Source organism: Balaenoptera ricei, chromosome 8 (genome assembly GCF_028023285.1).
Source record: "Balaenoptera ricei isolate mBalRic1 chromosome 8, mBalRic1.hap2, whole genome shotgun sequence".
Classification (NCBI taxonomy): Eukaryota; Metazoa; Chordata; class Mammalia; order Artiodactyla; family Balaenopteridae; genus Balaenoptera; species Balaenoptera ricei.
In genome coordinates, this window is record NC_082646.1 from 83,246,458 (window position 1) to 83,823,173 (window position 576,716).

A 576,716-nucleotide genomic window follows, 5' to 3' on the forward strand; every position below is an offset into this window, starting at 1 on the left:
AAAGCGTGGGCTCTTACTTACCACTCAGCACAGCCTTCCTGGAACTGATCATCATGACTTGACCTCCCTGGGAAGGCTCAGGGTTAAGCGCCCCAGCTCTGTTCTACAGTGCTCTGTCTGGGGCAAGTTGCTAGTAACTGCTGCATTCGCACAGGGAGACGAGGTTACTGAAAGAGGAAGAAAGGCAGATAAATAATTTACTACCTGAGCATTGAGAAGAGATTTCTTGGATTAAGAGTCAGGAAATTCAAAAGACACAATTGAGACAATAAGGTAATAAATGACACAGTTATTATCCAATTGGCTACAGGCTCATTCCAGCTCTGGAGGTTGCATTTCCCCTGACATGGCTCCTTGTTTCTGCCCCTCCAATATAATCCCTCCACAAACACAGGCAGATTTCCTCCCACCCACCTCTACCAAAATAAATTTGCTTGTAAAGACTAAATTCTATTTTTTTTTTTTAAGGAGTGAATCTCCCAAGTTATTAAGGGTGTGTGTTGAGCTATGGGACTGGGAAAGGAGTCAGAGAGAGAAAAAGAGATAAAAAGAGGGAGAAAGAACAGAAAGGCTTGAGGGGGTCAGCAGAAAGAGAGTGACAGAAAGAATCAGAGACACAGAGAGACATCACCCTGTTGTTTAATATAATCTCACACTGATCAGGGGACCCACCTCAGTGGGGTTCCTTGGAAATGCGGTCAAGCCAGTAATAGATCCATTGAGGAAATCAGTCAACTGACTACCCAAATTCCAAAACAGAACAGAAACTTCATTTTTTTATCTGGGTGTTGTTCTTATTTTCTCTTTGCATGGGCTTTTGGGAGGCTGTATAGAGTAGTGAATGAGAGGGTGGGTTCTGGGGCCAGATTGTCTGCCTTGGAATGCTGGCTGTACCACTCACTAGCTGTGGGAGCTGGGGCAGCTCTCTTCATCTCTTTGTGCTTCAGTTTCCACATCTATAAGATGGGAGTCATAACAGCACCTACATTAGGATGGGAATGATGAATATGCATGTAAAACACTTAGAACAGTACCTGGCACACTGGAAGTACTGATACTTGATAAATATTAACTTAAACAGTCTTAGCAAAATATCTGACACCCAAAGCTCATCCCTTCTCTGGTGAGGGCTGTGGAGCCAAGATTCTGCAGGTTACTTCTCTCTGTGGTCAGAGGGTAAAGGCCAGAGAGAAGGGTCTCACCTGATGGGGTGGAGGTCAGGGGGAAAGCAGTGTTAAGTCTGGAGAGTCTCACTTGGATCATTTCCCACCCACAGTTGTTCATTTATGAAACAAGTAGTTGTTACATTCTTCTTCGGTCCTGTGCTAGAAGTTAAGGGTAGAGAAATGAGTAAGAAGGGCCTGTGCTCTTAAACATCACATTACAGGGAAGAAGATGGACAGGTGGAATTTACATGAATCCGATGGGTTCCTAAGAAGACCTGGGTTCAAATCCAATGATGGATGAGCTAAGTGACCTTAGGTTTCTGTCTTCTCTGAACCTCAGATTCCTTTTCACTAAAATGCAAATAATAGAAACAATAACAACAACAATTATAATATCTAATTCAAAGGTTTTATGAAGCATAAATGAAAAAATTCACAGAAGATGTTTAACACAGAGCTTAGCATATATTGCATACTCAATAATTATGGCTTTTTTAAAAAAGTGATATAATAGATAAAGGAAGAGTAATAGAAACATGATAGCTTTAAAAGAAACAGTGATATGATAAAGATCTCTGAGGAGCCAGAGGAGATTGGTATTAAACATGTTGTGCAGTGAGGGAAAGTGGGCCAAGTGGGAAAGGCTGTGGAGAGGGGGGAATATTGGAACTGGTTTTTTTAATGATTAGGAGTTTACAGGGGAGAAAGGAGTGGGCATTCCTGGCAGAGGAAATGACAGAAGCAAAGCACAGAGGAAAGAAAGGAGATGGCACAGAAAACAGTATGAAGGTTCCTGAAAAAACTAAAAATAGAGCTACCATATAATCCAGCAATTCCACTCTTGGGTATATACCTGGAAAAAACAAAAACTCTAACTCAAAAAGATACAGGCACCGCAGTGTTTATAGCAGCACTATTTACAATAGCCAAGACATGGAAGCAACCCAAGTACCCATCAATAGATGAATGGCTTAAGAAGATGTGGTGTGTGTGTGTATATATATATATATATATAATGGAATGTTACTCAGCCATAAAAAAGAATGAAATAATGCTATTTGCAGCAACATGGTTGAACCTAGAGAATATTATGCTTAGTGAAATAAGTCAGACAGAGAAAGACAAATACTATATGATATCATTTATATGTGGGATCTAAAAAATAATACATACAAAATAGAAACAGACTCACAGACATAGAAAACAAACTTATGGTTACCAAAGGGGAAAGGGAGACAGGGAGTAAGGGATTTAACAGATACAAACTTCTATATATAAAATAGATAAGCAACAAGGATTTACTGTATAGCAGAGGGAATTATACCCAATATCTTATAATAACATATAATGGAATATAATCTGCAAAAAAATCTTGAATCACTATGCTGTACACCTGAAACTAACACAATATTGTAAATCAACTATACTTCAATTATACGTATATATATATATATATATATATATATATATATATATACACACATATATATATAAAAGAAAGGGGATGGCAGTTCAAAGAAGGGAAATTCAGTGATCAGGGAAGGGAGAGAGAGGTCAGAGATGAGGTGAAAATGTAGGCCAGGTCTTAAAGGAGACCTTTCTTAACAAAATATGGAGTTTAAACTTTATCCTGTAGGCCAACATTTCTCAAGGTCTGTTCTGTAAAACACTCACATTGGGAGATGTGAGCAGTCATTGCAACGACATGGTCTGCACTCCGGTGAATTTGGGAAATTCTGGGTGAAACTAAGGTGAGCTCTTTGCTCTGAGGCTCTGCAGCACCGTTTTTAAAATACATTTTTATTTTTTTACAAATTTTAAGGTTACACTCCATTTACAGTTATTAAAAATTATTGGCTATATTCCCTGTGTTGTACAATACGTCCTTGAGTCTGTCTTACACCCAGTAGTGTGTACCTCCCACTCCCCCACCCCTATACGAGGCCTCCCTCCCCAAGAAGAAGACGCGCATACAGCATTTCCCAAAAAACCTTGTCCCACACCCTGTAATGTTAGCTCTGAGAAGTTTAGTTAGGCAAATCCTGCTCTAGGTATGACAGTAGAGGCTGCATCTTCAGATTGGCATTTAAGCAGGTTCATTAGACCATGGGAAGAATGGAAGTTTGTAGGATGGATTGAGGGTGAGGAGACTGAAGACAGGAGATCAGTATGGAGGCAGTGAATGGAGCGTGTGACAGACAGTGAGGGTCCAGAGCAATGCCAGTGTGCAAAATGGGGGCCAGCTTAGAGTCGCAGTAAAGAGCATGGAGTCCCAGCTTTGGCTCTTAGTAGCTAGTGACCTTGGACCAATGATTTTGCCTCTCCATGCCTCAGTCTCCTCCTCTGTAAAACGAGAGTAATAATATGCTCATGGGGGTATTAGGAGGATTGAATGCGATAATATTTACAAAGCGCTTAGAATAGTGCCTGGCATATATTAACACTGCAAGAGCATTTTGTTAATTAAATGGAGAAAACAGGATAGAATTCTCAAAGGAGTTTTGTCAGAGCAAATCAGAAGAGAGAGAGTGTGCTGTCCAAAACACGTCTCTGCTCTCTTGTCCTGTGCTGGTTCCTTTGCTCTTTCTTACAGTTCCCGTGGTTCCCTTTCTCCCTTTCTTGTTTTGTTTTCAGACCAGATCTGCCATATTGCTTGACAAAGAACAAACTGGGAATTTATCTGAGCATTCGATGTACATGAATGCAAATAAAATGAAATAAAATAAAATTTAAAATAACAACATATTAAAATTGTATATTAATATAAAATATGTAATAAAAATGACATCCATACACAAATTTAAGTGGTGCAGGCCATTCATCTTCTCATTCCACCCTCAGGGAGCTGTGACTGCTTTTGGCCCAGGGGGTCTCCATCCCCATGTGCTGCTCAGAGACGAAGTAACGTGCCAAGCTGAGGATGATTCCAGGATTTAAAGGTAGCTATTTTCTTATGACTTGTCTCTGAAATGCAAGCCATGTTGGTCTATTGCTCAACTACAGAAACAGAGGTCTGTTTCTGGAAGAAATACTGGCTGTATTAGCCTTACTCGAGGCACCATTATAAAGACTTTGCAAGGTAATCCTGATGATGTGTTATTTTTGTCTAACACACTTTAGAGCATCCCTGAAACTCTCTTGAAATGTAAAACTGAGATTATGACCTGGGTCTTCCTGACTCCAAAGTCCTTCCTTTTTCCATCACATAGACCCTTGTAGACAAGTGCTAGTGAGTCATCTGCTTGTTAATTCAACACCTCTTTACTAGGTGTCTGCGACATGCCAGGAAGTGTGTCAGATGCTTGGGGGTGGAGTGCAGAACAAGTCAGACACAGTCCCTGTTCTCATGGGGCTTCCAGGCTCTGGAGAAGGTGCTGAGCAAGAAATGAACTGCTGCAAGGCAGAGGAGGAGAGGTGGGGGGAGAGATTCACTCATTCACATGCGAGGACAGCACTGGCTTCACTCACCTGGTAAGCCTAACCTAAGTTAGGATCCTCGGTGTCATGATCAAATCAAATCAAAACCAGGGCTAACTTTTGGAATGTGGGGTCTCAGTTATCTTTCACCTTGGCCACCCTTTAGAATCATCTGGGACGTATATATGCTCAGGCCTTATCCCAGATAAGTGTGATAAAAATATCTGTTTAAGTTAAAGACTAAGACCTGACCCAAAGCTTGAGAAGATGCTCTCTCCACACATCTGCCCATGTGTGGAGAAAATGCCCTCGATCTTAGAAATATTGATAGAAAGCTATATGGAATGGCCTTAAACACATCAGCTCTGGAGACAGACTGTCAAAGCTGGAATTCTAGCTCCACATCTTTCTAGCTATGTGGCTTATGTTATTTGACCTCATAGGGCTCCAGTTTTCAATGAAGAGGATTAAATGAGTTAGTAGATGTAAACCTCTTAAAAGAGAAAATGTATAGCAAATACTTAGTAAATGTTGGCCTTCATTGTTTTTCTCATTATGAGAAAATCTCACAGACAAATATGAAGCTCAGACGAGTAGCCCTTAAGCTCTTTCCTTGGACTCTTGCTGTGTCCCTTCTTCTGTGTTCAGGTCTTCTCACATCATATGGGTCTTCTATTGTCCTGAGTTTCTAAATTACCACATTCTGTACCCCAATGTCCATTTTCATTGATGCTTGACTTGTTCTTTGGTTTTGGGTATTGTGGTAAATTAAAAATGGCTTCAAATTCTTTGCTACTCATCTTATTGAGACAGAGAGTCTAATTTCTATTCCCTTGAATCTGGGCTGAGCTTAGTGTTTTGCTTGATCAATAGAATGCAGTGGCAATGATGTTCTGCAAGTCTGAGACCAAGTGATAAGAAGACATGGAGCTTCAGCCTGGGAGTCTTGGAGCACTCACCCTGCGAAGCCAATTGCCATGGAAGATGTCTAACAACTGTGAGCCTACCAGGCTAGAAAGAGCACAGGCAGAGGCCACACAGAGTGGCCCTGAGACGCAGGAGGAGGGAGATGTACCTGGACAGCACCCCGCAGCCAGTCTCACCAGATGCCCCAGGCTTCACATGGAGTAAGATGAGTTGTCCCTGCTGAGCCTGGCCTCAGTTGTAGATTCACGAGCACGAGAGATTAGTAAGGTTTAGGGTGGTTTGATTCGTAGTGGTAGATAAGGGGAACAGAAATTTGTAAACTCAGTGCAGCAGCTCCTTCTCTGGGAGACTGGAGCTATGCCTATAACATGTTATGGATGTCCTGATTGAAGAAATAAAGCACATTTTGTGAAGCTGGGTGACGCTGGCCTCAGTAATTCCGAGGTCTACTTACATGTTGCTGATTTAACTAGAGTTGAATGTGAAGAGTCCTCCCATTGCTGGAAAGTTTGCTCTTGTGTTCTCTACTGTTGAAAACATATTCCAGAAGAAGGGTGCTGAGGATAACTGAGAGGCAGAGCTGATTCACAAAGCTGAGACTAAAAAAGGAAATGATTCATATGTTAAGAGTGTGAAATTCCATTCAACAAAACTTTATTGTACATCTAGGATGTGCCAGCCTAGGTACTAGAGACATACAGATAAAATCCCCATGGGTGCCTGGCCCACTGAGCTGAGGTGTCAGCACAGCCATTTCTCACTATGCACTCTAATCTGGAGTGCGAGGTGTGAGGCCTTGGCATGAAGCACCCTGTGAATAAGCATGAAGCACAAAGGAAAAGGAAAAAAAAAGCAAGCTGCAAACCCTCTGAAAATAATGCCTCTGCACCTCTAGCTCTTGCGGAGGTTGGGATCTTCAGTGGAGTCTCCTATTGCAGGGGGACCTTCAAGATGGAGGAGGAGTAAGACGTGGAGATCACCTTCCTCCCCACAAATACATCAAAAATACATCTACATGTGGAACAACTCCTACAGAAACACCTACTGAATGCTGGCAGAAGACCTCAGACTTCCCAAAAGACAAGAAAATCCCCACGTACCTGGCCATGTGGCTGACAGGGTCTTGGTACTCCAGTTTGGTGTCAGGCTGGAGCCTCCAAGATGGGAGAGCTGAGTTCAGGACATTGGACCACCAGAGACCTCCCAGCCCCACTTATCAATCAGCGAGAGCTCTCCCAGACATCTCCATCTCAACGCTAAGACCCAGCTCCACCTAACGGCCAGCAGCCTCCAGTGCTGGATGGCCCATGCCAAACAACTAGCAAGACAGGAACACAACCCTACACATTAGCAGAGAGACTGCCTAAAATCATACTAAGTTCACAGACACCCCAAAACACACTGCCTGATGCAGCCCTGCTGACCAGAAAGACAAGATCCAGCCCCACCCACCAGAACACAGGCACCAGTCCCCTCCACCAGGAAGCCTACAAAAGCCACTGAACCAACCTCACCCACTGGGGGCAGACACAAAAAACAAAGGGAACTACAGACCTGGAGCCTGCGAAAAGGAGACCCCAAACACAGTAAGTTAAACAAAATGAGAAGACAGAGAAATATGCAGCAGATGAAGGAGCAAGGTAAAGACCCACCAGACCAAACAAATGAAGAGGAAATAGGCAGTTTACCTGAAAAAGAATTCAGAGTAGTGATAGTAAAGATGATCCAAAATCTTGGAAACAGAATGGAGAAAATACAAGAAACCTTTAACAAGGATCTAGAAGAATTAAAGAGCAAACAAACAATGATGAACAACACAATAAATGAAATTAAAAATTCTCTAGAAGGAATCAATAGCAGAATAACTGAGGCAGAAGAACAAATAAGTGACCTGGAAGATAAAATAGTGGCAATAACAACTGCAGAGCAGAATAAAGAAAAAAGGATGAAAAGAATTGAGGACAGTCTCAGAGACCTCTGGGACAACATTAGAAGCACCAACATTCAAATTATAGGGGTCCCAGAAGAAGAAGAGAAAAAGAAAAGGTCTGAGAAAATATTTGAAGAGATTATAGTCGAAAACTTCCCTAACATGGGAAAGAAAGTAGTCAATCAAGTCCAGGAAGCGCAGAGAGTCCCATACAGGATAAATCCAAGGAGAAACACACCAAGAGACATATTAATCAAACTATCAAAAATTAAATACAAAGAAAAAATATTAAAACCAGCAAGGGAAAAGCAACAAATAACATGCAAGGGAATTCCCATAAGGTTAACAGCTGACCTCTCAGCAGAAACTCTGCAAGCCAGAAGGGAGTGGCAAGACATATTTAAAGTGATGAAAGGGAAAAACCTACAACCAAGATTACTCTACCCAGCAAGGATTGCATTCAGATTTGATGGAGAAATTAAAACCTTTACAGACAAGCAAAAGCTAAGAGAATTCAGCAGCACCAAACCAGCTTTACAACAAATACTAAAGGAACTTCTCTAGGCAGGAAACACAAGAGAAGGAAAAAACCTACAATAACAAACCCAAAACAATTAAGAAAATGGTAATAGGAACATACATATCAATAATTACCTTAAATGTAAATGGATTAAATGCTCCAACCAAAAGACATAGACTGGCTGACTAGATATGAAAACAAGACCCATATATATGCTGTCTACAAGAGACCCACTTCAGATCTAGGGACACATACCGACTGAAAGTGAGGAGATGGAAAAAGATAGTCCATGCAAATGGAAAGCAAAAGAAAGCTGGAGGAGCAATTCTCATATCAGATAAAATAGACTTTAAAATAAAGACTATTACAAGAGACAAAGAAGGACACTACATAATGATCAAGGGATCAATCCAAGAAGAAAATGTAACAATTGTAAATATTTATGCACCCAACACAGGAGCACCTCAATGCATAAGGTAAATGCTAACAGCCATAAAAGGGGAAATCAACAGTAACACAATAATAGTAGGGGACTTTAACACCCCACTTTCACCAATGGACAGATCAACCAAAATGAAAATAAATAAGGAAACAGAAGCTTTAAATGACACATTAAACAAGATGGACTTAATTGATATTTGTAGGACATTCCAGCCAAAAACAACAGAATACACTTTCTTCTCAAGTGCTCATGCAACATTCTCAAGGATAGATCATATCTTGGGTCACAAATCAAGCTTTGGTAAATTTAAGAGAATTGAAATCATATCAAGTATCTTTTCTGACCACAACACTATGAGACTAAACTGTAAAAAATACAAACACATGGAGGCTAAACAATATGCTACTAAATAACCAAGAGATCACTGAAGAAATCAAAGAAGAAATAAAAAAATACCTAAAAACAAATGACAATGAAAACACGACAACCCAAAACCTATGGGATGCAGCAAAAGCGCTTCTAAGAGGGAAGTTCATAGTGATACAATCCTACTTCAAGAAACAAGAAAAATCTCAAATAAACAACCTAAACTTACACCTAAAGAAATTAGAGAAAGAAGAATAAGAAATAAAGAACCCAAGCTTAGCCAAAGGAAAGAAATCATAAAGATGAGATCAGGAATAAATGAAAAAGAAATGAAGGAAACAATAGCAAAGATCAATAAAACTAAAGGCTGGTTCTTTGAGAAGATAAACGAAATTGATAAACCATTAGCCAGACTTATCAAGAAAAAAAGGGAAAAGACTCAAAACAACAGAATTAGACATGAAAAAGGAGAAGTAACAAGTGACACTGCAGAAATAAAAAGGATCGTGAGACATTACTACAAGCAAATATATGCCAATAAAATGGACAACCTGGAAGAAATGGACAAATTCTTAGAAATGCATAACAATATACAATAGCCAGGACATGGAAGCAACCTAAGTGTCCATCAACAGATGAATGGATAAAGAAGATGTGGCACATATATACAATGGAATATTACTCAGCCATAAAAAGAAACGAAATTGAATTATTTGTAGTGAGGTGGATGGACCTAGAGTCTGTCATACAGAGTGAAGTAAGTCAGAAAGAGAAAAACAAATACCGTATGCTAACACATATATATGGAATCTAAGAAGAAAAAAAAAAAAGGTCATGAAGAACCTAGGGGCAAGATGGGAATAATGACACAGACCTACTAGAGAATGGACTTGAGGATATGGGGAGGGGGAAGGGTAAGCTGTGACAAAGTGAGAGAGTGGCATGGACATATATACACTACCAAACGTAAAATAGATAGCTTGTGGGAAGCAGCCGCATAGCACAGGGAGATCAGCTTCATGTTTTGTGTCCACTTAGAGGGGTGGGATAGGGAGGGTTGGAGGGAGGGAGATGCAAGAGGGAAGAGATATGGGAACATATGTATATGTATAACTGACTCACTTTGTTATAAAGCAGAAACTAACACACCATTATAAAGCAATTATACTCCAATAAAGATGTTAAAACAAAACAAACAAACAAAAAAGAAACAGGTATAAAAAAAATCTACAAAGAATAAATGCTGGAGAGGGTGTGGAGAAAAGGGAACCCTCTTGCACTGTTGGTGGGAATGTAAATTGATACAGCCACTATGGAGAACAGTGTGGATGTTCCTTAAAAAACTAAAAATAGAACTACCATATGACCCAGCAATCCCACTACTGGGCATATACCCTGAGAAGACCATATTTCAAAAAGAGACATGTACCACAATGTTCACCGCAGCACTATTTACAATAGCCGGGACATGGAAGCAACCTAAGTGTCCATCTACAGATGAATGGATAAAGAATATGTGGCACATATATACAATGGAATATTACTCAGCCATAAAAAGAAATGAAATTGAACTATTTGTAGTGAGGTGGATGGACCTAAGAGTCTGTCATACAGAGTAAAGTAAGTCAGAAAGAGAAAAACAAATAACGTATGCTAACACATATATATGGAATCTAAAAAAAAAAAAAAAATGATTCTAATGAACCTAGGGGCAGGACAGGAATAAAGACGCAGAGGTAGAGAATGGACTTGAGGACACGGGGAGGGGGAAGTGTAAGCTGGGATGAAGTGAGAGAGTAGCATTGACATATATACACTACCAAATGCAAAATAGATAGCTAGTGGGAAGCAGCCGCATAGCACAGGGAGATCAGCTAGGTGCTTTGTGTCCACCTAGAGGGATGGGATAGGGAGGGTGGGAGGGAGGGAGATGCAAGAGGAAGGGGATATGGGGATATATGTATACATATAGCTGATTCACTTTGTTATACAGCAGAAACTAAGACAATATTGTAAAGCATTTATACTCCAATAAAGATATTTAAAGAAAAAAATCCCCATGGGTGCATGGGTGGGGCGTGGGACCAATCATTATTTTCCATTATGTTGAGAGCTATCGCAGAGGTTATGTGCAGGGTTCAGTGGGGCACGAGAGGGTATGCTCAACTTTTCCCGAAGAGGTCGGGCGAGACCTCAGGGAGGAGGTGGTGCATCAGTGGAGTACTGAAGAATGAGCAGGGGTTCACCAGGAAGCCGTGGGAGAGGCAGCTGTAGCTCAGGTGTTACATACATGCAGTCTGGAAGCAAAGTGCCTGTGGTCCATTCCTAGTTCTGTCACCATTAGCTTTGTAGACTAGGATAAGTTACCTAACCTCTCTGATCCTCAGTTTCATTTTCTATAATAGGAGCAACAATTGTGGTACTTTATAGGATTGTTCTGATGGCTAAAAGAGTTAAAACACGTAAATCTCTTAAAATAGTGTCTAGTACATTGCAAGCATGCAGTAAATGTTGGCTCCGACAGAGAAAATTGCCCCTGCAAAGGTATAAAGGCGAGAAAGAGCACGGTAGAGTGGGTGAGCTGCTGGCAGTTCACAATGACTAGCACGGGGAGTTGATGGGGACGCAAGGGACGCAGTGAGCTGGCAAGCAGTGGGAGATGAAGCCACAGATGACAGCAGGAACCCGATCGAGAAAAAGCTTGTATGCAAGGCATGGATTTTCTCTCCTAGGGTAGTTATTCTTCACCATGATGTGTCTCTGGAAGGAAATATCAGAATCACTGGGTAGGCAGTATATTTTGTTCAAAGCGTATTTGACATTATACATCCCCACTGTTTTGATAATGCACACTAGCAAACTCAAGGGCAGGCAAACTCTTCTTGACACACAAGGCACACTGTCTTCAGAGTGTGTGGGATCTGCCGCTTCAGAGAAAGGCAAGGCAATGGGGCAGATCCAAAGCTCGGCAAGAATGAGACTTTTTTAAACTCTGGGGATGTGAGGGGCTGAGAACGTTGGAGTGGGACATAGGGAGGCACTGAAGGGTTGCAATCAGGCGAGAGTCATGATGAGCCTTGCATTTGGGAAAGAGGACTTTGGTGTCAGTCTGAAGGATGCACTGGACGGTAGAAGAAGCTGGTGAGTGCTGGAAGCAGATGAATAGAAGAACTTTGCAATGGTCCAGGCTAGCGATTATTAGGGCTTTAATTAAGGGAGTGGTCATGGAGATGGAGAGGAGGGGGCACAGCCTTTATGGTGGAGTAGATGGATGAGGGATGTCATAAAAGCACCCACATAGCTGAGTGCTCTTGGATTCCTCTGCCCATGACAGGGCCCTTGGCCCTCATTGTAAGCAGCTCCCTGTCTTGTCTCTCAGATAAGACTGAGCAGATTCATCCTTTGAACTCAAATTTGTGAGTTCCTACACTGTGGCAGGCCCTGTGCTAGGCAATACAAGTGAAGAGCGCGACTGTTCTCTCCTGGGATTATCTCATTGTATATAGTCAAAAGACCACAAATAATCTTGACCCAGTAACTTGTGGGTTTTTCCAGCTGAGAGCCAGAACCACAGGAAGGTCATTTCTTAAAACCCATAATCAGGCAGATTTCCTCCAGGCTGGTTTTACAACCAGGTGCAGACCTCATTTCGGAATCCTGCCTGACTCAAGAACATTGCCTTTGCGGTAAAGTAGAGACGTGAGGGGAGAAGAGGGCAGCCAAAACCATTCTGTTTTCACACTCAAATCCCTGGGGATTAGGCTCATCATCATATGGTGACTGGGAGGCTTCTGACAGGAAAAGCCAAGACATAAATCCTGTCCCTTGTAAAACCATGCGGGAAGTAGCCCAGCCCATGTTTGAGCGCCTCGTTCACAAAACCCCTCTGATCGCCAGGAGCGTCGCTCAGCATCTGAATGCCTGTGGTTCCCCACCTATAAAGCGATGGGGACAGCCTGCTGGCTGTTGCTGTCTTCTTCCCAGGGGAGGAGGGAGATAGATGCCTGTGTGGATGCTTCCACCGTCTCTAGCTCTGAGCTCGTTAGTAGAGGGTGCTTCTTGGAAATGTGATGTCTTCTCGTGCAAAAACAATGTTTCTTTTCAAACTTTATTTTTACAATGATTAGCTGACCGTGTAATTAAACATCCACACAGCCCAAAGGATGTTGGGCAAAGAATGCAAAAGGCAAAACATAGCAAAGATGCTGAATCTCCCTTGGTGAAAAGGGAAGACTCAGGGTCTTGGCTCCTGGCAGGGTCTGGGAATCTGAGCTAGGCAAGGGGGTTGGAGTGAGAGGGGTGGTTTGGGGGCTGGTGGGGGACTTCATTTGCCTATTGCCTCCTTCCAATTCGTGGAACAGAGTGGCTGTCTAAGGATGGGGTCAAACCAAAATCCATACAATGCCAGACTGACTTTCCCAGGTCTTTTGGAAAAGAGTAGACAAAGAGAGAGACTCTATATGCTAAGTCCTGGGACAGAGACTGAGAAACTGGTAAGGAGTTTTTAAAGAATTGACGGAGAGGATAGGAAGCCTGGATAAGCTTTCTGACCTAAATAAAGAACAAGGGGATGAAGGCTTTGAGTACGTCCAGTAAAGCAGCTATAGAAGTACTGACCTGACTCGCCAAGATGCCAGGATCTGATTCTGGATGCCCCACCCACCTGGGGAATCAAGGAACTGGAGAGCAGGATTTAGCTCCCCATTTTACAGATAAGGAAACTGAGGCTGAGGGAGGAGAAACAAATCACCCAAGTTTATACATCTAGTGAATAACAGAGACAGGATTAAATCCAGGACATGTGACTCTAAATATCATATCCTTTGCATTATACAAAATGTTTTACAAATGTCCGAAGAGGGGCGAGAATTCTGGGTTCCCAAATTGCAAGACAGATGTGAATCAACTGAACAAATAAGACTGATAGTGGGTGCCAATAACTGGAAATGAGCCGGGGAGGTACCAAGGATGCAGAGCGGGAGTGCAGAAAGGCAGGCATCTCCAAGGCATGCAGATGACGTTGGGTCTAGAAAGGGGACTGGATTCAGAGGTGGGGTCCACTGCAGAGAGATGTCACAGGACTATCAGGACAGACTCACACTTGTCTGGCAGCCGAGGGATACAGGTTGTTCTCTGAAAGACATTTACTACCTCAGCTTCTTAAGGGGAACACACAGGGATGACTACATAATTAGAGGGTCCCAGTGCAAAAGGAAAATATGGGCCACTTGTCCAAAAAGCAGAAAAAAAGGTGTTAAAGGTATTAGAATATAACACTTTTCCCTGTCTTTGGTTCTCTTTCTCAATCTGTTCTTGTATTTTTATTTGCTATTTAATGTTGCACTCCCTCAGGCATGGGAATTCTCACCAGGTGAGTGCAGCCCTCACAGGCATCTGAGGTTCCGCTCTAGCTCTGCAATTTGTCAGGTGTGCAAGCAGCCCACCAGCTGCAGGGTGCCCCCTCCTGCCATGAAGCACAGTGCCCAGGCTGGGGGGCGAGGAAGTCATCCTCCCCTTCCCACAGGCCCACGGTCCCAACTCACTCACAGCGCACGGCTGATGTCCAAGGGATGGCAACCTCTGTCCCAGGACGTGCACGGTACTGAGATGGGGGCAGTCAAGGTAATGCCAGCCCCATCAGGAATGGCTGCCACCATGCTGCCATGCTCACCTCAGCTTCGATCCCGCTGTGCTTGCACCCGGGCCCCCGCCAGAGGCAGAGGGCAGGGGTGGGGAGGTCAAGCAGGTTGGTACTTGGGGACAGGGGAGTGGGCTACTGAGAACCCATCCCGGGGAGGCAGGAAGGCAGCAGGAGGAAGAACAAATGTGAGCTGAGCCTCCAAGTCCCTGGAACATACTCTATTTTCGTTAAGTCAAAACATGATTTATGAAATACAGTATCAAAGATAACATTATTAAGAATTTCAAGGTGGTGACCACAGAACATTAAACCCCCAAAGCAGGGTTCTTTTAAGGGCAGGGTCCTGGTTGCACGCTCATGAAACCAGCCCTGAGAATATGCAAATCCCAGTAGCAATGGCTTTAAACAGATTACCACCCAGTAATCTGAGGAATGCTAAGGTCCCCATCCATCCCCCCATCCCAACCCAAGCCTTCTAACTTCCTACAGCCAATGTCCAGATGGCTTCCGTGATCTCCCTGGAAGTCAGGAGAATTTCCTCTGTGGTCCCTGGTGCTGTACTCCATTTTGCAGCCTCTAGTGCTGCTGCAACTACTGTTGCTGTCTCCCTGACCCAGACAGGTAAGAAGGGCTCTCTTCCTACAGGTGATTATGTGTCACTTATTATGTTCTAGAAGGTGTGGCCTTTGCATTTCTCCCAGACCCTGAATCGTAGAATTTGGGAAAAGTCTGTTAGCACTACTGTGACTATATAATTACCTTATCATCTGCATTGAACATGAAAGGGGTTTAAATTAATAATTACACTAGGACAACTGGAGTGAATGGAACAGTCTCAGGCAAACAAGGACCCAAGGTCATCCCGCTTGGGACTGAATAAGAAGACATTTGGTTGGTCTTATGCAGTGTCACACACTTAAAACTTCTATTACTGCCACCTCAAACCAGTTCCTTAATATGAATCCCATGCATCTCCATTCTCTCCCTCCTTACGGTAGCTTCCCAGCACTTCCAAGAGAAAGGTCAGCCCTTCCCTGCTCTAGCTCTGTTTCCCAAATAATATTCCTAATCTCAGTGTCTGTGAACCCAAATAACAGTTGTGAAGTTCCTCATACTCTTTCTCTGCTACGAAGCCTAAGTGGTCATTATTCCAATTTGATTTTTAGTGAGCTGTCTTGGGACTCCAAGGTTTGGAGTGGGAATGGGAACAGCGATGAAGGTGTCTCTGGTATCCTTGCTCTGTCTGTAAGTGGATTGATTTTTCTTTACTTTCCAACAGCTATCGGGAAGCACTGAACACCTACCCCCGCACATCCATGTGTGCTAATGCTCTTTCAAAGGTGCCAGAGGATTGTTGTCACTGGCTGAGAAATCTTAATTGGCCTTAAATAACATATTTCAGAGTTCAGAAGGGATTTTATTAATGATTTCATTCTAAAGGTAGAGTTCACTATTGTTTAACCTTTGCTATAAAGGTAATTGCTCAGCCCAAACTATTCTTCTAAGAGGGTGAAATCATTCTTACCTTTTTTGAAGAGACTATCAATAAAAGAGAGATTTCCTTTGTCCTGCTATGAGTTACCCACCCCCCCCACCCCACCGCCTTTTTTTTCCCCTCAGATGCTATCCCTCTTCCCTCCATGGGTATGTGGTCACAGAAAATCAACTCACTGGGTTTCCCATTTGACATCTGAAATGATTTTTATCTTCGTATTATTTTTCTTGAACAAGAACCACCTTTTTGAAGAGTTCTATTTATGCCAGGAAACACAAGTATAACCTTTTTGGTTCCTTCTGAAAAAAAAAACAGCTTCAAGGGGGTGTAACTTCAGTAGTGTCAGCCCTAAGCACTTGGGAAATTTATGGCTCAGCAAGGGTGTCCTCCAAATCTTCCCTTACAATACGACAATAGTGGGAAGCCTAATCTTAAGCTATCAAAATTTTTTTATCACTTAATAATTTTGTTTGAAGGTTACTATTCAAGCAACTATTTTCTCACTCTTCTCTCCCTCTATACCAGTCTTCCTTACTTTATTTTTTTTTCTTTTTTAAATTGGGCTAGGATCCACAAAGTGGACACAAAGTTTTTTGATCAATCATTTTTTGAGAGTCCTGTAGCGTCCCAATTCAGCCTCACCAATATTACAGTCACCATAAATTTATTACATAAAAATGTATGTTTGGCCGAATAAATGTGATAGGCTGAATTGTGTCCCCTCAGAATTCATATGTCTAAGTCCTAACCTCCAGTATCTCAGAATGTGACTACATTTGGAAATAGGGCCTTTGAAGAGGTGACTAAATTAAATGAGATCATTAGGTGGGTTCTAATCCAATATGATTTAGTGTCCTTATGAGGAGAATAGATTAGGACACAGACACACACAGAAGGAACATACTATGAAACATACTGGAAACAATCTTTTGCCTGATATATGTATTGAGATTTTTTATCACTCTATGGCTTACCTTTTCATTTTCTTGATGGTGTCTTTTGACAAGCAGAAGATTTTAACTTTAATGATGTCCATATTTATCCATTTTTCCTTTTAATAATTGTTGATTTTTGTGTTCAAAGATATCTACAAGTTACAAAAAATTTCTCCTATGTTTTCTTCTAAAAGCTTTGTAGTTTAGTTTTTACTTTTAAGTATATGATTAATTTTAAGATTTCCTTTTGTATGTATATGGTATAAGGAAAGGGTCAGTGTTGTTTTTATGTACTCATGTGGCTGTTCAATTGTCCTAGCACTATTAGTTGTAAAGACTCTTCTTTTTCCATTGAATTACCTTGGCATCTTTGTCAACAATTTATTTACCATATTTCTGTGAGTCTATTTCTGGACTCGCTAGTGTCCAATTGCTCTGTATGTCTGTTCTTACGTCAAGACCACATCCTCTTAATTACTGTAGCTTTATAGTAAGACTTCAGGTCCAACTTTGTTCCTCTATTTCAAAATTGTTTTGGCTATTCTAGGTCCTTTACATTTCTGTATAAATTTTAGTATCAGCTTATCAATTTCTCCAGAATCTGCCAGGATTTTAATTGGGCTTGTGTTAAATCTATGGGTCAATTTCAGAAGAATGGGCATGTTAATAATGAATCTTCTTATGCATGAACATATGTTTTCTTTCCAATTTTTTAGGTCTTCAATGTCTCAGCAATGTATTTTGGTTTTCACTGTACAGGTCTTGTATACATTTTGTTAAATTTATCCCTAAGTATTCAATATTTGTTGATGTTGGTAAATGATATTTTTAAAATGTTATTTCTTAATTGTTTGTTCCTAGTACATAGAATTACAATTGTCTTATATATTGACATTGTTTTCTGAGGCCTTGTTAAAACCCCTACTAGTTCCAATAGTTCTATTGTAGATTCTTAGAATTTTCTATGCACACAATTATGTGTCTGTGAATAAAAATAGTTGTACTACTTCCTTTCCAATCTATATGATCTTTATTTCTTTTTATTGCCTATTGCACATGTTAGGTTTCCAGTACAATGTTGAATAGAAATGATGAGAAGAGACATTCTTATTTTTTTCTGTTCTGAGTGTAAAAGCATTCACCATTTTGACATTAACTTTGATGTTAGCCTAAGTTTTTCCACAGATGTCCTTTACCAGGTTGAGGAATTTCCCCATCTACTCCTAGTTTGTTCATGGCTTTTACCATAAATAAGTGTTAAATTTTGTCAAGTGCTTTTTTTAAAAAAAAAAATCTATTGAGATTATCCAATGATTTTTTCCCCTTTAGTTTGCTAATGTGACAAATAAATTTGATTGATTTTCAAATGTTAAACCAAACTTGAATTTCTTAGATAAAGTCAGCTCCTATTGGAAGTCCCGACCAGCTTTGTGCTGCCTCATCAAAGGAACCAGCAACAGCTGAGTGGAGCATCTTCCTCAGAAGTCTGAGCACCAGCTCTGCAGGGACGTTTCCTCTGAGACCCCGAAGTATGCAGGCCCTTCTCAGAGGTCTGAGGGCCAAGTACTCAGGGTCAATTCTCTGGGTAGCTAATTTCTGGTAATCCCACCTCCTCCTTTTCTCCTCCCAGCCCTAGGGCTCATGGAGCTTTCATAAAATCACGGTTTCTCAGAGTTGAAAATACCTTAGAGATCATTTAGTATAACCTTCCAGCCAATGCATGAATCCTTGCTACAATAGTTCTGTCAAGCGGTCATCCATGCTAGGCTTGAAATCACTTGAGACATTGAACCCAGTACGTCCTGCAAATACAAAGAAGTTAAGGAAATCAAGGTTAAGAAGAGATGCTGTTATGGTTGGAGCTTTAGCTTTCCTGAGCAGTGCTAAAAGGCTATTATCCACCGTTTAATCTGTTTCAGTGTTTTTGTTTTTGTTTGCTGGGTTCTGCAAACTCTATGGACCTACTCTCTGGATTCCATGAGTTATTTATGGAAAAACATTTTTAAAAATTTATTTCTATAGAAGTCTTAAAAAATAATATAGGTAGGATGATTTCCATGACCATAAAGAGCTTTAACAGAGTAGCCACACATTTTTCAATCCCCATGTTCACTTTGTGTTTGTATTTACAATCTACTTGAGAGACTATTATTAGTTAAGAACAAAGACACTGGATCAGGGGTCCTGGTTGGAATTCAAGATCAGCAGCTCACTATATGTGTGACTTTGGGCAAATTATGTTGCCTATCTGTGTCTCAGTTTCCTCGTGTGTAAAATGGAGATAAACTATCTCATTGATAGGATTGTTGTGAGGATTAAATGATTTAATATATTAGAACAATGCCTGACACATGGTAAGTGTTATATAAATGTTTGGTGGTATCACTAGACAGTATTAGCTTAATTATTGCCAGCTATTAACAGAAGACAGAATTCATATATACCTTAATCATTATGTTTAAGTGAACACTAAACATCAAAGCACATTGAACAAAGGATTCATAGTACTTGCAGTATATAAAGTAGTAAGAGAATCAAGTAATTATATGGTACAAGGTATTATAAACGTACCCCACAACACAGAGAGTAGCAATTTAGTTTCACTAAAATAATATCACATTAATGTTTGCCATATTAATGTTCATTTAAGTGTTACTGCTTTTATAGTTTGCTTATATTTAATTTTCAATTGGTTTTCTATTTATACGTCATAAAGACTAGAAGCAAGTGGAGCTTATGTTTAGTTTTATGTCGTACATATTTAAATAACATGCTACTGAAGATAATTTGTCAACAGTGAAAGTCCATGAGACAATTTTTCCCTTTAAAGTAGGTCCATGCATTACTCAAATTTGAGAACTATTGATATAGCAAGGCCAGTCCTAATGAAGCACTATCCCTGGTGGTAGCTGTAAGTGGAAAAGACAGGAGACAGGTCATTTCTGTCCAAGGCCAGCCATGAGGGAACCAGTGGTGGCCACTCTGAAGCTCCTAAATCAGGGAGGCTCAGGCACCAGATTTAGGATCCAGGTAGGAAACTGGGAAAAGGAACACCTAGAAAAGATTAAGTACCTATGGTGGAAGAAAAATGAAGAGCCAGAGGTGGGTTGGATGATGCAGAACCAACAAGCGTTTGAGTTCCTTTAAGTGCCAGACACCGCCTTCATAACAGGTCTGTCGTTTGAGAGCCTTATTCTCCACTTTTCAGATGAGGAGAATGAGGCTCAGGGAAGATAATAACTTGCCTACAGCCACAGCGCTAGAAAGTAGCAGAGCCGGGGCTCGCACCCAGGCTGCCTGGCTCTGGGCTGATCATCTTGCACTATCGCTTTGGCCCTGAAAGCCACAGGCCAGCTCAGAGAGGAAGGCCTGTGACTAGAACCCCTGCCCAGGAGTTCCAGAACACAAGCCTTATTGGCATGGCAAGACCAGAAGGGCCTCTCTGAGCACTTCCTGGCTTCTGATCCACAGAGGGACGAGGCCCTTAGGATCGGGTACTTGGATGGTTAATTTTATGTGTCAACTAGACTGGGTTATGGGATGCCCAGATAGCTAGTTACACGTGATTCGAGGGTGTTTCCAGAAGAGATTAGCATTTGAATTGGTGGGCGTTGAGTAAAGCAGATGGCCCTCCCCAATGTGTGTGTGTATCCTCTAACCCACTGAGAGCCTGAATAGAACAGAAAGGCAGAGGAAGGGTAAATTTTCTCTCACTGCTTGAGCTGAGACAGCCATCTTCTGCCTTCAGTGATCCTGGTTCTTGGGCTTTCAGACCCAGACTGGCTCTCGGGCCTTCTAACTACACTACTGGTTTTCCTGGGGCTCCAGCTCACAGCAACAGATCATGGGACTTAGCCTTCACAACTGTGAGAGCCAATACTGTCACCCAAAAACTGGGTTTGCCTCTTGGTGGGTGTTGAGCCAAAAGACATAACCAAACCAAAGATCGGGACAAGGAGGGATTTATTATTACTTGTAAGGAGAACACCGGGGATCCTTCCCAAAGCAGTGTCTCCCCTAACAGCAAAATTGGGGACGTTTTAAGCAAAGGGTACATGCACATCCGTGAAAGGGCTTGGGCGATTGACAGAGTCCAAGCTTTAGTTGATTCAAGTCAGGAGGGTCAGAAAATGTGACCATCACCATCCCTTAGGTTCCTGTTGATCTGGTGGTTCAGGCTAATCTTTACTATTGAAACAGAACTGGGAGTCTTTACAACTGATTATCTTTGCTATTGTTACTTCTCTTGCCTGATAACAGTTGTTTGTTTCTGCATTATTGTTTTCACTTAAGATCATTAATTATTGAGACCTGTTCAAGGGCAAGCATTGTGGCCAGGCTTAGCTCACTAAATGGCTTAGGCCAAAAATGGTTTCTCTTATGTCAAGAAAGCCATGCCTGGTTCTCTTTCTCCAGGGACCCCCTACCCTAGCTGCTTATAATACCTCACTATAATAAATCTCTTACTAGTGCTATATATATATATATATATATATATATATATATACATATATATATGTATATATGTCTTTTGGGTTCTGTTTCTCTAGACAACCCTGATTAATACAGTTAACACTCTCAGAGTCAGCTAGAGGGCTGGCTCTCAGCATTCTGACAGTTCTAGCTGCAGCTCAAGCTGGAGGAGCATTTCTACCAGGAGCTTCTTTCTTTCCTTAACCCAACTATGTTAAGGAAGAACTACTGCCATTTATTTTCATAAGTGGGTTCACGACCTCAAATAGTTGTAGATCCAAATATGCCTGGGAAAAATAGGCTTTTCCTTCCTCAGTTTACATGTCATTTTCTGCTAAGGAAGTGGAGGTGTCCATGTCTTACTGCTGGGAGAATCCTTTTCTCCCAGAATAGAGTGGGTGATGGAAGAAAGCATAAGGACCAATGCCTCCCTCTCCCTCCACCCAAGTTTTTGCATTTTACTGGTTCTTCTCCACTAGAAAGCTATACGCTAAACCTATAATCCTCAAACATTCACATGACAAGTTAGAGTTAAAACATCCCTAGGGGGGACTTCCCTGGCTGTCCAGTGGTTAAGATTTTGCCTTCCAATGCAGGGGGTGCGGGTTCGATCCCTGGTTGGGGAGCTAAGATCCCCCATGCCTCGCAGCCAAAAAACCAAAACATAAAACAGAAGCAATATTGTAACAAATTCAATAAAGACTTTAAAAATGGTCCACATCAAAAAAATCTTTAAATCAACAACAACAAAACACTCCTAGTTGCTCAATTTTCAGAAAGCCCAGTCCCCAAATACAGAGACCACTTTTGTGAAAATGCCCATTCCCTCCTCCTTCGCAGCATTCCCTAGGGACTCCTAGAGACTGAGAGCCTAGTTCCGCCACGACTAGGCTCTTCCAGCTTCTGCTACAATGCAGGGTAAGAGCCACCTAATATTTCTTCCAGGGGTTTCACCATATTGTTAAGGTCAGATGTGGTTTTTGTGGAGTACAGTTAACATAAACATTTTAAAATTATTGATAGTTTAAAAAAGTTTCAGCTTTACAGCTAATTTTAGGTAGAGTCCTGTAAATTCTTATAACTGTCAAATTTAGCAAAAACTTTATCAAGCTGTAAGGTTTGGAAAGAATCTTCACAGACCAGCTTCTGGCTCCATACATCCCAAACCTTGTTTCCACATATTCTCCACTCTCCACAAACTTCTGGTGCCACAGGAAACATTCATATCCCAATATGACCTCTGGCCTCGAACCGTCAGGTCACGATGCCAGGTAAGTCAGCACAGAGGGCCACGGGACTGATTATTCCTGGAAGTTATCTCTGCACCAGGATGGCTAGCCGTATAGGGAAGTGACCTTCATCTGTGGGAATATATACCACCAGTCCCAAGTTCGTTGTGTCCCCGATTCAATTTCCCCTTAAGATCTCCAAAATGCCTATGATCATTCCAATACTACTCGACATGCAGGAGAGTGTGAAAGAGAGGAGGGTGAGGGGGAAGGGGCCGTTTTAACTAAGTGCAGTTGAGTGTAACATACTGCAAATCTTACAAGACAAATGACTGCGTGAACACGTTGCTAGAGTTCTCCCCACAGTCTTGGAAGTCACTGATGCAAATAAGCCATAAAACTTAAACTTCATTAGCTTCCCAACCTGTCTCTGCCTTGCATTTGGGGTGTGTGAATTTCTTTTTCTTCACGGTCTATTTCTCCTTAGTGTTCGTAGTGTCTTTAAAGGTGCTCATATATTTCTTGATTTTACTTTATGAGATGGACTTCCTAGATTGCTGAGATAGATCATTAGTCATTTAATTGTTATTTAAATAATGAATCTCCCTGCTGTGCTTCACCCGAATGCATATTACAGAGAGTTGCCGTGGGAGAAACAGCGATTTGAAGGGCCTTGCACTTGTGACTTTCAATTTGGAACTTCAGTCTAAAACTAAAGTTTGTTATCTCTGACCATGGCGTCTTAATATTTATGGTACATCTTTTCTGGTTGGTCAGTAATTTAGACCTCAGGTACCTCATTTTCAGCTACTCAAGAGGGTGACGGCCCATCTCTTTGCAGTGTCCCTCATGACTCCCAAAAGTGAATTGCATGTACAACACATTGCCTATATGAGTCTAGTGATCCCAAACAGAATCTCCAAATTTGGTGAAAGTCTGGACAGCTGTTGTCATGTGATTTTTATTTATTTATTTATTTATTGCCTCACCCTGTGGCTTCCCCAACCAGGGATCGAACTCAGGCCATGACAGTGAAAGCGCCGAGTCCTAACCACTGGACCACCAGGGAATTCCCCATGTGATATATTTACGAATAAACCAGAAATACTTTTACTTGTATGGTTTCATGCTCTACATCATTCCCTAAAGGATTTGAGGCACTACATGATTATAATTTTTTTAATGCTGTTCTCTTACAATTAGAAAAAAACTAGAACCAAAAGTGAAAAATAAAACTTGGAGGAAAAGGAAATGGTGTAGAATGGTCAGAGGGCAAAGTTTGTACATAGAAAAGCAGAAATGCAAACATGATGACCACATCTGGGTTAGTGAACTCTGAACTTCTTTGTGAAAAATATAAAAAGGGAAACCTGATTAGTTATAAGATACACACAAATGAGCAGATCAAACCATCACTATTTTTCAGAAGCTCAGCTATTCCTGGTTCTGAGACAGGGTTCAGGATATATTTCATTCACTGTTTAAATTCCAGAGTGGTGCCTGGTACTTAGTAAACACTCATTAAATATTTGTTGGGAAAATGAATAAATGGATGCATGAAATCAGTGTTTGCTTTCTCTAATAAGTTGAAAATTATTTAAAGGCCTGTCCTGTGCCTCATTCATCTTTATATTCCCCAAAATGCTTACTATGGTTCATTCTTTCATTCAGCAAGCAGTTCTTGAGGGCTTACTACGCGCCAGGCATTGTTCTAGGCTCTAGGAATGCGCTAGTGAACAAAACATTCTAATGAAGAAACAAACAGGGCTTCCCTGATGGCGCAGTGGTTGAGAATCTGCCTGCTAATGCAGGGGACACGGGTTCGAGCCCTGGTCTGGGAGGATCCCACATGCCGCGGAGCGGCTGGGCCCGTGAGCCACAACTACTGAGCCTGCGTATCTGGAGCCTGTGCTCCGCAAGGAGAAAGGCCGCGATAGTGAGAGGCTCGCGCACCATGATGAGGAGTGGCCCCCGCTCGCCGCAACTAGAGAAAGCCCTAGCACAGAAACGAAGACCCAACACAGCCAAAAATAAATAAATAAAAATAAATTAAAAACAAACGAACAAACACAGTTCGAGTACTTTCTTAAAAAAAAAAGAAACAAACAATAAATGAGATAATTTGTATATAGATGTATATATTTATATTTATATAGTATGTCAGACAGTGAGTGATCCTTTAATATAGTGAGCACATATCTGAATTCCGTATGAATTCCAAGAGAAGCCCTTCCCCCAGAAAACCCTGGAGGGCCTTCTAACCAAGGCCTCACAATTGTGATATGACAACAGGATCTGGGGAATGGCTTCACTGGAGGCCTTAGAATGGTCCCTGGATTTTGTGCCTTCTGATAGTGGCTGGGATGTCTTTTGAAAATCCTAAATCAGAAGACTGTGGGGTGGGAGATGTTGGAGCCCAGAAGCTGTCTTGGGAAACCCTGTCCTTCTCAAATTAAACAGTGGGAGCCTGAACTGAGGCCATCTTTAGAAACAGAATATCCTCAGGGCCCAGTTATAGCTCTGAGCCATTCTGCTTCCTACTAAGGGAACTCCCAGGATGGGGCCACCCCACTCAGCCAAATGCCCCTGGTCAAACACGGTCATTGGCCCCTGAAGAATGTTCCCCTCGCTTCTCCTTTGGCTCTCCTTCTGCATACAGGGACTGTTCCAACATCCCTGTTATCTGTGGCGCCAAGAAGTCTAAGAGTCCTGTGACAGCAAGGGCTGGTAGGGCATGCTCTGGAGGCTGCCTGACGGCCAGGGCCCATTAACCTCCTTTTCCAGCTCATTGTTTTACAAGTGGTCATCGCCACCTCGCGCCCAGTCAGAAGCTAGTAGCAGTGTTAGAGCCTACTTACAGAAAATGGCTCAGCACTTAGGCATTTTCTGGTGCCCCAGGGTTCAAAGCGAAATTAATTTCCATTACCTCCCATAATAAATCACCTCACCCAACACATGTATGAAATTCCATTCAGGAGACTCGAGTCATTCTGGGGCTCCACAGGAAAGCATGCACCCTTCAGCTTCCACTTAATTTCTCTGCTTGGGGTAGAGCTGATGGGACCCTACAAAACAATTAGGTTCCAAGAGAGCCAATGGAATGTGAAGCAGCCCTAAAACACAGATGGGAAGCTGGCCCGATGATCCTGGGTTTATGTAGAGGAGAAGGCAGAATTCTTTCTCTCCTGGAACCCTTTTTGGTCCCTGTCCTCTCTCTCTCTGGCCTTTTTTTTTTTTTTTTTTTTTTTTATCACAGGCACAGATGATGCACGGAAGTTAATAAAGTGATCAGGACAATTGAAGCCCCTTCTGTTTGACATCATAATCTGGATCTGGTTGGAAACACTTTGCGGCCTTTGGGGGGATGTGTGTGGCTAGTCATTCTAATTCTCAATCTTTTGATAAAAGAAACTGCTGAATGATCACAAGACCAGTGTACAGCTGGATAATGAAAGAAAGTAAATAGCAAGGTACGGCATCACTGAGACAAATCCATGGAGGCTGAAGGGATGGTGAGCATGACTCACACGCAGGGAATCATGTCTGAGGAATTTAAGGCAGAAAGGCAAAGGGAGAGGGAAGGAGAGAGGCCCAGAATCTATGCGCTGGAAGGGTTTTACAAAGCCCTGAGTCCAATCAATTGGACAGGACATTATAATAGTAACTAATGCTATTTGTTTGGGCCCCCACTGTGACTAAGGGATTAATCTGCAACGTTTGTACCAATTACACCCCACAGAAACCCTATTATCTTGGTGCTCTTTCCATCAGCATCACAGGTAGAAGAGAAGGAGATGCAGATCCCCAAAGCAAGGAGCTGGGGGCTGGACATGGTGGCTAGAAGAAAGGGGAAGGGCACTGGTCAGACAAAAATAGCCCATCTTCACGCCAGGCTCTCTCCACATAACACTCTGCATTGGTAGAACTGTCTGTAGTTCTACAAATTGAAAAATTTTGTTCTTAAAAATTAAAAGAAAAAAAAAAGAAAACCTACCTCATAGGGTTTCTATTTTTATCCTCGTTTGCAAAGGAGAAAACAAAGACTCAGTGGAATAAGGAAAATTACCCTAAATCATGTCACCAAGAAGTGATGGAGTCAGGTTTGGAACCCAGGTCTTCCTGAACCCAGAAATTAAGTTCTTAATATCATGCTGTTTCTCTGTAACTCAGTGAGTTGGAAGCCCAACTGGGACTTAAATCTGCAGCCCAAACTAATGTTTTTTTCATAGAGATGGATGGATGGATGGATGGATAGATGGATGGATGGATGGTGAATGGATGAATGAAGTGATAGGGAGGTAGGTAAGTTGACAGATGATAGATCGATCGATAGATAGATAGAATCTTTATAAGTGCTTTCTGATGACATAAGTAACACAGTCTCACTATACATACTCACACACTGTAGATATAGGAAATGAGGGTGCCTTGTAAGCAAGCCCTCTGAAATAATTGCTACTGTTGGATAGAGAGGCCTTCAATTTTTTCCATTTATGACATAAATTACGCCAACATAATTTTTTTGAAAACAGAAGCACCTTTCCCTCAGTTTTGCTGTGAACCTAAAACTGCTCTAAAAAATCAAGTCTGTTTTTAAAAATGAAAGAATCTTATACATATTGTCCTGCAACTTTTTTCTTAATATATCACACAATTTCATGAACTATATACATTTTTAGTTTGAAATCAAATTTTTACACAATTAATTGTCTCCTTGCAATGAATATCAGTTTTCTCAATTTATTGCTGGTGCTCTTTCCATTAACATGGTGGGTCTAAAACTTCGGCAGGCACAAGCATCATTTGGGGAGCTTATGAAAACGCATATTCGTAGACACCAAGGCTAGAGATTCTTTTTCAAAAGATCTGGAGTAGAACTTGGGAATTTAGATTTTTTTAATGAACACAATTTCTTCCTCCAGGGATCTATAGATGCAAGTGATTTTGAGAACATACTTTGCAAAAAAAAGTTTAGTCTTCGTCTTTGTATCTTGGCAGTATAATCCTTCCATTCTGACATTCAAACTTAAGAAACACCAATTAATTGGCTAGAGTGATATAAATCTGAATATGTGAATTTGAAATATAAATGCTGTTTGAGATCTAAATGGGCTCGCTTCTGTCTTTCTCATCCCTGCACTTGGCTCCAGTCTTTCATTATTGAAAATATGTAGGCTCTAGGAAAGCACATGGTGCAGAGAAAAGCCACTTTCCTCTAACTTGCTGGCAACCTGGGGCAAATCACCTCAATTTCCAGGCCTCGGGTGCATTCGTAAAGCCCAGTGATCTCTAAGACCCCTTCAGGCAGCACGCTTCCCCGTGCCCCATCCCCACCTGGATGAGGGAGAATTCTGGAACTAGAGAAGAGGAAACTTCCCTTGTGAGAAGCCTTTGTGCGCTTCATTCAGCATCCCATTTTTCAAAAGGCCTCATCTACTCAGAAGTCAGTGCTTCTCAGCCTATTAACCTGACCCCCAGTCAGGAAAATGATCACGGCCAGTGTGGACCTGCACCTGCTGCAGGTGGAAACCAGGCACTCTAACAGACTGTTAGACTGAAGCAGTCAGTGATTACTGGCCTTTCTATTTGCACAGCACTCTGTCTTTTACACACACACGCAGTCTGCCAAACAAGACAACCATTTTATGAGGGAAAAAGTTGGAGAGCGCATCCCAATTTTGCAGATGAGAAAACTGAGGCACAGGGAGGTTATGGGGCTGGCACACGATCCCTAAGTCAGGCGCTGTTGGCATCCAGGTCTGCTGAGCCCTGGTCTGAGGCTCTTTGCACCAGTGCTAACAAGCACATAGGGTGCACCACATTCAGATATAGTTCAGATGTATTATACCACTCAGTCTTCACAATGGCCTTAAGGAAAATGTACAGGTATTCCCACGCCCCACTTTTTGTAAGTTCACTTTACGCCACTTCACTTTTACAAAAGACTTATATTAGTATCTGTTTTCGCTAACTGAAAGAAATCTGTAGAGGATTTTTTGCTTTTAGGAGAAAAGGAGAAAAGCGAAGATTGTGGTCAGCGTTTGTTCGGCAGCGAGCTGTTGTAGAGGCGTCACGCACCCCGAGCAGGGGGAGTGACACCGCCCAGCACCTTCCCCAGGAGCCACACTCAGCATCAAGCCGACATACCTTTGAACCATGTCTGTGAGCACCTGTGCTTATTTATTTTGTGCATCCATTAGCAAGATGTGTACTAAGGTAATTGCTTCTTCGCTTTACTCCATTTCTACTTATAAAAGGTTTCATAGGAAAGCTTTACTTTCGGATAGCAGGGAAACCTGTATTATCACCTATTTTACAAACAAACCCAGAGCCCTACTAGACTTAAAATTTCCCCAGGGCAGGGTATTTACATACATGTGTCAGTGAATTCACCCAAAGTTACCTAGACTGAACGTGGCAGGGTCAGGACCACAGGCAGATCATTTCTTTGTTCAGCACAGACTTACAGGAAGGCTCTACCTGTGGTGCAAAGCCAACAGCTACCTGTGCAGTGAGCTCTGGGAAGGGGAGGGGCTGCAGAGCGAGAAGCAGACAAAGACCTGGATTCACTGATCACCTCCTCTATGCAGGGGCTTTACTTCCATTACTGCATAAACTCCGTCAGAATGCATCCCCCGGAGCTCCTGACATAATGGATTCATCCAGTTTTTATATTTTAATTTATGCATTGAGAGGACTCATACTCTCCTCTTGTCAAGATCTGTGGTTAGGACAGCATATCAAGGATAACTATTGGGAAAAAGCCCCATTAACATCTCATCTGAATTCCAAGATCCAGGCTGGATGGAAACATTTCTTGAGACTGGCTGGAGGTGGGCCTCAGTTCAGACTGAATGCCGTTCAATTCAACAAGTCTCCACACGGTGCCATGCCTGTGGCAGGTGTGCATTCAGCACTGACAACCCGAAAATGAGGAAGACCGTCCCGCACTCAGTCTGAAAGGGGAGATGGATGGGAAGAGATGGAGGCAACATAACCTGTAGGTTCTGGAGTCAGACAGCCTGGGTGGAATCCCTGCTCCAGCCTTTACTGTGTGACCTGGGGCAAACTTCTGAACCTCTCTGTGCCTTAGTTGCTTCACCGGTAAAGGGAGAGATATGATATTAGTCCTACCTTATGTATTATTGTTGCAAGGATCAAGTGACTTAATACATGTGAAGTGCTTAGGAGAAACCCTAGCATGAGGTAAGTATTACCATGAAACCATTAGAAGACAGGGTGAGAAGTACAGTAACAGAGGTAAATCCAAGGCATGGAGGAGGGAATGGTGATTTCTTTCCAGAGCAGAGGGGGTCAGGGATGGCAGCCTAGGATTTTCCCTAAGAGATGGCAGAGGGAGGGCAGGTGGTACTATTACTGCTACTAAGAAAACAACTACCATCTATTGAGTGCTTACTGTTTGCAGGCCCTGTGCTAGTGTGCTTGATATGAGCTATCTCACTTAATCCTCCCAATAGTGATTCCATGAAATTGGCACCATATTACTATCATTGGACAGATGAGAAAATAGAGACCCAGAGAGGTTCAGTAACTCACCCAAGGTCACACAGCTAGTGCATGACAGAAGTAAGACTTGAACTAATGATATGTGATGTTGGAATAAACTGTTTAAACCATCAAGCTACATTTTAGTGGTTGTCTGTCCCACCCAAAATCATTGAAAGCCACTTTCCTCACTTTAGCGTTTGACCCTTTAGAACCATCCATTTGTAGAGCTTGCCCATCAGTCTGTCTCTCCTGGCCCAGCCTGTCACATCGGCTGCCAGCCACTGTGCTGGGGCAGGAGGGGCCACCTACTGAAAGGGGGAGTTTTCAGAGGCCAAGACAGAGAAGAATAGAAAGGGGGCTGCCAGGGGAGCCTCCCAACTTTTCTCTCAGCCCCTGCTACAGGCCTCACCCTCCCTCCACCCTTTCTCTGAATGACCCTGTGACGCCTGATGAAATTAAACCTGCCTCAGCAGGAGCAAGCTATGGGTGCCTGGTTCCCTGGCACTTTTAGTCTAATTGCTGCCCAATGAATACAATAGCTCCCCGACTGTATTTTCAACAACACGGGTCTCTGAAGTCATTCAGAAAGGGCTGAATACCAATACCACTCACCCTCTTGTCTGAGGGCTGAAATCCAATATCAGCCAGGCTGTCCTAGTTTACTACTTGGTTTTCATCTCAACAAGCTCCCTCAGTCTCAGGTTTACTGTCCAGTTGCTAGACAGGAGCAATCTGTGACATCCCCCTAACCTCTCCCCTGCTTCTCACGTCCCAGGGCTGCTAAACTCAGGATAGGATCACAGGATTACTTTTCAGGTGAAGAATAGGAGCGGCAAACTCCAGCTGAAACCCATTTTGTTGAGCCGCTACCTACTGACCTTGAAAAGACAACTGGTTCGAATTGTTCTGGGTTCGAGTTTGGAGGCCAGACGGAGCCATGGCAAATTAGTCAGACCTGCTATTGCAGTTGGCAAGTGTGGATGCAACATTGGAACATGCCTGCCTGTAGCACTTGTCTTCACCCTTGGTCAGGCATGGAGCCTAGAGAAAAACCCAGCTCCTGATAACTAAATCTTAGGTATCTCAGTGTTTTGGTTGTCAATTGCAGGGGAACAAAACAGTCCACCCCCAAACTGTGTGGCTTAAAACAACAGCTATTTCGTTATCTTTTTCATTTCTATGGATCCACTGGGGTCAGCACCATAGTTCATCTGCTGTCTTGCTTGGAGTCTCTACTGCAGCTGTTGGCTGGGGCTGAAGTCATCTGGAATATCTGAGATAACTTATTCCCATGTCTGGCACCTTGGCCGGGGCAGCTGGAAGATTGAGCTCCACTGGGACCATAAGGCAGGCAGGCCTGGCTCTCCAGATAGTCTCAGGGCCTCTTCCTTTCTACACAGAGCCTCCATGTGATCTCTTCAACTGGGAAGCTGGACTTCTTATGTGGTGACCCAGAGCTCCTCAAAGTAGAAGCTGTCAGTGTTTAAAGCTTAGGCTCAGAACTGGCACTGTGTCACTTCTGCATTCACTGGTTAAAGTCACAGGGCTAACCCATATTCAGGGAGGGACTTCACAAGAGTGTGAATACTGCTCAGTGGAAGCCATCTTGGGAGAGTAGCTATTACACTCAGTTATGCATTCACTGCTCTACACAAGCATGAATCACGTTCTCTTATGTAAGCATACTTTTGTCTTACAGAAGTATCACTTGTCTTGTGCTTCCCTTAGGTGAGGCACTATGGTAAACGGGTTATGTCATTGCCTTTTTTAGGCCTACAAAAACTGAGAGAGCTAGGTATTGGTACCACCAAATGAACAAACTAAAGTTCAGAGAGGTTGAGTAAACTTGCTTAAATCATCCAGCTAGTGAGTGATGGAGCTAGGATTAAATCCAATATCTGTGTGCCTGCAGAAATCTGTTCTTTTTTATAGATATGCAGACAGAAGTCACAGCACCATCACTTCTTGTCATTCTGGTACATGAGAAGCTAGCCACAGTTGGCCAAGCTGAGGTTGTCGGTATTTTGCCTGAGAGCCCAAGGATGCTGAGAATCAGTGTGGCTATAAACTCAGAAGCTCTTTGCTCCAGCATAGTCGGGCATCCCACCCTGGGTCCCTGCCCGTCTCTGCTGTATGCTTTAGGTAAGTTCAGACCCTGGTCAGGAAGCCTTTGGTTCTACTCAGCTCATTCTCATTGCTGGGGACCTGGACCTAGGAACTCAGCTCCCTGGCTAGATCCTTACCACCAATTGTCCAGCCTTCTGCCTCAGTCTTTGATCCTTTTGCCTGGATCCCTGCTACTGGCCCTCCAGGAGTCTGGGACTCTCCTGCCCAGGCCTGACCTACCTGCTGACGCTACCCTTCCCTGCTTTACCTGCCCTTGATGAACTTGATCCTTGCCCATCTGACCAGACAGTCCCCTGTTGCTGGTCTATTTGATCTGTTCTTTTGTTCATTCATTCATTCATTCAGTAGGTCAATCAGTAGCTGTTTATTGAGGGCATTTCACACCTGAGGCCCTGTTCCAGGCACTGGGAATGGGACAGGGTCTGAAATTGACATGTTTCCTGCCCTCATGGACTTTCAACTGGAGGACAATTAAAAAATAAGCAAGTCACCAAAGTTACGATTGCTTGTGATAAGGAAATAAACAGGAAGAAAAAGAAGTGCAAGAAGAAAATTTAGTGTGCGTAGAAAGAGGCTGCTCCAGACAGGACTGTCAGGAAGGCATTCTCTGAGGAGAGGATATTGGAGCACAGGCCTGGATAAGAAGGAAAAGTGGTCATTTTAGGTAGAGGGAACAACAAGTATAAAGGAAAAGAGCTTTACATGTCAGGAGCCATGTCAGTGGGTCTGTAGAGGAGTTGTGGGTGGACGGGGGGAGAACGATCACATTTTGCTGGTCCCAACATGCTGACCCTTCATCCTGAATTTCATTAGGATTCAAGTAGTTCACAACAGAGAGCACCCAGGGAAAGGTGAGACCTTCTAGGCGACTTGGGGACCCTTCCTACACGATTTCATTTTCTGTGGTTCCCACTTAATTGCTTTTATACAATTATTTACCTGTTTCCTATTTGTCTGCCTTCCTTATTAAATTGTGACTTATTTCCTCTCTTCATACAAAGTGTCACCATTATGTCTGTTCAGTAAATATTTGTAGATGGAAGGAAGGAAGGGAGGGAGGAAGGAAGGAAGGAAGGAAAGGGAGAGGGAAGGACACATGTTTGGTAACTAACCTGTCCCAGTCCTGCCATTTGTCATCTCTGGATTTATACATCAGTTTTCATGAAATGAACCATCTCATTTGTGTGTGTCCTCAAGGTTTTTAGCAAAGCTGTCTCTCAGACGAGCTGGCAACTAGTTTCTCTCCTTTGTTTTTTGCTCTTTCTACTTCTTGGGAAGGCGCTGAGATTTCGCCAGGTGATATAGCCTGAGAGTCACCATTTGTTCTTCCTGAACTCCCCAGTGAAGAGGGCTTTCATGCAAAGTCCACGCTCTGTCCATCACTCCTGGAACCAGTCTGTGGTAGTTCCCCACTTGCTGAATAGTAGTAGATTTTAACCTTCCCTTCTGGGTCTTTCTGTCTGTATTGGGACTTCCTGGCAAAGGCAGAAGTTTCATGGAGAGGACAGAAGGAGAATCTGATTCTGGTCAATTTGGTTTTGGTTAACTGGATGTGTGAAGATCTAGTTCAAATAAATGATCCAAGTGAGGCTTTGTATTAGCTAAGAATTTCACATCATTGCTGTTTCTTCATAAACCCAAACCCTCAGAGATGTTTACGTGAAACATAAAAGTCAACTCAACAAACACTTATTGAGCACATTTTGTCTCTGTACTGAGGATGTAAATTAGCATGATAAACCTAACCCATACCCCAGTTAGTAAAAAGGTAGTAACTACACAGAATGGGAAAACTCCACAATACTGTGGAGGGATATAGGATGAGCACGTAACCCTGTGAATCAGGGCTGCAAATTTCAATGGCTTAAGACAACAAGTGTTTGTTTCTCACTCATGCTAGGGTTCACTGCAGGTTGGCAGGGGATCCAAGCTAATGGAGCAACCAGCAGTGACAGAGGGATTCTAGTTCAGGAGGGTCTTCAACTACCTATGAAATGCTATAGTCTGGCAGTGACACATGTTACTCCTGGTCACAACTCATTAGCCAAATCCAATCAAAGCTCCTCACAAACAGAAGGGATGCAGGACATTCAGTCCTCCAATTGCATAGGACAGGTTGTTTAAGGGTGAGAAGTAGAGAAGTGGAAAGTGAAGCATGAGTATCTGGGCACAGTAAAGAGCAGGGATAAAAGCTTCGGGGCAAAGGAGAGAATATTATTTAGGAAGACATGAGCTTGGAGAATGAAGGGTGGGGAAGAAAAAAAGAACCCTTGGCCACCACATCCCATAGACGTTTCCCATATGAAAGAAGCAGCCATTCAATTTGTGGCCACAGATGGGTCCAGAAATAAGAAAAGCTGCAATTCTCTCATTGTCTAACTGTAATATTCAAAACATCCAGCTAAAAGGACAAAGTTTAAAAAAAGAAAATGGCATCTTTCATTCCAGAATTGTCTCCTTTGAAGTACAAATGAAGTATTCCAATGCATGGGGGAAATGTCTCTCTTTATGCTATTTAAAGTAAAAGGTAAAGTAACACAGACATACTATTTTACCTCCATTAAATTAGCAAGAAGAAAACATCGGTGATAACATCTAGGGCTATTGAGATTGTGGGAATATGCAACGCTTGTAGGATATAGTAGAAAAGCAGTTTGGTAGAATCTTTGGTAAGCACTGTGACATTACATATTTTGGTAGACTGAATGACTGTTCCCAATTCTTTACGTCTCCCCTTTGCTCCTCTCTCTAGAGGTAGAGTGCATTTCCCTGACCTTGACTTTTAGGCTCAGCCATGTGAATTGTTTTGACTAGTGGGGTGTTAGTAAGCATGATACAAATAGGGGTTAGAAATGTGCTTGTGTGGTTGGGTGTGCCCTCTAATGCTTTTATCATCTACAGAAGAACATGCCTAGGTTAACCTGCTGCTGTTGGGAGGAGGATGAGAGATACACAGAGTCAGCCCAGCTGAGCCCACCTTAGATGTGCTGATCAGCAGATCCATGAGACTGAATACTAAATTACTTGGTTTTGGAGTGTTTTTACACAGTATGTTTGAAGTACTAACCAACCAATACACATATCAAGCATCATTAACAATGTTAATATTCTTCAATCCTCCAAATACACTTTGAGAGCTTATTCAGGTGAATTCACAAGTGTATCAGTCAGCATGGGCTAGGTTATTCTGATGTAACATGTGAGGCTTAACTCAACAACAATGTATTTCTCACTCATGCAAACCAAATATAGGAAAACATTAACAATGTGTATTCAGTGGTAGATGTTTTGAACCTGAGTAATGTCTACCCATAGCATACAAATGGAGTAGTGAGAGAGAAATGAAACAGCTACCTAGACAGCCAGATGAGCAGAACATCGCCAGTAATCAGAGGGCTATGAAGTTTCAAATCAATCTCATTTGACATAGCTATTTCTCTTCTGTATGTTTAGCTTTTGTAACTAATTTAACACAATAATTTTTTTTAAACTTTGAATTAACATGCTCTTTCTACTTTTACCTGTAGTAGCAGAAGAATTAGAAACAACCTAACTGTCCAACACAGGGGGAATGGGTAAGTAAATTAAGGTAAACATAAGATCAGAAAAGGTATTTACAGCATAATATTATGGAAAAAAGAGAAATAAAACTTCTAACAGTATGATTTTTAGTTATATAAAATACTCATGTAAATGAACAAATTTTAGAAGGAAATATAACCTACTAAAAAATATAGAGTGGAGATTATCAGTGGGATATTTTTTCTTTAAAGACCCTTTAACCACACTTTTATGTTGTTGTCAAAATAAAAATAAAATGACTCATTAAATATCCTTCTGATGCTGCTTATCTGGGAAGCAACAAGTTAGAAACTACATTTGCTATGGAATGCTAGCCCCCTGGAGAAATGAGATAGGGCCTATTTAAACATCTTAAGGGTATCAGATGTTAAGGTGTAGTAACTTGCAATCAATACCTGTAATTTGATGAACTGGTAACCAGATCCATCCACCTGAATCCAATCTTTTTTTTTTTTCTCATCATAGACAAGACTAAAAACAAATAGCAAGGCCTTAAGCTGTCAATTCAGGCGAAACACAGAATTTGATCTTTAGTAAACCTTAAAACGTTATCTGCACAAAAGGGAGATAGTTTGAGGGCCCGGAAAGAGGGGTGGCCCAGCTGTTGAGACAGGACACTTCCCTTGGGATGCAGGCAACAAGCACAGCGGCATTCTTACACACTGAACAATGCTCAGCTCTCCTCCCCTGGGGAGCCACGGCCCCAGAGCAAGGCCTAAGTCTCTGCCTCCCAGATGTCACATCAACAAACACATTTCTGATACGGGTCAGGGTCAAAGTTTTGGAGACAATTTCAGAAAGACTCAGGACCTCTGGATGTTATCTGGACATAGCTCTTAAACTCCCAAAAGAGTAAAAAATTCAACACACATTTTTGGGAACTGTAAATAGGTAAATTCTCAACTGTTATAGTTCCAAGAGAAACCTTGATTTCTCAGTACACTTTTTTCAAAATAAAATTTTCATTCATCATAAAGAAATCCACATTGAGTGTCTATTTCGAGCTCGAAGCAGGAGATAGGATAGGAAATAAGAAAGACAAAGATCCTTGCCCTTGTGAAACTTACCTTCTACCAGGGATATTATAGATTAGCTCTGTTCTTCCTTCAGTTCTCGGCCAGCAAAATATTAAGAGGTGAACATCCAAAGTAAAGATTCGTACTGGCTCTAAAGAATGATAATTAAACAATATATTAGCTAACCCAAATGAACTTCCTGACTCTGGCACCCAGAAAGACCTTTATCGCTTAGTCTCAAACACCCTGAGTATAGGTTAATTATACCAACACACTTTGTCTATGGGAGAGACAAAATACTAAATACTAAATCAAGTGCTAAATACTAATTCAAATACCAAAATCTTAGGATTTTTCTGAAAAACTGATTTTGTGTGGACTACAGGAAATTTTGGGTCTAATATTTCCTCTTCCTAACATTTGTGCCAGATGCCTGTGATAAATTCCTCTCCACGCACTATTTGGTTCAGTCCTTACAACTATCCTCTCAGGTAGGTAGCTATTTTTATCCCATTGTACAGAAGAGAAACAGGAGTGCAGATGACTTCTCCAAGGAGGGAAAAATCAAAATTGGTAAACTAAAAAATTCAGATTCTATTTCCTGCCAAAGGCTGTGCTCTCCCCACAGCTTGATGCTCATAGACTTTGTGGTCAAAAGAAGTGAGGGAACTTATGGGATGAATGAAACAGCTGATTGGAGGTGATTATGAAAACCTTCATACCTTATAGGCATCCTTGTATTTATGTGGTTGGGTTGGCTGGGCATTTTCTGATTGTGTGGTGTGATACATGGAAGAGTAAGGCTTTGAAGTCAGGCTGATCCATATCAGAATCCTAGCTCTTCAAGTTCTTAGTATTACCTGAGGCCATAGAGAAGTTACCGTAAGACAGAGTCCATTTCTCTTTATCCAATGGTGATGATCATACTTAACCTCACAGGGTTTTTGTGAGGATTCAGTGAAGGAATGTTTGTAAAGCAACTACTGGAGTCCTTGCCATATAATAAGTTCTCAAAAAATTAATTTATTTAGCAAATATCCTCCTAATTCTCCTTTATAAATCTGTCTTTTTCAGGTATCAATAGATTAGGTCCAAATAAAAAGCCAAAAATTAAAGTTTTTTTTGGTGGGGCCCACACAGCGTTTCCTGATAACAAATAGCTTATCCCATTAACATGAAGTTGACCTTCCGAGGTTTTCTGTTTATTTGATGTTTCTTTTTTTTTAAATTTTTTTTATCAGATTGTGATCTGGATCTCAAGTGATAACATTTCTCTGTTTATCTAAAATACCCCTTAGCAATGTCTTGACACCCCTGCCCCTCCAGTCTCAGAGTATGAAGTGTTTCAAATGTACGAAGGGGACAAAGGCTTTCAAATCAGTACACGGCCAGTTACTGTGCCAGACCAGCTACACTCAGTATCTCATTTCATCCTCTAAGTAACACAAGGAGATAGGTTCGTTTTAAAAATTGCACAGATGAGAAAACTTCCCATGGCTAATAAAGTAATACATGGCAAAACTGAGAAACACAGGCTCACTCCAGACCCAAGCTCTTTACCTCAACATGCTTGGTACCACCAGCTCACGTATCCCACACACCAAGTATTCTACCCTTGCCCCTCCAGAACCACCCTCTAGCCTCCACCACTCAGCTCTATGCTCAGGGAGGCTGGCTTTCACGAACTGCGTCAACAGGGTCCCCCACGCCCTAGTTTCCATTTGGGTGTGGCCAATGGGAGATGCCCACAGGAGACTATGAGAGGTAGGATAGGAGAGAGAAGAGTGAGGTTGGGATGTTCATTCTCCCAGTCCCATTGCATCAGATCACTGGTTGGCAGTGGCCATGGTTCCCTACCAAAGCCATGACTTTTACCCTTTGACCCTCTCATGGAGTTATATCTTTCTCCAGGTTCCAGTAACCACCCCATTTCCTGTCCCTTTGGACCTAGGGGTGGTAATGACTCCTGACCCCAGGCTGTTACTAGAAGCAAAGTGCTTCACCATCTCTTGTTGGCTTTCATTAACCCTGTCCAAACCTTTGTAATAATCCCCTCATTAAATCCTCCTGAATTGCCCCTTTCCAGGGGACATCTGTTTTGTATTGGACTCTGATTGCTACAGCCTGGGAAATAGAACCTAAGAACTAGGTAGGCAAAGTTAATTCCCCTAAAACAAAATTAATGTACGTGGCACAGACCAACCCTAAAAGGAGGCTTTCATATACTCAGTGCAGAAAAATCTCTTTAATTTTTCTCTTTTTATCTCTCCCTGAAGATAGAGTTTATGTCCCATTCTCTTCCTGAATTGCCAAGGAGACAAGGTTATTTTATTCATTCAGGGTACTTCCACTTGAAGTTTGCTATTACTTCATCTGAAAGTTTGGAAAGTTCAATAAAGCCTGAGACCATAACAGATGTTAACACTTTAATATAACCCCTTTTGGTATTTCTAATGATGCTTGATGGCTTTAAGTTTCATAGTAAAATAAAATCAGTTTGACTTTATTTTAGAATGATGAAACATATTGAAGTCACATACTATTATTTCAAAAGAGGCTACCAGAAGGAGACACAGAGGTTAGTAAGATGGGATCTATTACCACTGGTCTCCCTAGTCAACTATCTTAATAATAAAAATTGGTCTATTCAGGAAGCCAATTAAAGCCTCCTATATTCTCCTTCATTGACCAGAATAATAATGGTTTTAAAAGTGGTCCAGTTGGGAAAAGGAAATATTTCCACAGAAATAATATACCAGAATTTCTCTGTATTACAGAGGCACAATTCAAATCCAGCATTAGTCTCTGAGATGTTTATCTGGTCTTCCCTGACTCCACCCCTCCCCACTGCCACTGCCCTAGTTCAAGAGCTTCCTAATGGGTCTCTCTGCCTCTGGTATATTCCTCTTCCATTCAACCCTCCATGCTCCAACCCTCCATGCTCCTCCAACCCTCCATGCTCCAACCAGAAAGTTCTTCCTACAAAGTGAGTCTGATCATGTTTCTTCCCTTTGTCAGACCTTTGGATGGCATCCCATGGTTTACAGAATAAAGCGAACTCCTGAGAAATGCAAACCAGCCACGGGTATCTTTCTGGTTGTCCCTACTCCCTTCCATGACCCCAGGATCTATGCTTTAGATAGCTCTGGTATCCCACCATTTTATTTCCTGGATGTAGCCTGCTCTGTCTCTCTTTCAGGGTCTTGCCCGTGCTGTCCCTCTGCACAGAAGATTCATTGCCATCACCCACCGTAAGCCTCCTGAGTGTCCCCTCACGCTCAAGAGACCAAGTTAAATGTCACCTCTTGGCTAAAGCTTTCCCTGCCTCCCCACAATAGCCTTCTGCCACCTTTCGTTTCCTTCTCAGAGTTTTGTTTTATTTCGTTTTGTTTTAATCTACTAAATCTCTTTTTCTCTCTTTATTCAAAATCATATCCTTTCAGAATAGGGAAAATAACTAAATACTAATTCTCTTTCACAATGCCATGTCCTTCTGAGTCAATGAATCTTAATGAAATATTTGGAAAGGAAATGTTTATCAAGCACCCACTGATGTACTACATGCATTTTTTACATACATAGTTTCATTTACTCCTCACAACAGCATTATATAAACACTATTATCCCATTTTGTTGATGAGGAAACTGAGTCTCAAAACAGAGAAACATTGCTCAAGGCAGTATAGCTGGTGGGGGGAATCCAGGATTTGAGCTCATGCTCTTTCTGACTCAAAATCTATGATTTGTCCATTATATCACCATTTTCTCTTATAAAAGTTGATTCACAGACTTTTAAGACACCATGTTGTTTACATAGCCTGTTACAGATTTCAAAATACTTTCAGAGCATTATCTGATTTGATCACCAGTAAACCTGTTAAGGCAGGGTGAGGGACCTCACTTTACAGATTGGGAGGGTCAGAAAGGAGAAAGATTTGCCCAAGGTCATTAAACCAAAAACTGGAGGCATCAAGACTAGAACTCCTGTCTCCTAAGCCAGTGCTCTTTCTATACAACAATACTGTCTCCAGCACAAATAATACACTTTCCTCCTGGAAGGAAGGAAGGCTTGGATCTTCTAAACAACTTAACTGTCTACAGAAGCTCCAAGTGAACCTCCCACACATCTTGCTCTTTTGTCCTGTCTTAGTGATGGAGGACTTAAACCTCTGCCCTGATGGGTCAGATCAGCTAAGCTCTAAAATGGAGGTTCCAATGTGGCAAACCAGCAGCCAACTTTGACCTCAGATATAAGATTTCATTTTTGTTTTTTGACCTATGCTGTATTTTTTTAAAATGTAATTAGTTCCTAATTTAAAAAAATCTGGTGTCTAGCTTCTCTTGGAAAAAAAAAAAAAACCAATACTGCTAAAATCACAGGATGTGATGATGAGATGAGACAAGCACTCTCCATTTCCTTCTTTTATGGACTTGCTGGCTCTGTAGGCTCCTGAGTTTCCAGCCCAGGTCCCACCATGAACACTCCCTGTTGACCATGACACTATGCAAAAGGACTTGCAGGAGCATTTGCCACAAATTTGCTTTCTTCTCTAATTTTCTTCTCAAAGGTTAGCTCAAGGCTCTGCCTTCCTGGAATGATTCCTATCTCTTAAGCATTGAAGAGCATCCTCAACCCCCTCATGCAGGAATAAGGATATCAAGCATCACCTGCTCCTGCTAGTGTCCCTTTATGAAGGCTCATTCCATCTGTGCTGGTGATTACTCTTCCCTAAATGCTCCAAAGGAAAAGGGCACTGGTGAGTGGGAAAGAATTGCTCATTGCAGGGGATGAGAACTTACTTCTGTCTATTAGGCTTTTGTTCTCTAACCTTTCCTGGTTTCTGAATGACACTGCAGAGACACTACCATAATGTAAATGACAAAAATATTCCTCATTAATCACTCTGGGCCTCAGTTTCCTCATCTGTAATGAGGGTGGTGAATCCTTTGCTCTCTAAAGGCCATTCCAGATCTAACATTCTCTGATGCTATGAGGAACCATCTTTAATATAAATCCAGTTCTTGTCTTAACAGGGTTTAACTTCCTCAACTGAAATTCAAAATGTGTCCTGATTTTCAGGTAGGAGAACAGCCTAATGAATTCTCACAGTGTTTTAGCTTCCCACAAAGCCAGGATACTTCCTGGGTATATATGAGGCCCTATGGAATTGTTGAAAGAGCCTTAGGCTAATAACCACAAAACCTGGCTGTGCCACTTACCTACTATATGGTCCGGGCAAATCATTTTCCTTTTCCGGGCCTTGGTTTCCCCATCATAAAATGTGAGCAATGGATTAAATTCAAACAATCTGTGAAAAATCTGAAAGAGAAATTAAGGAAACACTCCTATTTACCATTGTAACAAAAAGAATAAAATACCTAGGAATAAACCTACCTAAGGATACAAAAGACCTGTATGCAGAAAACTATAAGACACTGATGAAAGAAATTAAAGATGATACAAACAGATGGAGAGATATACCATGTTCTTGGATTGGAAGAATCAACACTGTGAAAATGACTATACTACCCAAAGCAATCTACAGATTCAATGCAATCCCTATCAAACTACCAATGGCATTTTTCACTGAACTAGAACAAAAAAATTCACAATGTGTATGGCAGCACAAAGGACCCCAAATAGCCAAAGCAATCTTAAGAAAGAAAAACGGAGCTGGAGGAATCAGGCTCCCTGACTTCAGACTATACCACAAAGCTACAGTAATCAAGATAGTATGGTACTGGCACAAAAACAGAAATATAGATCAATGGAACAGGATAGAAAGCCCAGAGATAAACCCACACACATGTGGTCAACTTATCTTCGATAAAGGAGGCAAGAATATACAATGGGGAAAAGACAGCCTCTTCAATAAGTGGTGCTGGGAAAACTGGACAGCTACATGTAAAAGAATGAAATTAGAACACTCCCTAACACCATACACAAAAATAAACTCAAAATGGATTAAAGACTTAAATGTAAGGCCAGACACTATAAAATTCTTAGAGGAAAACATAGGCAGAACACTCTATGACATAAATCACAGCAAGATCCTTTTTGACCCACCTCCTAGAGAAATGGAAATAAAAACAAAAATAAACAAATGGGACCTAATGAAACCTAAAAGCTTTTCAACAGCAAAGGAAACCATAAACAAGATGAAAAGACAACCCTCAGAATGGGAGAAAATATTTGCAAATGCAGCGACTGACAAAGGATTAATCTCCAAAATATACAGGCAGCTCATGCAACTCAATATCAAAAAAACAAACTACCCAATCCAAAAATGGGCGGAAGAACTAAATAGACATTTCTCCAAAGAAGATATACAGATTGCCAACAAACACATGAAAGGATGCTCAACATCACTAATCATTAGAGAAATGCAAATCAAAACTACAATGAGGTATCACCTCACACCAGTCAGAATGGCCATCATCAAAATATCTACACACTATAAATGCTGGAGAGGGTGTGGAAAAAAGGGCACCCTCTGGCACTGTAGGTGGGAATGTAAATTGATACAGCCACTATGGAGAACAGTATGGAGGTTCCTTAAAAAACTAAAAATAGAACTACCATACAACCCAGCAATCCCACTACTGGGCATATACCCTGAGAAAACCATAATTCAAAAGGAGTCATGTACCACAATGTTCATTGCAGCTCTATTTACAATAGCCAGGACATGGAAGCAACCTAAGTGTCCATCAACAGATGAATGGATAAGGAAGATGTGGTACATATATGCAATGGAATATTACTCAGCCATAAAAAGAAACAAAATTGAACTATTTGTAGTGAGGTGGATGGACCTAGAGACTGTCATACAGAGTGAAGTAAGCCAGAAAGAGAAAAACAAATACCATATGCTAACACATATATATGGAATCTAAAAGAAAAAAAGAAAAGGTTCTGAAGAACCTAGGGGCAGGACAGGAATAAAGACACAGACGTAGAGAATGGACTTGAGGACACGGGGAGGGGGAAGGGTAAGCAGGGACGAAGTGAGAGAGTGGCATATTCATATATACACTACCAAATGTAAAATAGATAGCTAGTGGGAAGCAGCTGCATAGCACAGGGAGATCAGCTCGGTGCTTTGTGTCCACCTAGAGGGGTGGATAGGGAGGGTGGGAGGGAGACACAACAGGGAGGAGATATGGGGATATATGTTTATGTATGGCTGATTCACTTTGTTATACAGCAGAAACTAACACACCACTGTAAAGCAATTATACTCCAATAAAGAGGTTAAAAAAAAATCTGTGATTGTGGATGCAAGAAATACACATCCGTGAGCTTGAGTAGCAGTGGTCATGGAAAAAACACTGGACAGAAAGTTGGGAGACCTGGGTGCTATTAATAGTTCTGCTACTCACTAGGCTTGTGACTTTGGGAAGTCACACAGGGATTCTCAGGGCCTTCATCCCCATTAGCATTTGCCACTTTTGTGCTATGTGTGTTTGTGTGTTCATTTAAAATCTGGCCAGCATCATTCATCTTCATAATCACTTGGACTCTGTAGGCATCTGAGTTTATTTCTCACCCTTTCCCCAGAAGTTTCATTCATTCAGCTAGTATCTACTGAGCATCTCTTGGAGTGCCAGGACTTTTCTGAGAGTTGGCGATATAGACAGAAGCATGTTGCCCCAGTGAAGCTGACTTTTTAGTGAAGTTTATGGCTCTATCTGGTACATAGAGCACCAGGTCTGGATGCTGATACAACTGGTTTTCTTCATCCCTCACTACCTTCCCCTTCAACATTTTATCCTCATCCTTTCCTCACTAGCACCCTCATGTCTTTTCAGTGGTGTGTGCCTGGCCTCCACTCACCCCTGTTCTTACTTAATCTCCACCAACCCTGCAAGCATCCAGTGAAAGCAAGAGTGTGAGTAACTATTAAAAGTAAATGCACACTAATGGATAATCCTTCACCCCAAGGGAGTGGGTGTGCACAGGGTTCTGGGCTCAAGAGAATGTGGATTCAAGTGGCTGTGAAGCTACTTATTGGCTGTGGGACTTGGGTCAACTTGCTCAACTCTCTGGAGCCTCAGCTTTCTCATCTGTAAAATGGGGATAACAATAGTACCTACCCTTCAGGGGAGTTTTAAGGTTCAGTACGATAATGTATGTCAACATTCAGCACAGTTCCTGGCTTGGCAGATTTTAAATGCTGAACACACGATCACTATTACGACCAGTATGAGGCCCAGACAGGGCATTTGTGGGTAGGCTGATCCCAGAGATGTTCTGAGAGAGGAGAGACCTTCCCACCACCCTCAAAGTCATGCTAATTAGCCTACGTGAAGGATGGCAGATACAACACCTCAGTTCAGAATCACCCTCAGAGAGATATCCCAGGGAGGGAATCAGCCACACGATTGCAATTCGACCCTCTTGCTGCTCAGTGTAGGAAGGAAAATCTTTGCCAGTTCCAGAGGCAACATAGCATTCCCCTGGCACGGGGTTTTGACTTCCAGTGCCAAAACACAAGGCTTTTTACAAAGCCCTTGTTTTTCTGCAAATGTGTTTGTCAGGGTCCTTGTTTTACAGATAATGGATTTACAAAGAGGCCTGTTCTTCCTTTCTGGCACCTTGAAAAGAAAAAATCCCTGAATGGGAAGAAGGATCAAGTGGCTGCTTTGCATGTACGGGTGTCTCTTGCCTACAGATTGTGCCACAGTGTTAGAGGCTAGGTTTCAAAATTACACAGTGCTGACAATTACCCACAATTAAGCTAATTATATAATTACACTATGATTATCTGAAAGATAACGTTAAGTGTTCACAAAGAGGATGGATGGCCCTGAGGTAAACCTGAGGGGGGTGGGGGAGGGGAATCGAAGGGCAATCAAAGGCGGTTCCCTGGGATCCCAGCACTTGTGCTAGAGGCCAGGCACCAGCTTCCAGCCTCCTGCCCAGCCTCCCCTCCTCTCTGCTCTGGAACAAGTCCCCTCCACAGCCTCAGTGGGCTGGTTGCCTCTCAGGTGACCCCAAAATATTCCCTTTACCATCTCTGTCTGTTAAAACAACAAATTATAAAGGACAATTGGGTTGGAAACCATATCTAAATTTCAGGCCAACACCTCAGCCACGCTGCTGACATTTAAAGGCAAGCTGTGGGTGCATTCTATATTTCCACATGTCACTTATGGGCTTGTCATTCTCAGATGGCCAGGCCAGAGCGATTAAGCAAAGGTTTACACTGGCATAAAAATTACCACTCTCTGATGGAGGGCCAATTCCAGAACCTCTGGTCTGCTCTGAATACCGGCTGCCAACTTCACATTTTGATAAATGCATGTTGAGCTCTGGAGGAAAAGAGGCAGCTTCACAAATACACACAAGTAATATGTGGGGTTACTATTCCTGGACTCTCCTGGACCAGGATTCTCAATATTCATTCAACAAAGAGTTACTGAATACTAAATTTTTTTGTTTTCCAATCTCCAAATTTGATGTTGGAAGCAGAGCAAGGAACAAAACAATCACAGTTCTTGCCCACCAGGAGTTTATAGGCTGGCCGAGGGGATGCATTCTTCTTTCAAGTGGGTTTGCCCTTGCTATGACTATGGGGGAGTGCTTTATTGTTCCCAGTTGTTCACTCTTCCCTCTAGCCATGCTGTTTGCCATGTGACTTGGCAGTTCCTCTCCCTAGAAGATGGAGTTATTTCCCTACCCCACTTTTGGTGGACTTGGCCATGTGACTTGCTTTGACCAATGGAATTTGGCTCAGAGTGACAGTGAGTCCACTGCAAGCTTTGTCCTCAAGAGACATCACATGTTTCCACTCATCTCTCAGGGAACCTCCAATCTCTACCATAAAAAGAAAATGCTCCATGTGCCCTGATGGTCCCAGAAGAAAGAGGAACACATGCAGGAGAACTGAACTGAACTTGGAGCCAAATCTTACCGGCGGAGCAGACCTGAACCATGCTTTCTGCCTGGAGCCAAGCCCAGCAACCCACCTAACATCAGCAAAGCCACCCAGCTGACCCTCTGATGGTTGTTTGCCATTGAGACTTGGTGCCTGTTCTGTTACACATCATTTTTATGGCAATAACAGACTGATACAAAGACTTTTTGAAGGTCCTCATAAGGATGTTGGTATAGGATGTGTTTAGTACAGGATGTGTTTCACCTAAAAAATATAGTGAAGAAAAAATTCTGGAAGGATACAAAGCAAACCTTTAGAAAGAAGTTTGGAGAAAGGGAGTCAGGGTGGAGGATGAAAAGGGACCATTTATTTTTCGTTCTATATTGTTTGACTTAAAACAATTTCAGTAACAAGCATTATTACCTTTGCAATTTAAAAAATAAGTGCATTAAAAAAAAACAACAACATGTCATTTGAAAAATCCAAAAAAGGGAAATTGAGAACAGATGACAGACACTTATCAAACTCCTTGTGTTTTAGGCACTGTGTTACGACTTCTTATACATTATCGTATTTAATTTTTACAACAGTCCTGCAAGGTGGGTGATACTATCCCTGTCTTAAAGATGAGGAAACTGGACTGAGAAAGTTCTGATAGCTTGACCAAAACCAAACAGCTAGTACACTTGGAAGAGAATATTTGAATTCAAGGCTGCCAACCTCAATGTTCTCTCAATGTTTTCTCCTTCATATTATATGATTGTTGCATGCTGTCACAGATGAATGAACACTCAGGACCTGTTTCCTCATCTGGAAGAAAGAGAGCTTTGGACTGCATTTTCTGTAATGTTCCTGGTAGTCTAAGCTTCCATGAGTGAAAAGTCACATTACCCAATAAAGATTCTTTTCTTTCAGAGGAATACAGTCAAATTTCCTTTAAGTAGAGAGCTCCCCTAGCTCATGTAAGTGCTCATTATTTCCGGATCATTATTGTTTGACACAGAGATTTGGCTGAGAAACTTGAAGCTCAAGGGTGAGAGGCCTCTGCCAACTGAAGGCCAGTCGAATGTGGATAATGGCGTCTGTTACTATAATGCGAGTCTACAGGAAAATGTGATTCAATTTATAAAAATTCTATCAAATGCAGCTTTCCAGGAATTCATCTGTTGGGTACAACAAGGTACATCTGGGCTATATTATCCAAATAAGTTCCACCTAGCAGGCAGATGATGGTAAAGTTTAAGAAGGAAAAAAAAAAAAAAAGGAAAAAAAGAATGGAGTTTTTAGAAAGTACTTCCATCTCATCCCACTCTATTTTAACTTGTTCTTGTCTATCACACCCTTATTTCCAGGTAATGCAGAGACGTTACATTTGGCCAAGCAATGGATGATGCACTTTCTTTCATTAACAGATAGAAGAGGATTGGTCATGAGAAAATCCTTTCCAATGTCATTCCACAGGATGGAAAATTGGGAAGGGGGAAAAATGGGGGGAAAAAAGCAAGAGCCCATTCTTTGTCCAACTGGCTTTGTTTATGATGAAATTCATAAAATGGTTATGGACGCTGTGTAATGTGAACCCCCAGAGGCTTGCTCTAGCTTCTGCTAAAAGCGAGGGTCCTAAGAATGCCAAAGGAAAACAAACCATTAAGAAAACTTGCAATCATTTGGGGGCATTAAGAAGATCAAGGCGGGTTATTTGGATGTCTGGGAAAGTCGGACTTGATGACTACTTTCCAGGTCCATATGATTTAACACACAGGATTCTTATTATAGTCAGTATTCTGCCTTAGGTGAATGACCCCTCTCCCCATCCCTGCTCATTTTTCCTCTGAGTCTCTGTGGCTTCACCCAAGACAATGTCATCCATTCTTATTGGGGCCTTTGTAAACTGAAATACCTCCAGACTAAGAAGTTAGCCTCGAGAGCCAGACATCTATTTCATTATGAATATCTGTCTAGACATAAAAGGGATCACTCAACACTTCCTGCCATGATCCTGGGAGCACCACAACAAGAGCAGACCAATGCAAGACAGACACCCCACCCACCCGGGCTCTGACTAACCTTAATAGATTAGACTGTCAATAGAAGGAAATAGGGAGGCTTCTCAGTTAGTAGAAGTAATCACGCTGTGTGCAAAGACTGATTTTATCTGCTGAGTTTGTGGTTTTCCCTTCTAAAGGCAGGCGTGGTTTTCTGGTTTTCAGGGAAGTTCAACAGGTTCAGCCTTACTAGCCTTTGGATTCCTTACCAAACCAAAAGGAACAAGAAGAAGATGTTGGTGGATTGGTTATTTTGTCCACAACTGGAAATCTTGTACAGAATGGTTGACCTATAGTCAATAGGTGAAGTGTGGAATGCAACTTGCTTAGGAATCATGTTAACTTACACATTTCTCCCACTCACCATCCTTTCTGCAAAATGGTGATACTGAATGTAGACCACTTAGGGCTGATGAATTCACAATGGGGTTGGGGTAGGGGATCAAGTCTTTTGCCTCAAGACAGAGGTTTTTCCAAGAGAATTCTCCATCTAGATTGTTATTTGAAATCTCTGAGCAACCTCTGTCTTTTAATGTACACATTCTCAGAAACAGCCTCCTTAAAGTATATTCTTCCCGTGTTTTCCATGAGGAGACCGAGGCGCCAATATAAGCATCCAACTAGATTTTGGATGTGATAAAACAAAACAAGACTTGGGAAAAATACAAAAATAACCAAATTAACGTTGGTTCCCTCAAAATTATGTCATTAGGAGGCCACATGTTTATTCTATCAAGGCTTCTTTTGCACCTAACCTTCTCTTACCTCCTTGGGAGAAGCTCTGAGTCACTTCAGCCACATGGAAAATTTAATCCAAATACCTCAGAATTATTTCTTTTTTTAACCAAAAAAAATTGACATTCCCTACGTTGTTCTACTCTTTTTATGCAATTTGGTACCTAAAGATTTTTAGTATTTCCAAATGTCAAATCCCCCATCAAAGGATTATTTGCAGCTATTAAGGGCATTCCAAAGAATGCAACACAGACCTTTAAGGTAATTTTAAAGTTTTAAACAATTATTTTGGATTGAGCCTTTCTAAGGAGGTGGCTACTTTGAGGAATACTCTGCCTTTTGCATACACACATTCAGGTCTCCCTTTTTGCACAAACTACAGAGGGTCCCAGTCTCATTGTATTCTATGTAAATAGAACTTCTTGGGATTTGGAAACAGGAGGACTCTACGTATATCCTACTCTGTTTGGGAAAATATAACACTATAACTCAAGAGTCACTCTCCTAGTCTTCAGAGCAAGCATCCTTTTCACCAGTCTAAGTCCAAATTTCAGACAATTTTTTTAAAGTATATTTTTATCCTGAGAAATCACTGGGTGATGGCCCTATTTTATTGCTAAATTCTTTGTCATACTTATGAGCCTTTCAAAACAATATAGGAACTACCTTCTGGAGATGTTTAGGTTTGTATATTTTCACATCACACTGTAATTTTTATAGGACAAAAGTGGCAAAGTTAGAAACATTTCTATCTTGAAGTTAATGAGCTGTTCAGGGTTAGTCAAAAGGCTCAGAATTTAAGCCTCAGATGTGGTTGAGAACTTTACTGCTGGTATTATCTTCATTTAATCTTTTTATAAACAAACAAACAAACAAAAACCAAACCAAAAAACTCACATAATTAAGAGAGAGATTGGGAAAATGATAGATACTCTTTTAAAAATCCAAGAATAGGAACTGGTCATTGGCCCCCTTTAACTGGTTAGGTTTATAGGTCACATTGATCAATATTTGGTTTCATAGCAGATGTGGAGGAAGTGAAAAGTCTGGATTCCAAAAGAACCCAAGAATACTGAAAAGTATCACATTTCACACACATGGAAAAAAATGGAGAGGGAAAATAGATTTATGTATATCTGAAAGCAATAGGGATGAAAAAAACACAGCTCAAGTCATCAAAATCACTGCTGAGAAACCAGATTTGAATGCTACTTAGAGTTTTCTTAATTAGATTTCAACATCAGAAAGCCATGAATAACGAGTATACATCTTAGTGCACCACAGTGTGATCTGGTGTCCACCTTGTGGGGAGAATTTTAAAATCTGACATATAAATATCCACACACAAAGGCACGCAATCCATCTTTCCCTCTCTCAGTCTCTTACAAACATTCAAAGTTTAGTTTCTTGTATCTCTTGCAGAAGATCTTCTGTGTCTTTTGTTCATTCCACAAACATTTACTAAATTCTCTAAGAGTGCCAGCCTTTCCACTAGATATGGTGAGAAATACAAAGAAAAGTTTGGCAATGAGAGCAAAGAAAAGCCAAATCATGAAAATTACTAAAGTCATAGGAAGAGACTTGAAAAAAAAACTGGAGCAAGATTGAATTTGGAGAAGGGGAACACTCGCTCCCTTACTGGCCTCCACTCAACCCAGGTGCACTTCTTAATTCCTACTGTGTGCTTGGTGTTTATCAGGTACTCCAGAGAACACGACCAGAGCAAGACAGAGCTTTCTGTTCTCACCAATCCTGAACACATCTCTTCAAGTTTTATGACACCCTTCTTTCCAAGCCTTCCTAAGCCTATTCTTCACTTGCATTCACCAAATCACACAGCTGGATGCTAGAAGTCATGCCTGCCCATTTCCAGCTGGGTTGACCGTGTAATACAGCTACAGATCTCCTACAAATAATTTGAATCTGTTGTTCATCAGTACAGTTGTTTTAAGGCCAGTGTGTGACTGCTGCTGGCAGGTTGGTGAGCAGAGGAAAGCAGGAAATTATCTAAATCATTTATTAACATTGAAAATAACAAATTGAAAGGTGTTGGGTCCTGGGGTAAATAGCACTTGGCTGCTGCAAATAAGGGAGTTGGAATTTTCCAAAGAGAAGGCTTACCTGAAAGAATTTTCCAAAATTTGGTTTTGGTGTCATGGAAAAACACTCATTTCCAACCAATGTTATGGATTGCTGAATGTGTCCTCAAGAAGACGCATGCTTGCTAAGAACTATAACATGAACAGTGTCATTCAAAATCACTGCAATGATCGTGCCTTGATTAGATCCTGAGAATAAAAGAGAAAGAATTAAAAAGGAAAGGAAATTTTTATTGTGCACCCACCATATGCCAGGCCCAGTAATAGATGTTTTCACAAGCACCATGTTATCTACACGTCACAACAAGCCTGCGAGTTAGAATAGCCAATTTACAAAAGGAAAATAATAGAGGCTTGGAGAGGCTAAATAACATGACTGAGGTCACACAGTTTATAGACAGTGCGTGACTGAAACCGGGATTCATGTCCTTCCATCACACTGCAAGGCTACCCTCATTCAAAGGACTCTCTCCAATGAAGGGATTTATGTTAGCTTTGGGAAGAAATGTAACTTCAAAAAACAATTTCTAATTAAATAATCTTTTAAGAGATGCTAAACTCTTAAATCACCGTCTGATAAATTACGTATTAATCATATTTTTCATGAAGTATATATAAGTCTAGAGTATTGTTGAGAATAGAAGAACATTTTGTTTGGACATGCTATGCTGTCCTTTCCTTTATCCTGGGACTCTTTACTGCCTTGGGAATGAGCAGGGACCCAGGAAGTCAGCACTTGGGGAGGAAGGTGGGTCTGGAGGCTGTCATTAATAGGGCCAAAGGATTTTGTCATACAGAAATAATCAAGTAAGTGACAACTTATGGGTAAAGATGTTCATTGCAGTATTATTTATAGTGGCAAAATTTGGCAATGCCCAAATGTCCAACACAGGAGACTGGATAAATAAATGAAGCTCATTTAGGCAATAAAAACTTTTTCAGTGGTTAGAAATAGTGGTGTGTTGATGGGTGATGGCTATCTGGGAGTTCATTAGACTATCTTTGTGTGTGTGTGTTTGAAATTTCCCATAATAAAAGATTTAAAAAATACTGATATACATGTATTGACCATCGCAGAAATACTTTTGTGATAATCTTTTTATGTGGAAAAAGCAGATTATTAAATGTAGTAGAAGTTTCCATTGTTCATCTGCATCCAGTTTTCCTCCTCTTTCAAGTACATGTGAGGATTATACTTCCCTGCCCCCTTGCATTTGGACAAGGCCATATGAGTGGTCAATAGATGTAGGCAGGATTGATGTGTGTCACTTTTGGGCTGGAGCAATTAGTTGCCAGTGTGTGACTCTCCAGCCCTCTTTATTCCCTACCTCTGTAACTCATGACATTTCAAGCGGTAGAGCCTTTGACCCTGAGTGAGGACAACATTAAACAGCTTCCTGATGAAGTAGAATGGGCATTTAGTATGAGCAAGAAATAAACCTTTGATGTCTAGAGGCATTGAGATGTTTGCTGCCACAGCATTGCTTAGCGTATCGTGATTGGTAAAAAAACAAAACAAAACAATGTAATTTGACAAAAATACTCAGCCTGCTCCCTCCTCTCTGTCAGGTCTTTGTACAAATCTCATTTTCTGTGCATCTCCTTCACTTAAGCTTATATTTAAAAAAAAAAAAAAAAAAAAAAAAAGCCAGAGCCCATAGGATTTGGCAGATCATCTATTCCAGTTATGAACACCAGGCCCACAGAGGTCCTAGTTATGGCCTAGGACACAAGGATTCAAGGCTAGTGCCTAACGTCATGGGCTTCCTCATCTAGCGCTTTATCCACCAACAATAACCACAAAAAAACCTCCTCCTCACTCAGTAGAACCTCATATTTATACTAGTTTGGGTTCAGCTCTTGGGCTAGCATGGGCCAAGAAAAATTTGACAAGTATTGTTTCTAGTATCTACCATAAAACTCAATTAAAGCTTGTACTTTTCAGGCCTAATGGTATTTAATGCTCATTAACACATTTTCAGTCAATTTACAGTCATAGAGTCTCATAACGATCTTAAAGGTCAACTGGTCCAATTATACAATCTTTAGAATTCTACATGGCTTTGTGTAAGGCACAAGAATTTGAACCAATTGTTGTCTTGGGTCACAGAATAATAAAATGTATTAAGTTATATCATTCATTCACTCAACAAAGGCCGGGAGCGGGGGACAAAACAGACCCAGTCCTCAGGATGCACATAGCCCAGTAAAATAGCTGTGTGTCTCCTTAATTCTACAGCCCTCCGCATCCTTCTTATTGATTTGACCTGTTCAGCCATTTTAGCACTTTGTTCCTGGGTTTATTCAACAGCCTGAATTTGACTTTAGAAAGAAGTAAAATGTACTCTATAAGACATACAGAGACCCCTCTTAGCTTCCTTTCATCCACTTCGGACTGCAACTCGCCCAGTGCAGTCTGCTGGAGCCCGAGTTCTTGCTCTGTTGTCTATGTTCGCCGCAGTGACATCCCCCAGCCAGGACCAGTCATCACTGACAGGCACTGTGGAGACCCTTGAGGGGGCCTGGAAATAAATTGCCTTGGTGAAAAACACACCAAACTTCAGCCATAAATTACCCTGACAGTAGTAACTGGAGAAAACCTGGTTCAAATAAAGATCTGTTTGCTCCGTGTTGCAGTTTCATCTCTTCCTGGGGCTAAACGTCTTGAGCGAGCCCATCACCCTTGTCAAAGAAGCACTTCTGCTTATTGAGTACCGTTTCACTCCTCAAGTACGTCCTGGCGGGAACGATGTGTACGCTCCAAAGATAGAGCCAGCAGTTGTAATAAGAGTAATAAGCTTGAGCAAAACACTTTTTGGTGTACAAAGCTCTTTCTTATTTACATAGTAGAGTAGGAGATAGATTGCAGTTGAGGATGGGATATAATCAAGGTTCTTCTACCTCCCTTGTATCGTATATGACCAAATTCCAATTTCATAGTCCAAGTTTTGTGGATCATTAGTTGCACCAAACAGTTGTGTACGAAGCTAGCTCACCTAGAGAAATACAGGCATCTTGGGCTCTGTCTGTAGTTCTAGAGCTGTGCACAGTAGCCACTAGCCACACGAAGAACTTGAAATGGGCTCGTCTGAACTGAGATTTGCTGGAGGTGTAAAATACACACAGCAGATTTTGAAGACTTAGTAGAAAAAAAGCATTTAAAATATCTCTTTACAATCTCCATATTGACTGCATATTGAAATAATATTTTAGATAGATGGAGTGGAAGAAAATATATTATTGAAATGAATTTCACCTGTTTCTCCTTACATTTTAAAATGAAGCTACTAGCCTATTTAAAGTTACACGTGTGGCTCACATTATATTTCTACCAGACAGTGTTGCTCTAAAGGCCTGTCTGGGGATGAGCTAGCGTGAACCTACTTAACCCCTCTTTGTTAAGAGAGCAGGCTTCTCCCCAGTATGACAGTGTTGGGAATCACTTTAAAAGAATCCAGGAAACAGACTGGATTTGTCCAGAGAACTGTCTTACTGCTCTCTTTCCCTAACCCCAGGGCCAAATGAAGGAGGCCACAGAAGAGATTTTAAAAACTACCATGTCTTGAAACAAAGTGAAAATACGGCAGCCAAATATGACCACAGGACTGAGGCCCAGTGGGCAGGGAAGGCAGCCAGCACCACAGTCATCAGAACAGCGAGGAATTGCTCTCTAGTCTAATTTAGCCATCTAGGAAGCGTGCAACCAGGAAAACTAAGAAAGAGGCTTCCTTTCGTCACCTTCAGGCTGTGACAGCTTCTTTGGCCAGCTCAGATAAGGTCATTCACAAAGCAGTCCTTGGCACTTGACCTTGTTTGATTCCATGACTCCATGGGTCTTCTTTCATAAACTGGGCGTCCTACTTCTATCCTTGCCCCAGCCAGAGAATCCCTTTCGAAACCTAAGTCAGGGCAAGTCATTCCTCTACTCAGAACTTTCCTGTGGCTTCCGAAGCTCCAACAGTAGCCTGTGAGACCCCCAATACCTCCCCTGACCTCATCTCCTCCTCCTTTGCCCCAGCTCACTCAATTCCTGGTGGTGCTGTGGTTCTGGCCTTTCCCTCTGATTGACGAGAGCTTTCTCTCATATATCTCCATGGCTGACTGCCTCACCTCCTTTAAGCTTTGCTCCGATTTCACTTCTGTAGCAAGGCCTCCCTGACCACTCATTTCAAATTACAACCTGCCCTCCTGCATTCCCAATCTTCCTTATGCGCCTCTATTTTTTTCTTTTTTCATAACACTTATTGTCTTCTAATACACTGTAAAACTTACTTATTCATCTGATTGTTTATTGTCTGTCTCTCTCCATTGGAATATAAATATCACAAGGGTAGAGTCTTTGTGTGCATGCACTTCATTTGTTTACTGATGCAAGAAACTAGAACATTGGTAGATAGATACTCATTAAGTATTTTTTTTTAACAAATGAAGTTATAGAATGTCCACCATCCTTTTTACTCCTTTATTTTTAAAAAAATTTTTTATTGGGGTATAGTTGATTTACAATGTTGTGTTAGTTTCAGGTGTACAGCAAAGTGAATCAGTTATACATATACATATACCCACTCTTTTTTAGATTCTTTTCCCATATAGGCCATTACAGAGTATTGAGTAGAGTTCCTTATGTTCCTTATTAGTTATCTATTTTATATATAGTAGTGTGTGTGTGTCAATCCCAATCTTCCAATTTATCCCTTCCTCCCTTAAACTCCAGTAACCATACGTTTATTCATTACATTTCCAGGATAATCCCATATCACCTGGTGCTGAGAAGACCCCAGTAGCGAACCAGCTCATTACTCTGCCATGGTCCAGTCCAGCTGAGCCTCTTTCTACTCCTTCCTTAACAAATCCACTAGATACTTGTCAACAGGCAAAGTCAGTAATATACTAACCTTTGGCAAATGCTGGAGTACGAAGAGTTTATGATAGGATTCTCTAACAAGTCTCTGATGTACAGCTCTTTTACTATAGAATATTTAGTTTTCAAAACCTGTAGGTAATAGAGAATCATTGAAACCTTTTTAGTAAGAGAGAGGTGTGATAAAAGTGGTGCTTAACTATTCTTTTCGATTCCTCACGGCAATTTTCTCAGAATCAATTCAGAGAGTCATAAAACAAGTGAGTTGGTTCACATTATCTCCTGCAGGAATGCCTTCATTGAGTTACAATTTGATTGTAAACATGAAGACCTTTTATAAAGAGCTGTGCAAGGATCATCTATCTGGACAGTCTCTCTGTGCCTTTTAGAAAGTTTCTTGTTTGGTCACCAGTGGGATAATAAAAGGCCTACATGATTGTTACTACCTTAAAGGTAGTAACAGAAAAAATAATTGTTTTTGCTTCTGTAAATGAATGATTTGGTTTTCTTTTGTCAGGGAATGGCAACAATGAAATCTAATATATTTCTCTTCTTGCTTTAATTGTCAGAACAGTTTAATTCAGTGCCCTATTATGATATTCAACTTAACTACCCATATCTTGTAACTTTGGGGGAGTGAGGAATTAAGCTCTACCGCCTGGCAGGAGGAGTATCAAAAAATCTGTGGACATGTGTTAAAACAACACAGTAATTACTAAGTGTTTGTGAGGGAGTTCCTCTGAGGTTACCAAGCATTATTTTAACTCTAAATCAAGTCCTTTCCTGCTCCAGACAGATTTTCTAAATAATAAGTGTTTTCATACTCAGGGTTCCTCACACACAGTGTATATCAGCACATATCAATCTCTGTTCACTATGCTCTACCTGGAAGATGCATTCTCTTTTATGTCATATTCCAATGGCTATACTCAGAATTTTGCCCAGACTTCTAGCTATAACTCTACTGCTTCCCTTGTGTAGTACTTTTAACTCTTGCATTCTATTTAGGCGTAAGAGTTGTCATGGATGGTGGAGTCCACTAGACTTGCAACTGAATCTCAGGCCTGCCAAATATAGCTATGAGATATTGGGTAAGTCACTTTATCTTTGCAAACCTCATATACTTAGCCATCAAATAGGAATGTTTGTAACTACATAACCAGCTTGTTGTGAGGATTAGATTAATTGATAGAGGCAAAACCACAGTAAGAGTGCCCAGCACACAGAGGGGGCCTGTTAACTGTGGTTTCCTCATCACGACCAACCACACTCATAATCACAAACCCATCTATGCTTTCATGCATCTTCTGGACCTCTTGGTTTTCACACTGTAGTTTATGGAATCCTTTGGGGCCACCTGGGAAAAACTTACAGATGGATCTCCAGGCCTTTACCTCTGCGTCCTCCAGAACAATCTGCTTTGATCTATTTTATATATTAATTTTAGTATAAGATTTTAGTTTAAAAAAAGTGAGTTCCAGAACTTATTTCTCTTAAACTTACACTATAAGTTTCTTCAGGGGAGAGGAAATTTATATATATATATATATATATATATATATATATATATATATATATATATATATTTGTCATTCTTCAATGTAGACCACGAGGTTGTACATACAGTTGATGTTCAATAAACGTCCAATCAATGATGGAACTAACAGCTCCTGGAGCTCTTTGTTGTGTAGCAGAGCCTGGGGCATTTGACCACTGATTTTGGTTATCCCAAACTACACATGACCTGCCCACAGATCACCACCTGGTCTCCTTATAAAAGATCAACATTATAAATGGCTTTTCTCAGAGACCCCATAAATATGGGGCTGTTGGCATTCATTAAAATATATTATTGACTTTCTGAGTATATTCTAACTGGAAAGAAGTTGTGCTCCTGAAACTGAGGGTTTATAAAAGTTCATAAAAATTCTTACAATTCTTTGCAAAGTTGATTTGGAAGTTGTATTTCTCTCTCACACACACACAGACACATATGCACTCATGTACGTGCACCAAGATACATCCAAAAGCAAATACAAAACTGCTAATAGTATTTCTTTTTCAGTGGTGAGATTATGTGTGTTTCTTATTTTCTTCTTTATGCTTATCTTCATTTGATAATTTTCCATAAAAATTAAATAAAATACATTTTACCGAGAAAGTGTATGAGAAAGAGGAGAGAGACAGAAACACAGAGAGAGAATTAAAAGAACTGAACATGGAAATCTGCATTCAAATTTCTTTATCTAATAGATTTTGGCTACAGTCCTTCTTGAAATGTCATTACCTGAAAATGTGCCTCGGTTTACTGGTGACAATGCCATTTGCAGCTTCTCTGTACCTCTGGTGAGCAGGCATGGTAGGTCAATGTCCATAGCATGCCTTAAGAACGACAAAAGCCATCATCCAAAGATAGTCATGTCTTTAATGAACAAGGCCTGAAAAGAAGCAAACCTGAAGACTGAGGATTTTGCATATCATTTGGATGTTGCCTTTCTTTCTTTTTTAAAAATCTTTTAAGTTTTTATTGGAGTATAGTTTTTTGTTGTTGTTTTTGTTTGTTTACAGGGGAGCCATAGAACTCAAGAGCAGAGATTCAGAAAAGATAATATCTATTCTAACCCTCACCCTGAGACAACTGAAGCTCAGAGAGGGGATGTGATTTGCCCAAGACAATCCCCGCCTTCCCGTGAGAGCTCCTTCTCCACATTTTCCTCGCTTCCTTGCTTAACCATCACAGCTCTGTCTAATCAGTTTTCGCATTAGTCAGTTTTTAGAAGTTGTACTTTAACTACATTTTCCAGGTAAATAAGAGCAAAAGCAAAAATACCTTGGAAACGAAGCTGCATCTCATTTCTTCTGGCTACTTTGCTTAATGACCTAAATGCACCATCCCTTTGGTCAGGATATTGATTTATCAAGGAAGAGGGTGTTATTGAAAAGGAGTGAGTCAGAACGTCCACGCAGGGAGATGTTGCTCTCAACACACTACCAGCGAGATACTGGGGGCTGGGGAGGGTGGAGTGGCAAACTGCGAGTGAGGGAAAAACGAAGACTTTTTTTATATTTAAGATACAGAAAGGGAAAATTAGAGTCTCCAATCTGCTCACTACACCCAGACTTGAGGGTAGGCCAAAGCTAAGGGGTCCCCACTGGGCCTTGTCCTTTTAAAACAAATCCCAACCACACTCTTGACCAGTCCAGGCCAGAGGTGCCAGACTTGCGCTGATTTTGATGAAGCTGAGTATCCTCCTTTCCTACGGCTGCCTTAACAAATTACCACAAGCTCGGTAGCTTACAATAACAGGAATGTATTCTCTCATCGTTTTGGAGGCTACAAGTTCGAAATCAAGGTGTTGGCAGCGTTGGTTCCTTCTGGAGGCACTGAGGGAGAGACTGTCCCTTGCCTCTCTCCTAGCTTCTGGCTATGGTCAGCAATCCTTGGCATTCCTTGGCTTCTAGATATATCACTCCAATCTCTGCCCCTGTAGTCTCATGGAGTTCTCTCTAGGTGTCTCTGTGTCTCTTCTCCTCTTCTTGTAAGGATAGCAGTCATATTGGATTAAGGGCCCATCCTACTCCATTATGACCTCATATTAATAATTACATTTGCAATGACTCTATTGACAAATCAGATCACATTCGGAAGTACTGGGGCTTAGGACTTCCACGTATCTACTTGGAGTACACAGTTCAACCCGTGACAGGGGGTAATAGGCTTAATGGAGCAAAGGGCTTGCTACCTTAGTGGAGAAAAGGGCAGCGTCCAGTTGGAATGATCAAATGTGGCAGTGATGGCTTTGATGTATGAACCAGTGCTACCTGAGGAATGAGGAGAGGGCAGTAAAGGGAACACTAGGGGCCATTTATGAGAAAGTAAGAGTAAATCAATAGTGTCTGAGCTGCAAGCTTGGGGCAAAGTCAATGGAGTGAGCAGGGGAGCCGCCACTGGCTCAGAGGCACTTCAAGAGGTGTTGGAAGTCCAAGTGGGCCATGGAATGGAAGAACTTAAGCTCACCAGTGGAAATTCTGAAATGGTTGAGATCAACCGCACCCATGGTTGGTAACTCTAGCTTATGCCTGCATGTTTGCCATCCTACGTCTTTTGAGTATCTTGTAGATACATTTGAAAGCCATCATGCTACTCTTTTCCCATAAATCATTAGAGTGAGGGTTGCAAATGAAGAAAACTACAGGGGCCAGGAGATAAGAGAAATGAGTGAAGTGGGCTGGGTACAGAATTCTGAAAGTCCATAGATTTTCAGTTGTTTAATTGGCACTGGGCCTCAGAGCTAGGGAGGATTAAGGGAATGTTAAGGATGGTATCAACCAGAGAGGATGTTCTGCATCTGGAGGAAGAACTGCTCGGCCAGGACTGCCACGTACAACTGTGCACGAGGGTGCAGGCTACGATGATAAGTGAGTGAAATCCAGCCTGTTCTCTCCTCACCAAGCTGTGAGCCCAGCAGCCTCCATCAGCCCAGTGGGACACCTTTTCCAGTTTGTGCAAAGGTTCAGTATAGACAGGGAGCAGCCCTGGCTCCAACTTCTTGTTGCCAGGCTAGAATGTAGGCTCAGTGTTTCCAAGTCCTTGGATTTTTGAAGAGAAGCTGGAAATCTGCACCTTTATGCATAACCTCTTAATTTTTAAATGGTGATTCCAATGTTGAAAAACCCTACATAGGCTAGTGAATCCATGTCAGCAGGTTCTGGACCCACAATGTGTGAGTCTCGTGTGACGGAATAGGGGAGGTGGCACAGCACCAAGGTACAGGCTTGCAGTCGGGGGGCCACAGGTGAGGGTATGTATAACCCCTGCCTCCTAGACAGTTTCAGGACTAGTCACATTAGCCCAGTATCTCAGTGGAGAGGTGCTGGGCTATCCCTGGCCCTACCATCAAGGCAACCCCTTTTGAATGAGTGTGAATTATTGGTGTAAATTGCTGTGAATTACTAGCTATGTTTCCCTGGGAAGTCATTTGATTTTTCTAGACATTTGTTTCAGCATATGAGACAGCCCTCTCAGAGGTTCTTACAACGATTAAATGAGATAAAGTTTGTGAAGTCCGTGGCACATGACTGTCATTCAGCATGTGGCAGCAGCTATTAGTTTCAAGACTTGGCTGTGAGGGCATGCTGGTACCCTCTTCACAAGGAAGTGCTGTGTCTTTATTCCTGTTACAATCAAATTAGCCCTTTGAGAAACAATGCCTAATAACTCTACCCATAATCATTACAGCATACAACGGCGGGGATCAAAACCCTTCATCATCACCTGCTATTTAGAAGCATAATATAAATAATTATATATAATCACATGAAAGGAACTTAGAGATGATTTAAGACACTACTTCAATTTCCTCATTTGTCAGGTGACAAAACAAAGGCAGAGAGAGTGGGAGTGAGAGAGAGAGAGACAGGGAGAGAGAAATATTCATCTATAGTCACATAGTGAAATATTAACAGAGCATGAAATGCAGTTTATATTTGTGCTATTGTTTTGTTTTTGAGCTTGAAAAAATTTTTATGCTTTTAATTGAAACTTTGAACATTGTAGATATTATTTCAAACAACGTTAAGCAATAAATGTGTTCTTGATTGACTTGGCAATGAAATACCAATTTTCCAGTCTGAACTAAAATGTAAAAATAAAAATACATTGCTCAAATCACCCACCACCATTCCCCACCACATCTTTGAAGGGAATAGATTGTATCAGAAACATCTTGCACTGAGAGGCAACAAAAGCTGTATTTAATGTTTTGAAGTGTAGGGTTTGCATTGATGTCTTTGGAGGGGAGCCTGGGGAGCATGTGCTGGTACTTTCCATACAGAGATGTGAGGATGAAATGACAGTGCCTGGTGCCTCACCAGTGCTCAGTAAATGGTAGCTTTTCTTTTTTTTAAATTTAGTTTAATTTTTTATATAGCAGGTTCTTATTAGTTATCCATTTATACATATTAGTGTATACATGTCAATCCCAATCTCCCAATTCATCCCACCCCCACCCCCACCCCCACCACTTTCCCCCCTTGGTGTCCATACGTTTGTTCTCTACATCTGGGTCTCTATTTCTGCCTTGCAAACCAGTTCATTTGTACCATAGTAAATGGTAGCTTTGAGTCTCCTGCTCCTTTTCATTCCCACATACTATACCCTATGCCCCATTCCTGGCCAGAAAAGACACATGGACTCAAACCTTCTACACTGCACTAAGAGCATTTTGGGGCCACATCAGTGTGTTTTACTTTGTAAGGAACTGGAAACTAGTACAGGACTTGTCACCATGAACATACTCCATAAAATGTTGAATTTAACTGACATTGTGCTGCACTCAGTTGTAAGACTTTAGATTGTGCTCAGAGCACACATTCTTTTACACATTTGCTCTTGCATGTTTATGTCTACCATATGCTAAAAAGGACTGAAGACTATTCATGCCAATAATATAAATATTATTCCACAAAGAAACTCAAGTTGTAGTTGTTGCTTAAATAGAAGACCAGAAAAAACTACCCTGCATTTATTGGATAACTGCCTCCTTGAATTCTGAGGACTGGTGTATTTATTTGTCTTCTCTCAGATGGCAGCACACACAGTGCACAATAGTTTAAAAGAGGAAATCATGGCCTGGAATCAGTGGACTCAGGTCAACCATGAGAACATCAAAGCTCTCTGGGTTTCCTTTGGTACAATGAGGGTGTGTGTCCACCAAATCTCTAAGGTCCTTGGAGGGGCAGAGATTTTTGTGGTGGGTTGTTTTAAGTGTTGTCCTGTTTTCTTCTAGATAACAGAAATTTCAGGAGCAGCCTCAGTTTGACCAGGATATATCCCTGGGCAGTCTCCACCACCCAGGGCAATGAGGATGCATTTTTGTCAATGGGGCTTTCCAGTAGAGATTCCAGAAGGCAATCTTCCCAGTGAGGCCAGGTGGAAGCATGATGATGGGCGACACATGTCTTATGGGTGGATGCCAGCAGGGACAGCTGATGACTGGGCATGGACCAGGTGCCACTTCTGATACTGTGACTCCCCATAAGCTCCCTCATAGATGCAACCACTGAACTGGCTGATTTACCCTGAATTGATGAAAACTAAGTTTTCTGCCACAAAGTTGAAATGAAGAATGCTACATGTAGAATAAGTTCGATTACAGGAACGTTGCATTTCTGTGCTCCTGAGCTTGTGGACTGAAATTTATACTAGATACATACATGTAGATAGGTATAACCTTATTTTTTTCTGTTTTTAAAATGATATATGCTCATTGTAAAAATGTTGCTTGCTTTCATTGTGATCATCTGTTTTTTGAAAAAAATTTACCTCACACTTACATAGAACTTTATCAGTTAAAAGGTATTTTTCATGTTGAAGATCTCATTTAGTTCTCATGACAACTTTGTTAGATAGAAATATAGTCCCATATTACGGATGAGAAAACCGAGGCTTATGAAGCAATGTAAATTCCCTGGGATCACCAACTACAAATGGGCAGAACTGGGAATCGAATCCCAATCTTCCAACTCCAGTGCTTCCTTCTTTTCTTTTTAATTTTTCTTTCCTTGGGCTGAGTTGTGTTCTTTACTCTAGCTTTTGTGTGTGTGTGTATGTGAAATAGCCTCTTCTCTGTTTCATAGGGCAGATTATTTCTGTTTTAGTAAAAATAAGACAATAGATAGGAAAGAACGTTGAGACCAGTGAAAAGAATCCCAAACATCATCTTTTTTGCACTGATACTCCCCAAATTTGAAGAATTTTTTTCTCCTCTCTAACAACTTATACTTAACAATTCTTTAAGATTTAGTTCCATAATATTATTCCCCCTTCACTTTTTACTCATTTACTTCTGACACTTTGCCCATTTCTTCTTCTCAAGAGCCCATTTACTAAGGGGTATCAGGTAATAAGAGGATTGATGAGAAGACGAAAGGCCACTTCTGGGTCAGTGAGCAGAGATCAGGAGACATCATTTTTTCTAGACAGGAATTTTAAACTCATTCATGTTCCCAGTCCAAGTGGAAAAACCTCATGTTTATCACTGAGACTCAGATGACATTTCATTCATTCATTTATTCATTCATGTATAATGTAAAATTCATTTATTGAACACTTATTTTTGCTAGGCACTGTTTTGATGTAGGGCATTTAAAGATGGATAGGGCATTAACCCTGTCTTTACAGAATTTATATTTAGTGGCAAAACAAACAAACAAACAAACAAAAGATAATTGCATTACAGGTGCGGTAATGGAAGTTGACCATCTGCACCATGGGTCTGCGTTTGAATCTATGTCAACTATTTCCAATATTTTTGTGGTCATGAGCATCTTCAGTTGCATGAACAGAGAGTTAGTATTGACCTGAACAGATGGAAGGGTCTTCAGCAAGAAGGTACATTTGAACCAGGCCTTGAGTTTTTCAGGCAGGAGAAAGCATATTGCTTGACTTGCCTTTCTTGGTGGCAAACGTCAAGTGGTGACACAGTGCTGCTTTCTTCAGAGTCTTTGTTTATTTGGTTAGTTAAGACCTGGCCTCCTGCTTTTGGAAGCAGTGGATGTGGAATACGGAAGCAACGATCGAGACACCTGCAGTGGAATTTCCACTGATTGCTGAAACATTTATACAGTGAAATGCTAAATATCAAACATGTTTTAACCTCAGGACCCTTAATATCAGGGACATAGACTGACTGGGCAAAGCTTCTCAAAACTCCTGTGCAGTCTTCTCCTTAAGAATAATCAATTCCATCTGGTTGGTATTAAATGGTGGATTATATTTTTCAGGTCAGGGAACAACAATAAGCTGTAATCAGGTAAAATAAGTAGAGTGAACATCTGTGGACATCACCCTCATCATTATTATGTCAGAGGGTACCATCTTCTGAATGCTTACCATGAGTCAAGTGCATACATAGACCCTGGTCTGTCTGTCTTCATCACTTACAGGCTTATCCCTGAGGCACTGCCACTTTCACACATGTGAAGAGCAATGGTATTACCTGTTCACAGTCACTCATAATTGACCAAGACTAATGCCTGACATTTAGCCCGTGTTTACACAGAATCAATGTTACTCCAACTCTATGGCACACCTAGTGTATAGCAGTGGAGTGGCCTGACAACTGAGACCACCGGCCATGTTTTTAAAATTTTTATAATAGACTCTTGGCCTTATCATTCTCATGGATAAGACTATAAATAGATGAGCCTTCAGTCATCCCAAGTTCCAGGTCCTGGGCATGTATCAGAGTTTAACTTTAAATTGTCTGCAACCTAATTTCCATCAAAATCTTAGCTGAGACTCCAAAGAAGATGGCCAACAAACACATGAAAAGATGCTCAACATCACTTAATTATTAGAGAAATGCAAATCAAACTGGTCAGAATGGCCATCATCAAAAAATCTTTAAACAAATGCTGGAGAGGATGTGGAGAAAAGGGAACCCTCCTACACTGTTGGTGGGAATGTAAATTGGTACAGCCACTATGGAGAACAGTATGGAGGTTTCTCAAAAAACTAAAAATAGAACTACCATATGACCCAGCAATCCCACTCCTGGGCATATACCTGGAGAAAACCATGATTCAAAAAGATACATGCACCCCAAATGTTCATTGCAGCACTATTTACAATCACCAGGACATGGAAGCAACCTAAATGTCCATCAACAGAGGAATGGATAAAGAAGATGTGGTACATATGGAATATTACTCAGCCATAAAAAGGAATGAAATAGTGCCATTTGCAGAGATGTGGATAGACCTAGAGACCGTCATAGTGAAGTAAGTCAGAAAGAGAAAAACAAATATAGTATAATATCACTCATATGTGGAATCTAGAAAAATGATACAGATGATCTTATTTGCAAAGCAATAGAGACACAGATGTAGAGAACAAACTTATGGATACCAAGGGGGGGAAGGGGAGGTGGGATGAAGTGGGAGATTGAGATTGACATATATACACTACTATGTATGAAATAGATAACTAATGAGAACCTACAGTTGCTATAAAATGTATAGCACAGGGAACTCTACTCAGTGCTCTGTGGTGACCTAAATGGGAAGGAAAACTAAAAAGAGTATACATATAACTGATTCATTTTGCTGTAAAACAGAAACTAACACAACATTGTAAAACAACTATACTCCAATAAAAATTTTTAAAAATCTTAGCTGAGAAAAATGGTATTCACGAAAGAAGTATAAGAGGCATAGTCTACATCTAACCCTCTAGGATCCACATACACGATGTCAAAAATAGCATTCATAAATGTGCCTTAAATGTCTTTGACAATTCAGCTCCATTTTCCCCTTCTAAGCTCTCCCCTGTAGTGAAGGGGTTGCAAGATTGCAAACTACATTTCTCAGAAATCTTTGCTAGCAGCTGACTAGCATAGACTCCACCAGAGCACTAGTGTGCAAAGTTGGAAGGAGGAAGAAAAGCCAAACCTATGTTGCTGCTTCTCAGGCAGTGGCAGAGATCCATGGGCTTTAAGACACATGAAATATTATAGTGGCTTCCAGGCATTTTGCTGTAAACTGTCCACCTTGGTACTGGAGATACTGCCAGAAATTTCCTATGATGCCTGCATCTTCCTGGATCCCTGAAAGCTAGAAGCAAACACAGGAATTAAAGCATTTGTTGTGCCTTCTTCTAGGAATGCTCTTTTCTCAGATGCCCACATAGTGCACAGGTTCACTTCTTTAGGCTCAAATGTCACTCATCAGCGAGGTCTTCTCTGACCATTCTCTATAAAAGTGTACCCTTCATGTTGCTCTGTATCCCCACACCCCTCTTTATTTTTCACAGTACATATTCAATTTCTATTTGTTTTACTATGTGTTTATTTATCCATTGATATTCTATCAGAAAGTCAGCCCCAGGAGAGCAGGGACTTGGTTTCTTTTACTGCTGTATCCTCAGCACCTAGAATAGTGCCTGGTACATTAAAGACACTCAATAAATATTAGTTGAATGAATGGGTAAATGTTGAATACATGAATATATAACAAAGTAGTTAATAATAATAGTCACAATAACAATGATAGCTGTCTTAGTCTGTTTGGGCATCTATAACAAAATACCACAGGTATCTTATAAAACTGGGTAGCTTATAAAAACAGAAATTTATTGCTCACAGTTGTGGAGGCTGGAAAGGCCACGATCAAGGTGCCAGCATGGTTGCCTTCTGGTGAGGGTCCTCTTCCTGGTTCACAGTTGGTGCTTTCTCGCTGTGTCCTCAGATGGTGGAATGGTCTAGGGATCTCATGAGAGCCTCTTTTATAAGGCAATAATCCCATTCATGAGGGTTCTGCTCTCATGGCTTAAGCATCTCCCAAAGGCCCAACTTACCAACCTCACCGCATAGGGCATTAGGATTTCAACATATGGGGGACACAAACATTCAGATCATAGCATTCTCTTCTGAGCCCTCACAAGGATCACCCTGAATAGTTCATTCATGGAAATGTGTAACAGAGTAGTTAATAACAACAACAACTAACCTTAATGAGCAGTTCTATATGCCAACACTATGCTAAGTATTGACATCCCATCAAGTCCTCCCAATAACTTTGTGGTACAGGAGGCAAAATGTGTAATCTCTCAGCATCCCATTATCCTTGAGGCAGTGTTTGATTCAAGGATAGAAGTGACAGCACCAAAGGGAAACCCAGAATCATTGTTTGATGCTGGAAGACAGACTTCTCTCTACTGGATAAAAGCAGGAGACATGCAGTGCAAGGTATTGCAGCAGTCATTCTACTACTACAAGCAGAGTCAGCTTAAGGGTAAATCCAATAGGATGGAAGGCAAAGGAGAAAGAAAGGACTTGGGCCTATGGTGACATCACTGAGCTGCTGGACCAAACCTTACCTGAAGCTCATCCTACTTCTTTCTGTTATATAAACCAACATATTCCTTTGATTCTTTAATCCAGCTTAAGGGTTTTTGTTGTTGTTCCTTGCAACTGAAAGCATCTTAACTAATCCAAGTAGATATTACCTAGTAGCTGTATGATCTTAAAGCAAGCTGTGGAACGTCACTTTGCTTCTGTTCCCTCATCTATAGAGTGAGAATAATACTAGAACTTCGCTCTGGATTTGTTGTGGGAATAGAGAGACAATGTAGATAAAAGCACTGAGCACACTGCCTGACACTTAGCAAGATATATGTATGTTAATATTACCTCAAGGAGCTTACAATAAAAGGAAGAATAGAGGACTGGAGTTGCTTTAGGTCAGATGTGAGGTACCTGACCATATTTGCTCCCATGGCAACTTCTAGATGCCTTTGTTACCACACATATGTACTTTAATATTTTATTTACATGTCAACCTCTCAAACTATACTGTGAGCTTCTAGAATCTAGAAGGCAAGATAATGGCTTATTATTCTTTGCACCTGTCCCAGTGCCCAGCTTTGTGCTAGGCATATGGCAGGTGTTTCATTGAAGCATATTGAACTAAAGAACCAAGTTAATGAGAAAGGAGCCTAAAGAAGGAGGGAGATAGGGAGCCAAGTGTTAGAAAAGGTATACATGATGGAATAGGTTTCAGGAGGGGGCGGGAGAGGTGGGAGCCAGAGCACAGGTGCAGGGATTAGCCTTGGACAGGGGGAAGGTTAATAATGAGTGGGATCTGATTTCTGCTCCCAAATGACCATCATCACATTTCTTTTACGGCTATGCACACAGCCAGGCACTAAATATTTCCCAGTGATTATTACCAAGGCAAGGCCTGGAAAAACATTTGTAACAAAAAGAAATAGCACAGTGAACTTTCCTCCAAGAGGGCTGGCACCAGTATCTGTGTTTATGTTATAGATTAAACTGAATATGGATTTTTAAAGAAAGAAGTATACTTTTTTCACACCATATTAATCTTCACTACATAATGTTGTGAGAATGCAACAGCTCCAACAGAGGAGAGAAATGAGTTGCTAAAATTCTCAAGTTATAGAAATGATAATTGTAGTAGACATCTTTACACTATCTAGTAGTAGTTTTAGAAGTATTTTATTTTTTCTTGATCAAAAGTTATGTTGGGGGTAAAAAAGCATGTGTTGTTACTTCCCTTTAAACATGGATTAGTCATGGATTAAATCATTTGGAGTAGACCAAATTGAACAATACCATTGTTTATGCATTAAGAAGCAATAACAATATTGCTCAGGGGTTGCCTTGGTGACATAGAAATAAATGAGGCATGACTTCCATCCTCATAGAAATTACATTTTCTATTACCCCAAACCCAACTAATCAGAACTTGTTTGTAGTCAACTTTAAGGAGAAAGGACGCAAATAAGATGTCATCTTGAGGATTCTGCATTTTTACAGCATCGGGGCATCTGCTGGGGCTAGCCCACATTGAAGCCAGTCTTCCACACAGCAACTGATATTTTCCATTCCTGTGATGGCCCAGGGTTCCCATAGAATCCTCTCAGGCTGCACTGGTGGGCACAGCCCCCCTCCCTTTGGAGATTTGAAATGTGTGTATAAATAAAAAGCACAACGGAAACACCTGTGGATCTCCTCTAGGGGTCAGGTGTGTGGAATGGCCCAGGAGTTATCTCAGCACCCTTGTTTCTGTGCATTGGAGGATCTGTTTCTGATTTGGACCCTGCACAGGAAGTGACTTGTATTGTCAGAGGGAATTTATATGTTCTTTTCCAATTTCTTCCATAACTGCTCTCTTCTTCCTCTCTACCCCCTCAATTCCCATTAGAGAGACAGAAAGCTGCAGCGTGATGCATGGCCAGCATTTTGCAGAGCAGGATGGAAGGAAGAAAGACTTACGAGGCTGTACATTAGTGGATAAAGACCTAGAAACCAAAGATGTACCTTAACCACAAACTTTTGGCCAAATGCATCAGCAAAGCTCAAGACTCAGTGGAAAGATCCTGGAAGAAACAGGAGACATCGCAGCACATGTGACTGGAGTGCAGGATTCTGGAAGGAAAACAAAGACTGTCCCAGATAAGGGGTTGGTTACCACCAATATCCTAATTAAAGAGGGCATTTATCTAATATTGACTATGTGCCAGGTGCTACGCTAGTGCTCTACATACTCGATCCATACTTACTTACTCTAATCTGATCCAAGACAGCTCTTTAAGATCACTACTGTTATTATCTTAATTGTATTGATAAAGATAGCAAGACTCAGAGAAATAAAGTAACTGCCAGAACTCAAATGCATGTCTGTGTAACTCACTTTGCTCATGACCACTAAGCTCCACTACTTTCTTAGCAGGGAGGAACAAGAAGCTGATAGCAGAATCCATCACCAATCCTTTATGATCTATTGTTGTAAGTATTTATAGTACACTGTATGTAGTTGCAAGTCATGCAATATGGTTTTTATTCCACACAGTGCATTCACCTACTAACAAAAAATCCCATTGTCCTTTCATAAACTATAACTGCAAAACAATACCTGCAATACTCCTAGAGATAAAAGACAAACAAAAGTTTCATCCAGTAACTGGAAACCATAAAAATCAGGACATTGCTTATTTCCAAGAGTATCAGCTAGAAATGCTAGAACTGAGAAATGCAAAAATGAAAATTAAGGACCCCAAAGGTATGATTTAGCATCAATGAAAGGATGGAAGATATGGGAGAAAGATGCTTAAATATATAGGTTTAATATGCATTTAATTGGAGTCCTAGAAAGAAAGGAGAGAAAGAAAAGGCAGAGGTTATCAATTATTTCATTGATACCAAGATGCATATTTTTTTCACATTTTATCTTTTCTGAAATCAGGATGTGTTTTACTTTCACTGAAGCTGGACAGCAGTTATCAATTATCATTGCCCGTGCACGTGAATATCAAAAGTGAAAACATCAAAACTTTCAGAACAGGGGTCAGTGGCTTGGAGGAAAATCCCGGAGACAATAGTGGAGCACTCTTTTCACCTACTAGGAAACAAAATAGCTACGGAGGAGGGGTGAAGGAGATTGATCAGACATGTTTAACAACATTTTCCAAGGACAAGTCAGTAGTAGGTTAGTTCGACATAATTTCGAAGCCAGATTAAGAGCCCATCACTGATCTGATGGCTTTTAGTTCCTTTATGGAATCTTTGAGGAAATGCTATACAAAGACAGCTACCAAAAAGTGATTCAGAAGACGTGGATTCTTCATGGGAAGAAGTTTTAGGAATATCTGTGTAGGTAATTTATTTTGCTTTTATTTTCCTTGATGGGTATTGTGATGGTTAATTATGTGTTAACTTGGCAAAACAACAATGCCCAGATATTGGCCAAACATTATTCTGGATGTTTCTGTAAGTTGTTTTTGGACAAGATTTATATTTAAATTGGTGGACTTGGAGTAAATTAGATTGACCTCCATAGAGTGGGTGGGCAATCCACTGAAGGTCTGAATAGAACAAAAGGCTGACCTCCACTAAGCAAGAAGGAATTCTCCAACAGACTGCCTTAGGACACTAACTGTAACTCTCCAGAGTCTCCACCTTGCCAGGCTTCCCCAGTAGATTTTGGACTCATGCAGCCTACACAAACACAGGAGCAAATTCATAAAATAAATCTCTATCTATAAATGTACACAGCCTATTGTTTCTGTTTCTCCGGAGAACCCTAACACAGGTATAAACAGTGATATATAACACAATTCTGTCTAATAAAAAGAACTTTTACAACAAGTATAAGATAAAGATTTTAAATGACAAGGGTATATGTCAGAGTTTACTTAATTGGGCATGGGTTTATTTTTCCTATTCTTGGTTATATAAATTAATGGTATAAGTTATAACTGATGGTGTCATGAACATGATGAAATATACTAGTTAAAGAGAACAATTAAAAATTCTCCTTGAAAATTTCCCTAACTGATAAAATGCACAGATTCAAGATGTTCAGTGACTTCTATACAGGATTGAAAAATAAAAAAAAGAAAAGGAAATGAAAAAACTACACTCACATATAGCAAAATTGTAGAAAGCCAAAGATAAACAGAAAATCTTAACAGCATCCAGAGAAGAAAAAAAGATTATTTCTAAAAGAGCAGTAGGATTGACATTGACTTCTGAGCTAAAATTGAAACCAATGGAATGAAGTCATTAATGTACTTAAAGAAAAGGCTTGGCAACCCAGGATTCTATAACTAGATAATTTTCATCAAGAATAAAGTGAAATGGGTGAAGTTGATCACAAGGTAAAAACTTCCAGTTATAAGATAAATAAGTTCTGGAGAGATGTAATGTATAGCATGGTGACTATAGTTAACAATACTGTGTTGTATATTTGAAAGTTCCTAAGAGAGTAGATCTTAAAAGTTCTCATCACAAGAAAAAAAATGTAACTATGGGCGGTGATGGATGTTACCTAAATGTATATATATATATTCCACTATATATATAAATAAAATCATTATGTTGTACACCTAAAATACAACAATGTTATATGTTAATTATGTCTCAATTAAAAAACAAAAGAATAAAAGTGAAATAAGACAGTCCCAGGTAAATAAAAACTCACAGAATTCACAAAAGGAACTGGACTAAAGGGGGGTTTTCAGACCAAAATAAAAGTCCACTGGGAGGAGTCAAGATGGTGGTGTGGGAAGACATGGAGTTACTGTCTCCCCACAACTAGGGCATCTGCTGGCCACTGGCGGGGGGGACTCTGACCTCCAAGGAGACGGGAGGAACCCCAGAGTGAACCACCACCCCACAAGGCTTGCAGGATCTTGATTTGCAAACCTGGGGTCGGGCAGAAGCTCCTGCGGTGGGAGCTCCGAGTCTGAACCACTGGACTAGCAGAGAACCTCAGAGGCCAGAGAATATTCATCAGAGTGAGGTCTCACAGAGCTCTTCATCTCAACATCAAGACCCAGCTCTACCCAATAGCTTACAAACTCCAGTGTTGGAAGCCTCAGGCCAAACAACCAGTAAAACAGGAACACAATTCCACTCATTAAAAAAAAAAAATTAGACGGCAAAAAAAAAATGTCACAGATGAAGGAGCAAGGTAAAAACCTACAAGACCAAATAAATGAAGAGGAAATAGGAAAATAATTCAGAGTAATGATAGTAAAGATGATCCAGAATCTTGCAAATAGAATGGAAGCACGGATTGAGAAAATACAAGAAATGTTTAACAAAGATCTAGAAGATAAAGAACAAACAAACAGAGATGAACAACACAATAACTGAAATGAAAAATACACTAGAAGGAATCAATAACAGAAAAATGGAGTCAGAAGAACGGATAAGTGAGCTGGAAGACAAATGGTGGAAATAACTGCCGAGGAGCAGAATAAAGAAAAAAGAATGAAAAGAATTGAAGACAATCTCAGAGACTGCTGGGACAACACTAAACACACAAACATTCAAATTATAGGGGTCCCAGAAGAAGAAGAGAAAAAGAAAGGGTCTGAGAAAATATTTGAAGAGATTATAGTGGAGAACTTCCCTAACATGGGAAAGGAAGTAGTCAATCAAGTCCGGGAAGCAGAGAGAATCCCATACAGAATACATCCAAGGAGAAACACGCCAAGGCACGTATTAATCAAACTAATAAAAATTAAATTCAAAGAAAAAATATTAAAAGCAGCAAGGGAAAAACAAAAAATAACATACAAAGGAATCCCCATAAGGCTACCAGCTGATTTTTCAGTGGAAACTCTGCAGGTCAGAAGGGAGTGGCAGGATATACTTAAAGTGATGAAAGAGAAAAAACTACAACCAAGATTACTCTACCCAGCAAGGATCTCATTCAGATTCGATGGAGAAGTCAAAAGCTTTTCAGACAAACAAAAGCTAAGAGAATTCAGCACCACCAAAGCAGCTTTACAACAAATGCTAAAGAAACTTCTGTAAGGGGGAAACACAAGAGAAGAAAAAGACCCACAAAAACAAAACAATGAAGAAAATGGTAATAGGAACATACATATCGATAATAACCTTGAATGTAAATAGATTAAATGCCCCAACCAAAAGACACAGAATGGATACAAAAACAAGACCCATATATCTGCTGTCTACAAGAGACTCACTTCAGACCTAGGGACACATACAGATTGAAAGTGAAGGGATGGAAAAAGATATTCCATGCAAATGGAAATAAAAAGAAAGCTGGAGTAGATAAAATGGACTTTAAAATAAAGACTGTTACAAGAGAAAAGGAGGGGCACTACATAATGATCAAAGGATCAATCCAAGAAGAAGATATAACAATTATAAATTTTTATGCACCCAACATAGTAGCACCTAAATACATAAGGTAAATGCTAACAACCATGAAAGGAGAAATCGACAGTAACACAATAATAGTAGGGGACTTTAACACCACACTTTCAACAATGGACGGATCATCCAAACAGAAAATAAATAAAGAAACACAAGTTTTAAATGACACAATAGATCAGATAGATCTAATTGATATTTATAGAACATTCCACCCAAAAGTGGAAGAATATACTTTCTTCTCAAGTGCACATGGAACATTCTCCAGGATAGATCATATCTTGGGTCACAAATAAAGCCTTGGAAAACTTAAGAAACTTGAAATTGTATCAAGCATCTTTCTGACCATAACGTTATGAGATTGGAAATCAATTACAGGAAAAAACTGTAAAAAAACCACAAATACATGGAGGCTAAACAGTGCACTACTAAATAACCAAGAGATCACTGAAAAAATCAAAGAAGAAATTTAAAAAATACATAGAAACAAATGACAATGAAAACATGATGACCCAAAACCTATGGCACATAGTAAAAGCAGTTCTAAGATGGAAGTTTACAGCAATTCAATCTCACCTCAAGAAACAAGAAAAATCTCAAATAAACAATCTAACCCTACACATAAAACAACTAGAGAAAGAAGAACAAAGAAAACCCAAAGTCAGTAGAAGGAAAGAACTCATAAAGATCAGAGCAGAAATAAATGAAATAGAAACGAAGAAAACCATAGCAAAGATCAATAAAACTAAAACCTGGTTCTTTGAGAAGATAAACAAAATTGATAAACCCTTAGCCAGACTCATCAAGAAAAAAAGGGAGAGGATGCAAATCAATAAGATTAGAAATGAAAAAGGAGAAATCACAACTGACACTGCAGAAATACAAAGGATTATAACAGACTACTACAAACAACTAAATGCCAATAAAATGGACAACTACAAAGAAATGGACAAATTCTTGGAAAGGTGCAATTTTCCAAGACTAAACCAGGAAGAATTAGAAAATATAGACAGACCTATCACAAGTAACGAAATTGAAATCGTAATTTAAAATCTTCCAAAAAACAAAAGTCCAGGACCAGACGGCTTCACAGGCGAATTCTATCAAACATTTAGAGAAGAGCTAACACCTATCCTTCTCAAACTCTTCCAAAATATTGCAGAGGGAGAAACACTCCCAAATTCATTCTATGAAGCCACCATTCTATGAAGCCACCTGATGCCAAAACCAGAAAAAGATATCACAAAAAAAGAAAATTACAGACCAATATCACTGATGAACATAAATGCAAAAATCCTGAACAAAATGTTAGCAAACAGAATCCAACAGCACATTAAAAGGATCATACACCATGATGAAGTGGGATTTATCCCAGGGATGCAAGGATTCTTCAATATACGCAAATCAATCAATGTGATACACCACATTAACAAATTAAGGAATAAAAAACATATGATCATCTCAATAGATGCAGAAAAGGCTCTTGACAAAATTCAACACCCATTTATGATAAAAACTCTCCAGAAAGTGGGCTTAGAGGGAACCTACCTCAACATAATAAAGGCCATATATGACAAACCCACAGCAAGCATCATACTCAATGATGAAAAACTGAAAGCATTTCCACTCGGATAAGGAACAAGACAAGGATGTCCACTCTCGTCACTCTTATTCAACATAGTTTTGGAAGTCCTAGCCACAGCAATCAGAGAAGAAAAAGAAATAAAAGGAATACAAATTGGAAAAGAAGAAGTAAAACTGTCACTATTTGCCTATGACTTGATACTATACCTAGAAAATCCTAAAGATGCCACCAAAAAACTACTAGAACTAATCAATGAATTTGGTAAGGTTGCAGGACACAAAATTAATGCACAGAAATCTCTGGCATTCCTACACACCAACAACGAAAAATCAGCAAGAGAAATTAAGGAAACACTCCCATTTACCACTGCAACAAAAATAATAAAATACCTAGGAATAAACCTGCCTAAGGAGGTGAAAGACTTGTACTCAGAAAATTATAAAACACTGATGAAAGAAATCAAAGATGACATAAACATATGGAGAAATATACCGTGTTCTTGGATTGGAAGAATCAATACTGTGAAAATGACTATACTACCCAAAGCAATCTACAGATTCAATGCAATCCCTATCAAACTACCAATGACATTCTTCACAGAATTAGAACAGAAAATCTTACAATTCGTATAGAAACACAAAAGACCCCGAATAGCCAAAGCAATCTTGAGAAAGAAAAACGGAGTTGGAGGAATCAGTCTTCCTGACTTCAAAGCATACCACAAAGCTACGGTCATCAAGACAGTATGGTACTGGCACAAAAAGAGAAATATAGATCAATGGTACAGGAGAGAATGCCCAGAGATAAACCCATCCACATATGGACGTCTAATTTATGACAAAGGAGGCAAGAACTTACAATGGAGAAAAGACAGCCTCTTCAATAAGTGGTGCTGGGAAAACTGGACAGCTACATGTAAAAGAATGAAATTAGAACACTCCCTAACACCGTACACAAAAATAAACTCAAAATGGATTAAAGACCTAAATGTAAGACCAGACACTATAAAACAAAACATAGGAAAAACACTATTTGACATAAACCACAGCAAGATCTTTTATTGATCCACCTCCTAGAGTAACAGAAATAAAAACTAAAGTAAACAAATGGGACTTAATTAAACTTAAAAGCTTTTGCACAGCAAAGGAAACCATAAACAAGACAAAAAGACAACCCTCAGAATTGGAGAAAATATTTGCAAATGAAACAACAGACAAAGGATTAATCTCCAAAATATACAAACAGCTCATGGAGCTCAATATAAAAAAAACAAAGAATCCAGTTTAAAAATGGGCGGAAGACCTAAATAGACATTTCACCAAGGAAGACATACAGATGGCCAAGAGGTACATGAAAAGATGCTCAACATCACTAATATTAGAGAAATGCAAATCAAAACTACATTGAGGTATCACCTCACGCCGGTCAGAATGGCCATTATCAAAAAAGCTAGAAGCAATACATTCTGGCAAGGGTGTGGTGAAAAGGGAACCCTCCTACACTGTCGGTGGGAATGTAAATTGATGCAACCACTATGGAAATCAGTATGGAGGTTCCTTAAAAAACTAAAAATAGAACTACCACATGACCCAGCAATCCCACTACTGGGCATATACCCTGAGAAAACCATAATTCAAAAAGTCATGTACCACAATGTTCATTGCAGCACTATTTACAATAGCCAGGACATGGAAGCAACCTAAGTGTCCATTGACAGATGAATGGAATAAGAAGATGGGGCACATTTATACAATGGAATATTAGTCAGACATAAAAAGAAATGAAATTGAGTTATCTGTAGTGAGGTGGACGGACCTAGAGTCTGTCATACAGAGTGAAGTAAGTCAGAAAGAGAAAAACAAATACCATATGCTAACACATACATATGGAATCTAAAGAAAAAAGAAAAAAAGATTCTGAAGAACCTAGGGGCTGGACAGGAATAAAGATGCAGACGTAGAGAATGGACTTGAGGACATGGGGTGGGAGGGCGAAGCTGGGGTGAAGTGAGAGTAGCATCGACATATATAGACTACCGAATGTAAAATAGTTGGCTGGTGGGAAGCAGCAGCATAGCACAGGGAGATCAGCTCCATGCTTTGTGATGACCTAGAGGGGTGGGATAGGGAGGATGGGAGGGAGGGGATATGGGGACATGTGTATGCATACTGCTGATTCGCTTTGTTGTGCAACAGAAACTAACACGGTATTGTGAAGCAATTATACTCCAATAAAGATCTATTAAAAAAAAAAAAAGAAGAGTCCATCAAGGGAGCAAGAAGATACAGGAGGAATAAAATCAACCAAAATGTAAAATGATGAGGGTAAATCCAAGTAAACATTGTATACAATGACAATTTTGTTTGCAAGTTAACATATAGGACAAATTCATATATAAAGCAAAAGCATGTAAGTCAGGAGGGGCTAAAAAGAGTGTTTTGCCTGGGAGGAGGTAAAAATACCAAGCCATTAGACTTTAGTAAGTCAGTGATGCATGCTGTAATTTCTATTGTAATCACTAAATAGTAAAATAATCCATACTTTCAAACTAACAGAGAAAAATGTAATAAATACAACCCAAAAGAAGGCAACCACGAGGGAAAAAGGAAGTATAGAACAAGCAAGACAAAGAGAAGGCAAATATTAGATTGATCCAGATAAAATTGTTGGTTTGTAGGAAAAAATGGTCAAATATTGGTGATTTCATATAACTCAACCTACGTGAGATAACATATTTACACCCAAATGTATAGGAAATAATGATAACATTGCTACCAGACTTCACATTGTTAACACTGCATGAACCAGTAAAGCAATGTCTTCAAAGTTCTGGTGTAAAGGATACTGAATATAGAATTCTATATTCAGCCAAACTAGTAATCAGTACCAAGAGCCAAGGTGAGATATTTTTAGATAAGTAAGAACTCAGAAAGTTTACTGTCCATACACCTTTTATTTAAAAATTTACTCAAGAGGATACAGTTGCAAAATAAAAGACACATCCAAGTAAATAGACCAACATTAAACACTGTAAATAGAGTATATAATATGTAGTCTATTTACAGTATATAAACAGAGAAGTAAAGGAAGGGCTAGAAAGAAATTAAGAGAAGCTGCTTGGAAGATTCTTTGTCGAAGGGCAGTCTTCATATAGACCATAGTTTCTCAACAGGGGAATATGTTGTTCCCTGGGAAAATTCGGCAATGTCTGGGAACATTTTTGGTTTTCACAACTGGCATCAAATGTGTAGAGGCCAGGAATGCTGCTCAACATCCTATCTCATACAGGACAGCCCTCTGTAACAGAAAATAATCTGGCTCCAAATGCCAATAGTGCCCCAAATGTTAATAGTGTAAACTCTGATGTCGAGTATTACATTTCCTTCAACTTGGATCAAGTCATACTTAGTTCTGTATGGATGCCATCTACATAATTATACTAATAATATTGAGACTCTTTAGGAGGATTATGTAAAAGAACAGAACACTTATTCTATAATAATATAATTAAGAAAAATTGATGGTGGAGGAAGAAAAGATGGAAGGATGTACACATTACAAATCACCTGGGGATCTTGTTAAAGTACAGATTTTGATACAGGAAGTGTGGGGTGAGGTCTGAGATTTTTGCATTTCAAACAAGCTCCCAGGTTTTTTTCTCCCTAGAAACATTTAATATTTTCTTTCTATTCTTTGTGTTTTGAGATTTCCCCAGAAAAACCTCCACAACAATAACTTACTGATCATTTATTTTACGTTTACTATTATTATTTTATTTGAAAACAACTGTTACCAAATGTGTACCATTACAGCCCCCTTTGCCAGTTTTAAATAACTAGAAAGCAGGCAAGCCATAACATTTAAACAAGTCTCACTATAGTACCTTCTTTATGGTGGCTTTCTTTTCTCTTTCAAAGAGGAGTGAGAGCTTTTTGACTGCTTCATATTTTGATTTTATATTTATCCCCTCTCTGGTCTGAATTCCTCTAAGGTCAGAGTTTTATTCACATGGGGATGTTGATGTTAAGACATTGACTCATGTATTAATTTCACATTTCGTGATCACTTGCTGGGCGCCCCATTCTGTTAAGGGCTGCAAACAAAACTGTAAATAAGCCATACAGTCTGGTTGGAGTATTTCTGGGAAAGCTTTTGTCTTCTTGAGAAAAAGAGAGATACATCTGGGGAAAACCTTGTACTTTCCTTTTCTTCCTGCCTTGAATACAGATAGTGACAAGAAAGACCTAGAGGACTGCAGGGAAAACACTCCTGAGCATTGCCAGGCTGCTGAACAAACATCAGCAATTAGTTACCTCCAGATCTGTAGTATGCGAAAAGTCAGTCCTCACTTCTTAAGCTACTGTAGTTGGGCATTCTTTTCCTTGCAGCTGAAGGCATTTCTGACTCACACAACATATGCAATCAATCAGGAACTGAATGTTTCCCAGTGATGTTGTCAAGCACTTGTAATAATGGTTAATGATACTGCACAAGATTTTAGATTAAGTATAAGTGGTAAAATGGGAGCAAAAGATACAGCTTCATTGCTTGCAAGAACAGAACTAGAACCAATGGTCCAAAGTTTCAGTGGGTCAGATTTGGATTCAACATAAATTAGAACTTTCTAATGCAGCATTCTATTAATGGAGTGTGCTATCTTGCAGAGATTAATCTCCTATCCATTAAAATTTTCAGGAGGAGGCAGAAACACCATAGAATGGATTCCAGAACTGCATGGAAGGACAGATGAGAAACTACTGATATTCCCTCTTACTCCAAGGTTCTACTATCAGTTTTCAACAATGAGTGTCAAAATCAAAAAGGCTTTAAATCATAAACTTTAAAAAAATGGTTAAATTTCAAATTCAAATAAACAGAGCACCCCATTTCCTCAATTCTGATTGAAATTACACTGCACAGTTAGAGATAATTGTAATTTCATCTGATTCCTATTCATAAAAATGAAACATTTTATTTACATATAAAAATGTGATTTTTTTTCTTTCTTCTATGAGTTAATAGACATAGGAAAATGAAACTATAGTACAGAACCTAGACTTTTAAGCATATTGAAAGGGTAAACTTACACAGGATTAATAAAACCTGTCTAATAGATGTGTAGTATGCATTTCAATTCAGCAAAAGAATTCTTTACTTTTGCCTAAAAATACCCTGTAAACAATTACAGTTATAACTCTAGGTGATTATTTAATAATCTTGACATTACAGGAAAGTTCAACATGTTAAGATGTGATATTTAAAAATTTCAACCAAAGTTATTATTAAACAATTCAATGTTTAGGGCTAAAATGAGAGCCTTGCCAAGAATGGCATAGCCACATATCCCACTGCCCAAAGGGGAGAAACGGCGTACACCTCTCAAGTTGTATGACTCACTCACCACCTGAGAGATATAGAACATATGACCCAGGCCACTCTGGAGAAGTCAGAATATATTTTAAAATTTAGTTGTAAGAAATAAATCATTTTTTTTTTTTATTGCTGGTGAAAAAGAAATCACTGTGCCATTTGTACAGCATTGGACTTGTGTTCCCCTAAATTAAGCAGCTTGCTTTCCCCTGGGAAATGCCAAACACGAACCATAGTAGGGCCTCCCATTGGATTTCTTGAACACAGGAAAACATAGGATCAGGGACTGTGTTAGGTGTTGAGGTGCAAGGGGGAACAAAAGCGACATGATTTCACAGGGCTTATAGTCTTGTTGCTGTGAACATCGCATGACTAACATGTGATGGAATATTAAATGCTGATTTATTCTTTTTAAGTGAAATAACTTCTTTCTTGTTTTTCACACTCTAAAAAGAAACAGCTCACTCCCAAGAAAGGCAAGCTTATTTACAAATAAGCCAATGGGTTCTGCCCAACATTTATCGCTATACAAACCTATTAGACTATTGGCTCTGATTTTAGTTAAATAAAATAAACATAAATGACATTTCTGAACCTTATGTGTATAGGTTAATCTTATAATACCAAATCTAAGGTTTCAAAGTCTAATTGCTGCATGAATATTTACAGTAGGTATTTTTCTACTCAGCTTTTTGTTTTCATCTAAAGTGTATATAGTTTCATGTTTGCATCAGTGATTTCTTTTCATTTACTTTAACTTTTCAACCAGTTATGAATGCTTCTTACTATACACCTGTGGACATGCTGATTGGCCCTTTCACAAATAGACATGTTTGAATACAAAAGGTCCTTTTTTGCTACACGTCTGCTAATGCTACAACTGACCTCATCAATATAGTAGTCTGAAGAATTGGTTATTCAGGAATAGGTTTTCTTCTTTCCCCCAACCCTAGCATTTTTCTTTCTAATGACACTTCTAATTGAAAAATTTTCTAAATCCAAGCCACTTGCATTGCTGAGTCATGCTAAGTTGTGCAATATTATGTTCAATTCCATCTGGCATTAGATAATATGATAGGATCTAGAATCTTGAATTTTTATTTAAATATGTTTCAGATATAGATATGTTTCAAGGTATCATGAAACTACCTACAATTCAGGATTTATCTTCCAAATGTGTTCTATACATAGCTTTTGTGATGGTCACTAAAAAGTGAACAACTATAACATCTTTCATTGTACCAAATGTGCTTTTCTTATCCAAATGTTAAAAATTATTGCCATTCATTTGAAGAACTTGTTAAGCATCTAAAATTTTGTACCAGTAAGTATCTGGAATATGCCTTGAAGCAACTTCTGTTTACAGACAAGGTCTGTAAGATATCCAAATACCACTGTGATGTGTTTACAGTTTATACAAGAATGAAATATCAAGTCCTTTTGGGTGCATATTTCTAAATGAGCATTAAATGAATTGGGAAAAAAACTAGAAAATTTTCATGTCTGGTGCATGCCAAGTGAATGATTGCATTCGTCTTCCCTTTGCAGCTTGCTTTTGGTTGATGAGGAACTCTCTCTAATGGTCATTAAGGTCATTGCTGTAAATTAGTTTACTTTTGTAAATGGATTTCACCTGGAGATGCCATTTCTCTGCAATCAACTGTATCATCTTGGGACTATAAGCAATGATGCTGAACTACTGAAAGATGGAGAATTTTGAAATGAGTTCCAACTAATTCTGACAGCCATCACTTCCCACCACCCTTAGTTAAAAATTAACTTTCAATGGTGGGAAAGAAAGATGATGAAACTTACCCAATACCTACAAAAGATGCTTAATATCACGAATTGTTATCCATCATTTCTTTTTTTGGGAGGGAGAATGAGTCGATCTAGGGAGTTATGATGACTACTAAATAAAACCAAAAGTTCATTACACTATATCTCCTACAAAATTAAACTTACAGTCAGTCATAAGGAAGCAGTCTCCCAGGGAAAATCATTGTTACAGGAATCAAAAAGTATTGTGTTGGTCAAAAAGAAGCACTAAAATTCATCTGCATAGTTTGTCTAGTTCAATTAATTCTTAAGGCTTGTCTTTAAACTTTCCATGAAATGGAGAATAGCAACAGTACATTTCTTCAAGAGTCAAGATCATCCAAATATTTAAAGTATTATTATTTAAGAGAATACCTTTGGCTGGCTGGGTACCACAAAGAGCTAATAAGCTTGGTCACTGCTTCAAAACAGAAAAGGTAAGCAAGAGGGAGGCCTCTCTCATTATAGACTCTGAAAGCAAGAGCTAGAATCATGGACTTTGGGCCTTCAGTAGTGTAAGCAGCCAACTGCTTGAATGATTTATACTCTAGTGGGAAAGTCTCAGGGTGGCTTTACCCAATTAACAGCAAAAGAAATGAGTTTGGCAGATGCATTAGCTTGGAGTTAAACACTGATTTTGGAAAAATCCACATGAAAGATGACCAAAATATATAGGCCTATGTTACTAGAATTACTGATGGATGTTCTACCTTTTCCCAGCATGCATATCTCTTTTTGATATCTTATATCCCCCTCTGGCTTTGCTGCTTTTGTGCCAGTGATGGCCAGGCAGAGAAATGCAAGCTCTGTTGATGCTAATACTTGGCTTTTTTTCTTTTGGAAAAGATGGAAGGATGTTTATGTGGGAAAGTTAATGGAATTCTATGAGATAAATAGGTGAAGAACAGTAATGTAAAAATTGTACATTTCAGTAATGATAACAATGTAAAAAAAGTGGCAGCACTGATCATTCTAATAAAGGTGAGTAAGTGTATTTGAAATGGGGATGGAAACTTGAGGATAGATGGAATTGAATAATGTAGTTATGGGTCACCTGTGCATGGGGAGTGATTTAATTCAGAAACTCAGAGGACCATGTGTGAAGTTTTGGTGTATATTTATATGTATATGAAAGGAGGAAAGAAGGGACAGAGCGAACATGAACAGATTAGAGTTTAAGTGATCACTCTGATATAATAAAAAAGAAATTTCAGTTTAATAATGGAAAGCACTTAAATGTGGCCATATCTTCGAGAAGTCGTATAGTACAAATAAGCATTTTACATTGGGAGTTTGGGAAAAACTAATCCCTCACATCTCTTCTCCTCTGGGTTCAAAACCAACTGAGAAGTAGACATGAGATCTGGATGGGAGTACTAAGAGTATAGATCTTTTCACTACTTCTCTCCAAGTTCAGATCTTGGAATTCTTATCCAGTCAACCCCATGAAGGAACATGGCTTACCCAATGCTCTTTGAATGCAAATGAGGAAGAAAGAAAATGCTGAGAGGACAGTGAGGCCCTTGGCTTGTGTCCTGACCCCGGCTGTTTACTGCGTGGAACTAAAATATGAGAAAACACAGGCCACGAGAAGGCAAGAGAATGTAGCAAGAGGCCAGGCTCTACATGAAGTAGAGTAGTACCATTCTACACTTTAATCCAGCCCAGTAGAACAATGTGGAACAATGGATGCTGGGATTTTACTATCCCAGATTAGATAGGTCACTTCTCTTAGGGGAGAAAAAATAAGAACGTGGAGAAAGAGTTTCTCTATTTCCTCTCAGAGAGAGTAAATGTTGGATGAAGTTTCTATTTTATGGGCAAATGAAGGAATATGTAAAGACGGAGAAAAATTTTCTTCCTACTCTCTTCTGTCATTTTTCTGGTTGTATTATTCAAAACGCTTTCAGTTGCAAATGACAGAAAATCAATTAAAAGTGGCTCAACACACAAAAACCCTGTATGTGAATGTTTATAGAGGTTTTATTTGTAGCAGCTCCTAAATGGAAACAACCAAAATGTTCTTCAAGAAGTGAACAGTTAAACAAATTATGGTATATCCACATCATGGGACACCAAATAAAAAAGGAATAAAAAGGAATGAATTATTGATACATGTATCAACTTGGATGAATTCAAGGACATTAAGCTGAGTGAGAAAAGCCAATCTCAAATGGTCATATACTGTATTATTCCATTTATATAACATTCTCAAAATAATAGAGATGGAGAACAGATTAGTGATTGCCAAGGGTGAGGGATGGCAGGTGGATGGGTGGGTTTGACTAGAAAGAGGTAACACCAGGGAGGTCTTTGTGGTGATAGAATAGTCCTGTATCTCAATTGCAGCGGCGGTTAGAATAAAAAGCACACATGACGAAATGGCATAGAACTGTGCACACATATTGTACCAATGCCCATTTCTTGGCTTGATATTGTGCTATAGTGATGTAAGAATAACTGGGGAAACACTGGGTGAAAAGTACACAGAACCTCTCTGTACTATTTTTGCAACTACGTGTGAATCTATATCTCAAAATAAAGAGTAAAAAAAAAAAAAAGTGGTTTAAATGAAAAAGAGAATACACTGGTTTATGGAATTGGGTAGTACAGGGGTTGAATCTACCTAGTTTTAGGCAAACCTGGATTAAGGAGCTCAAGAGATGTCATTAGGAGCTTTCTCTCTTTCTCCTTTTCTCAGCTCTGCTCACTTTTCTGTGTTGACTTCATTCTGCAGACAGTTTTCTCCATGAAGCTGGGGAAGATGTCAGAGATCTAAGCTTACCTGATCCTAACTCTTTGTAACTCAGGAAGGAAACAAATTCTCTTCCATTCATAGGGAAGACTCTGAATTTCTTTTTGTAAATTTTTATACAATTTTTAAAGGTTACACTCTATTTAGAGTTATTACAAAATACTGGCTATATTCCCCGTGTTGTACAAAATATCCTTGTAGCCTATCTTAACACCCAATAGTTTGTACCTCCTACTCTCCCATCCCTTCCTCATCCCCACTGGTAACCACTAGTTTGCTAGTTTGCTCTGTTTGTGAGTCTGCTTCTTTTTTGTTATATTCACTAGTTTGTTGTATTTTTTAGATTCCACATACAAGCAATCTACAGTATTTGTCTTTCTCTGTCTGACTTACTTTACTTAGCATAATGCCCTCCAAGACCACCCATGTTGCTGGAAATGGCAAAAATTTCATTCTTTTCTATGGCTGAGTAGTATTCTATTGTATATGTATACCACATCATCTTTATCCATTCATCTGTTGATGGATACTTAGGTTGCTTCCTTATCATGGCAATTGTAAATAATGATGCTGTGAACATTGGAGTGCATGTATCTTTTCAAAGTAATGTTTTTTTTTTTTTCTTTTTTTCAGATATATACCCAGAGATGGAATTGCTGGGTCATATGGTAGTTCTATTTTTAGTTTTTTGAGAAACCTCGATACTATTTTCCACAGTGGCTGCACCAATTTACATTCCCACCAACAGTGTATGAGGGTTCCCTTTTCTCCACATCCTCGCCAACATTTGTTATTTGTGTTCTTTTTTGATGACAGCCATTCTGACAAGTGCGAGGTGATACCTCATTGTGGTTTTGATTTGCATTTCTCTGATGATTAGTGATGTTGAGCATCTTCTCATGTGCCTTTTGGCTTTCTCCATTTCCTCTTTAGAAAACTGTCTATTCAGTTCTTCTGCCCATTTTTTAATCAGGTTGTTTGTTTTTTTTGATGTTGAGTTGTATGAGCTGTTTATATATGTTGGATATTAATCCCTTGTTGGTCATGTCATTTGCAAATATTTTCTCCCATTCAGTAGGTTGTATTTGCCTTTCATCAATGGTTTTCCTTTGCAGTGCAAAAGCTTTCAAGTTAAATTAGGTCCCATTTGTTTATTTTTGCTTTTATTTCCTTTGCTTTAGGAGATGGGTCCAAAAAATACTGCTACGATTTATGTCAAAGAGTATTCTATGTTTTTCTCTAGGAGTTTTACAGTATCTGGTCTTACATTTAGGTCTTTAATCCATTTTGAGTTTATTTTTGTATATGGTGTTAGAGAATGTTCTAATTTCATTATTTTACATATAGCTGTCTGGTTCTCCCAGTACCACTTATCAAGGAAGACTGGGAAAACTCTGAATTTTGGATCAGATGTCCTCTTGGAACCAATTATCGTTATCAGGAAGATGGACTACACTGAGTGGTCATGATGCGCTGGGGGAATGTGTGTATGTGTGTGTGTGTGTGTGTGTGTGTGTGTGTGTTTGTGCAGAGATAGTTCCATTAGGAACTCACTGAGGAAGAGTGATCTCCCAAAGAAAAAGTGAGATCGTCTCATCAAACTCAGATTAGGTGGACCAGGCAAAACAAATGTCTGCTATATTACTGAAATGTCAGAATGACGACTCTGTGGACATGTATAAATACTTGATAATCTAACTTGCAAAACATTTGAATAATTATATAGTATAATGAAGAGAGGTTACAGGTTTAAATTATATGTGTTTTGGGGAAGAAAAGTAAAGGCTAGTAAGAATGAACAAAATTTGGTAATTAACTAAAGACCTACAAGAAATATGGTTCCAAGATGTGTGGCAAAATGAATCTCAACAACACTGCAACGCAAGTGAAGTTGATAACGAAAAGTTAGAAATTCACTTTGGTCTTTAAATCATACAGAGAACCAAATTTTATAGGTAAAATGATGATAGCTGAAATAGCTTAAGTTGAAGTTTTGGAAAAAAAAAATAGAGGCCCTCTAACATTGACGCCAGTATTTAAAAACATACACTCAAACTTGGAAAATATCTTTTTTAACGGCAAAAACCCCACTGTAGTTATCTATTAAGCTCAGTGGTAGCTGGGGGCTTTTTTCTCAGTTGGGGGCATTTTAGGTGGTGCTGTGTAGCACAAGACAGTAAAAAGGTTGTTGGCTGCTGGGGATGTATTTTGAGTGAGTAGATTCTCTTCAAACTGTAGGGGCAGAGCTAACTGGGGAGTCAATGGCTCAGCTGACTTGAAATTGAATGGGGAGGTGCAATGAAGGTAGATTTATTTGGAGAAAGCAAAGGAAGCAGGCAGAGAGGAGAACATATAGTAAGAGCAGTCAGGTGATGATCTTTCAGGCTTAGTTCAAATAGATTAATATTTTTTATCTGATATGAAGAATTCAGGGAAGCAATGCACTTGGAACATTTTCAGGTAGCATTTTGAACTGACTGAGAATTGGGGTGGGAGTTAACTGATATTAATAATTGTTATTAGGAAGAACAGGAGGGAATAATAATTAAAAAAAACCCACGTGATTCTGAAACAGCCACATGAAGGGAGAATGGGAAAGGAATGTGTGCAGAGGGTGGTGGTATTAAAAAGGATTCCCAACATTTTATGTTTGAGAGGTGGCTTGTAGAGAATAAGAATATTCTGCAGGGATGAGAAATGAGGCTGAGGACAGTATTTTTGTCCAAAGTCTTGATCATAGAACTGTTTCCCTCTCATGTCACTAATCTTCTTAATTATACCAAACATACATCTTTCACCTTCCATCTCTTTGAAAGTATGAGAATAAACTACTTTTTCATTCTTAAATTTTTTTTTATTATGGCTCCTGGCTTATTTTGTCTTACGTCTGCTTTAGATACACATACATGACAGAAATATCTCAGAACTAACCCTTCTTGACAGCTCTTTGATGGACTAATCCCTACACTAGCTTGTATGCAGAATCTGCCATTTGCAAAGTTTGAGTGGTTTCTTAAATGATGTTCACTCTGAGAAGTATGGACTATCTGTCAACTACTGCCTTTTGGGGGAAGTTACAGGAGAGGAAGAACTTAGTACTTTACATATACGTTTCACAAACAATTGTCCTGTGCTGATTCCTGAAACACGAGGTTGTATTTTGTCTTAGTGTCCAAGTTGTGTCTTCAGACTTTGATTATAGAGTCTTAACGCAAAAACATTCAGAATATAAACCAGTGATTTTATAATATATCTTGAGTAGTTGCCAACAACTTATGAGCAAGTTGTGAATATGCAACAAGTAATACTATGTGATATTTTGATTGCAAAAGACACACATAAAATTGTCCGTGAAAAATCAATCCATAGGATTTGTGAATGCCTTCAGTGATATTAAAGACTGCTACTAATATTTTACTAATAATACTTTAAATTGTTTTTGTTTTTGATATAAACAATACGAGCTAAACATAATTTAATTATAACTATAAAATGCATTGAATAAATCTTTCTACCAAATCACAGATGACCATGGGAGGGGAATTTGTTTCTGTGGCAGATGCTTTTTGTATAGTTATCTATCTATCTACCTATCTATCTATCTATCTATCTATCTATCTATCTATCTATCTATCTATGCAGAGTATTAACCCCACTGTAGATGGAGGCAGTGTATCAACTAGGGATAACAGCAACTCTTTTGTACCAAGCTGAGTTCCAAGTCCCAACTCTGCTACTGTGATCTTTGGCAAATTAACTTTTCTAAGTGTCATCATCTTCTTTTCTGAGTAGAAGAATAAATACATTTTGTCTATAAACCATCATGTGAAATAACTGTGGCTAGGAGATTGGAAATTCAAAATTTTTTGTTTAAGAAAAGCAATATAATATACATGGTGTACATATATATCAACACCTATGGGGTCTGAGGCAACACCTCATAATCAGACATTAATATTTCTGCCGTATGAACTTTCTTAGTATGAACTTTAAATGTTCATACTAGGTGGGATAAATAAAGACCATCAATAGTCTCACATTAGTGGACGTAAGATTTTATGGCCAAAAATTACGAAAACGAAAAACTTCTGATTTTCAAAATTTGTGAATTTTTAGAATTGTAAATGAGGGACTGTGAGTCTGTAACATCTACTTTAAAGGCTTGTGGTGAGGAATAAATGAAAAATGCACTTAAAGCGATTATCACATGATAAGAGCCCAAAAAAGTAAGACTATTATTAAGAGCTATTGACTGATGTCTCCTTCACAAATGATGGGACACTATATAAGGCCTGTGACTGGAAGTCTCTCTCAAGGCAAGGTTAAAATGTCTGATCTGATTCTAGAACTTGCATCTCCACTAATACCAAAGCTCTAATTGAGCAGTTATCTTAGATATCCAAGTTATTCAAATGTGAAAGAACCAAAGGATCATTTAAAATAAAATACATTTTTTATGAATACTAATCCATTTTTAGATTATTAAGCAAAAATTCAATATTTATAGTTAGTTCTGCTATAACTATTTTGAAAACATGATTTTGCTCCGACACCATTTATTATATCAGGGAACAATTTGAGCATAATGTGCATTTTGCATTTGTTTATGAGAGATTTCATCCAAATGAAACATTAGGTGAACATAGAAAACTGCACGCAGGTGAACCAAGCCACGGAGGAGTGCACAAAACACACACACCTCTCAGGAACAATGCACCACAGCCATCCACATCTGGTGTTACAAATTTCTACCTGATTCAGATCACCGGCTGGCCTGCCATCATTTCATTTTAACCCACATGCTGCAACTCTCCTACACCCACTTCCACGAGCAAACTTCCCTTCTTTTTCAAGGCAAAGTGTCATAATTAGAGTAGTATTTATGCATTTATTAAATGCTTCACATGTAAAACTGGGCTGTTTATATTAGGTTTCGGACTTTCTTTTACTGTGCCAATGACAAAGCTTTTGAGTGCTGTTCCCCTAACCCCATTTGCCCCATAAGCCCTGTGGTTTCATTGCACAATTAGGCATAGCTCAGTGATTTTTAGGAACACATATGCCCTGTTATAGCAGAGCTAACTGTCGTTCATCATACCTGGTGTGTACTGTACCTACCTTTTGGCATGTAAACAAAGTTAATACAATATTCAGGCACATAAGAACAAGTACTCCAACTAATTTACAAAAGTAGGAAAGCATAATATAAACTTACTTTTTAATATGTTATTCTACAAAAACCAAACTTTAAGTAAGTCTTAAATTTAGTAAAAATGAAAGAGAAAGACTGGTGGAGTTAGCATTAGTGTGTGGAAAGTGGTTGCTCCAAACTGGCACATAACTCTCTTGAGTTAAACCCCTACCATCATAACTCTATTCTATTCTCTAATCCTCTGTTGATTTTTTTTTTTTTTTAAACATCTTTATTGGAGTATAATTGCTTTATAATGGTGTGTCAGTTTCTGCCTTATAACAAAGTGAATCAGCTATACATATACATATATTCCCATACCTCTTCCCTCTTGCGTCTCCCTCCCACCCTCCCCATCCCACCCCTCTAGGTGGTCACAAAGCACCGAGTTGATCTCCCTGCGCTATGCGGCTGCTTCCCACTAGCTATCTATTTTACATTTGGTAGTGTATATATGTCCATGCCACTCTCTCACTTCGTCCCAGCTTACCCTTCCCCTCCCCATATCCTCAAGTCCATTCTCTAGTAGGTCTGTGTCTTCATTCCCGTCTTGCCCCCAGGCTCTTCATGACCTTTCTTTTTTTCTTAGATTCCATATATATGTGTTAGCATACGGTATTTGTTTTTCTCTTTCTGACTTACTTCACTCTGTATGACAGACTCTAGGTCCATCCACCTCACTACAAATAACTCAATTTCGTTTCTTTTTATGGCTGAGTAATATTCCATTGTATATATAGCCATTATTAATCCAGGACATTGTTCAAAGGATGTTCTTAGGGATATCACCAGGAGTGCTTTAATAAAAGGATGCATTCTTTTTTTGTATTAAATAAGAATATGGCCATATTTTCAGATTCATAAACAAGTGTACAGTGATGAAATGAAGTGATATCTGGGGTGCTTTAAAACACTCCAGCAAAGGAAGAAAAACAAACGAAAAAAGGGATATTCCAGACAAATGCGGAAAAATTTGGTAATTGGACTCAGTATTATGATTATATGAGGGTTCATTGTACTATCCTCCATTAAACATTTTTTTTAAGAGCTCTATGTTTCAAAGGAATTTGGGAGTCACTGGGTTAAACCAAGTAAGATTCTGACTGCAAGACATCAGGGGCTTATACTGTCAGTGTGCACGGTCCTCGTCCTGGCAGGCTGCCATCCCCTCTCTTCTTTGACATGGAACCCTTTCCTTGGCAGAGAGTAGGTGAGCCATGTTCTGTGGACTATACTTTGGACATCATGATGTACAAGTTCTAGCGGATACTCCAAAATGTTCTCAGAAATGGGGTACAGTGTTAGTCAGAAGAGACAGCATCATCTAGGTTTCTCTCTGATCTTTGATTTGCCTCATGAAAATTATTTGTTGTCACCTGTCACTAAGAACAATCAATCTGTGGTAGCAGTATTTATAAAGTTCACAGTTAAAAATTTTACAAAGATGCCCATACTGCTTTCAAATGAGAATAAAAAAACAAATTGCAAACCAAATAGTATGATACTTTTTTGTATAAAAAAACCAAGTATATAGGTTTGTATATGAATAAAATAAATGACTGGGCAGGGTACCTAAACTATTAGCAGTGGTTACAACTGGGAATGATATTGGTAGCGGGGTGGGGGGGGAGGAGGAAGCACATTTTTATTGTTTACAGTTCTTTCTGGAATAACATATTGTTTTTTTTAACAAAAATAAAGATAAATTATTTTAGTTAAAAATCAGTCTATGGTGCTGGGATAGTGGTCACCCTTAGAGGGAGGTGGGATACAAGAGAGGCTTCTAGAATTCTGATAATTCTCTATTCCTTGATCTGAGGGCTGGTTAGTGGGTTTGTTCACTTTGTAAAAATTCATTTAGCCATATATTTATGATTGGTCTATTTTCTACCTAAGTTCACTTAAAAATTGCTTTCTAGTGACTTATTAAATAGCACCTTGTTTTAGTTTAAATGCATGAATTTTTTTCCTTATTCATATATTCCACAGTTTTCCTTTCCCACATTCATTACTATTTATTCTCTCTAATTTCCCCTTAATGTGGTTGCATTGCAAAGGCATTGTTAGTAACTTTTACAGAAGGTGAAATCCCTAGCTGATAAAAATGGCATATAAGAAAATCACTCACGTCTTATGGTGTGAGGTGGACCACGAGGTAGGGTCACTTAATCCTGCTAGCTAGCCATTCATCAGTATGTGGCAAAAAGATTTCTTTTGAAACATATAATTACCTAAAATGGATGGAAAGGAATAATAAAGACGCTAATGTAACTGATAAATAGGCGACACAACCAAAGGCCTAATGACAAAGGGAAAACAAAAATTGTCTATGGTTGTTCTCCCTACAGCAGATCCTAGGTATACTTTTATGAATATGGAATTATGAGTGTCACAGGTGGAAGGAACTTCAAAGATCATTATTCCATCTCATACTCTCTCAACTAGATTTTGATTTAAAAAACATGACTAATAACGGAAAGGTCTAAAATTTGCAGCTGGTTGTTAAATGGTTGTTTGCGTTGATGGGACAGGTCCTAGGTCATATGAAATTAGAAGTTCATTTAACCAAATACTTGTTATATTCAGAAGATAAACAAGCCAAACAAAGCAGGTGAACAAGGACATAAGATTAAGTTGCAGCTCCACGTACTTCGTATAGCAGAGAAAATGATTAAAACATCTTCTCATTATCATTAAGGAACCTATGGATTATTTTCAGGTTTGGTTCTAGTGCCACATATCTTGAGCTAATCTGAAATGCAAATATACAAAATTAACATTTTATAAAAAAATAATAGTTTAAGGTGTGTAAGGGGTAGTCACGAGACAAAAAGCAAGCACTATAAAATCTACATCTTTAATGTATCTAGTAGTGAGAAACAATATTAGTATTTTATTCATGAAGACTCCTTAAATAATATTTACAACAACTTTATGGGCACATATACGTACATTTGTACATCAAAGTATTTTTGGAAAGAAAAGGCCAAATAAATCCTGGGTCATACATTTATCACTCCTAAATTCTCCTTATTTTAAAAAAACAGTAAAGATAATTTAAGTCTACTATTTTCTAAAATGTCCTAATCAACTTGTTGTAGCATAGTAAAACTGAGCTGCCACCATACTGACCTAGGAATTTTAAAGGGTAGCAAATATTTTAGAAACTTAAAACACACGTTTTCTGTTGAAATTTTACGTTTGCTTAGAATACAAAAGAACAAAACAGAAGGAATTTCATTTTCTGCTTGCTGAAGGTATTTGGGTAAACCTAGCTTTTAAGATGGTCTTCTTTCAAAGATTTTTAAGAAGTTTCTGAAAGGGTACTGGCAACAAACCCTTTTAAAAGCTGACTTGTCAATTTCATTCCCCTTGATTTTGAAGAGACTTATCTTAGATTTCCTTTTGAAATACTTCTTCCAAATTTTCTAACCATGCTTGGCTTTACTTTATGGATGTTTCTTTTATATTCTAGAGAAGAAATAAAAAGATATATAAATATGGTAAAAGTATCATTCAAAAAGAATTTCCACCATTCGTTAAACTTCACAGCTGTTAATTAACATGATTTAAAACAGAACACCAACAAAGAAACATTAATACCCTTGGTTGGAAAGTAGAAATTCATTTCTCCACATTGTAAACTGAAGTTTTAGTGCACATGTACGTACACCCCTTCCCCTGCCCCAAAGCTATCAAGTGAAGTCAGTGAATAAACTACCACATTTACTTCTGTTCTTGAACTAAGGAAAGACTACTTCTGTGAACATTGCTCCCTTTCTTTTGTGCATCATCAATTTTTTTTTTCATTCTTTGGATTATTTCCCTAGGACTTTCAAACTTCCATATTTTTCCAATTTAGAAGTATCGTTTGAGTCCAGTACTTCTTAACGTGCTGACCCTGATCCCATAGCTCTCTTTCCTTTCACGGCTACCTCTAAAATGTGTTCTATCTCTCTATGTCCACTCTTCTGGTTCTTCTTCAGTGTTCACAATGATGCTCTACTCAACGAAGTGTTGTTACAAAAGGGGGCCACTGACTTCTTTATGGGTCTGTCTAATCTCTCATCCATTTTCTTGGTCACATTAGGTTTTAGTTTTAGGGGCACATATTCTCTTGACACTATTTCTTATTTCTCTAAATGCTCAGTAAACAGAGTTTCCTTCTTTCCCACCGATGTTCCTTTTTTTTTTTCTTTTTAATTTGTACACAGTTAGTTGGAGTCAGTTGAATACATTCTAAGGAAGGCAGCCCCAGTTCTCTTTTACTTTTCTAGTAATTCCTGATGTGTATTTGGCCATTTTCACTTGGATATCCTAATGTACATAAACCATTATCTTCCCTTAAACTAATACCTTTTTCTAAGTGCTCCATTATCCTTAACAAGACATAATCTTTCCTCTTTGGCAAGTATTGTGGTTTAGTATTCTCTCCTACTGTTTTCTCTATAGATTATTCATCTCTCTTTACATATAAGATATTTGATGCATTTTATACTATTCTTAGAAAATAAGCATATTAGGAAACATAAGTCTCTATTATTTGAGAATTATCATAAATTTATTATTTGGTTGCAGGATTATGACTTCCTGGAGAACTTTTTCAGAAGACCAATAGGACAGTACATATGCATACACACAATGCATACACACAATGCTAAACATTATTAAATATGGTATGTTGAACCAAATAATCATAGTAAATTCTTCTTTTCAGGACTTCATTGTTTGATTTTTAAATCTGCACGAAAGACATTTCCATTGAGCTTAAGGTAAACAACTGTCACTGGGCACCACAAGAAGTAAGGATTTACCGATGCAGCTTGGCAAAGCTACTGAGAAATTTTATATTACTTTAATGAAAAAGCACTGACAGAAAAAACATTAATAATAGTTTTCATGTTATTCTTAGACATACTTGTTATCTCATGAAACCCCTTTAAATTCCAAGTGCTATAATTATAAGTTCCTTTAGAGAAGAACCAAACTGGGTCTTAATGATCTTTATATTCATCACAGAACCTAGCACATAGTGACTGCATAGTAAATAAATACTTCCTGATTGAAGTCTTAGGAACTACAGTGTCAGAGAAACATAGGTCTGGACACAAAGGCCTAGAAATTGGTGGGTGCTATATACCTCTAGTTTCACTGAAGATGTTTCCTTACCATGGACTCATGTCACCTCCATATGCAATTGAGAGGATGTAATCACCACCATCAGCATTTTTTTTCAACTTGCTAATTGGAATTAAAATATGATTGTAACTAGGTATAGACTGGAACCTCACAATAATTGCACAAATGAATCAGAGGCCAAATTATTAAAAATAATAGGCTAAGAGAAAAATTTCAAGTGGATATAGTTTATCTGTAAAATATACTTAATCACTAACCTATTAAATAACATAGTTAATTATTTCAATTATTAGTTAAATTATTTACCCACTCTTCTGCAATACGAGGCAGTATGGATAACAAAAAGGGTACAGAATATAGAGTTAGGAGATCCAGTTCTGGGTTCTGGCTCCATCATGAAATATCTCTGTGATCTTGGGTGAGCATGCTTTCTATTTTGTGTCTTAAGTTTTCTTATCTGTAACAGGGGTAACCACACTCACCATGTACAATAATAAAGGTGATGAGTACATAAAAGGAGACTCCCATGAAAACACTGTAATAATATGTAAAGTACTATACATATGTTAGTTAATCATGTTATTAAATATCAAAATAAGAGCTGAGACATACCCACTGTTGGTCTGTTTTCTTGGAAGTGCTTATCACTTGAATTATCTTGGTGAACACGCTTGGCAGATCCAGAATTTACCTCAGCAGTTAGTGAGGTATTTGATGTAGAGCTTCAAGGGAAAATTTTTATTTTAGTAAAGTCTTTTTTTATATCTCTAAGTTCAAATACATATTCTACATTCAATAATGATTAAAGAAAAAGTGAAATACTAAAATATTAAGTTGTAAAATCCCATAGAAGTAATTGGAGATACTAAATAAATTTTTGGCCCATAGGGAAGTTTAGCAGTGTGTGATTTTTTCTTTTTTTTTTTTTTAATTTTTTAAAATTTATTTATTTATTTACTTATGGCTGTGTTGGGTCTTCGTTTTCTGTGCGAGGGCTTTCTCCAGTTGTGGCAAGTGGGGGTCACTCTTCATCGCGGTGCGCGGGCCTCTCACCATAGCGGCCTCTCTTGTTGCAGAGCACAGGCTCCAGACGCGCAGGCTCAGTAAATATGGCCCACGGGCCCAGTTGCTCCGCGGCATGTGGGATCTTCCCAGACCAGGGCTCGAACCCGTGTCCCCTGCATTGGCAGGCAGATTCTCAACCACTGCGCCACCAGGGAAGCCCAGCAGTGTGTGATTTTAATGACGTTTATTCAAATTGGAGATTATGAGTAGAGGTGTATGTCACAATTCTTTAACAGAACATTTCAGGGTGCTGTGCTGGACTGCATGCAAGCACTGTTATTCAAAGTGTAGAGATAAGGAGCACATTGCAAGAGGTGAAAAACTAATCTCAGATTACAAAACCCCTAATCTGGGGAATATGAACAGGTGAGATTGTTTGCAAACCTTGTTTTTAAATCAAAGCATGGTAATAGAATGAGAATCTCTCTCTGATTATTGCAATTATAGAAAGTGAAATGAAAAGAATGACCTATTTTCATTTGTTTTGTCTTCAAAAATTTATATCACTCTCATGTTATTAATGGGTCAAATTTCTAACTCAATTTGAGTTGACATATTACTAAACACCTATTGTGGCCTCATGTCACAGGATATACAAGTGAGTAAGGCACAAAGAAACCCTGTCCTGAAAACTTACATAATAGATATATGGTGGGATGGGGGAAAAATAGGACAAATACTCAAAATAATACAAGGCAGAGTAAAAAAACAGCACCACATGTTTTCAAACTACAAGAAGCCGCAGGTTCCTGAGTTTAGAAGAAGAAAGAAAAATGGAAGATTTTGTGGATGAGATGAGATTGATCTGGGTCCTGAAAAATAGCAATCCAACCCTTCCCAGTCCTCAGAGGATCAAGTTTTAGCAGGCAGGGTTGGAGGTCAAAGTGGGAGATGAACAGCCCTTTCCACACTGATTCAAATAAGCTAATTTTAGGAAATTTCTGGCTAGTCAAGATATTATATACCATTTTACAAGTTGATATTAATTTGATTGTCAGTTGGATTAACAACTGGAGGCTTCCGTTTATGGCAACAACTTGTTCTGGCAACTCTAAACGTGTGGTAAAGTGATGTGGGTTTATGTTTGTGGAACAGGAGAATATGGGTTATATGCTCATTGAAAGTAGTCAGAAATGGCAATTTAATACGTTAGCAAAGAAAAATGGGTATAAGCACAGTGAATGCTGGGAAAAATAAGTCAACCTATGTATCTAAATTTTCTAGAGCCTGTAAGAGAAATGATTATGGTGTTCATAATGATGATTTTGCCAGCTCTGTTCAAGAATGCAAATATCTTCCCAAAATGGTTACAGAGAAGTACCTGTGTTATGAAAGTAAACAAATTCAGTTGTAGAAATTTTCTATTCACAAATGGTGCCAAATAAACTAAGTTACTATAAATCAATTTTGGAATCTAAAACACACAGTTTTGATTTTATATATCTATATCTATATATATATCAGCTGTCTTTGGGTCATTTGGTGATTTTATGTCTTCAAGTGTAAAGATCAATGTCACTGGTTACTTTTGATGAGGGTTGTTTTCCCTGCAATATATCTTAAGGTTTTCTTTAGTATTTTATGGTATGATTCTTCACTTTGTTTAGTTCTAAGACCTTTGTTTTCACTCACAGTTTGTTTTTATTTGAAAATCAGGGTTTTGAATAAATCTATTTGAATAAAACTCACATTTCTAGGAATGAAATCAAAGCCTAATCAAATAAGTTATGTATTTATATATAAGTAAAACACACTCAAACATTTTTAGGATTTGGGTAACATAGTCAACTAATAAAATATTTAACATTTGTTATAAATTTATGTTAGACTTATATTAGATCACAAAATAAAAAGACCTAAAATTGGTATGGGTACAAATTCAAATTATTTTAAAGACTGTTTTGAGAAGAAACCTACAGAATCTTCTAGTTGTATGCCAAATGTATTTCCATAACTATTAATAAAAGTTAAGATTTGTCTTTTGTTCCCTTACATAGGTATAATATTTTTGCTTGATAAACATAATGCATCTCATATTCTTTCAGTGGAGATAATTTCTAGTTGGAATCATAGATATTTTTCAAAATAAACCAAAAATGTATGTAGGTGTGAGACCACTTTTGAGTGCCAAGAAAGACTGTGGAACAAACAAAAAACCAACCAACCAAATAGACACAAAGCAAACAAAATCCCAAATTAATAAATATAATTTATAAGTAAAAATTTACATATATATTTGTGTATTTGGTAAATTGATACATTTAGTTAAAATAGTCCGTTACAGTGATTATATAAATTGAAATGATTACACATCTGATATTCTCAATTTCAGTAGTTACTAAAAAATTCAGTCTGGTAGGTTTCTGGAATATCCAGTGCTTCTAGATGCTAATATTTTTTTTTTTTTCTTTTGAGAGAAAAACTGATAAAAAAAAAAAGTAATTATATACATGGAGCCGTTCCTCATTTTTAAAAACCATAACAAAATATACACACACCTAAATATGTACATAAAGTTGTTAAGTGGAAAATACCAGAGTCCATTACTCTCAAGCTCATGTAGATTTAATTGGGGGAAAGGAAGATTCTTTTAAAGAGTAATTATGTACATTTCTAGCATTAATCTCTTTTAACCTTACTTAATGGCAGGATCTAATTATTGGTACCAGAGGGAATGTAACAGAGCAATTAATAGGCTATGAGAAATCTTACTTTATTTAGTTGTCCTTTAATATTATTTCGGAAGCCCTTTAACTCATCTAAACCCACTCCAAATACACAATTTACATACCAGGACGTTTCTTAAAAAATCATTTGGTTTTGATAATGACTATGTTTACATTTAAAAGTTATTCTTAGCTATAAACTTTTGCTACATCTTAGTTACAACAGCAGAGCATGTTACCAGTGAAGAACAAGAAAAGTCCCCAGCATTAATTAAAGAAAAGAATAACATGACTCACACAATGAAAATTAGTGACAAGACAGATAAAACAGATGATGGTGGTTAGCTAGGCTAAGTGACTGATTCCTATATACGACTAATTGCACAATTCAAATTTGTGACACAGCAAAATACAAAATTGTAAATGTCATGGATAGTCAGAGACATTCAGGAAAAATCAATCCATGAATTTTAAACATAAACATTTCAAGACTCTGCTGGTACTTTGGAGGGTACTTTGGACAGATGCTAAATGCAACTATGAGATGATACTCTATGTGGTACAAATAAATAGGCTGTTTGTAAATTTGTTAGCACTAGCCTGGATGATAACATGTCCACGGTGGAATACAGGAAACTTAAAAAAGAGTTATCTTAAGATCGTATGCTCTTCTCTCCATAATCACATGTTAAAGAAAAAGAGGTAAAGCAAGTCAGATCCATTTTACAGTTTAACCATTCACTGTATCTTGTCATTGCATTCTATGTTACAGGATATAAAGACTATATAATGGGCTTCATGTCATATAACTCAATATATTTAAGATTTTTTTTCCTTGTCTTTAATTTTTAGCTGTTTTACTGCTATGTACCTACGTATGTTTCTCTTTGTATTAATGCTGCTTGCAGTTTGCATTGCTTCTCAAACCTGTGATTTGCCATCTTTGGTCAGTTTTGGAAAATTATTAGCCAGCATCTTCTCAAATACTGTTTTTTCCCATTCTTTTTCTCACTTCTTTCTGGGACTCAAAATACACATATGCTAGACCTTTTTAATTGTGTCCCATATGTCTCTTTTTGCTCTTCTCTATATTTTTATCTTTTTATACTTTTGCAATTGGTTTGAATATTTTTCTATTAACCTATCTTAAAGTTCACTAAACTTTCTTCTGCCATGCTTACTCTGTTAAATTGATTTGAGTTTGCAATTTCAGTATATTCTATTTTTCAGTTCAGAATATGCAATTGATTCATTTTAATAGAATCAAGTTCTCTGGGAAATTATCATCTATTTTATTGAACTTAATCACAATTAAATTTTTTTTTTTTTTAAATTTTTATTTATTATTTATTTATTATGTTTATTTTTGGCTGTGTTGGGTCTTCGTTTCTGTGTGAGGGCTTTCTCCAGTTGCGGCGAGTGGGGGCCACTCTTCATCGCGGTGCGCGGGCCTGTCACTATCGCGGCCTCTCTTGTTGCGGAGCAGAGGCTCCAGACGCTCAGGCTCAGTAGTTGTGGCTCACGGGCCCAGTTGCTCCGCGGCATGTGGGATCTTCCCAGACCAGGGCTCGAACCCGTGTCCCCTGCATTGGCAGGCAGATTCTCAACCACTGCGCCACCAGGGAAGCCCCACAATTAAATTTTTAAAGTCCCTATCTGATAATCTCAATATCTGTATCACTGCTTCTCTAATTTGTTTTTTTCTCTTGATTTTCAGTCATTTCATCCTGTCTCCCGGCATTCTTGGTAACTTTTGCTTAAGCGCTAAACACTGCATATGAAAAACTGTAGAGGCTGGAGGTGGTATATTCTTCAGAGATGATTTAATTTTCTTCTGGCAAGTAGGCAGAATAGAGATAGATCACCTTGATACAAAAAGGGATTGAACTGGTCAAAGGTCTGTTTCAGGCTTTCAAGAGCCAGTCTATTTCCAGTTTGCTCTACTCCTACCTAAAGCATAGGTCTTCAAAGATTTCAAATAAAACCCTGGGCATTTAACAGGGCCTTTTCTCCATGATGATCCCTAAACAACAATTTTTGTGTCCTGGTCCCATGAGAAGGTCAAAACTCTGCTTATTACTTTAGCCTCTTGGCAGCCACTTTTAGTTGGTTTTGTGGCCTCTTATTCCACAGAGTTTAGAAATTGGCCAATACCTTGAGGGCAAAAGCTACACAGATTTTGTTTCCCTAGCTCAGTGAGATGCTGATAGCTATAGGCTTCCATTTTCGGCTTGACCTCTATATTTGATGCCATGAACTGGCAAATGCTAAATGGAAAAAAAGAGGCAGAGAAGGTCTTGTTCTCCACAACTTGTTTTCCTTTCCTCTGGATCTCAGACCCTTAAGTCCTGGCTGTGTTGGTTGTTCCCGAGTGCCTTCAAGCAGCTGTTAGTTGAATTTTATCAGCTTTTATAATTGTTCCTGATGGAAAACTTGGTCTGATATAAGCTACAATGTCACAGCCGGAAACAGAAGTCTATTCACTCATCACATTTTAGTCATATATCAAAATCCATTAAAATAATATAATTTTAGGACTGAAGAAATTCAGCAATGTCTGAAGGGAGAAATACCAAATGAGTAAAAATTGTCAGCAGAAGAAAACTTAAAATTAAATGACCTTTTTGAAGGCCAGAAGACTTTTAAATTTATTTTTAATAATCTGAAATATGGAATACTTTATACAAATATCAAGTGAAATATCTGGGCTTTATCAAGATCTCCCTTTGATAATATAAAACTAGTGTTGGGACTTCCCTGGTGGCACAGTGGTTAAGAATCCGCCTGCCAATGCAGGGGACACAGGTTTGAGCCCTGGTCCGGGAAGAGCCCACATGCCACGGAGCAACTAAGCCCGTGCGCCACAACTACTGAGCCTGCGCTCTAGAGCCCGTGAGCCACGACTACTGAGCCCGCGCGCCACAACTGCTAAAGCCCGTGTGCCTAGACTCCATGCTCCGCAGCAAGAGAAGCCACTGCAATGAGAAGCCCGCGCACCACAAAGAAGAGCAGCATAAGCCCGCGCACAGCAACAAAGACCCAGTGCAGCCAAAAATAAATAAATTAAAAATAAATAAATAAATAAATAAAACTAGTGCTGCATTCAGAGCAGTTTACTATATGTATGCTTAAATGTGAATTGACAGTCTAATTACAAGAAATAAAAAGAGCTGTAGGAAACAAAGTATGAAGATGATCTTACATAAGTATAAAGCCTGAACCAGTTTATGTTTAAAGGTACCTTGTTAGTTTCCGTTTCCTTTTGGCAGCAGCAGTCATTGCCATGTAGGATGGTACTATGCTTGGTATAGGCAGAGAATGTTTAGTTGAGAATGAAGAAGGGGCAAGCCTGTATATTAAATAATGAAAAATAAAAAGAGTAATTTTGATTTGTACTATGGAGAAAAAAGGGGTCATACACTTCCATAATTAGAACACCATTTTGTCTTAATACATAAAGGAAAACATTATTCAATACTATAAACTTCCCTTGATTGCCTGGGCTTTTCTTTTCTCTTTTTTAAACCATAGATAGATTTCTGCATTCCCACAGCATAGAAAGGTGAAGGTATCTTTCTTCCCATATTTAGCTTAATTGTGAATATACATATTAAGTGAGAAGGATATGTTTTTGCTTGGATGACATGCAGTCAACCATACCTTAGACTTACGACTATTTCAGAGTGAGCTGAGGTTTGCTAAACATCAATAGAAACGGTGGTATTTCCTTTAGTGAAGATATTAACGAATAATAATAAACAATTGGTAATCATCCATTGATGGCTTATAACATCTTAACTCTGGAGTATGAAGAACAAACTAAATATATCTTAAGGTCTCCTCTAGCCTAACAAGGGTCAATCAACTTAAGTTTTAAAATTAAAGACTTCACAATATTGTGTTAGTGGATTAATATTTAGAGAGAAAGACAATTAAGATTTAATGAAGGTAAAAACATTGACTTTTGTAATCAAGATGGCATACTTCATCTATGAAACAGATCTTAAATACAGCTACAGAGGAAAAAGAGAGCTAACAGTTTAAAGGCTATGTAAATAAAACAAAAGAAGAATTGGCAAATAGTCCTGTGTACCTTTGTAAAATGTTATTGTTTGGTAGTGATTCTTGTTCAGGTAATTTACTTTTCAAGCTATTGGTGTCTTCACGTATAATAAATGTAGACTCCAAATCCTCCTGGCCACATTCTTTTCTCTTGCTGAGAGGGATATCTACTTCACACAACATTTTCAGAGAATTATCACTGTTTGTATTTGAGTTGATGTCCTGAAAACTGGTAGTATGTGATGACGATTTTAGTAAGGTCACTGCAGATGGATATTGAGAAGTTTTTCTACAGTCTTCTGGAGTATACACAATGGGTTGAAGTTCTCTGCTGAGGGAATCATTGAGCGGCATATTTTCAGACAGTGTAGATTTTGGGGGATGTTTTGCTTTCAAGGGAGAAGGCATTAATTTTCTTCGGGTTCTTTTTTGTGGAGGAATTTTAAGCATATTGGATTCACTCGAAGATGTGCCTGTTCAACAAAATTAAAAAGAAGTTCAATAATGTTGCCTAAATAGCTTTCCAATAACCTTATCAGTTAAGAGGAGGGAAAAAAAAAAAAACCAATAATAAGTATATTCTCTGCCAAATTGATAAAAATTTAAAGAAAATAAATAAGTTGGAAAGAAAAAAGTTATTGCTAGTAACGTTAAAGTTAATAAACTCATTATAAAGAAATTCTACAACAGAAAATAGATAAAGTAGCTAATATCAATATTAATTTATAGATACAGCTATCTTGAGATATTGGGCAATTATGAAAATAAACTGCATCCAGTAAATGTATACATTTCTCTGAGGATCTGTACTTGACCCTCTTATTCTATACTCATTTCTTTTCTTTTTCTTTTTTTAATTGAAGTATAGTTGGTTTACAACACTGTTAGTGTCTGGTGTACAGCAAATTGATTCAGTTTTATATATATATTCTTTTTTGGATTCTTTTCCATTATAGTTTATTATAAGACATTGAATATAGTTACCTGTGCTATACAGTAGGACCTTGTTGTTCACCTATTTTACATACAGTAGTTTTTAATCTGCTAATCTCAAACTCCTAATTTATCCCTACCCCTCCTTTCCCCTTTGGTAACCATAAATGTGTTTTTTATGTCTGGGAGTCTTTCTGTTTTTTAAATAAGTTCATTTGTATCTTTTTTCTTATATTCCACATTTAAGTGGTATCATATGATATTTGTCTTTCTCTGACTTACTTCACTTAGTATGATAATCTCTAGGTCCATCCATGTTGCTGCAAATGGCATTATTTCATTCTTTTTTTATGGCTATACACTCTCATTTCTAATTATCCTCTTGCCACTACCTTCTCAGTCACGTGGGTCCCATATAACTAGATTTTTACCTTTTCCTTGCATTTCCAATCTTCACCAATCCTGCCTCTTTTACACTTACAGTTAAAACATAATTCTGATCATGTCATTCTCCTGATTAAAGATGTTTAGTAATCTTGAAACAGAAACATAATGTCCAGAGATTTTTTAGTAGGGGAATTCTTGTTCCTTGCTCCAAAATTAGGAGACAAATTGTTTTGTTTGAACTTAAGTGTGAACTCCCACAATACTAGACATGCTTAAATATTTAAGTACATAAAGACTTCTCACTTTCTTTTAGTGTACAAAATAATGACTTGATTACATACATAACAATAATCTTGATCAGCTCCAGTGTACTTATGTTGCATTTTTTAATTAATATATTTTTTTTTTCTGCTTTGCCTATTTCATTCTGGTAAACTTCATGGTGCCTGACACAAAGTAACTCTGCTTGGAGTGTGCTGTCCAGGGAAGAAACTATAATGTGTATTTCTCACCATGTTTTCAAATCAGGCAGTAAAATTCCCAATTGATGTTATATTGCTTTATAATATAATAATAACTTAAGTAACACTGAAAGCTGAATAAAATAAGTGCTATGTATTTCAATAAAGCAATTCAAACTTTCAACCAACTTAGAAAATACACTTATAACAATCAGCAACAGTACATGCATTATTCTTATTACATTACTTGACAATAGACTCTGCTGTGGCTAGGTTGACAATTACCCTCTAGGAAATACAATTTAAAAACAGGAAGAAAAATATGATCCCTGTTCTACTAAGGAATTTTACTTTTCTGAGAACTAGATAAATGAGATCCAGATCTTAAAATAATTTTCCACTCCCTTTAACATGACATTTGTCAAATTTTCCATTACCAGATATTTTTATACTAATGCTGCAGTGTAAAGACAGTAACTTTTCTCCACCGTGCTGCTACCACCAATTTGGTGGCTATTAATAGCTGGAAGATTAACTTCTTTTCCCAGGAGAGGGAGCAGGGGTATGTAGAGGATAGAAAACTATATCGAGGATAGAAAACTGAATTGGGAGTCAGGAGACTTGGATTCTATTTCTGGCTTCACCAACAACTCACTGAGTGACCTTGGGCAACTCACTTAAGCAGTGTGGGCATTAATACCCCCTAGAAAAAAGGGGATACTATCTTTCTATGTACAGGGATTTTTCTAGGATTAGATAATATCTATAAAATACTTAGGGCTCAAGGAAAGGCTCTAGAAATATAGGCTTCAACTGTTAGCATTATGACGTTCACAGGGTTAGCTGTAATTTACTTTCCAGTATTCCATCAATACCCAGCGCACCATTATCACCAAAAGAATATATTTCAAACAATATATTGTTTGAATATATTTCCCTTTCAGTTTATCAGATATCCAGTTTATCAAGGCTGATGATAAACTGTAATATAAACCAAAGGTATTGTTAAAGCAGGCACATCTAAGTGTTATTTGAACATGCAGGCGTGGTAACAACATTCTAAAATTTAGAACACAATGGACCATGAAATCTCAAGGGATAAGGATTATCCAGAGTAACTATTTTTCTTGTGAATATCTACAGAGGGATAATCTCTGGAGTGGCAGTCGGCAAATTCCCATGATGGTGGACCATGTTTTCTCTATTGCTTATAAACAGCATGAAAAGGGGGGGGGGGGTCTTCCATAACACACCAAAAAAAATCTACCTGTTCTTTGGGATAATCTAAACATACATCCAATATCAAATTTTGATATGATCAGACTAAGTAACAGTTTGCAGTGAAAGCAATAGTAATCTTACAATGACACTATCTTTAGCTACAATTCTGCTCTCCTGATAGGAGAAGGAGAAACATGAAGATGTGGCTGATAATGGACTCACATACCACTGTTTTCTGGACCTGAAAGAAGAGATGCTACAGACACACAGCATGTACAAAATACAAATCCAGGGGGTTCTTTTCTTTCTATCCTCTCAATTATTAAGTACAGATAAAATAAAAAGAGAGTAGAAAATAGATGGTCAATTCAGGACTACTTAGCTGACTAGTTGCTAAGAAAGGTTCGGAAGATAATCAGAGCAAAATAAGATTTAAAGGCTTAAATAAAAATTCAACAGTCAATTCACTGTAACTGTAAGGGGATAATGACTCCATTTATTCCTGAAGACTAAAAGAACACGATAAACAACATGAGATTTCATTTTGAATACGATATCCAGAATATATAAATACAACTATATAATAAATAGTCATTCCCCTTTAGTTAGGCAATGGAATACTTTAAGTGGGTATGGCAAACTGGAGGGTGCTGGATTAGGGGCTACAACAACCACTGGATATGCTAGGTCTATGTCTATAAAAGAGATCTGCTGTACTTTTCCATTAGAGGATGAGCAGTAACTTTCCAGAAAAGCAGGCTTGGGGAGTCTGTAGTTTCCCCTGATTCAGCCTGGGAAAATACTATCTAACAAGATTCTGTAATTCTTTGGCCCACAGAGTGGAAATGACTAAGAAGGAACCTGGAGGAAGATTATAATTCCTTTGAAAAGGGCCCATAAAACGAGAAAAGGAATCATATAGTTAAGGACTTTCAGAACAAGGGACTCTAATAGGTAATGGTAGTCAATGAAACACCTCAGCAATAGAGGTGCCACACAGGAGGTGACAGGATGTTAAAAATGCATTGTTATAAGGTAGGCTCTTATAAATTGGGATGGAAAAGATTGGCAGCTGCTTGGGAGGATAGCAAGTCTTCTCTCCAGGGTCTCTCCATCTAAAGAACCAGCCTACTACATCATATATTAAGGATAGAAGGTAGCAGGTATCCTATGTTCCGAAAAATTGTGTTCTTTCTAGACCATGTCTTGGAACTTTAATTCTCCAACACAGTGTAGGTATACTGCATTCCTCTTGCTCTGAAATGGCTATAATCCATGGTTATGTGAATATGACTTGTTGCAATTCATGTCCAAATAATAACAATAACCATAACGTCGAGACCTTTAAAAGAAGTGACTACTATTATTTTCAATATGGTATCAACGTTTATTTGATTAATGAAAAAAAAGGCTGTAGTCAGCTATGGAACAAGAAAAACAACCTAAGAGGACTGCATGTGCATAAAAAGATTCACTGTTTGTTCATTCATCTAGTATTAAGCACTGCCATGTTCCAGACCTTTTCTAGGTATTGAGAATATAGCAGCAAACAAAACAGTTAAGAATTCACATTTCTGAGGGGAGAAGGCAGAAAAATAAATTATCTTAATACGTTAATAATGATATATGAGTTGTAAAGACAGTAAGACAGAAAAGTGGAGTAGAGGGTGATGGGAGAAAGGAAGGGTGTGATTTATGATGGCCAGGGAAGGTGATTCTAAGAATGGGATATGTGATCTGAGACTTGAATGGCTATGAAGGAGTCAGGCCTACAAAGATCTGGGGAAAGAGGCAGAGGAAACAGGAAGCGCAAGACCCAGTGGCAACAATAAATTTGTTGAGCTCAAGGAAACGAGAGAAGGCTAGTGTGATTGAAGTGCAGTGAGTTAGAGGGAGAGAAGAAATGAGAAGCTAGAGATATTGAAAGGGGCCAGCCTGTGTTAGGATATATGGATAAGATAAGGGCTTGGATTTATTCCAAGTGCAAAGGGATATCTGTGGAGGATTCTAAGCATGGCTATGATGTGATCTGATTTACATTTTAAAAAAGATTGCTTTGCTTACTGGGTGGAGAAGAGAATATGAATGGGTAAGAGAGGAAACAAGGAACAAGAACAGTAACAAGACTATTGCTATAGCTCAGGCAAAAAATAACAAGAGCTTGGACTCGAGTGGTAGTAGTAGTGATAGATGTGGGAAGGGTGTGGTAATCAAATAATCAGATAAAAATTATATAAAGTAAATCCAGAATGTATGTAATAACATACATAGGTGTGATTAGGTGTCTGACACTCAGGAACAAAGATAAGGAGTTCACACAAAGGAGTAGTATATATTAATTTTATACCATTTAACAGAAATTGACAACTTTCCATAAAACCATGAACCATTTGACATGCACAATTATAGAAAAGTTCAAAAGGTCCTAAATATCATCTCTCAAATTTTGCATTCTCTTCTTACTGACATTCCCTGCTCCCAGCCCCGACTCATCAGGCTTGTAGTCCTGTCCCCTTGAGGAGCTCTGATCCAAGTGAATTCAGGTGTCTTAGAAACTGCTTCCTTCCCTCTCTGGTCTGGATACTCATGGACTTGAGGCAGCAGGTGCTCTTTGGGGTTTGAGGATATGATTTCTTAGTTAGAGATGATGGGTGTCATTATCATGCTGGGGTAGGCAAAAGGAAGGAAGGAGAGTGAGGCTAAGTAGGAAATGGTTCTAGAACAAGGGTGGCAGACAGAAGAAAATTTATTGAAAATGGATTTTGGCTCCTAGGAAGTTGTACAAAAAGCAATGTGAGGGGAAGACGTAAGTTAATAGAGTGATGGGAAAGGGCATCTCCTTTTAGGTCAGGTACTCTACTTTCTCATCTCTAAACACCCTCAAACAACTGAAACATTTATCTTCACTTCCAGACATAGACAAACTGCGATTTCAGACACAAGCGCTGACTGCTTCACTCCCAATATCTTGTTAATTATCTTGCACATTCAATTCCTTAAAAAGGAGCCAATGCATTTTAAATCCATGTTTAGCAAAGCCTTGAAAATGCAAAATCTGGTCTTGTAGTGAATGCATTAATCAAGTAATATATGATATACATGATATTAGAACCTTTTCTTTTTGGTAGGGGCAGAAGATAGAAAGGCACTGAATACTTAAATTTCTCATTAGAAGATCCAGTCCTTGGTTGGCTCCACCTTAAATGTCTCACCTTAGAAACACCCGTAGTACAAGAAGAGATATGAAGGTTAACTTTGTAAAAGAAAACCAGTTTTAACCAAGGTGGTAATCTGAGTAGAGGTATGTAGCTCCCCTTCCAGATTCCCTTTAAAATGACCATATAATAGAAACAGGAGAAAACTTGCTCTAATGTTAGTGATAAGAGAAGAGTATCAACTGCACACCAGGACGGTAAAGGACCTTATGAGAAATATTGTGTAGCTAGAACTGGAAAAAAGAAAGGCACAGAGAGAATAACTTATAATTTCCCCACTTCATCCTTCAATGCTATCCTTGGGAGTGAAGTAAAAGGCACTGGAAGAATGTCACTGAAGTTCCTTAAATGAGGAACAGGGATGAGGGAGTAGGTAGGGTAGGAGGAGAAAGGGTGAGACAACACTATGAGATACAGTGAAATGACAATATGTGAACACTAACAGCAGCACTAAGAGGCCCTAAGATTCAGTCCTGGTCTAGCTGTCTCACTGTAGAAAGGAACGCTGAACAGAAAGTGTCCAACCCTGTGGGCCTTGCTCCCAGCACTGGTGGCAAAGAGGCAAAGTCTCTAGCTGAGGCTACCTGAGGCTCTGGTTTCTTTCCTATACTCCCTGGGCTCTGAGATCCATGAAAAGGAATGCACTTCCCCCATATCTCTGGACCTTACTATCTACTTGATTATCAGCAAGCTAAGGGCAAAACCATACTACTACTAAGCACAGAGGAAACTCATTGGACCAGTAAAAGGATAATACAGTATAAAGGAGTGGCAGAGCTGGCACACAAACTCAGGCCTTCTGAGAATCCAGAAGCCATGTTCTACCTACACCAAGCTCCTACCACAGGGAGAATTTAATCAATTAGGATAATGGCTAAATAAAACATGGGACATACATAATTACACTGTTATTTAAAGCCATATTTTACAGATTATCTGATGATTTGGGAAAATGGCCCATGAAATGAAGCAGTAAAGAAATTTAAATACAGCATGATCCCAATTTTGAAAAAAAACAAACAAAAAACCCATCAAAACCAAATCAAAGCATGTACATACAGACCCCATGAGCAAAAAGGGGGGAAAATGTCACAGAAAACAGAGCAGAAGGAAATATGGCTCATTAGCTGAAAGACCTAACTATGTACACAGAACACAACCAGGGTCACCAGATATTTGAGAGTATATCTTTCAACATGATAATCAAGACATATGACTATGCACAGGAAAAAAAAGTGAGAGGAAATGAACGAGTATATTAGGATAACCATAATTAATATCTTCTGAGAAATGAGAAATTATTACATTCATGAAGCAAAACCAAAGTGCTATAAGAAGAAACACTGAATTATAAGAAAGAGTTCTTAGAAACTTAAAATGAGAGGAAAAAAAAATAAAAGTAAAGGTTCTAAGATAAAGTGGAAGACATCTCCTAGAAAGAAGAACAAACAAACCAAAAGAGGTAAATACTGGAAAACAGATAATAGAATTAGAGGATCAATCCAGAAGATCCAACATCAGAATAATAAGTGTTCCAAAGACAGAACAGAAAGAAGGGCAGAAACATACTATGGAGGTTTATGTATGTAAGCACGTGGAAGTGCTTGAATACATATGTGAAAATTTCTCAGAGTGAAAGGATAAAGGTTTCCAGAGAAAAAGGCCCACAAACTGTTTAGCATAATGAACTTAAAAAAGACTAACACCAAGGTATAGCATTGTGACATTTCAGAATACCAAGGATCCCAAAATCTTCCTGGGAGAAAAAGTCCCACACGAAGTATGAAGAATAAAAATGGCACGACAGTTAATGGCAACAAAAATCAATGGAGCAATGTCTTCACAGTTCTTAGAAAAATTATTTCCAACCTAGAATTCCATACCTAGTCAATCAGAAAATAAAAATATTGCTGTACATCCAAGGTCTAAAAAAATTTTACTTCCTATGCACCCATTCTCCAGAATTTATTGGAGGATGTACTTCCGTAGAATAAAGGAGAACAACAAGAAAGAGGATGGGAAAAAAAGCAAATACTACATACAGAAACCATAAAGCTGTACAAGAAAGAGAATTTATACACTTCTTAGCTCAACAGAGAACAATGTTTACTTGAAAACACTCTAGAGATTTATTTTTAAAAAGGTGAAAAACTGTTTTGGCAAAAAGGGGGAGAGGAGGAAATGTATACGCATTGTAAAGGAGTTAAATCCTTTAAAATAAAATGAAATAAAAGTAAGTAGATAATATCTAAAATTGGAAAAATATAAACAAATAAGAATTAGCAGTATAAATTTGAAATTTAGAAATTAGGAGGAAAAATCAAAAGAAATAGCTAAAAGGTGAATAAGAATTGGGAGTGGGCAGCAATAGGGCAAGGAATACTTACACAAATATTATAGTACTTGTTAGCTTTCTAAATTATGTGCAGGTATTACTTTTATAAAAATATAAACTGAATTTTAAGAGGCGGAGGTGAAGAGGGGGGAAAAAAGGAGGGGGCAGGGGGAGAGGGGAGAGACGGACAGACACACATACATGCACACACATGCAGAAGCTTTTAATGAAAAGAAAAATGGTTAAAATTTGGGGCTATAAAAGGAAAGAGCAGTCCAAAATCATATCTCTTGCTTGTCCTGGGATAGCTTTACCCCAAATCTGTGGACTCTGAGTGGGGTCAAACTAGCCAAAGCTATGAGTCTAACTGAAACATGCAAGCAGATAACATGAAATGGAATTGGCAATCAAATAGAAGGGCAAAATGAACATTCTAGGCCTAGGGAAGGTGGGAAAGATCTTTTATTTAGCCCCATTCTCCACTGGCTTACCATCTCACTCTCCTACTTACGTTTTCCCTAGCATGCAACAAAAAGAAAGGCAGGACAGTTATCTACCTAGTAATTTAAAGAGGGCCAATAAAAATGTGAATCAATCAGCAAAAATAAATCATTCAATATGGTGAGAATGAGCAGAATGGATTTAAAGTCATGAGTCCCAAGAATGAAGGAAAATTCCTCTTCTTCAGGGAAGAGGTAAACCACTTGTGAAATATGAATGTTAGCATGTGTAATTCTGATACGCTTTAAAGTTTATAGCACATAATAAATAGTAGAAATAAAAATAAAGCTTAGATAGCAAAAATTCTAAGAAATGAAAGATATATTTTGTATGAGGACATGGATTTAATCAGTTTGCTTTCAGATATTCTAAGGGTCCTAAAGACCTCTAGCTTTAATGATATTTCTTATACCTATCTTTATCTTTACATTTAGATTCCATACGAAGGTAAGATATACTTTAATTTCTTCACAGGTCTGTTGAGATGTTCAGATGATTAAACAGAGAGGATACCACTTTAAGGATCAAGACATTTTCTATTACTATTTTCAAATTAACTAGAATACATATAATTCTAAAGAACAGTTCGGGAACTTCCTGGAGAGAAAATGTTCATTGAAAAATAACTTTGGTATTGCTTTACTTATAAAGGTCTAACATAGTTATCTTGAAATTCAAGACGATCTCTTAAGGCTTTTTAACACTTCACATAGTTGAAGGCACATATTAATAAAATAATATAATGCACCCTATTGTTGTTTTTACAGTTATGAAGCCTTTTTAGCAAAAAATACATAAACAATGCTAGAGATTTATTCATCAACTCCTTTAGGGAAGAGGTTTAGGGAAGAGGGTAGGCAATGAAAGTTATATGATTAAATAATATAACTTTTCAAAATGACTATGTCCTACAATTTGGACCAGGATTTGAAAAGTGATCAGAGACAGATCAGAGTTAATGAAAGATATAGAAAAACCTCTCTTCTAAACCCTCTTCTAAGCCTCTCTTCTAAATTCATTTGCTTAATGAATCCAATCCTAGTCTTTGTAGTACTTAACCATTAATAGTTTAGGAAATATCTTAAAATATTTATATGGTGCTTTAAGGCATCGTATATACAGCTGAAAATGTGCATTTCAGGATAAAGTGGTTTAGTGTTCTATTTATCTGTTCCTACATTATGGCTAGAGATTCCCGCTTCAAAAAGTTTGTTTACTGTAAGTCCATAAAGAGACTTAAAAAGGAAGTCAGAAAAAAACATTTGTTGAGACTGCCAAGGTTTAGAAGCCTTTCAAAGTCTTTTAAGTATTAAAACCACTTTCAAAATTAACTCTAAATGCAAGTGCTAAAATTGTGGATAGTGAAAAAATACAATTTTCATCAGTAGTAGTCCAAATTCTAACACAATGTTACCTAGATTACAACATAAGAACATTAACATTTGTGTAGTCTGTGTAGCATTTTATAGAATAAAATATGCTATTAATATAAGCCACAGCTTAATATCAAAACAAAAACAGTAAAAATAGTAATAAAATTAGAATTAATTTGTCTGCTCACTAAATTATATTTGCTAAGTGGTTAAAAGAAATTATGAACAAATATTTGATGATTGGTTAAGTGGTTAATGAAGAAGTAAACACAGTTTAGATATTAATCTGCCATTTGCCATCATTCCCCCAAACTTCCGAAATTTTAAGGAATATGATCAACTAATGGCAGTGCAATAAAGGCAATAAATTAGATATTTTGACTTTGTTAGTGAAATACAGGAGAGTCTCATAAAGAAGTATATGAAAAAGACATTTGAGAAATTGCCTATATCTCAAGAGAAACATGTAAAAATGTATTTACTGGCTGCATTGTTCTTTAAGCTATTTAAGTCCACTTGTGAGCATAATCTAGTTTGCTTCATTATTTCAATCTTTCAAATATTTCATTTCTCCAAGAAGCTTATCCCACAGATTTGGTTTAGGACTCTAAAATGTTTCCAGTAGAAAGCAGGAAAAGACAGAGTTGTTTCATGTCTGTCTTTCTAAAAGTAGTTTTTAAGAAATGTCAGTATATTTTTACTTTTAAAAGACTTTTTTACAATATTAATTTTTTTGCTTATTATAAAAAATTTCCTTAACTAGGCCATAGGATTAAATGTTACATATATTAATATAGGCCACTTCTTATATGATTCCACTAATACACAAGGATATTATATAATTTAAGATAATTATATATTATATAATATGCTAGTACATTAGTAGATCAGGGAAAAAGAAATAAAGTGGTGGTGTAAACGAGCTAAATCTTCATCTCTTAGAATGAGTTGATAATACCTAAACACAGATGAATTAAGAAACAGCAGTAAGCATACTGTTTAGAAAAATTAGCTGAATACTAGAAATTTGTTATACATCATCCAACATGCATTTTAATAGAAAACAGAAAAAACAGACTTGTTTTATGTCTGTTTTCCTAAAAGTAGTTTTAGGAAATGTCAGTATATTTTTACTTTTAAATGAATTCTTTTAATTATTATAAGAAATGCCCTTAAATCAATGCATTATTAACAAGTCACATCTAAATAATTTTAAACCAATGCCCATTACAGAGGAAAAGGAACTTAAAACTTACACATAAATGTTTCATAGTAGCAAAAAAAGAAAGGCCCAAGTAATAGAAACCCTTACTTTATGATATTCTTATGTCATAAAAATCATATAGTTTAGCAATGTATATATTTTTTACTGAATTTCCACTTTAAAATGGTCATACTAATTCTTGATTAATTATAGACCACCAGGAAAATCACAGTGGGGTTCATCTCATACACAAAACCAGAATTTAGCACTATATGATCTTAATGTTCACTTAAACTTTCCTACTTTATAATTTGTTGCTCACAGCAAGAAAAGTGATATGCTCATATATCAATCATATTTGTTGTTGGCAGAACTGAAGTCTCTTATTGATTTACCGGGAGGAAGTCAGGTAAAGAAACCAAGCAATGCAAAGTAATAACATATATAAATATGATTATAATGAAGACTTAAAAATACAAAATTTTCTTCACAGACCCAAAAATATGAATAGAAGGCACTATACCATTTCAACCCCTCAAAACTGAGATGTCATCTACCTACTACTACTAGAAGAAAGAAAACATAAATGTGAATTAAATAGATAAATACCTTTATAATTTAAAGTTGCGCTACATAGAAATTAAAAACCACCATAAATAAGAGAAAAAAATATACCACATATGGGAAAGTGTTTAAAGCTCTTGTCTGTATATATATGTATATCTATGTATATACGTGTGTGGTCATCTATCTAGCAAACAAAGTAAATAAGGAAAATGAAAGATAATAGAAAAATAAGACAAAGGAGATATACAGGTAACTCAGAATGAAATACAAATGGACAAAAGCACGTTAAAAAAAATATTCACCTTCTACCTCCCTTTATGGGGGTGGACTGTACACTTATAACAGTTCTGGAGAATAACCTGACAATGCATATCAAATGCTTTAAAAATGTACAGACCCTTTGACCTAACTATTCTACTTTTGGGGGTCTTAGCCTAAGGAAATAATTAAACAAGTCGCAAAATATGCACACACACACACAGATGTTTAGTGGAGTGTTGCTTGCAACAGCAAGAAAGGGAAAACAACTGAACCTTCATTAATAGGGGATTAGGTAAATATAATATGCAGGTAACAAAAATTACTTAAATTCATATTTGATAGGAAAATGTGTGTATAACAAGGGGTTCAGTGAAAAAAAGCAAAACGAGGTTAAAACATTAGTGAAAGGAGCAATAAACCTAAAAAATGATGAAAAAACTGTTTTCGACTGTCAATGAAGTTATAGTTTGTTGGGGAGAGGGAAGGTAAGATATGATAATTGCTATAACAATGGAATAAAAAATATAATGGAAATGTAAAAAGAGTGTGTGCAGGCAAAGTGGGGAGGACTCATTAATGGGAAGGTTTCATAAAGAAGGCAGTATCTAAATTGGACTGTCAATGAGGATAAGGATCTTAATGGGCTAGGATGTGGGATGGAGAGGAAGTAGCACTCAAGATCGAGGGAAAAGCCTGGAAACTGTAGAGGCAAGAAAATGAAAGCTTGTTTAAGAGGAGGTTGGGACACCGAGTGCCATAGGGAAGTGAGTCTGCATGGGACTGGGAAAGCCTTTAAAGGTTCTTCTAAGTAAGGGGTCTGCACTTTGCTAGGAAGATCATTCTAGGGTAGATTAGGGAAGAGTAGATTGTAGAGGGGGAGAGGTGAGAAATGGAAACTACTCTAGATATCACTATAATTATTCATTTCTTACATCAAATCTTCTCAAAATGTTTTAAAATAAACTGCATTAAGAATCATCACTCTATTCTCTGTTTAAATAAATCTCTAAAACACAAGTACTAAGTGGCAATTTCATGTGATTTCTTAGGTAGGAGGGGTCTATATTTATTTTTCAGCTTTTTGAAATATTCCACAGATGGTTCCTCTAAATAGAGAGACTAGATAATTTATCACTAATGAGTTAAAAATCCCCCTCTTAAAAAATGGGCAGGCCTTCTGGGGTCATCTTTTGATGTGCCATATCATGTGTCCTGAATGATTTTACCCAGGGGAACTAATTTATCAAAAGCTTAAGACTGAAAATGTTAAAAGATTTACAGAGCTGTACGTTAGTGTAAAAAGCAGAATGCAGTATTTAGCAAACATGAGTCACAGGCTGCAAAGTAGGTTCATGACAGGGAGACACTGATGAATGGGATTAGATCTAATTGAGGTTTGGTACAAAATGATGGCAAGGATTTTTCTTTTGCTAGCACTCATGTTAATATGTACGTGAGCAAGTATTTTGGGAAACTATGCTAAATTAAAATTAGTTGGCAAAGTTCTAAAGTGAAATCAAATATTAATATATGCATTTCAGTAAACACTTCTAGGCTACAAATGATTGATACAATTACTGTACTAATCATAAATCTGGATTCTTCTTAACAGCCTTGTGACTCATGGAATTCACAGATGCAAATGTACAGGTGAATGAATTTTAACTATTTAAAAGACATATAACCTTAAGGTACTAGTGAATTAACCAAACTAATAAATATTTTATAATGTATTCATAAGACACTATTGTGGTTACTGTAGTAATTAATGCCTACAGAGATAATATCAGCTATTTACGAATATCACAAAGAGAGAATACATTTTAAGAACTGTTATAGTCCTTTAAATTAATCCAGCACTCTGAGTAATAAATCAACCATAACCTTTTGAAACCTGTCTCCATGGGAAATAGCAGATACCATGTTTTCCTCTCAGTCTCATTTTCCTAGTATTCATGCTTATGTAAGATGGGAAAAAAGAAAAAGACAATGCAAAGAACCTTTTAATTTATAGTAATATTTGCAGTTACAGGTGAATAACTGAACAATGCCTGTGTACAAGGAGACTAAGGGCCAAACAAAATGTATTTAGGGCTTCAAAAAAGACTTTCATTGTCTATTGGCACTGATTAAATTTTGTTGCCAAATGGGAAGATATATGAAAGATTTAGTTTATAAGCATTTTGCTGCTTCATATTTGTTATATGAGGAATTAGTATAGAGATCTTTTTTATAAAATGAAACGTCTTTGTATTCAAGTAATTACAGGGGAAACAAACTTACATAAGAACCCTATATTCAATCAGAATATCTGTACTATAAGAAACTGGTTCTACTAGTATCTTTTATTGTACTCTAAGATAAAATCACTGACATGGGGTGCAAAATTTAAGAAAAGGAAAGGTTAGAGACAGAAATATTACTAAATGTGAGTTTCCAGATGGATAATGAGGAAATCTTGACTTTTCATTTAATGTCAGAAATTTTATCAGTTCCATAATTAAACCCTGCTGCCGGCATCCCCACCCTGCATGGCACTCAGTGAGTGCTTTCTCTGTTTTCCAGACCCAAAATAGGTGCATGTTTTACCCCAAGTCAACAGACACGTAGTTTGCAGGCAAAGATTTTAAGTCAAACAAATATCTATCCCAAAATTAAGTACTGACATTGGTAAAGTATTAAAATTAACAAAATTAAAAAAGTTAATTTCTTCTTGAATAAGAAGTAATATAGGCTTATTAATATAAGAAAAGTAAAATTAGTCCATATAACAAAAATATAAAAACTAAGGATATCTTTAATTAACAAATGTATAAGACATATATGAAGAAAATTTTAAAATTTTGCTGAGGAACATACAAGAGGGTATGCATATGGAGAGGCAAACTATTCTAGAGTGAGAAGATTTGACAGTAGGAAAATGTGAAGACAAAATTAATTTACAAATTTTTTAAAAGATTTTACTTCCTTGGAATCAGAAAAAAATGATTCTGACAGACATTTCTTAGTCAGGGACACTTTAAAAACAAAGAATAAAAAAGGGGGACCAGCACTGCTACATGTCAAAAAATACTATAAACTATTAGTTTTTAAAATAATAGTTACTAGCTCTAGGATAGACAAATAGGCAAAAGAATAAGATAAAAATCCAATAAACAGAATTACCTATGACTACTTAACTGTATGTAAATTAATGGTGCCATAAGGATAGACTGTCAATATATTATACAAGAATGACTAGCTCTTTGGAAAAAAATTAAGTTAGAGTCTTGCCTGTTACCTTACGTCAAAATAAATTTGGAGTAAATGGAAGCAAAAATTAAAAAACTTATGGGTGAAGAGGCCTTTTGAGGAATAATTCCAAAGGCAGGGGGAGAAAAAAACAAATGAAGCTATTTTATTAGATAAAAGTTCAAAATTTCAGTATTAAAAAGGACATCTCAAACAAAGTTAACAGTAAATGATAAACTTGAAGAATATACTTGCAACATGTATCTTACAAGAAAGAGTTAATATCCTTTGATGATCTCATCTAGTCCTATGGCTTTAAATATCATCTAAATGTTAACAATTCTCAAATTTATCTTTCAGTTCAGACTTCTAAACTCCAGATTCTTATATCCAACTGCTTACATGATATCTCCACTTGGATGTATCTTAGACAAATTTAAAATGCTCCAAATTGAACTCCTAATCTTCTGTCACCTCTACCCTATAGACCTGCTCCACCATCTCTTTTAAAGTGACTGAATTCTTGCAGTTGCAGAGTTCAGAAATCTTAGTCAACTTTGCCCTTTCTTTCTCTCACACCCCAAATCCAATTTGTCAGGAAATCCTGCTGGCTCTACCTTCAAAATATATTAGAATCTGACCCCACTTCTCACCAACTCCACTGCTACCAACCTGGTCGAGCTACCACCATCTTTTACTTGGGTTACTGAAGTGGTGTCTTAAGTTTCAACCCTTGCCATATGACAATCTATTCTCAACACACAAACCAGAGGGATCTTATAAAAACATGACTAAGATATGTTACTTCTCTGCTTAGATCATGCCATAGTTCCATTTAGTTCAGAGTAAAAGCCTATGTCCTTATAATGACCTACAAGGCTCTACATGATCTGCCTTTGTACTTTGATGTATCCTTACCATCAGATAAGTGCCTGGCACACCGTAAAAGTTCAATAAATATTACTGAATGAATGAATAAATATCCATATCTTAAGCTCTTGTAAATAAGTAACAATTTTTGCTATACATGACTATGTGAAAAAAAAAATGTTCAAATGATGGCTAGGTCATTCACAGAAAATATATCCTTAAATAGATGGAAAAAAATGCACTCAAGTATACTAGTAAACAAAGGAAAAATGGAAAGAAGATAATATTTATGACTATTAAAGTGGCAAAGAATCAATAAGTAATTAGCAAAGACAAAAGAGGGAGAGAGAATCCCAGATTTAAAAGGATTTAATAGATACATCCCAACCAATGACAAAGTATGGCCCTTGTCTGGACACTGATATGAAAAAGCTATAAAAAGAAATCATTCTACGGGACAATGGAGGAAATTTGAACACTGACGGCATTAGTTATGAACAGGGCATTGCGTTTTCTTTTAGAGACACTAAGATGTAAATGGAAGAAATGATATGTTGCCTGAATTTTCCTTCAAAATAATCCAGTGTAGATATAGATGGGGTGGAGGAAAGAGGATGGGGTTCTCAAGACTAGCCATGAGATAATTTTTAAAGTTAGGTGATAGGTACAGTATATGAGGCTCACTATAGTTTTCTTTTTATTTCTATGTGTGTTTGAAAATGATTTTCTAAAAATTAAAAATTGAAAATATTTTAACACCAACAGCTGGTGAAGCTAAAAGGAGAAAGGAGCTCATTTTCTTTTCTTTTTATTTTTTTTTAATCTTAAAAAGTATTTATTGATATCTCTCTGTAAGTGAATCAAGTGGGTGTAAAGCGGCATAAACACAGCTTTGAAAAATCAGCTAAATGCCATTATAAAAATAAATTACAAAAAAACCCCCAAATAACAAAGACAGTGAAAGAGAGAGAAATTCTTACAAAATTCGTTCAGGGGCTGTGATGCAACCTGGATTGACCACATCTAGACCCACAGCTGGATGAGACATAAGGCTGGACACTCTTGGGGCTGAGAGGATTGGTGAGGTTGGGTGAGCAAATGCAGACCCTTTAAAGTAATACTGTGTGGTACCCATTCCATGGGTCCCAAATCTCCAGGTTCAGGGGAATCTTCCTACAGCTAAAACATGCATGAGAAACCCAGAGGATGGTACACCGTGTGATCAGGAAAGGTTTCTAAAACGCACCTCATCTATTCATCTCCTGGTGCTCGGGTTCGCCATTCCAGCTGCTTTACTAACAATCTCCCCGCTTGGAGAATCAAGGAGCTCATTTTCTTACACTGTTCATGGGAGTTAAAATTGGTACAACCATAAGGGAGAGGGAGAAGTTACTTAGCAGTATATATTAGAAACTTTTAAAGAAGTGCACATTTCTTGAGCCAGAAATTCCACTTCTAGGAATTTATCATAGGGGTAATCAGGCATGAGCACCAGGATAAATATATATATTTGCTCACTACAATATTATTTATAATAATGAAAATTTATTAAACAACCTAAATTCCTAACAACAGAGTACAGATTATATCAATTATAGTTAATCTCATCAGATTTTTAAAAACACAGTGTGTGTGTTTTAAATACAAAGAATGTAGATGATCTAGTAAATACTTTTTAAAGCACTAGAAATAAAATATTCAAACCCCACAGCATTTAGTAATTTTGAAATTTAACAACAAAACCACTTGACATTACAGGAGTATAGGAAAAAAGTCAGTGGCACATGTATAAGCTTAAGATGAATGAGACACATTTGACTCATGTTTTGCTTGAGTTGAATTTTACTTCTAAAATTTGTTAAGACTACTATTTATTGATACATTTTAGCAATATATGCTATTTGGCTATTGCTTCATGTCTTTAGAAATGCAAGCGTAAATTTCACTATTTATACTTTTTAAAATGAACTACTTCAATATTCTAAGACTAAGAAAAATGAACATTTATAAATGGACTCACTTTATACCCCTTCCCTGTTATTCATCTTTGACTCTCTCTTCATAATGAATATAACATACATAATTCATGGAATGAACATGACATACTAAGCAAATAGTTAATCTATAAAATCACTTGAATATTAAAATAATAAAGTAAGAACAAAACATAATAAAAACAAAACTCGCCTTCTGATACATTTTCAGAAGAAAGTTCATGATTATAAAAGGTAACATGACCTCAATAGTCTTTCCTTTTGAATATGTTGTGAAAAAGAATTCAGAACCAAATAAATGTTTTGTTTTACTGTTGACAAGTATAGTCTATGCAATTACACTGTAAGTGAAATACAGATTTTTAAATAAGGGATAATGATCATCACGTAGCAGGTGGTCAGTATTTCTTAATCTTGGTGTTAAAACTCTATTTCCTCTCCAACATCTTGAATGCATTATAAATAAAGAATCAAGGCCCCAAGGTATGAGAGAATATGAAAAAAATCTTAAGTTTTCCTTCTAATGATCTCAACGAGGTCACTTCTGATGAAGATAACGCTTTATTAAGGGAAAAAGAATATACATATAACCCCAACTTGCCTGTCATCTTAATGTAAAGATATAGTATAGGAAACCTAATAATAAGAGACCTAGGTAATTCAGAGCAACCTCTCTACTGAAGGCAAGTAAAAAATCTGGACAAAATATAAAAAACACAGGCTTGAAGGCACAGGAGAGCTAACAAGATTGTGAAGAATTATAGGCAGGTATCAGGAGGAAGTTGAAGGCTCAGGAAAGTAATCTCTGCATTTACAGCTATTTTCCCCTCAAGGTTATTTGCTGATGCTGGAGGTGGCAGAACAGCTTAGTAACATTGTTGAGAGCTCTGTAGGACTGGGATGCAGGAACCGGAATTTAGTGCCTACTAAAGGGAGTTCTTCCTAAACCCTCCCCAATTTTGAGTTGGGGTACAGCTAAACTCCACAGGGTAAAGTAGGAGTAGGCAGGCCCTCGCAGAAGCTGAAGTTCAGTTTCAAATTATCTCAGTCTCTAAAACTGGACTGAAACGATTTTAGACTGCTAATGCCAAAAGGAGCCTGGAATAAGCAAATATTAACCCTCTCTGAGGAAGACATTGTTCTCAGAAGCCTCAAAAGATTTCTACAAACGATTCTGCAAATACATGTGGGATGCACAAAAATTAGCATGCATTCAAGGAAATGCACGTGAAAGAAATCCAGCAGAAAGAGAACAGAAACAGACGCAGTGGGTTCTAGGCTTGGGAATTCTCAGGCACAGACTTCACCCACCGTATTCAGTGAGAATTTCTGCAAAGAAATGGAAACTATAAAAAAAGAATCAAATGGAAATTCTAGAATTGAAATATAACTGAGATAGGGAACTTGATGGATTTAAGAACCATTTGACACAGATGAAAAGAGAAACTACAGAAATGTGAAAAGAAATTTCCAGGAAGAGAAAAAACAATGAAAAGCAGAAGAGAGTAAAAGGCATAGGTAACACAATAAGAAAGTACCATGTAATATAACTGGAGTCTCAGAAGTAGAGAATAAAAGTGGCAGAAGCAATATTTGAAGATATAATGGTTAAGAACCTTACAAAACTGCTGAAAAATAATGCACACACAAATTCAGAGAGTCCTGTGAACCCAAGTAAGAGAGGTAGAAATAAAATTACATTTAGGCACAATATAGCAAAACTACTAGGACCCAAAGACAAAGAGAAAACATTTTAGGAAGCCAGAAGTCAGATTATATTCAAAGGAGCAACACTTAGAATGAAAGCTGGCTACAAAAGCAACAACAAAAACCAGGAGATAATGAAATGATATCTTTAAAGTGCTAAAATAAAAGAACACCAAACTGGAATTCTATACCCAGCTAAACAGTCTTCAAGAAAATAAGTAAGATACATACATCTTCAGAAGTAATTGAGGTTATGAAATTTAAGATAGGGAGATTATTATAGATTACCTGATGGGCTCAATCTAATCATATGAGTGCTTAAAAGCAAAAACTTTCTCTAACTGTAGGTAGAAGAGATGAGGCAGAAGGGAAGGTAAGAGAGATCTGAAGCATGAGAATGACTTGACCTGCCTTTGTTGGCTAGGAGATGAAGTGAGGAAGAGGGCCACATGCTAGGGAATAGGGGTGACCTCTAAAAACTGAGTGCCTGCACAATGCCAGGTACTTTAGCAAGTTTGGACTTGCTCTGAATTCAAGCTGCCTGGCCAATAGCCAACAAGAAAACAGGGACCTCAGCCCTACAGCCACACAGAATTGAATTCTGCAAACAACCAGCATGAGCTTAGAAGCACGTTCTCACCCAGAATCTCCAGATAGGAGACCCAACTAGCTGACACCTTGATTTTAGCCTGTGATACTCGAGGCAGAGTAACCAACTGAGCCTGCTGGACTTCCAATCTACAGAACTCTGATATAATAAATCAGTGTTATTTTAAGTTGATATGTTTGTGTTAATTTTTGAGCATTGCAATAGAAGACTGATATAAATGGAAAAATCCACAGTAAAAATGAAATTTTTAATAGTTCACCTCAGTATATTATAGAACATGAATTAAAAAATAAGTCAGTAAGAACAAGATTTGAAGAACACAACCAATTTGACCTGACTTAATATATTCTTTAAAAGCATAATTGAAACATTTACACCAACTCTATGCTGGGCTTTAAAGAAGTCTGCACAAACTTCAAAGAATTAAAATCACTAAAAATAAGAGTTGCAAATTTAAAAAGAATATACATTAATTTAGTGTTGCTGTTATTACTTTGGGTTAAGGTAAAGATGAGACATAAACAAATGTAAAATCTCATAAACATTTGTATAAGAAAATTTTTGGAGAGTTTGACAGATCATTTTAATTAAAAAAAAAAATTATTTGTCCTCTGACCCAGCAAATTAGTTCCTAGGCAACTGGTACACATGCAGACATGGGAATACAGTAGTCTCCCCTTATCCACAGGGGGAAACATTCCAAGACTACCAGTGGATACCTGAAACTGCAGATAGCACTGAACCATATATTTACTATGGTTTTTTTTTTTTTTTTGCCTATACATATCTACCTAAGGTAAAGTGTAATTTATAAATTAGGCACAGTAAGAGATTAACAACAATAATTAATAATAAAATAGAACAATTCTAACAATATACTGTAATAAAAGTTTGTAACTGTGGACTCACTCTCTCAAAATATCTTTTTGCACAAATTTAATGCCTTTTCCATCTGAACTAAGCACTTACCATGCATCCTGACCACAACTTTTGCAATTTGAGGTCCAAGAGCAAAACTAACATGAACTTCTTCTTCCTTCTTCATGACTTCATGGATAGAATATTCATTCTTCTCATAAATTTTAGCAACCACAGCATGTGATTTATTTTTCTTTCCTTATTAAGTCTAGAATTTTCACCTGTTCACTTAAAAGGAAGCTCTTTATGGCTTCTCTATGGCAAACCCAAATTGCTAGCATCACTACTCTTGCACTTTGGGGCCATTATTAAGTAAAATAAGGGTTAGTTAAACACAAGCACTGCAATACTGTGACAGTCGATCTGATAACCAAGATGGCTACTAAATGACAAATGGGAAGAATATGATGGACAAGGAGATGATTCACATCCTGGGCAGGACAGAGTAGGGCAGCATGAGATTTTATCATGATACTCAGAACGGTGTGCAATTTAAAACTTATAAAGTTTTTATTTCTGAAATTTTCCATTTAACATTTTTGGACCTCAGCTTACTGCAAGTAACTGAAATGGTGGAAAGTGAAACTGCAGATAAGGGAGGACTACTGTATATGGGCATGCTCTCTGACATGCACTGTTCACCAACAGAACAATGGTTAAGTAAATGATGGTACATCAATTCTCACAACTATTAAAAAAAATGCTAGATTCTTTATGCATGTACCCTAAAACCGTTCATAATAAACTAAACAAATAAAAACAGTTGTAGTTTAATATATATACAATATGCTAGCATTCATGTGAAATGTAACAAAAAGCTAATGAGTTAATTATCTAATACGAATATTATACACACACTGTAATGATAACCAAACTGTTAATAGGCATTTATCTCTAAGATAGCACAGAAGATTGAGGTTCTGGGAAAAGTTGAAGAGGGCACTCTACTGCTATAGAATCTGAATATTCTGCTATAGAATCTGAATATTTTAAAACCAAGATTATATGTTAGTTTTTCAATTAAAATGTCCCATGCACACTTTTATGAGAGCAGAGACATCAAGTGATCTGCCAGCAGAAAAACAGTAAATTCTACACTGTTAGTTGATCTTAAGAACATACAAGATTGTTATGTATTACAGAATACAATATTCTTAATTATAATCTTCACTCTTTAATAGAGGTTAAGTTTTAAAGAAGGGTGGAAGTAAAATTATCTTATCAAAAAAAGGTAAAATAAAATAACTACTGCTAGAATTATTTAGAACATCAAGCATATTTACTCTTATACCTTTGAAAGATACGGGTTAATTGAAGTGATTCTGAAGTTAATTCTCCCATTTTCACAAAATAGCAAACCTACTAAAAAATTAACTGTTCTGTTGACTGATATTATAACAGAGGCTACTGCTTAGAAATAATGTTTATTTACTTAATGAAATAAAAGCTGTACTTACAGCAAGGAGAAGACTGAACTGGTCCAAGTTGTGGAAAGGTCATAAGAACAGAAACCCCTGGTAGATCATTTTGCTTTGCATGTTCAGTAGTTTGGTCAGCCCAAACCACCACTTTCTTCCTCTCTACCAAATGTTCAATTTCTTTGAAGTCAGACTCAAAAGTAGCATTTAACAGGCCAGATTCTTTTAATGCACAATACTGTTTTCTTAGGGCTGGAAGTAAAGCATTCAATACTCTGCATACAGAAGGTGACAAGAAAAGAGAGATAAATACTAAATTTTAAATACATTATTATGGTTCTATGTAACATCCAAAGTAATAGCAGATGATTAAAATGGTTCCCTGTACATATTTTCCTTTAGAATATTTCAATCAAATACCTCAAATATTCTTAATACATTAAGTATAGATTGGAAAGAATGTTGGATGGGAATCACAAGCACCAGGCTGTAGTCTCAGCGAGTCTTCACTTGCTTCTATATGACCTTGGATAAGGCACTACCTGAGGTTTCTCCTCTATAATGTGGGGTACAACTGGACAGCCACTACTTTCAATAGGAGATTGTTTTCAGAACTATGCAAAGTATAATGTGATTTACAAATCAAAAATAGTGTTGTTATTGTTATTAAATACTATGAGATTGAAATGAAATATTAATACACTGTCAAACGATGATGCTCAACTTAGGTATATAAGATTTAAAAAATAACAAATGAACAAAAGTCAACTTTCCTTGAAGTTAGCTCTTCATGAGCTAAAGCAATAGCTTTCAAAGCCATTCAAAGGAAAAACTGTGGAAAAGTATGGTGGGTACAGGAAAATGATGGGGCATTGGATTCTTGGCTCTGATTCAAAATCTCGCCTATTGCTGTCAATCAGAGCAGTACTAAATGCATCTTTTTATGTATTAGACCTCCATGAAGAGTGTTCATTGAAGAAATGCCAGAACTAAAAAGTTATAAGTGGTTCCTAACTTTTATATCAACGAAGACATCAAACAACATGAATAATCTTGAAATGACTTAGTCCTGGTGTTCTAGCTGACTCATAACATCCAGAAGAATAGAACCATCTGAAGTAGGAATAGGGCAGTGGGAAAAGAATAGGCACTAATTTTAACACTTAAGGAAATAACTGCTTTATTATCTAAGAATCTTAAATATTTAGATAGCAGTACAAATAAATAGTCTGTGACATTTTTCTTTTTAGTGATAGTGGGGAGTACGCCATTTAAGCCAAGTAGGTAACAACTGTAGGGAAAAGTCATTAATCAGAAAGTCAATAAAAACAATTATTTACAACTGCTTTCCTTTTGGAAAGTCTAGAATTTTGATTCACCCTGCTAGGCACAGGGCGCCTATTCAACCAGCTCCCAATAAAAATCCAGGACACTAAGTGTCAGCCTAAGGAGATTCCAAAGTAGACATCATTTCACATGGGTCATTACAACTTTTTTCTGGAGAACTTAAGCATAACTGTGTGGGTCCACTGGATGAGGACACTTGAAAGCTTACAACTAACTGGTTTCCTTTGTTCTTTGCCCCATTCACCTTTGCCTTTTGCTGATTTTGTTTTGTATGCTTTTACTCTAGTAAATCATAACTATGAAGTCAACTATATGAAGGGTTCTGTGAGTCATCCTAGTAAATTATCAAACATGGAGGTGGTCTCAGGGACCCAGGACATACGTTATTTATGTATTTATGTGTACATGTATGTATGTTTATATGTATTTATGCATTCATTCATTTATTTTTAAGTTTTTGGACTCGATATTGGTATATATTACAAAATGATCATCACAATAAGTCTAGTTAACATCTGTCACAGAATTCATTTTTCTTCTGATGAGAACTTTTAAAATCTACTTTCTTGGCAACTTTCAAATATGCAGTACAGTATTACTAACCATAGTTGCCATGCTGTACATTACATCTCCATGATTTACTTAATAACTGGAAGTTTGTACTTTGTGACTCCCTTGACCAATTCCCCATCCCTGCCCCCAACACCCCACCACGAACCTGTATAATCTGTTCTCTGTATCTATAAACTTGGGTTTTGTTTTTGTTTTTTGTAGCAATGAACACAGGTGTGCTTTATTTTTTGTGTTAGTGTTTTCATTTTCTTTGGATAAATACCCAGAAGTGGAACTGCTGTATTATATGACAGTTATTTTTACCTGCCTATGTTTTCTACTCAGGGTTTTATGGTTTCAGATCTTACATACAAGTTTTTAATCCATTTTGAGTTAATACAATTTTGTGTATGGTGTAAGATATTCTTTGGCTTGTTGCTGTGCACTTTTCCCAGCACCATTTATTGAAGAGACTATCCATTCCCTATTGTATATTCTTGGTACCTTTGTTGTAAATTAATTGACCATATATGCATGGGATTATTTCTGGGCTCTCTATTCTGTTCCATTGATCTATGTGTCTGTTTTTGTGCCAGTACTATACTGTTTTGATTACTATTGCTTTGTAGTATAGTTTTAAATTGGGAGTGTGGTCCCTCACACTTTGTCTTTCTCAAGAATGCTTTGGTTATTTGGAGTCTTTTGTGGTTTCACACAAATTTTAGAATTGTTTGTTCTAGTTCTGTGAAAAATGCCATTGAGTATTGATAGGGATTGTTCTAAATCTGTAGATTGCTTTGGGTAGTATGGACATTGTAACAATACTAATTCTTCCAATCCATAAGCATGGAATATATTTCCATTTATTTGTGTCTTCTTCAATTTCTTTCATGAATGTCTTATAGTTTTCAGTGTACAGGTCTTTCCCCTCTTTGGTTAAATTTATTCCTAGGTATTTTATTCTTTTTGGTGCAATTGTAAATGGAATTGTTTTCTCAATTTCCTTTTTGATAGTTTGTTATTAGTGTATAGAAACACAACAGATTTCTGTATATTGATTTTTGTATCCTGCAACTTTACTGAATTTGTTTATTCTAATAGTTTTTTGGTTGTGTCTTCAGAGTTTTCTGTATATAATATCATGTCATTGGCAAAAGTGACAGTTCTACTCCTTCCTTTTGAATTTAGATGCCTTTTATTTCTTTTTCTTGTCTGACTGTTGTGGCTGGGACTTCTAATACTATGTTGTTGTTTTTTTAAGTTAATTTTTATTGGGGTATAGTTGATTTACAATGTTGTGTTAGTTTCTGCTGTACAGCAAAGTGAATGAGTTATACATATACATATATCCACTCTTTTTTAGATTATTTTCCCATATAAGTCATTACAGGGTACTGAGTAGAGTTCCCTGTGATATACAGTAGGTTCTTATTAGTTATCTATTTTATATATAGTAGTGTGTACATGTTGAATAAAAGTGGCAAGAGTGGGCATCTTTGTCTTCTTCCTGATCTTAGAGGAAAAGCTTTTCAGCTTTTCACCACTGAGTATGATGTTAGCTGTTGGCATGTCATATATGGTCTTTATTATGTTGAGGTATGTTCCCTCTATAATCCCTTTGTTGCAAATTTAATCACAAATGGATATTAAATTTTGTCACATGCTTTTTCTGCATCTATTGAGATGATCACATGATGCCTTATCCTTCATTTTGTTATCACACTGATTGATTTAAAGATGCTGAACCATCCTTGCATCTCTGGAATAAACCCCACTTAATTGTGGTGTATGATCCTTTTAAAGTATTGTATTGGTCAATTTGGTTTGCTAATATTGTTTTTTTTTTTTGGTTTGCTAATATTTTGTTGAGGATTTTTGCATCTATGTTCATCAGGGATATTGGCCTGAAATTTTCTTCTCTTGTTCTACCCTTGTCTGGCTTTGGTGTCAGGGTAATGCTAGCCTATAAATGAGTTTGGAAGTGTTCCCTCCTCCTCTATTTTTTAATTGGAAGAGTTTGAGAAGAACTGGTATTAACTTTTCTTTGAATGTTTGATAGAATTAACCAGTAAAGCCATCTGGTCCTGAACTTCTGCTTGTAGGAAGGTTTTTAAGTACTAATTCAATCTCCTTACTAGTAATTGGTCTGTTCAGATTTCTTATTTCTTCATGATTCAGTCTTGGTAGGTTGTATATTTCTAGCAATTTATCCATTTCTAGGTTGTCCAATTTGTTGCTATATAATTGTAGTAGTCTCTAAGGATCCTTTGTATCTGTGTAGTATCAGTTGTAACATCTCCACTTTCACTTCTGATTTTATTTATCTGAGCCTTCTCTCTTTTTTTCTCCATGAGTCTAGATAAAGGTTTGTCAATTTTATCTTTTCAAAGAAGTAGCTCTTGGTTTCATTGATCTTTTCTATTGTATTTTAGTCTCTATTTCACTTATTTCTGCTCCAGTCTGTGCTATTTCCTTCCTACTACTAACTTTGGGCTTTATTCTTGTTTTTCTGTTTGTCTATTTTTTGATTTTGCTTTTGATTTCTTCTTTGATGAACCGGTTGTTCAGTAGCATGTTGTTTAATCAGTTATTTATAAATTTTCCAGTTTTCTTTTTGGAATCATTTCTAGTTTTAAACCACTGTGGTCAGAAAATATGCTTAATATGATTTCAGTCTTCTTAGATCTGTTAAGACTTATTTTGTGGCCTAAGATATGATCTATCCTGGAGAATGTCACATGTGCAGTTAAGAAGAATGTATATTCAGTGGCTTTTGTATGGAATGTTCTGTATATATCTGTAAAGTTTGTCTAGTGTGACATGTTGTTTAAGGAAGATGTTTCCTTATTGATTTTCTGTCTGGATGACTCATCCATTGATGTGAGTGGGGTATTAAAGTCCCTTATTCTTACTGTATTGCTGTCTATTTCTCATTATGTCTGTTAATATTTGCTTTATATATTTAGGTTCTCCTATGTCGGGTGCATAAATATTTACAAATGTTATATCCTCTTGTTGGATTGACCTCCTTTATCATTATGTAATGCCGATCTTTGTCTCTTATTACAGTCTCTGTTTTAAAACCTATTTTGTCTGATATAAGTATAGCTACCCCAGCTTTCTTTTGGTTTCCATTTGCATGGGATACCTTTTCCCATTCCTTAACTTTCAGTCTGTGAATTGTCTTTATGTCTGAAATGAGTCTCTTGTAGGCAGCATATAGATGGGGCTTGTTTTTATATCCATTCAGCCACTCTGTCTTTTGATTGGAGCATTTAGTACATTTACATGTAAAGTAATTATTAACAGGTATGTACTCACTGCCATTTTATTAACTCTTTTTTGGCTGTTTGGTAGTTCCTCTGTTCCTTTCTTCTCTTGTTCTCTTCCTTTTTGGTTTGATGACTGTTTTTAGTGGCATGCTTAATTCCTTTCTTATTATCTTTTGTGTATCTACTATAGGTTTTTGCTTGGAAGTTTCCATGAGGCTTACATATAACAACATATTTATAAAAGTCTATTTAAAGCTGGTAGCCACTTAAGTTCGAATGCATTCTGAAGGTCTACGTTTTCATCCCCCACCACATTTTATGTTTTTGACGTTATATTTTATATCTTTTTATCTTGTGTATTCCTTAAGGAATTATTGTAGTTAGTTATTTTTACTGCTTTTTTCTTTTAACCTTCATATTAGCTTTATAAGTGACTGATGAACTCCTTTAGCTCTTGCTTGTCTGGAAAACTCTTTTATTTCTTCTTCAATTCTGAATGATAACTTTGCTAGGTAGTCTTCTTGGTTGAAAATTTTTTTCTTTAAGCACTCTGAATATATACTAAATCTTTTTTTTTGTTTGTTTCCACTCTATAAGCTCAGGCTAAGACAGTTCGTCACATCCATTATTTTTTGTTATTTAATCCTTTTAAAATTGTTATAAGGAAAGTATGATAATTTAACATATAAGAAAACTAAGGGTTAGTGAGGTAAAATAATTTATGCAAGGTTATAGTGCTCATATAAACTAGAATTCAAGACCGACTCTAAAACTCATACTCTTTCTACTATATTGTATTGCCTCTGTAATGCTTTGGTTCACCAGTTTTCAAAGTTAGAAATCTTTTTGCCCATTTTGAGGCAAAAATGTATCTTAAATATATTAATCTATTTGTATGATATATCAAATACAGTATGGTCAAAATAAATTAATGTTTCTTTGATAACTTTAACTCTTGCAGGTGGTGTGAGTACAAGTAAATGAATGTTCAATGTCTGCTCTAGGTATAAATATAGAAAGTATGGGGAGAACAGGGTGAGCTTCTATCCACAGGATAATATTTCCCTAAAGTTTTTCCTTCCCTTTTTCTTCTTCTTTTAAAAAATAAATATGCTAATATAATTTCCTTTAAATCAAAAGTATGGAAAATTAATTACCAGTTATTTGAGAACGCTAGAATAACTCCAGTAGAATTTTAGATTGGCAGAAAGCCCTTAGAGAAATAAATTTCTCATTTTTACAGAGCATGAAAGTGACACCTAAGGAGTTGATTGACATATCCAAGGTAATAAAAATAAAGATCAAGTTATACTTTTTTACTATTACATTTCAAAAATTAAAAGGTGTTCCTACTGAGTTAGTAGAGAGAGCATGAAAGAGCTACTATAGCATCACTTAAAACTTGGGACATGATGTTAAAAAATATACACTTTTAATAACTTCATTTTAATGACAGCAAAAAATCATTCTGGAATTATGAATGCTTAAAAACTGTCTACTTAAAAATTCAGTTGGTATTAATAGTAGTAGTTTCTAGGAGGGGACAAGGATGGCTAGAGGACAGGTAGAAGACAGACTCTTTTTCACTGTAGAGGCATCTTTGAAATTTTGTATTACATGACATATATTACATAAAAATAATAAATTAAAAAATGTTTTCAAAACTATAAAGCACTATAAAAAATTAGTTAGAGGAGAAGAACAACATCCTTTATACTTTCTCGGTGTTTTCTAACTCTGCATGATTTCTGATGCTGGCAGACACTTAAAAAAAAATATGTACCTTGTACTGGATAAAATTAAATTTTCTGGCAATGGAAAACTAAACTTCTATGCTACAGGTTCCTTAGGTCTATAGTATTAAAACTTTTAGAACAGGTAAATCCATGTACTTACGCCTCCGTCTGCCTGTGTTGCTGTTCTTGAAGACAAGCTAGATCCATCATATGTTTAATTTGTGCTTTCAAATCTTTGTTCTGGAGGTGCAAATGGTGGCAATGAAGTTCTTTATTGAGTTCCTGGGGAAAACAATACAAACTATAACTCAGATTCATTTAAAAATGTTAAAATTAAATCAATTTTAATAGAACTTATTTTATATTGGTGTCAATAGTTTTAACTCTTAAAAATATGAAGTGGTATGTTTAGGAACAATTTGAAAAACAAGTGTTCTGGTACAGGTGGTCTATGACTTACAAGTTTCAAATTTCCTCAGAAACTGAACATCAGGAACTCAGAATAAATTTTACTATAGTGACAGTTTCTTGGTCTATCCAACTTGTTCATAATACTTTGAAAGTACATGAATATGGCCCGTTTTTGCTTAAATGTCACTTCTTCAGGGAAGCTTTCCCTAAGCTTTACATTTAAAGATGGACATTCTCCACCCCTGATAGTTTCTGCCATAGCACTAGTAACAATTCCATTTATTTATTTGTTCATAGATTCTCCATATTAGAATGTAAGGTACACCACCAGGACAGGGGCTATGTCAATACAATAAAAGTTTCATACAATAAAAATCTCTTGGGGAATTCCCTGGCAGTCCAGTGGTTAGGGCTCCATGCTTCCACAGCAGGGGGCATAGGTTTGATCCCTGGTTGGGGAGTTAAGATCCCACATGCCATGAGGTGTGGCCAAAAAAAAAAAAAAAAAAAATTCTTACCTTCACCCAGTCTTGGTATAAGCTTCATTCTAGGCCAAAAGTGTAAAAAAGTTTTTGTAGGCTCCCTTATGTGCATATGCCCAAATGTTCTCTAATCTACCACCTAAAATTACTTATCTTTTCTCAAATCTACTAAACCTTAAGTATGGAAAACGTCAGCTAAGTGGATACACTAAAGTATGAATGGTAATAATCCAGTAGCATTCTCAGAATCTTAAATTGGAAAAATTTTAGTTAATAAAATAAAACGGAGTGAAATATTTTGGACATTGGAAGGGGCTGAGACAAAAATCCTATAAGCAGGGGAGCTGTGCCTAGAAACTTCCTACAGATAATTCCCATAATCCATTTTAGGTTTTCAATACTCCTTCCCAACCTGAAGTTGGCCACTGATTCTCTGTAAGCTTAAAGTTACTTTTTTCTTTTTCTTTTTTGTAATACTTCCTAAGCCAGTGGTGGGCACGATGACAGGGAAACAATGTAATTCTATGTGTCTGAGATATAGTAAAGTTGGGGGTTGTTTATTCACATGATTCATAATTATATTTCAAGAAATACAGCAAGTATTTTAGAGCAAACTCTCTTTAGGGAGTCAGGATGATACGGTTAGAGCACCGGCCTATGAATCAGGTGATTTTAGAGATGGCTCAACTATGACACAAATGCTACCTGGAGCCCAAAATATGGTCTTTATGGAGACCAGTTTACTTGACTAAAATTTAAGAGCTTGCCTAGATGATCTCTTTAGTCTTTTCCAGTCAAAAAATTCAACGACCCTAACAGTATGAACATGTTTGTCAAATATTCCACCTTTTCTCTTAAAAAAAACCAAAACCCTTCTTTATTTACTCCCTCTGTTAATCTTATTGCTTTATCTTCTTGCACCACTCTTAAAGAGACAAGCCTTGATTGTATAATTATTTTAGTCAATAATTGTTCTTGGCTAGTTTGTTGTTTTTGAAAAACCAAGTTTACAATTTGAATCTTTTTCTTGTTTTGATACACTAATGACTGAATCGGATTGGAAGCTCATAGCCTATAATGAGAGCTATGGGGAGGTTAGTAATAGCTGAAGTAAGAATATAATGAGAGGTAATATATAAAACGTGAAAGGTCTTCAGGTGCCATGCCAGACCTGGGAAATCATAATAGAGTTTACATTAGGGAGAAAGTACTGAAGAGTGATATGATCAGAGTTACCTTTTAGAAAGCTCATTTTGCTTGCAGTAGAGAGAATGAATTGCAGTAGAATATGAATGGAAGCATAAAGGTCAAATGTAGCAGTCCAATAATGGGGGCTGGGAGTCTGAATTAGGGTAATGGCACAGGAGATACAGAGAAGTGGATAAATTTGAGAGGTTAAGAGGTAGATAATGCAGGAGGGTATAGCAAAAAGGGCAGCAATTTGAAAGTCGCAGTACTGGATCTCTGTCCAGAGTTGTACAACTGTGGATAAATTTTTTCACAAAGTTGTGTCTCAGTTTGTTTATGTAAGAAATAATGGCTTATATGTAGATAACTGTTTCAGCTGTGAAAATATCCACAGCAAAAAAAAATTGAGGGTGGGATTAGGGTGATGCGAATGGAAACAGTTTTAATTTTTTCAAATTATTCATAATAAAATGCATTAAAAAACAAGAATTTAAAAATAAATTCCAGATTCATATTCAGGTGTGAAAAGTCCTGCTTAAAAGAGTTATAGAAGACAGATTATTAGAAAAATTAGATTTGACCATGGTGAAAAAATTTAAATTTATTGAAAATAACCTGAACAATATTAACTTTATAAATGCTACTAAGTAGTCAAAAAAAAAATAGCAATAATAATAGTACTAAAAAGAATACTGTACCATTTTAAAAATTGGGAGCTTAAGATAAATATGGGAAAACAAAGGCAAACTAGTAAATATCTACAATTGATTTTTTTGCTTCTTTTAATATTAAAAAGTTCTTAAGTACTCCTCTAGTTGGAGTTGGGCTATATTTTAGACTGTTGATTATACAAATGTACTAGATTATAAGTATAATGTAAATTAAGCAAGGCTATTGAGAGATGAAAATAACATTTTAAAATGTATATCTATATATATTAATTATTTTTATGAATATAATGCCACTTGAACTGTACACCTAAAACTGGTAAATTTTATGTTATATTTTACCATATGCCAAAAATATTTTTTAGACCCTTCATGAGAAAGTTTTTGCTGACTAGAATGGCTAAATATTCTATTAGAATATCATGGCCGTAAGTAATAGTAAAGAAAACTAACCAAAATACTTGTTATTTTATGTCATTTTGACAATGATCGTCTTGAGAATAAGACTGCTTTAGATATACATAGTCTCTAACAAATAAGTGAAACATGACAAATATAAGTGAAACAAACCAAAAACTACTATAAACATCCAACATCTGCTACCTTTTCAAGAGCAACAGCTCTTGTGCACCGAGTGAAAAACACTCGTTTGGCCAGGCTATCAGCTGTTTTCTCTGAAAACATATCCAGACCGTGGCTTGGGGACCCTGACAGGTACTTTGATGGAGGCTGCTGCATTCTATGATGAGCCTCTACAGCTTTAGATTCTCAGATCAAGCATGGAATTTCAGATGTTACCGTTTGAAAGTCTACTTAATCCCTATTATAATTTACTGATTAATCATTGTTTTTTTTGCTTATTCCTTTTAAGTCATGTAAATATGTCCATTATGTAATCTTAAGAGGAATATGGCATTTTAAAATAAGTGTGCTTTAGTTTTCTTCTAGAGCAGATATTCTTAATGTTGTATTAATGGAAAAAATGACCAAAAAAAAAAAAAAGTAAAATTGTATGAATGTGATCCCCCCTCAATCGTCCATCTAGGAGAAGATCTATATATAGCTCTTTAATCAGATTCTCAAAGGCATCTATGACCCAAAAAGGTCAGAAACACTGTTCTGGAGGAAAAATAGCAAACGTATTTTATAATACAGCTAATGCTGCTGTGTTCCTTTTGTGCACACCTTTCTTTGGCTATTGATGTCTATGATGTTGTGGCTTAGAATATTAAACTATTATTTATCAACCACTCATTATGTATTAAGTGGTGCTAGGCCTTTGCATACAGCATTTTATTTAAGTTCATAATGCCTTAAATATATTTTAAAGATGAGAAGTTAAGACAGTGAAGTTAAACAACTTGCCCAAAGTTATATGGTTAGTGTTAGAGTTAGTATTCAACACAACTATCAAATAATGGAATTACCAACCATTTCAACTCCAGTGTCTATCCTCTTTCCAATGTTTACATTCTCGCTATAGGAAATATTCTAAAGTGCTTTGTCAGTTAAGTTAAGTTATAAAATCTCATTAAAGTCTGCTTTGTACTACATTTAATTCCCAATCTACTGAACTAACTGGCTGGCATACTTTCATCAAGATATTGTGAAGACTTCTAGGATTGCTGAGTGTCGATTAAACTGTTGGTTGGCCCTCAATGAATTTCCACACTAAAGAACTATTCAGTCTCTATTTATCTCTGGCTGTCTTCTTAGGAAACAAGGTATCTGCTGCTCACTGCTCCAATTTTACTACCTTGAACTGTCATCATTCACTACTCCTGCTAGTCTCCTCTCCCTTCAGTCTGAGCTTCAGCGTTAAAAGGATGGACATTTAAATCAATTTCCCTAGTCATGATGCATTGGCTAATATCTTTAAATTATAACAAAAAATTGATATCTTTGACTATTAACAATCACTAGCTGCATTCATTTGTACTGAATATTATATACTCCATTTCACCTGTATTTATTTTCGGTTTAATGCTTTTCTAGAAATTTTAAGATTTCAGAGCTGATACATAATATAGACTTTCAGAAGAGTGTCATCAAATTAAAGACTTAGATACTCTTCGTTTAAAAAAAGAGTATAAAAAAGTTGTTCTTTTAAAGTATTAGGTATTTAGAGATCAAAATTAGTTACTTTGTAGCAGTTTGTTTGCTAGCCGCTTATTCCATATTAATTTTCCCCTTCTTTCTTATTAAGAGAACTCTAATTTTGTTCAGGATGATAATATGTCCAGCAAAACACTCACCCTTCCAGATTCCCCTGTATCTAGGGATAGCCACGTGACAATTCTAGTCAATTCAGATATGTCTGTTAGGTATTTCTGGAAAAGTTTTTGCTTTCCCAATACAGATATCTCTCTTCCCTTTCTTTCATTCCTCTTCTTCTGGCCTAAGTGTGAACTCAAGACTAAAGATGGAATAGTGTTATCACAACTATGAAAAGAAAAGTATAATGATGACACTGAAGACATTTGGGAGGTACTGTATTAGGAATGAACTGCATACTTCTGTAGCTTACTATTGTTAAGGGAGAAAACTATCTGTAACATTGTAGCTGAACACAATTATGATCTGATTCAGCCATTAACCATCATTACCCATCGCTACTCTTTATAAATTAAACTTTTGCCATTCTAGGTGGAAATATCTTCAGTTTAGTACATAAACATAAATGCATACAGCTTTCAAATTGGCTTTCTTTAGCTATAATACAAATAATGCTGACCACATTTAAAACTATTTTTGCACAAAATATCAAGTATTAAAACAAACTTCAATTACCTACATGATGAAACTTCAAGTACAGTCTGAAATAGAATTACTTCATTCTAACTTAAGAGCTCCTCATAAAAGGATGCAATCACTCAAGAATAACATTTAAAAGTAACTTTACTCTTCTGAAAGTACAAGAAAGGCAAATCTAGTAGGTAATCAGGGAGGCAGAAGGTATATTCAGTTAAAAACAGTAAAATGAGTCAAATCTCCAGGAGATGGACCAAAAGTTGTCTTATGAAAGATATTTACTCAACAACAAAGACAATGGGTTTAAGGAGCTCAGTTCTTAGAAAATAAATCTGAATACACAAACACATATGTACCTTTGGAATATGACCATTTTGACCTAAGAGTCCCATTTCAGTTTCCACACGATGGAGCCAATTAGTATTCTCATCAAGTTGCTTCAGTTCCTCTTCCCTTTTCTTCTCCAGGTAGCAGCGGCGAGTTTTCAACATTGCGAGTCTATGATCTCTTTTGCAAGTGGCCTGAAAAATAATGCATTTAATAGTCAATCTTTTATGATACGTGATGTATGTGATATTAGTACAGTAGTATATTTCCTTTTAAGTGTGCTATTGTTGTCTATTAAATTAGGCTATACTTTTGTACTTAAAGCTGTTTCCCCTTTGAAATCTCACAATACTACTGCTTGCAGGAAAACAGGAAATTGAGTTGTGAGTCATTTTTATAAAATTACATGTTGAGAGTTTATGACTTTAAGAAATACAATGGCCAAATTGAAGACTATCACTTTTTTTTTTTTTTTTTGCCAAAATACATTCCTTTAAATGTTGCATTTGAAAAGTTCATGTGAGGTCTGATAAATCCCATGATTTCCTTACTCAAAACAAAGCAGATACATGTCCTGCTCTTGTCTTTCCTTCAGTTTGAAAGATGCGAAGAAGTATTCTATTGTTGTGGTTTTGTCTACAAGGCCTTTAGATTGGCTGTTGCCAATGAAAGAAAATAGAGCTTATATCCAGGTGTCATAAACATCTGATCTCGCCTGATGGTTGGTTCAGGACACATAATGGATAGTCCAAATATTTTTGGTGTTTTACCTACACATGAATTGAGATCAAAACTGGCCTTCTGGTTTTTTACTCCAAGGGTCTTGCACACTATCACGGGCACTGTGGGCCAGAACAGCTTGACCTCTTTGGACTATTTGCCAAAAGACACTAAACTCAATAATCAACAGATATGATAGCTGGACCTGAGACAACAGATCCCCAAAGATTAGAACAAGCACTTGCAGCTGGTTTTGGAAGTAGGGATGAACACATCCTATGAAAAAAAATGAAAAATGAAAAAAAAAAAGAAAAAAATGAAAAAAGGAGCAGGAACTACATTTGAACTTGATTAAAGACCTACTCTCTTTAGGAGATTACGTCCTACTTCCTTATTATCTTTTATAAAAGGTAAGTTGACATTTTGAGGAAAAGCCAGCCATTAAAGAAATTTGCAAAAATAGGCAATAATGTCACTCTTCTCACTACCTCTTTTTGTTTTAGAAAATAATTAGTTATTTTTCATTAAAGTGTTACGTTGTCACACAATGGGTAATCGATTGTTCTTAAGTTAGCTAATACATAATGTATTTTTGTAAATTTCAGTTTAAATTTCTAATAGAATATTGGTAGATGAAATCTGCATAAACAAAAGCTCTTTGGGGTCCTAAATATTTTATTTTAAAGCAGAAAGGGGTCCTGAAACCTGAAAAGTTTAGAGCCACTGGTATCCAACAGAAGGTAGTATATGTGGCTTCTTGACTTTCTTCTGCTATTCAGCAGGTGTGAAAACTTAAGCAAGTCAATTTCAGTGGCTCTTCAGTCACCTCATCTGAAAAATGAACATAAAAATATTGTACCTGCCTGAAGGAAGGCAGTTAGATCAAACCACCTTTATTTTCCTTTAATGTTTACAAATGTTGTAGGTACTCTTAGAAACCAGGGCAGGACATGATCTGCGGGTCTGATGGCAGTCAATATTTAATACCAAAAGATCCCGACTAAAAATCCCAGAGGGTATGTTTTTTTGAGTTTGTACTTCTAATGTTCATCAAATGTATACTCTATGATGGTTCTCCATGGGGACATTTTCCATCAGGGTAATTCTTATTGAATTACTGTTCTGAAATAAATACCAAGTGTTTGGAAATAAATTCTAAAATATGTATGTTAAACCCTGACATTAAAGTAAATTGTTTCCCATTAAAGTTTCAAAAAAGCTTTACATATTTTATTAACAAAATCTCCAGAATACCACAAAAGGTCTTGAGCGAGAATAAGCATGAAATTCTAAAATTTAGGTATTACTATTGCTTTGTGCAAAAGAACTGACCGTTAACACAGTAAACTGATTATTTCACTGAAAATAATTTGTGTATTATCTTTATATGGCTATAAAATTACCCCAGAACTTCACTTTAATACTACTCTCAGAGTCCATACTCAAGAACCATTTATAGCTTAATCAGTGAGATTCTTTCAGCAATTATGAGAGTAAACCTCTTTGGAGAGGGTCCAAGACAGATATAAAATTCCGTGACCTAGCAAGCAGTTTAGTAAAACTACAGTTTGACACTTCTGTGAGAACAAACTCAGCCTCTAGATGTCTTTCTATGTTTTTCAATAGTTTACAACCAATAAACTTAAGAGGCTTTATTCTCATTGCTTAGGTAAGTCTCATTAGCTATTAGACTTAGCTATTCTTAGTCTCATAAGAATAACTATAAAAATTGGAACATGGATTGAAATGACCAAAAGTGAGATATCAGAAAAGGCAAGTGGGTTGAAAAAAGCAGAATAAAGATGAAACAGAAAAAAATTAAAGAAACCAGCCAAAGCCATTTCCTTACTCTATGTCTTAATGTTTCTAAGCATGCACATTCACAATTCAATGGGGTAAGTAAAACAGGGTAAAATAACCATGATTTAAATTAGCTTGGGATCAAATAGACCAAACTTACTAATTGTACTAATATTCTAATGTTCAAAAAATGGCAATCTGATTCTAAGCTCTGATAATACACTACTCATTTGCTTCAAAGATTGTCTTTTGACTACACAAATAGACCATATAATTCTTGGCAACCAAAGCTTCCACAATTTGGCCTTTTATTCTATCCGGAATTGACTAATTCCCAATATGGCAAAATATGTCTTATATCATGTGCCATTTCCAATCTATTTATAGTGGTTAACTCTGGCAACTTCAGATTCAGAGAAAAAGAGTGCTGTAATCAATCAATGATATCTGCTATGGGTAAAGCAGTGGGAATTGGCAGGAAGTGTTGAGTATAGTTATGTACTTCCACATACACTGACCTACAAATATGCTGTGCTCTGGTCAAACTGGTGTCCTCATTTGAATACACTATTCCTTTTATTCTTTTCCCACTAATATTCTCATGCAATGCCCAGTATAAATCTCATCTCTCCACTAGGAAGCCTTTCTCCACCACAACAACTGGAAGCCACTGTTTTCTCCTTTGAATGGCTATAGCACTTAAAGTACTTATAGTATAGCAGAATGATTAAAAGTGCAGACTGAGGCCAGACATCCAGAGTTTAATATTGGTTCAACCACATTAATTAGCTGTATAACTCTAGACAGCTTACTTGAATTCTCAGTATCTCTGTTGCTCACAAATGGTGATAATACAGGATCTACCTCATAGGCTTGTTATAAATACTAATTAATACTATAATTAATACTATAAGCACTACTCCTTACATCACAATCATATAGTGCTGTGTCATTTTTATAGCATTTTATTGCTCCAACTAGCTTATAAATTACTGAAGTACATATACTGTCTTATACTTTTTTTTTAACCTGTATTGTGTCTAGCACAGTGCTCTGCATATAAACAAAAGTGTTCAAAGCAAGCTGTTGTTAAAAGTTGAGATATTAAGTCAGTATCAGTATTACATGACTGAATTTCTTGCCTTTTTTCAAGAAATAAATCAGATAATTGCACTTTCAGATAATTGATATTTATTTAATGGATACCTACACAAAACTGAGAATTATCATCCCCACTGAAAATAACTCTACAATAAGTGCAATTGAGATAATACATACAACTTTTAGAATAGGTAAATATAGCAGTATTTCAGAATTCCATTTAACAAACATATGAAAGGATTTCACAACAACAAACTGATATATTAATTCTATGAGATATTCTGTTATTTGGAAGTCATGAAGGTCATCAAAAATACTGGCAACAATTTTGCAGTTCAAGAAAGTTAAAGTACAACTACAGCAACAAATTTCAAATAAAGATATAAATTCTATTTTTCTTCTGCCTTAAAAGGATGTGAGGAATATTTTAAATGCATTTGATAAACAAAATTAAAAAGAAATTTTCAGTATTCAATACATTATTAACTATAGGCCCTATGCTATACAGTAGTAGATCTCTAGGGTTTATTTGTCTTGCATAACTAAAACTTTGTATTCTTTGACTCATACTTCCTGGTTTCGCCTTCCCCACAGCCTCTGGCAACCACCATCTGATTCTACTTCTGAGTTTGATGATTTTAGATTTTTCATATAAATGGTATCATGTAAAATTTGTCCCTCTGTGTCTGGCTTACTTCACTTAGCATGTCCTCCAGGTTCATCTATGTTTTTGCAATTGGTAGAATTTTCTTCTTTTTTAAAAGCTGAATGATAGTCTATTGTTGTATACTTAAAAATGGCTAAGAGGGTAGGTCTTACGTTAAGTGTTGTTATTAATATAATACTACTAATAATAAAGAGGGTGGGAGGAAACTTTAGGAGGTAAGGTACAGGCTTATAGCATAGATGATGGTGATGGTTTCACTACTGTATATTTATCGCCAAACCCGTCAAGTTGTCTACATTAAATATTTATGGGTTTCTTCATACATCAATCATATATCTCAATAAAGTGGTTTAAAACAAAAATAGTTTCAATAAGGCATAATAAATGCATATTCAGAAAATAAATTACTAATTTTGATAATATAGCTTAATAGCTACTTATAAATTCATAACCATGATATATTTATTAATACTTTATGATTAATTTCTTAGCATATCACATCTTTCCCATTTCATAGGCTGATAAAAACCTAAAATGTTAGTTTTTTAAAGCACTATACTACTAAGTATAAAATAGTACTTAAAAATGCAATTAACCTTATCATCAATGAACACCAAACTGGGGGAAATCCAGTATTTTCAAAATGTTTATTTTTCTGATCTTTGGTGCTCTGGAGTTGCACACCTCCAAGTATACATTCTTTTATCCTGCTTAGAACTCATGTTTCTTGAATTTACATCTTATTCACATCTTAATAGTCCTAGAAAATTCTGAGCCTTAGACTTTGCACATTATCCTTTGTTCTTTTGAACTAATGTATCTCCTTCAGAATATCTATTAGATGAATGCATGACTTTCTAGTCTATCTTTCACATAGCAACATCCTGTTCACATCTGCTATCTTTTTATCCTGTATTTGGTGTGATTTCCTCAGATCTCCCAGTTCTTTAATTCTCTCTTTAGCTATATCTAACATGCATAAAAGGACAGGGATAAGAGCTCAGCCTCTGGAATCAGCTGGCTTGAGTTCAAATCATAGCTCTGACTCTATGAGCTGGGTAATCTTTGGCAGAATGACTTCTCTGTACCTTGGTTTCCTCATCTTAATTACAAGGATAATAATATCACATAGCCCACAGGATTTTCTGAGAATTAAATGAGTTAATGTATGTGAAGTATTTAAAACATTGTCTAGTATTGTACCCATAAACTGAAATTTTAAGTTTCAGTAAATAAATCTTTACTTTCTGGAAGTGTCATTTGTTTTCTTCTCATATATGTATGTTCTTTTTTTCTTTGATTCCTTTATTGTTAAGTCCTTCTTTGATGACTTTATTCATTTTTATAGGTTTTATCAGATTGCTATAGTATCTGACGTTTTGGGGATTCTGTCATATTTGCTAAGTCTGCTGACTTGCTTGTGGAGGATTGTATCATGGGTTTTGTAATTTTGGACAGTGAGCTCTCAGTGGTTTGAACTGAGGATCTGTTTCACTAGGCTGATTCTGCATTGCTTCCGCTCAGTTTCCTATAGATTATCACTGTTCTGATACCATTTTCTGTGCTGATGTCTCACTTTAGGGATTTGCTAAATAAAACACATGGATTATAAAAGTATAATCTATAATGAAAATCTATAGTGAAAAGTATATCTATAATGACAGTCTTCAAATGAGACTTTTTTTTTCTTATCCTAGGCTTGGTTCCTTGTTTTCCTGTGCTAGTTGGTAAAATGTCTTCTCCTGCTGTACTTCCAAAATGAAGAGTGAAGGTCTCTGAGATTCCTGGCTTTATGTGGGGACTGTCATTTCTAACTCCCTGTCTCCCTTGGGCCCCTTACCTAAGTAGTGGCGTACATCAAAGCAGGGTAGTGAAAGTGGTCTGTGTGTGTGAAGGGGAAGGGCAGTGCACTACTACATTAAATAATAAAACTGATTAAAAGTTGATCTGGTTTTTTTTTTAGCACTGATGCAGTGGAAACTGTAACAATGTCAGTGACAAAATATTCTTCCCTGGGGAGGAAAAAAACCTCCCATTGGTCTAAGTTGTAAACTATTGCCTGCATCTGGGGTGGACTGTTCTCACTGCCCCACCTTGGTACCCAACTCTCCCTGAGTGTGTTAACTACCTGTTAAGCATTCCATCATCCTCACAGAAGCAACAGTTATAACTGAGATTTTAGGGGTTTTGATTCCTTTTCGTTTCTCACACCTAGGAATTTAATTTTTTTTTCTTGTAGACTTAACTATACATTTAAAACAATGTTTTCTACATTTCCTCCAGCATTTCTAGGTATTTGTAGAGAATGGGTGATTAAGCAACATCGCCTATCAAATTTCTAGAATTATAAGTCCCCATGTTTTTACATTCTCTACAATTTAATGATAAAGTTGTTAAATACCTTTTCTACTTTGTCTTCAGAACACATCATTTCTATTTGCTTATGGCACTGTTGTTGATAGAATGATTTAAGTTCATTTTCTTTAAGTAACATTTCTAACTTCAGATATTCTTGCCTGATTTCTTCTCGATTCTGGAACAAGCAGTTCAGAATTTCTTGAAATCTACCAAAAATAAAACACATAGACTCTCAGTATTTTGTGATAGATAATGCAGAGTTTACTTAAAGAAATGCATGGGAAACCATAAACAAGACGAAAAGACAATCCTCAGAATGGGAGAAAGTAGTTGCGAAAGAAGCAACTGACAAAGGATTAATCTCCAAAATACACAAGCAGTTCATGCAGCTCAGTTATCAAAAAAAGAAACAACCCAATCCAAAAATGGGCAGAAGACCTAAATAGACATTTCTCCAAAGAAGATATACAGATTGCCAACAAACACATGAAAGGATGCTTAACATCACTAATCATTAGAGAAATGCAAATCAAAACTACAATGAGGTATCACCTCACACAGGTCAGAATGGCCATCATCAAAAAGTCTGCAAACAATAAATGCTGGAGAGGGTGGGGAGAAAAGGGAACCCTCTTGCACTGTTGGTGGGAATGTAAATTGATACAGCCACTATGGAGAACAGTATGGAGGTTCCTTAAAAAACTAAAAATAGAACTACCATAGGACCCAGCAATCCCACTACTGGGCATATACCCTGAGAAAACCATAATTCAAAAAGTTATGTACCACAATGTTCACTGAAGCACTATTTACAACAGCCAGGACATGGAAGCAACCTAAGTGTCCATCGACAGATGAATGGATAAAGAAGATGTGGCACATATATACAATGGAATATTACTCAGCCATAAAAAGAAACGAAACTGAGTTATTTGTAGTGAGGTGGATGGACCTAGAGTCTGTCATACAGAGTGCAGTAAGTCAGAAAGAGAAAAACAAATACCGTATGCTAACACATATATATGGAATCTAAGAAAAAAAAACCCCACAAAAAACGATCATGAAGAACTTAGGGGCAAGACGAGAATAAAGACACAGACCTACTAGAGAATGGACTTGAGGATACGGGGAGGGGGAAGGGTAAGCTGTGACAAAGTGAGAGAGTGGCATGGACACATATACACTACCAAACGTAAAATAGATAGCTAGTGGGAAGCAGTCGCATAGCACAGGGAGATCAGCTCGATGCTCTGTGACGACCTAGAGGAGTGGGATAGGGAGGGTGGGAGGCAGGCGCAAGAGGGAGGGGATATGGGGATATATGTATACATTTATTCACTTTGTTATACAGCAGAAACTAACACAACATTGTAAAGCAATTATACTCCAATAAAGATGTTAAAAAAAAAAAAAAGAAATGCGTGAACAAGAGAATATACACCACACTCATAGAATTAGATTCAATGATAAACAGTAAATAGGTTTGAGTGACTGTTTCCTATCAAATAACAAAAATGTTTGGAACGGGTTCTGAACTTTATTTTTACAGCACTGGGTTTCTCTCTCTCTCCTCCAAAGATCATGTTATTAAAAGATATAGGTATTTTAAGGCCTATGGTATTAGTCATACACTGTATTTTGTCTGCATAATCCAGTAGCTTACCAAAAATAAGATATTTTGTATGTAAGAAAAGGATGATAATGTGGACCTGTACTCTCCCAATTCATAAGGCCTCAGAAGCAACACAGTATTATGTGTTCTTTTGGTGTTGGCTCTCTGTGAAGAAATAAGCAGTGGGTGGCATAATCATATGGTGCCTCTATGGCGCCCTAGGGAAAGTGAGATAGCCAGATTTTAGCTTTAGAACTTGTTACAGTGAAAACACACCATATGGTTAGGTACCCCCTACAGCCTGGCTAAGAGTCAGCTGACAATGCCAGGACCCAAAACATCCAAGTTTACAATGTGGTAAATCTAGGAAAAGCCCCTCCACTGTGCTTCCTCCAAAGGGCAATATAGATATAGGGAATCAAAGTTGGGGAGTATGACTCACATCTCCTGCAAATGCATAAAGACCTCAAGCTGAATCACTTCTATGAAAGCCCTAAAAGGAGCCTGCAATCCTGCATTCTCCAGGGTCAGCAGAATATTGGTCACAGATCAGGTCTGAGCTACAGTAACAGTATAAACAATCACACATAGGCAAACAATTTTTCCCTCAAAGAAAACTTAACTTGAAGCTTTTAAAATAAAATGGTAACAAAGTATATGCGCTTAAAAATAAAGTTTCTTTGGCCAGAATTTTAGATATATTTGTAAGGATCTGTGGTAAAAACACTGACAATTTACGTCAGTAGTTCTTAATGAAACTATTGAGAATGAATATAAACCACAATACATCGACTTTACTGCAGTTTTGTCAAACTGATAAATATTTCATAGGAAGTATGTATGGACATTGTAATTTCATTGTATTATATTACAACAAGGCTAAGGCCAGTAAATGATTTGATAAGTTATCTTTAGGTTACACCCAAAGATAATTTCTTAATTTTTCTGGAACACTTCACCCAAGGACATAGTTAAATATTTGTCAATTTCAAACTGTTATGGTCCAGATTTATTTTAGTTGGTGGTGTATAGTTTAGGATGGAAGGAAGGGAATTAGTATCAAAGGTTTCTAGAGAGCTCTTTTTAAAAAAAAAGCTGTCATTTTTAAAACAGAGAGCCCCAAGGGATTGACTAATAATAACTATTTTCTAGTCATTTAAAACATTCAAATAGCTAGAAAACAAAAATCTTTGCCAATAATTTTAGGTGACATATGATAAACTCTAGACAATTTTCTTGGTATAGTCACAAGTGAAGTTTTATAATTACTCTGTATAAAGAACAACTGTACTTTCTTCTTTTGATTTTTTGAATATTATCTTTCCAAATAGCTTTAATAGAGAGCAAATACTGTATATTCTTCCCTTTATCTGTTTAAACTTCATAAAAATGTTATTTTTTAAAGACACTGATAATTCATGGCATTAAAAAAATTCTATGTGAAGTATGAGCAATATGATAAAAGGCATTCCATATATTTATTTAAAGAGACAGATACTTTTGTGAGAAAATGCAAAGGCTATGGGGTATATAATTTTATTATTACCTGCCTTATAAACACAAGTAAATTATTTAACCTGTTGAGTGAACTAAAACTCAAAGTTTTTATTGTTGGTTAAGTCAGGTTGAAATGCGAAAAATATCCAAATAAGTGTTTATTTCATAGCTCAGGCCATCTCCTTCTTGAATCATTTTACCAGAAAGAAAGAGTCAATGACTTAAAGCCACATCAACTCCAGAAAAGTCTAGCAATTTGTAAGGTTTTAATTGGTAACTACATCTGGTTAAGCACCGCTGAGCAATTTTATGCAAGCAACGACACCAAATTTGAGCAGTTGGTGACTGCTTTAATTTTCAAGAAACGTGCATCAACGACAAGATATCTGGTTGCATGAGGACCAATCCCACATTTGACTAACAAAATATAATAACACAATAATATACCAGAGTTAAAAGCTTTCATTGTTAAGATTAAAGGAATATGAGGAATCATTTTGCTTAAGTTATTTTTTAAAAGACACTAAAATTAGTAGAATATAACAAAAAGCATCGTAAGACTATTAAATATAACTTTATCTTGGGTTGTTAGGGGGATTAATAGAAAATAATTTAAACACTTTAGGAAATCTCTGGTATAAACAGAGCTATTGTACTATAACAATACATAGGTCTACTTTATGCTGTATGAAAAATGGACTCATTGTCATTGATAGAGAGAAATAACTGTTTAATTACTTCTTATGGTATTTGTAAAATAGCATAGCATGGGAGCAAAGGATTAATACTTGAAAGAGATGATATATATTTCTTGCTCTTATCTGTAAGTTAGAAAACAATACCCCACTTCAAATTTCAGAGTTGTTGTAGTGATAAGATGAAATTAATGTGGGCCTAAAAATCATCAAAATCTACAAAGCCAGCTACAAACATAAAGTGTTATTTTATTAGAAGAAGTTATCTTAGCATCTGGGGTCAACTGAGGCAGAAAAAATGATTTTTTTCAAATCAAGGATATTTTATATAAACGTCAATACACAAATCCAATTTTTAAAAAGTGTTGTACTTGAAACTAGGTTGAAAATCACTGCCAACTAGTCTTCCTTATGTACCCTAAGACATCTTCTACAAACTCAAGAGTTCCAAAACAGTATGAATAATCAGTGGCTTAAGATGTGGTTAGTTTCTCATACTAATGATAATAGAAAATTAGCTTTGGAGAATAATTACTCAATTTTAATAAGAGGTGAACAGATTCCTTTCCTACAGGGCCTCTTAGAGCTTTTAATATGCTGCTGTACTTTGGGAATCTCTTAGTTTCCTTAAGTAAGGAATAATTTTCAAACTTGCTTGATCCAAGAATTCCTTACTGTCTTCTTAGAACTACTCAAGATTTACAGCTTTTGAACTATTGTCCCATCAGGACAACTTGGAAATTGTCTTAATTGCTTAGGAAAAAAGTACTTGCAAGTACTGTATTACAGCTTTCTTTTTTTAAAATTTACCTGCTAAAAGCTTAGAGGGAACAGATCATATTTATGTGTCAATTTATATCACTGAGAGATGTCCCTTCAAATAATTAACAGCTTAAACTCAATTAAGTGGATTATTAGAGTTATATAAAGTCAGGAAAGGGTAGGTACGATTTACATGAACCATGTAAATAATGATAACGCCAGATGAGATTGCTTGAATGTTTGTGTCCCCCCAAATTTATATGTTGAAACCTAACACCCAAGCTGATGGTATTGGGAAGCGGAGCCTTTGGGAGGTGATCAGGTCATGAGGGTGGAGACCCTATGGATGGGATTAGTGCCCTTATAAAAGAGCCTCCAGAGAGATCTCCCTCTCTTTTGGCAATGTGAGGATGCAAGGAGAAGTCTACAATGTAGAAGAAGGTCCTCAACCAACCATGCTGGCACTCTCATCTAGGACTTTCATCTTCCAGAACTATAAGAAATAACTTTTTGATTGTTTGTTTATACGCTACCCAGTCTGTGGTACTTCGTTATAGCAGCCAGAAGGGAGTAAGACACCACAGAAGAAAAATATGGAAACTACTAAAAATCAATTTCATAAGTGGCATAATTGGCTTTACTTTCTCCATCTTATACCTAAGACCTGGTTCTCATTATTTGTATAATCACAATTAACATTACCTGACCTCCAACGTGTGCAATATAAGACCAATTCAGTGACTTCCTGAATTCAATTGAGAATATATAAAGAGATACAACAAATGATGGTGATAACAAAATATCTGACTAAATTTTAAACTTTAAATAGCTGACTAAATTTCACAAAATCCTCAAACTGAGATCTTAATGTCAATTTTACCTTTCAATTTCTTTTTCCTGAGGGTTTGAAATCATTACTTTGTTATTTTCATCAGTAAAGGCTTTCTGTTCTTCATAGGCCTTTAGTTTTTCTTTTAACATTAAAATCTAGTAGAGAGAAACAGTAGTTAAAATACAAAACAAATTATTTGTCTCCATTATACATGGCCACAGAAAAATTTCAGCTGTGAAAAATAACTGAACAATCAAGATTTCAATTATAATAGAAAAGCAAATCAAAGTTTTAGACAGTAAAGATTGCAGAATCCCATAAATGAGGAATTGAGGGAGATTAGCAACAATGTAAAGAGGAGACATACCTCTTCCTTCTGTTCATTACAGATCTTTACATACTGAGTTATATGATTGTCGAGGTTAAGAACATTGCTCTTCAACTGTTAAAAAACAGAAATTATGATTGCGTATATATAGAGATAAAAATCACAGTTATATACGTGAACAAAATTGCATTATAGCCTCATTAATTCAGTTCCATGAATCCAGAATTTGCGACAATTATGATCATTTGACAATCATAATCAATTATGTTCATGTTTAAAAATCTATGACAAGAGGATATGTTGAGCACATTAATACTGAATTTATAAAAGAAAGTCCCTTACTATCTGAGAAAAGGTACTTTAAAGAACTTGCAAAACAGTCATTCACATAAAAATTGCCCACTTTCTTTTTCTGGTCCTTTGACTTTTAAGATAAAAAGAGATAATTTAAATTTCCACCCATTTGTAAGTTCAAGTAGTTTTTAATGAGTTCTTAATATATTTTATCCTTTTTATAAAAGTATGAGCCCCTTGGCAGCTATGGAATAGTGGAAAGAACATTAAACATGTAATCCAAATACTTGATTTTGAGGCCCTGCCCACTTTTCACTTAACTTAAAACTCTGACCATGTGATTCCTCAACTGTAAAGTAGAGCTAAAAATGTCTTCCTCAATGAGTTGGTATAAGCACTGCATGAAAAACTTGTGTGAAAAAACTTTGTATACCCAATACAGTACAAACGTTTCCCAATTTATTATATAAACAATATATAAATATTTCTCTAAGGAAGATAATAACCCACTTATCTTCATTCAATGGGAGTAGCAGAGGGGTAAGCCCAAAAAAAAAGCCATCATACCAGCTGAACTCTAGGTCTATTCCAACCCTGAGATCCTGGGTTGGAACTCTAGGTCTATTCCAACCCTGAGATTTTACACATACATCATGTTTGACTTACATTTTAAAAAATTACCCCAAATTATTGGCAAAAATACCAACCTAACCAATTATTATTATATTGCTCTAGCTACACAGATTGGTTACATCAATATCATGAATGTGACAATAAATTGTTTTAAAAGAGCTATTTACTTTATAAACTGAGGCAGATATTATATCTACTTTACAGATGAAGTAACTAAGGCTTGGAGAGATTAGCAAACATGTCCAAGGTTTTCAGGTAGAAAGTGCTGGTGCTGGTTTACAGAAGAGCATCAGCCTTGCCTGCAACAAATGTGTTAAAAGCCTTGACCAATTACTCCAGGATGCCATCAAAATATCACGTACCATGATGTGAAAAAGGTTAGAAAGAAAGTCACTAAAACATCCTAGCTCCCCAAAAGACTAAATATTAGTATTTATTATATATGTAATGAAGATGCTTAATGATTTAATTGTCCCAGTGAATGCTCAATTAACCAGATTAGTAAAGACATTTCTAGCCCTGATTCCTAACTCATTAGTAGAAGTACATCTCTAATTCATCTTTTGCTAGAAGTATAAAAAAGAAAAAAATGCACCCAGTACTCTTACGACAAAGGCAGAGTAAACACACTTACAGAAGATTTAATGTCCTTTGCACGGTTAGCATACTTAAGAGTGTTATAGGTGTCATCGTAGAACACAGAGGAAGGACTAACAGCAGCTATCATTATAGTTTGACAGTTTCCTCCAAGAGAATCCTTTAACAAGCGAGTGAGCTTACTATTTCTGTAAGGAATATGCTGATTCTTTCTCTGAAAGAACAAAAAAAGAATTCTTATGTCATTTTCCACATTCAAATGTAAACCTGCTACCATTTCACTATAAGAATTTAAGCACTGCTCAACTTTGCCCAGACTTATGATATAATTAGTGACCGAAATGATGATAATGAGTCTTATGGAGCTATTCAGTGAATATATAAAACAAATTTCTCATTAAAAGATTATATCTCTATCTGATTAAGTATGAACTTTAGTTAATCATAAAATATCAGTATTGTTTCATTAGTTGTGATAAGTGTACCGTATTAATGTGAGATGTTAACAACAGAGGAAACTGAGTGTGGGGTATATTTAATAAAATCTTCCTGTATTATCTTACCAACTTTCCTGTATCTAAAACTATTAAAAAACAAAATGGTTATTAAAAAAAACTCCATTTTTTAAAAAGAAATTAAAATACAAAAGTAATATATGCCCTAGAGAAATATACTAGAGGCATAGTAAGAATTCTGTATGGCATAGAGCTACTTCTCTCTTTAAATTACCATCTAACATGAATACAAAATAAATTATAATTATAATCTTACAGATATTTATCTGAAAGCACAACCACAGTTCTAAGAGAACTTAATTTTTCTAGGTTTTCTTTTACTTAAAAGATACAGTTCTGATTTTAAAGTAAAAAATTTTCCAAACACTACCACTTCCATATAGAAACAGAGCAGTGTAATGTTAAGCTAAAAACAACCTTATGCTATCCAGTGTAAATCTTTCATATTACAGAAGAGAAAAATGAAGCTAAGCAAAAAGTGACATGACTTGCCTCAGGTCACATGGCTGGTAATCCACAGAGTTAGAAACAGGCCCTAGTCTCCCAACTCCCAGTAGTACTATGCTTTCCACCATAGCAGTCTTTCCCAAACAGTGTGGAATGTGCACAGCTGGTGCTACTTGAATTGATTTTGCATGTACAAGACATGCATTAAACACTGACTAATAAATGACTCAACAGGAGTCAATTACTAAAAATTTAGTCAGTATATGGAAAAAATACTATGAATGGCTGAAGTTTAGGAAATTAGTCTCTATACCATGCTATCTGCTTATATGTTTTGAGATTTTAACTTAGAATACAAAATATATTTTGCTTCTGTAATATTCATGTGATTTCAGAAACTTGCCCTTTTAAAAAAGACCTCCCAAATCATTTTAATGTACTTCATACTTTATCAAATTGCAACATTTTGAACAGTTTAACAGTAATTTTCCTAAAGCTTCTGAGCCTGGTTTGAACTTAAATTATCATATTTTAACTTTGAAAAAAGGAAGTCATTTTTACAAATACAGAAGTTATCAAATATGCTGTGTTCCTGTAAGCACTTCTGGCATACAGTAGATGTAAACTATTTTTTAATGCCCCAGAAGCATCTAGCAAACATTATCCTATTAGGTAATTTAATTACATTTTAACTCCTCTTCCTCCTTAGGAAAAATCAACTCTCTTTAATATTTAAACCAATTTTATAGTATATATATATAAAATACTAACCAGACCAGAGTTTAGTTTTTCTAAAATGTGTTTTTTGTTTTCATGCCAATTCAATTATCATGCTTATTGTATAGTGATCATTAAATGGTCATTTAAAAAAATCAAATTCAAAATAAATGATGAGAAGGTATAATAAAATATTAACTATCAATCTGATATTCAATACTTTTCATTCAACAATTCTGATTATAAAGCTAGAAGTTAAAAAACAAAACAAACAGGGACTTTCCTGGTGGCACAGTGGTTAAGAATCTGCCTGCCAATGCAGGGGACATGGGTTCTATCCCTGGTCTGGGAAGATCCCACATGCCGCAGAGCAACTAAGCCCGTGTGCCACAACTACTGAGCTTGAGCTCTAGCGGCGACGAGCCACAACTACTGAGCCCGCGAGCCACAACTACTGAGCCTGTGTGCCACAACTACTGAAGCCCACACGCCTAGAGCACGTGCTCCACAACAAGAGAAGCCACTGCAGTGAGAAGCCTGTGCACCGCAACGAAGAGTAGCCCCCGCTTGCTACAATTAGAGAAAGCCCATGCACAGCAAAGACCCAACGCAGCCAAAAATAAATAAATAAAAAATAAATTTATAAAAAACAAACAAACAAAAAAAACCCCATAGTTTTATTTGATATATTAGGTTCTCTGAGGTCTTTACTCTTTATGTAAACCTTATTGTTACATTCTTGAAATTTGATTTATAATAGATCTTTAAGACAATTATATTAAATAATATCTTTCTGGGAAATATACATATTTCAGTATTTCAGAATACTTAAATAAACATATAGTACCTACCTTTGTATCTGCTAAGGCATTGATAACATTCCCAAGAGCTAAAAGTGATCGATTAATATTTGTGCCTTCTATAAACCGGGTCCCTTTAGCACTGGTAGAGCTGGCTCTTTCAGACCCTGCCAGGTCAATGAGTGACATCTTGGCAATTCGGACATTTTGATTGATACTTGCTGTTTTATCTTGTTGTCTCAAATAAATCTTTTTGAAATTACAGGAGAATAGGGAAAATGAGGATTAGATTTAACAAAATTAAAAGAGAAATACACTTTATTTTTAAAAGAGCATGAAATCAATTATTTTTATTTTAAAGACATACTGAACAAGGTATAGCTTGACTGGCTGATATCCAAGAGTACCAGAAGTAATTACCAAAGTTGAGAAAGATTTGAAAACGAAAAGACTTCCTATATGTGCACTAGAGGGCAAATAACTCCTGGCTTGATAGAAGGTCAAAACAACTGCCACTTGAATTCTGGTAACCTTAAAAGCAGGGTCTAAGACATTTTGGGGAAATCTCAGTGTCCCCGATAAAGATTTCTCTCAAGATTACTGATAAATGAAGAGTCATTGGTAAGAAGAGAAAAGATTAATAAAATTTTGTGGACTAGAGACTTTCCGAATGACTTGGTGTCCTTTGATTTGAATTCTTTCAACTACAACAATTTCTTTCTATTAGATGAGTTCCACAAAGCATAATCCAGAATAAAGCTGTATAAGCATTTGAATTTTAACAGAACTAGAAACTACAAATAATAACTACTAACCTATGCTTTAGGTTTTTCTAGAATGGTATTCTTAAAAAGCACTGTATCAACTGAATCACACACCTCCTTAAGGAATGCAACTACTTACATGGTCACTATGGTGAAATCTTTTGAAAAGTGAATCAGTATCTCCCCAATTTATTGGTTCTGTAAATCTAGATCTATAAAGAGAAAGTCTGCTCTGAATATAAGACTATCTTTTGTAAAGATTAAATATTTTCGCCATTTAAAGAAAAGGAAAGAAAACCTCTAATACTACCACTTTACTATCATATTTTCACACAGGTAAAAATTTACGTCTAACTTACATCATCTCAATTCTAAATATTCTTGATAGAATCTTCTCAAAGCTGCAAAGTAAAGGAAGCACTGAGAAGTAGAGAAGTCCACAGATGAAGAGATATTTTCATATGTGTGAAAATTACCGTTCATAAATTTGGCTTCATTTATTTTAAATTCAATTTTAAGAGCTGTAGTCTAGTGACCTGTTACCTGGAAAACAGCATGAGAACGAGAAGATGTAGCATTCATATCAGTGGGATGCTGTGTCCTGTTTTTGTTTCCATTATCCAATAACTGTAAAATTTCCTCTGAGGATTTGGGCTAAAGAAGTTGAAGTAGAAGAAAAATACACAAATTAACCATTGATCTTTAAAATTTTTAATAAACCATCAACAAGCAAGAAGACTTTTAAAGGTAAAATAAAAAGTAAGAAAATATTTTCCATAAATTAAAATCCCATTAAATATTGACTATGTATCATTTGCTTAGTACTTTGGTGCTATATGAAAAAGAAAAGATAAAATCTAATCTCTCTGAGGAGATAAAATATAAATATATTAAGCAGAATAATACACTATATTAAATGTTCAAGTAGATTTTTAAAAGAAAAGCCTATTTGATTATTTCAAAGGAAAACAAAACAAGACTATAGATATACCCTGATTATTTTAAAATAAGTAAATGGCTAAATAACCATACTTGCTATTTGAACAAGCCAAAAAGAAGTTTATAAACATACCTGATGTAAGGTTAGTCCCTGAACAACCACCCCTTTTTGGGCATCTTCCCGGACAGCAAGTGGCCCTGAATTTACTAAGAGGTCACGAATCTGTTCATTATATACCTTAAAATAAAAAGAACTCCTTTAGCATTGATGACGAAACAGTAGCGATAGCATCACACAAATATGCACACATTGCTGATTTAAGGTTATATTAGAGAAGCAGCGGCTCATTTCCATTCATCTCAACCCTTCTATCACACATTGCTATTACTTTCCTAACATCTGAGAAAATGGAAGAGTTTGATTACCAGCACTTGAACTTAAAATTTAAAGGTGGAGTCATTATACCCTCCTCCCATAATTCCCAATTTGATGACTACAGTGAAACAGAAATAGGATAGCTGGAATTGTCTTTTCCTATTTCCTGATAATATACGGACACACGGTCTTAGGAAACTCTAGTGAATCTGAAATGTAAGTTATATGGAAGTACCATGGTTCTTACTGGAGAAGATATTTATTGTTTCATGATGTCCAAGTAATCCAAACTTTTTAAATTTTAGAGTTTAAAAGTTAAAGAAAACCCATACTCAAAGATAAATGATATCTATTTCATTTATCCTTCAATTACATTAAGTTTAACACATAATGATAATTCCATAATGGGACCCCCCCCCAATTTGAATGATGAGGAAACTGAGGCCCTAAGAGTTTAAGTGATTTGTCCAAGTTCACAGTCACAAAGGTACTAGGATAGCATGAGAACAAGAAGACGCAGCACTCATATCAGAGCAGGGATCAGAGGCTGATATCCTCACTCTACTGCATGGCACTGAATACACATCTGTGTTTTAAGTCTCTGGAAATTTTTTTTTTTAGTAATTTCTGTAAATAACGTACAGTAATAGTACAATTGACTTGATTTTATGAATTTACTAAAGATACGTTTTCTACGTGCCAACAAAATGAAAATTACACATATATGATAAGATTAAAAAAACAGATATAAAATTGTCTTTAAGAATTATTTTGTGTAAGTTATATCCATGTTCTAATAAATAGCTCAGAGCGATAATTCATTGCTGGTATAATTTTCTACAATGAATGATAACCATTTTTAAATGTAATAAATTCTTAGAAGTAGTAAAATGATAATATGAAGAGATAATATTTTGGTAATTATTTTTGGGTAATTATTCTTCTGATAAGCAACAGTCACTCTTTAAATGATTCCCCTTATCCACTTCAATCATACAAAATATATAATTAGACAATTACTCTCAAGCCGGTCTATGCATCAAAATCACCCGGGAGCTTTTAAAATACATAGATGCCTCAGCCACAATCCAGACCCATTAAATTAAAATGTCCAGGGGGTGAGGCCTAAGCATGTCTATTTTTAAAAAGCCCCATAGCCAATTTTGGTGTACAGCCTGAGTGGAAAACCGTTAGATTAGATATTGCCTTACCATTAATAAAATGAAAGCAGATTAAAAAAAAGGAAAAACAATTAAAAACATTATAAAAATAATTAAACTTCAAAATTCTCCCAGTTATAAAAGGATCTAAGGAAGAAGTAATGAATCCTGCCATGCTCTCTTCCTGATTAAGTTCAGAACAATTCTTTTCAATACATAACCATAGAAAATGAGTTTTACTTCTCTTTTACCACCAAGTTCTATAGACTGACAAGAAAATTTTTAGCAGCATAATCTTGATCAATTTTTGAAATGTGAAGACACTCTCTCAGTAGAAACCAAACAATAACATGTCAACAAGAGCAGTAAAAACTAGAAATTCACTCTCTGACATCACAAATAAATAGGCAGTAAAATCAGGGATTTATGTTTCTGCACTGGTTTCTAAAACACTACCTGAACACAAAGTTAGAGTGCCAGTAACTTAGTTATGATTTGTTGAATGTCAGCTATTAAGAGGTTAGGAGGTCTCAAAGAATGACGGGGTATGTCAAAAAAACACAAGAGACAAGCATTAAGGAGCCTCACCTAGCCAAATCTGGCACAATTTGAGCATACAAAAATTGCTTAGAGAAAGGGATTATAATCTACTGAATAATGTTAAGAATCCAAAAGTCTACACTGATACAGTAGAGGAAAGGGAAAGCTCTTTCTTATAGTAGAAAGCCAATGAATAAATGTAGAAGAAATGATGGAATTTAAAAACCAGTATCATCTGTCATCATGATAGTAATTGATTCAGGCATGAATCATCAGTGGATGCTAAAACTAACAAATTAAAGTTTGAGGGGTCAGAGGATATTTACATTGTTTCCCTACAAGTTACTTATTAATTATAAAGTGTAAAGTAGTACCTTTACAGTGGAAAAACTTTGCAGACACCGGCATAATGAAACTGATCAGTTAACATAGCCAGTAATGGGACTAACTAATTACATAAGACTCTTGACATGTTATATAAGAAGAACTCATCATCACTTTTGTGGTGTTCCTGCCACGGCATAACCTGAATGTAATCATGACAAATCCAAACTAAAAGTTTTACAACAGCAACATAAAATACAGAGAAAAAAAAAAAAAAATCCAGATTAAGGGGACTAAACAGATGAATTGCAAATGAATGCAATCTGCGATCTTAGATTTTCTTTTCAATAAAGGGCATTATTAGAACAATTAGCAAAATCTCATTAAGGTCTATAGATTACATAAAGGTGTATCATTGTTAATTTCCTGATATTGATTACTATTTAGTGGTTATTTAAGAAATTTCCTGTTTTTACAAGTTTGTAACTTAAACAGTTAAAAAAAAATACATACACACAGAGAGAAAGCAAAGGTAGTAAAATGTTAACATATTGGGAATCTGGATGAAGGGTATCTGGAAGTTCTTTGTACTAATCTTGCTACTTCTGTATAAGTCAGAAGTTATGGCAAAATAAAATGCTTAACAGAAAAAGAGTAAGATCCATAACAAATACCTAAGACTAGGAATTGTAATGATTTTATATATTCATAAGAAAATTTCTGCATGATAGAATAATTTGAATGGACCATGGAACTTCTTAGAAAAAGATTTCTCAATACTATTGATTAATCTAAAGAATGATATTGCCAACTTACCTCCAGATAAGAAACTGCGGTACTACATATTTTCTCTTCTTTAATCTCATCCATGGATTTGTAAAGGTCTAACATTGTTTGATACATCACTCCAGGTTCAGCAGCTGATCCTAGCATTGTGTGGGTCTTCCCAGCTCCAGTGGCACCATATGCAAGTACTGAGTTTTTATGAAAAGGGATCAAAGCTCTTTGTTATGACATATAACATTACTGTATCTACTGTCTAGTGAATACTTCCATCTGGATATCCTGAACAGTAACTTTAAATCCAACAGATCCAAATTAATTTATAGTCTTATTTTTAAATCCTGGCAATTTCAGCACAAGTCTACTCTTATTCCTATATTCTCTATTGATGAATGGTACCTTCACCCACCCAACCGCCCCCCACATGCTCCCTTTCTTCAACAACAATCACAAATTTTAATCAATTATCAGTCTCCCTACCCATTAGTCTCAATCTTCTTTAACAAATCCCTTAGAATTTGTACAGTTGTTTTTAAGAAAACGAAATATGAATATGTTAAATCTTCTTAATTGTTCCACAGTCCCATATGAGAAAGTTCAAATTCTTCACCTAGAAATATTACTAGTGACTCTAAGGGAAGATTCCTGGATATCTCTCCAGACTATTTCTTCCTTGCTGTGCTTTGGCATACTAGATTATCTGAAGTTCTCCGCATGTGCTGCTCCTTTTTGAGTCCATTGCCTTTGTCCTGGAGAGTTCCTCTACTTAATCCAGCTGGAAAACTTCTACCTGCACTAAATATTCAGCACAAAGTCACTTTCCTGTGCCTTCCCTAACTGTCTTAGGCCGAAGTGGCTACTCTCTCATTTGAGCCCTCAGTGTATGCTTACGTCCTTTTACTCTAGCATGTATCATACTGTATTTCTAACGGTGAGCTCCACCAAAGTGGAGGCTATGTATCCTTCCCGCCTTGCAAGTGACTTGACACAAAGCAGGTACTCAATACAAGTCTGCTGAATTCCAGATAAAAGCCATTTATAAAATTCCTTTTAAAATCTTTGTTTTAGGCAAATTACTTTGTTTTCAAGACTCTATCCAGTACAATAGAACAGTGATGCATTTCTTCAAATGCAAAAAACAAAGAAAAAAACCACTCTGAATAACATATTGCAAATACCCAACATAATATTCAGTTAAAGCAATAAGTCTTTGAGAATTTTTTTTATAGGTTAAATCTCTCTGCTAAGTTCGTTAACAAACTACAAAAATACTTTTCAGTAGAATGGATTAAACTGATGCATGTTTCATTTTGTTCTATTTTCTATAAGCTAGTAGTACATCAAGAAGTCTTAAGATAGCTGGATAATATGAAGTAAAACCAAGAAGAAACCAAAGACTCAGTATTACTTTGGTAGAGATTTTTTCATTTGGAGTCAAGAGAAATTTTTTAAATCTCTAGAGACAATATGAAGTTTCATGAATGAGGAAAAGAATATCAGCTTAAAAATGAGAATCAAAGCAGGTCTAATCAATAAACCACATTCCATTCTTGCCTGACCTAGAGGGTAAGTCTTCTGTAATAAAAGTGAATGAGTCAGTGAAAGACAGTGAAACATGTAACAGTTTTGGGGTGTCTTAAAGAAAATGCCATAAATTATGGTAACTACGAAAATAAGATATTAATAATGGTGTGCAGTGCCTGGTAAGCATTCAATTAACTGGCATTTTGGAGATCTCTCTTTCTAGGAAATCAACATAGCCATTTTGAAAGGCAAATTATTATAGGTCTATCGAGAGCACTAAAGATGCTTTTTTGGGCTGAAGATATGCGAAAACAGCATGATACTCATGATACTCAACATGGGCTTTAAAAATTTTTACTTCAAGGTACTACAAAGAAAAAATGGTGCTATTAAGAAATTGCCAAATGTTCAGAAATGTCCCACTATTCCCCAGGGATAGACAGTTGTATAGGTGAACATTGGGAATATTTATGAATACAAATTGTGAGAAATCTGGCATCAATTACCAGAAGCACATGGTTTTAAAACATAAGAAACTGAAAGGATGACCATCTATAGGAACCAAAGCAAGACCCAGGAAAAGTTTCACAAATGATATATGTCATATATGATGACTAAATTTCAAAGAAAATCTACATTTACAGTGAACTACTAAAGAATTTTTAGCAAACAAGCACCTTAAAATTGATTATATTTAGAAGAAAGGGTCAAGTAGATGTCTGTTTTAATATAAAACTGAAATCAGATGGAAACATTAAATTTCAACTGAAGCAATTACCTGTGCAATTATATCCATTCAAAAAACTACGAAGAATTGGCTTAGTAGTGTGTTCAAAAACTTCCAATTGAGTTGAAGTTTCGTCAAAAACAGCATCGAATACAAATTTAAGGTCCTTATTTTGTCTCTTTGTAATATCTCGATTTATAGTTTTCTTTCCATGGAAAAAACTGATTTCTTCTTGCTTGGGATCAAAAACTAGAATATGCTTATCCACAACATGGACCACTTTATGGAATCCAGATGCCTTTTCTTTTGTGTTCTCAGGACGCACACGAACAACTACTTTCATGTGATGACACAGGTCTTCCTCAGCGACAGACATTGTTGATTATCTTGATTCCTTTGTTTACGTGAATGGTTGAATATTTCTCTGAAATTAAAAAGTATTAATATTAATTCTACTTGTATGCAAAATGACTAGTATATAGTACTTATTAAATAAAGAAAGGTGTTAATTTTGTTCCACTCATCTGGTAAATGTTACTGGAAATCCTTGGTTCAAAACCGTCCAGTGGGGGCTTCCCTGGTGGCGCAGTGGTTGGGAGTCTGCCTGCCAATGCAGGGGACACGGGTTCGAGCCCTGGTCTGGGAAGATCCCACATGCCACGGAGCAGCTGGGCCCGTGAGCCACAATTACTGAGCCTGCGCGTCAGGAGCCTGTGCTCCGCAACAAGAGAGGCCGCGACAGTGAGAGGCCCGCGCACCGTGATGAAGAGTGGCCCCCGCTCGCCGCAACTGGAGAAAGCCCGCACACAGAAACGAAGACCCAACACAGCCAAAAATAAATAACAAAAAAAAAAAAACAAAAAAAAAAACCGTCCAGTGGTTACCTTATTCAGAATTGAAGTTCTGTTAATGGCCTACATTTTTCACCTCATGTCCCATTGCTTTCCTCTTTGCTCACTCTATTCCAGCTAACACACCAAGTGCCCCAATCATGATCTTTCTGCTAGCCATTCTATCATAAAGTGCTTTCCTCAATAACTACATGACTAACTCCTTCACTTCTTTCAAGTCCTGGCTCAAATGTTGCCCCTTCGGCCCGCCCTTATTAAAATTGCCAACCCAATTCCTAATCGCCCTTATACTGTTCTACTTTTTCCCAAAGCACTTACCACCTCCTAATAGAATAGGTATTTTTTACTTATTTAGCATGTTTGTTGTCTACTTTCTCTCTTCTAGTTAAACTATAAGCCCTTTAAGGGCATTTTTCTTTTTTTTAAATCTGTTTTGCTTATCAATGCGTTCCAAGCCTAAAACAGTGCCTGGCACATGGTAGATACTATAAATACTTGATGACTAAATAAATTAGTGAATACTAAAAGGCTTTCTTTTTTTTTCTTGGTCTTAACTTTTCGATCCTAGATTATTTTCTGGATAGTTGAGGTTCCTAAATTGTTGATCTTTATTAGTTTATCCTTACTTTTCTTGTTTTTATGTGAGGTAGTCATATAGTCAGACCATACTTTTTGAACCTGTCACTGATGTACCTTAAACTTACATCATTATAGAGCAGAGACTAGGATCTATATTCAGAGATTAGCATCTCTGAATACACAGTTGGGGGAATATACTATCTCTGTCACCTTCATACCTGGGCTAGCTAACTGACACATCCCTGGAACTATTTTTAACCCTATGGGTCTCTGAGATACAGGCAGAGATAAGCCTGGTTGTGTCAATTTCCACTGCCAAGAGATTTGCCGCCAAGATCACTTTTATTAAAAATAGCTCATAAGCCAAAGCTCTCCCTTCATTACCTTAATATGATTCTGAGAGATCCTTTCTTGTCCATTCCTGTGATCCAAACTAAAATAGTATCAGAGCCCTTGTGAAAAATCAAAGCTAGCTTTTTGGGTAGTCTATACCTGTGAGTTTATACGGTTTAGCTACAAAGTTTGAGTTGAAGTGGAAGCCCAGGGTCTGACTAATATTTCAGTGATTTATCAAGTTTTTGTATGTGCGTGTCATTTAATTTTTTGTATTGTGACATAATCTGATTACTTTCACTGCTGACATACTTTAGGAAATAGAAACTAGTGGGGCCACTGAAGTAATGTAGACAAGAGATGGTGCTGTCAACTCAGAACAGGGTGGTGGTCAGATTTAGGATGTATGCTAAAGGTAAAGACAAAAGAATTTCCTGATAGATAGATGTGGGGAATGAGAGAAATGATTCAAGAATAACTCCAAAGTTCTTGGCCTGAGTGTTGGAAGAATAGAGTAGCCATCAACTGAGATGGAAATATCTGAGGGTAGAGCAGGTTTTGGGGGGAAGATCAGGAGTTCATTCTGGATATCTTGAATTTGAGAATTTTAATCAACATCCAGGTGGAAATGTCAAGGCAGCTGAAAGCTGTTACGAAAGTAAACACTGTCCTCAGAGTCTTAATGCCATCTGAAGCTTTTCAAAGTTTTTAAAGCTTAACGTGGCATTAAGATTTAGGGGGAACTTTTAAATCAAGGAGGAGAGAATGATCAATTGTGCTAAATACTGCTAATAGGTTAAGTACTTACTAAGACGTAATCAGGGGATTTGGCAACATGGAGACAAACAAGAGCAATTTTGGGGGAATGGAATGGTAGGACAAAGGCCTGAATAGAAGACTCAGATAGCAAATATAGGAAGTACTACTGCAAAAGTAAGCAAAGAAATGGTGTGGGTGGAGGGGGAAAGAGTTAAAAGAAGATATTTTGTTTGTTTCCTAAAGTGGAAGAAATAACAACAATGATAAAGCTAAAATATGTCATAAAATCATATACTTTTGGAAACAATTCAAATAAGGCCAAAGCAATCTAAAAGCAAAAGACACTGGATACAGCACCCCCTTTTTAGGACTCTGTTCTCCCCCAAAATTGGAACACTGAAGAGGAAAGGATGGTCATTTGGATTCTAACAGTGAGGTCCCACGTGAATTGCTACTCCGCTCTTTCTTCACCCTTGAGCTTCTGTCTAGCCAACCCCCATAGAGTACCTATACCCCACTTCTGTGACCTTGGACAAGTTACTTAGCCTCACTGAGTCTCAGTTTTCTCATTTGTATAAAAGGAATAATACCTAATAGCTGTTGTGAAGGCTGAAAGAGATAACAAGTATTAAGTGTATGAAGGCAGTCAATAAATGTCAATTCTCTTCCTTATCTGCTCCCCTTCCTGCCTCTTCTTCCCAAAGATACTGGTCCATCTTTTTAGTGTTTCCCAATGAGCTTATCACTGGCACTTTGGGTAGGACAATTCTTCCTTATTCGGAACTGTCCCAGGTATTAGAGGATGTTTAGCATTTCTGATCCCTGTCTATTAAAGGCTAGTAGAGTCTCACATTCTTTGTATTACCAAAAACTAACCTCTATGCACACTTCTAAAAGCTTTTAGAAATGTTCAACAAATGCCTTGATTTTAACGGATACACTTTTTTTTCAATGATAGATAAAATACACACAAATGAAATGGTTAAAAAAACATATATAAAACATCAGGTGATTATTTCAAAACAGATCTTAGGGGACTTCCCTGGTGATCCAGTGGTAGAATCCGCCTTCCAATGCAGGGGATGCAGGTTTGATCCCTGGCTGGGGAACTAAGATCCTACATGTCATGGGGCAACTAAGCCTGTGTGCCACAACTACTGAGCCCGTGCACCACAACTGGAGGGGCTGCATGCCGCAACTACAGAGGCGACACACTCTGGAGCCCGTGTGCCACAACTAGAGAGAAGCCCACGTGCTGCAACGAAAAGCCTGCGCACCACAATTAAGATCCCGCGTGCCACAACTAACACCCGACTCAGCCAAATAAATAAATAAATAAATAAATAAATAAATAAATAAATTTTAAAAACCCAAAACCAAAACAAACAAACAAAAAACAGATCTTAGCTTGGAAGGTATCTCTTGTTAATTAATTAATCATTAATTCAAAAAGTTAACTGTTAAAATCCCAGTTCTACTACTTTACTGGCTGTGACAGTGGGCAAGTTACTTAACCCCCTTGTGGTTTAGTTTCCTCATCTGTAAAGTGGGATTAATAATAATACCTACCTCATAGAGTTCTTGTGAGGATTAGCACTTAGAACAATGCCTGGCACAGAGTATGCATTACAACTGTTTGCTATTACTGCCATTATTGTTACTATTACATACAGCTTAGTGAGGAAACAGACGTTGATAAAATGACACAAATATGCAAAGGTGTAACTGTGACAAGTGCTATCAGGTAAAGGTTAACTTTGCTACCTAAGACTATAATAGGAGATTGATATTCTTAGAAAGCTTCCTAGAGGAATGACTGGAACTGAGAGCTGAAGGATGGATAGTTATTAACCAGGTTAAAAAAAAAAATTTCAGGAAAGAAAACTAGTTGTGCATTTAATAAATATTATTGAGTGCCTTCTATGTGCTAGGCATTTTTCTGGGTCTTGGGATAGATAGGGTCAGAAGTGTATCTGTGGGCTCCTATTTTAGATGGGGCAGTTGTGAAAAGCTTGTCTAGTGGGGTAACTTTTTACAGACACCGAAGTGAGGGACTGAGCAAGTAAGCGGCACTCTGGGGTAAGAGTATTGCAGGCAGCAAGTCCAAAAGCCTGTGGTAGGAAACAGCTTGTACAGAGGACATAACTGGCTGCATGGTGAATCTGCTTAAATCTCATTTTGTTTAACAGTTTAGTTTTAGATGATTGTAATTCTATCTGGAGCATCTAAAGAGACGCTCAGTTTAGCTTTGTTCAGTCCTGACTGCAGCTGGAGAGAAAAGGGAAAGGAGAGGGATGTATTAAAAAGATTAAACTGGATAAAGTTGGGGCCGGATCTAGAAGATTTGAATGCCAGATTATAGAGCTCAGATTTGATTTTAAGTTAAGTGGGAATTACTGAATGTAAAAATTTGCTCAATTATGTTCAAATATACTGATGTCTTCAGGGATTAACAAGGTTGTTCCTACATTAAAACATGATGACTGCTTTCTTTTCTAACATGGCCAAGTAAAAGAGATGGACATCCAGTTGATTCTGAATAAGGCACACAGAAAGCATATCCTTAACCATTTTTACTAAGAAGTGGCAAAAGAAAAGCCTAAATATCGTTACCTGTGCAATACTGTGTTGATTCAAAAATTCTTTTCAGATGATCATTCAGAAGATAGTATCACAGACTATGATCAATTTTGTCATATCTACTCTTAAGTGGTATTTGTTGATAGAATCAAAAAAGCAAGCTGGTAGGATTTCATTGGTGGGACTAAAACATTAAGGATAAACACTTCTAATGCCATTTTCATTATAACAGAAAGGTATTTGTCTAGTCTAGAGAAAGTACAGTATGAAAGAGAGTAATGAAGGGGCTTTAGTGGTAATCTATAAAATGACAGGGTTGGACTATATGATATCTAAAGTCCTTTTCTAGCTCTAAATTTTGTGATTATTGCATATGATTAGAAAAGTGTACTAGAAAGTGACAAAACATAACAGCTAATAGGACTGTACGCTTCTACCTTTATATCCCTCCTTATCTCTTGTAGTGTGCCTGGTATATAGTAAGTTCTCAAACATTTGATTAATGAATAAATTAATTAATAAGTTATAAAAAGTAGATATGGAATTCAAGAAAGCAATAAATCCATTTAGAGTAGAGGTAAACATGTAATATACTTCTCCAAGAGAACCAACATATCACAGTAGAGTACAATGGTTGGCAATGACAAGAAATTCCAATGAGGACCCCGAGGCATCAAAAATAGTTAAATAATGTGCCCAATTTCTTTACAAAATTAGGAAAGCAAGATCATGTTTTATGTTAATCATTGAAGATGGTTAAAACACTATCACTTAACAAGGGTAACATTCAATTTTCTGGGAGACTGACTTACACAGAAAAGCTCATTCTTCTGTTATGTTTAATGAAGAGGTGTTAAAACTAATTCTCTTCAATAGTTGCAAGTGAATATGAACCAAGTGGAACAGGCAAGTTCTTATCTTATATCTAGTTACTGTTCTCCCTAGATAAAGTTTAAGCCAATTAAGTCAAAGATTATATGAAAGTATAATAAATTTTATTTAATTCATTGATTGTATGTACTGATATCTTCTTCAAAAGCCATCAGATCATGTTATGGACCTCATCTTGTTCTCCTGCTCCAATGACTTCCCAGCATAAGAATAAAATGTAAACTCCTTACCATGTTCTGTGGGTTCTACATCTGTGGGTCTTGTGGGTTCTACCTCTCCATCCCTGTCTCCAAATGTTATCCCACCTCTCAATTATTGTTTCAGTTACACTGTCCTCAGTGTTCCTTCAACACCTCAGTCTCATTCTGGCCTCATGGCCTCTGCCCCTTCTCTTCTCTTTGCCTGGAAGGCTCTGCCTTCAGATATTCGCAAATCTTAATATCTCAGTTCATCATTCAGGTCTCTATTCATATGTCACTTCACAGAGGCTTTCCCTATAGATTCCATTCAAAACCGTATCACCGTGCCCTTGCCTCTCTAATCCCTTATCTGCTTTATTTTTCTTCCTAGTATCTAGACTACTTGGAAAATATATATTATTTGGTTACATAGTTATTGCTTATTTACCTTCTAAAATGTAAGCACTATGAGAGTATGAACTTCATCTGCACTCCAGAACCTAGAAGAGGGCTTGTCAGATATTTATGATTTATTACATACTTGTTGAATAACTGAATGAAATAATGCAGAGTTTCAAGATATGTGTGCAAAAAACAAGTGCAGAATAGTGGACCTGGCATTCAAACATTTGTATTTTCAAAAGATATATACATATTTGTACATGCATGGGCTCTCTCAGGAAGAGAACAGAGGAAATTGGTAATACCAGTTGCTTGATGATGGGAAAATATGAGGGCCTGGGTGACAGGCAGGCTTACTTTCTACTTTATATCCTTTTGTATTATTTGGATTTTAAACAAGTCTAGGTATTTTTATTTCAAAAAAAAGCAAAACAAAACAAGATTAAAATTTACCTTAAACACAAACTTTCATTTAGTAACAATTATGGAATACTTTCTCCTGAGCTCTTATTCTACAAATACAAATGTGCTAAGCAATTTACATACTTCTCATTTAATCCCTGTAACAATCCTATGATATAGGTATTATTATCATACCTATTTTATATATAGAGAAACTGTAGTATAGACAGATTAAGTTAACTGGCTGAAGTCACACTATTGGAAGCACAAGACGTAGAATTTGAACTCAGACTGACTGAATCTAAAGCTCAAGTATTTAATCATCACTCTCCATGATGTAAATATATAACCCCCAGAAATTTTCTGATAGAAGTTAAAACTATTTGCCTACTTTTGACAGAAACCTCTCAGGGCCTAGTACTGGGGCTCCTGAATGAATGTTGAAATAAAACTGAAAATTCATGATTTCTCTGTGCTTGCTGGATAACACACACAGCTATCTATTCTCAGAAAATATGCTATTAATTGAGAACTCTTGGATTAGGTAGATACGGTGATAACTAGTAATAATGAACAACGATGATCATTTGGGCACACTCTATATGCCAGGCATTATGGTAAACATTTGACATTCATCATCTCATTCAATCCTTAAAAAGATAAAGTAGACTCTATTATTGTCTCCATTTTACAAAAACAGAGACTTAGCTTTAGGCTAAGGAATTTTTCCAAGATGACAAGAGAGAGTAAGTGAGAAGCCAGAATGTGAATCCAGGTCCAAATCCAAAGTCCATGTTCTTAACAACTCTGGTCTATTGGAATCAAAACAGAAGGCTTTCAAACAATGGAACAGAAAGGTCGTATAAATTTTCTTGAATGTGTGGAGTAACACAGTTATAAATGATTTCTTAAATACAAATTCAAATCTGAATTAGATTCAGATTCAATAAACATTTGTTAGGACCAGGAACTATCCTCCACTCTATCATGTATAGTCTCTATGCAACTTAAACCTCTTATTGGAAATAACTTGAGTGTTAGAGCCACTGCTTCCATTAACTTGTAAGCATCAAGGAAGAACGAAAATTTCAAATGGAGGGAAGGGCAGCACTGACATCTGGGCTATTTTTTCCTCCTAGTTTTCAGAGTTCACAGCATAAAAGTCATTTTATTGTGTACCTTAATTGATTCAAGGTATATTTATAGTGCGACAAGATACATTTTTAAAATGAAAATTTTGTGTACTTGTAAATACTTATTTAGTAACAGAAGAGAAGACAATTGCTACCGTTAAAGGCAGATAATCTTTGTGTACCGAAATATACAATTCTTATAAAATAGTAGAAGCTTAATAACAAGCAGTATCTAGCCTTTGGATCTTACATTCTCCCGCAACAAAGTTCAAAAATACCTCCCAAAATCCAAGGCGGGGGGCGCTGACCGTGGTAGAATAACACTATCAACTAAAACCTGTAGAATGCCTAACACATTCTACCCGATAATAGTTAGTAACCTAAACTATACGTTATACAGCACAATTATTCAATTCTGGTCAAATAATCTCATAGAGTAAACAGCAGTCAGCCTTGACTTCTCTGAAACTGAGTGCCTAATGAGCACTCCTCAAGGCGAATCTCGCAGAAACTACGAACAGACGGTAGAACTGATTCTCAGTGCTTTAAGTCCCTTTCATTTGCAGAGCACTTTGTCAACCAGTATCTCTTCCATAGCTCATCTGATCCCCAGCAATCCCGTTAGTCAGTGCTGGCAGGTCTTATTTTGATGCTACAGTTGGGGTCTGGGAAGGTTCCCAAGTGACCTTTGTCAGGTTAACGCAGAACCTCGCTGGACAAAAAGGTTATAAGCTGGTGAACCAAGGCTCCTCTTGATAGTTAAGCTCAGAGTTACATTTACATCTGTGTCTGAAACAAAACACTCTGAATTTGGAGTCCGAAAGGAACTTTACACCGTAAGGTGCCGGACAGTTAAAGTGCTCTGCCAAAGTCTGGGAAAGGGGCCAAGATGACCTTTAAAACTTCCGACTTCCTGAGAATTTCAGGCAGGAGATCCCTGACCTTCCTGCTGAGCAGTCGAGGTCTCCCGATGAGGCAGAGCCACATTCTAGTGGGTTCTCGAGTTCCTTCTTCCTTTCACTTTCTCCACTGGGACCCTAACCAGGCCCACCCCCATCCCCACCCCCACCGCCCCACCTAACGCTTCCGTATTTGTCAACAAGCTCACTTGGTCCTCTATCCCTGAGGCGGCGGGACCCCTCCGCTCCCTGCGAGACGGGTCATCCGAAGAAACGTCCCCGAGACCAGAGTTTTCTTCTCTTGCCTTTCACTCACCTCAGGCCCCGGAGAGGTTACGGAGACGCTTCACTTCAATGTCCGCCCCTCAGCGATTCAAACTCAGCCACGAGATTCAAACCCAAGCCTGCTTTCTCAGCGCCTCGTTTCATTGGCTGCCGTCTTCGTGACGTCATCACGCCGGACGTGGCCGTGGCGCGCTGCAGTTTGGCGCCCGGCGTCTCAGCGGCCCCTTGCCGTGGAAGCTACCTTGCTCCGTGTCACCGTGGCAACTCGCACGGCAGTTTCCGGAGGCGTTGGCCGAGGTGGGCGGGGCTAGGCCGGAGCTGCCACCTGGGATCTTCAGGCAGCCTTCAGACCGTGGGCGCGGGCTCCGGTCCCAGGGTTCTGGGTGTGAGTGAGGCGGGTGCGGGCAGGGGTTGGCGGTGCCCTCTGCTAGGGGGAGAGGCGGAGCCTGTTGGGTGTGGATTAATGGGTTCTGGGTATTTGTTTTCTCCTTTTCTCTATTGAGTAGTGAGGCCTCCAAGGCACAGGTCCCATGATCTGGAAGGTATATGGACCTGTTCGTTCCAACCACTTTCAGTTGGACCGAACTGGGGTCAATTCGCCTCAGTTAATTGAAAGTTCAGGACTTTGGTTTGAGGCCCCAGGCTTCATTTCTCAGGAACCCCAGGCCTACTCCCTTAGTGCTGACTCTGAAATTATTTGTTGTATGGCTGTTTTTTACATTTCTTTCTAATGATGGCATTACAAAATAAATTTATTTAAATTTATTGGCTTAGTTCATTATTGGATGCAATGGGCTTTTAAGCCTGGGTTGTCGGTAGTATTTTAGAATGTACACTTTAAAAAGAAAAAAATACCTGGAAAAAAATGGGAAATGTGTTCGCTAAGAGAATTCATCTTTTATTTATCAGGATATTTTTAATAGTATGATCTGAATTTTATTGTTGTTCTTTATGTTACTACTGTTGTATCCATTCATTCAGCAGTTATTGATTGTAGATTTTAAGGACATAATAGCACACAATTGAGTCAAAATCCCTGCGCTCTCAGAGCTTATGCTCTAGTGATTCAACATCACCATATATACAGGATGGCACAATACCAAATGCAGCGTATTATAAGTGAAACAATGTAGGGGAAACGCTCATATTATAGACATTTATTTCCTATTGAAAATCAGAAGCACTATGTATTGTATATGATGCATATTATAAGATTCTTTCTGAACACTGGATAGAGCATCAATAAAGCTACTAATTGCTGGCTGTATTACATATATCTTAGCTAATGAGATAGTGATTTGTATGGTGCTTGGTTTGGTAATGAAATTGAGAAGCCTTTTAATTTTATTTCAAATATGCACTCACTCTATAGTACTTTACCTTTGATGTCCTGGACATTTATTAATTTTATATATGTTATCTGGTCACTTAATTTTCGAAACAGTCCATGAGATGTAGATACTATTCATTTTACTGAAGAGAAAACTGAAGTTTTCAGAAAATCTCTAAAGGAAAATATTTCTGTTGAAGGGTACAACCCAGCGAATTCAGAATGGAGTCATTTGTTTCTGAAATACTTTCTAGACTAAGTGATATTAAGATGCTATCTTAATGTAGTCTGAAAATAGGCATATATTACCAATTTCTTGTAAAGGTGCACTGATCATTGGTGAATAAGTAAGTAGAAGTGTTTAAATTTCGTCGTTTTTGATACCCACATTGTATAAGGCTGACCAGTCTCACAGGTGTTTCCACACCTAATCTAAATGCTTATTTTACATTTAACTTTAAATTCTGCCTTACACTTGCCATTTAACAGTGTTCAGATTTTGAAGTCCATATTTTTAAGGAATTGTAGATTTACTATGCCAGCTGGCTTCTCTTTAGTTTGGCAAGACATTAAGGCATACAACAGAAAGGACAAGAAACTGGCGTATTTTGTAACGAAACGTAGGGAAAAGAACCAAAACTTTCCAAACACGTAGTGCTAAGGAGACAGAAATTCCCACCTGTTGTTAGAAATTAGAGTATACTAACTGCCATGTTATTTAAAACATAGAAATTTAACATAGGTTCAGAGTAAACTGAAAAGAGTGGAGAGAAGGATAAAATGGAAAGTGAGATTTGAGGTTTCATCAGACGTTAAAAAAAAAAAAGTAAAAGTGAATTTCAACCTGGCAATGCTAGGAACTTATATCCCTCACCTCCCCCAGGAACACCATTTGGAACCCCGAGCTCCTGGGACCCTTTGGCAGCTGGGGCCTGGAAGCAGCGGAACCAAAGGCAGACGGTCCTCTGTTGCTGGGGCGGACGTGGGCCCAATCTGTCCGTTCTCGCAAGTTTCCCCCAGGGCTGGGACTTGTGCGGGCGGCAAATTCAGGTTCTCTGTCACCGTTGTGGTCGTCGCAGGCCCGAGTTAGAGGCCAACTGAGAAATCTTCGTGCCTCAGGTGAGGAGAAGGTGGCCGAGTCCCGGGAGCTCTTTTGGAGCCCCCCCTCACCTTTGGGGGAACTTCCATGGGTTGCCGGATTCACCCAGCACAGAGGAAACTCGCGCCTCTGCTCTCCCGCTTCCTCTCCTCAACACTCATTAATCCTGAGTTCAGAAGTTTCTAAACAGTTTCCCTTGTCAGAGTGTAATTCTTACGCAAAAGAATGGATTCTAACTTTTTCTTTAGGACCTCTTTCACTTTCTCTGTGTTCGGGTGCCAGCCCCCAGGTCGAATTTTTGGCCTTAGGAATTAAGTTTCCGAAGGGTTTTCTCTGCAGGGGGAGCTGACTGCAATGATGGTAATTGGTAGCTCCGGTGAGCAAGTAGTTTTCAGAGGTATCGCTCACCTTTGTGTTCCCACATTTAAAAGAGTAACCTGGCTAATTCCGTGGTCTCAGCAGTTTAAACTGAATTTTGCTGGCAGAGAAAAGTTAAATGGCTTGCCTAGGAAACCACAGAGTTGGCTGTAGAGTTTAGGTTTCCTGATATCCTGCTTCTTTTCTGTGAACAGAGGGAAGTTAAACTATCTTAAATCGTTTAGGGGAGCTAGTTCTTAGCGGACTGTGGAAGTGCTCTGGGTTATCTGGTGGGATATGGGGCTGCAGAAGAGAGGGAAGGAACTCCCTTTAGAACTTGCCCCCTTCCATTTTTAGGGAGGTATTCAAAGACACAACCAAAAAGGAAGATTAATTATTGAGGCCTTTTCTCCATGTTTACCCACATTAGTAGCCAATTAGTGTATACTAATATCTACAGGCTTTGTACCTTGAATATATTTGAGTAAATACAAAGAAATTGAATGCAGAAGAAAATTAAGCGCTGTTGAAAGAAGCATTTTTTTCTACCCTATTTGCTTTTTCCTGTGTGGTTCTGATTCTGATATTGGAGTTGATGGGCTTTTTATTTGTTTGTTTGCTTGTTTTTTTAAAAAAATCAAAATCTGAACATACAGTATAGATTGTTTACATATATTGGATAGGCAAAAGAATCGAATAAGTTATTGGTTGCATTGTTTAAATACTCCATATTCCACTATTTAGGGCTGTACATCGTTCCTGTGTCCTCTGTTGGGTGCCCCACAGTATACTATATTTCCAAGTGGAGTAGGACCAAGCAATAAAATATTGGCTCCTTAAAAAAAATCTAATTCATGGAATACTACAAATACCTAGTCATAGTGTAATCAAAGTACCATTCAATTACATGAGTGTATTAAATAGAGCCAGTGGGCTGTGTTTATAGCATATAGGTTAAGAGAAAAAGTTCTGGGGATAGAATGCTGATGTTACAGTTCTAGCTTTATGGCTCTCCAGCTGTGTGACTTTTCAGCAAATTACTTCTCCGTTTTCCTCATCTGCAACATGGAAATAATAATAGTACCTACCTTTAAGAGTTGGGGTAAGGATTGAATGAGTTAGTACATGTAGTGTGCTTAGAATAGTAAGTGGTACTTAGTAAGTGCTCAATAAATGTTAGCTTTTATTTTGAAATATGTTAGAAATGCTAAGTTAGAGCATAGTTTGGCTTACTTTTGTAAACTTTCTGGAAAACATAAGGCATAATTCATAATTTGGCTAATTTGTTACTGCCAAAATCTTACTTAAAACTCTCATTAAAATTTTTTTTTTGCCATATTTTTTCTGTCACATTTACAACATAATTCTGTGAATTATGTCTTTGGTATCCTCAAGGTTACATCTTACTGATATTATATTTATATAATATCAAATATGTATTTTTATTGATTTTCCAGTCATTACATGTGATTGACTTTTCAACATTATTCTTCATTTTCTAATGCAAAAGGAAGGGAAGGCATATTTAATCAAGATATATGTTTCTTAAATATTTTGAGAATGTGGTTTTTGGTAGGGTCAGTGAGACAGGTAAAATTTTCTAAAGCAAGGTTAATTCTATAGAATCTGGAATTTATCCATCCATTCTTTTATATTTTTATTTTTTCCAGAAAACACGTATTAAGCGCCTAGTGTGCATCTGATTTCGTGGATATAAAGGTGTGGTTCTTACTTTTAAATAACTCATAATCCATGAGGAAGGAAAAGAGTAGTGTTAAATTGTTATTTACTTTAATAATATAAAAAATGTTGCTTGCATCCAAATGGGTAAAGAACATAATGTTTTCAAAGGGTATTCTCTTAATATATTTCATAAATTACTTTTTTCCTCTCCATTTTAAAGAATTACAGATTACAGAATAAAATGGAGCAAGTAAGAGAAAACGAAGGAATATATCAGTTATTTACTTGCTTTTTTGGGGGCATGGGGCAGGGAGCAGATAATTAAAATGATATGAAGTGCCAAAGTGTGTTCAGTGGAATGTTTATAAAGTTATAGTTTAAAATGATATGTATTTCACTGATATAAGCCATGGTGAGGTGATTTCATCAGAGCATATCCATGACAAATCTGTAAGATTTTCACAAACTGATAACCTCCTTTTCTTTTTGGTTGTACATGCATAGCCTTTTTTCAGGGACAATTTTTCAAACAAAGTTAAATTGAAAATGAAGATTTAGCATTATGAGAAAAACAGTTAGAAGAGCTTGAAATAAAAGACCATGTGAACCTAAAATAGAATAATGTTTTTAATCCTTTTCAGAAAAATGATGACTGATTAATCAATATTCACATCTCTGATGGTTAAAACATTAATGGTCTCAGAGCTTATCAGGCCACATTAAAAATTGTATTTTCAGATAGTTTCTGGGGTTCTCTTGGGTTCCTTGCTTTGCATAAGGAGGGTAATCACCTTCACTTGTCTGAGATGATGAATTTTACATATTTTTCCTGTGTTAAATATTTCATACTAATTTGCTTTCCCCCAAGTATTATAACATTCTTTTGAAAAAAGCCAACAATCATGATATTTTAAATTTTTTTCTAGATTTGTTGATCTACAGAATGCTTCAATACCCATATTTTTGTAGAATCTATAAAAAATTTCTTTCGTGCTGGTTGGAATCTGGCATATTTAATTTGGGTGTCTGGCCAAAAAAAATACATGCTACAGCAGAAAGATATAATGAATATGAAGCCCAGGAGCAAACAGATCAAACTGGAGCTCAGGAGTTACAAGACAGAGATTCTGAAGCGATGACTAAATTACATATTCCAGTGATGGTGGAAGAAGTTGTTCGTTGTTTGGCACCACAAAAAGGGCAGGTAAGTTGGTTAGTTTTATATTTTCTAACACTTTTTAATTGAGATATAATTCACTTAATATTCACAATTTTAAGGTGTACAATTCAGTGTTTTTTAGTATATTCACGAGCTTATGCAATTATCACCACTGTCTAATGCAAGAACATTTTTATCACCTCAGTAGGAAACCCCATACCCATTAGCATTCACTCCCCATTGACCCCCTTCTTGCCCCTGACAACCACTAATCTATTTTTTGTCTATATGGATTTGTCTAATCTGGACATTTCATATCAATGAATTCATACAATATGTGGTCTTTTCCGCCTGCCTTCCTTTACTTAGCATTTTACTTACTTTCAATATTTATCCACATTTTAGCGTTTTTCGGTACTTCATTTCTTTTTATTCCTGAATCATTCCATTGTATGGATACGGCTTTTTTTTTAATCCATTCATCAATTGATGAGATGTATGTTTCCACATTTGGACTACTCTGAGTAATGCTGCTATGAACATTCATGTACAAGTTTTTGTGTGGACATGTATTCAGTTCTCTTGGGCATGTACCTAGGAGTGGAATTGCTGGGTCATATGATAACTTTATGCCTAACTTTTTGAGAATCTGCTAAACTGTTTTCCAGAGTTGATTAGTTTTGTCAAATAACAGTTTTAAAAGGAAAAGAACATTATTCCGGCTATGTGGTTAGGGTATGAAAACTGAATTCTAGTATAGCTTCTTGAGAATTTTCGTATCTTTTTAGGAATGACTGGAGACAAAGATAAAAATCTGAATTCCTGTCCCCTGTTTTCTTAGGCTTAGTTTTCAGCTACCTTTCTGTCTTACTGAGAGTTCTCCAGAGATATAGGACCAACAGGATATGTGTGTGTGTGTGTGTGTGTGTGTGTGTGTGTGTGTGGTGGGGGGTGTATGGTGTATGTGTGTATAAAGAGAGAGAGAGAGAAAGAGAGATTGTTTGATTTTAAGGAAGTAACTCACGTGATTATAGAGGGTTGGTAAATTCAGAATCTGCACAGTAGGCTGGTAGGCCAGAGACCCAGGTAAGATTTCCAGGTTGAGTCCAAAGGCGCTTGGCTGGCAGAATTCCTCCTTGTTCCAGGGAGGTCAGTGTTTGTTCTATTAAGGCTTTCTAGTGATTAGATGAGACCCACCCATTATTTGGAGGGTAATCTGCTTTACTCAGTCCAGCAATTTAAATGTTAATTCTTATCTAAAAAATACCTTCACAGAAACTTCCAGAGTAATATATGACCAAATATCTGGGCACCATGGCTCAGCCAAGTTGACATATAAAATTATCCATCATACTTGCCTTATTTATAGTGTTGCTAACAGGATTGTATAAGGTCTTAGGTATGAAAATCTTTAAAATCTATAAAAAGATCACAAAAATGTTAGGTGATATAATATCCAAAAAGAAAAAACTAGTCTTTCTGAAAATTAATCACATTTACAAAAGGAAAAGAAATTTTTTTTTTTTTAATTTTTATTTATTTATTTATTTATTTATGGCTGTGTTGGGTCTTCGTTTCTGTGCGAGGGCTTTCTCCAGTTGCGGCAAGCGGGGGCCACTCTTCATCACGGTGCGCGGGCCTCTCACTATCGCGGCCTCTCCTGTTGGGGAGCACAGGCTCCAGACGCGCAGGCTCAGTAGTTGTGGCTCACGGGCCCAGCTGCTCTGCGGCATGTGGGATCTTCCCACACCAGGGCTCGAACCCGTGTCCCCTGCATTGGCAGGCAGATTCCCAACCACTGCGCCACCAGGGAAGCCCCCGAAAAGAAATTTTTATCATAGTAAATTTTCATTAAATGTCTGTTTATAACTTTATGCTGATGGTAATTAGCATACTGACTTCAGAACTATGATCTCTTATTCTAGAAGCTACTATTATTACCTAAATCAGTTATATTCATTTTAAAAGCCATTCTTTGTTTCTTTTCCCAACATATAGTGGCTTAGTAGTTAAGAGCAAAGATTCTATAACAAGACTGTATAGGTTTGAACCCATTGTCTAGCACACATGTGTGTGTGAACACATACACACAGCTCTTAAAAAGCCATCAGTGATAGGACTTAGGTTGCTTTATCATAAAAAATATTCTGTTTACCTTATCCTCAGGCAATATATATATAATGAAATAAACCCAGTATCCTTAAATGAGATTATGTGTTTAAAGTATCTGGCTAAATGCTGTCACATAGTAGGGACTCCAAAATATACATGAAAATGTAAGTTAAAAAATTAGATTGGATAAAACTTCCTGTTAAGTATGACTTCATCAAAATGAAATTCTCTTCATTTCCTTTAAAGATTCATAGGCAAGGATAGTAATTAATACTCATACCAAAATGTGAGTTTTAAAATGTATGTATAAATATATATATTTGAGATATATATGAGAGGGGAGGGGCAGTTAGTAAAAATGTGGAACTGGATTTGATGGCTTGAATTTGATCTCTGGAACCAGAAACCAAATTCATTGTATAAATTTGCTGAACCCTAGTAGCAAAAACCAAATATTTATTTTGCAATAACCCATGAAGTAGAAAAACAACCAAACAAAAACAAACCTGGCTAAATCTCCTCCTAATTCAGTATTGGATCTGCCTTTTTTCAAAAACCAAGTGGAATAAAATTAGGCGATTCTACAACCTGACCTACCCTGCTGTTTCATTCTGTTCAAGTTCATGACAATTGTAATGTTGGTTTATTTTGACATTTCCATTGTTCTGATTTGAGTTGGGTTTTCTAGTAACTTTTTATAGAAAGTTTAATTTTATGAATGTTATTTATGAGAACTTTAACGTGAGGTACACTTAGAGACAATGTTATTTCTTACCATTTCTGCTGTCTGGCAGACAGCTTTATTCACTATTCCCTTAATCTTCAAGTAATAAAGAACTACTGACAGTCCTTGGACAGTAAAGGTCTTCATTTTTTCCAGAACCCATTATTTTCTGCTTTTCTTCCTGAGCCTTTTCTCCAAAATCACTTTCCTTTGCAAACTATGAGTCATACATTCACCTGTATCAATCACCTACTTAATTACTGTTTTTCACATCACCTTCAATGATAAATTTACAAATGAAACTTTGATCATAACAGGAACTTTAAATGTAGTTTTGAGTGAGGCCTCAGTCATTTAATAATTATTTCCTTTTCTTTAATATTTAAAAGATGCTTACTTAAAGAAAATAATTGATTTTGGTAATTTCTTCATAGCCAACTCACTACATATTAACTTAGTTTTGCAAATACATGCAAAATATTTATGAGTTTGAATTAAAAGAAAAAAATTCCTCTTCCTCTTCCTTGGGAGGTACAGAAGGAATTAAATAAATTATAATTCTTCTCCTTGCCCCGTTCTCATTATTTCATAGTCTGGGGAATAATTTTTGTAAGGAAGTATTACTTGTTCTAAAGACATTTTTCTTGCTCCTGAAGATGTTTTAGTGTAGGCTACCTTGGCCAATTTTTTATTCCTTATTTCTGAAAGCTGGAGAAAATATGCATGATCCTGTCTAGTTGAAAATGATAGCAGTTTGAAGGATATAGGAGTCTTGGTATTCTTTGCCCAGTAGTATTGCTAATGTAGCTAATGTAGCTTGGTGCCTTAGAGTTTCTGTAGGAGTGAAAAGTTATGAGGGACATGATGGTCATGCAAGGACTAGTACCAGTAGATGTGTAATTTCATATAAGTAGCTTATCATGCCTCTGCCTCAGATTTCTCATCTGTAAAATGAAGAAATACAACCTATCTCGTATGGTCATTGTAAGGGTTAAATGAGTTCATTTATGTAAGTCGCTTAGAATGATATCTTCTGAGTAGTATGAGCTCAATAAACATTATCTGATACTATTATGGGGATTAGGAAGGTCAGCATTGGTAGCTAGATACAATAAAATTCAGGAGAAAAATGCCAGGAGGCAGGAAAGGTGGAACCAACATGTTTGTAACTGAAAAAGTGCCGTTTCTTTTGCCTGAACCATTCTTCAGGTCTTGAGTTAAATTTCACTTTCTCAGGGAAGCTTTTCTGGAGCCTACAGAGGAGGGTGGTCTCCTGATTAATACATTCATGGAGTCATATACTTTTCTTTCATAGCACTTATAATAATTTATAATTATAATTTTCTAATGAGATTATTTGTTCAGTGGACAGCTCTCCTAGCAGACTGCCCTCCATGAAAGTCATGGACATGTTTATCTTGTATACCATTGTATCATTATATCTTCAGGGCCTAGCATAAGGACTGTAACATGGTGGGTTTGTAATGATTTTTAAGGGAATGAATAAAAGTCAGAGTAAACTGGAGGACAGATGTGAGGCACAGATAAAAAGAATGTCCCTCGGGTACTATGGTAGCTTCTCAGGCTCAAGACTTATATGATTCCAGCCTCAGTGTGGCAGGCCCAGTCTGATGAAGTAACTGGAGAAATCTGGTGAAGGAACAGATATGAGGACTGAGAAAATGAGCTGGTACCTTACTGATGCAAAATAGATTATGATAAATGTCAGGCTAAGGTTTTAAGGTTGGGTTTCTAAATATTCAAAATAAGTATTTTATCTATTTTGATAGTCTAACATTTAATATTAATTTCATCATTACTTGATTTACCAAAGCTGTCATGGTACAAGATATGATAGTTTTCTTTCTAAAAAACGCCCTATGCTCTATATAATGGATTTTTCTTAACATCAATTTCAGTATTTCACTTGTTTTACTTTAAATCCTTTATAATCTTTAAACAGAGAGTGAACATCAAAGAGAAAATCCTGGGACTATAGGTTTACTGTCTTTAAATATTAAAGGCTGATCGATAACAGAAAGGAGGAGTTTATTTTGTTTAACCTCAAATTATTGAGAAAGTTAGGAACTTTTATATGAGACAGGACCTGTGCTATAGCATATGTAGGGAGATGCATTTTTTTCCTAAAGAAAGAACTAATAAATTTCAGATAGAATGGACTGTGTCAAGATGCAGTGTCCTCTCCTTTATTTTTTAACATATAGCTTTCTTGGAAGCAAATTTTTATTTTACACTTCTTTCTACCATTGTTTATTTGAAAAATGTTTCTGTTTTAAAGCATTGTGTAGCTAGTTAAGTGACCTATGTATCAAAATACCTTCAGGAGTGTGATATTTCCAGTGTTGTACTGGTAAGTATTTAACACCTGGTGTGTGGATCAGGGTGGGGTATGGATTTAAAATAAACCAAAAACCTTGATTTATTTTGTTTGCAGATTTCCATGAAATACAAATTCCTACCATGCACATTTCAAGCTTCTAACCTGGTGTCACTGAATGTAGCATTAGGAAGAAATATGTACAGTTGGCTCTCTCTAGCTACTGTGAATAACACTGGATAGGACCCTCATGGTTGATGCCATTAGATATCTGTAGATTATATAATGGCAAAAATTTTTGCCTGACAATTCTGAAAATTAGTACAGTCTGTAAATTTTTCCCTTAGCTTATTTGACATTCCCTCGTTAAGACCTATATTTTATGTTTCTCTATCCTGGAGGTACCATGGTGTAGCCATAGAATACTGTTCTCATCTACTTTTTAACAGTGGTATTCTTTTTTTCTCTCTCTAATAAACAATCCATCCCAAATATAAAACAGATTAAAAATGGTATTGTATAGTATGAATTTGTTTATGTAATTTACTTGTTATCAAGTCCATTATGCATTATATAACAGTGAGACATTTTGTTGAGTGCAAAAACTTTGAAATTAACATCAGGGTCTTTTTTTTTTTTTTGCACAATTTGGATTCACACAGGTAAATAAATAATAAAAATGTAACTGTTTTTTAAACAGTTTTCCTGGAACCTCACCTTAATTTTTAATTAAGTAGAAGTAGTAAGAGAATTTTAATTAAATCAAAAAGGCCATTTTAGTAAAAAAAATTAAAGGTTCAGTACAGTAATAAGATAAAGCAATTACAAATATTTATGCACCTAATGTCAGACCATCAAAATACATGAAGCAGAAACTGACAGAATTGAAGGGAGAAAGAGACAGTGCTACAATAATAGTTAGAGACTTCAATGCCCCACTCACAATAGTCTATAGAACAAGCAGGCAGAATATAAATAAGGAAATAGAGGACTTAACACAATAAACCAACTAGATCTGACATTTACCAAACACTCTACCCAACATCAACAGCATACACATGTCTCAAGTGCACATGGGATATTTTCCAGGATAAAACATACGTTAAGCTATAAATTCAGTCTCAATAGATTTTAAAAGATACTTTTTAAAGTATCTTCTCCAGTAGCAATGGGATGAAGTTAGAAATCAATAACAGAACAAAATCTGGAAAATTTATGAATTTGTGGAAATTAAACAACACACTCTTAAACAACCAATGGATCAAAGAAGAAATCACAAGGGAAATTAGAACATACTTAGAGATGAATGAAAACAAAACCACAATATACCAAAACTGAAGGCACACAGTAAAAGAAGTGCTAAGGGAGAAATTTATAACTATAAATGCTTAGATTAAAAAAAACAAGAAAGTTCTCAAATCAGCAACCTAGTTTTACAACTTAAGCAACTAGGAAAAGAAGAATAATGAAACCCAAAGAAAAACAATGGAGAAAATCAATGGAACCAAATTGAAGGGACCAACAAAGTTGACAGTCTTAGCTGGAAGGTCTAAGAGAAAAAGAGAGAAGACTCAAATTACTAAACTGAAAATGGGGACATAACCACCAGTTCTACAGAAATAGAAAGGATTATATAAGAGTACTATGAACAGTTGTATGCCAACAAATTGGATAACCTAGATTAATTGGATAAATTCCTAGAAACAACAGAAACTACCAAGACTAAATAGGGAATAGAAAATAGAAAAAAAAAAAAGAAATAGAAAATCTGAATAGACCTATAACTAGTAAGGAGATTGAATCAGTAATCAAAAAATCTCTTGACAAAGAAAAGCCCCAGACCTGATGGCTTCACTGGTGAATTCTACTGAACATTCAAAGAAGAATTAATATTAACCCTTCTCAGACTTTTCTAAAAAACTGAAGAGGAGGAAATACTTTCTAACTCATCCTATGAGGCCAGCATTTTCTTGATACCAAAGCTAGACAAAGACACTACAAGAAAAGAAAACTACAGACCAATATCCCTTATAAACACTGACACAAAAATCCTCAATAAATACTAGCAAACAGAATTCAGCATCACATTGATAGAATTATACACCATGACCAAGTAGGATTTATTCCTGGAATGCAAAGATGGTTCAACATACAAAAATCGATCAGTGTAATATGCCACATCAACAAAATGAAGGGAAATAAAACATGTAATCATCTTAATCAGTGCAGAAAAAACGTTTTACAAACTTTAACACCTTTTCATGATAAAAACACTCAACAAACTAGAATAGAAGGAAACTACCTCAACCTAATAAAAGCCTTATGTGAAAAACCCACAGTAAATATCATACTCTGTGAAAGACTGAAAGTGTTTCCCCTAAGATCAGGAACAAGGCAGTGATGCCCACTTTCACCAATTCTGTTCAACATACTACTAGAAGTTCTAGCTGGAGCAGTTAGTCAAGAAAAAGAAATAAAAGGCATCCATATTGGAAAGGAAGAAGTAATATTATCTGTGCAGATGATATGATCTTATATGTAGAAAACCCTATAGATCCCACACACAAACCCAAACCAAAACAAAACCTAAAGAACTTCTAAATAAATTCAGTAAAGTAGCAGGATACAAAGGCAGCACACAAAAATCACTATACATCTGAAAAGAAAATTATGATATAGTTCCATTTAAAATAGCATTGAAAAGAATAAAATGCTTAGGAATAAACTTAATCAAGGAGTTGAAAGACTTGTACAATGAAATCCACAAGACATTTCTAAAAGAAATTAAAGAAGACTTAAAAAAGAGAAACGCATCCTGTGTTCATGGATTTGAGTACTTAATATTGTTAAAATGTCAATATTACCTGAAGCAGTCTACAGATTCAATGAAATTTGTTCCAAAATCCCAATGATGTTTTTTGTAGAAATAGCAAAATCCATCCTAAAATTCATTTGGAATCTAAAGGGACCCTGAATAGTCAAAACAATCTTGAAAAAGAACAAACCTGGAGGAATCATGCTTCCTAATTTCAAAACTTACTATAGAAGTACAGTAATCAAGAGTGTGGTACTGGCGTAAAATCAGACATACAAACCAATGGAATAGAAAAGAAAACCCAGAAATAAACCCTCACATATATGGCCAAATGATTTTTGACAAGGGTGACAAGATCATTCAACGGGGAAAGGACAGTCTTTTTAACAAATGGTGCTGGGAAAACTGGATATCTACAGAGAGAAGAATGAAGTGGGGCTCTTGTCTAATACTACATACAAAATTTACTCTAAATGGATCAAAGACCTAAATATAACACCTAAAACTGTAACACTCTTAGAAGAAGACATAGAACAAAAACTTTACAACATTGGATTTAGCAGTGATTTCTTGGATATAACACCAAAGGACAGACAGCAAAAGACAAAAATAGATAAATTGTACTTCATGAAAATTTTAAAAATTTGTGCATGAAAAGACACTATTCACAGAGTTAAAAAGGTGACTCACAGAATGGGAGAAAATATTTGCAAATCATATGGGTTTAATATCCAGAATATATAGAGAATTTTTAAAACTCAACAACACAAAACAAACAATCTGATTCAAAAATGGACAAAGAACTTGAACAGACATTTCTCCAAAGAAGATATACAAATGGCCAATAAGCACATGAAATTGATGCTCAAGATCACTAATCATTAGGGAAATACAATTCAAAACTATAATGGGATACCACCCCACACCCATTAGAATGCCTACTGTCAAAAAAATCAGAAAACAAGTGTTGGTGAGGATGTGGAGAAATTGGAACTGTTGTGCACTGCTGGTGGGAATGCAAAATGATACAGATGCTGTGAAAAGCAGTATGGCAGTTCCTCAAAAAATTTAAAATAGAATATTACCATATGATCCAGCAATTCCACTTTGGGGTATATACTCAAAAGAATTGAAAGACAGGTCTTGAAGCAGTATTTGCACACCCATGTTCATAGCAGCATTATTCACAATACCTGGAACATGGAATTAACCTAAGTGTTCATTGATGGGTGAAGAGAGGAGAAAAATGCAGCCTATACATAAAATAGGGTATTATTCAGCCTTAAAAAGGAAGGGAATCCTGCAGTATGCTACAGCATGGATGAACTATGAAGACATTTTGCTAAGTGAATAAGTCAGTCATAAAAAGACACATACTATATGATTCCACTTACATGAGGCGTTTAGTGTAGTCAGACTCATAGGCAGAAAGTAGAATGGTGGCTGCCAAGGGCTGCGGGGGAAGGGAATGGGGAGTTATTGTTTAATAGAAAAGATAAAATGAGTTATGTAAATGAATAGTAGGGATGGTTGTACAACATTATGAATGTATTTAATACCTACCACTGAAAAATACACTTAAAAATGGTTAAGATGGTGGGTTTAAGTTATGTGTATTTTAGCATAATAAAAATTTGTTTTAAAAAAGAGCAAGTTACTGTTTTGAGAAAACACTTCTTTTTATATTAAATTATGGCTTCTAGAAATAGATGATTGTTTTATAATTATATGCCAACATTCAAGTAAAAGAAATATTGTTGCTTTTTTATTTTACTGTTGCAGATTCTGTATTTCTTGCAGATTTCTTCTATGTATACTTCTAAAATATATCTTTAATATATATTTTAAAATCCCATTAGTATTGAATATCATGATTAGCTTTGTGTTTATTATATGCAATATTTTATTAGTACCGTATTTATTTAATATGTTATCTGATATTTCAGCTATTAGTAGCATTTATATGTAGCCTGCACTACCTGGTGATGTGATGAACATTTTACATACTGTTGTTAAGGTATTTAAAATCTTTCAGGGAGTCAACAGTAATAAACACAAAACAATTAGACAATTAAATATTGAATTCTTATATCTGATCATTTAATTAAAATTTTTATCACTCATTTGTTGTTGTAAAATCTACAGTTTATCAGCTCTAATGTGTATTAGTTAAACCCATCTTACTCAAAGTATCAAATATAGAAATTCCTCTTAGAGTTTTAGGGTGGGGCATATGGGAGTATGGATCCCAATGATAAATTTAGCATATTTTCTCTAATGGGAATGTGTATATTTAATGCTATTTATAAAATGTTTGTTCATGTTATAAGAAATGTGAAAAATTCATGCAAAAATGAGTTTTCTGGTTATTTTTTCAAATTTTATTTGGCATATGTAAAGAAATAAGGTCTTTAGGTAAATGAGCTACTCAATCATGCCCAAAATGTTAGTTTCTTTAACAGTTCTTTAGCGTTTTAGAAGTATATACATCGTTTATAACTAAAAGGAGAATAACTTGTTCATGCTTATTTTCCCTTAAAGATGTGGTACTATTTAAAATACTTATTTTACATTTATGTATTTTTATACACATTTATTTAAATAAATAACTATGTATAATTACATTAGTTTTCATATTGAAATCTTTAATAATTGCTGTGTATTTCTTGAATGTATATCCACCCTTTCTAGTAAGTTTAGTATCTGTGAGAATATTCTTGCTTTTCTATCAGTGGCTTAATGCATTTTTATCCCTGTATATAATTATCTTCATTAGAATTTAGAAGCAAATTATAAAGGACATTGGATAAATAAGACCAATAACTTAATTGATTCTTTTACCTATCCAGTGTCTTTAAATTATCTTCTTATAATTTGGTCTTTTTTGTAGCCAAGAAGATGAATCTTTCCTATATGTTTGCTATTCAAATATGAGAATTTAAGATTCTTTTTTTGTTTTAAATTTAACTTAAAAGGTAATTAGAAATTACAGTTTTTGGTTCAGCGATAATCCCCAAATATATGTGATTCCATGGTTGTGAAAATGATCTTCCATTTCTAAAAGTCAGACGTAAGTACTGAACTTTAAAATTTATTTGAGCAATTCTTCAAGTTCAGGAAGAAAACAAAGGTCCATTCTGTAAGGGAAGCTCAGAGAAAGAAAAAGGAGAAACAGGTGAGGTTTTTCTGTTCACAAAGCACATTTGCATGAGTCATTCTGAGTACCGGTTACTGTCTATTTAGGTCAGCACTAGTCCCTGATCAATAGTCTAATCATAGTTACTGCAAGAGGCTAAGTCCAGTGGTTTTTTTCCTAGGTCCCATGTTATTTTTGTTAAAAGTGGTAGGAAGTGTACCTTGACCTTGTGAGTTCTCAGAACATTTTATTTTACTCTTCTTCCACTACCTTCTCCTCATATAACAAACTACTTAGCTGTAAGTAGAATACTTTAAATGTTATTTTATAATAAACGAAGTTGCAAAGCTTTATGGTGACTCATCTTGTTGTAATGATCTGTGAACTCTTTTTCTCTTTCTTTTTTTGTGGGTGCTAGTTTTTGTCTCCTTTGGGTGAAACAAATATTATTTATCAGAAGGTAATGTACATTTAAAGATTTTATTTACTTTGATGAATGTTGTTTCAGAAGGTATTTATATGCATTTTTTATGGCTACTTAATTTTTCTTGTTCCCTATAAACTTTTCACTTGGTTTGCTTGAGTCTTTAATGTATGAGATGTTATATTGCATTGTGTAATAATTTTAAGGATATATTTTATCCTTGTCATATTCATTTGCTCTGTGTGCTATACAGTATTTTTCTGTATTTATAATTAAATTTCCAGAAAAAAGCCAATTCTTTCTTCTGTTGTATATTTTTTCTTTTTGAAAAGTAAAAGAATTTAACTCAAAGAAAGGTATAGCATAAATTGACTAGAGCCATCAAGTGACTGAGGCTTTTAGAGATGGAGATAGAGGGAAAGGGTGCTGTCAAGGGAAGGGAACTGTAAGAGGATGTTTTCAGGAAACTTAATACTAAAAAGGGAGACAAACTTCATGAATTTCTATCTTCTCTATATGTTTTCCCTTCTTTTTCCAGCCTCCTCGCTACCTTATGTCTCTTCTCTGTGGTTTTGATTTTACCTTCCTTTATAGCAGAAATCATGAAATAATTAAAGCAAATTCAGTCATCCATCCTTCCTCCCATTTTAGAAATGATCTTCAAAATGGTCTTAATGAAGACTAACTTTTCCACTAGTACGGAATATTGTCATCAAGATGATTTCTTCTTTGAGTAATACATGTGAAACCAACATTTTTGAATAGAAAGGCTTGATTTTGCTCTAATTTAAAATGATCAAAGCAGCAAACTACCTTAATGAATGAACCTGAAGCCAACTTTTCTTGCTAAGGACTACTTTAGAACTTAAATACAAAGTGAGATATTTCAGAATATTTCAGGTATTTCTAAGTGAGACATAGACAACTATGAGAGAGAAATGTTTTATACTGTTTTCTTGGTTTAATATTTTTGTAACATCTTGTTCATAATAGAAACTGCTGAGATTTTTCTAAAGTTATTGTTTTCCCCTGAAGAGCCATTAGCTTAAATGCATGGTTGATAACATACAAAATAAAATATTTTATTTCAGAATTTATTCAAAGTAAGTGTTAGAAATTCTTTGAGAAACTTATATTAGGGATATTCAGTCAGTTCTTCTTAATGTGACTATACCTTCTGAAAGCCAGGGGTGAGAAGTGGTGTTAGTGTCAAATTCTCCATTTCCTGTAAAATCTATTTATGGATTGACATAATTCTGATTCGGTTATGCTGAAGGATAAAGGATAAAGGTAAACAAGTATCCAACTACAACTGACATTTTTTGTAATTTTTTTGTTTTCAGTGTGTTCTGGTCTGAATTTTTTTATTACATACAAGGTAACTGACTTGACAGATTTGGTTTTATAATTACACATGGAAAAAAATTCAAAAAGTAATTGTTTTTTTATAAATGATTAATGAATGAGTTTTATCATTCTGAAGATGTAACCATATAAATCAAAATGTTCTTTGTTCATGGCTAACTTAATAAATATTTACTGACCACCCACTGGGTATGTCTTAGTCCATTTGGGCTGCTATAAGGAAATACCACCAAGTGGGTGGTAGTTTACAAACAACAGAAATTTATTTTTCACAGTCTATAGTTGTAAGTCCAGGATCATTGTGCCAGATGTTCTTGTGAAAACCCTCTTCCTGTTTCATAGCAAGTGTCTTCTTGCTGTGTCCTCATATGGTGGAGCCTCTTTTATAAGGCACTAATCCCATTCGTGAGGACTCCATCCTCATGATTTAGGTACCTCATAAAGGCCCCCCTTCCTAATACCATCATCTTTGGGGGTTAGGATTTCAGCATATGAACTTTGGGTGGATACAGACATTCATTCTACCACAGGGTACAAATTTTTCTTTCATTTTTGAAGAAACAAAGAATATGGTCTGGCACCCACCAAAAATAGCTTAGAATTTCCTAAAGGAGGTAAGGGAAAGGCAACCTGAATGGCAGGATAAGTAACTAAACTATTAATATTGTTAACAGAACTAATAGTAAATGATAGGTCAAAGGTAATCCATTTTATGGATGCTCATTTTGCTGAGAGAGAGCAAACTCTAATTGAGTTTATAATATATATATAATTATATCCACAAAGTAGGGATTTTATGATATAAAAAGGCAGATATTCATTTGCATTATGATATGAAAAGCAAGGTATTAATTTGCATTTTAAATAAGATTCATTACAGCATTACTCTAGCTCATTATGTCAGTTTAGGATGTTAACCACAGTACTGCAGGTCTCTGATACTTTTTTACTTCTGTGGTTATGGGAGACCAAGAATTAACTAGTTAAATGAGAAAACAATAAATCATTTTTAACACTTATGTTTGATTGTAAATTAGGATGATTGCATATTCCAGTTACTACTTTAAGTTCTATAAATGTTTTTGTTCATTACTTTTGTTTTATATTGGTTTTGGGGTAAAAAGTCTTATAAATCTTTCTAAAGTATAACCTTACTTACCTTAGAGTCTACGCATCTAAATTAAACTTTTTAAAATTGACTTAAGGTTGTAATTTTGAATATCCATTCCTTTCTGTTCTATGTAACAGTGATTTTCTAAGTGCCTTAATTTCTTCCTTCCCTAAATCCCTACATGGCTGTATATTTCTGGGTGCATTTTTAATCTTTTCTGCTGGTGCTCATTTCTTAGTATGCTCACTTATAGCAAGGTCATAACCACCAAATTTTCCAATAGAGCTAATCTAAGCAAACTGGAGTTTCTAGGTGAAAGTAGATAGCACATCTGTTAAGTCAGAAAACCTGGAATAGTCATCCCTCAGGTATCCACCTGACTGGCTCCCTCACTTCCGGTCTTCATTCAAATGACACCTTTTTAGAGATATCATCCCTGGCCACCCTATTTAAAATTTCAACTACCATCCCACAATGTTTGATATCCCCTTTCCTTGCTTTTTTTCTTTATCCCTAATACTTATCAGTAACATGCTATATTTTTTCATTTTCATCTTGCTTCTTAATTGTCTGTTGCCCCTCCCTCACACCCTCCCTCCATGGCATCCTGGAATTTAAGTTCCACAAAGCTTGGGTTTTTTTCTGTTTCTTTACAGCTGTATCCTCAATGCTCAGGACAGTGACTGGCATCTAGAAAGTACCCTATAAATATTTGTTGAAATAATTATCAAAAAGAAGAATGAAAAGAAAGGTACTGGTAAGAGAAACATTAAGAAGGTAGATATGGCAAGTGATTGGGTGAAGTGAAGAAAGCCTTGGGAAATTGACATAAAAGACAATGAGCTGTTAGCTCTAAGTTTCTGTGTGAAAATGAGACCATTTCCTCATTTTTTCAATAAATATTTATTGAGCTTCTATGTAACAGGTGCAGTGCTCTTGATGTTGGGGATACAATGTGGAGCAAAACTGGACATGATCTTAGCCTCTAAGGAGCTTATAATTTAGTGGAGGAGGCAGGCATTTATCAAATAATTATCAAGGTGAATGTGAAATTTCCACAGCTGTGAAGGAGAATACAGTCAGCCCTCCATATCTGCAGTTACACATCCATAGATTCAACTAACTGCAGATCGAAATATTCAGAAAAAATATTCCAGAAAGTTCCAAAAAGCAAAACTTGAATTTGCAGCTCACAGGCAACTATTTACAAAACATTTACATTGTATTTACAACTATTTACATAGTGTGCACATTGTATTAGGTATTCTAAGTAATCAAGGGATGATTTAAAGTATATGAGAGCATGGGCTTAGGTTATATGAAAACACTACACCATTTTTTTTCCTTCAAGTTTTATTGAGATATAATTGACATACAGCACTATAAATTTAAGGTGTGTACTGTAATGATTTGACTTACCTACATCATGAAATGGTTACCACAATAAGTTTAGTGACTATCCATCATCTCATATAGATACAAAATTGAAGAAATGGAAAAAAATTTTTTTTCCTTGAGATGAGAGCTCTTAGGATTTACTCTCTTAGCAGCATTTATATATAACATTCAGCAGTGTTAATTATATTTATCATGCTGTACATTACATCCCTAGTACTTATTTATCTTATAACTGGAAGTTTATACCTTTTGATTGCCTTCTTCCAGTTCCCCCTCCCCCACCCCACCTCTGGTGACCACAAGTCTGATCTCTTTTTCCATGAGTTTGTTTGTTTGCTTGTTTTTGAAGTATAATTGACCTTCAACGCTATGTTAGTTCCTGTTATACAACATAGTGATTCAATATTTCTATACATTTCAAAATATCACCACAATAAATCTAGTTACCATCTCTCACCATACAAAGATATTACATTATTATTGACTATATTCCTATGCTGTACATTTCATCCCCATGACTTATTTATTTTGCAACTGGAAGTTTGTACCTGTTAATATCCCTCATCTATTTCTCTCCTCCCTTGAGCCCCTTTCTCTCTGGCAACCACCTGTTTGTTCTCTGTATCTATGAGTCTGTTTTGATTATGTTTATTCATTTGTTTTTTTTTTTTTTAGATTGTTTTGATTATGTTTATTCATTTGTTTTGTTAGAGTCCACATTTAAGTGAAATCATACAGTATTTGTTTTTCTCTGACTTATTTCACTTAGAGTAATAACCTCTAGGTCCATTCATGTTGTTGCAAGTGGGAAGATTTCATTCTTTTATGGCTGAGTATGATTCCATTGTATATATACACCACATCTTCTTTATCCATGTATCTATTGATGGGCACTTAGGTTGCTTCCATATCTTGGCTATTGTAAATAATGCTGCAATAAACATATGGGTATATATATCTTTTCCAATTAGTGTTTTCGTTTTCTTTGGATAAATACCCAGGAGTGGCATTGCTGAATCCTGTGGTAGTTCAATTTTTAATTTTTTGAGGAGTCTCCATACTGTTTTCCATAGTGGCTGCACCAATTTACATTCATTAGATACTTCAGAGAGGAGCTAAACCAGAGGACCTGTGGGGAGGGCTCTGTCCCAGGAAAACCCATAGGGCCCTGCTCTGTTACAAAATCAGGGAGTATGATACCTCCAGCTTTGTTCTTCTTTCTTAAGATTGTTTTGGCCATTTGGGGTCTTTTGTGTTTCCGTATGAATTTTAGAATTCTTTGTTGTAGTTCTGTGAAAAAATGCCATTGGTATTTTGATGTGGATTGCACTGAATCATGTAGATTGCCTTAGGCAAGATCGTCATTTTAACGTTAATTCTTCCAATTCATGAACATGATATATCTTTACATCTCTCTGTGTCGTCTTCAGTTTATTTCCTCAGTGTCTTAGAGTTTTCTGAGTACAGTTCTTTTACCTCCTTAGTTAGATTTATTCCTAGATATTTCATTCTTTTTGATGTGATTGTAAATTGGATTGTTTTCTTAATTTCTCTCTCTGATAGTTCATTGTTAGTGTATAGAAACACAACAGATTTCTGTATATTAATTTTGTATCCTGTTATTTTACCGAATTCATTGATGAGTTCTGATAGATTTTTGGTGGTGTCTTTAGGATTTTCTATGTATAGTATCATGTCATTTGCAAACAGTGACAGTTCTACTTCTTCCTTTTTAATTTGGATTCATTTTATTTCTTTTTCTTGTCTGATTGCTGTTGCTCAGACTTCTAATACTATGTTGAATAAAAGTGGTGAGAGTGGGCATCCTTGTCTTGTTCCTGATATCAGAGGAAATGCTTTCAGCTCTTCATCATTGAGTATTATGTTCGCTTTAGGCTTGTGATATATGGCCTGTATTATGTTGAGGTATGTTCCCTCTATATCCACTTTGTTGAGAGTTTTTACCATAAATGGATGTTGAATTCACTTCAGAGAGAAGAGAGAACATATGTAAAGGTTTTATGCTGGGTAAGAGTATGGCAAGAATGAAAGATTGTAAACAAGCCACTGAATGAGCTGAAGATGCAAAGGGGAGGTTTGAAAGATGAGGCTGGAGAGGAAGGTGGAGGTCAGAGATGATTAAGTTTTCATTTGAAAAAGATTATTCTCTCTACATTATTGAGAATGGATTGGTCTAGACTAATCATGAGACTTTTGACCAAAGATAATGAGTGGTGATAATTGTAGATTTGGAGAGGAATGCACAGATTTGAGAGAGATATTTAGGAATTAAAAAGTACAGGATGACGCTGACATGAATTAAACACCACTTTCATGTTAGACACTTTATTAGGTACAAGGGATACAAAAAAGAAATAGCCTGTAATAGAAGAGCTATTTGGAATAAAACATTCCATTATATATATATATATATATATATATATATATATATATATATATATGTATGTATGTATGTATATGTGTATGTATGTATGTATGTTGCTTTGATATAATAGTGAGGGAAACTATTCTACCTGGGTTTTCACAAAGGAGATGAAGGTTAATATGCATCTTCAGAAATAACAAGGAGTTTTCTAAGTGGATAAGGAGAGGAAGGGAATTCTAGGTGGAGAGGAAGGGAATTCTAGGTAGAGAGAACTATTTGTGCAAAGGCAGAAAGTCATGAGAAAGCAGCATTTGCTCAGGTAAGCAAATGTTCAGAAAATGAAGGAATTTGTAAGGCTTGCTAATGATATGGGACTTTACCTTTTGGACAAAGGGAGCCTTGATACTTTCTCTCAGTGCCCTGAGGTTTGACAAGGAATTTCTGGAGTTGAAGCTTATTTGGGAATAGAGATGGAAAGGTGGATGATTGTGTTTGAAGAGGGGGCTTTCACGTGAATGTCCAGTAACAGAAATGAGAGACTAGAGTTAGAAATTAGATACGGAGATTGAATTTACCACACAGGTGATATTTAAACCCTTGAGAATAGATATGATTGTCAAGGCAAAAGGAAGGAAACCTTGGATAACACTTACATTGAATATCAAAGCTGTAAAGGAATTTGGGAGATGGAAAAAGAAGAGATAAGAGAAGTTGGTAAATACATAAAGTAAGTTGAAATATGAATGGCTGCCACGTCTAATCTGCCTCATTACTTTGGCCCCATTGACCTAGGAGTTTAAGGAAAATTTTGTCTTCTGGCTTTGTGAATAGATCAAATAAAAGCTAAAAATGATTTTTTATACGTTTCATACCTAGACAGTTTTCTTACTCGTATTTAGGATAAACTCTTCCCTTGCTATAATTAACAGTATTTCATCCAAACTCTAAAACACCCACTTGGTAGTCCACAACATATGCATTATTGTATTTCAACTAGAAACCTAAATGTTGTAAAGTGACTTTAGTTTATTTGAAAGCTTTTCATTGCTGTTGTTTTATGTAGAATAAACATTACAACATAGATCCAACTAATCAAACTAATATTATTATTAGTACTAATCCTGACAGATTCGTTTACAAAAAAGTATACTAAAGAAATTGCTCTGACAGTTCAAAGTGTGCCAGCTTGGAGAAAACCTATCTCTGGTCAATTATTTGAATTTTGCTGAATTTCTTTCCATGTGTTTACAGCTTCAATGTCTTGGGCTAATATTCAGCCTGTTAGTTGGCTTATTACCTTTCAGAGACTGACCTGTGTTTGGTGTAAAAATTAAGTGACAGAGAATACCCACTTGAGTTGTGAATGTGATTTCTTAATTTTATCTGTCCTGATCTACTTGATGAATTATATGTGTTCATACCTAAAGGAAAAGAGGGAAGGATCTTCTTCCATGTGAGTTTCCATTGAATGCTCTGCAGGTATTTTCTTATGGCAACTATTTTAACCAAGGCAGAAACCTTTTCTTCATATTTATGTATTGATGGTATTAAATAGATAGGGTAAAAAAAAATTGAGTAGAAAAATAATTAACCGGGAATAACAGTATAATCTCCAGATGAATTCTAGATGAATGGATGTTGCAATTAGGTACTATATACCACACTCATAGTCTATAAGAATATTTTAAATAAGAATAGTTTAGCTTAAATCTACATAATGTTCAAAGTTGAAAGTAGAGTTTGCATGATGTTTAAATGAGGCATTCGGTGAGTACGGTTTTTGTAAATGTATTGCAATTGCTAAAAATTAACATAAAATGTGTATGCTTGCTATAAACATTTATTTTCAAGATTCTTAAAAATTGGACATACTTTGTATAGTTTTCCCTCAAATAAAATGTCAGTAATAGAGTTAGAAGCTTTTTTTTTTTTTTAGTAAGGATGTTTTATATGAATCTCTCATTGTGGTTTTATTTTCTAATGTTTTGCATAAAAGTTCAAATTTGAGCAGAAACTATTCATTCACTGTTATTCTCTTTGATAAATTTGTGTATATGTAATTTCCTGTAAAAGTGTGAGTGGGGAAACTAAATTCTTTGAAATGAGTTTTCTGATTATTAAGATTTTATAGGTAAAGCTTTATTATTTAATTAACTTAGATGATTTGGGTATGTGTTGATCATCAACAGAATTTTTTAGACTGTAACTTAAAGTAGTTCTAATGATGTTTTAGGAGAATACAAAAACATTAAATTGTCTATACTACATCAATTAGCCTTTGATGGTTTTCTTTTTTGTTATGCTAATTTATTTTCATGACTCAGAAATGAGAGATCTTTTATTTTTTATTTTTTTTCAATTTTTATTTTTATTATTTATTTATTATTTATTTTTGGCTGTGTTGGGTCTTCGTTTCTGTGCGAGGGCTTTCTCTAGTTGTGGCAAGTGGGGGCCACTCTTCATCGCGGTGCACGGGCCTCTCACTATCGCGGCCTCTTTTGTTGCAGAGCACAGGCTCCAGACACGCAGGCTCAGTAATTGTGGCTCACGGGCCTAGTTGCTCCGCGGCATGTGGGATCTTCCCAGACCAGGGCTTGAACCCGTGTCCCCTGCATTGGCAGGCAGATTCTCAACCACTGCGCCACCAGGGAAGCCCCGAGAGATCTTTTAGATGCTATTTGTTTACACAGCAGGTCAGTAGACTTTAGGTCAACATGTCTATGAATAGGTACATGTGGTTATTTTGAACATTTGAAATTGTTTAGATTTTCCCCCAATTTTCATAACATTTTATATATTGATTTTGCTAGATTGCAGAAGAAAGGCACACTCATATAGTTTGATATTTGTTTTTGTAGTTTTTTCTTTCTAACATAATGACTACGGGGGAAATTTTCAAGTCATATCAAATTACTTTTGGTTCTTTTGTATTCTCTAAAAGAACTTTACAAAATTCAATCCAATAAGTATGTATTGAATGTTTTTTTGTTTTTGTTTTTGTTTTTTTAGTATTTATTTATTTATTTTTTGGCTTCATTGGGTCTTAGTTGCCGCACACAGGATCTTTTGTTGCAGTGGGCTCTTCGTTGCAGTGCACAGGCTTTTCTCCAGTTGTGGTGTGTGGGTCCAGAGCACGTGAACTCTGTAGTTGAGGCACGTGGGCTCTCTTGTTGTGGCTCATGGCCTAAGTAGCTCTGTGGCATGAGGGATCTTAGTTCCCTGACCAGGGATCAAACTGGTGTCCCCTGCATTGCAAGACGGATTCTTAACCACTGGACCACCAGGGAAGTCCCTGAATGTTTTTTTATGTGTTTAGTTAGCACTGTGTTGGGGGACCAAGAGGTTACCAAAATGGAGATTATCACCTGACCTGGCATCCAGTTCATGTGTTACTCCTAAGTAATGATGTGACCTTGGAAACGTCACTTGCTTATCTAAGCTTCAGTTCCTAATATGGAAAATGAAGATTTTGGAACTATATCCTCTTTAAGGTCTCTTACAAACATAACATTATTTGTAATTGTCAGAGTTGGCTTTATAAAGGGCTGGATATCTTCTGTTTACCTTTCCAGAACCACTTTCTATCCTTCTCCACCCTGTATGTGTCCTGGGAGGATGACCTTTACCAACTATATCATCTAGCTCCCCTGCCCTTTGGCTTCTGGTTGGATTATACCAATGGGAGATACCAGCTAGAGATCAGAGGGTGAGGGGAAAGTGAAGTCATCGTACTCCTTTGTGTTGCCTTGAATTGGCTGCTTTTCTCTACATCTTTATAAATAGTTCCTTAATTAAACTATCATTCTCAAATTACCAAGTTTGGGTGTGCCACCTTTTTTTTTTTTTTCCCCCCTGCCAGAACTGACTGAATGCTTTCTATTCTCTTGGAATGACTTGCTACCAATCTCTGTATCTTAAGGACTTATTACCATTAAGTGTCATCAAGATTCTCTGTAAAATGAAAATATTCTGTGAGGGACTGCATGATAAGCTCTCTGACTAATATGTTAATTTTCAGTAGTTACTATTGGATTGTATGCTACTCGTTTTAGAGATGTGTGTATGTATGCATGTGTATGTGCCCCCTTTTCTTCACTTTATAATCAAGTGAGAGCTGAACAATTTTATTTAGGTCATTTTCCTGGCAGAAAATACCATTAGGCTAGTCAGATCAAGATGTGTGGAGTTTTTTCTTGTGGCAATGGGGAATCTTTGAAGAGTTTTAAGATATGGAGTGACCTGCTTAAATTTCCATTTTTTATAGGCTACTCAGTGGCTATATGTTGGGAGAATTTGTAGGCAAGGAGGCTGATGTTTTATATTAGATAAAAGATAATAGGTATCTGAACAAAAGCAGCAATAATCAGTGTGTGGAAGGAAGGAGTTGAAAAGTCCGCAGTTGTGGCAGTGGATTGGATGAAGGGGAAAAAACTTATCATCACTCTCTTTTTTGTGTGACTAACCAAATGGAGAGTGATGCTGCTTCATGATACGGAGAATAATGGAGGGGGATTAGGTTTGGGGGACGTTGATTAATTAAATTCTGGGCTTGTGTGTTTGAGATGCCTAAAGAACATCTAGGTTTTCCTGTCCAGAAGGTAGTTGATTGACTGAATAGTCTGAAGCAGGAAGAAGACCAGATTAGAAAAAATAATTTAAGGAGTCATCAGCAAGGCAGTATTGAAGCCAAAAAGAGAATGAGGTCCCTCATTTTTTTTTTACGGATGGAAATGCAGAGGAAACTAATGTATTACAAATTTGGTCAAAGAAGATGACCTAAGGAAAGAGAGAGAAGGAATGGTTAAAGAGGTATGCAGAGAGCCAGGAGACTCTGGTTGCATGTGAGCTAAGGAAATAGAGTTTTAAGACACAAGCCATCAACAATGGCAGATGCACCCGAATTTCAGAAAGGTAGAGGCTAGAAAATATTTTTCAGAGCTGACGGTTAAATGATTACCTTAGGGAGAGCAGTTTCAATGGAGTAATGGTTCATTGGAAATCAGATTCCTGTATGGAAGGGACAGGAAGAGAGAGCAAGTATAAATTGATATGAAAAGATTTGGATGAGTAAAGGAGGGTAGAATATGGATAGTAGTATGTCAAGAAAGAGTTTTATGTATGTATGTATGTGTGTGTGTGTGTGTGTGTGTGTGTGTGTGTGTGTGTGTGTGTGTATGTATGTATGTGGGTGGGTAGGAGGGCAGGTAGGTAGGTAGTTATACTCCTTATTTCTGTGAGGATAGAGTAGGCCAGAGAGAAAGTTTGAAGATACAGGAGAGGGGAGGTCTGATGAAAGCTGGAGGAGAGTCTTGGTTCAAGAGCACAGGTACAAGGTTGGCTTTGAGTAGAGGAGAGACTTTAAGTGAGGATGGGTGTGATTGAAGATAAATTTGTAGGTAATGGGCCAGAAAAATTGAGAGGAATCTAGTCTGAGTGCCTTTATTTTCAGGATGAGATCAAAGACAATGTTGTCTGTAAATCAGAAAGTTGTTTGAAGAGATTACTGAAGCGGGGGTTCAAGGAAGTTGTTGAAAATTTAGAATAGTCATTGAGACACGAGGCAGTGTGGTGTGGTGGTTAAGAGCCTGGGCTCTGGAACTCTTCTACTGATGAGTTGTGTGACCACAGGCAAATTATACTATTTTTCTGTGCCTCAGTTTTCATCTAAGAAAGGGGATAATTATAGTTCCTACCTCATTAGAATACTGTGAGGGTTAATAAATATTTAAGTATAAATATGTGTAAAGTATATCTGGTACATAGTAAATACTCTATAAATTATAATTCTGATTTTTACCGATATTTTTCAAGTGTTAATATCTACTTGAAATGTGGGGGATAAAGTAGTTGAAAGTAGTGTGGTTGGGGAAGGGAGAGACAGACAATAAGAACACAAGTGGATATGCCCATGTGAGAACTGGAGTAGTTGTGGTTAAAGAATAGAGTATTTGAATTTAAAATTTCAGTTAGAACATGATAAGCCAACGAAAAGTTCTAGCAACTGACTGTGAGAGGTGAAGGTCATTGGATTTGAGATGGACATTTTGTCGAAGTATCAGAGGTTTGTACTTATAAACAGAATGACTGAATGCAAATCTGCACATGCAGACCAACAAAGGGGTGTTGTATTGACCACTTAAATATGACAAGTGGCATTGCTGAACGTGATGTAATTTTCTGAAATGGAGAGCTATTCTTGGTAAAGTTCCTCTCAATTTACACAATAGTTCCATTCCTAGAAAATTCAATGTATATCCAGTCTTTGTAAAAAGTACTGTATGAGATGTAAAACAAAATTTGGTTTCAGGCTTAGATCATTGTTCTCCCTTTCCCCCTCCCCCCGCTTTGTGAACTGTGTGTCATATAGAATTTGGGTTATTTTGAAGCACTGTGCTGTGCATTGCAGGACATCCAGCAGTCTTGTACCTCACCCATTAAATGCTGGTGGCATCCTCCAATTCTTTGTAATAGCCTGAACACATTTTTTCAATGCCCGCATTGAGCACCACTGGGTTAGGGGAAAGACGGCACAAAGTAGCATGTGGATTAGAACCAAGGAAAAGGGTCCTGTTTTGCACAGTGACCTAGTGTGATAGAGATGTGAAGCAGGGAATTACCTGGCAACAAAATTTCAGTAGACTCCTGATATAAAGTTGCAGTGTTGCAAGGTAGTAAAGTTTCTTTACCATCTCAGCCTCTGTTCTTGTTAACTCCTTCCCCCAAGGCACCCCAGCTTAGATGTAGCTGGTAGCCAGGTTAATTAACACTTAGTGGCCTAGTACAGTAAGAATTCTTGACTGGATTTGGTGAAGAATAATTTCAGCATAACTTCTCTTTTAACTACCTTAGCATTTTCTTCCCTTTCTACTATACTTCCAAGCATTCCTTTTCCATGTGAAGACAGGTGCACATACCTGATCTTTCCCATTAAAATGTTTATTTCTCTATCTTTTCTTGCCGTCAGTAAATACGTTGCATAAAAATATAATCTTTGAATTTCTGTGTTTGCTTATGAACATATCCAAATGTGCACTAAAATGCAGTGGAATTATTGCAGTTTCATCTTTTGTTCAAACTGATAAACTTTTAATAGTGTCACCCTTGTCCAGTGTTAATGGGTTTGTTATTTTTGGAAGAATCATTTGCAGTAGTTTACTTCTGGTGATCCTCATCAATCAGAAGTATTGCTTTTAAAAGATTAATCTTGAAAATCTAGCCAAGTTGTGCTATTTAGATAGTGTGCTTATTTTAAACTAGGTGATTTTTGTAATACTGAACAATATTTTTCATTGTAAATGAAAATTTAGCATGATAAAAATAATGTTTGCCCAGGGAATTACACGAGGTTTGACAAGGTTTTTAGCTTCATTTGCGAAGTAAAACCTGATAGTGAAGATGAGTAGTCCCCGAAGTATACATGCTTTGTGAAATATTTTCCTACTTTCAGTCTATTTCCTGGGGTATATGCCCATGCCATGGAAATCATTGTGATTAACATTAATTGTTAAGCTTCTTGGGTCTCCCTGCAGAGAAGCCAGAGCTGTAAAAATTGAACCCTTTTTTTTTTTTTTTTTTTTCCTGCCTTGTAAAGGTCATAGCAACAAGACATGGGTCTAGAAATGGAGCACTGTAATGGTCACATAGCTGATTTAAATGGCGCTATGTAATTATATCACGATTATATGCATGGGTAGCATCTCTTTATTAAGTTACATTCTTTTATATTAAAATATATATCATTTTTATGTGAGAAAAGTTAGATATTTCATAAAATCCAATTTGTTCTTGTCCCTTAACCTTAATATGTTACTTAGTCTATGTTTTAAACTGGTAGAAAATAATTTGTTCTCGATCTCTTTTTCTTATTTTATCATGGGCCCTTAATAATCTCAAAAATGAATCCATTAAATCAATTAACAGATTAATTTCACCTGCTTTTAAGTTCATCCTGTGGAGGGGGGGGGGTTCCTATGAGATTTTCATAAACTAAAATTGAGTTTTTATTTGCCCTAAAGTGAGTTGTTCAATCATCTGTCCTTTGAAAATTCACTTTGGTGTGTCATGTGGTACATTAGATGAGAATTATTTCTTTCTTTGACACACAATGTAGTGTTTTTGCTTGTTTGTTTTAAACAAGGTTCCTGAAAAGTTTTGTGAAAATCAAATGAAAAAAAAAAAAACAAAAAACCTCTTATTTCCCCACTGCCTTATACTATAATTTTAGTATGTTTTATTTGAATAAAGTATTGAATTAGTACTTATTCCAAAAATCAACAAAAGTTTGATATGATTAAAGGGAAAAGTGTATTTTTTAATTTTCAATTTTCATCTCAGATTTGGAAGTTCACAGACATATTGGAATAATGATGCATAAGGAAATTAAATGCAGCTTCTAAATCTTACAAAATTGTTAAAATATATCATGTCATAACAAAATCCTATCTGGGAATGTTACTTAAGAGTAATCTGATTTAAGAAAAAGACAAAAGGTAAATCTTAGGATATGAAATTTTGTAAGTTTTCCTTTCTTGGAATATTTAGAAAAATTGAAAAAATGTCTCTTGGAGTAGTAGGGCTAGAAATAGTGGTTGAAAGGTAGCCAGAGGATGTTTTGGATCATGGCAGGAAATAGGGTGCCTTCGAGATGGGAGCTGTGACTAAGATTAAGCACAAGACTTCAAGGTAATTGCAGGCTAACTATAGTCACTTAAGTCCTGGAGTTTAATCATTAGGGAAGATTGAATAAAAGATCAGTTAACATACTATCATAGCCCGTGTCTACAAAATGGCTTCCACTGATCTTCACTTCCTGGTTTTCGTGTTCTTTCATAGTTCCTTTCCATAAGGAATTGGGTTGACCAGTGTAACCAATAAGATGTCGCAGAAATGATGATGCTAGTTGCTTCAAAGGCTAGGTCAGAAAAGAAATTGTGCTGTATCTTGGATTGCTTGCTCTGGGAGGCCAGTTAACATGTCATTAGGAAGCTTAAGCAGCCCATGGAGAGGCCTACATAGAGTGGAATTGAGGCCTCCTGCTAACAACCAGCACCAGGTGAGTGAGCTATCTTGGAAGCAGATCTTCCAGCCTCAACAAGCCTTCAGATGAATGCAGCCCTGGCTGACACTGTTATTGCAACCTGTGAGAGACCCCAAGCCAGATATTCCTGATCCATAGAAACTGTGAGATAATAAATGTTTATTGTTTTAAAACCCTAAATTTAGGGTAATTCGTAACAGCACAGAGGAATAATATACACAAATAAGAACAGAGTTTCAACTGTGATAATTGCCGTTAGAGAAAGGTCTGTACCTCTGTGAGTGGCAAACAGACTTCTGATTTAGTATGGGTGTTTGGGAAAGGCTTATGAGCTTAGATCTAAAGAATAGGAAAGAACATTCCTGGCAGGGACAGCATGTGAAATGCTGTTGTGGGAGAAACAGGGCACTTTTGAGAAACCTAAAGACCACCAGTGTGGCTAAGTGTAGACAGCAAAGAAGAGATGGAAAGAGATGAAGTCTGCATCAGAAAACGCTAGGCTCAAGACCATATTAAGGATTTTGGTCTTTATTTGAAAAGCAGTGGGAATCCTTTGGAAAGTTTTCAGCAGGGGATGTGGGGTAACTAGACTAGATACGTATTTTGTAAAGAACATTCAGATAGCCTTCTGGAGAATAGATTAGAGGTAGTAGGTTGGGAATAGGTTGTGTAAGGGTGGGTGAAAGGAGACCAGTTAGAAAGTAATTGAATTTATCTAAAGAGATGTTGATAGTTTGGACTAGAGTGGTGGCAGTTTAGATGGAGAGAAGTAGGCAGATTTGAGAGGTTTTGTATTAAAAATAAACAGAATGTGGTGATGAGGAGTTAGACGTGAGAGGTGAAAAGAAATGTAGCTGTTAAGGTAGGTATATAGCCTTGTCATTGGATGGATGAAGACTCAAATTTTTTAAGGAAGGTTTTCTATTTTTTTTTGGTGGAAGACATGTTTTTAGATGCTTTTCACATAGTCAACATGGAGTTTCAAGAGCTAGTTGGATAAATTGTTTGGGAACTCAGAGGAAAGGTCTGAGCATAAGACAAAAACTTGTCAGGTTTATTTCATATGAAGTCATAATTCATGTGATGCAGTCTTTGAGGAGTGTGTGGTCAAAAGAACACAGTTCATTAAAACAAAAATTATTTCAAAATAGTGCAAGTTTTTTATGCATTTGTCAAAACTATGAATGGAACTCTTAATTCTCAGCAGTACTTTGTAATATTGTTCTTGTTCCTTTCCTCATCTTCTGTCTTCATCAAATGCAGCTCTTGTACCACCCCTTTCTTCAAAGCTCCTGAAGAAGCTACCCTTCTACTCCCATCCAGGCTAACTTTTATTCTAATTCATCCTTCATCTTCTTTGCTCTTCATTATTTAAATTGATGTAACTGTATTTTCCTGTTTTGACAACATCGGGCCTTGCTTGCAGTGGAGAGTAGGGAAAGAAACTGGGAGCTCAAAGCCAGGTACTCTTTTGATGACTTAGGGAGAAGAAAGTCATGGAACACCTCTGAGAACAGTGACACATTACTGATTTTTGTCATGTCACCTAGTTTTCAGCATTAAGTAAAAATTGAAGCCATGGGCTTAGAGTATTTTTCCTTGTCTTTGAGTAAATGAAAGTGTCCTGATCCTTAAGTAGCTCCATCATTTAATGGTTGGGGTAAGGAAGATGAGCCTAGAGGAGGACTGATTGGGATCTGTGTTAACTTCTGTCTGGAGCCTCTGAGCTAACTGCTGCTTCAGGTCTCAGGTCTTCGCTTAGATAATGGTTTCTTTGGAAGGCCTTTTTAAACATTTCATTTCCAGGTTAGGCTCTTCTCCGGCAGCCACTCAATCTTATTATTGTCCTTATCACTGCTGTAATTATTTATTTAATTGCATGTGGTTCCCAGCACTCTAACCTCTGCTACGGAAGGGTGGTAGACAAGTTCAACATTGTATCCCCACTAAGTACTATCTTATCTTTTATGTAATGGGACTCATTAAGCACTTGTTTAATTCAGGCAGGTATTCTCATTAGACTCATTAGGCTTTTTATGTGTATATCAACCACGTTTCTTTTCCTGCTTACTGTCAAAATATATAGACTTGCTCTTTAGCAAACAACATAATGTAGCTAGACTCCAGGTTCTTGTCTTAGATTATGACTTTGAACTCTCGGCCACCTAATACCTATAAAAAGTTTGGGGGAAATAAAATTTATGAGGGACTGCAGTGTACTTGTACCATATGGTTTTCACATTAGAATTAGTTTAATTCAATTGTGCTTCAGTGTTATTCCATCGCTTATATTGAGGGATATTAAAAGTAACACAACTTTAAAACTCATTGTTATATTCACTGTAGGGGTGGAAGAGAAGGTGGTTTTCTGTGATTTCTTTATGAGGACTGATAGGAGATTTTTGTTTTCAAGGTACAGTAGTAGTAAGAAATCTTATTTTGAATGACTAGGGTTTTTTTTTTGTGTGTGTGTGTTTGTTTTTCTGGATATGATGAATCATGTGACTGCATATGTTTCTCTCTTTGCAGTGGCTCCTAGGAAACTCATAAATTTTGTGGTCTTCCTTTATCAAAGGACATAAACATTTTATGTCCTATGTTTTGAGTAACAGTCTTACTAGTGATTTTAATTTTACCTTCTTATTTCTTCTATCTTTATTGCCATCTTCATTCCCTTCCTATCTCCATGTCTTTACTTTTTTACTTCCTGTACTAACTTGTCTTTGTAAGTCATCTTAATTTTTTTTGAATCATAAAGCATTAAAAAATTACATATAGACTTGCACAGCGTAATGGATCTCTTATTGGCAATTTGTTTAGGAACTGACTTGGTATTAATTTGACCTCTCTCCTTGGATCCCCTAGGCTCTCTGGGATATTGAGACTGGCTGAGTCCTGTGGAGCACCCCCTCTCCTAGATTCCAGTTTCTGAATGAAGGGTCTTCTTTGTTTTCTCTGCAGGGAGTAGTCTTTCATTCCTCTTTCCTCTCTCTCCCAACCCCAAAACATTCCTAAACTGTTTTACAAATAGTTACCTATATTGCAACTGTGATTTAATAAAATGTTTGAGGTAGAGACAAAATGTTAGGTAGAGATAAATTTTATGATAAAAGCAAGGAAAGGTAGTTACTTGCATTCTTTTTTATTTTTATTTTTGTAGTTATTTTGAAGAACCACTTAAGGCATTTATATTAATTCTAGAAAGGTCAGTAATCTTGGATCACACTAAGGATAAACTAAATCTGAAAAAAATATAAGAAACTTTCAATGGGCTAAATGTATATGATGATTTTAGGCTTTTATTCATATCTAAATTTTGTTTCCACTGCTATTTTAAGAAGTTAGGAAATATGGGATATTTATATATGATGAATAGGTGAATTTAATTAAACACTTTAATATTGGTTTTATTACTTATATCCTCTATATAGTTTAAAAAACAACTAGCATTCTTTATAGAGATATTTGCAGTAGCAATTTAAAAGAATATATTTTCATTGTTTTGTTAACAAATCAAACTTTTCAAGTTATTTCTGGCTATTAAACCTTTCTGGAAAGTTGTTCCATATCCTTCCGGTCATCTAAATTTATCACAGGCCTTTAACTAAGAAGGCTGGTGAACCTTCTTTCCTTTTGATCTTGCATCCTGGCGGGTGCTTGGATATTTCTTCTGTAAGAAAAGTTTTGGTGGATGAGTCAGTGCACTGAGTCATAGGCAGCATGAAGCCTCTAGTGTTCTATACTAACTAATTGGAAACAGTTTCAAAATTAATTAAGGCACAGTTGTCAGCTCACTGTTACTGATTGACATCCCACCAAAGTATTTTGTTTTTTGGCAACTTGCTTAATTGTTCTTTGGTATTTAGGTTTTTGTTTTGCTTTATGATTTTTTTTTTTTTTTTTGGTCTGTTGAATAGACCTATCGTTACCATGTTGATTTTTTTTAAAGCTCTTTTATGAACCCTGTGTCATTTGTGTTTAATTTCTCCCTTGCTTGATGCTTTTTTTTCCCTTAAAAATTATTCAATGCAATTCCTTCTCTTTTTAGCTTGCTAATTTATCAGTCCATGAGAGAACTCTTTTATGCTCCACAGAAACTAGTTCATACAATAATAGTATATTGATTTGTCAAATAAGAGCCCTCTCTCCGACTAAACATTATGTCGGAAGTTAAATGGCATGCTTAGCTTCCTTTAAATTGCATTAATTTGACCTTAGTAAACTTATTAAAAATGACATGTTTTTCAAAGATTCTGTTTCTTCATTGTGCTCATACTTGTTTGAAAGTACTTTTATTTGTATAAAGGATTCTGCAAGGGGGGATTTATTAGGTGTTCTTCATGTTTACAGAAGATTAAACAAGAAATCAAGACCAGGAAGGTATTTTGGCTGAAGCGATCAAATGTGTTCTGGCAAGATGATAAAGTGCTAGGGTTAATTACTGAGGGGGAGAAATAAAAGAAGAAGAAAGAAAAGAGAACTCATAATCAAATGTGGAACTTGAAGCTCAGCTAATGAGTAACTTATTGAAAGTCTTCAACAATATCTGTATAATAAACACGTTAGACAGTTTATGGCAGCGCATTAGTGTGCTCTCATGCCAGATTTGGAAAGGAAATTTAGGAAAAGTATTTGATCTAGATATACAATAGATAATCTATATGACAGTAAATGGATTACACATATTTGAATCATTACTCTTAAATATTACTTTTGAAGCTATTTGAAATTGAGACACATTTTACAATTGATGACATGTCATAATTTAATTGGCAGCAACTTTCTTTCATAGTACATATTAATGCTTCATCTTATAATCAGTATGATCTTAGATTTGTTGGAATATAGTAGATGGTCCCTGTTCTTTTCACTCCTTAGAAACGTTTAAGAACAAAGGCAACCATTTGACCTTTTGGGTTTTCATTCATTTTCCCTTAAGTCTATTCTAATGAGATGGGCTTTAAAGAATTCTATGGTTAATTAAGTTTTAGAAACATAGCATAATCTGTACTTCTCTTGGAGATTCTTATTATACACTAGCATGTAAGAATCCTAGGGGGTAAAAAAAGCAAAATATTTTTAACTTTGTGTACCCATTGTACAAACTTATTTAACCAAAGAATTCCCACTACCCCACCTCTTTCTTACCTGTCTGTTTTTCAAAGAACATTGTGAATATGCTTGAAGAATTTAATCTCTGCATATGTAATGTTGAGAAGTGCTGGATTACATACTCTTTTGCCTAACACTATCACCAGTTAGAGTTTAACCTTTCTGAGGGTCCACAGATTTTTCTCTTTTTCTTCCAATTTTATTGAGATATAATTGAAATACAGCACTGTATAAGTTTAAGATGTACAGCATAATGATTTGGCTTACGTACATCATGAAGTGGTTACTACAATAAGTTTAGTGAACATCCGTCATCTCATACAGATACAAACTAACAGAAAAAATATTTTTCCTTATGATCAGAACTCCTAGGATTTACTTTCTCAACATTCATATGTAACATATAGTGATGTTAATTATATTAATCATGTTGTATATTACATCGCTAGTACTTGTTCAGTTTGTAACTGGAAGTTTGTACTTTTTGACTGCCTTCATCCAGTTACCTGCCCCCACCAGCACCGCCCCTCCCCCGGCCCTGGTAACAGCAAATCTAATCTCTTTTCCCATGAGTTTTTTTGTTTGCTTTCTGATGTATAATTGACCTACAACACTATGTTAGTTACCGTTACACGATATAGTGATTTGATATTTCTATACATTACAAAATAATCACCCTGATAAGTCTAGTTACCATCTATCACCATAAAAGATATTATATTATTATTGACCATATTCTCTATGCTGTACATTTCATCCCTGTGACTCATTTATGCTGTAACTGGAAGTTTGTGCCTTAGTTTCCCTCACCTATTTCACTCTTCCCCAACCCCACCTAAAGGATTTTTTTTTTTTTTTCAATCTTCTTACCCAACCTCATTTTATTTTTATTTTTTTGCTCATGACTTGGCCACACCACTTTACCAATTCCTTGTCTTTTTTTTTTTTCCTTGAGTCATATCTTGGTATATAGTTTTTCCTCTTTTGCTAACAAAATTGTGATATTTGAATCTTATTAACTGGGTGTTTGGAGTTTTATTAGAGATTCTGAACAGCTAGAGAATTCTTAGTAATGTATAAATTACAAAGGAAAAACTCCATTTTCTGGCATTTTATGACATCTAAAGTTCAGGAGATTATGGGAGCCTAATTACCATATCTTATGCTGATCTCTTCAAAGGTATGACATTTTTCATCCTCAAGGACTCACTAAGAAGGAGTAAATCTCCATTCCCTGCTATTTTTCTTGTTTATCTCTTTACTTCCTGACTCCCCTCTTCTTCTCTCCCCACTTCCCTTTGCCCTCTCTCTAAATCTGGAGTCAGTTTACTTAGAAATTATGTGTTCTGTCAGGATTATTTAATCATGTAATATTTGGTCACACTTTTCCCAATTACTGTATGTTCTTCATTTTAATAATGTTGTTTCTGGAGCCATATTCTTAGCACTTCTGTACAAAAGAGACTGCCTAAGTCTTTGGCTTTTTATACCTAAGCTAAACTAGCTTCTTCTTACCAGTCTTCTTGTTGGCCAATAGATGACTATGTTTCTTCAGTCACCAAGGCATTCAGTATACTGATTTTATTGCAGTCTTTTTCAATTTATTCCTTTCTTACCTATGGTACTTGTCATCATTCCTGTCAGCAAGTATTCTTGAGTTTGTGTTATGTTTTTAGAACTGTAGTGGCCATTAGGGAGTTTACATACTCTGTATTTTTAAGCACCCTATGATCTCAGTGACAAAAAAAGCCATTAATTCATAACTTACTGAATTTATAACATATAAAGGGGACCCAAAGCAGTATAATACTGCATTAAAGGATATGGAAGATGAGATTAGAAATGCGGACTGGTGCCAGGTTGTTTAGCAATTTTACCGCCAGGCTAAGACGCTGCTAGGTAAGATAGCTTTTGGGCAGGGGAGTAATACACTTCACTTTTCCTATCCTGCTGTTTATTTAGCCTAAACACTTGAATTTATTTCAAGTAACTTGATGCTTTGTTACCGGCACATCTTCTTTGCTTCAGTCTCAGCCTTCTGATTGTTTTAGCCTTTTCTACTCTGATGAACCTATGTCAGGATTTTCTGATGATTAGACATTGTTCATAAAGCATTTCATAAACAGTGCTTGGTACATATGGAGATGACAATAATGTGACAAAATGTACTGGAATATGGATGTAGCCAAGGTGTGTGTGTTAGGGGGTGGGGAGGTGGGTTGGTGAAACCACACAATCTTTTCTCGTCTAGGAAGCTTAGCCAGGGCCATTCTTGTAGCTTTCATGTTTTAGACTGGAAATCAGGAGACCTGGGTTCTGGTCCCAACTCTATGTGACTTTGCAGATCACCTTCCCTTCCAGGCTACTGTGTCTATTATAGATTAAATAATTGTTTTGAATTAGGTAATTATTAAAAGGTATGATTCTAGATTTAAAATATATAATTTTGGGGGGTTAGGCAAGTAGTGGATGAGGATGGCTTAAAGATAATATGAGAGTAGGGCCACCTCTTATTTGATTGGAGTATTTCTGATGGGTTACCCAAACCAAACTAGTAAATGACTGTCCAGGATTCATCTGCTTCCAACAGAAAAATTATTTTAACTAGAGAAAGGACCTATACAAAAAAGCACGATAGCAAAACAGAGCTTAAAGCACATTTAAAGTACATTTGCATTTCTCATATTGAGAGTCAATAAATAAAATTCTGAGGCAAGAAAAGTAGTTTCCACTTTCCTACAAGTGGAAACTACTCACTGAGACAACTGAGGAATTTAGAAAAAGAAGTTGGGTAATATCTGATACTTTTATACTCTTCACACACCTAGGAGCAATGTAGCCTCTTCAAATTTTAAATATACAGATTAAAGGCCTATTATTGCTTAGGATGAATCTCTTGGGCAGGCAGTCCTAAACTCCTTGCCAGATTAGGTTTGAAATGCTTAATCAGTCCCTCTCCTACAGTGCTCTTTTGCCTCAAAATTTCAACAAAGTAGTTGGACTAGAAAAATTTTAATTTTTCAGTTTGGTAATTATACTACACTAGTATAGCACTGGTCTTTCTTCAGCTTGGTCCATATTTTACTATTATTGGTTCTTTTGTCTTCCCTTTCCTGTTATTGCCTCTTTCTCTCTTCTTTCTTATTACCTCTATTTGGTTCATGGCATTGAGGTGGATTTGTGTTAGAGATATTATGGGAGCAAAAGAATTGGACTAGTATCTTCTCGCTAACACCTCTTCCATAAGCAAACACACAAATAAACCAATATCTATTATTTTGGATATGGAGAGGTTGGAGACAGAACAAAAATAAAAGAGAAGCTTGAGGATACTGAGTTGGGAAAGGTGCTTTAGGAATACCTCTACTGAATTTGAAGTAGGGATGATTTAAAAAAATGAAAGATCCTCTCCCTACACACCCCCTGAGGAAAAAAACGAAACAAAAACTCCCTAACATTTATATAATTTCATTATAAAGGACGGGCATACATTGCTATCATTTCTAGATATCAGCAGTTTGGGAGTTCTACCCATAAGGGTTGGAATGTTGAAAGCAGAAGAGAATAATTCTATCTATTCAGGAGAGTTGAGACTTTAGCCTTACTTTCTTTTAAGGCCTTATTTATCAAAGGTATTCTCAGGAGGTAATGATGAACCTGAAACTGTTCCAACCTGTGCTGAAATACTCCCACATGATGTTGTTGGAATAGATTTAAGCACTCTTTGTAAAACCATGCCAGAAAGTTCTTACCATTTGAAGTTTCTGCCCTCAGTTGGATTAAGAGGAAGAATTTCCCATCTGTTCAGACAGAAGAACAGTGATCAAAAAATAGGTAATAAGAAAAGATTTCCCTGTTTGAGATGTGCTTTTTGTGGATGAAGGTTTTTCATTGGAAGAAATTATTTGTTTTCACAAGACAAATATTTGGACCTGATGTTCAAAATAAGTATTTGGAACTCAATTAAAAACAAACTTATAGCTCTAAATATTCTACTATATAATTGTTTGGTTGGTATGTGAATTCAAAACCCAGTAGGTATTCTTGATTGGATTTTTTTCACCCGTCCCCCACTTTAAAATACCACCTCACCACCTTCTTATCTCTTACCAGGATGACGCAAGAACCTCTTAATTTATCACTTACTTTCAGTACATCTTCCACTTTGCTGTTAAATGGATTTAGCTTTACATCTGATCATATTACTTTTCAGTTTAATGGACTGTAAATTCCTGGCAGATGTACAAGTTCGTTTACCACCCGGCCCATTCTACATTGTCAACCTCCTCTTCTTTCACATGCCCTACTTGCCATCCACCTCAGACCTATGAGGTTCTTTTGGGTCTCTGTTACCTTGCACATGCTTCTGTCCCTTCTTTCTTCCATGGTGGCATTTATTACACTGTTCTTTCTTCCAGGATGACATTTACTACACTTTTGTAATTGTCTGCTAACTTACCTGTTTCCTCTTTAAACTGGAGAGGTCATGCTTACTCTATATTTTCCCAACATTTAACTCAGTGCCTCACTCAATGACTGTTCATTGAATTACTACCCCTCCTCCTGCATCTTGTAAATTTCTGTGTCTCCACTCAACAAGTTTAGAATTGCAAGTAGGTTTATGGCTGTTCTTTAAAACCTGTATTTTCTGTACTCCCCCTTGAAAAGGAATCTTTAATTTCTAATTTTTACCTCTGTTATTATTGATCCCACCCTCTTTCTTCAGATTTCAATTATCGGTATAGTTATTTGCCTTTGAAATAGGGTCAGCCTGTGGCATGAGTCTCTGCTTTATTCACATTATATAACCTTGGTTATTGTATCTGTATTTCTGCTTTTATTTCCCAAGACATTTAGAGTTTCTTTCTGTCCCATTGGCCACACTTGCTACTTTATGTACTTTCTAGACAAGTGAATTTAGGTTTAGAGAAGCAAAATGAGTTGCCCAACTTCACAGAGCAAAGAAGTGATAGAATTAGTTTTATGTGGCCTCAAAGCTTATGCATGTCTTTTTGTTGCACCACACTGCTGGTTCCCTTCCAGTTCACAAGCATTATGCCTAAGCTGCTTTCTAAAATTGCCTTGTAACCTCCCCTCTGTTGAATTCATTTCTCATTTCCAAATGGATGGCAGGAAGGAAGTGGGGTTCAGGATAAAAAATTTTTCGTTCCAGTCAATTTTGATGAAAGAGATTTGTTTATATTTTTAGTGTTAGCCATATGGTGGTCATACCACATTCTTTTTATAGTTTGACAGTTCACCCAGAGAGCAAAAGGGAAAAAAACATGTTATGAAACCTTTATTTATATATTTTTAATTTACAGCCTTTGGGGGACTTTTTTTTATTCTGGAAAATAATTTTTAAAAATAAATATTCTAATGTGTGATTTATACAGTTGGGCTTGGTTAAATTGGGAGAGAGAGAGAGAAGAGAGAGAAGAGAGAGAGAGAGAGGGTTGTAGATAAGCCCATGAAAACATTAGTCTATTGGTTGCTTGTAAGAGAGAATAATTAAAGAATTAGAAAATTTCATTATCCTGTTATCCCAAAGTTTTTTCTTGATGACCCAGTCTATTGAGTGGGCAAAAGAGTGTGCTCAGAACATGATGGAACTGGCATTTAGAAAATCCAACAGATAAAATATTACACCCACTGACTTATGAAACAGAAACAATTAAGGTCCCAATTTAGAATGATTCTGGACAGAGGCTCTAATCGTTAGGCTCGTTTAACAAACTTCCATGTGGTAGAGCTGCAAGCATGAGCTAAGTGCAGAAATTAATAGTGCTTGAGAAAGTTCTGGTTTAAAATTTGATCCTCTGTTAATCTCCATAAGTTGACTCATTTGCATTTTCATATAAATATCTAATATCAGTTGAAATAATGGAGCTATTTGAAGTTTCAAACTAGGATTCTTATCTGATGTTTCTGCTATTGATTCTTTTCTGTGTAACTCATAAGAACAAAGTTTATCTTATTTTCAAGCAGGAATTTTTATTTATTAAGTCTCCAGTAAAGGGAGCTGGAAAGGGAATTAGGAGATCCAACTTGCAATTAAAAGGCAGATTCCAGCATAGTGGTTAAGAACAAGGCTCTGGAAGCAGATTATTTGAGGACAAACCTCTGTTCCCCCTCTAACTTGTTACTTTATGATCTACACAAGCCACTTACCTTCCCTTTGCTTCACCTTTCTCATTTATAAAATGTGCTTTGTAATAATACCTACCTTACAGGGTAGTAAGTTCACAGTAAATATTAGCAATTTGTGGTTTCTGCCCTGCTGTTAACTTGTTATGTCATCTTAGGTAGGTTACCTTATATCCTTGGGCTTTGTTTATTTCATTTATTTTGTATGAGGGACTAAATAAGCTCCAGGTCCTCTTCAGGAAGGTATTCTGCTTGGAAAAATTTGTGTGTTCCTATGTGTGTCTAATGTGTTATTACTCTTATTCTTTAGGGTCTAAAGTGTACCCTAGGATAGGAAATTAGATTTGGAAGGGACCTCATAGACAATCTCATTCATCCCTTGTACTTTATGGGAGACATGATCTTGGAATGGTACCTAGTTGAAGAAGAAAAAAGAGATGAAGACCTGAGATTTCTATTAAGGCATATACAACATGGAAACATTTTCTATCTTCAAAATAGCTAGAATGGTTAGAAACTCATTTTTCTATTCATGTCATAAATGTATTTTATGTTTATGGTTTTTAACAGATCTCAATGTATTAGGAAAGTGTATCTTCAGTACAGTATGCCATAATTCTTCGTGACTGTGGATATTCGTTACAATAGAATATTTGAAGTCTTTAAAAATGACCTTTTCAAATAGATAAATATCTTTGCTCATAAACATTTATGTCATCACTTTCTAGATGTGTTAAGTCACTCTTATTTCTTTCTGAAATGTTAAAAATTATCAGTGCTTTATTCCCAGGGAAGGGGGAGGGAATAAAACAACCAAAAAACATTTGTACAAGATCATCTTATTAAATGATAGAAACTCTAAAAAATAATTTTTATGAGTTGTCAAACTTGCCTGTAGACAAATTTATTTCCCCTCTTCTATTATAAAATTATGTATATCTACTGAAAACCTTACAAATGATAGTATAGACAATTATTTTTATTCTCTGGTAGCTTTAGCCAGCAAATCTGATGACTCCACCCAGAAGATACTGGCCTTCAAACACAAATAAAAGAATAGAAAGTGTCCTTGTTACCAAAATTCTACAAAAACAGACACTTTAAATCGTTTCTGAAAAAACATGGTTGTTTAATCTGTGATAGATATAAGAGAAATGATATTTAGCCCTTGTTCCTGAAATTATAAACCCCCATTTCCTCATTTCATGAAAGACGTAATGATTCTTAACTACAGGTCTGTTGTTGGGAAGTAATCAAGGAGGAGATGATGGCATGATCTTTCTCTTAATATCAGGTTACTATACTACTTTCAGAATTGCTTGTGTTAAGACAGTAGGATTCTACAATTAATGATCTGGCTTAAGTTTCAGACTTAGGATTTTTGTAGAATTTAATCTGTTTAAGAATGGTTTTCTTGATGTCTTTTTTAAATAAGTCTATGGTTGTATACCGATCTGCTGAATTTATTCTTAGTGTGACCCTGGCTTCTTAAAAGTGACCCTTGTTGTTTTCTAAAAGCATTTAAAAAAATACTGGAGTTGATATACTTAATTCTGGCATAGAATATGTACATATGAAATTAATATGGTGAGTGAGATTTTGCAATAATTATAAACTACAGGCATATGCAAAGTAGTATGATAATGGTAATGATTATCATTGCCCTACCCCTTGTAAATAAAATGTACTAAATGGTCAAAATATTAAAATAAACAAACCATTCCTTCCTTTAATAAACCCAGCAAGTCAATAAAACTCCCTGATGTAGCTCTTCATTTAGTACATTGATTCTCAATTCTATCAGACCTAACATCCCCTTTTTATTATGAATGTTTTGCATCATCCCTTCTTATTCTGAACATATAACCAAATATATATAATAAAAAAATCAATGTAATGTACTAACTGTAATATAAAAAAATAAAAGGGAAATGAATCATAGTAAACATTAACCATTATATGTAAATGTTAGAAAACAACAATATAGTGAAAGTTTGGAGTTAAGAGATATCAGAGATTATATATCATTCCATACAAGAAAGTAAGTTGAAAGAGTTAATGTACAAAAAGACACTAGAATAAAAAGTGTGTTAGAATAAGTTTTAACAGACCACATTTCTTAGTTTTAGATTTAAGTAAAAGTGTAATAATTTTAGTCAAAGTAGGAAAACGTGAGAAGACAAATTATGTACTGCCAAATTGGAGAAAATGAGTTGGGCCTTATTTTAAGTGTAATATTAAAATAATTGTCTAGGTTGTAAGTTAGGGTGGTATAGTAATGAAATATAACTTGTATTTTGAAATTCTTCTACGACTAGATAAAAAGCATCAGAACGATGGGATGGTGATGAGTTCAGTTTGGTGCCTATTGAATTTGCGCTGTTGGCAGGGCACTATAATGCAGCATTCAGCAGGTAGTTGAAAATGAGAATTAGAATTCTAGAAAAAGGTTACATCAACAAGATTTACTTTTGAAGATCGTTCGCAAAGTAGGAATAATTGAAGCTATAAGATTAGATGATATTACAAATAAAGAGGATAATAGTAATAATAGAAATTAACATCATCATTACTGCTAACATTTGTTCATGTTTATTATGTGCCATGCACTGTATGTCTATTTGACATATATTTTCTCACATATTTCTCACACAACCCCTATAAAATAGGTATAGTACAACTATTACCAACATCTCCTTTTTACAGATGGAACAACTAACACACAAGAGAAATTGCCTTAGTTCACATAGCTAGTAAGTGGAAGAGTTTGAATACAAACTCAGGCAATCTGACTCAAGAACCCACTTCCAACAAAGGGGATTCTTGAGGGGCTCATTCATTTTAAAGGCAGCAGTTAAAAGAAAGAAATAGCAGTTAATGAAGAGAGTAAATTAGAGTGTACATTGTCATGGAAGGCCAAGGGCAAAAGTGTGGTAGTTAATATCACAGACTTAAGAGCATTTTAGAAAAGGCTACTGGATTTGGTGATTAGTAAGTCTTGGAAAATAGTCATTTAGTAATGTTATAAAGTCCAAGAAAATTACCTGAGCATGTTTTTTTTTTTTTTCAGAATTTCTGGAAGTTTTTAATATTCTATTTATTTGCCCAATACCTATTCTGAACTTTAATATACTCTATCAGATTGAATGTGAACCTTAGCAACCATGGTGTATCCATTCTTTTAATAAATCCTGATGTCACTCTCAAAGGAAATCTATTGGAAACAAGCAATCTAATTTTGGATTTGTTTGGGGCAATAGAATCTGTTGAAGATACCAAAAGCTATGATTAAATTAGTTCTAGATGTAAAGGCAAATATTGCAGTAAAGTTTAGTGTGAAAAGTGAAAAAAATTTTAAGTATGATTTGTATTATGTAGTTAAGAAAAAGTAACATCATTCCTGGGTGTGATAGTGAGGAAGAAATATTCATGTGGGTGTTTTGATGATTAATTAGTTGATGTGTGTAAAATGCTTGAAGAAAAAAAAAGTATGGCATAAATTCTAAATATTATTATTTTATTCCCAGAATTCTGTCAGGCTTCATGGCTGCCTTCCCATGTGCTCATCTTTCTGCACCTGTTGCCAGAACTTCTTTCCACGGCAGCTCTGCTTTTGCTGTCATTTGAAATCTGTTCCAGATTTCTCTTCTCATGACTCTCTCCACATGCTGTTACTGGGTTATCTAATTTTAATACGATGCTTTTTTAATGTAACTATGTATAAAACTATGTACAAGTATATATGTAGCATATACATGTCACACAATCATCATACATGTAGCATACATACAATCAAATGCATTTTCTCACCTTTAGTGACTTAGGTAAAATAATTTTGTTTATATAATTTTTTCCCAGAATCACCTGACCCAAAATAGCTTATTCTCTAGGAACTTAATTATCTTTAACTAAAATTGAGTGAGCTGTTTTGTTAATTCTTCAGTGTTCATTACTTTCTGTTGTCTGGATGCCTTTTCCTTGTCCATTAAAATAAGGACCTCAGTTTGAAAACTTGCCGCAACTAGCATATATCCCATCTTTTATTAGAATATTTATTATTTATTATAATTTTAATACATTTTCCAAATTATAATTTATCTCTCTTTAGGAGAGGCTCTTTTTTTAAAGAACAAAGCCAAAATTTTTTTTCTAATGGGCTTAAATTTATTAAAAAAATTAAATATGAAGAGGTAATTGTAAAGTCTGAATAAAACACATACATCAAAATATCATACATATAGCTCTTTAAACATAAACATTAATTACCCTTGGGGATTAATCATTGCCAAAATGAAATCACTGTATTTCCTTGGTACTTTATTTTGACATTTAATTTATTACACACACACACACATGCACACACACACACACAAAGCCTCACTATTGTATCTTTACTGATCTAAAACCAAGACAAGCATTTAAAAACTGCTTATCTATGAACAAAACAATTACTTAAACCAAAAGACTCAGAGGGTGATGTTATGATGATGCGATCATTCTCTTGAGATCATAAAACAAGAAATACTTCACCATTGCCTTTAATCCCATAGTTTATGATTACCTTATAAACACCATTTTAATTCCAGCATTGGTACTGTAGAATGTATTTATCTGGAAAGAATACGTATGTTTCTGCTTGAAAGAGAGTAACACAGTCATTGTGCCATAGTTTATAGTTGTCTCCCCAAATTTAGACATATATGATTGTCTTTTGCTTTGAAAAACTTGATTATAATCATTTCAGTGTTTTCTGAGTCTAGTGGTATACATAACTAATTCCCCGCATGCATAACTTTTTAAGTGTCCCTGCATTTTAGCATTACTCCTTCAAAATCCCAGGTGGAACATGTAATTGTCTGAATCCAGGTCACTTACTGCCAGGGAATGAGAGCAGAAGGGATCATCTGGTACCTGCAGCTTACGTATGAGGTGATGGAGTACGCTTCTTTCCAAGAAAGCCCACACTGGGAGATTCACCCCCATAGGACATTGTTTGATGCTGGATATAAAAAAAATCAAATTTATACTTTAACAACAAGCTAAAACTCTACATGTTATTTCAGTATCTTATCACCGTGATCTGCTACTTAGATTTTCTTTTATCCAATGTATGTTAATTTTTTAAATGATTTTATTTCCTCATTTTGGTCTTGAAAACATGGAGAAAAACTGGTTACCATCTATCTCTGAAAATTCTTTATATTCTAGAAGATTGTAATGTGCCAATCATAATGAAAACTAAAACCTTTAATTTTTGCCTACATTTGAGGAAAGATTCCTATACTCACATCAATTTTTTTACTCTTTCTTTCTCCTTCCTTTCCTCCTTTTCCCCTCTCATCCTGTTTCTGTCCTTTCTTCCCTTTGTCACATATTTATGGAGCACTTCTATGTTCAGGCATGCATGTCTTGGAAAAAAAAAAAAAAAAGACAATGACACACTCAGCCTGACCAGTGGAGAAACGTGGGTGTGAATATAAACTGAATGCAAGTGATTACTGTTATAAGTTAGAAATGAAAAAAATTCTATAAAAATAAGAAATTTTGGTTATGTAGGTCATATATAGGTAGGATAACTAAGAAGCATAATCTTCTTGCTTTCACTTTTTTTTTTTTAGACTCAGTAATCCAAGTAATGCTTCTTTTATTTATTTATTTATTTTTTAAATTAATTAATTAATTTATTTTTGGCTGTGTTGGGTCTTCGTTTCTGTGTGAGGGCTTTCTCCAGTTGTGGCGAGCGGGGGCCACTCTTCATCGCGGTGCACGGGCCTCTCACTATCGCGGCCTCTCTTGTTGCGGAGCACAGGCTCCAGACGCGCAGGCTCAGTAGTTGTGGCTCACGGGCCTAGTTGCTCCGCGGCATGTGGGATCTTCCCAGACCAGGGCTCGAACCCGTGTCCCCTGCATTGGCAGGCAGATTCCCAACCACTGCGCCACCAGGGAAGCCCAGTAATGCTTCTTTTAAAGAGAAATTCTAAAATATAGAAAAACACAAAGTGTAGTACAAGTAACACCCATATTCCCGTCTCCCTGAATTAACATTTTGTCTTAATTTTCTTTAGTTAATTTTTTAAAGAAATAAAACATTAATAGATACAACTGAAGTCCCCTTTAACAAACACTCACAGTTCCATCCTCAACTCCTTTCCTCCAAGGACAACTGTAGTTTGGACTTTAACCTGTAGGCAACAAGGCAACCACTAGCGTTTTTTAAACAGGGAGTAACATGCTTATTAGATTTGTTTTCTTAAGAAAATATTTCAAAAGGCAAAGCAGAGATTAGACCAAAATGGGGAGAGACAGGTAGAATTAATGAAAATGCTTATGTAGTAATCTAGGTGAATGATTCTGAGAATTTAACTAATGCAATTACTGTTACAATGGAGAGCGGAGAGTAGATTAGCAAGTGAATTTTGAGGAGGAATTCGAAGGATTGGATAAGTGGATATTAGGGTTCAAGGAAAGTCAGATGTGGCTGTCAGTTTATGTGTTTTGAAAACTTCATGGAAGAAAGATTCTCCAGATGTTTCTTTTCTTGGCTGTTCAAATCTTTGAAAGCTTCAGATTTAAAACTGATATTTATAATGTAAGGGTTTTTCCTACTTACGTTCTTCTATAATGTACATTTAAAAATTAATTTATAAATTCAAGGCAAATGTGATATAGAAGGATACTATACAGCCATTAAAACATTGATGTAGGTTTGTAGATCTGAAAGGTGATATACTAAAATTACTGGCTGTAGAATCAGAGGAGGTGATTTCTATTACATTAAAAAATTTTTTTAGTCATTTACGTTAATAATGAACATAATGGTCTTTTTTTTGTTGTTGTTGTTTTTTTTGTTTTTTTTTTTTTTTAGACATTCCTAGGTTTTATTCCTGGTAATTCAATTTATTTAACGCTGAAGTCTTGTGCAAGTCACTTAAATTTTTTGAATCTCAGTTTCCTTATCTGTGAAATGGAAGTTCCAACAAGCTCCCTGTGGTGGTATGACTGATTGGTCTGTCCTCAGCATCCATTTCTTTTTTTTTTTTTAATTTTATTTATGTTTTGGCTGTGTTGGGTCTTCGTTGCTGCACACAGGCTTTCTCAAGTTGTGGCAAGTGGGGGCTACTCTTCATTGCGGTGCGTGGCCTTCTCATTGTGGTGGCTTCTCTTGTTGCAGAGCACGGGCTCTAGGCACGCAGGCTTCAGTAGTTGCAGCACGCAGTCTCAGTAGTTGTGGCACGTGGGCCCTAGAGCGCGCGGGCTTCAGTAGTTGCGGCACATGGGCTCAGTAGTTGTGTTTCTTGGGCTCTAGAACGCAGTCTCAGTAGTCGTGGCACACAGGCTTAGTTACTCCATGGCATGTGGGATCTTCCCGGAGCAGGGATCAAACCCCTGTCCCCTGCATTGGCAGGTGGATTCTTAACCACTGCACCACCAGGGAAGTCCCGAACATAATGTTTTTTAAAATTAAACTTGGTCTAAGTTAGTAACTAGGTTTGTGAAATCTTCGATAATTACATTAATCATAAATCTACGACTGTTAATAATATTAATGATTTGAAGTCGATATAAGTGTTTTTTGGAAAAAGTATGATTTCCAAAATTCAGTGCAAACTCCTACCAGATGAGAATAATTCTACTTGTTCTCTTACTGCTGCAGCAGAGTAGTGATTGTTTTAAATAAAGTGATTTCTGAGCATATTTCCTAAAATCTGAGCAGAAGCAAAGTTCATGCTTGTTTGTTTGCTAACGATTTTCTCCCACTCTGGTGACCCTGGGCTGTCTTTGGGTGGTTGAGTGGGGCTGCTCTGATTGTGAGGGTAAGGCATGGGGCTCACTGGGCTTCTGTAGGGCGTGACCAATCTAAGATCTGGTTATTTTGTTGGGAGAATTCAAGTATCAGAAGTGCTGAGTCTTTTCTCTTGGGCTGGTCAGTTTTTCTAGAGAAGAATCTTCCCATCTCCCACCTGCTCAGAGCTGAGTAGAGGAGAGTCCCTGGGGTCTCTGGGCACAGGATGAGGACTTGTGCTCAGTTGCCTTGATTTCAGTGTGCACCTTTCTCTGCTCTCTTCTGTGCCTCATGACCTGCATCCCAGATCTGTTTGGACTGTTTCTCTAGAAAATGTATTTCCTATCTCTTGGAAAGGGTAATGGGAGGAAAGATGGGCTCTGACTGCCCCTATGCAGATTACAACTGCTTTTGCTTTCTCTATCCTATCTCTTTCCCCACCTTCTAAGGAAGCTGGCACCTACTTCAGCTTCTTAGGCTCTGACAAGTCAGTTTCCACTTATTTGCACTGTCATTTGACCAGTTATTGACATCTCTTATCTTTGTTTTGGGGAGTTTATACCTTTTTTATTTATTAATAAAGCTTCTTAAATCCAGTTTAGGGAATGTGCATTAATTTTAAAATGAGAGAAAGATAAGTAAAGAATGACAGTTGAAGTATGCGAAGCACACTAAACTTGAAGTCAACTGACTTTAGTCCTGGCTCTATGTGACTTGTAGTGTGACACTAGGTAAGTGCCTTGACTTCTTTCAGCCTTTGTTTCCTCATCTGCATGATAGAGACAATATTACCTGCCCCTTTGTATTGTTGTGAGGCTCATAAGAGAAAATATATGTGAAAAGTTTTGCCAAATGTTCTTAGATTTTTTTTTACATAACTGAAAAACGAGATTAAGAACTTTATCCTGACTGTAGGTAATTCTGAGATTATTTTAATCTCAGTTTATAGTAATGAGAATGAATAATATTCTAAACTATGTGATATTTTATTAATTGATTCTTATCATTAGCAAACTAGCATCACTGGAGTGATGCTAAATATAGTGACGTAGTAAAGTTCCTAACTCAAAACCTCACTCTTTAAGGTTTCTTTCTTTAGTATTTTCATGACTAAGTATTTACATATTTTAAGAAACTTTCAAATTTTTGCTCTTTTTAAATTTACCTTGACCATAATCATAGAAATTAATATATCTGATTCAGGAAGATGCAATTTTATCTTTCATCACAAAACAAACATGGCTTTGGAAATGAAGAAACTTAAATATTCTAAGGCGCTGTGTTTTGCCTGCCTGCCCTGCCTTGTCTTGCCTTTTCTTTTCTTTTTCATTATATTTTCTAGGCATATGAAGAAGTATTTACTACTAAGAAATATACACTTTGGCCAGACTATCTGGAAAGATAGTTACCTTTGCAACATGTTACAGCATAAAATGAACTGCTTTCTTCCTTAGTGCATATTTGGGATTCTAGGCAGCATAAGAAAGTCTACATTCCTCAGATCATAAATATAGATGAAAGCAATTAAATTTCCAAATATATTTATGTTTTTATTCAGTTTTGGTAATCTGCTTTTAATTAAAGGTGTGCAGCACAATTTTATCATAAAGCCCATCTAAATGAACTGGAGCTTATCTACTTTAAGAGAGCATAACTAGATCAGTTCCTTTTTTCGTATTGTTCTGGTAGCTTGTATTATACTGGGGATGATTAGTTTACTGAATATAATACTTTCAAAAGCATCATAGGAGCTGTATCTCAGGTCCCTAATTTGATGATGAAAATTCATGTTATTACCTTTTTACTTTTTTATTGTGTTAGAGAATACAAATTTTCTTTATTTACTCCATCACTATTTTCTACTTTCCTATTATTCCTAATAGTTTCCATTTATTATACCATGTTTCAGCATTCTACTAACTGCCTTACATTCTGTTTTACATTTTATCTTCATAATGGCCCAGTAGATATTAAATGCTCGTTTTAGAGATGAGGCAACTGATGCTGAGAGAGGTCTAGTTGGTTTTTCCATTGTCTCAGACACTGTGTTAGGTACTACCAGCCTCCTGAAGGAGTTGAGAACAGTTCTTGATTTCTGATTGTCTTCCAATATCAGACCTATATGCACTTCTGAAAGAAATAAACAGAAAATAGCAGTATTGGACTGTAAGAAAATTGTTCAGCCTAAGGAAAGAAGAGCAAATTATGAAGAAAATCTCTTTTGTTGATTGCTTTTTTTCCCCTCCTTTCCAACTTTGGTATTTTACTTTAGTTTGCATCTTTATTATGAAACTGTGTAGAAGAAATTAATGAGTGATTAGGATAGCTGATTTGAACATGAAGAATCTTAAAGACTTCTGAACCTAGGCTCTATAAAGAGGTTTGAAAATTTAAAGAAAATTTGTGAAGATACTGCAGGGAGTTCCCATGTAACCTGCACCCAGTTTCCCATATTATTTAGCATTGTACATTAATATGGTACATTATTTATAATTAATAAACCAGTATTGGTACAGTATCATTAGCTGAAGTCCATATTTTATTCAGATATTCTTAGCTTTTACCTAATGTCCTTTTCCAGCTCCAGAGTCTCATACAGGATACCGCACTACGTTTAGTTGTTCTGTCTCTTTACGTTCCTCTTGACTGTGACAGTTTCTCATACTTTCCTTGTTTTTGAAGATCTAGATAGTTTTGAGGTCTACTAATCAGGTATTTTGTAGAATACCTGTCTATTGGAATTTGTCTAGTGTTTTTCTCATGGTTAGACTGAGCTCATGGGTTTTGGGGAGGAAGGCCACAGAGGTAAAGTGTTGTTTTTATCACATCATGTCAAGAGCAAGTACTATCAGCATGGTTTAACACTGTTGATTTAAATTTCACCTGACTGAGTTAGGATTTTTAGATTCCACCATTATTAACTTACTCTTTTTCCTTTCTCCATGTTGTAACTTTCAGAAGGAAGTCACTACGTGCAGCTCACAGTTGGGGAGGAGGGTACGGGGGGAGTTATGCTCCCTTCCTTGGGAGTGGAGTATCTGCATAAACTATTTGGAATTATTCTGCATAGAATATTTTTCTCTTTTTCCTTATTTTTTATTTGTTCAGTCATTTATTTATATCAGTATGGACTTGTGGATATTTATTTTATATTTGGGATATAATCCAGTATTTATTTTGTTCAAATTGTTTTAGTTGGCTGTTGGTAGCTCTTTCAGTTGGCTCCTGTGTCCCTTTGACATACCTCCATTAATTAAGGTTTTTGACTTTTGTTTCTTTATTTAGTAATTTCTTACTTTCTAGTACTAGAAATGCTCCAGGTTCATTTTGTATGTGTCCTGCCTGAGTACTAGAAGCATCCATTCTTTTTTTGGAGAATGGTATTGGAAACCAATATCTGGGTGCTAGGTATGTTCAATGCTACTTGGGTGTCCTTGCCCACTCAGCTGACAGAACAATGAAGGGAAATAAGTGTGTGTATACTAACCTGTTTATATACACATATCTATAAATATTTCTGTATGTAACCTGTGTTTATCTATATTAAGTTAAACATGAGTTCATACTGATGTCTCTGCTGTATTTTTAATTTTTGTCTGTTCTTACATATTAAAGTCCTTTGGGATTTCTTCCTAGGTTCTAGCACCTTTTCTCTTCCTATTTTATACTTCCTCTTCTCACTATCCAGCTACTATACTTTTAAAAGTTTACCATTTTTAATTTAAATATTTGAATTCTCCATTAATTATAAAAAGGTAATAATTAATATCTTTGTAACTTGTATACCCTCTTGAGACTCTTAATATATATGCAAGCAATTACAAATCTTTGTCTTTTTTATATATTAAGAAGATTTGCTCTTTGTTAGTAATATAAGTTGCTAGTATATTTCCCCCCATTTAACATTGGACTTTTGACTTTGCTTAAAGAGGATTGTTTCTGGATTTTGAGTCATAGTAAGCAAGAACTTTCCCGCTTCATTTTTTTATAACCAAGTTTTATTTAATGTGGTGCGTTTTTATTTTTTACCTTTAAATGTTGAATCTATTTGGAATTTACTGAAATATGCAATACTATTTAGAATTTAGTATAATATATACATTATGAAATATGCACTCAGATATCCATTCCTAATTACCTCTCTTTTCAAAGCATCCATTTTTAACTCTCAAATCATATGTCTGTCTCTGTTTTGGAGATTTTCTTTAGATTTCTTGCAGGCACCTATTAAAATTTTTCCAAACAACTCTTTACTAGCTTTCTCAAACTTGTACTTCCTTATGTCTCAGTGAATGGTATGGCCAACCAATTGTCCAAGTAAAAAACTTGGGTATCACCTTTGAATTCCTATCTTTCTTACTCCCAGCACCTGATAAATAATCACTAAGCTCTGTTGAATTTAAGTCTAGAATATGTCTCAAGTATATTTGTTTCGACTTGCTCTGTTGGGCTTTGCCCTAATCTATACCACTACCATCTTTTTCTTAGATCATTGCAGTAGCACCATACAGTATCTGTTCTTGATGAACAAGAAAATTTCTTACCTGAAAAGAGAACACATATTGGTGAAGGAAATAGAAAATAAATGGGTAAACAAATATATGTAGGCATATATTTTTTCAGATGATGATAATATAATCGAAGTTCGGCCTTTTGTTATAGGAAGGTTAATTTAGTGCTAGTATGGAGTTTACAGGTGGGAAAGAAGACCGGACATGGGGAGATTAGTTAATAGATAGAACGTAATGAAGATCAGAATAGTGATACTGGTGGAAGGAAATCATGATTTGAAAATGTTTGTTGTACTTGGACATTACAAAATAAATATATATTAATTTTAGAAAATTCTAAAAATACAGAGAAGTTTAAAGGAGACCAAAACTATCCCCTGTAATTCAGGATAGCCACTGTTAATCCTCTTGGCATATATCTTTCCAAACTCTTTCTGTGTTTATATGATTTTTCTTTTCTTACAGAATTGGAATCATACTATTCATACTTTTTTGTACTTTAGCAAAAAATTTAAATATCTTTTTCTATAGTGTCTTCATTAAAAGCATGACTCGGGAGCCAGAGTGTCTGGGTTAGAATCCTGGCCCTACAACTTACTGTGTCCTTGGGCAAGTTACTCCACTCCTCTGTGCATCAGTTTCCTCATCTATAAAATAATAGGAGTATAATAGGGGTTAAATCAGTTAATGTTGGAAAATATTTAGAACACTGCCTGTTCTAAATAAGGAAAATATTTAGAACACTGCCTGTTCTAAATAAGTATTTGATATTACTGTTATCATCCACAATTCTTCTAAGTATTAATTGTCTTTTACTGTATAGTATTACATCATGTGATATCTAATCTTAAGAGGTAGTATAGTGTCTGGTATTTGTAGCCAAGTGGACCTGGCTAGTGCTTCTAGTTATTACCTATGTGACCTTGAGCCATTGACCTTACCTCTGTGAGATCGTTATCTTACATGTAAAATGGGGTTATGATAGTACTGGGTAGGGTTTTTGTAAAAAATAAACTAAAGCATTCGTATAAAACACCACCTTAGAAAACTTCCTGGCATGGAATATACACTTAATAAATCTTACCTGTTACTCTTGCCAAAGTAAAATAGCTAGATGAAGGGCATCAAAAGTCTAAGTTTTTACAGAATCCAACAGCACATTAGAAGGATCATACACCGTGATCAAGTGGGGTTTATCCCAGGAATGCAAGGATTCTTCAATATATGCAAATCAATCAACGTGATACAACATATTAACAAATTGAAGAATAAAACCCATATGATCATCTCAATAGATGCAGAAAAAGCTTTTGACAAAATTCAACACCCATTTATGATAAAAACTCTCCAGAAAGTGGGCCTAGAGGGAACCTACCTCAACAGAATAAAGGCCATGTATGACAAACCAACAGCCAGCATCGTCCTCAATGGTGAAAAACTGAAACCATTTCCACTAAGATCAGGAACAAGAAAAGGTTGCCCACTCTCACCACTATTACTCAACATTGTTTTGGAAGTTTTAGCCACAGCAGTCAGAGATGAAAAAGAAATAAAAGGAATCCAAATCAGAAAAGAAGAAGTAAAGCTGTCATTGTTTGCAGATGACATGATACTACACATAGAGAATCCTAAAGATGCTACCACAACACTATTAGAGCTAATAAATGAATTTGGTAAAGTAGCAGGATACAAAATTAATGCACAGAAATCTCTTGCATTCCTATACACTAATGATGAAAAATCTGAAAGTGAAATTAAGAAAACACTCCCATTTACCATTGAAACAAAAAGACTAAAATACCTAGGAATAAACGTACCTAGGGAGACAAAAGACCTGTATACAGAATACTGTAAGACACTGATGAAAGAAATTAAAGATGATACAAAGACATGGAGAGATATACCATGTTCTTGGATTGGAAGAATCAACATTGTGAAAATGACTATACTCCCCAAAGCAATCTACAGATTCAATGCAATCCCTATCAAACTACCAGTGGCATTTTTCACAGAACTAGAGCAAAAAATTTCACAATTCGTATGGAAACACAAAAGACCCCGAATAGCCAAAGCAATCTTGAGAAAGAAAAATGGAGCTGGAGGAATCAGGCTCCCTGACTTCAGACTATACTACAAAGCTACAGTAATCAGGACAGTATGGTAGTGGCACAAAAACAGAAATATAGATCAATGGAACAGGATAGAAAGTGTTTATTTCCATTACTCTAGGAGGTGGATCAAAAAAGATCTTGCTGTGATGTATGTCATAGAGTGTTCTTCTTATGTTTTCCTCTAAGAGTTTGATAGTGTCTGGCCTTACACTTAGGTCTTTAATCCATTTTGAGTTTATTTTCGTGTATGGTGTTAGGGAGTGTTCTACTTTCATTCTTTTACATGTAGCTGTCCAGTTTTCCCAGCACCACTTATTGAAGAGACTGTCTTTTCTCCATTGTATATCTTTGCCTCCTTTGTCATAGATTAGTTGACCATAGGTGCATGGGTTTATCTCTGGGCTTTCTATCTTGTTCTACTGATCTATGTTTCTGTTTTTGTGCCAGTACCATATTGTCTTGATTACTGTAGCTTTGTAGTATAGTCTGAAGTCAGGGAGTCTGATTCCTCCAGCTGCGTTTTTTTCCCTCAAGACTGCTTTGGCTATTCGGGGTCTTTTGTGTCTCCATACACATTTTAAGATGATTTGTTCTAGTTCCGTAAAAAATGCCATTGGTAATTTGATAGGGATTGCATTGAATCTGTAGATTGCTTTGGGGAGTATAGTCATTTTCACAATGTTGATTCTTCCAATCCAAGAACATGGTATATCTCTCCATCTGTTGGTATCATCTTTAATTTCTTTCATTAGTGTCTTATAGTTTTCTGCGTACAGGTCTTTTGTCTCCCTAGGTAGGTTTATTCCTAGGTATTTTATTCTTTTTGTTGCAATGGTAAATGGGAGTGTTTCCTTAATTTCTCTTTCAGATTTTTCATCATTAGTGTATAGGAATGCAAGAGATTTCTGTGCATTAATTTTGTATCCTGCAACTTTACCAAATTCATTAATTAACTCTAGCAGTTTTCTGGTGGCAGTTTTAGGATTCTCTATGTATAGTATCATGTCATCTGCAAACAATGACAGTTTTACTTCTTCTTTTCCAATTTATATTCCTTTTATTTCTTTTTCTTCTCTGATTGCCGTGGCTAGGACTTCCAGAAATATGTTGAATAATAGTGGTGAGAGTGGACATCCTTGTCTCGTTCCTGATCTTAGAGGAAATGCTTTCAGTTTTTCACCATTGAGAATGATGTTTGCTGTGGGTTTGTCATACATGGCCTTTATTATGTTGAGGTATGTTCCCTCTATGCCCACTTTCTGGAGAGTTTTTATCATAAATGGGTGTTGAATTTTGTCGAAAGCTTTTTCTACATCTATTGAGATGACCATATGGTTTTTCTTCTTCAATTTGTTAATATGGTGTATCACATTGATTGATTTGCATATATTGAAGAATCCTTGCATCGCTGGGATAAATCCCACTTGATCGTGGTGTATGATCCTTTTAATGTGTTGTTGGATTCTGTTTGCTAGTATTTTGTTGAGGGTTTTTGCATCTATATTCATCAGTGATATTGGTCTGTAAATTTCTTTTTTTGTAGTGTCTTTGTCTGGTTTTGGTATCAGGGTGAGGGTGGCCTCATATTATAAGTTTGGGAGTGTTCCTTCCTCTGCAATTTTTTGGAAGAGTTTGAGAAGGATAGGTGTTAGCTCTTCTCTAAATGTTTGATAGAATTCACCTGTGAAGCCATCTGGTCCTGGACTTTTGTTTGTTGGAAGATTTTTAATCACAGTTTCAATTTCATTACTTGTGATTGGTCTGTTCATATTTTCTATTTCTTCCTGGTTCAGTCTTGGAAGGTTATACCTTCCTAAGAATTTGTCCATTTCTTCCAGGTTGTCCATTTCATTGGCATAGAGTTGCTTGTAGTAGTCTCTTAGTATGCTTTGTATTTCTGCGGTGTCTGTTGTAACTTCTCCTTTTTCATTTCTGATTTTATTGATTTGAGTCCTCTCCCTCTTTTTCTTGATGAGTCTGGCTAATGGCTTATCAATTTTGTTTATCTTCTCAAAGAACCAGCTTTTAGTTTTATTGATCTTTGCTATTGTTTTCTTTGTTTCTATTTCATTTATTTCTGCTGTGATCTTTATGATTTCTTTCCTTCTGCTAACTTTGGGTTTTGTTTGTTCTTCTTTCTCTAGTTTCTTTAGGTGTAAGGTTAGATTGTTTACTTGAGATTTTTCTTGTTTCTTTAGGTAGGCTTGTATAGCTATAAATTTCCCTCTTAGAACTGCTTTTGCTGCATCCCATAGGTTTTGGGTTGTCGTGTTTTCCTTGTCATTTGTCTCTAGGTATTTTTTGATTTCCTCTTTGATTTCTTCAGTGATCTCTTGGTTATTTAGTAAAGTATTGTTTAACCTCCATGTGTTTTGTGTTTTTTACGGTTTTTTCCCTGTAAATCACTTCTAATCTCATAGCGTTGTGGTCAGAAAAGATGCTTGATATGATTTCAATTTTCTTAAATTTACTGAGGCTTGATTTTTGACCCAAGACGTGATCTATCCTGTAGAATGTTCCGTGCACACTTTAGAAGAACGTGTAATCTGCTGTTTTTGGATGGAATGTCCTATAAATATCAATTAAATCTACCTGGTCTATTGTGTCATTTAAAGCTTCTGTTTCCTTATTTATTTTCATTTTGGATGATCTGTCCATTGGTGTAAGTGAGGTGTTAAAGTCCCCCCTATTAGTGTGTTACTGTCAATTTCCTCTTTATAGCTGTTAGCAGTTGCCTTATGTATTGAGGTGCTCCTATGTTGGGTGCATATATATTTATAATTGTTATATCTTCTTCTTGGATTGATCCCTTGATCATTATGTAGTGTCCTTCCTTGTCTCTTGTAACATTCTTTATTTTAAAGTCTGTTTTATCTGATATGAGTATAGCTACTCCAGCTTTCTGTTGATTTCCATTTGCATGGAATATCTTTTTCCATCCCCTCACTTTCAGTTTGTATGTGTCCCTAAGTCTAAAGTGGGTCTCTTGTAGACAACATATATATGGGTCTTGGTTTTGTATCCATTCGTCAAGCCTGTGTCTTTTGGTTGGAGCATTTAATCCATTCACGTTTAAGGTAATTATCGATATGTATGTTCCTATGACCATTTTCTTAATTGTTTTGGGTTTGTTTTTGTAGGTCCTTTTCTTCTCTTGTGTTTACCACTTAGAGAAGTTCCTTTAGCATTTGTTGTAGAGCTGGTTTGGTGGTGCTGAATTCTCTTAGCTTTCGCTTGTCTGTAAAGCTTTTGATTTCTCCATCAAATCTAAATGAGATCCTTGCCGGGTAGAGTAATCTTGGTTGTAGGTTCTTCCCTTTCATCACTTTAAGTATATCATGCCACTCCCTTCTGGCTTGTAGAGTTTCTGCTGAGAAATCAGCTGTTAACCTTATGGGAGTTCCCTTGTATGTTATTTGTCGTTTTTCCCTTGCTGCTTTCAATAATTTTTCTTTGTCTTTAATTTTTGCCACTTTGATTACTGTGTGTCTCGGCGTGTTTCTCCTTGGGTTTATCCTGTATGCGACTCTCTGCGCTTCCTGGACTTAGGTGGCTATTTCCTTTCCCATGTTAGGGAAGTTTTCGACTATAATCTCTTCAGATATTTTCTCTGGTCCTTTTTCTCTCTCTTCTCCTTCTGGGACCCCTATAATGCGAATGTTGTTGCATTTAATGTTGTCCCAGAGGTCTCTTAGGCTGTCTTCATTTCTTTTCATTCTTTTTCCTTTAATCTGTTCCACAGCAGGGAATTCCACCATTCTGTCTTCCAGGTCACTTATCCGTTCTTCTGCCTCAGTTATTCTGCTATTGATTCCTTCTAGTGTAGTTTTCATTTCAGTTATTGTATTGGTCATCTCTGTTTGTTTGTTCTTTAATTCTTCTAGGTCTTTGTTAATCATGTCTTGAATCTTCTCGATCTTTGCCTCCATTCTTATTCCGAGGTCCTGGATCATCTTCACTATCATTATTCTGAATTCTTTTTCTGGAAGGTTGCCTATCTCCACTTCATTTAGTTGTTTTTCTGGGGTTTTTTCTTGTTCCTTCATCTGGTACATAGCCCTCTGCCTTTTCATCTTGTCTGTCTTTCTGTAAATGTGGTTTTTGTTCCACAGGATGCAGGATTGTAGTTTTTCTTGCTTCTCCTGTCTGCCCTCTGGTGGTTGAGGCTATCTAAGAGACTTGATCGGATGCTCTGGTGGTGGGTAGAGCTGACTGTTGCTGTGGCGGTCAGAGCTCCGTAAAACTTTAATCCACTTGACTGTTGATGGGTGGGACTGGCTTCCCTCCCTGTTGGTTGTTTTTCCTGAGGCAACCCAACACTGGAGCCTACCTGGGTTCTTTGGTGGGGCTAATGGCAGACTCTGGGAGGGCTCACGCCAAGGAGTACTTCCCAGAACCTCTGCTGCCAGTGTCCTTGTCCCCACGGTGAAGCAGAGCCAGCCCCCGCCTCTGCAGGAGACCCTCCAACACTAGCAGGTAGGTCTGGTTCAGTCTCCCCCAGGGTCACTGCTCCTTCCCCCGGGTCCCAATGCGCACACTATTCCATGTGTGCCCTCCAAGAGTGTGGTCTCTGTTTCCCCCAGTCCTGTCGAAGTCCTGCAATCAATTCCCACTAGGCTTCAAAGTCTGATTCTCTATGAATTCCTCCTCCCATTGCTGGACCCCCAGGTTGGGAAGCCTGACGTGGGGCTCAGAACCTTCACTCCAGTGAGTGGACTTCTGTGGTATAAGTGTTCGCCAGTCTGTGAGTCACCCACCCAGCAGTTATGGGATTTGATTTTACTCTGATTGCGCCCCTCCTACTGTCTCACTGTGGCTTCTCCTCTGTCCTTGGACGTGGGGTATCCTCCTTGGTGAAGTCCAGTGTCTTCCTGTCAATGATTGTCCAGCAGCCAGTTGTGATTCTGGTGCTCTCGCAAGAGGGAGTGAGAGCATGTCCTTCTAGTCCGCCATCTTGGTTAATCTCCTCTGCAATTTATTTTTACCCGGTGTATGATAAAAGAAAACCTTTTTGTACTGATTTAGCTTTGTGTGTGTGCACATGTGCTCACATGTATATGTGTATTTAAAAACCAATCTAGAAATATTTTAATTGGAACATTTAGTTCATTTGCATTTAATATAATCACTGTTAATTGTGGGTTGAAATCTATAATCTTCCCCTTTTTTCTGTTTGGATGGCTTAGATATATATTATTATTACATTTATCCCTTGTTAATTTTCTGATTATATATTCTTTTTCCAATAACATTTTTTATTAAGTGAAGAGTAGCATACATGCATGAAAATACAGACATTTTAAGTGTACAGTTCCATGAATTTTTATAAATTAATATATGCTCATAATTACTACCTAGGTGAAGATATAGAACATACCTGCACCAGAGTATCATCACTATCCTCACTTTATTACCTCCTTTTCCTAGTTTTTGAATTTCATTTAAATGAAATCATAAAGTATATACCAACTTATGGCTGTTTTTTTGCATTCAACATCTTAGTAACTGTCATCTACATTTTGATAGGATTAGTACTCCATTCTTTTTTAAATTATGGTACACTATTCTATTCCGTGAACATAAAGCAATCTATTTGTCCATTCTCCTGTTAATGGGCTTTTGCGTAGTTACCAGTTTTGACTATTATGAATGAAGCTGATGTGGTCATTCTTATACATATCTTTGAATAGTCATATGCAGTCATTTTTCTGAGGTATGTATTTAACAGTAGAATCACTGGATCATAGTGCAAGCATATATTTAGCATTTAGTAGGTACTGCTAAACAGTATTACGAAGTGGTTTAATCTCTTTACACTTCTATCAGCAGTGTATGAGTGTTCCAATTGCTTCACAAACTCAACACTTTTGGTATTGTCAGTGTTTTTAATTTTAGCTTTTTTTGGTGTGTGTGTAGTGGTATCTCATTGGTTTCAATTTGTGTTTCTTTGGTTGTTAATGATGTTAAAAACTCTTGTAAACTCAAATAGTCCCAAATCAAGTCCTTATTCCATTACCTCATATCTTACATTTTTCAGCTAATGGAAGCATAATCCCACTCGGTTATTGAAATGAGGAGCTTGCGATATCTTCTCTGTGTACCATGGTAGACTATAGTGCTCTGTAAGAGTACACATTAAGTCTTTATTGCTGAGTGAATAAGTGAACAAATGAATCCTTGACTCTTCTCACCTTTCATTTCAAATGGATGTGTTTTGATAATTGTATATCTGAAACATTTTTAAATATCTTGTTTATTCTCTGATATCACTGCTGTTACCCTGATCTTTCCATGATCCTAGATTCAGCGAAACTGACTTAAAAGTAATACAGCCAATTTTGTTGTAAACCTAAAATTGCTCTAAAAATAAAGTCTGTTAAATAAACATAATCTGAAACTATGATTAGTTTTCTGCTTTCTATTTTCTTTTTTACTACTTTGGCTCAATCAGTAAGGTTGTTATTTAATGATTAAGAAGGGTTGGGACCTCTGCCATTTAAGGATGCTAGTGTTTATTAGAGACATATTAATATAAATTATGGCAATCCTCTCTTTGTATGTCTCCTCTCTACTAGAGAATTAGCATTCAACTTCTTAAGGTTTCTTGTTTGAGGTTGAAAAGTGAGGTGGAAACAAGATGATTTTTATAAGCGATACAAATGAAAAGAATAACGTATTTTAAACACCAATTTCCCCAGTTCCTTTGTACTTTATTTAAATTTTGGGGCCTTTTCTTCTTCCACTTGTGGTCTTCAAGACTTGAGTAAGAAAAATGAATTCTGACAAATTGCTATTGAGTATTTGTTACCAGTTTTTCCTGAGTTATTTTTGTAAAGAAAGTAAAAGCATGAATAAATGAAATTTACATGTACACACTAAATCTTTCATATTTTCACTAGGTTTTGTTTTCCTCCTATCAACTCTGACAATAGCTACTGGAGGTAATAACATTGATTGATGTAAGTTTATTTTCCCTCTTTTCTGTTTGCCCTGTGGTGCTAAAAAATGGCCAAAATGCAAGATAAATAATAAAGAAAATATTCATGCCCACAGGCATGAATAACTAACCTGTTATATAAAGACATGGTCTCAAACTTATGTGCAGAGACACACTGGTGAGTCATAACCAATTGTAAGTAATTTGTTGCTAATAATATTTAAAGATAATACATTTAAGTACTTAGGACTGTGCTTGGCTTATAATTCTCAACTAGCATTATCTCTTATTATCATTACTACCAAAATTTTGCTATATTTTACTTAAACTTTTAAAAATTATAGCTGATTCAAGTTTATGTTATTGTAATGTGTGACTTAATAATTTGCAAATATGCCCATATACACTGTCACAGGGGAGAGACAGGGTAAATAATAAGTACTGATTAGGAATCAAACCCACAGTCTATCTGATCTTCCCTGTAGACTCCAAGAAGTTTGTGTAACCTGTGAAAGCCATCTTCCATCAAATGTGTCAGAGAAAAACAGACTGCTTTGTTAGGGAGTCCCTGGGTAAAGGAGATATATTGGAAGTTTGCTTTTAATGATTAGACCTACTTAATCCACATTTTACTTAATGTCTTTAATTTTAGAATAGGTATTATAAGAAAAGGGAATATTGCATTTTTAAAAAGCATAAAATAACCACTTTATATAGTCTTAAAATATTTTCTGATTTGAAATCTATCTATAATCATCTGAAATTATTTATGATAAGGTCCATAGGATCAGGGATCATATCTTTTCTATATTTGTTTACTGTCCTGCAGTGTGTTAGACGTTGTAGCAGTTGACTGACAGTTTTTTTTTTTTATTAAATTGAATTCTATTTAAAATAAATAAACACTAGAATTAAAAAAGAAAGGCAGCCAGAATACAGATTTCTTCTAAAAGCATTGAGGTTTTTTTTCCTTTTTTTAAAATTGAAGTATAGTTGATTTACAATGTTGTGTTAGTTTCAGGCGTACAGCAAAGTGATTCAGTTATACACACACATATATATACATATAAATGTGTATATATATATATATATATATATATATAAATTCTTTTTCAGACTTTTTCCTTTATAGGTTATTACAAAATATTGAGTATAGTTCCCTGTAAAAGTATTGAGTTTTGAGTCAGACTGATTTGGGCTCAAATCCCAGCCCCATCTGTTAAAAGCTTGGGCAGGTTGCTTCATCTTGAGCCTTAGTTTCTATATCTGTCTTTATTCTTTGCATTTGGGAGGATTATAATACCTATCTTTGAGAATTGTTATTAGGATTAAATATACATAAAGCATCTTCAAGTGACTAGCACATAATAGCCATTGAACAATTAGTAGCTATCATCATTAGTATTTTTATTATTGATAGTTCAGGATCAACTTAACTCTGTTCTGAAACCATTTAGAAACAAAATAATCTATTAATTATTACCTGCTAATGGTTTTAGGTTTAAAACTGTTTTACATATTATTTTAAAGCCCAAGGTAAAAGCAAAGTGAAGAATCATTTTTTCTAATTCTGTATGTTATTTATTCACTTAGTAAATATTCATAGAGCTCTAGCTATGTTTCAGGTACTGTTTGTAGCCCTGAGGATATAACAGTTAACAGGAAACATCCATGTTTTCATGGAGTTTATGATCTATTGAGGGAGACATAATTAATACACAGTCAAATAAATATATAAAAATATGCACATTTATATGTTATATATACATTAACATAGATATTTATGTATTCATATATATTTTTTAAAATATAGTAGAATCAAGAATTCTGTTTTGCCCATGTTAAATTTTAGGTGCATAGTAGAAATCCAAGTAGAAATGACAAATATGACATTTCGGTTTTTGAGTCTAGAGAACAATTGAAAAGCTAGGCCATAGAAGGTATTTAATACCATGGCCAGGGAAGACATAATTTGAGAACTGAATCATCCATTGTGTGCAATGCTGTGGTCAAGTAAAATATGAACTGAGTTTTGCCTAGATAGAGGCCATTGGTGATTTTGTAAGGATATGCTTCAGGAAAGTGGTTGGAATTGAAAACCTGATTGAAGTGGGTTGAAGAGAAAATGTTATAGGGACAGCAAATATAGGAAACCTACTTCACAGAATTCTGTATTACTGTCAATAATTACAAAATATTTTACAGTCAATAAAAAATACATGATTTCTTAATGTTCACATGCTTAAGATTTCTTTTCCTAAAAATCTTAATAATCTTTCTTTTCAATCTATATTACTGATTGATTTTTTTTTGGAAGTGTAATTTTGCGAGTTTGGATTTTATATTTATAAAACAAATTGTTTTACTGGTTCCCCCCTTGAAGAAAACATGTTGTTTTATAAAATTTATTTGACTTAATTATAAATAACCATAATTGTCTAGCTTTTCAGTCTATACAATAATATATAGTACTTATATTATGGATGAAAATCGCATAGGTTACAGTGTCACAAAATTTTTAAATTCTCCAAGCTTGATCATATTTAGTTGGGTAATAATTCTATGTAAATTTTTTTTCAAAATGCAATATACATGTTTATCTTTAGTAATTGCCTTTACTGCTTAATTTTACCCAATACCACAGTAAGATAGAGTTAAAATTTTTTTTAGGAAGACGATACTGTGGTTAAGTAAGTTTAATCCATGTGTATAGTACACTTGTCAAAAGCAAGGAGATTCAGATTCCTTGGATAGACTAGAATGGTGGAACCTGTGAACACATACTCATATTGGTTAATCTTTAAGTATGTATTTCGGAAATAAACCACTTTACCAATCACATATTTTCACTCCAGTAATCAGATAGAATGAACATAGTGTTAATACACTTGGAAAGAAACCTCATAAAAATATAAAACAATGCTGTTCTTGATGAGCTTAAACAATATAACCTTGAATAATTTTTTTCTGGAAACTTCTTAGAAGCACATAATATAACGCTTATGAAGTCTGTGAGATATGATAGCGCTTTAGAAATAAAAATTAAGAAATATAAAAGTAACTAAGGTTTATCCACAAACCCACAGGTTGTTCTGAACAAAAGTAGGTGAGTTTGTAAACTTTCATATTGGCCATGGTCCTCTTTGACTAGCTAAATAAATCCTGTCTGAACTCTGAGTATATGTTTTCATTTAGGTTGCTGGAGATTTTTAGAATGTTTTAAAATGTACTATTCAGGAAATGCATAAATAGATGGTAAGATTGCACATCGGTATACCATGCAGCTCTTAGAAAGGATGAGGTAGGGCTGGTAGGGGAGGTAGGTGATAGTAATAAGTATAACTCAGGATCATTATGAGGATTAAAAAGGTAGAATATATCAGACAGAACTTGGAACATAGGAAGCACACAATAAATGTTAACTTTTTTTTTAACATGGAAGGATGTCCATCTTATTAAAATAATAAAAACATGGTCACCTCATAGTTGCAGCATTAGATATATAGTATAATTTTATTTTTATTTATGATACATTTAAGTTATGATTTAATTTACTTTTCATTCTTATTTATCATTTGAAGTGTTCCAAATAGCAAGTATTTCCTAATTTGAGAAATAATAATAGAGAAAGAAGTATCTCTTCTGATATGGAAAGATCTTTAGAGATGATAGTTTCATCACTTCATACATGTGGACCTATATACTTTATTTATATATATATTATATGTGTGTGTGTGTGTACACACACATATACTTTGGGGAATAGCTTTACTGTATTGTTTGTGTATAAGAAAGTGTAAGGTTTCAACTTGCGCCACACAGGTAAGTGATCAAGTTTATGGAAAAATATACCTTTGATTTTATAAAATGGGAGTTTTTGAGTATTTATAATATAATTTAGACACGCAAGCATGGCTGTCTTGGATATTTTTCATCTTTAGCCATGTTCTCTTTTTAGGTTTCCGCAATTCAGGCCCATAGCCAGGTTGAGTTAATATTCTGTTCATTGTCTTTTGTTATACTAGTTTTCGTGGCATTTGAGAATACAATGAATACCATATCACAAAATTGTATACAACTAACTTTATAAGTGGGAAGACATTCTGGGACATATCATAGTTGACTCAGACTATTTCTGGCGTTTGATTCACCAAACCACATATGAATCACATATGTTATTTGAAAATAAATTCAAATATATCATTGGAAAGATATTTTAATATTCTGACAGAGTCTTAAACCAAGGCATGGATGGTATTTAATTCTTTGTGATTTTTAACAATGAAAATTATTAAATAACTTTGATCTTTTGTTTGGATTTATTTAGAGATGAAAATATCATGTAAGATATTATTCACTTACTGGAATTCATTTACTATGGATTAAAAGTTAATGATGTAATGATATCAAGCAAATGTTTAAAAAATTGACTCATGCCTAAATGTTAACTTACTAGTTTATAATGTTCATTACAATAAATCGTTGAGTAGAAGCACAGAAGAAACAGAAGAATATGAAATGTCTTTTAAAAAGTGACGCGTATTATTAACTGCAAAGCTTATGTTAGGACTCACCTAAGTTTACATTCAGCTACCTACTTTCAGTCTTGTTGCTGCCCGTATACTCTTGGCTGAGCCATACCTTTTAGAATGCCATTTGAAGCATGATTATTATATTTTCCCCAAAGTCAACATAAATGATATAATTATAGATTACTGTTACTTTCTCTTTTGTATTGGGAAAAGTCATCAGTAACTTCTTTTGGTGTAAAATAATAATGTTTATTTCCTAAAGGAAACTGTGGTTGCTCATATAAAAGATAGTATAAAAATACGTAAACTTGTTTCTTAGTAATCCATTCATCTTAGCTTATTTTTAATGTTTACATTCATGAAATATTATTTACCATAATCTTCTCAATGTGTAATTTAGGTATATGGCTTATTTTATTGTTGTTTTATTTCCTAGAATCCATTTGAATTTGTAATAAAATATAGCATATGGGTGATATTATAAACTGAAATACTGTGCTAGTAAGTATATTGTTGAATTTTCATTTCCCTCAGAAGCCCACAAGAATTGTTAAATAATTTAGTGTGGATTCATAATTCCAAGTTTCTTTTCTTTCTTTAAAATACTATTTTGAAATTTCGGGATATAAGCCTTGCTGCAAAGTGGCTAATAACTTGAACTACCAAATGAGATTTTTGTGTGTTTAATGTCATTCAGTCCTGTGTATCTTCATTTTTTATTCCCAAAGAAAGAAACAAAGCCTACAGAATGTCATAATAGATAGAGGATCGTGTCTAAAGTCAATATCAAATATTATTTGTGCAGAAAGAGACCATCAATAAACTCCAAGGTTTTTTCCTAAAGCTTCAAGTTCTAAATTCAATTCTAAAATTGTTTAGTTTTGTTTATAAACTCCTTGCATCTATACCTTGAGTTCTTATTTTGGCAAATGTAAATACGTCTGGATCAATTTATTATAGTCTCAATTAACCATGGAGCAAGTGGTAGTAAATAACAGAGACCAGTTTGAAAACCTCCTGACTCTATCAGTACTCCTTCAATTGGAGTGCACAAGTGGTTAACAATTATAGGAGTCAGCTTACATGAATGAATCATTTCCATTTGATGATTCCCCGTGGTGATGAGCTAGCCAGTACAGTAAACTTCACATTTTATAAAACATCACTAGGATGCCATACAAGAGTATTTTGTGATTTGTTCAAATAACATTGTAATGGAAATTTCAGTAAAATGAAAGACTCCCAAATAGATCACAATCAGCTGTGTTTTCATTGCAACAGCACTTAGTTATGAAGCCATTACTACAAAGTTCTTTGAAACAGATTTTATATATATTTGCAATACTATTGATTTATAATTTTTCTTTTCAGGGCTCCTGCTAGAGCCTCCTGTAGTGCTCTGTATTTTGAGTTAATGCAATTGATTTGCTCTTAAATGTCGATTATACTTTATTGACTGCTTTAATTTTTTTCCATGATCAATAATTATTCAAAAGTTGATTTAATACTGTTTATTACTGATAATTTTAAGATTACTTCTCATAAAGAGAAACCTCCTGTTTCTAATTTCCTTTAATAGTTCTCTTGTCTGTGACTATAACCATTTATTTGGAGAAGGAAAATAGATGGCCTCTTTTCTCATTTATCCTAGAACATAGATAAAATCCATTCCTCACATGAACCTTTTTTCCATGACTAACAATAACAAAGATAATTCATATTTTCTTAGATGATAAAGATCAACTAATATTTTCAGAAATTATAGGAAAAAATTCATTGTTTCATTTATCAATATTTTGATACTTATTCTTTGGGTTTAAATTTCCAGCTCACGTGACATGATATTAAGTTATAATAGAGTTATTTCAAGTTTACTTAACTGTCTTAAAAATGCAAAGGAATTGTCTCTTAATTTATAGTCAGATATGTTTAGATGCTATTTATTTTAGAATTACAGAATATTTGAGCTTGAAGAGATCATCTCTTTTAATCTTCTTGACTTATCATTGAAAAAATTAAGGCCTAGAGAGGTAAAGTGACTTGCCTGAAGTCATATAGCCACATTTTTATATAAAGAGCTTAGCGTGTTGCTTATATATTAAGTGTTTAATAATTATCTGTTGAATTACATGTGTTTCAAAACCTGGATAAATGATCATGACAGAAGATGCAGAATTAATGTTTACATTAGGTAGAATTATAATGTGAATTAGTACAAATTAAAACATTTTAACAAAATTAAGTGATTTTTTTAAAAAACATTTTTAATGGTGGAGTAAGTCAATATTTGCTATACTTAGCTCATTTGCTTTAGTTACAACTTGTTCAGCCAAAGTAATAGATGTAGACTGGCACTAATGAGAGTTATCCTAGATTGCATTTACATTATATTGTATAATGAAGTTAAAACATTGAACCTACTAATAATAACTTTGCTTGACAGCAGAGAGTTACTATATATCTACCAGAAGGCAAGTGATGCTTCTTTCATATGATTATCATATTAAGGTTTATATTTTAAAGTTACCCCTGAAATTATAAATTGTTTTGTAGAATTGAACTTTAGCACAAATGTCTTTACACTTGCCTGTAGAATTTAAAATTGGTGACAATGCTTTTATTTTAAATTTCATCTGAAATTTTAAAGCAAATATTTATTCTCTATATAATTTGGTGAAATTGGTGACTGTTTTCTTTTCTTATAATGTCTTTGGTTTGGATATCACAGTAATTCACATTGCTTTTCTTTCTCCTTGTGTTATAGTTTTCAGTACTTTGTGGGATATTTTTGAAAATTCAACAATTAACTAATATTGGAAGGCAGAAGAAAGCTGGAATAGAGGTTTAAAGAGGCAAGAAGATCTAAATTATTTAAACTTTATATTACCATAAAGAAATTTACCTTTCAAGGACTGTATCATTTTTGTAAAAAAAAAAATTTTTTTAGTAGAACAGTTAGTCAATAGTACTTTTTTTACAACTTAAAATATTTTTTATAAAAATAGTACATGGACGTAAATCTGTGGTATATTTCACATTTTGCGGGTAGTATTCTAGTGTTTAATTATGAACTCCAAGTACAAAAAAGCAAGTGGTGATATAGAAGAGTTCTTTTGGCTCAGAAACATTTTAAGAAGTAACAACAATTACATGTCTGAAATAAGACAAACTCCTGAAAGGCAAAGTTGATTTATTTTTAAGCCTGTTGTGGAAACTAGTAGTCAGAAAATAGCTTAGCATTGTGTTCTGACAGTAAAATATCTTAACTGATTAACAGAAAGTGCTGGTTGTTTTTGCTTAATTTTCTCCTTCTAGCGAGAGTAAGAAGAATTTTCTTGATCTGGTTTAATATTTTAATGTTTATTATTTTACCTTAGCCTGTTCCTGATCTCATTTGGTATAGTCAGTGTTTATATATTTAAAGCCTTTTTCAAATGATTAACTGGATCATCTGAGGTTATTTGGGGTATTATGTTTTACTTCAAACATAGGAAACAACCTCCTTCTTTGCTTATTTGTATTTGTTTTAGGATCAGGTATTCATTCAAAGATCGTATTTTCTCTATCTTGTATCTTCTCTTAAGATTGTGTCAAATAGGTTTGATACTTTGCATTATGAAGACATAAATAATATTGTCTCACAACAAATGATAACACATTCTGTAACACACAACTTGGCATAACTAAAAGATTTCCAGGCTTTAAGTGGTTATCAACTTATTTTGGAGTAATGTTTATTGCAACATAAATCTAGAATTGAAGGTAGAGAATTGAGGGTAGAAGTTTAATTTTAGGTGGGAATAATTGGAAAAATTGACTTTTCGTGTAGCTTAATAGTGTTTCCTCCTCAAATCCAGAAAGCATGATTTAAGATGATTTAATTTAGAGTGGATTGGAAATATTGGACTTTTTTGGTTGTTGTTTAATAAATAGAACTAACTCAGAAGAAGCACTTGAAAAGTGGAAGCAGATATATAGGGAAGACTAGCTTCCCTTTGTTATAGCAATTTATAGTTTTTTGTTTTGTTTTAAGAAGTTGTTCCCCTTGTATTCTAACATAATATAGTCCTGGTGCTTAAAAATATCCTTATACTAGTTTTCATGTTATACTTATTGCTTAGAAACCTAAATGGTCTCTGCAATAATGCTCATATTTGGCATTTAAGTACCTTGTAACTCTGAAATACTTGTATTATTCTGGGTTATTGCTTCAAGTACTCCAACCATACTTTTTGAAAGTGGGGGGGTCATAATTGGGGGAGGTACAGGAGGCACACAACACAGGTTTCATGAACACAGGTCCAAGAACAGAGACCATGATATAGGCTTTTGAGATTCCCAATGCAGTCAAAGTAAACAGGTGGTAGATCTGTTATAGTGAGACTTTCAAGCTCCCTAATTATTTTTCATAGCAATAAATAATTTTGACTGTCTGAATTAATTTTCTGGTTTTGGATCTATGGTGTTTTGAAAGACAGTATTTCTAAACACATTTGAGATAGAATTAGATGTCATGCCATTATTGTCACCATCAAATGTTTAATAGCAAAAATAATATTTGTGTACTGATCTACAGTGTACAAAGTATTTTCATATAAATTATCTCTTTATTTCACACAACTGTATTAAGACTCACCTTTATTAAATGACTTTTCCAAGGTCATAGAGTGGAGACCCTTTTCTAAATGAACCCCATTTGTTAACTTCATTTTCAGTGGTCTTAAGGGCACCCATGTGGTTTTCTAGCACTGCATTAGGACTCTGTTGAAATAGTTGGGTGGAGAATTATACCTTATGCCAATACCATAACAAAGAACACCTTAAAGAAGCCAAAATCTAAGATTCAAACCAAATAAAATTATTAATGCTAATTCCAGCTATCTGTAGTGAATTTGGATAACCCTATACAAATTAAACAAGATCTTTGTTTAATACCTATCTAAAGTTTATTAAAACAGTTTTTCTTAGTAGGTTAATTAGGCTGGCAGTTGTATGAAGTAAATTTTGGTCAAGGAATAGCCAAGGTAGTAATGCAGTAATAAGTTATAAATGTGCTCACTGTGCTCTAGAATGTCACGATTGGAATACAAGAAATATGTGTAAGAAAAAATACAAATATTCAATATTGATGGTTGAATGAGCTGAATAAATTAGACGACTCTCCTTTCAATTTAAGAAGTTTGCCAGTGTTTGGATACCTTTGAACAAAGAAAAAATGGAAATAAAATTTTTATTAAGCATAAAAAAAAAACAGTTTTTCTTGACAGACAGAGTATTTTCTTTAAGAATTTTATAGGCTTTCTCTCTTCCTTTCCCTTTAAGTAAGCCATCTATTTGTTTATCTAAACTTAACAAATGTTTGTTACCTGTTATACTCATAGCATTGCTGGAAGTCTACATCTGGATTTTCTGTTTTGCCTTACTTATTGTTTCAGACTTGAAGACAGTGTTTGTAATAGTCAGGGTTCTCCAGAAAAAAATGGAATCAATAATGTATATACCTATGTATTAAGAGGTTTATTTTCAAGAGTTGGCGCACACATTTGTGGGGGCTAGCAAGTCTGAAGTCTGTCGGGCAGGTAAGCAGGCTGGAGTCTCATACCGGGGTTAAAGCTGTGCGGGTGTTTTTTTTTTTAACCATTGACTTACAATATTCATTTCTGATATACAACATAATGATTTGATATTTTTATATATTACAAAATGGTTGCCACTGCTGTAGTCTTTTTTTTTTAAGTAGTACAATTACAATTTACTTCATATGGAAGAGGGTCTTTACTCCATGCCACCATTAGCAAAATGTCCACTTTTATTATTTGCTGACAATTTCAAAAGCAGACGAATTTTAGAGGAAGAGTTACCATTTCTGTTTTTGCATTGAAATTTCTCACTGAATGTCAATAGTTTATCAGCAGAATGCAAACATGAAGACTTTTGACTTAAATCTTTCTTTTTTCTTCTTTTTTTTTTGAATTTTATTTAATTTATTTTTTTTATACAGCAGGTTCTTATTAGTCATCCATTTTATACACATCAGTGTATACATGTCAATTCCAATCTCCCAATTCATCACACCACCCCCCCCACCCCCTGCTGCTTTCCCCCCTTGGTGTCCATACGTTTGTTCTCTACATCTGTGTCTCTATTTCTGCCTTGCAGACCAGTTCATCTGCACTGCTGTAGTCTTAAAGAAGTATTTCTCCTTCCAAGAAACCTTAGTTTTTGCTCTAAAGGGCTTTCAACAGATTGGATGAGATCCCATCCACATTATGGAGAGTAATTTCACTTACTTAAGGTCAACTGATTTTGGATGTTAACTACATCTACAAAATATCTTCACAGCAACACCTAGATTACTGTTTGATTAAATAACTTGGTACTGTAGCCTAGACAAGTTGACACATAAACTAATCATCACAATATTGTTTATCTGAAAAGTTACTAGAATTGCACCCATCCATCTGAATATGATGAGGCTTACTCATGGAAATGTTTTTAAAGATTCCTGCTAGATTAGATGTGTAAATCCTAGCTACTACCTAAAATACTTTACAGGAGGCAGGGTGATAAAGCAAGAAGCTCATGGACCCTCAGAATCAAAAAGGCCACTGTCTCACCTTGGCTTCATTACTTACTGCAGTTTGTTTTGGGAAAAACCACTTAAACTCAGTCTGTTTCCTGCGCAAACAGGGCAAAAAATATCTATCTCACAGGAGAATTAGATGAGTGTTTAATGAGTTAATGGATGCTAAACACCTGGTAGACTTTCTGGCGCATGTTAGATGCTCAATAAATATTAATTCCTATTCCCTTTTCTCCTTTATTTTTTTGAAAGCAAAATTTGTTTAGTTACCAATGTATTTGTATTCATTTATTCATGTATACATTCAACAAATATCTATTCAGCTCTATGTGACAGGTACTGTTCCAGGTATGAGAGATACAAAAGTGTATCTACTCTCATAGAACTTATCTTCTAGTGATGGGACACAGACAATAAACACAATAAAAAAGAAGGATATGAGGTTGATTATGTTATATTAGATAAGTTCTGTGGAGAAAAAGTAAAGCAAGGGAGGGGTATAGGGAGAAATGAGTGTTGATGGTGAAAAAAATTTTAGTTTTTAGCCTTACTAAGAAGATTATATTTAAGCAAAGACCTGAAAGAGAAGACAGAACAAATGCTCCATCCTTGAATATCTGTGCTGTGATGGGGAAGGCAGGTGGGACGTTAAGTACAAATGCTTTATGACAGGCATTGTTTGAGGAACAGTAACAAGGCTCTCCTGATGGGAATAGAGTGATCCAGAAGTAGAGGAGTAGAAGATGGAGTCAGTTAAGTTAGGTGAGGTTTGCTGGGCAAATTTTGAAGGGCTTTGTGAAATGGAAGACCATTAGAAAGTTTTGAGCAGAGGAGGAGTGACATGATCTGATATTTGTGCTACTCAAAAATAAATTATAGGAAACTATAGGAGGTTTTGTTAAGAGCATAGACTCAAAGGACAGACTGCATGAGTTCAAATAACTCTGTAATTTATTAACCATGCAACCTTAGGCAAGTGCTTCTCCACATGAAATGGAAATAATAGCATCTACCTCACAGAGTTGTTATGTAAAGTAGCCCTCAGCTTGGCACATGTAGAAAGAATCTAATTAGTCTTTGTTATCATTTTTAATAATAATAAGAGGGTCCATCTGTAATATGACCCATTCCCTGCTAGTGATCTTGAATTGATTCTTAACCTGTTATTGTCATTGATTTAAATGTAAAACTATATTGATAAATTAGAAGGGGTCGTCAGTATGAAGGAAATATGCCGCCGCTTATAAATTGGTGCTTTAGATTTTGAGAGGGTCACAGTTTGAGAGGATCATGTTGATTCCCAGAAAAACAGATTGTCTCCTCTGATGATACCAGGGTTTTTTTTTTTTTTTTTTTTTTTTTGGTCAGTGCTGTCATCATTCTTTAATGCAAATAGGTTTGAAACTTTTGTGACAAGTTTGACATTTTTTCCGACTTTATCATTTGTATCTAAACTAAGCTTTGGTTCTTATGAGTACTTCTTCATGGTAGCATTCCTTCTGTCATTTCTCCTCATATGAACCCTTCCTTTTCTACCTGTCATTATCCTAGTGCAAGTCCTATACTTCGTGGGCTCTCATCTGTTCTTGTGCTTCTTGTCAGTGGAAGTAGTAGGTATTATTATTATCATCATCATCATCATTATCATTATTATTATTTTTAATCACTCACTATGTGCCGGAAAGTATTCTAAGCAATTTATATACACAAATTTATTTCATTCTCATTGTAATCCTATAAGATCAGTGTTTCTGACTTCATTTTATAACTAAGAGAGCTGACTCAGAAAGGTTAAACAACCTTATATTCAACCTGGTCTATTTCGTTTTACAAATCCTGTATGCTATACAATTAAATCAGTTAATGATTCAAGAATAATGTTCCTTTGCCTTTGTTTCAGATTTTTCCTGCCTCCTGGGACACATTCTTTCCTCTGTTATACTTAGCTAGTTATAATTGAGGTTTGATTTGAGGCCATCTTCTTTGATGAAGGAGACTTTTCAGACCATGACTGCATAGAGTATTTGCTTCTGTAAAACATAGTTTACTCTTTGTTAACATTGACATGTAATTATACACTGGCATTTGGCATGTCTGGAATTTTGTTGGACAAGTGACTTAACTTCTCTGAACCTCAATTTCCTCATGTGTAAATGGAGATAAGTATACAATTTTAGTTCACAATAAAAAATTGGCATGTTTGGAATTTATTTAATCATTTCAGGGATACATGTTTGGTCTCTCCAAGTAGACTGAATGTCCATTAGGACACTAGGAGTATATTTTATAATTCTTTGTATCTACATGTAAAACTTATACTCTAAAATTCTGTATTCTCCATACAGAATTTATACAATAAATGTGTAATTTTTACTTTATTATCAAGGTAATTAGATAATTGATTTTAATATGACTGTTACTTCTTGTCAGTCAACTGGCCACATTGAAAGTTGTGTAAAGTTTTCCTGGTCAGTTAAAAATAGAGAAATTTTGGATGCTTTGTTTCTAGTAATATGTCAGAATACCAGTGTAGTTAAATTAGCCCCACTGTCCAATTCATTGTCCCTACATGGAGTTGTTTATGCACCATGTTTACGCATATGATTAGTAGTGTGATAAAATTTTTTTTTTTAAATATTTATTTATTTATTTGGTTGCACCAGGTCTTAGTTGCGGCAGGTGGGCTCCTTAGTTGCGGCTCACCAACTCCTTAGTTGTGGCTCACTGGCTCCTTAGTTTCGGCATGTGGGCTCCTTAGTTGTGGCATGTGAATGCTTAGTTGTGGCATGCATGTGGGACCTAGTTCCCTGGCCAGGGATGGAACCCAGGCCCCCTGCATTGGGAGCATGGAGTCTTAACCACTGCACCACGGGGAAGTCCCCATGTGATAAAATTTTAAAGGGCAATAATAAAAATCTTTAAAGGTATTACTATCTGAAAAAGAAAAGTAATAATAATATTTACATTTTAAACATTTGCTTTTAAAGAGTAAGTATTTAAAAGATCGTCTAGTAAGCTGTATTTTTTTTCAATTTGGGCTGAATTAAAAAAGACAATTCAAAAATATTTTCTTAGTTTTAAGACATAGCAAAGTCAGAGTAATTATGAAATTGTCTTATTTTAGATATATCATAGGTGATTTTTATTGCATTTAAAACTCTTTGAAACTTCTCCCTCTAGAAATGTTAACATTATCGAGAGGATTCTTTTAAAGACGATCTGCCAACTAAAGGTTCTGTTAGTGTTTCTTCAAACTAAGAAGCTGTGAAATATTTTTTGTATGCTAAATTACTTTTGTATTTAGTATAAATTATTATGGAATTTAGGCCTTTTGTGAATAATTATTTTCTTAATTAAAATACATTTTACTAATATTATTTATGTAGTACTATACCATTTTCAAATTTCCTTCATGCATATTGTCTTATTTGCATATCCTAATAAGGATGTGGTGGACTAAATAAAGTGATGTGAACTAAAATTGTATATTTATCTCCATTTACACATGAGGAAATTGAGGTTCAGAGAAGTTAAGTAACTTGTCCAACTTTTAAGGCAATTAAATAATAGATTCTGGATCAGAAATCAGATATTTTGACCTTCATTCTCTTTCTTTTATACCCTGCTGCCTCATTTAGATCTTGTTTTTCAATTCATGTAATACTTGAAAGTCACAAAAGCAGTTTGTTCTAAAAGTATGTAGATATTTTATTGAACTTGCCTCTTCTAATTATTTTGAATTATTTTAAAGACATTTTCTGATTATTTTTTCTCTTCCTAACTTATGAAACTCTTTGTCACTCCTTAAGTTTTACTTTCTAACATCTACTCCACACAAGGATTTAATGGTGGTGTAGTGTATCCTGAGTCTGAGTCTGAAACTTGTCCAATCTTCAATCACATGTTTAAACGAGTTAAGGAATATGGAAGTTCCTACTCACCTGCCCTTATATGCATGCATACACATAGGCACATATACGCACAGTGGATTGGACACCAATACTTATATATATAGCTGTGCTTTGACTTGTATAAAATTAATGTTATTTGGAGGCCAAGTAATAGTAAATCTTACCATCATTGGTTTTATTTTAATGATGATAAGGATTTAATTTTAGAACCATGTTGAAACCATCATCAGTAAAATGACTTGTGGTCCCCACCAAAAATTTTTGGGAAGAGCATTTGCTGAACACATTGATGAAAGAGTTCAGTATTGTATTATTTTCACATTATTTTTCCAAATACTTTAAACAATCTATATACTTAATAATTCTTAGAAGAAAATAACTGTCTATCATTCTCAGTAGCTGTGTGGTGTTCCTAGAAAAGTTTGTCCAGAATATGTTATCTGAATTTCTTGATGGTGTTGATTTAAAACTATTTTTCTTATTCAAAAAGATGCAGGCAGATTGGCATTGTCTGGGCCTGAGACCTTTGTGAAATTAAGCTTATTGAAACCACCCAAGCCATATTATTTTTAGCTGTTTGTGTTAATTCAACCATTGTATCTGAAAACAGATCAAATGGCAGTCCATTGTACAACACTGGGACTTAACGATTGAAATTTATTCCATGTTACAGGTAAGAGTAAAAGCTACTCATCACCAGGAAGGATGAATACTCCAATTATTTAATATAATCGAAGAACGTACTTTACAAAGAAAAGAAAAAATAAGTTTTGTTATGATAAGTAAGATTCCTTTTGTGAATAAGATAGAATTTAAGCTACAAGATGAAATGTCTGCAGAATTTAGGCAGAATGAGTCATCATAGTAACACCAATACTCTTGATAAAATGAGAAAGAAGATAAATTTATTGCAATGCATTGATTGTTTTGTTTTTGGTGTAACTTTTATGTTCTTTTGAGAGTTTTTTCCTTTTACATTAGCTCATGTAATAGTTACAAATAAAATAAGCGTGTAGCAGACGGATACTCAACAGACCTTGACAAGACAATAATAAATCAAGGGGTTTTGTAGGACAAATGTTTGTTCAGAATGTTAGCTGACTATGGGGTTGGTGGCCTTCTATGTTCACAGTTATATGTTCTAATTTATTTCAGGTCTCCAAATGCATCAGTGTGACAAATGTCTACCTGTCACAGATTAGAGAGAAAACATAAGTAAAGCCTGAGAGAAGTCGCTGATAGTCTTGAGTGATTTAAGCACACAATGGTAGAATAATAATTTGCCTTAGCAATTATGAACATTTCAGTGACATTATAAAGCAGACTACTTTCTAGTAATTTTTTATCAGAATATCCGTTATATCATATCCAAATAACTAGCTCATCTCTCTTAACATTTGTCTCACTGGTTACATCAAAGGAGCTCCCCTCTGTTGCCTTTGGTAAATGTATGCCAGGTACACTGTATTCGGGGCACAAATTTCCAAAGGCTGCATAGTATAATTTGGATATATAATGAAAATAATTTATCTTACCCTTTTTTTACATGTATCAATGTTTTTGATTAGGATGAGCTTTTAAAAATACAATTAAAACTTAATGTTCTTTGAGCATTTTCAGGAACCAAACTTCTTGCTCCCTCTATGGATTATTGCTATTATAATTGGGCCTATTACATTTGTATGTTTTTTTTTTTTTTATTCTCTTCAGAATCTCTGTTCAGCCATGTCCCTCACTTCACTGTTTCAAGTGTACTACAAAGAGTTATTCTATTCCTATATGAAATTCTTAAACCTCTTTGTTCTTTCTATCAAGCTGCCTGTATCTTCACATACTTTCAGTTTTCTCTTTTCTGGAGTAAGAAGTTGTTCCTTGGCCTTTCTAACACTAACTGGGAGGTGGCAGGGCATGGAGAGGCAGTGTGGAAGGGAGGGAGAAGAAATGCTTCTTTCTGCTTCTGTCTCTAATTGTACCACCCATTCACGTTTTCCAGAGTAAATGCCTCCAACACGTTCATCTGTTGTCAAGTGGAGTTATTTTACCTAACGTACAGGCCGTGGTAAGAATTAAACTAGATCAAGTTTTTAAAGTGTGTGGCATAGTTAGCATTGGCACGTAATTGCATAGTAAATGGTGTCTGTTATCCTCTTAGTTACCTAGATAGCATGCTTTGTGATCATTGAAACAATTTTTCTTACTTCTCCACTCACCACATCTAGTTACTATTTTACCTCTATAAAAAAAGCAAAGTAATTAGTAGTATAGGTTCAGGAGAGAGAATTGTTTTTGACATCAGGTTTCATCATTCGTTAGCTGTGCCTCAGACAACTTACCTAGCCCTCTCTAAACCTCCCCTTTCTCTTCTGTAAAATAGTATTATAATAATAATAGTAACTTGGCTCAGAGTGTGGTTTTGAGAATCACGTTCAATTAACTAAATGTGTATGTGGGTATATTTATGCCTATATATAAAATGAATGAATAATACAGATAAAATGTTTAGCACTACATTTTGCATAAAATAAGCACGAAATAAATGTGCATACATTTGTTATCACTCTCCATTCCTATTGCCAGTTCAAGCTTTTATGTCCTCTTACCTGGGTGCTCTACACCAGGTCACCACTATATTCTCACACTGTACCATCCATCTAGTACTGTTGGCAGTTAAATTATTTTTTGTACGTTAAAAAAGGAAGTCTTCAAAGCTGTCCAGTGTCTAGCAAATATGGTGTAAATTACTTACCCTAGCCTTTTAGGACTGCTGCAGTTTGATTTCACACTACCTTTCCTGCATGAGCTCCTAGTTTGTCTATCTTACATTGCTACTACAAGGATTAAGAGAGGGTACATACTGCAAAAATTAAAACAGTATCTGGAACATACATGAAAGTTGTTCATTTTTACGTTTCTCTCTTTTCCCTTTTTATCCTTTCCACCCTCTTCTTTTAATAAATCCTGGATTCTGGTCAAACTTGCTCTCCTTATATCTGACATATCCTCTCCTATGTCTATGCCTTTTTTAAGTTCTAATTCTCCTTGTTTTTATTTATCCAGCAGATATTTATTGGTTATATTCTGTGTGTTATTTATTGTTTGGCACCAGGGACACAAATGTTTAGGGCATCTTTCAGAGGTTATTCTAGAAAGAAAGGACAGTATGTTAGAGATACTCAGGCTTCCAGGCTGAAAACTACATGAGAGCAGGACCCATGTCTATTTCGGCCTGCTATTGTATTTCTAACTCTTGGAATAGAGCTGTGGACATACTAGGATTCTCATAATTGTTTGGGAATAAAATTTGAGAGAGGTGGAACAAGGAAAAGTGGGAGAGAAGGCATGAGACAGCTTGGCATGTTTGATTATTGCATATACTTCTGTATGGTTAGAGAATATGTTGTAAAATTCATGTCTGGGAGTAGTGAGAGATAATGTTGGAAAGAAATGAGGAGGCCAGAATATGAAGAATATTGTCCATTTTGCCTAGAAGTTTGGACTCTATCATGTAGTTTTGGAGAGCCTGTGAGACGGTTTAAGTAGGAATTTCACATGCTACAATTTTATTTTAGAAAGGATATCCTGTTAACAGTGTAGCGAGAAGAATTAGAAGTGAGATTAGAGGTATGGATATGAGTTGTGAGGCTACTGCAATAATAAAGCAAAGAAATATAGGGGCCTGAATTAAAAAAGTGAGTAGAAAGATTTAAGATATATTTGTATGGTAAAGTCAACTGGACTTGGTAACTAATTTGATTTGGAGAATATGAAGAGTGAGAAGAAAGGGTGAGCTCTGAGTTCTGCCCAGCCTTCAAGGCCCAGCTGAATTGTAACCTACTTCAATTTCATTCATCTCACTACTGATTAAAATTAATATTTTTTTACTCCTTGTAAAATATTATATACACCTTTCTTATATTGTTGATTTCTTTTTACTAATAATTATTTGTGTGCATGTCTAAATTCTCTGACCAAGCTGGAAGGCTCATAACTTATTATCTTTGTATTACCTTCTATGGCCTTATCTATATTGGATGTTCTGTAAATATACAGATTATTAATTAATGCCATGCATTTTAATTTAATTACCTCCTGAAAAAACTCTAGAAAGTTAAGTATATGCCTGAGACATTTCAGTATTTCAAAATGAAGCTAGTTACAATTAGGTGAAGTTTAACTAAAATTCTTTCAAAAGAACTTTCATTCAAAAAATTCAAAATTAGTAATTGCCAGAAAAGAAAATATTCATAGGAAGAAATTTAAAAGTGAAATAAGGCCATATTGTTTCCAAATTCAGATGAGAACTTACTATTAAAAATCTTTCACAGATTGGAAATGACTAATCAACATTAGAAAAATGTAATTGGAAGATCTGCCCTCATATTGTTCATGGCCAAAAATGTTTTACTGTCCAATTTTAACAGTGTTGTTCCAGTGTGAAAATTTCAATGATTAGAGGTCTTATATTAGGAAAAACAAATCATTTAAATATCTAGTCTATGCAGGGTGATCTTGGGCAAATCCCTTGATTTCTGTCAGTCTCCCCACTTCAGAGAGCAGCCTTAGCTGTCTTAAAGGATATCACATTTGAGAAGTATAAAAGAGATATAGATATACTCTAGAAAGACAGAGTGGTATATAATGACGGAATTATATTTGGATTACTTCTATAGGCCCTTCTAGCTTTAATCACCCATGAGTCTATGATTTTAGGTGTTTTAATTTTTTGTTTTTAATTTCAAGATCAATTTGAAAACTGTAACCTGTCAAGAAGTCAGTCTTCACCAGTTGCTATTACACATAATGGGCAGACATTTTTTTCAGGCCACATATAAAACATAATTGTCTTTGGAATTTAATTCTACAGATTTATCATCATAAAGTCTTAAAATTAAAATGGTAGAACAGTGGTTGTTTTTAACTGTGTTGGAGGGTTAAGGTGCAGAATTCCCACTTGTATATATCTTCATATTAAGAAAATGCTTTTCCAAAGAACGATTGTTTTTATTTCAGTGTGATTATATAATTTCAATGGGGGAGTATTATGAGATGAAGTGGAAAGAGCACAGGATCTGAGTTTTAGTACTAGCTTTGCCCTCAACTAGCTACCAGCTACCTTCTTTGGGCCTTGGTCTCCTCATACGTAAAATGAGGGGGTGGAATAGTCTGTTATGTCCCTCTGAGCTCTGAAATTCTGTGTCTGTACCATGTCCATATCAGATCCACAGCTATAGCTCAACTACTCAAGTGTGACTCATCATGGTGAAAAGTAAAATCTAATCTTTTCTATGATATTTAGAAGACCATGGGATAAAATGTCATTTAGTTGTATTTGATTAAAAGAGCTAACATAAGATAAGAAATGTTCATTTTCTTATTTCAAATGTAAAGGAGACTGATCAGCAAATAAAAACATGGTGCTATAGAGTTATATAATTACAGATCATTATTAACGTTCTGAAAAAGTTCTGTTCATTAATGAATCAATTGCTAATATTAGGAATACATTGACGTTAAATGACTTAAAAGTTGGGCATCTTGTGACTATTTTATGTGATCCTATCATAATGAGTCTTACATCTTGAATTCATATGCACAAATGAGTGTTGCAATCTTTATCATAGTTACATTGGGAGACTGAGCTCTTTTTTCATATCACATCATTAAATATACACTAAACACCTACTACTGTGCACTGATGCTACCATACTGAATTGGAGGCAGTGTTGGAGAATTGTCGTGATGAATCCTCTTCCTCAAATGCTAGTTTTTATTTTCTTTAAATCACCTTCATTTTGATTTTGATCCCCAGTCTCCCTGTGCTGAGAAGCCATCAATTTCACTTATCCCCCAGACCCCACACACCATCCAGAGCTATGCAGAGACCCTGCACCTTCTTACTCACCTCATGTCACATTTAATTTCCCCTAAGATGCCTTTTGTTTTAACCTTTGTAGACCCTCTGGGACCAAAGTTTCTGCTGCTTCTGTGCCATAGAGAGGCATGGAAATCTCTGGTAACATTGGGAACCCTGTGATTGAGGGTCCTTCCCCTTCAGTCCATCATCTAGCCAGCTGCTCTGAGATCTTACCACCTGTCAGTCACTTTATTGGTCCTGCGCCTTTCTGGAATTTGTTCATCTTTTCCATCTCTCTTCTACCCAATTTCAAAGAAGTCTCTCATCTCTTTTCCTTAAAGATACCACCTACCCAGGGTAACTAGCATTCTCTCTTTCTGAACTGTGTTGTTGTTTGTAACTAAAAGATACAAAAGTGGTTGTCTTCAAATGATAGGAAAGATAGAAAGTTTTTTCTTTCTTCCATGCAAATATCCTCAAAGAACATATATTCTAAAGCTCTAGATACCTAGGCATCTTCTTGAAACAGGAGAAGAGGAACAGAGAGAGAGGAAGAGGGAGAAAGAGAGAGAGAGAAAGATACAGAAAGATGGCTTTTCAAGAGCCTTAATTCCAGTGGGAATGGGTCATCTATAAAACACTAAACTTTTGTTGTATAATTTTTGTAAAGCCATCTCTGCCATGATTCTTTCTTATACCATCCCCTTGTTTTTTTTCTTATTTATTGTTTCACTCTCTCCCTCCCTTCTTTTTATTTTTTTTCAGAAAAATCACAGAATTCAGAGTTGGTGAGACCTTGTTTAGAATTCTCTTTCCCTCACTTACTATTAATATGATCTTAAGTCACATTATCTCTCTGAACCTGAGTTTTTTATTTGTAAAAATGGGGATAATGCCACTTTTCCATACTCTGTTACAGAGTATTTGTTAGACCAAGTAGGAAAACATTAATGCTTGGAAAGTCATAAAGCAGTGTGCAGATATAGACTCTGTTGACTTAATGCAGAGTCAGTGGGAGAAAGAACACGGGTTTTAGAGCCAGGTACACCTGTATTCAATTCTTACATTTGCCATTTACTAGCTTAGTGTAATTTTAGTTTCTGTGTGTGTAAAATTTACTAACATCTACTTCATTGTTTTAAGGAAGAAATAAGATAACCTTTATAAATATCTGAGGTAAACAAGGGTACATTTTATCCCCATTTCTTAGATGAAGCAGTTGAATCTCAGAGAGTTAAAATGATCTGGCCAGGGTTATAAAGGTGATGAGTGAAATTACCAGAAAAAACTCTTGGTATCATATGGGTTCAGCTTTTTAGATAAATTATATCAGGTAATTTCAAAGAAAGAATTCCATATATGTTTGGAGCATAAGATAAACATTTGCATATATACATAGTTGAGACTCATAAAAGGATTATTTTGAAACATTCAGATATGTTGTTCTTGTGCATTTGTTAAGCAAAAAAAATCATCCAGTCACCTTATTTTATTTTCAAGTTGTACAAATTAAAAAATGTGGTCTTATGTCAAGTTAGTGACCCAGGAGAATGGAAAAACTAATTGGCTCCCTTTTCAATTGTAGTGCTGGGTGACTCATAAGGCCTAGATGTCACTTACTATATTTGATGGACAGTGTACATTAGAATTTTAAAAATGGAAGTTGATGGCTCCAATCACCTATTAACCCAGAACATATTGTGGGGTTCAGTTCTAGTTTCATAAATCCCATTTGTCTCCCACTTTTTGCTTTGTTTTATACTTGACTGGTAATAATAGATTATTTTTTTCCTATGGAAACTTCCTTGATTGTCAGTACATCTCCAAGGGCATAATCATGATATATTAAAAAATAATCATGTAAATTATAATCATCTCACATTTTTCAGAATATTTTTAATCATAAGGATTTTTCTTTTTAAATATTGATTGAGACTTTCCTGGCTTGGGATAAGGTAATCATATGCAAATTATTTTATTTGATATATTCTTAGTTTAAGTCCAGGGTTATATAAGACTTGATATCGGGGTATAACAAGAAAGTGGTATATACTTTTGCCTGGAAAAGTTCTTTGTTTAAATCATGCTAAACCTCTAGCAATTTTAAAACTGAGGCGAGCTATGGTAGAAGATTTTTACCCTCATAGATACATAAAATAAGTATACAGACTGGGAGAGGAAATTATTCAATTCTGAGATTAAATATGTACTCTTAACAGCCATACCAATAATAAGACTTTAAGTGTTGTTTTAAAGTTACTGTTTAAAAGGTGAAAAATATATGTAGCCATACCTTTTGTGCTGACAGTGATAGAAGTGCAAGGTTAAGTTATACTAAAAAAATTATGTTAAGAAGCAGTGCTTGTACCTTTTTTTTTTTAACCACATTTACATCTTATATTTTACATCCCTCCTCTTCTCAATTTTGATCAGAAGATTTCTTCCAAAAGTTAGTAGGCTAACTTTTCTGAGGACATGATCAGAGGACAGGACTCAGCATGGTAGCTTGTAGCCAAAAAAAAAAAAAATCAAAGCATAATTGTGCCTTGTCTCTGACCACTCTCCCTGAAATAAGTTGTAACATTCCGGGCAGGGAAATGTTCAAATCCATTACAGGAATTTCCTTTGTGCAATGTACACATGAACTTTTAAAAAGTTATATGTTTAAATATTTTTACCAGTCTGACTTATAGTATATGTTATTTGTCACAGCATTCAGTATTATTGGAATAATTGTTTTTATTTTCATCATACCAGTGAGGCTTATTCAGAGAGCACATTAAACTAAGAGCGTAACTTTGAGAGGATGTGCTGAGTGTCTTGACTTGCAAACCAACTACAATCAACTACCTTGTTTACACTTACGTTTCTATGGTCCAAGTCTAGTTTCTTGCCCAACTGCCAGCTGGCTTTTTTTTTTTTTTAAGTGGGCCAGCATTTTTTTTTTAAGTGTGGCCAAATAAAATAGCTAAGAAATTGATTCAGATCCAATTAACTTCATTGTGTATCTTCAATGATCCAAGCATTTAAACATATGTACTCCCATACCTTGTATCCTGTTGTCCTGGCAAATCTTTTACTACCAAAAGTGTTTTGGTTTAGATGAGAAATTATATGTCACCTTACCAATTAGGCAGGTATTGGGGTATCTTCTTCTAGACCTTCTTTTTCTTTTTAAACTCTGGAGAAATCTAAAAACCCTGGAATTTTAAATGACTTTCCCAAAGCTATGTAGCTACTTAGTGGCAAGGCTATAATTTATCCCAGGTGTTTTGACTTAAGCCCTGGGCTTTTTCAGGTCTGATTTGTTAATTAAATATTTGTCCTATGACTACTGTTAGGTATAATCTCTTTCTCTCTTTCTCTCTTTCTCTGTATTCTTGAATATTTTTATGTTTAATATAAAGCATTTAGAGAACTTGAGATAAAGTGAGCCACACCAATTGTAAGCTGTCTCCAAATGATGAGAAATTGTTGGAAATATCATTTTTAGTCAGGTGCTTGAAAGCAGTAAAAAGCTAGCAGCGCAACACTGTGGCTAATTTGAACTTATGGGGGGAAATGCAAATTTGCCTTGAATTGGCCAGCCTGTGACAAAGATTATCATTTTGCTGTTACTCTGACAAATTCTTTTGGACTGATCACTCATAATTGATCCAGACCTCATGTATAACAAATTGAACTCTAGGCAAAAAAAAAAAAAAAAAAAAAAGTAATTTGTTTTTCTATTTGCTATCAGCTCTGAAAAGCATTATGTGTGTCTAGAAATAAGGTAGCTGGCAAGGATAAATTTTGTATGCTAAGTGGTAATTTTCTTTTTCTGTGTTGGCTAGTTTTTTCTAGATATGACATTTGGTTCAGGAGGACACACGAGAGCTATTCTACAGAAGGAGTCAGATATTACTCTGTATGCCTTAGACAGAGACCCAACAGCTTATGCAATAGCTGAACAGCTTTCAGAATTGTACCCGTAAGTAATACACTTGTATGGTTATTTAATTTTGTTGCTAAGTTTTATGGAGCTTAGTCCATCTTGGAATTTGTTCTCCCTTGTATGATACTATACGTCACTCCGCTAAGTATTTCCTCCCTTTTTATCCAAAAAGAATTGATGTAAATGATATTTTTAGAACCACTTAAAATAATGATATTACTGCATTTATCCTTTGTAAGTAAGTGTAAATACAAAAACTTACTTTTGGCTAAAATTTGAAAATGTGTTGAAATCCATCCATGAATAGTATTCTGACAAATAACCCATACTTTAAAAACATTTTTAAAGTACTTTATGAGTTACAGTTTCTAAGAATTTAGTGGAGTTAATAAATATGTAAAAATTCTGTAGAATTCTGTAGAATTCATGAAACAATAATGCAATTGCTTTCTTTGAAATCTTTCTGAAATTCACAAGTAAATGTAGAGCACTCTATCCATTTATCAGAATTAGTGAGCATTTACTAGAAACTTTTAAAAAATATAAAGTTATTGTCTTCATGAGTTGTAAAAGCATCTTCCTATAGAGAAAAATTTTTGAATTAATGAGTTATGTCCATATGTTATGTTGTTTAAAAGACACCAGCCTGAAAAAGAAAAATATCTTGGAATTAGGATGGCAATCTCCAAGTATGTAAAGGGCTGTTTTCTGTAATGGGGAATTGTTCTACTGTGTGAAGCTCCAGAGACTGAAATCGACAAAGTAGATGAGAATTTTATAGGTAAAGTTTGACTTGACGTAAACTAGAGTTTTTACAAGTTGTAGCTATCCAACAAAGAAAAGGTCTCTTTGGTGAAGTAGCAAAAGTATGACCATAGAATAGTTTAATCACAGACTAAAGGTAGAAAGTTGGATTACTAATCTAGAATAGTCTTTTTCAACCTCTCTCAGGTCCCAGACTCTTTGCAAATCCATCAATGTGATTAAATCTCCCAATAAAAGTGTAAATAAATATACCTAGATTTTTGTTTGCAAGATCACACTGTTTATGGAGTCCCTGGAAACCCATTTGACCCCAGGTTCTTTATTTCTAAGAAAAATATGAGGATGTGGTTTAATGGCATAGTAGTTTTTTGTTTTTGTTTTTTAATCTTTCTGTCATTTTAAGCAACGTAACTTAGATGCACCTTCTTTAAGAAGGTCTTGTACTAGGGCATTCATATTTGTGCAGCTTCTTAGGAGTTCATTTGATTATGACCTGAACATTTATAGAGTGAGTATAGGTCTCCATTATATTTCACTATCATAGACAACCTGAATTTTCTTAGATATTATCATTTCTAAAGGCAGTGATTCCCAAGGTCTCTTATTCTTTCAAACACCCTAGTTTCTTAAATGGAGCTTAAAATTATCAATTTTATCAGGCGTAATTTTTTTACTTAACAGGAATCTTGAGGCTCTGTATTCTCTTCAGTTTACAGATGTGGAAACTATTAGCTACACATATTAAATGGTTTGCTAAAAGGTATACATGTCTTAATAGAGATGGGATGTATTTCACCCATCACCCAATAATCTCATTTTATTAAATTATACTATCTTGTCTCAAATCTTACTGAGATATTTTTAGTTCATCGACAAAATAATTCCTTTGCCTAACCTAATAAATGAATTAAAAAACAATAAGATAAATCAAAATAAAGCAGGAAGAGGTAATTAATACAGATAAAAGCGGGAATCAAAGAAAGTGAAAAAAAAAAAAAAAAAAAAAAAAGGAGAAAGAAATCCCAAGAGATCATTCTTTGCATTCTTTGAAAATAGCAAAATCCTTTTTCACACTGATTGTTAAAGGAAAAAGAGAGCGAAAATATATGTTTAAGTTTGAGAGAGAAGACCAACCATAGACACAAGGTAAATTATAAGATGATACTACTGTAATTCTGTGGCAACATGTGAAACCTAGATAAATGAATGATGTCCTAGCAAAATATAAATTATTAAAATTGACTCAATAATTATAAAACTTTAATAGGTTATTACCATAAAAGAGATTAGAAAGGTAACTAAAGTACATAGAAAAATGCACAGTGATCAGATTTGCAATTGTTACCTAGCTCTTATAAAGAATAGGAAAGGGACTTCCCTGGTGGAGCAGTGGCCGCCTGCTAATGCAGGGGACACGGGTTTGATCCCTGGTCTGGGAAGATCCCACATGCCGCGGAGCAACTAAACCCATGTGCCACAACTACTGAGCCTGCGCTCTAGAGCCTGCGAGCCACAACTACTGAGCTGGCATGCCACAACTACTGAAGCCCACGTGCCTAGAGCCTGTGCTCTGCCACCACACTGAAAAGCCTGCGCACCGCCATGAAGAGTAGCCCCCACTTGCCACAACTAGAGAAAGCCCGCACACAAAGCAAAGAAGCAAACAAGACCCAACGCAGCCAAAAATAAATAAATAAATTTAAAAAAGAATAGGAAAGAACGTTGCCTTTTATGCTAGTCCTGACCATGGTAAATAAAGAAAGCTCTTAAAATTCATTTTATATTGAATCCAGCATTAATACCTAATTCTGCTAGAGATAGTATAAAAGGAAAAAGAGAAAAAGTCCAACCTCACTGAAGTATATAAATGCAGAATTCAAAATGCAATACTAGCATATCTAATTCACCCTTCATTTAGTTAAAAGAATAATACCTATGGCCTAATAGGGTTTAATTCAAGAATACAAGGATGGCTCCATATCAGATAGTCAATCAATGATAGGTTGATAAGCATCACAATGATCAACTAGCTGTTCTTATTAAAATCTCTAAGTTAAATGGAAATATAAGTCAACTACTTAAACGTAAAATATCCTATTAACCAAGGACAAATAGCAGTTATTTTCCCAAAAGGTGAAATACTGTAACAATCTAGTCAAAAATCAGGTTGTAAATATGGATTAACTTCTATATATATTTTAATCAATGTTTTTGGAAGGTCTGGCAGATGTAATTAAAGAACTAAAGAAAGGTTAAAATAGTCTTTTTTTTATAATGGTTTGACTGAATACTTAAAAACCCAAAAGGACTTGTAAAATTAATAAGATGATACAAAATGGTTAGATAAAAATTTAAAAATCTACTCAAGTAGTAAATACCTAGAAAGGGAAATGGGAAAAAATACTCTATTCTTAAAAGCACCTAAAACTTTATAAAATATTTAGTTATAAATTTAGCAAGAAAGACACATTTCCAAATAAAAATAAACCAATATAATTCTATTGAAGGACATAAAAGATCTGAACAAAAGAGAAAGCATATGTGTTTGGGGGTAAAACAAATTACTATTATAAAAGAAGGCCAGTTCTCCCCAAATTCATATATGCATTTATTGTACTTCCAGGAAGTATATTAATTGATTTCACCTTAACTGATGTGTGTTTTTTTTTAACTTAGGTAATATAATCTTGAGTAGATATGGGGGGAAGAGTGACAAGGTCTTTTGGGAAAAAGAAAAAATTGAGAGGAAACTAGCCTTACCAGATGTCAGATCACACTATAAAGTCACTGTAGTGAAATCAATATTATACTGGCATAAGAATAGGCAAGTAGGTTAGTGGAGCAGAGAATCCAGATATAGATTCTACTACATAAAAGAATTTAATAGAAGATAAAGTTCTTTTAATTCATTGAGAAAATAGTGCATTATTAAATAAATGGTGTTGGTACAATGCCTATCAAACTTGAAGAAAATAAAATGGACCCCTATTTTAAATCAGATTCAAAAGTAACTTCCAGATAGAGTAAAAATGTATGAAAAAATTGAAAATAAAAGTCCTATTAGAAAATTGAGGAGATTATATATACAATCTAAAGGTAAGAAACTGTCTTAGTTGAGACTCAAAATCATAAATCTATAAAAATAAATAATAGAAATATCTATTTATATAAAAATTTTTAAAATATATGGCAAAAATTGTATGGTAAAATTTCCAGACAGTTAACTTAGAGAAGATATATTAGTAATATGAAGGATAGGAAAAGAATTGATATTATAGAAGAGGAAAAATATATTTTTTCTAAGTTCTCAACTGGGATCCCTGTAACAAAAGGCAGATTAATAAGAGAAAAGCATATAAATTTATTTGTTTTACATGACTCATGAGACTTCATAAGGAAATGAAGACCCAAAGATACAGTAAAACTGGAGCATTTTTATATTAGATTTGATGAAGAGTGGAAAGTTACAGAAAAATTTGATAGGACAAAGGGTATGAGCTAAGGATAGTAATGTGGGCAAAATTTAGCAAGTCCCATTTATTTAGATTCCTCTCGTCCCTTCATTTTCAGAGATAAGGAAGCTTTTTTGGGTTTAGGCAGGCATCTCTCACATGAAGAGCTTATGACCTACATGTGCCATTTCTCAAATTCCTTCAGTTTAAAAATATTCACTATGCCAAGTTGCCATATTTTGAGGTAGCTTTTCCTGAACCCCATCAATATTTATCATATAGGAAGAGTTCTCTCAAACTTGATAAGACAACAAATTCCAATTTGAAAAGTGGGTACAGGATAGAAGGGTCAATCATAGAAGATCAGTGTGTGCAAAGATGCTCCACATAAGTAGCAGTGAGGAGGAAAATGAAATTAAAATAATAATGGTATAATACTTTATACTTATCAAACTGGGAAGACGTAACAATTTTCAAAGTGAGCACATGGGGGAAATGATACTTATTTTTCATGGATATCTTTTAATGTTAAAAAAATTGTATATGCATTGTTTGTATATACAATCATGGAGAACTTGAGAAAGAAGGAACTAATGGTGGGGGGAAGTATGGAGAAAGGGAAAACAATGGTTAAAAGAAAGAAACCTAGAGATTATATGACGCATCTCCGCATGTGTATGTAAAGTAGAAAAAACCAAGTAATGCTATATATTATTTATAAATATCTACATGTATAGTTATAGTATAAAAATATACATGACAAAGATAAACACAAATTTGGGCTAGGGATTATTTCTGGGGATAATGGATAAATGGATGGATGGTTTGTTGGAAGGACTGACAAATCAGATAAATTGATTATCTTCTTAAAAATACATATGTAATCCTGTAATTGATATCTAGGATAACACGTGTATTCTTAAGAAGATCATCAATAACATTGTTCATTATTTGTCTTTGTTTTTTATTTTAAAACTGTTTTTCACTGCATAGTAAAGTTGAACACGTGATTCAGTAATAAAAAAATACACATGTAATTACAACTTGCAGTAAAGTGTGCAAAAAGGAAACATTTTGTCATTTCAACGTGTACATCTTTTGAGAAAAGATAGTAATTTCTTTCATTTATTTATTTATTTTGTTGTCAAAGAGTAGCCTATGCTTCTCCTGAAAAATCCCATGTTCTTCTCTCTGTCAAAACTAAGTCAAAAATAGAAACTAACATTTTCACAGAAAACTAAGCAATTCATGGGAAAGCTGAATTTTAGGCTAACCCATTTTAGCTCTTTCAGAAAAGATGACATGTCAGGTCACCTGTTGTTTGAAAACTGAAACTTTTCCCTATTGCCTCTGAAGACTGTACAAGAGGAAACACATTAAAATTGGAGCAGTGGGGTGTTGGCTGACTTTTACCACAGTGGAAGATGGGTATTGGAAGACAATTTTTTTAAACAATTTTTTGTTTTCTGAATTTAGGGATAATATGTGCTCCATACACTGAGTTTAGATAATATAGACATGTATAAAGAAAAAATGAAAATTATAACTGATTCCATCATTTGACTATAGGTAAAGCAGATTATAAAAATATAATAAGCTGTTACTTTCAACAGTTTATAAAAGTAGATATTCTCATTGGGGTAAACTTATAATATACAGAAAAGTATATAGAAAAAAATTAAACTCACTTACCATTCCACCACCTTAATCAGTAGTAATGATTTTGTGTATTTCATTCCATCTTTTTTTTTTTAACATCTTTATTGGAGTATAATTGCTCTAAAATGGTGTGTTAGTTTCTGCTTTATAACAAAGTGAATCAGCCATACATATACATATATCCTCATATCTCCTCCCTCTTGCGTCTCCCTCCTACCCTCCCTATCCCACCCCTCTAGGTGGACACAAAGCACCGAGCTGATCTCCCTGTGCTATGTGGCTGCTTCCCACTAGCTATCTGTTTTACATTTGGAAGTGTATATATGTCCATGCCACTCTCTCACTTCGTCCCAGCTTACCCTCCCCCCTCCCCGTGTCCTCAAGTCCATTCTCTACATCTGCATGTTTATTCCTGTCCTGCCCCTAGGTTCTTCAGAACCAATTTTTTTTTAGATTCCATATATATGTGTTAGCATACGGTATTTGTTTTTCTCTTTCTGACTTACTTCACTCTGTATGACAGACTCTAGGTCCATCCACTTCACTACAAATAACTCAATTTCGTTTCTTTTTATGGCTGAGTAATATTCCATTGTATATATGTGCCATATCTTCTTTATCCATTCATCTGTTCGTGGACACTTAGGTTGCTTCCATGTCCTGGCTGTTGTAAATAGTGCTGCAATGAACATTGTGGTACATGACTCTTTTTGAATTATGGTTTTCTCAGGGTATATGCCCAGTAGTGGGATTGCTGGGTCATATGGTAGTTCTATTTTTAGTTTTTTAAGGAACCTCCATACTGTTCTCTATAGTGGCTGTATCAATTTACATTCCCACCAACAGTGCAAGAGGGTTCCCCATTCCATCTTTTTAATTGCCAATATTTCATTATACTGTATGTACTATTTCTTGTTTGAACTTTTTGGATGTTTTTACTTTTTTATACTTCTAAAATGTTGGAATATCATGGCCAAGTTTAAAAATCATTTTGGGGCTTCCCTGGTGATGCAGTGGTTGAGAATCTGCCTGCCAATGCAGGGGACACGGGTTCGAGCCCTGGTCTGGGAAGATCCCACATGCCACAGAGCAACTAGGCCCGTGAGCCACAACTACTGAGCCTGCGCGTCTGTAGCCTGTGCTCCGCAACAAGAGAGGCCGCGATAGTGAGAGGCCCGTGCACCGCAATGAAGAGTGGCCCCTGCTTGCCACAACTAGAGAAAGCCCTCGCACAGAAACGAAGACCCAACACAACCAAAAAATATATATATATATATATAAAAAAATAAATTAATTAAAATAAGATTTAAAAAAAAACCATTTTGATCAATTGTATTAAATACATAACTAATTTAGAAAGAATTGAAGTCTTGATATATTTTTCATTGATGATGATGTATTTTTCCATGATTACAGTATTTATGTTTCTGACTAATATTTTTTCTTAATTAAAATGATAAAGTACAGAAAAGTGCTGAGAAGAAAATTAAAATTATTCATAGTCCACCACCACCAAAATTAACAGTTTGGTATACTTCTTTCTAATCTTTTTGGTTATATATATATATATATACACACACATACATACATATATATATATAGTCATACATATACACATATATAGTTTACAAAATTTGATTCTATTTATACATTATCAGCACATTCTTATTTCATTGTTACCTTAAAGAATAGTTTTATTGGTTGCAGAATATTTCCTTTATGTAATTATAACTTAATTTATTAGAATTCTAATTCAAAATATAGTCTTATCCTTATCCATATTACTGCTGTTTTAAGTCTTTCTATGCTGTGTTATTTTAGATGTACTTCCTATAAACAACAAATACCAGATGTATTTACTTTGTGTAAACAAATCTGTTTTTTGTAAAGGGTAATTAAATCAGGATATGCTTACTCTTTCTATGTCATCTTGTTTTATATTTTCTATTTTTGTGGTTTATTGAAATTATCTTTGGCATTTAAATTTTCTTTTGTCCATTATCCACGTATACATATTTGTTTTTGCCTTTTCTCTAGCAATTTTAATGACATTTAAAAAATTTTTTTAATTTACTACTGGCTGATGTTAGTATTTTTTAAGATTAAATGTACTTAAATATTTTTTACTGTTAACTATGCAGAAAGAAATATTTTTTGATTAACCACCCCATGTAAAGTGAGCACTTATTTCCTGAATTTTTATTTCCCTCTCTTTTCCCACTTCTTGGCTTTTAAAATATGATTTTGGCTTTTAGACATTAATATCTACTATTATGATAATTATTAGTTAGCATTTGCATTGTTTGGCAGTAATATCTAAAGTAATCATACTTAAATTGATTTAATTCATTTCAGTGCACCCCACTAGCCTTTTTATAACACTGTAAGTCCCCTTTCAAGTTCTTTATGTAGGCTCATTTCTCTACCAATTGATTACATCTTAGTTTTTCTATAAATATGCAAAAGGGAAACATCTATGCCTTTATCTACCCAACACTGTGTTTCTAATGCTTTCTTACATGGGCAGCAGTTGATTTAGGATGGCACTTTGGGATTTGTATAGATATTACTCTTTTTTTTCTGACATGTAGTATTGTGGAGAAGTCTGAGGTCAACCCAGTTTATTTTTTCCTTTCCTAGGTAATCTGTTTCTCACTCCTTCCTCCCACTATTAGGCTGGATGCTTACTAGATATATTTCTTTGAATATTTTTGACATTCATAAATTTCACTAAGAAATATTACTAATTAATCTCTTTTTATCAATTTTCCATGTATCTGTGAGTAATTTTGGCCTATGGATCAGGTCTTTTCTCTACAAAGGAGTTTTTGTGTTAGTTATCCCCTACTCTTTTTTCGGTTTTTTTAACCTATGAGCATTTATGATTTGTTGGTTGGAGTGTTATCTGTCCCACATGTCTTTTATTTCCTTTCTTAGTGTTTTCTGCTACTTTTACTTTGCCTCAGTATTATAGGAGATCTCTTCAGACTTATTCCATGTGTTACAGATTTGGTTTTCTACAGTGTTGATTATGGTTTTTACTGCCTCTTGTTCAAGTTTTAATTCAGCTATTGGAAATTTTCTTTTCTTGTAGTCTTATTTAATTTTGTTGACATGTTATTTTCTGCCAATTCCTTTTTATTTCCTCTTGTCTTATAATCTCATTTTAATGCTTTATTTCATAGTCAGCAGACCTTTCTTGAAATTTATGGAATCCAAAGTATACACATTCTAAACTTTTTTTGTATATATAATAAATCCTTTTCAAAAGTATACTTTTGCTCTGTATCTTGAGTACAGACTTCTTCTTTTCTCTTCCAGGATCTTTTCATAGGCCCTGTCTTTGTTGTATATTTATGTGTGTAGATTCTCCTTTGACCTGCTAACTGTTCAGTCATGTGGTGCTGGAATCTTTACCTCAGATATGAAGCTAGAAAATTATTTGAAATATATAGTCTCTTATTGCAAAAATTTTAGCACTGGGAACTCCTTTTCTAGGATGGTTCTACTTCCTTACTGGAGAATGCAGTTCATTAAAGCTACTGCTCCCATAATGTTTTAATTCTGTGGTTCTTCCAGCTTTCCCATACTAGAGAGATTCTTCATATCCAGGGCACGTTTTGACAGCACTTATCCATTTCTGCCCATGGTGTTACTGCATTATATGAATTACAATCCCTAAATAGATGTAATGATAAAGATACTGGTGGCTGGATATGAAGAGGTGGTGGCATAAAATGACCCCAGCATCCTCAGAGTATTCCTGTCTACACACTTTAAGTGTCTCTTGTGTCTGAGGTGCTCTCGTGTTTCTGAGCCAAGGGGTGTGAATGAAACATTCTTAACCTTATAACTAACTGACTCTACTGCCTTTAATCAGGGTCTAATCTTACCTTTGGTAAGAAGAGATATTTTTCTTATATTCTGCCATCCTTGAGGAACATTAAGTTAATAATATTATTTGAACTTCCATTGTTTTGTTTGTTTTCAGAAAAAGTAAGTATCAATAGCTGGCCTCCATCTTTTCTATTAAAGTTTGTTCCATGGTCATTAACTTCGGAAGTTATAAGTATGTTTACCTATATGATATGATCTATTCTAAATTACACATATGATCTGTTTCAAGTCGTGCCATCTGTTCTCTAGTACTTGAATTTTACCATTTACCTTTTCAGGCACCATTTCTTACTTTTGGTTAAATTCACACAGGAAACCCAGGCAAAGGCAAGTCTTGACCTCATGGCTTCAGGTTCGCTGCTTGTGTTCTTTCTACCACACTATTTTATATATACATATGTGTATATGTAAAATAGCAATTTAGTCACATTCTTTAGCAGAGCCAGAACTCAAACCCAGGCATTTTGTCTCCAGGACCAATGTAGAAATCATGTAAAGGAACACACATAGTCTTAAACAGCCCTATCTACCTAAAATTTAGACTGCAAGGATAAGATATGAGACACAGCTCTTATTAATCTTACTAGTGATAGGATGCTAGTTATGCTAATGCATAGTCAAAGTGAAAGAATTTTTATAAATATAAACAAGCATGAAAAAAAGACAACCTGGAAAAATTAATTAGATCTTTCTGAATTATTGATGATGGCCTGTCACCTTTTCACTCTTTTTGGTAATACAAATATTACTAAAACAGAATATTGTATTTGCTCCACTGAATACTTTTAAATATAACCCTTGTGCAAGGGATACCAATCTTGCAAGGTGAAGGTGTTTGAGGAGGTGAAAGTACCTGACTCTCTGGTTTACTAAACATTTAGTTCCGAGGCTTGAGAAAATAGGCATTGTACTAAGTAGTTTTCAGGCATTCTGACAGTTCTAGTGGTTCCAAGGGGATTAGGACGTACAGTCCATGTATGTCTTCACAGATTTTACGATGAAGCAAAAATAGATAGCAAACAGATAATTTCACCATTTATGATTTAAATGCAATTGGGATTATGGCTAAGAACGAATACTTAATTCTTACTTAATATGGACATACTTAATATGTTTTAAGAACAGTGTGAGCACAGTATGCTCTAAGAGCAATATGTTCTAATCTAGTCTAGAACATCTGGAAAGACTACCTGAGTATGTGAATTCAAGTCAGGATTTGAAGGACTAGTGACTGTTGTTAGCTCAGTAAAGAGGGAGGGATGGTGGAGCGAGAGGGAGCATTTGTATTAGTGAGAACAGAATATTTAAAGATCTTCAGCAGGAAAGAAAATGTTATATTGAAGGGACTGTAAAGTGAGCAATGTGAGTGGATGGTAGGAGGAGTGGCTAGAGAGGTAAGCTAGGGCCAGACCACACAGGACCTTGTTAAAGATTTTGGTCTTTATCTTAAGAGCAGTGAAAAGGCACCAATGAAACAGGGAACTGACATGATCATATTTTCATTAAGAGATTATTCTGCCTGCTGTATGAAGAATGGGTTGGAGGAGGGTAAAATTGGAAAGGATTCAGTAAGTCCATTTAGAAGGCTAGGAATTGCCACTTTACTTGGAAACTGATGGTGATTGGGACTTGAAGATTTTCTTTTCCTGATCTTCCTATTAGAAATTTTACTTTGCTTTAATGGTCCCTAGCTTCCCATTTTACTAGCATTCTAAAAGAGTAAAATAATTCATTCCAAAGTAAAATTATGTTGCATGCTTATAGGTGAAACTGATGTTAATATTGTATCTCTAAATTTTAAAAGACCCTTCAAGTATTCCCACTCGTCTGACTTGGCCAATATAAGGAAGAGGAAAAGGGATACGTACATTTAGTCCTGCCATTTTCCTAATTCCTGCAGAGTATTTGCATTCTCACAGAAGACTTTCAGTAATTTTCATTCCTCCAGAATCTGCTCCACCTTTTGTCACTCTCTGGAAGAATGGCACCAACTGGGAAACATACATTCATAATCATTTCTTGGGTGAATGAGCTCAGGCACTAGTCTTATTTAACTATTTCCTTTCCCTTGCCCCTTGTGTGTAATCAGCAGTGAGGGTCTTTTAGTTCTCCCTCAGGTCTTGGCAACTTTAATATTTGGCCTCTCTTTTTCTTCTTTACTATAAAGTTCTGCAGCCAGACTCCTTCTTTTTTTGATCCCAGCTCTGATTTTCTCACTGAAAAACCTTGGATAAGTAACTTGACCTCTCTGTTTCTCAGTTTTCTCATCTTTAAAATGGGAATAATAATAGTATCTATTTCCTAGGAATGTTGTGAGGATTAGACTTAGAACACTGTTTAGCATATTCTTTTAGTGAGTCATGAAATCATTTTTTGGGGGTCTTGATCAGCATTTTATGGAATGGAATGGAATAGAATAGGAAATATCATGTTACATAATGGAAGTTAAATTAAGTATCATTTCCAGTGAAATAATATATATGTGTACATATATATACGTATATATTGTATTTTTGTATATGGGATTGCAATTAAACCATATTTCTGACTATGTATCTTGATCAAAAATTTTTGAAAACTACCTATCCTATATGGCTATTTCCCACATATTTGTTCACACTGTGTACTAAATGTTCATTGAAGGCAGAAACTTTGTCTAATGTATGTTCATATCCCTAAAACCTAGCTCTGCTTGGAATATATATGGAAGTTAACAAGTGTTTATTTATGGTTCAAACAAAACAGAAACCAGTGGTGTGAATGACAGTTATACTTTCTAGGATCCTGTTGCCTGGAAACCCCAATATGCCTAGAGAATTAGAACCCCCTGAAAACTGCCATCTCTTAAACTGTACTTTGCCTGTCTTGCAATGAATGAAACAGAATGTGAAATATAGATACTGACTACAAAGAAAGGACACATGGTTGGGGAGTGGAATCGAGTTTCAGAGTAAGAGATGTCTGTACTCAAAATGTTTACAGTGTACACCACTGAATTGTACACTTTAAAAGGGTGAACATTATGGTAAGTGAATGGCATCTCGATTTTTAAAATTATTTCTTTTAGATTCAGATCTTTTACATTTAGATTTATATTAGATAAGTGATTAAAACATTTTAATCAACTCATTAAAAAAACATTTATAGTGTATGAAAATTATTTAACTTTTCTCCTGATTTGGGATTATGATAGTACCTTAGAGAAGGAATGATGAACAGGCTCAAAAATGTATCTTATCCCAGGTTTACCAAATGAACTGCCTTTCTCAGTTTTCTAAGTCAACCCTTACTCTTCTGAATTCCTACCTGGTGTGCTGGATAGTCTCCATTTGTCTTTAGAACCTCTCTCTGCCCTTGTCTACACCGATCCCAGGAAGATGACTTTTATGGATTTATCGACAACATTTATCTCCTGGCTTCTGCTTGGGTTCAGCAAATGGGTGACACTGGCAGGAAATCAGAGGACAGAGAAGATGAGGTCAGAATGTGTCTTAGCAGTGGCCACATTCCTCTTCAAAGTTTATTGTTCATAGGCCTCTCCTACTAGATGCAGCTCTGACTCTTTGGGCTTTCAGTCACCACTCTTTGCTCTTGCCTCTTCACCTCTTAGCTTCAGGGTACTTCTCACATCCCTTTTTGCCTCTCCTTAACCTAGTCATGTGCTTGTAAATAGTCTCTTTATTAAAGTTTTTTCAGTTTCCATACTTGGATGTGCTATTTTTTTTTCTTTCCAGAAACTTTGCAGACTCACAAAGAACCTTCTTTGTCTTTAGCTGGATCCTTCCCCTTTGGACTCATCCAGATCTGACTTAAGACAAATATCCATCCACACTGTTGGAGAAGCAGTCTAGATTTTGGAATCAAACAGTCTTGGTTTAGAGTCTTAGTTCTGCCTCTTTTAGCTGTAGGATTTTAGATGTGTGACTTAACCTTTCAGAGTTTTTATTCTCATCTGTAAAATGAGTTCCTATTCATACGTATCTCATGCTGTGTTATGAGGACTAAATTATGTAATTAAATTGTTTAGCATAAAATTAATACTAGCTATAATTGCTTTGTTATAATAATTATTATGTAAGATAATATATGATTATGCTAATTATTATCATCATAACTCTAAGTGTCTGAGAAGTTTCATTGGTGTATACCAGGATGATTGGCTTTTATTTCCTGTCTGTCTGCTTGGTTCCTTAACATGCACAAATCAGAGTTGGTTTAAGATTTAAAGTGTGGAACACTGCATCCAACTTCCTTCACGTTGCAAAGTGTTCTGGCATTTGCCTTTTATTACAGGCTCTCTTTCCCATTGTCAGTATAAATACTGAAGACTACCTCTGTCAGTGTAAATACTGAAAACTACATCCAAGCACTACTCCAATGAACTGTATCATTGTCTTCCTCCCCCTCCCACCCAGACTTACTTTTTGTAAGTTTTGATTTCGCCATCAACTCTTGGCTTCAGGACAAAATAACTAATATTTTTTGAATGTCATCAACCAATCAGAAAATGTTTCCTATGTGTCTCCCATTCTTTGGCTTTCTCCTTCTGTATTCACATGTTGCTGGCTTCCCGGAAGCTACTTTTTCCTCATTAAAGAAGGTTGAAGTTTTTCCATATTTAATTTTTAGCCCTTCTTGTTCTGAAACCTGAAAATTCTGGAAGGCTGATTCTTGAGTTGTCTTCATTTTCTGTAGATTTAAGTTCTTCTTATTTATTATTTAGCTTATTACTGACATAAGTAGACAGAGTCTGCAAGTGTTTATTTCAGATAAACTCTTTGGTTTTTGCTTTCTGACTATACAAACTATAGACTTACGTAGACCTGTATAATTAACACCTCTACACCCATTCCCAAGTAGTGTTATAGATTTATTTCTTCAGTTAGAATATTTAATTTAAAGTTTATAAAACTGATTCATGGAAGTCAACATGTATATTGAAATGCAAATGGTGTTTCATATTATCATAACTATGAGAAAATGAATTACCTCTTCACAAACTTAAGATAATCCATTTTTATTGCCTACGTCATTTGAACATAACCATATGGTACCAGGATAAGAATAGCAGCTTGTTCAGCACAAGAATGACTATACCTAGAAAGCCTTCATTTTATTTTATCTTGTGTAAGCAATACATATTTAGAGACATATTTTATTACATATGAGAAATTTTTAGTAAAATCCTTTATGTTTGGGCTTCTGAGTTATTAAAAGAATGAAAACAATAGTTGTATTTTCTCTAACATACTAAACTAATTAAATCAAAATACGTTTGCTATAATTACACGTATAATCCTCCTGTTCTTTACACCCCCACTTTTGCCTGATATTTAAAGTAAAACTGAAACAAACAGCTGCTGGATTGGATTATCTACTTTAGTATTTTATTCTTGTTTCCTAAGAGAATACAATCTAAATTTAATGCACAATTCAACATTCATTTTAGAGCCTGCTGTGTATAGGGAAATAGGCTGGGGATGGGGAATGCTCAGAAGCCCAAGATAAGGGCTCTGTGTCTCTGTACCACATGAGACAGATCATTATCTAATAGATAGGTAAACCACTAACGAGATCAGGTAGATAAATCTCCTGGAAGGGAAAATATCAAATGTATTCTAAACCCAAACTTAAATTATTTTTAGAATATCTGTTCTTATTTTCACTGTAAGTATTGTTTGTTACTCATTTAGTTCATTTCAAGAAACTATTTTGGGGCAGATATTCAACTGCATTCTGAGATATAGCTGGGTAAAAAGAGCAATATAATCTCTTTCTACTTTACCAGAAATGATAGATATTAAACAGGTATTTACAATACAGAGTAATGAGTGTCAGGACTCATAGATATTGTAGAAATAAGCTTCTATAACATGGAAGAACTGACTATGTTATTTAAATAAAATACCATTACTCTAAATATTTATGAGAAGGAAGGATACCCATTATATAGGACATATTATGGACATTTCATAGGACAAGTAAAATGTTTGTAATAACAAGATATCACTGATCAAGTTAAATGAGCTATTCAAGCAATACTTCTATACAGCAGGCTTTATTCCATGGTAAAATTCTTATAGTTTTTCAATGATGAAACATAGTTTTCCAGATAAAGTTAAACTTTTTGGCTTACCACAGGAGGCCATTAAGGATTTGGCCATGTCCTTTCTCTAGATTTATTACCTATGACTCCAGCCCAGTCTCCTCATACCCTCCATGAAGTATTAAACTACTTTTACATAATAAACTCATCATGTTTTGTCCTGCCACTCTCTGTGTCTACATGCTGTTCATCTAATTGGAGCATTATTTACCCCACTAAGTGCCATGTTCTTTAGGAAGTCATCAGTGACTCTCCCAGTGTGATTTAATATCCTTCTTCTCTTCCCCCATCACACCCTGTGCAATCTTTATCCAAGCTCTTAACACACTATTCTGTTGGTTTACTTCCATATACTGTACGCTCCTTCAAGCATGACTGTGTCTTACCTGACTTTGTTTCTTCAAAATTCTGTAGTACATACTGGATTAAGGTCATATGGATGAATGGATAAATGAATGGATGATGATTTTCCATTTTCTGCATCAAATGTGTAGAAGAAGAAATTCGACGCGATTTGCTGAGTTTATCTTGCTTTCCATTTTCACAATGTAAATAGAACCCTTTTAAATCTCCAAACCACTGTTTGAAATAATGTTGTTAGTCTAGATTTAGGTTCCAGAGAGAATTAAGGGGCTAACTGCAGACTCAACTCTTCACTAAATACAGAACTTCTCACAGAAATATTAGGAGATAAACTCTGATTAGATATAATATACCTTCCAGTGAACTCAGAGCCCTTATTACCAGCTTTTACTATACAAAAACCAGTTATCATCTATTTCCACTTGAGGGTCCTGCACACCAAAGGAACCTATATGGGAATATACATATTCCCATTATGAAAAGATCTTTAGATACTATATGTTATAAGAAACGTTATTCCATTCTTTGCTAATGCTCGTCTGTTTTCCTTTTACTGAAACTGAAAAATTCAGATTTAAAATGTCAAACTCCTATAAATAAAAATAATCATATCTTTTAAAGAAACAAAAGCTAATTATATGACATTAAATTATCATGTAATAATTAAAGATATCAAGATACATAGTAATTCAGAAAATGCTTTTTGTATTGACGCCCTTACTTATTTTATATCTTGGAGAATTATTTTTCATATCAGCAAGTATATTAAAAGGAATATATTGTGTGCAATGTGTAGGCTCAGCGTAGGATTTTCTGCACTAAAACTTTACAACGATATTGGTTAATTGCTAGATTTCAGGCACCTTTCTAACCTTTTTAGTCGGTGTGAAAGGGTTTATTTGTAAGAGATATCGCTACTGACAGAATTTTATCTTTTTCTCCTGGAATCTCAACAGCAATTCCCATGTTAGAGGCATCCCCAGAAAGCTCGTCAAAGGATTTCCACCCACACTCTGAATATCTAACAGGGCTTGACCCATTTTTCTCCCCTTATTAAAGTAGCAGCATACGCATCATGAGGAAAAATAGAATAAGCTAGTCTAAGCTTAGAATTTCAAAGTTATCTACCTATATGGAAGAAATTCAAGTGGAAAACAAAATTAGTCTTTATTTCTTATTATACCCCTAATAACAATCTAAATTTCTCACATTAAGGAACCACATCTGATATCATGAATATAGTTTTATTTTAAGTGGTTTAAAATTTATACTTATATTATCAAATGCAATGAATGTAAATACACAAAATGGAGCACATTATAAGTGAAGAGTACTTCTTTGTACCTGATTTTATGACAAAGTATTTTTTTATAAACCACTTTATTGAGGTATGAATGACATTTAAAAAGCTGTACATATTAAATGTATACAACTTGATGAATTTGGAGATAAGTATACATCCATGAAACCATCACCACAATCTATGCCATAAACATATTCATTACCTCTAAAAGTTTATTCTCATCCTTTTTATTATTATTATTTGTGTGATAAGAATACTTAACATAAGATCTACCCTCTTAGCAAACTTTAAAATATATAATACAGTATTGTTAACTGTAGAATCTATGCTGTACAGTAGATCTCTAGGATTTATTTACCTTGTATAACTGACACTTTGTACCCTTTGCCTAATTACCTCCCCAATTCCCTTTCCCTACAGCACGTGGCAACCACCATTCTATTCTGTGCTTCTGACTATTTTAGATTAGGAGACAAAGTATTTTCTTTACTGGTTAAATAATGTAGATAGTAATAATTAAAACCAGACTAAAACTTTGAATATTAATATTAGTAGAATTCTTTAAAGGCAAGCAAAATAATTATAGAGAATAAGAAAAGGTATTTTTAAAATAATTTTGCTCATATAAATAATGACATCTGGATATTAAATTTCTATATCCATCTGAACCATAAGTTTTTCTCCCACCATGGCATCCAGATACTCATATAGATTGTGGATGATTTTTTTTTTTTAACCTAAGGGTAAAAGTCTCTTTGGAAGACAAGACTACCTTCAGTTTTTTTCCTCCCATTAACTATCTGACTTTGGGCAATTTACTTTATGTGTCAGTCACCTCATCTTCATGATCATAAGTGAGAAAATAATGTTTAATTATTTAAATAAATCTTAATTGTTGTTACTATAGCAATTGCATCTTCTGTTTTTATTATTTTGGAGTCAGTCGCCCAGCTAACATTCAAGTACAAATATGTGATTGGTGTGTTCACTTCTCTGTTGTAGTTATTCCATCATCTGTCTAGATTCACTCTTTTGAACTCCTCCTTCCATTCTTTCTTGGATTTACCCAAGAAAAGCTTTCACCTGCTCTGCCTTCCAACTCTACCAAAACTCCTCCTGTCAAAAACACCAATGATATCCACATTACCAAATTCAATGGTGAATTCTCCTTTCTTATCTTACTTAAACTGTCAGCATCATGTGATGTAGTTGCCCACTTCCTCCTCCTTCAAACTATTTTATTTGGATTCTTTAGTTTTTCTTCTCCCCGAGCTGTTAGCTTCTTCTCAAACTCCTTTACAAGTTCCTTCTCATCTTCCCATTATATTTGTGCTTCTCTGGGAATCATTCTACAGGCCTCTTCTCTGGGAATCATTCTACAGGCCTCTTCTCTATTTATACTCACTCCCTCAGTAATCTTATTCAGTCTCAGAGCTTTAAAAACTATCTACTCATTGATGACTCTCATATTTTTATCTCTAGACATATTCATCCAGTTGCTTAGTTAACATTTCCACTTGGCTGTCTAATAGAAATCTCAAATCTAACACATCCAAACAAAGCTCTTGATCTTCCCCTTAAAACCTGCTTTTCCCTGAATCCAACCATCTGTTAAGGGCAATTGTATTTTTCTATTTGCTCAGGCAAAATAAAATAAAATACTTTTTTAATTAAAAAAAAAAGAGTATTCTGTCTTTTTCATATGCAATACAATTTTGTCTAGAAATCCCATTAGCTGTACCTTCAAAATATACACAAAATCTGGCCCCTATTTACCACCTTAGCAATACCACCCTAGATCAAGCCACCATCATCTCTTGGATTTTTCCCTTCTAAGCGGTCTCCCTGCTTCTGCCATTATAATATTTTTGTAGTCAGTTTCAGCACCAGGACAAGTTATCCTTTTTTAAAAACAAATTAGATCATGTCACTCTGCTCTGTGCCCACCTCCATTTGACTCCATTCTAGCCTGACTGGCCTCCCAGCCTCCTTCCTATTCTTTCAGTATTCCAAGTGTGCTTGGTATGGTTAGAGAGAGATGAGTGAAAAGATACCTGAGTGAGAAAATAGATGATGGACAACCCTATTAATCTGCTGATGTGTTCCAAACTTGAAAAATAATAAAAGCCAAATGGAATTATTTAGCAAGATAATTGTCAGAAAATGAAAGATGTATTTTTAAAGAGCTTATCAGATTTCTCAAAATAGTAAAATACTCTGGAAATATTTTCTTGAAATACATTCTAGAAACATGGTCATTTGTTCATTTGTTCAACATATATTTGTTGAACACCTACAATGTGCCAGGCACTTTTCTCTGTGCTTGGGCTAAATCAGTGAAAAAATCAGACAAAGAGCCCTGCCCCCATGGAAGTTAATCTTAGCAGGGCAGAACCCATAATAAATATAATAAGTAAATTGTCTATGTAAAAAATGTGATACGTGCCCTGGAAAACTACCAGAACAAAACAAAGGGGATTGAGAATGTGGGGGAATGTAGACAAAGCTAGGTGCGATTTTCTGTAGGGTAAAGAGGGTTTCGTTAAGAATGGGACATTTGAGCAAAGGCTCAGAGGAGGTGAGAAATTAGCACAGGATAGACCTGAGAAAATGAGCACTGAGCAGAGGAGCAGCCAGGGCAGGGCAAAGGCATGAAGGTTATACCACAAATGCCCAGTGTGTTCAAGGAAAAGCAAGAAAGTCCATGTGGGAAGTAGATAATGAGCAAATAAGAGTTAAGAGTGAGAGATGATATCAGAAAGCTAATAGGTGGGAGGGAGGGTGGTGGTGCTCAGATGACAGATAAGGCAGAGCTTTGTAGGTAGTTGAAAGAGCTTTGGCTTTTATTCTGAGTGGAATAGGAAGTCATTGCAGAATTTTGAGCACAGGAATGAATGACATTGTCTGACATGTTTTAAAAGCATCGCTCTGGCTGCTATGTTGAGAGTACTCTCAAGGGGCAAAGGGCAGAAGCAAGGAAGCTAAAACAGGGAGGGGGGCTATTAAAATAATATCAATAAAACTCTGTTTAAAATTCCAATCTTCACTAGAATTGTGAGAATATCAGGACCAGGTATTTGATAGAAGAGCTATACATATGTTTGCATGTTATTAGCATGCCCGTGTTTGTCCATTGTTCTTAAATATTCATATTAAAATTCTTGTTACTATTTTTAGATTTATTGATTTCCTCTCATGCTTTGCACCATCTCTACTCTGGAGTATGAGCAACTCCAAGACAGAAATGATGTCTTATTCACCTCTGTGTTCTCAGTGCTCAAAATTTGTTTCTTGAATTAAATTAGAACAGCTCCAATATACTGTTAATACGCCAAAATTATCCTAGAAAGAGAGGGAAAGAGCTAAAGGTCATTTCCAAATAGTAATCTTTAGTCAATGATAATTTAGTAAGCATCATTCTAGAGTATAAAAATGCTCATTTCTTCAAATGTAAGAAAAAGGATTTCATCAGGTTATAAAGTAATATGGTAGTTTCCTTTTCTGTGTCCATTATATTACTGCTTTTTACTTTCATCCGTGTCTTTACTTTTTTCGTAGATAAAACTCCAGTTTTACCTTACTTGAACTTTCTATAACTATTTAATTTCCAAATGATAAAATAAATATTAACAACTGTCTTGAAGAATTAGGGAAAAAGGACCTCTAGAGTTGATCTGACTAGTGATTTTCAAAATGTTCTCTGTGAACCCTGGAGTTTCTTTGAGGCTGCTCTAAAGGGGAGGGGTGTGCTAAGTTGGCAGAGAACCAAATCTCACAGATCTAGCCCAACCTTCTGTAAGAGTTGGTTACTGGCAGACACCAAATTTCTTACATTGTTTTCTAGACATCATATTGCTTTAATAATTTTGTTAACATAGGTATCTGTTATTGAGTGCTTGTTCTTCTGAAAGGAGCAATATGGGTTAAACTTTACAGCTGAGAATGATTATATGTATTTTTATAATTTCTTTACTATAAGGAGACCTTATTGAGAAAAAAATATAATTCTGTGCCACATTGAAAGATAAGAAAAAAAACCAGTGTGAAAGTAAAAATAGTATATTTTAAAACTGGCATTCTAGAGGGATTTTTGGATGATTTTGAAAATAAATGCCAAAGAGGAGTTCCTAAAATGTCTGGAGTCTTGATGTCATCATTGGTGTAAGTAAACAGTCTCCCAGCAGGTGTGCTCCAAGTGGAGTATTCAGTTAGCTATAGAAATACTGCTGTGGTTAGAATTAGTCTCATGACTTCTTTTGGTCACACTTTTTCTCTCTTAGCAATAGAAGTTTATGCAACGTGGTATTTGGTACAGTTAAAATAGTTCAAGTGGGAAAGAATATCTAAAAACATAAACCGATGTGTTTGCTTCTCTGCATTGCTGTGGTTGAAGGCCCTTTTATCTTCCTACCTGATTTAATAAAATGATATATAGCATACTGTTGACATTTCAGTTACTTTTTTGAGAGGAAAACTGTTTTATTCTAGTTTCCTTCCTTTGGCCAATGTTACAGCATTCAGATGCTTAAGCAATTAGTATTAAAGTTTAATTCAAATTAAGAATAGCACTCTGGGATCTCCCGGTGGGTTATGGTAGCAATATATAAAGTAAGGGGCAAATCATCAATTTTACTAACCATTGAAAACTCATCCTAACTATGTATAGCCTAACCTAGTTGAGAACATATATTTCTGAGAAGATTGTTTCCTCATCTGTATTCCCTAGGAAAATGTTATATCCAAAGAACAAATAATAACTTTTTACTAAAACCTTGTTTTAGTTATCTATAGATACATAACAAACCATCACAAAACAAAGCAACAATCATTTTATTATATTCGTAATTTTATGGATCAGAAATTTGGGCAGGACACAATGGGGGATATTTCATCTCTGCTCCATAATGACTGAGGCCTCAGCTGATTGCTTAAATGGCTGGAAATGGCTAGGATAGCCAGTTCAAAACAAATTTTTTAAGAAGTTCAAAAGCAGGCAACTAAATAATAATATATGATGATGTGTTCATAGATTTTAAAAAAACTATGAAGAAAAGCAAGGGAATAATTAGTGCAGAATTCAGGATCTTGGCTATACCTTGTTAGGCAAGGATATCAGATTGCAGGCGGTTAAGATAATTTTCCATTTCTTTACCTGACGAGTGTATGTAAGGCTATCCATTTTATTATTGTTCTTTAATCTTAAAAGAATAGTTTCTCATAACCACCGTTATTTTCTTGTCCTAAATTTTTTACTCTGTCTGAATTTTAACATGATAGCGTTTACATAAGAGTCAATTTAATATTCATTTTGCATATACTGTGGGATTTAAGTAGTTCTGATTTCAGCTACATAAGATTATTGGGGATGATTTTTAATTTGTTTGTTTGCTTCTCCCTCCTCCCCCACAACCCCCTGCCATACAAATTCTTAGGTTCTAACTCCTATTTTTTTTGTTGTTTTCGCTGTGGCCCCAGAATCTGCATTTCTAAAAGCTCTTCCAGGTTATTTTGAGGTGTCCAGATTTGAGAACTACTCTATCTGTCATTCAAATCTTATACTTACTGGAAAGAGTATTTATAAGCAAGTGTCAGAAGGACTCGGGGACAAAAGGAGACTTTCTCAGTGAATTGAACACAGTAATTGAACATCTAAGAAGCCAAACAGGGAGGCTGTCTAGGGATTAGCAAGGCCAGTAGCCACTGCTAATCCTGGGCTGAAGGGACAAAAGTGAGGAGCTAGTTCTGGAGCTCAAGAACCCAGGTCACCTAGCCAGAGCTGAAATTGTAGAAAAGAGGCTGAGAGGAAGTAGATATCCTGGCTTCTCTCTTCCTCCTGCCTTCTGATCTATTGTCAATATCTTGAGAGTGCAGACTGCAGAGTTTAGCCCCCCTGAAATACAAAGCAGAGCAGGGGATAGATCTGAAGGAAAGCCGGTCTAGGACCTGAACTGATGTCCAGCTAGATGGGGGATGATATGCCTTCTTAACTGATTTGGCTTCTTATACTTTGGGCTGGAAATCAGAAATGCAGAATAGTTAAAAATTACGGATGATGGACTCACACAACGTCATTGTGCTCAAAACCCAGCGCCACCCTCACTCATTTTGGCTCTTTGGGAAAATTACTTGACCTCCATTCCTGTTTCCCCATTTGTAAAATGATGAGAATAATTAACTACCTCTCCACCTCTGAAACTGTACACGAAGAAGGCTAAGTGAATTCATGTGGGTACAAAAGTATATTTTACATTTTCAAGGGAAACAGTGATACTCAACACCTGTTGTATACAGCCAAGCTATTAGTTCAAGGTAGTTCACAGTTTCAGCATTACATTATACATTGTTTCTTTCAACAATGTCATATCTTTGCCAAGCTTGATTTTTAGTGGTTGTTTTGATTAAAAAAACAAGTAAGATATGAAAATCAATATGAAACAATAAGTAAGGGTGGTAGTGTTCAACCTGATGCCAAGATTTGAAAAGTTATACATTGTCTAACAGGCATATATATACCTTTAGTAAGTAATTGTGATTAAGAATAAAATAAAAATAGTATTTTCTTCTTTTAATTAATGCATATTTCAAGTGGCTCTAAATTTTAAGACATAAATACTTACTAAGTTGCTTGGCCCTAACTACTTAATATGGAACTTTTAGAAATTTTTTTTGTTCTGGAGATGTTGTGAAAAAATTACTGAGGCACTAAGGGTGCAGTGAGCCAAGCAAGTTTGGTAACCTCTTACCTACCTCATATCATTGTTAAAACGATTAACTGAGCTAATAAATGTCAAATGATTTTAAAAATGCCTAGCAAGTAATAAGTACTGTGTGTCACATACTATAGGCCAAAAGACATGAGCAATAGAATTACAACTCTAGCCATTGTTACTACTATTACCATTAAAACCAGTGAAAACTGACCTGGGGCTTTTATGGTATCGTTATGGGACACCTTTCAGGACTTCAGGCTCATGTCTCCTGCTAAGATACATTAGTGAAGCAAATGGGTGATGTCTATGAGCGAGGATGACCATCTTTGAGAACTGCACTGTCTAATATAGTAGCCCCTAGCCACATGTGGCAGCTCAATGAGCCCTTGACATGAAGTTCCTGTGACTGAGGAAATGGGTTTTTAATTTTAATAAATTTAAATTTTAAAAAAATCGATACTTGATTTAATTATTGGGAAACTCTTAAGAGTAACTTAGGCATGTGAATTTACTCTTTCAACTGTAAATTTTACGAAATCTAAATACAGCTCAAGCATTTCTGTTGAAATTTTGGCACTTGAATTGAGACGTGCTGGAAATGTAAAATACACACTGGATTTCAAAGACTTGTTATAGCGAAATAGAATGTAAAAGATTCATTAATAATTTTTATATTGATTAAGTTATCCATGATGGACATATTCTTTCATATAACTCTGTACATGCCTAAAATTTCTCAAGAGCAAAAATTATTGAAAATGGCATATGTGAATTTAAAAGTATGCGTATTTTGAATTATGGTAAATACTGCCGCAATTGTTACAATTTATAATAGAGTTTTAATTTTATTTTGTGACTGGTTTTGTTAATTTCTTAAGACATTAAATTTGTTCAAGAAAAGGAACTTTTCCCCAAAAGTATTTTTACCTAAGTACACCTTTTAATTGGTTTATGAAGTGAGTTGATTCATACTTTGATTCCATAAATATCAGTTTAGCATCTTTTGTAATTTGACCCACTAATCAAGCCTTACATAAGGCCAGAACCTGAGAACATTTTCAGATTGATTGGTAATTCAAACAGAATTTCCTAAGGGGGAGAGAAAATACTATGCTGGAAATCTGGAGCTAAGAACTCATTCTCTCCTTAGTCAGTTGCTGACGTCTTCGTCCCATAATCAACTTTTAGAGGTACTGCAGGTGGCTTAAAGGTAAAGCACGTTAACAATTAATAAGCGTTTACAAGGCTTTTTACATCACTTCTTACTTTCAAATCATTTTCTAACAAGTTATCCAAGGGGTTGAAATCAACCAGAAAAATAATGAAAGGAAAACTGCTAAGTAGCTTATTTTAACCAACAATAGCTGGTTAAAATAAATTAAAATAGGGTAACTATAATAATAATTTTTAAAATTTTTAACTTGTTCAGAATAATATTTTTGAATTTGACAAGAGCTTCTATCAAATTCTCAGTAGTTTATATTAAGTTGAAGACAGCATGAGAGTATTTGAGAGGGAGCACCATTGGTTTATTCTACAAATTTCATAAGTTTAAAAGCCTTAAGTGGCTTCTCATCTTTTAAGGATGAAATTCAAAGCCTTTTTGTCAGAGGTTGAAAGCCATTTATGAGATGGTCCCTGTCTACCGCTCCATTCTTATAGCCTATTCTTTTATTCTAGCCTGCAGTTCTTCTGTTTATTATATCTATAACACCTTTCCTGCTCCTTCACCTAAGAAACTCCTACACTGTAGCAAGCCTTCCTTGGCTTCCCAAGTCCAAATAAGGTGTCTTTTTTGTGTTCCCTTAGCATCTACTTTTTATCTCTCTCATAATTATAGAGCTTTCACCTATTTGTCTCATCTACTACATTTGAATATCTGGACATAAGGATTTTTTTTTCAATTCTCTTTGTTTAAAACAGTGGTGTAAAAAGGATCTAATAGATGTGTGACAAGGAATAAATCAGAGAATAAGGCATTCCACTTGGGAATGGATCAACTGCAGATGGTTTTAAATTCAAAGCAGGGTACCTTTTACCCAGAGAAGCTAACTGATATTATATAACTTTTCTAATTTTAGTTTATTTTTTTATTGTAAACATAATACACACCAATGGAAGACATTTTGAAGTCAAAGAAAGAAGTACAAAAATTTCTCTCAGTCATCCTAATAAGCTTTGTGATACTCTTTCCTGCCAGTTTGTGTGTGTTTGTTTTTTGTTTGTTTGTTGGATGTTGAAATCTCTGACCATAATTGTGGATTTATCTCTTTTTTTTTTTTTTCTTGCTGTTCTATTAGTTTTTGCTTCATGTATTTTGAAGCTCTGTTACTAGGTGAATAAAAATTGGGGTACCATTAGGTACTAAGCTAAAAATTAAAATACCCCTCTGGTACTCCACCTAATACTATAACATGTAAATATATCATTTCTTGAATTAGGTTTTATTTTCTATAAGGGATGAGTTTATGCTTAAATCTTGGTATTTCCTTGTTGCTTTGCATTTTGTAAGAGGTTCAGTAAATGTTCATTCATTGATAAGTCCTTTCTTTACATCATTAAACAGGTAATGCTCATCCTTATGCACACTATTATGTTGTATAATTTAGCTTCCTTGTCCTATTAAACAAATGATGTTATTATGTGATGTTGCACTAATTTGGTACAACACTAAAGAGATATTTTGGAACTTATTTTCCATTAAAAAAATGATGTTTCTCCTACGTCATTTGCTTCATTTGCTTCTTGCTCATAAAAGAGGGGCAGAGGAGCCTAAGTATGTAACTTTCTGGCCAGTATGCATGGCTGATTCAGCAAAATAAATTATTGATTCAAAGGCCAAAGCATCCTTCTCTTAGTTGGTTTTCTTCTCTAGAAATTCACCTTCAATTCTGTTTTTCACCTGCCAGAAAAAGCATCTTCTGTCTTGTTATCAGTGACCTTTGACTTGTCAGTAGCATTCAAAACATTGTTATTTCTGCATCACTAATAAAATGTATCAGGTCAACCACCTTGTCAGTTTTAGCTCTTCACTTTCCTATCCCATTTGCATTATTTGTGGTTGGAGTGTGAGAGAGGAGTTTCAGGAATTTCTAGAGATATTTTGAGAAAAGGATGATTCTTGAATCAAAATCACCATCAGATCTGGATTTTTCTTTTATCCTTTTAAACAAAGTCTTCCCTCAGTCACATCTGAAATATATCTTTTTCTTTAAGTTTCTGTGACTTTCTAGCCTCCCATTTGCTTCTCAGTAGTGCAGATCTCTCATATTTTTACTAACTAGAGGAGTATTTGAAGTAGATTCAAAGATGGCCAAATTACTACCTTTGCTTTTCATACCATGCTCTCACCCCACTGTATCTACTTTTCTCAAGCCAAAGAGTGAAAGAGAATGATCATTTTTTGGCCAAGCTCTCTGTTGCTAAATTACAAACTTAATGTTTTGGCCAGAATTTTGCTTCATTCCTCACACATAACCCTCTCAGCAGTATATTTTATAATTAATAAAGCTTCTAGCTTTGAGGAGACCAAACCTCTCAACTAACTCGAAACTCATAACATTCTCCCTCAAGAAAATATTGAAGGTCAATTTTATTCTTGCTAGGTCATCAGTTTTCTTGTATAAATGAGTCATTACTCCAGGGCTCTGAGATTCCCCATGTCATTCAGAAATAATATAATGCTATAATAGACTTTCCTTGTAACAACTCACAAAGCCCTAGATGCTTCATAGATACTAGGTACCGAGTGCTGTAGGAATCAGCATCAGAAATATGTCACTGACCAGTCTGAATTGCATTCAACATCCTTGTCTCTCAGTTCCCTAGCTTCCTTAACTCTAATGATTTTTTTATCCACCTCAGCCATTTACTCACATGATCATACCCTAGATCTCTAAAATTTCCATTTCAAATATCACACTCTCTAACCATGACTTCCTGTCTTTCTAGATCCCCTACTCAAATATTCCCACTGTTTTTTACCTCCTTGGTGAGCTCCAGCCTCTAGTCAATGTCCAATGACTATAATTCTTTTTTACTATCCATCACCCCCTTTATGTCATTACTCATCTTTTCCCCTTTCTTCCTCTGTCATATTTCCTCATATAACCCCCAAATTTCTTTAAACCCAACTTACTCCACACCTGCATCTGAACATTATTCGAGAAAAGAATATAATTGTAGTGACTGGACTAATTTCAAACTTATTACCACAAATTCATTCAATCAGTTGATATTATTGGGCACCAACTGTGTGTGAGGCGTGCTGAGGGTATATTAGTGAAGGAAAAATACAAAAATCCTTTCCTTCTTAGGGCATACAGTCTAGTGGGAGGTAAAATATATCTTGTCAGCAAGCGCTAAGGAGAATATACAGTAGGGAAGAAGAATAGGAAGTGTTGATGCTAGGAAGGGGAAGGATTGCTGTTTTAGCTAACAAAGAAGGCATCACTAATTTCAAATGGACATTTGTTACTGCCAGTAAATTCCCATCCTCTAGACAACTGTTTCATACTCTGTTCTTCTTAAATCTCTAGCTCCTTTTCTCTCTCTTTCAGCCAATGACCTTGCCACCTACAGATTAAGAGATGAAATAAAATATGAACTGTATCATATTTCTACCACAGTTTCACCATCTTACCTGTCTCTGTTCCCACCTGCTGTGCCTTCCCTTTGGTTATAATGGAGAAATACCTCTTTTAAGTAAGCCTCTACACTTAAGCACTGAATCCCAGTCTCTTCTTCTTTCTTAAGGACTTTGCTCCTGAAATTTTCCCTTTCCTGCATTATCAGTCTCTCCCTCTCCATGGAAGCATCCTCCTCAGTAAACAAACATTTTTAATATCACAATTAAAAAAAAAAAAACCTTGATCCTAAATTCCTTTATGGCTTTGCTTCATTTTTCTCTTCCCTTTACGGCAAAACTCCTTGAAAATGTTCTCCATATTCTTCCCTTCCTCCAGTCCTTCCCTTCCTCCAGTTCTTCACTTCCCATTTGCTCCTTAAACCACTGCAATCGAGCCTTTGTCCTCACTTTACTGAAATAACCATTTCTCCTTTCTTGGTATGTTGTTTCTAGGCTTCTTGACCTCAGAGTCACTGGTTTTCCTCACCGACTCCACTTCCTGGCCTCCTTCTCCTCTAACAGATTTCTAATTTTGGAGTGCCTCTAGCCTTTGTCTTTGGCCTTCCTTTCTATCTACATTCTTTCAGGGTTTGGTCCCATGGTTTCTAAGGCCATCTCTTCACTGAGGCCCTATAATTTTTATCTTCAGCCCTACCTTTCCCCTAAACTCAACTCAGGTTTAGTCCAATTAGCTGCTTGAAATTGCCACTTAACATGGCCAAACCCTAAATAAGATTTCCTCCCCACCAAAATGATCTTTTATTTCTTGTCTCAGTAAATGGCACCCAGTTGCTTGGGCCAAACAAACAAGAAGTCGTCCGTGATTCCTCTGCATCACTAATACCTCTTGACTGCTCCAAAATATAGTCCTAAGTCTGCCACTTCTCACCATCCCAAATGCTGTAAGTTTAGTATAACTACATCACCTCTAGCCTGGCTTACTACAGAAGGCTTCTAACTTTTCTGTCTGCCTTAAGTGGGCCTTGCCTATCTATGCAACTTCACCTTTCTCTAAGCTTTTCCTTGTTCACAGTGTTCCAGCCATACTGTCTTTTCTGTACTGAAGACATACTCAATTTCATTTCCATATCAGGTACTTAGCTCCTGCTATTCCTTTGCTTAGAACATTCTTCCTTATTGGGTGGCCGCCTCTTTCTCATCAGTCAAGCTAAACATTTCAGCCTTTAATGGAGACTTTTCCTTCATCTAAAGATGAGGTAGCCCCTTTCCTCATCTCCACCATCACTGTTCTCCATATCCCCTTTTTTATGTTCTTTATAACACTTACCAGTATCTGAAATTATCCTTTTTATTTATGTATGTAAAGGCTTGTATCTTTTTCTCCCTTACTGTAACTCCTTAAGGACCTGTTGTCCTTATTTACTTCTTCTCTGTTGCCTTGGGACATGGTAGGTGATCAACAAGTTTTTGTTAACTGATTGATTCCCAGAGAAGACTAAAGACACAAAAGAGCACCCCCAAACTCCCTACAGGCATCTGAGGATTCCTTGAACCTTTGAATCCCTGATATTTTTATTTCCTTGCAGGAAAATTAGGATACAGTAAATCCCAAGTGTCCTAGACCTATATTTTCTTTGGCTCAAAGAAAATAGAATACCAGCCAAACCAAAAAAATATTATATCAGAAGCTCCCTATTTTGTATGTCATAGTTATCTAAAATACTTAAAATAGTACTTCTTTGAAGAATGTAGCTATTTTTTTCATGAGAGCTGCTCATCTTTACCTAATCATTTAAGGGATAAATATTTCATATTACCACTCCTAACTAAGATAACTACTCCATTTTGAAGAGAGTGCATTGCATAAAATTTTAATATTTCTTGTAGGTCTTCTAGAGGTAGGAGTAAAAAATTAAGCACTGCAGTTTCTTTCATATTCAGGACCCTTTTCTTGCTATTCTGGCTTCTTCCAGGTCATAGAGAAGAAAGGCAGAGAGTCATCAAAATATTAGTCTTTCTAATTTTGCATACATGAAACTTCAAAACTGCATCCACAAGGTTTATTCTTATGAATCTTGAGATTTTAATATTTTTAATGTTCTCGAGTGCCTCAATCTTTATGAAGGAAGCAGTTATTATTTCTACTTCCTCCCATTTTTAACCTCTTAAGACCTGACCTCCAAATGCTTTTCCTCATGGATCTCTTGGTCTGTATATCTTTTGAAATGCGGTACTCTGAACTGAACATAGTATGTGCTCTGACCACCCGCCTGCCCCAACCCCGCACACACAGACATCAATAGAATACAGTGTCATAGTCTTCCCATCCTCTGGAAATAAGCCTCTTATTAGCAAGATATGAAGAGATGTGGTTTATTCATTTTATATACAGTAAAACTTATTATTGGCTATACCCACTTCTGCCAAGTTAGGTGTTATAATCTAAAATGAGACCCCCCTAGTTCATATTTTATTGTCATGCCTTTTATCTCTTGGCCTTATAGACATAGATAACATGGATGAAATGCAATGCAATTAGTTTTTCTTTTTATTGAAGTATAGTTGATTTCCAGTGTTTTGTTAGTTTCAGGTATACAGCAAAGTGATTCAGTTATACATATATATCTGTTCTTTTTCAGATTCTTTTCCTTTATAGGTTACTACAAAATATTGAGTACATTTCTCTGTGCTATACAGCAGGTCCCCGTTGGTTATCTATTCTATATATAGTAGTATGTATATGCCAATGCTAAGCTCCTAATTATCCCCCTCCTTTCCCCCTTAGTAACCATAAGTTTGTTTTCTATGTCTGTGGGTCTACTTCTGTTTTTGTTTGTTTGTTTGTTTTGCTTTGTTTTGTTTTTTGTAATTTATCTTTATTTTTATAGTGGAGTACAGCTGATTTACAATGCTGTTTTCTTTTTTTAATTTTTTTCTTATTGGGGTATAGTTGTTTTACAATGTTGTGTTAGTTTCTACTGTACAACGAAGTGAAGTAGAGTATATAAGTTGATTTGTATCGTTTGCTTTTAGATTTTGCATATAAGCAATATCATATGATATTTGTGTTTCTCTAACTTACTTCACTTAGTATGATAATCTCTAAGTCCATCCATATTGCTGCAAATGGCATTATTTCATTCTTTTATGGCTGAATAATATTCCATTGTGTGTGTGTCTATATATATGTGTGTGTGTGTGTCTATATATATGTGTGTGTGTGTATGTATGTATATATATATATATATATATATATATATATATATATATATATATATACACCACATCTCCTTTATTCATTCATCTGCTGATGGACATTTAAGTTGCTTCCATGTCTTGACTATTGTAAATAATCCTGCAATGAACAATGGGGTGCATGTATCTTTTTGGATTATGGTTTTATCCAGATACATGCCCAGGAGTGGGATTGCAGGATCATATGGTAGCTCTATTTTTAGGGAACCTCCATACTGTTCTCCATAGCGACTGTACCAGTTTACATTCCCACCAACAGTGTAGGAGGGTTCCTTTTTCTCCACACCCTCTCCAGCATTTATTATTTGTAGACTTTTTTTTTTTAGTATTAGTTGTTTTGTTTGTTTGTTTTCTTATACTGCAGGTTCTTATTAGGCATCAATTTTATACACATCAGTGTATACATGTCAATCCCAATCGCCCAATTCAGCACACCACCATCCCCACCCCACCGCAGTTTTCCCCCCTTGGTGTCCATATGTCCGTTCTCTACATCTGTGTCTCAACTTCTGCCCTGCAAACCGGCTCATCTGTACCATTTTTCTAGGTTCCACATATATGCGTTAATATACGATATTTGTTTTTCTCTTTCTGACTTACTTCACTCTGTATGACAGTCTCTAGATCCATCCACGTCTCAACAAATGACTCAATTTCGTTCCTTTTTATGGCCGAGTAATATTCCATTGTATATATGTACCACAGCTTCTTTATCCATTCGTCTGTTGATGGGCATTTAGGTTGCTTCCATGACCTGGCTATTGTAAATAGTGCTGCAATGAACATTCGGGTGCATGTGTCTTTTTGAATTACAGTTTTCTCTGGGTATATGCCCAGTAGTGGGATTGCTGGGTCATATGGTAATTCTATTTTTAGTTTTTTTAAGGAACCTCCATATTGTTCTCCATAGTAGCTGTATCAATTCACATTCCCACCAGCAGTGTAAGAGGGTTCCCTTTTCTCCACACCCTCTCCAATTTGTTGTTTGTAGATTTTCTGATGATGCCCATTCTAACTGGTGTGAGGTGATACCTCATTGTAGTTTTGATTTGCATTTCTCTAATAATTAGTGATGTTGAGCATCTTTTCATGTGCTTCGTGGCCGCCTATATGTCTTCTTTGGAGAAATGTCTATTTAGGTCTTCTGCCCATTTTTGGATTGGGGTGTTTGTTTCTTTAATATTGAGCTGAATGAGCTGTTTATATATTTTGGAGATTAATCCTTTGTCCGTTGATTCGTTTGCAAATATTTTCTCCCATTCTGAGGGTTGTCTTTTCGTCTTGTTTATGGTTTCCTTTGCTGTGCAAAAGCTTTGAAGTTTCATTAGGTCCCATTTGTTTATTTTTGTTTTTATTTCCATTACTCTAGGAGGTGGATCAAAAAAGATCTTGCTGTGATTTATGTCAAAGAGTGTTCTTCCTATGTTTTCCTCTAAGAGTTTTATAGTGTCCAGTCTTACATTTAGGTCTCTAATCCATTTTGAGTTTATTTTTGTGTATGATGTTAGGGAGTATTCTAATTTCATTCTTTTACATGTAGCTGTCCAGTTTTCCCAGCACCACTTATTGAAGAGACTGTCTTTTCTCCATTGTATATCTTTGCCTCCTTTGTCATAGATTAGTTGAGCATAGGTGCGTGGGTTTATCTCTGGGCTTTCTATCTTGTTCCATTGATCTATGTTTCTGTTTTTGTGCCAGTACCATATTGTCTTGATTACCTGATTACTTGATTATTTGTAGACTTTTGATGATGGCCATTCTGACCAGTGTGAGGTGATACCTCATTTTAGTTTTGATTTGCATTTCTCTAATAATTAGTGGTGTTGAGCGTCTTTTCATGTGTCTTTTGGCCATCTGTATGTCTTCTTTGGAGAAATGTCTATTTAGATCTTCTGCCCACTTTGTGATTGGGTTTTTTTTTTTTTTTGATATTGAACTGTATGAGCTGTTTTTATATTTTAGAGATTAATCCCTTTTCAGAAGCATCATTTGCAAATATTTTCTCCCATTCTGTAGGCTGTCTTTTTGTTTTGTTTATGGTTTCCTTTGATGTGCAAAATATTACCCAAGGCAGTCTACAGATTCAATGCAATTCCTATCAAATTGCCAATGACAGTTTTCACAGAACTAGAACAGAAATTTTTAAAATTTGTATAGAAACACAAAAGACCTGTATGCAGAAAACTATAGGACACTGATGAAAGAAATTAAAGATGATACAAACAGATGGAGAGATATACCATGTTCTTGGATTGGAAGAATCAACATTGTGAAAATGACTATACTCCCCAAAGCAATCTACAGATTCAATGGAATCCCTATCAAACTATCAATGGCATTTTTCACAGAACTAGAGCAAAAAATTTCACAATTTGTATGGAAACACAAAAGACCCCAAATAGCCAAAGCAATCTTGAGAAAGAAAAACAGAAATCAGGCTCCCTGATGTCAGACTATACTACAAAGCAACAGTAATCAAAACAGTATGGTACTGGCACAAAAATAGAAATATAGATCAGTGGAACAGGATAGAAAGTCCAGAGATAAACCCACGCACCTCTGGTCACCTAATCTAGGACAAAGGAGGCAAGAATATACAAAGGAGAAAAGACAAGTCTCCTCAATGAGTGGTGTTGGGATGACTGGACAGCTACATGTAAAAGAATGAAAGGAACACTCCCTAACACCATACACAAAAATAAGCTCAAAATGGATTAAAGACCTAAATGTAAAACCAGATTCTATAAAACTCCTAGAGGAAAACATAGGCAGAACACTCTTTGACATAAATCACAGCAGTACCTTTTTGGATCCATGTCCTAGAGTTATGGAAATAAAAACAAAAATAAACAAATGGGACCTAATTAAACTTGAAATACAGTTAGTTTTATAGTCAAGGAAAGAGCTGGATAAATTACTAAAACTAGAGCTTGGAGAAAAACAGTTAAATATACATATATTGTTAAACTCCAGTTTTATTGACACCTGAATATATGTTTTGATTTATTTTTATAGATAGTAGGACAAGAATGTGTCTCTGAATTTTGAAACATATAATTAATCACTTGTTATTATAATTGTATTTCTTCCCATTAGAAAGGACCATCCATGTCTTTTTGTCTTTCAATCCATAGTATCTTGCCCAGTTTATGGAACTCAGTAGACATCCATTTTGTTTCATGGACTTTTCTTAAATTGATCAATCATTCAAAGGCTTATTTTTAAAAGAACTCTATCAAAGTTAATAAAAACAATAATTAAAAAAAAAAACCTTCTCTTTATATATATGTATGTTAGTTGGTTGGCCTCATTTTTGACTTTCTTTTTCCTTTATGCTTTCTATTTTCTTTACACATAAATGTATGGTTATATTCTGTAATATATTGTCTTTTAATGTGAACAGAACATATTATTGTCCCAGGAAGATGTTAAGTGATTTGAGGGCAAGAGTCATGTAATATGACTTGTGTGCATCTTCCCTAGGGCTCAGGACAATGCTACACACATGGCAAATAGGTTTGTATGCTTGAATTCTCAGCTACATTTAACCACATAGAACCTTAAAGTTAGGGCTAGAAAATTTGTATAACTTTGCCTAAGTTTCATAGCTGGTTGACCCTTACCATTGTAACCCTCATTCAAATCTTGTGTTTAACATTGTAAGAAGGAAACTCTTTTATTTTTATTTTTATTATTTTGTTTTATTATTTTTTTGGAAACTTTTAAAAATATGAAATTGTTTCTCTGCGATCAGGAGCAAGACAAGAATGTTCACTCTCATCACTTTTATTCAACATAGTACTGGAAGTTCCAGCCACAGCAATCAGACGAGAAAAAGAAATAAAAGGAATCCAAATTGAAAGGAAGAAATAAAACTATTGCTGTTTGCAAATGACTACATATAGAAAATTCTAAAGATGCCACCAAAAAACTGTTAGAACGCATCAATAAATTTGATAAAGTTGCAGAATACAAAATTAATATACAGAAATCTGTCACATTCTATACACTGACAATGAACTGTAAGAAAGAGAAATTAGGGAGGCAATCTCATTTACAATCACATCAAAATGAAGAAAAAAAAAAAGAAACCTAGGAATAAATCTAACTAAGGAGGTAAAATAGTTGTACTCAGAAAACTATAAGACACTGTTGGAAGAAATTGAAGACAACCCAAACAAATGGAAAGATACACCATGCTCATGGATTAAAAGAATTAATATTGTTAAAATGTCGATACTGTCCAAGGCAGTCTACAGATTCAAAGAAATCCCTATCAAAATACCAATGGCACTTTTCACCAAACTGGAACAAAGAATTCTAAATTTGTGTGGAAACACAGAAGACTCCAAATAACCAAAATAATCTTGAGAAAAAACAAAGCTGGAGGTATCATGCACCTTGATTTCAAACTATACTACAAAGCTATAATAATCAAAACAGTACGGTACTGGCACAAAAACAGACACATAGATCAATGGGACAGAGTAGAGAGCCCAGACATGAATCCACACGCTAATGGTCAGTTAAACTATGACAAAGAAGGCAAGAATATACAATGGGAAAAAGTCAGCCTCTTCAATAAGTGGTGTCAGGAAAACTGGACAACTACATGTAAAAGAATTAAACTGGACTTCTTTCTCACACCATACACAAAAATAAATTCAAAATGGATTAAAGACATAAATGTTAGACCTGAAACCATCAAACTTCAAGAGAAAAACAGGCTGCACACTTTTTGACATAGATCTCAGCAATATTTTTTTGCATATGTCTCCTGAGGCAAGGGTAACAAAAGGAAAAATAAACAAATGGAAGTACATCAAACTAAAAAGGTTTTGCATAGCAAAGAAAACTATCAACAAAATGAAAAGGCCACGTATTGAATGGGAGAAGATATTTGCAAAGGCTATATCCAATAAGCGGTTAATATACAAAATATACAAAGAACTCATACAACTCAACATCAAAAAATGAACAAGCCAATTAAAAAATGGGCAGAGAACCTGAACAGCCATTTTTCCAAAGAAGACATACACATGGCCAACAGACACATGAAAAGATGCTTAACATCACTAATCATCAGGGACATGCAAATCAGAACCACAATAGGATATCACCTCACATGTGTCAGAACGGCTGTTATCCAAAAGACAGCAAGTAACAAGTGTTGGAAAGGATGAGGAGAAAAGGGAACCCTCCTGCACTGTTGGTGGGAATGTAAATTGGTGCAGCCACTATGGGAAACAGTATGAAGGTTCTTGAAAAAAATTAATAATAGAACTACCATAGGATCCAACAGTTTCACTTCTGGGTATTTATCTGAAGAAAATTAAAACACTAATTTGAAAAGTTATATGCACCCCTATGTTTTTTTGAAGCATTATTTACAGTAGCCAAGATATGGAAACAACCTAAGTGTCCATCAACAGATGGACAATGAAATATTGCTCAACCATAAAAAGGAATGAGATCTTGCCTTTGTGACCACATGGGTGAACCTAGAAGGGAATTATGCTAAGTGAAATAAGTCAGACAGAGAAGGACAAATGCTGTATGATTTCACTTATATATAGAATCTAAAAAACAAAACAAATGAGCAAACACAACAAAACAGAAACAACGTCATAGATACAGAGAACAAACAAGTGGTTGCCAGAAGGGAGGGGGATGAGGGGGATGTGGGAATGGGAGAAATAGGTGAGGGAGATTAAGAGATACAAACTTCCAGTTAAAAAATAAATGAGTCACAGGTATAAAATGTACAGTGTGGGGAATATAGTTAGTAATTATGTAACATCTTGTTATAATGACAGACAGTAACTAGACTTAATGTGGTGAACATTTTGAAATGTAAAGAAACATGGAATCACTATATCGTGCCCCAAGAACTAACATAGTGTTGTAAGTCAGTTATACTTCAAAAACAAGTAAACTAACAAACTCATAGAAAAAGAGATCCGATTTGTGCTTACCAGAGGCAGGGGGTGGGGGGATGGAGAATTGGACGAAGGTAGTCAAAAGGTACAAACTTCCAATTATAAGATAAATAGTTGCTAGGCATGTAATGTACAACATGATTAACATAATTAACATGCTGTATGTTATATATAAAAGTTGTTAAGCGACTAAATCCTAAGAGTTCTCGTCACAAGGAAAAAAATTTTCTCTATTTCTTTAATTTTGTATCTATTTGAGATGATGGATATTCCCTAAACTTATTGTGGTCATCTTTCCATGATGTATGTAAGTTAAATCGTTATGCTGTACACCTTAAACTCATACAGTCCTGTATGTCAATTATATCTCAACAAAACTGGAAGAAAAAAAATGTGTTTCTTTCACCCTATTTCACTAGTATAATAATAGCTATAATATTGGTCACTTAAAGTACAAGCCTCTGTTATTGATGGTGATCAAGGCAATTGCAAAATATGGAATGAGCCAATCAGAGACTTGTGTGAAATGAATTCTGTTGTGTAATGGGAGTAAATACAAATTACCAAAGTTGGCTGATGCTATAAAAAACAGAGACAAAGCAAAATAGGTGTTTTATGGTCTATAAATGTAAATTTAGATCAAGCCCTATTTAATGAATCATAGGCGGGTATGATCCATATTCCCTTCTTACTTTCCCTGTTCCTTCCCTTTGAACTCCCTAAATTTACAAGGTATGAATTATCCAACAAAATTAATAGCCTATGGAATGTGATGATGAAGTCCGTACCCTGCTAAGGTAGAAGCTCACTGGCACCATCATAGAAAGGCTAGACATAAATAACTGCGAAAAGCATGAAAGACTTGCTGAGTAAATGAAAGTGTCAATCCTGTAGGCCTTCTCTTTATTTTCTTTTATTTGGAGTCTAGAAACACATGCACGAAGGCCCAAATACAGTATCTGATGAGCATCTTAATGAATATTATTATTGCAATTAATATATATACCATGTCAGTTATAATTTCATCAGTATTCCTTCCTCAGTATTAATGTTAGAACTCCTTGGTTTTCTTCTCTTCTCTGTCTAGATTCCCACTCTTGGTAAATCCATCGAGTTTAATGGCTTCAAATACTATCTTCATACTGATCTTGTCTCTTGAATTCAAGACTTGTATATCTAAATATCTTTTTGACATCTCCATTTATATGTAAAGAGATCTCAAATTTAATGTGACTGAAGTTGAACAACTGACATCTACCTAAAACTTGCTTTACTTATAGCCTTCTTCAACCTTCTTATTGGTTTGACCAAAATCCTTGTTGTCATCCTTGATTTATCTCTTTCTTTCTCTCCTTATATCAGTACATCAGATTCTATTGCCTCTAACTTCAAAATACATTATGAATATTTAGATGGCACAACCTCCACTTCTACCACCTCAGTCCTAATTGGATTACTCAATAACCTCTTACCCAACCTTCTTGTCTCCTCAGTGTATTCTCAACACAGCAGCCATTAATGATCCTTTTAAAACTTAAGCCAGGTTATGCCATTCCTTTGCTCAAAACTCTGCAGTGGTAACTATTTTATAGAAAACGAAGAACTTACAGTAGCTTACAAAGCCCTACAATGTTCAGCCTCCTCATTACTTCTCTGTCCCTTTATCACTTTGCAGTGGTCACTTGGGCTTCCTTGCTGTTTCTCAAAATTATCAGGCATGCCTCTGAATTAAGACTGTTCCACTAGCTATTTCCTCTGCCTGGGAAGTTCTTCCCTCTCCTTTTCCCTCCTTCAAGTCTTTGCTCAAACATCACCTTCTCAGTGACCTACCTGACCACTTTATTAAAATCACAACCCTAGCACTTCTGATCTTACTCTTCTCCACTTTATTTTGTATTTTTTGTTGTCACTTATCACCTATTAAACTATATAATTTACTTATTTAAAATGTTTATTATTAATCCCCACCCCTACTAGAATATCAGCTCCATGACACAGAACTCTTTGTTTTGTTTGCTGATGATTTTCAGTAGCCTATAGCAGTGCTTGGAACATTGCATGTGGGGGGCAATGTTCTAGAGACTTGGATTTGTCTGCCTAAATCTTCTCTTTGCCTCTCTTATACAAAGTAAGTGAAAATAAGGGAATAGAAGAAATACATATGTATGGATGGATTTATGTTATTGCATGGTTAAAACACATATAAATGTCTATATATAAGAATAAAATATTTTCTATCTTAACATAGAAATAATAATTGAGTAATACTAGAACGTAAATATTTTCTTGCACATAAATTGTTGTCTTCATCAGTAGTTTGAATATATATTGCTTGGTTTTGATAATATTTCCGTAAATACTGTTGCTGAAATAGGAATTGTATTCCCCTTTTCTACACAAATATATTCTCTATGCCATCCATAGCAAGACACTGTTATAGAAAACAATTATCATTCTGATTGTATATTCTGTTTGATGGATTCTTCAAGCCTTATAAGATCTCATTTGCCCCCACTTTAAAATGAAACTGTGTTAATTGGCATCTTTTCATTATTAAATATAATACATAATTGGAACACATCTTTCGGGGTTTTCAACTTATAGTTTCAATTCTAGTTCTAGGATAAGGTGGTACAATTGCTCCATTTTGATTGTAAATTCCTATATTTATTTGAGCAATATCTTTTCTGAAAAATGACCGATATTCCTATATGACTAACATAATAACCCTTCTTTTTTTTGCATTCTGTAGGCTTACTGTTCCTTATTGTTCCATGTCCCTGGTTAGAATATTATTATTATATCTTATCAAGGGAGATTTACCAGTTCATGAATCACTTTGTCATGTAAATATTTCTGATTTGACATGTGCTAACAGTGGGTAACTCAGTTATATACCACTTTAGGAAAAGACAAAATAAATTATAGCTTTTTTTTAACCTGAAATTTAAGGAGCAGGGCATCCTAAACCACCAGATACTATTTTGGTATAATCTATCACCTTTGTTAACGTTTTATTGGATATAAATCATAACATATCAGGTTGCATAGCGACAATATGGTTCACCAGGCATTCTATTTTTATAACTTTATTTAAAACTGACATGTAACTTGCTGTACCTGAAACCCCAAGTGAGCCAGTTATTGGAGTGTAACAAAGTTTTGACGTCAGAGTAGCTATTTATTCTACTGGAAACCATTAGCAATGCATTACCCTTTGGCACTGCTGTTTTTTGCAGAAACATGGTTAAAATTTTATGACTGATTTTGACCAGTTAGATTTCTTTCCCTCTTAGAACTAAAAAATTACATATAATACATAAATATATATGCATGTGTGTATATATAATATGCATATGCTTTGTATTCTTAAGATATATAATATATATTTAAATATGCTTATATATGTGTATATATATACTAACATTATACATATTAAGCCTTTTAAAAGTTTCTTTTTAAAAGCCAAGCATTATTGTTTTATTTTTCTTAATTTAATGACTGATTACTATTTTATGGAAGGGGATTAGTTGCATATTATTATTGTTGTTTATTACAATGGATATGGATACTGCATAGTTCTACCATGTTTGTTGGCATTATTGCTGTTGCTCTATTTCAAGAGGATTCCTTAGCACTTGTTTACTTGCAACAGTAGAGTCTTTAGAAGTGATGGGAGTGATACCATTTTGTACAAATGTAATATAATCAGTTACAGACAGGTTTTCCTCCTGCTTAGCTTTACTGCTTTTTTCCCAAAGGTACTAAAATATACTCTGTGCATCCATGCATGGAGTTAAAGTCCCTTGACTTCTGAGCCAGCCAAGTGCCAGCTTACATGCTGAGCTCTGCCAGTGCATTTCAAATTGGATCTGAAGGGACCACCATTTGGAATTAAGAAGAGGAAAAAGATTTCAGTTTTTTATTTAGTGACCTAACTGCTCTTAAAACCCTGTATGAAACATTGCCAGAATTGTGTGTATGGAATAACTCAGTCGTGTCAGTTAAGGAGATGCCTGCATTTAATCTGAGGAGAGAAAGTTATTCTCTCAAACTTTAGTGTCAGACCTCAGATTCAACAGTCATTAGTACTATTATTTTTAATGTGGTATTTACTTATTAATACTCACATTTGAAAATTGAAGTATAGTTGATTTACAATATTATGTTAGTTTCAGGTATATAGCAAAGTGATTCAGTTATATATATATATATTTGAGATTATTTTCCGTTATAGATTATTACAAGATATTGAATATAGTTCCCATTGCTATACAGTAAGTCCTTGTTGCTTATCTGTTTTATGTATATTAGTGTGTGTCTGTTAATCGCATATTGATTGTTTTTCCTTGGAAAATTCAAATGCTTATATATAAATGTAGTAGGAGAGCTCCATACTGGTAACCCTTTCAGCATGTTATAATTTTTTTCCAACTACATCTTTTTCTCCTGAAACCCACCAAGACTCTTTTGAGATGCAAAATGTATAGGATGAGTTCCAACCCCAAAAGTAGTATATTTCTTACAAAACATCATAATAGCCCAGTGGTTAAAAGTAGAAGCACTGGAAACAGAACAAACAGGATTAGAATTTCAGCCTCTCACTACCTCTGACAGTGAACAGATTATTTCAAAATTCTGAGTTAGTTTCCTGACCTGTATAATAGGTATAATAATGACTACCTCAAAGATTATTGTTTTTGTAAGGATTAAATGAAATAACAAGCATAAGGCCCTTAACTCAATGCCTGGCACATGATAATAACAATAAATGGTAGCTATCATTTGTGCTATTGGACTTAGTAACTCTTGTTGTCTCAGAGGCAATACAACATGGTGCTTAATAGTACAGGCTTTAGAACTAGACTGCCTAGGTTAGAATTCCAGCTCTGCTGCTTAATTGCTATGTAACCCTTCAAGATGTTTCTTAACTCTGCTGCCTCAGTTTCCTTATCTATACAGTGGGGGAATATAATACTACCTACCTCAGGTGTGTTTGAAGATTATACGCTTTATACAAAGAGAATGCTCAGAACAGTGCCTGACACATAGTATGGGTTCAAAAATGTTAGCTATTGTTATACAAAAATTACTGAATATGGGCTTCCTGGTATTTGAGAGGTATTTTAAGTCCAGATCTGGTATTTTATAATGATTAAACAGGCCCAGATCTAGAAATGATTTACCCAAAGACACACAGCATTTCTGGGCATTTTAACATCTAGCCCAGCAGTCTTGAAAATGCCTTTCAATAAATATTTATTGTAAAACTAATTTAAACACAAATGAAATAACCTAAGTAATTGACCCCAAAATCTGAATAAATTCATTTTAGTACTTACTGCAAAAATGTATTATTTCAGATTTTATTTTTGCACTTTTTAAAGTTGAGATATGTAGTTCTTCCAGGAAACCTTGTTGTGTTGGTATGAAGCTAACCTGGTTAATTCTGATTCAAGATCGATATTTGGATAGTTCCTATTCTCAAGTGCACGTAAGTTTTTCATCAGGCAGATAATTTCAGTCTGATAATACTTGCCAGTGGTCTAGCCATCCACATTGGTGACATAGATGCTAGATCTCTATAATTCCATTTCTTTACTGCCTCCTCCCCCTCAAGGGTGGATGCTAAAAGTAGAGCAATGAATAGACTTTTTCTCCTGGCATGCCATTCCACCTTTTCAAAAAAAATGTATACATAGCTCTAGAATTACTATATTAAGAAGGTGTTGAATCAGTTTCATCAGAGAGATGTGCAAACAGATGCCCTGAATCAACCTCTCAAAGCTATCTATAGTAATACTTTGACATCTTGGTCTTGGAACTAACTGACCTAAGTTTAGTACTTAGCTTTACCACTACTAGCTATGTGACCTTGAACAATTCACTCTATCAAAAATTTATCAAGTACCCATTCTGTTCCTTATTACTGTGCTAGATTATCTTATAGAAAGATGTATAAGAAAAATATTCTCTAATCTCAAGTTTCAATCATCATAAAGTAAGGAGAAAAGTGTTTACATTATATAATTTATAGAATTGTGATGAAGGTCAAAATGTGATTAAGTTAAAACATTCTGTGAATCATAAAGTTGTGCACTGTTATGAACTCTTACAATAGGGACCTTAGTATCTAATGTAGTATCTGACACATAGAAGTATTCAGAAAGTGTCTGTAGCAGACTGATTTCCTTAAAAATCTCAAAAGCATCTTATCTGTGCATAAAGAATATTAACATTTCAAAATTTAAACTTAAAATCGAGATGATTTATTCTTTTGATTTGATTTTCTAACTGGATTCCACATATACTCAGAATTATGTCGAACATCCCTATGGAATTTCCTAAAATAAAAAGTAGTGTGGTCTTAAAATAATTTTTATGTTTGCAATGTTATCAGCAGGCTCTACTTTCTGCAATGTAATGTTGGGTTTGAATTAAGAGAAATTATAAAATTGATTAAATCTATTATGGCCAACAACTGTTATTATTTTTATGCATCTAGAGCCACAGCCTCCAGACTTTAGAATAATTTAACTTATATGTCATATACAAATCATCAGTTCCAGGTTTGAACGTAATCACGCAGTCACCCTTTTGCAAAATAATGCCACTCAAGATGTACATAAACTAAATTCATCCTTTGTTTGGGAAATTATCTCCTGCTAATGTACACTTGGATATTCTTTTAAAATGAGAAATAATATACAGTAGTCACAGAAATAAAACTAAGCAACCGAAAAGTACAGAAAAACCTTTTCAGAGAGAGTTCATTGGAAAATAGTATGGCTAAAAAATTTGCTTCTGACACATATTCAGCTAATTAATTTGCATTTACAGAGGGAATGCATTTTTCTTACTCCCTCTGAACTTAAAAAAGCAATGAAAATTCACTAAAATCTCACTATCAATTTTTAGTTTTAATGACTTTTTTCAAGAGGTCAGAAAGGCCATATTTTCTTTTCCTTAAACTAAAAACCATTAGCTATTTGCCATAATCTTGTTATATTATGTAACAACCACACTGAGTTTTGAAACTAATGAGAACCACCAATAGGACAAAGATTTGCAGGCTGTCTTTTCCTTCTCTGGATGCTTTATTTTAATATGCATCATTTTAATATGTTGTCAGAAGTGTTGTCAGTGAGTATTCAAGATTACAGGAAAAACATGGTATGTCTTCCTAGAGCAACAATTTGACTTGTTAAATTAAACATTGTTTTATAATTAAACATTATTTTATATTAAAATGAATATAGATATATCATAGAGTAGATTAAAATGTGCATTAATTTAAAAATTCAAACATCAGACTGAATTTTTAGCTAATGACTGCTCTCTTCATTTGAAAAGCACTACTGACTTCCATTATGGATTTTTCCTTTATTTTAAAATACTTGGTTGTATTTAGTGATTTTTATTTCTTTATTTAAACTGAATTTAAATTTACAGTGCCATTTTAAGTCCACCCATCAAAAGATACTAGGGTAGGAACTGGTAATTTCAGACTTACACACTAGAGTTAGGACCTGTTGATGCATAAGGACAGCTTAGTGCCCTCACAGGACTTCCTTGTGTCAGTGACCTCATTGCTCATCACCAGTAAGTAGAATTTCTCTCTTCTCTTTGGAAGGGGGCGACACACAACTAATATTCCCAAGCCTCAGCGTTCCTAGCAGCTGCCATCCCTTGCCTTATGCAGCAATTGTTATCCTTTACCATAACAGTAAGCATTTAATTTTTCTTACTCTTTTTCTTTATTGTTGTTGTGCGTACTTAGTGTATAAAAGCTATCATCAGCCTCAAGAATTTGCCATTCCTCTTGGTCTTGATAGACATACCTAAACCTATTTTCTTTTTGGCCATATCTAACCATTGCTCCTTAAAGCAGGAAAATCCCCCAAATATAGCATGTTTGTCTTGATGTTGATTTTTTAGGATGGTAATAAAACATCCATAATTTGTAAGCATTCTCCAGATGATCATGATATTCACCCTTAATTAGAGACCATTAGATTAAATCATCTGGTCCCTTCAGACCTGGGTTCAGGCAGTCATCCAAGCACCCGGCATCATCAATGCCAAGCATTCAAAACTATTAATGTTTAAGTCATGAGAGATCTTCCTGAATAACTGATAGAATCAATGGGATATTTTGGCAGTGTATATGCATGGTGATTTTTTAGAGGTTGAATTCATCAGAACTACTTCAGAACATGTAAGTTTTACAAAATGATGCCCCCAAAAGATGGACACTTCTTATTCCAATTATCACACGAAGCTTTATAGAAAATTGGATAAGAGGGTAGTATGAAGGGAGTGGGCTTATCTAGCATAAGGAGTCAGAAATATTAGAAATCATAGAAGGAGCAGTTTAAACGTCATTTCGCAAATACTATCTGATAATTATTATGCAGAGAAAACCAACACTCTTACGTATCTCTGTAGATATGTAAAATCTCTGTACATATGAAATAAAATGCATTTTTTCTGGGACTTTTTAAAGTGCTCCAGAAGGGAAAAAAGGATACTCCATAAAGGAATTTTATTTAAATAGTATTGTAATGCCAGCCTTCAAATTAAAGCACTTCAAAGTTTCCTTCCTTATTGAATGAGTTAAATTTAACCTTAACTGAATTCCCTGGCTTTGGTTAGTATGTATGAATTGTGAATTTTATTTCCTTTGTTAATAGAACATGCTAGCATTTTTTCCTTTGAGTATATTTAAGTTCTTCCATGGTAACGTAGGTTGCAAGATACCATGAACAAACTTCTTCCGTGATAATGTAGGTGGCAAAATATCATGAACAAAAACTTAAAATACACTATTTTAGGTTGATTGACTATGGTTATAAGGTGGTTCCATAAAACACCTCATGACTCTTAAAAATGTGAAAAATAAACGCCTGAAACTTAAGCCCTTCTAACGAGTGTATTGACTTAAATTTACAGGCTACACACTGCATAACTGTTTGTCCCTCCAAGGCCATATCAGTTTACTGTGTATCTTACATGTATTTCTTAGCAAAGTATGATGGAAAAAACATTGAGTTTTTTATTACTGAGTTCTCATCTTTGATGCCTTTAAAAAATGTTAATGCCTTTAAAATCATCACCACTTTCATCATCAAAAAAACTTTCATTGAACACTTACAATCTTTTAGGTACTGCACATACCAAAAGCTGTATAACATGGTCTATATGACCCGTAAAAGGTTTAAGTTCTTGTTGCAGAGGCAGTGTGATAAAAAGATAAATAACATTACAAAGTAGCATGTACTGAGTGCCAAATGAATCATAAGTAAGCTCTACTGCAGTCTAGAAGAAGAAATTATCACCAATCATTGGAACAGTACAGTCCTTGATGAGAGAGAGAGAGAGAATGTGGGGTATGGGGGTGGGCTGGGTGATTTAAGCACAGAGGATATAGATATTTTTATGTGAGAATTACATGGAATCAAGGATTAAGTGTTTGAATATCATTAAAAAAAGTAAAGTGAGATGCCAAGAAAATTAAGCAAGGAAGCAGTTCTTGCCAAGAAAATTTTCTTATTAGAATTCTTTCTTGTTCATTTTCTAATGTCTTTTATAATATAAAATTAAATAAACATCTCTATGAGGGGCCCAAGTGTAATGAAACCTTCTCTAGGCCATGTATTTGGGAAAATTGCATTTTTATTTGGTATTTCTTTTAGCAGTGGATATCTATTTCCCGATTATATTGGCCTGAAACTGAGACCAGAAGAATTTTTCCGTTTTAAAATCCTGTTGTATATTCATTTAATAAACATTTTCTAAATCCCTACTCTTTTAAGACAATTACAAAAGTTGTCTCTCCAGCCCTGACCTCTCTCCTTAGCTTCAGTACCATTGCATGTTCAACTGCTTCACAGACCTTGCCAAGTGGATATCAACCTAGTGATATCATCCCTTATATATGTGGCTGGATTTGATATGCTCATATTTTGTTAACTTTTGTTATTTTGCCCATGAGAAAGATTGGCCTTTAGTTTTGCTTTTTTGTAACGTACTTGTTTAATTTCATAGCAGGGTTATGCTGGCTTTGTGAATGGCTCTTTTTCTGTTCTCTGGAGGGGTTTATATCAAACTGATGCTATTTTAACTGTTTGGAAGAATTCATGGTGAAGCCATTTAGACTTGTTGTCTTCTCTGTGGAACGTTTTATAATTGCAGATTTAGTTTCTTAATGCTTTTAAGACTATATTTTACATTTCTTCATAGGACAGTTTTAGTAAGTTATGATTCTTCTGGGAAATTTTTCATTTGATCTAAATTTCAAATTTATTATCGTAAAGTTCTTGATAATGTCCTATTGTATTTTTAATGCCTGTAAGATTTGTAGTGACATGTTCTTTATTTACCCCTTATGTTAGTAATTTGTTCATTCTCTCTTCTTGATTACCCTTATAAGGGATTAAACAATTTTCTTAGTATTTTCAAAGAACAAATTTTTGTTTTTTCTTTAATTATTTCTATTGTTCTATTTTTTTTTTTTGCTCTTGTATTTATAATTTTCTGCCTCTTTTTAGGATTTTAATTTGGTGCTATCTTTTTCATTATTATTATTATTGAAGTAGAGTTGATTTACAATATTTTGTTAGTTTCAGATGTACAGTAGAGTGATTTGGGTTTTTGTTTTTGTTTTTTGCAGATTATAGTCCATTGTAGGTTATTACAAGATATTGGGTATAATTTTGCTGTGCTATACAGTGAATCCTTATTGTTTATCTATTTTATGTGTATTACTTTGTATCTGTTAATCTCATACTCCTGATTTCTCCCTCCCCTCCTCCCTCTCCTCTTTGGTAACCATAGGTTTGTTTTCCATGTCTGTAAGTCTGTTTCTGTTTTGTATATAGATTCATTTTATTATTTTTTTAGATTCCACATATAAATGATATTATATAGTATTTGTCTTCCTCTGTCCGACTTATTTCACTAAGCATAATACCCTGTAGGTCCATCCATGTTGCTGCAAATGGCAATATTCCATCCTTTATGGCTAACATTCTATTGTATGTATGTATGTGTGTATGTGTGTGTATATATATATATATATATATATATATATATATATATATATATATGTATATACATACACCACATTTTCTTAAGCCGATTGTCTGTTGATGGGCACTTGGGTTGCTTCCATGTCTTGGGGTGCATGTATCTTTTCAAATTAGTTTTCATTTTTTCCATATATTTACCCAGTAGTGGAATTGCTGGATCATATGGTAGTTCTGTTTTTTTGTTTTCTAAGGAACCTCCATACTGTTTTCCATAGTGGCTGCACCAATTTACATTCCCACCAACAGTGTACACGGGTTTCCTTTTCTCCACACCCTCTCCAGCATTTATTCTTTGTAGACTTTTTGTTGATGGCCATTCTGACCAGTGTGAGGTGTACCTCATTGTAGTTTTGATTTGCAATTCTCTTAATTAGTGATGTTGAACATGTTGAATTTCATGTGCCTGTTAGCCATCTGTATGTCTTCTTTGGAAATATGTCTATTTAGATCTTCTGCCCATTTTTTGATTGGATTCTTTGTTTGTTTGATATTGAGTTTTATAAGCTATTTGTATATTTTGGATATTAACCTCTTGTTGGTCACATCATTTGCAAATCATTTTTTATCCTATTCCATAGATTGTTGCTGTTATTGCTTAATTTATGAAACAAGAATGCATAGATCATTGATTTTCAGCATTCTTTTATGTACATTTAATTTTGTGGATTTTTCTCAATAATGATTTTAGAAGTATTCCACAAGTTTTGATGTGTTGCATTTTCATTAGGTGGTAAGTTATGTTGTACTCTTTAAGTATTGTTTAGTTTAAAATATTTATTAATTTTCTTTATTTTCTGGATTATTTAGAAGCCTATTACTTAATTTCCAAACATTTGTGGACTTTCTAATAGGACTTTTCCTATTATTGATTTCTACTTAAATTCCACTGTGCTTAGAAAATATACTCTGTATGATATCAGCCCTTTGAAATTTGATGAAACTAGTCTGATAGCCCCAGCAGATAGTCTATTTTTTACAAATTCATTGTGTCTTTAAAAATATATACATTCATGTAGTTTTGGAGTATGGAGTTTTTTGTGTAAGTTAAATCAAACTTGATAATTGTGTGTTTCAAATTTCCTATATGTTGTTCTGCTTAGTCAAAATTTACTAAGAGTGATATTTTAAAATCTACCATTATGGTTATATATTTATCCATCTGCTTTTAGTTCTGTCAATTTTTGCTTCATATTTTGAAGCTTTATTATTAGGGATATAAAGATTTGTAATTTGCATGCCATTTGGTAGATTTGACCCTTTTATCATGATAAAATACCTCTTTTTATTTCTAGTACTGTTTCAATCTGCTGTATCTGATACCACCTTTCTTTTGTGTAATGTTTGCATTAACATTTTTTCCATCTTCTTATTTTTGACTTCTCTGTGTCCTAATAGTTAATTTGTCTTTTATAAGCAGCATATCATTGGATTTTGAAAATCTTTTTTAAATTAGAGTATTTAGTCAGAATATTTAATATAATTACTGGTGTATTTGGGTTTGGATCTGTCTACTATCTTCCTGTTAGTTTTTTATGTATCAACCTGTTCTTTGTTCCTTTTTTTCTTCTTTATTGCCACCTTTATTGTTATTATCATTCTATCTTCTCTCTCTGTTTGCTCATATGTTATACTTTATTGTACTATACTTTTTAAGATTACCCTGGAGAACACAACATGCGTAATTGTCTTATGAAAGTCTAATATAAATTAGTACTTTAACCTCTTCCTGGACAATGGAATTTCAAAGACTTTATAACATAGCCTCCGAAACTGTTATTCCAGAACAGAGGAATATTACTCCATTGAATACATTTTGAAAGGGTAACTGAAAGATAGAAATATAATTACATTTCATCATTTCTAAAATGTGCTTTATTCAAGTCAATATATGAGTTGTGAATAAACGACTAAATCAATTTTTAGCAAGTATTTCCTGAAGGAAAAGACAATGGTCAGTAAAGATAATGCTATCAAAGATTTTGAGCAGATTATGCAGAACAAAAACAACATCTTTTCGTTCCATCTCTACAGTGTATGAAAATATTCTTTGAGCAAGTGTATCTTTTAATAGTGTTTAAAAAGTGATCACAATTAATATGAAAATCAACATATCTTGGACCTTTATGTAGTATGGTAAACATAAACATATCAAAAAGTGAACAGTTCTCAAACTATAACAAGAGCATGGTGAAATGGAAGGAGAAATACAGCCCAGTAGCAGCACATAAAAGAGATTGGAGAAGAATTCTTTATAGTCAGTATGGCCCTGCATTTGGTGTGCCTGGAGCAAATCCTTGCTACTGCTCCCAACTTTCAGTTGGCAGCACAGTGACCGAATCATAAGAAGAATCTCTAAGGGAAGAGAAGCAGGTTGGAACAGAGGGAGAGGTAACATTTACTGAGGGCCTTCCTTTGCCTAGGCATCTTAGTAGGTGTCCTCATGTACACTGATTAACATACTCTTCACCAAAGCTTTGTGAGTTTGGAATTGCTCCGTTGCCCACATGGGACAAATAAAGAATCTGAGTCGTAAAGGGATAAATAATTAAAAAGTTAATAATCTGATTCACTCTGACTCCAGAACTTACTGAGATACTTCTACCATACCAGGCTGCCTCAAAGGGGAAAAACTTAAATACCATGAGACACAGGGAACTGAAACTGAGGGATATTAAATAACTTGTCCAATACCACAGGGTTAATAAGTATCAGAACCAATTTTTAAACATAAGCCTTATGATTCAGTCTCCCCTTTCTGCTCTACCACTGCTGTTTAAAGAAGAAATAAACCATCTCCTCAGTGATTTATATACGTTTGTGTATATACCTTTCCATATTGTGTGCTGTTGTTCATTTTTATATTCCTGTATCCAGTACTGGTAGATAATCCTTATTCAGCAAATATTTGTTGAGTGCTGAATCTGCAGACCTATAGCTATGAAGATATGGCAAACGTTGACAACAATTAAAGCATTTTAATAAAAAATCAGAAAAACTAGGCAAATTTATGGACCATGACAAGGTTATAATGATGAAGAGTTAGAGGTCTGAAATGGCACTAAATAAATAGAAACCTAGGTATTACAGTGTAGTGGTTAAGAACATGACTCTGGAGCCAGACAGGACTGAGTTTGCATTCTAATTCCAGCCCTTACTAGCTATATGGCTTGAGTAAGTGACTTCATTCTCTGTACTTGTTTCTTCATCTGCAAAATGTGGGTTATAATATCACCTAGCTCATAGGGTTATCATAAGGATGAAATGATTTAATAAGTATAAAGCACTTAGCACAGGGTCTAGTACATAGGAAGCATTCTACAAATGTTTGCTCTTACCATTGCTCAAATATGAGCTATGCTTTCATCCACTGCTTTGGCTCCCTCTGAATTCCTTGCTTGGGGGGTGCCTAATGAAGTGATAAAAACAGCCGAGGCCCCTGCTCTGTGCCTACAGACCAATAAAATTTAATGACTAGAAAACAGGTAGCACACTGGGATTTCATGGATTAATGCTGATACTAACGTGAGAAAGGCTTGGATCCACTGTAATCAGACCTTCACCCCCGCAAAAACAATTTGGATTTTGCTCTTCATATCCTCTTAGGGAATGTAATCACCTAGGTATGCCCTCAAATGCACACACAAAATGAATGATTGAAGTAAATGACAAAGTGAACCCTGAAACGAACTTTAAGTGTCTGAATACATTCCTGTCATCTTCTTAAGAAATGTTAGTTTTCTTCTCTTCTTTACATTGTTCTGCTTGTCACTCTGGTCCATATGATCAGAGTTCTCTGCATATCCATCTGCTAGCTCAGTGTACCCTCGGATTTCACCACAGGGTTCCTGATAATGGACTGAAGATGGCCTAGTCTGTGGCTTAGGTGACTTTACATGAGGTTGCCTTCGCTGCTGATACTGACTTGATGCCTCAATTTTAGTGACTGAGCCAGTTCTAATAAATTATATGTCTAACTTATTCTTTCATGCCTGAATCTGTTTCCATATCCCTGTCTAAGACCTCAATTCCTTCACAGCTAAATGATTTGTTCTTTTTAGAAAGAATCTGGATCTACTTTTATAATTCGTTGAGTAATCTATCCCTAACTGCTATCATTAGACTGTATGCAGTTAGAGGAATGATGAAGTTCCATGTTTAATCCTAAATCACGTAGTAGCTACACTTACATCACCAGCCTCAGTATGTACTAGGATCCTTTATAATAAAACAAACCCAAAACTTGTACTCCAAGTGCAGATGACTTGCCAGAATCAAGATTAACAATACTTATGGTGGTCAAAGCCTCAAAAACTGGCTTCCAGGAACCAGGGTATTACTGGCACTCTATTGCTAAGTGCCTTATTTTTCTTGGCGTTGGGTTGTAGAATCTTCTCATGTAACATGTGCTTTGAGTCACAAGCAACATTTTACTTTACATCCTGGGGCTCCTAGGGTAATGACAAATGATGATGACAATGATAAACAGATTCTGTATGTGTAGTTATGGCTAAATGTCCTGGTTTGGCTCTGTTTTTGTGACCATCATGATCCTCTCTGGCGAATTCACACTTTTCTGTTACTTGCTTTATAACACTTGTAAAATAGATATGCAAAAATACTAAGAACTTAAAATTTGAATAAAAGAGGAAGAAAGGAAGGAAGTAGGGAGGGAGGAAGGAAGAGAGAGGACCTGAGGAAGGAAGGGAGAGAGGAAGGAAAGAAAAAAGAGAAGAAGAAAGAAAAAAGTGGGTGTGGAATCTGCCTACCCAGGAAAATTAGCCTCAATATAATTGCATATGTGAAATAATGCCCCAGGGTCTGAAGTTAAGGCTAAGTTTTCAACAGTTTGTTGGTATACTTTTAGATGGTTTTTTTTACTATGAGAATAATCTAATTCTAGAAACATAACTGATATAGCATCAGAAGACTCTGCCTTAAACACATGATTTACTTTGTGGTGTTGTCTCATGGTTACTTTTTTTTCCCCATATGATATTCTCATACTTGTATATGATTATGGTGAGGATTATATTTTTGTTACTTACTCTTTGTCATGCCTAAAACTATCTGAATGTTAGTGTTAAACAGTTATGTTTGAAGGTGTCCAAGAATGCAAACATCTCCTATAAGATATTATTTTTATTTTACAATTATATTATTAGCTTTAAGCAGGATATAGCTCTAATGCTAAGGAATTAAGACTGGGCAATAGTGATTTGTTTGAGGCTTTTGCTGCAGTGTAAAGAAGATTTCTATGGTTCAAGATAATACCTGGATCCTAAAGGTTGTAGAAAATATGTAGGTTAGAGATTGTACTAGATCTACAATAATTAACAAAACAAAACTGCACAAGTACAGTGTGGAGGAAACAGGCTTAGCAGTGGTGTACAATGGTATTAGATAGTATAAGTCAACAGTGTGAAACAAATTCTAAAACTATTATGATCTTGAGCTGTATTAATATAATAACTAGAACAAAAGAGGAAAGAATTTACTTTATTCTGTGCTGATCATTATGGAGTTCAGATCTAGGGACATAGGCAAACCGGGACACATTCAGAAAAGAGCATCTTGCATGGTGAAAGACTTTTTGCGTAGAGAATAGCAGAAGAAACAAGAGTTGTATGATTTAGAGAAATGAACACCTGAGAAGCATGATAGCTATAATAGTTATGTTTTCCATTGCAAGTAAAAAAAAAAAAAAAAACAACTCAAACTGGTTTTAAATAACAAAGGTAATTTATGGGCTCATATAACTCAAAAGTTCAGAGACAAGTTGGATTTTAGGTGAGGTTCAATCTAATGGCGTGGTTAATCTTTCTCTCTGCTTTGTAGAGTTTTGGCCAAATTGGCTGCTACCCTCTCCCTTCTTTGGGCCAAGATATCTGCTGGCAATGATCAGAGCTATGTGCTTTTTCATATCAAGTGAGAGTCTGAAAAACATTTTTCTTCCCATAGCTCAATGGAAGAAAAGAATTTTCTTTCCCCAAGTCCCTAGGAAATATCTCTTGTATCTTATTGGCCAGAGGTGTGACACATGCCAATCTTAGAACAAATTATAGGGGCCGTGGTGGTCATGTGTGCAAATTAGCTTAGCTAATCAGAAATCCACCTCTTGAGCAGAGATATTATATCCATTAGGATAGAATTCTCAGGAGAAACAGAACCAGTAGGAGATATACATACATATACATACACACACATCATATATATATATATAGAGAGAGAGAGAGAGAGAGAGAGAGGGAGAGAGAGAGAGAGAGAGAGAGAGAGAGAGAGAGAGAGAGAGAGAGAGAGAGAGAGAGATTTATCCAAGGAATTGACTTGCATTGTGGGGACTGGCAAGTCTGAAATGGTAGGGCAGGCCAGCAGACTGGAAACTATGATAGGAGATGATACTATAGTCTTGAGATTGAATTTCCTTTTCCTCTGGGAAACCTCATTTTTTGCTCTTAAGGCCTTTCATCTGATCGGATGGCACACACCCACATTATGGAAGGTAATATCCTTTACTTACAGGGAACTGACTGTAATGTTAACCACATCTAAAAAAACTTTCACAGCAATACCTAGATCATTGTTTGATTAAATAACTGGCTACTTTTGCCAAGCCAAGTTGACATATAAACAATCATGGATATGATCATTCTCTCCCAAGATACAAGGCTGAAATTTTGACGTCCTGTTGGAAAAGAGACTGGCAACTAAGAGGTAGCCAACAAGTATCGCTTACAATAACTAACAATAGATATGTAACAGGCTGCCATGGGTTTTTAATTGTTTTCCATGGACTGATACCTGGGACAAAAGTTATAGAAATAGTGAGGAAACAGCCAGCAACTTCACTAAAAAACAACTGACTAAAAAAACTTTTAAAAAACCAAAAGCCAATAGTGAGTTTTTATTTACTGGGAATGTTCAAACACGGGCTAAATGACTGTGAGGTGAGGCCTAAAATTTAAGCCCAGTATTATGTGTTCTTGACATTTAGGGAAAGCTGGAAGAATCTTAAATGGCCTAACCACAACTTTTCTTCCCCACTGTGCTTCCACAGAGAAGGTTCCTAGCCAAACAACACTCCTTATCAAAGCGATCAGGCATAATACCTGCTTATCCCTGAGTAGCAGGTTTCAGTTCCCTGCCAGCCCGTGGAATTATTCAAACAAGCCAACACATCCTTTCTTGGGCATGCGGCACCCTACCCTATTGATACCATAAAATCTGCTCCTCACAGCCTGTCGGTCCACTCTGTTCCTGAGTGCGGCACCCATGTAGCCATGCATGGCATTTGGTGTCCTCCTCCCCTGGGCTGTGAGTGGATGTGATTAATAAACTCCTGTCAGTCTCATCTGTCCAGTGTCGGGCGCTGTGTGTTCACTTGACCATTTCCATAATTTTAGAATGGGAATCCCTTCCTCACCAATGGGGTGAATGAGAGATATTAAAACAATGAGTCTCCTCCCCACCCTGCCCCCCAGCAGTGATGGTGGAAAGGGAAAAGATTCAAACATCAATTAAATAATTGGAACAAATGATTTGTGAGTTGCCTTCCAATCCCAAGATTCTACTATTTCTGTTTTCAATGCTAGTATTAGCATTCATTTTATATTTTCCAAATACAGACACAGCAATTTGTCTGTCTCTACTATTAGCACCCATGAGATTGTTTTGCAAACTGTTTATTTATATACCTTTCTCTCAGCTCAAAGCTCGGAAAGCCATGATTTATTAATCTGTTTATACCTCAGAATAGCATAATGCCTGACACATAGCAGATATTTAGTGAGTATTTGGTGAGTGAATCTGAAAATCACTTTCTCCATTGGAATTTGAGAAAAAATTACCAATGAGCTGTGAAATTCTCCTTAAACAACATAACATATAAGTAAATATCATAGATATGAATTCCCCAACACTGTTGAAATCCACCCTCACTCCATACACCTGTAGATGGAGGGAATGAGGTCTTGGGAGTGTTGCCCAATTTTTCTCTTCTCATTCCCCTTCCAAAATGCATGCCAGTTGCCCTAGGGCTTCTGAAGAACCCTGAAGGCAGCATCTCACTTTGTGTAGGAAGGAGAATTAATATAGCTGTAAGGTGATCCCAACTCCTTGCCTGTCTGTTAATTCTGAACGCTCCATTCACTTCAGAATCCCTGCTGAGAGCTAAAACATTGCTTCTGTAAGAAGGCGTTTATTTTAGGCATAGTTTCATTCTTCAAGTGTGCAGCTACACAGCACCCCTATCCTGAATTATGTGAAGAATATGGAGAAAGCTAAAATGGTTGGCTTGAAGGTGTTTGACATATAATAAGTAATAAAACAGAAAGAAAAAAGATATTTAAATTGGTTTACTAGTTAAAAGTTAAATTTACTTTTTTCCAGTTTTATTGAGATAATAATTGACATATAACACTGTACAAGTTTAAAGTGTCCAGCATAATGATTTGACTTACATATATTATGAAATGCTTACAACAATGTTTAGTTAACAGCCATCATCTCATATAAACACAAAAGAGAAAGGAATTTTTTTTCCTAGTGATGAGAGCTCTTAGGATTTATTCTCTTAACAACTTTCATAAATACACACAGTAGTGTTAACTATAGTCATCGTGTTGTACATTACACCCCTAGTACTTATTTGTCTTATTTATCTGGAAGTTTGTACCTTTTGACCACCTTCATTCAATTCACCTTACCTCATCCCCCACCTCTGGTAACCACAAATCTCATCTCTTTTTTTACGAGCATGGTTCTCTCTCTCCCTCTCTCTCTCTCTCTCTCTCTCTCTCTCTCTCTCTCCCCCTCTCCCTCCCTCTCTCTCTCTCCGTCTCTCTTTCAATCTCAAGATTTCACATATAAATGAGATCATACAGTATTTGTCTTTCTCTGTCTGACTTAGCATAATGCTCTCAGGGTCCATCCATGTTGTCACAAATGGCAAGATTTTCTTCTTTTTTATGGCTGAATAATATATATATATATATATATATATATACACATCTCAAGTTCTTTATCCATTCATCCATTGACAGACACTTAGGTTGTTTTCATGTCTTGACTATTGTAAATAATGCTGTTATGAAAATGAGTGTGCTGATATCGCTTCAACATAGTGTTTTTATTTCTTTTGGATATATTCCCAGAAGTGGAATTGCTAGATGATATAGTAGTTCTATTTTTAATTTTTTGAGGAACCTCTATACTGTTTTTCATAGTGGCTATACCAGTTTACACTCCTACCAACAGGGCACAGGTGTTTATTCTTTTGATAGAATGGCATATGTTTCTTTTCCCAGCCCAGAGATTTAAAAATTTTTTTTTAGAAAAAAAAATAATAAAAAGACTGGTCCGACCAGCAAATTTTTCTAATTCATGAACTTATATACCTTCACAAGGTATAAAATAAATTGTGTTTATTAGCAAGAATAAAATTATGTTAAACCACCTCTGGTGTTGAAACCAAAGATGCAGAGTTTCCATATCTGTATGTCCTTATATAGTATAAAGCATGTGGTTGGCACTTAGTAAACATATGTTGGTTAAATAAGCTAATAATAGAATGTGCTCCCTTTCATTGATCCTAGACCTTAAGAAAGGCTTTAATATGACATAAGTGTTTTTTCCATCTCCTGGGTTTATCCCCAGTAAACAGATCCGAGCCATCCTGAGCCAGTTCAGCCAGGCAGAAGCCTTACTAATGAAAGCTGGAGTGCAGCCAGGGACTTTGGATGGAGTTCTTTTGGATCTTGGGTGTTCCTCCATGCAACTTGATGCCCCTGAAAGAGGTTTTTCCCTTCGGAAGGATGGCCCCTTGGACATGAGAATGGATGGTTGCAGGTGAGTATTGATAAAGCATTTCTCCTCATAACAAGAAATCAATTTCTCAAAAACACTCTGAATTTAATTTCCTTTTAAGACTGTAGAATTCCCATCACACGCCCACACCTAACACTATCCATACATAATAAATCAGTTTTGTTTGCTACTCATTATAGGCTTTAGTCTTTCTCTAGATTTGGGATTCTAAAAGAAAAATCATTGCAGTCTTTACACAGAGTAGTGAAGAGGATAACTTTAATACTGATTTTCTTTTTTACAGATACAATGTGATCTTTTAGACTACTAACAATATTAATATGATACTGAAGCAATGGTTTCATTTTGGTGCAGGCCCAACTATGCCTTTTGTGAAAAGTAAAAGGAACTATATTTAATGCATATTCTCTTGAATACTGCATAAAAGGCAAGATCCTAGAGGTCAGCAATTGTGTATTTTGTCCTGTTTCTTGTACAGTCACTTGGATTCAACCTTCTCCAGAGAAACTAAAATTTATGATACTAAATCAGACACCGTACTGTGTGTAAGACAGCTTTACACCTCCTCTTCATTTCTCACCACCTTGGAAATACATTTGTTCTCCATCATTTAAATAGGTAACATATATTAAATAACACAAAGAGGGTCACATTCTAGGAAAGTATAGGATAATTTCTTTTAAATCTAAATTAATCTTAAAAGCTTAGATTAGCACTTGTCTCTATGCCCAACACTGGCCCAGGAACTGAATAGCCTGTACCTACGAAACAAAGCTTAAGCGTGTTTTTCTCATTTTATGCACCCCCTCCACCAAATTATTTATCATGGCCCCTACATTTGGGAAGCATACTTTCTAAAAGAGCATTAATCTTTCTTCTATCTAAATTTGTAAGCTATTCTGTTACTAATCTGCAATTCTAGACCTGCACAAACATTTCTACTGAAACAAATGTATTTTTCAACATTTCTTCCAATCTGTCAGAAGGACCTTTATATGAGAAATTTAATGTCCAGTTTAAGTCAACAATTTAATATTGAGTTGACTTTGACTTTTATTTCCCACAAACTTCTTTGTCTCATGGTAATTATTCACATATAGCCTTTTCCCCATATTTCGATATGACCTGTTAACTTAGAGTGTGATTCATACTTGTTGGAACCTTTTTGTTCTGAGTCTTATACCTTCATTTGCACAAATTGGCATTCATGGAATGAAGAATGTCATAAAAGAAAATAATAAAAATCCTTTAAAGACCAATGACTAATAGTAAAGGTCAAATATCTTCTCATTTTTGGAGATTGAGGTTGTTGTGCAGAGGTAATAAAATGTCAAGCAAATTTCTGCTGTTCCTATGTCTTACTAAGGATGCCTTCTGAAATACAGTGAACAAAGCTTCTGGTTAATAGTAATAAATCCCCATATTGTTAATGTAGAGACATCATCAAACTGTAGTCTATGAATGAGGGTTCCTGAGGTTCTCCCCTACGAACATGAAAATAAGCCCTTGAGAATTAAACCCTAAGTCAATATGTAATGGATAATAATACTATTGAGCAAATGTATCTCGAAAAGCTGGATGGCTTCCAGGTAGATAGCATAGGCTGTAAACTAATCAGAGATATTAACATATCTGAAGAAAGTTCATGGCATTCAGAAAGGAGGAGTTGGTTCACATGAATTCATAGACAAGGGAAAGTTGGAGATGCAAATATGTTCAATGCTAATCTAAGTGGTATTATGGGAAGAGGGAGTCCAAGCCAATAAATTTGGCCAGTCAGATCCTGGAAGCTGATATTTCCCTGTGATGAAGATGGGTGCAAGAGGCTTCCTTAACCTGTTGCCATTTAACAGTGGAATCTTACAGCATAGTTAATTCTGTACTACCCCAAGTTCAACAGTAGCTTTCAGATTATAATAAGTTCTCATATAGCAGAAAGAAGTTCCCAGCTTCAAGGACTTGCAGGTCTAGCTCTGTTGTCAGTTGTATTCTTCACTAGAAGGTAATAAATGAACTGCCATAAATTATGGCAATATTTATGCAATAAATTATGTTAATATTTTCTTTCTCTCCTGAGTGTAGTCATTTGTAAGTTGGTGATCTCTGGAGGACTGACAAGATCTCTTAACTCTTAATTTGGAGGGGCAGATTTTGTATGTTAGCTTCTTCACTATTTGAATGCCTATTCTGAAGCCTCCTAACAGCCTATCAGTTTTCCAGACTATTGCCCCTTTTGCCTTGTAGCCCTATGGAAACTTGGGTTGGCCAAAAAAGTTTGTTCGTTTTTTTCCGTAGGATGGCTCTAGTAGCCCTTAGTTGTCTTTCACTTCATTCGAAACAATTTTGTTAGATTGTATTGTGACAGCTGTCAAATCACCATGCATTAAAAAAAAACTTATCAAAATTGGTGAATTTTTGTGTAGCCATTTAATATTGAAGATGGAAGGAAAAAAACAACATTTTCAGTATATTATGCTTTATTATTTCAAGAAAGGTAAAAACACAACTGAAATGCAAAAAAAAGATTAGTGCAGTGTATGGAGAAGGTGCTGTGACTGATCAAACGTGTCAAAAGTGGTTTGCAAAGTTTTGTGCTGGAGCTTGCTCGCTGGACAATGCTCCGTGGTCAGGTAGACCAGTTGAAGATGATAGCAATCAAATTGAGACATTAGTTAAGAACAATCAATGTTATACCACGCAGGAGATAGCCGACATACTCAAAATATCCAAATCAAGCGCTGAAAATCATTTGCACCAGCTTGGTTATGTTAATCGCTTTGATGTTTGTGTTCCACATAAGTTAGCGGAAAAAAACCTTCTTGACCATATTTCTGCATGCGATTCTCTACTGAAACTAACGAAAACTTACATTTTTAAAACAAATTGTGACAGGTGATGAAAAGTGGATACTGTACAATAATGTGGAATGGAAGAGATTGTGGGGCAAGTGAAATGAACCACCACCAACCACACCAAACACCGGTCTTCATCCAAAGAAGGTGATATATGGTGGGATTGGAAGGGAACTCTTATTATGAGCTCCTTCCAGAAAACCAAACGATTAATTCCAACAAGTACTGCTCCCAATTAGACCAACTGAAAGCAGCACTTGACGAAAAGTGTCCAGAATTAGTCAACAGAAAATGCATAATCTTCCAGCAGGATAACGCAAGACTGCATGTTTCTTTGATGACCAGGCAAAAACTGTTACAGCTTGGCTGGGAAGTTCTGATTCATCTGCCGTATTCACCAGACATTGAACCTTCGGATTTCCATTTATCTCAGTCTTTACAAAATTCTCTTAAGGGAAAAAATTTCAATTCCCTGGAAGACTGTAAAAGGCACCTGGAACAGTTCTTTGCTCAAAAAGATAAAAAAGTTTTGGGAAGATGGAATTATGAAGAAAAATGGCAGAAGGTAGTGGAACAAAATGGTGAATACGTTCTTCAATAACATTCTTGGTGAAAATGAAAAATGTCTTTTATTTTTACTTAAAAACCGAAGGAACTTTTTGGCTAACCCAATACACTGCTATTCTATGTGAACATGAGAGTAAAATAAAATTATGCCTATTATCCACTGAACTGTATTTGAGCAAAATGCTCTTTTAATTTTCTTACTTAAAAGTAGAAAGGTATTAAAAAAAAAAACTGCTGAGTACATCCATACTAATCTTAGAATTGTCCTGATAGAACTGTACATATATTCTATGAGTCTGAATTTACCATCACTAACAAGTTTCATTCTGATGCTTGGTGGTTTGGGCAGTTGAATTAACAGCTAGGTAAGATCTAACAGGGATTTTTCAGTTAGGCCAAGAATGATGTTTGGCAAATCTAGGAATGGACAAGCTCTAAAGGACAGTGACATTCATTGAGTTTCTCTGTTCCAGGCATTATACTATCTAGTTTATAATCGCGTGAACCCTTAATTCTCTCAACAATTCTGTGAGGTAAACATTGTTACTTTCATTTTACAGGTTAGAAATTGAGGCTCCAGTAGGTTCAAAAGCTTACACAATATGAGTAGCAAGGCTATGATTCTAATCGAGGTTGATCTGACTCTATAGACCAAATCTTTATCCTTAAAGCTGTTATTGAAGGAGCAAAGCCTGTTGAGATGGAAATAGGCTACCTTATAGGATGTTCATTGATCTGGGAGTACCATGGCAGCCAAAAAGAAAAAAAAAAAAGAATCACAGGATCTGGAAAACAAGGTTACACACAGACACACACACACACACACACACACACACACACACACAAAGAGAGAGAGAGAGAGAAGAGAGATGGAGGTCATGGCGAAATAGGGGACACGCAAAGGACAACAACAAAATTATTTTCCTGGTAGTACTAGACATGTTAACAAGGTGCAGTGTAGTATTTTTAAGGACGGATTCAGCTATTCCTTGGCAACCCCACTCTGATTGATGGTCAGGTCTTAAAGCTACCATATCCTTGTTACTTAAAGTCATTACAGTATAGTACCAACAATCAATCCAACATATTAACTACAGGAGAGAGAACTGTACTATTAGCAAGGCTATCTTTCTAATAATTAAGATCTCAGTTAGCTCATCACTTAAAATTCCTTGATGCATTTCCCTAAATTGAGGTAAATTGGAATGGCCTGACAAAGTGAATGCTATTTCCTGTTACTATAATTTATTCTATTTGACCAGAGGTTGGTATTGCTTTGTCTCCTCCACCTGAAATTACCATCTAGGCCTGTTTAATATTGTTTGTTAATTACCAGATTTTACCCCATGGTGGCTTTTGTCATGGGTGTATAAGCCCATATGGTTAACAATTTGAAATAATATATGTTATTACTATTAAGGTTGTTCTAGTTTTTGTGAGGGAAACTGACCAGCAGTATCTTCTTTTTTAGACTTTCTAAATTCAATTTGTACCCTCATATAAATAGTTGGTTACTTTACAGTCTTAGATTTAGTTAAGTTCCTGATATCTAGGCTCATTTAAATATCAGTCAGTAAGCCTTGTATCTTCTATACTGAAAAAAAAAAAAAAATCAAGCAGTAATTTAAATTTGAACAAACTAAATCCAAAACATTTTCCATTATTTTAGTTTAGGAGAAATCTTCATAAGCAATAATAACTTCTTTCTGAATTAAAGGCTAGTAAAGCATTTTAACTTTCTGCTGCCCTTGACCTTAATGAATGTCACACACAGTCCCACTTGCAATAATTATGGGTATTTGAAATGGAAAATCTATTTCATTTGTGTAAGATTTCAGTCTGTGACTTTAAAAACCTCAGAAGACCTCTTAGACTATGTGTGTATGCCTGACTTTATGTCTCAGTACTCTGAAGTTTCACCTCTTGTCAATGAAAACTGACGTCAGTGAACTAATTGGCTCTTCTTCTGCGTAGGTACCCTGACATGCCCACCGCAGCTGATGTTGTGAACGCTTTAGATCAACAGGCACTTGCATCCATCCTGAGAACATACGGGGAGGAGAAGCACGCCAAGAAAATCGCTTCAGCAATCGTTCAGGCACGCAGCATCTACCCCATCACCAGAACCCAGCAGCTTGCCAGCATTGTTGCAGGTACCCTCATTAATTCTGAACAGTGTCTGAGAGAAGACAAAAAAAAAAAAAAAATATATATATATCTATATATATATATATATATATAAAAATCCCCCCAAACTCCCAGAGGGATTCATTTGTACTTGAAATCATGCAGGATAGAATCTTGCCTATCCTTCTCTTATGCCACCTTTCTTTGGATTTGCAAGCTTCCCCCCTCCAACACCTCTCCCCCACACACAATTTTTAAAAATATACTGTAGTTTGCTGATTAGTTGAATAATAGAAATTTTTTGTGCATGAGGTGATTTATCATTTGTGCCTACCAAGGTGAAACGTGGAATGACAAGAGCAGAAGAATTTCTCTATCCATTACAGTGGTTGATAAGCATCCTGTATAAGATCTGACATTACCTCTCTTAGTTTCACAATTCTGCATTTTAATATTTTGGGCAAAAGGAGAATTGCATTGCCCAACTGCTAAAATAAAATCCAGTGACTCATACGTCTATTCTAAACAACCAGCTAACAAAGGGTATGTGATGTATAGGTTATTCCACTTTGTGAATGCTAACTAAATCAGCCTGAGGGGCTTATTGAAACATTTCATCTTTTCTGCTGTTCACCACCATAAACCTCTTGAACCTAAGTATAGCTAGGAGGTGCTTTATTATAGCCTTTCTGTCTGAAGCCAAAGTTGTTTCACAGCTGTGTTCCATGATGAAAGTTTTCCAAGGCAAAAATATAACTCCTGCAGTTATTTAACAGAATTCCAGTGGTAAATTCTTCATCTTGTTGGACCATCTGAAACTCTACATCATTTTTATTTACCAAATGTAATAAGATTTTTTTTAGTAGTTCCTATTAAGTTACGTTAAGTAGCTAAAGATGTAGAAAAAAGGAATATTTGTATAGCTTATAAAAAGAACCTAATATTAGTTGCCTCTATCTTAATATTATACATAGTTTAAGGAATAAAACTTAATTATAAATTCACTCAGATTGAGATTTAGAGGTCATAAAGCAACTATTTTATAACAATTTAATAAAACTATATTCTATTTAGTTATTAAGAGTTGACCAAGTCTTTAATTTTTTAAGCTGCATACCTCAAGGCCTCAAAGCCCTTCCAACCTACCACTGAGATTCCTGTAGGAAAGTACAAGTAAAATCTTGCAGGTTATGTGAGCATAAAATATTCCATGATTTTCTTCGCCAAAACGTTTATCCTAGCGGGCTGACATCACATTCACCCTGTCTTCTGTCCCTTCCTTTCTTCCTACTCCATACTCACTAACACATCTTCACCTTATCCTTTCTGTCATTCTTTAACTAGCTATGTTCTCTGTCTCCCATTTTGGAAAGAAGAGCAGTGAGAAGTCACATTTTTTTTTTATTGATAAGAAAATCCAGAATTTTCTGTTCTGAAAATGAGGACTCGAGGTAGAGGGCATCCTAGAGATCATCCAGTCAAAAAGCCTCATCTGATAACTGAAGAAACTAAGGCTGAGGGAGGGTGAGCAGTTTCCTCGAGAGTACAGTGGCAACGTCAATGCTGATCTAGAATTTGGAAGTTCGTGAATTTGAGGCATCATTAGGAATCTGCCTTTAAGAAATTAAGCTAACTTCTCTGTCTCCGAACCCTAATCTGTAAACTTGGCGAAATAACACTGTGGTATTAGATAGAAATTATTTGAAGATGTAGAATAGGTACATAAGTATTTTCAGAAAGATTATGATGTGAAAAGCATATTAGGGCTATGAAAAATGATATACTAAAAATGAGAATTTTCATGTATGTGTAGATAAAACCCAATTTTTGTAAATGCCATTAAAAAATTGAGTTCTCTATAATGAATCCATTTTTAAGGCTCATATCAGCCCATTTTAATACAACTTTATTGATGATAATATAATTCTTTGGAGAAGGGAAAAACAGAAAAAAATGGTTTTCCATTTTGTGCTTATTTATTCAAAAAATATCTTGGGAGAGGCTGCTATATACCAGGCATTTTACTAAGTACTGAAGGTAGAATGGGGAGCAAATCAGATAGAGCCTTTGTGTTCATGAAACTTACAGGCTAATAAATGATGGAATAAAAACATGGGGTAATAAACTTGTACTTATAGTAGAAACACTCTTATTTATTGTAGTCTGAAGTTATGATTGTGTGGCTAATAGAAAGAGTTGCTTCAAGTGGAGAGTTATAGAACCTACACATATATGTATATATACACTATACATACATATATATAAATATATATATATATAGGGACATGATTGGGTCCTAACTGCAGTCCCACGAAATCCATTCTTACATAAACCACACCCATGGCATATATTCTTTTTTTTTTTTTTAACATCTTTATTGGAGTATAATAGCTTTACAATGGTGTGTTAGTTTCTGCTTTATAACAAAGTGAATCAACTATACATATACATATATCCCTGTATCTCCTCCCTCTTGCATCTCCCTCCCACCCCTCTAGGTGGTCACAAAGCACTGAGTTGATCTCCCTGTACTATGTGGCTGCTTCCCACTAGCTATCTGTTTTACATTCGGTAGTGTATGTATGTCCATGCCCCTCACTCACTTTGTCCCAGCTTACCCTTCCCCCTCCCCGTGTCCTCAAGTCCATTCTCTACGTCTGCGTCTTTATTCCCGTCCTGCCCCTAGGTTCTTCAGAACCCTTTTTTTTTTTTTTTTAGATTCCATATATATGTGTTAGCATACAGTCTTTGTTTTTCTCTTTCTGACTTACTTCACTCTGTATGACAGTCTCTAGGTCCATTCACCTCTCTACAAATAACTCAATTTCATTTCTTTTTATGGGTGAGTAATATTCCATTGTATGTATGTGCCACATTTTCTTTATACATTTATCTATTGATGGACACTTAGGTTGCTTACATGTCCTGGCTATTGTAAATAGAGCTGCAATGAACATTGTGGTACAAGACTCTTTTTGAATTATGGTTTTCTCAGGGTATATGCCCAGTAGTGGGATTGCTGGGTCGTATGGTAGTTCTATATTTAGTTTTTTAAGGAACCTCTATACTGTTCTCCATAGTGGCTGTATCAGTTTACATTCCCACCAACAGTGCAAGAGGGTTCCCTTTTCTCCACACTCTCTCCAGCATTTATTGTTTGTAGATTTTTTGATGATGCCATGGCATATATTCTATAAGCTCTAATTTTATTTTTATTAAAATGAAGTAAGAATTTAAAGATACTTACAAAGTAATCTGAATGAGCATATTTTCTAGATTTTCATTATTTTTGTCTTAATAATTACCTCACCCACATCTAATTTGATTGCATTTTTATGTGACTCATCTTTATAAGAGAAAAGTTTCCAAAGTCTTCAACTTAGTATTCATGGAAACAGCAGCAGTCTTTCCTTTTGCATTCATATTTCACCAGTTCATGTGATATTTCATTAAACTATGTATTGACAATATAAGTGCTCTGGGCTGTAAACATACAGTTCTTTTGGTGGGAGCAGGACTATGTGGAATTCTAGGTAGTAGAATACAATTTGTTTAGTAGAGAAAGGGATTAATCTGTCAAGTACATTAAATAGAAGTCTCTTAAGAGAGCTGCTTCATAAGGAAATATGGGAAGCAATGGAGGGCCCAAGAAGGTTCCTATATTAGTTTCATAGTACTGCTGTAACAAAGTACCACATACTAGGTGGCTTAAAACAACAGAAAGTTATTCTTTCACAGTTCTAGAGGCTAGAAGTCCCAAACCAAGGTATCAACAGGGCTCTAGGGGAAGAGCTTCCTTGACTATGCCTAGTTTCTGGTGGTTGCCAGCAGTCCTTGGTATCCTTGGCTTGTAGATGCATCACTAAATCTCTGCCTCCATCGTCACATGGTGTTCTCCCTGTTCATCTGTCTTTGTGTCCACATTTCCCTTATTATGAGGACACCAGTCATGTTTGATATAAGGCCCACCCTAATCCAGTATATACTCATCTTAATTTGATTATATCTGCAAAGTTCCTATTTCTAAATAAAGTCACACTCACTGGTTTCCGGTGGACATGAACTATGGGGGACACTGTTCAACCCCATACAGTTCCTAAGCAATATCTTTATTTAACAAACATGTATTTTAGCAGGCTATAATATTCAGTGATTATATTTGAATGTCTTTTCTGGTTCTTAATAAATTCATACTAAACATGTTCATTATTATCAAGCACTTTGGGAAATATGCCACTGTTCCTGACACATAGTAAAAGGCACGTATGGATGAAAATATAAATCACTTCCTTTGCTTTCAAAAAGCTAATCATCTATCAGAACAAGAAGGACCACCACACTTGTAATCACAATATACTTAGTGGAATTATATAATAATTAAAGTGATTAAGCTGTATTTATAAAACCTAAAGCCTAGTGCCTTTTGCTAGTACAAATAACTACAGTTCTAGTATTCTTCCAGATCATGGGAGCTCCAGAAGACAGGTTTGGGGCTCTAGGATGGAATAGAACACTTACAACTACCATGAATTTCTTTGTAAATTACCAAGTCAGCAATTTGTAAGGTAATTCCGAAAACAACCTGAAGGACTTCACTGATTATATGCACTATTCAGAACTCCTAGCCAGGAATTTTCATATAAATAACACATATACAGTGTTGTATATAGTGTTCCCTTCACTAAAGTTCCCTACACCTACCCTTTCCTGTGGCTAATGTCAGCTCTTCCTTTTGAGCTTAGTTGAAATGTCACTTCCTTTAGAAGTTTTTTCCAGTCCTACACAAATTAGTTGAGATTCTCTTCTTTTTGCTCCCATAGCACTGTATTAGCCTGTCACAGCATTTATGCTGTTCTTGTTGCTTGTTTACTATTTATCTTTTCCTCTAGACCTATACTGTCCAATACAATTGCCACTAGCCACACGTGTCTGTGGAGCTCTTGAAATGTGGTTGCTCTAAATTGAGAGGTGCCATATATGCAAACTACACACCAGATTTTGAAGCTTAGTTTGAATAAAGAATTTAATATGTCTCAAAAAATTTTACGTGCATTATATGTTGAAATGGAAACAGTGAATCTCCCATACCAAAATGGTCTAACAACGTTAACACTAAAGTACTCAGGTAAATTAGAAAACACACATTGCCCTCCCTTATAATTTTGGGATACTCTGAAGAAAAATAATACTCTGATAAAATATTTTAACTAATAAGAATCTTTAAAGATGGGAAATGGTACATATAAAAATACTCAAGCTCCTCAGGAAAGAAATTTATGCACTTAATTTTGACAAAATGGCTGTGGTTTTAGATTTTGCAGAATTAATGTATATCCGATTTGTGTAGGCTTAAAAATGGTATTGGTTCTGGATATCCCTTTGAATAATAAGGTCTGATTATTTTCCTCAATAAGCTGTTCATATTTCATTAGAGCTATTTTGTATTCCATTTCTCTTTCAATTCTCTGGATACATCAGGGGAAAAAAAAGTCCTTTAATATTAAATTCAGTAGGTGAAATGAAAGACTTCATTTAATTGTTTATGATTTTCAAAATGATTTAGAATTCATCCTAGATCAAAATAAATGTATGTGATAAACTTGAAAAAAATAATAACCTTAATTATTAAATTAAATCTAGTTTAATGTGAAGTTCTTAGTTCAAGTCCTGGTTCTACAGCTTGCTTTCTGTGTAAACTTGAACAGTTCTAGACCTTATCTTTCTCATCTTGAAATGGAAGTGAATAATATTTATGATGATGATCACTGTTATTTAGCAAACATAACCCTACTAATTATATTTTACTTAAATGAATATTGAAATTCACTTGCAGTTTCCAAGCTCATGCAAAAATCAAAGAAGTATACTGATCACTTTTCAGGTCGTTGGGATTTAGATTCAAATTCACAAAATAGATAATTAATCCATTGATTATCAGTGACTTATACTATCAATTTTTCAATGGGAAAAAGGCGACGGGAGGAAGCTTCTTAGATATGTCTGATTCTTGTTGATTAAATGTATAGACATTATTCCCTGACTAAAACTTTTATGTAACCTTTATTCTGACTCATGTACTGGGTACATGGCCAGAGCTTAATGAATGCCTGTTGAACAAATAAATCAATAAAAAGATGTATACGTTCTCAGCCAAAGTAAAATAAAAATTCAGGAAAAAAAATTGTAAATTGTTAGGTGTTACTGAGAATCAATTGTACTCTGCCCTTCACATTGAAGAGTGAGAGACCTAAGCATCAAAGTCCTCAGTATCAGTTAAAGCAGCGTGAGGAATAGGTGAGACTCCCCAAGACATGGAATCAAAAATCCTGAAGTTCTATTTCTGGTTTTGCGATTTATTTGCTTTGTGAATTTAAATAAGTCAGTTATCTTCTCTGATCCTTATTTTTTCATCTGGAAAAGAGGGATAACTAGTAACTGCTATGACCAATAAATGAGATGATATTTGGAAAGTTCTCTGTGAATTTTAAAGTGTAAATATACTTGTAAGCATTTTATTCTCTTCTCTATCCAGAACTAGGGTGATCCAGAGAGCAAATAAGTGCACTAGTTAGAACCCTGAGTGTGGTCTTCTACCCTGGAATTCCTGTCCACAGCCAAGTAGTGTGATCTCTGATAGGCTGGTTGCTTCATTCCAAGCTGTTCTTCCCTTAGAGGTTATGTGAGTTTTAGAAAGAATAATCATCTTTTTCTGCATTGGTAAATATAAGGTGTATCTTTCCACAGTAGCATTGATGGCTCATGCCTCAACTTGTGTTTGAAATCACTGTCTTTTCCCAGCAAAATTTTGTTAATTCAGAGAGAAACCTTTGAAATAAAAAATAAAGCATTCATTAAGAAATGGGCATTGCTGTCAAATTTTAGTGGAACAGAAACTTTTTCCTGATAAAGCTAATCAGACTAGTTTGCCATCCCTTTTCTGTTTTAATAACCTACATGTTGCTTCCTCCATCTTCCCCAAAAAGCACTCTTTGTATTAATGTTGCCATAATTAAGGAATAAATGAAGATGTCAGAGTTCAATTATCACTCTAGTGGAAAACGGTATGGTCAAGCCTACAGCTGAATTTGGATGGCTTGCCATTGAGTCATAGTTGTCATTGCTACTGCCTATGATAGTACACTTATTCTTCTGTCATTTTAAATTTCTTGAATTCAATCTGTTATACACTGTGTGTATTGGTATGGTAACTTCATGCCAACTAAATTAGCAAATGACATTTCATAAGTAAACATTTCTTTTTTTAAAAATTTAATTAATTTATTTTTTATACAGCAGGTCCTTATTATTTATCTATTTTATACATATTAGTGTATATATGTCAATCCAATCTCCCAATTCATCCCAACACCACCCCACCCCCTGCTTTCCCCCACTGGTGTCCATACATTTGTTCTCTACATGTATGTCTCTATATCTGCCTTGCAAACCGGTTCATCTGTACCACTTTTCTAGATTCCACATATATGTGTTAATATACAATATTTTTTTTTCTCTTTCTGACTTACTTCACTCTGTATGACAGTCTCTAGGTCCATCCACGTCTCTACAAATGACCCAATTTCGTTCCTTTTTATGGCTGAGTAATATTCCATTGTATATATGTACCACAACTTCTTTATCCGTTCGACTGTCAGTGGGCATTTAGATTGCTTCCATGAGCTGGCACTATTGTAAATAGTGCTGCAGTGAACATTGGGGTGCATGTGTCTTTTTGAATTATGGTTTTCTCTGGGTATATGGCCAGTAGTGGGATTGCTGAGTCATATGGTAATTCTATTTTTAGTTTTTTAAGGAACCTCCATACTGTTCTCCATCGTGGCTGTATCAATTTACATTCCCACCAACATGCAAGAAGGTCCCCTTTCCTCCACACCCTCTCCAGGATTTGTTGTTTGTAGATTTTCTGATGATGCCCATTCTAACTGGTGTGAGGTGATACCTCATTGTAGTTTTGACTTGCATTTCTCTAATAATTAGTGATGTTGAGCAGCTTTTCATGTGCTTCTTGGCCACCTGTATGTCTTCTTTGGAGAAATGTCTATTTAGGTCTTCTGCCCATTTTTGGATTGTGTTGTTTGTTTTTTTAATATTGAGCTGTATGAGCTGTTTATATATTTTGGAGATTAATCCTTTGTCCGTGATTCATTAGCAAATATTTTCTCCCATTCTTAGGGTTGTCTTTTCATATTGTTTATAGTTTCCTTTGCTGTCGAAAAGCTTTGAAGTTTCATTAGGTCCCATTTGTTTATTTTTGATTTTATTTCCATTACTCTTGGAGGTGGATCAAAAAAGATCTTGCTGTGATTTATGTCAAAGAGTGTTCTTCCTATGTTTTCCTCTAAGAGTTTTATAGTGTCTGGTCTTACATTTAGGTCTCGAATCCATTTTGAGTTTATTTTTGTGTATGGTGTTAGGGAGTGTTCTAATTTCATTGTTTTACATGTAGCTGTCCAGTTTTCCCAGCACCACTTACTGAAGAGACTCTCTTTTCTCCATTGTATATCCTTGCCTCCTTTGTCATAGATTAGTTGACCATAGGTGCGTGGGTTTACCTCTGGGCTTTCTATCATGTTCCATTGATCTATGTTTCTGTTTTTGTGCCAGTACCATATTGTCTTGATTACTGTAGCTTTGTAGTATAGTCTGAAGTCAGGGAGTCTGATTTCTCCAACTCTGTTTTTTTCCCTCAAGACTGCTTTGGCTATTCAGGGTCTTTTGTGTCTCCATACACATTTTAAGATTTTTTGTTCTAGTTCTGTAAAAAATGCCATTGGTAATTTGATACGGATTGCATTGAGTCTGTGGATTGCTTTGGGTAGTAGAGCCATTTTCCCAGTATTGATACTTGCAATCCAAGAACATGGTATATCTCTCCATCTCTTTCTGTCATCTTTGATTTCTTTCATCAGTGTATTATAGTTTTCTGAGTACAGGTCTTTTACCTCCTTAGGTAGGTTTATTCCTAGGTATTTTATTCTTTTTGTTACAGTGCTGAATGGGATTGTTTCCTTAATTTCTCTTACAAATTTTTCATCAGTAGTGTATAGGAATGCAAGAGATTTCTGTGCATTAATTCTACATCCTGCTACTTTACCAAACTCATTGATTAGCTCTAGTAGTTTTCTCATGGCATCTTTAGGATTCTCTGTGTATACTATCATGTCATCTGCAAACAGTGACAGTTTTACTTCTTCTTTTCCAATTGTATTCCTTTAATTTCTTTTTCTTCTCTGATTCCCATGGCTAGGACTTCCAAAACTATGTTGAATAATAGCGGCGAGAGTGGACATCCTTGTCTTGTTCCTGATCTTAGAGGAAATGCTTTCAGTTTTTCACCATTCAGAATGACGTTTGCTGTGGGTCTGTCATATATGGCCTTTATTATGTTGAGGTAGGTTCCCTCTATGCCCACTTACTGGAGAGTTTTTATCATAAATTGGTGTTGAATTTTGTCAAAAGCTTTTTCTGCATCTATTGAGATGATCATATAGTTTTTATTCTTCAATTTGTTAATATGGTGTATCACATTGATTGATTTGCGTATATTGAAGAATCCTTGCATCCCTGGGATAAATCCCACCTGATCATGGTGTATGATCCTTTTAATGTTTTGTTGGATTCTGTTTGCTACTATTTTGTTGAGGAATTTTGCATCTATATTCATCCTTGATATTGGTCTGTCATTTTCTTTTTTTGTAGTATCTTTATCTGGTTTTGGTATCAGGGTGATTGTGGCTTCGTAGAATGAGTTTGGGAGTGTTCCTTCCTTTGCAGTTTTTTGGAAGAGTTTGAGAAGGATCATTGTTAGCTTTTCTCTAAATGTTTGATAGAATTCACCTGTGAAGCCCATCTGGTCCTGGACTTTTGTTTCCTGGAAGATTTTTAATCACAGTTTCAATTTCATTACTTGTGATTGGTCTGTTCATATTTTCTATTTCTTCCTGGTTCAGTCTTGGAAGGTTATACCTTTCTAAGAATTTGTCCATTTCTTCCAGGTTGTCCATTTTACTGGCATAGAGTTGTTTGTAGTAGTCTCTTAGGATGCTTTGTATTTCTGTGGTGTCTGTTGTAACTTCTCCTTTTTCATTTCTAATTTTATTGATTTGAGTCCTCTCCCTCTTTCTTGATGAGTCTGGCTAATGGTTTATCAATTTTGTTTATCTTCTGAAAGAACCAGCTTTTTGTTTTATTTATCCTTGCTATTGTTTTCTTTGTTTCTATTTCATTTATTTCTGCTCTGATCTTTATGATTTCTTTCCTTCTACTAACTGGGTTTTGTTTGTTCTTTTTTCTCTAGTTCCTTTAGGTGTAAGTTTAGATAGTTTATTTCAGATTTTTCTTGTTTCTTGAGGTGAGCTTGAATTGCTATAAACTTCCCTGTTAGAACTGCTTTTGCTGCCTCCCATAGGCTTTGGATCATTGTATTTTTATTTTAATTTGTCTCTAGGTATTTTTCGATTTTCTCTTTGAGTTCTTCAGTGATCTCTTTGTTATTTAGTTATTGTCTAGCCTCCATGTGTTTGTGTTTTTTGCGTTTTTTTCCCTGTAATTTATTTCTAATCTCATAGCGTTGTAGTCGCAAAGGATGCTTGATATGATTTCAATTTTCTTAAACTTACCAAGGCTTGATTTGTGACCCAAGATGTGACCTATCCTGGAGAATGTTCCATGTGCACTTGAGAAGAAAGTGTATTCTGCTGTTTTCGGTTGGAATGTCCTATAAATGTCAGTTAAATCTATCTGGTCTATTGTGTCATTTAAGTTTATATTTCCTTATTAATTTTCTGTCTGTATCATCTGTCCATTGGTGTAAGTGAGGTGTTAAAGTCCCCCACTATTATTGTGTTACTGTCTATTTTCTCTTTTATAGCTGTTAGCAGTTGCGTTATATATTGAGGTGCTCCTATGTTGGGTGCATATATATTTATAATTGTTATATCTTCTTCTTGGGTTGATCCATTGATCATTATGTAGTGTCCTTCCTTGTCTCTTGTAACATTCTTTATTTTAAAGTTTCTTTTTTCTGATATGAGTATTGCTACTCCAGCTTTCTTTTGATTTCCATTTGCATGGAATATCTTTTTCCATCCCCTCACTTTCAGTCTGTACGTGTCCCTAGGTCTGAAGTGGGTCTCTTGTAGACAGCATATGTATGGGTCTTGTTTCTGTATCCATTCAATGAGCCTGTGTGTTTTGGTTGGAGCATTAATTATTCACATTCAAGGTAATTATTGATATATATGTTCCTATTACCATTTTCTTAATTGTTTTGGGTTTGTTTTTATAGGTCCTTTTCTTCTCTTGTGTTTCCCACTTAGAAAAGTTCCTTTAGCATTTGTTGTAGAGCTGGTTTGGTGGTACTGAATTCTCTTAGCTTTTGCTTGTCTGTAAAGCTTTGATTTCTCTGTCGAATCTGAGTGAGATCCTTGCTGGGTCGAGTATTCTTGGTTGTAGGACTTCCTTTTCATCACTTTAAATATGTCATACCACTTCCTTCTGGTTTGTAGAGTTTCTGCTGAGAAATCAGCTATCAACCTTATGGGAGTTCCCTTGTATGTTATTTTTTGTTTTTCCCTTGTTGCTTTTAACAATTTTTCTTTGTCTTTAATTTTTGTCAATTTGATTAGTATGTGTCTCGGCATATTTCTACTTGGGTTTATCCTGCCTGGGACTCTGTGCATTTCCTGGACTTGGGTGGCTATTTCCTTTCCCAAGTTAGGGAAGTTTTTGACTGTAATCTCTTCAAATATTTTCTTGGGTCCTTTCTCTCTCTCTTCTCCTTCTGGGACCCCTATAATACGAATGTTGGTGCATTTAACGTTGTCCCAGAGGTCTCTTAGGCTGTCTTCATTCCTTTTCATTCTTTTTTCTGTATTCTGTTCTATGGCAGTGAATTCTTCCTCAGTTATTCTGTTATTGATTCCTTCTAGTGTATTTTTCATTTCAGTTATTGTATTGTTCTGTTCATCTCTGTTTGTTTGTTCTTTAATTTTTCTCGGTGTTTGTTCTTTAATTCTTCTAGTTCTTTATTAAACATTTCATGCATCTTCTCAATCTTTGCCTCCATTCTGTTTCTGAGGTCCTGGATCATCTTCACTATCATTATTCTGAATTCTTTTTCTGGAAGGTTGCCTATCTCCACTTCATTTAGTTGTTTTTCTGGGATTTTATCTTGTTCCTTCATCTGGTACATAGTCCTCTGCCTTTTCATTTTGTCTGTCTTTCTGTGAATGTGGTTTTCATTCCACAGGCTGCAGGATTTTAGTTCTTCTTGCTTCTGCTGTCTTCCCTATGGTGGATGAGGCTATCTAAGAGGCTTGTGCAAGCTTCCTGTTGTGAGGGACTGCTGGTGGGTAGAGCTGGGTGTGGCTCTGGTGGACAGAGCTCAGTAAAACTTTAATCCATTTGTCTGCTGATGGGTGGAGCTGAGTTCCCTCCCTGTTGGTTGTTTGGCCTGAGGCAACCCAGCACTGTAGCGTACAGGCCCTTTGGTGGGGCTAATAGCAGACTCCAGAAGGGCTCACACCAAGGAGTACTTCCCAGAACTTTTGCTGCCAGTGTCCTTGTCCCCACGGTGAGCCACAGCCGCCCCTGCCTCTGCAGGAGACCCTCCAACACTAGCGGGTAGGTCTGGTTCAGTCTCCTATGGGGTCACTGCTCCTTCTCCTGGGTCCTGATGCACACACTACTTTGTGTGTGCCCTCCAAGAGTGGAGTCTCTGTTTCCCCCAGACCTGTCAAAGTCCTGCAGTCAAATCCAGCTAGGCTTCAACATCTGATTCTCTGGGAATCCCTCCTCCTGTTGCTGGAACCCCAGGTTGGGAAGCCTGACATGGGGCTCAGAACCTTCACTCCAGTGGGTGGACTTCTGTGGTATACTTGTTCTCCAGTTTGTGAGTCACCCACCCAGCTGTTATGGGATTTGATTTCATTGTGATTGCACCTCTCCTACAGTCTCATTGTGGCTTCTCCTTTGTCTTTGGATGTGGGGTGTCTTTTTTGGTGAGTTCCAGTGTCTTCCTGTCGATGATTGTTCAGCAGCTTGTTGTGATTCCAGTGCTCTCACCAGAGGGAGTGAAAGCATTTTTTTTTTAGTCTGCCCAGTAAACTTATTTCTTATTTTAATAAGTAATCTTTCTGAGAGACATTCTTTACAAGAAGTCCAACTCAAAAGAGAATGAAATGAAATGTGGAAAAAAAAAGAAAGACTAAAACCTTAAAATCTTTCTCCTAAAAAATCTAGCTATCCTCAGTTTGAAGTACCAAGTAAGAAGCAGGAAATGCCAATCCCAAGTGACTGTGGCCCAACCATAATTTAATAGTAATAATGCTAGCTCACACTTTTTGAACAAATACTAGAAACTATCCTAAATTATTTTCCAGTGTTAACTCAGTCCTCACAACTACCCATAAGGCCAGTACTGTTTTTATCCCCATTTTACAGATGAGGAACTGAAGCACAAAGAGGCTAGATAACTTGTCTCTTGTCAAGTGGAGCTGGAATTGAAAGCTAGTAATTTCACTCTAGACCCTGTGCTCTTATTTACGACACTACTCTAAATCCCTTTCTTATGATTAAGGTACAGCATGAATTGCTGCTGGAGAATGCTGATAGCTCAGTCTTCCAGGATCTCACACACTCATATAGGAAACAGTCATGTAAGCAACTCACTCTGTCACCCTGTAATAAATGCTATGTATAACAGAGTCAAGAACAAAAATGTGTGGAAATCCAGAGAAAGGAGCAACTGATTTTGATGTGCTGAGAAGGTTTGAGTTATTGAGGAGAGGGTTTGGGTAGAAGTTATAGACAAAGAGATGTTTGAGTTGGGCCTTTTAGGGGGAGAGTGATGGCTGTTTATAGTAAAGAACCTGGGCCCCAGTAGAAACTTATTAATTACAGAAATGAAAAAAATCAATGAACAAATAAATGAAGAAGCAGGTAAGATTTCAGAGGGCTGTGAGGAACAGAAGACAGGCAATTGAGGGTCCTATCCCAGGACCCAACACACTTCAAATCCCTGGGATTCTCCATTATCTTGGGATCTTCTATCCTAAATGTGACCTCGAATTGGGTCAGATTCTTAATTTAGAATAACCAGGTCCTCAAGGTTTTCCTGATTATAGCTGAATTTCAAACTGCTTCTATGGGACAAGAGGAGGGAAATGCATCCTTTTACCTCATTACTCCATTTCTTATTATTTTATACTTTGTATGCTTCTGCAAGTGAAAATCAAAGTGATATGCTGGCATTATAGCAGTTTTCCCATTGGTATTAATTTTGTAAGGATGCATATAAATAGCCTGGCCATTTTGTCCTTCTCTCTATAAATTTAAAAAAAGAAAAAGAGAAAAGAAGAGGAAGAGGAAGAAGAAGAAGAAATGTTATTTGTTCCTGTAACTAGTTATTGAGCAGTTTTAAAAATTTGGTGGTAAATATGAGAGCTCTCTATTTGAGAATCAAGATCAAGCAGTCTTATATATTAATTGTACTACCATTTTGTTTCTGAGATTGACATGATTCAGATCTTGTCTAGGTATTTTGTAAGTATAATAACAAGTCTTTACTTCACCCCCAAAGTACTAAGAGGATCAACAGTATGCAGCACCATTCCTAAAAGTAGTAGTTTCAGATGTCAGTGATTATATGTTGGGAATATTCTTTGAAGACAAGCATCTGTTTTCATTTTCAGAGTTTAAAATGTTCAAATCATCCCAAAAGAATGTCAAAGAAAGAGAACCCCAAATGTTAATAGGTTGACAGAGATCAACAATTATATTTCTAGGGCTGGGAGGAGAAATAGTGAATGAAATAGTAGTTTTGATGTCCAAACTTTAATCATAACTAAAAATTAAGAATAATACTTCAAAATTATTTTCTGTGATATCTTTTGCTTTGTGCCAACACTGAGATATTATAGAATATTTGGAAAAGGTATTCCTCGAATTTAAAATAGTAGGAATCTATACTAACTTTTCATATGTTCTTATCTTTTCCTCATCCCTTTATTTTTGTTAAGAATATTAACAGTTTTGCCATTTTTCAAACATTTTAATTTATTTTATCCCTTTAATGTTTGTGTGGCTATATGTTGCTTCACATATTTTTTTATTACTTGGAATCACTGCTACCATATTATAAACTGGAGAACAGATAATTTCCCTTTACATTTGTATGTAGTACCCATCTGCATATCGCACTCAGTAAGCAATAGAAAATATTTACTGACTTCCTACATTATTCTAATGTAAAATTATCCATTTAATGACTTTCTTATCAGCTGGACTATTAACTCTATAAGAACAAAGATTAGATATATCTTCTTTATTGCGTGATCCTCAAGACCTAATATAGTATTTGGCTTATAATACATGTTCAGTTAATACTTCTTGAATGAATAAATTAATGTCCATTTCTTTATAGTTTTTATGATGTTTAGAAAATAGATGAGATTAGAGACAACTAATAGAAGTCTTATAACCAACTAATTTCTTCAGCATATAGGCACTTTCTATTGTTAGGTAGACTCAGACCTACAATGATAAGAGAAACTACAATAATTTTTTTGACACTTGTAATATCTTTCCTGTTCTCTAAAGGGTGAATTGGGTTCAATATGCCATACAATGCTGGGTCAGTCTTCTATATTTTCAATTTCTTCATTAGCAAAGCAGAGAATTTGAACTAACATTGAGATGAGACATCTGTTTCACATATACATTATATATTAATTTAATCATCAGTGTTTGTTGTGAGTCCACTTTGTGCTAGGCACTAATGAAGTCACATGAATGATTAAGACAAAGCTTTCATCTTCTAAGAATTAACAAAAAAAATGATCTTTCCTAGTTAATAGTCTTCACAGTTAGTGCTTATTTGGATATATCAACATGTTTACTTTTTTTTTCCCTTAGCTACAATTCCCACTCCTTTCTGAGCAGTTTCCTTCTTACCCAAGTACATATTTTGAGATATTTCAGTGAAGATCTATGAGAGATACATTCTCATACTTTGTTTAAATCTGTCTTTATTTTGCCCTAACTTTTAAATGATAATTTAGTTGTGTATAGAATCAAGAGGTTTATAGTTATTTTCACTTAATACTTTGAAGATATTATTCCATTGTCTCTTGACATCTGTTATGGTCGAGAAAAAGTCTAATTGTCATTATTTTATAGTTGGTCCTTTTCTTTTTCTTGTTACCTTTCAGATTGTCCTCTCATTGATGTTTAATTGTGATGTGGTTGGTTGTGACTCAATTTTTATTGGTCATTAATGAAACAGAATGAACTTCTTTAATATTTCTTCAATCCTGGAAATATCAGACATTATTTCTTCCCATATTTACTTTCTCTCATTCTCCCAACTCCTATGCAGCAGTTATTCACCATGTCACTCACATTTCCCATGTCTTTGTCTCTCTATGTTACAATCTAGGTAAGATTCTTTTCTGGTCCACTAAGTCTCTCTTAAGATATATCTAAGCTGCTGTTTAACCCATTTGTTGAATTCAGTAGTTGCTTCTTAAAGTTCTAATTTTTTTTCTAAGTACTCTTGTTCTTATTGTTTCATTATAGCCTTTATTGATTATTTAAAATCTTAATTTATTTTAAATATATAAATATATATAGTTATATCATATTCATGCTCATTTTTTCTATTTTCTCCAGTTCTTCCTATTTGTTTCATCTGCTGATTTTAGACACACAAACACACACACACACACACACATATCCCCTTTGGGAACCCTGCATGTGATTTAATGCCTCCTTCTTCATTTCTTCCCTTCCTCTTTCCTACCCAATCACCTACCAGACAAACAAAAAGTGTCATGTTAGTAAGTTCTTTTAGGTTGCTGAAGTCAAAGACACATTTAAGCAAACTTAAGTAATAAAGGGTTGTTATTCTAAGCTTTGCCTGATAATTAAAAGGAATTGTTATAAGACTATTCATGTTAATAAGAAAGTTATCTAAGCGACATAGCCTGGTCTCTGAGAGACTAGAAGATGACTCAGGAGCTGTTCAGGATACTACACAACTTCACACTAGACTATCACGTTGTAGCCTCAACAGGAAACAGCTTTGGCTCTGTGCTCTCGTAAATTGTCATTATTTTGGTTTGGCTACTCTTTATCTCCAACTTCTATGATTAACTTTTTTTTTAGGGTTACTAGTTTCTGCTTACTCAGATCTTTTAATCTATTTTTACTGCCTCATGTCTTCTACGTATGACGCCCCCTCAGAGTCAAAATTATTGAAATAATGCTTCAAAGAAAAAGTAGTTCCTGAAAAAGTCCATAACTAGTGGTAAGTTTTTTGTTTGGGGGGGGGGTTGCATTTAAAAGAAAGGTTTATTTGTGTCTATTTGCCTTTAAAAAAAGGGTCTATTTGGGAATTCCCCGGATGTCCAGTGGTTAGGGCTCTGCACTTCCACTGCAGGGGGCATGGGTTCGATTCCTGGTCAGGGAACTAAGATTCCACATGCCACGCTGTGCAGCCAAAGGAAAAAAAAAAAAAAGATCTATTTGTGCCTACCTATTGTAAACAAGTATTGAGAGATTCATTGTATAACTATTGTATAACAGTTCTAGTGTGTCACCAAAGCATGATAAAATTTACAGTTTCCCAGAATTTCCAGTGGCAGTGAAATTGCTTCTCTGTCCAAGACAAATGGCCTTGTTTTGAGATCCTCCCACCTACCACCAAATATAAGGCTACTTCTATTGAAACTTCTTTCCTTCTCTCTATAGTGTCAGCCTTAGCAGGTTCATCAGATAGAAAGATAGATAGATAGATAGATAGATAGATACATAGATAGATAGACACTTAGTTAGATACATAGACAGACAGACAGACATGGCTCTGGCTCAGATCACATTTCTAAGCTCTACTCCCACATTTCCAGTGGCCTGCAGGACATTTCTACCTGAATTTCTTGTTAGTACCCCAATGTCAAAATAGATAATAGGGCAAATTAATTATTTTCTCCAACAAAACCTTTTTTCCTTCCTGTGTTTGTTGTGCTAATGATAGTACCTGACTTCCATTCAGTTGCTGCCAACCAGCTGGCTGACCATGCAGATCTGGCTTTTGACTCACACTACCACTGATGACTAATGAGCCTTCTATTTAGACTGTTCTTGGTTCCCAACTAACTTGATTTCTTTCACGTTCTATACCTGCCTAACTACGGCTAACCCTAGTCCTGACCAGATTCTGCTTCATCTTTTACCATTCAGGGCCCAATTTTCTTACTCTTCCATCTTTCCGTTACTAACACAGGTATCGTTCATTTGCATCTTTAACTCTTCTCATGCAATATTGTTCTTGTCCATTTCCTTGGGAATCTTGGAGTACCGCCCCACCCCACCAAGGTCCAGATTTTTATCACCACCCACTGTCCAAGTCTAAATTCCCTGACTCTTAATTCTCTACTCTGCCACTAATTGACTGTTATTCAAGACAAGTCATTTTTCACTCTGGTCTCAGTTGTAAAAGGAGAGTGAATTAGACCTCCCAATCTCTAATGTTTTATGAAACTATAAAAGGCATTTTTCTAGCCTACAGCATGGAAACTTCAGAGATATCTTTGAATCATTTCTTTCTAAGCCCCCCACCCACAATTTTCCATGTGATCAGTTTTTAAATTCTATCCTGATCCCGGCTCTTGATTCACTCCTCTCTTTTCCACCCCTATCACTACCGCTGTTTATCCCTTGTTTAGACTATTACAATAGCCTCCTTAAAGATCTACCTGCTTTCACTCTCCTCACTCAAATCCATCGGTTACACATATTTTGGAGTGTCTGCCCAGCCTACACACTCTTTCCTTGCAATTGCATAGATTCCCTACCAACTCCCAATACCTGATAAAGAAAGGGTAGGACCTACATAACCATGTTTACTATACCAGGTTACCCCAGAAGCAGCTGATTAAAGAGTCATGGAAATTAGATTCTTGTCTCAAAAATTTGAGCCGGGGGAACCTTCAAGATGGCAGAGGAGTAAGACGTGGAGATCACCTTCCTCCCCACAAATACATCAAAAATATATCTACACGTGGAACAACTCCTAAAGAACACCTACTGAATGCTGGCAAAAGACCTCAGACTTCCCAAAAGGCAAGAAAATACCCACGTACCTGGGTAGGCAAAAGAAAAAAGAAAAAACAGAAACAAAAGAATAGGGACGGGACCTGCACCTCTGGGAGGGAGCTGTGAAAGAGGAAAAGTTTCCACACACTAGGAAGCCGCTTCACTGGCGGAGATGGAGGGTGAGCAGGGGGGAAACCGGAGCCACAGAGGAGAGCACAGCAACAGGGGTGCAGAAGGCAAAGCGGATAGACTCCCGCACAGAGGATCGGTGCCAACCAGCACTCACCAGCCTGAGACGCTTGTCTGCTCACCCACCAGGGTGGGTTGGGGCTGGGAGCTGAGGCTCAGGCTTCGGAGGTCAGATCCCAGGGAGAGGACTGGGGTTGGCTGCATGAAGACGGCCTGAAGGGGGCTAGTGCGCCACAGCTAGCCAGAAGGGAGTCTGGGAAGAAGTCTGGACCTGCCGAAGAGGCAAGAGACCATTGTTTCGGGGTGCATGAAGAGAGGGGATTCCTTCTCCTTGTGCCCACAGAAGGCAGAGCACCGCCTAAGTGAGCTCCAGAGACGGGCATGAGCTGCAGCTATCAGCTCAGACCCCAGAGATGGGCATGAAACACTAACACAGCTGCTGCAGCCACCAAGAATCCCGTGTGCAAGCACAGATCACTACCCACATTCCCCCCCCACCCCCAGGAGCCTATGCAGAATGCCACTGCCAGGGTCCCAAGATCCAGGGACAACTTCCCTAGGAGAACATGTGACACGCCTCAGGCTGTTGCAATGGCACACTGGCCTCTGTCGCCACAGGCTTGCCCTGCATTCCAGTTATGACTACCATATCCCTCCCTCTCCCCAGCCTGAGAGAGCAAGGAAGCCCTAATCATCTGCTGCTTTGACCCCCTCCTGTCTGGGTGGGGAGCAGACGCCTGAGGGCAACCTACACGCTGAGGCAGGGCCAGAACCAAAACTGAACCCCAGGAGCTCTGCAAACAAAGAAGAGAATGGGAAATTTCTCCATGCCTCAGGAGCAGCAGACTAAATCCCCACAATCAACTTGATATACCCTGCATCCATGGAATACCTGAATAGACAACGAATGTTCCCAAAATTGAAACAGTGGACTTTGGGAGCAACTGTAGACTTGGGCTTGGCTGTCTGTGACTGATTTGTTTCTGATTATCATGTTTATCTTAGTTTAGTTTTTAGTGCTTGTTATCATTGGTAGATTTGTTTATTGGTTTGGTTCCTCTCTTTTTTAAATTATTATTTTAAAAATTTTATTATTATTATTTTTCTTCCTTTTTTTTCTTCCTTTTCTTCTGAGTTGTGTGGCTGACAGGGTCTTGGTTCTCCGGCCAGGTGTCAGGCCTGAGCCTCCAAAGTAGGAGAGCTGAGTCCAGGGCAGTGGACCACCAGAAACCTCCCAGCCCCACATAATATCAGTTGGCGAGAGCTCTCCCAGAGATCTCTGTCTCAGCACTATGACCCAGCTCCACCAAATGGCCAGCAAGTTCCAGTGCTGGATGCCCCAGGCCAAATAACTAACAAGACAGGAACACAACCCAACCCATTAGCAGAGAACCTGCCTAAAATCATACTAAGTTCACAGACACCCCCAAACACATCATTGGATGTGGCCCTGCCCACAAGAAAGACAAGATCCAGTCCCACCCACAAGAACACAGACACCAGTCCCCTCCACAAGGAACCCTACACAACCAACTGAACTAACCTCAGCCCCTTGGGACAGACACCAAAAACAATGAGGACTGCTAACCTGCAGCCTGTGAAAAGACCCCCAAACACAGTAAGTTAAGCAAAATGAGATGACAGAGAAATATGCAGCAGATGAAGGAACAAGGTAAAAACCCACCAGACCAATCAAATGAAGAGGAAATAGGCAGTCTACCTGAAAAAGAATTCAGAACAGTGATAGTCAAGATGATCCAAAATCTTGGAAATAGAATGGAGAAAATACAAGAAACATTTAACAAGGACCTAGAAGAACTAAAGAGCAAAGAGACAATGATGAACAACACAATAAATGACATTAAAAATTCTCTAGAAGGAATCAATAGCAGAATAAATGAGGCAGACTAATGGATAAGTACCTGGACAATAAAATAGTAGAAATAACTACCACAGAGCAGAATAAAGAAAAAAGAATGAAGAGAATTGAGGACAGTCTCAGAGACTTCTGGGACAACATTAAATGCACCAACATTACCATTAGAGGGGTCCCAAAAGAAGAGAAAAGAAAAGGGTCTGAGAAAATAGTTGAAGAGATTATACTTGAAAACTTCCCTAATATGAGAAAGGAAATAGTCATTCAAGTCCAGGAAGCACAGAGGATCCCATACAGGATACATCCAAGGAGAAACATGTGAAGACACTTATTAACTAAACTATCAAAAATTAAATTCAAAGAAAAAATATTAAAAGCAACAAGGGAAAAACAACAAATAACATACAAGGGAATCCCCATAAGGTTAACCACTGATCTTTCAGCAGAAACTCTGCAAGCCAGAAGGGAGTGGCAAGACATATTTAAATTGATGAAAGGGAAAAACCTACAACCAAGATTACTCTACCCAGCAAAGATCTCACTCAGATTCGAAAGAGAAATTAAAACCTTTACAGACAAGCAATAGTTAAGAGAATTCAGCACCACCAAGCCAGGTTTACAACAAATGTTAAAGGAACTTCTCTAGGCAGGAAACACAAGAGAAGGAAAAGACCTACAAATACAAACCCAAAACAATCAAGGAAATGGGAATAAGAACATACATATCGATAAACACCTTAAATGTAAATGGATTAAATGTTCCAACCAAAAGACATAGACTGGCTGAATGGATACAAAAAGACTGGTATATATGCTGTCTACAAGAGACCCACTTCAGACCTAGGGACACATACAGACTGAAAGTGAGGGGATGGAAAAAGATATTCCATGCAAATGGAAATCAAAATAAACCTGGAGTAGCAATTCTCATATCAGACAAAATAGACTTTAAAATAAAGACTATTACAAGAGACAAAGAAGGACACTGCATAATGATCAAGGGCTCATTCCAAGAAGAAGATATAACTATTATAAATATTTATTCACCCAACATAGGAACACCTCAATACATAAGGCAAATGCTAACAGCCATAAAAGGGGAAATCACCAGTAACACAATAATAGTAGGGGACTTTAACACCCCACTTTCACCAATGGACAGATCATCCAAAATGAAAATAAATAAGAAAACACAAGCTTAAAATGACACAGACAAGATGGCCTTAATTGATATTTACAGGACATTCCATTCAAAAACAACAGAATACACTGTCTTCTCAAGTGCTCATGGAACATTCTCCAGGACAGATCATATCTTGGGTCACAAATCAACCCTTGATAAATTTAAGAATATTGAAATCGTATCAAGTATCTCCTCTGACCACAGTGCTATGAGACTAGATACCAATTACAGGGAAAAACTGTAAAAAATACAAACACGTGGATGCTAAACAATACACTACTAAATAACCAAGAGATCACTGAATAAGTAAAAGAGGAAATCAAAAAATACCTAGGAACAAATGACAATGAAAACACGAAGACCCAAAACCTGTGGGATGCAGCAAAAGCAGTCCTAAGAGGGAAGTTTATAGCAATACAGTCCTACCTCAAGAAACAAGAAAAATTTCAAATAAACAACCTAAACTTACACCTAAAGCAATTAGAGGAAGAAGAATAAAAAAACCCCAAAGTTAGCAAATGGAAAGAAATCATAAAGATCAGATCAGAAACAAATGAAATAGAAACAAAGAAAACAATAGCAAAGATCCATAAAACTAAAAGCTCATTCTTTGAGAAGATAAATAAAAGTGACAAACCATTAGCCAGACTCATCAAGAAAAAAAGGAGAAGACTCAAATCAAGAGAATTAGGAATGAAAAAGAAGTAACAACTGACACTACAGAAATACAAAGGATCATGAGAAATTACTACAAGCAACTATATGCCAATAAAATGGACAATCTGGAAGAAATGGACAAATTCTTAGAAAAGCTCAAACTTCCAAGACTGAATCAGGAAGAGATAGAAAATATGAACAGACCAATCACAAGCACTGAAATTGAAACTGATTAAAAATCTTCCAACAAACAAAACCCCAGGACCAGATGGCTTCACAGGTGAATTCTATCAAACACTCAGAGAAGAGCTAACACCTTTCCTTCTCAAACTCTTCCAAAATGTAGCTGAGGGAGGAACACTCCCAAACTCATTCTACAAGGCCACCATCACCCTGATACCAAAACCAGACAAAGATGTCACAAAAAAAAAACTACAGGCCATTATCACTGATGAACATAGATGCGAAAATCCTCAACAAAATATTAGCAAACAGAATCCAACAACACATTAAAGGATCATACAGCATGATCAAGTGGGGTTCATCCCAGGAATTCAAGGATTCTTCAATATATGCAAATCAATAATGTGGTACACCATATTAACAAACTGAAGGATAAAAACCATATGATCATCTCAATAGATGCAGAAAAACCTTTCAACAAAATTCAATATCCATTTCTGATAAACACTCTCCAGAATAGGCATAGGGGGAACCTACCTCAGCATAATAAAAGCCATATATAAGAAACCCACAGCCAACATCATTCTCAATGGTGAAAAACTGAAACCATTTCCTCTAAGATCAGGACAAGACAAGGTTGCCCACTCTTGCCACTATTATTCAACATAGTTTTGGAAGTTTTAACCACGGCAGTCAGAGAAGAAAAAGAAATAAAAGGAATCCAAATTGTAAACAAGTAAAACAGTCACTGTTTGCAGATGACATGATACTATACGTAGAGAATCCTAAAGATGCTACCAGAACACTACTAGAGCCAATCAATGAGTTTGGTAAACCAGCAGGATACAAAATTAATGCACAGAAATCTCTTGCATTACTATACACTAATAATGAAAATCTGAAAGTGAAATTAAGGAAACACTCCCGTTTACCATTGCAACAAAAAGAATAAAATACCTAGGAATAAAGCTACCTAAGGAGACAAAAGACCTGTATGCAAAGAACTATAAGACAGTGATGAAAGAAATTAAAGATGATACAAACAGATGGAGAGATATACCATGTTCTTGGATTGGAAGAATCAACATTGTGAAAATGACTATACTACCCAAAGCAATCTACAGATCCAAAGCAATCCCTATCAAACTACCAATGGCATTTTTCGCAGAACTAGAACAAAAAATTTCACAATTTGTATGGAAATACAAAAGACCCCGTATAGCCAAAGCAATCTTGAGAAAGGAAAATGGAGCTGGAGGAATCAGGCTCCCTGACTTCAGACTATACTACAAAGCTACAGTAATCAAGACAGTATGGTACTGGCACAAAAACAGAAATATAGATCAGTGGAACATGATAGAAAGCCCAGAGATAAGTCCACACACATATGGTCAACTTATCTTTGACAAAGGAATATACAATGGAGAAAAGACAGCTTCTTCAGTAAGTGGTGCTGGGAAAACTGGACAGCTACATGTAAAAGAATGAAATTAGAACACTCCCTAACACCATGCACAAAAATAAACTGAAAATGGATTAAAGACCTAGATGTAAGGCCAGACACTGTAAAACTCTTAGAGGAAAACAGACAGATCACTCTGTGACATAAATCACAGCAAGATCCTTTTTGACCCACTTCCTAGAGAAATGGAAATAAAAACAAAAATAAACAAATGGGACCTAATGAAACTTAAAAGCTTTTGCCCAGCAAAGGAAACCATAAACAAGACCAAAAGACAACCCTCAGAATGGGAGAAAATATTTGCAAATGAAGCAACTGACAAAGGATTAATCTCCAAAATATACAGGCAGCTCAGGCAGCTCAATATCAAAAAAACAAACAACCCAACCCAAAATGGGTGGAAAACCTAAATAGACATTTCTCCAAAGAAGATATACAGATTTCCAACAAACACATGAAAGGATGCTCAACATCACTAATCATTAGAGAAATGCAATCAAAACCACAATGAGGTATCACCTCACACCAGTCAGAATAGCCATCACCAAATATCTACAAACAATAAATGCTGGAGAGGGTGTGGAGAAACGGGAACCCTCTTGCACTGTTGGTGGGAATGTAAATTAATACAGCCACTATGGAGAACAGTATGGAGGTTGCCTAAAAAACTAAAAATAGAACTACCATATGACCCAGCAATCCCACTACTTGGCATATACCTTGAGAAAACCATAATTCAAAAAGAGTCATGTACTACAATGTTCATTGCAGTACTATTTACAATAGCCAGGACATGGAAGCAACCTAAGTGTCCATGACAGGTCAATGGATAAAGAAGATGTGGCACATATATACAATGGAATATTACTCAGCCATAGAAAGAAGCAAAACTGAGTTATTTGTAGTGAGGTGGTTGGACCTAGAGTCTGTCATACAGAGTGAAATAAGTCAGAAAGAGAAAAACAAGTACCGTATGCTAATACATATAAATGGAATCTAAAAAAAAAATATTGGTTCTCAAGAACCTAGGGGCAAGACGGGAATAAAGACGCAGGCATACTGAATGGACTTGAGGACATGGGGAGTGGGAAGGGTAAGCTGGGACAAAGTGATAGAGTAGCATTGACATATATATACTACCAAATGTAAAATAGGTAGCTAGTGGGAAGCAGCTGCATAGCACAGGGGGATCAGCTCGGTGCTTTGTGACCACCTAGAGGAGTGAGATAGGGAGTATGGGAGGGAGATGCAAGAGGGAGGGGATATGGGGATATATGTATACATACAGCTGATTCACTTTGTTTTACAGCAGAAACTAACACACCATTTTAAAGCAATTACACTCCAATAAAGATGTTTTTTAGTAGTTTTCTGAGCCAAGAAAACCAGAATCTATAATTATATGGTATTGGATGTAGAATTAGGACCAGATTTGCCTCTCTTTCAATCAAGAGCAAGGTGAAAGCCATAGTTAGGAGAACTGGGAACCAAGAACAGAGTGAAGGAGATTAGTCTGCAGAAAGAACAGACATCTATAAAGTGGAGATGTTCAGAGAAACACACAGAAACAAATGCATGCACAAACACATGTGTGGAAGGAGTGCTTGTCTGATAGCTTTCTAGTTCCTTTAAGGCCTAGTGCTATTTCCTGTAATTGACTTCCTGTGATTCATACATTTCCTTTTAATGATTATTTTTTATCTTAAGTTATTTGAGTAGACTTTGTTCCATTCTTTAACCTCCAGTCAACCCCGTAGGACATCACGGCTTTACTAATCATGTCATTTACTTGTTCAAAAACTTTCAATGGCTGTCCTTTGCTGATACATTTAATCCCAGACTCCTAAGCTTGATATAATATATTTGGGTCCATTCTCTGGTCCAAGACATTCTTTTCACACTTCTCTCAGCATCATCTGTATTCTTGCCTAACTGTTCTATTCTTTTCCCTCCAAGCATGCCTTATATATATTTTGCTTATGTTTTTTATTGTGCTATGTCTTCTACCTGGAAAAAAAAAACCTCTCCTTCCATCTCCACTGGCTGAAAACCTCTCCACCATTATAGCCCAACTTAAATGACACTTTATATTTTTAATTATTCCATCCTTGATCTCCCAAGTTGGGTATGACCTTTGATTTAAACTACTGTAGCAGTTTGTTCATCTTTCATCTTCATTATGGCAATGTGGCATGACAAGAGAATATAGGCTTTAGAGTCAGGCAGAGCTGCATTCAAGTCCTAGTTTTGCTACTTAGTGGTTGTGTAACTTTGCCAAGTTATTTAATCTTTCCAGGCCTCAGAGGGAGAAACAGTTAATAAGCAAATAATCATTCAAATAAATAGATAATTATAAATTGTATAAGTGTTATGAAGTAAACATATAGGGTTTAGTATTAACATATGGGGTTTAGTATAAATTTACAAGGTTTACAGAGAGTACAGTATGGGGACCTAGCCTGGTTTAGGGGTTTCAGGAAGGCTTCCCTGAAAAAGTAGCCTTTAAGCAAAATCTAGAAGAATAAGTAGCCAAGTGACAAGTCTAGGAGAAGCGTTCTCAAGACAAAGAAACTAAGCATAAACAAAGGCACTGAGGCCCTCCTGCATCTTACTTTATCACTAGTATTTTCTCTTCTCCTCTCTTAGGTATTGCTTCATTCAGTCCCATTGTTTTTACATTTCATGTTTCATGTCATGATTTGTGTTCTATTAGTAAGTTTAATTCTCATTGCCCTATTTTTGTGACATTTTATAGCATAATCTTGATAATTGCAAGCATCAATTTAGTGTATCTGTTAGCTATACCGCTCTAGTGGTTGACTAACCTTTGCTGCTAAAACACTGAAATATGAATAGATGAGGATAAACACTGCTCTTTTAATTCTAATATTTTTTATTCTTTCCTTTTGATGACTTCCCTTTTTCTACTTTCTTTTTCTTTCAGTAATTTTTTAAAAAGATACATATCTATATCTCTATCTGTATATATAATATATATCTTTGAAAAATTTATATATGCCACATATTATATATATCCTTATTATATGTTCATAAGAAGTCTAAACTATAGTGGGATGTTGACATCTAAGCAGATAATTCTAAAATGAGGCAGAATATTTTTCCATTTCCTTTATCTCATATTTTACCATTCCCCTCACCCCCCTTGACTCCTATGATGACATATTCTCCCTCCTGCCTCTCTGCTTGTACTTTTTCAGTACTAATTTTTCGTCCTTTGCTTTTGCCTTAAATGTTATTGTTTGCTGGGAGTTCAATCCCTGGTTCTTTTTTTTTTTTTTTAATTATTTATTTATTTTTAGCTGTGTTGGGTCTTCGTTTCTGTGCAAGGGCTTTCTCTAGTTGCGGCAAGCGGGGGCCACTCTTCATCGCGGTGCGCGGGCCTCTCACTATCGCGGCCTCTCTTGTTGTGGAGCACAGGTTCCAGACGCGCAGGCTCAGTAGTTGTGGCTCACGGGCCCAGTTGCTCCTCGGCATGTGGGATCTTCCCAGACCAGGGCTCGAGCCCACGTCCCATGCATTGGCAGGCAGACTCTCAACCACTGCGCCACCAGGGAAGCCCAATCCCTGGTTCTTGATTCACTGTACATATGATGCTGGGCATCTACATCCATTTCTACAGATCTGATATCATCTGTATGCCCATGTGCAACTCAAATCTTTCTTCTGAACTCTAGACCAATATATGCCACTACTTTCTGAACATATCAACTATTTATCCCACAAGCATATAAAGCTCAGTGTTCCAAATCTCACCTTGCTTAGTGCCACTGACCCTGCATCTTTTTTTGTTTCTGATGCACCTAACCACATTTACCCAAAAGCCCAAATCAAAACCCTCAAATCAACCTTAATATGAAGTGAAAATGTGTATCACTAAGACATTTAAATTCTGCCTCCCTAAATCTTTGTGTCCCCCCACCCCGATTTCCACTGTCATTGCTTTATTATAAGCCTTTATTATCTTTGCCAGAATATTTACCTTAGTCTTCTAACTTCTATACCTTGTCTCTCCGAACCCCACCATCTCAAGCTCTACCAGAGTTATATTTATAAAATACAACTCTCCTACTATCACACCTCTCCTAAAAATCCTTAGTAGGTTCCCTATTATCTGTAAGACAAAACCTAAACTCCTTAAGATGAAAACCAAGTCCCTTCATGATCTGGCTTTTGCCTATCTTTTTAACCTAATTTCTTCACCACCTTTCCCCCACACCACACTCCATGTCTACACCAAACTGCTTACCATTCATGGTCCCAGGACTCACTTTCTGCTTTCTTACTTCCGTCCTTTTGTATGTGATCTCTCTCTGCAAGATATGTCATTCCTCACTTCTCCTCCCTCCCCTCAAAAAAAGAAAAAAAAAATGTATCTACTTCTTTCAAGACTAGACATTACTTTAGAGCTTTCCTGAACTTTCCTTTTCGCCATCTTCCTGAAGTTGCTCACTTTTCCCACATGTTGTTCATTTATCTAAGGAGCATTTACTTCATTACACTCTGTCTCCTTCATAGACTGTGTGAGCTCTTCAAGTGTAGAGTAACCATATCTAACTTTACCAGAGTGGCCTCAGCACCCATTTCCTAGCGAATGAGTTAAAGAACAAAAGACTAGGTTAGAGGAAGCAAGAACTATTCAATCAGGGAGATTTGAAGTGGCTCTGTCATTTACTAGCCTTGTAAATTTGGGCATTTATTACCTTCTCTAAATCTCTGTTTCTTAATCTGAAAAATATGAATGATAATAGCTACCTCACAGGATTCTTGGATAACTAAATCAGACAATGTATTTTAAATGCCCAATAGAGACTCATCTCTCGTAGACTTTTTTTTTTTTAAGTTTTGTTGAATGAACACATAAAAATAAGTGAGTGAGCAGGTTATTGAGTGAGTAAATGCATTTGAGTGAATAGAACAAATGCTGTAAAAAATTTTATAATGGATTCACCAGGAGAGATTTCCTATACAAGCAGCAGCTGTCTTGCTTTTTGAAGGGATGGTTAAGATGTCAGCAGGCAGAGATGTAGCAGTCAATGAACTAGGAACCTGAAGCTTGAGAAGCAGTGTGAGGAAAGGCCAAGACTGGGGAAGGCATCCCTTTTTTATTGAAAACATTATTTCCTGCTGTTACTTTACCTTTCCCCCCTTTTCTTCATCAGTTAAAGAACTCTAAAGATGGGCTGGCTGCCAACTCATTCAAGGTGAATCAAATCTCATTAACCAGGTGACAAGTTAGCCCTCACACAATAAGCTATAGGCTTGGATTTTGAAAAGAGAATGTGGGTTATTTTTAAACAAATATAAATTATTATTGTTGAATGAAGATCTCTGTTGCCCAATTATTATTATTCAGTGAAATGTTTTAGAGACAGCATCATGGCAATGATGTTGAAGGTACTACAATTTCTTATTTAAAAAAAAAAAGAATGTGAACATTTATGTAAAGTCCACTGGAAAGCTAATCTCTAGATTAAGATCTAGAGTCCTGTGTGCTTCAGACCTATCTCAGAATTTGAAGCTGAGAATGATAATCTAGCAGGTAGGATTTATAAGTTGTTGACTTCATCTCTGTACTCTTTAGATGGAAAATGGACTTTGATGACAGACTTAAATTAACAAGCCAGTAGTATGCTGTATTGCTATATTGCTTACCTGTTTGCGTTATTAGTCAGGGTTCATGTCTCTTCATTCTATTGTGTCACTGAGTAATGGAAAAAGAAATTCATTTTGGAATTATACAAAAACTTGGATTCAAATTTTAGCCCTGCTGTTTACTAGATGTGTGAAATTGGACAAGTTACATAATCATTCCAATCCTCTTTAAGATAAGGATAATGCTTCCTAACTTATAAGATTGCTGTGATGATTAGAAATTACATTTTAAAACTACCTACCCTTGTGCTAGGCATATGATAGAATTTGACAAAAGCTAATCAATATGAAGAATTTACCTTATCTAGTTGTTGATAGAATCTTCTTCACAAATACATGTAAAAATAATTAAAATTCATGATCATAGAAAAAATGTAAAATTTTCTTTATTATAAAAGCATTCCCATTTATGTCATACAACATTAAGAAATTCAAGTGAAAACTTTAAAAACCTGTAATACCACTCTACCACCATAGCACACATATAATCTTGCATATTCTCTTTATCTCTTTATTTTTATTTATTATTGCATTTTTTGAGTTGAAATGGTTGGAAGGATATAATTTTGGAGTTCATTCACTTAGTGTTTTATCATGTTACTCATTTTTTATCTCCGTATACTAAGTATCAGTAAGAAATACCATAATTTATTTTATTATATCATCATTATTAGATATTTGGCTTACCTCCTAGTGGAGGCTATTATTGAAAGCTATATAATTAATAAATGCTTTTATGCATATTTAAGGGATTTTGGAGCCGAGAGGGGTATTTCCTTTATAGGCTAAATCCCCTAGGTGAGATTAATGGCATATATATATGCCTTTAGTCCTTGAAACATTGTTTTTCAGAATGAACATACATTCTTCTAGAAACCAATAGCCTTCACTGGACATTATCCAAAGCACTGCTCCTAGAACAATTTAGTAGGATAGAGCAGGCAGAAAAATAAAAGATGAGCGGGGGGAGGGGTTCACTATTAGATTGGGATATGGTAGGGAGAAAAAGGAGATACTTACAATCTATGATTTAATTAAAATCCATGTGCTATAGGCCTTTGGAGAAATTAATCATCTATTCTTTAACTCAGTAAGACAGTCTATTAGTCTTTCATCAAGCCTGTTATGAGAAAAATGAGGAAAATACATAATCCCTGCCTTCTGGGAGTAACACACGATCCTGACTTCTGGAAGCTTATATTTCAGTGGCAGAAATATTTAAGTTTTAAATTTTTTAAAATAATTTCAATACAGTTGAGAAGTGTTCCATTGCAGATTAAGTATGCTACAGGAGGGCAAACAACTTTACCTTGGAGCATGAGGATTAATTATGCGTATGTGCTAACCTCACAAGAAAAAGAGGGCATTGTTAAATATCTTTTCCTGTTACCGTCTCCCAGCTCTGGAAAGTGTGACTGGCCCAACTGAGAGTAGTACTGTATGCCCTATAGACTATTCCTAAAGGTTCAAATGAAGTATCTTATTATGGGTCTTTAATATGCTGGAACTTCCTGCTTAGACTGCTTTGTGTTCACAGTATCTGGCAAATAGTCCTCAATCCTGGTTTGAAGATGCAATAAGTAAATTTAATGTTGACTACCTAAATAGGTAATAGGAATCATGATTCATTTTGAGCTACCCCATCTATGCTAAGCATTTTAAGACACAGGTAGTATAGAATTAGCTTTATTGAAAAATAATGTGAGAAAAATATCAATCCTTTAATTTGATATTCTTTTAATTTAATTCTGAGCCATCTTTTTTATTTCTTCTCAGTAGGTAATGTTCCTTGTTACCTTTTTTGTTCAAGCCTACAACTCGATGTTTTCCCTATTGTAGGAGGATTTGTAAATCTCAACCACCCAGAGTGAGATCATGTTGTCATCAGACTTAACCTGGTAGGAGTTGGGGATTAGATGAAACTCTGAAGAAGTTTCAAAAGAACCTCACTGAGTAAAGACAATTTTATCCAGAACCACTGAAGTTCACAGATTTTAATTAACAATATGAATTTCAGATGGGTGAGAATTTAACCCTACATTAAAGGAGCCCAGGCAAAAGGACACGAGTTGCGTCACAGAGACTTATTAAATGTGATAGAAATTCGACAGACGAATGCTGACAAACAGGTGCAAGAGCTGAATTAATTTTTAAACCCTACCACTGAGGAGGAATTGCAGTGCATCACGTTGACAGCCACAGCACACTGCTAATTTCATTCACGAGCTTAAAAATCTCAATACATTTGAACATGTGAATGTATTAAATTTTAAAAAGTGTAAGTAGCATAAGGGTATCCCAGAACTAAAAATGATAATTTCTCTCTGGGACCTCAAGTCATTTATCTAGCCAGAAGCATGGTGTTTTTTATGAATGAAATCTATCTTACCGCTTCCACATACAAATTGTGTTCTATTATTATATATAGTGCAGCCTGTTACTAAGCAAGCTTTTCTCTTTTAATATGAAATTCCTTGTGAGTCAGAGGAAGACTGAATATTCACTGCTATAGTTTCCAACTTCTGCTGTCATGCGTAAAGGGGGTTTTTAACCAACGCTTTTGATGGTGCTAAGTGGTGATATTCCTGGAGTTAAAGAAAAATATAACAAACCAAAACTAGATAAATGCAGAGCCTTGTTTGGTGGTATTATTAAAGATGGTAAGTTGTAAGCTGAAAACTCAGTAAACTCAATATGTTTTCACCAGGAATTTACCTACTTTGGAGTCCCTGGTATATTTGAGCCTTTGATAGAAGCCCTGCAGTGTCTCCACATAGATCTGCGTGTATATACAAAATCTTACAAAGATTTCAGGGATTTTATGAATTTCCACATTCAGAATACCATTTATGGTACATCTTGATCTTTATCTGGGACTGGAAGAATATCTCTTATTTAGTGGATTTTCCCCTTTGCCACCTACTGTGCACCAGGCCCTAGACCTGGGACTGGGGATATAAGGAAAATAAGAAAAGGTTTCTGGACTTCTTACAGCCTAGTAAGGGCTAATAGATAAATAGTATAGAGTAGTAAATAGTTTGATAAAAATATCTATTAAAAGGTCATTGCAGAAGCTTCCTGGAGAAGACTGCACCTTAGTGAGTATTAAGGATGAGTAGACATAAACTGTAAGAAGAGGGAAAAGGACATTCTAGACTAAGAATGAGAGCAAGGAGCGCTGCCCTGTCATCGGTAAAATTGTGTATTTACAAGAAATGCATAATAACAAATGTATGGAAAAATCTTTCAGTCTTCTTTCAACATTTTTCAGGAAGCTTTAAAGAAAAAAAATAAAAGGATCTGGGTTTAATTTCCCAAGATTTTAGCCATCTGAGCCCATAATTCCTAATTGTACACAAGCTTGTCCCCTCATTTTGCTTAGCTGGAGAATATTAAGTATTCATTTTTAGAACATAAAAAGAACTGTAAAGGGCTCCCTTCCTAGCAAGTGAGTCAGGAAAAGCCCAGTATGTACTGCATTGGATGAGTCTAGATTCCTAATCAAAAACATGTAATCAGTACCTGCCCAAAAGTCTTTTTATAATGGCAGCAGTAGCAACTGTTTCTTTTTTAAACCCACTATCAAGAAAGCTGATGAAAAAGAGACAAATGCACAGTCTAATAACCTGAGCTAACAATATATTATTTTCAATGGAACGAAAAGGACAAAAGCCGAAGGTATTCATTACTGTTCCCAGGGTAAGAGATCAGGGCAGTTGCTGCCTTCACCACATGCGCAGTCTTTAGGCTTGACAATGCACATCTCCCCAAGGGAAATGTGGAAAGAAAGCCAAACTCTTGCAACTTGATGCAAAGTGATTTGGGTTCCATTACAACATCTCTCAGTAAAAGGCTATTCAGGCTTAGAGTAAAGATTCCACACTCATTTTCTCCCAGAAAATGAGATTGTTATATAAACACCAGACATGGAATCAGAGCTTCTGGAAATCACTCTAAACCATGTGATTTCATCTTAACTTCCTTAAATTCTAATCAGGAAAAAGGAGATGAGATAGTTTAGTGAACATACAATCTTAAAATTGTTGCCTTGTTTTGGGCACACTTAAAAACTCAAGAACATCCTAAGGAAATTTTTAAAATTACAAACCTATATAATAATGTAAGGGTTTTTTGGGTTTTTGTTTTTTTCTGTTTAGATGAACTAATGCTGATCTGGGCTTCCCTGAATGTGTTTCTCAGAGAACTCGCCAGAAATGTTATGCCTTTCTTCTGGGGAAGTTAGGCTCACTCAGTATTTCAAAAAAGGGGATGTTAGGATACACTTCATGTTAAAAGAATCTGAGTTCCCATTTGATTCCTGTGAACTTGAGAAGATACATTTTACACCTTTGTTTTTGACCTTTAAATGGAAATAAGGATATTTACTTCTTACCTCTCAGGATTATTATAGGGATTTAACGATGTAATTAAGATATTTGTGAAGTGATTAACACAAAACCTATTTTCAATATTTTCCAAAGTGTGTTACCCAGCAAACGAGTTCTATGGAATAGATAGTTGTTATTAAAAATCAAAAGTTCTGTTTCAAAAAGTTTGGACATGCTAGGTAAACAAAGTTAAACGGTTGCCTTCAGAGCTTTACCATGCTAATGGGTACTGTGAGTCTCCAAAAGAGGAGTATAGCATGCTGTGTTTCTCAGACTTACAACAGACACATTGGTGTTTGGTTGAGGGTGCAAGTGCTATAGTTTACAAGATCACTGTTCTGCAGAACAGTAGTTTGGAAAATGCTGTCTATATGAGGGCCAAAGATCCCTTCCCCCTCCCTCTCCACTCCCCCTCCCCCTCCTCCTCCTCCTCCTTCCCTTAATAGTATGTACAATCCTTTATAACCCTCTTCCCAATATTTATTTATTTATCTTTTCTTCTTTGGGTTTGAATTTCTTGAGGACAAGGACTATGTCTTCATAAACATTTTAATCCCCAGCGTTTACTACATTGTACATAATAAATATTGGCTAAGTGAATGATGCTGTAATTACTGATATACATCATTCAGGATGTAATTACTGGGTTTTTTGGAGCTGTGAAAACAATGGGCCTGGTTTAAAATGACTCCAAATATATTTTATCCTTGTGGAACTGTGCCTGAGAAAGCAGATAACCTGTGCAGAAAAATGTTCCATGAGAACTAAAGCAAAGAAATAAAAAAAGAACAGAGAAAGAATATTATGTGCTTAGAATGCCATAATACAAGTTGTATAGTTAGGTGGCAAGAGGAATCTAGGAGTGTAATTATGGAAGATAATCTCCTGGACAGGTGAGTGCAATCTGGAAGGTTTAGGTTAATGAAATTAGGGTTTTAATTCTTAGCATCAGTTATTATAAGTCAAGGTCAAACTGGAAAAAAATTCTTTTAATGATTTCTCATTCCTATGCCATGCTAAGTCTTCATACTTTTAAGGCCTAAATACTGCTTAGTAAACTTAGAAGTACGCCATTAATTTGTACATAAGGAACATTTTAACTTCATTCTGGATGCTGAGGTGTTTTAGTCTGATGCCTAAATCCAATAAGCATTACTCAGATGCTTCAGGGGTTTTCAGCAGCCCTCTATCCTACCTACTGTGCTATTAGTTCAGGATGAAAGTAAAATTAGTTTGGCAGAAACTCAAATTAACCTATCAAATCCCCTCATCACTTATTCCATTTTACAACTGAGAATAATAAATAAATGTGTGAATAACATTCATAAAGTGACTACTTTATGCCAAGTGTGCACTAGGTGCTCCTGAATATTTTCTTTATTTGATTTTCAGAATAATCCTGTGAGAAGTGTTATCACCTCATCTTCTAGTGGGGAAACAAACTCAGAAGTTGTGCTATTGCCCCACATCAAACAGCTATAAAAATGTAAAAGATCTTATACTGAGCCTAGTCTCTCCTTTCTAAAGTTTAGCCCTATTTCTGTTACATCATGTCATCTTAATATAATATTATCATTTCTTATGCTTTTCCATAGGGATGGTTAAAATGTGTATGTATAAACACAGTACTTACAAATAGCCTGACCATGACTTAAGTGAAGACAACTATTCAACTTTAATGAAGGACATGTAAAATATTAATGGAAATACTGTTTCTTGGATGGATTGTTTGATATGATAATGTAAATTTTTCCAGATCAGTTTAGAAATTTACTGTAATTCCAATCAAAATGTTTATCATTATATACTTTATTATTTCTAAATTTAATTTGGAATAATAAGTGAATAAAAATACCCAAAAAAATTTTAAAAAGAAAGATAATGGCATGGGAAAGGGGGACTTACTCCACCTGATAGCAAAACGTACTGGAAAATTTTTTAAAGCAGTAATAACCTGGTATTAGCAGAAAAATAGAGAAATACGTCAGTGCAACACAGTTGAGAATCCAGAAGCAGATTTGTATCTAAAAGTGTAGTATATGATCAAAGCAGTACTTCAAATGAGTAGGGAAATAACATACTATTTCATAAATAGGGCAATTAGCTATGTGGTTTTTAAAAAATAAAGTTAGATCCCTACTTCATACTATACTAAAAATTAAACTTCTCGTGAATCAAATATTTAAATGTAAGAAATAAAACCAGAAATATACCAGAAAAACATAGAGTTGGTTATATCTATAATCTTGGAGTGAGGAAAGCCTTCCTAAACTTGACAAAATCTAAAAAACATGAAAAATTTCTATATAGCAGAAAATTCTAAATTTTTATATAGCAGAAAAAAATCTACAAAGTAAAAAGACAGTCACAATCCAGGAAAAATATTTGTAACTATATATGAGAGGAAAATGCTTTATATCTTTATTTTATAAATAGTTCTGCCAAATCAATAAAGAAAAAAGCAACATCACATTAAGGGTTTGTTCAAGCAATTCATAGCTAAAATCAAATGGTCATTAGATTTGAGAGGATGCCCACTTCTACTAATTGCCAAAGAAATGCAAATTAAAACAACTATAAGCTATCATTTGCCTACTATTAGACTAGTCTAAGTTACAAAAAGTAATAGTATCCAGTACTAGTTGAGTACGTGGGGAGGTGGACTCTGTCAAATACTATTGGTGGAAGTAAACTGGTACAATCTATTTAGACAGTAAATTTAGAAGCATTGATTCAAATTTAAATGGGCATAAACAGCCTTTGACCTAACACTAATTCTACAGGCATACTATCACAAGTTCACATACAGTTAAAGTATTTTTCCCAGATTGTGACTTTTTACTTTGTAGAGGTTTTCTGCCACGTAGAATTTTTTAAAATGTGCAGTTCACATGTTTACTGCAGCATTTTTTTGTGATAGTAAAAATAGAAAACATCCCAAATATTCTTGCTGTGGTGGCAATATGAGCTCCACCAAAGTAGAGACTGCCTCTACCTTAATTACCATTCCCAGTTAGCTGGTACTGTTCTTGACAGTATAAACATTTGTTAAATGAACAAACAAAATGGACTATAATGTGTCTATACAACTGAAATTATTTTTAAAAGTAAGGTAATTAAACAAGTTGCAGATATTGTACAGATCATTCCCTTTTTACAAATATATATATGTATGCATGTACATACATTTATATACAAGTGTCATATATATCTATTAAGAAAAAAGTTAGAAAGTATACCTCTTGATTGCCTCTTAGGGTGGAATTTAAGGAGTAGTGACATTAACATTTTACTGCATATACTACAGATAATATATCTTTTTGCTTTTGTTTTTGTTTTTTTAACAATGACTATGTTTATAACTTTAAAGTACAAATACAATCATTCTTTCAATCTACTAACTCTTCTTGCTGTAAAAGATTTATAGCAGTTAACAAAGTCTCTGTTTTCACTGAGTGTATATTCTAGTGGAGGAAGACAGATGGTAAACAAATAAATATTATCCCTGATAAGGTATTATGAAAAAAAAAGTCATAAAACCATGTAAGGGGACTCCAGTGACAGGGTGCTATTTTTCTTTTCTAATTCTGCAGTGTTTGAGAAGAGACCTGAGTGAAGTAAGGAGTAACCCATCCAGGTATATATAGGCAGATAGATATTCTTGGTACAGGTCAAAGGACCCAGGATGAACACGCCATGAATTAGTTAAGATTACAGAGCTCGAGATCAGGAGATGAGTTCAGAGAAATGGGGGTGGTGAGAAGCAGAAATTGTATATAGCATAGGGACATTTGGCCAAGGTAAGAAGAACTTCAGTTCCTATTTCATGTGATAGGAAGATACTAGAGGTTTTGAACCGTGGAATGACATCCAGTTTTTGTACACAAAAGACCTGTCTGATGACTGTGTGGAAAAGATGATGATGGCTTGGAGTAGGGTGACAGCAGTGGAACTGGTGTGAAGTGGTAGGGTTCTGCATGCATTCCAGATAAAGAGTCGCCAGAATTTGCTGATATGAGAGGAAGAAAAGAATAAGGATATGAAACTGTCAGGCATTGTAAAATACCACTGCAAACGAGCCTGATCTGGAATGTGAGAATGGAGTGCCTCTAGTGAGGCAGAACACTTCAAAACTTTTCTTGAATAGCTAGGGTCGATCTCTTATATTACGAATTTTCCCAGCATTACTGTGAGAGAGGTAAGTGCCAATTAATGTCTTAAGGTTATACTGAAATTAGAACTTGTTATCCCATAGTGGGTTTAATGTTCATTTATTCTTAAATACACATTTTTTTAAAAGTGTACTTAACTTGAAAACATCTTAACTTGGTATTGAATGTATATTAGCTTTTAATTTCCTTTTGTAGGAATTTTACTGACATAATTTTGCTATTTTAAGGTGTTAAGAGGAAAACAGTTCTGCTATTTTGAAGAACTGAGAAAACTTGTCGTTTAGGATTTCAAAGGTGTTAAGTGAAATAGTTAACCTAAAAATCCCAACAATATTAATTAATCTCAATTATAATATTAATTAATTAATGCATTAATCTTTGGGGGGGAATTTGAACTTAAACCACTGAAGATCTTGATGAATTTTTTTACTGTAAATTTCCAGATCTTACCAATACATTCTCATGTCTTATTTTATTCTGTAAAAGAATATGCAAAAATAAAGTTCACTTTGCACATTTGCCCATTTCAGATAATAAAGACTTTCAAGCTTGCATGGCCTAAGGTTCAGATTATTTGCAGTTGCTCCACTGCATGTGCAAATGATTGATTCATTAAGGACATTCCCAGTCAGTATCAGGTATCATTAAATACATGCATACAGTTGTATTGAGACAATGATATTGTTAGCAAATTTAAGAGTTCAGTTGTCCCATTAAAATCATAATTTGGTACGCACAATCATATATGGCCAAAAAGTAGGATATAGGATGGGGTTTGTTTCATGACATTATTTAAAAATTCTATTCATAATGTTTTCTCTGACTAAAAATATTATGTTCTTCATTTAGTCACTTATTGATGTAACTAGATATTATACTCTTCATATATCCATCCAATGATGTGAATGAAACTTTGTAGTTATGGCCCTGGATTTTTATTCATTTATACATATTTTTTGTTCATTATCTATTCATTATCTTTTTAACAAACATTTACCGAGTGTTTACTACAGTAGTTTTTAATTTTGGCTGCAAGTCAAAATCCTCTGTAAAGCTTTTTAAAAGTACTGATTCCTGTGTAATAAACCCCTGAAACTGATTCAATAGGTCTGGACTTCAGCCAAGCATCTTTATTGTTTCAAAAGCTCCACAGGTGACTCTGATGTGCAGTCAAGGTTAAGAATCATAAGCTTCTCTATTAAGCAGGAGGGATATGAGTTAACATGAAATAGTTCCTGTTCACAAGGAGATCAGAGTCGAGTAAGACAGGCAAGCAAACTAGTAATCACAGTAGTGTGATAAGTACTATTGGAAGAGTAAGCACACCTCTTCCCACTTAGAACTAATATACATTGGCCTGGTGTGAAGTAAATCTGTTGATGGACTATAAACCAGAAAAAGGAGATTTTCTCTCAGTACCAAACCAAATGACCCAAATTGTGATTGAGTCCATATTTTGTCTTACCTGCTCTCTGCCTTAATCAAATGAATTAGCCATACAAGACTTTGTGATTAAGCTCAGGAAATGGAAAAACAGAGAGACCAGTTTCTATTTCTGATAACAGGATATGGAAGATGAGAAAGCAGTGAAGGATTGCAAAACAGCCCACTCCTCAGAGTCAGGGAGCATGTATCACTAATATTTTTCTTCCTATGGCCTAAATCAGATTCCAGCTCGTAGGTAGGCATTGGTTCTGGTATAGTTTTTGAATCTTTTTTTCCTGATGACCTGTAGGCAAATGTTCCTACCTAGTCTATGCATACCTAAGAGAACTCTGTGGCAGAGTTGCTCTCTGACCAGTGACTTTCACAAGGAAACACTTTTTTGCTACCTCAGAGGCACAGGACATTTACTCATTGTCTTTAAAGTTTCCAATTCAGACAAAGAATCTTGCTTAATTCTTGATAGCAGTATTGTCTTTTCTTATATTCTTGTCTGTTTGTAACAATGCCTGTTGATGTTTTGTTTTTACTACATTAATTTTCATTACCATATGCTATTTTATATACTTTTGTTTCTTTATTTCATTTTACACAATCTGCATTGTCAACCTCTCTTCCCATAAATTACAGACACAAAAGTGCCAGTATAAAGGAAGGGAGGATATGTGCCTTTCATCCCCAGAGCAGCACCAAAAAGCTGCACGAAACACGTTGCCCATTGCAGGCCCTTGTCATCTCCCTAAAAATGGGACTTGAGGAGGCTGACAGGACCACACCTAGAAATCCTTCCCAAGAAATCCAGTGGACATAGTCCATATTAGAATTCCCTAAACAAAAGTAAGAAAGCCCCAGAAGGAAAGCTTCATGGAATGTAGTTATCCTATTATCTTCAGGATCATCCATTCCTAAATATAAACAAAAGCTCTTATTTTCTTTCTCCATGATATGATATTGACAAGGCCTAATTAGACCTTAGAAAGACAAGCTTATCTGGTCACAGTGGTGTTAATTTGTGAGCTCCAGATTCATAGATAGTGTGGATGTACTTAATGTGAACATGAATTATATAAACTTGACATTGCATAATATAAAATGTTAATAAAGTCTCACTTTATGTGAATACTTTGAAATAAAAACAGATTTCTTCAATTAAAAGAATCAGTCAGGAATCTAATAGTTTTATAACTAGCTGGCTGAATGAATTATAAACTATAATTATAGCAGAGGAAGGTGCCATTTTAGCTGGTAAACAGAAATGCCTACCATATTTTGTCATGTCAAATGAACCAATGCTGTTGTTTATATTAGAATTTCTGTGGGGATTTCAGACATTACTTCGTTATTTTAACATTTCCTATTTTTATTAGCTTTCAAAAACATTTAAAGATAATATCAAGGAACTGTTAATTAAGCTCTCTGCTTTTCTATCATTTCATCAATTTAGTTAACACATATCCAGGCATGGCTAATTCAGGGTGCTACATTAAAAAACACATCCTCAAATATATATCTTTGAAATGTGATAAAATGCAAAGAAAGCTAAGCAGTTACCATGTTGAACCATGATTTTAATTTCTACAAAATATTAGAGATGATAAGAAAAACAATTTTTTAAACCTTAAAGCAAAAATATCCTACAGTATTTGTTGATCCATATGCTCCATGAATGTTTACCTCCTATTTTACATTAAAATCCATATACATTAAAATGTATTTTATATTACATTTCTCCTTTGAAAAAATTAGCGTTGAATTAGGCAAGGTTTAAATCACGTAAGGACTTCAGGAATGCAACCTTCTTGAAGCGTTCTCTAAATCCAAGCTCTAAATCATGAACAGTTGCATGTTTGTTCAGATCCTTAGAATGTTTTGAAATACATTGCCCAGTGACCAAAACTCTTTCCCAGAAAATGGAGAAATTGAATAGCAAAGGGAAAGAAGTTGACCTCCCTCCTCAGCTTTGACTTTGGCATTTTGTTTCTGAGAGACCTGGTTGTTGGAAGATAAATTCCCTAATGTCTAACGTTTTCTAGCCTTTCAGCAAAGTAGATTTTGTAGAGGGAAGGGTGAACCTATAACGCTGATTTGGTTAACGTCAGGCTGCCGGGTTCTCAGCTCTGTGGTACAGGTAAAATATTATTTCTCCCCTTCTCTGATCCAGTTTCCTAAGAAGATTAATCAGATGTGTCTTAATGTACTTTACTACTGGAGCTACAGATTCCTAAATGTGAACTGTTACTAAATTGTGAGATTCCCTTATATGTGCTGAATAAGAGAGGTTTGTCAGATATATATTGTATGGTTTTAGTGTTTACTCTTAGGTCCATGATCCATTTTGAATTAATTTTTGTGTATGGTGTGGAGTAAGGGTTGAAGTTCATTTCATTTTGTACAAATAATCACTTTCATTGAAAATCTGTTCTTTCTCCGTTGAATTAACTTGACATTTTGGTCAAAACATAATTGCCTATATAAATGTGGGTCATTTTTCTGAGACATGTAAATTTTTGGAACTATGTTATTTGGTGCATATGCATTTGTAATTGTATCTTCCTGCTGTCTTGATCATTTTTCTCAATAGTAAATGTTTATTTTGGGGTCTAGCAGTTCTTCTTTTTAAAAGTTTATTTTGTCTAATGGTAGTATAGTCTCTCTGGTTTTTTTTATGCTTAATCTCTACATGGTATACTTTTTCACAGCCTCTTGCTTACTTTTATTTGTGTTTTTATATTTAATGTGCATTTCTGTAGACAATGTATAATTAAGTCTTGCTAGTTTTCAGTCAGTCTCTGCGTTTTTATTGGAGTGTTTAGTACCCTTACATTTAATGTGATTATTTTTATATTTGGATTTATTGTCTGACATTTTGCTATTTGTCTTCTCTTTGTCTCATTTTTATTTTCCTGTTCTTCTGCCTTCTTTTGTGTTAAACAATATTTTGTGGATTATTTTTATTCTGTATTCACTTATTAGCTTTATTTCTTTGCATTATTTTTTGTTATTGCTCTAGGGACCACAATATGCAACGTTAACTTCCAGTAAAATATAGGAACCTTGTACTAGTGTAGTTTCATTTACACACTCTCATCCTTTGTGCTGTTGCTGTCATATACAATACATATCTATATCTATATTATAAAACCAAGAATATTATGTTATAATTTTACTTAGAGTCTTGCCTTTTAAAGAAATTAAGAATGACAGAAAGACAGTCCTGTCTTTTAAGAAATTAAGAGAATTATTTCTTTTCTTCATATCATATCACTCGTATTTTCATTACCCTCTCTCTATCCAAGTTATCACCTGATGTTATTTTATTTCAGCCTGAAGTATTTCGTTTTGCATTTCTTAAATTTAGAGCTGTTAGCAATGAATTTTCTCGTTTTAAAATTTATTTGAAAATGTCTTTGAACCTTTAATTTTGAAGAATGGTTTTAAAATAGCTTTCTTGGAAGACAGGTTTTTTTTCCTTAACAATCTGAATGTTATTCCAGTGTCTGATAGGCTCCATTATCCTAATGAGAGATTAGCTGTTAATCATATTTTTGTTCTCCTATGTAATATATTGTTTTTCTTTGTTGTATTCAAGATTTTTCTTATTATCTTCAGCTTGTAGTAGTTTGATCATGATGCATCTAGGTGCAGTTTTCTTTGTTTGTTCTATTTGAGGTCCATTGAATTTTTTGTAGCTGAGAGTTAATATTTTTCATCAAAGTTAGGAAGTTTTTCATTATTATTTCTTCAAATATTTGTTCACCCTTTTCTCTTTCTCTGCTCTTGTTTGACTCCATTTACCCTTAAGATTTCTGAAAGATGTTTCTGACAGAACAGTTTTAAACTTTGATGGAAGGGTCAGAAATAAAATGGAGAAGTATGGATGAAATGACACAGTTTTCTAAGGAAACTTAGTTCCTTAAATATACACACAACACAACCCAGTAAATTTACAGTGGAAAATATTAATGTTACCTATTTGTCCTCTTTTCCTGTTTTTACAAAATCTGTTTGTAGGTGCATTTCCTCCCTCTGCTACTTATGCACGAAAAGACTTGCTACAACGATCTACCCATATCGCTACCAAGACTTTCCAAGCTGTTCGCATATTTGTGAACAATGAGCTCAATGAACTTTACACAGGACTGAAGACAGCTCAGAAGTTTCTGAGACCTGGTGGTCGCCTTGTTGCCCTCTCCTTCCATTCACTGGAGGATCGCATCATCAAACGATTCCTGCTTGGGATAAGCATGACAGAAAGGTTTAACCTAAGTGCTAGACAGAAGGTGATACAAAAATCACAGTTGGATTCAGATCATGAAAACACGGAAGGAGTCTCTATAGGAAGGGCCCCTTTAATGTGGAAAGTGATGCATAAGAAGGTGCTTACTCCGGAAGATCAAGATGTCCAAGATAACCCCAGAGGACGCTCAGCCAAGCTTAGAGCAGCTATCAAATTATGAGAAAGTTATCATCATCTGATTCTTCAAGTTCTTCCTCACAGTTTCTCGTGTAATATTCCTGAACAGCCTAATATAAGAAAGTGTGGGATATATAGAGATATGTACTATATATGTGTGGAAATAAGGGGTATTTAGCATTTTTTTCTCAAAAAGAAAATGTAGGAAATATTAGCATGACACAGATAGCTCAATTCAAGATGCAGCAGTGTCTCAAAACTGGAAAAATTGTTTATCTTAGCATTATATTTGACTTTTGAAATGCAGTCCTTTCTCTAACCAGGAAATTTTTTTAAAAAGAAGAAGAAGAAGGAGAAGAGAAGAATATGTGTATTTACTTAACTATGTAGATTCAAGCTGTCAAAAGAGAGATTATAATTATATCTGCATGCCCAAATTCTGAATTTAGATATTCAGATTTGCAACAGACTGTCTATAACTCAAATAATTAATAATGATCATAAAATGAATTTTAATTTTCCTACTTGGGAATAATTAATTACTGCTATAGCTTTCTCAAATATAGGCACTATGAAAATTTAAAATATTCAAGTATTATTTTAAAAATACATTATACTGATAAATTTCATTACTGAAATTACAGTGTTCATTGTTTTAAAGGGATTTTTCAGTATGATATGTGCCATGTTTTCATATATTAGCAACTAAAAATGTAGAATTGCTCTAATAGCTCTCACAGAGAATGTTTCACAAAGCCTATATTTAAAGTCAATTGTGTTTATTTTAATAATAGCCCAGAATGCTTTTGATAAATAAAAATCTCTCATCATTTGAATCCTGCAATTTTAAATTGGGCTATTTGAAATATTCAAAGTCTATTTGAAATGGAAAAGTATGTTATCTCTTCCAGATACTAAAATCAATGTAATGATTTTATTTACAAAATAAACAAATTCTTTAACAAATTAATGAAATTGATTCAGTATTCATATAACTTTTTATACATAAATATGCACTTCTAGTTTATTCAGTTATGCAGCAAGTACTGAACTAGGCAAAGAAACAAAGGCGAGTAAAATACACATAGCCCATAGTATCAGTCCTGTGGAGTTTATAGTCTAGCCGAGAAGAGCAATGGTAGTTAAATAATCATAAATATTAGTATAAAATTGGCAAAGCGGTAAGGGCTATAAAGAAGTAGTACAAGGTACCATAAGTACGTCTAGTAGGGGTTTCATCTACTGAAGGAAACCAGGTCTGACAACATGGTGCTTGATTTGTGACTTGAAGGATGAATAAGAGGTAATTAGTAAAAGGATACATGGGCATGTTCATTAAAGGTGCATGTAAATGATTGTTTTCTTAAGTAGTTTCCCTTGAAGTCACATTTATACTATTAATTTGCTCAGTAAACTATTTATTCAAATACAGGAAAAATTCATCTTCTCAATTATGATTACAAACTCTAAGCTGGTGAATCCAATGAATAAAATATCAACATAACTATATGGGCAAAAGATAAGAATTAAATACTTGAATTTACCTCAGACTTACTTTGTCTACCTCTGTAATATTTAACTTTAGTTCCCAAGTTTGTTCACCACTTGTAATTTACAGACTTTATTCAGATCTGAACAATTCTGCAGTGAAATCAGAATTAGAAAATATTCTAGGGAACAGTATGCTCAAATTAGAAACAAATGAAAGTACCTAGCTTAATCTCCTCAGTCCTCCCTGAAGAATTTTGTAAGTTCTTTGTATGTACGTCATATTTGTGAATGAGAATGATTCCCAAAGGTAAGTGCTCATCTGAGTATCTGATCAGAATATAAAAGATCGCATCTAATATTCAACAATGATTCACCTATTTCATCAATCATTTTTGGATGCTATATAATACAGGAATCTTTTCATTAATGTTAAATGGAAATTGCCCTGGGTTGGATGGCATCCTTCCAAACTTCATGTCCTTTCCAAAACCTCATAATGTGACCTTATGTGGAAATATGGCTATTGCAGATGTAAGTAGTTAAGAGGAAGTCATACTGGACCAGGGCAGGCCCTTAATCCAATATGTCTGTGTCATTATAAGAAGAGGAGAAGAGAGAGACACACAGAAGAATGCCACATGAAGGTAGAGGCAGAGATTGAAGTGATACATCTACAAGCCGAGGGACACCAAGAATTGCTGGCAACCATAAGAAGCTAGGAGAGAAGCATGGAATAGATTCTCCCTCATAGACTTTAGTAGGAACTAATAACTCCGCTGACACCTTGGTTTCAGACTTCCAACCACCAGAACAGTGACAGAATAAATTTCTGCTATTTTATGCCAGCCAATCTGTGGTAATTTATTACGGCAGCCCTAAGGAACTAATACTCTGACAAAAAAAAAAAAATCTTAAAAAATATGCATGAAGAAAACATCGTGCTTCAATAAACACAAAATTGGTTTCAAAATGTTGTAGTGTAAAAATATATTAGCTTTTTTCTGTAATTAGGCTGTTTGCCACAATCATTCTTACCTGCCTCTTAGTCTTAGTTGTAAGATGCATAATAAAATACATGAATGAGTTGCAAATTGTTAACTCTGGAGAATGGCTTAGGGAAATTCATACAATACATGTACAAAATAAAACAGATTATTGAAATGAATACATTTTAGTACATTTTATTGGAAAAGTACATTACTTTTCCAATAAAATATAAACTATATAATACAAGCAGTTGTTTTACATTTCAGAATCTTTGTATCGACTGCTCTCTACCAATCATTTTAATATAGCATCCATCCCATTGTGTAGGACATCAGTTCTTAACAGGTTTTAGTTCATTGCTTATTAAGAAATGAAATTTAATAACTGCACACAATTTTTAATTGATATCCCTATTTTGTATATTCGTTTTGTTTTGATAATTATATGTTAGTTATGTAATCTGCCTTTTGAAATTTCTAGGGTAATTTTTAGGGAGTAATTTTGGGGCTATATCATATCTATATATTTTTTTCTATTTCATGTAATATGTGATATCTATTTTTTTTCTATTTCATGTAATGTGTGATATATGGTTTGTGCTTAAATTCATTTATATTGAACTATTTATTATGTTACAACCAATAGTTTATAACAGAATACAGTATGTCTAAGTTATTTTTTTGAATTTTTGAATGTTATTTTTTTTATACAGCAGGTTCTTATTAGTTATCCATTTTATACATATTAGTGTACATATGTCAATCCCAATCTCCCAGTTCATCACACCACCACCCCCACCCCCCACCGCTTTCCCCCCTTGGTGTTCATACGTTTGTCCTCTACATCTGTGTGTCAATTTCTGCCCTGCAAACCGGTTCATCTGTAACATTTTCCTAGGTTCCACATATATGTGTTAACATATGATATTTATTTTTCTCTTTCTGACTTACTCTGTATGACAGTCTCTAGGTCCATCCACATCTCTACAAACGACCCAATTTCATTCCTTTTTATGGCTGAGTAATACTCCATTGTATATATTTGCCACATCTTCTTTATCCATTCATCTGTCGATGGGCATTTAGGTTGCTTCCATACCCTGGCTATTGTAAATAGTGCTGCAATGAACATTGGGGTGCATGTGTCTTTTTGAATTATTGTTTCCTCTGGGTATAAGCCCAGTAGTGGGATTGCTGGGTCATATGGTAATTCTATTTTTAATTTTTTAAGGAACCTCCATACTGTTCTCCATAGTGGCTGTATCAAATTATATTCCCACTAACAGTGCAAGGGGGGTCCCTTTTCTCCACACCCTCTCCAGCATTTATTGTTTGTAGATTTTCTGATGATGCCCATTCTAACTGCTGTGAGTGATACCTCATTGTAGTTTTGATTTGCATTTCTCTAATAATTAGTGATGTTGAGCAGCTTTTCATGTGCTTCTTGGCCATCTGTATGTCTTCTTTGGAGAAATGTCTATTTAGGTCTTCTGCCCTTTTTTGGATTGGGTTGTTTGTTTTTTTAATATTGAGCTGCATGAGCTGTTTATAAATTATGGAGATTAATCCTTTCTCCGTTGATTCATTTGCAAATATTTTCTCCCATTCTGAGGGTTCTCTTTTCATATTGTTTGTATTTTCCTTTGCTTTGCAAAAGGTATTAAGTTTCATTAGGTCCCATTTGTTTATTTTTGTTTTTATTCCCATTTCTCTAGGGGGTGGGGCAAAAAGGATCTTGCTGTGATTTACGTCATAGGGTGTTCTGCCTATGTTTTCTCTAAGAGTTTGATGGTGTCTGGCCTTACATCTAGGTCTTTAATCCATTTTGAGTTTATTTTTGTGTATGGGGTTAGGGAGTGTTCTAATTTCATTCTTTTACATGTAGCTGTCCAGTTTTCCCAGCACCACTTATTGAAGAGACTGTCTTTTCTCCATTGTATATCCTTGCCTCCTTTGTCATAGATTAGTTGGCCATGGGTGCGTGGGTTTATCTCTGGGCTTTCTATCCTGATCCATTGATCTATATTTCTGTTTTTGTGCCAGTACCATATTGTCTTGATTACTGTAGCTTTGTAGTATAGTCTGAAGTCAGGGAGTCTGATTTCTCCAGCTCCATTTTTTTTCCCTCAAGACTGCTTTGGCTATACAGGGTCTTTTGTGTCTCCATACACATTTTAAGATTTTTTGTTCTAGTTCTGTAAAAAATGCCATTGGTAATTTGATAGGGATTGCATTGAATCTGTAGATTGCTTTGGGTAGTATAGTCATTTTCACAGTATTGATTCTTCCAATCCAAGAACATGGTACATCTCTCCATCTGTTTATATCATCTTTAATTTCTTTCATCAGTGTCTTATAGTTTTCTGCATACAGGTCTTTTGTCTCCTTAGGTGAGTTTATTCCTCGGTATTTTATTCTTTTGGTTGCAATGGTAAATGTGAGTGTTCCCTGAATTTCTCTTTCAGATTTTTCATCATTAGTGTATAGGAATGCAAGAGATTTCTGTGCATTAATTTTGTATCCTGCAACTTTATCAAATTCATTGATTAGCTCTAGTATTTTCTGGTGGCATCTTTAGGATTCTCTATGTATAGTATCATGTCATCTGCAAACAGTGACAGTTTTACTTCTTCTTTTCCAATTTGTATTCCTTTTATTTCTTTTTCTTCTCTGATTGCCGTGGCTAGAGCTTCCAAAACTATGTTGAATAATAGTGGTGAGAGTGGACATCCTTGTCTTGTTCCTGATCTTAGAGGAAATGCTTTCAGTTTTTCACCATTCAGAGTGATGTTTGCTGTGGGCTTGTCATATATGGCCTTTATTATGTTGAGGTAAGTTCCTTCTATGCCTACTTTCTTGAGAGTTTTTATCATAAATCAGTGTTGAATTTTGTCAAAAGCGTTTTCTGCATCTATTGAGATGATCGTATGGTTTTTATTCTTCAGTGTGTTAGTATGGTGTATCACATTGATTGATTTGCATATACTGAAGACTCCTTGCATCCCTGGGATAAATCCCAATTGATCATGCTTTATGATCCTTTTAATGTGCTGTTGGAATCTATTTGCTAGTATTTTGTTGAGGATTTTTGCATCTATATTCATCAGTGATATCGGTCTGTAATTTTCTTTTTTTGTAATATCTTTGTCTGGTTTTAGTATCAGGGTGATGATGGCCTTGTTGAATGAGTTTGGGAGTGTTCCTTCCTCCACAATTTTTTGGAAGAGTTTGAGAAAGATGGGTGTTAGCTCTTCTCTAAATGTTTGATAGAATTCACCTGTGAAGCCATCTGGTCCTGTATTTTTGTTTGTTGGAAGATTTTTAATCACAGTTTCAATTTCATTACTTGTGATTGGTCTGTTCATATTTTCTATTTCTTCCTGGTTCAGTCTTGGAAGGTTATACCTTTTAAGAATTTGTCCATTTCTTCCAGGTTGTCCATTTTATTGGCATAGAGTTGCTTGTAGTAGTTTCTTAGGATGCTTTGTATTTCTGCAGTGTCTGTTGTAACTTCTGCTTTTTCATTTCTATTTTATTGATTTGAGTCCTCTCCCTCTTTTTCTTGATGAGTCTGGCTAATGGTTTATCAATTTGTTTATCTTCTCAAGGAACCAACTTTTAGCTTTATTGACCTTTGCTATTGTTTTCTTTGTTTCTATTTCATTTATTTCTGCTCTGATCTTTATGATTTCTTTCCTTCTGCTAACTTTGGGTTTTCTTTGTTCTTCTTTCTCTAGTTCCTTTAGGTGTAAGGCTAGATTGTTTATTTGAGATTTTTCTTGTTTCTTGAGATAGGCTTGTATTGCTATAACCTTCCGTCTTAGAACTGCTTTTTCTGTGTTCCGTAGGTTTTGGATGGTCTTGTTTTCATTGTCATTTGTCTCTAGGTATTTTTTTATTTCCTTTTTGATTTCTTCAGTGATCTCTTGATTATTTAGTTACGTATTGTTTAGCCTCCATGTGTCTGTGTTTGTTACATTTTTTTGCCTATAATTGATTTCCAATCTCATAGCATTGTGGTCAGAAAAGATGCTTGATATGATTTCAATTTTCTTAAATTTACTGAGGCTTGATTTGTGACCCAAGATGTGATCTATCCTGGAGAATGTTATGTGAGCACTTGAGAAGAAAGTGTAATCTGCTGTTTTGGATGGAACGTTCTATAAATATCAGTTAAGTCTATCTAGTCTATTGTGTCATTTAAAACTTGTGTTTCCTTATTTATTTTCATTTTGGATGATCTGTCCATTGGTGATAGTTGGGTGTTAAAGTCCCCTACTATTATTGTGCTACTGTCGATTTCCCCTTTTATGGTTGTTAGCATTTGCCTTATGTATTGAGGTGCTCCTATGTTGGGTGCATATGTATTTATAATTGTTACGTCTTCTTTTTGAATTGATCCCTTGATCATTATGTAGCTTCCCTCCTTGTCTCTTGTAACATTCTTTATTTTAAAGTCTATTTTATGTGATATGAGTATTGCTACTCCAGCTTTCTTTTGATTTCCATTTGCATGGAATATCTTTTTTCCATCCCCTCACTTTCAGTCTGTCTGTGCCCCTAGGTGTGAAGTGGGTCTCTTGTAGACAGCATATGAATGGGTCTTGTTTTTGTATCCATTCAACAAGCCTGTGTCTTTTGGTTGGAGCATTTAATCCATTCACGTTTAGGGTAATTATCGATATGTATGTTCCTGTTACCATTTCTTAACTGTTTTGGGTTTGTTTTTGTAGGTCCTTTTCTCCTCTTGTGTTTCCCACTTAGAGAAGTTCCTTTAGCATTTGTTGTAGAGCTGGTTTGGTGGTGCTGAATTCTCTTAGCTTTTGCTTGTCTGTAAAGCTTTTGATTTCTCCATCCAATCTGATTGAGATCCTTGCCGGGTTGAGTAATCTTGGTTGTAAGTTCTTCCCTTTCATCACTTTAATTATGTCATGCCACTCCCTTCTGGCTTGTAGAGTTTCTGCTGAGAAATCAGCTGTTAACCTTATGGGAGTTCCTTTGTATGTTATTTGTCGTTTTTCCGTTGCTGCTTTCAATAATTTTTCTTTGTCTTTGATTTTTGCCAATTTGATTACTATGTGTCTTGGCGTGTTTCTCCTTGGGTTTATCCTGTATGGGACTCTCTGCACTTCCTGGACTTGGGTGGCTATTTCCTTTCCCATATTAGGGAAGTTTTCGACTATAATCTCTTCAAATATTTTCTTGGGTCCTTTCTCTCTCTCTTCTCCTTCTGGGACCCCTATAATGCAAATGTTTTTGTGTTTAATGTTGTCCCAGAGGTCTCTTAGGCTGTCTTCCTTTCTTTTCATTCTTTTTTCTTTATTCTGTTCTGCAGCAATGAATTCCACCATTCTATCTTCCAGGTCACTTATCCGTTCTTCTGCCTCAGTTAGTCTGCTATTTATTCCTTCTAGTGTATTTTTCATTTCAGTTATTGTAGTGTTCATCTCTGTTTGTTTGTTCTTTAATTCTTCTAGGTCTTTGTTAAGCATTTCTTGCATCTTCTCGATCTTTGCTTCCATTCTTTTTTCCGAGGTCCTGGATCATCTTCACTATCATTATTCTTAATTCTTTTTCTGGAAGGTTGCCTATCTCCACTTCATTTAGTTGTTTTTCTTGGGTTTTATCTCTTTCCTTCATCTGGTACATATCCCTCTGCCTTTTCATCTTGTCTGTCTTTCTGTGAATGTGGTTTTTGTTTCACAGGCTGCAGGCTTGTATTTCTTCTTGCTTCTGCTGTCTGCCCTCTGGTGGATAAGGCTATCTAAGAGGCTTGTGCAAGTTTCCTGATGAGGGAGACTGGTGGTGGGTAGAGCTGGCTGTTGCTATCGTGGGCAGAACTCAGTAAAACTTTAATCCACTTGTCTGCTGAGGGATGGGGCTGTGTTCCCTCCCTGTTGGTTGTTTGGCCTGAGGCAATCCAACACTGGAGCCTACACGGGCTCTTTGGTGGGGCTAATGGCAGACTCTGGGAGGTCTCATGCCAATGAATACTTCCCAGAACTTCTGCTGCCAGTGTCCTTGTTCTCACTGTGAGACGCAACCACCCCCAGCCTCTGCAGGAGACCCTCCAACACTAGCAGGTAGGTCTGGTTCAGTATCCTACGGGGTCACTGCTCCTTCTCCTGGTTCCTGATGAGCACATTACTGTGTGTGCCCTCCAAAGTGGAGACTCTGTGTCCCCCAGTCCTGTCGAAGTCCTGCAATCAAATCCCACTAGCCTTCAAAGTCTGATTCTCTAGGAATTCCTCCTCCCCCCGTTGCCGAACCCTAAGGTTGGGAAGCCTGACGTGGGGCTCAGAACCTTAACTCCAGTGGGTGGACTTCTGTGGTATAAGTGTTTTCCAGTTTGTGAGTTACCCACCCAGCAGTTATGGGATTTGATTTTATTGTGATTGCACCCCTCCTACCATCTCATTGTGGCTTCTCCTTTGTCTTTGGATGCGGGGTATCTTTTTTGGTGAGTTCTAGTGTCTTCTTATCGATGATTGTTCAGCAGTTAGTTGTGATTCTGGTGCTCTTGCAAGAGGGAGTGAGAGCACGTCCTTCTACTCCACCGTGTTGAACCAATCTCTCTAACTAGGTTTTTGAGGTTAACTAAAATCTCTTAAAATTCTCTTGCAAATAGTTGAAAATCGTATTTTCTTTAGTCTTTGCAGAGTATTACATATCTTCAGAGGTTTGTAAAATTCTTTATTCTAATTTCTGTTTTTAAATGAGAAGCAGAGATAGTAATGAATTTATACTGTAGAATTTTTTTAATAATTTCATTTCATTTGAAATCTGATTCAAAAAGTATGAGACAGTTCTTAATGGAAAAATTCAAAATGTACAACAGATACAAAATTTATAGCAGCACTTTCATTTGGTTAAAGAAGATAAATACTTGGATATATTCATTCAATAAGTATAGATTAAAGCCTGACCATTTAGGAAGAAATCAAAAACACCTCTCTCAATTCTTTTTTTTTTTTTTTTTACCTCTCTCAATTCTTTCCTTCTTTTTATACTCCTTCCCTTTCCCTCTCTCTGTTTACATGTGAATTTCTTATGCCATTGGAGATGACATTCATTTATATTTCACATTTACTCTAGAAAAAGAAATATTATGCAATATTAGCATCTACTCTCACAAACTAGGCCCTACATGTTAGATTCTTAGTAATGGGTAAGGATTAACTAAAAATTGCTTCTGGTTAAAATCTGTAATTTTTATTTTAATGTATCTATTTTTCTATTGCATTTTTTTTTGAGTGCTGCAGTATTCTGATAGACTTTTTGTGTCTAAACAACATTCCATAATAGAAAGAGATAAGTATTAAAATGTGAAGGGAATTTTGTGAGGTTCTTGACAAATATAAATTTAATGACAGAAATCCTGATTAGAGATAAATTTTTCTCAGAACCACAATGCCATATGTTCAATGTTGAATAAAGTATGGTTTGTAAAACTCAGCATGATATTCTAAAGAAGCTAGATTGTATAACAAGCATAACTATTTTTATATTATTTTCTCAAATTTCGTCTGTTTATAGCTACTATTCCCAACTAATATTTGGTAACACAACGTGATCTGCAGGAATACTAAGAGATAGTTTAAATATAAATTTTTTTTGTCTTGTTACAGCCTAAATTTTCAAAAGCATTAAAACTTCAATAGAATTAATGCAAGACGCAGTGATGATATTTCATAATACTTATCATTTAGATGGGCCTTAAAATTCTTCACAGAGGTTTTGGCCACCTCACTCTCTTCTCACATAATTTACCAAGATTGTTCGACATCAAAGTAAAGGAATATAATGTAATGCTCTGTTATGCAAAGTAGAAGTTTGCCTTTTTGGTAATGTAACATCTCCTTAGGCAATTCTTTACCTTAAATACAGGGTATTTAAGTACAAATTTTCTGCCATTAGCATATGCCCTATTAAATATATCACTGCCCAGATGTTAGAATACAAAGCTGTAATCAAACAAGAGGACATGCTCCATTTCTGATTCTTGAGTAATAGCTTCTGTTCATTAAACTCTATCTTTATGCTTGGCCGGTAATACTTGTCTGCCGTGCACAAGGTGAGGATCTGTATTGTTAAACAATCAAATGGTATGATTCCTCATTCTTTCACGTGGAAAAGCGTTATCATCCAACTCTTATAAGTGCTAAATTGAGCGAAAGGCTGTATAGCCTTGTAAATAAAACCATTGGCTTTGGAGTCAGAAAAAGGAGCTTGAATTCCAGGTTTGAATATATTAGCTGAATAGCTCTTTAGTATCCTGAATCCTCATTTATTTCACTTCAAAATGAGGACAGTATTGGTACTTTCTCATCAGGTTACTATGAATCAAATAGAAAATACTCAGTAAGTATTTATGAGTTAACTGAAAGTCATAATTACCAAAATGTAACTCACATTTCTGGACACCATGGTTAAGGAGGTATGTACTTTTTTCCTGGTAGTTTTAAGTGCAGCCTCTGCATCACTAGCAGTAGTTGATTGGGTTTATAGTCGGTTTATTATTTGGGAATTTTATTCCTATTTGTTATTTATTTAACACCCCCAGTGTTTGCTATACCTTGACAAGACCTATAAAACACACAGTCATTGCCCTTGTGGAGTTTCCATTTATAAGAAAACAAACTGGGAAGAAAAGAACCAGTTGCTCAAGTTATTTGACATTAATTTCGGTCAGAGAATGTTATTTGTCCTACACTTCCATATCAGTAAGTGTCCAACCTAAGTGGTCCTTGTAGTAAGATTCTCCAAAATACATTTTGAGGAGGGAAAATGAGTATTTTATGATATATGAGATGGAAGATTTCTAAAGGAGTATTTAAAAAGTTTCCTATTTCTGCACTCTAAAGTCAATGCGGAGAGACTAAAGGACCAATAAAGTGTGTATGTTGCAGGTGTTAAGGGGAAAATAACATGAAACGTAAATAGACAGTTCACACTTAGAATGAGCTGATGATCTTCTCTTACAGCACCACTGAAACGTATATTATTAGAACTGGATCTATGTAATTCCCACTCACTTACCTTTGTCTCAGAATTTATAAATCTATTCCTTTATCTCCATTTTGTACTCCTGTTTCTCATCAGAGAGCTTATCCTGGCTCCTTTTCTTTCTGTCTTCTCTAGGACTTAGTTCAGTCAATTTTCTTGCCCTCTTCAGTCTTTAATCCATTCTCCACTGGTATCTTTCCTTCAGTCTACAAACATATTCAAAAGTGAACCACGCTAAAAGCAAATCATAATGACTAAAATCTCTCCTTGACTCTGTTTTCCTTACCAAAATACCCGCCATCCTTCTGCTTTCTTTCATATCTTGACCTCCTAAAGAAAGTCTCCACTACCTCCAACTCTTCATCTATATTTCACTTATCCAATTCCAGTATACTCTCTATAGAAACTATTCTCTTAAGTATTAATGGTGACCTCTTAATTACCAGACCCTGTATCCTAATCTCCCTCTTCACTTTCTTGATCTCTTCAGCATTTGATAATGTTAATCTATCCTTCCATAAAAAAATCTGTTCTCCATTGCATTCTCCAAAATCACTCCTGTAGCTTTTTCTCTCTAACTCTGATTCCTTGACTAAATCCTCTTTCTCTGTCCCGTAAAGCCAGACCATGTCTCCTGTCAGTTGTTCACAAGGTATAGGTAGTCCTAAGGATGTGCATTTAGTGAAGGCAGTACTGTGAAAATTACTCCATGATCATCCATGGAGTAGATGAGAGATGAGTATCCTGCCAAGATAACAGACAGTGGAAATAACAGAGATTGGAGTCTTCCTGGAAGTTAAAATTGACATCAAATTAAGTAAGGTGTGTCCTGGACTTCCCTGGTGATGCAGTAGTTAAGAATCCGCCTGGCAATGCAGGGGACACGGGTTCAAGCCCTGACCCGGGAAGGTCCCACATGCCGCTGAGCAACTAAGCCCATGCACCACAACTACTGAGCCTGTGCTCTAGAACCTGTGAGCCACAACTACTGAGCCTGCGTGTGCCACAACTACTGAAGCCCGTGCACCTAGAGCCCATGCTCTGCAGCAAGAGAAGCCACCGCACCACAATGAAGAGTAACCCCTGCTCGCCGCAACTAGAGAAAGTCTGTGTGCAGCAACAAAGACCCTACACAGCCAAAAATAAATAAATTAAATAAATAAATTTTTTTTAAAAAGTAAGGTGTGTACTAATAACCAGGACTTCAGCTTTGGTAATGGCAAACAATAATTTGGACCAACCATCCCACTCAGAACAACTAGAAAGCCTAGAAAAGATTTTTTTAATAAGAATTCTCTTTGAAAGCACCAGAGGGTTAATAAGGCAGTGAAAAATATCCAGGAGAAGAAGGAAACCCAAAGAGGTTAGCCCAGCATTTGTAGCTGCCAGTTGCCAATTCCAGAAGTGGCAGCTGAGAAACTAAACAGAAGTTCTGATGACAGTCTTTAGGGAGTACAGGTGAACTCAAAGCCAACTGGACCTTGAAGGAACTGAAGCTCAGTTTCAAATCATCTTAGTCCTTGAATTGGATTAAATTGATCCTGGATGCTAGAGTCCCTAAATGACTCATAAAAGCAATTTTAAATACTCTTTGGGGAAAAACAAATTCTTACACACAAATCATTTCAGTAATATTTCATATTTAGTGTCCATCACTAAATCAGAAATTAGTCAGTCATGAAGAGACAAAGCATGATTTTTAAAAGAGAGAAAAATCCAGGTAATAAAACACACTAGGGTAGGGAGGTATTCAGACAAATGCTATAAATATGTTCAAGGAAAATAAACTGGAAACTATAAAGAATGAAACAAAAATTATAGAACTGAAAAATATAGTACCCAAGCTTATGAACTCAGTGGACTGGTTTATGAGCAGATTATACACAGCTAAACATAAATAGTGAGCTAAAAGTTATTTCAGAAGGAAATATCCATAATAAAGCATGGAGACAAAAGGAAAAAAAAAAAAAGAGTACAAGAGGCATTGGAGTTACAATGAGAAGTCTAATTCATGTGCAATTAGAATCCCAAAAGTAGAAAAGAGAAATAAAATAGAACAGAAGCCACATTTGGATAGAGAATGGCTGAGAATGTCCCCAAACTGATGAAAGACATCAAATTACAGTTTCAAGGACCCCCAAAACTTCCTAGGAACAGCATCTTAAAACCCACTGGAAGCCAAAATCATAGGCAATGGACATTCTCAGGGAATATGGCTCACATGAGCTTTTGAGGGGAGGGGGTACTGATGGAATCCAGCAAACCAAAATACAAAACAAAATATCAGTTAAGGGAGAAGTTTGATAAAATGTACTAGGATAAGCTTCGACTGCATGTAAATACAGAACTAAGAGTAAACAACCATGGGAATTATTGCTATGGAACAGAATGCAAACATAAGTCTTGAGAATGTAAAATTAACAGAACTCACCAAAGGTATGAGTTTAAGAGGTCTGTTTCATTGATGTGTGTTTCAGTTTTTGTGCCAGTACCATGCTGTTTTTATTACTGTAGCTTTGTAATATAGTCTGAAGTTAGGGAGTGTGATACCTCCAGCTTTGTTCTTTTTTCTCAAGATTGCTTTGGTAATTCAGGGTCTTTTGTGGTTCCATATAAATGTTATGATTATTTGTTCTAGTTCTATGAAAAATGTCATGGGTATTTTGATAGAGATTGCATTAAATCTGTAGATTGCTTTGGGTACTGTGGACACTTTAACAATATTAATTCTTCCAATCCATTTCTTTCTATCATTTTCAAATTGCTTCATCTCAACATCACTAATCATCAGAAAAATGCATATCACAACCAGAATGAGATATCACCTCATACCTGTCAGAGTGGCTATCATAAAAAAGACCACAAATAACAAATGTTGGCAAGGATGTGAAAAAAGGGGAAGGTTTATACACTGTTAGTGGAAATGTAAATTGGTGCAGCCACTGTGAAAAACGGTATGGAGTTTTCTCAAAAAACTAAAAGTAAAACTGCCATATGATCCAACAATGTCACTGCTGGTATATATCTGAAAAAATGAAAACAATAATTCAAAAAAAATATGCACCCAATGTTCATGGCAGCATTATTTACAATAGCCGAGATATGGACAAAACCTAAGTGTCCACCAACAGAAGAATGGATAAAGAGGATGTGAGGTGGATATATAGATATGTGTGTGTGTGTGTGTGTGTGTGTATATATATATATCACACATGGAATATTACTCAACCATGAAAAAGAATGAAATTCTGCCATTTGCAAAAGTGTGGTTGGACCTAGAGAATACTATGCTTAGTGAAATATCAGATAAAGACAAATACTATATGTTATCACTAATATGTGGAATCTTAAAAATAAATATGTATATATCAAAACAGATGCACAAATATGGAGAACACACTAGTGATTATCAGTAGGGAGAGGAAATGAGGGAGGGGCAGGATAGGGGTATGGGGTTAAGAGATACAAACTACTATGTATAAAATAGATGAGCAAAAAGGGTATATTGTACAGCACAGGGAAATATAGCCATTATTTTTAATAACTTTAAATGAAGTATCTATAAAAATATTGAATCACTATGTTGTACACCTGAAACTAATATAATATTGTAGATCAACTATACTTCAAATAAGTAAATAATAAAAATGAAAGAAAATGTACTACTGAAGGGGACTATTCAACTCATGGAACTTTCACTCAAACGATAGTAAACATCTTACATTTCTGCACAGTGCTGATATGGTAAGAAAAAAAGAATATGTCCTCTTCTTGGATTTACATATATTGTTTATGATTTTGCTTTTCTCTTTTTAATGGCACCATACCTACTTCTTCTGAATCTATATAGTTTTCACACAGAAACCTCTTTGATGATGATGAAAACCATGTTTAAGAGCCAGCCAGATGACTTTCCCATTTTCTGTTATGTACATACATATATGATTTTCATGGGGTAGGGAGAAGGGGAAAAAACCAACTATCATGAATGTGGAACCTGTCTAGTTATTCTAGAATCTATCATTGTTCCTTTGAAGAAATTCAACATTTGCCTTACAACCAGAGAATAAACATCAGCTGCTAGAGAAAGCTATTGAATTTCAAAATCCCTTTGAAATGTCACGTTAACCTGTTTAACTTTCAGTCAGTTCTTTAAAGCACCAAACATTTCCTGATGACTCCCAGATCTAAGACTGCTTATATTTCTCTAACTTAAAAGTTTGTTTCCTTCACTTGCAAACGAACTGTGGTGAATGAATCAGTGCTGTTTAGACCTGGGAGAAGTGTATCACAGCTGCAATCTGTGTGCAGTCGTTCTGCAGGTTAGTTCAATTTGTGAACATTGAACAGGGTCAAATGTAAAATCTGGTCATTTGACTAAAACTACATGGCACTTGCCTTTTATTTAGCTCTCCATTAAATTGTAATCTTTAAAGCTGTATTTGTTTCACTTATCTTTTTTTCTGAGATATGTAGAAATCAGACAACCATTAATTTATTATTTGACTCAGCAACATCTATTGAGTGTCTGTTTGCTAGGTGCTGGGGGTAAAAGTGAAAAGAAATGGTGTGCCCCTTGTTCTTGAAGAACCACATTATGGTATAAACTGAGACAGTTATGTAAGTTCTGAAAAGTTAGAATATAACAGGCTAAATACTATAATAGAAGTTAAAATTCTATAAGAGCACAAAGGAATGAATAAATGAATGCAGTTTTCTTCTTCCAGGCAGAACTGGATTTATAGTCAGCCCTTCATATCTGTGGGTTCTGTATCTGTATAGTCAACCAACCTTGGGTCGAAAATATTTGGGAAAAAAATAACCAGAAAGTTGTAAAAAGCGAAATTTGTATTTGCCTCATTCAGGAAACTATTTACATAGTATTCACACTGTATTAGGTATTATAAGTAATCTAGAGATTATTTAGAGTATACAAGAGGATGTACAAATACTATGCCATTTTGTATAAGGAATTTGAGCATCCATAGATTTTGGTATCCGTGGGGGTCCTGGAACCAATCACCCATAGATACCAAGGGATGTATAACTGATCCTTTTAGTGTGAGAGCAATAGGAATTGTGTGCTGAATCATCAATAGCTTTGTTTCCTGGGACATAATATCAGGTGGCCTTTCCTTGTAATGTCGTTAATAGTCCTCCTGCCTTACACTTATTGTTAGTTATACTTGTTCTTTGAACTTTATGAACTTTGATTTCCATGACCTGTGCATGCACATTATTGAGAAGACTAATATTCTTAGACATGGATGGCCACCTAACAGTAATTGTGGTATAACCTATCTGAATGAGCCATTTCATCCTAGAATTAGAATTCTTAGTATTTTTGAAGCCATTGTCTCTTTTGAGAATCTAATTAAAATTAGAGTCTCTCTATACGAAAAAGCACATATACATTAATTTTGTATAATATCAAGGGGTTTATAAAACACCCTCATGTCTATGATGGGCTCCAGTTCAATGACTTTTGCACTAGAGAAACATCTCGATTCAAGCCACATTTCCCAAATCTGACCCTGTGACAGTCAAAGGATAAATGTTGACAATTTCTACCTATTAAACTCATTTGGCCCATTCATTCCTGATGCTTCAAGTTTCCTACTTTGTTTTAGAGGATCCTAATCTTGGCATCAACCAACCCGGGCAGTGTCCCAGTAAGGCTAATCTGGGCTCCTGTAGGAGTTGTGTGCTAGACACAAGGAATAGAAGGGATGAAATGATTTCTGAGGGTCTGAGTAGATCAAATACTCCAGACTAGTGCTGTCTGTTAGAAACATAATGCAAGCCACCAATTTGAGCCACGCTGTAATTTTAAATTTTGAGAAGCCACATTGAGAAAAGTAAAAGAGAATAATTGAAATTAATTTTAATAGTATAATCTAGTTAAACTAATATAGCCAATATAGTTTAACATATAATCAATATAAAAATAAGGTAGTTTACATTCCTTTTTTTTATACTATGTCCTTAAAATCCAGTATGTGTTTTACAGCACATCTCAATTTGGACTAGCTGCATTTCAAGAATTATAGGTTCTTGAAAGCTATAGGTGTCTAGTAGCTACCATATTGGACAGCACAGTTTTAAATCTGGAATAAATGTCAATTTTTCTGTATATCTGGCTTTGTTATATCAGTGATCAGCTTTTCACCTTTCAAAAAACCCTCTCCCCCATAATAACTATCTGGTAATAAATGAATAAACAGTTTCTTCTATTGTACTGCATCACACATGGAGGAGGATATAAGCCATACCCCCTGAAGTCATGCAGTGCAGTGACCCTGACAATGAAGAAGCTACATCTTTTCATTCCTCTTCTGTAATGGGCCAGTGGATTTGGTGCAGCTACAAAACAGCCTTAAAAATAAACTAACCAAAACAGATCTTTGTACCCACATCCAAAATCAAGCAAATTCATTCTAACATCCTCTCTAAAAATTGCTTCAGCCTGACTCTACCAGGGTTGCCGTTCAGATCAGCATTAAAAGTTGAGTGTGAATTCTGGGTAAATTGGTGCATTCCTGACGAGGAGCAAGTAACCACAGCATATGTGAAACCAAGAATGGTGCTTATAACGAAAGATATTTAAAGTTAATGATTATTCTTTTAAAGCGGGATGGGGATTCTTCTCTCCCCATCCCCTTCACCACACAAAAAAAATATTGCTATCTTATTCAGGTATTATAGAGCATTTACCTGAATAGTCTTGAAGACTAAATGCCAAAACTGCAGTTCATATGCAGCAGCTATTTTACAGAGACATCTTTAGCATGATTCCTCAGTTAAGCTACTTCTTATATGCATTTCATTTTTAGAATAACAATTTTCTTGCCATCAAATGGAAAAAATTCCCCCAAATTTTTCCAGGCACCATTTTTTTTTTTTAATCCAATGAAGTGCTCTGTTGTGTTTTTATTTTTTATTTATTTATTTATTTTAAAAAATAAATTTATTTATTTATTTTTTGACTGCGTTGGGTCTTCGTTGCTGCACGGGCCTTCTCTAGTTGCGGCGAGCGGGGGCCACTCCTCTCTGTGGTGCGCGGGCTTCTCATCACGGTGGCTTCTGTTGCAGAGCATGGGCTCTAGGGCGCACAGGCTTCAGTAGTTGTGTCACGCAGGCTCAGCAGTTGTGGCTCGTGGACTCTAGAGCGCAGGCTCAGTAGTTGTGGTGCACGGGTCTAGCTGCTCCGTGGCATGCGGGATCCCCCCGGACCAGGGCTCGAACCCGTGTCCCCTGCACTGACAGGCAGACTCCCAACCACTGCGCCACCAGGGAAGCCCTGTTGTGTTTTTAAATGGCATCATTTGGAACAGACACATCATCCTTTGAGGAAAGGACACACTGTTAAGTTTGTTAAAAGCTATAATGGTCATCTTGAATCTTTTTCTCAGAGGGAAAAAAAAACCTTCATGCTAGCAGTTAATAATCGTTAATAAGAATTTTTTAAAATAGTGGCTACAATATTGTAGTGTTAATTGCATTACTCACTGAAAGAAATGCAATGAGTCATATTTTATAGTTGTTACTTATGCAATTTGGAGAACTTTTTAGGCACTTGATAAAGAATGAGGGGACTCCAAACCGGGTAAAAGGAGTCTAGAAAAATAATTTCCTTTCTTTAATAAGGTTTAGGAAATTTGCAATTAAGGTTAAAGCAACCTGAAAATGCATCATGGATTCATAGTCTTTTCGAACTCAACAGGACCTCAACAGGGTCAGTTGATTTCAATTGTTCCCAACCTTTTCAAAATCAAAGACACTTGGGACTTCCCTGGTGACGCAGTGGTAAAGAATCCGCCTGCCAATGCATGGGACATGGGTTCGAGCCCTGATCAGGGAAGAGCCCACATGCCGCAGAGCAACTAAGCCCGTGTGCCACAACTACTGAGCCTGCGCTCTAGAGCCTGCGAGCCACAACTACTGAAGCCCACGCGCCTAGAGCCTGTGCTCCACAGCAGGAGAAGCCACTGCAATGAGAAGCCCACGCACCACAACAAAGAGTAGTCCCCACTTGCCGCAACTAGAGAAAGCCTGTGCACAGCAACGAAGACCCAACGCAGCCAAAAATAAATACATAAAAATTTATATATAAAAAAATCAAAGACCCTTTTGCTATTCCTCATTACCAGCTTTTCCCACAACATGAACCTAATGTTTAAGAAAAAAAATGTGTTTTTCTACCAAATATAAATAAAATTTATTTCCCTATTAGTGAAAAGCATATACAATTGCAAAGCAGCTTCTGCTGAGTGTAAAACAATGTGTGTTACAATCATGGATCAAAATAATTCCAGAGAAAATGACCACAGTCATGTGATACTTAAGTTAGCCTCCACAGATGGACCAGACAAAACACAGAAGACTTAACTACATTAAGAAGCCAAAGCAAGTTGGTGGGTTCTCCAGGATTAGCTGTCCATGTTTATTTACTGCAGACTGATAAGTATGCTCACAGCTCAGCTCAAAAATGCCAGATTCCTTAGTAACTAAACGAAAATTGATACTTCAAAGAGAACGAGGTGAAGTACTAAATGCTTGAATTTAAGCTCCTTCACACCTCTCTTTGTAATAACCTTCACCTCTTCTGCCAGTTAAATCCTTTTCATCATCCAAAACTCAAATGTTCTGGCCATGAGAAGGCTGCCTCCTACTACAGGGAGCATAATTGACTAAGGGTCCAAGCTGCTGCTCTCTGAAGTTCATCCCTGCCTTTGCACTGAGGCTGTGCCTACCGTGGGCTGCTTCCCACCAATAATTGAGTGAGGTAGGAATGCAAATACAGACCCATTTCTGAGAGATGGGGAGTACTCAACAGTCAGCTTTGGCTGAAGGACTCACAAATGGCTCTGCTGAAACTTCCATCCAAACTTCCTTACATCTCCTTACACAGCGTCAGACTTGCATCACAGTCTGATGGCTCTCCCAGACTTCTTCAGCTTCCTCCTTATTTCCTTTCATGCAGGCAGTTCTCTTAATAAACTCTGTGCACATTTAATTCTGGCTTGGAGTCTGCTTCTCAGAGGGCCTGGACGAATACATCAGCTCAAATGGCTCTTTCAGTTTCTCAAACTGCATGTGCTCATAACACTGTACAAAAGAAGAAGAGGAAGTGGCCCATCATAATTTGGTCCCACATCATCTCCCCAGCTGCCTTTACCATCTCTGTGTGTTCTAGGGACACCCAACTCGCTACAGTGCTCAGCACTATACACATTTGAAAATGTCTCCTATGCCTAAAATGACTTCCTCTCTAGTTATATAACAACTTCATTTTACAAGTCTACATGCATATCATCTCCTTTGGTAAACCTTCCCTGACATCTCCGAGCAGAATTTAGAGTGTCCTCCTCTTGCACCCATATTTTACTTACTTTAGCTTTCATCATCTTGGCATTTTTAAAGATAAGCCAGTTGTTTTTTAGAATATCTTATTTAATTTGTTAACACTTATACTTTTATTTTTTATTTGGCCAGTTAGAGTCCCTTCAAGTTTGCTTCTGTGTTCTTTTGATACACCCTCACCCTTCTTTGAGCATTTCCTTACTTTCTGTTACCAAAGATGTTCCAGGCTCATCATCTTCTTTCCCAGTTCCAGCCCTGGATTCAGTCATTTCTCCAAGGAGTCCTGTTCATTTTACTATTTGAAACCAAGATATGATCACTAGGTGCTCATTACTACTGGGATGCCACTGTTTCCAAGCCCTTTTAGCAGATGGCTAGGAACTACACATACATTTACATTTATATTTATTTCTGTATCTATCTGTAATAACTATTTCTCACCTTGGTACATCCAATTCTAATCCAATGCCGGCTGGGTTTATTCGTTTTATATTTTTCCATATCTCTAACCCCGTCCCAATAGTGAGAAACCCAACTCATCATTGTTCTTGATGTATTTATTTATTTGCTTACTCTCTCTGGATGCAGCCGATCTTCTGATACTGCTAGACCCCCACCCTCTTTGCAAATGGACCTGCCCTGTGCTGAGGTTGGCCACCTCTGCACAGGCCTGCAGCTTACTTTGTCAGGCCTGACTCATGGCTATTTGACAGCAGAAGCAAGGATGCTAATAAATATTTTTTTAAAGAAAAGAAAGGGACAAAGGGGAAGGGGAGAACAAGATACATAGCTGCTAGCATTCTTTATGCTCTTTTTTTTTAACACTATATCTCTGTTTTTTGGGGAGGAAGGGTTATTATTTATTTTATTTTTTTAAAATAATCTCTGTTTTAAAAAGGCGAGAGCAGTCTTCAGTCTTAGAGTCTTCTGTAAGGAATCATATCTATCTAGAATTTAATAACATTGTTAACACTTTAACTGTGACTGTGTTTAAAGTTACTGATCTATTTCTTTCCTTTAAATATATTTGTAAATGAGGAAAAAGTTACATATTTTATTTTTTTTAATAAATTTATTTATGTATGTATGTATGTATTTATTTATGGCTGTGTTGGGTCTTCGTTGCTGTGCGCGGGTTTTCTTTAGTTGCGGTGAGCAGGGGCTACTCTTTGTTGTGGTGCGTGGGCTTCTCATTGTCATGGCTTCTCTTGTTGTGGAGCACAGGCTTTAGGAGCGCAGGCTTCAGTAGTTGTGGCACGTGAGCTCAGTAGTTGTGGTTTGCGGGCTCTAGAGCTCAGGCTCAGTAGTTGCGGCGCACGGGCTTAGTTGCTCCGCGGCATGTGGGATCTTCCCAGGCCAGGGCTCGAACCCATGTCCCTTGCATTGGCAGGCAGATTCTTAACCACTGCGCCACCAGGGAAGCCCAAAAGTTACAAATTTTAATCAGCACAGTTCTATATATATACCAGATTGAGATGTAGAACATTTTCATCTCCCTAGAAGTTGTCAGTCAATCTCCACCCTCTATAGGCATCCACTCTTCTGATTTATATCAGAATTGGCTTTGCTTCCTTTGTAAATATTTTTAAGGAAAAATAAAAGTGTTAATAAATTTAATAAGATTATAAATGGTAAAGATGATGTGAGGAGTATAGAATAGCACAGAAGACATTGCATAAATGTTGGGAGTTTGGCCACAATGGTTTGTTTCATGGACATCTTAGCCTTAGAAATGTTGCTGTTGCTGTGACGGAGATGACCACCAATGCTATTCAAGCTATGGCCTTCCCACTCTACTCTTTCCATATGTACTCATCCTTTAAACATCTATTATATACCTACTATGTGCTATGTGATCCAGGGGCTGTAGATAAATAAGAAACAATGCCTGTACCCAAAATAGAGATGATCAGCATAACCTGATCCATGGAATTGTTTACAAATATGGCCACAAATTCTTGTGGCCACCTTATGGATGATGGTCAAAATTCACAAATCCATGGATATGCAGGAGGACAATTTCAGAGGCACTTGAAAGAAATGAGAAAAAAAGGAAAAGCAAAGAGGGTAGAATTCCTATTTCATAATTTGCATACGGTTTTTAATAAATACAAATTGTTTTATTATAAAATTACGTCTGGCATTAACAAAATAAAAGGGCCAACCATACTCTACAACTTAAGCATATTAAACACCATATCAATCCAAATGTGCTGACACAGTTATTCCTCCCATGGTAAAATCCAGCTAGAAAGAAAATTAATTTGGATTGAAATTGTTTGGATAAGAGCTAAATGGTGATACATTCCTTCTTTTACTCTACTTGTTTTTGCCTTGGTATATTTTTATTGTCCAGCAACTGACTCAGTTTTGTACTGCAGTTAGCACATTGTGAAAGGCACAAAGATGAACACAAAGTGATGCTGTCAACCAATCAACAGGTATTCCCTGACTGTCTGGGCCATATTCCCACAGAGAAAATGCTCTACTTAGGGGAATAAATTACACTTAAAATTTTTAATTTTACAATACTTTTGAGAGATAGGGATTATAAACTCCCACATAAACATTTCCTACATTAACTATTAAAATATATTCACACTAGGTCATTGGTTACCAAGCAACTTTTATTAACACATATCACTAAATTCCCATATCCTACATGAATTTGAAAAGCTTAGCCATTCTGCAAAGTGGAATAAATTCTACTGATTTCTCTTTACAGAGAATAGGGAAATGTCAGAAGGATCGACTTTACTTGTAAAACCTAATGAAATTTGAGACAGACTACTTAAAGCTATAAATTCAGAAACAATCATTTATCAACGCAAATAAATAAGCAACGTGAACATCTGGAATCTTTTTTCTACCTCTTTGCCCTACTTCCCTATAACAGTATCTCAGTATCTGCCTAACTGGGATCAATGAGATAGTGTGTGTATGTGGGTGTGTGTGAGAGAGAACGATAGAGAGAGTGTGTGTTTTGTAAAGCATGGCACAACTATCCAAGTGTAAAGGAGTACAATCCTCATAAGTCTGTACACTTTGCTGTACAAAAACATAGTATAACACATGTCCCTGCATTTGAGTATCATTTAAGTGTAAACTTAAGGCAGTTTAATGTGACAGAACAGTATTCACCAGTCATGTATAATGGTGAATGAGGCATGACAGGAAATTTATAACAGCAGAATTATCATAGGCAGCCTTGAGAGGTCTTAAATATAGGCAACTCATGGTTAAGAAGGCTCTAAAGCCAAAGCTTGAGAGAGACTAAGTCTTATAAGCTCTGTTGGAAGGCTCACTTGGCCTGGAGCCACGAAGCAAGTTACTTGTTCTCTTTGCCTTGATTTCCCTCACATGGACGTCATGGTTACAAAGGTGAAACTGGCTCTGTAGATGAACATTATGAGACAGAGGATAAGGAATAGATAGTGTAATTCTTTGTGAAGTAATTTATTATTCAATTTACATTAAATGAACTTCATTTCTTTGCAAGTTGAGCCTGGGAATCTGAATTCTTTAGCGAAGCCACAGGACCTAACCTCCACCTCTTCACAGCACAGGTGAGAAAATGCTGCCTGATCTTTCTTTTGGGAGGAGGGACTGTTTAGGCAAAATGGTTAACTCATGAATCAGTCCACATGGCTCTCTTACTTTGGTACTCCTACAGGAACACAAGGCGGGAGGAGAGAACAGAGGGAGAATGGGATATTGGAGTAGTAAAGAAGTTGACCATGTCCCTTTTCCCACTGCTAAGTTATAGACTTCTTGGGTCATTCCATACAAGAGAAGAGAGGAGCCTAAAATTGGATGAGAGGTTGGATGTCATTTTAGATTGATTTTTAATATTTGAAAATGATGCTGTTCTATTATTATCCAGAAATGGCCAGAAAAGCTATAGAATTGGCTTGAGAGGACAGAGAAAAAGGACCTAGTAGAATGGTTTGAGGGCAGCAGTAGAAATAAAAACAAAACTGCCTTTATGCTTTCCTTCTTACTACAGCTCATTCAACAAACAGAAGCAAGAAGGGTCAGAGCAGTAAACATTGCTACCCATTCAGTGACACAGAGCTTAAGGGAAATCAGTGAGTGGTGCTATAACTGGGTACATTTCTTTTCAATTTTACAAAACTTATTTTAAAATCAGTTTTGAACTTTTAGTCCCTTCATGTATGTTTTGAGTTTGCCAAATTATGCTGCCAAGAAAAAGGTGCTGAGAACCACAGCGGAAGGGAATAGGAGACATGGAATTCAGTGGAATATTGAGACTGAGCACAGATTTAAAAAATCATCAGCACAGAGGTGGTTGAGATGACCTTGTTTGCCTGTCCCTGGACCTGTTTTCAGTTTTGGCTTTAGATAAATGTAGTAGTATAATTTCATGCCTAGTTCACTGTGTTAAAGGTGGTTCTCTTGAAACATTTTGCAAAAATTCATACTTCTCAATAGATTCTGGAAATTTTCTGGGCCCTGTCAATCTAAGGACCTGGAAATTTCATTGAAGAATTCCATTGGAAGAATTTCATTTATGTGGCAATTTGGAACTATTTTGTAGGTTAAAGTTAGCTCTGCAAGGCCAGGCCTTCTTGGTCTTTGGAGGAAATCCATCATTCAGTTGTTTAAAATTCCTGAGCATCGGTTTCTTCATTGCTAGAAAACCCACTAATACTTAACAGGTTTGTGGGAGGATCAAAACAAAAGAATATATACCATGGGCTACAGGGGCCCCCATACTTTGGATTCTCCCTACCTGTCCAACTTTATCTCACACCATCTTTTTCCTTCACTCACTACCTTTCTGGCACACTAGCTGCCTTTCTCTTCCTCAAACACACGAGGCTATTTCCCACCCCAGGGCCTTTGCAAGTGTTCTTCTCTCTACATGTAATTTTTTATCCCTCTACCTCTTTGCTCCGTATCCTTCAGGCCTCCTCTCAATATGATCTTCTCAGTGAGGTCTTTTCTTGCCTTCTGTCTAAGTTGCCTTTGCTGGATATTTGGTATCTCACAAGCTTGCTTGTATCTCTCATACCATTTTTTACACTCTGTAATTATGTTGCCCATTTATGTATTTACTTTGTTGTTACCTATCTTCTCCCACTGAATTTCATGATATTTTTCATTGAAGCATAATGGACATGTAACATTATATTAGTTTCAGGTGTACAACGTAATAATCTGATATTTGTATATATTGCAAAATGATCATAATAAATCTAGTTAACATCTGTCACCATACATTGTTCAAAATTGTTTTCTCTCATGATGAGAACTTTTAAGATCTAGTCTCTTAACAAGTTTCAAATATGCAACACAGTATTATTAACTATAGTCCTCATGCTGTACATTACATCTCCATGACTTATTTATTTAATAACTGGAAGTTTGTATATTTTGACCCCCTTCACCCGTTTCTCTGATTCCCCCCACCCCCTCCGTCTGGCAACCACCGATCTGTTCTCTGTATCTATGAGCTCATTTTGTTTTACTTTTTTATATTCCACTTGTAAGTGAGATCATACCGTATTTGTCTTTCTCTGACTTATTCCACTTAGCATAATGCCCTCAAGTCTCATCCCTATTGTAGCAAATGGCGAGGTTTCATCCTTTCTTATGGCTGAATAATATTCCACTGTGTATGTATGTATACACGTGTGTGTGTGTGTATCACATTTTATTTATCTATTTATCCATTGATAGACACTTAGCTTGTTTCCATATCTTGACTATGGTAAATAATGCTGCACTGCTTCAGTGAACATGGAGGTGTATATATCTTTTCAAGTTAGTTTTTTCTGTTTATTTTAGATAAACACTCAGAAGTGAAATTGCTGGATCATACAGTAGTTCAATTTTTAATTTTTGAGGAACCTCCATGTTGTTTTCCATAGTGGCTGCACCAGTTTACATTCCCACCAACAGTGCACAAGGGTTCCCTTTCCTCTACATCCTAACCAACATTTGTTATTTCTTATCTTTTGATAACAGCCACTCTTACAGGTGTGAGATGACATCTCATTGTGGTTTTGATTTGCATTTCCCTGACGATTTGGATTTCAAGATCTTTGAGATAAAAAACCTTATCTATCTTGTTTACTGCAGTGCCCAGGATAGCTAATACAGTGCCTGGCACACATTAGACACTCACTACGTGTTTGTGGAATGAATTACAAATGTTAGATTGAACATTTTAAAATAATAAAAAAGTAAAGAAAAGTAGTTTATGCTCTTTCTGAGAAGAAATTACTCAGGCATATTTATATGAAGGCATAAAACGGAGGTAAGAGAAAGGTCCCCCTATAGGAAAGGTTCTAAAGGCCAGGGTTTGTTTAGAAAGATAGCCAAGCCAGAAGCTCTGACTGAGGTGTACAATGGCCTGGCATTCTCTGACCCCAAAGGTGGCTCCTGTCAAAGCAGTGACATGAATTCTCATTTGGCAGAGCGTTTCAGACCAGATGAACCATGCCAAACCAAAAGGCTGGGAACAAAAGTATCATTTTAATGATGTCATTTTGTAGAGCTATCTCGAATGATTTCACAGGTTAATACCAGCATCTCTTGGTATTTAGAGCTAACTACCTTTAAGCCATAATTTGTCATCTTCAAATTAATCGGAGACCCAGATGGCATCCTGGCTGAACCAGGATGTGCTCCTGGGAAGAAGAGGCATTACCTGGCATGGTTGTAGCTGACACAGGCCCCGGTATGCTGGCCTCAGGACTCATTTCTTGAGGAGACTGGGCACATTCAGCTCCACACTTGGGCCTGGTTCCATGGACATGTCCAGAACCTCACAGTTGCTAATACCATCCTGGCTCACTCCAAACAGAACATTTTTTCTCTTTTCATGTCCTGCTTCTGGTAGGCAGAACTTTTGCTTACAACTTTGGAAGGAGTATATCACTTATAGGCTGGTAGAATAGACTGAAGGACAGTAGACTTTGGATTTACACGTGGCTCTCTGGCTTTACCACTTACAAATTCTACGATCTTTGCAAAATCACTTAACGTGACTGAGATTTTCTCCTCTATAAGTGCAGAAGATATCACTAAATAGAGTATTTCTGAGGATTCCATAAAATAGTGTGTATGAATGTGTTTGACACATAAATATTTCCTTTCCTTCTCCCTCTCTTTTTTCTTTCTCATGTAGTTGATGTATAATGTCTCTGGGTACTGGCAGAACCAGCATTAGTGGTCAGAAACTGGTTCTCAAGCCACGTAGTCTTGAGTTCCCATCCCAGGATTCCCTGTCCACCTCTACGTTCACTGACTACACTAAGATGTGGTGGGAGGTTTGAATGAAAGTAAGCCACAAATTAGGACTAAGTGACTTTGATCATCTGACCTAGTGCAAAGAAATATTTCTTTCTTTCTTTTAAATTTATTTAGTTTAATTTATTTATTTTTGGCTGCATTAGGGCTTTGTTGCTGTGTGTGGGCCTTCTCTAGTTGTGGCAAGTGGGGGTTACTCTTCGTCACAGTGTGCAGGCTTCTCATTGCGATGGCTTCTCTGGTTGCAGAGCATGGGCTCTAGGCACGCGGGCTTCAGTAGTTGTGACGCGTGGGCTCAGTAGCTGTGGCTCATGGGCTCTAGAGCACAGGCTCAGTAGTTGTGGCACACGGGCTTAATTGCTCCATGGCACATGAGATCTTACCGGACCAGGGATCAAACCCGTGTCCCCTGCGTTGGCAGGCAGATTATTAACCACTGTGCCACCGGGGAAGTCCGAAATCTTTATTTCATTAGGCATTGCCTTATAGTTTAGTACATCTTCTCTCTAAGGGCACTTCTTGTACTGTTTCCAAAGAAATCAACCAGCAAAGAGAGAGGAATAGTATACATATGTCAGGTGTAGTAGACAGAATTTTGACCCCATGACTTTTTCTCTCTCTGGTGTTACACCCATGTATATGTTACATGGCAAAAGGGAGTTCACAGATGTAATGAAGGTTACTGATCAGTGGACCTTAAGATAGGGAGATTACATTATCCCTTTAAAGCAGGAGGGGAAATCTGAGATATGCAAAACATGAGAATGATTCTGTGCTATTGTTGGGTTGAAGACACAGGGGACCATATGTCAAGGAAATGGGAATCTTAGTCTTACAGCCACGTGGAACTGGATTCTGCCAATAACCATTGAGCATGGAAGAGGATCCTGGGCCTCAACAGGCAGAGAACTGCAACCCTGACTGACACCTTGAGTTTACCCTTGTGAGACCCTAAGCACAAAATACAGTCATATCATGCTTTACTTCTGACCTACCAAAACTGTGAGATAATAAAAGGTGTTGTTTTAGGCCATTATATTTGTGGTAATTTGTTACAAAATCAGTTTTAAAAAAAAATACAACAGGCTTGCAACTTTCTCCAAAGCATGATAACAATAAAAATTAATCAGGAGGGGAACTTCAAGATGGTGGAGGAGTAAGACGTGGATATCACCTTCCTCCCTGCAAATACATCAAAAATACCTCTACATGTGGAACAACTCCTATAGAACACATACTGAACGCTGGCAGAAGACCTCAGACTTCCTAAAAGGCAAGAAACTCCCCACGTACCTGGGTAGGGCAAAAGAAAAAAGGAAAAACAGAGACAAAATAATAGGGATGGGACCTGCACCTCTGGGAGGGATCTGTGAAGCAGGAAAAGTTTCCACACACTAGGAAGCCCCTTCACTGGTGGAGATGGGGGGTGGGAGGGGGGGAAGCTTTGAAGCCACAGAGGAGAGTGCAGCAACAGAGGTGCAGAGGGCAGAGTGGAGAGATTCCTGCACAGAGAATCAGTGCCAACCAGCACTCACCAGCCTGAGAAGTTTGTCTGTTCCTGGTGAGGACTGGGAGCTGAGACTTGGGCTTCGGAGCTCAGAACCCAGGGAGAAGACTGGGGATGGCTGCGTGAACACAGTCTGAAGGGGGCTAGTGCACCACAGCTAGCCGGGAGGGAGTCCAGGAAAAAGTCTGGAACTGCCTAAGAGGCAAGAGACAATTGTTTCGGGGTGCATGAGGAGAGGGGATTCAAAGTACTGCCTAAACCAGATCCAGAGATGGGCGTGAGTCGTGGCTATCAGTGCGGACACCAGAGATGGACATGAAACACTAAGGCTGCTACTGCCGCAACCAAGAAACCTATGTGCAAGCACAGGTCACTATCCACACCTCCCCTCCTGGGAGTCTGTGCAGCCCGCCACTGCCAGGGTCCCGTGATCCAGGGACAACTTCCCCGTGAGAACGCACGGCGCACCTCATGCTGTTGCAACATCACGCCGGCCTCTGCCGCTGCAGGCTCATCCCACATTCTGTACCCCTCCCTCCCCCTGGCCTGAGTGAGCCAGACCCCCCTAATCAGCTGCTAATTTATCCCCATTCTGTCTGGGTGGGGAAGAGATGCCCTCAGGGGACCAAATCAAAAGCTGAACCCCAGGAGCTGTGCGAACAAAGAAGAGAAAGGGAAATCTCTCCCAGCAGGCTCAGGAGCAGCAGATTAAATCTCCACAATCAACTTGATGTACCTGCATCAGTGGAATACCTGAAAGACAACAAATCATCCCAAAATTGAGGCGGTGGACTTTGGGAGCAACTGTAGACTTGAGGTTTGCTTTCTGCATCAAACTTGTTTCTGGTTTTATGTTTATCTTACTTTAGTATTTAGAGCTTATTTTCATTGATAGATTTGTTTATTGATTTGGTTGCTCTCTTCCATTTTAAAAAATATATATATATGTTTTCCCTCTTTTTCTTTCGGTGAGTGTGTATGTGTATGCTTCTTTGTGTGATTTTGTCTGCATACATTTGCTTTTACAATTTGTCCTAGGGTTCTCTCTGTCCATTTCTTTTTGGTTTGGTTTTTTTAGTAGTTTTTAGCACTTGTTATCACTGGGGGATTTGTTTTTTGGTTTGGTTGCTCTCTTCTTTCTTTCTGTTTTTTATTATTTTTAATTTTTTAATTTTTAATAATTTTTAAATTTTTTAAAATAACGTTATTTATTTTATTTATTTTTTCTTTCTTTTTTGTTCTCCCTTTTCTTCTGAGCTGTGTGCCTGACAGGGTCTTGGTGCTCCGGCCAGATGTCAAGCCTGAGCCTCTGAGGTGGGAGGGCCTAGTTCTGGACATTGCTCCACGAGAGACCACCCAGCCCTATGTAATATCAAACGACAAAGTCTCTGCCAGAGGTCTCCATCTCAACACTAAGACCCAGCTCCACTCAACGACCAGCAAGCTACAGTGCTGGACACCCCAGGCCAAACAACTAGCAAGACAGGAACACAACCCCACCCATTAGCAGAGAGGCTGCCTAAAATCATAAGTTCACAAACACCCCAAAACACACCACTGGGCTTGGTCTGGCCAACCAGGAAGACAAAATCCAGTCTCATTCACCAGAACATGGACACCAGTCCCTTCCACCAGGAAGCCTACACAACCCACAGAACCAATCTTCCACACTGGGGGCAGACACCAAAAACAACAGGAACTATGAACCTGCAGCCTGCGAAAAGGAGACACCAAAAACAGTAAGTTAAGCAAAATGAGAAGACAGAGAAATATGCAGCAGATGAAGGAGCAAGGTAAAAATCCACCAGACCAAACAAATGAAGAGGACATAGGCAGTCTACCTGAAAAAGAATTCAGAGTAATGACAGTAAAGACGATCGAAAATCTTGGAAATAGAATGGAGATAATACAAGAAACCTTTAACAAGGACCTAGAAGAACTAAAGAGCAAATAAACAATAATGAACAACACAATAAATAAAATTTAAAATTCTCTGGAAGGAATCAATAGCAGAATAACTGAGGCAGAAGAACGGATAAGTGATCAAGAAAATAACTACCACAGAGCAGAATAAACAAAAAAGAATGAAAAGAATGTAGAACAGTTTCAGAGACCACTGGGAAAACATTAAATGCACCAACATTTGAATTATAGGGGTACCAGAAGAAGAAGAGAAAGAAAAAGGGACTGAGAAAATATTTGAAAAGATTATAGTTGAAAACTTCCATAATATGGGAAATAAAATTAAAGTCTAGGAAACGCAGAGAGTCCCATACAGGATAAATCCAAGGAGAAACACACCAAGACACATATTAATCAAACTAACAAAAGTTAAATTCAAAGAAAAAATATTAAAAGCAGCAAAGAAAAAGCAATAAATAACATATAAGGGAATCTCCATAAGGTTAACATCTGATCTTTCAGCAGAAACACTGCATGCCAGAAGGGAGTGGCAGGACACATTTAAAGTGATGAAAGGGAAAAACATAAAACCAAGATTCCTCTACACAGCAAGGATCTCATTCAGATTCGACAGAGAAATTAAAACCTTTACAGACAAGCAAAAGCTAAGAGAATTCAACACCAGCAAACGAGCTTTACAACAAATTCTAAAGGAACTTCTCAAGGAAAGAAACACAAGAGAAGGAGAAGACCTACAATAACAAACCCAAAACAATTAAGAAAATGGTAATAGGAACATACATATGGATAACTGCCTTAAATGTAAATGGATTAAATGCTCCAACCAAAAGACATTGACTGGCTGAATGGAAACAAAAACAAGACCTGTATATATGCTGTCTACAAAACACCCACTTCAGACCCAGGGACACATACAGACTGAAAGTGAGGGGATGGAAAAAGATAGTCCATGCAAATGGAAATCAAAAGAAAGCTGGAGTAGCAATACTCGTATCACATAAAATAGACTTTAAAATAAGGACGATTACAAGAGACAAAGAAGGACACTACATAATGATCAAGGGATCAATCCAAGAATATATAACAATTGTAAATATTTATGCACCCAACATAGGAACACCTCATTACATAAGGCAAATGCTAACAGCCATAAAAGGGGAAATCGACAGTAACACAATCATAGTAGGGGACTTTAACAGCCCACTTTAACCAATGGACAGATCATCCAAAATGAAAATAAATAAGGAAACACAAGCTTTAAATGACACATTAAACAAGATGGACTTAATTCGTATTTATAGGACATTCCATCCAAAAACAACTGAATACACTTTCTTCTCATGTGCTCATGGCACATACTCCAGGATACATCATATCTTGGGTCACAAATCAATCCTTGGTAAATTTAAGAAAATTGAAATCGTATCAAGTATCTTTTTCAAACCACAATACTATGAGACTAGATATGAATTACAGGGAAAAAAAACTGTAAAAAATACAAACACATGGATGCTAAACAATACACTACTAAATAACCAAGAGATCACTGAAGAAATCAAAGAGTAAATCAAAAAATACCTAGAAACAAATGACAATGAAAACACAATGACCCAAAACCTATGGGATGCAGCAAAAGCAATTCTAAGAGAGAAGTTTATAGCAATACAGTCCTACCTCAAGAAACAAGAAAAATCTCAAATAAACAACCTAACCTTACACCTAAAGCAATTAGAAAAAGAAGAACAAAAAAACCCCAAAGTTAGCAGAAGGAAAGAAATCATAAAGATCAGATCAGAAATAAATGAGAAAGAAATGAAGGAAATGATAGCAAAGATCAATAAAACTAAAAGCTGCTTCTTTGAGAAGACAAACAAAATTGAAAACTATTAGCCAGACTCATCAACAAAAGAAGGGAAAAGACTCAAATCAATAGAATTAGAAATGAAAAAAGAGAAGTAACAAGTGACACTGCAGAAATACAAAGGAACATGAGAGATTACTACAAGCAACTATATGCTGATAAAATGGACAACCTTGGAGAAATGGACAAATTCTTAGAAATGCACAACTTCTGAGACAGAACAAGGAAGAAATAAAAAATATAAACGGACCAATCACAAGCACTGAAATTGAAACTGTGATTAGACATCTTCCGACAAACAAAAGCTCAGGACCAGATGGCTTCACAGGTGAATTCTATCAAACATTTAGAGAAGAGCTAACACCTATCCTTCTCAAACTCTTCCAAAATATTGCAGAGGGAGGAACACTCCCAAACTCATTCTACGAGGCCACTATCACCCTGTTACCAACACCAGACAAAGACGTCACAAAAAAAGAAAACTACAGGCCAATATCACTGATGAACATAGATGCAAAAATCCTCAACAGAATACTAGCAAACAGAATCCAACAGCACATTAAAAGGATCATACACCATGATCAAGTGGGATTTATCCCAAGAATGCAAGGATTGGTCTGCTCATTTTTTCTATTTCTTCTTGATTCAGTCTCAGAAGGTTGTGCATTTCTAAGAATTTGTCCATTTCTTCCAGGTTGTCCATTTTACTGGCATATAGTTGCTTGTAGTAATCTCTCATGATCCTTTTTATTTCTTGTAGTAATCTCTCATGATCCTTTTTATTTCTTTTGATTTCCATTTGCAGTTGTTACTTCTCCTTTTTCATTTATAATTCTATTGATTTGAGTCTTCTCCCTTTTTTTCTTGGTGAGTCTGGCTAATGGGTTATCAATTTTGTTTATCTTCTCAAAGAACCAGGTTTTAGTTTTATTGATCTTTGCTATCATTTCCTTCATTTCTTTTTCATTGATTTCTGATCTGATCTTTATGATTTCTTTCCTTCTGCTGACTTTGGAGGTTTTTTGTTCTTCTTTCTCTAATTGCTTTAGGTGTAAGGTTAGGTTGTTTGTTTGAGATGTTTCTTCTTTCTTAAGGTAGGATTGTATTGCTATAAACTTCCCTCTTAGAACTGCTTTTGCTGCATCCCACAGGTTTTTGGTCACTGTTTTTTCATTGTCATTTGTTTCTAGGTATTTTTTGATTTACTCTTTGATTTCTTCAGTGATCTCTTGGTTATTAAGTAGTGTATTGTTTAACCTCCATGTGTTTGTATTTTTTACAGATTTTTTCCTGTAATTGATATCTAGTCTCATAGCGTTGTGGTCGGAAAAGATACTTGATACGATTTCAGTTTTCTTAAATTTACCAAGGATTGATTTGTGACCCAAGATATGATGTATCCTGGAGTGTGTGCCATGAGCACTTGAGAAGAAAGTGTATTCTGTTGTTTTTAGATGGAATGTCCTATAAATATCAATTAAGTCCATCTTGTTTAATGTATCATTTAAAGCTTGCTTTTCCTTATTTATTTTCAGTTTGGATGATCTGTCCATTGGTGAAAGTGGGGTGTTACAGTCCCCTACTATGATTGTGTTACTGTCGATTTCCCCTTTTATGGTTGTTAGTATTTGCCTTATATATTGAGGTGTTCCTATGTTGGGTGCATAAATATTTACAATTGTTGTATCTTCTTCTTGGATTGATCCCTTGATCATTATGTAGTGTCCTTCTTTGTCTCTTGTAATAGTCTTTGTTTTAAAGTCTATTTTGTCTGATATGAGTATTGCTCCTTCAGCTTTCTTTTGATTTCCATTTGCATGGAATATCTTTTTCCATCCCCTCACTTTCAGTCGTATGTGTCCCTATGTCTGAAGTGGGTCTCTTGTAGACAGCATATATACAGGTCTTGTTTTTGTATCCATTTAGCCAGTCTATGTCTTTTGGTTGGAGCTGTTTCTGCATTCTTTTGTTCCCTTAAGATCATTAATTACTGAGATCTGTTCAAGGACAAACATTGTGGCCAGGCTTAGATCACAAAATGGCTTAGGCCAAAAATGGCTTCTCTTATATCAAGAAAGCCATGCCTGGTTCTCTTTCTCTATGTACCCCCTACCCTATCTGCTTACACTTCTTAAACAGTTGTCAGTTGCTCCCCATTTGTCAGCACATACTTAAGTTTTCATGGACTTGAGAATCAGCTGAGGTCGTTATTAAAAATCCCCAGGGCAATTTTTAACGCAACAAACTCAGCTGAATCTAGTGATCCAGAGAGCCCATTCTGAGAATCTTTGTTGAGCTCAACTTCAAGTTCATTAACTCTGCATACAAAATCCCTAATGACTTGGCTCTGGCTACTGCTCAAGCCACATCTTTTACTTTTTAATCCTAAAATTAACACTCCAGTACTAGAACTTCACTTCTAGCCCCACATATTTTGAACTTTTGCTCTTTCCCTTTTTCCTTGAACACTTTACCCTTTTCTTTTTCACCCAGTGGCTTCTGTGACCTTCACCTGCCTAATCCTGCCCAACTATATTAGTTATCTATTGCTGCATAACAAATTACCCCAACACTTTATAGCTTAAAGCAATGCTAATCATTTATGATTGTTGAGGGTATCTATGGATCAGGAATTTAGAAATGGTTTAGTTGGGCAGTTCTGCCTTGTGGGTCTTTTAGGGGTTGCAGTCAGATGTCATCTGGAGCCATTTGAAAGCTTAACTGTGCTGAGGGATTTGTTTCCAAAGTGGCACAATCACATGGTTGGCAAGTTGGGGCTGGCTGTTGGCAGGTGGCCTTTCTATATGTATATTATACATATATATGGTATATATGACATATTTAAAATATATGCTTAACATGGCATATGTGCATTGTGTATGTATACATATACATGTATACATATATATGCATATATGTATACATACAATATGCACATATGTTCATTTTTAATATATACATTGTGTTATAATTACCTCTTTATGTGTCTGACTTCCATCAGGCGGAATACACTGTGAGTAGGGATCATGCCTTATTATTTTTGTAAGTCATGTTTTTCTCAAAGATTAATCAAGGAAGGGGGAAAGGAAGAAGACAAGGAGTTAAAGGAAGGAAGGGACAATTCTGAGCAATCAGATTTGGTTGTCACAGGCCTCATGACACATAAGAATTCCAATTCTATTAATTAGCAGATGGTTAACAAAAATATCTTCGTACGGGCAGTTGGGAAGGAGCAGGCAGAGTTAGAAAAAGTTCCATCCACATCAACACAGATGTCGAGGAATGTGTGTGAACTTTGGCCTCATTCAGTCTGTACAGCTCTGACAATCATATTCAGTCATATTTGGATCTAATTTTCTTTTCTGTCCTCTTTTTGATATTTCACTGACATATCCTGGCTCACAGGCAGGGGAGGATGGAAGTTATAAAAAGGAGTATGGTCTTGGAGATGGCAGAGGACAAGAGTTCTCAATACTAAAAAATTCCTAGAATGTTTCATGGATGTTTTTCAGTTCTAATCGTCCCATGCTGGGAGGTCCACATGGACTGGAGAAATTAGATTTTTTTCTTATAACATTATTCTCCCCTGAAAGAGACTTTTACACATTAAAGATATTAAGGATACTTCATCTTTTTATTGACACTTGCTGTTCCATCTGGACATGGCTCTTATGGTTTTTCCAACAAAATTCTTACCTTGATTTCCTATAATCATTAGTTTGTGCTGGTCTTTCCCCAGGACTATGAAAGAGTCATGTGTTACTTATTTTTATGTACACATTATGGGGCCTGATACACAATAGAGACGCACTAAATATAAGCAGAATGAATTAAATCATTTATTCTAAACAATCATAGTTAAGATTTCACCTTGGCAGACATTTCCCCACCAAACACACAACTTATTGAAATCTGTAGAAACAGTGAGCTGATCCTTATTAATCGGTCATAGTTACAATAACGTAAAATATAAAGAAATCCATTTAAGTGAGTTTCTGCCACATGTATATTGTATATAGAGCATTATCTAACATAGTCTGGCAATTATCCTTTGCCCACAATTCCTGTCTGCTTCGGAAGAGACCTTATTCTGCCTTCAGAATTTGGGGACCCAAGATTTCTTGTCTTTGGAGTTTAGTGTCAGGTGAAACACAAGCCTGACTCTGGTCTTCAGGGGAATGCCAGTCATCAAAATTTCACTGAGCATTTTCTAGGTGTCAAACACTGTGTTAAGGCACCAGGACAGCAAGATACAGTAAGTCCCCTACATAGGAACGAGTTCTGTTCCAAGAGTGCATTCATAAGTCCAATTTGTTTGTAAGTCCAACAAAGTCAGCCTAGGTACCCAACTAACACAATCGGCTATATAAGTATTGTACTGTAATAGGTTTATAATACTTTTCACACAAATAATACATAACAAACAAACAAAAAATGAAGAAAACATTTTTAGTCTTACAGTACAGTACCTTGAAAAGTACAGTAGTACAGTACAACAGCTGGCGCTTCTTAGCAGTACCAGCTACATCACCGCTGCTTTTATGCTTGTTTCCGGACATCCTGGGCTTGAAATACAGATACTGTACTACTGTACCCTATACAGTACTGTACAATAAAGTACACAAAAGCACAACCACTTGTAGAGAGTACACGCATGTGACGATGTACGCCAGACACGTGAACTAAATTACGTGATTGGATATGCGAACGCACGTTGGCACGTTTGAAAGTTTGCAACTAGAAGGCTCTTATGCAGAGGACTTACTGTAATGAATACTGTGTCTGCCTTCTAGGAGAAAGTAGCTGACTTCCTCTATAACCCCTAGAGACTGAACAGAGGTTACTGTAGTGGTCATTGTGGTGCCTTGGCCTGATTCCCCATCCCACCTATTTCAGGACTGAAGCACTAACTCATCGGCTCTGTGTTGGTGACTGATAGCTTCTGGTTGAGTCCTCCTGGGAGACTGGGCTCATCTTGAAGGGAGCTGCCACACCCAAGGTTCTGTCCCAAGGTCAGTATGGAGATATAAAAGTCTGCCCCTGGTCCTGATTTGGGACAACTCTGCAGGATCATACTTGCTGCAAAGCTCCCAGTAGGATCAATTGGGCCTTCATTGTGACTGCTTTGCAGTTTGACTTCTCCCCTACCTCATTCTGCTTCGTTTACTCCCTCATGTGTGTTGGCCTTGAGAGTACAGCCCAATAAATCTCATCTGCTTCCTGGTGAATGTGCCCTATGAAAGTCACAATACTTAGGGTATTGTTATGGGATAACCCCATGAAAGTCTGTATCAATATTATGCTTCACTTCTAGGTTTATACATATATAAACCTTTCACAGGAGGAAACTAGCTTCAGCCAAGAATTCTGGGTAACACTAATAAAATATAACCTAACTGAACAATAGAAATTTAATTTACTTGTTTTAGTGTTTATCACACTTGCCTAAAACTCAGAACTAAGACTCAGAATTGAAGGTATAATCAGTAGTAGAACTCAGTACTTATGGTGTAAGTGTGGATTAGTTTCAATGCATTAAGACTAAAAGAATTTTATTCTCTTTTACCTATAGCAGCTGCTTTAAGAAAGGGAAAATGAAACTCTATTTTCATCCCTCTGAAGAAAATTTCTAGATAATACAGTCATATTGTATTTGCAGAAGGTGCTATTATAAAGCAATGTATGCAAAGTTAAAGGTTTTTAAAAAATCATTTGTCTTCATAGCACATATAGTGGAATATTAGTTAGCTATTTTTTATGATATCTAATTCAGTACTGTAGTAGTGACATATACACACCAAGGGGTTAATACAAAGTTACTTACTTTACTTGTAAGTAAGTACAAGTAAGTACTTGTACTTACTTTATTTGTAAGTAAGTACAAGTAAGTACTTACTTTATTTCTCCCATAATACAGAACTCAATATATTAATGTATAAAATCTTCCTAATCTTTGAAAATGTCAAAATGCATCTGCTGATTGATAATAAAATGCCAAAAATTAAATAAAATAAATTTTACATATAATTTTTACGAACATTGGGGTATATAAATTCCCAGAAGTCTTTTTCTAAACTTTCTTTGGTTAACATGATAGAGAGAATGACAGATTGCTGTGTTTCTCAAACTATTTGTCAAGGTGGTACCTGAAGCCATAAGCTAAATATTTATATAGAACAGTATAGACTTTGAAATTTGCATGGACTTTTAAGAGAGGACATAAAACTTCAAAGAATTTTCTACAATGAGCTGGTTTTACCTTATCATATCATTCTTTTTTCTCTGCCTCCTCACATTGTTTGCTGCACTTAAGCAGTAAAGTTTGATAAAAATTGCTATGTAGATTTGATTGTGGATCATAAATTTGGCTTTTTGCTTAGAGATGGCCACAATTTATTTATGCAACCATCATTTATTGCTAACCTACTATGTGTGGCATTGTGTAAAGAAAGTTGTCTCCTCTTTACTCTGCTGCAGTCCTATACCGTATAAGGCAGCTTCCATTCAGCCTCAGTAATCCAAGCTCTACTTTAAGCCTACACATTTTTAAACCTTTAAGAAAGCATGACTGCACTCAAAGTAATCAAAATGGAGGGGAGCTGTGACATCCTGGACTGGCCTTCAGCTCAGAGGTGAGCCACAGTGAGTGCTGAGGTCCAGCTCCTCAGATAAACAGTGAGCTGGCTTCCCCTAATTAAGCATCTCTCCAGGTGCTCTCAGGGCAAATAAATGAGACCTGATGTGGATAAGGTGAGAAATAGTTTAAAAACCAACCTGAATTAGTCAATGGAGTCTGAGTTGCCCCCAGCCCCACCCCTCTTTAGGTCCAGAGGTTACATATTTTCCTGACATTTCTGCATTCAGCTTTCTTGCTCAGCAAGCTTTGTAGAACCTGAGGGGTTTACATTACCCAGATGAGTGTGGAGGAAATCAAAGTTTCATCCACTGCTGTGGGTGGGCTTGGGCAAGGGAATGAAAATGTTTGCTAAATTTAGATGGCTCGTATAATGCTCACTACACACAACAACGTGTTTTCAGAACACTAAATTTGGAAATACAAGAGTTTCCCCCCTAAACAGCTTCACTCACCATTGAATTGAACAGAATTGGAAACACTTGAGAGCAGTGAATTATGTGAAGTCTTTTTAACTGCAAGATTTCCATCGGACCAAGGTGACCAAAAATTAAGGTGTGTGAACAGCTGTCAAGAGGAAGTCATTTCTAATCTCTGTTTTAAAAATAGCCAACAACTTTTCATTACAGCAAACAATAGATTTTTATTTGGCAAAATTGCCCCCCCCAATAAATGACATGCTCAGTGGTGTGTCTTGTCATTTTAATTTTGACAAAAATCTACTGATTTCAAGTGGATGTGAGACTGCCATATTTGTGGTTTCGATCTAATGAAATGCCCAAGTTAGGGAATCAGTTATTTTCACAGGTATTATTATTACTTGCCTGAAAGAAGAATCAGCTGACTATGACTTTAAGAATATCTGCCTGGGTGATCCTTTTGGGGACCTTTACTTGTAGATTTCCCTTAAGAAGTAATACCTTCACCTATATTTTTAGTTAATTATCACTCAGGATTTTTTAAAATCATTTTCATTTTTTCAAATTTAGAGAACTTCCTGACCCTCTCTCATGTTTTGTCTGATTTATACGTTTTTTTTTCCTTTTCTTTGACCATACTGTTTTTTTATCTCTGCTCTTTTATTGTGTAATCATTTTGATGATTGCTGTGTCATTTATTTAACATCTTTTTCTAATTTGTCTTTGCAATGAGGATTGTAAACAGCAAAACCCGTTGAAACCCATACAAAGCAGCCAGTGCCACACTTTGGGGACAAATAGCTGAATGCTTTCATAGTGCTCTGCAGACCTGAACTTGGCCCTTCCTGACTCTCTTCTGGCTTTGATGAAGATCTCAATCCTCATCTTGGCTGGCTAAAAGAGACTAAAAAAAAAAAAAAACCCTGCTCCCTTATAATCCATAAACTCTAGAGGCCAGATTACGGTAGAGGAGGATACTTCAAGGATAGCTCAGAGAAGTTACTGCTATAACAACTTTATCTTGTTTTCAATATGCTTCAAAGTCTCTATGGAAAAAAGTTATAACTTTAAACTATAAAGTAAAGCTTCATATTATTGTATTATGATCCATTTGTTTCCTCATCAATGAACATGAAATAAACATGTATAACTCTCACCTAAGGAAAGCATCCAGTTATTAAGCCAGAGCCTGGAATATCATTCATTCTACCACTTCTCTGTCCCTCACCAGCAGCAGTGAGTCCATTCAATTTATGGATTCTGCATCTTAAGTTTCTCTCCGATACATTTCCTTCTTTCAGCCTTGACTGCTGCAGCAGCCTTCTAACTGATCCCCTTGCTATCATTCAGCCTTGGCTCTCTCCTTCCTTCTCTGGTCTGCAGCCAGAGAGATATGAATCTAATATAAATATTATTATGCACTTCTACCTGCCCCCTATTTATAATCTCCAGTGCTCCTCTGATCTCAGGATAAAGTCTAAATCCTTAAATATCACCCAAGACCTTTCCAGATCTACACCCTAATTACTATCTCTCCACTGTCATTTCTCACCTTGAAATCTGGTGACAATTGCTTCGAGTTCCCCAAATATGCCTCTTGCCTTTGCACCTGCTGCTTCCTCTGCCTAAAACATTTCTCTTGCTCATTGCCTGGCTACCTTCTATTCATTCTTCATGAGGCCATTTAAATGTTACCTTCTCTAGGAAGACCTAGATTGGGTTAGGTGTTCTGCCTCTGTGCTCCTGAAGCTCTGGGCTTCAGTCAACAGTACTCATCACCCTGTCTCACCAAACTCCTCCCAACCCATTCTCCCACTGATAGATTATATCTTATTCAGCTTTCTGTGTCCAACACCTGGCAAAGGGCCTGATACAGAACAGCCTCGATGAATGTCTGTTGAATGGATTGATTGATTAATTAATTAATTAATGAACAAACAGATGAACACTGACTCTTGATGTGCTTTGCTTCCCATTTGGAGGCTGCTTTCAGGCACATAACCTTCAGACATAAACCATCTCTGTATCTGCTCTCTTGTAGCAACATTCACCAACCATGTTGGAGGCCAATGACGCATCTTGCTGTTTGAAGGTTTCCGAGATAGTGGGAATGAGGTTCTAAAGACAGCTTCAACAGGGAAGAAACAAATGGCAATCACAGTAGAGCAGGACAGCTTGAAACCACAGGGACAGCCAGTGAAATCCTCTTATTTTTAAGGCACGGAAACTGAGGTCTGGAAAGGTTAACTGGCTGTTGGGGTCATAACCATGTCAACCACAAATGATCTTGGACCTTAGGCATCCTGATTCTAGCCTGTATTTCCTGCAGTGTGCAGTGTAAGACTTCTGTGTTTTGTACTACTGTAGTCACTAGCCTCGTGTAACTGTTGAGTACTTGATACGTAGCTGGTATGAACTGAGATGTGCTATAAGTGTAAAATACATACCAGATATAAAAGACAGTGTAAAATGTCTCATAAATAAGTTTTATATTGACTATAAGTGTTGAAATAATATTTCAGATATGAGTTAAAATATTAAAATTAATTTCTCCTCTTTATTTTTATTTTTTTAATATAGTTAGTAGAAAATTTTAAATTATATATGATATGCATTATTTCTGCTGGATAGTTTTGCTCAAGATGAAGTTTAGGTAATGTGCAAACAGGGCATTAAATAAGAGTAAATCATATAGTATAAAAAAATTATTCTTGTTCATTCCCCTTTAACACTTCTGATTAGATCAAAGAGAAATCCTAGTTTAGTACTAGATTTTCTCTAATACTACATAATTTCCCTTTTTAACACCCCAATAATTAGAGCCTAAGAAAGCAGTGAAATCCAGGTAGAATTTAACAACATGGCAACATGGTTTTGTTTCATCATATTTGCTTTTTTTTTTTATTTTTAACTAAGAAATCTTTAATTACTCTAAAAAAAATAACTGTCTAAAGCAAAAATAGAAATGCATTTTTACAGCACATGAAAAATAAAATGCACAAAACAAGAGCACAAAGAATGGTTGGGGGAATTAAGAATTGTAAGGTCTTATACTATATATGAAGTAGTATAATACTGTCTGAAGGTAGGCTCTGATTAAAGATGTACATTGTGAACTCAAGGGTAACCACTAAACCTTTTTTTTAACATCTTTATTGGAGTATAATTGCTTTACAGTGGTGTGTTAGGTTCTGCTTTATAACAAAGTGAATCAGCTATACATATACATATATCCCCATATCTGCTCCCTCTGCGTCTCCCTCCCACCCTCCCTATCCCTCCCCTCTAGGTGGTCACAAAGCACTGAGCTGATCTCCCTGTGCTATGCAGCTGCTTCCCACTAGCTATCTGTTTTACATTTGGTAGTGTATATATGTCCATGCCACTCTCTCACTTTGTCCCAGCTTACCCTTCCCCCTCCCCATGTTGAATTGCCCTCTATTTAGGTTAGATGATACTAGTTTTCAATTTTTGTGATGAAATAAACTTTCATTTATTTAACTAAAAAACAATAAGTATATTTAAGTCAAAATATTACATAAATACTGGTAGAGATAGCACAGGACTGAAAGAAATCATGAAGGTTTTATGTGAATGGCCAAAGTTTAGGAAACAATCTTGTACAATGTAGAGTCTATTCCTGGCCAGCCCAGGACATTCAGTTGTCTATATATGATCTGTAAAACCTCTACATATAATCTGTAAAATGTGACTGTTCAGAGTTTAACTCTAACTTCGATAAGGCCATTGCAACATAAATGCTTCCATTTCTGGCCACAAAAGACTGGATTCAGCCACAGTTGGCCAGCAAGGGGTATGACCATCAAGGTCTGTCAAAGTCATCCTATGTCATGAACTGAGATGACCACACCTTTGGGGCCAGGGGAAAATGCTTGCCGTTTCTGAATCTAAAAGTAATTTGGGGGCATTCTGGGTGGGAGAACTGAGGGAGAACAAACATGGAAAAAATTGGGATGATGAAAACTGAGGAGTATATGACCAAATTCCTGAATTACATCTTAGAGGCCAAACAGCATAATAAGCTCTGGAATAGGACTATTTGGCCTTGAATCCTGCTTTAGGCATCTTCTAGCTCTATGATCCAGGATAAATTACTTAACCTTCTATAGTTTAGTTTCTTTGTCTGTAAATGTGTTAATAATACTCACTACTTTAAAGGCTTTCTGTGGGGCACATACTAAATATCAATACTAGATTAACATTAGCTATATTCATCATTGTCCACATTTTTATCACCATCACTGTCACAGAATGGTGATGCTCAGAGGTGAATGGAGATACATGTGTGATTTTAATCCAGAAGAGGCGTTAATAAATTGAAACCTGGAGTCCGAGAGCATGCAGAAGACAGTGTACGACTGAACTAATCAGGATTAGGTTAAAAATTGCCAAATTATCCTGCAGGCAGGCTTTCCTAAGAATCCTTTCCATAAAGGACCAATCGCAGTGGGCAATGTCATAGTCACTCCACTGACGCTGGACAATCCTATAGCAATGTTTCTTTTAAAGGCTTCTAAGAACATGGTTAATAAATGGGTAAATATTGTTATCTCCATTTTTGCCAATGATGTCACTTCTATCTGGTTAATCATTGTTTTTATAACATAGCATTAAGACATTTTTCCTGCAGTTTTTTTTTTTTTTTTCCCCATGCAGTGGTTAGGGCCTGAGGAGGCAAAGAAAAAAGGAGAAAATGCCTCTAAGTAGACTTTTTGTTTTTCCTTTTTGCAATCATGCTGATTCCTATTCCCTGAGGTTTCTACTCCCACACATTCTGATGATGGGTAAATTAGCAATAACTTAGATCAGTGTTTTGAACTTGAGCATTAATCTGTGCTTTGTTTTTTCCTTCATATACCTCTTCAAAAAACTTAAGAAATCTATAAGCAATAATTTTTAACTTTTTTGAGGGATTGAAAATGCCATTTGAAAATCTATTGAAAGCTGTAGAGTACATCCCCAGAAAGATAAATGTTCCCACATTTAAAGAGAAAATGTTATGCACAGTTTCATGGGGTTCATGGACCCCTTGAAGTCTACTAACCCCAGGTTAAACATCTCTATTGTAAGGACAAATAAACCATTGGCCAACCTGGGACTACAAAGAAAATGCAGAAAGTGTAAGTGAACAAGTTCCCTGATCTCTGGGGCACAAATGTCTGTGAAAGCAAATGGTGGAACAGAATTGCTTTTACTTTAAAGTTATTGATAGGAAGTTGAATAACTATCTGTTTTTCTCTAGGTTTATATCTTTAGAATATAGCATCATTATTAAAAATGCTGTGGATCTTAAATAGAGAGTAAGATTACCATCACAACCTAGAATTTGTGAGACCAATCACAGAGAGAGAGGCTGGTTAGATCTTCCTGGAGCCTGTGAGTGACAACAGGTGAGAACCATTGAAAGCTTCTGACCATCTAGTTCAAATCATTCATAGAACAGATGATTCATTTTATACCTGTGCCAAAAAAGGTTAATTTTGTAAGATCACAAAGCTAGTTAGTGGCCGAGCCAAACACTCTGTCCCAAATCCTAGGCTGGGATTTTGTCACTATATTATATGACCTCTGCAAAAACATGTCATAGTGAGATAAAGTTCACAGCCAACCAAATATTACTTCTGTGTAGAGTTATGCACTAACAAAAGAAAGGTATAGGTCATTTGGCATTTTAAAAGAGATAAATAAGGAATTTAAATTGAAAGCAAGATTTCAAGATGTGCATTGCTTGCCGTAAAACCATTTAACCTAATCAAACTTAATCTGATATGTTTTTTTCCACTGGCCTGGACTGTAATGTACTTTTCCTCAATTCTGTTAGAGTACTTTTGCTCAGTCTGGTGTTCCACAGAACACTTTTCTCTCAATATTCTTAGTGAACCAAAGATTTTGTGGTCAAATAAGTTTGGGAAATGTCCCATGTTGTAGACTGTGTTTGGTGTGTGTTAAAAAGTGGGAAGCAGCCGCATAGCACAGGGAGATCAGCTCGGTGCTTTGTGTCCACCTAGAGGGGTGGGATAGGGAGGTGGGAGGGAGACTCAAGAGGGAGGAGATATGGGGGATATATGTATACGTATAGCTGATTCACTTTGTTATACAGCAGAAACTAACACAGCATTGTAAAGCAATTATACTCCAATAAAGATGTTTAAAAAAAAAGCATATAAGAACATTAAATGTTTTAGGAAGTCCTGCAGTAAAACATAAGAGCGAAAATCTTGTTTGGCTTTAAGTCTGTATTTCCCAAAGTCACTACACATCAGAACACTTCTTTAATGCAACGCCTGTTAAAATCCCTCACAATGGATGCTCTGCAGCACATGTTATGAAGAACTCTGCTGTAGCTTTACAAATCTTCAGTCTAAGCTCCCGTTTTCCAATGATTGTTGGAAACGCAGAGCAACTATTTTATGAAAGCCTGCTGCCTCGGCATACTCTCCTCTCCAATTCAGTTACATAAACAATGCTAACTAAAACCACCGCTATTTCTGTTTCAAGCTTTACTCTCTCCATTACACTGGCTTGATGTCCTGCCATCTTAACTCATCCATCACCCCACCATTTCCATGTCAGAAATATATTGTATGGAAATAATCATATATATGAACAATTATTTAATTTATTTGATAATGAAAAATTGGAAACAACAATCTCTTATAAGAGGGGGATGGATAAGTAAATTATCCTTGTAATGACATGTTGGACAGCTATCAAAGATCATAGTTTAATTTTTTTTAATTTTTAAACATTTTTTTTAATACTTAAAATTTAATTTTTAAAAATTTTTAAAAATTTAACAAAAATTTTTTTTTTTTTTTGGCTGCATTGGGTCTTCATTGCTGCATGCGGGCTTTCTCTAGTTGTGGCGAGCGGGGGCTACTCTTCGTTGCAGTTCACAGCCTTCTCATTGCGGTAGCTTCTCTTGTTGTGGAGCATGGGCTCCAGGGCACGCAGGCTTCAGTAGTTGTGGCGTGTGAGCTCAGTAGTTGTGGCTCGTGGGCTCTAGAGCGCAGGGTCAGTAGTTGTGGCACACGGGCTTAGTTGCTTCACGGCATGTGGGATCTTCCCAGACCAGGGCTCGAACCCATGTCCCCTGCATTGGCAGGCAGATTCTTAACCACTGCGCTGCCAGGGAAGTCCCCACAGTTTTCTTTTCTTTATTGAAGTATAGTTGATTAACAGTATTGTGTTAGTTTCAGGTGTACAGAATAGCGACTCAGTTATTTTTTCTGATAATATTCCATTATAGGTTATTACAAGATACAGAATATAATTCCCTGTGCTGTACAGTAAATCCTTGTTGCTTATCTATTTTATGTATAGGAGTTTCTATCTGTTAATCCTATACTCCTAATTTGTCCCTCCCCCACCCCATTTCCCCTTTGGTAACTTTTTCTATGTCTGTGACTGTGCTTCTGTTTTACATATAGATTTACTTGTATTATTTTTTAGATTCCACATATAAGTGATATCATATTATATTTGTCTTTCTCTGTCTGACTTCACTAAGTATAATAATCTCTAGGTCTATCCATGTTGCTGCAAATGGCAATATTGCATTCTTTTTATGGCTGAGTAATATTCCATTGTGTGTGTGTGTGTGTATATATATATATATATATATATATATATATATATATATATTTATATATATATATTTATATATATATATATATACACACCACATCTTCTTAGGCCAATCATCTTTTGATGGGAACTTGGGTTGTTTACATGTCTTGGCTATTGTAAATAGTGCTATGAACATTGGGGTGCATGTATCTTTTTGAATTAGAGTTTTTGCTTTTTCTGGATATATGCCCAGGAGTGGGATTGCTGGATCATATGGTAGTTCTATTTTTAGTTTTTTAAGGAACTTCCATATTGTTTTCCATAGTGGCTACACCAATTTACATTCCCACAAACAGTGTATGAGGGTTTCCTTTTCTCCACACCCTCTCCAGCATTTATTATTTGTAGACTTTTTGTTGACGGCCATTCTGACCAGTGTGAGGTGATATCTCATCGTCATTTTGATTTGCATTCCTCTAATAACTGGCGATGTTGAGCGTTTTTTCATGTGCCTGTTGGCTATCTAAAGATCACATTTTTCAAAGACCACTTAATGATATGGAAAAGCCCATGTAATGTTTTTAGTGACATATATAAGATAAAAGATTATATTGGGAGCATCAATCCAATTTTGTTTTATATATGTGATTTTTTACCCAACATACACCCAGACACATACCCACCCACCCATACACATATACATGTATACCTACATATCAAAATTTGAAGGAAATACCTTAATATGTTCAGGTATTTATCTCTGAGAAGACTAAAAACATTTTTTTATACTTTTAAGTATTTTTAAAATATGTTCTTTTTAAAACAATAACAAAAATACTATTAAATAATTGGTTTTCCGTCTTTGGCTCAAACAGGAAAAGGACAGGTGTTCAAATATGGGCTCAGTCCTCATACATATTTCATCCAAACAGAGATTAACAAGTAGTTTTGTTTCCTTTGCCTCCAAATTGCTGTTCTTATTTCCTCTAATTCAGCCTTCCATGAAGCTGATAAGACTCCTTCCCTGGAATTGCTTAAGATCATTTTTTTACACACTAAGCTTTGAAAACTAAGATGTATTTACAAATTGATTTTGGAAGACTATTTATACTTTAAAAAAGATTTATATTACTTTCTTATAGAATATGATCTTTATAGGTAATACAAAATAATATATATGCAATTCTGTACAGTGGGTTCTCCACATAGAAGCACCCTTGAAATAAAAGGATGAAATGGACTTCAAACTCTAATACCCATGACTTCTAAGTTGCTGAGCATTTGTACAGCCTTTTTTCCCTTAACTATAGTCATGATAGTTTTTATGGTAGAAAAAGTTGATCAGATGTATTTAAAGGAATAAGAGGAAGTTTGTGAGATCATAAAAGCAGATTTTTTTTTTTTTAATAAAGGAGAAGTTTTACTGCCTGCCAGAACAAAACTTAATAGCTTATTTAGGTAGATGATATAATCAAACTCACTATAATGTATTATCTTAAATGTTTTGCCTAAAATAAAAAATATTAGATATATGAAGAAATAGAAAAATGTGACTAATCATCATGAAAATAAAGCAACCACAAGAAACAGCTCCCAGATGACTCAGATGTTGGAATTAGCAGATGCTGATTTTAAATTAGCTATTATAAATATACTTAAGAATCTAAAAGAAAAGATTTATATAGGAAATGTACAGTGGTAAATCTCATCAGAAAAATGGAAACTATGAAAACCAAGTGGAATTCTAGAACTAACAAGTATACTTTTAAAAATGATTGTATTGTATTAACAGCAGATTGGATAATGAAAAAAAAAAGTCAGTGAACTTGAAGATAAAAAAGTAGAAATTAACCAATCTGAAGAACAGAGGCAAAAAAAAATTTTTAAATGGTATTTTCTTAGTGACTCATGGGACCATATAAACTGGTCTAATGAAAGAGTAATTGAAGGCACAGAAGTGGAGGGATTGAATAAGGCAGTAAAATACATCTAAAAAATTAATGACCTAAAGTTTCCCAAATTTGGTAAACAAAAACAACAACAACAAAAACAATGAATCCACAAGCACATCATGGTCAACTGCTGAGAATCAAAAATAAAATGAAAATGAGGCAGAACTATTCACTTAATTCAGTTCTCCAAACTTAAATACCTCTATTCTCAACACAATTCCCTATTTTTAAAATTACTTCAAGGATCCTATATGAGGGATCCTTGATAAACATGATAATTTAACCAATCAGGAAAGTAAAGAGCCTGAAGTCAAATCAAAACTTGCCAAACTTCAAATCCAGTACCCTTATGTACTACTATATTTTAGAAAGTAAAAAGACCATTTTCTTTTTCCTTTTAGAATTTAAGATGACAAATTACTTAGAAAAAAAAATCTAAGTGTGGATTGGCTGTTTCTTCTATGGAGTTTTTCAACTCTTGGTTGATGTTGGTCCAAACACTGCCTTCACCTCCTCCAGGCCATAAGCTCCACACAAGTAAGGGATATTTTTTCTTCCTTACTCAGGGATATATTCATAGGGCCTAGAGGAGTGGCTGGCATATGGCAGATAATCAATGAATAAATGAAAGAACGAGATAAAAATGAAAGCAAATATTTCCATGATGTTGGTTTATATCATATTTGGCATTTGTTTTGTTAACAAACCAGACATAATGTTTTCAAGTGTTACCCTGAACTGTTGTAATGATCATCTTTTTTTAAACATCTTAGAGCAGTCCATACTAGATAAGAAACCTACTGGCCCAAGGTCAGAATTTTAAATAGGTCAGTAACTGTTATTATATTCACTACTCACCTAGATATTATTTCACCTGGAGGGAAAAAAAATGACCATCAAGTCTCTAGATCCCATTGATACCTCTAATTCCATTGGTCTCTTCTTGCTGGGGCAGTTTTTTCCACAATTTATATTTTACTTCCCATAAAGTCCTGAGAAGTCTATAAGGTGACTTATTGTATCCAAGTTCATTAACATTCCTATTGGTACATTAATAGTTATGTGCATTGTTTCAAAATTAGGTGCCTTATACTATCAATCAGAGTCTAACCAGGAAAGCAGAAACCACTTTAAGATTTTTCCACAGATTGAAGTTAATTTAGGGAAATTATTACACAGGTGATGGAATTTCTAAGAACCATAGAGGGAGTGATAAGATAATCCAAAGTTAAACAACAGAAAACCACTACCATCTGTGGGCTAGAAAGATGAAACATTTAGCAGTATTATTGCCTAGAGGGTCATCAGATGGAAGGTGGAACTAAATGAACCTGTCAAGCAATGGAACTGAGGAGTTGGAGCCGCAGAGGAGAAGTAACTGCTGATAAGCTGCCTCCAGCAGAGACACAGGAGGAGAAATGTCCTGGCTTTTCTCTTCCACCCCATTCAATCTCCTTCCACTGTCTTCCTTTGTCAAAACTCAGCCAGAAGACAGCTGACATAGGATCCTGGGAAACAGACTGCTTGGCTCAGGCTCCTCCTCTAGTAGAGAGCTGAGCTGAAGAAGGACAAGGAATGGAGACAATATTCCTAAGTGCCCAGCCACAGAACCTATAGGTACAGTGATTGTTTCCAAAATGGAAAGCACTTTCTCAAAGGTTGTATGTAGCTTCAACTATTCGATGCCATGTCTCAATGGTTCCACAATTCCAATCAGTTACTTTTTGGTGGGGGAAACTTTACAGGACTGACCATTAGAAACTAGAAAATTCTTTAAAAATAGAAATGACCTAATGCAGTTCTTGCTTTTATCATCATGGATTTTTAGGTATTTAATTGAAATATGCCAACAAAATGACTTTTGATATGTTCCATTTTCCAAGTTTATGAGCCACAAAAATCTTATCTTTCTGCCAGCATAGGCTACTGCTGTAGTAGTTTCTTAATCTGAAAAATGTAATGAAAAGGAAATACATCATGCTGTGAAAGCTTTTAAACTTGCATTACTGTAGGACTAACTCTAAAGATTCTTTAAGATTCAGAAAAGCAAGAAAACCCAAGAGGAACTTAAATGCTTGAATCCTTATCTCTGATATTGTGGATCATGTCATTGGACACTCCAGAAAATGAATATGTCTTGAAGTGGATAGAGTGTGTGATTAAATCCAAGAGTAGGGTAAGTATGATATAATAATGCTTGACAAGTGTTGAAGAATTTAAATAGCAAGCAAGGAAGAAAATGGTTTCCTGCAGCATAAGGAGTCAGAACTTGAAGTACCAAAATGGGATTGGCAAATGGAAACATTTGAATGACTTTCTAGAAACATTTCCTAATGGAGTCATAAGTTAGGACAGTGGAATTGGTTTTCCAGAGGGAAGTGATTGGAGCAGAGGTTTTTGAAGTAAACATAAGAAAGGACATCTGAGAATACACCACAGGGAATATACCCCTGGAGTCAGCTATTATTAACTCTTTTCTTTAGTTCCAGTAATGACAATGTTACATCAGCAGAGGGCTGTTCAATGAAGTATATGTACACACACTATCTTATTCAATTCTCAGATGAGAAGCTAGGGTTCAGAGAGGTTAAAAATGGCTTGTTCAAAGTGCACACTTGGTAAGTGTTAGAGCTGTCTCCAACCCAGGCTCTCATTCAACCTTGAATACTCTTCTCTACTATAGTAACAGAGCCTTGGGATCAGGAAGAGTCACAACAAATAGAAGCTATGGTTGATACTGAAAGAAAACCATATTCTTGGACTTCATGTAGACTTATCTACAAGAAGAGGAAAATACAGCCCCTTTCGAAACATCTAGAGAAGTGTAACAACCAGGGTTCTTGGTTTTAGAGAACAAAATAAACTCTGAATAATTTAGGCAGAAAGGGGTTTATTACAGAGCGTGAAGTAGCTTACAGAATGCATCAGAGGCTAGAGAACTAAGTAGTCCTTAGAATTTGTGGGATCTGGGGCAAGAGTACAAGTAGGTACTCACATAACATCTCTAAATATTAACACTTAAACATAAGCTTCGAACTGTTAAATGAAATATGTGCTATGTTCCCACCTTGAGAAATTTACCTTCAAAATGACATTGGAAGGTCAAGATTGACTAGAATTCTCAGACTCCTTTGGGTTGCTCAACAAAGCATAGTGGCATGAGAAAAGCATGACCCCAGCCCCCAATCCAGGTTCCCAATCTTTCTCTTCCCATTTCTGGCTCCATTCTAAGCTGCAGGGGACCCTCATCTGCATATCTGTGGATGCTGTAGCACACATGTCCAAGCTCTATGTATACCCCTGGCAACAAGCTGCCCTCAGGCCTAAAGGTGTCCCACTGGCAGTGTGGTCCACTGGAGAATAGCCCCAGGGTAGAGGCCCACACAGGCCCTTGCAGAAAGCCAAGGGCTATTTGAGTAAGGAATCCGGGTCCATGTTCCCAGGGCACAATCTGGGGCTAGAAATCCAGTTAAGTATGTCCTGTTGACCCCACATACTTCTCACTCAGTGTTTTTTGTTTGTTTGTTTTGTTTTTTGTGGGGTAGGGGAGGTGGCCAGAGGAGAGCCAGAGCAAGAGCCTCTAAAGTATGGGTCCCAGAACAGGAGCCCATCTTGCCTGGAACTAAAGGTGGAACCAAGCGTAGGTCCTGCTCGTTCAGGAACAATGGCCTGATGAATTGCCCAACCACACCAGGGACTTGTTAAGAGAAACCTGTCTGCCGTAGACACCTGCTGTTCTGTGCTTTTGATGCCAGGTCCTGGCCTGTACAACCTTCCTCACTGCTGCCTCAGGAGAACCAAACACTTCTGCAGTAGTGTTTGCTTGAAGGTCCAGTCTCTTCATATAAGGCTTCTATCTCACATTGCTGATTTCTGCATTTCAAGTTTTGTGTAGGCATATCTGCTTAGTGGAACCTAAATCGGTGTGGAAACTTAGCTGCAAACGTAATATGGTCTTTACCGCTTCCATTACTCAGGAAAACATATTAGGTTGAAATGAGTGACCACAGGAGACCAAACCTTTTGCAAAATCTTTGGAAAAATCCATTTATTGATAAAAATGATACAAATAGAAATGACTTGGATACATATTGCTCTTTTTTTTTTTTTCCTTCATGGCAAAACCACCATTATGGATTTATTGGTCGTGGCTATTTGGAGCACCCTGCTGTAAAGGATTCTGAGGCTTTCTCTGGACTCAGTGAGAAAAAGCACTTCTAATTTTCGATATCTGCCATGGTTATGGGAGGGACCGGGGGTGATGCCCAGGCCAATTTTGGAGACAGGGCTGTTTTAGCCATATGTAAGTTAGCACTGAGTAAGGTTTTGTTAAATGAATGAATAAACTATAAATAAGTGAATTATTAAGGTACTAAGCTAGTACCCTAAGCAGGAATTAAAGTGATTCTGAGTTTTTTCACCCCATAATCCTAATCCATTTAATTTTATCTATTACCACAGTGAGTTAGAGAAGAAAACAGATACAATAAAGGAGGATCAAAGGAGGTGACATTTGTAAAAGTTAAGGAGGCAGAGAGGTTTCTCATGTAACTGAAGGAGAGAAAAATGATAAATATTGGACAGAGGGTCAAGATTCTCTTGATCTTCTTCCCAGTCTCTCCAGGGTCAGATAAGGTAATGCTACCTGCTGTAAAAAACAAATCCCTATATTTCGTGGCTTAACATGATAGAAATTTATTCTTTTTCCCATAGTAATCTGATGTAGGTTCTTCTTGTCCGTGGGGGAAGGTGGCTTAGGCTGATGAAGTCTTTAACGTCAAACATGAGCTATAATGTTGCCTCAGGCATCAACAAGTAGAAAGCATATGGCAGAAGGAAGTGGGAGAAAAAGGCACTTCTTTTTAACCACTTTAATTCAAGAAGTGACACGCATCACTTTTGCTCATATTTCTTTGGTGAGAACCAGTCATTTGTCCCCACCTAGATGCAAGGAGGAGGTTGGAACACATAATGTCTGTTTGGACAGCTGCTTCCCAGCAATAGCTCTGTATCATTCCTACTCAAAGTATGGTCTATGCGCCAGCAACATCAGCATCACCTAGGAGTTTGTTCGAAATGTGCATTTTTTTTAAATTTAAAAATATTTTATTGCTAAAGGATGCTGACCATCATCTGAGCCTTCAAGGAGTCGTAAGCTTTTTGCAGTGTTAACGTCAAAGATCACTGGTCACAGATCACCATAACAAATATAATAATAATGAAAAGGTTTGACATAATGTTTCAAGAGACATGAAGTGAGCAAATGCTGTTGGAAAAATGATCCCGATCGACTTGTTTGAGGCAGGATTGCCACAAACGTTCAGTTTGTTAAAAACATAGTATCTGAAAAGTACAATCAAGCGAAGCACAAGACGAGGTATGCCTGTATATAAAGAAATGCACATTCCCGGGCTCCACCCAGGATTACTGAGGGTGGGGCCCAGAAAGCTGTGTTTAAGAAGCTCTCCAGGACTCTGTTCGTGAAAGGAACCTGGTTTTTCTGGCTTCTAGATTCTAACCATAGATCTGCAGTGATTATGTTTTCTGAACCTCAAATCATCCTCTACAGCCTGTCCAAGGGTTGGGGGACCACTTCAGAGGCTGAAAGGTAGTCAAGAAGATGTAGCTAGCATGCCAAAACGGAAGGATTCTGAGGGATTTCAATCATCGGTGGGGTCAACAGAGTAAAATTCTCCTTCCACGTTTTCAGATACGCAGATGTATCTCATTGCCTCGTCTCTCACACTTCTCTTATAAGATCGCTCTTCATCGTACTTGATCATGCTCTCTGGAATATGGATGCAAGCCATTGGGATCAGCCCACTGAGTTCTGATAAGCTACTGATGTATTTAATTTTACTGCTGAACTTTGAACTTACAAAAGGTCGTGTAATTGCAAGGATTGTTCTGATGAACCAAGATGGATGAACAATGATGACTGATTTTAAGTTCTTCCGCAACCGTCTGTCAATCATCTGGTAGCATTTCTTCATCCACCCTAGCCCGGGCATCTTCCGTCTTGGGGTTGCACCGTTGAAGTACACAATCATATAGTCTTTAGCTACCATCAACTCTAATGTACTTATTACATATAGGAAAAGATTTTCCATGACATAGTGGTAATCCGCCCGACTGCTGTCTGGCAAAAAACAGGCAGCAAACACAATGATGGCATTTAGGCCATCCTCGTAGTATCCTCCATGAGAAATGACTCTCCTGTAGGGTTCGATGACCTTCATGTCAATCCGCTGCTCCTGTTCTCCAATCACCACGGTCCTCCACAGCCGGTTGTCCTCTCGCTCCTCTTCTGCCGTATATTCCGGAATAGACTCTGACTCTTGGCCAGAATCTTTGTTGGCTGTGTGATCCTCATGCCCAGTGTACTCAAAAGAATCTGCTTCATCGGGGGTATCGAGTTCATCCACATTGATATCAATTTCATCTGGACTGTCCAAGTTATCATCAGAGAGAATAGACCCTTCACTTTGATCCAGAGACAGATTGATATTTGGGGCTGTGAGTTTGATTCTCTGAGGATGACTGCCATTAAGATCCAGAGAATTAGGAGGTTCAGGCCTCATGTCTGCAGCACTGGGACTCAGCATTCCCACCTCAAAGGGGATGTCCATTCCCACATCCTCTGACAGTAGCCCTTTTGTTCTTGGTTTCCTTGTCCTGGGCTCAAGAAACTCTGTCTCCTCCTCCATTTCTGTTTCAGGGATTATGTTTTTCTGAGAAGACTGTGGTGAGAGCATTTCGCATTCATTTTCATGGGTGACAGCCTGCAACATAACTGTATCAGGGCCAGCGCTGCCTTGGCTCATGCTCTTCCACGACTGGCTGCCCAGACCAGAGGCTTCCTCTAGTGCCGAAGATTCTAGAGGCTTCATTTCTCCCAGAATCTGCATTTGGGGGCCCTTGCCCAAGCTGTGATCAGAGGCTGGCTCCACAGCCTCGCCGGACCATCCAGGCCCTGAGTCCCTAGTCTCCGATGATGGGTCACCAACCTCACTACGGCCCAAGACTATCCAACTCTGGTCTTGCCTAGGGCTTCCAAAAGATGATCTCTTATCATCTTTGGAAGACATTCTCTCTGCAGAAAGATGGTTTCTTTCACTTAAGGAAGCAAGTTGATGTGTGTCTGGGAAGCTTGCTAACTGAGTTCCTGGCAGCCCCGTTTCTTCGGAATCTATGTGAAACTCTTCTAATTCCGATGCGATTTCTCTTGCCTCACAGGCCTCTGGCTCTGGGGGTGAATTTTCTTCGTGGCGCAGTGGTTAAGAATCCGCCTGCCAATGCAGGGGACAAGGGTTTGATCACTGGTCCAGGAAGATCCCACACGCTGCGGAGCAACTAAGCCTGCATGCCACAACTACTGAGCCCGCGCATCTAGAGCCATGCTCTGCAACAAGAGAAGCCACCGCGATGAGAAGCCCGCGCACTGCAACGAAGAGTAGCCCCCGCTCGCCGCAACTAGAGAAAGCCCACGTGCAGCAACAAAGACCCAACGCAGCCAAAAAATTAATTAAAAAAAAAAATTTAAAAAGTATATTTAAAAAAAAAAAAAGCTCTCCACAGGATTCCCGTGTATGCTGAAGTTCAAAAAGCCCTGATCTTTGGCGGACCTCTTGGCACTTTACCCTACTGCCTGTAGTGACTGCATTCCAGTGCACCAGTATTTGAAGCCCCTCCCTGCAGGAGGGTTATACTTCCTACTCCCTTAAAAGTCATCCAGGCAGAGGTTCTAGGGACCAACATATGCTTTAGTACTTCCTCTCCTTCCTTCTGTCACTATGAACTGCAATGACCAGATAATAGCTGTTCTGTGTGCCTAGATCCTGGAGTGAGGAAGGCAGGCAACATAGAGCAGAGCTCAAGCTGACCTGCAGTGGACATGTGGCATGAGAAAGAAAGAGACATTTGTTGTTTTAAGCTTTGGACCTTGGGGGTTGTCCATCACTATAGCACTATCCTGACTGATATGCCCCCTTTCTCCAACCTATAACACTGACCATGACTTTTTATGAATGGCTTTGTAAAGCTTTTCTCCATGGGGTTCTTTCCTCCTTTGTGTTATGCTAAAAAATTTGGCATGCTATCCCCAAGTGGATGGTGGTTCTTGGTGTTTGTACACTTACCATTCTCCCTCTTTTATTCTTTTTCACTCTTACTTCAAGTATTGATGGTGTCTAGAAACCTTGACCATTAGTACTGCAGAATTCTTATCTCAAGTTTGATTTGGCATTGGTGGCCCTGATTTTTCCATTTTTAACATTTGTGAAAAGAATCACGCAAAACATCACCTATGTAGGTTCTTGCTCCATTTTCAAGGTCCCAGTCAATCTATTGTCTTTCTCTTCCAGGTTCAAGAGTTTAAGCTCAATTGGGTGACAATGATTTGATATCTTGAGATTCTGACTCAAGGGATTCAAAGACAAATTGAGTCACAAAGAGCTCAGACTGTTAGATTAGAAGGATGTCTTCTTACGTGGCCTGCTAAAATTGAATTTAAATTTGGTCAGCACATACACTAACATATATTGCATATGATTGGCAGCAGGCAGCAGCATAGATAACTCTGGAGTCATATATTTGGGGCTGGGGTAGCAATATGTGCTTTTATTTGGGGAGGTGGTAGTAAATTTACCTACCTAATTTTGTTAAGTTTAGGGTAGTATTAGTATAATGACATTGTGTTTCCTGAGTGTGGATCCCTGGTCACTGAGGGGCGGGAGAGGCAGGAGGGGCAGGTAGCTTGAGATTAAAATTAGGACATAACCAACATACAGTAAAATATTAACTATCCATCTCGAACATTAAGGAAATGAGTTGTTCTGGTTACAAAGTTCATACGTATAAAAATAGGTTCATTTAAACTATTTTTGGTGAACATCTTTGAAAATGTATATATATTTCCCGGCTTTATTAAATAGAACATTCTAATTTGATCTTGTCTTGATGACTCAATCATAAATTATTCTAGAGGGCTGTAATAGAGCCTGTTGAGTGCAGGGCTCTGTGTTGGAGTTCCAGTATCAACTTTTCAGAGGTTTTCTGTCTTCTTCATCAACTCTTACACTGCCAGCTGTCACTTTTTTTTTTTTCTTCTTTTAAACATCTTTATTTGAGTATAATTGCTTTACAATGGTGTGTTAGTTTCTGCTTTATAACAAAGTGAATCAGTTATACATATACATATGTTCCCATATCTCTTCCCTCTTGCATCTCCCTCCCTCCCAGCCTCCCTATCCCACCCCTCTAGGTGGTCACAAAGCACCGAGCTTATCTCCCTGTGCTATGCGGCTGCTTCCCACTAGCTATCTATTTTACATTTGGTAGTGTATATATGTCCATGACACTCTCTCACCCTGTCACATCTCACCCCTCCCCCTCCCCATATCCTCAAGTCCATTCTCTAGTAGGTCTGTGTCTTTATTCCCGTCTTGCCACTAGGTTCTTCATGACCCTCTTCTTTTTTTTTTTTCCTTAGATTCCATATATATGTGTTAGCATACTGTATTTGTTTTTCTCTTTCTGACTTACTTCACTCTGTATGACAGACTCTAACTCCATCCACCTCATTACAAATACCTCCATTTCATTTCTATTTATGGCTGAGTAATATTCCATTGTATATATGTGCCACATCTTCTTTATCCATTCATCTGATGATGGACACTTAGGTTGCTTCCATGTTCTGGCTATTGTAAATAGAGCTGCAATGAACATTTTGGTACATGACTCTTTTTGAATTATGGTTTTCTCAGGGTATATGCCCAGTAGTGGGATTGCTGGGTCGTATGGTAGTTCTATTTTTAGTTTTTTAAGGAACCTCCATACTGTTCTCCATAGTGGCTGTATCAATTTACATTCCCACCAACAGTGCAAGAGTGTCCCCTTTTCTCCACACCCTCTCCAGCATTTATTGTTTCTAGATTTTTTGATGATGGCCATTCTGACCGGTGTGAGATGATACCTCATTGTAGTTTTGATTTGCATTTCTCTAACGATTAATGATGTTGAGCATTCTTTCATGTGTCTGTTGGCCATCTGTATATCTTCTTTGGAGAAATGTCTATTTAGGTCTTCTGCCCGTTTTTGGATTGGATTGGTTGTTTTTTTGTTATTGAGCTGCATGAGCTGCTTGTAAATCTTGGAGATTAATCCTTTGTCAGTTGCTTCATTTGCAAATATTTTCTCCCATTCTGAGGGTTGTCTTTTGGTCTTGTTTATGGTTTCCTTTGCTGTGCAAAAGCTTTTAAGTTTCATTAGGTCCTATTTGTTCATTTGTGTTTTTATTTCCATTTCTCTAGGGGCTGGGTCAAAAAGGATCTTGCTGTGATTTATGTCATAGAGTGTTCTGCCTATGTTTTCCTCTAAGAGTTTGATAGTGTCTGGCCTTACACTTAGGTCTTTAATCCATTTTGAGTTTATTTTTGTGTATGGTGTCAGGGAGTGTTCTAATTTCATACTTTTACATGTACCTGTCCAATTTTCCCAGCACCACTTATTGAAGAGGCTGTCTTTTCTCCACTGTATATGCTTGCCTCCTTTATCAAAGATAAGGTGACCATATGTGTGTGGGTTTATCTCTGGGCTTTCTATCCTGTTCCACTGATCTATATTTCTGGTTTTGTGCCAGTACCAAACTGTCTTGATTACTGTAGCTTTGTAATATAGTCTGAAGTCAGGGAGCCTGATTCCTCCAGCTCCATTTTTCGTTCTCAAGATTGCTTTGGCTATTCGGGGTCGTTTGTGTTTCCATACAAATTGTGAAATTTTTTGTTCTAGTTCTGTGAAAAATGCCTGTGGTAGTTTGATAGGGATTGCATTGAATCTGTAGATTGCTTTGGGTAGTAGAGTCATTTTCACAATGTTGATTCTTCCAATCCAAGAACATGGTATATCTCTCCATCTATTTGTATCATCTTTAATTTCTTTCATCAGTGTCCTATAATTTTCTGCATACAGGTCTTTTGTCTCCTTAGGTAGGTTTATTCCTAGATATTTTATTCTTTTTGTTGCAATGGTAAATGGGAGTGTTTTCTTAATTTCACATTCAGATTTTTCATCATTAGTGTATAGGAATGCAAGAGATTTCTGTGCATTAATTTTGTATCCTGCTACTTTACCAAATTCATTGATTAGCTCTAGTAGTTTTCTGGTAGCATCTTTAGGATTCTCTATGTATAGTATCATGTCATCTGCAAACAGTGACAGCTTTACTTCTTCTTTTCCAATTTGGATTCCTTTTATTTCTTTGTCTTCTCTGATTGCTGTGGCTAACACTTCCAAAACTATGTTGAATAATAGTGGTGACAGTGGGCAACCTTGTCTTGTTCCTGATCTAGTGGAAATGGTTTCAGTTTTTCACCATTGAGGACAATGTTGGCTGTGAGTTTGTCATATATGGCCTTTATTATGTTGAGGAAAGTTCCCTCTATGCCTACTTTCTGCAGGGCTTTTATCATAAATGGATGTTGAATTTTGTCGAAAGCTTTCTCTGCATCTATTGAGATGATCATATGGTTTTTCTCCTTCAGTTTGTTAATATGATGTATCACATTGATTGATTTGCGTATATGGAAGAATCCTTGCATTCCTGGAATAAACCCCACTTGATCATGGTGTATAATCCTTTTAATGTGCTGTTGGATTCTGTTTGCTAGTATTTTGTTGAGGATTTTTGCATCTATGTTCATCAGTGATATTGGCCTGTAGTTTTCTTTCTTTGTGACATCTTTGTCTGCTTTTGGTATCAGGGTGATGGTGGCCTCGTAGAATGAGTTTGGGAGTGTTCCTCCCTCTGCAATATTTTGGAAGAGTTTGAGAAGGATAGGTGTTAGCTCTTCTCTAAATGTTTGATAGAATTCGCCTGTGAAGCCGTCTGGTCCTGGGCTTTTGTTTGTTGGAAGATTTTTAATCACAGTTTCAATTTCAGTGCTTGTGATTGGTCTGTTCATATTTTCTATTTCTTCCTGGTTCAGTCTCGGCAGGTTGTGCATTTCATAATCTGTCCATTTCTTCCAGGTTGTCCATTTTATTGGCATAGAGTTGCTTGTAGTAATCTCTCATGATCGTTTGTATTTCTGCAGTGTCAGTGGTTACTTCTCCTTTTTCATTTCTAATTCTATTGATTTGAGTCTTCTCCCTTTTTCTCTTGATGAGTCTGGCTAATGGTTTATCAATTTTGTTTATCTTCTCGAAGAACCAGCTTTTAGTTTCATTGATTTTTGCTATTGTTTCCTTCATTTCTTTTTCATTTATTTCTGATCTGATCTTTATGATTTCTTTTCTTCTGCTAGCTTTGGGGTTTTTTGCTCTTCTTTCTCTAATTGCTTTAGGTGCAAGGTTAGGTTGTTTATTCGAGATATTTCCTGTTTCTTGATGTAGGCTTGTATTGCTATAAACTTCCCTCTTAGAACTGCTTTTGCTGCATCCCATAGGTTTTGGGTCGTCGTGTCTCCATTGTCATTTGTTTCTAGGTATTTTTTGATTTCTCCTTTGATTTCTTCAGTGATCACTTCATTAGTAAGTAGTGTATTGTGTAGCCTCCATGTGTTTGTATTTTTTACAGATCTTTTCCTGTAATTGATATCTAGTCTCATAGCGTTGTGGTCGGAAAAGATACTTGATACGATTTCAATTTTCTTAAATTTACCAAGGCTTGATTTGTGACCCAAGATATGATCTATCCTGGAGAATGTTCCATGAGCACTTGAGAAAAATGTGTATTCTGTTGTTTTTGGGTGGAATGTCCTATAAATATCAATTAAGTCCATCTTGTTTAATGTATCATTTAAAGCTTGTGTTTCCTTATTTATTTTCATTTTAGGATGATCTGTCCATTGGTGGAAGTGGGGTGTTAAAGTCCTCTACTATGATTGTGTTACTGTCGATTTCCCCTTTTATGGCCGTCAGTATTTGCCTTATGTATAGAGGTGCTCCTATGTTGGGTGCATAAATATTTACAATTTTTATACCTTCCTCTTGAATTGATCCCTTGATCATTATATAGTGTCCTTCTTTGTCTCTTGTAATAGTCTTTATTTTAAAGTCTATTTTGTCTGATATGAGAATTGCTACTCCAGCTTTCTTTTGATTTCCATTTGCATGGAATATCTTTTTCCATCCCCTCACTTTCAGTCTGTATGTGTCTCTAGGTCTGAAGTGGGTCTCTTGTAGACAGCATATATATGGGTCTTGTTTTTGTATCCATTCAGCCAGTCTGTGTCTTTTGGTGGGAGCATTTAATCCATTTACATTCAAGGTAATTATCGATATGTATGTTCCTATTCCCATTTTCTTAAATATTTCGGGTTTGTTACTGTAGGTGTTTTCCTTCTCTTGTGTTTCTTGCCTAGAGAAGTTCCTTTAGCATTTGTTGTAAAGCTGGTTTGGTGGTGCTGAACTCTCTCAGCTTTTGCTTGTCTGTAAAGGTTTTAATTTCTCCATCACATCTGAATGAGATCCTTGCTGGGTAGAGTAACCTTGGTTGTAGGATTTTCTCCTTCATCACTTTAAGTATATCCTGCCACTCCCTTCTGGCTTGCAGAGTTTCTGCTGAAAGATCAGCTGTTAACCTTATGGGGATTCCCTTGTATGTTATTTGTTGTTTTTCCCTTGCTGCTTTTAATATGTTTTCTTTATATTTAATTTTTGATAGTTTGATTAATATGTGTCTTGGCGTGTTTCTCCTTGCATTTATCCTGTATGGGACTCTCTGTGCTTCCAGGACTTGATTAACTATTTCCTTTCCCATATTAGGGAAGTTTTCAACTATAATCTCTTCAAATATTTTCTCAGTCCCTTTCTTTATCTCTTCTTCTTCTGAGACCCCTATAATTCGAATGTTGGTGTGTTTAATGTTGTCTCAGAGGTCTCTGAGACTGTCCTCAGTTCTTTTCATTCTTTTTTCTTTATCCTGCTCTGCAGTAGTTATTTCCACTATTTTATCTTCCAGGTCACTTATCCGTTCTTCTGCCTCAGTCATTCTGCTATTGATCCCATCTAGAGTACTTTTAAATTTAATTTATTGTGTTTTTCATCGTTGCTTGGTTCCTCTTTAGTTCTTCTACGTCCTTGTTAAATGTTTCTTGCATTTTGTCTATTCTATTTCCAAGATTTTGGATCATCTTTACTATCATTATTCTGAATTATTTTTCAGGTAGACTGCCTATTTCCTCTTCATTTGTTAGGTCTGGTGTGTTTTGACCCTGCTTCTTCACCTGCTGTGTGTTTTTTTGTCTTCTCGTTTTGCTTATCTTACTGTGTTTGGGGTCTCCTTTTCACAGGCTGCAGGTTCGTAGTTCCCGTTGTTTTTGGTATCTGTCCCCAGTGGCTAAGGTTGGTTCAGTGGGTTGTGTAGGCTTCCTGGTGGAGGGGACTAGTGCCTGTGTTCTGGTGGATGAGGTTGGATCTTGTCTTTCTGGTGGGCACGTCCACGTCTGGTGGTGTGTTTTGGGGTGTCTGTGACCTTATTATGATTTTAGGCAGCCTCTCTGCTAATGGATGGGGCTGTGTTCCTGTCTTGCTAGTTGTTTTGCATAGGGTGTCCAGCACTGTAGCTTGCTGGTCGTTGAATGAAGCTGGGTCTTGATGTTGAGATGGAGATCTCTGAGAGATTTTCGCCATTTGGTATAACGTGGAGCTGGAAGGTCTCTTGTGGACCAGTGTTCTGAAGTTGGCTCTCCCACCTCAGAGGCACAGCCCTAATGCCTGGCTGGAGCACCAAGAGCCTTTCATCCACATGGCTCAGAATAAAAGGGAGAAAAAAATAGAAAGAAAGAAAGAAAGAGGATAAAATAAAATAAAATAAAACTATTATAATAAAAAATAAGAAAAAAAATTAAGAATAAATTTATTCAGAAAAAATTTTTTTTTAATTTTTAAAAATAGATTTATTAATTTTTCATAATAAAAATAAGAAAAGAATTAAGAAAAAATTTATTAAGAAAAAATTTTAATTTTTAAAAATAAAAAATATGAAAAAACTTATTAAAATTTTTTAATTAATTTCTAAAAATTGGAAATAAGGAAAAAATTATTAAGAAAACATTTATTAGGAAAAAAAATTTTTTTAAGTAAAAAAAGAAGAAAAAAAAAAAAAACCAAAAAAAAACGGACGGACCTAACCCTAGGACTAATGGTGAAAGCAAAGCTATACAGACAAAATCTCACCCAGAAGCATACACATATACACTCACAAAAAAAAGGAAAAGGGGAAAAATTAATATATCCTGCCCCCAAAGTCCACCTCCTGAATTTGGGATGATTCGTTGTCTATTCAGGTATTCAACAGATGCAGGCACATCAAGTTGTTTGTGGAGCTTTAATCCACTGCTTCTGAGGCTGCTGGGAGAGATTTCCCTTTCTCTTCTTTGTTCATACAGCTCCCAGGGTTCAGGTTTGGATTTGGACCCGCCTCTGCGTGTAGGTCTCCTGAGGGCGTCTGTTCCCCGCCCAGACAGAACGGGGTTAAAGGAGCAGCTGCTTCCGGGGCTCTGGCTCACTCAGGCGGGGGGGAGGCAGGGGTACGGAGGAGGCGGGGCGAGCCTGTGGCGGCAGAGGCCAGCATGACGTTGCAGCAGCCTGAGGCAGGCCGTGCGTTCTCCTGGGTAAGTTGTCCCCGGATCACGGGAGCCTGGCGGTGGTGGGCTGCACCGACTCCCGGGAGGGGCGGTGTGGAGAGTGACCTGTGCTCGCACACAGGCTTCCTGGTGGCGGCAGCAGCAGCCTTAGCGTCTCACGCCCGTCTCTGGGGTCCACGCTGATAGCCGCGGCTCGCGCCAGTTTCTGGAGTTCGTTTAAGCAGCGCTCTGAATCCCCTCTCCTTGCGCGCCGCGAAACAAAGAGGCAAGAAAAAGTCTCTTGCCTCTTCGGCAGCTGCAGACTTTTTCCCGGACTCCCTCCCGGCTAGCTGTGGTGCACTAACCCCTTCAGGCTGTGTTCACGCCGCCAACCCCAGTCCTCTCCCTGCGATCCGACCGAAGCCTGAGCCTCAGCTCCCAGCCCCGCCCGCCCCGGCGGGTGAGCAGACAAGCCTCTGGGCCTGGTGAGCGCTGCTCGGCGCCGAGCCTCTGTGCGGGAATCTCTCCGCTTTGCCCTCCGCACCCCTGTGGCTGCGCTCTCCTCCGTGGCTCCGAAGCTTCCCCCCTCTGCCACCCGCAGTCTCTGCCCATGAAGGGGCTTCCTAGTGGGTGGAAATCTTTCCTCCTTCACGGCTCCCTCCCACTGGTGCAGGTCCCGTCCCTATTCTTTTGTCTCTGTTATTTCTTTTTTCTTTTGCCCTACCTGGGTACGTGGGGAGTTTCTTGCCTTTTGGGAGGTTTGACGTCTTCTGCCAGCGTTCAGTGGGTGTTCTGTAGGAGCAGTTCCACGTGTAGATGTATTTCTACTGTATCTGTGGGAAGGAGGGTGATCTCCGCGTCTTACTCTTCCGCCATCTTGCCTCGTCCTCCCCAGCTGTCACTTTTTGATGCTGCCTGTGTGTGTCTCCCAGGTGACCTGCTGCCTCCAGGATACCTTGGACTGGGAAACTAGATAATCACGCTCATTAAAGTTGTACCTAAAATATTAGTAAATTGACTACAAACGTGAGCTCAGGAACATTCCTATATGAATAAAGTGCATGAGCTGTATTATATCACCTTAGCCTGATCAATAGCCTGACTCTCTCCCCCTTTCTCTCTCTCTTCCTTCCTTCCTTCTTTCCTTCCTCCCTCCCTCCCTCCACCCCTCCCTCCCTTCCTTCCTTCTTTCCTTCTTCCCTCCCTCCATCCCTCCCTCCCTTCCTTCCTTCCTTCCCTCCCTTTCTTCCTTCTTTCCTTTCTCTTTCTACTTCAGGAAACTGAGTGAAGGTTTCTTTTGTTTTTTTGAAATCAGGCCTATTTTGAACATGGATGATAGAATTTTGACTACAGGTGGGATGTCATAGCTATATGAGGCTAATGAGAAACCTAGACATAATGCTTTGCATTTTTAGAGCCCTTTAAACTGCTCAGAATGTTCTCCCTACTGGCATTTGCATCTGTCATTTTGGTATAATGCTAATATTGAATCACTTTTGTAGTCATAATGGCTATAAAGTTGTCTTTAACCTTGCTAATAAGCAAAAATGTCTTAACTTACAGAGAAGAAGTAAAAATATCTAACCTATTGCTTGTTTTATTCTTTCTAAACACTTGCCCTTTCTTTTTCTAGGCTGCACGGTCTTATGAAAAAGACCTAAAGTCATCACCTCTTGCTTAGTCTACAGGTACCTAAGGTGGGTAACTGCTATAGGCCCCTCTCTCCTATTTGGTTCTATGCATGAATGATAAGATGGGGTAAAAGTGTAGAGAAGGTACATAATTATAAGAAAGTGGTAGGAACACAAAGAGGGGCATTAAATCAATGCAACAATTAGAATTTTGTGTACATAATTCCTTCTGAAAGGCTCTTCAAAGCTCTCGCTTTGTTGGCAGTTATAGAGCTTTATATTCTTTGAGCAACTGGATTGTTAAAATGTGTGTAATGATAAAGGAATTGACCCCTACCAACCTGTGCTTCAAATGGGCTTGTTTAGTGCTGGGAGAAAACCATTTGGCCACACACAGAAGAAGAGATGTGCCCCTTTCAATTCTTCCACTGACAGATGTGGAAGGTATGATTTATCACATAAGGCCAAGACCTTTTACGTGTTTGGGATTACAGCGAACATTCCAGACCTCTTCTGTGCTCCTTTTTCTCTGTGTTGAGCCATAATCTGCGGGTCTACTGCAGGGATGCAGAGAGAGCAGAAAAATGTTTTCGAGGTAGCAGCGGTGGAGGGTTGTAGATGACTTGTCAGAGCTATAAAAGCTGGGCATGGAGACTCAGAAACCAATGGAGGCCACCTGACTGGGATGGGGGCGTGAGGGGCCATACAGAGTATGAAAGGAAACAACCATTAAATGAAAACCATTCATTATTTCCATATGATAGCATTCCTGATGGTGGACTCAGCCTCGGGGGCTGTCTTCTGGGCTCTAGGCCCCAGTAGAAGACTAAGGGGCAGATGGGCTGCAGGAGCAATTAAACCCTACTTGGGCCTGTTTCATGGAGTTTGAAGAGCAGGAGTTGGTTTGTTTGTTCGTTTTTTGGGCTGCGCCGTGACACGCAGGATCTTAGTTCCCCAATCAGGAATCGAACCCGCACCCCCTGCAGTGGAAGCATGAAGCATTAACTACTGGACTGCCAGGGAAGTCCTAAGAGTTGGTTTTCTATTCATCCATTCATCCATCCTTTCCACATAGAGGCCAGAATATTTTCCCCAACTGCACATCTGGTCATGTGACTTTCAAATCCTTTCCTGGCTTTTTCATCAGGGTGAGTCCCAGGAGGTGCGGCCTCCCTGGTCCTGTGTAATGGGGCTCGGCCACTTCTGTGGTGACATCTCTTCTCTCTTCCTCCCACCTCCTTATACACCCTACACTCCTGTCCACAAGCTTTGTTCAGTAACTTGAAAGAAATCATGCTTTCTCTTGCCTCTGGGGCTTTGATAAAGTTGTTTCTTCCCCTTTACTCTCCATCCTTTGCTTTCATGACCACTAATCTTCCATCACTTCCCTCAGGAGGTCTCACTTTAGGGGAGTGTTGGGTCCCAGCATTAAGTGCTCTCATAGCACCCTCTAGTCTTCCACCAGAGTCCAGGGATAAGTGTTACTGTCTTTAATGCATCTGTCTTCCCACTATAATCTAAGCTCCTTAAGGGCATAGATGGTACCAATAATATCTAGCATAGAGTTTGCCACATAACAAGAATTTAGCAAATATTTGTTGTACAAAAACGTATGACCAAGATTGGCAATCTACTTTAAAGATTGGGTTTTGTTGTTAAGCTATTTGTATCTGTATTCCAGCATCATCATTTATTAAATGCATGACTTCGGACAATTTACTACACCTACCTGGCCTTGGATTCCTTGTCTTTTTTTTTAAAAGTTTTTAAAGTCATGTTTATTGAAATTGAATTTACATTCAGTAAAACTCACTCCAAAATTTGACAAATGCAATCCTCACCATAATCAAAGTGTAGAACATTTCTTCGACACCCCCCCCCCCCCACCCCAAAACCCTATACAACAAACCTCTCCCTGATCCTTAGGATCCTTGTCTTTTAAATAGGAATAATAGTATGTATTTCCTTGGATATAGTTAAATGAGGTAACACATGTCAAGCACCTAGACTAGTGCCTAGCACATAGAATACACTTAGTATAGATGGTTATAATTAAATGTCTTCTACATGCTCAGGGCTCTAGACTTAAACCTGTGGTGGAATATAAAATTCCATAATCTACGAGTCACTATAGGGGCTGACTTAATCCCTCTAAACCATATAGATGGCTCTCTAAGGTAAGCTGAATATGAACATAGACTCTGGGAGACATCTTGCCCTCAATCTGGCTTAGGGGCTCAGGACTTCAATTTCCCTTCTGATCTGGCATGATCTCCTTAACAAGCCTAACTCCTCCCCATTCGTGAGGTCAAATCACCGCTAGAGTTTCTGTCTTGTTCCCTTGTGTCTTTATTTCTTTTCCAGGATCCTGGTACTTCTGAGAATGGGGCCTGCATTTGTTATCAACAGACCCTCCTTCTCATAGCCTGATGACTAGAGTTCTATTCCTAAAGCCCAGGCCCCACTGGGGCCATGCTAACTCTCTGTGCTCACCACCTATTTATATTATCTTTGTCTGGAATGCTCATCACCACGTTCTACCTGCCTGACTTTTTGGCCCCCTCTGCCTGGACTTCTACCTCTCCCCTGCATGGATTCCACCCCTGCTGGACTGTCAGAAATATAGCCAGATCTGCCTCCCATTGTTTACTTCGCCCTATTTTGTATAATAAAGTCCCTCAAACTAAGACTCTCTTCTCAGATTTATCTTGCCACAACCCAAACTCCTGTTTAGAGAGTCCCTGCCATCAGAAAGCTATAGTATCTTAGAGGACACAATGTGTGTCCTTAAATGAAGAAGGCTGAGAGACAGAAGCACCTTGGAACATTGTTGGAAGTATTATAAAAATACTTTAAAAAGGGGAATGAGGACACTTTTGTCCAGTGAAATCTTACTGACACTCCAGGAAAGAGTCAGACTAATAGCTTTTTGGGCAACAAGCAAACTGTTTCTCCACAGGGTGCTCATCATAGAATTCTTGACTCTCTCCCAGCCCTTGTTAGGAATGGAGAAATCCTTCCATCAGCACCCGCGTATGTAACTATGGATGTAGGAAAGACTCCACCTTTCCGCTCCAAAACCTTATATGACTTGGCATCCATCTCGTGGAGAATGCCCTTTTGTGCCATCCAAGGGATTATAATTGAGATGACCAAATTCTGAGTCAAACCATATAGTCTTACATGGGCAAAATAAGTTGTTTGGATAGCAACTGAGTATGCAAAAGAATAAAGACACTGAGCTGGAAAAGAAAAACTGCCCCGCTATTTTCTCCGCTACATAGCCTTCACGGTGTTGTGGTAGTTTAATCAAAGTTGGGTGTATGTCTTTCTTTTTTAAGGAATTAAGAATAAAGACCAATAATTACTGATATAATCATTCAACTGACTGGAAATGATCATTCATGTTTATTATTTTCTCTCCTTGGAAATATATTGGAAGGGAAAAGTGTTTCTCCTTCAACATTGCCCATTGAAGGCCACTTTTCTCTTTCAGTCAGTTAACTGGCAGTTCTGTTTGTATAGTATAAGAAAATAAGAAAGGGTTTTAGTGTTAGAAAGATCTAAGTTTGAACCCCTCCACCATTTTCTAATGGAATGATCTTTCTCTCACTGAACCTCATCCATAAAAATGGAATGACATTCATCTCACAGTGTTGCTGTGAGAATTAAATTGTGGAATGCATATGCAGGGTCTGGCACAGTGAATAGTACATATAGGGACATAATCAATGAATTCTTGCTAATTAGGGTCGGTGCACATGGAAGCGGGTACACCCTGGGAAGAATGATTTACAGTATGATCATATGTGACCACGACTTGGGAAAATATTCCTTCTCAGCAGTAAACTCCCAGACCTTGTCCATTTACTCATTTTGGTGACCTCCTCTCCCTCTGTTTTTGCCTTTTACCTCCACATAAACAAAGGTCGCTCCTGTGTAAATAACCTAGTTGCTTTTATATTGACGATGTCAAAAACCGATGTTCATTTAATTTCTTTCTCAAATTCCTTCCTATTAATTTCTTCCAGAACACATGGAGGAATTATCATTTTCTTATTAGCAAATAAGGTCCAAAGTCTTCCTACCTCTTCCTTAAGGTCCTCCTCTCAGTTTTTTGTCTCTGTCATTGGTGCTATCATTTCTTACTCATTTGTTCATTTATCTTTTTATTTATTCCTTTTTAAAAATTTATTCATTCAGCAAATATGTATTGTATCTACTATTTGCCAAACCTGAGTTGGCATTGGGGAGCTAATAAGTGTCTTATAAGAAGCAGAATAAGGTAATGTTTAAGAGTAAGTGCTTTGAAGTAAGAGACAGACCTCTGTTTGAACTGTGACTCCACTGTGTCCTAGCGGGATGACCTTGGGCAAGTCACTTCAAGCTCCCAAGACTTTAGTTCCTTGTCTGTAAAACGGGGGTAATATCAGGTCCTATTTTTCAGGGTTGTTGTAAACATAAACAAGACAGTTAATGAAGTATACTGCCTAACATATAACAAACATAAGCAGTCAATAGATGTTAGCTTTTGTGAGAATAATGATGATGATTTTTAATGACCCAGTCCTTCATGGAGCTTAGACTTTGGAGGGATATCACATAAATTCCCAAAGAGCCATTGAAGGTTTTTAAGCAAATTAATTACTGGGTTGTGATCATCTTTGATGCCTCATTTTTCATACTTCCCCAACCAGAGTCAGGCTATAAGACTAGTTGGTTTCCCCTTTGATTATGTCTCATAGATCAATCCTTTCTTCTCTAATCCCACTAAGAATCCCCCATTCATCCTAACTGTGATTTTTATTAGAGGTATCTAATTACCAAATGTAATTAAACTAGACTTATTTCTAAGGACTGGATGGTCTCCCTGGGAATCATCCTGCATTGAAGAGGCTGGGTTGTGCTGTGATAGAATAATCACATCTCTGACCATGGCTCTTTTCAGTGATTCAGACACTGACTTATTGAATTCTTGTATCGATTGTAGTCTCTCTGCTATTCTGTTTAATCTGTTTGTAAATTTAGAGGTGTCTATCTGGCTGAGATTTTATGGTATCATTATAAAATGAATCTGTTAACTAGGGATCTTTCAAATTTGCCTTAATTAAACTTCTTCAAAGGGAACTTTTAGTACTGAGATGGCAAATAGATTCCATTTTACATACTGTTTGTTTCGGTTTGCTTTTACAGTGTAACATACCGCCCTAAACTTAGTGTCCATTACTTCTCATGAGTCTACAAGTTGGCTGAATTGTTTTGCTGATCTGGGCCAGGCTCAGCTCATTTTGACTAGGCTTTTTCAGGCAGGTGCAGTCAGTTGGCACGTTGACTAGGGATCATCCGATCTGCTATAGGTTCAGCTAGAACAACTTGACTCTTTTCTATGTGTCTTTCATTACCTCCAGGAGGCTAGTCCAGATATGTTCTAATGGCAGTGTCAGGAATCAAAAGAGATGCACAAGAACTATTTCAAGTCTCTGCTGGTGTCAGATTTTATTCCCCACCGGTCTAAACAAGCCCACGGTTAGAGTGAAAAAACATGACCAAAAAACATGGATATAGGCAGGCATGGAATTCTAGGGCTCTCTGGTTCAAACAATCTACCATAGTTTGCTTTCTGGCCCCAATTACCAACATGACGTCATATGCAGAGGATGTTCACTTACATTCCAAGACCCTCCTAAACTCGAGTTGTGGCATGATGCTTGAAGTCTAGGGTGTTTTGATCTACATCAGGTTCACATAAACTCTTCTTGATCCAGAAAGTTATACACTAGAAAAAGAAGTTATCTGCCCTATACATACCTACTGTATAGTGATGAAATGAGAACAGAATCACCTATAAATATTCTCATTTGGAAAGGGGGAAGGATAGACTGTACATAGCAGTTACTGATCCATAGCAATTCTAAACTTTTTATGGGCAAATTCTGCCAGTTTCCCCTACTCTGGAGATGGGGAATATTCTTTGGTTAGACTTTAGTTCTGCTCCCTGGAAATGGCTCCCAGTCCATTGTTCTCCATGGCTTTTGGCTAAGACCTCTAGCATATCATTTCTTTTTCACCCTCCTTCGTTCCTTCTGAAGAGAGTATGGGACAATATTCCTGCTTCCTGCCTATAGAGAATTGGGGGCACAAAGGTCTTTCTACAATTTTAAGACATTTTTTCTACAGTCTCAATTCCTTTTAATCTATATGAACAGAACATTGCCATTTCAGCTGAATTAAAAACATTGTGGATTTCCTATGAATATGATGTAATTTTACTCCATGAGCTAAAAGCCACAACTTTAATACCCTTATAAGCCTTTTAGTATAGCAGAGAAGTTCTACTAGGCCCTGCCTTAATTCTTTCACAGATCTTTATAAAGGATCTTATGGCCACATCTGTGATTTGATCTTTTGTCCCCAAGCAGTGTTTTATTTTGAGACATTTTCTGCTTCCCAGAGAGGTTAGGGATGAAAAACAGTGCCATGTTCCCTGTGAGAAAATCATGATCCCTCTATATTTCTTCTCTGTTCTGCTTATAAACTAGCTAGTTTTCCTTTAGAACATCTCCTTCTTATTTATAGAAGTTTATCAAATACAGCCAATAAAAGCCAGTCCAGCACCTTGAAGGTTTTGCCTGGAAATCTCACCACTCAAATCCAAAAGTTCATTACTACATTTTCTGTCTTCTTAGCTACAACAGGTGACATTTTTACTAATTGTTTCACCATTAGATGAAGGTGCTCAATGAATATTTTGAATTGAGTGAATAAATGGAAGAAGAAGCTTCACATATAGGGTTGCAACATAGAGTAAATCTTTAGTCAGGTATTCTTCAATCTGTTCAGATGTTTCTCTCTCCAGTTTTTAAACCCACCCTATAAAACGCCCATCCTGTTACACCTTTTCTCAGATATTAGATAGGCATACTTGCCTTTTCCCTGTTATTTCAGCAGATGAGTGTTCTCATATGTGCACCACAAAATTTGCTGCAATTTATGGCTTGGCTCAGACCCTTCCTCTTTGGTCAGCTTTAGTCAGAAGTAATCTCATTTTTTTTTAAATTAATTAATATATTTAGGCTGTGTGGGATCTTCGTTGAGGCATGTTTAGTTGTGGCATGTGGGATCTTTAGTTGCAGTATGTGGGCTATTAGTTGCAGCAGGTGGGCTTCTTAGTTGCAGCATGCAAGCTTCTTAGTTGCAGTATGTGGACTCTTAGTTGCGGCATGCATGTGGGATCTAGTTCCCTGACCAGGGATCAAACCCGGGCCCCTTGCATTGGGAGAGTGGATTCTTACCCACTGGACCACCAGAGAAGTCCCAGAAGTAATCTCATTCTTGTACTTAGTATTCATTTTATTTTGCCCAGTATGAGAATCAATCATTTTGATCTCTGACACCACAGCTAGGTTGAAAGCTGCTCGAGGGCATGGCCTATGCATAATTTGTCTAAAGATTCTCTACGGTGTCCATCCCAGTTGCTTCCAAATAGTGTGTTTAGTAAATTTGTTAAACAAATGAATAAATGAATGAGTAAATAAATGAACCAAATTTTCACCACACAAGGGCAGAGTCTTTGTCTATCTTGTTTATCCTTGGCTATAATATTAGTGCCTGGTACATGGGAGGTGCTCAATAAATATTTATTGAATTAAAAATGAATAAATGAAAAACTAATTAATGAATGAATCAAAAATAAACAAACCCAGATTCATTATTCCTCTTTTAAGAAGTTCCAGCCTACATTATAGTAGGAACTTCTTTTGTAATCAGTTTTAATAGTAATTTCTTAAAATGACCCAGGAACTCAATTCTATTATTATCCCAGTTCTCACTCTTGCTTGAAGACCTCTTCCCAGACAATGAGAATGAGGAACTGTGCACTGTGCTAACCGGAGCTTCATATTTACAGTGAAATATTTCAGGGTTCCTAACAAGACGGAGAGGATGCAGAAGTCTTTTCAGGCCAAGTGGGGCTGGGCTTGTCCTTGGAGGCAGAAAGGACCAGTGCCTGTGTCCTGGGTGGGGTGGGGTAACCTGGTAGATCTCAAAAGTCGTTCCTTTGGTCCCAAATATCTCCTTTCTAGCCGAAACATATTCCCTGCCTTTGAGAGATTTAGGGTTCAAGGCATCATGGTTGTCAGACTTTATTTTCTGACTGAATCCCACTTTCCACTCTCCAAATATTCTAATTTAGCTGGCCTGGCTGGAGTAGGCACCAGGAAACTATTTTATCAACCACCCCACTCCCACGAGTCTGATGTTGATGGTTGTAGACACGCACTTTTAGAAACATTAATTGTCTCTGTGTGTGTGTGTGTGCAGAATGCAAAAAAAAATGTCACAAGGTGCTATAAGTGTTGTGATGGATGTGTGCATAGGATCGAGTGGGGACAGAAAAGAGGAAGCTGTCACCTTTTATTAGAAGTTTCTGGATCCTTGTTCAGAGTCTTGGCCGGATAAGCATTTTCTTTTTTGCAATAATTTGTAACTTTTTTAGGATCTGTGGAGGGAACAATTGAAGGACTAAGTCCTAAAAGGACTAAGACATGCATGAATATTTCCAATTTTGTTAAGGGTACTTCTTTCCTAGAAAATCCCAGGAGGGTGCCTATCGTGTGTTACATATTTCTGAGAATCCTTCCACTAAGCTTTCTGCTAGCAAAAAAAAAAAAAATTAATAATATTAATGAAAGTACACTATGCTGGGCATGTATCCAGGATATCGACAGGAGAGATGGAGGGGTATGTGGGACAGATCTGCTCCATGAGATCTCAAGAAAACTCATTCTCAAGCCAAGCAGTTAATGCAGTTTAGACTAACTGAATTTTGTCTCTTAGAGTAACATATCTGATAGTGTGCCTAAACTTGAACTTGGTGCAGTGCTTCACTTAGGGCTCTATATCTGTCTTCCTCCTTTATCCCTGTGTATGGCGCCAGTGGGAGGCAGAGGAGAAAAGGTCTTAGCGAGTACTCAATAATCCTACTAACATCACAAAGCCTTGGGTAGTTGGGGATGTGTTTTATAAACACTGTTAAGGTTCATCTCTTTTACTCCTGCTGTAATTATCTGTTGGAATTTTATAGGACTGTGGACATTCTGAGAGGAGGGATTTAATTGTCAAGTACTTTCAGCCTAATTGGTTTTCAATTGGAAGAGAAGCCTTAGGTTTGGAAACTTGCCACATGTTAGCAGAGCGTGTCGGTTCATTGCCCACCTGTGGAGTTGACAGACATAAGAGAACGTTCTGACTTGGCAACATTTTTGGCGTTTAGTTGGCATATCTGTCTTCAGGTCTGCTCCTAAGGCTGTGTATTTGTCAACTGTGCCTAAGTTGGGCAGATATGGAGGCTTTTGCCAAGTCTCTTTGATACCTGACTGTGGCAATTAGTGAGGGCTGGGATGGAGAGCTGTAGCTATATTGCTATTCTCCATGGAAAGCCACGCTTGGGAATTTAATGATAATCAATCTAGTTTTCAACATCTATTTCACTGTATTTTTGCATACCCAATCAAACTGGTGAGCTAGTTATTTGTGTTGCTAAATAGAAAAGCCCCACTTGTGAGTCGGAAACTAAAGTCCAGAGAAAGAGAAATGATTAAATAGATTGTTGGATATCCATATTATGGCTAGTGCACAGTCATTACAGTCATAATTTGAATATTAATTTATCATATGAAAATTGCGCACAATGGGTTATTATTTAATAATAGCTCTAACATTTAATTTTTTCACCAAAAAAGGTCAATAAAATAAATCCCACAAATCTTAATATAAGTTAAGTGCAAGGATTCTGGGCTTAGACTGGCCAGATTTAAAGAAGTTAGGTAACTTTTTCAAAGTACTTACGTGCTGAATAATTTTTTTGTTGAAGTATAGTTGATTTACAATATTGTGTTAGTTTCAGATGTACAGCAAATTGATTCAGTTATATATATATACACACATATATTCTCTTTCAGATTTTTTTCCATTATAGTTTATTACAAGATATTGAATATAATTCCCTGTGCTATACAGTAGAACCTTGTTGTTTACCTATTTTATATATAGTAGTGTGTATATGTTAATCCCAAACTCCTAATTTATCCCCTCCCCCTTTCTCCATTGGTAACCATAAATTTGTTTTCTATGTCTGTGAGTCTGCTTCTGTTTTATAAATAAGTTCATTTGTATCATTTTTTAGATTCCACATAAAAGTGATATCATATAATATTTCTCTATCACTTTCTGACTTACTTCACTTAGTATGATAATCTCTAGGTCCATCCATGTTGCTGTAAATGCCAGTATTTCATTCTTTTATATGGCTGAGTAATATCCCATTGTGTACACGTACCACATCTTCTTTACCCATTCATCTGTTGAAGGACACTTAGGTTGCTTCCATGTCTTGGCTAAATAGTAAGTGCTGAATAATTTTGAAAAAAGTTACTTAGTCTTAAGACTTTCTTAACTCTTAAAATTGGAATAATATTCATAGTACTTACTCTACAGAGTTGTTTCAGCTAGCTACCATTCTAATATATTTTAAATGCTATATTCATTGCCTGGTATATAATAAAAACTTGCTAAATATCATTATAAGTACACACATAAATACAAACACATATATATCACATATATGCACACAAGCACACACTTTCATAAACCTTCTCACATTTTGTCTTGGTAATCAGTTTTTCCTTCCTTTACAACCTTCTGCTATTAATGCTAAGCTATGAGGAGTGGGAAGGTATCATCTAGAATTGTACTTAAATATAAATCAAGTACATGTAAATATACTTGAGATATGGCTAGCCCAAGTTGAGATGTTCTGTAAGTGTAAAATCCATGCTAAATTTTAAAGACTATGGAAAAAAGATTTTGAAGAGTATAGAAAAAAGAATGTAAAGTATCATAATAACTTTTAATATTGTTTACATGCTGAAAAGGTATTTCTGATATATTATTAGATGTGTTATTACATAAATAAAATCTGTATAGTCTTTTGGTAAAGGCAACTCTACAGACCCTCTATGACCACACTGAATGGAATACTCTTCCCAAACTATGTTCGAAGCCACTGTTCTGCTTTCTAGTCTTGCACTTTCGATTGTGTATGCCTGATGTTTCTAGTTGGACCTCACTGTTGTCTTAAACTCATCATGTCCTAAACCATATTTTCATTTTCTTCATGACTATCCTATTTCTGACTTTCCTGTTTTGGTTCTATTCTCACTGCCCTCACGACCTCACCGCTACTTGCCGTTTACATGTCAATAGACTTTCATCTGGGGGCTTTTCTATTACTTGGTCCCTTTCAATCTATTCTTACCGAATCCAGATTCATCTTGCTAAAGCATCACTTATTTTAAAAAAATTATATTATTCTTCTTTTCAAAAACCTTCAATGACACCCATTTGGCCATAAGAGAAGACCCACACCATTTATCTTGGTATTATTCTGGTCTTCTCTCTAATTCCTTGGTTCAGCTTTCTATTCTGGAAAATACTAATTATTTTCTATCACTCAAATGCAACTTCTGGGAATGGTAGACATGTACTAAGGTGCTTTGTATGCAGGAAATGGAGTACGTTTTGTAAGTTGTGAGGAGAGGAAGAGATTTCATTTTGGACATATGGAAGTTGATATGCCTTTCTGATGAATTAAAATTTCTTTCTCAACTAACTTACAAGAAGACAAGAGTCATTCTAATGAAAATTGAGATGCGGAGGATGTATAGAAAAAGAGAGTAAGTGGTCGTTTGACAATTTCTTAAGATATGAGCCTTCTCATTGTACTACAAAAATTCACTAACTATAGAAAGGGGCTGTTTCAGATTCATAGTTATTGGGACATGTGCTCTGGGCTATTTTTTTCAGGAAAGAAGGAGGTTTTGAGGTCTACCTTCAAAGGGAACATCCTCTGTGAGGTTACTGAGATAAATGGAACTGTCCATGGCCTCAGATTGTATTAATATTTCCCAGGCCTTAAACTTATAAAATTCTTTATAATTTCCAAATAATTTCATAATCATTAACTCATGGAATTGCCATTTTGGACAAAATCTGGACACAGAATTTAGCTGACTTACTCAAGGACAAAAATTATGTTTTGATATTAGCTTCCATTGCTTTGCGTTTGTAAAATGCCAAAACCACTCATAGCCTGAACTGTCCAGTCTTGACCTGTCAAGAAGTAGATGTTTCCTGGTTTAGCTATAAGAATTAGGTTTTTACTTGCAGAGGTGAGTTTACCCTGAGAAATCCATGGCAAAGTTTTCATTATGTACACTATTCAATTATTATTTACATTGGTTTTTGGTTGAGGGAAAAATAATATCCTGCTAATTCTTACCTTTACAATTCAAAGAAGTTTGACATATGCAGTAATCCAACCTTCGTTTCTAAATGTTTATTTTTTATTATAAAAGTAATGAATGTTCATTATAGTAATATTGGAAAATGCAGAAAGGTAAAAAATAGAATTTATTTTTATTTTTTTATTGAAGTATAATTTGCACAAAGTGAAATGCACAGATCTTAGGTGTACAGTTTGATGAGTTTTGAAAAGTGTTCATACCTGTATGATCCACACCCTAGTTAAGATGTAAAACATTTTCACCTCCAAGTAAGCTCCTTGATATCCCTTTCCTATCTATCTCCATGACCTCCCTTCCCCACCCTAGGCAACCACAGTTCTGATTTCTATCAGTAAGGCAGAATTAAACAACAACAACAAACTCAAGTTCTAACACTCACTGACAATCATTGCTTAACCTATCAGCAGCTTTTGACATCACTGATCATTTCCATTATAATACCCCACAAATTGGCTTGACTTTTGAGGCATGGCGCCCTCTCATTATTCCTCTCACCTGACTGGCCGCTACTTCTCTGTCTCCTTTGCTCAGTTTTCTTCCTCATCTTCATGTCTGATTGAACAGGGACAGTGCTTGTCTCTCTTCTACCTCTTCCCTACCTGCATATATTCCTCGTGGTCTCATGAAGTTGCATGACTTTCAGTGCCAGAAGTTTTAAAATGTCATTACGTTTTATAAACATAATGTTCAATGGCTACATTGTTATTCTATGGGGATGTGCAATGTGATTTACTTATCCATGCCTTTTTCATTGGACATTTAGGCTGTTATCTTAACTATTGTTAATAACACTGCAAGGAAGATCTTGGCACACAAAGTTACCCAACCTCCATAGTTACAATACTGGGTAGATATCCAGGAGGTGCTAGGTTAAATGGTACAGACATTTTGAGGCTGTAGCTATATGTTGTCAAGTTGTTTTTCAAAAGGAATGGACTAGTATATATTCCCACCATTATTACTAACAATAAAGAGAGATCTTTTCCCCTAAATGTGTTGAATTTTATTCAAAATTTTATAGGAGATATAAATGAAAGATCAATATAAAGTGTCTTATATTTATTGGAATTTAACAAAATAGCTTATGTAAATTAGTTCAGAGTTTATTTGCTATTACTAATTTTAAGTCAGTACAGATAGCGTGACTCTGCTGTACGCCCACAGAATTGGGATGCCATGTTGTGAAGTCATTTATTGATTTATTTAATTTTTTTGGCCGTGCCACGTGGCTTGCAGGATCTTAGTTCCCCGACCAGGGATCGAACCCAGGCCCCCAGCAGTGGAAGCATTGAGTCCTAACCATTGGACCACCAGGGAATTCCCTGTGAAGTCATTTATATGATGAGTGTGAGTCTTGGAAACGTAAAGACATGGGTTTGGTTAATGGCTTAATCACTTAGTAGCCATGAATTTGGACAAATTGCTTAAGATCTTTGAGCCTCAATGTTCTCATCTATAAAATAGGGATAATAAAATTTGCCTTGCAAAAGTGTTGAGATGGTTAAATGAGATCGTGTATGTAAATCACGTAGCATGAGGGTAGCACACATACATGTTAGTTCCTATCCTCCCTACCAAATTTAAAATCCCTTTCTAGGTTAAGATTCCCACTGTGGCATACATGGCAATAAATTGTGAACAAGCCATTTCTCATGTGGCTCACTGAACTCCTATGAATATAAGAAAGATTATATTTGCCTTTTTTTTTTTTTTTTTATTAATAAGAATGAACAAGCCAGGAAGAACTAGAGCTTTGCTCAGGACAAGGCAGACAGCTGTCATGTCAGGATGTGAGCAGTGTCAATCAGGGATTGCCACGTGGGCGCTGGAACTGAGGAACTGGCCTGAGTTCTAATCCTGAAGGGATGGGGTTAGAGATGTGAAAGTGTGACCTGGGGAGACAGGCTGAGGGGAGAACTGTGGCAGTCCCAGAGATTAGGACCAAAGGGGAAGCAGATGTTCAAGGTTAGCCAAGATGGATGTGTTTCCTAGTGGTGAGGAACAGATGAGGAGGCAGGAATCCTGGGAGTGAAATGCCTAAGTCATGGCACCAACATTAGAGCCCACTTTGAAACACTTTTTCTTTGAAATAATTTCTAATTTATAGAAAAGTTTAGACATTAGTACAAAGTACTTCTCTAGATCCTTTTTCATATGCACCAATTTTGAACATTTTGTCATGTTTGCTTTATCATCTGTGTATGTGTATATTTATATCTTTATCTATCCAGCTACTCATCTAATCTTTACTCCTTAATACTCTAGTGTCTATTTCCTAACAACAAGGATTTTCTCTTACATAATCATAGTACGTGATTCAAATCCAAGAAACTGAACATTGTTACAATACATTCCAACTTCATTTATTGGCCCAATAATGTTTTTAATAGCCTTCCTCCCCCCGACCCCCATTATGTGATCCAGTTCAGGATCACAAACTGCATTTAGTTTCCATTAATTTAGTTTCCTTTCAGTTTCCTTTAGTCTCCTTTAACCAGGAACATGTCTCAGCCATACTTTGTTTTGCATGACATTGACATTTTTGAAGATTACAAGCCAATTATCTTATTGTATGTCTTTCGGTTTGGGTTTTGTAGACCTCATGTTTTGAATTTGCTTCTGAACAACAATCTTCTTGCTAGAGATTTGCTATTAGGCTCCTTATCCAGTTAGGAGCTGGCTCGAGAATTGTAGGTGTAGCAGGATGTGGGGAGCATCTGTAGCCCATGGAGATGAAGTAGCCAGTGAACACAGGTGAGGCTGCTCGGGTGAGGTGTAGCTCTTGTGTCTGAGCCGGGATTGTAAGCCCGAGTCACAGGACCGGAAGGGACCTTGAGGGGTCACTAAGTCCATCTGCTTGGCCTTCAGCAGAAACACATTTCCACTCACCCAGACACACCAGCCTATTTTTAAAGTCCTCCAGGGAAAGCAATTCTGTGTGTGCTTCTTGCTAACCCAGACTGGTGCCGCTTGCCCTCGCTGTGTGAAATCTTCCCTGTACCTCAGCCAGCTTCCTCAAGGAGCAGGTCTTAAGCTTCCTTCTCATTCTGTTTTTAGGAAGGACTCACATGTAAGTCACAAGCCCTTCATTATGTTTAGAGAACTGTATTTTATCACTTGTCCCTCAGGTATGTTTTCTTTAGTCTAACCTAAGGAATAAAAAAAGGAACTTAACCTATACAAATGTAAAGTATTGTTACAATAGCAATAATGGTATAATAATATTATCATATCAATAACTACACATTATCATAGCAGTAATACATTTCATTTTATAGTTGGATTTTCCATGGACCTGACTACCAAGGGGACACTTTAGAATATCATTTCTAGTCACCTAGTTTTTAAATTTAAAAATAACACATGTTTACTATAAAATACAAATTCAAACATTACAGAAGAATAAAAGAAAAGAAGTAAAATTCCTCTCTGTTTTTCCCCCCTACCCTCAATCACATTTCCAAAACTTGGCTACTATTTATAGTTTTGATGTCTGAAGTTCCAGATTTTTTCTGAACATATACAAACATATATGCATGAATGCATTCACACACTCACCCACACACACGTGCACATACTCTTTTTATGAAAATAAAAATGGGATCATATACATGTATATTTCAGTTTTATGATATTTTCTCAATATAAAAATGATGTATGTTCTTTGTGGAACATATAACACAATCATAAAGGAGAAAAAATTTTAAATCACCCATAATTGCACTGCTCACCTTGGGTATTGTTTGGATATTTTCTGATTTTTTTTCTATGTATATGTGTTACAGTATATCCTGCTTTTTTTTTTTTTTTTTTTATCCTGCTTTTTAATATTGTTCTTTTCCTTGATCAACTTTGAGCATCTCAGCCTGTTTAATGCTTTTCTTCTTAATTTGGAGCCCAACTGGGATGTAGTTCTCTCGTGAGGTTAGGTTACAAGAGGCAGTGGAAGAAAGGTACACTCATGGAAAGGACAGCAGGCTGGCAAAGAGCAGGTGATCAAGCATGCAGAGAGCGCTCCCTCCTAAAAGGGAACACAGCATCTGTTACCCACAAACCACTTGGTGAATAGGACTTCTGACAGCCTGAGACTGTGTTTTGTATGTGCAAGGCCAGACTCCCTTCATTCACTGTAAATTCATCACTATTGGCAGTGCTGGTAATAAAACATTGAATGAGACGAGCATAGGCCTTGACTTTTTTTTTGTGCAGAGTTTAGTTGTTGTTTGTTTCGTTGGTTGGTTTTTGTGTGTGTGTGTGTGCCACAGAAACCAAGGGCTAGATCTCATCAGCTTATGGGGGTTTCTTTTTTGTGCCACAGAAACCAATAGTTAAATCTCATTAGCTGGTGGTCTACTTGGATTTTGAGATTTTTTTTTTTCTTCTCTAGCTTCATATTGTGTAAATTCTGATGCAAAACTTACCATGGATAATTTTTCAAATCAGTTCTTCTTGATGCATTAAAAAAGTTTAGAGACTGGATGTCATATGCTTTCTTGTTAAAAAGTTCCTCAGATTCAGAATATCTCAGGAGGAGAGAGACTATGGAATGTCTTGCTTTAGGGGTTAAGAAGGATTATGTCAGTCTCTGCTTTTTTCTCATACCTATGCCTGCTCACGCCTTCAAGTTGACATGGCATGGTCCCCAGTTCCTGAGTCAATTAAAAGGAAAAAGGGTGAATAGTGATGTTCTTCACATTACTCTTTTCCTTTGAATAGAGTAAATCTTGGAATTATGTCACATATCACACTTCAGATCATATGGTGTTTCCTCCACTCTGCCCGCATACCCATTTCAGTTCATCAGGCTTGGAATCTGAGTGCCCAAGTGATAGTTAGGGTTGCAACAGTCTTATATCTGTCCCCTTTCCTCAGTTTCAGCACAGAATAGGGGTTCTGCCTGGGTCCTCTCTTTTTAGCTCAGTTGGTTGCTCTGTTTACCACTGAGGAGACCCTCATTACACACTATCCAATGGGCAAGGACCCTGAAACTTGCCTCAATGTTGGCAGGTATCTTGGTTCCATTCTCTTATGCCATGGACAGAGTTCCTGCTGCATGAATACCTCTCCAGTAAGTACACCAACATTCGGTTAGCCTCCTGGGTCCCTTTCAGCCAATCCTCATGAACTTCATTTGTTAAAAATGAACAAACATTTATTGAGTGCTCATTAGGTGCCAGGTGTTGCTCTAAATGTCTAGGATACATTAATGAGCGAAAGACCAAAATCTTGCTCCCCATGGATCTTGCATTCTAGTGGATGTTTTAAGAATGAAAGATTGTGATACTGAGGCTGGGACCATTGTGCCCCATCAGAAACAAAACAGTTCTCCCAGATGCCTTTTCTGGGGTAAACATCTGTAACATTCATTAAACCCATTGTGTTTATTCTCTCCTTTGTTCTTGTATTCTAAGGTTTTAGATTTGTGTCTAAATAGACCTTAGTTATGGCAAGCCTTACATTTATAAAAGATTTTCTTCCCAAATATACTCAGCCATTACACTGAAGGTTTCAATGAGCCAAAATAATCCAAGTGCACGTTTGCATTTGACAAAACTAACCAGTTCCTCTTTTTGATCAGTTAATAGATAGCAAAAGCCCTGGGTCATTGAAAATAAATGTGTAATATAAATGTTTGTGGCAGGTAGAGATTAAGATCATGACACAATAAGAAAATAATCCTTGTGCCTGTGGAAATAATTTGAATTTGTGGGAGGGGGGGGGGGTGGCTAAAACCTTCAGAAGTATAACTCCTTAAAATATGGATCCTCTAGAAACAACTGTTGAGAATAAACTTTAGCTCTCTTTGGGATTGTCCAAGATGCCCTGTGCTTGTTTGTGCTATTTGTATTTTCTTTCTTCTATATGGTTTCTGGGATCATTGTGCTATTTTAGCTCTTACTTAGCTGTACTCCCTGTTGAGATGCTAAAATATCCTGAAAGTGGCAGTGCTGATTTTTTTGCATGCCCAGGAGGTGGGTAGTGCAGGATTGATTTGTAATGACACTTTACTGTAGAGTAAATTTTTAGCTGTAATGCTATTTTGGGCTGCTTGATCCCACCAGATTTGGAGAAGTTTGAATTACCTTAAATAACTAGAACACAGACACTCCTATGTTACCCCTGAGACACGCTCACTGAAGCATGGAAATTAATTCAGATATGCATCCAAGCTTCACTGGATTTTAATCTAAGCGTTTATAGGATTATTTATTGATATTTGGGAAATAAAAGTTATTCCATGACGAAAATTTGATTGAAGGTGGCAACAAGAGCAATGCCACAGTTGAATGTTTGTGAACTTTCTGTCTTGGTCAAGGAAACTGTAGCAGATTAACATTGGCTTCCCATTCTTTGTTATCCTTCCCATCAACACATGAGATCTATTTCCCCACCTCTTAAAACATAAGCCAGCCTGTGACTACTTTGACCAATAGAGTCCAGTGGAAATGATGCTGTTTCAATTCTAGACATAGCACTTAAGTGGATTGTAAGTTTTGCTTCTTCATCTTGGAGCCCTGTGCTGCTGTGTAAGAAGTCTGACAATGCTGCTAGAGAGGCACAGTAAAGAGACTCTGACACTGCATGGGGAGAGAAAGGAGCCTCACTGAGACCTCTTCCAGCCAAGGACAGGCAAGTGGGTGAAGAAGTCAGCTTGGAAATGGATCTTCTACCCCCATTCACCCCAGCTGATACCATGTGGCTTAGAGATAAACCAGCCAGCTGAGCCCTTCCCAAATTCCTGATCCACAATGATTGAGAGCAAAACAAAATGGTTGCTTTAAACTACTAAGTTTTGGGCAGTAATAGATAAAGGAAACAGAAACATTTTGTTGAAATTCAGGGTTCCATTTTTTACAAAGGAGGTTTTATTCATTCATCCATTTATCCACCTATCCATCAATGAAATATTTACCGAGAGTTCACTATATCTCTGATGGTACGGGGCTAAGTTCACAAGGACGTTCTAATAGAGTTTTGGCTTTGTGCTGATGTAGCCTCAAAGTATTGTCTCATTATTTAGGAAATGAGAATCCTCTTTTTACATTTTCCTTTCATTTATTTTGAATGAGCACCTGAGTGCCTACCATGTTCCAGGCACTGTATAAGTTGTTGACAAAACAATGGTGACGAAAATAATACAGCTATAGCCTCATGAGGCTTATTTATGATGGAGAAATACAAAATAAATTTTTTTCTTCCAATCTATAGAATAAGATGACAGCATAGACTTCACAGGATTTTTTTTGAAGATTAAGTGATATGATGAATGTAAAAGCCCTTTTAAGTAGTTATTCTTTATAAAAGTAAAAGCATTTATTGAGTCTTGATGATAGTAACAGTAGCAGAAGAGCTCAGAGACAAAGCAGATATTTAACACTCAAAGTGGAAATACGTATGTATGTAAGTGACAACTTATAGTAGGAATTGTTACTCGGTTTTGGTGGGGGGCCCTTATTAGACCTCAGTTGATCCAACAAACTTCTGAAACTATATGAAAGAGGTTGTGTAGATATGTATATGTGCATTATTTTTGGATCAAAAACCCAATGCTTTCATTAGATTTTCAAAGGCGTGAGTGATCCTGAAAGGTAAATAACCATTGATGAAGAGAATAAAGGCAACTGCAGTGTGTTAAGCCCCTCTGGATGCCAACCACCTGCTCAGTATTCTAACACATGCTAATTTTTTTTACTAATACAAAGCAGTACATGTTTATTGTGGAGTAACAGATAAGTGAATACTCCCATAACTGCATCATTTATACAGCATAACATGAACACCCTGGAGTTACACACACTAATTTAATCTATGCAATCTCTGTGAGGAAGAGACTCTCATTCCCATTTTACAGATTAGAAACTGAGGCTCAAAGAGGTTAAGTGACTTGTCCAAGCTTAGTAAATGATGGACCTGGCATTTCAATCCAGCTCTGCCTGGTCCCAAAGGTCTTTCCACATAGACCATGTGTATCATTAAGAGTTCTTAGTTGCAAGCTATAGTAACCAACGTGCTGGCTTAAGCAAAAAGGAAATGCACTGAGAAGATATTGGCACTGACAAATTTTCTGGGAAACATGGAGATACAAAATCATTCCTACGATTCTGATAGGGACTTACTAGGGACACCCTGTTATCCCTTCCAAAACAAATGTCTGGGACGTAAGCCCAACATGCCAATGGGTTTAATAGGTATTTAGAGAAGACCCAAATAAACAGATGCCATCCTCACTTTTTCTGATCCTCTTTCAATGAAAGATTATATACTTTTTTCAAGCATTTATAAGACATCTTTTAAACACCTATAAGAAGAAATAATGACAATATTGCTTATATTATTATAATCCTCAGTACTTCATAGTTTATACCGAACTTGCACACATTTTATCTATTTATAATTTGGTCCACCCAAGCAGTCTGGAAGGTTGATAAGGACAAATGCTTTTATCCACATTTGATAAGCAAGGAAACTGAAGCTGGTAGATGCTACTTGATGTCCTCCAAAGCTCACATGGCTGTTAAGTGCTCTGATCCCCTACGTCTGGGGCTTCTTTCTACTAGATGTCCCATAGAACTCAAGTGCCTCAGCTACACACAGAGCTGAGGTAGTTAGGCCCTCACCAGGCAGGCCTCCCACACTCTGCCCTTCTTACGTGCCATAAGGAGGAGCTGGTTGATCGTACATACCTACAGCCTGGGCATCACTGCACAGTGGGCAGCAGACTGGCAAGTGTGATGCTTGGTCATTAAACCATAACCTGAACATAATGAAGTGAGGTGGATTGGCAGCACGATATGAATTTGTATCCAGACACAGATGTTAGTTCCAGGTGACAGTTTTTGCAAATGTATACATCAGCTATACTGGAGTTCCAGACTGGTGTTGTTGGGAATATAAGAGCCTTGAAAAGCCCCCACTTAGCACTTCCCACAACTGGCCAGACCTCACCCTGAATGGGCAGAACATTATGACACCTGACTGCATCTCCCAGGGGAAAATGAGGGAGTTTTAAAGGGAAACTCCTTCAGTCCAATATTCTCTGGTAACCTTTGTGGAAAATGCATCCTTTGGCTTCACTGGGGTCCACTGAAACTAGTGTAGGTTTAGGTGTTATTTTTGTGAAGCCTCATCTTCAATCTTCTGTGGGATTCTTTTAGTACCAAATGCAGAAGTGGACAAATGACCATGTTTCCTCTCTTGTTTTCACCCACATAACAGGCACAGCTACCATTTATTAAGTATTTACTATGTAGTAGGGGGCTGTGAAACATAATTTATATAATTATACTGTTTAATCTGTACCATAACTCTATGAGGTAGTTATTATTCTATTCATTTAACTGAAATTTAGATATGGAAAAAACTTGCCCAATATCTTATGGCTCTCAACTATCTTTGGAGGGACCTGAACCTAATCTTTTCTCCCTCTAAAGCCTGGAGCTCTTCACACCACTGCTCGGAGAGAAGATTCTGTGTCTCTTTCAAGTCAAAATTGGAGAGTTCATGGTGTGATGTGTTCACGTCTTAGAACTGTTGTTCCTTAACTGCCTAGGGCCTTGCAGCAGAACAAAATGTGCCACCATGTAGAAATCCTGGAATACTATCTCACTTGGGTCCACAAGTTGATTGCCTTTACTACTTCTTTGATTCTCTTCACAACAACAACATGTAGCCTATATCTATCCAGAGCGGTTTCCCATCCATCTGTATGACCATCTGTGGTTAGAAAAATATATTTCTCTTTACACCATTGTAGCTGCAGGACATTTTGGAGAGTTATCATTGAGGAAAGGAAGGATGTCCATTAGTGGAATGAAAAGTCAAGTGGACTGTTCAGAAATTCACTCTTTTATGCAGTCCTAGGATTCTGGACTTTTTAGCCAACCTGACATATTTATAAACTCCCTTCCAATGATCCAGTGCTATTAAGATGCTCCTACTTTTATTCTCTACCTGTTCCCTTTCCGTCATGTTCTTTACCTCAGCTCTTCACCCTTAACATTCTCCTCTACTGTGTCTTTATTAAACACAGGGACAATAGCAGTGTCTCCCATTACTTTGGTATTCTCTATCCAAAATGGTAATTAAATAATTAAATTAATTTTAATTAAATAATCCGTATACTTTTATACAGTGAGTATGTATTACTTTATATGTAACTATGTGTTAAGTACTAGGCTAGGTCCTTTATAACAGGGGTCCCCAACCCCTGGGCCACGGACTGGTACTGGTCCCTGGCCTGTTAGGAATCGGGCCGCACAGCAGGAGGTGAGCTGCGGGTGAGCAAGTGAAGCTTCATCTGTATTTACAGCTGCTCCCCATCGCTCACATTACCGCCTGAGCTCCGCCTCCTGTCAGATCAGCGGCGGCATTAGATTTTCATAGGACTGTGAACTGCGCATGCGAGGGATCTAGGTTGCGCGCTCCTTATGAGTATCTAATACCTGATGATCTGAGGTGGAGCTGAGGTGGTGATGCCAGCGCTGGGGAGTGGCTGCGAATACAGATTATCATTAGCGGAGAGGTCTGACTGCACAGAGACCATAATAAATCAATTGCTTGCAGACTCATACCAAAACACTATCAGTGAGTGGCAAGTGAAAACAAGCTCAGGGCTCCCACGGATCCTGCATTATGGTGAGTTGTATAATTATTTCATTATATATTACAATGTAATAATAATAGAAATAAAGTGAACAATAAATGTAATGCACTTGTATCATCCCGAAACCATCCCCCGCCCCCCTGGTCCGTGGAAAAATTGTCTTCCATGAAACCAGTCCCTGGTGCCAAAAAGGTTGGGGACCACTGGCTTATAATATCATTTTCAATATTCACAAACCTTTATGAAATGGGCTTTTGAAAATCTCAGTTTCACAGATGAGGAAGCTGATGTCCACTGGGGCTAAAAATCTTGCCCACGTTCCTACAGGCAGAAAGTGACAGCCAGGGAGAGACAAAGCCAGGACCAGAACCTGTGTCTCTCTAAAGCTTATGCATTTTTCACAATGCCATATTACCTTTTAATTTCAAGACCAGTAAAATAGTTAGTAGTAATTTCTTATTTCTTATCCTACCGTCATTATTGAAGTCCTAACTTCTTTTGGAATCAAGTTGCTCCTATGATCAATTTTAGGAATTGGGAAACTGTATAGGTTGAAAGATCCCTTAAATGGATGTTACCCTCTAAAGAGAAAAGCTCTTTAAAGCTGTTGGAATCTGGGCTGAAATAACCAATTTCTATCTATGCTCATGTTAGAAAGGCTTAACCTAGAATAGCTTTTTGAGTGAAGCATTGACCTCATTTTTCTTCTTCTCCTAAACAGAACCAGTTGGAGATAAGTATATGTTTATCCCTTGTCATTTATTGTTGGTGTCCTTAATGGTTTTATAGATTAGCTGCTTTATGCCTTTATGTGTGCATAGAGAAATTTCCTTTGGTTTCTGTTGGTGTTAATTTCCAGATCCCATGATTGCTAACTGTCATGGCAAAGACCAATGAAATTCTCTCTGGCACTGTGGAGCCCATTTATTTATGTGTCATTGAAGTGTTTTTCAGTGAGCCTCAGAGATGTCAAGTTTATTTTTCTGTAATAAGAAAGGTTAAATAAGCACATTTTAACCCCTTTATTATTTTGTAACATGTACCAGTTTCAGGCTTCTTTCTTACAAGACTGTAAACTTTCAAAGCTGAGACTATATCTCTGTATCATGGTGCCTAGCACAGGACAGATGATCTGTGTTATGAAACTTAACTTTTGGTTTCCTTTAACATACTGAGAAAGAAGGAAAGACTTGCATGTGTACAATTAACTGGGCATTTACTTCTCCCTCAACAACAACCCTCCATGGCTTTATTTTGGAAGTGAGTAATGATTAATTCATTCAACAAATGTTAGAATATCTATTATATCTTGGGAACTGTGATTGGTATATTCTCTCAGCTCTCCAGGAGCTCAGAGTCTGGTAGGGAAAAATACATCAACTGATAAATTACACAGAACATGGAGGTGTGTTTACAGTGCCGTGGGGCACAGAGTAGTGAGGGGCTAAGTCTTCGAACTGAATGAACAAAGATGGAGGGGATATTCCTGCTAGATAAAGGGGAATAAGTTTCCCAGTTAAAAGGTAGAGCAGGCTTGAAAGTATGAGTGTCAACAAAGTATTTGGATAAACTGGAAAAGTTACTGGCTTTAGAGTAGAATGGTAGAGATAGTGGGAAAGATGGTAGTTTGGGGCTAGATGGAATCATGGAGGGCCTCGTGTGCTAAAGCCAGGAATTTGGAATTCCTTGTATAGGCAAAGGGGTTAAGGGAAGTGGCTCAAGAAGTTAAGTGAGAAAGATTACTTTCCTTTTTTTCTTCAATAATGGGGACATAAAATACCAAAGAAATATTTACCAACTCTCTGGTCAATCAGGAAGGGCAGCAGGTGAGATAGGACAGACACCATTAGATAATACAAAGAGAAAAGCAATTCCATTTATTTCCCCTGTAGTTTTGATTAGCATTTTGCTTCTCTGATTGAAGTTAATTCATTTGAACAATTGCAAAGTGGGGCTTTGGACCAATCTTTTCAGGAAGATAGACAGGAACCCCTGGCATTTTCTTCTTTATGTTTTGTTTTTATTGAATAATTCACTAGTCATTTACCAGGAGGAGCCAAACTGTATCCATCTCCAGAATTTCCTAAGGGATTGCATCCTTGGCCTTCATTCACATGAGCAGCCTTATTAAGGATTTCATGTTTTTTTTCTTCTTCCACATGGTCTCAGGAGAGGAGGGAAATCCTGTTTGTTATACAATGTAACTCATTGCATAATGGGTCATTGCAATTTCTGCAAAGACAGAGGCCAAGGGAACTTGGAAGGAAACAAAAACTGGCATCAAAATGTGATGTGTCAGTGGAAAAGAGAGAGACAGGGAACCACAGAGGGAAGAGAACAACTATTTTTGCATTCTATGTCTCATCAGTCATTAATTCTAAATTCTATAAAGTGTTAATGGGATATAATTTTCAAAAGAGAAGAGGATTGGAAATTTTAAAACATACATATAAGCAAAAAAAGTGAGAGCCATCTTTTGAAAAAAATCCCTTTGGATGTAATTCAGTTCATTCAATTCAACAAATATGTGTTGAATTTTGCCTGTGTGTCCTTGAGGATTTCAGCATCTCCTGGAAGAATTGCTCATGTGAATCACTAGCTGTGCTACCATGTTGTAAGTTAGAAAGACGTATAAATTGCTATGAATACATATAAAACAGGGACACTTAATTTTGCCTTTAAAGTTGGGGAAGGGTTTGAAGTAGAAATACTTCCTTTCTTACTTAAGCTAATGCTTGAAGGATGAATTGGAATTTTCCAGAAATGAAGAAAGGGTATTATGGGAAGAGGGAAAATTAAGGACAAAGCTTGAAAATGGAATGGAAGTATATAACACACTGTGGAAACTGTTCAATTTCTTATGGTCCTGGAATCTAGGATGTGTGAGGAGAACATTAGGAGGATGTTGGAAGGCAGAGTATCAGTTAGAATGCTCTGGTTACAAGCAACAGAAACTGATGGAAGAACTCATGCCAAACATACACACACACATCACCACCCCAACACACACACACGCGGACACACGCACACGCACACACAGGCACTTTACTGGAAGCATACAGTGCTACTCACAGAATCGTAGGAAATGCTGAAGAGCCAGGATTCAAAATAGACAGGAACTGGGGCATCAGAAACCAGTGGTGGTCTCTTCAGGCAGCCTTATGAGGTGAATCATTTTCAGTGAATTCCCTTAAACATCAGAGCTCAGTGAGACGGCATCTGATTTGTTACAACTTGGACACCTCTTGGCTTGAAGAGAGGAGACCCCCTTGATAGAGAGTACCATCAAATTAATGGTACTGATGGGAGTAAGTTAAATTCCCTAATCTATTTGGTTGCTATTACCTAAATAGATGGAAATAGATACTGGCCAGAACAATGACAAATGTCCATTAAAAGTAAGATGGAGCTGACTTGTGAAGGGCTTTGTATGTCAGTTGAGACTTCTGAAGCATATTTTAGAGGTAGAATCAACAGGGCTTCATGGTCTATTGTCTGTTGGGGGGATGATAAGAGAGGAATCAAAGAAGACAATAGAGTTTTGCCATAGATGAATTCATGGATAGTAAAAAATGTTATTGAGATAGGTGTTATGGGAGGGTAATAAGTCTATTTTGAGAAGCCTGCAAGATATGTAAAGTGAGGATGTGGAAAAATAATTTTAAAATACATATCAGACCTACCTAAGATAAATCTGAAAATTTCCAGAACAATCCCGTGATGTTTTGTTAAACATATAGTAATCCATTCATGTCTTATCCAAAAGTTACTGCTTGATCGCCTCTCTGATCTAGAACACCACTCAAAATAAGGAAGGAAGTGAAAAAAGACCTCTGAATCATCATAATGGATGTCAGAGGACCTGCCCATGCTACTGAAACATTTTGATCACAAGAAATTCCCTCAAGGACTTCTCTCAGAGGCAATTCATTTTACTTTAGAAATGATTATAAAGATTATAAGTTATGTGCTCTATTAGTTTATAGACGATTAGGAGCAGCAAATTATAAGTGAATGTGAATGTGGGACATACTGATAACTGCTTAAAATGATAGCCTGGTATCGAAGAAAGAGAGAAAATATAAAGTTTCAAATACTGAAATGCTCTAAAGCATATGAGTCTGGAACACTATAACATGGAGGAAAGCATTCTTCTGCCAATAAATAATCCATAGGTCATTACCTTATTCCAGATAGGATAAGTTATACTGTAGTAACAAACACTACCAAAATCTCAGGAACTTAACACCAAAAGAGATGATTCCTTCCACAAGGTCTAATTCTGGTCTGGGTGGCTCTCTCAGGTGAGTAATCTCCACGTAGTGGCTAACTAGTTTAGGCTACTGCATACTGAACACTTGGCTCTCAACACAGTATCACTGAGTGCTGTGACAGGGGAAAATTATCCTTGGAGGGCCTCCTTCCTGGCAATTAAGTGTTTTGTCCAAAAGCGACACACACACATCTACCATTGAGTAGAACTAAACATATAACCTTGTCGATGTGCAAGGTTGGTGAAGGCAAGTGTAATTCTCTCTTGTGCCAGAAGGAGTGTCAAACTAGATATGGATGAGCACTAAAGAGCTTTCCTGAAGTCATTCCTGTACTACAACCTCATGTGGTAATTTGAGTTTATAACAATGTTGGAATCATCTCAACAAAGTTCAATCACGTTTGATTATATTTTACTTTAAAAGAAAAGAAAGACTATAAGGCATTTATTTCATTTTATTTGTGAAATGGTGCAGAAAGCCTAAGTTCATGTAACTCTGTCATCATCTGTCTGTGCAAGACCTCCTAAAGTATTTAACAAAAGATTCTACCAATAATGATGAAAATAAGTAAAAAGGATTTAACCATAAGAACAGAAAGACCGCCATTACCTAGAACAGGAGTTGGCAAGCTTCTCCTGAAAAGGGCCAGAGAGTAATTATTTTTGGCTTTGTGGGTCATATGGTCTCAGTCTCAACTACCCAAATCTGCCGTTGTACTGTGAAAGCAGTTATAGACAGTATGTAAGCAATAGGTGTGTTCCGATAAAACGTGATTTACAGAAATAGCTGGTAGGCCAAATTTGACCCATGGCCCATAGTTTACCATCCCCTCATCTAGAATATTTCCTTGTGGACACCTTTGTGAGAACCTTAGGGCTCCCCAGGGCACCTTTTGAAAATTATGAAATGTGGATCCTTTCTAAATCTACTATTCTGCTCTAGTCAGATTGGACTACTTTCTGTTCCTCAAACGCTATCACATGTCTGTGCTTTTAATTGTGTTCTTTTCCCTCCTAGGAACTCCCTCTTCTTCTAAGGTCTACTCCTTCTTTGGGGGCCAGATCAAGTTCTGCTCACTCTTTGATACTTCCCCTTGAGGGCCCTATCACCAGGGAGAACTATTTCCTCTGAATTCCAAACTGTCTGGCTCAGTGTCTCACTGCCTTATTGTTTTTCTCTGTGGCTATATTGTCTATTTCCTACTGGATTTTAAGTTCCTGGAAGGCAAGAAAAATGTTCCAGATTTAATCTCATGACCTAACATAAAATATTTACCTTTTACCCTTCTTCCCAATCACAACCAAGCTTCTAGAAGTTCTGGTCACACTGGCTCTATTTCCTTCTCTCCTGTTTACTCACCTTTTTAATGTCATCTTACCTCCCACCTTCACCACTACGCTAATACTGCTGTTGACAACACGGCCAAGGAACTCTTTCCTGGCCATTTCCAACTGGCATTTACTCATCAGAAATTACCTATTTGCTATTTTCTTATTCGAATCTTTCAGCAGCATCACACGAATGGCCCTCCCCTCTGAAATAGTCTCTTCATTTTACTCCCTTGGTACTATCGTCTCCTACTCCTCAATCCCCATTCCAGACATCTTTCTCAGCCTCCTTGCTGAGACCCTCTGCCCCTTCTTGCCCTTCAAATATTGGTGTTCTTTAGGGGATCCTATGCCTTTATTTCTTTGCATTTGCACATTCTTCCAGAACAGTATTCTTACACCTGTATCTTCAATTAACTTTCATATCCTGATGACTCCTAAATCTATTTTTTTTTACTCAGGCCTCCCTTCTGAGCGCCACACCTACAAATTCACTGCATAAGAGACATCTCCACTTGGATAACTTAGAAGCCTCTCATATATAATCTCTCTAAGGCTAAACCCTTCATCTTTCCTTTCATCCTATATTTTCTCTTCGGTGAATGGTATCACCATCTACTGGTTGCCAAATCAGAAATTTGGCAACCATACTTGGTGCTTCTGCTTCCATTAAGATTCTTTTTAGATTTATATGTTTCTCTCTACTCACCTGCTTCTCTCTTGGTTCATCCTGCATAACAGCAAGATTCTCCTAACCAGTATCCCCGGATCTAGACCTCCTGTCTAGTCATCTTAACCCATTCTACATATCACAGACGGAACCATCTTCTAAAATGCAAATCTAATGCTCAAACATATTTGTGGCCATCTTGGCTTCAAGATGATTTTCATTCAGTTTAACCCACATATATGTGCTAGGTCCTATACAGTCTGATCCGAAAACCTCTCAGCCTCCTCTCTGGCCACCTCACTTTTGGAATCTGCCTAACTGGCTTTTTCAACACCATGCCTGGAATCACCCCATCCCATCTTGTGCCTGGTTAATTCCTGTTTTACTGTGAGCTTTCAGCTAAAATACCACTTCCTAAAAGAAGTTTCTCTGACCCTGTAATGCTAGCCTAGGTGGCCATTATCAAGGCTATTCACAAATGCTCTCATTTTTCTCCTTTTGGGCACACGGTTGGATTGCGTGCTCCCTCAACCTTGACGTGTGTTGTGATCATGTGGCTTGCTCTGGCCAATGAAATGTAAGCAGAAATAGTGTGTACCACACCCAGGCAGGAGCCTTTAAGAGCCAGTGTATGATTTGCAGTACCCACCCCTCTTTCTCTCAAGGCAACTGCCTTAGTCTAGGTGGTTGAAGGCTCTGTTAGCCTGGGTCCCTCACTGAGAAGACAGGAGCACAGCTGCAGCCATCTAGCAGAAATATGAAGTGTACCCAGTTGTTGTTATAAGCCACTGAGATTTGGGGGTTGTTTGATGCCTTGACTTAATCTAGCCTCTGTTTATTAATATAGTGCTCCTTCCTGTATAATTTGATAGCACTCCATACTTCCGCCTTTCCTGTACCTTCATATTCTCAATCAACTATATGCTTTATGAAGATAGAGATTATGCCTATTATTTATCTTTTTATCTCCAGTACCTAGCAAGTGTCTGGCACTGAGTAGCAAGGATAATAATAGCAAACACTTCTTTAAATTTATTTATTTATTTATTTATTTATTTATTTATTTATTTATTTTTGGCTGTGTTGGGTCTTCATTTTCTATGCGAGGGCTTCCTCTAGTTGCGGCGAGCGGGGGCCATTCTTCATCGCGGTGCGCGGGCCTCTCACTATCGCAGCCTCTCTTGTTGCGGAGCACAGGCTCCAGAGGCACAGGCTCAGTAGTTGTGGCTCACGGGCCCAGTTGCTCCGCGGCATGTGGGATCTTCCCAGACCAGGGCTCGAACCCGTGTCCCCTGCATTGGCAGGCAGATTCTCAACCACTGTGCCACCAGGGAAGCCCAGCAAACACTTCTATAATGCACTTTACACATATTCATTCCCTTATTCTGTGCAATAATTCCAAGAGGAATGTTCTATTATTATCCCTATTTTACAGATAAGGAAGTAGAGTCACAGGGAGGTTAATAACCTGCTCAAGGTTACACAGCTAGGAAGCATCAGAGCTGAGATTTGAAGCCAGGCAGATCTAGATCCAGAGTGGGTACTCTTAACCACTCTGCTATGCTTCCTTTCTCAGTAAATGTTTATGGACTGGCTGAAGCTAAATGAGTGGATAAATGGATGCTTGAGCAACTACATGTGTTTCTGTACATAGAAAACCTTTCTCCTCCTCTTCTTCTCTGTCTCATTCAACACTACACATCCTATAAAAGCCAACTCAGTTATCAACTTCTCCAGGAAGCTTCCTTGATCTCCCCAATGTTAGATACCCTTCTACTGACCTGCATTAATCCACCATGCATACCTCTAATATTAAACTCAGTTTAATAAAGAGTTCAGAAATAGGATGAGATCATGTAATGAAGAAAATAGTCATCTTCACTTGAATATTGGCTGAAACCATCAGGCATCAGTTAATAAGAGAAGCACAGAGACCATGATCACACTGCAGGCCAGCCCTGTTCCTCAAGATGTATGGGGTGCATTAGTGCAATTTCCAGCATAGGCAAGAAAGCCTTAGAGGGTGATTGTCTCCGGTCACTAGGTAATTGTGTGTTCCAAAGCTAGTCCCAACCTCACTGTTTCCATCTGACTAAGGTGCTGGGCTCTCTCCATACATTCACAAGGCGCCCAATTGTCTACATATTTGCAAAAACTCCAGAACCTCATTCACCCTCAGCTATCTGTGAATTGTTACCCCTCTATTCTGCCACAGGTTGAGTGTCTCCTTTTAAGAGCTGGTGTGGGGAAAGCATGCCCTTGGAGGTGGGTAAAACAGAAGTATTTGGACTCCATAGTTTGGATACTGACGAAGCTTAGGCTTACCTCTCGGCAAGATATATGGAGTTCAGTCTGCTGGGGAGGAGGGGGTGCAGAAAACTACCACAGCAGACGTACTTTCTGCCCTTGGGACATTTTAAAAATCTTAAGTCCTTTTTGGGGAAAGTGTATATGAATTTCTTCCCTGGTGGCCTGGCCTGAAATTTCCCTTTCCCAGACTCTGGCAGGCTGCCTGTAAGGATTTCCCTAGATAAATTTTCTAAATGATCATTAAGCCATTATTCTAGTTACTGCAGAGGACATTGGATGGAGAAGGCACTGTGGAGAAGTGAGATATGGCTGGACTCATGTCAACCCTCTAGACTTCTTCCTCTGGTCATGGTGGGCTTATGCAGGGGTGGCAGGGCATAGGAGAGCAGGGGATGACAGAGCCCAGGTAGTGGCAATGTAGAGATTTGAAAAAAGGATTTTGGTGTTTCAGAAACATTTTTGTTCTCAGTTTAAACAAAGATCAAGCTGATAACACCTCCGTAGGCAACTCCTACTCTGCTGACTCAGGAAGAGCTCAGCTCCCAGGACTCCTAACTGCCCCCCACCGCCCGCCCCCCGCTCACTCTGCATGAGTCTAATCCTCCTCGGCACAGCCTCTGTTGTCTAACCTTTCCTCAGCTGCTCACATTCCAGTAGGTCTTTGCCCCTTTGTCCAGAAGTTCTCCTCGATGCTCTTCTTGCGTCACTCACCTACATACATCACAGAGGGTCTGTAGCTATCTTGTCCCTCCCCTCCCATTTGCCATCTGGATTTGGCTTCACCCACTCAGGTACTGAGTGTCTTCTCTGAACCAGATGCTTTATTAGGCAACAGGCACACAGTGATGAAAAGAGAGACTACAAGAATTGTATGTTCCAATGTGGGGCGTGGCAGTGCGGGGAGAGACAATAAGCAAGTAAATTAATTTTCTGGCTGCAATATGCACTATGAAGGAAATGTGAGGATAATATGATATAGAACAATGGAGAGTATTTTAGTGGCATGGCCAGAAAGGGATCTCTGAATGGGTGACATTTTAGCTGTGACTTGAAAGAGAAGGAGCCAACAATATGAATTTCCCTTCCAAAATATAGATACTTGTTTGTTGCACTTCACCATTCTGCATAAAACAAGATCTAGGAAATGGCTCTTTTACTACTGGATGACCTAACTTGCAGACTGTGCATGAACTTCCCCTTAAATGATTGCACTTAAAATTCTCAACATAATACTTAAACGATAAGTCAGCCATTTCTTTCCAGTGCCGCTAATATCCCCATGTATCTTAACACTGTTTCACCCCAAGTGACTTTCTTTCCCATCCTACCTCTGACTCTAATTGGCTCTGGAAATTTTGGACAAGCCCTTAGCCTTTCTTCATCTTAATTCCTTAGTCTATAAAATAAGGAGATTACATGTTTATCAAATAAAGGTTGATATCATAATATCTTAGCCTAGTGCATGTCATCTTAAGAGACCAAGGGGTTGTTCATAAATCTGTGAAGAAATTCTATTTCTACACAATATAGAATTATTTAATAATATAGGCAGGCGTAAATTGCCAGAACACTCAAATTTCTCTAAGTAGGTCCCTAGTGTAGGTCTCCTGGAGGGTGAGAGGAGATCATTATGGACCTTTGCATGTAATTCCTTGAGTTCCAAAGTCAGTGAAGGGAGCTTCCTTATAGGGACATTCAAACTGGCCACAGCCTTAGCACACAATTTACATATCATTCCAGGGCCCTATCTCACTTACCCCTCTTAGTGTATCTTAATGTCTTTCGATCAATGAGCATTTGATCATTGGTTGAATGAAAGATTCATTCCTGGTTGAGTGAAAGATTGAATCCCAACTGGCCCTCACAGGTAGAACTCTATTTTGCATGGCAGATGCAAGGCCAATCTTAGGAAATAGATAGAAGATCAGTTTGAGAATTGATTTTAATTTCTGCCACTTTATAAACATAATGCAACCTTTTCAAAAGCTCCAAGGCCTTTTAAAAGATTTTAATAGAGTGATATAGTAAACATTATTTTCCAAGTTTATTCAGTTCATGGGTTTAGTCATTTATTTAGTCATGTGTGTGTGTGTGTGTGTGTGTGTGTGTGTGATCTTGCATTTCTAGTGCTATGTGGCACACCATTTGGGCAATAATATTGTAGATGTTATTTAGTTAGGTCAGTTTCTGATACATGGCTTCTACCTTTGAGTCACCAGTATTTAATGTAATAACCAGACTCGTTTTGTCTCACTACTGATTGACCTTAATTCACCAAATTCCTGAATTGAAAATTGTTAGATTCCCACCTCAGGAGGGAGCAGAGGGGTTCTGTTGATTTTTGAATCTTTATTTTCCACATTTAAAACTGTTATATCTGTGCAATAAGAAAATGTATTAAAGTTGGCTTGTACAGGTTTCCTCAGTTATTTGACCAGAAAACATATCCTCTTTTTTCTTCACTTAACATCTTTTAATACGTCATGAAAGATACTCCGGGGAACTTTGCTTCATGCAATTATACCTTGAGAAATGTTGATTTGAATTAAGCACATTCCCAGGGACACTTTTATTCTGTGTATTAATTTTTTTCTCTGTTCTTGACATTCCCCTCACTAAATTTGGGGGCAGAGTTATTATATATTGCTGGGAAAGTGTCTAACATATTACATATGCTTAATAAATATATGCTAAATTTTATTGATATTAAAATGAAAATAATAGCATTGTTATCAGTTAGCGATGTTTTCATTTACTTGTTAGTGTGTAAAATATTCTTCCAGTATGTAGGAAAGTACAAAAAGAATTTTGAGTGTACAAGTACTGTTCAAAAAGCATTCAGTACTTTTGATTTGGTGGAGAACAATCCACTGCCTTAGGTTGGTCACAAATTTCAGGAAAGATGGTCAAAGTGTCTGTTGTCTAGACATGATATTTTCCAGTCACTGTGCTTGGTTTTTTGGACAATGGAGGGAAATGGTTTTTCTTTTGTTTATTTATTTTGAAATAAATTTTTCAGTAACATATGTGCCTTGAAGATACATGACATAGACTGAACTTTTGTTAAAAACCCCAATTTTTATTTAACCTATTAGTACCTTGTCAGATAGCAACTTTTTAGAAACATTTAAAAAATAGTCTAGGAAATAGATAGTTGTATTATAACTATACAATGGAATATTGCATAGCAGTTAAAATGAAAATACTAGATCTATATACGTCAATAAGGATAAATATAAAAAATTTTTCATGGTGTCATGTTGCAGAATGCTACAAATGGTAACATTTATTGAAATTAAAGAAAGGACTCGCACAAAACAATACCACTTAGTATTCTTGAGGCATAGTGGCCATTTTCTATTAGTGATTTTAAAAGCACATACTCCATTCCAAGTCAGCATGCATGGATTTGAATACTGACTCTACTACTATTGGTTGTGTGATCTTGGGAAGGTTATTTCATTTCTCTGTGCTTCAGATTTCATCTGTAAACTGAAGATAATAATGCTACCTACCTTTTGTTTATCATGCGGATAAAATGAGTTAATATTTGCAGAGCACTTATAAGAATGTCTACACATAGTAAGCACTATGTTTGCTCTCACTATTATTATTAGAAAAAGTATTATAATGTGCATTGATACACACAAAATTCATGAAGTAGGATGCATCTAGACAGGAAGAGAGGGGAATGGGACACGGGATTTCAATTTTATCTGTAATATTTTATTTTCTAAAAAAAAGAGAAAAGGTCTGTAGCCTCTATTAAAACATAACAACAGGGCTTCCCTGGTGGCGCAGTGGTTAAGAATCCGCCTGCCAATGCAGGGGACATGGGTTCGAGCCCTGGTCTGGGAAGATCCCACATGCCACGGAGCAACTAAGCCCATGCGCCACAACTACTGAGCCTGCGCGTCTGGAGCCTGTGCTCCGCAACAAGAGAGGCTGCGACAGTGATAGGCCCGCACACCACGATGAAGAGTGGCCCCCGCTCGCCGCAACTGGAGAAAGCCCTCGCACAGAAACGAAGACCCAACACCTCGCACAGAAACGAAGATCCAACACAGTCATAAATAAATAAATAAATAAATTTATAAATAAAAAAAAACAAAAAAAAACCCAAAAAAAACCATAACAACATTTCCTAATTTGGGGTGTCAGGCTCATGAACACATTCTAACTTACTTGGTGTACAATTTTTGAATTGAAAATTTATGCACAAACTTCAAAAAACTGCAAAAGCAACAAAAGAAAACAAAAATTAAATGGAGTCACCCTGCAGACTGTCTTATTAGAGAAATGGAGGGTCATTACTACTAGTGATGCAACTGGTAACAGTTTTCAAGAAAGAAACAATCCCATAGTGTTTAAAAATATCTTAGAGTCATAGAAATTTAAACATTTATGCAATGAATGATATTTTTTCTACTTAGCCCCCATTCCCTTTTCTGTTGGTAATTGCATATTTTAGAGATTGCTAGTTGTCTCCCAGAAATTTTCTTGTTACACAGTAACAGAAATTTTAATTGGGCAAAAGACCATCAATAAAGTCTGCATTTCCTGACTTTCTTGCAGCTATGCATGGTCAGTTCTGGTGAACTGAACGTGAGCAGAGTTTAATGTGTGATTTTTGTAACCTTCCCTTAAAGAGAAGGAGTGCATCCTTCCCTTCACTTTCTCCCCCTTCCTACTTGAGGGAATAGGACCACAATGGATGGAGCTGGAGCAGCCATTTTAAGCCAAGAGATGGAACCTATGTATTAATAATGACAAAGCAATAAGATTAAAAAAGTTCTCGGTCCCTGATGCCCTCAAGAAAGAGAAGTGCTACATTGCTTGAACTTACATGGGAGAAAGAAATTAACTTAGTTTTAAGCTGTTATATAAATTTTGGGTTTCTGCTACTGAACCTGAAGTGATACCTTAGCTACCATAAGTGCCCCATTTTGTTTAGGGAATTACTCCTTCTTTCCTCCTGGTTTACAGGTTTATGAAAAGTACTTGTTTCATCTTTGGCTTGAGGAGTGGGCTTGTGGCCCAAGCCAGGCCAGTATACACCAATGTTGGAGTTGTTGAGAAAGAAAAGCTCTCTTTCCACTGGGGCTTCCAAAGTTTAAGCTTCAAGCATAGCACTGTTGGTAGCCATTTTGTTAACCCAAAGCAAGGGCCTGCTTGAGAGTGGAGCCAACTAAAGAGCAGAAGTGAAGGAGTGAGATCAATTTCCTACTACATCTTTGAGGACTTAGATCTAGTTATGATTGGGATTTTCTGCAACTAAGATTTTCAGTTACTTGAACTAATAAATTCCCTTTTTAATTGCTTAAGTCAGTATGTATTTGTTTCTAAGATTTTAAACTAAAAATTCCTGTACAGTGCAGGACTGATGCCATGTAACCTTTGGAATCAGTACCCCTAACTTTTTAGAACATTTTCCCTAACATCTACTATGGTGTAACCACATCTTGGTTCACATGCCCCAATCTTAGTGACTTACAACAACAACTTATTTTTACCACTTGTGTTTCTGCAGTCACATGGCCTCAGCTGGTAATTCTAGCTTGGTTCTTCTTGTGTGTTGCAGTCAGATGGCACCTGGGGCTAGAGGCATCAGGGCATGTCCAACTGGGCTGGACATTCAAGATGACGTCTTCCCTTATAGGTCAGACTTGTTACACGAGGCTTGCTCCCCCAGAGTAAGCATACCAGAGACCAAGGCAGAATCTGCAAGGCTTCTTCTGACCCAGCCTCAGAAGACCTGCAGCATTTCTTGCACTATGTCTTATTTATTTCAGGAAAATCAAAGTCCCAACCCAGATTCAAGGGGACAGGAACTCACAAGGGCATGGATACTGAAAGGTGTGATTCATTGTGGGACATCTTTAAACACTAGCTGCTACCAAAAAAATTTTGTTTTTCATTTTTATGCTCAGGAATAGTCCAGTTCCCCTTTGTGGTCTGAATCAATAGAATAACTGATCATTACTCAGTTGTGAAGCAAGGTTTAAGCACAAGTGGTTGAAAGAACTTCTGGGGTTTGCGTACTTCTGACTGTAGCCCTCTCTTCACGTGGGTGTTACGGCCTTCCAACTCCCCTCTCCTGCAAGATTGCTTTTTGGCTAAAGCTTTTGTCATCTCCGGAATAGAACATAACGTATTCTGAATCAAGGTCTGGATACAATATAAGCTGCTCTGAGGAAGTGCTAGATATTTCTTTATAACCCCCACCCCTGTAGACTTCAACATCGTTGTTTTTAGAGGAAATGTTTCCAGCTGGTAGATTATAAACCTCCTGGTACAGGTGGAAAAAACTGTCCTTGATCATAGAAAAAGAACTGGCTGGATTCTATGCTAATCAGAGCAGACCTCATTCTCTTTGTGGGGGGGGGGACTCTCAATGAAACACTTTGAGGCAAAAGCTATTTGAATGATTTTTCTGAATGACGTAAGGTTGGGCTCAGGAGAGGCAGATCAAATACAGTGAAAGAGACTAAGATGTTGAAAAAGCATGAACGTCCAGCTGGGATTCCTGCTAGTCACAGGCTTGCAATAGAAACTTGGAGAAAATATTGCCTTTTTGAAGTACAAGTTCTCTAGGGAAAGAAAAGCAATTTAAATTGAGACAATGAATAAAAGAAATGGTTCCCATAATTAACAAATGGAGGACTTGGTAATAGATTTATTATAAGTCTTTGTTCTCTTATTTTTTTTTTTTTATATGTTCCAAGTCAATGTGTGTGGGGAGAGCTTGATGTGGATGTGTATGTGGGTTTTTTTTTTGTTTTTTGTTTTTAAATTTTATTTATTTATGGCTGTGTTGGATCCTCATCCCTGCGCGAGCGCTCCCCCCAGTTGCGGCAAGTCGGGGCCACTCCCCATCACTGTGCGTGGGCCTCTCACTATCGCGGCCTCTCTTGCTGCGGAGCACAGGCTCCAGACGCGCAGGCCCAGCAATTGTGGCTCACGGGCCCAGCCGCTCCGCGGCACATGGGATCTTCCCAGACCAGGGCTCGAACCCGTGTCCCCTGCATTGGCAGGCGGATTCCCAACCACTGAGCCATCAGGGAAGCCCCTGTTCTCTTATTTACATCAACTATCTGGAGCTAGAGAAACTTGGCATGCTTGGGAGCTCACCATTGAGAGATATCAGTTTGGGGACTTAATCGCTTTTAAAGTATTTAATAAAGTAGTCATCAATCTGCTAATAAAGCTGTAATTTACCCAATTTCTGACTCTCTGTCTTACAGGGGCTCAAGCATGCCATGCTGGTCTTAGATTTCCAGGGGCATGCTGGCCAAGGTATTCTACCTGAGGTTTCATGAGGTGAGGGAAGTGAGTTGGGGTACATCTAAAGCAGATTCCATGAGGGAACTCAAAAGTTAGAATCCCAGAGATATCGGAGACAAATGCCTAGTCCAATGGTGCTAAGAACAGGACGAAAGCACATGTGCATTGAAATGAGGGAGAAGCAGGACGGGAAAGAGCAAGGAGACTTAGGATCAGTCCCTGAATGCAAGAAGTGCTTGTATCTCACTTCACACTCTAGCAGGTGCATGAGGAATAATAATAATAGTTATTATTATATTACAATAGTAGCAAAACAACAACAGGATAACATTTAATGAGAAATTACTATGTGCTAGATACTGTTTTACATGCTTTAAATGGATTATCCCATTTAATTTTCAAAGCAACTCTATGAGGAAGGTACCAGTACTATTCTTATTTTATAGATGAGGAAACTGAAGCCAAGAGGACTTAAGAAAGTTGCCTAAAATCATACATCTTGTATGTGGGGAGCAGAGCTGGAATTTGAACTTACATCCATGTGGTCACAGAGCCCAGGCTATTAATTGCATGACTTAGACACTGATCCTCAGACGATTAGGTCCACTTACAGCTTGCACATGGACTTTGAGCTATGAAAGTAGATCTTAACTTTCCTGTGACAGCCCCCTTTGAATATTCTATACAATTGCCTCCATAAGTACCCTCATACTTGCTGGAAAATGCATCTTTACTTTTGATTTGTGTAATGGTGTCACCTTTCTCTAGGGATCCTGTTCTATGAATGACAACCCAAACCACCTCATTGTTTAAGAAGACACCTATAACTAGTATGTTGCTGCTCATTTACTTAGGGATGGGGCACATGCAGCCTTCCACTTCTCCATCATATTTACTTTTCTGATGAATCTTTTGTTATTTCTGGAGCCTGAATTGACTAGTCATTGTGCTGGGTCAGTAGTTTCTACATTTGGCCTATTACCATAATCATCTGGAAGTCTGTAAAAAATACATATTCTTGGTTCTTCAGGCCAGGCCTCCTGAATTTTAATCTCCAGAAGAGAGTATTGCAATCTGTATTTTTAATAGTTTTCCCTCTCCGGGTAATTGTAATCTGTTTGATTTTTCTCCCCTCAAGAGCAGAATCTCACTCAAACTCTGTAAGTGTAAGAATAAGTGTAACCTGTAAGAATACTGTGAGTTATTGACTACATCAAGGCCTAAGGCAATATGGGAATTATCCTACAACCAGCCTGCATGGGAAAGTAGTTTGAGAACCAAGATGTCTCTGAGGATTAGTACCGTTCTAACAGCAGGATTCCCTCTGCCTCTTCCCCAGACTGATGCTGTACCATTTCATGACCCAACTTTTCTTGCACATGCTCCTTCTTTTTTGACTTTTCCTCCAGATATAAACTACTTACCTCTCTCTCTCTTACATTCAAAGTTGTGAGTGAGAAGATCTGATTGGTATGTTTTGTCATTCTCATCCTCACGGCAGAACTCTTAAGTCCACCTCATAGCCTTCTAGTTGGCCTACATCTTTGCTGAACGTGGAAAAGGTGTCCCTCTCTGTTCCAGTCAGATGTGACTAAAGTGAAATGGTGATATAGTAATGCACATTGCCTCCTACTTTGAAATTAATGATACAAACCCAAAAAACACTCAAATAAAAATGACAACCTCAATAGGAATAGTGGGTGGGAAAGGCTTTTGCTGGTGTGCTGAGGCTTGATTTATCTGGCGTACACTCTTCCTGCTTAGGAAATAAATTCCATGTTGATATCACCTCAAACAAGCAGCCTCTGTCCTGATGGTGGCAATAGAAATTTGGCCTAGGGAAATAAAAGGTATGTCTGGGACCCTTGCTCTTATTAAAAATGCATGGGTCAGAGCATAATCATTGGGTCATTGGATTCTGAGCCCATTACTCAGTGTTGACAGTGGAAATTAAATTCTTGGACCACCTGGACAGCATTATGCCTTTTTACCTTGTTGGAGTTAATATTTCTTTCTTCTCTCTTCCTTTATCTCTCTTTTTTTCATTTTTCTAAAAGACTTCAACATTAAGAACAGACTTTGACACAGGAGTTTTTCTGTGCCCCCAAGAAAGGAAAATGTATACATATGGAACATTCTGAATGCCTTGTTGACCAGAACTTAATTCACTCCAGGCTAATTGATTGACTCTCTAATGGGGCACTGATCATTTATTTTGTATAGTTCATTTCTTCATGATGAGCCAACAAAAGATGGGCTGTTCTGGAATCATTTCAGTGCTTACTGGTTCTACACTTGGGTGTTTCAGTTCCTCTGAGGAGCAGACACAAATACGACGTTAGATGAGTGAGACTTTTATCGGGAGAAAAACTGAGAGAAAACTGGGAGTCTGTTTAAACTGGCTGAACAAGATGCAGGTCTGACCCTGGGTGAAAAAGAGAGGGAAGGTAGGAAAGTGGTGGAAACATCTTAGACTGCAGTGTCATCCTAATGAAAGTTAGGCAAGGCAGTCAGGGAGTCCTCAAGCCAAGGCTGACTGTCAGAGGAGTCCCTTGTCTCCTAGGAATGAGCCAGCCTTAAGGCCTGTGCCTTGCTCAGACCTCAGTCATTGGCTGCGTGTAGCCCATGGGCCTCCACGCAAATGGATCGATGGAATTTAGAGCACAACATCTGGACCACCAGTCCATTGTACTCCCTTCAGTCAGAGATCTGAGAGGCGCATTCTCATGGCCACCACAAAACCCATTCTTATAGGGCAAGCCAGAGACATTTGTTATTTTTTTCTTAGGAGAAGCCCAAGCGTATGGCAATCTCTGGGTCATTCCAAATAGAAAAAGTCTAAGGAAAGCAGCTCTGTTCAAGAACTATTGGTTTTAAAATACATATTTTATTGTAAGGCAGGCATGGCTAGGCCAAAAATCAGGAGACAGATGCCATAGAAAAAATAACTTGTTATACTCACAGATCCCAAGAGGAAGGGGCATGTCATGCCATGGGGTTCATATGGGGAAGCACCAGGATTGGTCGGGAGGCAGAGGGAATGAGGGGAAAATGTGGGCAAGAGCTTTTATTGTGGTTTCTGTGGCAAGGAACGGGCAAGACAGGGTAAACAGATTTAGGGTTGGCTAGTTTGAATAATTTTGGTGGTCTGTGGAGCATAGAAGCTGGGCCTAGTTTTCTGTTACCTGAATCTGGGGTGATTAGGGCAGGGGGATTGTGGCCCTGAGTGCGAGAGCTTGACAAAGGAGGTGGTTGCTGGGGAAGGGTTCTGGATTGGTTGGTTTGCATATGAAAGCTGTGCTTGCAGGCCAGTCTTTTACTGTCTCTAGGAGGTGGCTAATTCTGGGAGGGGCGATCCCCCTCCAGTCAGCAAAGCTCCAACTTGTTAAAGCACCAAATACAGAAAATAGAAAATGTGGTTATTACATCATTGCCTCCTTCTCTTTAGAGATTTGAGTTTAACCTCTAACATCTCTGGTAAAGCCTGGGATTATAATGCTGTAGCATGTGCAATATTTTAATATCCAAATATTAAAAACATTGTACCATTCCCCATCCTGCTTACGCCCGTCTCTTGACCTCCCAGGTCTCTGTCTTAGGTCAAGTTCTTGACATTTGTCTATATCAAGCCTGTGATGATAATAATAATAATAGTAATAACCACCACCACCAACAATAACAATAAACCACACACAGAGAAAGTCCATTAGAGGACTAGCTGGAGAGAGAGTCTCAAGGAGAGATTGGATGTAATTCCAAGGGCTAAAAAGCAAAGAAAATATTTTTAGAGATCTTAAAGAGGAGAGAAAACAAAAATTCTGCCAAGTGCCAACAAAATGAAATAGGTTCTCCTGTAGTTGAAAGAGGAAGAATGAGCAAGAAATCCTTGTGAAGTTATAGCTAACACGGGCCTTAGAGAGGTCTGGAGACCAAACATTCAGTGGAATACATAAGTTTTTCCTTAAGTGTCTATTCTCCCTTTAGACTTTGAGCTCCAGGGGGGTAGGCTCTAGATCTGTTTACCTGGTAGATCACAGTCTGGCACATCATAGGTTTTAAGTAAATGTGGGGGGATAAATGGATGAAGAAGCAGATGAGCTAAAAAACTGCTCCGAGTTTTAAATTAGGAAGGAGAATGTAGCCTAAAATTCCTCCAGGAAAAGCATGTAGTGCTATTGGATGAGGGTGATGTGAATGACATTCACTGAGATGAGATGGTTCTCAAATGGCTGGAAGTACCCATGTCTGCGTGGTACGTAGACACTATTGTTCAATGTATTGGTTACCTAGGAATTTCTTTCCCTTTGGTATTTAAATAGACTTTCCTGGAGAGAATATTTGTCTTGAATTTCAATTATTCCCAGGGGTACCTGGAACGTGGTGATAATGCCACCAACACTCATGAAACAAATCACCTGGGAGAATGCAGTTAAAATTGCAGTATCAAAAATGCTGCCTGTTAAACCAATCCTGGATAATTAGGGCTTCCTGTTTCTAGGGTGAGCAAATTGGATGATGTTGTTTTCCTGTCCAACAGTCAAAGAATATTTGTTACATGTCTAACCTGTTTCGGCTGTAATGCCCAATGGTTGACAGATGTTCTGCCGTGCTCCACTCCAGCATCCATGGTAAACTTGGACATGTTCATGATATGAGTAATCATGGCTCTTCTCCTCTTGGAGCTCAAAAGAGGTCCCAGAATCCCTCTCACCATGGCATTTGGAGTAGCAACTATGGGCCAATCAGAGTCAGGACTCAGAATGTCACCCGAAAATGAAATACAACGTTCTTCAAAAGACAAAGAATGACATTAAACTTCTCTGCAATTTCACTTTTGCCTCATCAAGGTTATCTTGTTTCTTGACCTGGCCTTACCCACTCATCTAATTACACATTACACCCTGGCAGGGTGTTTGCCTTCTATCTCTGTTTGCTTAGTGAGAACCAATGTTTTGTTCAAGACTCAAGTTCTCTGCATCACCTTCTCTCAAGTTTTAATACCACACCCTTTCCTTTTCCCTATTCCCACACCACAGTGCAGAATTGACATCTTCTCTTCTGTGCCTCCACTCTACTTTTATGGAAGATTCTAGGAGCCTGTGTCACGTCTTTCCTTCTCTGTCCTCCCCAAAAGCAGTGAGCTCCAGGGCAGATATGGTCACATACATAGAGAGATGCACACATATACATGTGTATACACACATATATACATATGTATGTATATATGTATGTATGTATGCTTTAGCGTTTATGGAATAAACTACCATAGCATTGTGTGCTTTTCTAATTATTAGGGATAGATTTTATAAATATATATTTCCATTTTTCTCATCCTGTCCTACCCCCTTGTGATAAATACTAATTTAAAGTTTCCAATCATAAATCTCCTTTCTTTAATCCAAAAAATAACCAAAAATTTTTTATTACATTTTATAGTTTACAAAGCATTTTTATAATGCTCCTGTTAGGTAGCAGAGCAAGTATGATTCAACTATTTGGTTTATTTTAAATAATGAACTTATATTACTTTTTTAAGAGTTTATGAAGTTTTCTTTCTAAAACTACATGTTAGAAGCTCTTCTAAGAAAACTAGCAAGAGAACTAGATGTTGCAAAGTCCTCTGTAAAACAAGTCACTAAGACTACAATGGAAAAATGTGAGCAAGCCCCCTCAAAATATTGTAGAAATAAATAGATATTCATGAATCTGGGTATATGCATGGGTGTGAGAAAGTAAGCTCCTAAAGATAGCTGAAGGTGACCCAAGCAGCAAAATCCAGCTTTTCTGGCAGAATATTCACAAACAGCCTGACAGTCTTAAAGTAGACGGCAGGTTAGTAAGAGATGAAATTATGAGACTCCTGTTCTAGTCTGTAGGCACTCAAGGATGATGTAGCCTGTTAGTCTTGCACCAAGAGAAGAGTGGATGATGTTAAAGTTCAGGCAAGTACTACGTTTTTATGAGAAAAGTTCATATTTGGTTTGAAAATGCTGTTGACTCAGAAATTCCCTGTGTGGAGGATTGGGCCAGGCAGTAAAGGCTGAACTCTACATGAATATGTCAAATGAGGGTAAGTGGTTTGTTGTGACAATACAATTTTAGACTCCTATACACTGTTGGTAGTATTTGATCACTGACCGTCCTGGATCTCAGAATGAGTGCCTCATATCTAACACATGGAGACCATGAAGGCAACATGACTAGCTGGTATTACAGAAGACTAAGGCGCAGAGCTCTTCCATCCCCTCCCTATGTCTTATTTAACAAGATTGTTTTGATAGTCAGAGGTAATTGAACTGGAGCTGGATTAGCAAGAAGTCTGCAGGTCACTTAGCAATTGTACTTCCTTTCAGGGACTGCAGCAACGTCCAGAGGTTCTCAAAGTAGGTGGAAACCTTAAGGCTGCCTTGACTAAAACTCTGAATTGTCTAATGAAACTTGCATGATCCTCTTCACCAACTTGGTGGTGAGAATAAGGTCACTTCTTATTCTTTTTTAATATTCAGGCTAATCACTGGATTAATTTGAGATTTTCCTTTAGAAATTGTCCAAGAATTTTACTTACTCAGTCCAAGGAGTCCAGTCCTGCTTTTAAACTGAGGAAGAATAGAGACCTGGAAAAACGATCAGCCCAGTCGCAGGACCTAGGTACTACCTAGGTTGCTTCTGTCGCAAGCACATGGTTTGCTATTGAAAAATGGTCTTCATAGTCTGATGCCTCCTTGCACCCTGCTGCAGTGGTGCCGTTATTTGTCCAGATGCTTCTGCAGGCAGCAGTTGCTCTTCAAGAGTGAATTTCTTCACTCCCTTTAGTGTTAGGCTCTGTGAAGAGTGCCCATTTTTGGGCTCCCAGGGTTGCAGTTCTCTCTAGTTGATATTTTCTGTACTTAAAGAATTCCTTAGGGCCAGGGAGGCTGGCTGGTCAGGAGGGAATTCCAGTCTTGACCACGTGCTTTTCCAGAACCAATTCTTCCAGGATACCCTTAGATGACTCTCTCCCTGCAGCTAATAAAACTGAGCTCCACAGAACTGAAGCGATTTGCCCATTCAGTGAGTGGCGGAGCAATGGAATGTGTGAGCCTGCCTCTCAGACCAGCGACAGTTGTTTCCTCCTGCTGCCATCTAGGCTGCCCGCCGTCCTCTTTGGCATGCGTACTTGTTGGGAAGCAGTGATCTTCAGCTGAGCTTCGTGCAGGAGCCTTATGCTGATACCTTCTTCTGTGCTCTGTTTGCCTCTGCAGAAACAGGCTTGCTGGGGGTAGTAGACAAAGAAAAGAAAATGAATAATTTATATTTCACTTTCTCACAGAGGCTCCCCACTGGGTTGCTTTCTAGGGAAGATACTCCTGGGTTGCTGTCTCAGCGTGAGAGCACGTGCCAGGCCCAGCCCACTGTCCCCCTTTTCACCCTGAGATATTATCCAGACAGAAATATCAGGCTACGGGGTTTGATTATTGTCTTTTTATTTTGGTCCCTGGAAAAGGGAATGCTTTCTATCATTCATTGGTGACAGCTCACTTTCTTAGTGTTTAGTTGCTGTCAAAATGACCTAGATGGTGGGTAAGGCAATAGTGGTGCCTCTAACAGGACCACCAGAATTCTTACTTGATATCGTATATGAGTTTGCCTTCCGAACTTGGCTGTGGGGTGCTTGTATTCATCTTCCTTGCACACTAACTTCCAGCTGTCAGAATTATAGACTGAGTGTTGAGACAGACCTTAGAGACTTCTTTATTCCACTTTCCTCCTGCCCACTCTACTAAATGGGTTAATCAAGATACCCACTATTCTTTCCTAAAAGAAACTATGTTGTCTGCAGAGCATGTTGAGTGCCCAGCTCTGGGCTGCTGTGTTCTTTACGACACGACCTCATTCTACTCTGGACACTGCTGCCAGGATCAGATGTAAGGACCTGACCCAAATGTAGGCAAAACTTCAGCTAACTGGTGGTCTATGACATAGCTTAGTGCTGAAAGCTCAACCAAACAATGATTTTTATGGGATAATCAATTCCCTTTCTGTACTGCACTTTCCTGTGCTGGAGAACAAATCATTTTGCAAGCAGTGGGAGCAGAGAGAAGGACTAGGATAGACATGAGTGAGCAAAGTTATGAGTAAGTTAAAGCTATGACAAAGTGAAAACTGTGGATAAGTAGAGAATGGTATTGAAAAGAAAGTCAGGTGGTAATAAGAGGAGATGCAAGAGACAGAGAAACAGGCAGGGAGGGTAGCTGAGAGCTTAGTCACACTAGTGACAGCCTACCTGAGAAGAAAATCCCCAGACTTTTGCTTCTCAGGTCCCTAAAACTTCAACAAATACAGAAAAACTTTTTGTTCCAATTTCTTTAAGTACGGCCATGTTGCAATTTCTTTTCTTGAATATCTGGCAAATTTTTCTTTACCTTATTGCCACAATAATCCTTATAACAAACATGAGTTAGCCTGAATGTAACTCTGTGTCTTGCCACTTAAAATAATATAACAGCCTTCATTTCTCACTTCATCCAACAGAAGAATATCTTCTGTAGCATCCCTGGCAAAAATTTGTCCATTTTTTGCTTAAAAACCTATAAGATTGAGGTTGCTGTACATCACAAGAAGGCCCATCCCATTTTTAAACACTTTGGAGGGTCAATCCTGAGACCATTTTCCACTAACAGTCCCTCATAAATTTCCAGGTTCATCTCGACCCCACACATTACCCTTGAACTCCACTTTAAAGTACATTATTATATTTTAAGATATTCAGCTCTTCTTTATGGAATTTATTGAGGATTAACCTCAAGCTGCTCTTAGCCTTCAAATTTATTTTCCATTTTCTTTTTTTTTTTAAATTATCTTTTTACATCTTTATTGGAGTATAAATGCTTTACAATGTTGGGTTAGTTTCTACAGTATAGCAAAGTGAATCAGCTATATGTATACATATATCCCCATATCCCTTTCCTCTTGCATCTCCCTCCCACCCTCCTTATCCCACCCCTCTAGGTGGTCACAAAGCACCGAGCTGATCTCCCTGTGCTCTGCAGCAGCTTCCCACCAGCCATCCATTTTACATTTGGTAGTGTATATATGTCAGTGCTACTCTCTCACTTCGTCCCAGCTTCCCCTTCCCACCCCCCTGCCGTGTCCTCAAGTCCATTCTCTACATCTCCATCTTTATTCCTGCCCTGCCAGTAGGTTCATCAGTACCGTTTTTTTTTAGATTCCACATGTATCCATTAGCATACAGTATTTGTTTTTCACTTTCTGACTTAATTCACTCTGTATCACAGACTCTAGGTCCATCCACCTCATAACAAATAACTCAATTTCGTTCCTCTTTATGGCTGAGTAATGTTCCATTGTATGTATGTGCCACATTTTCTTATTCCATTCATCTGTTGATGCACATTTAGGTGGCTTCCATGTCCTGGCTATTGTAAATAGTGCTGAAATGAACATTGTGGTACATGTATCTTTTTGAATTACGGTTTTCTCAGGGCATATGCCTCGTAGTGGGAATGCTGGGTCACATGATAGTTCTAATTATAATTTTTTATTTTTTAGAGTTTGTAGTTTTTTTGTTTTTATTTTTGTTTTAAATTTATTTATTTATTTATTTATTTTTGGCTGTGTTGGGTCTTCGTTTCTGTGCGAGGGCTTTCTCTAGTTGTGGCAAGTGGGGGGCCACTCTTCATCACGGTGTGCGGGCCTCTCACTGTCATGGCATCTCTTGTTGCGGAGCTCAGGCTCCAGACGCGCAGGCTCAGTAATTGTGGCTCACGGGCCTAGTTGCTCCGTGGCATGTGGGATCTTCCCAGACCAGGGCTTGACCCGTGTCCTCTGCATTAGCAGGCAGATTCTCAACCACTGTGCCACCAGGGAAGCCCTAATTTTAATTTTTTAAGGAACCTCCATACTGTTCTCCAGAGTGGCTGTAACAATTTGCATTCCCACCTACAGTGCAAGAGGGTTCCCTTTCCTCCACACCCTCTCTAGCACTTAATGTTTCTAGATTTTTGATGTTGGCCATTCTGACCGGTGTGAGGTGATATCTCATTGCTGTTTTGATTTGCATTTCTCTAACAATTAGTGACGTTGAGCATCTTTTCATGCGTTTGTTGGAAATCTGTATATCTTCTTTAGAGAAATGTCTATTTAGGTCTTCTGCCCATTTTTAGATTTGGTTGTTGGTTTTTTTGATATTGAGCTGTATGAGCTGCTTGTAAATTTTGGAGATTAAACCTTTGTCTGTTACTTCATTTGCAAATATTTTCTCCCATTCTGAGGGTTGTCTTTTCATCCTGTTTATGGTTTCCTATGCTGTGCAAAAGTTTTAAGTTTCATTAGGTCCCATTTGTTTATTTTTATTTTTATTTCCATTTCTTTAGGGGGTGAGTCAACAAGGATCTTGCTGTGATTTACGTCATAGAGTGTTCTGCCTGTGTTTTCCTCTAAGAGTTTTATAGTGTCTGGCCTTACATTTAGGTCTTTAATCCATTTTGAGTTTATTTTTGTGTATGGTGTTAGGGAGTGTTCTAATTTCATTCTTTTACATGTAGCTGTCCAGTTTTCCCAGCACCACTTATTGAAGACGCTGTCTTTTCTCCATTGTATATTCTCGCCTCCTTTGTCAAAGATAAGGTGACTATATGTGCGTGCCTTTATCTCTGGGCTTTCTCTCCTGTTCCATTGATCTATATTTCTGTTTTTGTGCCAGTACCATACTGTCTTGATTACTGTAGCTTTGTAGTATAGACTGAAGTCAGGGAGCCTGATTCCTCCAGCTCTGCTTTTCTTTCTCAAGATTGCTTTAGCTATTCAGGGTCTTTTGTGTTTCCATACAAATTGTAAGGTTTTTTGTTCTAGTTATGTGAAAAATGCCATTGGTAGTTTGATAGGTATTGCATTGAATCTGTAGATTGCTTTGGGTAGTATAGTAATTTTCACAATGTTGATCTTCCAATCCAAGAACATGGTATATCTCTCCATCTGTTTGTATCATCTTTGATTTCCTTCATCAGTGTCTTATAGTTTTCTGCATACACGTCTTCTGTCTCCTTAGGTAGGTTTATCCTTAGGTATTTTATTCTTTTGTTGCAATGGTAAATGGGAGTGTTTCCTTAATTTCTCTTTCAGATTTTTCATCATTAGTGTATAGGAATGCAAGAGTTTTCTGTGCATTAATTTTGTATCTCACTACTTTATCAAATTCTTTGAATTAGCTCTAGTAGTTTTTTGGTGGCATCTTTAGGATTTTCTATGTATAGTATCATGTCATCTGCCAACAGTGACAGTTTTACCTCTTCTTTTCCAATTTAGATTCCTTTTATTTCTTTTTCTTCTCTGATTGCTGTGGCTAAAACTTCCAAAACTATGTTGAATAATAGTGGTGAGACTGGGCACCCTTGTCTTGTTCCAGATCTTAGAAGAAATGCTTTCAGTTTTTCACCATTGAGAATGATGTTGACTGTGGGTTTGTCATATATGGCCTTTATTATGCCGAGGTAGGTTCCCTCTATGCCCACTTTCTGGAGCGTTTTTATCATAAATGGGTGTTGAATTTTGTCAAAAGCTTTTTCAGCATCTATTGACATTATCATATGGTTTTTTATCCTTCAATTTGTTAATATGGTGTATCACATTGATTGATTTGCATATATTGAAGAATCCTTGCATTCCTGGGATAAACCCCACTTGATCATGGTGTATGATCCTTTTAATGTGCTGTTGGATTCTGTTTGTTATTATTTTGTTGAGGATTTTTGCATCTATGTTCATCACTGATATTGGCCTGTAGTTTTCTTTTTTTTTGACATCTTTGTCTGATTTGGTATCAGGGTGACGGTGGCCTCATAGAATGAGTTTGGGAGCATTCCTACCTCTGCTATATTTTGGAGGAGTTTGAAAAGGATAGGTGTTAGCTATTCTCTAAATGTTTGATAGAATTCACCTCTAAAGCCATCTGGCCCTGGGTTTTTGTTTGTTGGAAGATTTTTAATCACAGTTTCAATTTCAGTGCTTGTGATTGGTCTGTTCATATATTCTATTTCTTCCTGGTCCAGTCTTGGAAAGTTGTACTTTTCTAAGAACTTGTCCATTTCTTCCAGGTTGTCCATTTTATTGGCATATAGTTACTTGTAGTAGTCTCTCATGATCCTTTGTATTTCTGCATTGTCAGTTGTTACTTCTCCTTCTTCATTTCTAATTCTGTTGATTTGAGTCTTCTCCCTTTTTTTCCCGATGAGTCTGGCTAATGGTTTATCAATTTTGTTTATCTTCTCAAAGAACCAGCTTTTAGTTTTATTGATCTTTGCATTGTTTCCTTCATTTCTTTTTCATTTATTTCTGATATGATCTTACGATTTCTTTCCTTTTGCTAACTTTCGGTTTTTTTTTTTTTTTTTTTGATTCTTTCTCTAATTGCTTTAGGTTCAAGGTTAGATTGTTTATTTGAGATTTTTCTTGTTTCTTGAGGTAGGATTGTATTGCTATAAACTCTCCTCTTCGATCTGCTTTTGCTGCATCCCACAGGTTTTGGGTCACCATGTTTTCATTGTGAATTGTTTGTATGTATTTTTTGATTTCCTCTTTGATTTCTTCAGTGATCTCTTGGTTGTTTAGTAGTGTATTGTTTAGCCTCCATGTGTTTGTATTTTTTACAGTTTTTTTCCTGTAATTGACATCTAGTCTCATAGCATTGTGGTCAGAAAAGATGCTTGATATGATTTCAATTTTCTTACATTTACTGAGGCTTGATTTGTGACCCAAGATATGATCTATCCCGGAGAATGTTCCATGAGCACTTGACAAGAAAGTGTAATCTCTTGTTTTTGGCTGGAATGTCCTATAAATATAAATTAACTCCATCTTGTTTAATGTATCATTTAAAGCTTGTGTTTCCTTATTTATTTTCTGTTTGGATTATCTGTCCACTGGTGTAAGTGGGGTGTTAAAGTCTCCTATTGTTATTGTGTTACTGTCGATTTCCCCTTTTATGGCTGTTAGCATTTGCCTTATGTATTGAGGTGCTACTATGTTGAGTGCGTAAATGTTTACAGTTGTTATATTTTCTTCTTGGATTGATCCTATGATCATTACGTAGTGCCCTTCCTTGTCTCTTGTAATAGTCTTTATTTTAAAGTCTATTTTGTCTGATATGAGAATTGCTACTCTGGCTTCCTTTTGCTTTCCATTTGCATGGAATATCTTTTTCCATCCCCTCACTTTCAGTCTGCATGTGTCCCTAGGTCTGAAGTTGGTCACTTGTAGACAGCATATATACAGGTCTTGTTTTTGTATCCATTCAGCTAGTCTGTGTCTTTTGGTTGGAACATTTAATCCATTTCATTTAAGGTAATTATTGATATGTATGTTCCTATTACCATTTTCTTAATTGTTTTGGGTTTGTTCTTGCAGGTCTTTTCTTTCTTGTGTTTCCTGCCTAGAGAAGTTCCTTTAGCATTTGTGGTAAAGCTGGTTTGGTGGTGCTGAATTCTCTTAACTTTTGCTTGTGTGTAAAGCTTTTGATTTCTCCATCGAATCTGAATGAGATCCTTGCTGGGTAGAGTAATCTTGGTTGTAGGTTTTTCCCTTTCATCACTTTAAATATATCTTTCTACTCCCTTCTGGCCTGTAGAGTTTCTGCTGAAAGTTCAGCTGTTAACCTTATAGGGATTCCATTGTTGCTTTTCCCTTGCTGCTTTAATATTTTTTCTTTGTTTTTAATTTTTGTTATTTTGATTAATATCTGTCTTAGTGTGTTTCTCCTTGGGTTTATCCTGTATGGGACTCTCTATGCTTCCTGTACTTGATTAACTATTTCCTTTCCCATGTTTGGAAAGTTTTCAGCTCTAATCTCTTCAAATATTTTCTCAGACCCTTTTCTTCTTCTTCTTCTGGGATGCCTGTAATTCGAATGTTGGTGCACTTAATGTTGTCCCAGAGGTCTCTGAGACTGTCCTCCATTCTTTTCATTCTTTTTTCTTTATTCTGCTCCCCAGCAGTTATTTCCTCCATTTTCTCTTCCAGGTCACTTATCTGTTCTCCTGCCTCAGTTATTCTGCTATTGATTCCTTCTAGAGTATTTTTAATTTCAGTTATTTTGTTTTTCATTTCTGTTTGTTTGCTCTTTAGTTCTTCTAGTTCCTTGTTAAATGTTTCTTGTATTTTCTCTATCCTATTTCTGAGATATTGGATCATCTTTACTATCATTACTTTGAATTCTTTTTCAGGTAGTTTGCCTATTTCCTCTTCATTTATTTGGTGTTGTGGGTTTTTATCTTACTCCTTTGCCTGCAAGATATTTCTGTCTTGTCATTTTGTCTAATTTACAGTATTTGAGCTCTCCTTTCCCTAGCCTGCAGGGTTGTAGTTCCTCTTGCTTCTGTTCTCTGCCTCTCGTGGTGAGGTTGGTCCAGTGGCTCACATAGGCTTCCTGATGGGAGGGACTGGTGCCTGCTTTCTGGTGGGTGGAGCTGATTCTTTTCCCTCTGATGAGCAGGGCTGTGTCAGGTGTGTTTTGGGGTATCTGTGAACTTAGTATGGCTTTAGGTAGTCTGTTTGATGATAGTTGGGTTTGTGTTCCTGTCTTGTTTGTTGTTTGGTGTGAGGCATCCAGTGCTGGGAGCTGCTGGCTGTTGGCTTTCTCAAGAGCCCTCTTAGTTGGGCCCTGAGATTTTTATTCAGTTATTCTTGTATAGTCTTGCATTCTGCCTGCTTTGCACACAGAAGGTTTTGTGATAATTCTAATATAGGTTCCATCCAGTTTCCCTCCAATCTCTTTTCCCTTCACTAGGTCCATATTCACGAGCCTCTAGTAGAGATGAATGATGTGGCCTTAGAGTATTCTCTTTCTTCTTTGCAACTAGTCTTTGTGGGCAAATTTCTCTTTCTGAAAGATGTAACCAGTGATGTGGCAGTAAATGTTTAATTACCAGCTCTACAAAAAAAGTGTGTGTGTCTGTACAAATATAGATATATACATGTTTATAAATTTATTAAAAATTTTGGGGGGGTGGTGGTTGTAGGATGAATTGGGAGATAGGGATTGACATATATACACTAATATGTATAAAATAGATAACTAATAAGAACCTGCTGTATAAAAAATAAATAAAATAAAATTCAAAAATTCAAAAAAAATTTATTAAAAATTTTACTGATACAAAGTATGGGCATTACAAATAATGTAATATACAATCATCTTTATCATAAATTCCATAGAGTGAACTGATTCTCACAGTATTTTTGTTGATTTTTGCTGAACTCTTTTATCCTTACCCGATCTACTGTTGCAATTGAAGAATGAGTGTAGTTCTGACATGAATGTTGCTTGGTATTTTCATTTACATTAGCTAATAAGATGAAACTGAAGAAATGAAGGCATATGTTGGAACTTTACTAATTGGCTAATGATGTGTACAGCTTATTTGCTGAATTGGATAAAGGTTTTAGAATACAGGAAGGTTATTTCCTCAAACAATTATAGACAACCTGCTTTAAAGTGTAATCTGCAGTATTAACATTTTCTCCATTACGTTCTTAAGTCGAGATAGTCAGCAAAACAATAAATCAAACCCTGACTTGTGGCCTTTGTTGATTTCCGTGCCGTGACTATTCCCACCATGGCTGATTTTAAGTTACCAACATGATGACATGGGATGTAGGGTTGGGAGGGGATGGTAGCAATGCGCCATTACATAGTATTTCCACCTCACGACTGCAATAGATATAAATAGCCTCAAGAACATATATAATATTGAAATGTAGTAAAATCATTCATTAGGAGTGATGGGTTTTGGGACTGTATTGACTTTGTTTTTAGTATTGCTTAGTTATAAATTTATGTAATAAAAATTTTTACAATTTTTACATATTCGGCGAGCTGTGTTTATGAGCTCGCTGAATTCCTGGAAATTTAACAAGTTGGTTCCAGCATACCACTCAATGTAGCCCTTTGATTTTAGCAGAGTATCCTCAGTCTTAATCCCCCAGAGCAAAATGAGTAAGGGTACTACAATCAGTGGTATGGCTTTGCAATCATTATTGTTTCACATCTTCATCCCTGTTTTGAGATTTAATATTTTAGAACTCCAGTTTTCAAGCTGTGAATAAATCTAATTTGAAGGCTAAGAAGAGACTGTGGATGTGCTTTCTTGTTGTAAGCTTTTCACCTTGCAACAGTTTCAGAACGAAGGAAGAGATCCTGGGTCCAGTTTGCACACTCATAACTCCCTGATGCATAGGTCTTGTTCCCTGAAGAGATTCTTGAATCTTTGTCCCTTTAATGGGAGCAGGGTCCCCAGTAACGAGTTGTGGCATAGGGGGAGGACAGGGCTTCCCTGGCTGAAGAGGCGAGGTTTAGGCAGGAAGAAGAGAGAGGAGGAATAAGGTTTCTTTTGCTGGTGTTTAGAATGTTTTCATAATTTCAATCTTGAAAATGAGGGATCAAGGAATGTGCTTATGAATAGGGAGTTTTGGGGAGAGAGTGTCACATTATTGATAGAATATAATCGAGGTGTCAGCTAAGGTTAATACCCTTTGAACTATTTACATAATTGATTTAGGGTCCGTGTGGACATTAACTTCAGAAGGAAAGCAACCCTGATGACGCCTTGATTTTGGAAACCCATTTTGGCCTTCTGACTTCCGGAATTATAAGACAAGACATATGCATTGTTTAAGCCACTGAATTGTGGCAATTTGTTGTTATAGCTCAAGAGGAAACTAATACACTTATTTTTCCATCTGTAGGGATTTCATGGAGAGATTTTCCCATGAACATAAAAGGCAGCACAGGTTTCTGCTAGGCCACTGTCCAACTGTGTCAATTGCTGGGAGCACCACAATGTCTCCCCCAGACTCAAGTTGGATTTTACTCTCTGATCTCCCACACATCCAATGAGACATCCCCCAGAGTCACTGAAGCGGCCAGGAGGATCTCCTTCCATCCTGGCCCAGAACAGCCCAAGCAAAAGCCTGGCAGTGGAGGACCTTCTTCGAAGCCGCCACTCAGGCTGCTGAGCGGAGCTTGTGTGACGGCTCCATTAGAGGGGTGTGCCACACAGCCATTATGCGGTCACATCTTCAGTGCAGCCCGCTGGGCTCAAATACCGCTTTGGGAAGCAACAAATAATTTTCTGTTATTGGCGAGGGTCGCTGCTAGTCTCCTCCTGCTCTTTGGCACTTGTTTCCACAGCCCGTTGCTGTTAGGAAATGAAAACCCAGCATTAAACGTTTAATTCTGAAATATATTTTCTCAAGAGGTGTTCATTTGAGCTCCCTGGATTTTGAAAGTTTTTTTTTTTTTCACCCTTGGCTGCAAGCTCTCGCAGCCCTAGGCACCCCTGCTGCTGGTCATTGAAGGATGAAGGATGAAATGATTGCTTTCAAGAGCGGGTAATCACTGGTCTCAAGCACTCCATCAAATAACATCATCAGCAGAGGGCAAGTGGGGAAGCTGTCTTCACTCCTCTGATGACTGGAAGCTGTGGCTGCTGCCTGTAGTCCTGTCGTCAGGATCCCCCACTTTCTCCTGCATACTGGGTACGAGTTACTGCGTAAGCAACTTCTGGTAGCGTTAGGAGACTAATTAGGCCTATCTGAAGGATTTAAAAGTGTGCTTTGGCGACATTCTAATCTATGTTGGAATTGTAGTCCTCTTACTTCCTAGCTGTGGATCTCAGACAAGGTACCTCTCTGGAACCTCAGGGTTCTTGCTTGTTAAATGGTGATTTTATTTCCCTTGGAAGGTTGTTATGAAGATCAGAGGTAATGTGTGGTGTAAGATGCTTGGCACAGAACTGAGTAGCTGCTCAGGAAATCCTGATTTTCATTATTAGTAAATATTAAAACAACTTCTGCATTAATCTCCTCTTCCATTGATTATTAGCTTATTAGCTCCATTTTTTCAGATGAGAAACAGCCCAGGAAGTTTTAGTGACTTCTCAGGTGGTGAATAGTGTGCCACTGACCGGAGCCGGTTCCTCTGGCTCAGTGCTAGGCACAGCGTGGCTCAGCCTCACTTGGGAGTTTGACAGAAATGCAAGTTCTTCGGCCTCGTCTATAAAGTCAGCATCTCTGGGCACCGAACCCAGGAAGCGATGTTTTAACACGCTCTCCAGATAATTCTTAGGCACACTAAAATTCAAGAAGCACTGTTTGAATTTGTGATTCAGATCTCTTTCCAATATAGCACACTGCCTTCTTAGTTCCAGCTCCAAACTGGGCCATCATCCAGGACCATCTAATCTAAAGGTCATCAGATGGTGACCAATTTGGGACTCAACTGAGATCAGCCTCTCTCTCCTTTTTCTCTCTCTTCCTGCTCACACATAGGCATACTCAAGTGAGAGTAAAAATGCTGCTGACCAGCCCCAAACCAGGAACTGTATTAGCTGTAGAAGAAGGGGCACTAATAGGAATTTCTTTCCATTTGTTTCCAAGACTGGTGCTGCTGGAGCAATACAGTGGGCATAATGGGAACTATGTGCTTTGAGCTCACTGCATGTTGCCTGGCGTTTGACAAGATGATTGAAGACAGCCAGCCTATCTGGTGGGTGGCAATGGAGGGAAATGCTGCTGACTCGTGGGCCTGATGGCGGATATTTATACGACTAATTGATGTTCGTAGCCCCATCTGCTTATTTCATCTAGTCACGGAGACTTCCTCTGGGCCTTTATATGAAGACCAATAACTTTGGAGACTGTATAATAGTGGCTGAGAGCCTGAGCTTGAACTCAGGCCGACTTGGGTCTGAATCTTTTCTATGCAACCCTGGACCCAGTGTTTATTTCTGAGTCTCCGTGTCTTCATCTCTTGGGGGGAGGGGTCAGCAAACTTCTTCTGAAAATTGCTGTCTCAGCTAGTAACTGTCACCATAGCATGAACATAGCCATAGATAATATGTAAATGACTGGTGCAAATATGTTCTATAAGACTTTGTAAAATAGGCAGTGGGCTGGATTTGGGCTGCAATTTATAGTTTCCTAAAGCCTACTCTTGAGGAGATGATAATAGTGTTTCTTTTTAGACTTATTATGAAGATTATATGTCATAACATATGTAAATCTAGTCCCTGGTATCAAGCAGGTATATAACAATTGGTACTTATTATTTTTGTAAGTTGTATCAAAATGACACATTGGTACATATTTAAAATGAGAGTTCTAGATGATAGGACTGACAACTGAATAAGGGCAAGATTATAAATCTTGTTTTTAATTTAAAGGTCCTAGCTCTTCCTCCCTGCTAGGATCTAGAGGGATTTATATGCATATGATGATGATGATGATAAAATAATAGTAATAATGATAATAATAATAATAATAGTACATATTAAGTACTTACTCTAAATCTGGAATTATTCTAAGTGCTTTACCTGTACTTTATTTAATTCTCACAAACAACCCCATTAAGTCTGTAGCAGTTTTAGCCTCTTTTATATACAAAGAAATCAAGGCACAACTTGAGTAATTTGCCCAAGATAACACAGCTTGTAAACAGCAGGACTGAGATGTGAACTTAGGCAGTCTGGTGTCAGAACCAACCCTCCTAACCAACGGGCAATACTGCCTCCCTAAGGAAACTCAAAGGCACCCTGCCCCGTGATACACCCTGAGTTCCATGGAGAAGAGATATCCCAGGGGATGCTCAGCCTGCTTGGCTTTCAGCTCTGAGCTCTCTGTGGAATGCTCTTGCCTGCGGTTTCCAGCTCCTTTGCTGCCTCGCCCGTGCCATTCTCCATCCAGTCTCTACTTAGCCATCCAGTCTGATGTTCCTTTGGGGGATCTATTCATGGCTCTGCATCCTGGCTCCATTTCCCTTGGCTTCACAACATCACAGGCACTTTCATAATGACACTGACTGTCTCTGCCGGCTCCCACCAGCACACTCACTTCTTTTTTACCAGAACGCCCTGCTCTTCTTATTGGGAACTCAATAGTTCTGAGTGGAGATATGGCAGACACAGAGGTGAGACTCAACCCCAGGACATCAACTAGGATTTCCCCAAGATACTTAGCAAGGACTTTCTACAGAGTCTGGTGTCCTGCCTCAGGGTCTCCTGGTCACTTCCACTGGTGGTCCTATGTCTCAGGTTAGTGTTCCACCTGTTCATTGGTCTTAGGTATCTCTGATGGCTTATCTATCTCTTCCAGGCAGATGGAGGGCTAAGCTGGGGCCTAGAGAGGGACTATCCTTGAATACTTTTCAGATTTTCCTTTGCTGTGGTTCTGGGTCCCTGGTATAAAGTTTGTGCTGGTATATGATATCTTACAATCTAAAGAGAAATTCTCTCTCTCCTTCTCCCCCCCCCCACTCCCCCCTCTGCACCCACACACATCAAAGGGCCATAGCTGGCATAGGCATTCTTGTTTCAGCCATTTATTTGGAGGACAGTATAATTAACTATGCCTACTCTTATTGAATGCTAGAAAATAAAAGAAAAATAGTTTAATTATAATGTCAGGATGCTGGGTAGTAACAATGACAATAACTACATTTACAGGGTTCACTATGTGCCAGGAACTCTTCTAAGGTACTGGAAGTCTTTTCTTACCAATGACAAATTCATTAGTCAAAATCAAGTGCGAGTCAGCATTAAGAACATAAAAACCAAACGGTCAAGAAGAGGGGACATTCAGAAATTCAGACTGATTGTTAGGATGAGGGTGGCAACATTAAGGTCAAGGGAGGAGTGAGAAGAGGTAGGGGCAGAATAAATTGTATTGTTGGAAACTCCAATACATGTTGGGCAAATATATGGGTGAGAGGGTTACAGGGAGGAGAGAGGGTAGAGAATAGGAAAGGTTTAAAGTTAACTTTATTGAACACGTAATATATGGTATGTGTTTCCTATACAAATTTTCATTTAGTTCTCCCCTGACAACACTATCTTAGTCAGCTTGGGCTGTCATAACAAAATACCATAGACTGGGTGGCTTACATCACAGATTTCATTTCTCACAGTTCTGGAGGCTGGCAGTCTGAGATCAGGGTGCCAGCGTGGTTGGGTTCTGGTGAGGGCCCTCCTCCTGGCTCGATGGCTCCCTCCTCAATGTGTCCTCACATGGCCTTTCCTCGGTGCGTGTGCATGGAGAGAGAGATTTCATTTTCACTCTTCATCTTCTGATAAGGCCCCCAAACCAGTGGGATTAGGATCTAACCCTTATGACTCATCTTAATTACCTTCAAAAAGCCCTGTCTCCAAATACAGTCACGTTGCAGGTTACAGCTTCAACACATGAATTTAGGAGGGACGCAACTCAATCCACAGCAAACACTATGAGAAAGGTATTATTAGTTTTAGTTTATAGATGAGAAATGAATGCTTAGAGGAAGTGATAAGTTGTCCATGGCTTCACATACATCATATGGTAAAGCAAGGTTCAAACCCAGAAACTCTGACTCCTGAGCATTCCTACATCCCAGGCCACTTGGGGAATGGTGCGGGCAAGTTCCTGGGAGCTCTTAGTGGTCCTAGGGGCTGAGTTAGTTCTCCTGGACCTGCTCCTGTGTTAATCTTTCCCACCTGGGCTTGGCTTCTCAGGTGAGGAACTTCGGAATATTTTTTTCCTCGCTTTTCTTTTCTCTGCCCCTCTTAGATTATTGGTTCAGGCAGATGTTCTGTCACTTTGTAGAGAAATTGACAGGCCCTGGAGATACTGAGTGGACTTCTGTGAGTTTCTTCTGTCTCTGCCAACGAGAATGAGCCTTTCGCTGTTTCTCTTTCTCCCGATGCTGCTAGGATTGTTAATGAAGGCTGCACCTTTCTGGTGTCAGAGGTAGCCATTTGCCCTCTAGGCCATCTATCTGGTTGGCTGGAAGTAACATCTCATTGTCTGTGGCAATAAATCCAAGCTGGGAGCCTCTCTGACTGAAAGAACTTTTACAATCTCAGCTGTCTTCTCCGAAATGTATATTCAGAGTGTCTTTTTGCCAAGCCAGAAATTTGTAGGCGATAACTTATCTTTCTCTATCCATTCAGCTTGGAAGTATGCACGTGGGCATTTTTCACCTTGTCAGGAAGAATCAGCTCTTTCATGAGAAAAGGAGGATGAGAAAGGACGCAGCTAGGTCATCCGTGGCCACATTCTTTAGTGCTAGCTGTAGACAGGCTGGCATGGAAGACTATGGATAGATCTGCAAATAGACCTCTAAGAAGGTACACATAAAATGTGAATTAACAGAAGAAATATAATGTCATTTCCCTTTATCTAACTGGCAAAGATATTTTAAAAAACACCTAGATATCCAGTTTGGGTGAGATTACAGTGAAACACCCACTGCATTTATTTTCACAGCCCTTCTGGAGGGCATCATGTTTCAAAGGCCTTCAGAAGACACCTACCCTTTGAAACAAGTGAATCTACTTTAAAAAATGCATTCTAAGAAAATAATCATTCATCTGCACAAAGATTTTACTAGGAGATATTCATGGCAGCATTTATAATAGTGAAATTTGGTATAACTAAATGCTCATATTTGCATAATTAAGCAGTTTATGGTACATCAATGCAATCAAAAATATGTCAGGTATATATTAAATATTTGTTGACCTAGAAAGATATTTATGATATATTTTTAATTTAAAAAAAGGTTACAAGTTAGTATACACAGTATAATCTATTGTACATAGTGTATGTGTTATATGTATTTAAAGTTATATGCTTAAGTTGTTCAATAGTGATATATAGGTATATGATTGCAGTTTTCTTTGCCTTCCTATATTTTTATTAAAAATTTTAATACAATAAATGGGTCTCACTTTACTAACAGAAAAAAAAAAAGCTTATTTTAAAGTTATAGAAAGAAACAATTGCCTAGAAAGTGGACAGGACCACAGGCATAACTCTAGAATCTAGCCCTACCTAGTGACCCATCACCACCCACCCACTTCTCTTTTCTCCATCTTATTCTATTCCTTCCTTCACACTCTAGTTCCTTTCCTTGGCTATCTGTGGCATTGCACAGTTGTACTGCATGAAATTTTAGAAACTTTTTGATAAATTGTCTACAGTTTGGAAGTAAGAAGGAAGACATTTATTAAGACAATTGGAACCACAAGAAAGGAACAACTTATCTTTATTTGTATCACGAAAAGCTAGAATTTTTAACTCCTTTGGGTACAATGGAGAATCATAACTAACATCTGAACTCTAGCTAGTATACAGAATGAGGACAGAGCAAAAAGCAGTTTCATAAATTATATTCTTACCTTGTCTGGTAGCCCTAACCTTATACACTTATTTATATAAGGGTTAGCAACTTAGTAAATATTCTTATTTCACCAATATTTTCTTCTTTTTTTTTTTTTTTGGCCATGCCACGAGGCATGTGGGATCTTAGTTGCCCGACCAGGGATTGAACACGTGTCCCTTGCAGTGGAAGTGCAGAGTCTTAACCACTGGACTGCCAGGGAATTCCCTCACCAGTATTTTCATTTCCTCTTCTGGAACAAGTCTTAAAATGTTTTGAGGTTAAAGCAAAATTACTCTCTTTTAAAATTTTAGTTTTGAGAATAGAGGTTTAAAATGAAGCACTTTCATGAGCTAACTTGTGCTTATTCAAAATATTAAGTAATTGTGATAAAACAAGTGATAGCAAATTAAATTCTGTCACTGACTTTTTCTATTCTTACATTTATTTAAAAATGATTTTGTGTCTCTGAAGGATAACACAAGCCACAGTTTTGCAATAAGAGTGTTGTGTTGCTTTCTGTCACTTCTATTTTCTCACCTGGAATTAATTTAAATGAGTATCAGTTTAGCTCTCCCCAGGATCTAATCTATTTACACCCACTAAAATTAACTGGGCTAATTTCATTATGTCATCGTTGACACTATGATGCTTCGCCATTTGGGGAGTTGAATTCTCAGTTCTAAGATGGTCTCTGGGATGTGTAAGTCTGAGATGCCTGAGCTGTGGTTGTGCTCTGTCCAGCTTGGCTGGATTTTGTATTGTAATGGAACTGTAATTCTTATGACGTGATTTCCATCCACTCTGATTGCGGTCCTTTAAGTCAGCCAGATACACCCAGATACTTCAACTAACTCTAAATAGCTCTGACCCCACAAGACTGTATTTGTAGGTATTCCTAGACCTACTGTCCTTATTCCCTCTTTTTTCCATCTCTTGCTTCTCTATCTTAACTCTGATCTGTTGGCTTTTAGGATTCAGTGTTCGTATTTGGTAGTGAATCAAATGCCAAGAAGACCTTCACTAAGAGAGGTTAATGTGAATAAGCTTCGGGATAACAGCTACGTGGCATGGCTGCAACCCTTCCTCCCCTTCCCTTACCCGGGGTAGACATTGCTAATCAAACACCATATTCTTTTTCCTGCTGAGCCTGGATGCAGTCTCAGATCATTCCCAATCGTGCTCCGTAAGCAGTCATTACCAATACAGTGGGTGAGATATGTGAGATAAAATCAACTTGTCATTTCTGAACTGATCCTGCTAGCTCTTCTTGCTTTGGGCAGCTGCTAGTATAATATCCTTCCTAAATTTACAGCCTTTAAAACCCAGTTCCAGCACTGGCCTCTTGATTGGTGCCTCAGCCCCTTCCTATGCAGTGTATATCTTTGATTAATTGAACTTGTAATTTTAAAACAAGAGTTTCCAGGTCTCAAATCCTTTCCTCAAAAGCTTCCTTGGTACTTCAGAGCATAAATTGCTAAAGAAAATTGTCAGCTGTTGAAACACATACTCCTTCACTTCCAAATCCATTCAACTTTCACCTGTTATTGATTGGCTATGTTCCATGCCAAATATTGTACTGGCACAATGGGGACACAAATAAACTGGATAAAGTCAGTACCTTTAGAGAGTCAAGCTCTCTAGGAGGGGGTTCAGAAATTACCACAACATGAACAGTACAGGACATGTGCTTGGAAAGGGAAACTGAATGTTGTGGAATCTCAGAGAGAGATATCACTTTCTACCAATGGTTGGGGATGTGGATCATGGGAGAAGTAGCAACTGAGGTGTATGTTGGCTCTGCTAATTATTAGGTGTATGACCTTGGACATGTTATCTCACCTCTCTAAGCCTCAGGTTCCTCAATTCAAAGTGAGGATAATATTGGTAACTCTACAGAGGATTGCAGCAAGGATTAGATGAAGATGAGAAAATAAAGAGAAACTCAAGCTAGGATACTGTCAGTGCTCAATAAATGTTAACTCTCAGAATGCCCCCAGAATTAGACCAGGAGAAGAAAGAAAAGTGAACTTCTGTATACTGGTCACTCTCTGTAGTTGACCCTGCTCCTGACTTTTCCCCCTTCACTGTATGTCCCCTTTCAGAATTGCTAGCAGTTGTGCTAATGGTAGTAGTGGAAGAGGAAGAAGGAAGAGAAGGAGAGGAAAGAAGAGGAGAAAGTCAAAGGAAGCTTGCAATGGATAAGGATCGAGGAAGATCAGTTTTCTTGCAAAACTGTACTTATCTTTTCAATGATGAGTAATGAGGTAAAATGGCTGAGAGAGGTTTTTGAAAGGGGGCTGCAATCTGGTCCATGGGAGATGTCAACTTCTTCTCTTACATGCTCACATGTCTTTGCAGGTGTGGCGGTTTTAGAATTGTACTCTTCCTAAACCCCAAGAGACCTCTCAGTGATCGTTCATCTCCACCCAGTCGTCATGATGGCTAAATGTCCTCTGTGGTCTTGGACCCTTAGGGTTACTTTTACATTAATTTCCCCCTCAAACCCATCTCTCTATAGTGCTCCCAGACCAGTTGCCCTACTGTTGGCCTCACATATTTTGCAAGGATAATGTAAACATTTAATGCCATGGAAACAATTCTGGTGTCTTAATTCTGTATATCTCAATCTTGGCTACACCTTAGAATCATTAGCAAGTCAGGGTCTCCTCCCTCCGGGATTTTGATTTAATTTATCTAAGGTGAGACCCTGGCTTCCATCATTTTAAAAGATCCCCATGTGTTTCTTAATGTGCTGTTAGGGTTGAGTGCCACTAAGTTAACTGAATAAATTTTTGAGAGGAAAACCTCAGCCATAATTTGCTTATTAATTCTAACATACAAAAAAATTGAAGAAAATTAAAGGAGGAAAAATGTCCTTATTTGTTAGAAAAATATTTGCTTTTTAAAATAGCAAGGCTAAAGAAACAGCATTCATGATCAAGGCTATGCATAAATAGATAATTTTTGTCAAAAGGCTTGGCTTATTTGGAGCACTGTATAAAGATAGAGATGCTCCAAGGATTTGAAACTGGTCCCAGGATTAGAAATTTGGAGGGATTTGTGTTGAATTATGAAATTAAAACATGGTCTGAGTATAGCAAAGGTAATTTCCCAATGAGTTATTGCTCAATATTATCTTTACACATTAAATCTTGGCCTGCCTAAAAGGGAAATTGAATAACCTTATGGATTTTTTAATACATAGGGACTGGCCTGGATATACACATAGGCAAACAGCTCAGACTTGACTTAAAAGGGGCTAGGGAGACAGATCATCTATATATTTTGGCCCACTAATTTTACAGAGGAGTAAACCAAGGGCCAGTGGATAGGAAGAGTTGTGTAATAATGCAAAGCTGGGGCCCAGCTTTTACCTTCTGGCCCGTTTTTTCATGTTGCTGAATTAAAGATTTAATATTTATTGAATATCTGATATGTGCCTGATTCTAGCAGGGGCCCTCTTACTGAAACTGGGAGCTAGGCTAGGAGCTTGGATACAAAAATTAGAGAAAAAAACCCGGTAGTAACTAAGACCCTCACTCATTCATATATATTACAAAACTTATCTTGGTCATGCCAGGTGCATGGTCTGAGCAGGGCCAATGGCAAGGTCAGTGTTGTTGAGTCACCTGGGCTGACTCTTCTGATAAAGAGTGATAGGGTCAGAGCCTGGGTGGGTTTGAACCTGAAGGTCAAGGTTAAATGGCACCAGCAATTTTAAGGGTGGAAGGACAGAGTCTGGCAGGTCATTCCTATGTACAGTTAGGAGGCACCTCAATCTCATCCTTAATAAGTCAAGCCTACAGGAGAAACATCTCCAACCTTTTCCCAAAGTAAGACTCATCCAGGCAACTCCTTTAGGAAGAAGATTGCCACATATAATAAAGGATGCCTGTTAAATTTGAATTTCGGATAGAAAACAAATACTTTTTAAAGTATAAGTATGTTTCATATTGGCCCCAAATACTTACACTAAAAAGAGTATTTGTTATATATTCAAAATCAAATTTAACTTACACCTTCTATTTTATTTTCTAAATCTGGAAACCCTATCTGGGAAACTCCTCTGGACCCCCTTTCCCCATAATCTGGCTTATTTTCCTTTCTTCTTTATTCACATAAGATTGAGTACAGGGTACCACTATTAGCTATTAATACTTCCCCTCTCCCCCTCATTTTGCTATATAGAGTACAGGCTTCCAGGAGGCTGGCACAAGTTGGCGCTCAGGAAAGGTTGATTGGATGGGTAATGAATGGAACAAATGTGACTGAACCCAAGAGTGTGCTGGCTCAGGGCAAAGTCCTTCCTGATTTGGAAGAAGCAATTCCATGTGCAGCTGACACTGGTGTTACATGAAAATATTTCTGGGGCCAGCCTAAGTTTTGTTATTCAGAACCACCCTCTTAGTCTGGCTTCTAGAAGCTCCATGAAGCAGCTTGTGATGCCTTCCCACCCCATGGTGGGTCTGGGGTTGGCTTGTTAGGCCAGCAGAGTTGAGAAGCACATGTTGTGGCAGGCATTTCTCTCATTGCTCTTGAAATGTCCAAAGGCTCTGTCTGCCAGCTGAACCTCAAAGCTGCAAGCCATTGAATCAGATTCCATGGGGGGTAGTGAGTGCATAGGTTTCCTTTGACTTTGTGTTCTTGCTGTGTGACAATGTCAGAAACTGATTAACTTTAGAAAAGGGAACTGGAGACCAAAACAAATCAAAAAACAACACAAAACAAAACAAAACAAAAAACAAAACAAAAAAAACCTTGAATGTTGACCCCCATTGTCATGAGCAATTTGTGATTCACTTGCACTTTGATACCTTCTGGAAAGCCTATGTCATGTCTCCATTTGTGATTTTCAGAAATCAATTCTTAAATCAAAGCTTTTCACTTTATGAGAACAAATACAGGGTTCATGGAATTTACTCGCATTATCTGGGGACAAAGATAAAAACGTTAGTCCCTTCTGTGAGTACAGAATGCTGTGATTTAATGTATGTAAAGCACCTAGCATGGTGTCTGGCTTCAGTCATTGGTAGCTGAAGGTCAGTAAGGAATTTTTAGGTACATCAGGTACTCGATGAGGTAGGCACACTATGAGATCGAGCAGCTCAAGTATACGTAGTTAATATAAGGCAGAGCTAGAACTAGAACTCAGTTCTGCTGATTCTTAATCCATAACTGTTCCCCCTCAACAGTGATGAGTCCTGAATCTCCTGAGTGATTCTGGAGTCTTTGTTGTAAACTAGGGGAATCCATTTGGAAACCATTCTCGTAAATTCACAAGCACAGACCTTCACTTTTGGCTGTACTAAGGACATAGGCATCTCCTAGTTCTCTGCTTCCCAAATCTGGCAACTCATGCCCTTCCTCTCCTTCTCCCACCATCCAATGTGAAGGAATGCTATGAAATCAGTCGATATTTGGACTCCGTGGTTTTTACTGTAAGCTGTTAAGTTTAGGAGTCTTGTGGACAGAATAGAGAGTGAGCCTTCCCAAGCTTAGTTCATCATATGGTCTCTGTTCATCATGTCGCATCTTAGTTTTGGGCCCCTGAAGACTAAGAATGGAGCATCAATAATTAAAGGTACAATCATAGCTGAAGCTTCCGTTAAGTTATTTTTCTCTAACCCTGACATTTTATGAGTCAACAAAGCCAAAGCCATCAATATGAAGCAGATTATTTTTAGCAGTTTCTTAACCAGTGTGCTCTAGCTTTAAATTAAACATTGACGTTGGTTATTATTAAAAATTCTGAAACTTCTGGGCAGAGAGGAGCCCACGTTAGTACAGTAAACACTGGGCTTTCATTACCTTGTTTTGAAAAACATCTACTCACTTGCTGCTCCCACCAAATACAACTGCATAAAACTAAGGGATAGTGGATTTGCTAAGGATTAGTTGTTCAAGGTCAGAGTCTGAATGTGTGGGTGTAGTTTGCAGGGTTGAATATTACTGTGGGCTTCAACCTTTTCAGATTTGCAATATACTAGCATTGGCATTATCTTATTATCATTCGATTCTGTGAAGTTTGTCCCATTTTCTGATCAACACCAAAAATATGGTGTTACAAAATTTTAAAGTAAATTATCACTTTTGCTTTGAGAATTTTGTTACATCTTTCACAATATGAGATAACTAGGACAGCTTCTGGTAGCATGGAACTAGGGTTGGGAATCAATTTCAGTAGCATGATGTAGTAGAAAGAACACTGTTCTTGGAGCCAGAAGACCTGGTTTCTGTCACTTACTAGATGTGTGTCCTTGGGTGAATGTCTTAAGATCTTAAATTTCTCATTGTTTAATTGAAGGGATCTGAGCTAGAGCAGTAATACCCAAACTGAGTTCTACATATTCACTGAGATAACTGAGATCTCTCAAAGGAGATAACTCATGACAGGTCTTTGAGACGCCCTCAGTAGTTTAGAAGGGCTGGGGCATGGGTTGTAGGAGGACAGCAAAGGATAAAGGAGGGAAAGGGAAGACTGGGTCTGGATCTTCAGTAACTAAAGTCGGGCTGGTCCCTCTAATTTGTGAGTTCTCCCCTAATGTGGACGCTGGGCTAGTGACGAGTGTCTTCACTGGCAAATCTGCCCCCCTCCCCCTTCCACATCATTTCTGGCTTGTCCCATCCAATCATGAGGAATTATTCTGTACATCTTCCTGCCAAGTCAGAGCCTGGAAGTTTACGTTTGCTCGCGTGTTTCAGTTATTCACCGAAAACTCAAGTATTTCAAATAATTTCCAGACAAATCCCTTGGAAAAAAGAGAGGGTGGGAGAAAAGCTCAAAGACACATAGTCTTTTCTAATAACAGTTAAACCCAAACAAGCTATCTTTCTGAAAGCCAAGTGAGGCCCTCACACCAGAATCCCTGCTGTCTTTAGTTAGAGAAAAACTTAGGCACAATCCAGGCCTAAAGAAGAGATTATGCCAGAAAGCTCAGTGAAAAGGAAAAATACATTTAGGCATGAAAAGCTCCTTGTTGAGAAATGAGCCCAAATATAGCAATACTTTTTCTCTTTTGGACTCTGCCCTTCTTCCCTTATGGCTCACCAATTCCTCAGACATTGGCTTCTGAATGCATGGGAGGCTCCAAAGTTTTTATTAATGTTATTTAGTCATGTGGCATAATTATTGATCCTGGCATGAAACTGACTCTCAATACTGTGTTGTAAAAATAAATGAAGAATGAGTGAGCAAAAGACCAAAGGAAACACAGGTGAATATCCCGGGGGCTATCTGAGCCACCACTAAATCTATAGGCTTCGTAGGGACAAGGGTTGTGACTTTCGCTGACCTTTGTGGCAACCATGTGCTTTATGGGCACATGGTCGGTGCCCTGCTGGACACCTGTGGGGCTCAGCAAATATTCAGTGAACACTTCAATGTCTTGGTTTGTGTCCTTCCTGGGTTAATAGTTTCTACAGTGAAACAGCACTAAGGGAAAGCCATTACACCCTTTGTGTGCCAGTAGATAAAGATGTAAGCATGAAATTGAGGCTCAGCCAGTCCCCTGACTCTCTAGGCCGCCTTTAACTTTGTTTCTGATTTGCGCAATTTGCATACCTCTCCCTGAAAATTCAGGTCTTTCCAAAATATGAGCCTGGATCATTAAAACTGCAAGCTTTATTCTAACCTTTCCTCACTCAGTTCCTCTGAACCTCCCTCTTCTCTGCCTTGACTGCGATTCCCATTTAAGTCAGTTCAAGGGAGCCAGTACCAGGCACTGCCTCTTTATTTGACATTGAGCTGGGCATTGAGGGCGGTACAGGGGAAGATGAAGACTCAATCTCTGCTCTTCAGAAGTTTGTAAACTAGTTTGGGGATGAATGACACAAAGTTAACAACTGGAGAACACTTAGCAGGCACCATGATAAAAAGCTAAATTGTATTTTAGAGTTCAGAGAAAGGACAAATTGTAACAAAGTGGAGTGAAATGTTACTTTTCTTTAGCTTTCTGCCCTTCAGAAAGCTTCTCCTGGTGGCTCCAATGGATGCAAATATTAGTGTTTGCCTCATGCACTAAGATTCTTAACTATAATGACATTTTGTCACACAACATAAATTCTCAGTCCCCATGGAAACTATAATATAAGGATGTGTGTTGGGGTGAGAGGAGCTTAATTTCAATCAGTGCCAAGAAAAAGAGGGAGAATGACATTCTATACACTTTGAATGTCCTTCCACATGTCCCCTTTTTAAAGAAAAAAAATTCATATCCTTTCTCTAAGGATATATATATGTATCTCACTGGATCATAAGCCCTTTGAGTACAGGAACAATCATTTCTTATTAATATTTCTTCCAAATTCTCTTGCTCAAGGATCTGAAGAGGCATTCAATAGCGTTGGTTAAATTATCTATATATATATCTAAATATATATATATATATATATATATATATATATATCTCTATAGATATATCTAAATATATCTATATATATATTATCTATATATCCAGAAACACTGAGCAACTATCCTAGTGATTATCAAAGAAAACAATTCCTCAAATCCCTCAAATCTCCTTCCTGACTCTATTTGTCCTTTTCCTTTGTATTGACCTCACTAAAATTCCCTCAATTTGTCTAGGTATCTTCATAACTTGGAGATTCATTCCTTTATAAAAGCACTGCCTCCTTCCCAGTGTCCTTTCATTAGAGGCAATTGTTCTGGGACTAATGATCTATGAAATAGCTAATATTCAATTATTGATGCCTTTCAGATTCTTCATGATACAGCATGGTACCCGCAAGCAAGGAACACTCATAGATACCCAGATATTGTGCATGGCCTACATCCTGCACTGTCTTGCCTTAACAATTGTCTTACTCCATTTCTCAACTTTTTCTCATCTTGGCTACTTCTTATTCCTTCTCTTATGACTTTGTATTCCACATTCTAGGAGGTAGAGTAGATATTCAGAGTGTTGGAGAGGGCAGGGTCTGAAGTCTGTCTGCTTGGTTTTACATCTTGATTCTGCCATATAACCATGGGCAAGCTTGTCTGTTCATATGTCACAGGGTTGGTATGAGTAGTAGGTGAGATCTGGTATATGTTATTTTGCCCTTCATATGACCTCTGGCTCCTGTGATTCCTATTCATACCTGTCCTATGGGTCTGCTCACCTCAAGCAGGCCTGTTTGATCCCACCCTGACCTTGGACCCTTCCATAGTACAACTGACGTTCCCCCCAGGTTTTTCTTGTCCTCTCCAGCTAGGTAAAGTGGGAAAGTTTGTGTCCAAGGTCACAAAGGGACCTTGAGGAGTGTTTCAGATATTTAGTGACTATACACACATACACGCAAACATGCTCACAAGATAACTGTCATTATAACTTCTAGGTGAGGCCCTTTCATCCTTTCTTTTCCCTAATAATAAAAAGGTCTTTGTAACTAACTATGGAAATGGTGTGATCTCCAACCTAAAGAAACGTTAGAAATGTTTCAGCAAAAGCTGAAAAAAAAGATATATTTTTTCCTTTAGTTCTCTTTACTTTCTGGATAATACTTGGCTTTCAATGCCCATGCCTAGATTTGATGCCAGTCAGAATTGTGGCCGGTCGCAGATTCTCCCCGTGACCTGAAGCCTGGTAATAGCTAGCATCATCATCTCTTCCCAGCTTTTTCGCACTCGATAAAATAATTCTTAGAGTGACCACTGAATAAGTGACCAGACACCATTTTGAGTTGTGACTTCACAGTCTGGAGAAATTATGAAATAATCACAAAGAAAGACATGTTGGCAAGTTTCAGGGATCAGGAACTATAAATATAGGGAACCCTCCAGAACTTCAGTCTCTGGGTTCTTTGCATGGCTCAAGTCCGGGAACTGGGGCTAGACCTTCAAAAATCATTTGGGAAAACTAAGGAGAGAGGGGAATTTGGTGAGATTCTGACAGTCTGCCAAATTGGAATCTAACTTTGCTGATGCATGTGGTATTCCGGGTAGAGCAATTGTCCTTTTAGTTAAAAGTAATAAATATATTTTTGTTTAAAGGGCAGGTGGTTGGCCTGTGGCCAGCCCATAATGTAAACAAATGTGGTCTGGATGGGAGGAAATAATCATATACCACATGAGGTCCTAATCCCTTAGGAGCAGAGGCCCATGATATAGAAACTTAGGTGGTGGCTGTGAATGGCTACACACAGCTACTAAGTGGCAGAGCCAGGATTCAAATACAGGGCCATGAGACTCCAGACACTATCTGCTTACTACTATTCTACACTGCCTCCTTTTGAAATTGATTCTAGAGCTGAGAGTGACCTCAATCAGCTTCCAATCCTACCACTTTATTTTAAAGAGAGGGAGAGATGGGCTAAGAAATGCCCATTTACTTGAATGAAAATCTCACCTTGTTAAATACCTACTCTACATCTGGGGGTTGGGGGTGGATCTAACAACCTTGATTAAGACGAGGCTTGAAGGTGGTCCCTCTGCACTGGCGGTAGGGTTTCCATGTGTAATTTCTTATGTATTTTTCGTGGATGCTTGATCTCTTCAAATGGATTTGATCCTGTGCATACGTATTGTGAACAACATTGTTTGAACGTGCTCTTCTCTTTTGCTTTTCAGTGTATATGTCTTTCTCCCCAGTAAGCCCAAGAGCTACATCTATTACATGTTTCAGCAGGAATGAAAAGAAAGATAATATTCAGCTTCTGAATATCCCCAATTAGGGTTTTTCAAAACTTCAACAATACAGTAGTCTTTGTGCCCCAGTTTGTTGAGAGAAACTAATATACTAGATATCTTATCCTCACATTCCTTCATCTTGCCTTTTAATGTATTAAGAACTTGGACTGGTAGGCTCAATTATAAAGTTGTATAGAGATTTATAGGCATCCTGAATATACAGGAAGAACAAGGTAGAAATACTCATAGCAGCTAGAGGGATCTGGGGAGAGACGGAAGCAGCAGGTGGCCAGCCATATGTCCCACTCTCCCTCCTTTAGAATGAAATAGCAGAATATTAGATGAGTAGGAGGGAATGCTGAAGGGTGAGAGATTTCTGCTCCCTTTTCTACTTAGGACGGTGGAAGGTGACTTCCTCATAGGTCGCCTCCTCCACTTGAAACTAGGCATCACAGTAAGGTTAAACAGAGGGAGAGCATGAATGCAGCCTTCTCAAAGCATCCTTATTTCCCATGAAGCTTGTGTAGGACCCAGAATTTTCCACATGTCCCTGGGATCATATATGGAGGTTACTTGAGATTTTGTCTGGGGAGTTTGCCAGAAGGGATTCCTGGCATAAAGAAAAAGTGGTCCTGAAGTTGAGGACTGCATGGGAGTTCCAGCTGGCCCTCGATGGAGTCTGCAAAATCATCTGTAGTCAAGTCAGCAGGGAAGGTACCATACCCTAACAAGCCAAAAGGAGAACAGAGCATGAGTTTCACCAGTTGCAAACTTGACAGTGAATTTCACAGAACACTCAGGAATAAGACCAGTCTCATGTCAGTGGTCACTAGTCCAGGGAACAATCCATACCAACCACTCTACAGTAGATATGAGCAAGAACCCAGAGGGTACCACATGCACCGAGGACCTGGTCTCTCCCCCTCTCTTTTTACCGTGGTTACAGAGACCACAGACCCTTTAAAACCAAGATATCATCTTGGAGCGGAGTTGAAAGAAGATAGAGAAATCTGAAAGACTAAGAATTCTATCCCAAAAGGACTGATCATTTACTTAAAGATAAAGTTTTTATCAGAGACCAGCAAACTTTTTCCACAAAGAGAGATACTAAATATTTTAGACTTTGCGAACAATATGGACTCTATTGCAACTACTCAACTCTGCCCTTGTAGCCTGAAAACATCCATAAACAATATGTAAATGAATGGGCATAACTGTTTTCCAATAAAACTTTATTTACACAAATAGTGGGATTACAGGTGCTAGTTTGCCAACTTTTGGTCAATATTATTAAATCAAGTTAAATTTTTGGATTCAACTGAAGATAATTTTCTCCTACTACCCAAAAGGATAGGAACTTTGGAGAAAAATGAAATTAAATGTAGAAATAATTGGTATTTTCTTTGCACATCTCTGTGACATGTGAATAAAATTGTAGTTCCTCTCACATTGAAAGGGGAGAGGCAGTCTTAGTGTAAAGAGGAATGATTTGTGTTTTTCCCTTCCCCAAAGCCTTGTGATCACTAGGAGTGTTGAGGGCTGTGAGATGACAGCAAGTTAAGCTCAAAGTGGGTGATGAAATAGGGAGGGAAAGAGCAGCTGACCATGAAGGACAGAGAAGAGATTCTGCATCTCCTGGTCTCTGTGCCAGGAGCCCTGGAAATAAAGGAAAGGGAGGCCTGGCAAAGGAAAGCACTCTGAGTAACAGTCATAAATTATGATAATGGTAGTGATAAAAATAGTAATTACCACTACAATTTCAGTCAGGATGGGCTATGTTACATTGCTGTAACAAACACCTCTGAAATCTCAATGGCTTAAAGAAACATATTTTATATCTCATTACTTCTCCATGTCTGTCGAGGGTCAGCTAGGAGCTCTCCTCCACATTTTCCTTGAGCTCCTTCCAGGACTTGGCATTGAATGGGTCACTACCTGGAGTATCATCAGTGGTCCAGGAAAAGTGGTAAAGTACAAACTGGCCATTCCTGGAAGTGACACACCTCACTTCTCCTCACATTTCATTGGCTAAAACTAGTCATATGACTAAGCCTGACTTCAATGGGGCAAAAAAAAGTCTGATCATTCTCTAGGGAGGAAAAGTTATTACTAATGAAAAGTAATTTAATATCTCTCAACTACTATTACTGGGTGGCAACATACTGAGCATTGTGCTAAGCACAGCCTAATTTTATCCTTATTCAGAGACCCTGTAAGATATTATCAACATTTTACTGATGAAATGAGGATCTTGGGAATTAAGTAACTCATTTTGTCCAACCAATGAAGAGTTAAACCCAGGTAGGTCTGATTCCATAGCTTATATTCCTAAGTACTACATTATACTACCCTGATCATTTACAGTATTAGATTAAGGATTGCAACCTCAAATGTGTTCATGGGCTAGGCAGTTACTACAAATTTATGAAGCAGTTTGGATATATTTCAATTTTGGATTGGGATGTGGCAAACTGGAGAGTCCATGCTCTATCTAAAGGGGGCAGTTGTAATTCATTTTAAACTGATTGTTGCTATGTAAAAATATGCTTATTATTGTCAGATCTCCAGATTCTTTATTTTATTGTTTTTTATAAATTTATTTATTTATTTTTGGTTGCATTGGGTCTTCTTTGTGGCACACGGGCTTTTCTCTAGTTCCGGCTATGGGGGGCTACTCTTTGTCACGATGCGTGGGCTTCTCATTTTGGTGGCTTCTCTTGTTGCGAAGCACAGGCTCTAGGCACACGGGCTTCAGTTGTGGCTCAGTAGTTGCTCCCTGGCATGTGGAATCTTCCCAGACCAGGGATTGAACCTGTGTCCCCTGCACTGGCAGGCAGATTCTTAACCACTGCACCACCAGGGAAGTCTCCAAATTCTTTAAAAAGTCCTCAGAAATCTGGATTTTAATGTGTAATTTTCTGATTTCAAAATATTAAAGACAATCCAAGATTTTTAAAAATTACGGGCTAAATAAAATAAATCTGTGAGCCAAACATGCCCCATAGGCTAATAGTTTACACTCTTAACTAGGTCTTCTGGTGGAGTCTAATTGGTTCATTGGGGAAACACAAAACTGAGGATAATGTACTCAGATTATTAGTTAGGTTAGGCCCAAGTCTATGCGTGATCTCTGGTAAGCAGCAGGGCCAGTGCAGTGTGGGAAGGCTGAATACTGCATTCAACTGATTGTCATCAAGATGCATAAATGTGTATATATGTTGGGGACATGACTGTGTACACATATTTGATTTTGAACTAATTCAAATGTTTAAATAGCCATGGAGCAATTTTCATTTGCAAGCTGCTGTCATGTAACGTACTAATTCCTTCTTTCTCTGACCGGTGTGGAGCTGTCCTCATTCACTGGGGAGCCTTCCTAAGGAGGCGGATGTTCAGTGTCTTCCAGTTCAGTTCGTGCTGCACCACCAGACTAAGCAGGCTCATGGTTTGACGTGCGTTAATTACAACAGCACAAATGGAAAGGCCATTCCCAGTCTCAGGTAAAGCTGATCACATTGGCTTCTGGTGTAAATAGTCGGGGCTAGGCTTGGTGGAAAGTTGGCTGGATCTGGCTTTTCCTGGACAGGTGATAGCTGGAGTTTTTGAAGGAATTAGGAAAGAGTGTAACTGGTGACTTCTTACCTGGGGATCCAGGTACATGTTTCTTGAGGGAAGACCTATCACTTTCATCAGATTCTCAAATAGGTCTTGCCACCTCCATTATTCTCACAATCAAGATTTTCAAGCTGAAAAATCATCAAGAAGGATATGGAAATACCACCTCCCGCCCCCTGCCAATCCAGACCATCTTCCTTAAAAAATCATCTAAGGCAGGAGAGTTCACTGACCCCCAAATATAAGCTGTAGTTCCCTGATGCTTTTCTTCATCTAGAATTCTCTTTCTGGCCATCTCTGTCTAGCCAATTCCCCTCCTTATAAACAACAACAACAAAAACCCAAAAACTAATCTATAAAGCATTTCCTAATCCCCTTACAGGATGTTTTCAATGCCTCTGAGCTCTGAGAATATTTTCTTTGTAGTTTTATGATGACGTTACTATTCTGCCTTTTATAATTGTGTGTGTGTGTGCATGCACACACACAGGCATGTGTGCATATGTATCATTTTGTAACAGAATAGTAAACTCCATGAGGGTAGCAAGGATATCTTATTCATCTGGAAATCACAGGTGGTTGCTAGTACATGTTGGATACTCAATTTAGTATTTGCCAACTGTTTGTGTACTCCTAGGGCTTCGTTAAGAGCCATGGGAAGAAGGTGCACACCTCTGTGCCTAACCCTTTGCAAGTTCCTGGCTGCAAAGCCAAGAGATGGTGAAGGACATGATGCTCCTTCACTCTGGTGAACCCTTCTTGCTCTGTGCATCTGTGGGAACCCTCACCTTGCTTCCTCACACTTAAGCCCTTCTAACTCACAGACTCAGTCTTGCTCTTGCCTCCTCCCTGCGCTGCCACTCTGAGTTTAGTAATATTAGTGGAATAAATGAATGAAAATGAGTACTTAGTGTGTGCTCTCCTCTTGTCCCTGTCATCAAGTGACATAGGGTCTCCCTCACCAGGTTGGGGGGAGCGCCCATCACCTCTATCTTACAGTTGTTTCTACTCACCATATTGGCTCAGTTTCTATTCTGACTTGGTCCCTATTCTGATATTTCCTTTGATATAATAGAATGATCATGGACTTTGAAGTTAAACAAATGATTTTGAATTTCAATGTCACCACTTACTAGCTTCATAAACTTGGTTGCCAAAATCCCCATTTAATTCCTTATAAAACAATATATATAATACCTATTTTTCAAGCTGATCATAAAGATTAAATGAAATCATGATGTAAATGGCACAAAATAAGCACTCAATGGGTGGTAACTATTGTTGTTAAATCTCTTCCCTATAACCCATTCCCCTTTCAATACTGAAGCATGACCTGACCTGACCTGAGGTACTAGATTAAATCTTATTGTATGAAGCATCTTTCTTGGGGTTAATGTATTGCTGCATGACTTCCAAGTAGCAAACATAACCCATTACCCCTTCTGCTGTGCTCAAATTGGGCGAATTATGGGGTTTACTGGTACCTGAATTACTAACCAATCTCAGCATTCTTTCCCACTGAGTTCAAACTTTACTTCACAATCTTTAACAACAGTGTTCCAGCAGCCACTACCAATCAATCAACATGTACATTCCTGACTCCCAAATCTCTGCCTTTAGACCATGCCATTTCCCTGAGCTCCAGACATATATCCAGCCACCTATGTGACCTCTCCTCTTTGATTCAACACACTCCTTAAACGTAATGTTTCCAATAAAGAAGTCTTGATTTCCATCTTCAAAAAATCTTCACCACTCTTTCCCATCTCTGAAATGGGGCCATTATTACTTTAGTTTTGCTTAGTTCCCAATCCTAGAAATAATCTTTGAATTACTCCTTTGCTTCATACCCAGTACGTCAATATGTCCTGTTGATCCTTCCTCTGAGCACTTCTTACCCCTTAAATTGCTACTTCCCAGTTCCTGATGCCATCACTTCTTCCTCAGATTATCATAAACTTTTTCATGCATTTCTCCCTCACTCCACCTGAGTTCTCCTCAGTCTATTCTTCATGAAGCAGTCAGGGTGATGTTTTTAAATGTAAATCAGATCACCTAACTCACCTCTTCAAAATCTTTAATAGCTTCCCAGCTCATTGTAAAAGATCCAAAATCCTTACCATGTCCCCTGAAGTGATACGTGGTCGGGTCTCTGCCCAGGCCCTCACCTCATCACCTACTACTCTTTCCCTGGCCTTCTCAACTCCAGTCATACAATAATTGTCTTTTGTGTGTGTTGAACAGTCCAAGCTTACTCCATCTTCAAGGCCCTGCTTCAGCCTGGACCTCTGCACTCGGAAGTCACCTTCTCAGAGAGGTCATCTAGAATTGCTTATGTCATTACCTCCAGCTGGATCATCCTGTACCACCTGATTCTGCTTCATTTTCTTCATAGCATTGATTACCACATGAATTTTTATTTTAGTCAGTTTTTATTTCATGTCTCCTGTCAGTAGAATATAAGATCTATGAGGGACAGAACCTTGTCATGCTTACTGCTATAGTTCTAACACCAAGAACAGAATCAATACATAGTAGCTCCCCAATAAATATTGGTTCAGTAAGTGAGTGACTGACTGCATGAATGTAACCATCAGTTATCCCTGTTTTAGAATTTATCAACACTATCACTTGTCACCACAGCTCTGTTCTTTTCCAGCTACCTACCTATCCGTCTACTCAAGGCACATTTATTAGTACCTATTTTTGCCCAGTTTAAAGTCTGATTAGAGAAACAGAATCCGTTACAAAGTTCCATGGCAGAACCATACTTTCACTGATGTTTAGACTGATGTTTCCACATCTCTATGGGGGCTCCTTGTCCCTTATTCACTTCCCTTCATGGTCATCAACAAATAGGCTCCCTCTCAACTCTTGCAAGTCCTGCTGGGTTTAAGGCTGGATAATCATCAGATTGCTCCTGGCCTTGAGGAATGCTGGCCTGAGAATGGGGTACCAAGACTTCTTTCTTTAGCAAGCAGTTGGAATCCAAGGATTCTTTCTAGTCAACGAAAAGTTCAACCAGAAAGGCAAAGGCCACCATTAAAAGATAAGACCAAAGTACCTAGTCCTGCTCTAGCAAATCAAATGAATTGGCATTAAGCCAAGGTGGACCTGGTTCAGTGATGTTGACCTACATACACATCTTTTAAATGTTGTACATAGAGGAGTCCTTTTTCATATTACTGGATCATGCTATGTACTGGCTCAGTTTCTTGGGTCCCCTTTTTTTTTTGACCAACTAGCATCCACATTTTCATTGATGATAATAACATTAAAATGCCTCGCTGTACTTGTTTTGCAATTTCCACTGTTTCTCAGTATTGAAAACATCATAGATTTAAAATCAGGCTGCATCTGTTGCTTTTTAGGACTGTAAGTTTGCCATATGTTCTAAGGTCTGTGAAATAGAGAATAAATCCCTCAGAGATGGAGATTTTCAGATTCTTGGCTCTCAGTCTGAACATAAAGGTGTTCTACTTTTCAAGAACTATGAGTGGCCTAAGTGACTTGACCACATGATCTTAGATCTCCAGGAGCCAGCACAGTGCATAATACAGGGTCAGTGTGTAATTGGTGATGAGATCTTGCCAACGTTTCTGTAACTGGCTGGTCATGTAACCAGTTTAAGACCAATCTGTCTTTTTCTTCTGCACTGAGTCTATCCTTTATAATTTTAAAAAATAAATTAAGATAGCAAAAACTCCAAAAAGTCTTTTGGATGGTTCCTCTACGCCCTTAAATCTCAGGGATAGAATGATAAGAAGAACGCTGGACAGGAAAGCAGGAGAGCTGTTGCAGCATGGGCCAATAACTGAGTATACTAACTGTGAAAGTTGCTTTACCTCTCTGGGCTTCTGTTTCTTTATTTGTAAAACTAGGGGCTCAAGTTAGATTTCCTAAGAGCTCTTCGATGTTTCACATTCTGTGAATCTATAGCTGAGACACCCCCCAACCTTATGGCCAAGCAGGCTAAGTGAGAGCATATTATGGGGAGCTCATTGCATTTCAGGTGTTTTCCTCCATGTTGAATTAAATCCCTCATTTGTCTTTGCCTCTTCCTCATATTTCCCACAACTTTATTTTAGGTTGTAGAATTTGCTGCCAGGTTTTTCTTTTTTCTAAATTCTGTTCTCCTTGACCTAAGTAGTAAAAGAGTTACTATGACAACGGGGTAATTTTCCTGGATGGCCACATTCAATTTGCTTAAGTAGGTATTAGGATTGCAACTGTTCCATTAGCTCTGAGGACCTTGGGATGTAACACTAAAATGCTGGGCAGACCAGAGCTTCAGGTTAAGCCCATTGAAACCTGGGTCTATTGACTGTGTAGAGATGACATTTTCTTTACAGGGCCTGTGTCTTAGTTGCTTAGATTTGGTAAGTACCGAAAGTAATTACTAAAGGAAATTGTAAAAAGATCTGCTACTTTAGCTAACAAAAAAAGAAATGGAAGAAAAACGTTAAGCACACTGCTGGATAGCATAAATCAGAAAGTAAATAGCCAAGATACTTAAAAGATATGTTTTGTATCTGTTTGTTTATTTTCCTGTTATATGAAAGAGGAAAATAGACCTTTATCTAAATTAAAGCTTAGATTCCCAAAGGCAGAATATGAAGCAGATGGAAATTATATGCAACTAATATCCAACAGTAAGAAAATAGAATGAATTTGGTCATTTGAATAAAATGCTAATTCTCCTTTTTTAAATTGAAGTATAGTTGATTTACAATGTTGTGTTAATTTCTGCTGAATAGCAAAATGACTCAGTTATACACATATATACATTCTTTTTTATATTCTTTTCCATTATGGTTTATTCCAGGACATTGAATATACATCCATTCTATATGTAATAGTTTGCATCCACTAACCCCAAACTCCCAGTCCATCCCTTGCCCTTGGCAACCACAAGTCTGTTCTCTATGTCTGTGAGTCTGTTTCTGTTTCATAGATAAGTTCATTTGTGTCATATTTTAGATTCCACATATAAGTGATATCATATGGTATTTGTCTTTCTCTTTCTGACTTACTTCACTTAGTATGATGATCTCTAGTTGCATTCATGTTGCTGCAGATGGCATTATTTCCTTCTTTTTTATGGCTGAGTAGTATTCCATTGTATACATGCACCACATCTTCTCTGTCTATTCATCTGTTGATGGACATTTAGGTTGTTTCCATGTCTTGACTATTGTGAATAGTGCTGCTATGAACATAGGCGTGCATGTATCTTTTTGAATTTTAGTTTTGTCTGGATATTTGCCCAGGAGTGGGATTGCTGGATCATATGGTAATTCTATTTTTAGCTTTCTGAGGAACCTCCATACTGTTTTCCATAGTGGCTGTACCAACTTACATTCCCACCAGTAGTGTAGGAGGGTTCCCTTTTCTCCACACCTCTTCAGCATTTGTTATTTGTAGACTTTTTAATGATGACCATTCTGACTGGTGTGAGGTGGTACCTCATTGTAGTTTAGATTTGCATTTCTCTAATAATTAGCTGTGTTGAGCATCTTTTCATGTGCCTATTGGCCATCTGTATGTCTTCTTTGGAGAAATATCTATTTTGGTCTTCTGCCCATTTATTGATTGCGTTGTTTTTTTTTTGTTGTTGAGTTGTATGAGCTCTTTTTATATTTTAGAAATTAAGCCCTTGTCAGCGCATCATTTGCAAATAGTTTCTCCCATTCCATAGGCTGTCTTTTCATTTTGTTTATGGTTTCCTTTGTTGTGCAAAAGCTTGTAAGTTTGATTAGGTCCCATTTGTTTATTTTTGGTTTTAGTTCTATTGCCTTGGGAGACTGACCTAAGAAAACATTGGTATGATTTATGTCAGAGAATATTTTGCCTATGTTCTCTTCTAGGAGCTGTATAGTGTCTTGTCTTATATTTAAGTCGCTACGCCATTTTGAGTTTATTTTTGTGCATGGTGTGAGGGTGTGTTCTAACTTCGTTGACTTACATGCAGCTGTCCAACTTTCCCAGCACCACTTGCTGAAGAGACTGTCTTTTTCCCATTTTATATTCTTGCCTCCTTTGTCAAAGATTAATTGACTGTAGATATCTGGGTTTATTTCTGGTCTCTCTATTCTGTTCCATTGATCCATATGTCTGTTTTTGTGTCAATACCATGCTGTTTTGATTACTGTAGCTTTGTAATATTGTCTGCAGTCTGGGAGGATTATGCTTCCTGCTTTGTTCTTTTTCCTCAGGATTGCTTTGGCAATTCTGGGTCTTTTATGGCTCCATATAAATTTTAGGATTATTTGTTCTAGTTCTGTGAAAAATGTCATGTGTAATTTGATGGGGAGCACATTAAAGCTGTATATTGCTTTGGGTAGTATGGCTACTTTAACTATATTAATTCTTCCAATTTAAGAGCATGGGTATCTTTCCATTTCTTTGAGTCATCTTTAATTTCCTTTATTAATGTTTTAAAGTTCTCAGCATATAAGTCTTTCACCTCCTTGGTCAGATTTATTCCTAAGTATTTTTTTTTTTTTTTTGGTTTGATTTTAAACGGTATTTTTTTCACATTCCCTTTCTGATATTTTATTGTTAGAGTTAAGAAATGCAGCTGATTTCTGTATGTTAGTCTTGTATCCTGCTACGTTGCTGAATTTATTTATCAGTTTTTGTGTGGAGTCTTTAGGGTTTTCTATATATAGTGTCATGTCATCTGCATATAATGACAATTTTACCTCTTCCCTTCCAATTTGGATACCTTTTATTTCTTTTTTTTTGTCTGACTGCTGTGACTAGGACTTCCAATACTATGTTGAAAAGAAGTGGTGAGAGTGGGCATCCTTGTCTTGTTCCAGGTTTTAGTGGGAAGGCTTTCAGCTTTTCACCATTGAGTATTATATTGGCTGTGGATTTATCATAAGTAGCTTTTATTATGTTGAGATATGTTCCCTCTATACCCACTTTGGTAAGAGTTTTTATCATGAATGGATGTTGAATTTTGTCAAATGCTTTTTCTGCATCTATTGAGATGATCATGTGATTTTTGTCTTTCCTTTTGCTGTTGTGGTGTATCACATTGACTGATTTGTGTACGTTGAACCATCTTTGTAAAGTTGGGATGAATCCCACTTGGTCATGGTGTATGATCTTTTTTATGTGTTGTTGGATTTGGTTTGCTAAAATTTTGTTAAGGATTTTTTGCATCTATATTCATCAAAAATATTGGCTTGACTGTAATTTTCTTTTTTTTTTTTGGTGGTATCTTTGTCTAGTTTTGGTATCAGGGTGATGGTGGCTTCATAGAATGTCTTTGGGAGTTTTCCCTCTTCTTCAATCTTTTGGAAGAGTTTGAAAAGGATCAGTAAAAGTTCTTTGTATGTTTGGTAGAATTTGCCTGTGAAGCTGTCTGGTCCTGGACTTTTGTTTTAGTAGGAAGTATTTTTTATCACATATTCTATTGCATTTCTAGTGATTGGGCTGTTCAAATTATCTATTTCTTCTTGATTCAATTTTGGTGGTCTGTATGTTTCTAGAAAGTTGTCCATTTAAAAAAATGCTAATTCTAATTAGTAATTTTAAGTGTAAAAGAAATAACATCAATATTTATTATAATAGAAGTAGCAGTGAACATTTTTTGAGTGTTTTCAGTACTCCATTGTGTTCATGACAACCATGTGGAATATACATTATTATTATTTCAATTATACAGATAAGAGATATGGAGGTTTAGAGAGGTTAAACACCTGCCCAAAGTCATGGTTGTTAAGTAGGCAAACTGAGTAGCAAATGTGGGATCAACTCACTTTCACCTCTTGAACTTAGCCCTACACAGTACTCACATACTCTGAACATATCTTGGAACTGTCCAGACCATTGAGGATGATGAAGTTAAAAACTGAAGAAGGTTTGAAGGTACCTTCTTCAGGGGCTGTGTGTGAAGTGTGTATATGCATGGGCACAAATTTGGAAATGAGTTAGGCAGGTGTCAGTACTGTGTAACAACCCCAGGATTGTATGGGATGCACTAGAGAGTTTCTGGAGGGAGGCTAGCCATGTGCCACAGACTTGTGGAGTCTTTTCACACTTAAAACCCATGCAAGCCACCTACTGTTAAGATTTTAAGAACACTGGGAAATAGAACATATGCACATGTGCACTCTCACATACACACATATACACACTTTCTATTCAATGCAAGGATTGTACTTAGACACCTAGACGATTAAAGGACCCAGAATACATTTTTTCAGGCACAGACTGTAGATTCTGTACTTATAGAAAACATTCAGTGTACGAAAGCAGAGCAGAGCCCACTGTTCAGCTGGGACGTCTCCTAACATGGTAGGCCGGGCTGGGGTGATAATATCTTCCAACTTTGACCTATCATTGTGTTAGGGTGAGGGATATCATGGTGGGGCACGAGAACATGAAATTGAGTCAGGTGGAGCTGTGGCTGTACCTTTGCTGTACCACTTATTAGCTGCAACATCTTAGGAGGATGACTTAACTCTGATTCTCAACTCCTTCAGCAGCAAAACAGGGATGATTTCTTACTCATAAGCCAGCAAAGCAGGATCTGGCAAGTTGGTGAGGTACAGTAGCATGGAATCTATTGCGTGAGGACCTGAAGCATGCCCTGGGGGAGACTCTAGGAAAGGGACCAGAGGTGTTGACCTTGACTTAGTGGGCTGGACATTGTGATTGCCTTTACAGATCCACTCTACCCCTCTCCTGTTATATGGTTAGTATGCAGATTGGGTGGGCCCTAATTAGAAAAAGCCAATCAGTATTTTCTCATCCCCTTTGGAACAGCAATTGTGTCAGGGACTAGCAATGACAGGTCTAACCAAGGTCTAGCCAAGGAACACGTGCCATCTACCTGATCAAGTTAGTCAAGTCAGAACATGGGATTATTTTATCTATGATTGGAGAAAAAATAAAACCACTCCCTTACTTTTAATGGTGTGATGTACAGTTGTAAGGCCTGGGGCTGCTGCAGTGACATAGGGAGACATTTGGACACAGCTATAATATGTAGGACAGAGATAAGTGAATTGTAAGGAAATAGAGCCATAGCCCGGATCAAACTATTCCTAAACCCCATCCTAACTTTTTTCACTTAAATGAGATAACAAATTCTCTTCGTTGTTTAGATCTGGTTGATTTGAATTTTGAATTTGCTATTACTTACACTGAAATCCTGGTAAGGTATACCCACTTACAATTCTTTAGTTATCAGGGGCAGGAACAATTATGAGCTTAGAGTGAGGATGTGTCTTCAACTTATTCCTGGCAGAAGTGTCAACCACTCCATCCCCCTCCCTTCACCAACTCCCAAATCTCCCCCCACTCCCTCCAGACTTTGGACACATGTTTGATGCCTAGGCTGAGACAGCTTTCTAATTAGAAGTTAAATGAGAGTTTTACTACACTTCAGGGCACATCAGGTTCAAGCGGCATTGCTTTAGGGCCCTCTAATGGACATTTACACAAAAGAAGGGGCTAGACCTTTTACTTTCCCCACAGATCACCAAACAACTTTGTCCATAGAGGACAGCAATACCTTTGTGTGTGACATATAGTGGCTATATTCCTTTATCAGGTTATCTATGGCATCTTGTTACTAAGTTTAAAGAAATAATATGTATGTACAGAGTTAAGTGTAGCCAGTACAGTATTAAAATAGACCTATGGAATAAAATATATCATGTTTAACCTCATTTTGATTTGACCATATAATAGAGTGTGAGATAGGGGTAGGAGAGTAGGAAGAAAAGCATGAGAAAAAAAATGATTCTAGGAGCCAGAATGGTTCAGAGAACAGGTGAGCAAGAGAACAAAATTTTGTGGCTTTGCCTTAAGCTCATCTTGGTGGCTTTTTAAAGTTTACATATTTAATTCTCATTTCTTTTATTCGATACTAGGATTATATGTTAGTAAAGACAATACTAACTTATTTAATAAGTAAGCTCCAAAATTTCAGTGGCTTAACAAAGTAGAAGTTAGCTATTGTACTCATGTAATAAACCAAGACTGGTGATCCTGGTCTGTGTTGCTGCTTTTTCTCCATGTGGGATTCAGGTATTCAGGTTTCTTCCATCTCATGCTCTGCTGTCCTCTAAAGCAGGGGTTGGCAAATTATGTCATGTGGGCTAAATATGGCCCTCCACTTATTTTTGTAAATAAAGCCATATTGGAATACAGCCTTAAATATTTGTTTATGTGTTGTCCACGGTGGCTTTTGCACTATAAAGGCAGAGTGGAGTAGTTGTGACAGATCATATGGCAACAAAGCATAAAATATTTACTATGTATCCTTTTACATAGGAAGTTTGCCAGACTTTGCTCTAGGGCCCTTTTGTCATTTGCATTGAACCAGCAGGAATAAAAGAGCATGGAGAAGTTATAAACACTTCTTCAAAGCCCTGAGTTAGAGAAGCCATATGTTTCTTCTACTTCCATTTCATTGGTAAAAACTGGTCACGTGGCTACAATAGATTTGAAGGGTGCTGGGAAATGTAGTCCCTGGCTAAGAAGCCTCTTCCCAGCACCAACTTAACACTGTGAAGAGTGGAGCACACATCTTGGTAGATGATTATTTGTCTCTGCTACAAGGCATCTAATCATAAGCTTGAAAAGGACCATAGAAATTATACTTACTTAATTAATTCCTACTCATCAAGCATATCCTATGTTTTAGACATTATGTTGGGTCCCTAAAAAAGAGAGATGAATAAGACTCAGTCAAATAAGTGAAACCATCATTTGCAGATTCCTTTCATTCTTATTACAGGAAATTAAAATTTAAGACAGTCATTTAGAATAATTGTGGAGGGAATAATGAACTGGTAGGGAACAGGAATGTGGTTTCTGTCTGGTCCTAGGTCAGTGCTGCCCTAGATACCCGCTGTTGGCTGTTACTGGGTGGTGGGAATATTGGAGAATGGTTTGTTCAGATTCAAAGATTGGAGCAGAGACTGTCAGAGTTGGAGTTCAGTGGGCACTGGGCATGAAGAGCCAGGCTACAATGGACCATGCCATGAGACTTACCAAGGAACTGTCTTAGCATGTAAGGAAGACTGAAGATGAAGATGGCAGCAGCAAAGTCAGCTTCAGCTGGTGAGTTTGAGAGGCAAGATAGGCTTGCCTATCATGTCTTTGTCATTGAAGTTCAATGTTTTTTCCCTCTAGTACTTCATACTACTCTGTCTTTCTTTGATTAAATTCAATTAAGTGTCTTCTTTTTGCTTGGCAGTGGGAATAAGGCATCATCTTTTTCCTTGAGGAACACATGATTTAGTAGCAGAGATAAACACAAAAATAGCTTCAATAAAATATCGTAGTTCTCCTGAGGATGTCATGCCCAGGTGCCTAATCTCATGTGAGGGAGTGGTTTGGTGTGTTAAGAATGACTTCCTAGATGTGATGACACCTGAGTTATGTCTGGATAGATAAGTTGGATTAGGTACAGGGAAAAGAATGAGTAAGGGGAGAGGTTCACCCAGGGAGATAGAATATCATCGGAAAACCTATAGAGGCTTAAAGTAACACAATGATTCGGAGGAAATTAAAGTTTCTGAAATTATTGGAACATGCAGTTCAAGAGGCAAAATATTAGTGCTTGGAGCTGGAACAATAAGCAAGGATCAGATTATAGAGGTCCATGCAAACCATGTTGAAGACCTAGGATTCTATCGTTTTGGTTATTGGGAAACATTGAAACATTGTATCTATATATTGCCATGTTTTTCCTAATGGGACAGAATCAGGGCATTCAGAATAGATACTGCTGGCTCCTCACGATAACTATAATGTAAGGAGAAACATGGAAGATGCTGTATATTCCACTAAACAAATAAGCCAAGATCAAAAACGCAGAATCCCCTGTAAGTCCCTGATTAATAGCAGTATCCTTATTTTGGCCATAGCTCAGCTAAGGACAGGGGAAACCAAGGGTATTCTTTTTCTTAAGACTATGAAAGGTAGGATTATATTTTAAGGGACCTTCTAGCTTCTCCTTTAGTATTATATATCCATTTTTTACCTTCAAACATGTTTCTCCCCATTGTTCTGTGCCTTGTCTTACCTACAAAGAATTAAAAGGCAACCTTTTCCTTGTAGGAGGGAGTAGAAATCCACCCTGGAGTTCTGGATGAGCACTTGTTACCTGTTTACCTTTAAAAATAATTTTGCTTTTGGTCCAGCTTTGATGGAATATGAAAGGTACTTTGAGCTTTTAGAGGAGAAGGAACTCCTTTTCCTTTTTAGTAACTTCTCTTGTTTAGATCAATGCCTTATTCCTATATTTCACTCAGTCTTGCCACTCTTTCCATTCTCAACTGTCATTGCCGTTTGCTTTGGCAATAAATAAAGAATGAAAGGCAAAACAAAACAGCCCGCCACGGTTGCTGGCAATGATAAGTCTGTGAGGAGAATTTTCAGAAACTTCAGAGAATAGGCTCCAGTGGTTTCTCGGCCCACAAGTTTCAGCTGCACTGGGAACAATGGCTCTTCTGCCTACCTCCAAAGGACAAGATGAGACATGGGCCTTGTTTTTTTCTTTCTCTTCCAAGCTTCAAACTTGAGCAAACAATCTCTACTTAACCCACATGGAAAACTTGCAAACACAAAAACATTCCTCCTCTCCTATTAGTGCTAGGATGAAAAGCAAACTTCAAATTAGTTAATGTTCATGTAGTCAAGTGGTTCCCTATTGACTGGGAATACGTAGGCGGGGCAGCTGACTTGGAGAGGGGCTTTAGCTGTTGGGCCAAAGGCAGAATGAAAGCCAAAATCACTCAAATTGCAAGAGAAAGTTTTTTTTTTTTAAAAGAATAAAGAACTCATATAGGTGGTTCAACACCTTGCCTATGTTGTATGCTAGTGTTCCCACTTCACATGGCACATCTGGGTGGCATGTGGAAAACGGAGGCAGGCTTTTGGGAAAGGACCATCCTACTCCTTGTCATGTCTGTGAATATTTATGGATCAGCCCTTTGTAAGGGTGCTCGGTGCCACCACACAGTTTTATTGGTTGGCAGGTTGAAAACTAGTCCTAAGCTCATTCCTTGGTCCTCTGAAAAGAATGCCTGGGCTTTCAGTCATGAGGTGGCCACATCATTCCTGTTGGAAGACATGACCCTCGTGTTCCATGGGCAGGATTGTCTATGCATCCAATCTGAGAAACAAATCAATTGGGAACTGAATAGCCCTTACAGCAAGAACCTTGGAAAAGTGTCAGCTGGTTTGCTGGAGTTTAGCCATTTTATCCTCATACCTGTAGTGAAGTATTTGAGAAAAAATCAGGCTGACACTTCCTGGTAATTAAGAAAATTAAAAAACAAACAAAACCCAAAAAGGAAGTACTAAGTACTTTGAACAAGTTTGAATTTGGGTTAGAGGTTTTAAGTTGGAGGCAACCTTTGGTTTAGTACAATATCAGCAACTAATAGAGTTTGATTTAATGCCAGAAGGGCTCCTTCTCTAATGAATCACCACATTCATCCTGAAATACCACTGTTAGGTCATGGATATCACAGAGGTTTTAACTATGGGCCCATAGAGTGTCCATGATGGACATCAAGGAGATACATAACTGGGTATTTAAGCTTGCTGTAATTCTAGACAACTTTCACATATGTGCCTGTGTGTGTGTGTGTGTGTGTGTGTGTGTGTGCGTGCATGTTTGTTTGCGGTTTTCTCAGACAGAAGATTCATTACTTTCATCAGATTTCAAACGGCTTTGTAAATCTTAAATATTGAGCAACACTGCTAGAGTGTTGGCATAGAAAAAGATTTCAGAATATCTGGTCTGGTGCTTTTCAACGTGCTCAAATTTTTGTGTTCATGAGATTCACCTGAGATGCTTGTTTAAAAGAAGATTCCTGAGCCCCAGCTCTACCCAGGCTGATTTAGTAGATCTTAAGTGTGGGACCCAGAGTTCTGCTTTTTAATCAGAACTTCAGAGATCATGAGCCACAGGCACGGGCCAAAGGTAATACTTTGAATGCCAAGTGAACTTAAGAGATACAGGGAAGGGTGATGGTCAGGTGCACAGGATTGGTGGAAATCACCTTCCCTTCAAATCAGAGTAGCTCTGTCTTTTTCTGCTTCACATATTGAGCTTCCATGTAAGACTGCATTTGAACAAAGGCTAAAAGAAATGGCCTGGAAGTCACTGACATGATCCAACACCTTCATGTTACAGAAGAGGAAAATGAGACACAGAGAGATAAAGTGATTATGCCAAGATCACAATTGCCTTTGGTGGCAGGGTTGAAGCAAGGACCTAATCCCCCTGATTCCTTGGCCAGGTCTTTTCCATCATGGATAAATCTCCTTAAAGCTGCATACTGGAGTTAAAAAACCAACCACTTTTTAGCATATTATCTAGGAAGGAAGATAGGAACGTTAAGCTTTCTTATCCAACCAAATAAGGAAGCCTTCCTGCCTGGGAAGAGAACTGAGTTATCAGGGAGGTCTGGGTGAGGTGGCCCTGGGAGCCTCATAGAAGTTATTGAATACAAAGGCAACTGGATGGGGCACGTGTGACTGAAAACAGCTTCACCATTTTGTCTAGTGCCAGACTTGACACCCAGGAGACGTTGCCTCCACAATGGTCCCAAGAAAATAATTTAGTGTTAGGCCACCCTGTGAGTTCTTTTATTCATCTCTAAGTCTTTTCTTTGGTTGGAGCATTATCTGGTAATTAATGGCTTCAAGGTGATTCTTCAAACTTGACTTTAGGATTTCCAACATGGTATACAATTCCAATTCAGTGTAATGGGTGGGAGGGGGAACACTTAGCATTCTTCATGGAATTATGAATTGCATTCACTTAGGAAGGTGAATTTCAAAAGTTTTCAAAGCCCAGTCAAGGTAAATTTTGGTGGTGATATCAATTATCTAGGCTAACAGGAGTTGTAAAACCAGTCTGAAAATGTTTTCCAACCTCCTTCATGATTTCTGATGCTGCCGAATTCTGACTTGTGAGAACAGTTTCTTTTCTTTGTTTTCAGTTTCCATTTTGGGTTCTGGCCAGTATTGAGAACTAGGAATTTCAAGGCTGGTTTACAAAACTATCAAACTTTAAAAAACAAAACAAAAAACTTCAGAAGCTGTTAATTTGGAACATGTAGTGAAGTGCTATTAATCCAGGATGCAAATAATCAAACCCTAAATAAAACAGAATAATATTTTATACAGTTTTGTGCAATGACTATTGACATTGAGAATCCTGACCTGGGGCCCTGCAAAATCCTGAGGTATCTAACTCATCCAAGGAAGATTCCATTGTAATCAGTTGCTTTTTAGTGCCAAGTACATACTTTATTGTGTCATGGAGGTCCCAGCATGGAGGTCCTAGCATGGACATGTCCAGCCAATTCTGACATGTCAGAGCCTGTCCCAAGGCCTGGAGGGATGTACACACTAGTCTCTTCCTATGAGTAAACAAGAAGGTAGTTGGGAAAAGAAAAGCGCTGGACCAGATGCAGGAGGATTTCACCCTGATGTGAAAGAGCTGAGTGCACGGGTTTGTGAGGTGGATGAGGCTATGAGAGAAGACAGGCTGTTGGCTTTATCCCAGGGCAACCATATGAAGTTAGTCCCTTCTTAGGCAGTGCCAGAGCTTTAGGAAGGTGGGGTAATGTGCCGGATATCTGATGTTCGTGGCTCTTCCCAGTTGACTCTCTACCCTTTCCTGCCCTGCTCTGAACCCCAGAGCTGACCTTGGGCTCCTCTGTCCTCTGGCTTCTGGCTGGGTTTGGTTGGGGCATTAGCTGACCAGTAGGTGGGAGCAGAACGAGGTCAGGTGATTATCACTCTGGTTCTGTCCACATCCTTGGGCTGGGTGTTTCCCTCAAGTAAAAGCTGTAGTTCTGTCCACCCCACTCACTCTGTGTCTCCAGGTTCCCTCATGGCTCCCTTGTCAGGCTCCTTCAGGCCTGGGGGTGGGCATTTTGATCCTCTGTCACTCAGCTTGGGGTAGTGCACCACTTCATGTAGTTTCCCTCTATGTTCTCCACCATTGTGGCAAGAATCCTTTTATTAAGTTCACTTTAATTTTCCCAGGCTGAGTTGTCATCTGTTTCCTGCAGGTGTGTAGTCACTAATGAGTCAGTGAAATGAATGCTGTAACGTTAGCAGTCGGGTCAGACACTGAGAGCATACGAGGTAGGGAAGTTCTGAGACTTAACATGGCGAGGAGGAAGCAGTTTTCTGGGGGATGTAGAGGCTCTGGCATTGGTGTGAGCAGATGATTTCTCTGGGCCCCACCCATCCATTGTTTGTTAGAAAGTGTTTAGGGCACTGTCACTGTCCTTCTAGCTCCAGTATCTTTAGATAAACTGGTTTGCTCAAATGAGGGCCACCTAGATAAACATATCACGTCCCTCAGACAACAATGCTCTGTTTTCAGAACTCATTTAGACCATTTTCTACTTGCCTGCTTCACGCAGATCCCAGTTTCTCAGCTTCCTCAATCTCTTCTTCTGTCTCAGCATTTACAGTGCAGTTTTGTTCTTAGCTTACCTTTTGATTAAAGACTGTTTCGACTGATACCCTGCCTTTGACCTTGGTACCTTTCCAGGATACAATATGGGCATGTCTCAGAGTTATTGCAGGTTTAGGTTCCAGACCACTGCACTAAAGTGCATATTATAGTAAAGCGAGTCACCTGAAATTTTTGGTTTCCCAGTGCATGTGAAAGTTATGTTCACACCATACTGTAGTCTATTAAGGGTTCAATAGCATTATGTCTAAAAACAATGTACGTACATTAATTAAAGAATACTTTATTGCTAAAAAATGCTAACCATCATCTGAGCCTTCAACAAGTTGTAAATTTTTGCTGGTGGAGGGTCTTGCCTCAGTGTTGATGGCTGCTGACTGATCAGGGTGGTGTTGCTGAAGGTTGGGGTGGCTGCAGCAATTTCTTAAAATAAGGCAACAATGAAGTTTGCTGCATCGACTGACTCTTACTTTCATGAATGATTTCTCTGTAACATGAAATGCTGTTTGATAGCATTTTACCCACAGTAGAACTTCTTTTAGAAATAGAGTCAATCCTCTCAAAACCTGCCTCTGCTTTATAAGCTAAGTTTATGTAATATTCGAAATACATTGTTGTCATTTCAACAATCTTCCAAGTATCTTCACAGAAGTAGATCCCATCTCAAGAAACCACTTTCTTTGCTCATCCATAAGAAGCAGCTCTTCATCCATTAAAGTTTTGTCATGAGACTATAACAATTCAGTTACATCTTCCAGCACATCTACTTCTAGTTCTCTTGCTATTTCCATCACATCTGCAGTTACTTCCTTTATTGAAGTCTTGAACCCCTCAATGTCATCCATGAGGGTTGGAATCAGCTTCTTCCAAACTACAGTTAATGTTGATGTTTTGACCTCTTCCCCTGAATCACAAATGTTCCTAATGGCATCTAGAATGGTGAATCCTTTCCAGAGGTTTCCATGTGACTTCGCCAAGATCCATCAGAGGTATCACTATCTGTAGCAGCTATAGCCTTATGAAATATATTTTTTAAATAATAAGACTTGAAAATAGAAATTACTCCTTGATCCATGGGCTGCAGAATGGATGTTGTGTTAGCAGACTTGGAAGCATTAGTCTTGTACATCTCCATTAGAGCTCTTGGGTGACCAGGTGCATTGTCAATGAGCAGTAGTATTTTGAAAGGAATCCTTTTTCTGAGTAGTAGGTCTCAACAGTGGACTTGAAATAGTCAGTAAACCATGTTGTAAACAGTTGTGCTATCATCCAGGCTTTGTTGGTCTATTTATAGAGCACAGGCAGAGTAGATTTAGCATGATTCTTAAGGGCCCTAGGATTTTTAGAATGGTAAATGAGCATTGGCTTCATCTTAAAGTCACCAGCTGCATTAGCCCCTAACAAGAGAGTCAGCTTTTCCTTTGAAGCTTTGAAGCCAGGCATTGACTTCTCCTCTCTATCTATGAAAGTTCTAGATGACATCTTCTTCCAATTGAAAGGCTGTTTTGTTTACATTGAAAATCTGTTGTTTAGTGTAGCCACTTTCATTATCTCTGCTAGACCTTCTAGATAACTTGCTGTAGCTTCTACATCAGTTCTCGCTGCTTCATTTTGCACTTTTATGTCATGGAGACAGCTTCTTTCCTTAAACTTTGTGAATCACCTCTGCTAGCTTCAAACTTTTCCTTTGCAGCTTCTTCACCTCTCTCAGCCTTCATAGAATTGAAGAGAGTTAAGACCTTGCTATGGATTAGACTTTGTCTTAAGGGAATGTTGTGACTGGTTTGATTTTCTATCCAGACTACTAAAAACTTTCTCCATGTCAGGAGTAAGACGTTTCACATATCATTCATGCATTCACTGGAATAGCATGTTTAATTTTCTTCAAAAACTTTTCCTTTGCATTCACAACTTGGCTAAATGTTTGGAGTAAGAGACCTAGCTTTCAGCATATCTCAGCTTTTGGTGTGCCTTCCTCACTAAGCTTAATCATTTCTAGCTTTTGATTTAACATGAGAGACATCTGACTCTCTTTCATTTGAACACTTAGAGGCCATTATAGGGGTATTAATTGTCCTAATTTCAATATTGTTGTATCTCAGGGAATAGGGAGACCCAGGAAAAGGGAGAGAGATGAGGGAACAGAAGCAGATGGTAGAGCAGTCAGAACATACCCATTTATCAATAAGTTCACCATCTTTTATGGGCATGGCTCCTTGTGCCCCAAAATAATTAAAATAGTAACATCAAAGTTCACAGATCCCAAATCACCGTAACAAATATAATAAAAAGAAAAAGCATGAAATAGCATGAGAATTACCAAAATGTGACACAGAGACATAAAACGAACAAGTGCTGGTGGAAAAATGGTGCTGATAGATTGGCTTGATGCAGAGTTGTCAAAATCCTACAGTTTGTGATACAGAAAAACCCAAAAAAGACAAAACCCACTGCATCCGTGAAGTGCAATAAAGTGAAGTGCAATGAAACAAGGTATGCCTGTAATAGATATTACTACTTAATGTTAGATGGCAGAGGAGTAAGACATGGAGATCACCTTCCTCCCCACAAATACATCAAAAATACATCTACATGTGGAACAACTCCTACAGAACACCTACTGAACGCTGGCAGAAGACCTCAGACTTCCCAAAAGGCAAGAAACTCCCACGTACCTGGGTAGGATAAAAGAAAAAAGAAAACACACACACAAAAGAATATGGATGGGATCTGCACCTCTGGGAGGGAGCTGTGAAGGAGGAAAAGCTTCCACACACTAGGAAGCCCCTTCACTGGTGGAAACGGGGGTGGGGTGGGGGGGAAACTTCAGAGCCACAGAAGAGAGCGCAGCAACAGGGGTGCGGAGGGCAAAGCAGAGAGATTCCCGCACAGAGGATCGGTGCTGAGCAGCACTCACCAGCCCGAGAGGCTGGTCTGCTCACCCAACGGGGTGGGCGGGGGCTGGGAGCTGAGGCTCGGGCTTCGGTTGGATCCCAGGGAGAGGACTGGGGTTGGCTGTGTGAACACAGACTGAAGGGGGCTAGTGTGCCACAGCTAGCTGGGAGGGAGTCCGGGAAAAAGTCTGGACGTGCCTAAGAGGCAAGAGACCATTGTTTCGGGTGCTCGAGGAGAGGAGATTCAGAGCACCACCTAAACGAGCTTCTGAGATGGGGACCAGCCGTGGCTGTCAGTGCGGACACCAGAGACAGACATGAAATGCTAACGCTGCTGCTGCAGCCACCAAGAAGCCTGTGTGCAAGCACAGGTGACTATCCACACCTCCCCTCCCAGGAGCCTGTGCAGCCTGCCACTACCAGGGTCCCGTGATCCAGGGACAACTTCCCTGGGAGAACACACGGCGCACCTCAGGCTGTTGCAACATCATGCTGGCCCCTGCCGCCATAGGCTCGCCCTGCATTCCATACCCCTCTCTCCCCCCAGCTTGAGTGAGGCAGAGACACCTATTCAGCCGCTCCTTTAACCAGCTACTGTCTGGGCAAAGAACAGATGCCAGAGGGCGACCTACATTCAGGGGTGGGACCAAATCCAAAGCTGAACCCCAGGAGCTGTGAGAACAAAGGACAGAAAGGGAAATTTCTCTGTGCAGCCTCAGAAGCAGCGGATTAAATCTCCACAATCAACTTGATGTACCCTGCATCTGTGGAATACCTGAATAGACAACAAATCATCCTAAAATTGAGGTGGTGGATTTTGGGAGCAACTGTAGACTTGAGGTTTGCTGTATGCGACTGACAAGTTTCTGATTTATATGTTTATCTTAGTTTAGTTTTTAGTGCTTGTTATCATTGGTGGATTTGTTTATTGGTTTGGTTGCTCTCTTTTTTTTATTACTATTTTTATTTTTTTATTTTAATATTAAAAATTATTTTTTATTTTAAAAATTTAATTTATTTTATTTTATTTTTTTTCTTTGTTTCTTTCTTTCTTTTCTCCCTTTCCTTCTAAACCATGTGGCTGACAGGGTCTTGATGCTCAGGCCTGGTGTCAGGCCTGAGCCTCTGAGGTGGGAGAGCCAAGTTCAGGACATTGGACCACCAGAGACCTCCTGGCCCCACATAATATCAGTTGGCTAGAGCTCTCCCAGAGATCTCCATCGCAACGCTAAGACCCAGCTCCACTGAACGACCAGCAAGGTCTAGTGCTGGACACCCCATGCCAAACAACTAGCAAGACAGGAACACAACCCCACGCATTAGCAGAGAGGCTGCCTAAAATCATACTAAGTTCACAGACACCCTAAAACAAACCACCAGAGGTGGCCCTGCCCACCAGAAAGACAAGATCCAGCCTCATCCACCAGAACACAGGCATCAGTCCCCTCCACCAGGAAGCCTACACAATGCACTGAACCAACCTTACCCACTGGGGGCAGACACCAAAAAAATGGGAACTACTAACCTGCAGCCTGCAAAAAGAAGACCCCAAACACAGTAAGTTAAGCGAAATGAGAAGACAGAGAAATACACAGCAGATGAAGGAGCAAGGTAAAAACCCACTTGACCAAACAAATGAGGAGGAAATAGGCAGACTACCTGAAAAATAATTCAGAGTAATGATAGTAAAGATGATCCAAAATCTGGAAATAGATTGGAGAAAATACAAGAAACATTTAATAAGGACCTAGAAGAACTAAAGAGCACACAATCAATGATGAACAACACAAGAAATGAAATGAAAAATTCTCTAGAAGGAATCAATAGCAGAATAACTGAGGCAGAAGAATGGATAAGTGACCTGTAAGATAAAATAGTGGAAATAACCACTACAGAGCAGAATAAACAAAAAAGAATGAAAAGAATTGAGGACAGTCTCAGAGACCTTGGGACAACATTAAATGCACCAACATTCAAATTATAGGGGTCTCAGAAGAGGAAGAGAAAAAGAAAGGGACTGAGAAAATATTTGAAGAGATTATACTTGAAAACTTCCCTAATATGGGAAAGGAAATACTCAATCAAGCCCAGGAAGTGCAGAGAGTCCCATACAAGATAAATCCAAGAACTAACACGGCAAGACACATATTAATCAAACTATAAAAAATTAAGTACAAAGAAAAAATATTGAAAGCAGCAAGGGAAAAGCAACAAATAACATACAAGGGAATACCCATAAGGTTAAGAGCTGATCTTTCATCAGAAACTCTGCAAGCCAGAAGGGAGTGGCAGGACATATTTAAAGTGATGAAAGGGAAAAACCTACAGCCAAGATTACTCTACCTAGTAAGGATCTCATTCAGATTTGACAGAGAAATTAAAAGCTTTACAGACAAGCAAAAGTTGAGAGAATTTAGCACCACCAAACCAGCTTTACAACAAATGTTAAAGGAACTTCACTAGGCAAGAAACACAAGAGAAGGAAAAGACCTACAAAAACAAACCCAAAGCAATTAAGAAAATGGTAATAGGAACATACATATCTATAATTACCTTAAATGTAAATGCATTAAATGCTCCAACCAAAATACATAGACAGGCTGAATGGGTACAAAAACAAGACCCGTATATATGCTGTCTACAAGAGACCCACTTCAGACCTGGGGACACATACAGACTGAAAGTGAGGGGATGGAAAAAGATAGCCCATGCAAATGGAAATCGAAAGAAAGCTGGAGTAGCAATTCTCATATCAGACAAAATAGACTTTAAAATAAAGACTATTACAAGAGACAAAGAAGGACACTACAGAATGATCGAGGGATCAATCCAAGAAGAAGATATAACAATTGTAAACATTTATGCACCCTAGGAGCACCTAGGAGCACCTCAATACATAAAGCAAATGCTAACAGCCATAAAAGGGGAAATCGACAGTAACACAATAATAGTGGGGGACTTTAACACCCCACTTTCACCAATGGACAGATCAACCGAACAGAGAATAAATAAGGAAACACAAACTTTAAATGAAACATTAAACAAGATGGAGTTAATTGATATTTATAGGACATTCCATCCAAAAACAACAGAATACACTTTCTTCTCAAGTGCTTATGGAAAATTCTTCAGGATAGATCATATCTTGGTTCAAAAATCAAGCATTGGTAAATTTAAAAAAATTGAAATCATATCAAGTAGCTTTTCCAACCACAACGCTATGAGACTAGATATCAATTACAGGAAAAAAAGCTGTAAAAAATAAAAACACATGGATGCTAAACAATATGCTGCTAAATAACCAAGAGATCCCTGAAGAAATCAAAGAGGAAATTAAAAAATACCTAGAAACAAATGAAGATGAAAACATGACGACCCAAAACCTATGGGATGCAGCAAAAGCAGTTCTAAGAGGGAAGTTTATAGCATTACAATCTTATCTCAAGAAACAAGAAAAATCTCAAATAAACAACCTAAAGTTACACCTAAAGCAATTAGAGAAAAAGAACAAAAGAACCCTAAAGTTAGCAGAAGGAAAGAAATCATAAATATTAGATCAGAAATCAATGAAAAAGAAATGAAGGAAATGATAGCAAAGATGAATAAAACTAAAAGCTTGTTCTTTGAGAAGATAAACAAAATTGATAAACCATTAGCCAGACTCATCAAGAAAAAAAGGAAGAAGATTCAAATCAACAGAATTAGAAATGAAAAAGGAGAAGTAACAACTGACACTGCAGAAGTAAAAAGGATCATGAGACATTACTACAAGCAACTATATGCCAATAAAATGGACAACCTGGAAGAAATGGACAAATTCTTAGAAAAGCACAATCTTCTGAGACTGAACCAGGAAGAAATAGAAAATATAAATAGACCAAGGACAAGCACTGAAATTGAAACTGTGATTAAAAATCTTCCACCAAACAAAAGCCCAGGACCAGATGGCTTCACAGGCAAATTCTATCAAACATTTAGAGAAGAGCTAACACCTATCCTTCTCAAACTCTTCCAAAATACAGCAGAGAGAGGAACACTCCCAAACCCATTCTATAAGGCCACCATCACCCTGATAACAAAACCAGACAAAGATGTCACAGAAAAAGAAAACTACAGACCAATATCACTGATGAACATAGATGCAAAAATCCTCAACAAAATACTAGCAAACAGAATCCAACAGCACATTAAAAGGATCATACACCATGATTAAGTGGGGTTTATCCCAGGATTGCAAGGATTCTTCAAAATATGCAAATCAATCAATGTGATACACCATATTAACAAATTGAAGGATAAAAAAACCATATGATCATCTCAATAGATGCAGAAAAAGCTTTTGACAAAATTCAATGCCCATTTATAATTAAAACTCTCCAGAAGGTAGGCATAGAGGGAACTTACTTCAACATAATAAAGGCCATATATGACAAACCCACAGCCAACATCATTCTCAATGGTGAAAAACTGAAGCCATTTCCTCTAAGAACAGGAACAAGACAAGGTTGCCCACTCTCACCACTATTATTCAACATAGTTTTGTAAGTTTTAGCCACAGCAATCAGAGAAGAAAAAGAAATAAAAGGAATCCAAATCAGAAATGAAGAAGTACAACTGTCACTGTTTGCCAATGACATGATACAATACCTAGAGAATCCTAAAGATGCCACCAGAAAACTACTAGAGCTAATCAATGAATTTGGTAAAGTAGCAGGATACAAAATTAATGCACAGAAATCTCTTGCATTCCTATATACTAATGATGAAAAATTTGTAAGGGAAATTAAGGAACCACTCCCATTTACCATTGCAACAACAAAAAAAGAATAAAATCCCTAGGAATAAACCTACCTAAGGAGACAAAAGACCTGTATGCAGAAAACTTTAAGATACTGATGAAAGAATTTAAAGATGATACAAACAAATGGAGAGATATACCATGTCCTTGGATTGGCAGAATCAACATTGTGAAAATGACTATACTTCTGACAGCAATCTACAGATCCAGTGCAATCCCTATCAAACTACCAATGACATTTTCCCCAGAACTAGAACAAAATATTTCACAGTTTGTATGGAAACACAAAAGACCCCGAATAGCCAAAGCAATCTTGAGAAAGAAAAACGGAGCTGGAGGAATCAGGCTCCCTGACTTCAGACTATACTACAAAGTACAGTAATCAAGACAGTATGGTACTGGCACAAAAACAGAAATATAGATCAATGGAACAGGATAGAAAGCCCAGAGATAAAGCCACGCACATCTGGTCACCTTATTTTTGATAAAGGAGGCAAGAATATACAATAGAGAAAAGACAGCCTCTTCAATATGTGGTGCTGGGAAAACTGGACAGCTACATATAAAAAGATGAAATTAGAACACTTCCTAACACCATACACAGAAAAAACTCAAAATGGATTAAAGACCTAAATGTAAGGCCAGACACTGTAAAACTCTTAGAGGAAAACATAGGTAGAACACTCTATGACATAAATCACAGCAAGATCCTCTTTGACCCACGTCCTAGAGAGATGGAAATAAAAACAAAAATAAACAAATAGGACCTAATGAAACTTAAAAGCTTTTACACAGCAAAGGAAACCATAAACAAGACAAAAAGACAGCCTCAGAATGGGAGAAAATATTTGCAAATGTAGCAACTAACAAAGGATTAGTTCTAAAATATACAAGCAGCTCGTGCAGCTCAATATCAAAAACAAACAACCCAATCCAAAAACGGGCAGAACACCTAAATCAACATTTCTCCAAAGAAGTTATACAGATTGCCAACAAACACATGGAAGAATGCTCAACATCATTAATCATTAGAGAAATTCAAATCAAAACTACAATGAGGTATCACCTCACGCCAGTCAGAATGGCCATCATCAAAAAATCTACAAACAAAAAATGCTGGAAAGGGTGTGGAGAAAAGGGAACCCTCTTGCACCTTGGTTGTAAAGTAAATTGATATAGCCACTATGGAGAACACTATTGAGGTTCCTTAAAAACCTAAAAATAGAACTACCATATGACCCAGCAATCCCACTACTGGGCACATACCCTGAGGAAACCATAACTCAAAAAGAGTCATGTCTCACAACGTTCATTGCAGCACTATTTACAATAGCCAGGACATGTAAGCAACCTAAGTGTCCATCGACAGATGAATGGATAAAGATGATGTGGCACATATGTACAATTGTATATTACTCAACCATAAAAAGAAATGAAATTGAGTTATTTGTAGTGAGGTGGTTGGACCTAGAGTCTGCCATACAGAGTGAAGTAAGTCAGAAAGAGAAAAACAAATACTGTATGCTAATGCATGTATATGGAATGTAAAAAAAATATGGTTCTGAAGAACCTACGGGCATGACAGGAATAAAGACTCAGACGTAGAGAGTGGACTTAAGGACACGGGGAGTGGGAAGGGTAAGCTGGGACAAAGTGAGAGAGTGGCATTGACATATGCACACTACCAAATGTAAAATGGATAGCTTGTGGGAAGCAGCCGCATAGCACAGAGAGATCAGCTCTGTGCTTTGTGACCACCTAGAGGGGTGGGATTGGAAGGGTGGGAGGGAGATGCCAGAGGGTGGGGATATGGTGATATAAGTATAAGTATAGCTGATTTACTTTTTTATACAGTAGAAACTAACACAATGATGTAAAGCAATCATACTTCAATAAAGATGTTAAAATAGAAAACTATGGAAATGAAGGAAATTATATCTCTGACATACACAAACAAACACCAGAAACTTAATGTTAGATGCACTCTTGCTATGGCCAGGCATTTTGATAAATGCTTTATATTCTTGATCTCATTTAATTTAATCCATACTGAGACCTATATTTTAGCACATAATTATTGAGCCATTCATTCATCTATTTATTTAATTCAGCACACTTTAAAAAATCTTCTACTATGGGCTGGATGCTAGGAAAACAAGATGGATATAATATAGTGTTTGCCCTCAAGGGGCTTAAAACCAAGTAAAGTAAAAAACTTTGGGAATAGATAAGTGGAATCTAATACCTATAATTTTAGAGGCCACTTTCCATTTCAGACATGAGTGCAACTCTATGCAAACTCTTTGAAAGTAGGTATTCTTGTAAAGTATAAGGGCAATACTGTTATTTAGAGTGAAGTCTGGAATCAGTGTATTAGAGTGTATTACACTCTACATAAGCAGTGTGTTTGACTTTACCACCAAACAGAACCAATAGGATATTGTATGATTTATTTTTTGTAATTGGCTCACATGATTATGGAGGCTTGGCAAGTCCAATAAATGAAGGGTGGGCGGGGCAGACTGGAGGCCCAAAGAAGACCCAAGGCTGCAGTTTAAGTCTGAAGAGCCTCTGCTACAGAATTCCCTTCCGTTTAGGTGTGGTCAGTCTTTGGTTTTATTTAGGTCTTCAACTGATTGTGTGAGGCCAGCCATGTTACACAGGGCAATCGGACCACCATAAAGTGTCCCATTTTAAATGCTAATCTCATTCAAACACAGCATCACAGAAACATCCAGAATAATGTCTGATCACATATCTTGGTACCATGGCCCAGCCAAGTTGACACATATAATTAACCATCTCAGGCAGCAGAAGGAGCCTCAGGATCCAACACGATCAGTAAAACCTGGGCCCTGGAAGCTAAAGAGCCCTTTTTCTCCTCACCGTAAGGTGGAGATCAGAACCAGCTGTAAATACTCCAACTAAGCAGGGTAAGCATGAGGTCATGTAATCAGGAGAGAAAGCTCTTGACTACTGCACTGAATTCTAAGTTTTGCTTGCTTCTTGCATCACCATCCTTACCGTCCCTCATTAGGATATTCTGCTGTTCTGCAGGCATTATCTCTTGTTGACCAATGTCCAGATCTGTGTCTGACAAAGAATAATACACTGTTGTGAAGATCTACTAGACTATATTTAAATCAAGTACCATATCTATGATATTAATTCATCTATTTATTTATTCTTTTATTCATTCATTTAACAAAGCTTTATTGAGAAAGTACTAAATGCCCAGAACTTTGCTAGATCTGGAGATACAGCATCAAATAAGATGGCCTAGTTCTGGTCTTTATGGAGTGTACTGCCCCTGAGGCAAGTTGGATACTAAACTAATAGCTGCTCGAATATTTAGTTTATTATAATTATGATGAATGGCATGAAGAAAAAAAGTACAAGGTACAATGAGAGGATATAACAATGATGAGTAAAAGTAGCAGACACTGAGAGTAATCATCAAACCTATTTCCTTGTATCCCAGTCTAGCCCGTAACACCCTCCTTTTTATAATACTCCATGTTCTTTTGCTTATGACTTGAAACACATAAACATGGTGACTCTTGAAGCTATGTGTTAAAAGTGACAGAACCACACATTGAAAGCAGCTGGGGTTTCTAAAATCCCACATAGAAGGCTACCCACCAAATACCAGAATTGTATTTTTACATGTAAGAAATGAATTTAAATTGGATTTTGCCACAATATACAAATGTTTGTATTTGTTTATTCTGAATCTAGAATTATTGTACAGAAACTAATTCTGCAGTTATGATTCCACATAAACTTGAAATGTGGTGCCATTTATAACAAATATTTAAAATAGGTGATATTGACCTTTCAGTAATGTGTTAGGCAGTCAAGAAACTCTGACTCTGTGTTAGGCAGTCAAGAAACCTTTTTTTGAGGTTCGAAAAATGGAGGCCCATGTTATAAATTTGAACAAATATTTGGTAAACATACTGCCTGTGATAACTTGAAGGCATAGGGTGGGCCTATTGTTTCAGTTCTCAGTTGGGGGTGACTTTGTACCCCTGGGACATTTGGCAATGTCTAGAGACATTTTGTTTGTTGTAACTGGAGATGAAGGTGATTCTACAGGCTTGTAGTTGGTAGAGGCCAGAAATGCTCCTAAACATCTAATAATGTGTAGGATAGACCCTTTCAGTATATAATTATCTGATATAAAATGTCAGCAATGCTGTGGTTTAGAAACTCTGTTCTAGGGGATGTCATTGGAAAGACTCAGAATAATCATGTAAATTGGCTTTTACTTCCTCCTATCATCAAGAAAAATAAAGATAAATCCTGAAATAACTGGACAGTTGTCAGACAATAAGGGAATATTGAGAATCTCAAATTTAGGTCATCTAAAAAATCCTGCTTCAAAACCCCAACTGTAATACATGAGATCTAAAGAGGTTTTGAGTGGCAGTGTCTGATTTATACACTACTCTGGAGTGAAGATCAGATTTAAGGGTGTGTGGCCTTCCCACCCAAATTTTTAATTTCATCTGGTCTCAAGATATGTACTATTAAGTTGAGATATATTGCCCTGGGAGCTCAGAAACAAAGACCCAAATCAGCCTTGAGAATTTTATCTAGGAAAGAAGTTTGGACATAGTTATTTGAACATAGAACTGATTGGAAACTAGATTAGAACCTACCAAGTATATATTTGAGGGAAAGGTATCATGAAGGAAATTATCTTTGGTAAAGCAGATAGTATTACATTAATGAGTAGTTACTTATAAGGAGTTCAAGAAATTGTCTTTGCAGAAATAGCATTTAAAGTGAGTCCTCGAAGATAAAATGGAACAATCAACAAGTTAAAGGAATAGAGCATTGTGTACTCCATGATGCTAGGAACTGAATGAGAGTCAGGCTAATTGAGGTATAATAAGCTAAAGGGGATATGATGATAGATGAGACTACTATGTATGGACAAGAACATAAAGGACTTCAAAATTTATGGTGAGAATTTTGGTACCTGTATCTTTCTAGAAAACTTCCCATTTCATCTAGGTTATCTAATTTTTTGACATAGAATTGCTCATCGAATTTTCTTATAATTTAAAATTTGGGTTTTTTTTTTTTAAGCAGTTTGTATGTTATTCCACTGCCTTCTGGCCTTCATAGCTTCTGATGAGGAGTTAGCTGTTAATCTTATTAAGACTCCCCAGTACATGATGAGTCACTTTTCTCTTACTATTTTCAAGATTCTTTCTTTGTCTTTGACACAGACACACACGGAGGAAGGACCATGTGAAAACAACATGGGGAAGATGGCCATCTACAAGCCAAGGAGAGAGGTTCAGAAAAAATAAACCCTGTTGACACCTTGATCTTGGACTCCTAGCCTCCAGAACAGTGAGAAAATAAATTTCTGTTTAAGCCACGTAGTCTGTAGCATTTGTTACAGCAGCCCAAGCAAACTAGCAAATTAATACAAGCCCTGACACAAGCTTCATGCAATTTAATTCTCTTTTCTGTGTCATGATTTTCTTGTCTGTTAGATCAAGTGATCAAAACTAAACATGTATGTTATTGTTTAAAGAACAGCAAAGAAAATCAAAACCCTGTTCTTATTTATTTGATCTACCTATTTTAGGAAGTGTCTGCTCTTTACACCTAAGCAGATGCAGACTTTATAAAATACAATCCTTTTCTCCTCTCTTTTAAAAAATAAATATAAATTTTCTGAGGAGATATTTTCATTTGGTTGAATGATGTTTAAGTTTACTTTGCAAATAATCATTCACCTAGAATATTGCTGATGGTCACTTGATTTATTTTACTACTCTGATGGAAAACAAATTTGGTTAGTTAGTTTATACTTGTACTGATTTGAGTCGTAATGCTTTGGTTATAGTTTTTCTGATAAGACACATTGGGAAAAGAAAGTAGGACAAGGGGTTGAGTCCCACCCAACTCTGTTACTAAATGACTGTGTTACCTTGGGTTAGCTAACTGGAGTTTTTGAGTTTATTAACTACTTTGTAATATGACATTAATCTCACAGTTGCCTTGCCTGGTTATTCATTCATAATTCAATAAACAAATAAGCATTGAGTACCTCTTGCTTGCCTGGCACTGTCCTAGAGGCTGGTGACTAATCAGAGAGCTAAACCAGTCTGTGTCCTTGGGCACCTTATACTTTAATGGAAAGATAGACATTTGTCAAAGAAATGCACAAATAAATGTAAAGTTGCAACTTTGCTGACTCCTACAAGGAGAGAAGCATGATGCTTTAAAAGCTTATCATGAGGGTGAGGACAGTAGGCAGGGAGAAGGGGATTTGACCTAATCAATATGTTTGAAGGTGTCCCTGAGGAAGTGATAATTGAAATGAGATCTGATGAAGGGAGTTGGTACTCACTAGGTCATTGCAAGGAGAAAAAGGCAATGGATATGAGATGCGGTACTATTTTTTTTTTTTTTTACTATCATTACCGTTATTTAATAGAGACCTACTCAGCTTTTTTCATCTAGTCAGTAAAGTTATAATGCATCTTACGATAACTCCCCATCCGGAATAAATCTTTCCAAACATGAAGTTGATCTACCTAAAAAATTCAGACTTTTAAAGTAATTGCCAACTGTCACATTCATGAGAAGAACTAGTAAAAAACCTCTGAATATGAATCATGGCCCTTTTACATTTTCCTTAATCTTGTTGCTATTTCCCATTCTCTACCTATATTAAAAAATAACTTTATATCTGCTATATTTCTCATGTTAAACCTGAATTAATGGAATTCTTTCTGTATCTTATCTAATGCATTGGAAAGAGAGTTAATTTTCTTCATCTTAATCCTACTCAGTTTAAAGCTCTTGTAATAAAGTACTTTATTTTTGAAGGCTTCTGACCAGTAAACTGCATACTTCAAAAAAGAACCATCTAAACCCAATAGGCACTGTCCAACAACAAACCAGCCAATTCCCTAATACCAGGCAATTATATAACGACTATCCAAACATAATAAAACACGATTTTCCCCTCAAGGGAGGACTTGAAAAGATATTCACCTATTTCTGCTCCTTTCATATAACATTGCTGCTTTCCTATCTGAACAGAGACCAAGTCAGCACTATGGGTTAAGCTCTTTTAACTGAGAACAAATTGAACCCAGGTGTGAATTGGGGAAGGGGGGCCAATTTTGCTCTTGGTCTTGACAGTGCTGAAGGGCAATTTTTTTCAAAGATTTACAGTACCTGGCAACTTTGGGCCAGGCTATAAAGTTCAAGCTCATAAATGTTCATTAGCAATTCTCTGATCATTACTTTGACATCAATTTTCCAAACAGACACAAAACTTAAATTGTCTCATTATTTCTTCCTCTTGTAAAGTACTTATGGTATGTGTGTTTGCACTATATAGATACTAAATAGCTAGATTTCAGGTCATTCTAAACTGGCTTAACCTAGCACTTTTTAAAATAGAGAAGAAATTCAGACTTTTCATTGGTGAGCAATTCCAAGGCAGAGATGACTTGATGGGTCTTTTGATCTGCCTAATTTTGAAAGGTATGAATAAAAATACCCCTGCAGAGAAACAGAATGAAATGGATAAAGCAAATGTTTGACATGTTAGCATAGCTGGAATGAGGTAGAATCCTTACCTCAGATCTAGTGGCTTAAATTTAGCAGTTACTAGGGTCTAACTGCTGGGTTCATAATGCTGGAGTGTTTGGAAAAGATGGAGACATAGATGAAAGTCTACTTTCATTGAAGAGAGAGAGATTTTAAGATCAATAAACAGCACTTAGTTGAAACCACTAATGAGCTACACAACATGTCTCAGAAATCACAAGTTTATTTTGCTTTTGTGAGAAGTTGGAATAACTTGTGTTTGAGGTTGTCAACACACTAGACTGCAATCTTGTGGTGACCTCTGCTTTTTCTAGTGCCTGAGAAGTGTAAAGTTCCAAGACAAGGGCAGAAGCCCTGTCATCTGAAGCATGCAGTTAATCAACTTCATGGTAGAAAACAACTTCAGAGGTATCATCTTAAAGCACCAAGGATGTAACTTTATGAAAACCAATTTCTTGACATTCTTCCACACTTCCAACACTCCCACATTTTAAAGAAAAATATACCCTCCTGTGAAGCTGACACTTTGAAAGTGCGGAACACAGAACTTCACCCTGGTCCCTTCCCTTTTTTCTCTTTGGTGAATTAATGAATATACTTGAGAAGAATTTTTGTGTGTGTGGTGGGAGGTAACAGGGTAGGGAGAGAGAAAATAAAATGGAATAAAGAAAATTTGCTTTTATTCTTCTGTTTGGTATTTAGTTAAGACTTGAGTAATTTGGGGGAGTTCTTTCATTTCTCTGACTCAGATTTCTCTTCAAATTGCCATAATTCTTAGTTCTATACTTGGAACAATATGAGTGCCCTCTGGTGGACAAAATGTCATTTTAAAGTTTTTGTATATATGGACTGAACACCGTAAGTATGGAGAAAATAAGTCCAATATTTCAAATGTCTTCGTTGAACTTCTGAAATCCCTAGAAAATTAGTTCCTCATGTTCTGGTGTGGTGACAGCTAGGAAAATAGTTCGATAAAATAAAGGGATAAAAGGCAAGTGGGGGTGGTGCTCCAGATCCTATTTGCTACCAAAATAGTGTCTTGGAACTGTACATAATTTGGATCCTTAACAGGGAACTCAAATGTCTAAGGGAAGGCTAATAACCCTACTTCTTGGCCATCAATGCAAAGATCTGAAATGCTCTCATTAAGAATGAGACACTAATGAAACAACCTGGGTACAAGCAAAGCCTCTAAAGATCTATAACTGTTGGCATTTAGTGGTTAGAATTCTCGAAAGAAAGAAAGGAAGAAAGGAAGAAAGGAAGAAAGGAAGAAAGGAAGAAAGAAAGAAAGAAAGAAAGAAGGAAAGAAGGAAAGAAGGAAAGAGAGAGAGAGAAAGGAAGGAAGGAAGGGAGGGAGGAAGGAGAGAGAGAGAAAAAGAAAGAATGAGAGGAGGATGAAATAAAGATCACATGGGTTGTGTAACTCATTCACATGCCAAACTAATGCAAAGGACTAAGTCAATGCAGGTCTTTAAGGCTCATAAAGCATGTTTTCTCATTGCTTATTCAGATACACTTTACCTTCTCTGTTGGAGGATGACATGTTAAAGGCTGAAGACAGACTCTCTGGTTCTTCTTTTGAATCTCCCTCAATTTTTGACTTAATACAAAAGACAGCAATCTGATTTAAGATTCACTAAACTGAAAAAAAAAAAAGATTCACTAAACTGATAAAGCCCAAGGATTATGGGCAGTGGTACGCTAATAAATGTTTAACAACTGTTTCTCCAGAAAAGAAAGCCCAGCTTTGTAACATTTGCCAATTTCCATGGTGTAAACAATCTCATCATGGTTGATTTCAAGCTACCAACACAATATCACTGAACAAGTAATTGGGAAGAGACGCAAACAATTGACTTTCACAAACTAGTATTAGGCAGCTCCAACCCACCAATACATAGAGGACTTTTAATTATTTTTCTTGTAACTTTGACACTTTGTGCCATGAAGCTATGTTATTTTTGTAATAAGAAAAGAACTCAAATAAAAGTTATTTGAAAAGTTGACCTCTACTGAAGAAATTATTTATAATAAAAGTCTTTCATATTGACGCATGTTCCATATGATACATCTCACAGTCTTTAATACTCTCTAAAATGTTTCCAAGTTCACTATGTCACTGGCATCTTGTAAAAAACCTGTAAAGTCTGCATATTACCCCTTGACAAAGGAAGAATATGAAAATCAAGGAAGTTGCATCAATATATAGAACTGGTCCTAGAATTCTAGTTTTCTAGCCGTTAATCCAGTGATTTTTCTGTTTTACATGGATATTAAAAGATAATTTACAACGGAAATTGGTGAATTCTAACTGAATTCACAGTTTTCATTCAACAATAATGTTTACGCAATTCACTACTTTGAACAGAAAGGGTTATCTACAGCTATCTCTTCAAGACACTTCTGACGTCACAAAGCAGTGTAAGCCTGGATAATGCTATGCTATCAGTGCTAGGGTCCAAAATAATTACAAAAATCACTACCCCTCCCTAGCCTCCATAGACCCAGAAAATAAGAGTAGAGTCTGATTATATTTCCCATCCCATCTTTCCCTTTGTCTCTTTTTTTGTTATTTCAACCAATGTTAATAGAGTCGTTGATAACTCATTTCTGCCAATGATCCTTACATCTCTGGGCTTAAGAAACTCAAATGCCTAGTTTGAGTATCTCCAAGGCTACCCCAAAGCACTGAGCCATGTGAAAATCAGTAGCTTAGGGCAGTGGAAAGAGAGCAGACCTGGGAATCAAGAACATCTTCTGTTCATTATTATTATTGAAGTATAGTTGATTTACAATGCTGTGTTAGTTTCAGGGGTTAAGCAAATGATTCAGTTATATATATCTATATCTATGTCTATACTTTTTCAGATCTTTTCCATTATAGGTTATTACAAGATATTGAATATAGTTCCCTGTGCTATACAGTAGGACCTTATTACTTATTTATTTTTATATATAGTAGTGTGTATCTGTTAATCCCAAGCTCTTAATTTATCCCTCCCCTGCCTTTTCCCTTTGGTAACCATAAGTTTGTTTTCTATGTCTGTGAGTCTGTTTCTGTTTTGTAAATAACTTCATTTGTATATTTTTAAAAATTTCACAAATAAGTGATATCATATGAGATTGTCTTCCTCTGATTTACTTTACTTAGTATGATAATCTCTAGGCTCATCCATATGGCTGCAAATGGCATTATTTTATTCTTTTTATGGCTGAGTAATATTTCATTGTATATATACCCCACATCTTCTTTAACCATTCATCTGTTGATAGACACCTAGGTTGCTTCCATATCTTGGCTATTGTAAATAGTGCTACTATGAACATTGGAGTGCATGTATCTTTTTGAATTAGAGTTTTCTCCAGATGTATGCCCATGAGTGGGATTGCTGGATGATATGGTAATTCTATTTTTAGTTTTTTTAAGAATCTCTTTGCTGTTCTCTATAGTGGCTGTACCAATTTAAAATCCCACCAACAGTGTAGGAGAGTTCCCTTTTCTCCACATCCTCTCCAGCATTTATTATTTGTAAACTTTTTTATCATGGCCATTCTGACTGGTGTGAGGTGATTCTTCATTGTAGTTTTGATTTGCGTTTCTCTAATAATTAGCGATGTTGAGTGTCTTTTCATGTACCTGTTGGCCATCTGTATGTCTTCTTTGGAGAAATGTCCCTTTAGGTCTTCTGCCCATTTTTTGTTTGGGTTGTTTGTTTTTTTGATATTGAGCTATATGAACTGTTTGTAAAAATATCTTCATTTAAATACTGCTACAGATACTTACTTGTTATTTTCAGCAAGTCACGCAATTTCTCTGATCTTCTGTTTCCTCCTCCGAAAATAGCAATGCCTACCTCATAGGAAAGTTGAGAACACTAAATACAATGGTATTGATTAAGTGCTTTTCAAGATGCCTGGCATACTGTAAACACTTGAAAAATAGTAACGGTAGTAGTTATTGTTCTTATTTTTAGTAGTAATTATTACTATAGAATATATATTATTATTTTATAATATACTATATTATTGTATTATAATATAGAATATATTATTAATCTAATAATAATATAGTAACTAATATTATTAAAATGCTTAGCAGAATATCTGGCATTTCATTATAGGTACTCAATTAAGATTAGTTACTACATAAGAAGATGATGAAATGCTATTTTGCAAATAGCAAAAGACAGAGAATGATGCATATCTCTTTAAACCCCAAACACAATTTCCTAACAGGAGCAACTTAACTACTTTAATATTTCATCTCTATATATTAGCATTCATTTAGTCATTTCCATGGCTGTTTTTATCTCCCTTTTACATATGAAGAAAATGTCTGGTTAGGCGAATGCAACACTGCCTGCATGGAGGAGATGAATCTTTTAAAAACACTAATTTCCTGTTCTTTAAATCCATGACTAATATATTAGTGGACATTATCTGTCTGTCTATCATCTATATTTGTCTATCTATCATCTATCTATCTGTCTATCTATCTATCTATCTATCTATCTATCTATCATCTATCTATCTAATCTATCCATATATCTATTGGCTAAAACCATCTCCATGAGACTATACTCTCAGGGACTTATATTGTTGAATAACTGATTAACTGAAACTAACTGATTAAAAGCCTTGATTCTAGAGATTACTTTTTGCTCCCTGCTTTGATGAGATCAGCAACCAATCTTAATCAGGAAGTTTTTTTTTTTAAATAAATACCAAGAAAACCAAACAGTGGAGCACTTCTATTCCATAACTATATCTGAAATTATAGGTTTTCCCTGTATTTGCAAATTTTGGCTGATTCAGTCATTTCTGTGCCTTTTTAAAAATGTGTATTTTTTCTAATTATGGAAAGAATTCAAATTTGTTATAGAGAGCTTGAACATTTCAGAAAAGCACAGCAGGGTAGTACAAGTCACTCACAGTTCTATAACTCAGAGTAAACAGCCATCCACATTTTTTTGATTCACCTGTACAGGTTGTCTGAGTATATGTGGGTGTCTGCAGGTATACATATGTTTAAAATAAAATTTATATTCACTGCCTCGTAACAGCTTTTGTTTTAACCTAATAATGCATGAAGATCATTTCTTCATGTTATTCAATACTCTTCTGTGACCTCGGTTTTAATAATGGTTTGCCTGTGTGTTGTGGGAAGAAACCATGACTTACTCCACTAATTGTCTAGTGTAGGACATATAGTTTCCAATTTTAGATACTTGAAATGCTGAGATTCATATCCTTGTTTTTGATTATAAGCTAGTACTTAGTTTTAATTGATGACTTAGAGGTAGATGTATTCAGGACTACCCCAATCTCCTGATGTCCTCTCAGGCACAATATTTAGATTTTCCAACTATGCTACTGCTGAATTTGGTGATCTTAAAAGGTTCCTTGGTACTTCCTTTCCTAAAGCATCGACAGTAAAAGAGGTGAAACTTTGAGAGACGGCTCCTTTCTTGTACCCAGGGGTATATTATAAGGAGAAGCAAGAAACACCAAAGAAGCATGTTTGCTTTATTCTTTGGTGATGGTTTTTCTCTCAGCATTCTTGGAGAAATCCATTCCTTTTCCTGTCTAAGTGACAGGGTTTCCTGCGGGAAACAGAACTGCTCATGCAGATGAGAAGGCTGTAGTCAAGGCAGCCATAGCAGGTGCCGCTAGCACAAAGCAGGTGGTAAGAACATATGCGAGCTCAGTGTTAGAAAGAGCCACAGCAGTGAGTCAGAAGACTTTAATGAATCCAGATTTCAAGGCACAAGAGCCAACTGTGCGATATGGCAGCCCTAGAGGCAGGACGAAAATCCTTAAATAGTCATTCCTGGATTATCAACTTTTCAGGGATTGGTGGTCAAAACCAAGCATATATTAATATGTTTATAATTAATTATATTTAGCACAGCTTCTCAGATATATTTGTTTGTTTAGTAATTTAATACTTGCATCATACAATGTGTCATAGTAAGCACACCAATCATATTCAAAGTACTTCATTTCTTTAAAGAGTATAGAATATATAACCAGATATAAAAGAAAATATTTCAATATATTAAATTATACGAGTGTGCATGTGAATGTATGTAAGTCGATAAAAACACATGTGCACAGGCATTTAACTCTGAATTTTCCAGTACCCAAACAAATAAGAGAAACAATTAGTGTATTAGTCTGAGTCCAATGAAGAGAGAAAGAAAGCACAAAGTAATTTTACCAGAGAAAGTTTAATATAAAGAATTATTAATTCTACCTAGAGGTTGGAGTAAAAAGGCATTGGGTAGTAAGAAAAAAAGAAAGCAACTAAAGAATATAGGAATAGCGTATATAAGGAGCAGACACTACCTTCTGGGCTGAGATAGAGCACTTAAGGAAGATACCTCCTTCTTTACCCCAGGGCTGAGATCCAGTCCTTGTGGAGAGGGCTGGTGTGGCTCTGTGGATGGTCAATGTGCTGCTGGCCATATGTCCTTTGGCAGTTGCCAGAAAATCTGTTCTCTAGAGTGCCCAGGAAAGATATACATGGGAACATATCTCACCAGCCACAGCTTGAGAGGGATACAGAGGGAAGCTGCTGGCCAGTGGGTCCTTCTGGCTGTCACACACTGGAGAAGTTGTACATACTGAGGTGTCTGGTGATGAGAAGCTGACCAATATAAAAAAGGACATTACATAGTTAGTGGCAAGAGTCTTGCTACAGTTGCTGGACACTAAGGAAGCCATGTGCCCTTCCTCAGGAGCCTGCTGAGAACCTGAAAGAACCTGAGAACATGAAAGCAAAACCCTTCCCCCTGCAATGTCCCTCCAGTGTCCTCTATTGACAAAGCTTAATAATGTGCCAGTTGGCAAAGGAAACATGTTTAAAGGGCCCATATCCATTCTTGCATAGCAGGTAATGAAGGGTGAATTTAGAGCTGAGAGGAGACAAATTGATAAACGGAAGAATCAGTTATCATGTACACTTTGTCCACACAATAAAATCAGGCCAATTACCAAATTCTGAGACATTTTCTCAAGCATCCTCATACTAACTCCTTAAAGGAGATATTCTATGATGTAATAATATGATTTAAATGACAATGTCCTTAACAAAACCCTTGTTGAACTACATATATATATATATTTCTTACAGTGTCTTTCTCAATATGTTCACATCAATTTATCCACAGTGGAATTATTCAACTCAAGTCTTATTCGTATAATGTTTTAACTAAAGAATCTTAGCTATTGTCTGAGGTAGAAGTATATAAGTCTGGTTGAATTTTACCAACCATGTGATCAACAGGCCTGGTGTCTGTGTCAACAAGGATTGTGCCTTCACAATTATTTGTATTTCCAGTAACAAAGAATAGAGCACCATGATGGAGCACAGAACAGGAGAAGCAAAAGGGCAAAACCATAAAAGGAAATTTAGCCACCATGGTTAAAAAACTTTTGGAAAAAGCATTTGTGTCCCTCAGTTCTGAGAAGTCAGAGTCTACCAATATACAAAGGACATTACAAAGTAAGTGGCAAGAGTCTTGTTATTGTGCTTTATTACAGAGTTGACAAACTTTATCTTGTCAAATAGAAAATACTTTAGCCTTGCAGGCCATACTGTCTCCGTTACAACTACTCAACTCTGCTGTTGTAGCTCAAAAGCAGCCATAGACAATAGTAAACAAGTAAACAAGTTAGTTTACTATAGGTTGTTACCCTGCTTTTTGGGTAAGAGATACTATACAACTGTGTTAGTCTCCTGGGGTTTTCACGTTATACCTTGCCAATGCAGAAACATGCCTGTTCTTTCATTGATCTTGAACAGAGGTCAGCAAAATTCTCTTAGGAAAGGGTTAGGTACTAAATATCTTATAGCTTGTAAGCCATATATTGGTCCCTGTCACTTTTCTTTCTTTTCCTCTTCCTTCTCCATCTTTTTCTTCTCAACAAATCCCTAAACATGTAAAAATCCTTCTCAGCTTGCAAGCCCTACAAAACAGACCATGGACTGTGGTTTTCCTACTCCCGATCGAGAAGAATTGTCTCAAATGTTTTTCTTTTAAATATTAGAGATTTTGATGGCACACTTAAAGGGAATAAGTTGCATCTGCAGTTTTTTGGTTGTTCCTCAGCATGCTGTGGCTATTGGAGCATAATTTGTTTTTTAAAAAAATAATTTATTTATTTATTTATTTTTTTTTTGTCTGTGTTGGGTCTTTGCTGCCACACGCAGGCTTTCTCTAGTTGCAGCAAGTGGGGGCTATCCTTCATAACGGTGCATGGGCTTCTCATTGCAGTGGCTTCTCTTGTTGCAGAGCACGGGCTCTAGGCATGCGGGCTTCAGTAGTTGCGGCACGTGAGCTCAGTAGTTGTGGCTTGCGGGCTCTAGAGCTCAGGCTCAGTAGTTGTGGCGCACGGGCTTAGTTGCTCCGCAGGATGTGAGATCTTCTCGGACCAGGGAGCGAACCCGTGTCCCCTGCATTGGCAGGCGGATTCTTAACCACTGTTCCAACAGGGAAGTCCCTGAGCATAATTGTTTTTTGCCTTGACCTTACTCTCTTATATATTCATAATTCAAGGTTCTCTCATGCTCCAGTAAATACCTAATCTTTCTTGGGTCGCAGTTTGACATGACACAATATCTTTTTATCTTTTATTCCTTGCAAATTGTATGCCATTCTATAATTATTTACCTGGCCCACTTAATTTAACATTTTATTGTAGATGTTGCCTTAAAGATATTTATCTGTGTTGAAGCAAAACATTTTCTTGCCTATCGAAAATGTTTGTCAGCATGCCTTTAAAGGTTTGTGATATACACTTTATTCCCTCTAGTAAGGTGTGGCAGTATTTGAGCTTGTGAACGACTTAACCGTGATGCCTTTACTGTGCCTGTGGGAAGCTACACCAGAACAAACTGTATTTTCAGGCGATGATTAACAGAGTGTAGAAAAGAAGAGTTCTAGAAGTTGTTTCTATGTCCATCCAGGCTACAGTTGCACTATCCTGGAGGTAAGTACTCGAGAGCTGATAAGAAAGAGGGTTGAGGGCTACTTAGAGACACTTGTAATACCAGACTCAAACCACATTCTCCTTGGAGCCACAAAGAATTCTTTTTCTTGTGTTAGACTGAGTGTTAAGAGTCAAATGAAAATTATACAAGAATTCACATCTTGGTTCAATGTAGTCCAACTTGTTTATTTTAGCTTTTGTTGCCTTTACTTTTGGTGTTGAATCTAAAAATATCATTGCCAAGAACAATGTTACCCTTATGTTTTTTTCTAGGAGTTTTAGAGTTTTAGGTCTTAAATTTGAATCTTTAATTCATTTTAAGTTGATTTTTGTTTATGTTGTAAGGTAAGGATCTGGTTTTATTCTTTAGCATGTGGATGTCCAGTTTTCACAACACCATCTATTAGAGACTATCCTTTCCCCATTGTATATTCTTGGCTCTTTTTTTGTAAATTAATTGACAATACATGCATGGGTTTATTTCTTGGCTCTCTATTCTGCTACAATATCATACTGCTTTGATTTCTTTAGCTTTGTAATATAGTTTGAAGGAAGTGTGATGCCTCCAGCTTTGTTCTTCCTTCTTAATATTGCTTTGGCTGTTCAGGGTCTCTTGTGGTTTCATACAAATTTTAAGATTGTTCTTCCTATTTCTGTGAAAAACGCCATTGGAATTTTGATAGGTAATTATAGCTGATAACACTGTATTGTATAATTGAAATTTTCTAAGAGAGTAGAACTTGTGTTCTCTCTCTCTATATATATATATACACATATATATATAATGATGAATGTGTTAATTAAGTAGATGGGAGGAATCTTTTCATAATGTATACATAAATCAAATCATCATGATGTATACTTTATATGTCTTACAATTTTATTTGTCAGCTGTGCCTCAATAAAGCTGAAAAAAAAATTCACAAGTCAGAAATTTCTATTATAACCTGGCTTTTGGCTGTTATTGTAAACTTGGGACAACTCAGTTACCTCCTCTCTTATTAGTTTCTTCATTTGTGAAATTGCAGTTAAAATCCTTTACTTTGTTATAATGATTAAATAAGATAACATATACACAGCAAAGCACTCTATGTATAAAAATGATACCATTTATTAAACATCTGCCCTGTGCCAGGCATTTTTACGTTCTATCCCCTGTAAAAAAAAACCTACATTACCCAAGTATCATTTCCTTAAGAGTCTGATGAAGACAAAAACACATCAGCTAGTTTATTGTAAAGGATGTATACATATTAGATAGTATTTAATAAATTATCCCTCTCAAGTCACATATTTATATTTAAAAGGGATCTAGAATTCTTTTGTAAATTTTAAAAAAATTATTTATTGATTTATTTATTTTTGGCTGCGTTGGGTCTTCGTTGATGCTCATGGGCTTTCTCTAGTTGCAGCGAGCTGGGGCTACTCTTTGTTCCAGTGCACAGGCTTATTGCGGTGGCTTCTCTTGCAGTGGAGCATGCGCTCTAGGTACACGGGCTTCAGTAGTTGTTGTGCTTGGACTCGGTAGTCGTGGCTCATGGGCTCTAGAGCACAGGCTCAGTAGTTGTGGCTCATGGGCTTAGTTGCTCCGCAGCATGTGGGATCTTCCCAGACCAGGGCTCGAACCCATGTCCCCTGTATTGGCAGGCAGATTCTTAACCACTGTGCCACTAGGGAAGCCCCTAGAATTCTGTTTAAATGAACGTCTATTCAACAGAATTGAATTGATCATATTCAGTACATGGAACACCAGCATCAATCATTGCAAAGTATTATTTTTTATTTTGTTATTTTTATATGAATCACTCAATATCAACTTGTTTCCCCCAATATCCACTTGATTCTCCTATCCCTCATATATACCCACCCCAATCTAATGTATGTATTGTATTTTCTTCCAATTGAGCTTCCACATATTTATGTGGATATGTTTTTCTCTTGAAAAATGTAACTATTTTTTCATTAGTGAGCTCTTAAAAAACACACTATATAATGTTATAAATTTAATTTCTGATTATTTCTTTTTAAAATTGTAACTTAGTACTTAGAGAAATCTATCTTTGCTGATATATTGAAATGCATTATCAGTTCTGAGGGCTACATGAAGCAACAGATGTGTACGTATATTGTTCATTTGTTCCCCTTCTTGGTAGACAGATAGACTAACTCAAACTCCTGACTACCATGAACAATGCTGCAATGAACATCCACTATGGTAGACTATGACTGTTCATCAACATTAACTGACCTTCTGTGGAGAGCTATTCTTCTCCACTATGTTGAACTTGGGACTTAGTCATGTGAATTACTTTGGTTGATGTGGTTGTTTGGAATGTGAGCAGAAGTGACATATATCACTTCCAGGTGGAGATATGTGTAGTGTGTACTTTGCCTCTGCTGTGACCAGTAATGTTCCAGATAATTCCTGCTCTGTCAGCCTGGGTCCTAGAGTCAGAGTGATTATGATCAGAGCCATCCTGTCATAGAGCGTACAAACATCACAGATGAAAAATAAATGTCGCTATTATGAGCCAATAAGATTTGGAAAATGTCTGTTACTATGACAAAACCTATCCTATTCTGACTGATATAAAAATTGGTGTCATGATTAGATGAGACTATAAAAATTTTCCCTTGAGGGAGGGTTGAGGATATTTTGTTTGTAGAAAGGAGAATGAATCCAGTATTTGTGACCACAGAGGTGAACTCTCATGGTCATTAGCACTGTTCCAAAATGTCAGTTTTCTTACTCTAGATGTAGGGTAGGATTGTATTTGTTACCCCATTTGGACTTGTATTCTTGTGGGCTTGGTGTGGAAATTTCTTTGGCCTATTTACTCAGGAGCTGGACAGCTAAATTATAACCTACATAGCTTTTCACAGTGGATATACCAGGTTACCCTCCTTTAACAAAGTAAGAATCCTTCCAATTTATGATGTTCTAAGAAACACTTTACATATACACCTACCTTTTGTCAATCTTTTGGGTAAAATTTGGTATATTATTATTGCCTTCAGGATTCCTTTGAAGGCCTGTTCACTTAATCTTGATCATTTTGAATCACCTTCTATGAACTGTGTTGGTTTAATTTTTGGCCATTTAGGCACTGTGTTTCTTATAGTTTTCTTGCTGATTTTCTGGAATTCTTTGTATATTTTGGATGTTAAACTCTTGTCAGATTTTGATATTGCAAATATCTTCTTTCAGTCTGCAACCCATCTGTTAACATTGACAATGATGTTCATTAAACAAAAATTTTTTATTTTATGTAATTTCATTAGTTTTTCATTTCATGGCCTGTGATTTTGGAGTCTATTTAAAGAAATCTTTCCCTAGTCCCAAACTAACAAAAATAATCTCCTACTTCAACGTGTATCATTTTATAATTTCACCTTTCTCATTTAGGTCTTTAATCTATTCAGAGTTTAATTTTTATGTAATATGTGAAGTGGAAAATATGACATTTTTTTCTTGGCATCATTTTCTAAATAATTAATATCTTTCCCACCGACCTTTGATGCCACCTCTATCATATAGTAGAGTCTCATATTAAAGGATCTGTTTCTAGGTTTTCTACCATATTCCATTATTCTCTTTGTTAACTCCATGCTAGGACCACACTGTTGATAAGTATGACTTGTTAGTTATTGGCCTAACCATGTATTGGTTCACGGATGTCTATTTTTCCTTAAAAAATTTAGAATAAATTTGTTTAATTTCTCATTGTTACTTGTATTGGTACTACATTAAATTTATATGTCATTTGGTGGAGTTGACACGTTTACAATGCTGTTCTCTCCAAGGATGAAGTATACTTCTCTATTTATTGAAGATTTTTGGGAAAGGTGGGCAAAGTCATCTAAAAAAGTTTAAAATTTTTCTCCACAAAGGTCTTGAGCACTTTTATTAGTTTCATTCCTAGACTTTTTTTTTTTTTTTTTTTATTGCCATGTCATTTGCTGGTTATTACTGATGAAGAGGAACGCCACTGGTTTTGAGGACTTGATTTTGTCTCTAGTTACTTTGGTCAAATCTTATTAGTTCTAATGATTTGTCTACTGATATTCTTTTTTTTTTTTCTTCATGTAAATAATATCATTTGTTATGTCTTAAAATTGGTAACCAATTTGTATTATCCCTTCTAATCTCTTTCTCTTTTTCCTTCTCTCTTTCTTTGCATGCCATTTTATTGTGTTGGTCAGGACTTCTAGCACCATGTTAAACAACTGAAAGGACAGCACATACCCTTTTCTTTTCCCAACCTAAAATGATATAAATTTAAAATTTCACACTGTGTATGATGTTTGCTCTAGCTTTTGGCAGGCTATTACCATCATTATTTTTATCAAGTTGACAGTTTCTACTTCTCATTTTCTAAGAGGGTTTTAAAAATCAAAACAAAATGTCTTACATTTATCATATGATTTTTCTTTATATATTAAAGTGACTGTAGAAATTGTCTTCTTTAATGCATTATGTAGTAAATTACATTTTGATTGATATTTAGCCATATAAGAATTTCGGAAGTAAACCCTACTTGTCTTAATTTTTTTAAAGTGTACAATTAAATTTAGTTAGCTAATCTAGGATTTTTGCATACATGTTTGTAAATAAAATTGACCCAAGTTTTCTTACCTTATTATGAATTTATGTGGTTTAAATATAGATGTTATACTGGCTCTTAAAATGGGTTGAATAACTTTTATTGCTTTTACATTTTCTGGAAAAACTTGAGTATATGATTGTTATCTGTTTCTTTAAAATTTAGTGAACTCACTCATACAACTATCTGGGTCTGAAATGTTTTGGGAGAGATTGTGGAAGACGGGAAGCTTTTAAAATGATTATCATCAATTTCTTTAATGATTTTGGTATATTAATATATTCTCTTTCATCATATGCCTATTTTGACGTTTTCCATCTTTTTCAGGATATTTACTAATTTAATCTAGATTTTTTTTTTGTTATGGACTTCTTTTAGGCTTTTAATGAATCTTTTGCTATTTAATATTTTTCTGTAAGTATGAATATAATCAGATGGTCAATGATAAAATTCAAATCCTAAGACTCCCCAATATCTATTTATGCCAGCATTTTCACTTGCATTATCAGCTATCCAGCAAGTTTGAATTAAGAGTTCTACTTCTTTTAAAGGAAACTGTTTTGATTTTGTTTTTAATTATAACCCCATATCCAGATGTTTCCAGTATACATCTTTGGAGAGCAATTTTTAAAAATTGAAGTGTAACTGATTTACAATATTAGTTTCAGGTATACAACACAGTGATTTGATATTTTTATATATTATACTCTATTTAAAGTTATTACAGAATAATGACTATATTTCCCAGTGCTGTACAATATATCCTTATTGATTATTTATTTTATACATAGTAGTTTGTGTCTCTTACTCCCATATCCCTATCTCGCCCCTTTCCCCTTCCCTCTCTCCACTAGTAAACACTAGTTTGTTCTCTATGAGTCTGTCTCTGTTTTGCTACATACATTCCTTTGTTTTATTTTTCAGAATTAACACATAAGAGATAATCTAGAGTATTTGCCTTTCTCTGTCTGACTTATTTTGCTAAGCATAATACTCTCTCCACGTTGTTGCAAATGGCAGAATTTCATTCTTTTCTTGGCTGAATAATATTCCATTGTGTGTATATCTATGTATCTATCTATCTATCTATGTATCTATGTATCTATCTATCTATCTATCTATCTATCTATCTATCTATATATCTATTCATCCATTCATCTGTTGATGGACACTTAGGTTGCTTCCATATCTTGGCTATTGTAAATAATGCTGCTGTGAACATTGGGGTGCAAGTATCTTTTTGAATTAGTGTTTTTGTTTTTTGGATATATACCCAGGAGTGGAATTGCTGGATCATATGGTGGTTCTATTTCTAGTTTTTTTTAGGAACCTTCATACTGTTTCCATAGTGGCTGCACCAATTTACAGTCCCACCAACAGAGTAGTAGGGTTCCCTTTTCTCCACATCCTTGCCAACATTTGTTATTTGTAGAGTTTTTGATGATAGCCATTTTGACAGGTGTGAGGTTATATCTCATTGTGATTTTGATTTGCATTTCTCTGATGATTAGTGATGTTGAGCATTTTTACATGTGCCTGTTGGGCATCTGTATATCATCTTTGGAAAAATGTCTATTCAGCTTTTGTGCCCATTTTTTAGTTGGGTTCTTTGTTTTTTTGATATTGAGTTGTATGAGCCGTTTATATATTTTTGGATATTAACTCCTTATAGGTCATACCAGTTGCAAATATTTTCTCTCATTCAGTAGGTTGTCTTTTTGTTTTGTCAATGGTTTCCTTTGCTGTGCAAAAGCTTTTAAGTTTAATTACATTCCATTTGTTTATTTTTGCTTTTAATTCTTTTGCCTTAGGAGACCGATCCAAAAAATTATTGCTACAATTTAGAAAGAGTGTTCTGCCTATGTTCTCTTCTAGGAGTTTTGGGTTTCAGGTCCTACATTCAGGTCTTCAATCCATTTTGAATTTATTTTTGTATATGGTGTGAGGAAATGCTCTAATCTCATTCTTTTACATGTAGCTGTCCAGTTTTCCCAGTGTCACTTATAATTTCATCTAGATTTTTAAATGTAACTCCATATAGTTGTTCATAGTGTTTTTCATAACTCTAAAAATCTCTTATTTTTTGTAGTTATTTCCTATTTTTAATTGTTTATTTGCTTCTTTGCTCCCCCAAATCTGTCACATTACTTTTTTGTATTATTATTCTTTTCAAAGAACCAGCTCTTGGTTCAGTTAATAATGTATTTTCCCCCTCTTTTTCTTTATTTTATCAATTTCTAACATTTTATCACTTCCTTATTATCTCATTGGGTTTACTCATTTACATTTTTTTTTCTTGAGTTGAATGCGTAGATCATTTGTCTTTAATAAAATCTAGTTCACTGAGCAACCCGATTTCTGCAAGATACAAGCACAAAGCAGTTTTATTATTTTTTTCAATTGCTTCTTTCAAATATTTTCTGCTGAGTCTCCCTTTCCCAGCCCTTAGGATGGTCTCAGGCAGCTCCTGTCATTTCCTGGTCACTTTCAAGTATTAAAAAGTCCAGTCTTATTTAGTGTGGTTTAAAATTTAGTCTCACATCAATCTGGTGTTCACACTCTTGATAGCCTTGATTTTGGTCAGGCTACAGTCTGAGTGGGAGGAAAGTCTGTTGCCTTTTCGCTTCTCCCTCATTATTATTTTAATTCTAGTTTCTCTAGTGTTGGAAAATGGAAGGAGAGATTAGAGAAAAGGTTAGAAACCAAAATAAATGCTTTTTTACTTATATGATGTTGTCTTAACCTTCTCTTGGCTGGTGGTTCTTTCTAGGGTACAAGGGTCTAAATGTAGTCTCTCTCATAGGGTACCTCTGTGTGTTTTTCAGAAGCTCTGAAGGACTCTTCCCACTGCTCTGGCTCCTGGTCAGGGATACTTGCTCTGCTATGACATAGTCCAACCCTTCCCAGCTGTGCTCTCAGAAATACACCCCACAACTTCTTGCTGGAGGACTCTTTGCCTTGGCATCTAGCCCTTTTGAACAAGATAGTTAATGCCCATCTACTTTCCCTTGTGTTCACATGGCTTATGGGACACTCATACATTGTACATTGTACATTTGTCCATTGCGGCCTTCTTTAAATATCCTGGATTGTCCCTTTTAACATCCTGGTTGTTTCCTTTCTGTCATGTGTCTTTTTTATTGGTTAATGTATTTACAGTTACACATTTTCCCCTAGGTACTGCTTTAGCTACTCACAAATATTGGCATGTATCAATAGTATCGGGTTGGCCAAAAAGTTCATTCAGGTCTTCATAACATCGTACAGAAAATTCCGAACGAACTTTTTGGCCAGCCCAATATTTTATTGCCATTCTGCTCAAATCGTTTTGAAATTTCCTTCATGATTTTCCCTTTACCAAAGAGTAAGTTTTTAGTATTTAACTATTATATAGATTTTTTTAAGTTCATTTTTAATTAATTTTTAATTTCATTATACTTTGGTAATTTGTAGAAATATAATCCGTGTGATTTTGGCTCTAGATGTCATAACACAAGTGATTGACTCCAATATGTACATCTCAGACACCACGGGCTGGCACAAGGGAAAATGATCTGGGTCAGGGAATTTTTGTATATGGTGCTGACTCTATTGCTTATAACAGGAGAGTGTAATTAACCAGAAATCTATAATTCAAACTTTTTCCATGTGGAAGAATAGGGAATCTGAAGTTGACAAGAGAAGCAAGACTAGAGAATATGGAAAGAAAGCTTCCTCACAGAGTCCTCTCACCATATTAGTTTTCCCCCTTTTGGGGGTATATTTTGAGAATATTCAATGTTCAAGGCATTACAGTAGGTCTTTGGGGGATTCCAATTGAATCTGTAATTGGGAACTGTGGCAGAGACTGGCTAGGTGCTCACCAAAGACATTTCCACTTCTTTCTGTGCACACTGCAAACCTACCCTCCCAGCTCACTTGTACTAGGGTGAAGCCATGCAACCAATCCTCATGAATGAGACCAAGGCTGTCTAGAGTGAGTACAGCTTCTCTGTGCTCTTTTTGTTTCCTTGCTACCAGACAGATTCAGAGTCTTAAGTGGAAGATCCCAAGGCCTTAGCAGATGGCACAGCCACCAGATGGAAGGAGCAGCCTGGAATACTATGTGACTGAGAAAATCAGTCTACTTCCCCACCCCCTCCACCCTATACTTACTGAATCACACTGGATTGTGATACAAGCCACAAATCAGTATTCATTTTGTTAAACCACTGAGATCATGGGATTGTTTAGCACAACAGCTAACATTTACTCTTCCTAATATAAGGAATTTATGGGCTGGTAGAAAAAAATAAGATGAATATAGAAAATTACAATACAAATTGGAAAGTGAGACACACCATGTGAGAGATGAAGAACTTCTGTTCTTTTGGGAGAATCAAAGATTTTATTGGAGGAGGTGATAGCTGAGCCAGGTAATAAAACTTTAGATAAGATGTAGATACTTGGAAATGAGAGAGGCAGAGAGTGGATAATTATTTCAGAGGTAAAAATAAAAGAATAGAGGGGGGAATTGGGAGGTATGAATAGATTGCATATCATATGTTAGTTTGGGTGGCAAGAAAGGTATATGATGGGAGGAAGGTGAGAAGTAAGACTGGAAAGGTAGAATTCTGAATTCCAGTCAAAGAGCTAGAATTTTATTCTCTATGTTTTTTGTTTGTTTGTTTCATTTTTAGTACAGAGGAATAGGAAAAAGTAGTTTAAAATGATGTTTCAGATGACCCAGTCGATCTAAAATATGACACAAATGAACTTATCTATGAAACAGAAACAGACTCACAGACACAGAGAACAGACTTGTGGTTGCCAAGGACGAGGGGTTGGGGGAGGGATGGATTGGGAGTTTGGGATTAGTAGATGCAAACTATTATATATAGAACGGATAAGCAACAAGGTCCAACTGTGTAGCACAGGGAATTATATTCAGTATCCTGTGATAAAACATAATGGAAAATAATATGAAAAAGAATGTGTATATATGTATAACTGAATCACTTTGCTGTACAGTAGAAATTAAGCCAACATTGTAAATCAGCTATACTTCAATTAAAAATTTTAAAAATTAAAAAAAAATGACCCATTTGAATATTGAGCTCAGTAACACCCTATCCCATTGTTGCAATACAATCCCTAATCATAGAAATGCCGAATAATAGAGTAGAAGACACAGAGAAAATTTGTATAAGATGGAGTTAGAGAATAGATAGAAGCCAGATCATAGCGTTACATTCAGGAGGGTGGATTTTCTTCTAAGTTCCATGGGACGTCATCAGAGGGTTTCATGCAGAAGAATGCTATGGTTTGATTTGTGTGTTTAAAAGACCGTGACTGACTGCTGTGTGGAGAACGGACAGTGTGTGGGTAGGAGTGGAAGCAGGGCACCAGTTAGGAGGTGATGACTGAAATGGAGCAGGTCCTCTCAAAGCATTTGAAATCCTAGTTTCAGTATGTTCATTTGGGGAGAGTAATGCATTTGTAGGTCAAGGCAAGAAGTTAGAAGAGAAATACATTTTTGCAATTCCTCAAAGTAGAAGTACAAAAACAAATAGACACCCAAATGAATAAATGAATTTATAAATAATCAAAACAGAGTAATAGCAGAAAAAAAGCACTAAACAGTCTTTCTTAGTAATAGAAGGTAGATCAAAAACATCTCAGAAAAGCTGACTCTGATCACCCTGTCATCTAGCCCACCCTTCCATATCTCGTTTGCCCTGCTTTATTTTTCTTTAGGGCATACATCTCCACCTAAGATAATATAACCTGTTTCGGGTTTTTTTTTTTTTACTAGTTTATTGCTAATCTCTCAAGCTCCTTAAAACTAAGTGCCAAGAGGACAAGAAATTCATTTTTTCACCATTGTATCTCCCATACTTAGAACAGTGCCTGGGAGAGAGAAAGTAGTATTTGTCAAAAAAATGAATGATAACTGACTAGTCACAGTAATGTGTTTTCCAGGGCAAAATATACTCCCATACTTAGAACAGTGCCTGGGAGAGAGAAAGTAGTATTTGTCAAAAAAATGAATGATAACTGACTAGTCACAGTAATGTGTTTTCCAGGGCAAAATATACTGCAGTGTTGGAAATCTTGAAGGCTCAGGAAAGCTAAAGAGTCACATTTAAGAGTTATTTTTACATTACATTACATTATATTTAAGAGTAACTATTTTAGAGTTATTCTTAAATAGAGGAGCCCAGCATGGAATAATGCAAAAAGCATGACCTTTGGAATCACACAGGAGTGCATTCAAATCCTGACTTCTTCTTATGGTTACCCGGGGGGAAGGGTGGGGGGAAGAGATAGTTATGGAGTTCGGGATTGACATGTACACACTGCTATACTAAAAATGGACAATCAATGAGGACCTACTGTATAGCACAGGGAACTCTGCTCAATAATATGTAATGGCCTAGATGGGAAAAGAATTTGAAAAAGAATAGATACATGTATATGTGTAACTGAGTCACTTTGCTGTACACCTGAAACTATCACAACATTGTTAATCAACTATACTCCAATATAAAATAAAATGTTATAAAAAAAATCCTGGCTTCTTCTGTTTCTAGCTGCTAATCCTGGGCATGTGACTCACTTTCCTGAACCTCATTCCTCACCTGTAAAAGGGTACAGTGACTCTTACCATGATCTAATATATATAAAGCACAATACCTGGGTAATACCTCCAATCTTCATTTTTAGAAATCATCTTTAATTTGGTGAAAGGAATGTTTATTTTTCTAGAATTCTTAATTTTTGTGGAATTCTTTTTTAGAATTCACATTTCATATCCTGAAAATTTGGCTCTGACTAACTTGTATATTTTTATTCCCTCCATCCTCATCCTATTAAAATAAATAATTTCATCCTTCTTCCCTTTGCTTTTCTAGAATCTTGTTTCCTACCTACTCTACCACACTGAGCCACTGAAAACTTGTTTAACTGCACAGCGTTGCCTAGCAATGTCATGCTTCTCTCATGATCTCACTCTGGGATACGGTAACTGGACTCCTGCTACTAATTCTTCCATCTTCATATCTCTATATATCCAGTCTTTTAATAACCATTAGAAGGGACATTCTGCTTTTATTAGCTAAAGGTCTTATAGAAGAGTCACCATTGTTATTCATTCTAATAGGATTAAGCTGAACTGTTTCTCTCTCTTTTCTCTAAATCACTCAGGTTCTGTGTTTAAAAGGTCAATTACATTTATTTCAAATTGGTCAGACAAACATTTCCTGTGCATCCTGAAAATAAAATGGCCCAACGAATGGTCTCTTGAGAACATTTTATTTGTTAGTTTTAAATATGTATCTGGCAATGAAATGTTTCCTCCCCAACCTTAGGACTGTGTTGAAAGTGATATTGAGCATACACTGGGGTCTGAAATGGAATCCATAGCCCAGGAAGCTGACACCAGGAGTGGTGTGGGTGAGGTGACCTGGCCCTGTTATTGTATCCTTCACCACTAAATGATCATCTTGGCCATGCTATGAGTTTGCAAGTATTAAACAGAAAAAGTAACAGCCCACTCACAGTGCTACATCATGGAACACTGGAGGTGGGCCAGATGTAATAAGTATAATTGGAAAGAGAAGTCATTTCAAATCACCAATCTGTAAATGACAAGGCAATCTCAAAGAACCAATCCATGGTCAGTTTGTTTTTAGAAATCCTCAGTGCAAGAATATTCAGAGGTAATAAAATAATTTGGAGAGTTTCCTCCTGTGTGGAAATGGGATTTGATCTCTTACCAATGGCTTCCACAATGCCCTCAGAGGCCTAAGCTGTCGCCTATAGAGTCAGGAATCAGACCTAGGCCTGTCCACTGCATACGTTTAACTGCTACATTAAACTGCATGGGTTACAAACTCAAATGTCAGCTGGGCTAGTCAGGTAGATGGGTCACACTGGAGAGTGTGCTTGTTTAAAAGGTCAGCTATTACTTAGTTCTAGGAGTGTACTGCCTGCAGGAATGCAGACACAAAGAAGCCAGATCATCTTCTTTAAGAGAATCTGGTTATCTGAATTTTACAGTGAAATGTCTTGCTTTTATAAATGTTGACAGTTCAGTAAAACAATTCAGTCAGACACGTCTTTGGGACAGATGCAGCAGAGGGTCCAGTAGTCTGTGACTTTTGTGTACAGTCTCTGCTATTTGTGGGAACAGGCTGAATGCAATAAAGACTCATGGGGTCCCATGGGCTCTTCAGGGAAAGCACAGCGATGTTCTGGGTGAGAGGCTACTGGTCGAAGGTCATTTAACAAAACACACTTTCAAATGGAGAAAATACAAATACTCCCTTTATATAGTTACTCCTCCTCCACAAGAGGGAAAGAAGAAGTTCTCAGAGAAGAGAATAAGGAAAGAGGAAGGAAGAAGAAGTGGCAGGGGAGGTGAGAGAAAGTAAGAAAGAAGATCTGGCAGCAGCAGCCTCTGGTTGGATTCCATTCTCCTGTTCTGTCAGGGAGGGTGACCCCCTGTCTATCACTAAGCCAAGTTAATTCTGCTCTGGCCTTGATCAGCCTGGAAGTCTAGAACTCCTTTCAATAAAACTGTCACCTTCGGCTTCAATTTTTGGTAAACTCATTACCACTATGAAGGGAAAATATAACCCAATGTCAGTGATATTCATTCTCTTTTCTCTTCCCCTGCCGGAATCTGGTCCTGGCTTGGCTACTGCATCCCCCATTTCCCTTGAGAGAAGGAGATAAAGGGACCTTTGCTATAAACAGGGAGTTCCAGGGAGATCTTGCATTAATTAGAAGAGATCCATCCCTGCACTTAAATATTGTTGGAATACTTTCAATTTGATAACTGGAGTCAAAATCTGAGCCTTCTTAGTCAATGTGGTGAAGGAAGTACCCTGTAAAAATGTATCCTTGGGGCAATGCTCTGAGTATCTCATTCCTCCATCCTCATGGCACCCACTCAGTCCCAGGAATCCATCTTAGGTTCAAATGATGGTTGATGAATGTCTGCAAAGTAAAAATGTACAATCCTTCCTAAGAGGTTTGTAATTTCACAGGTTTGAAGATGAGAGTAACTGATTTCAGAACCCAAGAGAATGAAGCTACAATTCTTGGGACAGGACTTTGTTTAGTAGAGAGAGCAGGAGACAGCCCTGGAGATGATCCAGGCAGTGTGGAAAAGTCACGGTGGTAAAAATTTAAAGTCTGGGAACAAGAGTTTCCCATCAGTGAGCTCAGTCCCACACTCTGGATCAAGAATATCATTGTGTGACCTTTAAAGCTAGGTGATGTTGTAAGGGCAAGAAAGTGTGTTGTTAACAAGACTGAGAAGAGCAGAGAAAATGGAGACATGACTATGGTACTAGAATCTAGTTACTGGGTATAGGGCTCAAGGCTGATGTGAGGTTGAGCCTCTGAGCTCTTTAAGTTGCCTAGACCATTGCATACTGGAGGTGTGATAGGCAGAATAATGGCTCCTCAATATGTCCGTGCCCTAATCCCCCAAACCTGTGAATATGTTACATGGCAAAGGCACTTCGAAGACGTGATTAAGTTAAGGAACTTGAGATGGGGAGATTTTCCTGGATTATCCAGTTGGACCCAATGTAATTGCATGGGTTCTTATAAGAGGGAAACAAGAGTGTCAGAGTCAGAGGAATCTTGAATATGCTCTGTTGCTGGCCTTGAAAATGAAGGAAGGGTCCATTAGCCAAGGAATGTAGAAAGCCTATAGAAACTGAAAAAGGCAAAAAAAAAAAAAAAAAAAAAGTATCCTCTGGAGCTTCCAAAAGGAATGCAGTCCTGCCACCAATTTGATTTTAGCCCTGTGAGACATATTTTGGACTTCTGACCTATAGAACTCTAAGATAAAACATTTGTGTTGTTTTAAACCACTGTATTTGTAGTAGTTTCTTACAGTAGCACTTGGAAACTAAGACAGTGAGCAAACATGTTTTGCTTTAAAAAACAAAAACCTCACCTACTTTAAAATCCAATTTTATATGAAAATGTGTATTTCTGACATCTTAAAAAACAAACTGGAAGCTCTGCCAAAGGTGGCTTCTGTTTGTCCTGAAAAAAGTCCACTGAAGCTACATAATGCTGAGTCCTTCGGATGAGCATAGACTCTCAAGTTCACCATAGTTTTCACCACACCTGCCATCACAGTTATGTAACATCCTTCTCCATTTTTATACCCTATGTACAGCTTTGGCTCCTTGAGTTCCTTGCCTGGGCCATTGTAAATCATCCACTCTGACAAGCAGCAAAATTGGCTCCAGAGTTTGGAACTAGGCTGAATTTGCAGGTTGGTGTTAAGTAGGCCCAGCTGTCTATGGTGGAGAACTTAAGGGAGACCTAAGTGATCATCTGTAGAATGTCAGGCAATAGGAAGATTGCTTGGCTTCTTTTTAAAAAAATCAAGTTGGGTAGGCACCTGCGAATTCACCCTCCTTTTCAGGTTGGTCTTGTCAGAAGCTCATCAAGCTCAGTGAGCTGACCTCATAAAGCCAGCCCGTCCTGTGGAAGAATCCCAGAAACCCAGTTTCCATGGAGTTCTGCCTACAGCCGTCCCCCGAGAGAGGCAGAGGACCCAGCCCTTCTTGTCAGCAGCTCTGATGGCAGGTGCACGGAGACCTCATGGTAATGGGAACAGGGGCAGTGAGGTGGCTGACAGAGGTGGCTCTTGCTGTGAAATAAGGGGGCTTGTCACTTTCCCAGAGGGCCTCGTTTACTATAGATGATTAACCTGGTACAGACCTATCAGCCCTATACGGTGTTGTTTTCCTATTACCCCGCGTGGAAATACGTTGGGAGCATTTGCTCTGCTCTGTCTAGCATAATGGTGTCATGCTGAGTTTCCCAGGATTTTATTGGCACTGATGCAAAATAGCTGTTTTTTTTCCCTCCAGTGCTATAATTTTCCATGTTCTGATCCTGCAATCATAGCACCATTTGGGTTAACTCAATAGCTTTGTCGCTTTGGTAAAGACAGCCCACACATAATGGTAATTTAAAAAATCATACAGTTTTAATAATTGAGTGACTAAGAACCAAAGTGTCTGATACAGGAAGCTCATAATATTTTGTAATGTGATTTTGAAAAGATAATAGAGGGTAGAGAAATGAATATGACAAGGAAATGACAACACTTTCTTAAAGTACTACTATTAAGTGAGCATGACAAACCCAGCTGGTTACTTACAACGTTCAGCAAAGAATGGGATCTTTCCTAGCTACTGCCAGGGGCAACTCGCATGCAGTAAGAGGAATGTTGCAGCCAGTTTTTCTTTCCTCTTTCCTGCTGCCTTTTCTCCTAAGGATCATTTTACTACTCTCTCACCCCTCCCTGTTCCTGACAGACCCGGTGGAGCTAGGGAACACCAGAACCTGCTGCATTTTAAGCTTTCTCTAATTTTTCCTTCTTGGAGCAGTGGTTTTCAAATTGTTTTGTTTTGTTTTTCCCCAAAGCACTTGAATACTAGAATCCATTCTTCAGGAGAACTTTTTCTTAGAAGTTCAATGTATAATATACATAAAAGCAGCACACTCAGATTGAAGAGTCAGAGAGGCAGAATGGATCCTGATAATTCAGGCTTTCCCTTCTCTCCACGGTTCACAGGGACACAGGGAAAAATACTTGAAACCCATTGGCTTGGAGCTTGCTGAGAACCCATGAAAATGCTCTGAAATATTTCCAAAGTTTGTTTCAAGTCAAGGTTATAGAATTTCTAATTCAACTGTGCTTCTAAAATTTCTGTGAATTGAACACACTCTGTGGGTAAGGCTCAGAGGGCCTCGTTTAGATTAAAAGGGCATTTCTTTTATTATTTTGCTGGTAAATGCTTTGTTTGTGTGGTAAGTTTGAGGAAGTCTTAGAATTTGAAAACTTCTCAGTGGTCTGTAGGATCATAATTTGTCTAAAACAATTCCCTTCAGACAAAAGAAATGCTTGTGAGAATTCCAGTTTCCTAGGCACTTGGTTTTCTCTTTAGTATTGCTTTCTTATCCCTAGAGTATTATATGAAATGGTTTCTACTTTTGCTTGATCACTCAGAGATTCTGGAAGGTTGATGTTTGGCTATTCTTCCTCAAAGCAGCATACCCTTCAGGGCTTTCTATGTCAGGTAACCAAAAAGGGTAAAAATGGCACCCAGGTCACATAGCCTCAAGTCTCAGCTCTGCTGCTTTCAGATGAGGCCATGAAAGCTCCAAGAGGCCAATTGATTTTCTAATGACATATGCCATTCTTTTTTGGTTTCTAATGTGTTAATTAAAATTAAATTCCTGCAGGAGATTTGCAAAGCTCTAGGTGAGACAGTCTCCACTTTGATCAAGGAGTCATGAAGGCACAGAGATAAGTTGAAGTTCATCCCAGGTCATTGGTCACCAAGTAGGCAGTGCAGATTTATCTGACGTCAAGACCAAACTTCAGTTTACCTAGTATTTTGCTATATTCGTAGGCTACTTTGGCGTTGTATAGATAGCTTAGATGAAGTCTCCTTGGAGGGGACAGCTCCCTGTAAAATTAAAGAAAACAGCCAATGTGTTATTCTTGATGCCAGGATCAAATTCAGAAAGTAACCTTAAGGCAATCTCAACCCTTCAGGGTCTCAGTTGTTTTCCAAGGGAAAATCATTTCAGCTGTATAGGTTACTTTAGCAAAAGAATGGTGTTAATAGAAGAATTGCCTTTCTTACTTCAATGTTGTGGACAGTAAGTGGCCAATTTACTCAGATCTGAGGGCTGTGAGCTTAGGCAGGTGGTTTTGGATGCCCAGCCCAGCTCAAAGTCATGAGAGTAAGTCAGAGCAGATAGTGGTGTTTGGTGTCACTGTCTAAATTGTAGTTACGATTGCCAGACATTTAGGCACACAGTAGGGAGGAGAAAGTTCCTATTCTGCTGCAAGCCTAAGCAGTCTTTTTTATTCCTCTCTCATTCAGTGACTCTCTCTCTTAAACTGACTGTGTCAGATCAGCCTACAGATACTCCCAAACCATTGTCCTTTTTGAACCTCTTAAATAATGCTCCATATGGACTTAAAATTCCACTCTCTGTAAATACTTACATGGTTACCTTTTATGGAGATTGGAGTCAAGTTTAGAATATTCCTCTATTTAGAATATTATTTCCCATTTCCACTTGTCTAAACCTGTAACAGAATTCCCAAGGACTGCTATCTCTCTCCACAAGAGAATTCTACCTCTGTACTCCATTGACAGCAGACTTGACTTATAAATTGCTTTGTCTGATGAAATGTGAATGAAAGTTATTTAAGTCATTTCTTTAAAATTTTTTTTTTATATTTTTATACAATATTAAAGGTTACTTTCCAATTACAGTTATTATAAAATACTGGCTATTTATTCCCTGTCTTGTGCAATACATCCTTGAGCTTATCTTACACTCAATAGTTTGTACCTCCTATTCCTTCCAACTCTATATGACCTCTCCCCACCACCCTGCCCCACTGGTAACCACTAACTTGTTCTCTATATCTGTGAGTCTGCTTCTTTTTTGTTATACTCACCAGTTTGTTGTATTTCTTAGATTAAGTCACTTCTGAGTAGAAGCATTAAGAGCCACTGCATGGTCCCATCAATTACTCTTTTTTTCCTCTGCTATCAATCAGGTATGTTCCAAATAGGGCATGTTCTGTCAAACTAGTTGCAGAATAAAAAACGTGCAGTTGACCCACAACAGACATGAAATACAAGAAGAAAAAGAAATTGTTGTTGAGATCTTGGGATTGGTTGTTACCACAGCATATCCTAGCATAATCTAACTAATGCACTTGTTCATCTTTCAAAGCTTAATTCAATGTCATCTCTTCCATGAAATCTCTTACCCTTGTAATATGATAGTCTTGGATTTGAATCCTAAATTTACTACTTGATAAGTAACATGACATTGGAAAAGTTATTTAATCTTCCTAAGGTTCAGTTACTTTACCTGAAAATAAGGGAAATGCTAATACTACAAGGATTGTCACAAGGCTTAAAATAATTCATGCAAAGCTCTTACCAATCAGTAATTGTTAACTATTATTATTTATCTTTTAGCTTTCCATTTATTCTTAGTAACTGGCACACTGCCTTGTATTTAGGAAATGTTCAATAATTTTTTGAATAAATATATGAATAACACATACCTATTAATATCCATATTATTTTACTTTTTTCTTAAGAATCAAGAGTAGATAAACTATTCGGCCTATGCTGGAATATTTCTTGGGCCAGACAGCTTTAGAAGAGAAGAGCATAGTTTTCATTTACAAGTCACCTTGAGTTCTTGAGAAGCCAGAGCAGAAAACAGAAAAGGATTTCCTAGTCTCCCATTTGACAGAAAATACTTGAGATTCTCTTCGGGGTTGAATGAGGCATATTCTTTTGCTCATATACTTTTGCTTGGGTGTCTTCTGCCACTCTTTACCAGAACGTTCTATATGAATGAGCTAAATAATTGTTATAGATTATATTCTTACAATTATCAAAGAGAGAGGATGATTGTAAAATAATCAAATGTAAGGATGGATTTTATTGCTCCCTAAATTCTTGTATAGAATGTTCTCATTTCATATAAGGAGCACTCATGCTGCTTTTATACTTACCCTTTAGGGTAATTTCCTTTTGCTATTCAGAATTAATTCTTGTTTTTAATGGTTCCCCAGAGTCTTCCTTTTCTAACAGTTGCTCACCCATCTGTGCATTCATATGCCTTTCTGTAGTTGTGGTTTCCAAGCACAAAAAAAAATTTGTCCCCAATGGTACTAACTGTACAATAGATAAAATAAATAAACTTCTTAGTGATTATATCCTGTGGACAACACAGGTCAGGAGATAAAAGAAAACAGGAAAGAGATGAATAATTAAGAGTCTAGCCTGTGCTCCGCAACAAGAGAGGCCAGGATAGTGAGAGGCCCGTGCACCGCGATGAAGAGTGGCCCCCGCTTGCCACAACTAGAGAAAGCCCTCGGACAGAAATGAAGACCTAACACAGCCATAAATTAATTAATTTTAAAAAAAAATTAAAAAAAAAAAAGTCTAATCGCCTAAGTCTAGATCAGTTTTGTTTCCCCCCATTTATATACTAAGTTCTTTGGATACTTCCTTTGTATGTCTCAGAGAACTGAGCTAGAAAGATAAAAATCATTTCATCAATTATTTGTTGATTTACTGATTAAGATTTTGCTCAAATGATGAGTCTTACTCCTCAACACTACTACTAAGTCATATGTGCAAAGCCAAGCGCTGACTTTTGTAGCGTAGAATATCAGTGTGGTAGAAATTAAGTGGTCTGAATAGCTACTGTGGAGCCAGGTGCCAGGCAAAGTCTATGCCTTAAGGAATTTGGCAGTGACAAGAAACCAAGACCAGTTGCCCTTGGTAAGGGCATCGTAGACTTAGATATAAGCTACACAAGGGGCACAGAAGAGTGGGGGATTGCCTTGAACAGATCAGAGAAGTCCCTGCATAGGAGTTTTGTTTAAGCCTGACTGGAAGAACTAGTCATTATATGGCAAAGGGATAAAGTGAAAGGATAAGAGCCCTGATATCAGAATATGGGAGATAAAACAGTAACATGTGTTTGGAAAACTACATAACTTAAAGCTTTTGTCTTGAGAGGGTTTGGTTGGGAGAGAACTGGAAAAGATCTCGTTACATGGACCGAAAGGTACTTTGTAACTTTCGAGGTGCAATTTCAAGGTGGCAGATAGGAATAGATGAAGAGAGCTGGCGTTCTAGGTCAGGAAGAATGGAGGGA

At 36.8% G+C, this 576,716-nt stretch overlaps 3 protein-coding genes across 8 annotated transcripts; 1 reads left to right on the forward strand and 2 right to left on the reverse strand.

The window, feature by feature from the left end:
* Nucleotides 1-94,208: 94,208 nt before the first annotated feature.
* KIF18A (kinesin family member 18A) lies at nt 94,209-173,253 on the reverse strand. Its single transcript, XM_059931294.1, has 17 exons — nt 173,039-173,253; nt 163,766-164,138; nt 161,497-161,654; nt 158,414-158,518; nt 157,885-157,995; nt 156,629-156,826; nt 154,136-154,312; nt 152,614-152,688; nt 152,295-152,401; nt 146,892-147,054; nt 140,232-140,396; nt 134,536-134,657; nt 127,508-127,743; nt 104,294-104,735; nt 103,442-103,549; nt 97,082-97,191; nt 94,209-94,801 (listed from the first exon to the last, which is right to left on the reverse strand). The coding sequence occupies exons 2-17, from the start codon at nt 164,088-164,090 to the stop codon at nt 94,719-94,721; spliced, it is 2,685 nt and encodes an 894-aa protein (XP_059787277.1). The 5' UTR covers nt 164,091-164,138; nt 173,039-173,253; the 3' UTR covers nt 94,209-94,718.
* On the forward strand, nt 173,192-372,998 carry METTL15 (methyltransferase 15, mitochondrial 12S rRNA N4-cytidine). 6 transcript variants are annotated; one of them, XM_059931297.1, is made up of 9 exons: nt 173,361-173,390; nt 175,221-175,456; nt 177,464-177,512; nt 178,403-178,680; nt 255,102-255,167; nt 262,796-262,932; nt 321,675-321,866; nt 327,239-327,417; nt 371,745-372,998. In XM_059931297.1, the coding sequence occupies exons 4-9, from the start codon at nt 178,420-178,422 to the stop codon at nt 372,188-372,190; spliced, it is 1,281 nt and encodes a 426-aa protein (XP_059787280.1). In that variant the 5' UTR covers nt 173,361-173,390; nt 175,221-175,456; nt 177,464-177,512; nt 178,403-178,419; the 3' UTR covers nt 372,191-372,998. The 6 variants fall into 6 exon arrangements, with proteins under 6 accessions (XP_059787281.1, XP_059787282.1, XP_059787279.1 ...); XM_059931298.1 differs by lacking the exons at nt 173,361-173,390; nt 175,221-175,456 and adding an exon at nt 173,192-173,304; XM_059931296.1 differs by lacking the exons at nt 173,361-173,390; nt 177,464-177,512 and adding an exon at nt 173,193-173,304.
* A 54,819-nt stretch (nt 372,999-427,817) lies between these two features.
* On the reverse strand, nt 427,818-468,041 carry LOC132370195 (protein prune homolog 2-like). Its single transcript, XM_059929936.1, has 2 exons — nt 467,975-468,041; nt 427,818-429,418 (listed from the first exon to the last, which is right to left on the reverse strand). The coding sequence occupies exons 1-2, from the start codon at nt 468,039-468,041 to the stop codon at nt 427,818-427,820; spliced, it is 1,668 nt and encodes a 555-aa protein (XP_059785919.1).
* Nucleotides 468,042-576,716: the final 108,675 nt, after the last annotated feature.

What these genes read in the sequence shown, in the direction of transcription:
- METTL15 (XM_059931298.1), top strand. Translation starts at nt 178,420, where the DNA reads ATGCTTCAATACCCATATTTTTGTAGAATCTATAAAAAATTTCTTTCG. An exon ending in TGGCACCACAAAAAGGGCAG is followed by an intron (nt 178,681 to 255,101) that starts GTAAGTTGGTTA and finishes CACGTTTTCCAG; the next exon opens with AGTAAATGCCTCCAACACGT. An exon ending in CAGCTTTCAGAATTGTACCC is followed by an intron (nt 262,933 to 321,674) that starts GTAAGTAATACA and finishes GTTTATCCCCAG; the next exon opens with TAAACAGATCCGAGCCATCC.
- LOC132370195 (XM_059929936.1), bottom strand. Translation starts at nt 468,041, where the DNA reads ATGGCCAGGAAAGAGTTCCTTGGCCGTGTTGTCAACAGCAGTATTAGC. An exon ending in CGTAGTGGTGAAGGTGGGAG is followed by an intron (nt 429,419 to 467,974) that starts GTAAGATGACAT and finishes TGCGCCACGAAG; the next exon opens with AAAATTCACCCCCAGAGCCA.
- KIF18A (XM_059931294.1), bottom strand. Translation starts at nt 164,090, where the DNA reads ATGTCTGTCGCTGAGGAAGACCTGTGTCATCACATGAAAGTAGTTGTT. An exon ending in GTTCTCATGCTGTTTTCCAG is followed by an intron (nt 156,827 to 157,884) that starts GTAACAGGTCAC and finishes AATTTCAAAAAG; the next exon opens with ATTTATTTGAGACAACAAGA. An exon ending in AGGAAACGGAAACTAACAAG is followed by an intron (nt 97,192 to 103,441) that starts GTACCTTTAAAC and finishes TTTCCCTTGAAG; the next exon opens with CTCTACATCAAATACCTCAC.